A 488,995-nucleotide genomic window follows, 5' to 3' on the forward strand; every position below is an offset into this window, starting at 1 on the left:
TTACTTTACTATATATTTGTGTCAGGCTGCTATCGGCCATCTTATAAAAGAGAGGTAAAGGGGCAAAGAGAAACCCTTTATTGAATCATATAGTAATTCCTAAGCCGCTGTCAGTCAGTCAAAATGGGCTCCTGTGGTGGTATCTGATACCCAGCAGTGAATGGGGTTAAGGGAATGGGGGAAAGGGAACCACTTAGAGTGTTTCTTCTAAACACAGTGAGCATTTGATCAGCTGATCTCCACAGCCGGTTAGAACTGGAGTTGGCCTGCCATGTGACACTGGGATTACCAGAGTCTAGAGCCAACCCACGGTGTGGCTAGGAGAGCCCTAAGGTTATAGATCAGGTGAGGACTATAGCAGAAAATCATTTGGATTAAACACCAGCACCCAGTTCCATTGATAGCACCCAGTCCATGTGATTCTGTGTGGAGACCAGTGATCTGATAAGAGAGTCGGGCTCTGTGTTGAGCTGAACACTTACTCTACCCCTGTTATACTGCCTGTAGTACAGGCAGCTGTGGGATCTACTTAGTGAGGAGTTCTAACAACATCTCATTTGTTGATTCTGTTGGAAGCTAAATTTCTGCAGGTAGGTGATGAAAAAACATCCTTAAATGTATCAATGGAAATGTTATGTATTGTTTATGCTAGACACAAGAGAATGAATGGGATGTGATTGTTGAATGTACACATAAACTGGAAACTCTTTGTATTGGAAATGTTGTAACCTGAAAACTTGTGGTAAATACAGGGATAGAAGTTTTAGTTTGTCTCTGATGGGAAACAAAGAGTCATTGGTTTTGTTGTAATGATGTGGTGTAAAGAATGTGCCTGATGTCCTTGTTTGAATGATACAGTAATTGCTTTACAAGGAATAGATAATGATGAATTCTGATGATTTGAAAGAAAAGTTCCTTATGGTGAAACTTTAATCATACACTTTGTTGTTTAGACCATACAATTAATTGGTTTATAAAAAGACAACTAGTTGTTTTCATGTTCGCGATGGTAGCTCATATCAGAATGTACTATCAAAATCTTCAAATCGCTAAGAAATATTTTTAAAACTTAAAAAAGTAAATCTGTTGAATTTCAAGAAAAATAATTAACATAAAATCCAAAAATATTAATTTACATGTGAATTCACAACATTCATCTATGAAATATGAAAAAAATACCAATTTTATGAAAAGCAAAATCATTCTTTTAAGAACTGTTGAAAATTGTATTAGACTCAGATGAGGTTTTTTATAAGTCACTATCAAATGATCAATGAATACCAGAATCAGAATATGTTTTAAACAGAATTCTTTTGGTAACCCCTGTACTAAAACTAGACAATTACATCAATATTTTACAATGTCTTTCTAGGGAAGACTGTTGGAGTTATTCGTGCCGTTAAAATCGATCAGATATAGCAGATTTTTTTTTTATCTCTAAATCACTAAATCTCTTAAATTTTACATTTTCCCATTGTGTTCTGGGTACAAAATGAAAGCAAAATGCCTCAATTAGATCATACAGTTCATGTACTTGTGTTGTAAAAATTCAAAGTTTGGAGTTTTGGAGGGATGGTCCTCATACAGTTCCTGTATTTGTGTTGTAAAATCCTAAGTTTGGTGTTTTGGAGGAATGCATGGTCCTCTATTACTGACTATTACTAAAGGAAATTCGAGTTTTGGATGAAGGAAAGCATAGAATTTTCTACATGATTTAATTCATTGTTAGAATTTCAACTGTCTTGAGTCAATAATGTACTTGGTTGTAAAGTGAACTCTGTAGCAAACCATTCACCAGGTTGTGGCTATATCAGACAGTGTAGCTGGAACAGAAGCACGGCCAATTTACAGTAACAGACCTAATTGTTACTAATTGCTGTTTGCCAGTGTGATGTTTATGGAACAAATTTGTCTTTATTTACTCATTTAAATGCTGATATTTCATGTTGGCGTGGCCTTTGTTGCCATCTGTGAAATCAATAGATGAAATGATAAATGTTTGTGGTGGCGACCCTATCGGTACTAGGACTATGGCTTTGTGGGAAAGTTCTGATGGCCCTATAGGGAGGATAGGCTGGCCAATTTCTATAGAAATTTTCTTGTAAAGATAGGCTACATGTGGTTGATGGGTATTTAAGGTGGCACAAAGTTATGGCAGTTCTGGGAAAATGACTGAAAAGAATTGTGTATTTATGACTGGCTGTTCTTGCCTTATTGAATTTACATGCATATCCTGGGTTCTCAATTACATGTCCCGAGTTTGTAATCTCTTGCTACAAACTGTACATTAAACTTTTTGTTGTGGTAGCTTTTAATGTTCCTGCTAAACTCACAAGGTTTTACAAATGCATTTCGTGTTTGGGTTCTTTTCAACATTTTAAAGCAGGTGGTTCACTCACAGTACCCGTATTTTGAAAGTACAAAATGTATACACTAGCTGTATTTCAATACAGGCTTGAAATCCTAAAGGCTTTAAAATTAAATTTGATAATAGCCAACTTCTTTTTTGCCAACATCATGAAAAACTGGCAATAACCATGCCTATCAAAATTCATTTTAAATCTCTGTTCAGTGTACTTCAAAATTAATACAGGGGTATATATTTTGATATTTTTAAATTAACAATTAGAGAATATGTGCATTACATGTATTAATCCTCCAATATAAAGATGATATTTTTTGCTTTATATTATATACCAGTAATTATATATTTAATTGTATATCAAAATAAGGGGAGATAATATCATATTAGAAGGGGAGGTAATCTAGCATTTTACTTCTCATCACAAAGTCATTGTGTCAACTGTCTTGTGGCCAGAATACATAGATACATGTATCTACATCAGAATTTTATCATCATCAGTAATTAGTGACAATTACCAAGTATTTCCTGCTGACCATGAATAAACATGATTTCGGTATAATGGTGTGGTCATTAGCACTTATTAATACATTGGACATATTTGACCGACAGCCTGATTGATGAGGCTGTAACCACTCGAGGCTATAGCTTATAGATCACAAATATTGGAGACACACATTGATTAGGCCAGAGGCTGATCAACTAGAGGAACTCTCAGTCATTATCTCCTTTACATGCCATTAACTCTAAAACTTCATCACATTTGAACATGAATTTTCTGACCTGCGATTTGATCTAAACTGGCTGTTGGCTCATAGCAATGTTGCTTGATAGCAATTTTTTTTAAACATGAGCAGTTATTTCTAGTCTGAAATTTATGAATATCCATGAGACCAATATTTAACCTATTTGCAGTTTTCATATCACACAGATATGACTCAAAGACAAAATTAAAGTGTAGTTTAATTATTTTGTTGTCAAATAAGTATTATTTTTAACACTCAGGTCTTTTTGATAGTTTTGCTTTAAGATTTGATTTGATTTTTTTATTCAGCATTCTTTATTTCTAGTGATACTGATGATAAATGTTATCATTAGACTCTGTGCCATAGTAGATAATCTGATGACCATTAGCGGTCTGCTGTAAATATAATGACCTGTCTACTAGTCCCTTAGTGCTTCATTTTATTGATTCTCTCCTGTTTGACCAGTGACTGACCAGTAAACTTACTAACACTGCAGATGAAGAAAGCCAATATATTGAGTAATCTGACACCTATAGACAACCAAAGTGGTTCATACATTTGTAGCCTGAGGTATGTGGTCAGTTCTCGTCAAGTCCTTTTCTTGCTTTCTGAGATGGTAACTGACCATGATGTGGCCATTGTTACCTATGTAGACAGTACCAGTCACTTCTAAAGTCTGGCTATATCCATGGATAGTCAGTGGTCAGTGATGTTAACATGGTTCTCTCTTGTTTTCTGAGGCGGAAACTGGTCTAATATGCCTATTGTTATATTTGTAGATAGTACTTGTAGTGGTCACTTCTTGGTCTGGTCTTTATATCCATGTCATTGGTCATTTATTTTTGAAATTTTGTTGACAGGGCTGTTGTTACTTATGTTGTTAGTACTGGTTATCTTTAGACCTAGTCCAATCCATGTTGATGGTTGTCATGGCATTCTTTATAATGTTCCATTCTTGCTTTCAGAGGGGGAAACTGATGTTTAATGCAGCTATATTTTATTCCATGTATACTGAAGATAATAATGGTCACTACAAGATGTGGCCCTATCATGGTCATTATATTGGTCCTGGTGTGGCTATTTTTGTATACATTCAAACCTGTCAGTAAAGAACATCCGAAGGACCAAAAAAAAAGCCAAGTAGTCTGTATGTTTACACATGTTAAATCATACTGAAATTGGTGATTAAGACCTTAAAGAAAGTGGTCCAATTTAGCAGGTGGTCTTTATACAGAGGTGTTTGCATTAGAACTAGTCACTCTGGATCTGACCCTATCAATATGTATGTTGATGGTCAGCTCTTGTAAGTACATGTGTAGATTAATGGTTATATTACATGGACCTGTCAAGTCGACAGGAGTATCTCAACCCTAGTGAATATTTTTGACGGTTCCCTAGCAACCACAGGATATCCCTGTGAAGTATGGAAGAAAGTACTGGTCACCTTCAGTTCTCTCCATTATAATGGCCAGTCCTGGTATTCTTGAACTAATTGAGATGGGGGCTATGGTGATATATAGGTTGTTACGCCTGGTCTTGTCAATAGATCAATAGTTTTGGTCTAGTTTTGTTCGTTATGTGGAAAAACAATCGTGTGAATCCTGTGACCTACCACTGCCTGATCATAGGTGAAAATGAAACCTTGTGACTTAATCACATAGAAAAGTACTTCTTAACCTTTAAGCATCTCTTCAGCTTCTGCAACTAAAGGTCAAAATTTGTCTTTTTCTGAAATCCCAAAAGAGGGAAGGTGATATTTTGAACAGCATTAATCCAATGGAGACCTTTGATTGGAAGGCGTACATCATGCTGTAATGGTACTGGTAGTAGTTTCCATAAAACTTAACCTTTGATACACATCTTTTTTTGTGGTGTGTTTTGTGGCACTTAATTTCCCCCAATTTCCATTGTGACAAATAAAAAGACGTTGTCAGCAATAAATTACAACAGCATAAGGGTATGTTTAATTTGTTACCCTGACGTTCAGTATGAATCACCTTGAAAATTGTCAAGTTTTGCAGGGTATTTACATGAAGTGTGAAATTTATGGCTGAAAACCTCCCTAGTGTATTCAAGTATTATATATAACAAGGTATTAGCTGAATGCAGGAGATTTTACTAAACAATTTTGATACAAATCTACATCCCCCGGTATACTGTACCTTAACTTCACCTGTCGTAGGATCACATGATAAATCAATTGGAATGTTTATTTTGTCTATGGTAAGATTGTCAGAAAATTCAGACTTATAATTAATAAGGACTTCCTGGTAGATCCCAGTAAACAGACATTACAAGGCAGTTTTACTCTGCCAGGCCTCCAAGTTTCTACCTCAGGGGTACATGCGCCATATTTACAAACATCTGAGGACTCAATGTCTCTCAATTACCGATCTGTAAACAGCTATAAGGCCATTTATCAGTGAAATCTCCTTAGTGGCCAAGTTGTTAAGGTGTTCAGGCTTATATTCCACTATAGTCTCACTTCTGGATTTCAAGTGGGCTAGTTGCCAGTTAAAGATTGAAGGTCAGTGGTTTTTCTCCTAGTTCTCTGGCTTTTCTCCTTCTCTTGAACCTGGAATGTGTCCTTATATATAAATGATTCTGGCTGTTGATACATAAAGCTTTTTTCTACCTAATAAACCTGGCATGTCCTAAAATTATTCTGGCTGCTTATATGCAGAACTAAAACAAACAGTCCAAAAATATAGAGCCACAGACAAATAGCAGTAAATGGGATTAGAGTTGTTAACGCTATGAATTGAAGAAAGGTTTGGCTAGCTGATGAATAGAAACGTGGAGGATAATAACAACAGATTGGTGTTGTTTAACTAAGTGGATGCTGGAATGATGGAGGGAGATTAATCAACTCATCACCACAACGAGTCTGTCATGGCCACTTAGACTAGGATCGAAAATTTCCTCTCAGATTTTGTATGTCATCTCATTTATTAGATTACCCTGTTTCTGCCAGGACTGATTTCATCTGCTTCACATATTGTGGGAAATTCATCGGGAAGAGACATGATTAATATTTTGTAACCGTTTAAAGTGGAAATAATTTGTGGTAGAGATAGTGTAATCATGTCTGATATGATGTACTCTGTCTGTACTTAGTGGCTAGCGGAGAAAATTGGCCAGAGTCTCTGTCAAACACATCTGTAACATAGTAGGGGAGATGTAACAGTTACCCATATATTATATCAACCAGGACAGAGGAAAATTAGGTCATATTTAATCTAATTAATCAGGAAGAATTAGTGGTTAGGGGGGTTTAGTTTAGTGTACTAACCCCTGTGTAACTAAGGTCTCTTGTTATTGTTGAGTTAACCTTTGTAGTTATGGTATCTAGGTAAAAGAATGCCCCAGTACATCATCATACATTTGGTTCCATTTCATTACTTTAAGTGGTTGCCAGTATTTTTTATTTTAAATCAGAAAAAGAGCCTTTTTGGCTTATATTGATAATCTGGTACGGTTATTGTATACTCTGGAAAATACACTAACCATAATTTACTTAACACTGCAAAGATTTGTGACATTTTGATCTCCAGTCTCTAGTATATTAGAAATATCTGTGAAATTTGGCTTTATGATTTTGGCCACTACAATAGTGTAAAATTGTCATGATTCTATAAGTTTCAAATTAAAGGGAGATAATCCAATATTGAAATTCTTGAAAGTGTCTCTGGGGCTAGTGGTTGAGAAAGTTATTTGGCATTATAAAAGTTTAATTATCATTCAAAGATCTGTCAATCTGGTACCTATGATCAGGATTATTAAGTACCCTATAAAGGCCTTGAACATTACTAAGACATGGAGGGTAAAAGTAGATAATGTGAGGCCTTGAACATTACTCAGACATGGAGGCCAGGGTAAAAGTAGATAATGTAAGGCCTTGAACATTACTAAGACATGGAGGGTAAAAGTAGATAATGTAAGGCCTTGAACATTACTAAGACATGGAGGGTAAAAGTAGATAATGTGAGGCCTTGAACATTACTAAGACATGGAGGGTAAAAGTAGATAAAAGTGACACCTGAACCACTCGGCCACCTTGGCTTAAAATATGACAAAATATCAATTAAAATCTATATGGCACCTTAATCTGTGTTGTTACTATGAATTATAGTATTCAGCCCAGCTAACAGAGGTGATTCATCCATTTTTACACAATATTGATGGAGAGAAGATATAGCTGTAGGAAGTATCATTCTAAGTTTCAGAATTGGCAACCTTCAGCCAAAATACTCAAGTATTTATGTGGTGTCATACTTGTGGTTTTGAAAGCAGATAAACTTCTGATATATGTATGTACTCTGTAACATTGGCTCAGGCATCGTCTCATAGACTCCTTTAAATGTTTCACCTGCAGAGTGCTTTAGATTCATAATGATACGGCTCTCGATTTTCATTTTGAATTTTATCTAAACTTTAAGGAAATTCAATGTTTTTGTGCTCTTGTCAAACCTTTTTTCAAAACGATCAGAGTCTTGGTGAAAGAAATGCTTAGATTTATTTGATTTCAATCTGTGTTCTGCATAAAATCCATGCAAAACCATTTGCCTCCAGACTTTCCTATGTAAAATAACAGACATTCACCTTTCAAAGAGATCTCTCTGATCACGAAACTTCTTCAGGTATTAGACCTTTAATGTCTTTACAAGCACTTCTCTTACAGTGTTGATTTATGTTTTCACATAAAACAGATGCAGTTTGGAATAAAAACCACAAAATCTGGTATGGAGTTTACACAATAAAAGTTTGGATGCTGAACTTTGGGCATATAACTTTGTTCTGACCTGTTAGATGTACTCTTTGGGCATATAATTTTGTTCTGACCTGTGAGATGTACTCTTTGGGCATATAACTTTGTTCTGACCTGTGAGATGTACTCTTTGGGCATATAACTTTGTTCTGACCTGTGAGATGTACTCTTTGGGTATATAACTTTGTTCTGACCTGTGAGATGTACACTTTGGGTATATAACTTTGTTCTGACCTGTGAATTGTACACTTTGGGTATATAACTTTGTTCTGACCTGTGAGATGTACTCTTTGGGCATATAACTTTGTTCTGACCTGTGAGATGTACTCTTTGGGTATATAAATTTTTTCTGACCTGTGAGATGTACTCTTTGGGTATATAACTTTGTTCTGACCTGTGACATGTACACTTTGGGTATATAACTTTGTTCTGACCTGTGACATGTACACTTTGGGTATATAACTTTGTTCTGACCTGTGAATTGTACACTTTGGGTATATAACTTTGTTCTGACCTGTGAATTGTACACTTTGGGTATATAACTTTGTTCTGACCTGTGACATGTACACTTTGGGTATATAACTTTGTTCTGACCTGTGACATGTACACTTTGGGTATATAACTTTGTTCTGACCTGTGACATGTACACTTTGGGTATATAACTTTGTTCTGACCTGTGACATGTACACTTTGGGTATATAACTTTGTTCTGACCTGTGAATTGTACACTTTGGGACATGTACACTTTGGGTATATAACTTTGTTCTGACCTGTGACATGTACACTTTGGGTATATAACTTTGTTCTGACCTGTGACATGTACACTTTGGGTATATAACTTTGTTCTGACCTTGACATGTACACTTTGGGATATAACTTTGTTCTGACCTGTGACATGTACACTTTGGGTATATAACTTTGTTCTGACCTGTTGTACACTTTGGTACACTTTGTGTGTACACTTTGGGTATATAACTTTGTTCTGACCTGTGACATGTACACTTTGGGTATATAACTTTGTTCTGACCTGTGACATGTACACTTTGGGTATATAACTTTGTTCTGACCTGTGACATGTACACTTTGGGTATATAACTTTGTTCTGACCTGTGACATGTACACTTTGGTATAAACTTTGTTCTGACCTGTGACATGTACACTTTGGGTATATAACTTTGTGTCTGGGACCTGACTGTGACATGTACACTTTGGGTATATAACTTTGTTCTGACCTGTGACATGTACACTTTGGGTATATAACTTTGTTCTGACCTGTGACATGTACACTTTGGGTATATAACTTTGTTCTGACCTGTGACATGTACACTTTGGGTATATAACTTTGTTCTGACCTGTGACATGTACACTTTGGGTATATAACTTTGTTCTGACCTGTGAATTGTACACTTTGGGTATATAACTTTGTTCTGACCTGTGAATTGTACACTTTGGGTATATAACTTTGTTCTGACCTGTGACATGTACACTTTGGGTATATAACTTTGTTCTGACCTGTGACATGTACACTTTGGGTATATAACTTTGTTCTGACCTGTGAATTGTACACTTTGGGTATATAACTTTGTTCTGACCTGTGAATTGTACACTTTGGGTATATAACTTTGTTCTGACCTGTGTACATGACACTTGGGTATATAACTTGTTCGACTGTGAATGTACACTTTGGGTATATAACTTTGTTCTGACCTGTGACATGACACTTTGGGTATATAACTTTGTTCTTTGTGGTATATAACTTTGTTCTGACCTGTGACATGTACACTTTGGGTATATAACTTTGTTCTGACCTGTGAATTGTACACTTTGGGTATATAACTTTGTTCTGACCTGTGACATGTACACTTTGGGTATATAACTTTGTTCTGACCTGTGACATGTACACTTTGGGTATATAACTTTGTTCTGACCTGTGACATGTACACTTGGTATATAACTTTGTCGACTGTGACATTCCTTGGTATATAACTTTGTTCTGACCTGTGACATGTACACTTTGGGTATATAACTTTGTTCTGACCTGTGACATGTACACTTTGGGTATATAACTTTGTTCTGACCTGTGATATGTACACTTTGGGTATATAACTTTGTTCTGACCTGTGACATGTACACTTTGGGTATATAACTTTGTTCTGACCTGTGAATTGTACTCTTTGGGACTTTGTACTTTGGTCATGATGAACATGATTACATTCTTATTAACTTAACCTAAATTTAATAAATTTAGGTTAAGTTAAAATAAGATAGAATTAAATAAACCTGGATATAGCTACAAATAACATGGTTTATTACTGAAATAGAGATCAAATCATAGTTTTGTATAACCAAGACAGAAAGCACACTATCTTGTAAGTAATCAGCAAGATTGAAATAAATGATGTTCTGTTACTTTACATCCAGCTGTGAGTTGCTTTACTCTTCCTAATGTCTTCGTTGACAATAGTATAAATCAGCCTTTTGGTATTTACTTTACCGTTCGCCCCTGTTTAAGGCTCCAGTTTTTGACCTTTGGTTAAGACACATCACAGTCTGTAAAAGTAATAGTCTTCGTTCCTATAATTTGGCACTCAATTTGAATAGAAGTGGGACAACTCGCCCAGATTTCTCAAAACGAACTTAAGTCAAATATTTTTAACATAGGTTACATAACGGAAGTAACCAATAAATTTGACTTCAGTTGCTGTTTTTTTTTTGTTTTTTAGAAATTGGGGACTAGTTTGCCGATCATAACATGGTGAAATATGTGTAGTTCAATGTATTTGGCCGTATGCTTCGGTGAGATAGTACTATAATGTGGACAAGGGTTTGTACTTAGTACAAGGAAACAACCAAACTGCAGTCTCCAAAAAATATTCACCCACTCACTGCATGCAATACAAATGCATACAGTAAATGCTGCCCTAAAATGGCCTATCTAATAGTTGTCTTTCGGATGCCCAAGAACATAAAATCAAACCTTTCTGGGGCATTTGCTTGATACTGGTCATAGATTGTAAGTTTATCCCCATTAACTCTTTGCATCCCACCGCCATCACAATTTTATCATGTTAAAGGACATTTCTGCTCAAATCAGACCTGGTCCATTATATGTGGCTCGGACGACATGTTACTAAGTAGATAACTGTCCTAGAAGCGGGTTGGAAATTAAGTTTGACGTGTCCAAACTCTTGGCTGTGTTGCGTACACTGATGACCGTTCTCGACGGAACTAATCGATCACCAGCCATCCTATGAGATTCAGCCATGAATAAGTCTGCAGAGACCTTCCATCATATTGCCTAACCTCAAGCCATTGCCAGCAAATTGAAAAGTGAGCGAAATAATTTTCCAGCTACTGAACTTCATTGTGAGTGATTATAGATAGCAATTGTGTGTCATTGACATGTAAAATTGTCTCCGTTGACAGTCGTTATTATAACATTGTTATAACCCACTAACTCTTGTTATCCATCTTTGTGGATATGGGAACTCATTCCCTGCCATATGTACCATATTTGGTTTGTTTCAATATAGGTGCTGTGGTGGCCAACTGGTTAAATATTCTGACAAATTGTCATGGCCACATGCCCTCCACCTCAGGGCCGTGAGTTTGAATCCCATTTCGGACAGTTGAGAAGAATTGTCAGTCGATTAAATGTGATCCATATTGCTTTGCTGAAAACGGTTGTTAACGAACTTCTTGACATTATTGCAAATGTATATCACTGCTTTCTGTTGTAAAAATCAAAACAGCAGTTAGGTAGCATAAACAGCTAGCTAGCACCAACAATTCAGCCATCATACTATTGGACTATATTTCAAAATAGAAAGCTGATAAAATAATGGAGTTGGTCATCTTAAGAAGAAATTACAAACATCAAAACCTGGTAAGTTTTTTACCATTTGATATGTTACATACCTGTCATTTTAAATTTAATTCATTTTCAAGAAAACACACCCAATCAAATAGGTAGTCATTTAACAACGGGGCATGCTGCAGAAAAAAAATAACATAGCTAGGTTCCACTGTGTCTGTGCTGTATCAGAGACTACTTAAAGAAACATTTAATAAAACATTAGTTTAAATGTTTGAATGTTTTTTCTTAGAATTCTACATCCTGGCAGAAAGATTAGTTTAACATTTGATGTGTTTTTCTAGGAATTCTGCAACCCGGCTGTTTCAGGATTGGTTTATTGACTAAGATAATACTTCTGTGACAGGAATGGCTTTTAAAGAGATCTAGCTAAGAATGAAAATTAGATTGAGGTGTAATGTTTTGACATTGCTGTGGACTGTACTATACCATTTTCACCAGGTTCTTGGAACAAACTATTCATTCCTAGCAATAAAATTTCAGTGTGCCACCTTCAGAATTTCAGTTTGTGCCACCTTTAAAATTTCAGTTTGTGCCACCTTTAGAATTTCAGTTTGTGCCATCTTCAGAATTTCAGTTTGTGCAAACTTTAAAATTTCAGTTTGTGCCACCTTCAGAATTTCAGTTTGTGCCACCTTTAGAATTTCAGTTTGTGCCAACTTTAAAATTTCAGTTTGTGCCACCTTTAGAATTTCAGTTTGTGCCAACTTTAAAATTTCAGTTTGTGCCACCTTAAGGATTTCAGTTTGTGCCACCTTCAGAATTTCAGTTTGTGTCACCTTTAGAATTTCAGTTTGTGACACCTTCAGAATTTCAAATTTTGCCACCTCCATAATTTAAAAAAAAAATGACATGTTTTAAATGGAATATGACCAGCATCTGTTGCTCAATAGTAATACATGGTCCAATTGTGTCATCTCCATTGCTTCTTTTCCATTTTCATGTGGTTTGTTTTCTCTGTGAGAAAGGTGAAAGTTATTACAAGCCTTATGATAGAGACATAATAAAAATTTACAAGATTGATACTTTAAAACTTCACTCTTCTTGATGTTGAGGTAGAATTTTGTCGGAGTAGTTGCAGTAAAGCACTTCAATTGGTTTAAATCACCCCTGAAATATCACAATGGACTATTCTAGTCTTTGATAAGGAAGAGTCTAAATGTATCTTCAGAGGTGAATAGTTAATTAGGGACAGATAGAATGGAAAAATAGATGAAGGGTCTTGCTTGATGGGTCTTGTTTGTGCTGAAATACAGTAAAGAAATAAATACATGGCATTTATTTGAAGATTATAAAACAACACAGTTTTAGTTCAGTGATAAAAACATGTGATATGATTCATCTGATGTTAGAAATAAATTGGATTCTTTTTGATATCAATGGATAAAAGATTACAGCGAGTGAATGACAAGAGAATGATGTTTGATTGCAGAGAAATTAGTTCTGGGGATTTTGATACACATGAAATTACACAAACATGTTGATGCCATTACAGATGATTGTACAGGAATGTGTCAGGAATGGAATAATCGGGTTGGTTTCCTCTTCACTAATCCCTTCCATTAAATTATCTGACCTTTTATATTATTCCAGAGCTATTTATCAAAACTAGCTGTATTTATGTTATTCTAAACTTAACGGTCTGCATCAATTTTGAAGGATAATCAATAAATGCCAGAGCTAGTTCTTTGATTTTTTTCCTACAAACCGAATTAAGGGTGTTTACATTAGCTGTTCTAGAAATTATTGTTAACATTTGAAATGCACCCTAGTGCTTGCTGAATTTTAATGCAATGGCTTAAAATAAAATCGGTTATGCCAGTTAAATTGACAATTTGACTTATTTAATCATGCAACTCTGCTATTGCAAACATTTCACGTCATTTAATTACATTCATTGAGCTGAAAATTAGGAAAAAATGATCAATATCAGAACGTGAATAAATATTAATATGTTTGGTTACTGTAAACAGCAAGAATCAGGCAAAATGGACTCTACACATATTGGGACATACATGTATTTATTTTAAAATTCAAAATTTCATATATTTTGTTTCTGCTCCTAGCAGACATGAAATGAGGGGCTTATGATAAAGTGTTACCAATATGAATGCTAAAGCATTTACCGGTATGTCTTTCAGACATCTCTTATCTCTAAGTGTTAACCAGGGTAACTGAAGAACTGGTCTAAAAGTTTACTTATGAAAAGCATATTCAAGTTTTGGAAAAAAATAGGATGACAGCAAATATGGTAGAAATGGGGTTATATTATTAGTAATTACAGGAAGTATGGTAAAGTCGAAGGATACACTGATAATACTAAGTGATTAACTTTAAGGTAAAAGTATGTGAAAGTGGGGTCTTGTTAGAGCAAATGTGGAAAAGACGGAAAAGATACTGTTAACACCCAATACATTAAAAGTGGAATGGATGCTGGATTATTGCAAATAGGACAAAGGTGGAAGGGGTACTGGCTGGAGCAAATATGGTAAAGACGGAAGAGATGCTGTTGACATCCAATATATTAAAAGTGGGGTAGATTCTGGTTTATGGCAAATATGGCAAAGATGGAAGGGGTGCTGGCTACAGCTAATATGGTAGCGGTGGTAAGAGGGCTAATTTGTATAGTTCTGCTTACGAATATTCAGAAACACAGTAGATTATTTGACTGATGGGTTTTATTTTCAACACAACAGTGCAAATCCTCAATTTATCAAACTTTACCTGTTTATCGCCCTCCCACTGTATAGTCTGGTGGAGATAAGTTATTGAGTGTGTCTAGAAAACTTTGAGAGTTTCCTGTTTTACCCAGACTGTTCTATTTGATGAGTTAGAAATACACTTTTACTGGCATGTCTTGTTTTTATTGCAGAATGAAGATTGTATATGTGTTAGCCGTGTTGGCTGTACTGGCAGTGTCTGCATCCGAAGCAAGGAGAAACAGAGGTAAAATACCTTTATGCTTTAAATTTACATCTTGCTTTGCTTTTTTCCCATTCTTTTCCATGAACATTCAGACAGAGAGGTTAAAACATAATGACCAGTCATTAATTCAGACCTAGGAACGGTCTCCTAAAACATGCACATACTTCACACATGCAACACCGCATACAATGGGGAAGAGTTCTCAATCACAAGGAGACACAATGCAGACATTCACACACCCAACACAAAAGCAAACAGAGGAGGTTGTCCTTAAAGACGTCTTTGGCTATTGATAATCTAATCGGCCAATCGCAACCAACTATCAAAGTTTGGGGCAAAATCTTTAACCATTCAGATGATATATACAGTTGTACACCAGTGGTCAGTTCTGTTCTCTTCTACTTTGCTCTCCTAATCAAAGTCTTTCAAATGACTGTATCCCACTTGAATGAAGGGATTTAGATTATCTAGCCATTTGAACTTCTTAACTCTTAGACAAAGGATTTAGATCACTCCATTGCAGTTGTGTGACCTTCAGTGTTAGCCAACTCCTGTTTCATTCATTTCAGTATGATTAAACTATAAGTCAGAAATGGAGGTTCTTCTAGATCTAAACACAGTGCCTGATTATTATATTACTTAGTTTTGGCTGCTGTAAAAACAGCTCCTATGATTTAAAGGACCATTTGATATTGCAGACTGATTTTAAAAATGAAAATTGACAGATTGAAATTGTTTTCTTCTTCTCATTTATTTTGTAATGGTTTTAAGAAATGGATATTTGCATCAGGTATTTTTTACACTTAATTTATACTACCCTCCGTTAATTTGTTCTTTTCCTTGAATTAATTGATTATTTTGCTTTTAATTAGTTCTTTCTCTGGCGTTAATTGATTATTATGGTGTTTTTCTCTGTTAATGAATCTTTTTAGAGTGTTTCCTAGTGTTGATGTATTATTTTGCATTTTAGTTGAAAATGCAATTCTCATGTCACCAAACACTGATAGACAGGGCACCAGCCTCTGATAATCTAATATCATCACTTTAACCACCATCATTTAGTTACCATATTCAACCCGATAAGCACCCAAGGTGTTTAAAACATTTACAAAAATGAAAAGGTGTTTGATAAGACAAAATTATTGCAAACTTATACAGTTTATACAGTTTTTGTCTTTATTTATGCACGGTTAGGCCTCAAAAGGGGGAGGGGAGCTTATAGGGACATGGGCTCTTATTGGGTTGAATACAGTATTATTACAGGCTCACTAAGACACACCATAGGCTATAAAAATGGCAGTTTCTGCTACGACTTACAGCTTAACAATGCTCATTATAATGGGAGTGGGAGGATTGGTTTTCCCAGTGACCAGGTGAGATGTGCTTGGTCTGTGTCTCCGGCAGCATGTTTCGGTGAGACAGCACTATAAAAACGGCAGAGTTCCACTGTAACATATACCCCCAACACGAACATACTACAGTCTCCCAAATCACACACATACTTCATACCTACAATACACGTTCATCTATTCAACCAACAAACCCAAAAAAATAAATAACAAGAAAAAAAAGACCACTGTAGACTTCATTGATTTATTGGACAAAACAGAATAATTCATGTTAAAAAATCAGCTTTGCACAAGTAACCATGAATAATATCTGGCTTCTGCACATACAAAAAAAGCTGTGTTGTTATATTGAATATCATTCACTTTATATTTGTAACAGAATTACAAAAAATGTAGTGCAACATTTATATACAAAAGTCTAATTGCTGTGTCATGTGTCAAAGGAAGGTCACTGTTACCTATATTTTGATTACTGACATATATCAAAGTTTTTTGGGGGTTTATGTCTTACACTTGTTACTGCAACTGAACACTTGCATCATATACTACAGCATGTCACTCTAGTTTGATACTTTAATTTGCTCAATTGTCTATTTAAATGCAGACTCCCTAAAATACCAAACATCATATTACCCAAACCTAATTGATATAGTCTTGTGCACAGGAAGTTTCCATCTTAATCAAAATAATGCCACATGAATTATTTTCTTCAGATATCTTTCGACTGAGAGATGGTATTTTACATCCGCAATTTAAAAAAAATGTTTGTAAAATAGAATTTGAATGAAGTGTTGTGGATAGAATAACTTTGATTACGTAATGTATTAACATGCTGTCATCATGCTACGTCGTTGGAGTTCGTCCATCAATCTGATGGATTTATCATGATGGCTGACACGATGATTGTCAAATATTCCTTTTTGTCATGGTAATTAAATATGAAATAGGGACCAGTGTATAAATGCTAACCAAATTCAAAATAATGGTCCATAACAGCAGGCTAGATTTATATTGGATGTCTGCCCGATCTGTTGTTAAAGTGTTTCTGCTGGCAGGGTAAAGAGAATGTCGCTGGTTATAAAAGTCAGAGATGTATATTGATTTGGCACATTCAAGCCTCCACAGATCAGATTTAACATCAGTGTTACAGTTTTTCCTCTACATATACGGAAGTAAATATTCGTCCCACAAGTAACAGCCAGTGAGCCCCTTGACAGTTACCGCCAGAATTTGTGTCTCTATATATAGAGCTATATTACACTTAGTTCCATTTAGAATTCTCTCGGCAGCAGCTTTTCTCATTTTCTTCCAAGATTGAATTAACATGCTTCGGCAAAAAAGAACATAAATTACAGCCTAATAGCATTGTGAATGTTTCCTGAGATTTTATCGGAAGAAATAATGGGAAAAGAAAACAGGCAAAATTTTTGGAAGTAGGGTTGATGGAGGGAAAACGCTAAAAAGCGTTGTATGATGTCTCCTCTTTAGCTGTATACAGTCTATTACTGCAAGTTGATAGATTAAGTTAAATTTCACATAAAGGCTTTGTTATGCCTTAGTATGAACTATTGATTCTCCATAGAGATATTAATCTTGGTTAAGTTTTTCATCGTTTGTGAAATTTTGACACATTTTTGGACTAGAAATACTTCCTAATGACTCATTAGACCTGTCTTTACTTTTGGACTGAAATGTTTCAGCACTTTGATTCTTGAAGAAAGCCTTTGGGATGTATCCAAGGTCTTGTGGTACCAGCATTATTATTATATCGCCTTGTTTCGTAGCTTTATGAGAATAAAATTACTGATTATCTGCTGTCAGTATAATATGTGGCTGAGTGGGGATATATTGATGGGTATATTAAGCTGTACATTCCGGAGTGACAACACTATAAAAGTTCCAATGTCATGTTACTACAATGGCAGACACTTTTTATTACAAATTTTTGGGAACCAATACAGTGGAACCTCCCGAAACCGATCATGGTTGGTGCATATAATTTCGGCCGGTTTAGAGAGGGTTCGGTTTGGAGAAGTGAACCGAATACCAATCAATACGATCCGGATTTAATCGATCGGAAGTCGTTTTTTACACTAGTGTACCGCATATATGCCTAGTGTTCGTTAAAACCGACCAATATTGATTGTTAATGTGAATGTTATCACAAAAGAGAGAATCATATGTTTAATTTAAAAGGAATGGATTACAACAATCTTGACTGTGTTACCCCTTATAAAGGTAGTTTAGTTAGTTAGTAGCGTGAATGTTCTTGGGTACTTGTCTGCACTAACCCACATACGACAGATCGCTTCCCGTTACGTCAAGAATCAAATTATATGGTCTAATTACACGATGATAAGTCGATGCCGGTTATTATATGACATAGTCATTTCCTAAAACAGTACATGGCTTCGGCTTCTTCATACAGATAATTTACGTTATCCGACAACTACATATGTAAATAAAAAACCTGTGTGATTTGAATACAAAACTTTCTCTTTAATACCAGCTCTGCTTGTTTTCCTACAGTAAACAAACCGCGTGCACGTGGTAGACCTTCGTTAAATATCTAAACAATAGACATGATTAAATAATTACACCACCATCTCAGGTATAATTACCGTGTACCTATAGCCTTCACACCTGTATACATGCCCCAGGACATGGCATACGACAACTATGGTACAGATACATAATGTACATGTGTATTTCACGGTCTGTTGATCAGACCTCAATGCAATCTATCGGTGTCGCTCCGGTAAGGCCGGTTTTCAGAAGTGTATTTTAGTTAAATTTGACTATTCCGATCTCAAAATCAGTCCGGTATTCGGAATTGGGAGGGATCAGTTTTGGGAAGTTTTATTTACTATATGCGCAAAAATGTGGTATTAATAAAGAGGAATTCATTCCATACATGACATCCATGTTCAGTTTCTAGAGGTGATCGGTTGAAAGAAGGTTCGGTTTTGGGAAGTTGCACTGTAATAGGTTTTAGACAAAAATATAATAAGACATCTACAAAGTGGGGGGTCAGTAACCACTGTATTATTTCTAGGAATTTATTATGACTATGTTTATCACAAGCAGGTTATACTGTAACTGCAATCCAAAGAAAAATATTCAACAAACACAAATTCATTTTCATTATCCACTCTGAAATGACAATTTCTGTTGCTAGTGGAGCCATATGGTGAATACTAGCCACAATATACACCTATCGGCTATAGAGAACTTCTTTTAAGGGTTATCGCTTGAGCATCAGACTATACCAGTGTCGTGAGTTCAATACTTGGCAGAGGCAGTGATTATGTCTATGTGAAATCTTGCTTTCTGTTACATTAGGATGACTAAATTATTGAATTTCAACTAATGATGTTTCTATTTCAGGTTGTAGATACTCAAAGAAAGCCAAATGGAGTGACTGTGACCCTGTTACCAAAACAAAGACAAGAACTCTCCAGCCAAAACCAAACAATCAGCCAGACTGCAACACACCTAGGGTTCAAACAAGGTCTTGTAGTAAGTGTACAACTTTTCACCCAAATGTTCAACTTGTACACAAAGTGTTCACATTTAAAACCAGGTGTTTAACTAACTTTTACATAAGTATTAAGTTTTAAACCAAGTTTTCAACTTGTACACCGTTGTTTTAATCCAAAAAAGCACAGTTAAAACCAAACAGTTTAAGTCTCTGTCCTGATTTTAGCCTCGAAAGGCCAATTTTTGGTTTAATGCCAAGCTTGGTTTGCAACCACTCCTGACCCTGCTTTCACAAAAAGGTTTCTTACAATTTTGGTCAAGTCAAGAAAGATTTATATCAGAATTTTCTCACAGACCTACATATTTTTAAGTCAAGGTTGAATCAAGTATCATTTTTAATCACTTGAATACTCGTGTATTAAATTTCATATTTATATGTACCTATTTATTACAGGTGTATGCCAGTATGGACCCCCAGAACTTGGACCATGTGACCCAGTCAATCGTACAATGGAGATCAGGAAACCTCTCCTTCCAGGAACACCAGACCAGGGCTGCGAAGCTTTCAAGATTAAGGTCAAAAGGTGCAAAGGTATAAAACTCTTCTCGAGAATAAAAACAGAATTCACTAAAATCAATCAGAGTTCTAAACCCTCTTGTGCTCAGAGAAAGACGAAAAATAACAAATTGAAATTTGTTGTTAACATAGACTTACACAGAGTGGCATTTGTTTAGTGTTGTAGCGTAATCTCCGTAAATTGCTGAATTTTGATTTTTTTTGTCCAAAACACAGTGAAGCTTTAAAGGGCAGGAGAAGAAATGCACTTTTAGTGCCTAGTCAGTTGCTATGGTTAATAGTCTGTTTTTATTCTGTTACAGTGAAGTTGAACTGTCAGTATGGTGAACGTGTGATCGGGGACTGTAATACAGAAACAAACACGATGGTAATCAGCTTCCCTCTCCTCCCTGGACAAGACCCAATGTGTCCACCAAAGAACAAAACAAAGGCATGCAAGAAAATGAAGAATAAGGGTAAGTACAATAGATAGCAATGTTTTTACTCTACAGTATGATCTTAACTCACATTTGGTATATCAAGCATATATTGTACTGTAAACTTATTGTAGAATGAAGTTAAATTTTGCGTATTAAGGGCACAACTAAAATCGTGAAAATGCCTGTAACATATTTACATTAGAACCACACAAGTCTAAATAGTGGAATTAGATTGAAAAAGTTGTTAAGCATAAAAATGCAAAATTAAGTTGCCATGACAAAATGTTGGTTTGTAGTACTCTCGTGAGTAACTCTACAGGATTTCATCCATGGCTGAGACTTACCTTGATTAATGAATGTTTAGTTCTGCTCCTCATAACATTGAGTTTGGAGGATATCAAAAGGAGGAGGCCAAGGGCTTATATTATAGAATGGCAAATGTGCATCACATCCAAAGTTTCTTTTGTGGTTATTAGATTTCACAATTTCTATTTCAAACCCAATCTGTAAAGATTAATATTCATAAGTTTACAAGGTTTAAGTTTCCATAATTTTGAAATATTTCATTAGAAGCTCAAGAAATAAGCAATGCTAATTAAACATCATGTATTTTCCTAATGCCTTGACATAAATAGTTGATCTTTGACCAAAATAAATCTTTAGTTCTTTCGTGTCATAGCTACAAGAATATAAATTCTAATGTACCAATGATAGTTGTCAGTTGTATGTACTGTATTATTATTATTATTCTGTGACATGCATTTTTATGATGAAAACTAATAAAAAATGTCCATGAAAAAAAAAGAAACACATTAACAAAATTTAAAAGTGGAATCCTAATTTTATATTAATATAAGATATGTAGAAGTTAATTTACAGAGATAATCTTTTGCGAATTTACTTTTATGGTGAAATTCGTGAAAATCGCGAAAGTAAATCGCAAGTGAAAGAAAATTGATTTACAGAAGGGGCAAGGGTTTTTGTCTTTTAAACGTTTCTATGTGTAAAAAAGGTTGATATAATAGAAGTTAAATTACAACACCATTACCACTAATAAAGGTCAAGGTCAAACAGATAGCAGCAAGATTAGTAATGATTCAGAGCCTTTCATGTAAAATACATTCATTAATGAAATTTTTGTGTAAAGATGATTCCCCAAACAATATGAATGATTGATTTTGTTCCTTTCTTGCAGTCAGATGTAAGTACGATAAGTCGAGTTCCGAATGGGACACCTCTGCCTGTCCTGGAGGAAGTGCCACACGTGTCCTAACCTTGAAAACGAATCAGGACGAAACGCTTTGTCCACCCACAAAGGAAGTATCAGTCCCATGCCGAAAGCACGAAAAGAAAATGAAGAGGAAGACAAAGAAGGAAAACAAGAAGCAACGCAAACAGAGGCGCCGCCAGAACCGAAAGAATGCTGGTGCAGGTAGTGCTGATTTCATTGATGAGAATGAATAGACAGTATTTTTATGTATTTAGCACCATGTCATTGTTAACTAGACTGTGTGTAGCTTCCTGATTGTATTGTAATTGTTCCATCAAGTTTGGAAAAGTAATTTAACTTTGAGATCAAATATACAATAACCCACTGATTCCTGTTTAAAAAATTGTCACCATCAATAAAACCAAAAATCAATAAAAATCATATCAGGAAGAAGCACACAGCTTTCATATCTTGTATGCTACTTGTATATATGATGTTGTAACATGCATACGATGGAATGTACCAAGTTTTAAAAGGCATTTCCTTTAGAAATGTTTGAGTGAGCAAAAATCTGAGAATCGTTGAAAATAATAGAACTAAATACTTATTTATGTCCTGAAAGAAAAGGATGGAAATATATAAAAGCCCAAAGACATCTCCAAAAAAACATCTGAATTTGACACCAGGGATCTTTTTTTTAAGAAACAACATTAAATTTTGTATTGACATTGAATGGTTTGAGTATGTTGTAATTATTGAGATTAACATTCATCATCATAAATACAATCTTGTGAAGTGTATCTCCCATTAGCTTGTTTCTTTCGAGGTATTGTATCTCAGTAGATAGAATTTCTGTAAGTAGAATGGCTAGGATACAGCAGTTATATTTTAGGTGTGATATTTGTGAATATGGGGCGCAAGACTTCTGAAAAACATTGGGCTTACAAGTTGACATTGGATATTACACAAAATGTGTTGGGCCCTCTTCTCTTGATCAACTGAAAGCATACCCAAAACAGAAACTTGGGCCATTTATTGACCCTCTTTTCTAGATTATATGGATGCATGCACAAATCAGAAACTTGGACCAAATGCTGGGCCCTCTTTTCTAGATCAAATGAAGACATGCACAAAACAGAAACTTGGGCCAAATACTGGGCCCTATTTCCTTTATCAAATGAAGGCTTGCACAAAACAGAAACTTGGGCCAAATATTGGGCCCTACAAAATATTTCCTATATCAAATGAAGACATGTACAAAACAAAAACAGGGGCCAAATATTGGGCCCTCTTTTCTAGATCAAATGAAGGCTTGCACAAAACAGAATATGGGGCCAAATACTGGGCCCTATTTTCTTGATCAAATGAAGGCTTGCACAAAACTAAAACTTGGGCCAAATATTGGGCCCTACAAAGTATTTCCTAAATCAAATGAAGACATGTAAAAAACAGAAACATGGGACAGTTATTGGGCCCTCTTTTCGAATCAAATGAAGCCATATGTAAAACCAATGCAGGTTTTGAGCCCATGCAATAACTCAATTTTAGGTCAAGGCTTTGGGCCCCATTTGCTCTAATCCACACTAAGGCATGCTCACTTGTAATCTTTTTGTCATGTGCATGGTTGATATGGGGATGTTATGTGATTGTATGGGTTGTTTGGAAAATACTTCATGGGAAACAGAGCTTGCACTAATTATGAATCTTGATAAAACAATGCATCATCGAAAAAAGTTTTGATTGTTAACCTGTGTGGATACATAAGGGTGACTGAATATGTGGCAATAAATCCCAATTAGAAACTTTCTTATCTGAAGGTATTTTGAGGTGGTCAATCAAATTAGGTATTGGTCACCTGTTACGAGCATTGTTCTGATGGGATTACTATCAAAGTTTGTTTCGTAATTTCGTAGATAATTTGATATTGATCAATGACATCATACAAAGTTGGCCCTCTACGGCCGTTCATCCATGTGCATGATGAAATTTGTGACTCGCTTCACCCAAGTTCTAATGCCAATATGTTGTCTTTGCAATAAATTTACTTCCAACATTTTTGTTAAACATGTACATATATATATGTAATCTTTATTCAACTTTGATTATTTTTGTAGCTATGTAACATTTATAACTACACGTATACATAAATTGCTTTTCTAATATGTGCTTTATTGTTCTGGTAACATCTTAAAACCAGGTAGATATATGAGTTAAAGAAACCAAACCATATATCATAAATATTGACTAAGATATAATAAATATTTGTACTGAGTGTATCTTTATATCATCCGAACCAAAGTGTTAAATGCACGTTGACCTTTTTTCACACAATTTACAGCAATATGAGAAATTCTCTTTCTCCATCTTAATTGGAAAAATAATCAGTTTTTACTGTGTCATCATGATCAATACTTGATCACAACTTTAACAAGATTGGTCATGCAAGCTGGAATTTATCTATCATGAGAAGCAATTCAATTCTCTCTTGAGTATACTGACTAAAATGAAATAAGTTTTAATCAAACCAAATCGGTATCTTGCTTGCTGAAAGTTATTCTGTGATGAAATATTAAACAAGAATGTTGTTTTTTGTGTACGATCTTTATCATGTAATGTAATATGTAACGACATATTTCATGTGTAATTTGTACATGTATATATAGAACTGCATTGGAAATATTTTTGTCAAATTTATGTCTTCTTTTTTGTCAAGTACAAACAGTTTTATTGAACCATTCCAGTTTTACCCAAATTGATTTTGATATTTCCTTTTTTGAATTTAAAAATAACCTAATATATTTGATATGATTTTATAATCTTGTATTCTGGAATTGTTCATTCGACCCATGTTTGTATTTAGCATTTCATATTATTTTGCCTTGTAGCTGAATAAAAACACATTAATCACTAGCTGTTTATGTTGTTCATTTTCTCGTTAAAGACTCGCTAAAAGCATTAAAACATGAAATTGTTCCAAACATACAAGAGTGTCACAAAATTACTTTGTCGCGAATAAGTCCTCTGGCAGAAAATCGCGAAAATAAGTTGCTGCGAAAATAATTTTGTTAACAGTATATGGGCATGAACAATGTTGTCCTCAGTAACATCTAAGTATGGCTTAAACCTTTTCACCCCTAAAATTTCATAATGAACTGTTCTTGTGTTTGAATTGGGATAGTTCAAATGTTGTCTTGAGGGGTGAATGTAATCATCTTTTCATAACTTTGTTGCTGCCCTGTTGAACAGGTGAAGGTCATTGCTATCAAGGTTATACTCGGATGACCTTTTGCATTGATTAGCCAATTTTGGGTGCTAAACTGCATTGATTTAAAAAAATTCTGTTATTACTATTTGTAAAAGCAACATATTTGGATAATGCACATAATTTGGATAATGCACATTATTTATCATTTATTACCTCTATGATTACAAATTTTGAGACAAACAAGGTTAAGTGTACTTTTTGGTTTGCTAAAATTGGACATCAAAACCAAATTTTTGAAAAAGGAGGAATTAAAAGAAGAAGAAAAAAGCTCTACATCAACTTTTGACATTTTTGAACAGGCAGAGAGACAGTAGACTACAACTGTAACAACAAATGAGGAAGCCAAAAGAATTTTCATCGATCGCATGTACTCACGAATGTGACGGCTTTAAATTGCATGTTTAATCATCATTAAAATGTCACTAGAACTAGGCATGTGTTTGTTGGAACAATTTACAGTTGGAATGGAGTTTTTAATCTAACACAAAATACATATAACACAAGTTTTATATTTTGAAAAGGTATCTTTACTGCTGGTATTCCTCTGTTGTTATAGAAATTACAGAATTTTGATAGGAGGATACAACGGTTTCCCCATGAATATTGGGATATATTGTCTTCTTCATGAAAATGCAGATGTGTTTAAATGATTAAGACGTTACTAATTAGCTCTCATATTGATTAGATTTGGCTTTCAATGACAATTCATTTTTACATTCAGTATAATCATCGTGGTTTTACTGTGAGTATAATTACAGCAACCATAGAAATTGAATCCTCAAATAATGGTTCATCTACAATTTATCGGCTGCTTGTGGGAAAAATTACAATGATATTATAGTTAGAATGCACTACTTTCGAGATACCAGAAAGATGTTGGTAGAAAAGTACAATTTACTGTTGACTTAAGTCTCCTCTACTCAGACGAACAAAAAGGCATATATTGACGTAATTTTCTGTCATTACCATCACTGGAAGGTGGGACTAATTGCACTCGGCCCAAATCGTTTTTAGAATCTCAAAATCTCCATATTGACGTTTGATTCTAGTAATACATACCTATAGTTATCTGCTGCACATCTGTTTTGGTGTTATATATAACTTGATGAAATAATTGGAATAGATCATGTACACTTACATGAAGAAATAAAAAGACTGTATGTGTAATGAATATTCTTTTAGGAAGGTATCATGTTTAATAGGAGAAATTGACGTGACAGCTTGTAATTCATGATGCCCTAAATGTATTTCATATTCTGAAATCAGAATCCTTCAGATTAATATGCAATAGAATGGAGGTTGCCCCAGAATTTCAGAAATATTGAAGATAAGTTTTAGACACAATTGAATAATTGAATTTGATTTTTTAAGAAAAAGAAATAATTTCAATTTTTGTATGCTAATGTAAGAGTCACATGTATCTTGAAAAGAGTTATAAATAAATTCACATCACAGTCATATGATGTCGGGTAAACATCAAATTTTGATTCAAAATGAATAAAGCTAGAATATTTCTCATTAATTAATTCTATTTACAATTCATGTACATGTAAACACACATACAAACAAACAGATCCATATAGAGATACCAGCATCAAACCTTCTCTATTGAACCCTATGGACAAAGGTCAATCAAAAGTGGACACTTGGGACAAGCCTACCAAAGGTCAAGTGGTCAGCCTGTTGACCATTAGGTCCAGTTCATCATCTCTGTCCTTTCTGAGTTATTAAATGTTGATGTATATAGGGATATTGATGTACAAGGTTGATGATTTTAGTAACACTTGTATTTGTACAAATAGGGTATCTATAATGAGTACCGTAATTCCTGTAACAAAAGTTCCTTTTACACGATGGTTGATAAATTGAGATATGACAATGGTGATTTTGTTTTGAAATGCTAAGTTGATAAACTTGTGATTTTGATTTGCCGTCACAATACATCATTACAAATTCCCATTTCAAAAGATAAAACAGCTTTTTTGCAAAAACCATATTCATTCAACAAAAAATTGATTGTGTTCAAGATATACTTTGGTATGACATTCATTGTGGTCAGTAATATTTATTTGATTCAAACGTATTTTATTTTCATGTATACAAATTGATGCAGACACAAGTTTAAAACCTCAAATATGGTCTGTCTTAATTCTCTAATAATATTTCATCGAGTTGATATAAGAGCAATAATTTCTCTCAATCCTCCATACATTGCAGAAGTTATATGTTCTAAAATGTCGGCTTGGCTGTTAAGGCTCTTTTCCTCCCTTCCGTGTTTGTCTGTGTCAGTATCCTGTGTGTTATTGATGTTATTGTTACTGGTCGAACAATAAAGATCTTGCCACTGGCAGGACATGTACAGCAGAACCTCAGAGTCATAGACGACATATGTCAACAGCCGTGAAGTTAGCATACATTGTAATCAATGACATACACCTAAAACAAATTAGGCGTTAATATCAACATATATCGCTATAACAATCGGCCAATTTGTAAAAATATTCATAAGACGATAACAAATCTAACAGCTTATGGCCGAGGACAGTCAGTGCTGACATGGACGATAAAGGCAAGACCGGACAGGGGATCAAAACGGCAAGGAAGATTCCTGACCACTCAGCCTCTGTATCTCTGGAAAGTTTTATCTTTTTGCGAGTGTTAGCAGATCTCAACATAAAAACCTATATAGGCCTTTTACCTCCTCGCTCTGCTATTTGTTGAGTGTAGATTCAGACAAAGATAGAACGTTGTATAACTTTAATGGTTATTTATTATTGGATTTATTGACATTGGTATAGCCATGAAGGACAAAATTTCAGGGTTGCAGATGTACATATATGCCTTTATGGAGTGGAGTGGCAAAGGAAATATATTGCTGAGTTGGATTGCTTTAATGTCTTATTTAACCCATATCGAGATAACAGCTAGTGTATAAAATATATACCATTGTTCTTCGTTGATATATATCATATTTCAGATCCCTTCCCTGACCACTTTAGAAATCAATACACAATGGTTTGAAATAGCATTGTAAAACTTACTGCAGGAATTGGCAACAGAACTAACTACAAAATTGCTTAGCAGTCATATCCCTCATTTCTATTTTGCTTCTAAAATCCTTTGCTTGGAAAAAATAAAGTAGTTTCATGAATTCAAACAATGTTATAATCTATGTTCAGGCAAAATTCTATAAAGACTACCATATTTAAGGAAAGAAAAATGGTCTTTATATAGCCAAGTGGAGGTCTTTATACACAGGTCAAATTGGTTATTTTGGACACCAAACAAGTGGTCTCGTTAAGGAGGTGGTCGTTATACAGAGGTGATTGATAAGGCAGGTGTTACTGTACAGTCCAGTATTTCTTGAACTTTGGAGAAGAGTTTGTCATATTTTAATCTTTGTACCAAAGCTAGGTAGTAATTTTCTATGGAACCATCTATTTAAGTTCATCGTCGGGATAGACCTATACTAGTGGCTTATTGGTTAGAGTGCCTTATATTTCCCCACTAGTTCTACTCCCACTCAGGGTAGCAGTGGATATTTGGGAATTTCAATCAAAGAGTATTGAAGTTTGTTTCTGAAGATAAGATAATTAAAGTTTGATATATGATTGGGAAAGAGATGGTTAAGGTTTGTAGAGAAAATTTAAATTTAACAAATATTGATCCAGTCTTTTTCGATTTCAGCTTGATATATAAGTTTAAGAAAGAAATTATCAGGGTTTGTATAGAAAATTATTGAATTAAACCTGACAACAGAAGAAAAGTCAAAGCCTATTTCGATATTTTCATCTTTGTTTGATAAAGAAATCACCACGGTTTGCACAGAAAAGCGTAAATGTAACAACGAAGAAAAGTTAAAAGCCTGTTTTGATACAAATTTCATTTATGTTTGAGAAATGGCCAGGATTTGAAGTCAGAAAACCTAACTCTCTTAGTACTGACGTGTCACTGTAGTATTAGTGGGCTGAACACTCATTGATCCATCGTCGATGTCTTTACATAATAACGACAAAATGACTAAGGACAAAGTAAACACGACAGATTGCGACCAAACACGAGTTTTCAATAAGTCTTCAAATAATCAATCAATTATACTGTCTGAGCGTAATTTCCTCAATGTCTCCGAGTGGGGCCAGAAAATATGACGATTTATTTGTCACGAACTTGCATGCTTTTCCTACCATAAATGTTCTTGTAAAGTTCCATTTCCCTGTTGCAGTCTCTGAGGCACTCATGAGATCACTGTGGCTAAGTAGTTAAGGTGTCTGACATTCATGAAAAGCTCTCCAAAACGATGTCATTTTGGATTAGTTGTCAAGTACCGATCCAAATATGGAGATTTTTCTCTGCTACTGTAGGTTTCAACCATCATTGAAATCTGGAACATTATCAAAAGGTTGTTATAGCTATATGATATACTGGTATAAGATGTCCATGCAAAACAAATTTTACTATGTACTATATTAGGCAGTTTGGGCAAGCACAAATATGTACCACATTAAAAAAAACACACACTCACAATGGCATATTACAGAGTAGGCAATCAATCATCGCAATGAAACAAATAGTCTCACATAGGCTAATTTTTACATAGACTTTCTGTTAATAGGATTTTGAACAAAATAAAGTCTAAGAATAATTTTGAAAACCAAACAAAGTACATGTAAATGCCATATCTGGATCATTGAGGAATTTTGTCAGCTGCAGAATGTCTTCATTGTAGTGCTCTTGTATTACTAAAAGTTTGAATTTTCAATCACACTTTGGTAATCTTCTACTCTTGTGCAATAATCTTGTGAAAGATTTGCCCAAAATTTGGTCCTATGAAACTGCCCTGAGCCCTTATGGGGTCGAATATGGTACCCTTTTCCAAGTATATTATCAGACATAAATATCAAGCGCTTCTGCAGACAAAATTAAAATAATACCTAAAATTTGATTGCCTTTTCATTTTTTTAACCGCCCTGCGCCCTTATTGGATCAAAAATGGTAATCTTCTCCACTGTTTACCAAGTATTTTACCATAAATCTCCATAAATTCAATAAATTCTGCAGCCAAGATTACAATATGACTTGATTGCAATTGTTGCAATATATATATCAGTACTTGATGTCTTTCACATTTGGACATTTATGGAGGCAGCGTGAAGGCAATGAATTTCTTAAACCTTAAGTTTCACAAGTATGATGACTGTTGATTAAGGTCACTTGGGTGTAAAATAAACATCACATTTGGAACTAATCATTTTTACTGGCAGTGGGATTCAGGTATCTTTTGAACACTAAAAAATACATTTTTGTTTTAGGTGTGTTTAGACAGATTTGAATGGCACATTGATAGTAGATTAAGTTTTGTGAAAATAAGGTCAACTTGTTAACAGAAAAAGGATTGAAGGCAACAAATTGTTAAAAGCTGCTCATTCTTTACACACTGATGGCATCAACAATCTGTCATGTAAAAATCAAAGTACTTGATATAAAGGAATATCTACTATAAGTAATAATGTTCACTGATTCCTTCCTGAAAGTTAAATGAACTATTCCAGCATTTCAATTGGAAGTGTCCAAATGCATCTTCAGGTTACATATTTTGTCCCCGATGTTATTTATTCTGTACTGAATAATTCAGACTTCTTCAGCTAAAGACCACTGGAGAATGCAAATGGTAGAATTTATCAATACCGATATTACATGTATTATTTTATAATGTCTAATATTTGTATCCTAGGCTTTTGATTTATTTGGCTATTGTTTGTTTGTTATTGACTGATTGATTTGACCTTGTTTAGGTTGACATTGACTCTGACCTTGATAATAATGAACATGTTTGATAAAATCTTGCTATGTTGATCTTTATTCTTTTTACTTGATCATTATTTAGTTGACCCTTGCTGGTTTGGGTCGACTTTGATTATAATTCTGTGTTAATTTTATTTTTAATTTTACCTTAAAATTTAATTAATTGGGAAGATCTAGAATTTTGATTGGTTTGACCTCAATCAATTTGACCTTAATTGACTTGACCTAAAATTTCATCTTGGATGTTGTGGCATTTATTGGATTAGTCTTTATCACCTTGATTGATGTGACCTTGACCAATGTGACCCGTGACCTTGGATCAATATGACCTCGATTTGTTTGACATATATTGTTTTGACATTGATGAGTTTGACATAAATAGGATTTATCTGTTTGTTTATTCTGCCCCAATAGAAGCTTGACTTTGAGTCGTTTGACCATGACAGGAGGAAGTGAAGCCTCTCAACATGAATTTGATGTAGTAGCTCTTTGAATCAAGATAATTAGATAAATCATGTGATGTATTGTTCATTGTGATTTCCTGTTGTTAGAAAACCGACAGTTATGATAACTCAATAACGCTCTTTCTTCAAACAGCCCCTGACTGCCAAAACCTCTCCCGGCGGGGCTTTAGAATATGTACTTTTGTAATGGCTTCTATTTCAATTGATATTTGTAGTAGATCATGAAAATGCCAGAGCCACATTTGTATTCACAGAATTGCTGCACGATCGTAATATTATTTCTGACTAGAATTTCTTGATTGGCATGAAACATACGTCCTTTGACCTTCAGCAAGAATTTGCTTATTTTGATATGCTGACAATATCGGATTTCTACACGTCTGTCTGTAGCACTATTGGTAGTGCTATCAATTTGTTGTTTAAACGTTTGCACCATGTCTGTAGGTCATATACAGCTGTTCATGCACTTGAGATAATAATATATTTGAAATCGGACAAGTTCATGTTTATACCATGTGCTAAAATGAAATTTCTTTGGATGAAGGAAATAAATATCAATTAGATATGAATCTTGGAGACAGCACCGCATGCGGAGCAAATGATAAACGTCTTGAATAAACTGATAGGCAGTATATCACTCCATTATTCCTCTTTCTTCCTGAGCATAAAACTAATATGTAATATGTATGATAATATCAATACTTGATAATACTATTTTTATTTACTTGTGAACATGCATCATTGTAAACCTTTGAAACACTTTTCAGTTTACTGTATCTTAAAAACATTAAAACTGGGGCCATAAAAGATGAATTTATATTTTTATTTTTTCCAAATGCCAGATTAAGGCATGTATTCATATTCTACATTATTAAAAGAAAATCTAACAAAAATCTACAAAAAAAAAAACAAAAAAACATTGTAAGTTCAACAGTTTCTTTGGATTTTTGAAGCTATGGTATACTTCAAAATATTTTTGTATGATTATCAAGCAAAATTTATTTTATATATAAAATTCCTCAATAAAAAAACAATGCAAAAACATTGTGTTAAAAAATCAGAATGGAATAAAAAAAAAAATATCCCAGTTGACTATTTAGGTGTCTCTTCTGGAGAACAGACTAAATTAGGTTTGATATGGTCCAATCATTTACCCCTGACGACACATTTGAACTCTTCTGATTCAAAGCAGGAACAGTTCATTATTCATTTCCAGGGGTGAACGAGTTAGGGAAGATGGAAGTAATGGAGGAAGAAGGTAATCATTGTGTAAAACAGCTCCAAATCAGAAGTTTGATTATGGAACTTTCCATGGTGACTGTCAGAGGAGTATGTCATTTGTCCACTAGACTGGAGAGAGTTCGATAGTCAAGGTCGTCCTCCAAGTCTATACAAAAAGTGTCGTCTGCCTGTCTACTGTTCATTCATTCTGAAAGGAAAAGCTAATTAGATTTTTGAGAAAAAAATGTCAAGGCTTCTGATTTTCAATACAGTTTAACTTTGGGGACAAAAAGAAATTGGTCATTCAAGTGGAATGGTCTTTATACACAGGTCAAAATGTGTTGAAATTAGTCAGTCGGAACTCCGATAAATTGGTCTTATTAAGCAGGTGGTTGTTGAACAGAGGTGGTTGCTAAAAATCTTCTGTTGTTTAATTATTTATTACAGGACAGAAAATTGGTCTTGGCATCAAGACACTTTTACATCAAAGTTTGCATCATTAATTTTGAAACTGGCTTTTAACGATTACTAAAATTAATTTGAGGTTTGAAGCTATGTGAGGGACTCTGTCCAACGTTAAATTTCACTCTCATGCTACAGTTGTATTGAAAATACTACAATCCAATGCTCTTCAATTCTGTACAAAGGATAAGTATGGGAAACAGTGGTGTGGAGACCTCGTAAGTTGTTTCGGGACTGGTTATAATTGGAAATTGAGAGACACCAATTCATTGTGAATCTATTTACAAACTGTTGGCGAGGAAACACAGATGATTAGATTTCCTAATTGTGTGATGAAACTGGTTTGATTTTCTCTGTGCTAGTGCCCCTCATTGAATCTTTATCTAGTGTCAGCAGCTCGAATTGGACTTAAATTTGGTTAAATCTCTTGAAACCGTGAAAATTTCAAATCTAAATTCTATTAGATCTTATTTCAACTCGCATTAAAGACTTTCTCCACACTTATATCCTTCATGACTTTTAAAAACATCTTCTGGGGTGCCGTCTTCACTTTTAATACTTGTTCCTGCTGTAAAAAGCTTTTTAATTCCATAGAAAAACAACTTTTAAAAGCTTCAAACAATTTTTTTCTTTTTTGTGTAGTGCATAGATATTTAGAGATTCAATTGCTCGCACTAGAAATTTCTGAAGGGCCATACCGCAAGGGTATGAATATAAAACCATAAAGTGTTATATAAAAACAGACAGAGATCAATTTTCCTGAATTAGATTATAGGAATTGTTGTTTTTTGGGGGGTAAACCAGTCTTGATAGATCTGTAAAGCCACAGACGTTTTAAAGTCAGAGAAAATAATATATGGACAATGTGTTGGGTTGGTTCTTGAGTTAATGCGCCTCACAGTGTGAATGTGAGAGTTACTGCATGTAATTGCTGGAAGAAGATGGAGCACTAGGGTGGAGCTGTTGATATAAATGATGGGATGATGCAATTGGATTATACGTTCACTGTCGGTTTTTTTCTATCTTCCCCTGCACCATACCAATTTGCACCTCTTATGTGGAGAAACACATTTAAAGACTAGGAAACAATTTGTTATATTTTTCTTCGCTTGCATGATACACATTGCTTGTTGTTCCAGAATGAAAGATATGAGAGTAGTGACGCAGCTTCAGGAGTTTCTGTTTTATTTGATACCAGAATATGCTTCTTAGGTGGCAGGTAAAATTTTTGTTTTTAAATTGTGAAGAAAGATTTACATGTTTATATTAAGAAATTCTAAGTGGTTGGATTGGTAACTGAGTAAGTCTGAATGTGATCAAATTTCAGCCATATTGGTAAATGTCAATCATCTTGAGTACATCGCTCTTTTTTACAATACTAATGTTCTAGTTTAGAGATATTGTTAAATATCACACCTGAACAGAACCAGTATCACAAAACCTAAAATACAATTAGACCAGCATGTATCTACTGTTATTTACATTGTAAATAATAAATCTCCAAAGAAATTTCAGTTTCATTGATGAAACTAAACCTTCAATTCAGTTATAATAACTACAAAGACAAAGCTGCATCAGTATTGAAGAAGGATTGACAATTTGAGGCATTTAAGGTCATAAATACATATCACATTATTTTCTGTGTAGATATAACCATTGTAATATATATATATATATATATCCATAGTTTTGTGATTTTGCTCTTGGTAGTCAGGTTTTCCTCCAATCGAAAGCATTCTTTCTCCATAAAGATAGTAGTGAGTAATAAAACATTAAGAGGAAACAACCCTAAATATTTATTACAATGACAATGCACTAGATACAAAAACAGCCTTTGAGCTTCACAATATAGACTATTCCAATATACATGTACAATGCTTCTTCCTCTTCCAGCATCTGATGGCAAACAGACAATTTCTACAAGCTATATAATAGTTCTACATAAATCAAACACAGACTTCAGAAATTTGATAATTTTCCTCTGCAATTAAATCTCCAACACTGCTCCAGAATTGGCTTCGTAGAAACCAAAGGGGAAAAAAGAAATATAAATTCAAAGCGAAGTGATAAGTTTGGCAAACTAGTGAACATGACAGAACGACATAAACATGTCAGTTGTGGTTTTCTGTGAAGTGTTCAGCTAGTAGTGGAACATTAGCAAGCGAAATACTAGGATGCTTTAATGTTCTATTTATCTTGGTCTCAATGTTCTACTATTGTTGTACTCCAAATTCATTGTGTGTCTCATTGCTGTACTATTGTGTGTCTCATTGTTGTACTATTGTGTGTCTCATTGTTGTACTACTATTGTGTGTCTCATTGTTGTACTATTGTGTGTCTCATTGTTGTACTATTGTGTGTCTCATTGTTGTACTATTGTGTGTCTCATTGTTGTACTATTGTGTGTCTCATTGTTGTACTATTGTGTGTCTCATTGTTGTATTATTGTGTGTCTCATTGTTGTACTATTGTGTGTCTCATTGTTGTACTATTGTGTGTCTCATTGTTGTACTATTGTGTGTCTCATTGTTGTACTATTGTGTGTCTCATTGTTGTACTATTGTGTGTCTCATTGTTGTACTATTGTGTGTCTCATTGTTGTACTATTGTGTGTCTCATTGTTGTATTATTGTGTGTCTCATTGTTGTACTATTGTGTCTCATTGTTGTACTATTGTGTGTCTCATTGTTTATTGTGTGTCTCATTGTTGTATTATTGTGTGTCTCATTGTTGTACTATTGTGTGTCTCATTGTTGTACTATTGTGTGTCTCATTGTTGTATTATTGTGTGTCTCATTGTTGTATTATTGTGTGTCTCATTGTTGTATTATTGTGTGTCTCATTGTTGTATTATTGTGTGTCTCATTGTTGTACTATTGTGTGTCTCATTGTTGTACTATTGTGTGTCTCATTGTTGTTTTATTGTGTGTCTCATTGTTGTACTATTGTGTGTCTCATTGTTGTATTATTGTGTGTCTCATTGTTGTACTATTGTGTGTCTCATTGTTGTACTATTGTGTGTCTCATTGTTGTACTATTGTGTGTCTCATTGTTGTACTATTGTGTGTCTCATTGTTGTACTATTGTGTGTCTCATTGTTGTATTATTGTGTGTCTCATTGTTGTACTTTTGTGTGTCTCAACGTTTTACTGTTGTTTGTCTCAATGTTCTACTGTTGTGTCTCAATATTCTACTATTGTGTATCTCAATGTTCTACTGCTGTTGGTCTCATGATGGTCTGTTGTGGGTCTCAAAGTTCGCTGTGGATCTCTAAATGTTATATTACTGTGAGTCTCAATTTATACTGCTGTTGTCCAGTTTTCTACTGTTTTGCACCTTAAAGATTCTACTGCAGTTGTCCAATGTTCTATTACTGTGGCTATGATTCTTATTGCAGTTGTCCCATGTTCTATTGCTTTGGTTAAGATTCTATTGCATTTGTCCAATGTTGTATTGCTGTGGCCAAGGCTCTACTGCAGTTGTCCAATGTTCTATTACTGTGGCTATGATTCTTATTGCAGTTGTCCCATGTTCTATTCCTTTGGCCAAGATTCAATTGCATTTGTCCAATGTTCTATTGTTGTGGCCAAGGTTCTACTGCTTTTGTTTAATGTTAATACTCTACTGCTAAGAGAAGCGTTCCAAAATACATCTGTACTATACCAATGAGAGTGGTGTTCCTGATGACATTTGAACCAGTGATGAAGGTGTTCCTGATGACATTTGAACCAATGATGAAGGTGTTCCTGGTGATATTTGAACCAGGATGATGAAGATGTTCCTGATGACATTTGAACCAATGATGAAGATGTTCCTGATGACATTTAAACCAATGACGAAGGTGTTCCTAATGACATTTAAACCAATGATGAAGGTGTTCCTGGGGGACATTTGAACCAATGATGAAGGTGTTCTTTGGGACATTTGAACCAATGATGAAGATGTTCCTGATGACATTTGAATTAATGATAAAGGTGTTCCTGGGGACATTTTAACCAATGATGAAGGTGTTCCTGGATACATTTGAACAAATGATGAAGGTGTTCCTAATGACATTTAAACCAATGATGAAGGTGTTCCTGGGGACATTTGAACCAATGATGAAGGTGTTCCTGATGACATTTGAACCAATGATGAAGGTGTTCCTAATGACATTTAAACCAATGATGAAGGTGTTCCTGGGGACATTTGAACCAATGATGAAGGTGTTCTTGGGGACATTTGAACCAATGATGAAGGTGTTCCTGATGACATTTGAACCAATGATGAAGGTGTTCCTGGGGACATTTGAACCAATGATGAAGGTGTTCCTGGATGACATTTGAACCAATGATGAAGGTGTTCATGACATTAACCAATGATGAAGGTGTTCTGGGACATTTGAACCAATGATGAAGGTGTTCCTGATGACATTTAAACCAATGATGAAGGTGTTCCTGATGACATTTGAACCAATGATGAAGGTGTTCCTGGGGACATTTGAACCAATGATGAAGGTGTTCCTGATGACATTTGAACCAATGATGAAGGTGTTCCTGATGACATTTGAACCAATGATGAAGGTGTTCCTGGGGACATTTGAACCAATGATGAAGGTGTTCCTGGGGACATTTGAACCAATGATGAAGGTGTTCCTGATGACATTTGAACCAATGATGAAGGTGTTCCTGGGGACATTTGAACCAATGATGAAGGTGTTCCTGGGGACATTTGAACCAGTGATGAAGGTGTTCCTGGGGACATTTGAACCAATGATGAAGGTGTTCCTGGGGACATTTGAACCAATGATGAAGGTGTTCCTGGGGACATTTGAACCAATGATGAAGGTGTTCCTGGGGACATTTAACCAATGATGAAGGTGTTCCTGATACATTGAACCAATGATGAAGTGTTCCGGGACATTTGAACAATGATGAAGGTGTTCCTGGGGACATTTGAACCAATGATGAAGGTGTTCCTGATGACATTTGAACCAATGATGAAGGTGTTCCTGGGGACATTTGAACCAATGATGAAGGTGTTCCTGGGGACATTTGAACCAATGATGAAGGTGTTCCTGGAACATTTTAACCAATGATGAAGGTGTTCCTGGACATTTTAACCAATGATGAAGGTGTTCCTGATGACATTTTAACCAATGATGAAGGTGTTCCTGGGGACATTTAACCAATGATGAAGGTGTTCCTGATGACATTTGAACCAATGATGAAGGTGTTCCTGATGACATTTGAACCAATGATGATGACATTTGAACCAATGATGAAGGTGTTTCTGATGACATTTGAACCAATGATGAAGGTGTTCCTGATGACATTTGAACCAATGATGAAAGTGTTCCTGATGACATTTGAACCAATGATGAAGGTGTTCCTGGGACATTTGAACCAATGATGAAGGTGTTCCTGATGACATTTGAACCAATGATGAAGGTGTTCCTGATGACATTTGAACCAATGATGAAGGTGTTCCTGGGGACATTTGAACCAATGATGAAGGTGTTCCTGGGGACATTTGAACCAATGATGAAGGTGTTCCTGATGACATTTGAACCAATGATGAAGGTGTTCCTGATGACATTTGAACCAATGATGAAGGTGTTCCTGGGGACATTTGAACCAATGATGAAGGTGTTCCTGGGGACATTTCAACCAATGATGAAGGTGTTCCTGGGGACATTTTAACCAATGATGAAGGTGTTCCTGGGGACATTTTAACCAATGATGAAGGTGTTCCTGATGACATTTGAACCAATGATGAAGGTGTTCCTGATGACATTTTAACCAATGATGAAGGTGTTCCTGATGACATTTTAACCAATGGTGAAGGTGTTCCTAGGGACATTGGAACCAATGATGAAGGTGTTCCTGGGGACATTTGAACCAATGATGAAGGTGTTCCTGGGGACATTTCAACCAGTGATGAAGGTGTTCCTGATTACATATAGGTTTCATTGAGTGAGGTGTTTCTAAAAGCATAATGCATTGATGGAGAATAATGGTTCAGCTGACAGTAAGATAATGCATACCTTATCTTTCACTTTCCACACATCTGCTGCAGCCTTTTACTGCGTTAATTGCTTTAGGAAATGAAAAGCCCTGTCAACAACAGACTATTTTTTAATAAAATACCACTTAAAGGGAGATAAAAACTGAATTGCTTATTGTCCAAATTACATTCATCACTGACACAAACAGTATCTTGATTGTGAACTGCCATCTGTGGTGGCGAAAACATCTGCCAAAAGGCATGCAGCCTATTCTGATAACAGAGTCCTGCAATGCAGGCTGTATTCTCTACAAATCTATTCTCCATGACTCTGGTGCCATGTTTTTATGTCAGTTCCAGTGTTAGAGAATTGCAATATAGAAATGCCTGTAGACTCCTGGACCGACAAAGCTGTATTTTTGCTTTTTATTTATAAGATTCAAGGTTTATTATTGTGCCAATTTCTGGGATCTGTCCTGAAGGGATGAATGATACAGAAACTGTTGGGATAAAACACATACACATCATTCTGACACCCATTCTCTCATTAACAACAGGAGCTTAGTGTTTACAAAGGAACGCTGCTTTGTTATCCTTCTGAATAATGGTTTCTGTTCCTAAGATAAAAAACATATTATGCAATTCAGAGATAAGATATTATTTTAGACTTTGATCATTAAGTCTTTAATCTTCCATAGAAACTCATATTGTCAACTGAATCGTTTTCTTAGATTTTGTATCTTCCCTTCGACACAACATCAGATCCAGAATAACTTCAAATGCAAATGGTCCAATTAGGTGTAGAGGTCGCAAGTAACTTTAAGCAATAAGACTTTATTGGTGGTTTTGGTATTGTTTATGTTGTACATTTTAAGGCCTATATATTTGTTGTTTTGGTCCTGAGAGAATTCATCAGATGTTGTTGATGGCATAAAGCCAGAGCTTCAGGAGATAAACCATTGATAAATGACCAGTACCTAGGAAGTAATCAACATATAAGCCTCTTGACTAAGAGGTAAGGGACTAATGATAAAATTTTCAATACCATGATATGTAAAATAGATTGGCCCTAAATGACCTTTAAATTGATGATGGGGCCATTTTATTGATCTAATACAAACAAGACTTTTTTGAAAAAGACATTAGTTCACTGTCATACATATAGTTTGAATTGGTATGTTTTAGTAAAAGATTTTTAATCAATGATAAATAGATGAATTTAAAGTTATGTCTTTATTCTATATTAGTTATGACTAACTCAGTTACAATATTATAGTTACGTAATGGTAAAAAAAGCAAAAAAAAAAAAGCACAAAAAACAAGAGGGAGGTATGTCGTACAAGTACAACAATGACTTTTTAGCCAATATATACCAGTGTCGTTTCTCTTGACGGAATGATTCCCTGCCACAGTACAAGCCAGATAATTCTGCTGGGCTGATCAGCTCCCAAAATCACTAGTACAACTCTTACGTAAGATGGAATACTCGGTGTGCAACGTTTTGTCTCCTTTCCAAGTGGAATCGGTTTCTGGTTTTAATAATTCAGACATTCGAATAGGGCAATGCTTACGAATGACACAGGGAACTATTATACTGGCAAAGAGATCTCTTAGATATATAGATTTTTCTATTGTCTCCATGTGATTGTTCCATGGCGTTGGAAATACTGTACGTAATCATTAGGCCAAACAAAACAAAGTTTCAGTTGTTGTTTTTGTCCCATGTCCTAAGATAATTGTGAAAACACAATGTAGATAGGCGGAAGCACTGCATACTAAAGCAACTAAAGGGACCTTAATTGCCAAATGAATAGGCTGTTTTCTGACACAAAAACATAGCCATCCATCCCCAGGTTGCGAGTTTGAAACCCATATGTACTAAGTTGATGGTTTTTCTCACAGGGACTTAGCACAAATTTCCAACCATCAGTATAAATATATATGTCCATCATTTGTTGAAAATTTGTGCCAAGTCCCTGTGCTTTTACTCCAGGTACTTTGGCTTGTCCTTAAATGAGCCTGACTGAAGAGACATGAGAAACAGCAAGCAGGTTTTATGCTGCAAAATTTAAATCTATACCATAAAGAATTACTAAATTGTACTTGAAGTCTCCCTGTCATGCTCTCAGCTGTAATCTAATGGAACTTTTCAGTAATTTATTTTCTTGCTCAAAAGACTTCAATCTAATTCTGTTCAAATGTTCAATTACAATTTGTCAAACTGAAATGATCTTATTTACATTGAGATTGACTAAATTTAGATAACATAAAAATCAAAATCAAATTTGCAGTTACCTGATATGTAGTCTTATGGTTTTATTTTACTGGAATGAATTTATATTAAAGCCTCTGTGGTATGCGATAAAATAAAATTTCACAGCTATGGCTTACAAAAACACATTTAAAATATCACTTTACTTGGGTCTCATACATGCATCTTTTTTGAAAATACAACTTTCTCAATTCAGTCCTAACTGGTTTTGAAATGAATTAGGCTAAGTTAAAATAAAAATTTGAACCTTGTAAAGTTCCCCAACTCCTGAACACTTCAGGGAATATGAGCCGTGTTAATTCTACTCTCAGAGCTTCCCCACAAGCACTGTAGTAGATAGGAGCGTATGTCACATTGCTCTTGAAACTCCATTGCTTAGTTGTTACTTTATCTGTTTAAGCGAGAAATTTGCTTTGGTTTCTCATATAAAGTAGTGAAGTTACTCTCATGAGGTTTTTACTTACTCACCCCTAAATATACATTTGGAATCATCTACAACCAAGACTGGAAGAGGTCATTTGAAATTTTTGGGATATAATAGTACCTTTTGTAAAAGGGCAGATAACTCTACCATATTTATTGACACAATATTGTTAAGACAGAATAACATGCTGGTAAATGGTTCATAGATAATATGTTCAAAGACACATGCTTACATTTCAGTTTACTCCGTAAAAATTTGTTCTGTTGCCAATTTAACAATATATAATGTCTTTACAGATATACAAAAAACAAAATGGCTTTAAACTTCTTATCATGATCATTTTGCAGAAAGACATTATATAAAACTCTCTCGTTTCAAGCCACTTCTTATAATTAAGTCTCTAATGTAGAGGAGAAATCAGTCTTGCATAAAACTGTTCAGTGTGAGCGCCAGAATCCATCTGTAATCTCTCTCTCTCTCCATTTTGATCACTAGAAGAGGTGCAGCCTCTGTGCTCTCTGTAATATTTCTATTTGGGTATAAATCTATTCTATATCTATTGTTCAGTTGTTTGAAGCGTTCTTCAATGCTGGTTGTCCCTGAACCATTTTCTGTACATATAATGGATTTTCAGCGATAACAGTACAGAAATCACTGAACATTTATCATTTTTAATACTTTTTGTTCTTTGTTTCTTATATCTGAGCTATTGGTGGACTGGGGAAGGGGGGAGAGACAAGTGATACAGACTGTGTGGTCTGTGTGTGGTGAAACACTCTAACAGGGCTCATCCATGTTAAATTGTCTGTGTCGTTGTCGCTGTAAACGCGCAGGATATACAAATTAATGGAGGAACATCCACATTTAGTTCTGAGGGTATCAGAGACGACTGTATCCTATATTTTCCCTGGATTTATTTACAGATCTCGTTTACAAATTGAAACACACTTTTTCTGATTAGTTTAATCAAAGTTTAGCATTTTAATTATTTTTGAGGAAAACAATTCCAGAAGTTAATTCCATCTTTGGGAATCATAAAGCTAAAAAAAGAATGCCCTGTATTTTGAAAAAATAACTATGAATCAATAGTTTGTTTCAATAAATTTAGGTGAAAAAGCGTCAATGAGCAAAAATATTTCATTAGAATACTAAAATGTACTGTAGAATGTTTTGATTTATGACGTATGAACAAGGGTTTTGATATTTAAAGAAAGTTATCATTTTACTGTTAATCATATTAATGGGTGTAATTAATTCACTCATTAAAGTTCAAATGTATTTTTAATGCATTTATAATACAGTTTTACCATTAACTTGATTTAATTAAGCATAAACACTTTCTAGAGATAGTAAAATGATGTTGTTGAGTGCAATTCATTCCACCACCTCCCTGTGATTGTGACGTCATATATTTATGAGAGTCGGTATGACATTGAGAAGTCTGTATGACATGTCAGAAATTACTTCTGGAAGATCAGGATCTAATTTTTTGGAAATATGTTCTCAATGATGTCAAAATGGGGGGTAAAAAGGTACTAGGACGGTGCATTACTTCTCTCTGATGCTCTAGCCACAAGACATCAGAATAATTCCTGTTAACATACGTTTAATCTATTTATTGGTCTGTAGAAGTCGTAGATGAACCCAACCCTTATCATTTTACAGTTAAACAATTCCACTTATTAAGAAAGAAGATGCAGATGGAGGCTAAATACACTTTCTTACAATGCAAATGTAACATTGTAAGGTTTATGTGTGCGGTTACAATACAAATATAGTTAAACCTGTCTATGAAGACCACCCAAAGGACCAAGAATATTGTTTATAGCCAAGTGGTCTTTATACACAGGTCAAATTGTACTGAAATTTATCTTTTGAGATCCTGAGAAAGTGGCCTTATTAAGCAAGTGGTCTTAATACAGAGGTGGTCACTAAGACAGGTTTGACTGTAAAGGGACCATGATGGCTCAGTGGGTAAGGTGTCTTAAACATTCTTACACTATCTCCATCACTAGTGATAAAGGTTCACATGGGGCAGCTGCAAGGTGCAGACCAAAAGTTGATGTACATGTACTCCCTTTTTAGCTTCCAGCAACAAAACCTGGCATTTGATCTGAAATAACCAAAGCTGTTGATAGATGTTAAAAATGAATGGATAAAAAAGCATGGAATTTGAATGTGGAATTTTCTGTGATACTGTTTTTTGTGCATGTGTTTCAATCTGCTGAATCATGAATTCCAGTTTTTGTATCGAGGTTTGGTGAATTATGGCATCATGCATTAGGTTTCTTAAATTTCAGAATGAATTAAAGAATAAGTGTTATTTTCTTAGTTACCTTTTCTGATTATCTACCTAAATCATGACTGGTACAAATATCTTGGATTCGCATGATTGGAAATTGCAAAAAAATATCTTGGCCAGGAAAACAATCATTTTATTAAATAGCCAAATTTATGGAAATCATCAGGAAAATCGTAAACATTCATTTTTCATCCTGATATTATTCATATAGAGAGTCTCCCATTGTCCCATTGATTTATACTGTGACTTGATTATTTCTGATGTTCGTCTTCAAACAACAGCCCAATGACATTGTTGTATTAGTAATTTATCTTGGTTAAAAACCCACAGGGACACCTAGTGGTGAGCTTGTCAGGGGAGGTAATTTGTTTTGTACAATTTGTTGCAGGATGTAAGTACTCCCATGGGGATTGGTCAGACTGTGACATGACTAGTGACACGATGAGCAAGACAATGACCTTGATCTCCGGGGACGACCAGCAATGTGAGCAGACGGTCATTGTTAGAGCTAAATGTCGAAAGTGTAAGTATAAAAATGGGATATATATCTTAAGCTATCATAGAATTGAAGTATTGAAAGTGTTTACATTAAACAAAACAATTTCTTTATCCTATCTGCTTGATGTACCTGCAGCACTTCATTTGTGTCAGTGTTTGGAATTATTTGTTTTCTTAAAATAAGCAAATTCAAGGGAGATTACTCATCACTTTAAGGCCTTACATGCAGATATTTCTCAATTATCAAGGGGCATAATTTCTATCATTTGTAACAGTAAATAATATTTATCTGACACTAGGTTTCTGATAATGAAATTGTTTAAAAGTAGAAATTGATGCGAAGGACGGTTAAATTTCCCCTGCACACAATATATTTGGTGTATATGAAACCATGTTGCAAAAAGTTAACAGATGTATTTATCAAGAAAATGATAACATCATGAAATGTTTCCTCAAGCAAAACGGGAAATTAAACACTTTTCAATAGACAAAATGGTCAACCAAATTTTGCAAGTGTGAATTCAACTGTTGTATAAAAAACTGACCACTTTATTTCCTTCTAGCATGTAAATATAACCGTGGACAATGGGGAGAGTGTGACCCTGGAACAAAACTTAAAGAACGAGTGGACACCCTCAAAACATCTGTCAGCAAAGATTTTTGTGAGGCGACCAGGAAAGTGCACAAGAAATGTGGCAAGAAAGCAAAAAAGAGCAAGAGAGGTAAGAGGGATTATTTCATTGGTTGGAGTAGGTTAAAGTTCATTAACATTCTATTTCATTGGTTAGAGAAGGGCAAATGTCGTTAACACTCTATTTCATTGGTTAGAAAAGAGTAAACGTCGTTAACACTCTATCTCATTGGTTAGAGGAGGGTTAAATTCATTAATACTTATTTGATTGGTTGAAGAAGAGTAAAGGTTGTTATAATTTATTTGATTGGTTATAGAAGAGTAAAGGTTGTTAGAATTTATTTCATTGGTTGAAGAAGAGTAAAGTTTGTTAGAATTTATTTCATTGGTTGAAGAAGTGTTAAGGTTGTTAGAATTTATTTCATTGGTTGTAGAAGAGTAAAGTTTGTTAGATTTATTTCAATGTCTGGAGAAGGGTCAATGTCATTAAAATGTTTTTTCATTGGATGATGAAAGTAAAACGGGTTAAACAATTGATCTTGATGGATTAGGGGAATGCTTAAGTAATGGAGGATCTTAATTCTGTGATTATAGCATGACGACATGAAAACGAGAGTTAATAAGGTCAACCATTTTATTTTGATTAAGGAAATAGAAGGTGATCAATGAAAATATGAACATCCCTTTAATTTTTACTGAAACAGTGAAAAGGTGAAGGATAAAAAATTCAAATTAGGGAAGTAAAATAGGATCAACTCATTATTTTTAGAGATGAAATAGATACAGAAATGTTTTTCGAGGACGAATATGGTTGCCCTTTTAGTTTTAAGGGGAATGGAAAGGAGAAATGGATTCATTAGGAAAGAGAGATGGAGTGAGAGGATAAAGAGGCGATTGAGTGAGGATAGGCGTATAGGTGTTTAGGGGATAACTTCTAATCAATGGTGTGGATATAACGACAGCACTTAGCAGGGATGGGACTAACGTAAGAGCTATTTCAGGGTGTTTGTCTCTTTAAGAAGGCTTAAGCAAACAGCAGTTTGATCCCCTCCATGTTTTTCAGGGGTTCGTCTCTACCGTTATTAATGACTTGTCTGAGATTAGTATTCCAGGTTTCTGATGAATGCTGAACTTTTTCTGGTAATGCGTCTGTGTAAAATATCACTCCCCGTTATTGGCTTCATTTTGATGGACTTGGTTAGCACCTTAGCTGTGGTTTTAATGGAGTCAGGATATATCAGACGCCACAGCCATTCATTTAGCTTAGAGCATCATTACATTCCAGCTCTCCAGCTCATTAAGTCGTGATGGAGCTATATAGCAAAATGGCCTTAGAACCAGTTAGTGTAGATGCCCATTACCTCACTTCTCAAGCTGCTGTGTCACTTTGTTATTACTTAAATTACTTATTTAATCTATCTACTACCATCTTGTATGGAAATAAAATCACATATACACTTAATCAAATGTTTTGGCAGAGATATATAATTTTACAAATGGATTAACTATTAGTAATGAAAGTAGAAATTGGCCACCACCCTAAGTTTTTGATAAGAATTTCTCAGTAAAATTATGATATTAGATTATCTCCCCTTAGTTCCAAGAGGTAATAGTTATGAAGCCAAAATTATTAGCTTAATGTCCTTGCTATTAACAGATACTAGTCATTTAAGAATGACAAAAATTGAAAGATAATTTTGATAATCTAAAGACTGATGACGAGTCTATTAATAAATGCTGCTTCACTTGTGAGAGGCTTGGACTGGATTGCCATTTGATGAACATTAGCTAGACTTGCAAACGTTAAATTGTTTTTGGTATCTTCCAATCAGGCATGGATATAATTCTAATGTGTAAGTAAATTATTCTTTTTTAATCAATGTCATAAATGAAGCAGAACATACCAACTCATGTGGCGCCAACTTTTTTCAGCTACAGTTAACATGGAGACATATATGGATTGTTGAGAATTTCTATTTCAATGTTAGCATTTTAGGTAGTTTTGAATCTGGAAATTTGTTTTCAGTTCCTGTTCTGGTTCAAAATAATTTTTTTTTCTAACATTTGACTGTAGAGGCCCTATCTGGAACATTAAATCTGGGTTTACATCCTATAGAATTGTAAACAGACTTTACACTATTGTTATAACCCAGAACATACATGTATTGACATTGTCCTCATCATTTCTTCATGTTTACCAAATGGCCAAAATACAATATCCTGTAGGTTGCCATGGTTACAGTGAATTGCTGCTCCAATCTCCTTTTTATGACCATGATTCTAGAGATTGGTACAACATATTGACCTCATTTTGATGTCATTTACTCTTGTACATAGAGGGCATCTTCACCTAGACAAGGAAGCTCTTACTTTATCCACCAAGCAACAGACTTTTTTCTGAATTCAGTGAAAATTTATTCTTAAGTCAAACTAAAAGTTTTGAATATTGTGTAGAAAAAGAGTCATTGTTGATGTCATCCTGCAAAAAAAATGGAGATGAAAACTGATCATGATTAATTATTTAATTTGTTACTGACCATGTGACATTGGATCTTTGGACAAGGGATAGTCCAATGTACAAAAGAAGAATATTTACATTTGGATTAGGTTTTGTTATAATTTGTTTAACATTAACATGCCAGCTTAAAAAGATGGAGGGAAGCCAGAGTACTCAGAGAAAAACCACTGGCAACTGCCTAATGATGGGTTTACTCATAGTTAAAGGGCAAGTAGTAATATTTTGGTAATTGCCTTTTCAAATACCTTATTTAGACTATATTGTTACAATTGTTGATTGTAAAAAGGATGAAATGGCACTATAATCAACCAAATTACAATGAGGAATTCTTAACATTGCAAAACAATTTGTAAAGAATTCTAAATATTTTAGAGAAACAAAAACTCAGCTGCAGGACATTTAAGAACAATTATGAACATTTTAGAGAAACAAAAACTTAGCTTCAGGACTATGGTATTGATGTATGAAAAGTGGATTTGTTTTCTAAGTTAAGACTTAAATACCTCTCCTTCGTCAGCTGATTAAGGTATAAAACAATAATAAATCTGGATAACAACCTAATCTATTTCTAAATATGCAATAGACATAAACTTTCCGTGATCGTATACCAATCTTTCTCAAGGCTCTTAACAAGCAGCTTTGGAATACAAAGCAGACAATTGATTTACTAGTTCTTAGCTTCAAGTCTTGTATTAAAAATAAAAAAAAGTGTTAATATATATGTCTCTAGTGAAATAGATATTTCCAAGGTCTGTGTTGATTCTCTCTATAAAACTAATGACATGGGGGGAGAGCTGTTTTTCTTGTGCATCTATATAAGTCAATAGCCAGAGAATTGTTTGGAAGGTTTAGAGTTTGAAAATCATTTTGAAGGTGGTACTTAGGGACATAAACTGTTTGGATGTATTGAAATACACATAGAGGATACCATTTTTTACAGAGAATTAAGATTGCAGGCTGGTTTTTGGTATTATCACCTAAGGAAGTGGCATTTATTTAAATTGCTTGTGCTTGCACTTCACCAACTCTCTAGTCTTCTGAAGAGTGGACTTAAGAGGTCTGAGAAGCTTTACCCTTCATGCTCCTTTTTTTGTGGTCATTATCACTGTTTAAACCCAAAGTGCAAGACCAAGGGGATACCTGTTACCCTTATCATGACAGGATAAAGGGCAGGAGATAAAAAAGGACAGGGTTTTGTGTAGACCATAGCTACGGTACATTATGTCACATAAGGCAGGTTTTAATTTAGATTATAGCTGCATTATATTGTGTCAGATAAGACAATGTTCACTGTAGAATATAGCTACAGTACATTGTGTCAGACAAGACAGTGTCCACTGTAGGCCATTGCCATGCTACTGTACATTGTGTCAGATAAGACAGTGTTCACTGTAGACCATAGCTACTGTACATTGAGTCAGATAAGACAGGTTTTAATGTAGATTATAGCTACATTAAATTGTGTCAGGTAAGACAAGTTTTAATGTAGATTATAACTACATTATATTGTGTCAGATAAGACAACTTTTAATGTAGATTATAGCTACAGTAAATTGTGTCAGATTAGACAGTGTTTACTGAAGGCCATAGCTACTGAACATTGTGTCAGATAAGACACTGTTCACTGTAGACCATAGCTACTGTACATTGTGTCAGATGTGACAGGTTTTAATGTAGATTATAGCTACATTGTATTGTGTCAGATAAGACAAGTTTTAATGTAGATTATAACTACATTGTATTGTGTCAGATAAGTCAGTGTTCACTGTAGGACATAGCTACTCTACATTATGTTAGATAAGACAGTGTTCACTGTAGACCATAGCTACGGTACATTATGTCAGATTAGACAGTGTTCACTGTAGATCATAGCTATGGTACATTATGTCAGATTAGACAGTGTTCACTGTAGACCATAGCTACTGTTCATTATGTTGGATAAGCCAGTGTTCACTGTAGATTATAGCTATGGTACATTATGTCAGATAAGACAGGTTTCACAGTAGACCATAACTACTGTACATTGTGTCAGATAAGACAGGTTTTAATGTAGATTATAGCTACAGTACACTGTGTCAGATAAGACAGTGTTCATTGTAGACCATAGCTACAGTACATTGTGTCAGACAAGACAGTGTCCACTGTAGACCATAGCTACTGTACATTGTGTCAGACAAGACAGTGTCCACTGTAGGTCATAGCTACTGTACAATGAGTTAGATAAGACAGGTTTTAATGTAGATTATAGCTACATTGTATTGTGTCAGATAAGACAAGTTTTAATGTAGATTATAGCTACAGTACATTGTGTCAGATTAGAAAGTGTTTATGTAGGCAATAGCAACTGTACATTGTGTAAGATAAGACAGTGTTCACTGTAGACCATAGCTACTGTACATTGAGTCAGATAAGACAGGTTTTAATGTAGATTATAGCTACATTATATTGTGTCAGATAAGACAAGTTTTAATGTAGATTATAGCTACAGTAAATTGTGTCAGATTAGACAGTGTTTACTGTAGACCATAGCTACTGTACATTGTGTCAGATGTGACAGGTTTTAATGTAGATTATAGCTACATTATATTATGTCAGATAAGACATTGTTCACTGTAGACAATAGCTACTGTACATTGTGTTAGATAAGACAGGTTTTAATGTAGATTATAACTACATTGTATTGTGTCAGATAAGTCAGTGTTCACTGTAGGACATAGCTATTCTACATTATGTCAGATAAGACAGTGTTCACTGTAGACCATAGCTTCGGTACATTATGTCAGATTAGACAGTGTTCACTGTAGACCATAGCTACTGAACATTATGTCAGATAAGACAGTGTTCACTGTAGACCATAGCTACGGTACATTATGTCAGATAAGACAGTGTTCACTGTAGACCATAGCTTCGGTACATTATGTCAGATAAGACAGTGTTCACTGTAGACCATAGCTTCGGTACATTATGTCAGATTAGACAGTGTTCACTGTAGACCATAGGTACTTGGGGGCCGCGGTGGCCGAGTGGTTAAGATGTCCCGACATATTACCACAAGCCCTCCACCTCTGGGAAGCGGGTTCGAATCCCAAGTGGGGCAGTTGCCAGGTACTAACCGTTGGCCAGTGGTTTTTCTCCGGGTACTCCGGCTTTCCTCCACCAACAAACCTTACATGACCCTGGCTGTTAATAGGACGTAAAAATAAACAAACCAAACCAAACCATAGGTACTGTACATTGTGTCAGATAAGACAGGTTTCACTGTAGACCATGGCTACTGTACATTATGTCAAATAAGACAGGGTTAACTGTAAATCATGGCTGTATTGTGACAGAATGTAAAGGGTTCACTGTAAACACAATATGTCAGACAAAACCAGGGCTGTATTGTGTCTGATAACAGGGTCTTCTTTGTTGAGAAATTTACAAGTCTTTAGCGTCTTTAAATTGTGTCAGCATAAACAACAGATTTTGCCTTGTGCTAATAAACTTTCATCTCAAGGGAAAAATACAAGATTTCCATATCTGTATTTACATAACTATGACAACTATTGTGAGCTGCTTTGATTTTAGTATTCATAGCTGAAATGTTATTAGAGCAGAGTTATGTGAAGCCAAGATTGGATGTTATACATAATTCAAACTGCATGAAGTGTACATCCTTAAGCCTGTTTCTCTATACAACTCATTCAAATCTGACATTTCAATTTTCAAACAAAAGAAATTCATATGTTACATAATTCAAAGATGTTTGATTTTAAATTGTTTTGAATCAAAATTTATTTGAAGTTATGTTTTTCCATTTCTGTCATGAAAGAGAAACATAAAATTATATTATTTTTTGGTAGTCAGGGTTGCATACATAATATGTTGGCAATATGATGCATTATTCAAATCAGCAAGCCTAAATAAGTAGGCTTGAATGAAAGTGAATACAATTTTTGGGGTTCACTTAGTTGTATTCCCAAAATACACAAGTGTCAATCATGGGCTTCCATTTAATTTCCTCTATATTTTATTGTCTGAATGAAAGACTGTTCGGTCATATTTAGAAGTAAGCAATTGGTACTATGTCTGCCCACTTCGGTACAGGCCTTGTCTCTCTGAATTGTCCTCGGGGATAGATGGAGCCAGTACCTCTTGCTATGGTAGCCATACCTGCCATTTTGTGAAAAATATTCCATCTTTTTTCATTGTGAATTAATCAAGACTACTTTGATTTTGTCCTTATTTTTATGCAGATATTGAATAAAATTCTGAAACACTCTGAAGCCATTCATTCTTCTGGGCAAACTAGTTCTTCTTTTTAGTACATTCTATCCCATATATATCCTTTGTAGCAAATGTATCCTTTCTTTTCATTATTTCTTGTTGGCCTCAAGATCTTGAAGGTCATCGTAACAGACACAAAACTGTTAAAGATGCTCCACAGCCGACAGAGCATAAATGACATTCATCATTAGAACAATAATTGGTGTTTAATCATATTTATATATGTCTAATTAACACAAAAAATAATATAAAATAATTCATTTGCCTTTGGTGCATGTGCAATCAGTACTTCATTCCATATAGGATATAGTGCCACTGATTATTTTCGAGATGCAATTAATTGTTTTTTTATATTTTTAACTTGAAGTAAGATTAGAAGCTTAAACTTTTCAATGGTGGTAATGATGTAAAGTAGGTAACTTTTGTAACTGAAGAAAAATACTAAATTGTCTGCTCCTGTTTTTGATAGTGAAGAAATACCAATTGTCAGCGGTGGAGGATCTTTAAATAAACAGATGAAAGGGTCTTCAGTTAGATCAGCTGTGAAGCACTGTGTAAGGTACCTACGGTAATAGTATCTTCATCATTGTCAACTCAAGGACATAGTGTTTTGTCTTCATCTGTATCAATCTAAAGCTTGAACCAGGTTCAGTATCAAGATTTGTCTTGAAGACTCCTATCAAAGCAAGCCAGATAATGCACGTCAGGTAGTCGATTACAGCAATTTACAATATTATTCAGAATGATCGTAAAATTGATTGGAAGGAGGTAAAATAATTCAATAAGCCTCCTCAATCAAATCGCAGGAGCTTCTCTTTAAGATTTATTGGAAGAAAACCAAGTGAAGTAAATCTGTTTAAAATGTGTGGTAATATTAGACTACCCTGAGTACACATTGGACCTCTTTTAAATCAAATGCTGGAACAGTTCATTATGAATTTGAGGTGTGTGAAAGTGTTCAAGTCAAAAATTCAAAAAAAAAAGTTGTGGTGGAAGCTGAAGTCTTAACAACAAGCCAAATATTATGAATTTTGAACAAAAATATGAAGGGTTGTTTTTACAATTAACAGCCTATCATACATTTTGAACATCTACCACATCGGGTGAAGTTATCAAACTTGTTTAACCCCTCCATACTAAAATCTGGCACTGATGCTATTAATTTATAACGTTTGGCAGCTGGAATTGCTTCTCCTTGTGGCAAACCCTTTATGTAATTTGGTTTATTCTCCATGTTACAGAACCATCTATCTTGTCTAAATGAACTTACGATCTTAGGCAATTAATAGTTATGTAATAAATGATATGTTTGAAACGGTTCACATGGTGCTAATTGATTGTGTAACATATAATGTTACATTAATAATTGGTGCAGTTGACTACATCCTAATTTTCTCAGCTAAGATATGGTGGTTGTAATGGCTCAGTGGTTAAGGTGTCTGACCTTCAGCTGACCTTTGATTACATAAGAACCTATCTCTAAACTCAGTAATAGCTTAATGGTTTACTATCTGGCATTATCATTAGCCCTTTTCTATGATGTAGCAGTACAATGGTAAGGCGCCTGGCATTCACAGACTGATCCATCTCTAGTCTTTGATGACAAAGTGGTTAAAGTGTCTGCCATTCTACCAGTAATACTCCATCTCTATCTTTAGTGGTGCAGTAGTTAAGGTGTCTGACATTCCACAAGTAATGCTCAATCTCTAGCTGTAGTGGCACACTTTGTCTGACATTCTGACAGTAATGTTCCATATCTAGGCTATAGACTGGCACAGTGGTTAAAGTGTCTGACATTCTGACAGTAATGTTCCATATCTAGCTATAGGCTGTAGACTGGCACAATGGTTAAAGTGTCTGACATTCAGACATAAGCACTTCTCTAGGCTGTAGACTGGCACAGTGCTTAAAGTGTCTGACATTCTGACATAAGCACTTCTCTAGGCTGTAATGGCACAGTGGTTAAAGTGTCTGACATTCTGACATAGGCTGTGGTGGTCAGTGATCATTAGCATTTAGGCTTAGCTTTGCTCTTGGTTAGTATATCTGACATTTGCTATTAACCCTCAATCACTAGGCCTTGGTGACTTATTAGTGATATGTCTGGCATTCTACATGTAGCCTTCTACCTCTAGATCATTAGTTTTAGACCAACATAGGACAGTATGCCAGCTAACTGAAGTTTTGGTTGTTTATTCACCAAAATCTGACTCATCCGTAAGTTACACTGGCTGTTAATATGAGTCCTAAGGTCAACAGACAAAATAAACCTAAACCATATATTTCTTTTGAAAATATGAGTTTCTTTACATAAAGACCATTATTTTACCTTGTTCATACATGTAGCAGTTAATGTCATTTCATCTCCTATACTATAGCATCACACAGGGAACATCAATGTGATGTTCAATCAATTAGATCAATATTCAAAGACAAAACACTATAGCATGTTTCACCATACTCTACATCAAATATATTGTACGTATCTAAACATCAACTTGTTTTCCTGACAGAACTGACATCAAAACCATGTTGTTTTTAGTTGTACTTTAACTCCCTGTGTAATTCAAGTTTTTGTTCTATTTTCTATTTTCAAAGTGAGATCTCTTAATGTTATATATTCAAGCATATATATGCAAAGCCTTCAGGATTTACCACTTTATATTGTGTTTGGTTGTGTTGCGTTTGATATGGGAGAGAGCTGGAGTACCCAGAGGAAACACATCAACCTAAGACCAGAAGCTAGTGAACTATTCAATGACATGTGGGGCCCAAGAGGTGGGGAGTTTGTGAAACAATGTTGGACTAATAGAATCTTTCACCTCCTTTGTGGAGAGACAGGAGAATCTCAGCCCGAGGGGTAAGATTCTAAAGTTGTGAAACACGAGGATGTCCTGCCTCACTCCAAAGAGGGTTAATGATTCTTCTTCTCTTACCCTATATGACCATGTGCAATGATATTGTTAAGCTTGTCTTTACCCTAGGATGAGATAAAAAAATAATCTCACATCGGTAAAATTGCGGATATCCCTGTCTGGTAAAATTGTGGATATCCCTGTCCTTTAAAATTGTGGATATATCCCTGTCCGGTAAAATTGTGGATATCCCTGTCCGGTAAAATTGTGGATATCCCTGTCCGGTAAAATTGTGGATATCCCTGTCCGGTAAAATTGTGGATATCCCTGTCAAGTAAAATTGCGGATATCCTTGTCCTGTAAAATTGCGGATATCCCTGTCCGGTAAAATTGCGGATATCCCTGTCTGGTAAAATTGTGGATATCCCTGTCCTTTAAAATTGTGGATATATCCCTGTCCTTTAAAATTGTGGATATCCCTGTCCTGTAAAATTGTGGATATATCCCTGTGCGGTAAAATTGCGGATATCCCTGTCAAGTAAAATTGCGGATATCCCTGTCAAGTAAAATTGCGGATATCCTTGTCCTGTAAAATTGCGGATATCCCTGTCCGGTAAAATTGTGGATATCCCTGTCCGGTAAAATTGTGGATATCCCTGTCCGGTAAAATTGCGGATATCCCTGTCCGGTAAAATTGCGGATATCCCTGTCCGGTAAAATTGCGGATATCCTTGTCCGGTAAAATTGTGGATATCCCTGTCCGGTAAAATTGCGGATATCCCTGTCCTGTAAAATTGTGGATATCCCTGTCCTGTAAAATTGTGGATATCCCTGTCAAGTAAAATTGTGGATATCCCTGTCCGGTAAAATTGTGGATATCCCTGTCCGGTAAAATTGTGGATATATCCCTGTCCTTTAAAATTGTGGATATCCCTGTCCTTTAAAATTGTGGATATATCCCTGTCCGGTAAAAATGTGGATATCCCTGTCCTTTAAAATTGTGGATATATCCCTGTCCTTTAAAATTGTGGATATCCCTGTCCTTTAAAATTGTGGATATATCCCTGTCCGGTAAAATTGCGGATACCCCTGTCCGGTAAAATTGTGGATATCCCTGTCCAGAGTAAGAAAATCTCCTATTTCCCTTACTGGTTTAAGTGCAACTGAACACCGTATTTGACACAGTAAGTGCCCCCACCCCTAAAAGCATCCCTACCCCCTCTTTTTAGGCCTCAATTTCACTTACATTAAATTACATGTAAATGCAGACTGAAAATATTAAAACTGTGTAGATTTAATTACTGTACATAAACCAAAAATATATTTTGGATAAACATGAAATTGGAGGCCTTGTGATTTAGCAGATATTTTTAACCTTTACCTCAGGGTTGTGCACCTATTGGTATAATTCAACACTCCAGCCTTTGGGCTTTCACTTCAGATGATACTTATAGAAGAGAATGGAGGATGAGAGAGTTTGGGGGGGGGGGGGGGGTGTCTCCATACAAGCATTTTAACATAAGTGTTGAACAACTTATGGCGCTCTCTAGAATTGCTATGGTTTACACTTAGCTATATATCACTGTACTGATTTCACCTCAATGCCTCAAAGATCAATTGAAAGTTTGGAGGAAAATTCCTCAGACAGTCTAGTAAGAAGCTTTTCTTGAAGAAAAATATGTCTGTATTTTTACGCCTGAAGCGAATATGAACTTCTTCCATGAATATCTTTATAGCACCAGGCACAGAATTGTAATGATGATCTGTAAATGTTGGAGTGTACAATATACATGTATAATTTTGTAAACAGATAACTCTGTATTATATGTTTTTATAGCAAACAATTTTAGACTCAAGTGGTAAAGATTTTCATGTTGTTTTTTTAGAAGTCTTAATTTTTGCCATTTATTCTGAGATACATTATACAATGTCACAGGTGTCGAAGACAATTGGAAGTTGACTCTTTTTACTTATCAATTTTAGAAATCAATATTTTTTACCATTAATTTGAAGAAACATTATACAAGCCATGTACTTTGAAATTGTACATCAATTTATGTTCATTTTCAATGTTCATTTTCAATGTTCATTTCATGTTGCTAAGTTATGAAGTTTGCGGAAAATGAAGTTTTATTTCCATGTTAGTAATTATGAATGCGCTACATTTGATACTTTTCATCAGGATGACATGTTAAATTACCATTATAATTGACCGGTCTTTTACATTCAAAGGTCAAAAGTTTTCATTGGTAGTGGTGAAAAAGTGAAGGAATTTAGACACAAACTATTCTTTACATAGTGAATTTAGACACAAACTATTCTTTACATAGTTAACCTGTTGAAAATCTCGCAATTTTGTTATCATATCAATAAATATGAGAAAAAAACTTCAACAAAGAAACCACATTGCTTCTACTAAATTCGCTATCAGTAAAAGTATCCAAATTTTTCTTCTCAGATTGCAGGTGAACACACATCTGCACTCTAACTCATTGAATTTTATGAGAATATAAAAGACGTAATCTGTCCGCCATCAGTATTATAAATACTGTTTATTTCTGTGAAGTGATGTCTACCAAATTTACACATAGAGTTTAGAGATGTAGAAAAATGGCAGAAATGGCGGACTTATCATCATCGAGCAGGAACAAAATTTGGTTAATGCCCGATTTATCTATGCATGATGGATGTTTTGTTGCTCCATGGAAGAAAAACATACGAACGGGTTATCACATCATGTTCCCATCGCCTAATAGCTGGCTCTTTTTAATACCACAATTCTATCAATCATAGAGGAGATATCAACTGTAGGCTAGAAGAACCACTTTATTGAAATAACATTCTGGGGCAGAATTTCAAGGGGTACCAGCCATTGTCTGATGGTATCAGGGATGGTGGATAATGTGTTGGCCTTTCTGGTGATGAGTACATTACACTGTTGACAGCTGCTGATACTGGCAGCACAGGGGCTTGTGATATCACACTGATCTTCCATCTTCAGATCCCTGTGTTGGCCTTTCTGATGATGTGTACATTACACTGTTGACAGCTGCTGATACTGGCAGCACAGGGGCTTGTGATATCTGGCTGATCATTCATCTTCAGGTCCCTGTGTTGGCCTTTCTGGTGATGTGTACATTACACTGTTGACAGCTGCTGATACTGGCAGCACAGGGGCTTGTGATATCTAGCTGATCATTCATCTTCAGGTCCCTGTATTGGCCTTTCTGGTGATGTGTACATTACACTGCTGACAGCTGCTGATACTGGCAGCACAGGGGCTTGTGATATCTGACTGATCAATCATCTTCAGGTCCCCGTGTTGGCCTTTCCGGTGATGTGTACATTACACTTTTGACAGCTGCTGATACTGGCAGCACAGGGGCTTGTGATATCTGGCTGATCATTCATCTTCAGGTCCCTGTGTTGGCCTTTCTGGTGATGTGTACATTACACTGTTGACAGCTGCTGATACTGGCAGCACAGGGGCTTGTGATATCTGGCTGATCATTCATCTTCAGGTCCCTGTGTTGGCCTTTCTGGTGATGTGTACATTACACTGTTGACAGCTGCTGATACTGGCAGCACAGGGGCTTGTGATATCTGGCTGATCATTCATCTTCAGGTCCCTGTGTTGGCCTTTCTGGTGATGTGTACATTACACTGTTGACAGCTGCTGATACTGGCAGCACAGGGGCTTGTGATATCTGGCTGATCATTCAACTCCAGGTCCCCGTGTGTTGGCCTTTCCGGTGATGTGTACATTACACTGTTGACAGCTGCTGATACTGGCAGCACAGGGGCTTGTGATATCTGGCTGATCAGTCATCTTCAGGTCCCCGTGTTGGTCTTTCTGGTGATGTGTACATTACACTGTTGACAGCTGCTGATACTGACAGCACAGGGGCTTGTGATATCTGACTGATCAGTCATCTTCATGTCCCCGTGTTGGTCTTTCTGGTGATGTGTACATTACACTGTTGACAGCTGCTGATACTGGCAGCACAGGGGCTTGTGATATCTGGCTGATCATTCATCTTCAGGTCCCTGTGTTGGCCTTTCCGGTGATGTGTACATTACACTGTTGACAGCTGCTGATACTGGCAGCACAGGGGCTTGTGATATCTGGCTGATCAGTCATCTTCAGGTCCCTGTGTTGGCCTTTCTGGTGATGTGTACATTACACTGTTGACAGCTGCTGATACTGGCAGCACAGGGGCTTGTGATATCTGGCTGATCATTCATCTTCAGGTCCCTGTGTTGGCCTTTCCGGTGATGTGTACATTACACTGTTGACAGCTGCTGATACTGGCAGCACAGGGGCTTGTGATATCTGGCTGATCATTCATCTTCAGGTCCCTGTGTTGGCCTTTCCGGTGATGTGTACATTACACTGTTGACAGCTGCTGGTATTGGTAGCACAGGGGCTTGTGATATCACTTTAACCTGGTCTATCTTTGTGAGCTGAACTAAAGCAATATTAGAGCCTATGTCTGAGTGAGCTTGGTCTATCTTTGTAAGCTAGTAATTTAGATTCTGAGTTTTAGTGAACTTGGTCTGTCTTTTATGGTCATTCAAAGCAGGGTCTAACTCTGTATAAATCCATATGAATCACATTGTTTTGTGTTCTTTTTGAGGGTTTAAACAGTAATGAGACAAAATATCTTAAATTGTATATATACAAAATATCTTAAATTGTATATATACATGGGTTGAACTGTAGTGAGGTAATAGCTGGGCACTATATCTATCTATCTGATTCTTATCTATGTCTGAGCTTTTAAATTGGCTGGATCTCAGAATGACCATATATTGTTGCTGAGTTCGGGCAAGCTTAAAACCCCTGATTTTATGGAAATTCATATATCTCTCCCATTATTGTAAGTAATACATTGACAATTATATTGATTATGCTATTCATTGTGGTGACAGTGAGTCTGCCTACAAGTTAATGATGTGTACATAATTAAGCTGTTTATTACTTGTTTTGTGGTAATCTATATGTTACAACGACATTGATATACAATAATATACAAGAGGGTCATTCCGAGTCTGTCCTGTGGGACATGTAATTTTTATTTCAGTAAGAAAACAAATGCCCTCTGCTTAAACCCATGAGCATATAGAAATTCTAACTGTATTTTAAACTTGTCTCTGTTGAGAGACAGAGGTTGCAAAGTGATTAAGAAGTCTGACATTCTACCACAAAATATTTTCAACCTTTGAAATACTGGGGAAGTTCCAAGACATCGAGACATTTGTTTTATTTGGTTAATTCTTGGTTCAATACCACTTGTTGACATTTGCATCAATAATTGGTTTTTTTATTTGGCATTAAAACCAATTTTTCTTGTTGACATTTGGGCCAACTGTTCAGCAAAGCAAAAAATTCTTTGGCTTTTTAATTTTTTCAATTCGACAATAAGAGCAATGATAATTCGATCAGCATTATAGGAGATAACCTTCATGATCCTTTAAACATTATGCTTTTTTGTAATCCATGGTCAGGTAATTGCAGGAATGGAATTCAGAGTTGCTGGAATCTTGATATTGATATTTCTTTCCAAATGATGCATTGTGTCTCTTTGACCTTTTAGATTTAATGAATTGCAAAAAATGGAAACTCAATGACATTATTATTACTCCTTTATGTTTCTCAATATTGCTGATACTAAAAACTGCTGCAACAAAACCATGAATGAAAACCAAAGAGAAAATATGATTGGGAATCCCAGCGGGATTACATATAGATGTAACACAAAACATCATATGTGTATGCAGTTTTATTTCAAACAAAGAATAAAAACTTTTCATTAAATAAAACTTGAGATGTGTAACAACAACTAGACAGTTAACAAAAAGATTCTTTTCAACTCAAGCCATTCTTTGACCTTCATTGTTATTGAATTTTGAATTGCACTAAAGTTTTGTTCTTTTCATAATTGTGTAAACTTATAATGCTACACACAAACAAAATATTATTTAAATTCAGTTAAAACTTTTAAATACTAATAATTGTCACCATGGCCTAATTGTAACTTATTTATCAATAATTCAATTTTGCTTTTCCGAGCATTTTCATTGGCTTAAAAATTTACTTTATCAGCCCTTAAAGGAAAAAATGGTGTGGCAGTTTGTGACGTTGCTTCTGATTGGCTGAGATGACAGCATAATGATTTCATAGACAAAATGGAAACTCAATGACATGATTATTACTCCTTAATATTTCTCAATATTGCTGATACTAAAAACTGCTGCAACAAAACCATGAATGATAACCCAAGAGAAAATATGATGGGAATCCCGGCGGGATCCCGGTCATATTTTGTGTTATATCTCATTAACATAAAAATCTATTCCAGTTAATCCTTAAATAAATGACTTTGCACTTTCATCACTCAGAAAGATCATGCTTCAAGGTTACTGCATAGTCATTTATATTAAAAAACAACAACATTACTGTGAATGCAATCTATGAATTTCTTTTCTTTTAGGCGTATAAAAATGACTTTTGTAACATAATGAAACTTACCCAAAATGCTGAGCTTCCTAAACCAGGATCCCGGTTGGATTGTAAAATCCCGCAGGAATGCCACCAGATTTGGTTTTCCGGCGGGATCCAACTGGGATTTCTGTTAAATTTTCTCTTGGGAATTAATGGAAATGGAAAAAGCTTAGTCGTAACTGTTGGCAATAATTAAGCTTCATGATTATAGATAGACTCTTTTGGCAATGAGCTTTATAAATGTAGATATACTGTTGGCAATAAGCTTCATAATTATAGATAGACTGTTTTAGCAATGAGCTTTATGAATTCAGATAGTCTCTGTCAGCAATAATAATGTTTAAGCATATAGTATGTTCTAGCAATATTTTATAATTTCAATCAGTAATAAGTGTATGCGAAAGCCATTTGTCGACAAAAAAAACCTGTCTTTGGAAACTTCTCTTTATCATTGATAGTTTTTTTCAACAATAAGCTTATCAAGTTTGTAGATATAGACTTTGGCAGTGAAATCTTAATCCAAACTGCTCATTGTCTGTTAAAAAAATAAGATTATTTGAATGTTCAGTACTATTAAGTTTCCTCCAATGATTCTTGCTGACTTAAACTTATCTACGGCCAGCTGACATATGTCAGCGAAAGCTTTACAGATAAACTTTCCCCAGATTCTCAATTTATCTTACGATGTTCAATAACAAAATAAAACCTTAAAAAACTGCATTCTTATAGAGAAATATTTTTAGTGATAATATGTCAATGATAGAAATAGGCTCACACAGATGGTAAGATCATCGAGACCGTTATGTACTCAAAGTATGAGACAGACGTCATGTAAAATGGTGGTTAATACCAATACAGAAGGAATTGTAATATGTGTAATGTCAGACAGTTAAACAATCTATCAGATTTTTATCCTGCATACCATTATTGTTTATATCTGATGGTTGTAGGGGATGCATTCTTAGAAGCACAAAGGAGCACTTCTGCCGTAACATGTAAATATTTGTAGGCACGTTTTAATTGTTTTAGGAGTCCATGGCTGGGCTCATGCTACCCATTCGCATTTTCGTTCATAACGAATTGATCTGGCTATTTGCTAAAATAAATTCATCCTAATTCGCAAAAAATGCTAAAGTTTTTCTTTACACACCCAATATCCATTCACACAGACACAAGCTTGAAACATAGTTTTTTTAGTCGCATTGGTTTCATAGCAAGTCTAAAACAGTTGATAAATTATTAAGTTACCGTACCATATATATTTTAATTTTGAAGGGATGTAAAGTAACAATACGCACGACGGAGTATGGTTTAATGAATGATCAGGATCTTTTGTATGTGTGTACCAGGTACTTTTCAATTGATGCATAAAATACATTATTTGATGCTTCTTAGAAAGTAAATGTTTTTCATTATGAAATGCTGTGAATGCACAATTTGCTAAATGAAATTCTTATTTGCTAAAGAGAAAAAAATCACTTTCGCAGCTTTTGCTAAGCAAACTTGAAAGTAAGTGTGAGCCCAGCATGGATATTTGCAGTTTGAAATTTTTGCGACATGGATTTTGAAGGTAGATACATTAGACCATTTCTCATTATTTCACGGGTCAAATTTTCGCTATCATAATAATGTTCAGCAAAATTGCAAAAATATCATCCCCGCAAAAATATGTGGGTGTACAGTATATGCTGGTATATAATTGGTAGAATCAATAATGGCTGAGTGCCCAAAGTCATTATTTTAGATTCTACCAGGTTAGTATAACACTATATTAACTGCAACAGAATCAAAAGCCTATGATATTTACTGGAGGCCGTGGTGGCGAAGTGATTAAGATATCACAGTAAACACCTGGATAGCAAGATTGAAGCCTATCCCCAACAATTGTTAGGTATAGAACTTTGGTTAACCAGCCATTTTTTTAGAAGGAACACTGCACCTGGCATGTCCTTAAATGACACCGGTTGTTAATAGAGTCTGAAAGATGAAAACAAAGACTCAAACAATTATTTTTATATTATGTATATATGAATTCCATTTTTAAGAATGTCAGTTGCATCATTTGATGTTAAATGCATGTTACATTGCAAGAAGATCAAAGGTTCAAAGAGATCGCCTTGAGGAACTCCATGTCGGGACATTCTAATAACACCACAGCTAATACCTAGGTAATATTGTTTCATTTCTAAAAAAGAGGAACTTTACAGTCAATATTTCAATTATCGGCTATCATGTGACCATATATTAACTAATGAGAAATGCAAGAAATCAGGATTCTTTATGTCTATAATTTCAGGGTGTGTGTACGATTCTGGACCATGGTCAGACTGTAACGTGTTGAGTGGACAGCGGACTAAGACTAAAACATTGGTATCAGGTGACACCAAGAAGTGTAGAGTAGAGAAAACAGTGTCCAGAGTATGTGCTGGACCTAAGGGTCAAGGTAAGTTATCCATATAGTGACCACAAGACTGTCCTAAAGATTGAGTCTATACAGAATGGTTTACATTGTAATTGTCATCAGGTGCGGTAGTATTTTCAAATTGACGATTTCTCGTATGTAGTTATGCCTCATGTTTGAAGAAGTGTGTGCTTCCATTCAATGTGGGAGGCAAACATCATAGCATATATTAAGCAAAATGCAAAGTCACCTGCGGTACCCAGATAGTTGAATAACGTGTGGTGTGACCATTCCATTATCTGGAAGGAGTGAAAAGATCTGATAGAAGTTAGGAACAGAAACTTGCTCTATTTAGCTGCAATAATACATTTAATAATTTCCATTTTTTTTTTAAAGTTTAAAAATTTTAACTTTTTCACATATCTTAAATAAATTTATCATTTTCAAGTAAATATTTATTCCTGTTGAAGATAAATACTTGATTGACATCTTTCTTTGACACCGTTTTCCAAAAAACAGACTGTGTGTGTGGCATTTTCCCACTAAAACCACCCGACACTACAATGCATTATATTTATGATAAATGAGCTCCCCGCACCCACTGGAAGTTTAGACTGTAGCAACACCAGAGGGCAGCATTCTCACACTGTCACATTACAACCAATCAAAATTGTTTACTGAACTTTAGCGACCTGACCAAATGTCACTGCCACATAACCTCCCTATCTGTGGATATAAAGCTCGTAAGGCCAACCTAATTTTCTGGCTGAATTATTCCTAGCTATTGCTGATTTGGCTCATTTTACATTTTTATTTTATCTACTACATGATGGATGGCTGTAGAGGATGTGTATCTGGTACACAATGCCATGGGCCCTGATTTGTAACTTATCTATGTATATATGTTTGATAGATGTCAGAATAAAGTAAAAATAATTCCTGTACCTATCTATGTATATATGTTTGATAGACAGAATAAAGTAAAAATAATTCCTGTACCTATCTATGTATATATGTTTGATTCCTGACAGAAGAAAGTAAAAACTATGTACTGTGTATCTTCTCAGTTATATTTGACCATTCAATTTTAAATATTGAAATAAGTTTTACAAATCTTTTACATTTCTTTGTATCATTAAAGGGACATTTCACGCAGGCTAATTCTTTTACATAACCAAGAAGCAAAATATAGCATAAGTGTATTGTTCTAAATTTCTTATGAAACATATAACATAAAATATTGACAAATTCCACGTCATTGTTTAGTATTTTAATTGATACCGTTGTAATTACAAATCGTTGATCAATACCATTAAGCAGGTACAATATGTACGTTGTACCCATATCCGAGCCAAAGTCACGCAAGTTAAACAAATGAACTACATAACCACTGTGAAGGTGATAAAATGATTTTTAGGCAAGAAAATTCACCTAATAAGGTAAACACACTACTGTCAGAGCGATTTGAGCAGTTCTAGACAAAAGTAGCATTACTCTACGAGCAAGGGACAGGGTTCGGCATACAATATGTTTGACCACAATGTGTAATGACGGAAAGCGAGTGAGTTTGAACATTTCACACGCATTTCACCACCATGGGCTTTTCTGGCATATCACAGTAAAACCGACTGGTCTAATTTCCATTAGAACTGGGTTTTTTCCTATATATGTACTAATTTTAATGTTCTCTTAGACCGAATTGTGCCTTTAATGTGTGCAACAATATGTTGTTTTCTCATTGGTATTACACTCCCTAACAAATGCATCCTCAATACTCCATGGGTTCAGGTCACTGCATTACTATCTTTATCTGTAGAGATTAAAAGTGATCACAACACCTGGAGTATCAAGGATGAAACAAATGATGCATTGATCAAATTTTTTTCCCCAAATTCCTCCCTTGTGGATTGGTATCCATTGTGACGTCATTATTTTGTGACTGAAACTCACATTGTTTAATCTGAGAGGTATGGCATTATGCTTACAAACATGTGACGGCATAATACATAACTACTTGTAACATGCAAATACAGAATCATTCACCCTTGATATTTCAAAATGAACTGTTCTTGCTTTAGAAGTAGAACAGTTCAAATCTATCATTTCTCTTATTGAGAAGTCAACTGTTAATATTACTTGTGGTTTATTTCCACAACAGATAGATGTTTCTTTGGGCCATGGCAGGACTGGGAGGAGTGTCGAAATGGTGTTCAACGAAAACAACGTGAAGTTCTTCAAGGGGGAGATAACTGTCAACGCAAAAGTGTTAAAACCAGATCATGTTCAGAGGATTCATGATTAAACAGAATAAAAAAATAAGAGAATTTATTTTATTGCAGCTGTGATCTAACAGATGATGCCTAGTCATAAATATCTTTGATACATATGCACCTGCACCTTGATCAAAATGTTTGGTTTGTCAATATTCATAAAAGATCTGGTGAATTTTCTACAGGTGGGTTATTTGAAGGTGTTAACGTTTAATGATTTTTCATTCATTTTGATGATAAAACTTTAAACTATTTAGTAAAAGAAAAAGAAATATGCAATTTATCAAAAAGTCTGATTGATTTACATATGTGCTTTTAAAACAGTGAAATATGAGAAAAAAATATTTTTGTTTTCTTTATATGAAAGAGATCATTTTACAACATTTAAATTTTTACTGTAGGATAGAAACAATCAAAAGTCAGAAAGGCAATTACTGTTATGAAATATGATCAATTTGTTTTTATATAAAAAAAACTCTATAGAAGTGACTGTGAAAGAAGGATAATTGAGATAATTATCTCCCCTGCCAACCCCATTCAGCTTACAATCAAAATTCACTTTGGCTAATATCAAAGAATCCATCTCATCCGCCACTAAATCTGGGATGCAAAGGGAAAACTGTCTCCTCTTTCAGCTTACAATCAAAAGTCCCTTCTGATAAGTTGTCTGATAAGTTCAAGCTTCTTAAAAAATCATGAAAAGACTTCATCCCTCAACCCATTTGGTTATCATTAAAAAAGAAATGTTTTACACTCATGTAAAAAACATTGTGGTATTTGTAGTGGTTGATGGTGATGCTAATGTGGTTCACAATAAGCATATACATTACAAGTTTTATATAAATCATCATTTTCGTTTTAAATCTTAATTATTATATTCTTGTAACTATTTTGGACATTGTAGACCAAACATGAGGTTAATATGATGTTATAATAACCTTGTAGAATCCAATGTTAATAAATTATGATGCCTTGAATTATAATATTCTATATTCTACCAAGTCAGTGTAATGTCATATTAACCAAATCAAAGGTCATATCTGACGTTATTAGATCTGAGAAATTATGTTTGTGTTCGATATTAAACAGGTCCAATATAAACCATAAATATTGTCTTGTTGATGTGTTTATTAAATTTATATAAACCATATATATATATATATATATATATATATGATAAATTTAAAGAAAAATCCTTAGGGACGAAATCTATAAGAAATAAAAACAATAACCACTAGTCAGTCGTTATTGTTTTTATTTCTTATATATATATATGTGTGTTATCATTTTGAATTTATTCTGTGTTTAAAAACTTAATAGTTGTGTGCATTAACCTGCATTTTTATTCTGGAAGACAAATTGTTGTAAGAAATAACCGGTAAGCATAAGATGTTCATTTGTTGCTATGCATTACATATTACCATCGATACTTGAACATCATGCTATTACCCATTTGTCATACAACTGTAACATCAATGACAGGACATTAAAAAATCCAAGATGACGGCCTCATAGATCAATGTTATCAGGGGGGTTGTCTACAAATAGGACCCCCACACCACCACTTTTGACCTTATATCATCTCTGAGAGGGGGTCTTATTTGAGGTGAAATATGGTTAGTCATCATACTGTATATCAACCTTTTTTAATGACTTAAATTCATTATTTCCTTATGCACCACAAATTAATTTTCATCTGACCATGAAAATGGCAAAATTAAATTACATGTGAAATTAATATGTTTGTTCCAATTTTTGATATCAAACCAATGCACTAATTGATGATGTCATTTTATTGTTGTTTTATAGATATTTATCTAGTCATTTAACAAAGACAATTAATATTTCATGTGAATATGTATACAAGTTCTAGTACTGTACCTTGTAGATGAGACTCAATTTTTTGTGTATCAGGTTTTCTTAAAAAGACTTTTTTTTAATATTTCGTTATGTATTATTTGCATATAACTATGTACTGTATCAAAGATTTTCAGAACAAGAGTTATCTGTGAATTCTAAAAACGAAAAAAAAAAAAAAAAAAAAAAGCTTGTGCCACTGTCAGGCTTTGAACTGGCAACACTTTTATAAGATGGTAAAATGAATACTCTACAAGTCCACGAATAGAATTTGTACAGGTCCACCTTGTAACCAAATGGTAGACCAAAATATTTTATCTGCATCTTTGTACCAATTTTCTAATGGGTTACCTCCCCTAATTGTTTGATTTCATATAATTTTCTTTACAAATTACAAGAATGTATTATATATCTTATTGTAAATTATACTCAACCAACCAATTTATATAGACTTGTCTGTACATGTACATTCAATCTATTTGACCATATTATCTTGTCTTGAAAAATTGTTAAAGCCAAAGTGTTTTCAAAGTGTTTAGATCCAGTAATAAGCTTTTTGTTTTTTGTTTATTTTTTATAATGAATTTTTGACATTAATGGTGTAATTTCAGCAAAGAAGTGTTTTGATCATATTTCATTAAAATTATTATAGTTTAGATGTAAAGTATGTTGTAATGTTGAGGTTGTGTTTTGGATCTATTGTACAGACATTCCATTTAACCAACTTTAGATTTGGGTACTTTCAGTACTTTGATTAAAAAGTAAATATATGTATATAAAAATAATGATTTCTTATGAAAAAATGCTGAAAACTAACAACCTTCAATAACTTTTCAATGGTACCAATGTTTCCATGTAAACCATTTTATCAGTAATAAATAAAAGAAAAATTATGATTTTTATACATACATATATATATGTTATTCCAAAAACATTTTAAGCTATCCAACATGGTATTAACTATCTCGGTTTATATAAGTTACCTCCCCTTATTGGTTGGTTTTAAATGTATCATGCTTATACAATAGGTCTTTTTCTATACATAAATATAAGTTGTATGTTTTATTAAATTGAAATGTGTTTGAAAACTGTTTTATGATAATAAAATATATAAATATTAAAACTGTACTTGATTTTTGAGAAAGTTTTAAAAGAATCTTGTATAAACATGTGGGATATGATTCAAATTAGTGACTTTAGATAAAGTGTATTACTAATGATAACTGTGATAAAGCTTCATTCGTCACAATATCACATACTATTAGGATTCATAATGTTAGCAATGAACAAACTTCCCAAATATCTTTGCCTTGGAATCGGAAGAGCAGCAAGAACATATTCTTACATTCTGATAAATGAGTTTACCTAAGGCAGACATGGAGACAGGCTAGGTGACAATCAGTGGGTGGGGGTGCAGACTAGGTGACAATTAGTGGGTGGGGGTGCAGACTAGGTGACAATGGGGACAGACTAGATAACATGGAGACAGACTATAAGCACGTGACTCGTTTTACTACGTTGTTACTACAAAAAAACACGTGTTTTGTACCATTTGGGGGAATATCCCCCGCGGATCGTGGTTTCATTTCCAAAGTTGGGAAACAGATTGAATTTCATAAATATATATTTGCATTTATCTTTTCACCAAAGCGTTTGTTATATAAAGGCATAACGAATTTTTCATTAGGGTTTAAATGGCCGTGTACTATTAATATTGGTTCAATCTTTAGGATGAAAATCCTCCCGGGACGTGGTTTTACCTCCAAAGTCGGGAACCACATTGAATTTCATAAATATATATTTGCATTTATCTTTTCACCGAAGCGTTTGTTATATAAAGGCATAACGAATTTGTAATCACGGCTTTCATGTATACACATACATGTATGTATATGAATAACAGTTACACGTGTTAATCAAGTTTGAGAAAACTACCCTCGAAACTATATATTACCATATTTATTCATATGGATTTTGTAATTATCTATTATGACTGTTTAAAAAGTAATACTTTGGAAAAAAAAGGCACGTAACATGTGGATGATATAACTTTTATTACTGATATTGTCGATACTGAATGCTTTTATACAATTTTAAATCATATTCACGATATGCATCCCTAATAATTCAACTTTTACTGCACATGTGAGGACAAATGAACACGTATACATGTTCCTGGATTTAAGGAATAGATGTTTATTTTGTTGAGGTTATGAGGGTATAATGATAATGATAATTACATAAAATTTACACGGGCTCCATTATCATTATACCCCCATAATTATATTTACAGTTTTTTAAGTAAATGAATATCATTTTTCCCGCGTCAGTTGCATATTTTTTTTTATTAAAATACCCATATTTTTTCTCTCCGTCATCGTCAACGAATTCGATTGAACAGCTTATTGGAATCGAGTCATTCATATGGTCCCGCAAAAAGTGGGGTGATGACCTCACGTTGCTACGCCATAGACTATTCACGTAACAATAGAATCGCCGCGCGTGTTGTGCTAACATTATACACTAATAATGACAATACTAGAAAGCATGGTTATTGAGCCCATGTCAGTGCAATCTGTAAATATTATGTTATAACACGTGTGCATAATCAGAAGTCACGTTAACCATGAAAATCGAGGTCTCACGATATCTTACGTCGCACGTGCACCATACCTACGTGAGAAAGGTGAGTGGATTAACAGAATGAAAAGAGAGAATGTAAGGAAGGCAACGACACCACTGCTCTTGTTCTTTCTTGTCGAGGTACGCGAGTATACATGTGCATGTACATTTACATGTAAATGTATCAAAATGTGATGATTCTAAATGAAAAGGCAAACAATTGAAGGTACATATATATGTGTTGATTCTTTTGCTAATGCAAAATCAAAGCAATTCTGATATTCTTCAAAGAAATAATTTACTCTGTTGATTGCTATTTATACAAAATCCATGCTAAAAAAATGGATGTGTACCCACAGAAATCTTAGTCAATCTGGTCTCAATTTCTGAGGTGAAATCTTTTCCCGGGGGATTTTCACTCTCTATGTTAGGATATCAAACTTAATTGTTTAACACGTACACTTTGAACCGTTATTTATATGCATACATACATACATTTTGGTATATGTACATAATACATGAAAGCCGTAATAACAATTTCGTTAGGCCTTTGCATAAGAAATGCTTCGGTGAAAAGATAGATGCAAATATATATTTATGAAATTCAATGTGGTTCCCGACTTTCGAGATATAATCACGTCTCGGGAGGATTTTACCCAAAGATTGAACCAATAATAATTATACATGGCTATTAAAACCGTAATAAAAAAATCGTTATGCCTTTATATACAAAACGCTTCGGTGAAAAGATAAATGCAAATATATATTTATGAAATTCAATCTGTCTCCCAACTTTGGAAATGAAACCACGATCCGCGGGGGGATATTCCCCCAAAAGGTACAAAACACGTGTTTTCTGTAGTAAAAACGTAGTAAAACGAGTCACGTGCTTATACCTCATTCATGCCATTGGCCGAAATATGAAGTTGTATTATGTGTAACTAGTGATCACATGATTGCGTGTTTATTTCCAAATATAGTGATTTCTCTGACCTGATTAGTGGGTGGGGGTGCAGACTAGGTGACAATGGGGACAGACTAGATAACATGGAGACAGACTATAATGTAGGGCATGGGTGGAGGAAGAGCAGACCAAGTGGTAATGGGCAGACAAGAGACATGAGAAAAGTCTAAGTGACATGGAGACACTAAGTGACAATGGGGGCAGACTAGGTGACAATGGGGACAGACTAGATGACATGGAGACAGACTATAGTGTAGGTGACATGGGTGGAGGAAGAGCAGGCCAGATGGTAATGAGCAGACAAGAGACATGAGAAAAGTCTAAGTGACATGGAGACACACTAAGTGACAATGGGGGCAGACTAGGTGACATGAGGGGAGAGCAGGCCAGGTGACAAGGGGCAGACCAAAGACATTAGAACAGACAAGGGGACATGGAGACAGACTGGGTGACATGGGTGGAGGGAGAGCAGGCCAGGTGACAAGGGGGCAGACCAGACACATAAGAACAGACTAATGACATGCAGACAGACTAGGTGACAATGTGGCAGACTAGGTGACATGAGGGAGAGCAGGCCAGGTTACAAGGGGCAGACCAAAGACATGAGAACAGACAAGGGGACATGGACACTGAATAGGTGACATGGGTGGAGGGAGAGCAGGCCAAGTGACAAGGGGCCAGACCAGACACATAAGAACAGACTAATGACATGCAGACAGACTAAGTGACAATGGGGGCAGACTAAGGTGACATGGGGGAGATCAGGCCAGGTGACAAGGGGCAGGCCAGAGACACGAGAAAAGACTAGTGGACATGAAGACACTGACTAGGTGTGATGGGGAACAACTAGGTGACATGGGGACAGACTAAGTAACATGGGGGACAGACTATGTGACATGGGGTACAGACCAGATGACGTCGGGGACAGACAAGGTGACATGAGGGACAGACTTAGGTGACAATTGGGGCATAGAGACCTGGATACCAGGTCCCTGTGGCATTGGGGCAGATTAAATGGCATGTGAGGGAGTCATAATATGTAGCATTTGGGACAAGCTATGTAACACAGGAGGAACAATTAGGTTTACATTGGCAGTCAGGATAGATACTGTACACATGATTCAAGGGAGGAAACTGTGATAGGCATAGTAAATTTTGTTGCTAGGGGGGATAACTCTTGTTATTATTTTTTGTCCGCCAGGTGGCGACTCACAGTTCAGGAAGTGAGAGTAACATGTGTATTTGTTTACAAAAAAAGGTGTGTTTGACGAGGCCTTACGAGTGATACATCACGGGTCGTCTGCTATAGATCCTGAGCGGGTAAAGGACTTACACATGTTGGTGTTCTCTAAATATTGACATGATTCGTGGGAAAATATTGAACGATTTGCCGAGATGGATTGTCATCGTAAGTACATTGTATTGTTATATTAATAATGAAACTGAACGTCACGATCATGATGTAAGCTGATGAAAATCTGTATAATTTAGAGGATATTTTTGTAAGTGATATCATTGTTTATGTCACCTGTTGAAGTGTTACAGGTAGTAATATGGTAATAACTTACACAGTAAGACAATGCAACTCATGTATTTAAATATAAATGTTTAAATATCAGACACCTATGTCTATGAAATTACATCTAATTATGTATGATGAGGAATTTGAGGTTCCCAGGTTCAAATCCCGGTCTGGCTGCTACATTTTCTCCTCTCCCGTTATAGAATTGGCGCCCAACTAAATAACTCACTGTGGTAGTGTTTAGAAGGGTCTTGCATGTCTTTGAGGGCGAAGACTTATAGAATAAGGAGGGAGGAGTATAGCGTGATTGGACTGGGTTGATCAATGGTGACAAGGCCGCTTAGTAGATAGAGCACTCGGCTAGTGTTAGGAGGGTCCCAGATTCAAATCCTGGTCTGACCGCTACATTTTCTCCTCTCCTGTTACATATGACAAATTTAGACATGTATATACGCTGCAAACGCAAGTGTTCAAATCTGATTTTTGAACCTGTAATATTTAATTCCATTAAATTTAAGTTTTCTTGTGTGTTGATCATGTATGCATATGAAATGATGACCAAAAGTCAAAAGCACTTTTTATGTATGTCCAAATGAGAGAGATCTCTGAGAATTTTTTCTTTTTTTTTTACAAACATCACCCCTGCAGTTAATACCTACAAGAAATTAAAGTGCTTTCATTTTAAACTCGATATTCATCTTGATGTCACTTTAGCATGTGTGATATACCAGTATATAATATAAGAATGAAAATGGTCGAAACTGTTTTAAATTAGGATAAGAAAAGCTGCATATATATAGATACATTGTTAGCTGTCAACTCACAATACAACTCAAGCCCTCAAATACTAATCCTCAAGTACTTATGCTACAAGTAATCTCTTAAGACTTCTCTTACATAATTTCCTTATGTGATTGTGTTTTTATACCATCGTTATATGTAAATTTTGCCCATGGCCATGTAGTTAAGTCGAGTATCAACTGCAGGCAACTATTTATTAGCTGGGTATACTATTATGCATTACTTGCTGGTTTTTGTGTATGTCACCAAGATCGTCAAATTGGGCCAAGAAAATTGAAAAATGAAAAAAAAAATCTATTATCTTCAGCTAATTTTGATAGTAGATCAATATTTTAAAAGTTTTCAATTTCAATAGCCTTTGAGCAATTTTTTTTTCCAAAATAATAGTTGCATTCATTTTATACATGAAAATCTTGCATTGTACCATATTTGGTAGCCATGAGTTGGTGATTTTTCCCTGGTTTTTCTCCATATCCTTAAATGACCAAGGATTAATTAAGGAATGATTTTTATTTTTTGTTGTTTACTGGTGTGTAAACTGCATTTTTTGTACAGATATTTTAAATTATATACGCGCGTTAGCGTGTCATGTTGAAATATCTGTACAAAAAATGCAGTTTACACACCAGTTAACAGCAAAAAATTAAAAGCATTCCTTATATTTACATTTCGACCACCGACCATTTCATTTAAATTTAGTTTTCCGGTGAAATAAACCTTCGTTTTTTTAACGTTATACGATTGAAGGAACATCTGAGTAATTGATGGAATCGCTAAACAGATGGCTCCTATTTGGCGGGAAAATGTGTCAAGTTCTGGGAGTAAATAAAATATAGTTCCACAATAACTTTATCGTTTTTAATCCATTTATTCCATATGTTTTCATTTTATTATTTTTTAATATTAACATAATGCTTTCCATTGCATTCAAACTGATGTTGATATCGAACCTTTGCCATGGCACATATTTTGGTCTAACCGGATGCGCATTTACATAAGGGTGGAAGTCAGTGTTTAGGTTTGTGTTCTTGCGCAGCAGCCCCTCTGCGTTACGCAAGTGTAAATGATTGCACGGTTAGTAAGGTTATATAGGAAAGTGAAAACGGAAATGTAAATATAACAAGTTAAATATACATTTGTCACATTATCAAAATGATAAGGGCAAACATTTTGTAATTCAATTTCATATATGCAATGAAAAAACCATGACATTTAGGTAATGTTGTATTTCAAAATTATCATATCTGGACATGTTTGAGTTGATTGTCATAATTTTCTTCTTATGTATCTCCTTGAAAACTGAAATGTATGTGAACTAATTATAGTCTCTTCAACCACCGAATACGAGTTAACATGTTACTAAAGTATTTACTTCCTACAACCGGCACGTCCGACAGATCCTTGACTCAAACTCTATATATATACTGTACATGTATTTACATTCGAATATCAGGTTGTCTATAAAATTATTGTAGTAGGATGTTGTAGCTAATTTATAAATTCTCCCTGAGGTGGCAGTGTATATTTGTGGTTGCGTTAATGGTTAATTATTTTGGAATTTAAAGTTATGTTTACCTTATAGTTTCCTATTGTTTTAAGTTAAAAAAGTGAAATTCTAAGTAAAGCTTTCTGTATACATGTAGTTATTATTTTAAAGTGTATATATACTTTCCATGTTCCTTTTGCAGCTATAAGCAAGATTCAAAGAACTTAATTCAAACAAATTCAAACAAAGAATGTCCTTAAAACCATTAATTTAAAACAATATAAAATATATGATGAAAATTAAGTATTGAGAACCAAGATTTGATAATTACATATATATACTGCAGGTACAGACAAACCTGTCTATAAAGACTACCCAAGGGACAGTGTCTCCATGTGTTGAGACCCTATGGAAGTGGTCTTAATAAACAGATGGTTGTAATACACAGGTGGTCACTAAGGCAGGTTTCACTGTAATTTTTCAGTGATGATATTGCAGAGGGTCTCTTGTATTCAGAGCATTTCAATTTTAACCATGGGTTTTATCAGCTTCAGTCATCAACTTTTTCTCAGGAAATATCAGAATATATATATTCCAGCCATTTTGATTAATAGAATCTTACATGAGCCTGTCAGGTGGACAGGGATATCTCAACCCAAGTGAAAGATTTTGGCTGGTCAACCCAAGGCTTGCTGAGGGTTGATGGTCAAAATCTTTCACTCGGGTTGAGATATCCCTGTCCACCTGACAGGCCCATGTAAGATTATTTTTCTCCCATATTTTAACGACAAATGGTGACACTGTCTTGCGTGTGTGTAAAAATTGTCGTCGCATGTACCGTAAAAACTTGTGTAATTTTGCGCACTTTTTCTGTGCAAAAATAAAATTTGAAGTTAGGGGTGCGCAAATTATATTGATAGAGGAGATTTAAAAATTTTACGGGGAAAAAATCTGTCCATTCTGAGGGACTGACGATCTATGAATGTTGAGGTACCGCTCTGTGTATGGTAGTCATTTTATATGATGAAAGGTATTAAAGATTGTAAAAACAATGCCTCACCTATTAAAGTGGATTATCTAAGGCTAATTAAAGTGTTAAGTTATGATCACATTGTCTTGTTTCCATTTGCCCTGAGAATTCAATGGCGACTGACTGAGAGCATGGCTTCTACTGACAGCAACAGATGTATACCCTGTGCACCTCGTAGTATAATGGGACAGCCACAATCAGTGACTTTGGCCGGGTCAATCTAGTTTACCTGTATTTTTTTAGGGGAGAGAGACTGTAGAGAAAGTCTGTAGAGAGTGTGTGTGTGTATACACAAACATACGTATACTCCAGCTGCAGGCCGTGTGCAAAAAGTCAAAACACACGTGGGATTTTATAAGATAAGATGCCTAAACTGACCTATATTTAGGACTTTTAATAAGTGGTTTGCAATTTTATAACTGCAGAATTAACAAGCTACAAGGTTAGTGACATATTCAACCGTATTGATAAATATAATTAGCCATCAGCTTTGCACATGAAACCTTACGTAGGGCCCAGCTGTAGGCCGTGTGCAAAAAGTCAAACCACACGTGGAATTTATAAGATGCCTAAACTGACCTATAATTAGGATTTTCAATAAGTGGTTTGCAATTTTATTACTGCAGAATTAACAAGCTACAAGGTTAGTGACATACTCAACCGTATTGATAAATATTATTAGCCATCAGCTTGGATCTGTTACCGTACAGGTAGTGAGTTTACTCGCAATGTGATTGTTGCAAGCTAACATACGTATCGGCTAGCCGATTGTTGTTGATTGTTAATGATCTCAAACACACTAATTACTTATTGTGACAATTTTAAACAAATAGATTCAAATCTTTTTTTAAATGTTCCTGATTACTATTCATGTGTAATATCTCATAACATTGACATGTGCACGGAGTACGGCGGACCGGACTGCCGATGTTTTAGACATCTGCAAGATATTTTTGTTTCAGGTTAAGGTGGCCAATAAAAGAAAACAAACACGATGCGGTTTTAATATGTTATTTTTTCTTAATACAACACTTCTTTGTGCAAGTTGTCAAGCATTTTAGGGGAATATTTTGCATTGAAATTGTCACCTTCATACATCGATATTGGGACTCCCTGGACATGGTTTTTTCCCAAAATTTTTGATGCGCAAAATATACTGATAGTAGATTTTTTTCAGCATTTTCAGCCCTAAAAAGTACCTGCGCAAATTACACTGGTGCGCAAATTATACATATTTTAACGACAAATGGTGACACTGTCTTGCGTGTGTGAATTGTCTTTCCCTACCCCGGTAAAAGACAGAGTTATCTTTTCCCTAGCAACTGCAGGATTAGAACGAATATACGAGCCCGGCCTACTATACCTTTCGGCCGGGTACGAATTGGTCCCTATGTTTCGTAGTGGAGCACTGCCTCCGAAAATCACTCGGGCACAGTTTTCTGTACTTTTTTACGTCATATTCACAATTTCTGGACTTGCCGTAAAAATCCTCTTCAGAAAGACCTTCATATGTATTACTTAAAAAAATAATGCCTCAGTGGGAATTTGATATTTTATGTGGTTCAGTTTTATTGCCTAGTAAGTAAACGATATCGAACAAGTAAGATAAAATGCAAATAAACGTTTTATAATGGTTTGCATAATCATTACTTTGCTCCATTAGCAGTAATAGGCACCAATTGTAGCTCTAAAGACGACACCATTTTCTGTCTAAAAGTCTTTTGAGCTACAATATTGCAGCTACTGCGGGATAACCCTGTCAAGTATGGGAAAAATTAATATCTCTTTTAACTAATTTTTCAGGCATTATGGCTTGGTGCAAACATCGGGATATTTGTAGAAGCTTATTTGAGATTTGAGACGTCCATTGATTATTTCTACACCAGGAGAATACTTGGGGTAAGTTGGATGATATTTTTGTTCCCCTCATCTGCAGTTAATTAAAGAATGGAAAAGTCTTTCATAAAAATTGTTCAATTAAGAAGCAATCATGGCATTTAAGAACTTATAATGTCAAAGGGACAGTTTATATATAATAATCACTATGAATATTAATTTTGTATCCTCAGCCTGCCTTGGCCTGGGCCCGAGCCAGTGCTGCAGCCCTCAACCTCAACTGCATGTTAATCCTATTGCCCGTGTGTAGAAACTTCATCTCTTTTCTCAGAAGTTCTTTCAAGGTGAGTGCAGAATATTTTGTTCAATAGATTTTATTTTTGCAGAGCAAATTCTGTAATGACTAGAATAAGATCTTCTGTTTTCCAACTTGCAAGAAGTATCAAATAACATTTATGATTAGGTGCATACGTCAACAGCCAAATAGACCTTTAGATTTTCTCACTTCATGCTGTTGCCACCTATATATTATATGTGCTTGTAAATTATGATTTAAATATAAATTTTTACAGTAAGTGATGCAAGCCTAACGGGCCTCTTAATTTTTTGAAAATTAATCAATATTCCTATCAAGATTTTCATGAACGCTAATATGTCAGTGATATGTATATAATATATACAGCCCCCATGGACATCCTGCCTTTCTGATCACTAGCCATCAAAGGGTTGATCAAAATTTACTAGAGACAAATTCGATTATGAAGTCTTGCCTCTTATTTTCCTCAGTGCCCAATCCTCAGACTTTACGTGAAAAATTCCAAGAGACAAATCTAAGTGTCACACAGGTCCCATGGACCTCTTACTCTTCCTCACACACTATCAATGTTCTGATCAGATGAAGTTATGGACCTATAATGGCTATTGTGATGAGGCTTAGTAGCCTATAAACATTCCACATCCTGATATTGGTGTGTGGCTTATTACCCATAATCACAATAATTGTACCTATAATGTCTATATATCTACAGACTATAGTTCACTTCATTGATGTATGACTTAACAGAAGGAATGTGGTAATTGTATAGTGATAGAGTTAGGTTTACCTTTTGTTGTATTTCGTTTGTCTTGATATATAAAAGAGAGAGTATTTCTGAGTCATGCCATTTCTAACTTAAACTCTTAGTTTCGAATGACTGATGTAGCATGTTGGCAGTAAAATCTAAATTGAACTATAACCCCATGTCCATTCCATCCCAGATTTCATATGGAAGCCGTCTGCTCATCAAATCGTCTGCTCGTCCCATTTTCATTTGCAAGCAGAGGCATTATAACATTTTACCGTTTTAGTACATTTTTGTTGCAATATGGTTTTTTTGTTCATTTTTTCCCTCTTTGATGAGATGACCTGATATGGTTTATCAATAAAACAACTTACCATGGTCTACATTGACTTACTTAATGTTGCGTGCCTTACTTTTCCTGACCTAAAAATGTATCTGAAAATCAAGTTTCTTCTTAACCGGAGGTGTATAATGTTACATATACTATAATGTCACACTAAGTGACTGTGTAGTTACCTTTTATGGTTTACCCTCCATCACGATTCATGATTAGGGGTAATTTTCTGTTGTGTATAAAAGTCTAAAATTAATACTAAAATGTAATATTAAAATGCTAATATTGCTTTCTATACTTGTCTGTCTTATTTTTTTCTTTACTACATATTATTAACTCTCTCGTAACTTCTAATAGGCCTACAGATTTAATATATTGGCCCTGTAAAATTCAGAGATCAATTTTGTTCTTCACTTAAAGTGTAGGAGTTAATATTTGACAGTGGTTTGACCAGATAGAATGATACATGTACAAGGTGGAAAAAAACTAATTTAAATAGAAAAAGTCCAACAGATATCATGGTCTTTACTTTCATTCAAGAGCATAAGGGACAAATAATACATTAAAATAATGGAATGACTTATATTTTATTTAACTGCCAGTCCTGATGTTGGACTTATCCAAAACCCTTAAAGTCTATACCAAGATTATTCAAAATGGATGTCATATCATTAACCTTGGCATGGTCACAGGTGGTCAAATTGGCTAACAATTTTAAATGACTTCTTTGTACATTGTCAGTGTGATGAACTAGTTAAACACTTATAGAGATCTAATATCAGGTCTGCAGCATCCTGGGATTAATTCCTACTAACTTTGTTTAAGTAATGACCTTGACTTTCATTCAAGGTTACAGGAGTCAAAGAGCTAACATTTTCAAATGAATTTGCAATATTTAAGATGCCTATAGACCTGATGATGGACGTGAAACATGCATGCTTGGATGAAGCTACCAAGCATATATGACCTTGACCTACATTTAAGATCAAATAGGATAAAAAAATTGACTGACTTATCCTTGGGTCTGTATTATCTTTAGGTATAGTAGTTAAGCAATTTGGGCTTATTGAATTAATAATTAATCTTTATAGAACACAAATTAAATTTATTGAAATTTATTTCTTAATAGAATTATAAAGATAATGAAATGTCAAATATACTTTTGCATTTTCTGTGTTTTATTTTATCACAGGTATGCTGTAACACAAATATCAGGAGGCAGTTGGATAAACACATCACCTTCCATAGATACATAGCCTATATGATAGTCCTACAGACAGGTAAATATCACCTTCCATAGATACATACCCTTTATGATAGTTCTACAGACAAGTAAATATCACCTTCCATAGATACATAGCCTATATGATAGTCCTACAGACAGGTAAATATCACCTTCCATAGATACATAGCCTATATGATAGTCCTACAGACAGGTAAATATCACCTTCCATAGATACATAGCCTATATGATAGTCCTACAGACAGGTAAATATCACCTTCCATAGATACATAGCCTATATGATAGTCCTACAGACAGGTAAATATCACCTTCCATAGATACATAGCCTATATGATAGTCCTACAAACTGGTAAATATCACCTTCCATTGTTACATAGCCTATATGAAAGTCCTACAGACAGGTAAATATCACCTTCCATAGATACATAGCATATATGATAGTCCTACAGACAGGTAAATATCACTTTCCATAGATACATAGCCTATATGATAGTCCTACAGACAGGTAAATATCACCTTCCATTGATACATAGCCTATATGATAGTCCTACAAACTGGTAAATATCACCTTCCATTGATACATAGCCTATATGATAGTCCTACAAACTGGTAAATATCACCTTCCATTGATACATAGCCTATATGATAGTCCTACAGACAGGTAAATATCACCTTCCATAGATACATAGCCTATATGATAGTCCTACAGAGAGGTAAATATCACCTTCCTTGGATACATAGCCTATATGATAGTCCTACAAACTGGTAAATATCACCTTCCATGATACAAAGCCTAGATGATAGTCCTACAGACAGGTAAATATCACCTTCCATAGATACATAGCCTATATGATAGTCCTACAGACAGGTAAATATCACCTTCCATAGATACATAGCCTATATGATAGTCCTACAGACAGGTAAATATCACCTTCCATAGATACATAGCCTATATGATAGTTCTACAGACAGGTAAATATCACCTTCCATAGATACATAGCCTATATGATAGTCCTACAGACAGGTAAATATCACCTTCCATAGATACATAGCCTATATGATAGTCCTACAGACAGGTAAATATCACCTTCCATAGATACATAGCCTATATGATAGTCCTACAGACAGGTAAATATCACCTTCCATAGATACATAGCCTATATGATAGTCCTACAGAGAGGTAAATATCACCTTCCTTGGATACATAGCCTATATGATAGTCCTACAAACTGGTAAATATCACCTTCCATGATACAAAGCCTAGATGATAGTCCTACAGACAGGTAAATATCACCTTCCATAGATACATAGCCTATATGATAGTCCTACAGAGAGGTAAATATCACCTTCCTTGGATACATAGCCTATATGATAGTCCTACAGACAGGTAAATATCACCTTCCATAGATACATAGCCTATATGATAGTCCTACAGACAGGTAAATATCACCTTCCATAGATACATAGCCTATATGATAGTCCTACAGACAGGTAAATATCACCTTCCATAGATACATAGCCTATATGATAGTCCTACAGACAGGTAAAGATAATTTCCCATTGATCAATATTCTATATCACTGTCTTAAATTTAATTTATTGAAAATAAAAGGATCGGGAACCATCAATCTGCTCCCATAAGCAAACGTATCTTTCACCACATACTATAATGAAGATAAGTAGCCCCCAATTTGTTGTTTAGACCACAATTTCCATCCATTGTTCTGTTCAATTGACAAAGATCTCAACAACCAATACACCCCCATTAAAAAGATCTACTACCACCAATCGTGTATCTGTTACCACAGAAAAATATCTTGAATCTTTAATCAGATTTATCTGTTACCACAGATAAATATCTCTAACCAGCAACCATGTATATATGTTACCATGGGAAAAAAAAATCTTATATCATGGGGAAAAGATCTTAAACACCAATCGTGTGTATGTTACCACAGAAAAAGATCTTTAATCAATCTGTTACCATAAAAACTATCGTCAACTGAAAAAGAATCTTAAAAATAAACACAGATTGGTTACTGTGAACATATCTTTAACCACTGCTTTGATTCCTTGACAACTACTGAACAACATATAAACTACCAAATCTAGTCTATAGCTGACATATACAATGGGCAAACTTCATTTTCATGTTGTGTAAGCTAATATTGTAATCCTTTTTTTATCATCATACCTCTATGTATTTTTCAGCCAATCTATACTTTGAAGTTTTATGGTGGAGAAATCTGCGCATTCATATGATAATAAATCATTGTTAGTTACAGATAAAACATTAGGTTTGCTCTAGTAAGTGGGCTGATTGTCCGTACAGGTGCATGACATTCCCGGCTAGGTGTTGGGTCGGCCAGGTATAGCAGGCATTGACTTATCTACAGGAACACTTCCTCATGTTTTTTGTGGCTTTTTAAGTTGTTCTTCGTCAATCAGACTGAAATCAGTAAATTTTTAATTTGTGAGAAGCTTAAGATAAACCAAGAGGGAGGGGGTGATTGGATAGATTCAATACTGATAAAGTCTTACGTTGGTGAATACTGGGTCTCTTGGTCCTGTAGCTAGAGATACTTGAGTTAATACATGTATATGGTATACAGTACTAGTTGAAGTAAGGAGAATAAAACGACAGGGCTTGAGTCAATCAGAACTTGGGATTTGTAATCATTCTACTGTATATTTGCATCCTTTAAAGTTGAAAAAATCAGATCTGGACTTAATGTCATTCTCTTTTAAATAGAAAATACTTGTCCCAATCTGAATTTTCTGAAAATTATGGTTTGTCACACTTTTTGTGTCAAAATAGTACTGTAGTACTACTATATTTGATGTAATAAATGACATTGATCCCTTTAGATAGAAGGAGAATTGGATTGGTGATTATTTAGATATTTCTTTCTAGAAAAAAACCTGTGCTAATTCAATGTGCTGTTGTTCCGTTGTCAATTTAATTAAGAAAATGGCATATGAAATAACAGATAATAAATTTCAGAGCAGAACTCAGTCATAAAACAATGCGAAATGACATTTTATGATAAAGCAAGATGGTGACTTAAAATCTGTGTAGGTAGCTATATAGTGAGATGCAGTGTTTCCTCAACAAAGACTATGTAGCTAACATTTGGATATAATAGAAAAAAGGGGGAGAGGGTGCTTAAAGGGGGAGGGTGTTTATTGTGACATATGGGATAAATCAGAATAAAATGTTGGATTAATTAACTCATTCACCCCTAGGTAACACTTTTGGACTCTTCTAATCAAAGACTGGAGCAGTCCATTATGGATGCTTAGGGGTGAATGGGTTAACAGTGAACCTGTAGACTTGTATTATATACATTTGTAAATAAATACTGTGACACCAACAGTTTTAACTTGATTCATATTCAGGTATTCCTAAGTTTATAGATCCATGCTACATGTGAAGGTAAATTGAATTAGTCATACTGTCAATTTGGCCACAAGCTTATATGCTAAAGGATTGTATAGCTGGCATGTGATGCTAATTCTATTACTTATTGTGTATACAACAGTGAGTGACAATAGGCATGTAGAGACATTAAAATCCTTTTATTCAGTAAACTGTCCATCTTTAATAATCCAGGTGTCTGCTTGAGTTGTCTGTGACAAGAAATATGACTCTGTTCAATGAGTGTCACATATCGTATGTGAAGTAAAAGATAGAAAATTTTTACTTTTTGACAAACTTGTTCTACTTCGTGCCCTCTTTAGATCACAAACTTGAAATTCAAGTAAGATTTCACATACACTAGTAATGATTTTTCATTCATACTTTCTACATTTTCCGAAATTACCGAAGAGGTTCATTTAATAGGACAAAATGCTAAAAATAGTATTTTGTGTGTGTTTTAAATATAAACATAAGGGGCAGCAGTGGCCGAGTGGTTAAGATGTCTCGACATATTACCACAAGCCCTCAACCTCTGGGTCGAGGGTTCGAATCCCACATGGGGCAGTTGCCAGGTACTGACCGTTGGTCGGTGGTTTTTCTGCGGGTACTCCGGCTTTCCTCCACCAACAATCCAGTCACATCCTTACATGACCCTGGCTGTTAATAGGACGTTAAACTAATAAAACACAAAAGTGTTTAAATATTATATTAATATTGACTGTTTGTGTATTTTATGCCATAAAATTTACTTCAGCCTGTGTTATATATGTTACAGTGATTCATACAGGAGCTCACATATTTAATGTAGAACGATACTTCGAGTCGTACAACAGTCGTTCAGATGAGGACAGAGACCTGTTACGCGCCCTCAACGCCTTGGGCCCAGAAAACAACAACACATACCTCAACTTCATCAGGGATGACTCAGGGGTAATGAACATGAATAAAACTATCTCACTGGGAAAGAGTTCCGCTATCAAAATGAGACACAACACAAATGTACTGCAGCCTCCCAAATCATAAAAACATTCAATCAGCCAACATGTTGCATATAGGGAAGGTCGTCCTTAAATGACCCTAGCCGTTAATAGACCAACATACATGTATGCATACATTAGTAATATTTCTGTCGGCAATAGAGATATGATATGACATGATTCTCTCTTCACTTCAAGGAAGTTACCTGTAGCTGAGCTCAAATATGTAAATTACTTGAATTGACCAATTTTATTTTAATAATTTCCCTGATAAGAAAATCATACTTTGTCAAAAACATAGAATACATATGTAGTTTATATGTAAAGCGTAAAAGGTATTCAAATCTTTAAACCAGAAAATGACTCAATACCTTAAGTTACCTTGTTCTCTTTTCAATCTTGTACAGAATGAAAATACATGTATTAAGGTTTCTAAGATATTGAGGTTAAATTACTGATGTTTTGGCAGACTAACATTTCTATGTAAACAGATTCAAAATTTACTCATTTGAATGACCTTAAACTACTTTGAAGGTCACAAGTAATCCAAAAGTTCTTTCAATTTTAGGAGAACATTAATTAATTACAATGTATGAGTATTCATAATATTTTAGAGAACAGATTCACGTAAGGCCCATGGGCCTCTTGATGTGTTTAGGTAACACCAAATTCAACATTAAAAAAACCCATACTTTATGATGAACACAGCACATTAACATACTACACAAAAGATTGAAGCCCCTTTGGGCCATATGGATGGGTGGGACCCACTGGGAAAATAAAAGTAAATCTTTTAGATCCTTCCAGGTCAAAGCTATGATAATATTTTATATATGTAGTCTTAAGATTATCCATGGTTGAATGAAACCTTGTCATAAAGGCACCCAATGATCTCATACAAAAGCAATGGAATACAGGTATTTTGACCGCATACAAAATATGTATATAGAACCTGGTACTACTACAGTAAGACCAGCAATAAAAACATATAAGGTTTAAAATTTAGAACATAGAGAAATTAAAGTTAGGAGAATTTGTCTCTTTGAAAGTGTGGTTTAAATACCCCTATAGATTACATGGTACATCTGATAAATATCTAACTCCAGCAGAAAATTGTATCCAGATCTCAAGCTAGGTATTTCTATAAAAAGAATATGAACATTTAAAGTTATTGTTAATTTTGTGGTACAGGGTATGTGACTGTAGTTTGGATATTACAGTGAATCTGCCCAGGGGTTACCTGTGTATAAAGACCACCTGCTTATTAAGATCACTTTCTTGGGGTCACAAATGGACATGTATAACACAATTTGACCCATGTATAAAGGCCACTTGGCAATAGAGACTTATCATGTTTGTTGGGTCGTCTTTACAGACAGGTTTGACTGTATATTCTGCCCATCTAGCTCAAACAGCCTCCACTCCCATCACCCATCACCTCACCCCCAAAATAAGATGTGTGTATGTGTGTTAATAGTGGCTAGAATCACTTAATTGATCACTGTAGCATCTTGTGTTTCTGTGTAAGACCAGTAATTATAATTGTTTCTGCACTAACTTAAGTCTTATCAATATCCTCAGGATGTTATACTGGAAACACTCAAAGTGGTAGCTGGTGTCAGTGGGATAGTCATAACTCTGGCCCTCATCGTCATGGTAACATCCTCAACAGAATTAATCAGGTTTGTATACTTTATCGTCATGGTAACGTCCTTAACAAAATTAATCAGGTTTGTATACTTTATCGTCATGGTAATGCCCTTAACAAAATTAATCAGGTTTGTATACTTAATCGTCATGGTAACATCCTCAACAGAAGTAATTAGGTTTGTAAACTTTATTGTCATGGAAACCTCCTCAACAGAATTAATCAGGTTTGAAAACTTTATCGTCATGGTAACGTCCTATACAGAATTAATCAGGTTTGTATACTTTATCGTCATGGTAACATCCTCAACAGAATTAATCAGGTTTGTATACTTTATCGTCATGGTAACATCCTGAACAGAATTAATCAGGTTTGAAAACTTTATCGTCATGGCACCATCCTCAACAGAATTAATCAGGTTCGTATGCCATATCGTTATGGTAACGTCCTCAACAGAATTAATCAGGTTTGTATGCCATATTGTTATGGTAACATCCGCAACAGAATTAATCAGGTTTGTATGCCATATCGTTATGGTAACGTCCTCAACAGAATTAATCAGGTTTGTATGCCATATTGTCCGTCAACATTTCCTTTAAATCGCTACTAGTCATAGAGTTCTGCATGGATTGTAACCAAATTTGGCCACAAACATCCTTGGGGGAAGGGGAACAGAACTTGTATAAACTCTAGCTCTGGTCCCCTGAAGCAGGAGGGGCGGGGCCCAATAGGGGAATTATAGGTAAATCCTATAAATTGGTACTTGTCCTAGAATTCTGCATGGATTGTATCCAAATTTATCCACAAACATCCTTGGGGGAAGGGGGACAGAACTTGTATAAACTTTGGCTCTGATCCCCCGGGGGCAGGAGGGGCGGGGCCCACTAAGGGAAATAGAGGTAAATCCTTTAAATCGCTACTAGTCATAGAGTTCTGCATGGATTGTAACCAAATTTGGCCACAAACATCCTTTGGGGAAGGGGAAAAGAACTTGTATAAATTTTGGCTCTGACACCCCTGGGGGCAGGAGGGGTGGGGGCAAATAGGGGATTTAGAGGTTACTATTAAAATTCCTTCAGAAAAGAAACAATGAACCTGTGTTCAAAACATTACTTGGCATTACAAACCAGGTGAGCGATACAGGCCCTCTGGGCCTCTTGTGTTTTTAGCTCACCTGGCCCAAAGGGCCGGTGAGCTTATGTCATGGCGCGGCGTCCGTCGTCCGTCGTCCGTCATCCATCCGTCCATCAACATTTCCTTTAAATTGCTACTAGTCATAGAGTTCTGGATGGATTGTAACCAAATTTGGCCACAAACATCCTTGGGGGAAGGGGAACAGACCTTGTATAAATTTTGGCTCTGACCCCCCGGGGGCAGGAGGGGCGGGGCCCAATAGGGGAAATAGAGGTAAATTCTATAAATCGCTACTTGTCCTAGAGTTCTGCATGGATTGTAACCAAATTTGGCCAGGCACATCCTTGGGGGAAGGGGAACAGAACTTGTATAAATTTTGGCTCTGACCCCAAGGGGGCAGGAGAGGCGGGGCCCAATAGGGGAAATAGAGGTAAATCCTATAAATCGCTACTTGTCCTAGAGTTCTGCATGGATTGTAACCAAATTTGGCCACAAACATCCTTGGGGGGGGGAACAGAACTTGTATTAAATTTTGGCTTGACCCCCGGGAGCAGGAGGGGTGGGGCCCAATATTGGAGCAGAAAAAGTGGGGCCCAATAGGGGAATTAGAGGTTGATATTCGAATTCCTTCAGAAAATGAACTTGTATTCAGAACATTACTTGGCATTACCAACCAGGTGAGCGATACAGGCCCTCTGGGCCTCTTGGTTTTTTTTTTGTAAATCAAGGCAACATTATCATATTTAATACTTCATATTCATCATTTTTTACATCTGTATATTGGTAGTTTTTCATTATTTATTGTACAACAGATTTAAGTAATAGAAATTGATGTACATGACTTTTTCCTTTTTATTGGAAAACAAAAAGTTCAGGATTTGTGATATGATTATCATCATAAAGTTGAATTTTATTCCTAGTAATCTGTTACAGACGCTCCTATTGTAAAGTTGACTTGTATTCCTCGTAATTTGTTACAGGCGCTCCTATTTTGAAGTGTTCTGGTTCACCCATCATCTGTTTGTGATCTTTTTCCTCGGTCTGGTTGTTCACGGTGTCCAGTAAGTATATTATATTATGTAAGAAAAGATCTTAAAAACTATATATGTTATCTAGTTACCAATGGAAGTTTAGAGTAATAATATTGAGGAAGAGTCCACTTCTGGATAGATCTGTTATCTTCCTCAGATTCTTTACACACCTCAGACAATGTATTGTCAAATGGGGGCTGTGTTGGCCAAGTGGGTAAAGTGTCTGACATTCTACCTCTAGCCCTCCACCTCTTGGTCACAGGGCTAAGTGGTTAAGGAGTCTGACATTTCACCTCTTGTCCTCCATTTCATGGTCACAGGGCTTAATGGTTAAGGTGTCTGACATTACACCTTTAGTCCTCTACCTCATGGTCACATGACTGAGTGGTTAAGGTGTCTGACGTTATGACTCTAGCCCTCCACCTCATGGTCACAGGGCTTAGTGGTTAAGGTGTCTGACATTACACCTTTAGTCCTCTACCTCATGGTCACTGGGCTGAGTGGTTAAGGTGTCTGACATAACACCTCTAGTCCTCCACCTGATGGTCACATGACTAAGTGGTTAAGGTGCCTGACCTTATGACTCTAGCCCTCCACCTGATGGTCACAGGGCTTAGTGGTTAAGGTGTCTGACATTATGCCTCTAGCCCTCCACCTCATGGTCACAGGGCTTAGTGGTTAAGGTGTCTGACATTATGCCTCTAGCCCTCCACCTCATGGTCACAGGGCTGAGTGGTTAAGGTGTCTGACATTATGCCTCTAGCCCACCACCTCATGGTCAAAGGGCTTAATGGTTAAGGTGTGACCCCCGTGTCTGACATACATTTAACCCACTATCTCTTGGTCACAGGTCTGAGTGGTTAAGGTGTTTGACATTACACCTCTAGCCCTGCACCTCATGGTCACAGGGCTGAGTGGTTAAGGCATCTATATTATACCTCAAGCCCTCCACCTCTGAGTCACGGTGGTTGAGTGGTAAAGGTGTCTACATTATACCTCAAGCCCTCCACCTCTGAGTCACGGTGGTTGAGTGGTAAAGGTGTCTACATTATACCTCAAGCCCTCCACCTCTGAATCACAGTAGCTGAGTGATTAAGGTGTGAAAATTTTATCACTAGTGCTCTACTACCTCTTGCTCTTGCTCTATTGGTTTTGCAAAGAACAAAATCTGAAAGCTTCACATGTCCTATATAGATATTCCACTATCTTCATTCCAGGAAAATTGTGAGAAGACAGTCAAACACGGATGTCCATAACCCTGAGCAGTGTTTTACCAGATTCCGGGAATGGAACCAAATTCCTGAGTGTCCCAATCCCCAGTTTGTGGGACTAGACGCCAATGTAAGTTCCGTAGTGTCCCGAATTCTCAGGTTGAGGGACTGTCTGACAATGTGGCTTCTAATATTAGTGTTATCGTGATATTGCCAACTAAAATGCTGTATCAAGCAACTACTCATTATAAAGAAATTAATTTTATTTCTGTTATCTTTGCATAATTCTTTTGAACATGTAATTGTTTCTGTTTGCATTTTTAATTCAAATATATGTATATGTAACATCAATAGATTGTTTACCTTTATAGGCATGGAAGTGGACACTGGGGCCAATTCTGTTGTATATTATAGAGAGGATTATACGGTTCTACAGGAGTCAGCAGAGAGTCGTCATCACCAAGGTCAGTTACAGTGTATGACAATTTAGTACTGGATATGTGAATTTCATAGTAGAGGTCAAATATAAAAAAGTCAGGTACTAGTCTGTGGAGGAAAGCTTGAGTTCCCAGAGTGAAAAGAAAACACCAGACTTCAACTAGTGTACGGCGAACAGTCAAACAGGGGTCTCAAACATGTGTCCCAAACTCACAGATTTAGGAATCTAATGGTAGATTAGTATATCCTGTAGATCTGTTGTTAGATTAATGCAACTCTGGATTCTCTCTTTCACTACAACCCGGCATATACCTTTAAATTCCAGTACTGTAAATATGACATAAAGGAGAAACAAAAATCTAAACAGATAAAAAATTAACATTGGTGTAGTATTGAAGATTGAAGGAGGGAGAAGTTGTATTTTGTCTGGAATGCTGTATATTTCCATTATTAACATTATCAATGGTTGTCATTTCTTCGTTGTAAAATTAGTTACCTAAAGTGTCGTCGCAAAAAATTCAAAAATAGGTAACTTTATTTGAGCTTTAAAAGAAAACTCCAGGTTCAGATTCTAATTTGATAACTTAAAGGGAACTGTAATTCATCATTTCCTTTTTGCAATTAATTTCCTTCATATATCATTTGTTGACTTTGCCCTCTACAGCTGGTAAAGCATCCATCCAAGGTATTCCAGCTACAGATGCAGAGGAAAGGGTTTAAGATGAGTCAAGGCCAGTATATATTCCTCCACTGTCCTTCTATATCCCGGCTGGAGTGGCATCCATTTACTCTCACATCTGTAAGTAAAGTGACTTAACGATTAATGGACTTATCCATTCCTTTTAAAGGAACCCTGTTTTAATTTGATGTTCATACATGTATATTGATAGGTATGTGTTTGCAATGCTGCTACCATGAAGTTATCTCCCTTTTCTGATATAGTTGAATTATGCAGTTTGATTTGTTGATCTTTGATTCCTTAACAGACTTTTAAATGACTTTACAACTCATTGATTTTCTCTATAATTAATTTTCTCTATTATAGAAAAAACCGTTGTGCCTTGTGCATTGATATGGTGAAAACGATGGCTTCTATAAATGGTGAAAGTATAATTCTTGACGGTAATTGCGTGTACTCACTATTATAAGTTAACATCTACATTTAAGGTCACCCTTAATGCTCAACAGAACACTTAAACATGTGGTACATTCAATGTACAACACAGACACCTAATGTTAATTATAATTCAGTGACTTAATCAGTACTCTGTTGTCAGGCCCCTGAAGATGACTACTTTTCAGTACATATCCGACGAGTGGGAGATTGGACCGAGGCTCTGGCCAAGGCTTGTCATGTGGACGAGACAGAAGTCCAGGAGCAATGGAAACTGCCTCGGTAAATAAAACCTCCCACTAATTTACTCATCAATACTTGACAAAGAATTAAATAATAAGTATTTATATAAACATATTGATTGTTAATTACCTGGAAAATACGGTAATTGCAAGTGTGGAGAGAAACAAAATAAAAGCCATATATCAATGTTCTGGTAAAAAAGTACATACAGTTATATTGTATTTGGTGTTAATTGTAAATCCTTTAACTATTTTCAATTTTACAGAGTGGCAGTGGATGGTCCATTTGGTACTGCTACAGAGGTAGGTGTTGTGTTTATACATATATGTACATGTATATGTCTTTTACAACAAACCCCTAATTCATTAACTGTCTAGTTGGCTTAAAAAATAAAGTTGAATGAAGACTTATAGATTTCTGCATTCATTAAATCACAATATGATTTTGAGTTAACAGCCCAGTGGACCTCATACAATATTTTCTTGATCTATTTCAGGACATCTGTCTGTATGAAGTGGACGTTTTTGTGGCTGCAGGAATTGGGGTGACGCCATTTGCATCTATCTTAAAACATATCTGGTGGGTTTCATTTGCATAGGAAATACTAGTTGTTGCTACGTTAAACCTTTTGATAAGGTTCACTATGAAGAGAGGCCAGCACTCTCAGAAGGGAATTATTCCTAAACGAAGAGCTAAACATTGAATGATTGGAAGTTATATTCTAGAAATAGAACAGTGCAAGACTACCGGTAGTCTTTTCTATTCTAAAACAGATCTTGTGAGGTTTCGTCAGTACAAGACTAGTCACTTCTGTACTTAAATATATCTAATAAAATCTCCTCTGTACAGACGAGACTGGTTTCTATAGGATGAAAAAAAATTAAAATAAATTGGTACCTAAGATTTCCTCTGTGCTTTAAAAAGATAATCAACTGAATACTTGATAGAACCTCTATTTAAAAAGACTGTATAGAAATGCTTTTTGTCTGTAGTAATAAACTGGTGACATACATGCATTTGATTTCCTTTAGGTATCTCCATATGGACTCTAAGGCAGATATGAAGCTTAAAAAAGTTTATTTCTACTGGGTGTGCCCAGATATGAATTCCTTCGAGTGGATGCAGGACCTTCTACAGGAGTTTGATCAGCAACAAGGAGGTGTGCCTGATAACGAAAAATTTCTACAGTATTTCATTTATCTCACAAGAGGCTGGGACAAAAACCAGGTAAAATGTCAGTCAGGGGAAAGTAGACTCCAGATAAAACGCTTATAATTTAAACATTATAGAGGTCAAATCTCAAATCTGGCCCTGATTTCTCAAAACAAACTAAGTCAAAACTGAATTTAAGTCTAAAATTATTAATATATATTACACAATAAAAATAACTCAAGTTTTGAATTAATTTGTCACTTTTGTTTTGAGAAATCAAGGCCAGTACTGATCTCTAATGAATAGCATAATGATACTGATGCTTACCATGATTGAATGAGATATGTACAATGTATCTTTATTTTGAAGAGATTGGTGAAAATATTCAAATAGAATCATGCTTGCATACAGAACAATGAACTTTTTAAAAAAGATGAAATTTAATTGTCTACCTTTAAAACATTTCATACAGGTATTTAATTTAACTTGACTGAATAATCATAAATGATTTTCTGTGAGGAGGGCAAAAATAAATTTTCTCTATCAAACATTGACACTTACCCTAATGTTTAAATTCACTTTGAATTATCTTTTGCATGAGAAGTATCTAATGTACGTGTTTTAATTACAGGCCCAGAACATCATCCTACATGAGAACGAAGATGAGAGTGACCCAGTAACAGGTCTGCAGCAGAAGACACATTATGGTCGCCCTAACTGGAATGAAATATTCAAAGGTTTAGCTGCTGAAAATAAAGGGTAACTATCATGTGTGATTTTATTACAGAAAAGAATACCAATGATGTAGTTTTTTTTTTTTCATTTTCCTTCTTTACAATCGGTTTTCATGGCAGCCCGCCATGAAGTGGAGGCATATAGAGTAACCCATGTGAGCTCCCATCCTTCCTTTTAAGTAGTGGCCCCTATATTGTGCCCCACTTTGATATATATGGGCATGTGCATTTGTCTTTCAGACATAAATGCTAGTCTTACTAGTTTGAAATTTTATATTTATTATTTCAACAGAAATAGTGTCATTTCCACTGGATATTAATTCCGTAAGAATCTTACTTATTTGAAACATAGGTATGTACACTCTACCTGATGAGCCTTTTCTGGAGACCAACTCGATTTGCACGGCTCTCCTAAAAAGAGATATCTTCTAAGAAGATCTTTTGACTAAAATATGGAAAAGCTCCAAAAGGCTATTAATCTATGTATAATCCAGCTATAATTTCATGTTTTTGTTTCAGGACCAGCATAGGTACATTTTTCTGTGGTCCGAGTGGACTGTCCAATACCCTCCATCAAATGTGCAACAACCACTCTGACGCTAGCGCAGGAACTAAATTCTACTACAACAAAGAAAACTTCTAATGTTGAAGAGGCTTGATGATTTCACATGCTTCATGAGGCCTGATGATGTTACAGACGCCTGATGATGTCAAAGAACTAATGATGTCACAGACCTTATGATGTCACAGAGCTTATGATGTCACAGCCACCTAACGACAGGCACCTGATGTCACAGCCACCTAACGACAGGCACCTGACAATATCACCAAAAATTCCTCAACATTGTGTTTCGTTTTCTCAGTCCCAAGTGTCTTATAGTGGCCATATCATTGAATATAGTTACTTTAAACCAACTTATGTTTGTGGCAACCTATGTTATTTTAATATCTAACAAAATTTTCACAGCAATGAAAATTTCACAAGTTTGATATATATATACACCCTATGATAGAATTTCTACTGTACCTATGATTGTAGCCCTAGATACTCTTAGCCTGACACCAGACTAAGACAATATGACAGATACATGTCTGGTGTTTGGCCTTAGCGCACTACTAAATGAAAACGTGGAATTTGTTGACAATGTTTGGTATCAGGCCAGGTCATCTCCTATTCAGACTACTTACTAAACATTAGAGAAGCCCCACTTACCTGGAGAATTCTTTGCCTGCTACATACACAACATTCTGTTGCAATATGCTAAATAAGTTGGTTTATCGTAATCCTTATTATAAATGTATGTACACAGTGTATATCAAATCCTATATATTTTTCAATTTGCAAATCTCTTGAGATTTATGAGTGATTTACTGTATTTTATCCTATTTTTCAACAACATATCCCATGTATGACAGTTTTACCACAAAGGAATGATATTTGCAAGTCAATTTCTTGGTACACACTGTATTTAAATGAGGGAGATTTGTAATTGTTTGAACCTATTAAGTGTGTGTATTGATTCAAAAGAAAATTAAGAGAAATGTGTACATACATATGTATATGAAGAAAAAGTTTGAAAGCTTGATATGATAAATGGTATGTTGAAATGTGTCCCTGAGAATAAGGCTATAATACACTATCTATGCAATTATTAAAGAGTAAATGAGGAACAAATGGCCATGTTAAGTTTGATGATGGTGATGATGATGATGATGATGATGATGATGGAGGCATAGCATTACAATTGTATAATCTAAAGCATATAGACCAAAGTATTTACTATGTGTATAAAAGCCTAAGAGATTTCTCCTGCAGAGATATCTTGCTATTTGATAAATTGTGGAATCATCCACATTAATATAGGATATGATACAAACTCTACATATTTATACTATAGATATTATTTACTTTTCTCCACATAAAAGTATACTGTGCTATTATTATTTGAATGTTCATTTAATTGTCAGCTTTAAATATGAGAAGATATTGAATATCTAGTGAAAAATATATTTCTAATGTTTACCACCTGAATTCATGAATAAGTTATAATTTCAGATACATTGTACATCGTTAGTATACAAAAATATTCAATTAATTAACTAAATTATACATCTTTTGGAATGACCAATACAATTTGTTTAAAACAGCCATCTTATATTGGTTTAATTGAGAAAAGTGATATTTTGGGTAAGGGAGATAACTGAGGTCTTTGATTTGTTCTTGGTCATTTGTACTGTCTCATATTATTACTTCAGTGCCATATTTGCTTGAGCAAAGATGTTAGATATAAATATACTACAACAGGCCAAAACTTCTATTACTATAATTTGCAAAAATAATGTACCATGCTGTAGCCAATTTATCTTTTTTTCCACACAAAACGTTGCCAATTCAAAGATCAAAACTATAATTGCTTTATGAAATTATCACTCATATGAAAACCTATAAAGATTAATTGATGCAAAGATATTTTTAATGAAAACATTTGATGAACATATTCAATTTTAATAATTTTTCGTGTTTTCAATTATGAAACTTTTTGAATTACATGTAGTTACATGACACTGAGGTATATAACATTATATTATTTACTTAATCATTTTCCCATAGTCTAAGATGATCCAGCTGCAGCTGTATATGTACATTCCAAGTATCATCTGATGAATAATGAATTCCAAGTATATTTTATAACAGTTTAGAGTGATATGGTTATTGAACAAAAAGTGTAGACATTCCTTGTATTTACAAATAAAGAATGTCATGTATGAATGTGTTGTATGTTGATCAACAAATCTTTTTAATGTTAAATTCTTACCTTTAAATTTTGTAACTGGTTGCTGAGGTTGCCATATATTATGTACTTCTTTACATTATTTATGTAGGTTGACATTGTTTAGCATAGTTTAAACACCTTTATAAATGACTTATAATCATCAAACCAAGTAAGATAGACATGAAACTCTTATTTCCTTTCTGCTGGACCATGACAAAGATTTTCAAGGACTTAATACATATACCGGTAAGTGACATGGATGTCTCAAATTGACAATTTTCTGAAAGAGTGAAATACACATTTACATAGATATTTTGCTATTATTTTAAGATAATGATATAGGAGAGAAACCATGGGCTCTTTGAAGACGATTTAGATTCTACATGCATACTACTATATACTGGTACTGGGAACATAGCTATGTTACAGAGGGATTAATTTTTAGGATTTCAACCATAACGATGTGTACATGATAAATGCATATTTTCTGTTTTGTAAGTTAGATGTAACACTTTACTAAGAAATAATTGTGGCTGTATGACACTTGTTTATTACTCCCTCCCAAAGATATCCAGGTTTACAGAATCTAGAAAACATAATACTCAATTTGCTATAAAAACATGTTCCATGCAAATGATCGAGATTTATTATGGTATGAAACTGCTCAAAACTTTGCCATTATTCCTTTGAAAATGCTTCTTGATAATATTTAAAAGACTTTAGATTAGATGAATGGGCATCACTTTGCCGGCTTCCTTTTGAGAGGGGTTTTAATATATCATTCGTTTACATGTACTTGAATGTAACAAATTTAAATTATAATACTCAATGTGATTTTATGAATTTAAAGAAAACAAATCATATTCATTATTCTCATTCGATCTTTACACATGTACCAGTACATATACTGTTTATTATAGTATATAAAAGATATTTTATACGTGAAATTTTGTTTGTTGATTTTTTCTGCATGTTAACGTGACTGGAGTTCTTTTTAAAATAATGCTTTAGATATCAAAACATACAAGTAGTTATCATTCCATCACATTGTGTTATTAACACCAGGAAGTCAGATGTTCTTTGCGATAACAACACAGCCAAATTAGAAATATAAATATTACAATGAAAGCATGCAGATTAAACTTGAATATATGTATTTATCAGATATTGGATCTAAAGCCAGGGACCCTATAGCTGAGTGGTTCAGATGTCTTGATTTATTACATAATACCATACACAAGCCCTCCACCTATATGCAGCAAGTTTTGAAACCCATGTGGGGCAGTTGCTGAGTACTGACTGCTGGTTGTTTGTTTTTCTCTGGGTACTCCAGCTTTCCTCCACCTACAGTTTTTATTTTATTCTGTGTAAATATTTGAAGAATTTTATTCAACCCAAAATTTCATCAGAGGTTATATACAATTGATTTGAAGTTAACTTTGTAACTAAATTAACTGACACCACTGATCCTTGTGAAAGGAGAGACTCTACATTATTTGAAAAAAGGCACTGTAAGTCTGATCTTCAAATACTGGAGAAATATCAAGTAATTCTAGAAATACAGCTGTGTGTCAGACTGTGTGATTAAAATTTAATTATTGAAGCTATATTTTTTGGAAAAACAATTTAATCATGGTTAGATATGATTGCAAATCAGTAGAGCACAGATATAACACTTTTTCATGATCATGGATACTGTCTTTAATCAAAACCAGTTATCTAGTAGGATACTTAACTATGATGAGCCTATATATGGGCCAAATATATTATGTACTGAGAATGGATGATAGCAATAAAGAAACGGAGTCATATTGTTACCAGAAAACTTTTATTTTATTTAAGTCTTTTAAACATTTGTATAGACTCTGATTGAAGTGGATTTATTATGTACAATGTATGTACGAACATGCTAGGATCAGTAAATTATAACCAAGTCTTTCGATCAGTGGACAGTAAGCAACTTACACAATGTATGATAAGTGTCAGCTTAGTATGTATCTCAGCTTCATATTCCTTTGCATTCTATTAAGCACAACTGCAGGTTTCAGAAGTTATTGAAGAATCACCTAAACCATCGATAGGTCATTTGGGATCCACCCTCCAATGAATGAGAGTACATATGCATATGTAAGTATTTCAATAAAATCAGTTTATCCATTTTCCTTTTCATTAACTGCTTCATTTGTTCCACTTGTCCAACATTCCTTTTTCAAATTCATTTCATTCTTTTTCTTTTTGTCTTGTAACTTCTGAAAGTTTCTCTCTTTTCTTTGCATTTTTAGTTTGGTTGCTCTCCTCAATTCTTCCCTGATCTCGTCTGCCCTATGTTTTTCTTTATGTGCTTCGTATTCAATAGCTTTCTTCATATCCACTTCATCTGGAATTTGTACGAATCTTATATTGGCACCTTGGACAAAGAAATTATCATAGCGTGAGACTTTTCCTTTGTAATTCCTGAAGCTCACATCAGTCATTGTAACGTTCATGTAGCCATCCACATGTTCCACCAATCCAGAAACTGTACTTTCATTTCTAAGTTCTACTGTAGTTACTTTTCCTTCAACTGCTTTCAACAAGCATATCAAAGAGTTTCTTATCTTGAATCTCTCCCTGTCGGTAGCCATTGTGATTTGGCGATAGCCTATAAGTAGGTCCCGACAGCAATGTACCCAACACAAAGTCAAAGAGAAAGTAGCCGGAAGCACACAGTAGTGTCGCTTAAGATATTAAAAATATATGTGATACAAAAAATTAACAACAAAACGAGAAAAGAAAAAGAAAAAAGCAATACAACATTTTATTCTTTCAAAGACTTTTCAACATACAAATAAGATATGATATTCAATATAGACCATTTTTAAATGAAAAACAAATATTTTTATTTCCCTATATGTAAGCGACTTTCGCGGGAAATTGGAATGCAAACCGATGGGTTCAGCTGCTGAAGATTTGTTATCAAGATTTTGTATTTATTGAGACGTGTTTAATTAAGAATAGTGGAAATGACACTATATGCAATTCTTACCCTTTGTCAAGACCATTTTCGTCTCGGAAAATTCGACAAATGTTTGTATGAACTTTCTAAATTTGCAAAGTTGAATTCTATGTCTCTTGATGGATGGATTGTCGAGAATAACAGACTTGTTACTTTGTTTCTGCAGGTACATTGCTATTTTTTGTACAATCAACTTTAATAGTGAAGATGTTTATTTTATGGAAGTTCTATTAAGACGGATTTTAAGAAGTAACTTATATATCACTTAATTCTCTTATAGATGAATTTACTCAATAATTAAATGGAGGGGGGAGGGAAAGTTGTACACAAATTAAAGGCCCACTACCTTTCCGAAACGGCTTTTAATTTTTAAAATGGGAATGTAAAACAAGATCGATAATTTTGTAGAGTCCTAAAAATTATTAACTTACCGTTAATACTACATTTATCATCACCTTCTGAACGATTTGATTAAAAAGATAAAATGTTTATTTTCATAACGCGGGTCGTATTATGTTTCCCGCCGTTGTCCTAAATACTGCGCGGTAGTTGACTATCACAGCGCCAGACGGCAAAACAGCGAATTGACTCTCCACTGTTTTCATATATTACGCAGGCAATCTTGCATATGTTTGGTGTCGTAACCTTATTTTAGATCATCGGTATGCATTTTCTGGTGTTATTAATGTTTTTTAAGAAACCTTTATATTTTGCTCCGGAAAGGTAATGGGCATTTAAACATTTACATAATGCTTTTCAAATAAAATCTTATACACTGTTTATAACAATATCATATTATATTGCTTTTAGCTTTCATGGTTATTCACTAATTAGAGAAATTTCCTCATCAATCCAGAGCTGAATAACTCATTTTTTGATGGTGGGCTATTCAAATCACATTTCGTCTGTCGTCCGTTAACAATTCTTGTTACCGCTATTTCTCAGAAAGTACTGAAGGTATATTTCTCAAATTTCATATGTAGGTTCCCCTAGGGCCCTTGTTGTGCATATTGCATTTTGGGACCGATTGGTCAACAAGATGGCTGCCAGGCGGGCGGCCATCTTGGATTTAGGTAGTTGAAGTTTGTTACCACTATTTCTCAGATAGTATTGAAGAGATTTCTCTCAAATTTTATATGTTGATTCCCCTTAGCCCCTAGTTGTGCATAAAAGATTTTGGGACTGATAGGTCAACAAGATGGCCAACAGCCCGCCATCTTGGATTTAGATAACTAAAGTTTGTTACGGCTATTTCTCAGAAAGTACTAAAGGAATCATTCTCAAATTTCACATGTAGGTTCCCTTAGGGCCCTAGTTGTGCATATTGTATTTTGGGACTTATCGGTCAACAAGATGGCCACCTTGCCGCCATCTTGGATTTTGATAGTTACCGCTATTTGTCAGGAATTACTGAAGGGATATCTCTCAAATTCCATGCATAGGTTCACCTTGGGCCCTAGATGTGCATAGTACCTTTGGGACTAATCTGTCAACAAGATGGCCAAGCAACCACCATCTTGGATTTCACCACTGTTTCTCAGAAAGTAATGAAGCGATCTGTCTTAAATTTCATATGTATTATATTTGAAAATGTTTGAAAAGCAGGGAAAAGATCCCTCTTTCCATTGTCAGACTTAGATCATTCTTTGGTGGGAGCCAAGATCCCTCTGGGATCTCTTGTTTTTCTGTTTTTCTTTCTAAGTGTATCCTTGGAATGATCAGATGCAAGTTATACTATATACTTATGTACATTTGATCAATTCCAAAGTCTAAGAAATCTAGACATAATAATAATGCTCATTGCTGTTTAATTTAAATTTAAATTACTGACTGGTGAAAGCATATATTCAATTGAATTCACTTTACAAATCGTATTATTAACAGGAAGTTCTTTAATTGCTTCAGGTATGATAAAGGTAGCATTTATTATAATTAATTATACATGCATACACATACATTATTAAAGCTTACAATGTATCTATGTTTTCAGCAATTTATATATGTGTCATGTCTTTATTTTTGTTAAAGGATATTGAAAAGAATGAAAGCATGCTTGAAGAAGGATTTATAAAATCTACAACAAAGTGCTTCATATCATTACTTAACAAAATTAGAAGTAAGTTATTCAATGAAATGTAGAAAAAAAAAAGTTATATTAAAGATGCCCCACCATTGACAAATGGTAATTTTTCTCTATCAAAACAAGAGCAGACGATTTGGTATTTTTCTTCAGTTAAAAAGTTACATACCACCATTGAAAAGTTTGGGCTTCTAATTTTACTTCAATATAAAAATATTAAAAATAACTAATTGCATCCCGAAAAAATTCCCTGGCACTATGTCCTATATGGAATGAAGTACTGATTGCGCATGCGCCAAAAGCAAAATAAATTATTTTAGATTATTTTTTATGTTAATTATGTAATTAGACATATATGTTCATGATTAAACACCAATTATTTGCGATAGAGCATCTTTAATACTTTTATCAATAAATTGTTCAAATCTTTAGTATATGGATGTTTAAAAGAATATTTTAAAATATATAGAACTGAGGTACTAGAGAATTAATGTTTTATATATTTCAAGAAAATGCTTTACATGTACATGCATATTTTACTTGTACATTTATAAAAACAAATGTCCACATAATAAACAAAACCAAATAGCACATCTATGCCTTGACATATTAATAAAACATATTGTTATAATATTGTTTACCAACAATTTCCAATGTGTTATATGATTTTGTTGATTTGGTATGCATAATTTCTAGAAAAATGATAAAAAACAAAAACAAACAAAAAATGAAAATGTTCTTTCAAATCTATGTGTGCATTTATAAGTTTAATAAAAAAGAAATAAATCATTCTCTATATAACAATATTAATACAATTACTACTTGACATACAGGTTTCCCACTTGGCAGTAGAAGTGTGTCATTAGAGATAACCATTCTCAGTAATTACTTGTTGCTGCAGTCTCTCAGGTGTTTAGAACATCATAGAGGTGAATTAGACAACTGTCAAAATCATGTACGCAGGACCCTTCTAAGAGGTAGGTAGCTAAAACAATGAATTGTAAAATTGAAAGAATATGATTAGAAGTTTTATAAAAAAGAAATTAATATTTGTTCATCTTTTGGTACATTTGTAGAATGTAAAGCTGGAATGTTATGATAGATTTACAGTTAGTAAATTTCAATTTTTCAACTAAATATATTAGTTAAAAGATGTAAAGTTTTGTAAATTTTTCAGTTCATCTATTGATACATTTGTATTTGTCTAATATATACAGAAGACAATAACAGGGAAAGTATAATGGGTATGATTTTATGAAGTGGAATCATGCAAGTTCAAAAATGACAATAATTTAAAAATGTTCCAACAGTATTTAGTGAATTTCTAACAAGTCATGGGGTAACACTTAATTTCCAGTGATAAGACAGTTAGGACTTGATGAAGAGGATGGATCAAGATTGAAGACTGATCAGGAACTTTTGTTTGATGTCATTTTCAAGAATTTCTCCAATGCTGGTAATCAAAACATTATGTTGTTATAAGTTCTAATGATTTCTTCAAGTTTTCAAGAAGATTATCTGCTTCTAATATTGTACATGTGTACCATGCATTGGGCTATCAATGTACACTGCATAATAATCCAAGTCTGTTCATATGTTAATTTGTCAATATTTAATTTTACACTACCTCAATGTCTTATTTGTAATATAATATATTTATTTCTTGCGTTGTCAAGTTGCCCTTATCCATATAGAAATCACTTATCAGATCAACTCATTGATGAACTAGCTAGAGGCCTGTCCTACTAGCATGCTATAGATATATATATAACTATATATAGCTCGCTTTACAGTTATCTCCACTTGACCGAGCTTTTGTATATAGCCAACAGTGTATGACAGCTTTGCCACTAGGTGGCACTGCAGGCTATTTTAAACTCTATTTGCAGAAATAAAACAAAAATGTATTAAATATAACATGTTGAAGTAAACAAAATTGTATAATTTATTAACAGGAATTTTTATAATGTTATAACAAAAATAGTATGTGATTTGTTGACTTACAATTATGCTTCCTTTTGATGAAAATATAATTTTAATCTATTATATGTTAATACAGCTTAGTTGGGTTGGGAGATCTTCTGGCCAGTATATGAAGTAAAACTGTGGCAAACAATTCATACTTACCTGGTACAGGGGATACCGTGATCAGCAAGGCGGTTCCCCCAGGTCGAGGCCCTTCCATTGCACTCCGGTCGGGCTGAACCCTGCGATAATCTCAAATGCGGATTACTCGGGTACGCTATTTTTTAGTGTGGGGGTCTGCGTTCGCGCTAACCCCTGACCATAAACAATGAAAATTAGAAATCCCTTAATTCCCCTTAAAGCATTTATATGCATTTTGCTTTCACCAATTTGTTTAGGTTACAGAAATACACAATAAATATGATGTATTTAAATTGATACTTAAATATTGTTTTGTCAAAACAATAATATACAGGATCTACAAATCTAATTAAAGATTGAACTTTGATTGTTGAATCTCGAGTTTAAAATCTAGAATTGTTTTTTTTTTTAATTAGGTGTAGGATACAAAATGATTGATTGGAATTACAAATCACCAAAATAATGTAAAATAAAAGATTTTTGACAGGGGTGTCAACGAATATTTGTTCAGAAGATTGATATTCGAATATGAAAACATTATTTGAATATTCGAAAAGGAGATACAAAACCCCACATAAAGTCAGTGGTTTCAATGTACATTACTTATATAATTAGTGATCTAAAAACAAGTCACTGTATCAATACAGGTTTTGTAAAATAGTCATTAACTCATTAGCTGTTGATCAGTTTTGTTCAAACAGTGAAACTGAGTTATTATTGAAGGGAGACCATTCATAATTTTACATTGTGATTTACAAAATCTGTTCATCAACACACATATTTTAATTTTGGTTCTGCAAATTCTTTTGTTTTGCACCTCCTAAGCTCCTCTTTCCATAAACATATATATTATTTTGTTCTTACAGACTATCCTGTAACAGCCATTGTGTCACTGTGTTGTAACTGGTCTGTACTAATGAAGGTGACTGGAAACGTCTCCAAGGCAGTGTCTTGTCTGTCATCATGTCAACTATATCTTCCTAACTCCTTAGAGGTAATCATATCATCAAAACAATTATTAATTATAAGTGTGTATACTTCTTGCTAGTCTAACATTTGATTTTTTTAGGAACTATAGATTTGTGTTTAAAACAAAAGAACAAAACACTTTATAAAAATAAAACGGATTGAATCTACTTTTCTAAAACAGGATGTTTTAGTTATTAGACATTTTGTAATCTTGATTAAGTTTTGCCTATGTCACACGTGTATTTCTTTACTAAATGATTCCAATAGATTGACCAGACTGCTGAGCTGTTTGACATCCCATTTAGTCTGATGCTGACATCAAGGACAGCATGTGGGACAGACTCGGTGACGACTTTATCAGATAAGATAAACCTATTACAAGGAATGTTGATGTTCTGTAAACCAGACGGACGTGAACAAAGCAAGCAAGCCCTCCTGGAAGTGACTGCGAGACACTGGCACCCCTATACCAAATACATGTTGGGTGAGTGATAGAGGATAAATAGCAATGGCAACAACAGTGTAATACAAATATTTCATTTCTATGATAGTTCAAACATGTTATAAAAGTTATCATCAGTCGTTGCATATATCTATAGAAGTTCATTATTCCATCTTTACATATTACAGAGCTACCTCTCTTATGGGTAGGTATCCATTGTGACTTTATTATTTTGTGAGAAAAATGAGTCGTTTTCTCTGAAAAAATTACATTGAGCTCACAAACACATGCCAAAATCATTTTCTACCCACAAGGACAGATATCCCTGTAAAATGCAAATACAGAATTAAATATTCTAAGTTGTTAATTTATTTTGTGATAATTGTGCAAGTTTTGTTCAGTTTCTTTGTGGTACTGATCAGAGTGTCACCAAATGGAAACTTTACTTTGTAAATACTATTTATGAATTGTATGGGCAACAAATGGATTATTAATTAGTAAGTATTCAGTGTTCTTTACAGCCTGTCTGGAGTACAAAAATGGCCAGTATTTTGATGCAATTCTGTTGCTGGGAAAAGCTTCAAACAATATGACAGACAACAGAAAACTTAAGGCTCTCCATTCCAGCTTGTTAGGAGCTTGCTTCTCTAAACTGGTGGGTATAGTACATGTATATAAATTGTCAGTTTTCCAGCACAAGACATATTTCAAACTTTTCAAATTACATAGTGGATTAAGCTGAAACATGCCAGACTTGATTCAGAGATGAACATGGTCAGTGTTTGTATTATATTTTATGTATGTCTGAAATCCAAGATGGTTGCCACACTGCTATTTTGAAATTTTTGTATATCAATTTAAGACACCATTCTAAGGTTTGTACCACTGTACTATTTTGAGATTTGAATTTACATGTTTATACATTATCTTAGGGTAAGCACCACTGTGCCATAGAGAAGTATAAGGAAGCTCTCGACCTAGACTTTAACAGACTATGGCCCTTGTACTGCCTGTCTGAGGAATACCAGAGTGTAGGTTTACATGATGCTGAGCTGGAGACCCTCAATCTCCTCATTACTGTAAGTATACAGGATAAACCCTGTATAGTATAATTCTTGTTTATCCTTTCATAAAATAGGGGCAGGGGACTTGAAGTTCTGTTCCATCCTGTTTCATACTGCCTGATTGTGTCTTGGTCCTAATCAATATGGAGATGGAGACATATGCATGTAACATTAACAGACATATTTGGTCAAAATCAACTACTGTGAACCAACTTTCTTTCCCATCCCATTTACTTTCGCACATTTCATAATCCGAAAGTTGATATTTGCAAATTTATGTCTTCATCTCTTTTATTAGCTCACCTGGTCCGGAGGACCAAGGTGAGCTTATGGGATACCCCAGCGTCTGTCAACAATCGACTTCTTCTCTGAAACTAAGCTTGGGATAGCACCCATAATGCAATGGTAGCATCCTTATAGGGTGGGGATTCAAAATTGTACAAATGATGGGGTTGACTCCTCGGGGGCCTGAAGGGCAGGGTCAAAATGGGTCAATTTGGCTATTTCCATATAAATGACTTCTTCTCTGAAACTAAGCATGAGATAGCACTCATAATGCAATGGTAGTATCTATATAGGTTGGGTTTTCAAAATTGTACAAATGATGGATTGACACCCCTGGGGGCCTGAGGGGCGGGATCAAAAGGGGTCATTTTGGCTATTTCCATATAAACTTCTTCTCTGCAACTTAACATGGGATTATGCTCATAATGCAATGGTAGCATCCTTTTAGGGTGGGGAATCAAAATTGTGCAAATGATGGGGCTGACCCTAATGACTTCTTCTCTGCAACTTACAATGGGATTATGCTCATAATGCAATGGTAGCATCCATATAGGGTGGGGATTCAAAATTTTGCAAATGATTGGACTGGTTAAAAAGGTCAATAAGGCTACCGTATTTTTGCGCGTATAGTGCGCACTTTTTTTCATAATCTATCAAGTGAAAAGTTGGGGGTGCGCACTATACGCAGGTACAAGGCATGGCCAGGTCCTGGGTTATGATCACCGACCGGCAGGTCCGAGCTATGCAGTAACATTTTGTACACGTTGTCGTGAAATAATTATGATTAAATACTTGGATCTTTAAGTCAATGGTCAATGCATATATTCAATATAAAAGGAAAACATCTCTTGAAATTTTTATCTTTAATTCCTTGAAAGTCCGTTTTGAGAGCACGTGTGTTCATGACCGGATTCATGTTACGATCGTGAATCTTCAGTAAGATATCTCCAAATCTAAATGAATATAGCCTGGAGCTTGAAACGATGTATAAGTGTGTAATTAATTCGTCACATTAGACAGATTACCTTATAAATATGTTTCTCCAGCATGTGAAAACTTTTGAACTTGCAAATGTTTACGGAAGTGAGTGTAATCCCACATGCAGAGCCAGCAAATTAAATACGAAACTAAAACCTTCCTACATTAACACTGACCAATCGGCACTATAAATGATGGTATGACTGTAAAATTTACTCTTATTACTATCTTTTGAAATGGTTCTGTAAGATATCATCCTGATTTCAATACTATTTGAAATAATTGAGAATACGGAAGCGTGCAGTCAGTAATCAAATATGGCGGCCTCCTGTGGTTGATTGGCCTACTCAGTCGGCTTTCCAGCTAATATCTTGGACAATGATTAAATCTAAATGCCGAACAGATACACAATAGACTTGATTGATACCACTTGGAATTACACAAGGTATGGTTAATTATTTGATTGTAGAACCATCGTTGTTGATATCCTCATTATAGTGTCACCGGCAATTCACAAGCTAACTAGGCTTAGGCCTGCCGTTGTGTAAACAAAGTGTCAATCATCGTGTCAAACTCCTCTCGCCAGTTAATTTTAATGAACAGAAGGTTGTTTTAAGCACTGATAAACAATAAGAACCGTTTGATTTTGTTCTTCAAAAGTGTTTGGAGGCAATGCAAAATGTTGTGAACGAAGATACAAAAACTGAGATTTTTTTTTGTAAATATTTTTTTTTCCAAAATGAAACTCAAAAACGTACCTGCGCACTATACGCGGGTGCGCACTATACGCGCAAAAATACGGTATTATTTTCATATAAAATTACTTCCTCTCTGAACCTATGTATTGGGTAGCATATTTTTATGGTATTTATAGCATTATTATATGTCTGTGATTCAAAATTAAACATATTTAAGAGTTAATTTTACTGATTTTTCTTATTGTAAGAGTCTATGTGATAATAACTAATAAAAAAAACAACAGGTGAGCGATACAGGCCCTCTGGGTCTCTTGTTTTAATTGTAAGAGTCTTTGTGATAATTACTAAAAAAAAAAGCCAGGTGGTCGTTACAGGCCCTCTGTGCCTCTTGTTGATAGGAAGTTCCATTCAATTTTTACATCAGCGAATGCTTATCTTCGCAAATTTGTTTTGAATGGAAATCATGAAATTTAAAAGCTGCAAAAGAAGGTTGGTTTACCATATTCTTTACATAATTTTCATCAGAACAATTAAGGGGTTTCAAAAGAAGGTTGGTTTACCAGAAGTAACAAAACTTTAGGGGTTCAATATACAAATATACACTCTCCATTGGCAAAATTTTATAATGTCATGATTTGATTTGTCATAATTTGGCAGATTTGAATATTTTAAAGGCTCTAGAAAATGAGGAGCACGAAGGCAGATCGTCATTGCTGTACCAGTGTATATGTCCCAGTAATGAACAGATTACACTTATACAGGCCCAGTATCTATTGGCCCAGCGCTGTCTACAGCTCAAAAAGTAAGTTTATAGTAAGATTCAGTATATATATAGTAAAACACGGTTATATGGAACCTCCAGGGACCAACAAAATTACATTGTTATCAACATAGTTCTTTTATACTTTATACACATATATTGCAGATACCGTTTAGAAATCTTGACAATAATAAAAATTAAATGTTATAACCATGAATTTGTTGTAAGCATGTTTGTTATAAACATGTTTACTGTACTTTGTGTTACTTACAGGGTCTATGAAATAAACATAATCATCAAAACATTAATCAGAAATGTTTAGGTAAATACGTTGTGTTTTTATATTCACTCTATTCAAATACTGTAGATTGGACCATTTTACTGTGACTTTTTGTTTTCACATCCGACAACTTTTTCATACTGCACTTCTTCTGCACTTGTGATTAAAGTTATTTTTTGGTCATCAGGGTTTGTGAATTCTTATTGAAGTTTAGTTGTCTACAAAAATTAATGATTTAGAGCACATGTATTGTAAATAAAATGAAATCTTTTTGACATCTGTTGTTCAGATATGATGTCGCCTGCCAGCGGTACCTGGATGTGTTGCATTCTTTGAACAAGGTAGAAAATTTTAAGGTAAGAGTAGATTTCAGAATTAATCATTTAATAGGAATTATCCTGATATCAGGACATCCCTTTGTCTAATTGTTTACCTGCATGCTAAATATGTGAATGAAATTTTTAAAATCTTTCAAACACCATGTTTATCACTGAAGTCTGGGTTATGTCCTGTCAAAAACATCTGTTAGTGGCTGTTGATCACATTTAGGAGATTAAATCAAACTACATCATGTTAACATAATCGTTAAGACAACTCCAAGCAAATGAAGATTAAAGATGCTACAATCACAAGTTTAATTTGTATGATATTCAAGTTTTGTTTTTTATGATATTTAAGTATTAATTTGTATGATCTTCGTATGATATTCAAGTTTTTTTTGTATGATATTCATGCTTTATTTTGTCTGATATTCATGCTTTATTTTGTCTGATATTCAAGTTTTAATTTGTATGATACTCATGATTTTATTTGTATGATATTCATGTTTAATTTTTTATAGACAGGTAGTGGTACTGAGTTGAGCCTGCCCTCAGTTCTACAGATATACCAGGAAGCTGCCTTCTCATTACTCCAGGCTAAACGATACACAGACTGTGAAACTGTGTGTGATAGAGTACTCTCATGTGATGCTCAATCGCAGGGTCTCTCTGGTTACCATAGCGACCAGTCACAGGACCAGTCTGTGTTCAGCTCACAGACTTGTAGTCAAGGCAGCCAGTCATTTAATACATCATCAGCTGGGTCACAACATAGGAAGAGATTGAGGTCCAGTAGTGGAGAGTTGTCTTCCCCTGTTGCCAAATTTAAAGAAGACCAAAGGAGTTTGTTGTATAAAGCAGATGCCCTGGTACACATGGGACAGCTAGAGAGTGCTGCATACTGTCTAGAAAGGTGAAGGGCCAATATATGTTATTGTTTGTCTACTTTAAAATAGTTAAAAATCATAGCTGTTCAGCTTCATAGTAGTTCAGTACATGTAGGTTTTCCTCTGTCTAGGGTATTTTACTTGAAAGTGTTATTGATCATAAATACCTCAATGTCATTTGACTAAATTTTTGCAAAATCATCTTTTGGTTAAGATGCAGAATTTCTTGTACAAATTGATGTCCTGACCAAAGCACCTGAGATGTTCATATTAGAGGGTTTACTATGAAGAGTGGCAATTTTATTGGGTGGCAATCGGTTGAAGGAGCACTGAGTTCATAAACTGCTTTACCACGTACGCACTTACAAGATTTCCGAAAGAAAAGGACCAAAATATAAACTTTGTCTTTAGACTTGTAAATTTCATAACAATCACACTGACTGGAATTAAGGATCTCTTAGTTATCAATGATAGTAGAAGCATAAAGAAGTATAGTCAGCCCCCACCCTTACCAAATGTACATTAAACATAATTTTTTCATGTTTTCAGGTCATTAGAACAATTTTCATTGAACATTGACACAGATACTCAGTCATCGCAGGAACTTGAAGCTGGGCCTGAACGTCACAGCAAACGACAGCGACTTGATTCAGATGGCACAGCAGTATCCAGAGAAACACCACTACCACACGGTGTAACCAGTCCCTGGTTGTCCATTGAACATACAGCGGCAGAGGTGTTCAAGCATTTAGGAGTAGCCGAGTCACAGAAACAGAATTATAAAGAAGGTTTACACTACATCAGACTCAGTCTTCAACTTCATTCTGGTAATTACTTGTACCAATCATCGTAAACCTGGAGCCATTATAAAATCTAATAAGGGTATAGGGGTAGGTGATGGTGGGGTGTCCTGATCAGTTGCATTTATTTAAAGTTTGTGAAACAGACTTTATCTTATAGTTAGGTATAGTTCCCAAGATAATGCTCTGTTATAAAGGAAGTTTTGTGAAACAGGCTTTACATTTTAGCAGGGTACAGTTCCTGATAGAATGCACCATTTCAGATTTTGTGAAACAAGCTTTATCTTATAGCAGGATATAGTTCCCAGGAGAAGACACCATTTATGAAATTTTGTGAAACAAACTTAACATTATAGCATGTTTTAACTTCTGAGATAACCTAATTTTAAGTTTGAACCAGAATACAACTTAATGCTTCCCTCCTGTAAAATTGTGAGTTCTTGCATTTGAGTCTGTCATTGATCATATATAGTAGAACCCAAATCTGTCCCACCTTGTCGTTTTTCATCCTGTTGCATCTTGTCCTGATTTCATATACATGTATATACCAATCTTTTAGATATTTCTAGTTTCCCTTTATTTCAGACAATGCCACATCTATGTATAACCTGACCATAGTGCTGAGGTTACTACACAGACAGAGAGAGGGAGCGACCACGTGGATCAAATACAGACATCTGGATACTGGCTCGGACAGCTTCCAGCAGGCTAATATCCTCAGGAGGAAGAATCAAGAGCTCAAGTAAAGTTCTTTTACACATGAATATAACCATATTTTCTGTTCTGACTCTAGTCACATTTTCATTAGCTCCATAAGCAATATTCATAATGCTTCTAGACTTAAGAATATAGCTTCTATGGGATGTAAATCCAAAACTTTTACACTATTTTGGCATCTATTCTTTAAAAAAAATTGTTTAAAATGATAGATATTTTATTGAATTATCTGTCCATGGTTACACTTTCTTTCTATCACACAAACTGATTTAATCTCTCCCATCCCAGACCTCAAGCATAGTGCATGATTTCCAAATTGTTAAAGCCACATATTACTTTTTATTTTAATCTGATATAACATTTACAATAAAAAAAGATTAGAAGATACTGTGCTCAAAAGTCATTTTCAAAATGAGCTGAATCATATGGCCATTGTTTAATCAAGGGGGATAACTCTGTGAGCTCTATGAAGGAGTAGCTAAAAATAAGAAACTTACAGAAGTATTTTGTTAATTTGAAGACAATATATTAAAAAATTGCTATAATGATCGCTGGAGACCAATTAGTTTAATTTGTTACGCGCAAAATTTGTTGTACACTTATTACAAACAACTTGGAGAAACCTTGTAGATCAGAGTGAGTTAAAAATTCTACTGTAGAACTGTGAATTGGTTGAAACATATTACAGGATCCAAAATTTAAGATTTGTTTTCACGCTGAATTTTAAAATTTGAATGGTAAGGATATAGCATTTCATCATTGCTTTGCTCTAAGTACAGTCATATGTAGTTAGCGGGATGTCAGAAAAAAATTCATAGTGCACCAATGTATCAATAATACTTAAGCTTTTTATGTAGTCATGTATGACTAATCATTACATCACCACAGCCAATAAAATGATACAGATTCACTATAAACAAACCTATAAATATGTCTGATTTAGAAAGAGATTTTCTAAACCTGTTTCTATATAATCTACCTGTATGCTTTTGTCAAAAATAAAGCAACAGCTGATGGTAATATATATATATCATATATCATATATCATATATCTTGTGGCGTTAGTTGCACAGCTGAGCTTTCAATATCTGATGACATTTGAACTTTTACTACACACACTATACTGCTGTTTACTTGGATTTTAAGAGGTTCAATGGCCTAAACAGTGGTAGTCAAATACAGCGATTCCTGTCATATACTATGTAGAGAGCTATTCCAAAGTCATCAACATCTTCATATACTTGATTTAATCTTTGACTGGTCTATCTTCATCACAAAATCACTAACTTAATATCTGGAAATTATCTATCTTAATCACAAAAATCACTGATTATCCAGAACTTGCCTGCCTTAATCACAAAATCACTGATTATCTAGGACTTGTTCTTTGCTTGATCACAAAAAAGCACACCCAAAAAAATCCTATTATCTAGAAAGTGTCTATTTTAAATACCAAAATGACTGATTATTCGAGAACTTGTATGATAATTTTCTACTGTAATCACAAAAATCAGTGATTAATCTATCTTAATCACAAAAATAATAGATTTCATTAATGTTGTCAGTTTCCTTGTGAAACTTATTTTTAATGTGTTAACAAAGTTTTGGAATTTCTACACAAAAACCGGATCGAAAGAAGTCCATCTCTGGTTTGGTGGTTATCAGAGTTTATCGACATTTACCACCATGATTCACTTAACAAGATACTAGGTTTAACGCTTCATCACACCACACAAAAATTACAATGTCTGTGGAGTTTTCACGAGTGGGAGTGTCTTGTGACATGCTAACCATCATGTAACAGAGTTCCCTCCCCTGGTTATCATACAGGCTATCTAGTCAGGCTGTAGGTGATATTTTTTGTGTCCTCATGTCAACTGTCATATATCTGACTCAATGGGAAATCGTAATTACTTATCAGTGTATTGACCTCATTGCTGACAGGTGCTTGTTTTCATGAACAGGTATCGTCACTGCTCCGTCGAAGCATGACCTTAGGGAATTCACTTTTTATCTACACCACTGAACACTGATTGATATCACGGTATGGTGATTTAAAAAAAAAATATATATATATATATATGAATTAAAAAAAATGTTTGTGACAAGTAATGTAATATACCTTATTACCGATCTATACCATGCTTATATAGTTATAAACGATCGCACAATGTAAAGATGAAAACAATGGCCAACGATTTTATGTGAAATCTAGAAATTTTGTTTGAATATCATTTTCAGGTTGCTATTGGGTTTAAGGTTTATAACACATCCAATTTACAAATTGATAATATGGTAAAATAGGAAAACTTAGAAATCTTATGTATTGATTAGTTAATTGAGATTCAAACTCTATTGATTGATAACCTTTTACTATATACCTGTACAAACATCTTATATTAGGGGTAGGTGAGTCAGGTGGGTGAAGTGTGTTACCCATGTCTGTAGCATCCTGTTTTTTAACAACGCTTCCCTGTCAATATTTATTATTGAAAAGTCAACCTTAACCTTTTTAATGTTTATCTGAAAACCTCCAGACAGTGATTCTGTATTAAATTCCGCTGCTGAATTCAGTTATGTTCATGATCAAGGCGTCTGAATTTTGAAATTCTTAATCTTTTTAGCCATCATTAATGAAGCGGTTATTTGAAGCCTCCTTTTACTTCAAATTATTCAACTGCCTTGAGATAACTAGGTTTGACTACCTTATCTGACAAATTAATTAAATATACTTCTATATTTTTTCTCAGAAAGCATCATCCTCATAGTAGGTTTGTCACTTGGCTTTTTTTTGTTTGTGTCCTATATTGATATACTTGATGTAGTCAAGGTTATATAAATAAGGTGTGCTAGGTTTAATGGTGGAGGAATTCCAATGTCTCCAGAGAAAAATCACCAACCCACGGCCAGTGCCTGGCAACTGTTACACAGAGATTGGTAGATTGTTAGATACAGGAACCACTTGGTTAACATAGCCTTGTTTTAGTGTCGTCTGCCAAGGTGTTGGTGAGACGATACATAGGGATTGTATTTATATGGCGTCAATATGTGGTTTGGGGTCGTTCCTCTCACAAACTATATTAGGTAAAACAGCTTAACATGGAATGTAGATTATCACAAGTCAACACTGAAAAGACCAATTTATTTTCAGCATTTTAGAGGTTTAAAACATTTTTGTTTTTGGTCAGATGTAGAAAATTTTGATGTCAACGTTTTGCAATTAGATTATTTTTGGACAAACTTGGATCAATGTTGTATTTTAAAGTGCACAGTTCTTTTCTTGATTGTATTATGCATTTAGATTGAGGGTATTTAGCTACAAAAAAAAACCTTGTATTTATTAAACTAGCAAAGAGAAGAGCTCATTGTTAAGGATTGGTTATGAGGTTAGATTCTTGACAAAATAAAGATGGGGGGAAAACATTTTTATCTTGTGTGCTAATTTTCTTGTCAATTGTGTATCAGATTCATTAACAAAGCAGAAATAGGATATACACATAAATACATGTAATTCTTATTAAAGTACAAAGAGACATGTGTAAAAGACCTTGACCTGCTTTGCTTTGAATAGAGGTTTATAAAAAAGAAATATCAAGATTACAATCATACATGTCTACTGCAGTTTTGTTTAGTGGCAGATTTAGTCATTATCATCTTTAATCCTTATTTTCCTTGCTAATTTTAAACAGGAAGCTTTATATGTTAAGTTTCTGATAATACTGGGTAATGTAGATGTAGGATATAAATCAATCGTTTCTCCTCCTCAATTCATATATAGTTAAGTAGTATATGATATATAGTGGCTCCAGTTGTTTTACATATGCTGTCCAAGTAGCAGGTTGGATCTAGTTACTAGACACTCCTTGTTGAGTAATACAATTGTTTTATCAGTTGTGGTATTTTGTAAGGTCACACAGACATACAAGGTCCTGTTCCCGCATGTTGAACTTTGAGAAGGATGCATTACAGCACATTACTGCTCCTTATGTTTAACAACCAGGAAATATTTTGGAGATGTTAATGTGATATGAAATAGATTGCTGTATTTAAAAGATTTCAATCAAAAATTAGAAAGAGTTGCATTAAATTATGTAAATGTTTTATGTTTAACATCTGGTGTAGGGTATACATAATTTTCTGTAGTGGCTGAGTGTCCAACATTACATACCCTAGTCATCCACTTCTTGGCAGCAGTGGCTGAGTGGTTAAGGTGTCCAACATTACACCCCTAGTCATCCACTTCTTGGAACAGTGGCTGATATTACAGTTGTGGTATTTTGTAAGGTCACACAGACATACAAGGTCCTGTTCCGCATGTGAACTTTGAGAAGGATGCATTACAGCACATTACTGCTCCTTATGTTTAACAACCAGGAAATATTTTGGAGATGTTAATGTGATATGAAATAGATTGTTGTATTTAAAAGATTTCAATCAAAAATTAGAAAGAGTTGCATTAAATTATGTAAATGTTTTATGTTTAACATCTGGTGTAGGGTATACATAATTTTCTGTAGTGGCTGAGTGTCCAACATTATACCCCTAGTCATCCACTTCTTGGCAGCAGTGGCTGAGTGGTTAAGGTGTCCAACATTACACCCCTAGTCATCCACTTCTTGGCAACAGTGGCTGAATGGTTAAGGTGTCCAACATTACACCCCTAGTCAACCACTTCTTGGCAGCAGTGGCTGAATGGTTAAGGTGTCCAACATTATACCTTTAACGTGACGCTACCCAAATTGGAGCGCTACCCAAAACGAACACTTTTAAAATATGTGATACAAATTTTCTGTTTACAATCAAAACTACCAATAACTGTCCTGCACAAAAATTAGGGTGCTGGAGATTAAATGTGCTTATTATCTGTATCTAAAACAGCAACAAAATGAAATTATGAAAAAAATCCAGAAAACGATGTCGTGCGACAACCCTAAAAACACCATGTATTTTAAAACAAGAAAAACAAATGCACAATGGGAAATTTTTGACAGATATGTGACTTAAATAAACTAAAAATGTTTGAACTTTAATGAAATGAATTCAAACATTTTTCATGATGTCTCTACATTTTTTAATCAGACTATATTTAGGAGGTGTTTCATATTGGGTACCTCGAACCTGCTGAAACAGGGTTCTATACCGGGCATGATTTAAAGCTCTCTATTTCAAAATATATGCACTGCTGACAAGTAAACAAATCATGAAATTAAAACTGAAGTCATCTATTTATGGAAAGTAAAGAGACAAATCTGGATTCATGCACACATCAGAATTTTTTCACAATTATCTTCAAAAATTGTTCCAATTTGGGTAGCGTCACGTTAGTCATCCACTTCTTGGCAGCAGTGGCTGAGTGGTTAAGGTGTCCAACATTATACCCCTAGTTATCCACTTCTTGGCAGCAGTGGCTGAGTGGTTAAGGTGTCCAACATTACACCCCTAGTCATCCACTTCTTGGCAGCAGTGGCTGAGTGGTTAAGGTGTCCAACATTATACCCCTAGTCATCCACTTCTTGGCAGCAGCGGCTGAGTGGTTAAGGTGTCCAATATTACACCCCTAGTCATCCACTTTTTGGCAGCAGTGGCTGAGTGGTTAAGGTGTCCAACATTATACCCCTAGTTATCCACTTCTTGGCAGCAGTGGCTGAGTGGTTAAGGTGTCCAACATTATACCCCTAGTCATCCACTTCTTGGCAGCAGTGGCTGAGTGGTTAAGGTGTCCAACATTACACCCCTAGTCATCCACTTTTTGGCAGCAGTGGGTGAGTGGTTAAGGTGTCCAACATTATACCCCTAGTCATCCACTTCTTGACAGCAGTGGCTGAGTTGTTAAGGTGTCCAACATTATACCCCTAGTTATCCACTTCTTGGCAGCAGTGGCTGAGTGGTTAAGGTGTCCAACATTATACCCCTAGTCATCCACTTCTTGGCAGCAGTGGCTGAGTGGTTAAGGTGTCCAACATTACACCCCTAGTCATCCACTTTTTGGCAGCAGCGGCTGAATGGTTAAGGTGTCCAACATTATACCCCTAGTCATCCACTTCTTGGCAGCAGTGGCTGAGTGGTTAAGGTGTCCAACATTATACCCCTAGTCATCCACTTCTGGGCAGCAGTGGCTGAGTGGTTAAGGTGTCTGATGTTCTTCCATCATCTCTTTCTGCCTCAGTGTTGTATGAAATTCACACTGCTGTTAAAGAAAAAAATAATTAGCAGTGTCTTGAGACCTATCTGCTTTCTTTAAAAATATCCTGTTTTAAAATCTGTAAGTGAGAGAGAAAGAGTAATGTGTATGGAATGCGAGATGTGCATGTGACAGACTTAAGGACTCAGAGAGGCCTATAATGTGTAGTTGAGTTCTCCATGTATCGTTGTTGCATGTCTGCAAAGTTTATTATTTCACGACCACTTATTATCCGTCCTGCTGTACATGTGCAGTTAGCAGTTACAAGTACACTGTTAGACAGGAGTGTCAAATACTTCTAGCTCTAGGTAAGATATCCCCAGGCAATATGCTATGTGCATTTCAGGGCAGAAATATATGGAGACTTATTGCTGTAGTTACAAAAAAAAACCACAAAAAAAAAAACCTATTCAAACTTGTCTGATCAGTTATAAACAATATGAATACATGTAGTTTAAGGTATGAGATATAGTCTGATGTACCTATTATATGGAGGAATCATAAGTTGTCAAACAAAAGCGACTTTCCATTTCAGTAAAGGTACATAAAGATACTTTGACTTGTTAAGGTATAGGAGAACACCAATCATCATTATGCCCACATTAAGACCATCAAATCCAGGCTACCCTAATCCATCAACCATAATTGTAGAGTTCCCATTTAGATTTGTAGGGTTTTGATTCCGTCCATCCATCACTCCTGTCTGAGTTTGTAATAGCTGGACGTCTGACTCAGGACACTGTGACTTTGGAGCTTTATGGGTATCAAATGTCGTCATAAGCAAAGATTAATCATTTCATGTAAAAGTGCATAATATTGTCTTCATAAATTGAGATTTGGTAGAACAAAGATATAGAGAATACATGGTTAGTATCTTACGATACAAGGTTTATTTTGGTGTGAGACTTAGGAAAGCCGAGATGACAAGGCTTTGCCAAGTCATCTCGGCTTTCCGTGTCGAGGATAAAATTAATTAAATAAGGATCATGCTTCCAAAAATATAGATATTAAACCAACTGCCTAATGTTTTTAACTGTTGAATGGCTCTTATAGTACAGTGAAACCTGCCTTAACGACCACCTGCTTAATTAATAAGACCACTTTCTAAGGTTCCCTTATTGTCAGTTTCAACACAATTTGGCCTGTGTATAAAGACCACTTGGCTATAAAGACCTTTCTTTCTTGGTCCATTTGGTGGTCCTTATAGACAGGTTTGACTAATATATAACTGATTCTATGTATATTCTGTTTGAATCTTTATATTGTGAAACTCTTATACCTGTTTTATGCCGGTAGTTCTTCAATTTTATGATAAGTCATATTTGTATATAACAAAAAACCCTAGATTTTGAATACGTCCACAAATGAGTACAAGTTAGAGAGATGAATTATTGCTTCATATTTTGATATTTTAACCAACACCAGAAAAATTCCATTGTTAGTGAAGACAATGTTTTACAATTCAGTTTTTGGACGTTGACGGCGGCCACCTTTGAAGTGTATATACTAGGTTATCAGTGCTTGGCCTATACATATACCCAGGGCTACACCTGACCGTGTGGGACGGTTGTTATCAGGTGTATCGGTGCTGATTACAGGTGTCTGTTGGGTATTACTACATCAGTGTCTCTCTACCTACCGGGGTAGAGGAAACCTACACCAGTGTTTAATATCATATCCCCTGTCTGACCCCTTCTGGCCACCTCATCGGTCAATTGGGGTGTTGAAATTGTATCTCTAAGACTCAGATGTAAAAGGGAGAATTTCATTCTACTTTGTATACTACATGGTAATTATTTAGTTTTACACTCCATGTCATTGGTCAGTTGGGGTGTTGAAAATGTGTTTCTTTAGACTAAGATGTAGTTTTAAACATATCAGATGAGAAGAGAATTTCACCCTAATTTGTATACGTGTAATTGTATAGTTTGACACTCTAGTGGCAATCTCTTCAGTCAGTTCAGGTGTTGAAATTGTATTTTGGACTTAAATGTACAATCAATAAATACATCAGACTAGAAAAGAGGGATTTTCTTCCTTACTCAGTATGTATGTAAGTGTCCATCTTATCTGACGTCTGTGGTGTTGAAATTTCATTTCTGGTGACTCTTATGCGTACATTTACATTAAATATATCATACTAGAGAATAGAAAATTCTACCCTGTTCTGTATATTTGTATCTGTTCTATTTGTTTGTTTTCTATCTCTTGCCACCTTAATCTAGATCGGGATCAGTTAAGAATTGTATATATAGCTGAGTATGAATTCCCCTGGAATCTCTTTACTGCAAAAAATATTACGGTGTTTAATTTGAAATACATTTATCTTAATTGTATTTCAAAATCTACAAGGAAAGGACTTATCATGTTTTATGAGAAAATATTCATATCAAAGGTTATAAAGATAAAAAAAAGATGTTTCATTCTTATGTATAGCAAGAAATGAGTGAAAGTAAGTAGTGTTTTCCATTTTGGTTGTTTCCTTCCAATATCTTAAAAATTGCAATGTTTCTTTAGAGTACACAACATGTCATTTCCAAAGATATATGTGTACTATAAAGTTGTCGGTAGATTTATGATAAAGTTCATATTAATTAATAAATGTTGTCGTTGATGTCAACAGGATGTCCATTGCATATGAACCGCTGGCATCTGTAAGGCTAAGGAAATGCTTATAATAATTTATGTTAGTTTCAGGTAAGTAAGTAAACAATGGTCAACATTTGTCCATTAATTGTCCAGGATAGTGTCGTCCATGAACGGGGCATGTGTCTGCATGTCTGTCCCATGGACTGTTGAGGACTGAGATTAGTGGTTTTAGTCTTCTGCAATCTAGAAAATTCTGAGAAAACAAAATGTAAATATATACCCCAATAAGATATCTGATATTATTCTGTGGTTAAGAAATGTCCCCTAATCCATGTATCTTATCTCAAAGATTCAGATAGAATGTAAATAAGTATTTCCTGAGTAAATGATGTGATAATATGTTATTTATTCTATTTGAGTAGGAACATAAGTACTTTTTCCTGAGAAGTTACCATCCCGAATCTATTCCAGGAGCAGGTAAAGTTCCTATCCTGTTCACCTGGCCAATTTAGAGTCAGATTTTGTAAAAAAAAACTTCACAACCAGCTCATAACCAGATTATTTTCCCAAAGAATGATATAACTTTTGGCGCTTACACTGTTTAAGGGCTTTTTACATCTGAAATTTTGTGCTGAATTTTCTGTAAGTAGTTGCTACAGCTACCAGTATTTTTATGTGTGATCAAAATCAACATTGTGTTAAAATAAAGTTGATGGGGCTGGGATATATGGTATACTACTAGATTCGGGTTGTCCCTTTGTAGACACAACAAAAGACCAACTACTCCTACTAAATTACCGGAGAGATTTCCTCAAAACTTGGTGGCAATAGTCCTTATAAAGTGCAAATGTGTATAAACTATATTGGAATAAAATACCTTTATTAAAGCGATGGAAAAGCTACTCTTAAAATATTCGAGGGATTTCAATATAGCTTGGGGGCTCCTGGATGACAGTCCTAGTTAGTTAGTTTCATTAAGAAAAAAAGGAAAAAAGATAAAAAAAAAAATTAGTTGAACAATAACAGTGGAAGACTCATAGTCACAGAGTCTGTTAGTCAGAAGTGTTACAGACTTAAGATTACTTTCACTAGTCTTGCGACCTCTCCTGACATGACCTACAGCTATGATGCGCGGTAAATACCTGGAAATCTGTCAAACCCCTGGATCACCGGGAACTCTGATCCCCCTTTATCTCTATACAGACAAACATCGGTGATTCTGTACACTGGAGCTTTGCGCCCACTCAACTTTTCCTCATACATTCTGTATACTACATGATATTGAGACAACCATGTTGACAACAACAAAAGATTTATTGCTCATGAAATCAGCTATTTCAAAGATTATGATGATTAATCTTTCTCATTGAAACTTCTATATGAAGATCTAAAGTAATGTTTCCAATTTAAAGCATGATCACAACACATTCTATTCATTTCTAGATGAACACTGTCTGCAAGTTAATTCATTTGTTGTGTTCAGGTCTGTTCTTGATAAAATATTATTACCAGTATATTACATCATGTGATTTTGATAGCCCAGCTTTAGGGTGAGCTTGTAATTGCCCTTTGACTAAAGTTTTAAGAATAAGCTTGTAGTTAAATTTTGACTTAAAAGTTTAGGATGACCATACAATTGCCCTTCACCTATAGGTTTTGGATGAGCTTGCCGTTTGACCTCCACTAAAGGTTTGGGATGAGCTTGCTGTTTGACCTTCACTAAAGGTTTGGGATGAGCTTGCTGTTTGACCTTCACTAAAGGTTTGGGATGAGCTTGCCGTTTGACCTTCACTAAAGGTTTAGGATGAGCTTGCCGTTTGACCTTCACTAAAGGTTTGGGATGAGCTTGCTGTTTGACCTTCACTAAAGGTTTAGGATGAGCTTGCTGTTTGACCTTCACTAAAGGTTTGGGATGAGCTTGCTGTTTGACCTTCACTAAAGGTTTGGGATGAGCTTGCCGTTTGACCTTCACTAAAGGTTTAGGATGAGCTTGCCGTTTGACCTTCACTAAAGGTTTGGGATGAGCTTGCTGTTTGACCTTCACTAAAGGTTTGGGATGAGCTTTTGGTTTGACCTTCACTAAAGGTTTGGGATGAGCTTGCTGTTTGAACTTCACTAAAGGTTATGATGAGCTTGATGTTTGAACTTCACGAAAAGTTTAGGATGAGCTTGCCGTTTGACTTTAACTGAGCACTAAAGGTTTTGGATGAGCTTGCCGTTTGACCTTCACTAAAGGTTTAGGATGAGCTTGCTGTTTGACCTTCACTAAAGGTTTAGGATGAGCTTGATGTTTGACCTTCACTTAAGGTTTAGGATGAGCTTTTGGTTTGACCTTCACTAAAGGTTATGATGAGCTTGCTGTTTGACCTTCACTAAAGGTTTGGGATGAGCTTGCTGTTTGACCTTCACTAAAGGTTATGATGAGCTTGATGTTTGAACTTCACGAAAAGTTTAGGATGAGCTTGCTGTTTGACTTTAACTAAAGGTTTTGGATGAGCTTGCCGTTTGACCTTCACTAAAGGTTTGGGATGAGCTTGCTGTTTGACCTTCACTAAAGGTTTGGGATGAGCTTGCTGTTTGACCTTCACTAAAGGTTTGGGATGAGCTTGCCGTTTGACCTTCACTAAAGGTTTGGGATGAGCTTGCCGTTTGACCTTCACTAAAGGTTTAGGATGAGCTTGCTGTTTGAACTTCACTAAAGGTTATGATGAGCTTGATGTTTGAACTTCACGAAAAGTTTAGGATGAGCTTGCCGTTTGACTTTAACTGAAGGTTTTGGATGAGCTTGCCGTTTGACCTTCATTAAAGGTTTAGGATGAGCTTGCTGTTTGACCTTCATTAAAGGTTTGGGATGAGCTTGCTGTTTGACCTTCACTAAAGGTTTGGGATGAGCTTGCCGTTTGACCTTCACTAAAGGTTTAGGATGAGCTTGCTGTTTGAACTTCACTAAAGGTTATGATGAGCTTGATGTTTGACCTTCACTTAAGGTTTAGGATGAGCTTTTGGTTTGACCTTCACTAAAGGTTATGATGAGCTTGATGTTTGAACTTCACGAAAAGTTTAGGATGAGCTTGCCGTTTGACTTTAACTAAAGGTTTTGGATGAGCTTGCCGTTTGACCTTCACTAAAGGTTTAGGATGAGCTTGCTGTTTGACCTTCACTAAAGGTTTAGGATGAGCTTGCCGTTTGTCCTTCACTTAAGGTTTAGGCTGAGATTGCTATTTGACCATCACTAAAGGTTTAGGATGAGCTTGTCCTTTAACCTTCACTAAAGGTTTAGGATGAGCTTGCCGTTTGACCTTCACTAAAGGTTTACGATGAGCTTGTCCTTTGACCTTCACTAAAGGTTTAGGATGAGCTTGTCCTTTGACCTTCACTAAAGGTTTACGATGAGATTGTCCTTTGACCTTCACTAAAGGTTTAGGATGAGCTTGTCCTTTGACCTTCACTAAAGGTTTAGGATGAGCTTGTCTTCTGACCTTCATTAAAGGTTTAGGATGAGCTTGTCCTTTGACCTTCACTTAAGCTTTAGGATGAGCTTTTGGTTTGACCTTCACCAAAGGTTATGATGAGCTTGATGTTTGAACTTCACGAAAAGTTAAGGATGAGCTTGCCGTTTGACTTTAACTAAAGGTTTTGGATGAGCTTGCCGTTTGACCTTCACTAAAGGTTTAGGATGAGCTTGCTGTTTGACCTTCACTAAAGGTTTAGGATGAGCTTGCCGTTTGTCCTTCACTTAAGGTTTAGGCTGAGATTGCTGTTTGACCATCACTAAAGGTTTAGGATGAGCTTGTCCTTTGACCTTCACTAAAGGTTTAGGATGAGCTTGCCGTTTGACCTTCACTAAAGGTTTACGATGAGCTTGTCCTTTGACATTCACTAAAGGTTTAGGATGAGCTTGTCCTTTGACCTTCACTAAAGGTTTAGGATGAGATTGTCCTTTGACCTTCACTAAAGGTTTAGGATGAGCTTGTCCTTTGACCTTCACTAACGGTTTAGGATGAGCTTGTCTTCTGACCTTCACTAACGGTTTAGGATGAGCTTGTCTTCTGACCTTCATTAAAGGTTTAGGATGAGCTTGTCCTTTGACCTTCACTAAAGGTTTAGGATGAGCTTGATGTTTGACCTTGACTTTGAACATAGATTTGACTGTCAAAAATGTCTCACCTTGAAAATTTATTTACTATTGTCTGTTAATTGATATAAGATATTGAAATATACCATATTCAACTCATTAAGTATCCCTTTCCCTATAAGCTCCCCACCCCTTTAATTGAGACCTCAATTTCACTTACGTTGACTTAAAGGTAGGTTTCGCCCAATGAAATATAAAGACTACGAAATTGAAATTTATCCTATACATAGATATAATCTTCAGATTATTTTCAATGCATACAGCGAACGATATGGGTGGTCAGTTGCCTAGCTTGACCAGGAAAATACTCCTCTAAAAATAGAGCGAAGTCAAGCTTTACATAGAATATGACGTATTTTTTCCAAAACGAGGCCGCAGCAACAAACGGAAGCGTGCAACAAAATGTCAAATAGAAGTGACAGTCTTGCCACGGCATGTTTAGTTAAAAAACAACAACAACAAATCGAATTGCGAGGGACTGTTTATACATATCATATAATCTAAAACACTCATGTTACTTACATACGCTCGCTAACTTTGTACACCAAATATACATGTAGTTAGTCTGCGGTTGTTTGTGCGCTGGCATATGTGTTGAAATTTAACTCACCACGTGCAATACCGTTACACGAGTCCCAACAGATCCCGGCAAGTTCCGCTTGAGATGTGGCTTCTGTTTCTTCTATTGCTACATGCCATCTCTGAATTCAATTCCCTATAGATATCCTAGGGTGCTACCGAATCCATTATAATTTCCTCCACTTTGTTGCCGATTCAGATATATTTTTTTCATCTCACACACTTTCGTTCAGCCATTTTGTTTACTTTAAGTGCGTGACAATGCGCATGCGCCAAACTTCGACAACACAATCCATCGCAGCTTCATTTGCATATTATTTTGTCTGACGGACACCGTAATAAATCAAGGAATTCCTTCAATTTTGGATTCAAGACACATTTGTTCAATCTCAAACACATAAAAAAATTAAATTGAGATATTTTAATATGTTTTTTCATCTTTTCTTCCGCTTATCGAATTTCACAAAAAAATATTTATTTGGTTTGGCGAAACCTACCTTTAAATACAGACTGATACTATGAAAACCATGTACTTCAGTGAATTAGCTGCTTACTCTGTGTAATACTTTTGTGAAATTTCAGTCCAAATTTGGTCATATTTAAAAAAAAAAAAAAAAAAAAAAAAAAACTGCTCTGGGCGCTCACTGGGTCGAATACAAGCGTACGAAATGGGATTTCCTTGTTTTTCAAACAGATTGCTTGTCCTAATTCTTTTAGAATATGTTTTAGTATAGCATTTTATAAACCTTTCATTTCTGTCCTATTTATGTAACTATACTGATTTAAGTTTTTAACTTTGAGGTTTGTCATGCCTTTATTTTATGTACATAACTAGATTGGTGACAGATGTATATAAGTTTTTAACTTTGAGGTTTGTCATGCCTTTATTTTATGTACATAACTAGATTGGTGACAGATGTATATGAGTAATTTGTAAATGAGGTCGTTTGAGGTGACCTACTCAAAACAAACTTGTAGTTTAGGGGTCATCTACGGTCAGCGTAGGACTGTCACAAGTAGAAGGCACTTACATAATTACCCTTGGGGGGAAAGAAATATTGAATTGTCAATGTTAGTGCTAGCAATTTATATGTAAAACCCGAGGAATTAAATACAAATATCAATACTGGATGAACCCGATATGGCATGGCTGGAACAAGTTTTAATGTTATGGTTGTAAAACTTTGTGATTTTGTTGTTTGTCAGAGTTTACGTTATACATTAAAAATGAAAACAGGATTTTTGGCTAGAATAAACATATATAGGCCATAATTTAAACCATAAATCTGCTCGAGGCTGACTTTTATAAGTTACCTAGAATAATATTATTAAAATGGAGCTGGGATATTACACATTAACATGTCCATACTTAGGTGTATTGTACAATTAAATAATGTGTCTATTTTAAAAGAGAACTCGGTTATATACTATATGGACAACATGCATAGTGGTAAAACTTTACTTCTGTTATCCAAAGTACACATACCACATGTTACAGGTAGCTCTACTGTATATACAGAGTTATCTCCCCTTGAAAGTAAGTAAAATGGTAGATATTGATTTTATGTCATTAGTTTATATGCCAAAATTATGTTTGTTTCTCCGAAAAAAATATTATGTAACCTTCAAACACATGACTTCAACAATCAATATCTATCTTTAAAAGAAGATAACTCTAATGTGCAAATTTTGAAATGCCTATTGAGTTGGCTGGTTACTGGTTGTTTTTTAAACAATCAGATTTTAAGGTTGCAGTTGATTATCAAACGTTCATAACAATTTGGCTTCAGCTAGGATTTCAGAGATAAAAGCAAAACAACCATTGATTATTACATATCTCTTTATCATACCCTACATTTTGAGTCCTGTTGTATTCCAGAGAAGATTTATACCTAATAAATTTCTAGTGATAGGTATAGTTTAGTATGTTCCTGTTTGAAATATGCTTCAAGAAATTACAAACGATAACTGTGGCCATTATAAGATGTCAAAATTGAGATCAGGGGAGATAATAAATCTAGTATTTAAATTGATTCAAGATGGTCTTGTGAACAGTCTATCTGTGCCTCCAAATTCCAGCTACCTAATATTAATTTAAGAACATGGATATTGGAGAACAATTTTCCTATTGACTACACTGCAGGCATAACTGTTACTATTATATACAGGTAATTCTTGTATCAAAACTCATATTAAAGGGAGATAATCTGGTATCCAAATCCAGATTGAGTCAAGAAGGTCTGACAGCCAGTCTTACCATGTACCTCCCAGCTTTTGTATTGATATGTTTGGACATGCCTGCTATTTATTGGTGCTCTATACTGGGTGGGCCGGAGTTATATTGATGGGCCATTAGGTTGTAACATGAGATAATAACTATATATAGGGATACACGGACAAGGTTTAATATGGTTGTCTATTATAGTGTATATTGAGTGTTCAAGACCTGCCAAGTTCGTCATTGATTCATTATGATAAAAAATATGTTATAAATAAGGGAAAACATAAAAAGATTTTTAAAATAAACAATAACAGCTGTATTGTAAAAAGAGGATAGAGTATCACATGATATTTTAGAGATCGATGTAAGCCCTATTTTTGTTAACACTTTTTTTAGACTTAGCATTTTAGATTAAGATTCAACTGTTTTTGCTGACATATTTATTTTAGGACACCATATTAACCAAAATAGATAGGATTGCCGAGAGATACGTACATGTATATGTACATCTGACAGGTAAATCTCAGGTAAATTTGAAACAGTGATATTATAGTAATCAATCTTTCTCCTTACTTTTTGTAAGTGCTATACTTGTCAGACTGAGCGGCAAACTTGGACCAGGAAGGGCTGAACTGTGAAAAGGTTCCTGTTGATAGACATTTGCCTGTGTAAACCTCGAGGATTTGGACAGACAAATATTGACCAATCTATACTTTACACCTGAGTCATACCGCAGTAAAACTAGCTACAATTGATAGCTACCTAGTCGGTACGACCACGCCTGACAATTTAAGTACGATCTGTTATCGAGGGGGTAGTGCCATATATTTTCAATACTTTTCTAGGCTATACATGAAATCACTTTTATGTATGAAGGACACGCCTTCTACATTATCTGTGTATAGAAAATTCTATTCTTACAATATCCTTGATATTTTACCTATGTTCTTTTCTATGCTATTTTTGGATATTTTTAACACATACTATATATATGATTATTAATTATCTTAGACTCAACCATACATGTTTAATATCGTAATTTCCAACATTATTTTTAGATTCATGCGTTAATATAGTATGCAATATATACATTTGTCTAAAAAAATAAGATGTTCAAAAAAATTGATATCATATCCAAATTTAGAAAGTTTGTGTAGATGCAAAACATTATTGCTTACATCATTGTTTAATAACATACTTTATGTGAAGAGATATACAAATTATGATTTAAAGCAGTAGAAATGAAGAGAGTCGGGGCACTTGACATGAATGTGTATTTTCCCTACATTGATTTCCCAAACAATTTACATATGATTTTACACAATGGTAGATGACAGGGCCTTTTTTATTGGCGTTATAGATGGTTATTACTTTTTTGCCATAGAAATAATGAAAATAAGGACAAAATATCCTAACTTTTTCCAAGAATAGTCATTAGGATTGATATATTTTGATTTAGTGACAACAAATTTTATCAAATAGCATAATATATGTCACTAATGTGGCTGTGTCATTATAGTGACAGCAGAGAATATGTTACATTTATACAACCTTGACGATATATGGCATGAGTCTATTACATGGTATTGTCTAAAATTGTTGTGTATATACTTTCTAGCAATTGTAGTTAAAGAGACATATGTTAATTGATAAGTAACTGTATAATGTAATGGAAATCAAGTTTCAAAATGCCTATTAAGTGTGTGAGTTAACATATCTAGTGTTTTACTTAAGTGTATTTCCATGTACAACACTACATTATTTTACCTAGACTCCAGAAAAACACAAGAAAAGTTGATGAACTTTTGACTTTGAATCCAGAAAATATTGTTAAAAAGTTTCTAAGAAAGTAATTGGTTTCAACAAAAAAAGATCACTGTAAAGTCTATAATGTTAATACTCAACATTTCTATTTTCTTATGAAATATCCTTTCATGTCAGTTCTATAGCTGTGGGATGCAATTGCAACCTCAAATAATTTGCATTTATGTAGATATAAATGCATAAACAGTCAATCTTGTCTATAACGACTACCCAATGACCAAGCAAAATGGTCTTCGTAGCCATATGTGGTCTTAATGCACAGGGCAAATTGTGTCTTTATACAGAGGTGGTCGCTAAGTCAGGTTTCACTGTAGATAACATATAAAGAAGCATGATATAGTGAAATAAAGGTAGAAGCTTGACTGGAGGCTAGGTGTGCTACTTAAACCCAGGGGACATTACACTGACTCTAGGGGGAGATAACCATGTCATTACATATGACGATACATGTCCCCTTAATGTTTGTGACATACCAGGGTGACATTACACAGAGATAATGAGAGAGGTAACAGTGTAATTACATTGGCCAATATATCTGGTTATGTCCCTGTAATGTTTGTGTCCAGATTCCAAGGGCCTACTGAACAAACAGTCAATGGCCATAAAAACCACACAGCTCTATTCAGGAGTCAGCACTAAGTCAAATATCCTCGTTACCTTTACCAGGTGTCAACTACCACTATTTCTAGTGCTTTGAACTTGTGGTCAGTTTAAAGACACTTTTGATAAAGAATTTCGAATTAGAAACTAGAGCTGAGCTTAGAAAAAAACATATATTGTCAGAATAAAATTATTCAAAAGTTTCTCACTTGAATTAAGTTAGAACAAGGAAATTGGTATCTTAAAAGAACATTACAATTTGTACATATATCAGAAAAAACCCAGTTCTAATGGAAATTAGATCAGCCGGTTTTACTGTGATATGCCAGAAAAGCCCATGGTGGTGAAATGCGTGTGAAATGTGCAAACTCGCTCGCTGTCCGCCATTCTAATTATGGTCAAACATCTTGTATGCCGAACCATGTCCCTTGCTCGTAGAGTAATGCTACTTTTGTCTAGAACTGCTCGAATCGCTCTGACCGTAGTGTGTTTACCTTATTAGGTGAATTATCTTGCCTAAAAATCATTTTATCACCTCAAACGTGGCTATGTAGTTCATTTGCTTAACGTGCGTGACTTTGGCTTGGATATGGGTACAGCGTACATCTTGTACCTGCTTAATCGTGTTGATCAACGATTTGTAATTACAATGATATCAATAAAAATACTAAACATTGACGTGGAATTTGTCAATAATTTATGTCATATGTTTCATAAGAAATGTAGAACAATACATTTATGCTATATTTTGCTTCTTGGTTATGTAAAAGAATTAGCCAGTATTAGCCTGAGTGAATTGTCCCTTTAAGTTAGAACAAGGAAATTGGTATCTTAAAAGATTGATGATTTTGTCGTTGTAAGAAAAACATTAGTGCCCCATCTTAGCTAGCCAAGGTTTCTGATTACATTGCATCTACAAACTCGTGGAGTTTAACATAATCAGAAGCCTTGGCCAGGAAAGATAATAGTGCCCAGGGAGCTTGAATATTTGAAATAAATAAGGGGACGCTTAATTAATAGACCCAAATTTGGACTGGCCTCTCATAAAATTGTTGCAATATTTAAAGTGATAGTCACTAAAAAGTCTTTTTGAAAAGAAAATTAAGAAAAAAAAAAGATATACATGTATATAATATATAAAGCCTAGCTGATCTATAAACCATTAAGTAAGCAATATGGATAAAAGAAATATAAAATCATATTTTTACAAAGTCAATTAAATGAACTGAATTAAAATCTGAACCTTTTGGACTAAGTTTAATGTATTCAGGAATATGTACACATATGTAGATATGAAGCCTACATTGATCTGCGTTTATTCAGGTCCAGGTGTTGCAGAATCTGAATCATAGCGATGGTGACAAAACTGTTGATCCCGAAATAGAAACAGCTGTCATCGTCATCATCGGCTTGGTTCCAACATTTTCTGTATTGTAGAATTATAAAGCGTTAGTGTCAGCACAGTTTAAATTACTAGATCTGACACTGATTGAATACCTATGTAATATGAAATAGTGATATTTTATGTATTTCATAGCTTTAGGCGTGGTCTCATTATTCAAATGCTTCCATACGTGTAATAATAAAAAATCTATAATGTAATGTATATGAGAGAAATGGTAAAACAAGATCCTGACAATATGTATATACAATATTTAACCTAATAAGCACACAACGTGCTTAAAAAATTGAAACAAATTTAGACTGGCTTTTCATAAAATTATCCTACAAAGTAGGTCATAAATCCATATGCAAAAGAAATCAGAAAGGAAACCAACACAGTTTTCATATTTTCAGTCTGCATTCAATTTGAATTAAGTGAAATTGAAGCCTAAAAGGGAGGGGTGCTTATATCGAATACGGTAAGCTAATAATTGTTAGATAGCCTTCAGTTCTTCCTTCCAAATTTTTAGGTATAGTAATATAATGTGCCTTATAATACATCTAATTCTTGGTGCTATTTGTCTTGTGAAGGTCTTGATATATAAACATGATTTATAACAGTAAAACTTTCTGTATTCTGAAACAAATGTATTCTTCGCAAAAATAATGAAAGCGCTTAATATTCCTCCGATATTATTTTGACATGGATTTATTTCAATCTATCACAATAGTTTTTTTTAAGCAAATAGGATTCAGAATTTTGAAGAGAAATATTTCACATAGTATTTAGATACTTCTAAGGAATTCTGTGCATAATGTATGATAAAATTAGCTCTCCAGACCTTACACCTACATACCTTGTACCTGTCAAAACTGGTCCTTGTCTTATCAAGATCCCTGTCTGTTCCAGCTAAATTATATGGCAATTTCAAATACCTTCTTAATTACAGTAATTAAAAAGAATTTAATTAGAAAACCTGCTTATACCTGCCAATAATGCAGGTTTGATGACATTTGCTGTAGACAAGTTACAATGTACAACAGATGATGCAGTGTAAGAACGACATCATGGAATACATTAACGAAAACATTGCAGTCTAACGCTGTACAGTGTAATGTGTGCGTGCGGATGGTGCACTCATATTTGGGATCCATGTGTTGGAGCAGTTTCTGAGTTCTTCAGGAAACTGTTCAAGGGTTTGACCCGATAATAAACCTTTTATTTGCCATAAGCCTGTACATGTGGCATTATACATCTAGAATTTCTATTACTTATTATTTAAACCTGCATCCAAGGATATTCTGTCTAGTATAACAATTATTTACATATATCGTTTTGCAATTTAAAATACTATAAAAAAGCTGACTTAGTTATCTTTCATCAATCTTTTATCAAAATGATAGATTTTAGCATGGTGTTGTCATAGGAAGGTTGTATAGTACAGTTAAAGTGTTTATATTTAGATGGTGGATGTAGGTCAGTGGTTTTCTCCTGGTTCTCTGATTTTCCTCCATCTCTGAAGCTGGAAGATCCTTGAAAGCCACTGTAACAGGAGGTCAAGGACATTAGCTATAGGCTATTGTAAGGTTTCTGGTTGGTTTGTTTGTACAGTAAAGTAGTTGAAGGTTATCTGCCCAAGTCTCTGTATCTATTCCCTCTACATCCTGGAGGAGATTGCCACTTACTTTGTTGGGTGAGCAAGATATTGTGTGTACTTGCATGTCAATCATATTTCACCTTGAAAATCAATATGTGTGTATATTATATGGTGGAAAAGGTGTGTCTGTCATGTACGCAGTAATGTGATTTGTCTTAGTCTTCTATATGCAGAGAGAAAAAAACCAGATACTTCTAACCGATCTTGGAGTCATTAATTATGAGGGGTAGATACTTTAAAACCTACCTCGGGTCTAGTTGCCAGGTATTGAGCATATTGATTACATGATTTTCCTCAGGGTACGATGGGTTTTCCCCAACTCGTACATAAAATGTCTTTAAATGACCTGCACCTTTTACTGGATGTTTAACAAATCAAACTCACATCCTTGTATGTCTTTATAAACAGGGATCATTTGTGATATAGGACCAACTCTCAACTCCTGATCAGTGTGACAGTGAGTGTTGTTTGTAGATCCTGATCAGGGTGACAGTGAGTGTGGTCCTGATCAGTTGTAGATCCTGATCAGGGTGACAGTGAGTGTTGTTTGTAGATCCTGATCAGGGTGACAGTGAGTGTGGTTTGTGGATCCTGATCAAGATGACAGTGAGTGATGGTGTTGTAGATCCTGACAGTGAGTGTGTGGTTTGTGGATCCTGATCAGGGTGACAGTGAGTGTGGTTTGTGGATCCTGATCAGGGTGACAGTGAGTGTTGTTTGTAGATCCTGATCAGGGTGACAGTGAGTGTGGTTTGTGGATCCTGATCAGGGTGACAGTGAGTGTGGTTTGTGGATCCTGATCAGGGTGACAGTGAGTGTGGTTTGTGGATCCTGATCAATCATGACGCAGGTGAGTGTGTTTGTGGATCCTGATCAGGGTGACAGTGAGTGTGGTTTGTGGATCCTGATCAGGGTGACAGTGAGTGTGGTTTGTGGATCCTGATCAGGGTGACAGTGAGTGTGGTTTGTGGATCCTGATCAGGGTGACAGTGAGTGTTGTTTGTGGATCCTGATTGTGACAGTGAGTGTTGTTTGTGGATCCTGATCAGGGTGACAGTGAGTGTTGTTTGTGGATCCTGATCAGGGTGACAGTGATGTGTGGTTTGTGGATCCTGATCAGGGTGACAGTGAGTGTGGTTTGTGTGACATGATGTGTTGTGATCCTGATCAGGTGACAGTGAGTGTGGTTTGGATCCTGATCAGGGTGACAGTGAGTGTGGTTTGTGGATCCTGATCAGGGTGACAGTGAGTGTGGTTTGTGTGGATCCTGATCAGGGTGACAGTGATGTTGTTTTGTGGATCCTGATCAGGGTGACAGTGAGTGTGGTTTGTGGATCCTGATCAGGGTGACAGTGAGTGTGGTTTGTGGATCCTGATCAGGTGACAGTGAGTGTTGTTTGTGGATCCTGATCAGGGTGACAGTGAGTGTGTTTGTGGATCCTGATCAGGGTGACAGTGAGTGTTGTTTGTGGATCCTGATCAGGGTGACAGTGAGTGTTGTTTGTGGATCCTGATCAGGTGACAGTGAGTGTTGTTTGTGGATCCTGATCAGGGTGACAGTGAGTGTTGTTTGTGGATCCTGATCAGGGTGACAGTGAGTGTGGTTTGTGAGTGCAGTGTGTGGTTTGTGGATCCTGATCAGGGTGACAGTGAGTGTTGTTTGTGGATCCTGATCAGGGTGACAGTGAGTGTTGTTTGTGGATCCTGATCAGGTGACAGTGAGTGTGGTTTGTGGATCCTGATCAGGGTGACAGTGAGTGTTGTTTGTGGATCTGATCAGGGTGCTGGTTTGTGGATCCTGATCAGGGTGACAGTGAGTGTGGTTTGTGGATCCTGATCAGAGTGACAGTGAGTGTGGTTTGTGGATCCTGATCAGGGTGACAGTGAGTGTGGTTTGTTGTGTTTGTGGATCCTGATCAGTGTGTTTTGTGGTGACAGTGAGTGTGGTGTTTGTGGATCCTGATCAGGGGTGACAGTGAGTGTTGTTTGTGGATCCTGATCAGGTGTGACAGTGAGTGTTGTTTGTGGATCCTGATCAGGTGACAGTGAGTGTGTTGTTTGTGGATCCTGATCAGGGTGACAGTGAGTGTGTTTGTGGATCCTGATCAGGGTGACAGTGAGTGTGGTTTGTGGATCCTGATCAGGGTGACAGTGAGTGTGGTTGTGTTTGGGTGGTGTGTGTTTGTGGATCCTGATCAGGGTGACAGTGAGTGTTGTTTGTGGATCCTGATCAGGGTGACAGTGAGTGTTGTTTGTGGATCCTGATCAGGGTGGACAGTGAGTGTGGTTTGTGGATCCTGATCAGGGTGACAGTGAGTGTTGTTTGTGGATCCTGATCAGGGTGACAGTGAGTGTGTTTGTGGATCCTGATCAGGGTGACAGTGAGTGTTGTTTGTGGATCCTGATCAGGTGACAGTGAGTGTTGTTTGTGGATCCTGATCAGGGTGACAGTAGTAGTGTGGTTTGTGGATCCTGATCAGGGTGACAGTGAGTGTTGTTTGTGGATCCTGATCAGGGTGACAGTGAGTGTTGTTTGTGGATCCTGATCAGGGTGACAGTGAGTGTGTTTTGTGGATCCTGATCAGGGTGACAGTGAGTGTTGTTTGTGGATCCTGATCAGGGTGACAGTGAGTGTGGTTTGTGGATCCTGATCAGGGTGACAGTGAGTGTTGTTTGTGGATCCTGATCAGGGTGACAGTGAGTGTTGTTTGTGGATCCTGATCAGGGTGACAGTGAGTGTGGTTTGTGGATCCTGATCAGGGTGACAGTGAGTGTTGTTTGTGGATCCTGATCAGGGTGACAGTGAGTGTGGTTTGTGGATCCTGATCAGGGTGACAGTGAGTGTTGTTTGTGGATCCTGATCAGGTGACAGTGAGTGTTGTTTGTGGATCCTGATCAGGGTGACAGTGAGTGTTGTTTGTGGATCCTGATCAGGGTGACAGTGAGTGTTGTTTGTGGATCCTGATCAGGGTGACAGTGAGTGTTGTTTGTGGATCCTGATCAGGGTGACAGTGAGTGTGGTTTGTGGATCCTGATCAGGGTGACAGTGAGTGTTGTTTGTGGATCCTGATCAGGGTGACAGTGAGTGTTGTTTGTGGATCCTGATCAGAGGTGACAGTGAGTGTTGTTTGTGGATCCTGATCAGGGTGACAGTGAGTGTGGTTTGTGGATCCTGATCAGGGTGACAGTGAGTGTGGTTTGTGGATCCTGATCAGGGTGACAGTGAGTGTTGTTTGTGGATCCTGATCAGGGTGACAGTGAGTGTGTTGTTTGTGGATCCTGATCAGTGACAGTGAGTGTTGTTTGTGGATCCTGATCAGGGTGACAGTGAGTGTTGTTTGTGGATCCTGATCAGGGTGACAGTGAGTGTTGTTTGTGGATCCTGATCAGGTGACAGTGTGGTTTGTGGATCCTGATCAGGGTGACAGTGAGTGTGGTTTTGTGGATCCTGATCAGGGTGACAGTGAGTGTTGTTTGTGGATCCTGATCAGGGTGACAGTGAGTGTTGTTTGTGGATCCTGATCAGGGTGACAGTGAGTGTTGTTTGTGGATCCTGATCAGGGTGACAGTGAGGTGACAGTGAGTGTGGATTAAGTGAGTATGTTTTGTGGATCCTGATCAGGGTGACAGTGAGTGTGGTTTGTGGATCCTGATGGGTTGTACAGTGAGTGTGGTTGTTTGTGGATCCTGATCAGAGTGACAGTGAGTGTGGTTTGTGGATCCTGATCAGAGTGACAGTGAGTGTGTTTGTGGATCCTGATCAGGGTGACAGTGAGTGTGTTTGTGGATCCTGATCAGGGTGACAGTGAGTGTTGTTTGTGGATCCTGATCAGGGTGACAGTGAGTGTGGTTTGTGGATCCTGATCAGGGTGACAGTGAGTGTTGTTTGTGGATCCTGATCAGGGTGACAGTGAGTGTTGTTGTTGTGGATCCTGATCAGGTGACAGTGAGTGTGGTTTGTGGATCCTGATCAGGGTGACAGTGAGTGTTGTTTGTGGATCCTGATCAGGGTGACAGTGAGTGTGTTGTTTGTGGATCCTGATCAGGGTGACAGTGAGTGTGGTTTGTGGATCCTGATCAGGGTGACAGTGAGTGTTGTTTGTGGATCCTGATCAGGGTGACAGTGAGTGTGGTTTGTGGATCCTGATCAGGGTGACAGTGAGTGTGGTTTGTGGATCCTGATCAGGGGACAGTGAGTGTGGTTTGTGGATCCTGATCTGGGTGACAGTGAGTGTGGTTTGTGGATCCTGATCAGGGTGACGTGAGTGTTTGTGGATCCTGATCAGGTGACAGTGAGTGTGGTTTGTGGATCCTGATCAGGGTGACAGTGAGTGTGGTTTGTGGATCCTGATCAGGGTGACAGTGAGTGTTGTTTGTGGATCCTGATCAGTGAAGTGAGTGTGATCAGGGTGACAGTGAGTGTGGTTTGTGGATCCTGATCAGGGTGACAGTGAGGTGGTTTGTGGATCCTGATCAGGGTGACAGTGAGTGTGGTTTGTGGATCCTGATCAGGGTGACAGTGAGTGTGGTTTGTGGATCCTGATCAGGGTGACAGTGAGTGTTGTTTGTGGATCCTGATCAGGGTGACAGTGAGTGTGGTTTGTGGATCCTGATCAGGGTGACAGTGAGTGTTGGTTTGTGGATCCTGATCAGGGTGACAGTGAGTGTGGTTTGTGGATCCTGATCAGGGTGACAGTGAGTGTGGTTTGTGGATCCTGATCAGGGTGACAGTGAGTGTTGTTTGTGGATCCTGATCAGGGTGACAGTGAGTGTGGTTTGTGGATCCTGATCAGGGTGACAGTGAGTGTTGGTTTGTGGATCCTGATCAGGGTGACAGTGAGTGTTGTTTGTGGATCCTGATCAAGGTGACAGTGAGTGTTGTTTGTGGATCCTGATCAGGGTGACAGTGAGTTGTTGTTTGTGGATCCTGATCAAGGTGACAGTGAGTGTTGTTTGTGGATCCTGATCAGGGTGACAGTGAGTGTTGTTTGTGGATCCTGATCAGGGTGACAGTGAGTGTGGTTTGTGGATCCTGATCAAGGTGACAGTGAGTGTTGTTTGTGGATCCTGATCAGGGTGACAGTGAGTGTGGTTTGTGGATCCTGATCAGGGTGACAGTGAGTGTTGTTTGTGGATCCTGATCAGGGTGACAGTGAGTGTGGTTTGTGGATCCTGATCAAGGTGACAGTGAGTGTTGTTTGTGGATCCTGATCAGGGTGACAGTGAGTGTGGTTTGTGGATCCTGATCAAGGTGACAGTGAGTGTTGTTTGTGGATCCTGATCAAGGTGACAGTGAGTGTTGTTTGTGGATCCTGATCAGGGTGACAGTGAGTGTGGTTTGTGGATCCTGATCAGGGTGACAGTGAGTGTTGTTTGTGGATCCTGATCAGGGTGACAGTGAGTGTTGTTTGTGGATCCTGATCAGGGTGACAGTGAGTGTGTTGTTTGTGGATCCTGATCAGGGTGACAGTGAGTGTTGTTTGTGGATCCTGATCAGGGTGATAGTGAGTGTGGTTTGTGGATCCTGATCAGAGTGACAGTGAGTGTTGTTTGTGGATCCTGATCAGGGTGACAGTGAGTGTGGTTTGTGAGTGTGGTTTGTGGATCCTGATCAGGGTGACAGTGAGTGTGGTTTGTGGATCCTGATCAGGGTGACAGTGAGTGTGGTTTGTGGATCCTGATCAGGGTGACAGTGAGTGTGGATCTTGTGAAGTGAGTCCTGTTTTGCGGTGACAGAGTGTGGTTTGTGAGTGTGGTTTGTGGATCCTGATCAGGGTGACAGTGAGTGTTGTTTGTGGATCCTGATCAGAGTGACAGTGAGTGTTGTTTGTGGATCCTGATCAGGGTGACAGTGAGTGTGGTTTGTGGATCCTGATCAGGGTGACAGTGAGTGTTGTTTGTGGATCCTGATCAGGGTGACAGTGAGTGTTGTTTGTGGATCCTGATCAGGGTGACAGTGAGTGTTGTTTGTGGATCCTGATCAGGGTGACAGTGAGTGAGTGTTGTTTGTGGATCCTGATCAGGGTGACAGTGAGTGTTGTTTGTGGATCCTGATCAGGGTGACAGTGAGTGTGTTTGTGGATCCTGATCAGGTGACAGTGAGTGTGTTTGTGGATCCTGATCAGTGGTGATGTTGTGTGGATCCTGATCAGGTGACAGTGAGTGTTGTTTGTGGATCCTGATCAGGGTGACAGTGAGTGTTGTTTGTGGATCCTGATCAGTGACAGTGAGTGTTTTGTGGATCCTGATCAGGTGACAGTGAGTGTTGTTTGTGGATCCTGATCAGGGTGACAGTGAGTGTTGTTTGTGGATCCTGATCAGGTGACAGTGAGTGTTGTTTGTGGATCCTGATCAGGTGACAGTGAGTGTTGTTTGTGGATCCTGATCAAGGTGACAGTGAGTGTTGTTTGTGGATCCTGATCAGGGTGACAGTGAGTGTGGTTTGTGGATCCTGATCAGGGTGACAGTGAGTGTTGTTTGTGGATCCTGATCAGGGTGACAGTGAGTGTTGTTTGTGGATCCTGATCAGGGTGACAGTGAGTGTGGTTTGTGGATCCTGATCAGGGTGACAGTGAGTGTTGTTTGTGGATCCTGATCAAGGTGACAGTGAGTGTTGTTTGTGGATCCTGATCAAGGTGACAGTGAGTGTTGTTTGTGGATCCTGATCAGGGTGACAGTGAGTGTGGTTTGTGGATCCTGATCAGGGTGACAGTGAGTGTTGTTTGTGGATCCTGATCAGGGTGACAGTGAGTGTGGTTTGTGGATCCTGATCAGGGTGACAGTGAGTGTGGTTTGTGGATCCTGATCAGGGTGACAGTGAGTGTGGTTTGTGGATCCTGATCAGGGTGACAGTGAGTGTTGTTTGTGGATCCTGATCAGGGTGACAGTGAGTGTGGTTTGTGGATCCTGATCAGGGTGACAGTGAGTGTTGTTTGTGTAGACATTGACTCAAATTGGTTTGATAGGTTTATTTTCCTATATATAACTTTCAAGGCTATAGGGCTATAGGAGGACATGCTTGGTTTAGATGGTGGAAGAAAGCCAAAGTTCCAAGAGAAAATCAACCAACCAGCAGTTAGTATCTGGCAACTGCCAATCATTGGAAGCAGAGATGAAAATCTTCAGCCGATTGGCTGATTTCAACCTTTCTGTGTGCAGACAGTAGTTACCTTGTACATGTAATTCCTTTAAATAGTTTCCACAAAAAAGTATATTTCAGCCTTTAAGATTTTCCATTTTCTCTGTGGAAGAAAGAAGATGGAGATGTTGAAAGATATGGACATAAGACCAAAAGTTCAGTCAACTCTTAGATTCATGCAATGGGGGCAGCAGGTACAATTCTTTATCCTCTACCCTTAGGGTTGACTTATAGGTCACTAACAGTCACATTTATGTTTGCTTTGACCAGCTTTCACATACAAAAAATAGTTATTCATGTTATATTTTAATACACAAATATACAGAATACACAGTGTGGGACTTTCTGTAACTGTATAAAACTGATAGCTGGGGGTTATGCATACATATATATAGAAAGTGAATGAAGATGTTTAAAGATTAGAGCGTCACGCATGAGTAGTTTACAAGTATGATCCGACTTACTTATCACCTGACCAGAAATCCATCACTTATTAGCGCCATTCATACAGGTCTGTCTTTGCAGTTGGATGGCAAAAATCTTAAAAGCGGGCTTCGATCAACTTTAATCTCTAGGTCTGACATTGGTAAAATGCACCAGACATGCGATAACATTTCTTTTTTAGATTTCACAATATTTTTATCATTGTTTATGAACATTTACTTCATTATCTATTTTAGATCTTAGCACTCTCATTGATTTACTATGTAGATGTGTAGAGTTATCGTGCACATTTTACATTCCTTACGGCAAATTTTATTCCCCCAGGCTCTTTACACACTTTCTAAACTGGAAATTTGAATAAATGAAATTGTATTCTATTATTTATTGCAATTTAGATACACTACTGCAGCATCAAAGGAAAAGATTTTACATTTTTTGTTTGAAGATGTAATAAATGCCAATCGTAAGCTAGACATTTCTTTGTTATTGTGGACGCCCTGCTATTGAATTCTATACAGATTATAAAGTTTATGGAGACAGTTTACCCCTACGCATCATTTTATTGAACGTATAGTAAGAGTGTACAAAAACTTATCGGTAGTTTAATTTTGAGTGACTCTGTAGTCTGTGTAATGTTTTAGTTTTGTATGGTCAGATATTGACTTGGTTAAAGCAGTCTGGCAAGGTCAAACAGTCTCGCAAAATTAAAGGTCTGTGCAAGGTCAAAGGTCATATGTCAAATAGGTCAGACAATCGACCAGGGTCAGTGCTGCAGGGTCAAAAGTTCACAAGGTCAAACAGTTACAAGGTCGAATAGTGCTTCAAGGGTCACAAGTCCTGTCACACGTCAGATATTTTCAAGGTCAAACAGACCTACAGCCCTGCTGGGTCAAATGATAGCAAGAGCATTCCTGATGAAGGGTCAATTTATTTAAGGTACATCCTACAGGACTACAGTAACAGATATTCACAACAGTAAATGCATTGTTCAGTAATCAACATGAAGTTTGATTTTTGTGCCTTTTGTCACATTGACGGAAAGAACCAGTTCAAAGTACTGTTTCTTTTGAGTAACTTGTGGTTGCATCACTGATGCACAAACTATTAACAAAAAGAACTTGTAGAGATTACAATCAAGTTGGAAAAAGCAGGTCCATTTCTAAGCATTATAAACAAGATACACCTCATCTATAATGGAATTGTTTTAAAAGGCTAGAAATAGAAAATCTAATGTCTGTATTGATATAAAACAGAAATGCCTTTGTCAGAGAGTTATTTATATATTCTTTAGTTATAAAAATCTTTAACGAAAACCAGATCTTTTTACTTCCTTATTGTTTTCTAACCACACAGGGCCATACATATTGTAATTGGATGGTTCAGGCCTAAATCTATATTTAGATCTCATTTGTACTGGGTTATGAGTAATCTATATTCTCATACATTTGTCGAATGTAAATTCTTGCAAAGGTTCGTGAATGATCATCGTTTACAAACTTGAGAGGAGAGGACGAAGCCTGTGTGAGAATATTAAGTGTTGTTTACTCGTGGTGTTGGTGGGTGGTGATCATGATGATTTGTCTGTTACCAGCTGATACTTTTAAGTCTCCCATGACAAACCTAGGCGTGGGAGAGGATTCACACTATAAAACCATATCTTATGTAACTAGGGTTAATCATCAATGATTAAACTATAGATCCCTATACTGATATCAAAATGGGGGAAAAGTAACATATTGCTTGATATTTTTAGCAAAAACATTTTTCTCGTGTTACGCATTATATTGATGTCACTGCTTATTGCTGAAAATAAATCAGATATCGTCTGATTTCTAGTTTGCGAAATTTGAATTTGTTAAAAGTATAGATGTGATGATTGATTGCCAGGTATGGTTTTGTTATCACGCCTCCTGTTCGCATATGCATGTACCCATTCAGTGTCGTAGCATACAAAATACAAAGTCACGTATGGGTATCTGGGCTGTTTGATTGACAGCTGGCGATCCATTAATTTTTTTAACCTTCTGTAGATATGAAACAGTAAGCACTTAAGATTTAGTTTCAGGTTAATTAGTGAAGGTTACAATGAGACCAAAGTAAGGAAATAATTGGCTCAAATTAGTCAGAGAAACCACAACTAGAGCCATCCCTTGATCTGCCTTGTTTGGTTTTTACAAAGAATGATAACAGGGTCATGTTTACAGGATGTTTAGCTCTATAACAAATCAGTCATTCCGATCATTAGATTCATTTGTTGTAGCTTTTGATTTAATGGATTTATTATAAGGGCAGTGCACTAGCTATTTTATTCACTGTGAAGTATAATTAACCAATTTTCACGTAGCCTACTAAGTACTTTCAGCTGTATGTTCTTGTGGAAAACAGAGACGTAAGTAAATCGTAGGTTGTATGTACAAATACTGAGGAATCCTTTTGCTACAGATCAGCTAATTCATTCTGCAGTCGTCACTATCTTAGTTCTGAAGGGTATTGTCTACAACGTTTTGAGAAGTAATTAGCAGTATGTCAATAAACACCGTACCATGACCATATGTACCCTTAGTTCTCTAACTATATCGGCCATGAAATGTTAAGAAAGACACTGTTCTCATGATCATGCTCTACTACTGTTCTATTACTAGCCTTTCATCACTGAAGTTACTAGATTTTAACCAAAAGATGTTGGTTTTTCTTGGGATACTCCAGCTTTACCCTATAGTGTTGCGTTTTAGATCTTCAATAGATATATTTCAACTTAAAGATGCTCCACCGCTGACAAATGGTATTTTTTCACAATCAAAAGGATCAGACGATTTGGCATTTTTCTTCAGTTACAAAAGTTACTTACTTTACACCATTACCACCATTGGAAAGTTTGAGCTTCTAATTTCAATTCAAGATAAATATATAAGAAATAATTAATTGCATTCCGAAAAAATTCCGTGACACTATGTTCTATATAGAATGAAGTTCTGATTGCGCATGCACCAAAAGCATAATAAATTATTTTATGTTATTTTTTGTGCTAATTAGACATATATATACACGATTAAACACCAATTGTTGTTCAAATGATGAGTATCATTTATGGTCTGTCGGCGGTGGAGCATCTTTAACATAACCCTGTCACATTTTCGAGTTTCCATTACTACCTGTTAAAGAACTTGCACAAATTCTAGTGTATACAGACATGTATATAATAGTGTTTGATATGTAGACCTATCTTTTCCATTGACGAGTGCCAAATAGTTCCGGCCACTTAATCAGTGTTTGTACACCACTTGTGGTATGTAAAACATCTCTTTCCTATCTCTATCGTGTGTCTGTCGGATATGTTACAGGTCGATGGCTACTGAAGTGGACACTGACCACCGTTTGGTGTGGGACGATGTGAGTGACCATCAGTTGGTAGGACTGGACATTGAATGCCTTGAGACGCTCATTAGGACCAAATGATACACCTGTAATTCTGGACAGGTGACCGAATCTGTCTGACATAACACACCTGGTCGATCACTTCAATACTTTCTACAGCTATGGGATTGTTCAGACCACCTGGAGATCAGGATCCAATTGTGGCACTTGTCAACTGCATGATTCTGATCATATCCGTGACCAAATTCCAGTATTTTAGCAGGTGTACATGTATTGTTAACAATCTATCCTAGAAAAATTACACTGTGCTCTTTGAAGTAGTGTGCATTATATAAGTCTTCATACTTTCCTTGCATCTTATAGCTGGCATCATTTTTGTGCTGCAAAGCTGAAGTGTTACATCTGTTTGCATAGCTTATGTCAAAATGTTCCTGTTCAATTTTTGCTTAATTTTGTTTCAAGAACTTACCATGGAGGCAGATATACCCTCTTCACATCCTGGGACTCTACAGACTATTCAAATTATTCTGAATACATGGAATAGTGTCCAAAGTTCCTGATACCTTTCTAAGACATCATGCCAAAATATTTGAATTTAGCATAGAATCTGATTAAAGGCTATTGTTGTACATTTCATGTTTTGTTGAATTCTTTTCTGCAATATACATGTACATCTTATTGCAAAAATTGTTATCTCATTATGTACTGATCTAAAAATGAATTTTAAGAGAACAAAATGTCAATCACTCCAAAAGATAAAGAAACTTTTGAGTGTAGAATTTTATAGGATCATCATTGTAGCATTGTTTAGTTACACATGTACAACAGCTTTAGACATACAGACACTATATAGATATTTTACATCTACAAATCTATTTTAACTCCAACCCTAAAATAACATGTTACTAATGTAGATGTGGAAGTATTTTTATAGTGAAGCTATCGAGCCTGTCTGGTGTAACATGCATCTGGACTTTTTCACACGCTGTGAGGCTATTGCATGTTTGTGTGGGAGGCAGCTGATTGTTAAGTCTGTTACTAAAAAGGCTACAGTATCATCACGTTTCCCTAATCAGTCAATTTTTATGATACTTCATATTCAAGGCTTTTTTTTTCATAGTTAGGTACATGTATGTGAAAATACCATGTGTCTGCACATTATCTAGAGTAGTATGGGAAAGGCATAGATGTACCAGTTCGTCAATGAACTTAAATCAAATTACCTAATAATCTTTCTACATGTTCAATAAAACATAGTTAGAAACTTGGATACTGTTGTTCTTAGAGATGTACATGTTCGAGATGCTAAACAAAGCTTAATAACATCATTGTTTGATACAATTGCTAGCTTCATGTGATGGGATTTGAATCAGGAGGGTTGATATTCTGTAATTATCACGGGCAGATATTGTTTTCCACATAGAAAGGGCAGATATAACATAGGCATGGCAGATATGGCTTAGGAATGGTAGATATGACATAGGAAGGGCAGATATGACATAGGAAGGGCTGATATGGGACATAGGAAGGGCTGATATGGGACATAGGAAGGGCTGATATGGGTAGGAATGGTAGATATGACATAGAAAGGGCAGATATGGCTTAGGAATGGTAGATATGACATAGGAAGGGCAGATATGGCTTAGGAATGGCAGATATGACATAGGAAGGGCAGATATGACATAGGCATGGCAGATATGGCTTAGGAATGGTAGATATGACATAGGAAGGGCAGATATGGCTTAGGAAACGCAGATATGACATAGGCATGGCAGATATGACATAGAAATGGTAGATATGGCTTAAGAATGGTAGATATGACATAGGAAGGGCGGATATGACATAGCAAGGGCAGATATGGCTTTTGAAGGGCAAATATGACATAGGAAGGGCAGATATGACATAGGAAGGGCAGATATGGCTTAGGAATGGTAGATATGGCTTAAGAATGGTAGATATGACATAGGAAGGGCGGATATGACATAGCAAGGGCAGATATGGCTTAGGAAGGGCAGATATGACATAGGAAGGGCAGATATGGCTTAGGAATGGTAGATATGACATAGAAAGGGCAGATATGACATAGAAAGGGCAGATATGGCGTAGGAATGGTAGATATGACATAGGAAGGGCAGATATGGTGTAGGAATGGTAGATATGACATGGGAAGGGCAGATATGGTGTAGGAATGGTAGATATGACATAGGAAGGGCAGATATGACATAAGCAGGGCATGGATACAGGCATGAGAAAGGTAGATACAAGCAGGGCACAAAATACATGTATGACAATTGCTTGGGGTGGGGGGCAGGGCTGATGTAACATGGACAGGACAGATATGGCATCAGCAGGGCAAAGGAAGGGCTACACTTAATGAAAAAGTTATACAGCATTAGATGTTATTTTCAAAGTACAGTTTGTTAAATAGCTTTGGTTATATAAGGATGTGTCATGTGTTACGTTATGGACACGAGAACTGCTCGCAAACATGACATACAAACATATAAACCAGAGTTAAAGAGCTAGAGATATGAACTTCAACACATTAAACAAATTAGCTACCACACAGTTAATGTGTAATTTTTCATTAACCTGTACAGTATATCCTATAAATGTGTTAATACACAGTAAAACTAGCGACTACTTACAATGATAAATGATATTAACACTTTGGGTTTGGTTTGTAATGTTCTGGATGGTAAGATATGTTTTAGCCCTAATTTTAAGCAATATTGATCCTGACTGATGAGGCGATATAAGGTTTAGACTCTTCTACTCTAAATAAACGTATTATCATAGAATGCATATCTGTGACAGAAAACATTAACCTTAAAAAAACCATCAATGATGTAAACAGGTAAAAAGTTGGTCATGACTTCAAACTTATTTTAAGGTCAACTGTCTCATTACTGGTACCATTTCTGAGGGATTTAAACTTCTCATTCTTGATAAATAAAACGTTTCCGCTTTTCAAAGTGACCTTCACTGTATCGACCGCACAAACAAAAATTTGCATGAAGATCAGATTTAACTATTTGACTATTGAGATCTGTACAGAAGTTCTCTATCTGAAGTATTGCCGACACTATGTACCCTGTGTCCACAGATTTTGTGAATGACGGTACCTAAGGAATGATGGGTGTAGGGTCCCAGTACAGGTAGATAAGTAGCTAGGTACACAGGTATGAGACTACAGGTACGTAGTCGGTTATACGCGACGTGTCCTAACCTCCGTCTGGTCGGCTCAAGACCATCAGCTGATGACCCAGATAACGCTGTATACACTTGTTTCTGCAAGCTTTTAATTGTACATCTATTGTTTGTACTTTACAAGCGTTATCTGTACTCTGTGTATTTAATAACCATCCTGAAACTCTAAGTGAGATTACGGCTGGGTTACAGTGCGGAGATATTCATCATCTCTGTCATATGTTGCCTAAAATTTTTTATCAAAATTTTTACCTTGGTCATATTGTTTTCTTCAAAATTGTGTATTGCACTATGTAATGCACATTTACATGTACTGCACTCAACATATGATTAATGATACCAAGATTTTTAAAATGTCATCTGTCCTACGATTCTAAACTGATGTTTTTGTAATCGCATTTTTTTTCACAAAGACATAAACAAAAGTTATTTTCATACATTTCTGCAATGCTTATTCATAAGACTAACCATGAAGTGATTTGAAAGCTCAAAACCGCAAAAATAAAGTAGGACCCACAAATATTTCTTATTGTACAGTATAATATGGAGCTAATACTAGTAGTCATGTAATTCTTTTATCAATAGCAATGTCCAGAGGCCTTGATCATTAGAAGTTTACCTAGAATTTAAATTCTATGATAGATTTAAAATTATGTGTATAAAATACATGTAATATTCTCGGGTTTAAATGTTATATGCAATGATAGCTGAATGTGACATAACAAAATGACTTTGTGTGTTTGACCTAAGATCATGAATCATTCTGGGAGGAGCTAGCTAGCTCCTTGGAATCCTGGAACACTCAAGACATATATGGTGTGATTTATACACAATTCTGGTGGAAGGTTAACTTCTTTCAATTTCAAAAGTATGTTATAGAATTTTTGTATCTGTTATATCATCCGAACCTTAAACCTTTGAAGATTTCTTGATGTGCATGTATATTTCAGGACACTTGTATTACTTGAAACCACATGCTGTCATTTTGTCATGTTGACCTTGATTTAAAAACATACCTGAATCGTTTAAAGACATTGTGTTTAAAATCATTTCGGGATCATTTAAGGTCATTTTATCATAACTATACATTCACTGTTTCATACATTCTAAAGTGTATGCCAGGGTGATGCAATTTAAGTCTATTGCTTTCAGTATTCCACTATAGGGAAATCTGTTGTTATTTTAAATTGGCCAATTCATGTCATTCATGTCAGCTTTTATTCATGATAGAATTGTTTAATGCAGAACCGGCTTAGTTAAGTAATGTATCAAAATCACAAAAAGTTTATGACATGTCATATTTGCATACAGCGAGGCTGATAATGTATGTAGATTATGGAGATAGACAATGTGAGAGGTAACAAGGGTCATGCTGATGTACCTACATATATAAGTCTACACACTGTAGGTTCACATCTCTACCTGTATACATTTTATACAAGCATAAACTTATTTTATCACTGTACATAATTCCAATTGTAACATATACAACTGTTTCGTCCTTCATTGACACGTGGTTGATGCTGGAATTAAGGTGACCAAATTTTAAATTTTGAAACAGCCAACCTCGATAACTCAAAGGCCATTGTAAAACTTCCAGTTTACCGAGTATTTGATTTAAGCATCCATGAATATATTGTATAAAGTTTGGGATACTTTAAAGTAAACAGGATTTTCCAGTTAAATTCTTATATGTTGATGTCAATGTCACTTGATGTTACAATCAGAATTGGTTAGATTAGATTTGTTTACTAAAGTAACATCCTGTTAACAGCCAGAGTCATTTAAGGATGTGCCAGGTCTAGGAGGTGGAGGAAAACCTGAGTACCAGAAGAAAAACCACTGACTAGCAGCCAGAGTCATTTAAGAATGTGCCAGGTCTAGGACGTGGAGGAAAACCCGAGTACCTGAAGAAAAAATCACTGACTTGCAGTCAGTACCTAGAACCTGCCTCGCATGGGATTCTAACTTGTGATCCAAGGGCTTGTGGTTATGTGTTAGGATATCTTGACCACTTGGCTACGGCGATCTCAACAGTTATAAAATGGATTTGTCATGAATCAATATTTCATATACATTTGTATATGTGCATGTCTTTGACCCTTGTAATAGGATATACACATTTTAACAAGACACTAAAAATGCATTTGTAAGTATGCAGACATTCAAAAGACATGACCTATTGTTAAGATGACCTTTAGACTCTACACTCTCAGCTGTGTCAGGGATATCACTTTCTGTACCAACATGTACATAACCAGTGACAATTCATTATGTATACTAGAACAAAAGCATATTATAAAAGTCTGGTAAATATTGTATAAGGCTCTATTTTATATATTGTCGAAGAGGATCCATCTGCTCTGTGCTTCTGAAGTTTAGTTTAGTAATTTGAAGAAATTCATGTATATTTTGTATATTACTATCTATAGTTGCTGTGTAGAAAGAGAGTACTTGTACAAGCATTCTATCACATACCCTCCACCTTGGGGTTGTGAGTTTGAAACTTGCTTAGGGTAGTTGCCATGTACTGACTGTAGGTTGGTTGTTTTTCTATGAATACCCTAGATTCTTCAATCTTGTTATTCTGGCATGCCTTTAAATGGCACTAACAATGATAGGCCTAATATATATAAGATGTGAAGAAAAGCCAAAATTTGCCACAAAAAAAGCTTTAATAATCAGAATGACATGTATCATATTCAAGGTTACATACACTGGAGTTACCATGGTAACTAAACTAAATGTTTAATATACCTACCATTTTGCTATATTTACATTTTCACTGCAATCCCACTATGTAACCTTACCAAGCGCAGTTGGCAGTCACTTTGATCGCTTATTATGACGTCAACGTCATCATTATCGTGACGTCAATTGTCGTGCCAGCGATCACAGAAAACAGCTCTTCAAATGACTGTTCTAGCCTTGATGACAATTGATTAATTCATTATAGATGCAAAATCCCATGGTATTTCAATATAGAATTATAACCAAATGTAAATATGAGCATTGAAACTCTTTCAGTTGGCATTCATAGTCAATGCTGTATGCAATATGAATCCCAACTTGGCAGGCAAATCCAATATGAAGCGCTTCATGGAATTTGCCTCTGTCCAGTTGGCATTCATATTGGCTATGAATGCCAACTGAAAGACGTTTAATGCTTAATATTGACAATTCTAAAGTAAATTTTAAAGTATCTGACCTTCGAAAGGGATATCAAAAATACATATACCACACAAGATGCTCAAATTCATATAAAGGTTGTTTCAAAGTCATTCTAATGTATTTCTTGCCTGATTCATTTCATAAATGCCCATGCAACGTTTGTAATTACTGCATTTTCTTACAAGATTTTTACAGTGTTCTCATAGAAAATAGACCAGTTTCACATACACTGCACCTAAAAATAGACATTGATCATTTTGAAGGTTAATTTTTTATACTTTGTAAAGTAAATAAATTCCAGCGGGACTTCTTTGTAATTTCTTTGTCTTAATTTCCTGCAGACGTTCAATCAACATTTTTTTTTTAATATCGTCAAATGTCATGGACACCAAATAACTGTAGATTGTTTAGCAATTTTGTTTTTTCAAGAGCCCTGAAGTGCTCTTCTCAGTATATCCCTGTTATAGTGATTAGGCAGAACTAACTTGATACAACGGGGCCACACAGACAGAAAATAACATTATAGCCAGTTACTGGATTATATCATTCTTTCCTGGGTAGCTGAACAGTAAGGTGTTCGATATATTCTATATATAGCTGTGAGTGCAAGACTTAAGCTCCCACATACTTCTTGTTGGGCTGTGCTTTTTCTCATGAACTTTGACTTTTATTGATCATTAAACTTTATCTTTAAGTTTTAAAGCTAGTTTTAAAGATTTGTGTTTTATCCACTATTATTTAATTGCTATGATCAGTTTATAACTTATGGTCAATAATATGCAGTCAAACCTGTTATAAAGAACACTTCTATATAAAGGACACTTTTGGTAAGTCACTTTGGTGTCCTTTATAAAGACAGGTTTTACTGTACCTGCTAATAAAGACGGACCCTGGCCTCAGTCATGACCTAGAAGTGGAGGGCTAAATGGTAAAGAATATTGGACACATTAACCACTAAGCCAGTATGGCCTCTTATCCATGTGGCAACAAATAATTAAGACTTGTCTAAATTGAATTCGTGACATTTTCTGTTACATTACACCAATTGAATTCAGAGCACATATTTCCACTTCACATGCTTAAAACATGTTTAAAACACATGTTATTCTATCCTGACCTAAGTGTTTAGAGATTGCACACGGAATAGGAATGTCTTCTCCAAAATGTCTATATGAACCCCCTACATTGTGGTCTGTAGTACTAGGACCAGCAATATAGTCTATAATCCCCAGACATCTGTGACTAACTTCCCAAGTTTTGACAGGCCATTAATCCACGATCTCTCCAATAAACTGTATTGATTAAACCCTATCTGGGCCTATAGATGTTCGGATTTCACAGCTATTTATTGGACCTGTATTTGGACACGTTTAAAGATCATTAGCCTCCAAAATTTCTTGTTTTTACTTGTTTTGTCGACCGTGAAAAGAAAGTTGAGATCTGAGTAAATTTCTACAGGTGTTGCAGCAGGGAACCTCAATCAATAATGCAAAACTATATGCAGCAAATTAAAAATACTGGTTACCTAATATTACATATGATTTATAATCTCCGGTGGCAGCGAACACAAATTTAAATCATAAGATGATGTTGGTTATGAAGAAAGGGAGTTTTATATAGCCACTCCGGATATTAAATATTTCCCTGGTGATGCTGAAGGCAGACTAATCATATAACTAATAATTTTTAGCCCAGTTAAAGCTACACAATTACAGAGATATTTCTATAACACAGTCCAGACGGGCATCACGTACAAAGCTCGACTGTTTCACCAAGCTTGTTTATCTTTATATAAAAATTTAATCTAATTTTGAGACTGCTTCAATGGAAGTTTTTATTGGAAGAAACATCAAATGTTAGTAGAAATTGACTTCATTGTATAAAATAATGTGAATAGTGTAAATATTGTATGCATTATAAAATATAGAACGAGGAAAAACTTCTTAACTCTAGTGGTCCTAGCTATAAACACCTGGGGACATTTAAGGACGGTCTCGCCTATATGTATGTTTTGGGAGGCTGCGGTAATAGTCATGTCTCGGTAATAGTCATGTCTCGCTGAAGCATTTCGCCAAAGACACCAAACAGCACACCTCATCCGGTCACAGTATACTGACAAGACAAACCAGTCGTCCCATTCCCATTATGCTGAGCACGAAGTAGAGGCGGAAACTACAACTTTTATAGACTATGGGGATAGAAACAATCCAAAGCATTCCTCACAGGGACGACCGCAAGGAGAAAGAGAGACAATAAGATTCCAAATTTCGTCGCCTTTTACGATTATGTAGTTCTAAAGCTCTATCTAGACAGGAATTAGCTGCACCGATTAGGGTCTGGTCATGATCCTAAACATAAGTTATTCCTAGTGTATCCGCAATATGCTTATAAACGTTCCATTCAGGAAGAAATTCAGTGAATTTGACCATCGTCTTTGTCACGGGCACTCACATACACAACGCACATTCCATGGCATAAAGGAGAGGCCATCCTAAAATGTCCCTAGCTGCTAATCAACAGTCCTCAAGCACTGCCCTTTGTGAAGTTGCTGCAATTGGTGCTCAACTTCGGTAAAAGGACCACAGACGATTAAAACTGTCTTAACATTGTCAAATTAAATTGAAATCCTATCACATGTATCCAAAGAACCCACTTTAAATCCTCTTGTCGACATTCCAGCGATGTGTTAAGCTTCGTATTGTTCAGTACTATGGAATCAAAAATAAAGTATTTTGGTATTCTTAGCGCGCTGGTAAATCAAAGATCCACTATAGACTAATATATATGTTAGTTTCTTGGAATTCAAGCATCCTAAATACCCATGCAAACAGCAGCCATAGATGCAACACTTTACCACCAAACCAGTCTTACCAAATAATTTGTCAAGATATATATCTCAATCTGCTAATAAGTGTTTCATCCCAGTATCCTCAATTTCCCGTTGACCGTTAAATGTTCAACAAGTTTTATCTATAGCTTATAGCAGTCTTCTGTGTTAACGTTGAGTAACGTTGAGTCCTTGGACTTTTTTAAAATACGAACCTAGCAATAATTGAGTCGTGTACACAAACTTTGAAACGATAACTGACAAAAGTTGGAACCCTGTTACTACCATAACATGAGAGGCCAGTAAGCCCACTTTATCGGACGTTGTTTAGAAGTGTCTCGTTGTGCTATACCTCTAGCCACAGTCCCTGTGCCATCCTCGATACTCCAGGGGTTCCGATCACTTACGATCTCTACACCCCTGGACTATCTCATAGTGAAATTGAAGGCAGCTCAGCTGAAAATATTTGACCAATCACAGACCAGCAAAGATTTCCTTTGAAGACTACAGAGAGAGCGACGCCCAACTTCAAAGCCACATAGTCAACCACAGTGTACCGTTATACGGTTCTTTTGATGTACATCAAAGGACTAAATTACCTGTTCTGTTCTGTTGCCTCCAGTTTTACGATGAGATAGTCCAGGGGTGTAGAGATCGTAACTGATCGGAACCCCTGGAGTATCGAGGATGTCCCTGTGCCTAAGTGGACCATTGTACGAAAACACGTGACTTGAAAGAAAACTTTAGATAAAACTAAAACCAAGCAATGCGAATAGTCTATAACTGAAAACTAACAATAACATTGTCTATGGATGAAAAGTGGCTAAAATGCAGGCTGTGGAAGGCAGTTTATCGAAGGAATAAGCTATAGCCGAAACTGGTAGTCTTATATGGCAATTTTCTGACTTCTGACTACATGTTTGTGATAAGGAAAATCCCAGCAATATAAGGACTTTATTACTTAAATCTTTAGACGAAACCAAGCGCAGGACTTGTAGGGCAATAGAGGTGTAGGTGAGATTTATGCGAAATTGGTCATTGAGCAAGTGAAGTTTGTAAATGCAAAAACTAGCAATTGAAATAGTCTTGTATAGGCCACAGCTCTGGGTGAAGAAAACTAGCAATTGAAATGGTCTTGTAGGGCGAAGATTTGACTAACCTCTAGAAAGAACTTAAAAATAGAAAGGGTATCGTAAGGGGGAATCTTTTACCAAACTTTAGGTGAAACTAGCATTATCTATACATTTAAGAGTGATAGAAATCTTACATACGGCAAACATCTTGCTAAGCTTAAAGCAGAAAGTTGCAAAAGTGTCACAAGAATGTTTGGATGTTTTAAGAAGCAAGCACGTGCGTGTTATGGTCCAGTTGATTGTTGGACATGAATCAAAGGAGTGTCTTCATATTTTGAACTTTACAAAAGATCTCAATAGGCGTTTTACGGGTGTACATACCCATTGAGGTCTCTGATCATGAGTAAATGTTGTGTCATTTGATATGGGGACACCCTCTGAGAACTGTAAGTAAATTCCAGGTACGCATACCTGGGGTTGTACAGGTGTGAATGAACAGGAAGAGTTAGTACGACATTGTATACAGGGTTAAATGGTCCCTGTGAAGCTATATATATAGATAGGTAAATTAAACAGGTTCCTCGCTGTGTGTCGTCTGTAAAAGCTGTACCCAGACACAAGAAATATCTCAACAGACAATGCTAATGGTTCAATGATATGGCCATTCATTACTTTATATATTGTGAATAGGAATGTTTGACTTTGAAAAACATCATAGTGGACAGTTCAGTGAGCTTTCACGGGTCAACGGATTATATATATAAATCGATAGAAAAGAAAGCAAATAATTTTATTAGCATAACGAAACACGTTTCCAGCGATAGATCATAGGATAGACTTTCCCCTATGATAATAGTACATTTGTAAATACTAATAAAAACTATCGTCGTTAATTCAGCATAGTTAAATGTCTAAATTAGAATCAATTTATTATCAGATTAAATTTAATTGTGATCGATGAAAAAATGTAAATAAATCTTCAACACATTGATTTTTGACAGATATCCGGCAAAGCAGCAATATCGGAATACCCGTATCCCCGAACAAAATGATAAAATATTGACAGGGCAGGGGTAATTTGACGATAAGTAATATGCCAATATCAATAAAATTAATTTGAAATCGTATGGGTTACGGTAATTGTTTTGGTTTATTCAATGAATAATTCAATTAGGGGTCTCAAATTTTACTGCTTAAAATCATTTAGTATTCTATATTGCACTAGGTACACTGGCAAGGTTATTGAAATACGATATTCAATGTTGTGACTAGGATATTATGTATACAAATGTACATGTACGTAACACGTATCGTGAATTACACTCAGGCTAAGCTTGTAGTCATTGCGTTCTTCGAGAGATTGTACGACAGCATTTTTTTTCTTTTAAAGTTCTAATTAGTACGCATGTGTATATATATGTATCATATATGTCCTTGGTATACGCATATAGAGGAATCTACTCAGAATAAAAAGAACGTGTCCCGTACATGTACCTTAATTTCGGTTTATGCATTATAAGTACTTTTGTCATTTTACGGAACTGCATTTATTTATAAATGATAATGTTAATCCTTCTTCAGTTAAATATTTGCTCTCTTCCATATTTACAAATTAAACAGAGTGAATGAAATGTTATGGAACTTGTAGAAAATTTATTATTCGAAATACTGTCCCTAATCACGAAACTTAAGCTATGTTAGGCTTAGGTAGCCAGACTGACACTAGAAGATATTATCCGTTGTTTTTGTTGGGCTGATCGGAATACGTAAAGTATTGTTATAAATTTGATCCGTGATTGACAGACAAAGCCTATCTGGGTCATTTAGAATACCACACTGACCATCGCCCATACCGCGTCAATCAACAGGAGCCCTGGAGGGCAGTCTAGCACCGATAATCTACTGGTTACTGGGTCATTGTCTGGGAATTATGCAATTTCTGTTAGTAATTAATCAATGTATTAATTGATCGTTTTATTGATATTTATCTACCGGCCATATACATATTACACTTTGTACCTCAGTTTTGCAAATAAAAGTCCTGCTTTTTATACTTATTTTTCACTTGTTTTCAAGTTTTAGCTCAACACATTTAAACATATACAATACGTACATACCAGGAACAATCATGGTCCTCATGCCTAACTATATTATATGATTGAATAAATTGAAAGTCTATAGGACAGAACTAATTAATCAACTCGATAACATTCTACAGCATTTAAAGATTTTCTTGGTTTTTTTTCTCTCCATTTTATTTAGGTAATTTTGCATTAACGCTAATCAAATTTAAAAGATTTATTATTATGCATTACGTACACAGTATAATTACGCAAAAGCAGATAAGTATAGATACTAGATAGTAATCAATTAATTTAATTATGTATACACATGTAGTATAAATACACTTATAATTGATAAAATGTATTACGGAAATACGTGCGTTTTAGATTGAGAATTTCATTTTTGATTAATGTATATATGCTTTATGTTGAAATTTCATGCTCTTTATAACGCATTAGGTATCAAACAGATTTAGATATTTAAATCTCTGTAGCAAATTATGAAAACTCTCTGTTCATACTCTAAAGGTTTGTTCTAATTGCCAGTTAAGATCGTGGAAACAAAGTTAGTTACGTTTATTACAATGGTACGCAGAAATCTTGAGATAAACAAGAAGACATAAAGTGTTCATGTGTTGTAGCAAGTTTTAATTCATATCACGTGACAGGACAAGGTGCCCCTTGTTCACGCATGCGTATTGGAAATTTTACGGCAGGGCGAGGTCTGTGTGTATCTTTCACAGAGGAGCGATTTCACCGAGTTTTTCTCCTAAAGTTGCTCCAAAATGAGTGACAGTGCTCCTTTCTTCGAGCCTAAAGATGATCAAGACCACAAGAAGCCGAGTTTTGAATTATACATTAAGGTAAATATCTTTTACGTATTACATTCTCGAAAATACACATGTATTTCGATGTTGCCGCCCTGCGGGTTCAACGTTACAGGTAAGCTTCAACAGGTGATGAATCCTGTATCTCTGTAACATTTCAAGTTCACCGACTACATATAGATATCGACACTCGAAATGTTGGCAGTCTAATTAATGAATGATACGTTTGAAGTGTGGGCATGTGGGTCCATCTTTCGTTTTAAAACGCAAAACATCGAAGAAACGGGGGCAAGGCCTTCTGAACGGTGACAGTGTGCATTGGCACGTGTGTGTCACCTGTGTACAGGTAGTGGGATAGGTTGGAATGTAATTATCGCAAGTACGGATTAAATTAAAGAAGTTCACTTTTATTTGCCAAGAAATCTTCATGTGTTTTAAAATATTGCTATTTATATATTCTAGCAATATTAAAAATACAAACAAAGTAAAAAGATAGTTTCCAATAGTGTTACAATAATATTGGAGTATGGCTGGCTGTTTTAAGATATAATCATTACCCTGAACGATTATTTGATATTTAAAGCTATTTAGGTTTAATAAGGTGAATTTAATGTGATATCTCAAATCCATTAGGCCTAATTATAATCATAAATGATTAGAAATTTAATTAATTCATCAGACAAAATATCATAATAATATATTCCATCACCATTTCATACACTGTGTGCCTTATTAATATTTCATTCAGGTGCCTAATTTGAATAATCTTAAAATTAATTAGATATGGAAAAAAATCCTGTTGTTTTGACTTTTAATATCAACTTTTTCCTGTTTCAGGCTTCAACAATAGACTATGAATCCAAAGGTTCATGTCCCATTTGCCAGCAGTGGTTCATGCTGGCGTACCTTCTGGCTGAGAAACAGTGTATCAGCTTCCGAGTTTATACAGTGCTATCCTCCACTCCACCGAAAACATTCAGTGAAAAGTTGCAAGGCAAGAACCCTTCACAATACCCTGTAGTCATTGGGCTCGGCGGTGAAGACAGCAATGACCAAAGTCTAATGAACCGTATCGCAGACAACATCGATGAAGTGGAACAGTTCTTTGAAGAAGTGAATCCTTATTATCGGAATCTTAAAAGGAATACCGCAGATAATTTGAGTGGATTGCAGCTATTTCAAGACTTAACAAAAGTAAGGGTTCAAGGTGAAATTTTGTATCTATAATGACCTTCACCTTCCCTGTAATATATTTTGTGTACAGCTCAAGGTTAAGTCCGTGCAGATCAAGGTCAATTGTTTTTGTCATTGACCGTCACCTTGCCTGTAACTCTTTATCCCTTTGTTTCATTGGAGATTTTGTGAATAGTTCAAGGTCAAATCAGTGTGGTTGTCTGTTTTGACCTTTACCTTGTAATGGTGTATTGCATTTCAAGATCAAATGTGGATATACATGTACACTTCTGTTGAATCTGTTGGTTTGTGTTTGCAGTTCCATCTTTACCCTTTGACCTTACCCTTTCTACATACTAAACCACTTATTTGCATACTTATTTCCATCAAAAACCCTTGTTTCCCTAACATAACATGGATTTATATTAAACTTATTTAGGGACTATGATACGGCTAATAGTGAACTCTTTCACCCCTGAAATTTCATGATGAACTGTTCTAGTTTTAGTCTTGGAAAAGTTCAAATCTATTTTCAGGGGTTCATGATTTTGTATATATACAGTCATGTGGCAAAATTGAGAAAAACAAATGTGTGAATGTTCAGGGGTTTGATCATGCAATTTTCTCAGATTTACAGATAATTAAACACTGGCGCTAAATTCTATTGTAAACTTGATGTGCAGGGAGAGTGATTTTCTGGTGTAAATCTGCACACCTATGCTAAACGTGTGTATAGACTGCATGTAAACATGATACGTCAAGCCTGAGTGATCTGAATGAATACCTGTTGTATGACAATCAGACCATCTGATACACAACAGTGGAGATAGGACAATCTGGCCCACATCTTCTCAAAGTTAAATTCATTATCTGCGGCCCACCATATCTTCACTTACTGGGATCCGCCCACTTCTATATCCATATAAGTGAAGAAATGAATTAGTTATTCCCACATGATTTCTAGTCAAAACAGGTTCTAATTGAATCTCTACGAAAGGGAAATATTGCTGAAAATGTTGATCAGTGCAATTTTGAATAAAAAAAAGTTTCAGCAGCTTTAGATCTATATCTCGAAAACAGAAAGTGATGATATTGCAATATATTTGATAACACATCATTTAGTTTATGCATTTGTCAATAATCTTGATAATGCTGTTATCCCATCATAGCCTTATAGCAAGACATTTTATATGTTCCTTATATTAATTAGATACCACTTGAATAAATGGATGGATTTAATTCATTAGTGGTATTTGATTACTCTAAACTTATTCCATGTTTGCTTTTAGTAGGTTTCTCATTCATAAAGTTCAAGTACTGTACATATTGGTTTGCACTGTCTGACACATACATACTGGTTAGCTATGTTAGATAGGCTGAAGTTCAAATGCCAGCCAACATGCAATGTCTACCTGTAGACATAGCATTACTGGTACACATTGATATATATACACGACACAATTACACCTGATGGCATGGTTAGTTTTCAGGCAGATCGGGTTAACACAATTACACCTGATGGCATGGTTAGTTTTCAGGCAGATCGTGGGATCAGGTTAACACAATTACACCTGATGGCATGGTTAGTTTTCAGGCAGATCGGGTTAACACAATTACACCTGATGGCATGGTTAGTTTTCATGCAGATTGGGATCGGGTTAACACAATTACACCTGATGGCATGGTTAGTTTTCAGGCAGATCGTGGGATCGGGTTAACACAATTACACCTGATGGCATGGTTAGTTTTCAGACAGATCAGGTTAACACAATTACACCTGATGGCATGGTTAGTTTTCAGACAGTTCAGGTTAACACAATTACACCTGATGGCATGGTTAGTTTTCAGACATATCAGGTTAACACAATTACACCTGATGGCATGGTTAGTTTTCAGGCAGATCAGGTTAACACAATTACACCTGATGGCATGGTTAGTTTTCAGGCAGATCGGGTTAACACAATTACACCTGATGGCATGGTTAGTTTTCAGGCAGATCGTGGGATCGGGTTAACACAATTACACCTGATGGCATGGTTAGTTTTCAGGCAGATCGGGTTAACACAATTACACCTGATGGCATGGTTAGTTTTCATGCAGATCGTGGGATCGGGTTAACACAATTACACCTGATGGCATGGTTAGTTTTCAGACAGATCAGGTTAACACAATTACACCTGATGGCATGGTTAGTTTTCAGACAGATCAGGTTAACACAATTACACCTGATGGCATGGTTAGTTTTCAGACAGATCGGGTTAACACAATCACACCTGATGGCATGGTTAGTTTTCAGACAGATCGGGTTAACACAATTACACCTGATGGCATGGTTAGTTTTCAGACAGATCGGGTTAACACAATTACACCTGATGGCATGGTTAGTTTTCAGGCAGATCGGGTTAACACAATTACACCTGATGGCATGGTTAGTTTTCAGGCAGATCGTGGGATAGGGTTAACACAATTACACCTGATGGCATGGTTAGTTTTCAGACAGATCAGGTTAACACAATTACACCTGATGGCATGGTTAGTTTTCAGACAGATCGGGTTAACACAATTACACCTGATGGCATGGTTAGTTTTCAGGCAGATCGTGGGATCGGGTTAACACAATTACACCTGATGGCATGGTTAGTTTTCAGGCAGATCGTGGGATCGGGTTAACACAATTACACCTGATGGCATGGTTAGTTTTCAGGCAGATCGTGGGATCGGGTTAACACAATTACACCTGCATGGTTATTTTAGGCAGATGGTTAGTTTTCAGGCAGATCGGATCGGGTTAACACAATTACACCTGATGGCATGGTTAGTTTTGAGGCAGATCGTTGGATCGGGTTAACACAATTACACCTGATGGCATGGTTAGTTTTCAGACAGATCGGGTTAACACAATTACACCTGATGGCATGGTTAGTTTTCAGGCAGATCGTGGGATCGGGTTAACACAATTACACCTGATGGCATGGTTAGTTTTCAGACAGATCAGGTTAACACAATTACACCTGATGGCATGGTTAGTTTTCAGACAGATCGGGTTAACACAATTACACCTGATGGCATGGTTAGTTTTCAGGCAGATCGTGGGATCGGGTTAACACAATTACACCTGATGGCATGGTTAGTTTTCAGGCAGATCGGGTTAACACAATTACACCTGATGGCATGGTTAGTTTTCAGGCAGATCGGGTTAACACAATTACACCTGATGGCATGGTTAGTTTTCAGACAGATCGGGTTAACACAATTACACCTGATGGCATGGTTAGTTTTCAGGCAGATCGTGGGATCGGGTTAACACAATTACACCTGATGGCATGGTTAGTTTTCAGGCAGATCAGGTTAGCTTTATTATAGTAACAAAAAATAATCAACATGTATTATGACATTTGAGAAATTCGGAACGAAATTGTGATCATGACTACATGAGTATTCTGAATGTTTTTGTCATGGTCAACTCTTGGTGATGAATTATCAGTTGTAAATTCATGTTGAAAATATTACATTGTGATGTAATAATTATAATTCAACAGAGTCTGTGTACCAAATGTCCTTTTTAAAGTTAGACGGTAAAACACATATCTTATGCACAGTTCTGCATGTTGTATTGCAATTTAGCCAGGACAGGACGTTCACAGACTGAATGCATGTATGTATATATATTTGTTCGATTAAATTGTCAGACAGTTATATTACCTGCATAACATTTGAGATCACCTTTAGCAGTGTTACTTAAAAAATTTACACACATAAAAATTACCCACATAAACCTGAATTTAGTTGGAGAGTAATTATAAATGCAACATTCATTTGTCAACTTTGACAATGTCGCAGAATAATTTAGCTATTTACTATAAACATGTATGTATATACAAGTAGGTCTCATAGTCTTTGATATCCTAGATTGTTATGATCGAGGGCTTTGTTAAAGTAATTTAAATACATCATATATATGATGCATTATGACTGAAAATGTTGATTCCATTGCCTATGCCTGTATGCATGCATATGTTTAAGTTTGGCACTGAAGTAGCTATAGGCTACAGTGATCTGTAAAGTACTGTAAGTTATATCGATTAACATCAGAAAATGTAATAAGCCCGCTGATTAAGTATATATGCTAGGTAACGTGTGATTCGATCTGCATAAGTTTAGTATATGGTACTGTAGTCTGGTGCATGTGATTTCGATGAGGGTATATTTATATATTTCCACACAAAGTATTCAGATTACTAGCTGTACATTAAAATAAATATAGCTGTCTCTTATTTTGGTCTTCAAGATTGAAGTGCTAGCTGAATTAAGTCACCTTGAACCATTGTGACTTTCATTTATGTAATGACATTGAAAACACTGAACAGAGAATGTCTGTCACTGTATCTAATATCATAGACCTAAAGTAGAGTGTGTTACTTAGCAGGACCTTGAAACAATTAGTAAAGTTATTGAAATTATTTATGATTGATAACCTCTATTAGATATAGTCTATAATACCTATGTACTTTTTAAGTTGGTGTGTATATGTCACTGACCTTGATATATAATTGACTGTAATGAATGTTGTTTAGGGTCATTACTTATCTCTAGATTTCATGATCCAGACTGAAAATGACACAAAAGGTCCTGTATACTTATGAAAGTCTCTCCTGCCCAATTTATCAGTTTTCCCAATATTAGTGTATAAAGGCTAGGCCCATCCCAATTAAGTGAGAGATTTTATCTTTGTGTATTTATGGTTTTAGTTTTAATAGTTAAACATCCTATCATCAGCCAGGGACAGGGTCATTTATGGATGTGCCAGGTTTGTTGGTTGGGGGAAGCCAGAGTACTGGGAGAAAACCACTGAGTTTTATTCAGTTACACTATTTATTTTGCTTGTAATACTGACATGTCGCCCCTCAACCTTCCCACACATATAATATTTTACTGACATCAACATATTGTTGAAAACTAATCTTGATAACAGTTGATGTATAAAACAGATTTGAAATGTGGTTCTACGATGAAATGTAGCTTAGTATTTGTATAGGATCAGGGTTTCTAGATAATAATTAAGCCAGCACATTTTTCAGGGCGCTGATATCCAAAGTTAAAACTATTTTAATTGTTGCTATAGGCCTTGGTCATTGAGAGGGATGTCGTTGGGATATGATTCATCCAAAACACTTGGCCAGGAAGTGAGAGTGAGCTTGGTTATAATTTGAAACACATGTGGCAGCTTGTTTATGATGTGGTATAAATAGCACTTTGTGTACACGCCAGTTTAATTATTTAACTTTGGCTATTTGTTTCTAAGTCAATTTAGAAATTTTGTTGATATGAAATGCAGTACGTGCTATATATATAATATAGATGGGTATAAATAGCACTTTGTGTACATGCCAGTTTAATTGTTTAACTTTGGCTATTTGTTTCTAAGTCAATTTGGAAATTGTGTTGATATGAAATGCAGTACAACTGCTATAATATAAGATGGGGAATTGCCTGCTTAGGCTGCTTATGTACCTATCATTATATATAAGTATCCATCTTTGTGTTATTGTCGACTATATTATATGATGATGATTCCTTCAGGTACAGTTACATTTACAGAAAAATGTTGACCTATTGAACTATCTAAAACCTTGTGTCTGTATACATACTAGTACTGTTGTAATTAACAAGAGTTTTGTCCCTTTGTTTCTACCATCATACCATAAACATCTTACAGATTTGTTGTGAATTGGTTTCTATTGCATTCGGAATCATGAATTATTCCTTGCAATAAGTGTCTTTTCCTTGATATAAAGACAATATTTATGAGAGTTTGACACAAAAATATAAAGGAGATACAATGTGTTAATTATTATGTCACTTTCTAATTATGAATAATCTATTATTAGTTGTTCTCACAAACCAGACAAACATATATGCTATCATATACGTATTAGAGGCATTCCCTTTTACACAAGATGCCTTAAGTTTTTTTGTTTTTTTGTTTTTGTATTTCCATTAATATTGAGATGTCTTTATTACAAAGTGTAGCTTGTCTTGAGACCATCTACTTTCATCCTCGACACTCCAGGGGCGAATATAATTCCAGTGATTATAGCCCCTGGAGCATTGAGGATTACCTACTATAAGCTTTTAAAGCTGAGTGTTTTGCCCAAAAATGAAAAAGGCCTTGGGAATCGTAACCCAATTCCATGACTGAGAAATATCTAGTTTCTTCTCTTTCTTAAAACACACTGTTTGTTTAATAATTTTTTACTTCTTTGTTTTCAGAAATTGAACATATATCTACAATCTCCAGACCCAGATGGCACAAAGCTAACAGCATACCTAAAAACCTTAGATGATCATCTTCTCAAACTAGAAACCAAATTCCTGTGTGGCGATTCTTTATCATATGCTGATTGTTCCCTTTTGCCAAAACTGCAACATGTGCGGATAGCCTGTCAGGTAAGTGTTCAATTCTGTCTTATCAAATCACCTACTTTCTATAGAATGTTAAATTCTGTCTTATTAAATCACCTACATTCATAGAATGTAGATATTATTTCCGCTTTTCTACTGTTCTGTTCATTTGTGATGCCATCAGTTTGTGTGTGAAATGTCAGTTTGTCACAAATTTATTATGGTATCTGTGAATATTGTCATGAGTTAATTATACATATAATGATTTCCTAAGTCAATCCATTGTCAGAATGTCCGAAGAGAAGTTAACTCTTGTTTATCAAAATATGGTTATAATTGATCATTTATACAACATCACAATGAGATGCTGACCAATGTCAGACAATCACCCTTGAGGCAACTTTATTTCAATAAACTTTATTTATGCTTATACCTGCAAATTATTCTCAAGATTAGTCCCGTTTCATTTACTAGCAATATTTAATAATATTACTCCGATTTGTTTTTCATAGTGGAATGTTGAGGCTTGAAATACATATTTTTATTCATTATGTGATTATTCTAGTTAATATATTACCTTTGTTTATTATACTATGTTGAAATTTTCAGGCTTTAAAAGGCTACCAGATTCCAACTGAATTCAAGGGAATTTGGACATATTTGAAGAATGCTTACACAGTTCCAGCCTTTGTGCAGACGTTACCTGCAGACAGAGATATCATTTCACACAACATGCAAAAGGCTTCCGTAAAGTTGGTGGGGAGCAAGTCACCGCATCTGTTAAAGCTTGAACCTCCCACAATTTCTGTGCCAGAGGAATACATGCAGGAGGAAGTGGTGACCACACAGGAGGAAGTGATCAACAACGGAAACGATGACGAAGCCGACGAAGAGGAGGTAGAAGAAACCAAGCCTGTCGAGGAAAACGGCGATGACCAGGACCAAATGCCAGAGCCCGATGAGGTCAATAGGGAAGTTTATGAACAACAGGAGGAATTAGAAAACGAACAGGTGCAGGAAAATGGTACTAATGGCGATGCTCCAGATGAGTGAAGGGAGATAACTCTTTCAGCTATCCTTTAGCTTGTATGGCTAAAAGATAACAAGTTTTAAATTCTACATCACGAAAGTAAATGTAGACTAAAGAAATCTTGTCTAAGACAAAGATTGTCTCGCATTTATGATCACAAAAGGCTTAGGATTTACCCAGGAACCAGAATCCATGTATGGCTGGGTAGACAAGTGTACTTATAATTTCAACATTTGTTTTATGCCTTTTTGTATTTAGTGCTTTTGGATTAAGGCACAGGTTACTGACAAGTTTGGCGTAAGACTGCATTGTTCTTGCTACAAGCCAGTAGCAAGCAGTTCATATACACAAAGTAAATATGGACCATGTTGGATAATTTCAGTAAAAAAAATAAAGACTATTCTTGGAGGTTTCTGGTGTATTTCCATATGGGAATCTCCCAAGGAACAGAGAATTAATGTGAATGATATATCCAAAACTTGAAAATGTTTAATGTATATTGTTTATATATATTTATATATATGTATATCGATTCATATTTCATAGTCTAGACATGAAAACATATTTTATTGAGTCATCACATCTATTAAAGAGGGGCTATCCATATGTTATATTGCTTCATAAATCTTTTCCTTATGTAGAATTACCTGCTGTTGTGGGTACATATTGGTTTTAAGTCTAATTTATTGTGAGAAATATTGTTTTCTCCATAAAAGGAATTATAAACTTAGTTGATATGTGCTCCAAGAGTGGATAACTCTGTATGCAGTACATAGCGCCGATAATACACTTCATTTGTGGTTCATTATGATATGGCATGGTGGGAAAAAAACTATCCCAAACTGTTTAATCACTGGTATATCTTTGTAAATTTTAGTCTAAATATTATTCAGATTTCAGAACATTTTTACCCAATTGTCATGTTTTGTTCAGAGATGAGTTTTAGAAAGAATGTGTGTATATAGAATAGAAGGAGTAATTGGAATTTTTAAGATGGTTTGGAATTCTGTTTAATTGGCAATTATGAAAATCATTCTAGGAACGCAATGGTTTTTGTTTGATTGTTTTGAAATTTCATATTAATCATGGTTCATGAGTGTGCGGATAGCTTACTACCATACAACAAATTATTTAAAATTAGATAAGAATATTCTATTGGCTTATGTGTTACAGATTGGAATATGTTATGTGAAATGTCTTTCTAGAGAAAGTACCGTCCAACAAACAATTCCTTGTGCCTACATTGAAGATGATAAATATGTGCCTTCCCTGGAAATGAGACTGTTTTACCATAAATATTGTTCATAACAATTCACACCCTGTGAATGTTGTGCATCTTACACCATTCACCATAACCAAAATAATTTTAAAACAGGTTTATTTTCTAGGTTTTGCCAATAATTTCCAGGCTTTAAAATGGTTTTAGTCTTAAGTTAAAAAATCCTTGACTACATTGCTTCATTATGAAAATTCAAATGTAAATGAGAGAAAGAATGATAATAAAGAAAGTAAGGTGATGAGCTAGTATAAATGTCCAAATTCTGAGGATGTTATGGATTTGAAAAGATAGTGCCTGTTTCATAAACAATATTAATGTATGTGCATTTCTTAACGGAATGGAACTTAACATGTCTCATGATCATATGAACATATTTAGCAGCTGGAAAAGTTTTATGTAATATATATATTTACCCAGTACTTACAATAACTACACAAAAATTCTCTTATTCATTTTAATTAGTGGAAAAATGAAACCGATTGGTTTTGATAACACATTTTTGCTACTTAATCTGTAATAAATGAAATCTTTCAGGTTGTATACCTAATCAATCATTGTATAAATGGTGACATTAATTGATAATCCTCTGATAAGTTTTGCCTACTGTTATACACATATATAGGCAGGAGAAATGAGTTGTAGTTATGCATCTTGTTTTGTTTGTTACAGAGAGTTTGTACACACCGTTTACATGTTACTGGTAATATGTTGTTGTTTGTACACACCGTTTACATGTTACTGGTAATATGTTGTTGTTTGTACACACCGTTTACATGTTACTGGTAATATGTTGTTGTTTGTACACACCGTTTACATGTTACTGGTAATATGTTGTTGTTTGTACACACCGTTTACATGTTACTGGTAATATGTTGTTGTTTGTACACACCGTTTACATGTTACTGGTAATATTTGTTGTTTGTACACACCGTTTACATGTTACTGGTAATATGTTGTTGTTTGTACACACCGTTTACATGTTACTGGTAATATGTTGTTGTTTGTACACACCGTTTACATGTTACTGGTAATATGTTGTTGTTTGTACACACCGTTTACATGTTACTGGTAATATGTTGTTGTTTGTCCATTTATTCAAATTTATGCTGTTAATATTGACCGAATGATAGGACCAAAGGTTCAGTGAAAGAGATGTACACTTGATAACAATAGTTTTAGGGATTGAAAACTTTGTTGATTATAATTAAAAACTGTTCATTGCCAGAAAGCCTTTTCTGAGTTGCTTCCCTTGGATCGCTGTCGCCTGATCGATTGCGACATCTTAATTTATAAAGTTGAGCATAAAATGTCATCTTAAGATCACATATTTTACCTTCCCTGGTTTCCTTTGTGATTTGATTACAAGTTCATATTACAGATTGTTTTAAATGTTTTGTTTTTGAATTTTCAGTGAAAAAGTTGATTTATTTTGACGTCTTAAGATAAATTTTCATTTTCGCAGCAGGTTTTGGTATAAGGATGTAAATGATATCAAAACAACGTAACTTAAAACAGATATGCTGTTGATGAGTCATTAACTATATTGACTCAGGTCAAAAATTCAGTTGGTGGTCTTTATCAGCAAAGTTAGAAGTCACGCTGTTTTGATAAGTTGTCAATTTCATGTTAAATTGAAGATTTATTGTTGGTTCTTGCCATTTATTTCAATCTCAAGTGGCTTCCAGAATACACAATCAGCGATATAAACAGCTTTAATATCTAATACTGAATACTGGTAATTATCTTCTCTAATTTCTATGCCATTACTTTAATGCAAAACCTCAGCATTGACATTAAGAATGAAACATTATAATAATTATGTCTGATATCAGTACATTCGTTATATTACCTCTGTAATATCATTGTCAAATGTAATCTTTATATATGATAGAATTATGAAATAAAGGTAGTGTACAGAATTCTTTGTTTTTTGTGTATTTGGAATGTTCATTTTTCATCTATAATCTTACTCTGCTAATTTAAGAAGGATGGAAGGAGGCGACGGTTTGCTGAAAAGAGCCAAAAATGAATGTTCATTGTCATGTCGGTCAAACCGTTTTGATGACAGTGATGTACTTCGCTTGCGCAACTTCACAATACTGCATACTGGGTTACAATATAATGATCGCGAGTGTGATAGATCTATGCTGAACTAATTTTTACTGCATAAAATGTCATCTTAAGATCACATATTTTACCTTCTGGTTTCCTTTGTGATTTGATTACAAGTTCATATTACAGATTGTTTTAAAGTGTTTTGTTTTTGAATTTTCAGTGAAAAAGTTGATTTATTTTGACGTCTTAAGATAAATTTTCATTTTCGCAGCAGGTTTTGGTATAAGGATGTAAATGATATCAAAACAACGTAACTTAAAACAGATATGCTGTTGATGAGTCATTAACTATATTGACTCAGGTCAAAAATTCAGTTGGTGGTCTTTATCAGCAAAGTTAGAAGTCACGCTGTTTTGATAAGTTGTCAATTTCATGTTAAATTGAAGATTTATTGTTGGTTCTTGCCATTTATTTCAATCTCAAGTGGCTTCCAGAATACACAATCAGGATATAAACAGCTTTAATATCTAATACTGAATACTGGTAATTATCTTCTCTAATTTCTATGCCATTACTTTAATGCAAAACCTCAGCATTGACATTAAGAATGAAACATTATAATAATTATGTCTGATATCAGTACATATGTTATGTTACCTCTGTAATATCATTGTCAAATGTAATCTTTATATATGATAGAATTATGAAATAAAGGTAGTGTACAGAATTCTTTGTTTTTTGTGTATTTGGAATGTTCATTTTTCATCAATAATCTTACTCTGCTAATTTAAGAAGGATGGAAGGAGGCGACGGTTTGCTGAAAAGAGCCAATGCAAATGGAATGTTACTGTCATGTCGGTCAAACCGTTGATGATGACAGTGATGTACTCGCCGCGCAACTTCACAATATTATTGCATACTGGGTTACAATATAATGCTAAACGCGAGTGTGATAGATCTATGCTGAACTCATCGGATTTTACTGTACTCCTAAGAACTAGATCTATCCTGAACTTTTCGGGTATTACCATATTCATAAGAACAGCAGGATGTGTCCATACTTTCTATTACCCGCAGTTTTTACAACAGACGTATCTTCAAAGAAAGCACTGGCATTAAATGCGATGATGCGGTTTTCATCAGCTGCTGTCTGTGTTTCAGCAGGGATTTGGTTTGGTTTGATTAGTTTAAACGTCCTATTAACAGCCAGGGTCATTTAAGGACGTGCCAGGTTTGTTGGTGGAGGAAAGCCGGAGTACCCAGAGAAAAACCACCGACCAGCGGTCAGTACCTGGTAACTGCCCCACATAGGATTCGAACTCGCGACCCAGAGGTGGAGGGCATGTGGTAATATGTCGGTACATCTTACCACACGCGGCCCATTCAGTCAGGGATAGACTGGATAACTTTTTGCGTACGAACATTCCTCTCCAATACACGGGTCATTATTTTATTTCTGTTTATTCTATAAACTAAAGACTAATCTCATGTCAAATATCCTCGCGTGAAGTCACATTCTTTATAATCTTGTGACAACCTCCTCTCGTAACATCAGTTTTTTTTTACTAATCTCATGAAAAAGATAATCCTTTAGTCTATAATGAAGATCAAGTTTATCACGACGAAGTTTACCATCCGTCAGTACCTCATTAGCATAACATCTTTTATCAGGCGCAGCCATATTGCCTTTCAATCTCTAGAACATTGTCAGATAAACTCCGCCCACTTGTTTTATCGCCTGACGTCAGGTAGGCTATCTAAACTCCATCCCTCCAGACAATTGACAGAACCACTCGACTAGTTGATAATACTGTCGCTCAACATACCGAGGTATTACATCATTTATTTTGTCAACGGTTAGACTGACTCGACAGTAATACATTCTTTAGCCAGATGCATTTCAATGGTCATGTAGATTAGTAATGGTCTTGTAGATTAGTAATTAAAAAAATGAAAACAACACATGATAATGTTAATGTTTCACCATTTTATCGAAGGAATATCACAAAATATCAAAGAAAAATAACAGAAGAGTTTCAAACACAGTTAAAATATTGTTGTTTATCTAGATCAAGATACAGAGTATATAATGCAGACTAACTGGGACAACATAATCTCAATAAGATTCCAATAAGCTTCTAAATGCTTATTCAGTCAAATATGGCTTTGTTGACAGTCAAATTTTATGAAAGATTAAATTATATCGCAGTCGATGTATGCATTGTAGTCATTTCTCTGATGAAAGAGTCTAGCAAAATTATATAAAAAATATAATTTCAATTGCAGTATACAGTCATGAACAACAATAATTAAATAAAGGGACATAACTCTAACAGCTTTGGACCCATTTGTTAAACGAATTCAAATGCACACATGTACATATGGAAAGAGAAAATGATTATATAAGCAGTCATTAAAATGGCATGTCTTGGAAGGAGAAAATACAGAACATGTACTTATATACATATATGGCACATAAATACCGGATGCATAGTTTATGAAAGTTTCATCACAACGACAATGTCATATTTGGACGGATATTTGTAAAAAGTTTTAAGAAATTAAGTTATTTTAAAAATATGGCCTGTATTTGGAAGTATAATTTTAACGACTTTGAATAAAAACTGAATTAGGCTTAAGGCATCATTTATGTAAGATTACATTAACATTTCTACAGACATACATTTGTAAGAATCCAGAATAACTGGAATATATATACAACCGTTGATATTATAAATTCAAGTACCCTGTATCTCACATTTGATATACGGAGCACAAATACTTGTAAGATGCTGATCACATTCTGTACATTTTCTTAATGGACATAATATTCTCACAAACATCCTTGATTTGTTAATTGAATATTAGATGGATAATGAATATTATGTTTCTCTTCCTTGTGTATAAGATATGATGATGCAAATATATTCTACATTACAATAAATTAATTTATAGCTGTTTTGTATGTAATATAACTTTCAGATATAACACAACAATGTTTGTATAAACATTGACATAATATCTAATTCAACACAAATATACAATGTACAGTAAAATAGAAAAATATATAAATACTATACATAACTTATTATTATTACTTTGAATACTCTGTCACACAATGTGTACAAAAAAAAAAAACAAAAAAAATACAATAAACACAAACCCATGTTCACATTCACAATGGGATTAATTCATGTACCATGTGATACCCGATAACGTTTGTGCGGGATTAGTATCTCCAGTGGTGATGGAATGTAACTATTTGTAATCTTCCCACTAAAATGGGGTTAGTGTGGGATATCATCTTTTAGGGTCTTTCCATCACCAATAGAAACAATAGTCCCGCACAAATGTTATCGGGTGTCAGATGGTACATGAATTAAGCGATATCCTCATAAACACATTCACAATTGACCCAATATCTTGTCTTTCATTCTAGCAACCTTCATTCCTACTAAATTCTATATTTAATAATGTTCATTTGATACTGTAGCCACTGAGGCCAGACACATATAATATTGTTATACACATGATAATACACATGTACACACATATATATAATGTATATTATTGTATCTCATTCTTTTAAACCAAAAAATACACAATAAAAACATTATCTTTGTTCTCTGGAATGACATATTTAAAGCCAAACATTCATGTTATCATAGTATATAGATTTAAAATAGGCAGCCTAAATGTAATTGATATAAATACTTTGAAAGTGAAAATAATTTTTGAATAATTGGTCCCAGTTTCTCGAACAAAATTCAGTAAAATACAGTTTTTTACATAAGTAACATCATGAGAAACCGAAATATTGACTTCTTTGGGTTTTTTTTTTGAGAAATTAAAGAATGACCCAGATTTCTCGAAACAAACTATGTTAAAAACAGATTTAAGTAAATAGATTTTGGCATAAGATACATAAGGTGGAAAATAAATCAAATCTTTGACAAAATTGGTACTTTTTTGTTTGAAGATATCGGGGCCAAGTAATAAAGATAAGTTATCAGTTATCTGGTTTTTGTTTGCTAACTTTTTAACATATTTACTATACACCTGGGTTGTTGATATGTTTTACAATCAATCTTCTACTACAGGTACACCTGTATGGAAAAAGACATACAGCCAGATGTCTGTCAGCAGTTTGGTTTGGCAGTGGGAAGGTTTCTGTTGGCTTTTGTCTATTATACACATGATCACAGCCTTTTTACAAGGAATCCGCAAACTATTTCCCCTTTTCCTTGAAATAATCAGCTGAAAAAGAAATTATACTTGATTCAGGTTGACCACATTAAATTTAAGAAACTCTATCATAATTTTTTATCTGAAAAATGTAATGATGAGAATTTTCCATGTCTTTATGCTTTTTTTTTTGTATTTTCATATTTTGATTTTAAGATTTTTTCGTAGTTTGATTTTTAGGTTTGTCCTTTGATTGTATTTGTTATACCTGCAATATAATTGACTAATTATTGATTAATAATTTTGTATTGTTTGTTTGAAATAATTCTGAAAAACCTCATGACTTGCACATCTCTCAATTTTCTATAAAATTTGAGGAAAAAAAAGACACCACAGAAAGATAATGAAACTTTGATAACTCCATGATTTTACGAGCCTTACCCAGTTTCTCTACAGCCTCCACACATACACTGGGGTACATACTCTCTGTATAGGTTGCCACCACTAACATTGATAGAGTCTTCACCAGTATTAGTCCCTTCTTTTCCTAAACACAAAATTATACTGACAAGATAATCACTATTTCTTTATCTGAGATAGAAATATTTCAGGAATAATGATTTCTGAAGATTTCTTATTAAAAAAAAAAGTAACATCACTTATGCAAGATAGGATATGTCTCCATAAAACCTCACTTATTTATTATAATGCCTGAAGGCTGGGACTTCAATATGATATTCTCCTTGGTAAGCAAATTAAAGATCCAGATGAATGCTAACACTTATGCCTCACCATCGTATACCAAGTAAGATAATAAATCTTTCTCAGACCTATTTTATAACTTAAACTTATTCACTGCTGAAAATTCAAAATGAACTGTTCAAACCTTTGAATCAGAAGAGTTCAATCGAATCTTCAGGGATGTATGAGTTAATCATCATTACCAGTAAATCTGAAAACAAATATGAATTTCTTTACTTACACATTTGCCATAAATGGAACTTTTGTCTGCCCTCACACATCTATACTGTCTGTCGTCAAAGTACACACCTTCCTCTCGCGTCTGGGGCGGGTTCTTAAAGGCGTCAAGTAACATCTGAACCTGGTCCGGGTAAAGCTATAACACAAGATTTCATATACAGTACACAAATAGGGTACCTCTTAGTTTCCTGTACTCTTTGAAGTGTGATAGAGGTAGATTGATTCTAAGATGCCATGTCCAACTTTTACCCCAACCACTACCTCAGGTAATCTTCAACAATTTTCCATTTTTTTTTTTAATCAATGTTATAACTTGTAAAGCATTCCATTCTGTTTTTAATATGTTTCAACCTTCAGGTACATAGGAGGTGTAAAGCCCTCCCCTAGACCATCAGTAGTAATTTGATGTTTTTGAATATATGTTTCAAAGGTAAAGATTGCTTATGCATGCAGTAACAGCTAGGGCGCCAGCTGAATTAAACATATAAAGGAAATTCAGTTGAGTCGAGTTGAACAGTTTAGAGGTCAAAGTAGTTCAATATAAGAGAGTAAACAGCAACAGCAACTTTGCTTTCTTTTCTTTATTTCCATGGTTACAGGAAAATAATAAAATACAAGGAGCCACAAAGCATTATCCCTTGCACCCCTGCAGTGTAACAGAAAAAATATTGCACATGGAAGGTCTACAATAGCAAAAGGCACAACTAGGGCATTTGTCTAATATATAGAGAAAGTTTCAAGGAGCTTCGTTAAAGGGTTTTGGAGGTAGAGCCCGGAAACAAAAAAGAAACAATAATTTGTTGGGTTTTTTTTTACTAAGTTTCCATGGTACCAGAAAAAATACCAAAAATTGAAGGTTTGCAATAGCACGAGGCGCAACAAGGGCATGTATCTAATATGTACAGACAGTTTCATGGAACTGTGTTGAACAGTTTTTGAGTTATAGCCACGGAAAAAAATCTTGGATGGACACACGAACGGACGGACAGAGCCCAATTCAACATCCCATGTAAACACTTTTCGTGGGGGATGAAATAATTGGAAAGTCACTGATAAGAAAAGGCACAAATACATGGTATTGCATCCTAGCCTAATGATATATTGAGTTTCATGGTGTTTAGTTGAATGTTTTGGAGCCATAGCCCAAATGTACAGAAGAATTAGCCAATTTAATTTTCCATACAGTTAAGATAACATTTTTCATAATTACACAAGATTTTTTTTTACACTTACATTGAATCCGACAGAACTTGCTCGGACATTACAGTCCTTTCGTCGTACAATGGCACAGTGCTGGACATGGTCTGTCGAGATCAGAGCATCGTGTATTAGGTTCTGAAGCTGATTCATCTTAACAGCATCCTGTAACAATAGAAACCAAAATTTTGGTTTATTGTTCTATCTTTATGAGCTTAAGCTGAAACAAAATTATTTCTGTTCCTCTGAAAATAAGGTATAGTCAAACCTGCCTAAACGACCACCTCTGTATAAAGACCACCTGCTTTATAAGACCACTAACCTGCAACGACAAAATCTCATGGTACCAAATGGTCTAATCAGCACAAAGTGCCATGTGTATCAAGACCACTTGGCTATAAATACCTTTCTTTCTTAGTTCATTGGGTGGTCTTTATAGCCAGGTTTGACTGTATATAATATTCACAATGAATCTGATATAAATAATGCTCATTACCAGTGTTTCATAGGTCTTCACCCGTTGTACAAGCCCTTTAGTCTCAAAGTGAGCATCCACATTGAATGATTTAGCCATCTTGGCATTAACTTAATAATTTATCCAAATGACTGGACACAAGGAAATACAGGTATGTTAATGACTGGACACAAGGAAATACAGGTATGTTATCCAGTGACTTCAGCTTAATGAACTACTTCTCCAGAAGACAAGTTCATTACTGGGGAGTCTTAATATTCGTAACTAATAACTTTTATCAGCAATATCAATAATTTGAAACGGTTACATCCTGGTTCTTCTAATATATAAACACTTCAATGTCCTTTCATGAGACAAGTACATAAAATGAGCTTTCTTTCAGTTATTGACAACGATGGTAAGTAAATTGCCTTTCTGTGTATTGCCTTCAATACAATTCTGTGCATTTTTGTTGGCAATTTTCTCATTTAGAGTTAATACACTGTTTTTCTTTCACCTTTTTCTAAACACTGAATGTTACCGTACAAACTTTAGATCACACAAACCAGAATAAATAGCAATAATGACCGAAGGCGTGATTACATTTGGTCGTCCATGCGGAACATGTTATACATGTATCCCAATATAGGTAGAAATTGCGATTCCAAAGTGGACTGATTTCAGAATCAAGGCCGTCAGAACTGCGATTTTCGTCTTAAATTACAGAAGTATATGTCTTTGCTGAATACATTTAGTTTTCCATCGGTAATATCAAAAGATCAGAATTGTTGTTAAGTGCATGCAGCTTTAATTTTGTCTGAAGCCACAGGCTTACAGTGAAGGTAGTATTCCGATTGATTCTGAGCGATGTTTCTCCACATAAAGATATAAGGTAAGTGTGAACTATGATTGATAGTTCACATTTTGTTGAATGTCACATATGTTTATAGGAAAATATCAATGGTGTAAAACAGTGATAGTAATGTTGTATGTCCTTTGATGAATGCTCATTTTATGCTTACTGTAAAGCACTATAGGGTACTCTTCTTAAGCTAGGACGCACTATATAAATGTTAAAACATATACTTTGATTTATTAATATAGTGAAGCGTATCTATAGATATTATTTCTTTATAAGACTTCAATTTTCTTCTTTCAAACAGTTATGAGTTACAGTATACAAATATACATTTTACGTAGGCAATCACATTTGGGATGTCTTCATTTGGGTTATGTAAACTGGAAATCTCTCGTTACTATTCCAATACACCACTAAACAAGCTAGACTTAATTAAAGTGAACAGTCGGGCAAGGATGGCTAAAGCCGGTAAAAATGGTGTGAATATATCCAGTATAATTTCTTATGAAATGGAAAAATAAAATCTCTCGTCAAAATCTGTCTGCGTATGAAGAAATTAATTTTAAGTATGGAAATTCTAAAACGTCCTCCCGGCTCACTATGTCCGTGGTTACATTTCCACGCAGCCTCGCTTTAAATGCTTTCAACTTTTCTTTACTTTAATGGTCAGAACTGGGAAACTAAGCAGAACTTGACCATCGTATTAATATTTGAGAACTTTTGGAAGGCCAATGAACGCATTTAGACTGGTTTTCTTTGCCCGACTATTCACTTTAAGGTTGTTTTGATCTAAAAGTAAAGTACCCACTGAAAAACCACTGACCTACGGCAGGTAACTTAGTAATTGCCACATGTAGGCCTCAAAGTTTTGATAAAAGAAAACTTAGAAAATGACATATTGCAGACAATGTTTTGATAGCCCAAATTGTGTCAGACAAATGCTTCATTTCATTGGATTGCTTAATAGTTTCATCAAGGAAAGACCTATGTGAAAGTTTTCTCAAATTACAATAAAATCTATGACAATAAGTAAGTTGTCAAAATTTTGCAGAGATATTTACATATTTCATATTATAATTTGGCACCATTCACTGTTTTCCACTATCTGTTTTAGAGATTGGTCCAAAAGTGCCAATTTCTCTACAGGAACGCTCCAGATAATTTCAAGTTATGCCATGGAAAATCCAAATTGTTAAACTCCATATAATTCTTCATTTCAAGAAGTGTTATTCTTTTGTCTTGACCAATGACAACTATATGGTTAATCTAAGGTCACACCAAGGTTACACCAAGGTCACAATATATGTAGCAGGGCTGGACTAAGATCATCTGTGATCAGGTAACTCCATTGATAGGATAGATCCTCTGGCTAGTGTTTGGTGGTTTTGGGTTTGAACCTTGGTCTGGCCACTACATTTTCTCCTATTACAAACTTTGTGCCCAACAAAATACCCACAGTGGTGGTATAAGGGTCTTGTGTGTCTTTGAGGGCAAATATTTTGAGAAAGAAGGTAGGAGTGAAGTGAAATTGGACTAGGTTGATCATCGGTGACCAGATAGCTTAATAAATAGAGCTGCTTGTGTTCGAGGTTTCTGTTTTTAATCCCAATCTGGCTGTTACCTTTCTCCTCTCCTATATTCTTATATTAAGTCACTGAAGTAAATCATTAAGATGTACAAATGAACAAAAACTTCCTACTGTAACAGTGCGAAAGTATAGTGTACCTCTAGCGGGGCTCGAACCTGGGACTTACTGTCTGCCACTCTGCCCTAGCATGAATCTAAAAGGTGAACGTATCACTAATAATTCAATTCTTTATTTTCCTTAAGTTTACAACTTATTGGAATTGTGCAAAATACGCACATATACATATATATACAATCACATAGTAATTAGTACAATATCATAGACAAGTTACAAATGTACTATACATTGAAATCAAAATGTGTATTATATAAAGGCTACATAACTTACAGGTTAAGTATACAACATTAATATAACTGTACTGAAATTATTGGAGGCGGGATCATATTTTCATGGCCTCAAATATAAATTTTGCTAATTTACGTAGATCACTTATATTTTCGCAACATAATAATTGTATCAACTTGTACATAGATGGTTTACGCCAATAAAAAGGTTTTACATATTTCTTTCTTAAATCATGATAATTAATACATATTAAAATAAAATGATATTCGTCTTCCACATCTTAATTGCAACCAGGGCACAATCTTTGTTCTCTAGCAGTATCGGTAAGTACAATTAAAACCTGCTACTCTACTCCCCTCCAAACACAGACCAACTTAAGTTCTATCTCCAGTGTATCCTCTCAATCTTGTATAGCTTTCACTTGCAGTGGTCTACGGCACCAAATGTAAGAAGGTGAGAGTAGTGTGCTGCAAGCTGGCCTCGAACCTGTGACCCTGGACTTACTGGTCCGCCTCTCTACTGACTGAGCTAAAGGGAATTTCCCCTTAGCATGAAGCTAGAAGGTAACAGTATCAATATGTACAATTAAAACCTGCTACACTACAATGTGTCATAAAAAAAAGAACAATACTTTACCATAGGATCTATATCTGGGCTATCAGCCATTCCTCGAAAATAGTCAACCATTTTTACACTAAATTCTTTAATCAATCCCAAAATGAAAGTTATATATCCCAAAGCAGTTCACTTCTTCCAAAATGACAGCTAGATTCCAATTAAATGTCTGGATGACCAATGTCAATAGCTTCTCCAAAATTCGTCCACAAATTTTACAAACAAAAATATATATATATATATATGCTTATATACTGTTAATATCCAAAGTAAAGTCTTTCTGATCCAAAAGCCACTGTCACCGAACAATAGTTATACTTTGTGGCTGCTCCGTGTATATACATAAACTTTCTGTCTGAAGAACTTCACTTTCAGTGAAAACCAGATTGACAGTGTATGTCTATCACCACACAATGGCTATATAGTCTTTGCGATCTTTTTGTCACAGCTATTGTTTCCTCTGGGGAGCAGACAATGTTTAAAGTGAATGAGTAGTGTTCAGTTATACATAATTCAGTGAAATGACGTCACTCAGTACAAGTCCAAGATGGATTTGTTGCTTGGTTTCATGTTTACATTTCAACTTATCCGACGAATCCTGGACTGGAATTCTTCACTTTTGTATCGAAATACACGGCACAAAGAATGAACTTTAAATGAAAGGCTTGGTAAATAGACTTAAATCATTTTACACTATAAAGAAATGTTTTAGATAAATAGAGTTTTAAACGTGAGTTGATGGTTCCAATCTCCGCTGGGACACCAGAGACGGATCCCCCACCGGAGTCGCAGACTAATACCATACACAGGTAAGTTTTGTTCAAATCACACGTCGAACGTAAATTCTCTTCATAAGGTGACAAATAAGAAAGAAAAGCAATTTATTATCCAGTTAACACTCCTGAAAGAGGTCCTGGTAATCTTTTCGATGTGAACTAACACTGCAGGTAAATTAATGGTTAAAAAGAGTTAAGCAGACATTCAAATGAAAAGGGAATACACAAAAGGAAGGTATACCCAGGTATATGCATCGTCTATAAAACAGGTAAGAGCCTAGCAAGTTTTACATGGAAAATTAAATTTAGTATGTAAAAGCATTATTCATATGGTATCTTAAGAAAGATGTTTATATAGTTGAAAAGTTTGTCAAGAGGAAGTCTACAAAAGTTAAGTAGTCTATAAACATTGTAAGTCTTAGAGTTTACTTTGCTATCAATTTACATACTGTTAAATGTTCTTATTAAGGAATCTTTTTGTACCAAAAATGTCATTTTCTTTATGCTGTTTGTATAGCAATAATCATTTGAAATTTATGATCGTATCATTGTTGTAACTTTTTTCTAAATCCATTTTGTACTAAAATGCAATGGCGCCAAAACAAGCACCAGTAAAAGGAATGAATCCTTGTCTATGGCACAATGACCTAAGAGTCACTAGTTGGAATCCCAGCAAAGACAGGTGTATTTTCTCTTAGTGCAATAACATATTTTGCTAAAATGGAGAAATTGTAGTTTTTAAAGCTAAAGGGGCATTTCAAGATGTAAGCTAAAATCAAATGGCAGCTCTAAAAAGTTGTAGAGCTAAAATGGCAGTTTAGGATGTATAGTGTGTTATTGGTAGCTCCAGTTACAGGAGTAAGTGTGTTTAAAACTGGTTGTATCAATTTCAATTGTAAAAATCACCAAAATGTATGTTTTGGAATAATTTCATACGATTCAAAGGGGATTATCTCCCCTTAGACTTTGACCTGTTCCTATCCTGGCCCACTTTAACCACCAAGCCCTTTTATATTACACAATCCAACACAATATGAAAGATATTGGTATAAGATGGTGATCATTCATTTTAAATTGGAAAGCAATTCTGTCACTTGTACCATCAGTTGCCTAATCTATAGAATTCAGATGACAAAGATACAATGGTACTGCTGGAAGTTGTTGTCCAGAAATATAGAGGTAGAGTATGATAGGATAATTCATACAATTATTTATAATATGTATAATACCCAATAAGTGGCCATGTTCCTATAAACATTCCATCACCCTTTTCAAGGCCTAAAGTTCACTAATCTTAAAAATTATTTATCCTAAAGAAGCTCACATGTTCGAGTGAAACCAAAAGACGAAAATAATAAAGTTACTGACGTCCTTGGCATGTTGTGATTGAATTTTCATTGTTAAATCCTCATCAAATACAAATTGAAAATTTGAATACAGTTTATTTATCTCATTTCTTTTAAAAATTGATTTGTTTTTGTCTACCTGTGAGCTCATATTTGGTGAAATATGGTATATTTCTCTTACTTGGCCCATGAAAGTCAGGCCATGACTTTAGATTTGTTATTGAAACACTTCTGAAGGTATGAAGACTTAGTAGGATGAAAATATAAAGAAAAGTTTTTAGAAAGAAAGATCTTGATCTGTAAATAGTTATTATTCGGACATCATAGCTATCATTGAAATAATGATCACGGGTGATTGATAAAGGCAGGGTCGATAATCCCAGCAGCTAGACTGCAAATAAATTGTCCTAATCTTATATAAATAACAGCTATGTTAAACATAGAAAATTCTAAGCTTAGATATATATTCAGAAAGTTTCATGGAGATAAGTGGAACGGTTTTGGAAAATCATCACTGATGCATTGATGCATGGACAAATGGAGCAATCCCAAATTTAGGAGAACAAATGGAGCGATCCCAAATTTAGGAGAACAAATGGAGCCATCCCAAATTTAGGAGAACAAATGGATCCATCCCAAATTTAGGAGAACAAATGGACTGATCCCAAATTTGAGAGAAAGACCTCATACTAAATGACAGAAAAATTAATAAAGAAATAAAATTTCTCGAAAGGAGTGTTGCGATCATCAACTGAATATCGCTAACGTAAGCAAACGGGGGCCTGTACCCGATCAGTAAACATATATTTCCATTCAACCTATAAACTATTAAGGACTCTGAGTTGATGTCTTTGTTTGCAGGTAAAACAATCAACCTGATCTGAATCTGTAGCCGATACCTTGTGGAATGAGATTAATGGACACATGACAACCATGAGGTAAGTCATTCTGGTAGACTGGTTCTCGTCTCAGCTACCTCCCTTGTATATGCTTTACTGAGGACCAGTAGCCAACATGAACGACATCGGGCATTACACATAATACACTGATTTATCTCCCCTCGATTGCTCTGGTTGGACCAGTAGCCAGTAACCATCTTGAGTAGGAATTCCTACTTCAGAGTGCTATCATTTCTGTGGATGATATGTCATCCTGGCAATAACGTCGTTTCTCTACGCACACTTAGCTCTTTTAGCATGAAATGATTTCAAAACTTAAAACCTAATTTACTTTTGTTTATCTATTGTCCAAAGACAGTACACATTTTTATTATTTACGTTAAGACCCCCTGCTTTGTGTGTAAAAGGGTTTTACACGTCTAAAAATGTGATGCCAGCAAAACCAGATATGTAGACTGACCAATCAGAAAATCATCATGGTTACCCGTTACCAGTTCCTAGTGAGCGGAGTGGAGCCTGGCAGAGAGTAGAGAACTAAGGGAAGGTAGAGAACTAAGGGGAGGGAAGCAGTCTATTTATTCTGGTAAAAACTATATCAAAGGGGAGGTAATCACTGGATCTATCACACAGGGGAGGTAATTCTAACATAAATCTATTTAGTAGATGATATCCAGTATCTATTTACAACTGAAACACACAAGAATAGTCATTGGCTAACACTACCAAGGAGATTTAGCTAACATACAAAACAATAGGTAAATCTGTAAAATCATGACTTTATTTACAATTTAATGATTAAGTTATGACTGCAGTCAAAGGGGAAATAGTAAGTATAGTCCCTTAATTCTTATCAGAAAACACCTATCAGCTTACCATAATACATAGGAGATAACATTCAGCTGAATTGGGCAAAAGGGGACATAACTCTAAATTGAACATTGGAATGTTAGATGACTAGTAGTTAATCAGATACTCATGCGAAAGGGGACGACATTGTCAGTTGATCATCATAACAGAGAGATAACTTTCACTCAATTGTTTAATAAGATGGGAAATAATTTTCAATTGATGGGAGATATTTTTCAGTTGATTTTGAAGAAGGGGAGATAACTGCCTTTCATTTGATCATTAAAATGGGAGATGTTTATTTTCCAGTTAATTATCAAAAAAAGGGGAGATAACTGCCTTTCACTTCGGCCTGGACCAATATGGATATGATATTAAAATGCTATCTCAGGCTAATGATTCTAACCAAGTTTGACTCGTTTCCAATGAAAATTGAGCAAAACATGTTCATTAAATGTGTTTTCCCTATATAAACTATAGTAAACTTGACCTCCTCCCCAGGACGAAACGTGAGACCCCAGGGTCATATAATTTACAATTTTTATAAACAAACTTTAAGACCTTTTCATCTATAAAGTGTATTTGATATACCATTTCCAGAATTTAAAAGAATATTTTGCAAAACATGTTCATAAATGTGTTTTCCTATATAAACTATAGTAAACTTGACCCCCTACCCCACTCCCCATCCCCGGGGGAAACGTGAGACCCCAGGGTCATATAATTCACAATTTTTGTAAAGGACCTTAATACCTTTCTATTTATGAAAAAGTATTTGATTCTACCATTTCCAGAATTTCAGAAGAAGATTTTTGAAGTTTTAGCCTATTTGACCCCTTTTGATATTTATTTTTCAGTTGATTATCAAAAAGGGGAGATAACTGTCTTTCACTTGATCATTATAATGGGAGATATTTTTCAGTTGATCTTGGAAAAGGAAATAAACTTAATCAGAAAAGGGAGATAATCATGAAGTAATGATGTAGGTGCACCAATAACCATCAAAACAACAATATTTAGATGCTCATGGTACACTAAAGGAAATTAGAAGTAGTTCAATATTATCTCATTATCATGCCTATATATATATACATAATACATGGCTTCACATAATTTTGATCAATTACTAACGGTCATTGATGAAGGATTAGATGATTACTCGACCCTTTTTCAATGATAAAGTTTGTGTTTTTTATAAGTAGTATGGAAAAATTTCTTAATTTATATCTTTTATTTCTAACAAAATACAAAATGTATATCAAGGCAGCAAATGATCACATTACTGTTTCTAACCTTATAGAAACAATATTCTGGAATTTGGACAAACTCCACAAGCAGTTTATTTGAAGATTACATTGTAAAAATCAATTAATGAAAGACTTAAATAGCAGATCCATTCTTAAAATACATCTTGGTACCTCTTTATCTAATCAACAGGTAAAAACTTCAATAACATACGACAGGTATGACATAACAAGGTAGATAATTACTTATAAGTGTCAGATATCAACATAACAATGTCTTATTAAGATTTGTTAGTTCTAAGGTTTAATTAAATACACTTTATTCCATGGTGATTTGTAAACAAAAGAAGTAAGCTATTTTTACCTACGTTAATGAACAACCTGTCAGCCTGGTTCTATAAACAGATATTGTGATATAATATATAGCGGTATTATATCTAATCAAATTGTTTCATTGTTTCGGGAGAAGAATGGAGGCAGTCGTGTGTTATAACGTAAACAGAGAACACATGTGACTTTTGAATACTCTGTCATTCTGTGGTAATGTTGACTGAATTATAAGGACTATTAGGGTCCTGACTTAGACTATCCAATACCTTAATTAAATACAGTTCCTATACAATGTGGTGCTGGATTCTATTGCAGTAGTGTAGATGTATATCGTTCAGTACCTGTGGGAAAAATACGTAGGAGCTTGACTTGGCTACAAATTATTATTTTGATTATTTGAACTTTTCTAATTCTCTTGATTTTGGTAACTAGGTAAAATAGAGAGATCGAGCTAGCTATAGTCTAGATGTCAGCTAAAACACCTGCCAGGCAAAATAAACTGCTACATACCGTTGTATTAAGATATAGAATGTTTTGTATCAGTATTATTAGATGAAAAAAGTTGAAAATTTAATTTTTAACAGAAAATGAGTTGAGGTTGATCCTAATAAATGGATACTGATCGGCAGGCAGTCAAATACATATGAATGGAAAGATGAGTTTATTGACAAACAAATAAACAAAAAAGAAGATTGAAAGTTGAAATCTCCAAGAATTTAGCCATGAAATGTTTAAACAATATGAGAAATAAATGAATATTGAAATGGCTATAGAACAATTGAGATTATGGTAATTTAGTAAATTAATGAAACTGAAACTTTTAAAGACTCACCGGTAACCCTGTTAACTGGAACTTAGATTGTTTACGAAAGTCCTCCCCCATACTTGTTGTCAAAAGACTGTCCAGGTGAAACACAGATATAAAAGATACTCTGTACAGCAGGTATCAATATGTTGTTAAATTAAATGTCCATAACACATTCTCCTCAGGGCCAACCCTAAATCTCCAACATTTGTAAGTACATTGTTTCGACACCACAATAAGACCTATGTAATTACAACATACTTAAGTGATTTAATCGTTCTGATACCTGTGCCCCTACAGTTCAGGTTCATATCCTCTAGGAGAGTCACAACCCAGTATTGTCCAATTCACCTGATGCAAATATTAGTAGAGATTTCAACGTATCTAATCAAAATTCAGTAGTAAATATCAAGGGGCCTTTACGGGGTAACGCAGGTATCAGGGGTTTTTCTTCTCTGTCATATCACACGGATTGTGTATCCGATATGTCAATTTGTCATTTGACAATGCCTAACATACAGGTGGACATATTGACAGCTGAGATTGGGCCCGATTATGCATAATGAACTCTGAAGGATTAATCACAGTGAACCAATGATTGGCTGCTAGCCTGGAAGCACTCAGCGAGGCTGTTCCTCTCTTTTTGTTTGAATAAGCTATATAAACAGAAGTACTATATCAAAAGAGTCAAAGTAGTAAGCTGTAAATAAGCATGAAAGATGGAACAAGTGAATAAGCATGAAAGTGAATTCAAAATAATGTGGAGAGCAGATATATACATCTATCTACAGCTGTGGAACATCTGTGCAGAAAATTCTGAGGATATTTGAATATATCTTTATTGTCATCCTTAATGAATTTAAATTTATGTAAGAAGCACTCGGCCAGCTTAAAGCCTTTACATGTTTATAAGGGTATTGGAACTGTAGATTGATAGGATTTGTAGGTAGGCCGCTAAGAAAGGCGGTTTAGAGACCCGAGGAGATTAAATTGGCCAGGGATTTACTATATCTGATAAGACTGTGTTACACCATGTAATCACTCCCGAGCAGACGGTCAACACTCAGGTACGTCTTTTTAAACTCAATCCAGTCTTAGATATAATTCATGTGACAATTCTAGTTCAAAACATAAGTCTTCTTTTCTATATTTCCATTTTCTTTGAATTTGAATTACTAACTTAAAGTATTTGTTGTATAAAGTATACCTAGGTTGGTAACTAAAGATTAAAGTTTTCTCTGTTAGTAACTGAGGAAAGTCATTATAAGGAGATTAATTGCAATAAGCTTAATTAACCTTTACTTTTACTCTAAAGTGTTCAGTACATTTATATTTCTTTTGAGAATCTATGTCACCAAAAAGGTAGTTACTGTCAACTTTGGAATTGTTGTGTTTTGTGATTTTTGGGAATTTTTGAGATTTATTCAGGTTGTAGGTCTATCAGTTTTGCCCATTTTGGGCTTCATCAGGACACAATACTAATATGCGGGCAAATTTCATTTGTGACGTAATGTACAATGCACACAAGAACGGTAACTCTAAAATTGAAAGGTATAACATAACTGCAATTGAAGATAAATCATATAATATATCTACAAGCATAACTATAGAAATGAAAATATTGCTCACGACTTTCACGTCTTTGAATACTTTTAAATTCACAACCATGATTTAGAATATCTACAGTTGTATTTAAGTCAACATAAAAATAAAACATCCAAACATCGTATTACATCGTTATCATTATACTGGATTTTGATTACATGTTTATTGTTATATTTCACCGTTACACCAGTAAAAGAAAGATATATATATACTAATACCAATTTAATTGAAGAAATTAAATCTACATGACTTTTATATAGAATATATTTATAAAGGGAAGTCGGGGCCAGGCTTTCCATTCATATTACTGTTGCAAGATTATACCTTTGTTAAAAAGAGTTCATAAAAAGGGTAGCTACGGTTTCCGTCTTAACATCTCAGTTATAATGGACTCTTAATGGTAAAGTACAATATTTGTCATAATTGGTTAGCACATACCTTCAATAATCACCCCTCCTTACTATGAACAAATCAAAGTTACATTGGACCCCATCTATATTGGACACCGTCCCTGCTTCCCTTCATGAAATGATGATTACCCGCTACATGTTACGGTTTCAATGGGTTTTTTTTTAATTTCTGGATTACATGTTTGTCAAAGTCACTTTTTACATAAAATAAGTTCTACTTCCTCCAAAGATGGCTAGTATGAATATAGATGGAAAGGTACTTGGATGTACCTGGATGTGATTTGCTGCACTATATCATATAAAGCCATATAAGCTTATTGGTCCTTCAGGCCAGATTGAAAGCTTATAGGTCAGGTCATATGGACAGCTTATTGGTTTAGGTCAAATCAATCATTCAAATAAGGGAAAAGCTCTTCAGTCCTGGAGGTCAGGTAAAAAGCGTATCACTTATTCAGGTTGTGGACAGTTTTATTGCCCTTCAGGTCAGATGAAACACTCATTGGCCCTTCAGTTTAGGTCAAAAGCTCAAAAGCCTCCAAGGTCAGGTAAACAGCTCATTCATTCCATGCAATGTGAAAAGCTCATCAGCCTGCAAGGCCAGGTAAAACGTTCATCAGCCTCTCAGGCCTGGTAAAAAGATCACCAACCTCTCAGGTTTGATAAAAAGATCATCAGACTACCAGGCCTGTTAAAAAGCTCATCAGTCTCACAGGCCAGAAAAAAGCTTATCAACCTCCAAGGTCTAGTAAAAGGTTCATCAGCCTCCCAGGCTAAGTAAAACACTCATAAGCCTCCAAGGACAGGTGAAAAGCTCATCAGCCTCCCAGCTAGGCCTAGTAATAAGCTCATCAGACTCCCAGGAGAGGTGAAAAGCTTACCAGCCTCACAGGCCAGATGGAAAACTCATCAGCTCACCAGGTCTAGTAAAATGCTCATCAGACTCCTAGGCCAGGAGGAAAGCTTATCAGTCTGATAGGTATAGCAAAAAGCTCATCAGCCTCCCAGGTCTGGTAAAAAGTTCATCAGTCTCTCTGGGCAGGTGAAAAGCTCATCAGCCTTCAAGGTCTGGTAAAAAGCTCATCAGCCTCCCAGGTCTGGTAAAAAGCTCATCAGCCTCCAAGGCCAGGAGAAAAGCTCATCAGCCTCCCAGGTCTGGTAAAAAGCTCATCAGCCTCCCAGGTCTGGTAAAAAGCTCATCAGCCTCCCAGGTCTGGTAAAAAGCTCATCAGCCTCCCAGTTCAGGTAAAAAGCTTGTCAGCCTCCCAGGTCTGGTAAAATACTCATCAGACTCCCTGGCTAGGTGAAACTCTTTTCTTCTATCAGGCCATATAAGCTAAGAAGTCAGGATAATAAAACCCACAAGAAAGTTGGTACCAGTATCTCTCACAATCAGACAATCTACGTGTCAAACTCTTACAGCGTGTAAATGACCCTTAAAGTAAAATTGTGTGTAATATATATTATAAATCATAAGTCTACAAGCATCACTTTAGTTTACTTTATTGGACTTAATATACAGACATTCTTGTCCCCACATTTGAGGAGCTTTCTATCAGCCTTTACAGTTCAATCCCTGTATCGTAATCTGTTACAGGGTCAGATAAGCATGTCAGAGTTCTAATATCATGCCAACTATTTTGTTTGATGTGATATAAATCAGAAAAAGCTCAGTAGTTCTATCCAGATAACTTTCCACTCTGACTCTCCATATCAGTACTTAGAAGTATAATGTTTTATTGGGTACCAAACTGGGTACTTATAAACCTGTAATTATGTTTCAATCGATTGGTCAAGATGGCAATTAAAACCTCCATATTTCCCCAGTGCACAGTGGGATTACTGGTAACGGTGTATTAGGTAATTGGTATTTTGAGTGAAGTAATATTAGTATTTAGAATTAACACCAAAATGCTCTATTTCAACATTATATAATCAGGTGGTCTAAGAGATCATATTGTGTAGCAGGTTTTAGGTGTAATGTACAAAGCGATACAGTCACCTTCTTGTTTCGTGTTGGGAGGGAATTTCCCTTCAGCTTGGTCAGTAGCCGTCATTGGCGGTATTTCTTCATACACTACTCTTGCCCTGCTACAATGGATTTATGTTTTAATAAGATATCTTTAGAATTATCAGGTAATTCATACTCATAGATTATATGAATACATGTATATAATATAATATATAACATGATAGCATGTATATTTTGTTAATTTCTCTGTTCAATAACTCAAGTTTTGTAAAGTCAGATAAAATTGAGTAAGATAATTGGTTTATTGAGTACGGTGGTGGGCAAAAATGTGAGGAAATGAGTAAGGTTATTGACATACTAAAAATAAACTTTAATATAGTTTTACATCAATTACTGTGAGGGATCTTTGGAAGGAAACCAGAAGATGACTCGGGGTCCTGAGCTTTCATGTTTGTGCTCAGGATGTGCTGGCAATTCAGTTCACAGGTTCAAAATGGACTGTATACAACAAGGAACCATAGAGGGCAGCATAATAATTCTCTTTGAGAAAGATATGTCTTCAGTAACTTTTGAGAAATAGCAAGAACAATGAAACTTAAAATTATTAGTATATACCCTGGCTCATGTATGTAATATACGTATTAATGTACGTCAGATAGCAGGCCGTAAGCCACCTTGTTGTTATAATCAATCGTATGCACAATTTTTTTATTGGCTGAAATGGAAATTACAAATAAAAGTAAGGAAGATCATTTTCCTATTTTCTTTTGAAAAAACCCAAGATACCTAATTTTTTTAATGAAGAATATAAGCTTAAATTAATGTGATCATTAGGCCCATGGGGTCTTGATTTGAATATACTCGCCCGTTTACATTTATCTCAGCTAATATTCCCCCCCCCCCTCCCTAAAATCCATATTCCTATGTCATATAAACCAGGGTTTGCGACTGGGTACGTGTTCCATAGATAGGGTCCTTCTCAGAACAAATTGGGTCAATCTCCTCTTATGAAATGGGGACCTTTTCATTTCATTTCAACCAATTTGATTGATAATAACAAGAATTTTTAAGTGAGAAGGATTCATGACTGTCTCTTTACATTACTAAACACCACGCGAGACGCCTATGAACCGGGGATAAAAACCATTTTTCTCAACTGATACTTGTCTTATCGAGTAAAACGAAACACCAATGTAAAGTTTATTAAATTTCACAACGTTTATTACTTGCTAATAACGGAATATTTAGAGGATATGTCTTAAATTTGCGTTAAAAAAATACGACAGCTCATGAAATGACGGCCCGCTTTAGAAAGTCAGACGGTAACCCTCACACCCGCAAGCTACATCAAAGGCTGCGCCGGCGGATATCAAAAGAAAATCAGTCACGGTCAATGCCCAAACACAAAAGCTCCTGCCTTGTATTTCCCCAAAACCCAGTGTGACTTATCCTTTTCATATATGTCCTTGTTAATAATCGATAGGATTGGGCAACAGGCTAAGCAATTATATAAGCCCTTTCCAACCCAGAGATTTGATAAACTTAATTATTTATTTATCCAGACAAATAGGGGTATGGAGTCTCCTTTTATTCATTTGGAATGGATTTTCTAGAGGGGGGGAGAATGTGTCATTTTCATTTTCTATCCTTAGAAAATATTGGGACAGCATAAAAATGCAATCCCTGATATTAAACCTATCATAGATAGTAGTGCAAGCAATGCCGCAAGAAAAGAAAGTGGTGGAAGAAGGGAGACAATTCAATCACCTTATGTTGAGCAAGATATAATCTTAAAAACTGATAAATGGGAGATAATCCAATTTTAATGTAAAATGACAAATTCTGTTTCTTTTTATGTGAAAAATAAGGGTTTGAGTAAATATAAATTATGTAGACACCAACTTTATCATTAAATCACTTTTGATAGAAATTAGTATTTTGTGACCTATATATATATGATTATTGTAAAAGCAACAAGTACATTTGTACTCTAACTGGCCGGTATACATCGTGTAAGCTGACTTTTGTAAAAAAAAATTCTGATTTTAAATATGATGTCCTCTTAAAAATCATAAGTTTTACTTTTTGGATTGCAAATATCTACAGTACCTTTAGCTGACACTAATGACACATTATAATTTTGGTAATCAAACTATCTCTTGATTTTTATGAGCCTTTCAGGAACAAGCCAATAATAATTAATGTATTATAACTCATATTGTCAACAGATACAGATAACATAAACTTGTGCATTTAAAAAAAAAACACGGCAAAATTAAAACCAAAGTATGGTAAAACAAAGTTGTCATTGAATGCAGAATTTAATATACACTTAATGTATTTTATTATACGACTCTAATTTAAAATATAGAGAATTTTTATATTGTTTCTAAAATAAATAACACTATTTATTATTTATTCTCTAAAATTACTGATCTTCAAACTGAATCAAAATCTGCGAAATATCAGCATAACGTTTATAGGCTAATAGATAATAATAAATTTTACAGCACTGCTCACTCAGTGTACAGTACATTATGTACATAGTTCATTAAAAAAATTCACACAAGGATGAGTGGTGACACAATTTGAAGATAATTAACAGAATTCAATGATTTTATAAAACGTTTGTGTGAAATTTATGTCAAAGGTCATGATTCCAGTTACAGCTGAGCCGACATTTCTGTGACAAAACCACATTCTTGTCTGGCATTTGGTTGTCATTTCAAATTAAAATATTGATGTAGCAATCCATATGAAAATTAATTAATCGTGACAGTAATCAAAAGTTTAAGATACAATCACAAACTATTGACTTACCAGTTGACAAATCGTTCTTATATTATGTTGACAGTGATAACACAGATGTTTGATCTACTCTTGGTGGTTTGTACTGGTGCTCGTCGTAAAATAATTCCGAGTTGTCTCCCTTACCGGAAGCAAAACATTGCTAGGGAAGCTTTGCTTCGCGGAGCTACTAAATTTCTTGTGTTATCTGCATTATATTCCATTTTGAAAATATAGGAATCGACTTAGAACATATCTCAATAGAATTAAGAATTTTATGCTTGATTATAGTGACGAATTTATGACTGCCTTGTCAAAATTAGCTAATTAATTACTCAGTGTTTTGATCTCCATGTGACGTCACATTGTTTCACAATGGCGGAAAGAGAAAGATTGCCAATCTGATAGCGACAAATTTTGTAGGTTCTAGAAGACATTTTGGAGTTTTGCTCGCCTGTAGCGGCGTAGGCGAGCAAAATGTCGTCTCTCCTTTGCTTAAAGCAAGACGGTGGGAGTGTACACATCCACGACAATGATGTTATCCGGGAATTAGCTGTTGACAGCCAAGATCACTCTATGTCTATCGTAAGTAACGAACCGATAATCTCAATAAAATTTCAAACAGAGTTGACATTTAAAGAATGATATTTTAAAATAGAGCAACAAATTGAAAAATGGATTAGTGAAATGACATTTATTACGATGTACATTATCCTCATTTCTTAATTAATTACATTATCATTGCTTTAGGTTAGCCTAGCGAGGCCCCCAATATTGATTATTAACTTACATATTGCCACGTACTACAGCCTCTGAATTTCAAAGAAAATTTCTACCGAAAAACACATTACAATCCTCATTGTTTCTGCGATGTACTTAATTATGTAAAAACTCAACTGACATTATGTTCTCTCTTGGATTTCCTTAACATCTAGAGGAATATCCCACAGGATTGTCGAATTATCATATTTGGCTGGGATGAAGTGTGCTTTTATACTAAAGACTGATGCCCAGTGTGTACTATACACGTGCAGTTATGTTAGTAACAGTAACTGATTTATTACAAGCATGTCCGTTTAATTGCTATTAGCAGTTGATTAAAACATAATTTTAAGTTTATATTAATCTACTGTACATGGCCAAAGATGAACATTTGAATTCATTTGTCATCAATATCATATTATATATCCAGTTGATGAACAAAATTGACACAAGGGGTCGGAAATCAAGACAGGCAGAGGTTGTCGAGACCACAAATGGAGATGCAGGGATGGACTCACAAAGTCTTATCGGACAAACCATGAGGGTTCAGGATTGGCTGAATGAGAAAACAGTCAAAGGGCTACAGGTATGTTAGTTATAACGTTTATGATCAAATTTAATCATTTCTGGGAAAATTTTCATAGCTGAAAATAAATTTCTTCATACAAAAAATGTCAATAATGCACAACATGTGTAATTTTGTTGGATATTGTATCACAACCCATTACACATATGCAACTTTTTGATTTTAATCACATATTTCATTTCAACACACTTGTCACTTTTTGATCCATGATGTTAGTTATGTATATACATGATATGATTTTAAGATAATGAAAATTTGTACCTTCTTAAAGTTTACATTGAATGTATTGCTTTATTCTTGGTTGTTTAAAAATGATGATAAATCCTCTTAATACACAATGGCTAAGTCCAAGACTAAGTACATGTGGGGAGCATATTTCCTGTTGGATATATTATGATCTGTACGGGTATTACATGCAGACAATTAGTGATCTTTATAAAATGTAGACTACTAAAGACATTGTAGTTAAGAAAAATATCATCAACCTTTAGTTTATCCTTTACTGATATATGTACTTATCTTAGATTCTGAAACCACTGACATGTATTGTAACTATAATGCTAGTTTATGATTCTATATGGACAACTCTGACTGTATACCTTAAAATTACCTTCCCTGTACTTTATCACAGATATTTTAACTTTCCCCATAGCTGATTTCATATTACCTATACAAATTGTAGAACATTAGTTAACTGAAAATATATATTGTAAATTATAAATTCATTTCAAATTTTAAACATTTCAAAACTATAACATCTATTCATAAAAAGATATATCAATAATTGAATAAAAATAATTACAGTAAGTATTCTTAGACAATTTGATTTCATTTCTGATCTTCACTATTTATATTCAGATTTTCTTTACAAAACCTACAGTTCTATCAATATCAAACTATTTCAATAAAGTTCAGTTTTGCAATTGGCTCAGGAATTTTTAGTGATTCTTATTTCTCACAAATTTACTATCTTTATCGACCTTTATTATTATTCTAAAAAATTCATATCTTTATACATTGTAAAATATATATATATCTGTATAATATGACCTGCTACAGCTGCATGGTCCAATTTTTATATTACAGTTCTCTATACCAAATGCATGGTTAGAAAAACAGGTACAATATGTATACGAATTCTACCTTTTTTCCCTTTATTTTACTCTTTATAAGCTTGTAGTTAAACTCTCTCTAATTACTGACTGTTGGGGATCTGTTACTTCTAAAACTGTTTATGTTGTATAGTTCTTAGGTTAAGAAAAATGTCAAAAGACATACTTGACCAATGTCACCAAGATGTCACTAAAAGCCAACCACCCAATGGCCCACATATATGTTACAGAAAGTCATGCTCTCAATTTATCACAATACTGAAATATTTTGTTTCATGGTGAAAGCACAAATATTGTGAATTTATTTCCATGGACAATGCTTGGTGAATGTAAATCTTTTTTTTTTTTAATTTCTATATTTGGTGTTGTGACAACAGTAGTTTAATTTTGAATCTCAACTACTTCCATTAGAAGATCTTATAATTAATTTCAGGTTAAAAAACATTTAGTCTTTTTTTACCCAAGTTAATATTTATGTTTCACCCAGGATAATTATTCCTTGAGATGTATAGCTGTTTCAGTAATATAGCCCAATATAAGATAAAAGTCTGTTCAATATATCGTAAGATCTATTTGTGGCATATCAAAGGCTAAACCTGTTACTACAAAAATAGCTATTCAAGACATCCCCACATTCAGTGAATGGAGATTATATAGACATTCCTATTCCACAGCATCCTTGATAACCCAGGGACAGAAATCGTTTACTGATATCATCAAGAATGTATATTAATATCTGGGTTACTGAGGATGATACCACAGATGGACATGGCTTAACCTGCTTAGAATTTTCAGATTTGTTATGAATAGTAAAACAATACCCATTTTATAATGGAATAGTATGTCACTTTACGATGGTTTTGGATCTCAAGCCCTTGTATAGCACCATGTAGGGTTGGGAGTGGCACTTGTAGGTACCAGCAGAATGTATGTATCACATGACATTTCACGGTTATTAGAACATTTAGACACAGCACCTGTAAATTCACCTGTTGGTGTCGGCCATTAGAGTGGTTGTCTAACACACCATGTTGACAACGCTCACTATATTGGATAGTTGATATGCTATAAACTTTTGTAAGTCACAATGTTACAAAATATTTCCCAGTAAAAAAAGTTTCCATCCAAACTGTGACATCTGCATACAGTTGAAATACAGTTTAAGTTGGATTAAGCATTGGGCTTCAAAGATTGCTATGACAATGTTTTGAATATGCAGTAGAATCTAATATCTTACTCTTTAATCTTGTACAATTTCAAAAATCATTTCAATGGTTCTAACCAAATTGTTCACGTAACAGACTGAAATGTAAAAGAAAATACATATGAACAGTCTACATGTACACATATAAAACACTCCACATGTATTTTACTAAACCAAATATATATAAATAATGACCTCAATATATATATATGCAATTGTATTACGCTTCTCTTCTGTACTAGGAATTGAAATCTAAAACCAGATCTATCTCCTCGGCAAAGAGCAGTGTTTGTGGTGAAGGGGTAACCTATCTCAATATCAGCATGGTTCTTCGTCTTCTTTCGTTGTTTTATTAATTTTCGTTTAATTCAATTCTGTTTATTTTTCTTGTCAAAATGTTTATAATATTACATTTTGATACATTAACAGCCAAGTGAAACATGGGTTCAGGTTTGCATGTCAAGTTTTACTGCATGGATCTGTTGATTAATATGTTGCTTGTTTGTAATTAATTTAATTTGCTACACCTGGTATGTTTTAAAAATTAAAGGAAATTGAGTTCACAATTGTCTAATCCTTTTTTTGTCTATTTATAGAAAGATTGTAAGAAATTTAGAAGAAAATAAATTCAATAAAAACACCTTTTTAACTACCACATATTTCTAATTGATAAAATTTTAATTTTCAAACAAAAAATTCAAAAATAAAATTTAATAATAAGGTTATTTTGTGAGCATAATGTGAAAATACCAAAATTTTGCTCCAAACCTAACAATGCAGCAATCCCTACCTACTCCCAAGAACAAATAACTCTGTAATATGCAAAAATGGAATGAGGCTGCATAAATTTTATTATTGTTCTGGAGATTAGACAATTGTTTCTTAAGAGATTGAGAATGTTTGAAATTTATATGACGGTAATAATGCATGTGTTTGAAAGCATTTTAGTTGATTTGATACAGCTTTATATTAAAATTTTGTTCTTAATTGTTAGATAGATATGTAGTGTTTTAAACAGGGTGTAGATTATATTTGTGTTGTATTTCATTCATTAAAATTGAATTTGGTTTATGGCTGGAAGTAATTTATTTGCATATATTAATTAAGCTTGCTTTTGATTATAATAATTTGTTTTATGTGAACATAAACCAGTATAATAGGATTTAAATATTTCCATGGTAACATTAACAACTAGTATTCCAGTTATCAGTTTAGACATCCTGCTCTTTGGAAAAAAGAAATAAATATGTACTGATGGGGATGGTACATGGTATTGATTTATTGATCACTAAATTGTAATTGGTTAATTAATTGATAAAGCATTGAATTTTAATGTTAATTAGATAACAATGGTGACAGAATTAATGATGATTGGTGTTGGATAGTATAAACGTAATAATCCCTTTCATTTAGAATAAGAGTTTGTCATTTTTTTTATTATAAACTTCTTGCAAAATGTTGAGATAATTTTGATTTTCATAATTTCTTAGGAGAAATCTGATGTAGAGACCAGAGAAGCACGTAAACTGTACGAACCTCTCCTACAGACTGAGGATACATTTGTAAAGGTATGGTTCAAGGTCACACTGTACACCTAAAGGTCATCTTTATGTCAATTATTCACCTTCAAGATCACACTGTACAATTAAAGCAAATTGATCATCAGTATATCACTGGTTCAAGGTCATATTTTAATCCTGAGGTCATCTATATGTCCATAGTTCAAGGTCATAATGTATACCCGGAGGTCATCTCAAACAGACATCAATTGCATAATAAATGAAAATAATTGAAATGATATTTAAAGTCTGTTCATTCTGTAAATTAAGTTGTATTACATGTATAAATAACAGCTAGATGCTTCAAACCATAAAAAATTAAAATGTAAGGAAAAAGTCCTTGAACTTCCCAAAAAGGCATTTATAAAATTCCTAAATCGAAACTGTAAAAGGAAAAATAATGTTACAATTTTCTGAAATATGAAGGTACAGTACTTTTGAGCTGACACCAAGTCAATCCTCCAGAATTTACCTATTTGTTATTGTAGGTAGTTACTATTGACATCTTGAGTTAATGTTTGTTTTTACTTTACATTGTGGCCTTTAAAGGGTTTTAAAGTGTTTACCTGTTTATAGAATACACACAGTACGATAGGGTAATGAACAACAAACATATACCTTAGGTATTCAAGATTATTTGGTTTTCACTAAACCTTCCAATAATATGCTAATTAGATTGGATTTCCAAACAGCCCAATATTGGATTAGTTTCAAGTCTAACTGGATTTTCAGGATAAGATTGAACAATTATAAATGAATGTTATTTCCAGCACTAAACATACCTATTGATATAGCCATTATTGGTTCCAAAGTTTTCCCATTTCTCACAGACCTTATCAGCAACCATTTTAGACAAACACCATCACAAACCTAACACACCTTTCTTGACACAATTGGTCTAAATACACACATTAAATGCTATAATGGCTGCCATTTTGGGGTATACATTTAATAGTTATCCCTGTTTGGTTTAGAAATTTCTAGTATGAAGTATTTCTTAAATTATTTTTCATTTACTCATTTGAATTAGAGTAAATTATTATTTGAATTTTATATTTCCATACGATAAATATGTTCCAAGAGTACTTTCATATTGAATTGTACAAGAGTAATCAAAAGATAATTAGCAATCCAGGGTCTAGCCAATTACAGCTGTACATATTTACTTACCAGTACATATATTCTTGTAGCAATTTAAAAAAAACTAGTTATCTGAAGAAAGTGTTGTCATAAAACTATAGCGACAGTAATTATTTGCACAATTACTTGATATTAATGAACCTAACAAAGACTGACTCAGAGTGGTATGGACGACAAATATTTAGGGGGTTGCAATAGTTTGGTTTTTAACATCCTATTAACAGCCAGGGACTTTAAAGGACAGTCAGGGGGAGCAAAGCAAGAGTACCCCCAACCAGTGGTCAGTTTCTGGCAAGTGCTCTATTAACCCAGAGGAGAAAGGTTTGTGATTATGTCGGGACATATGAACAACTCTGCCACTGCAGTCCCAGGTTTCAATGGCTCTGGGTTGCAAGTTCAAAATCTCACTTGGGGCAAATACCATGCATGAACTGACAATAGGGTGGTATTTTTTATCTGGGTACTCCGGATTTACCTCTAAAACCTGACATATCCAGAATGATACTGTCTGTTATTACGATATTACATACAGTAAACTAAGCCAAAAAAAGTTACCTACCATAAAAGGTTACAAACTTATATGATGAATGTTTTTAATTCAATTAGAATATCTTTGTCATTACTCTTTAAATAATATCCAAATGTACATATTTTTTTACTGTCACAGAATCTGGAAGAATACATCACTTACAAAGATGTAATGGAACAGAGGAAGAAGGAAATGCTACATAAGAAATGGAATGACAGAGTGTTTGAACCCCTTAGGAAGAATATAATTGAAGCTATGGACAGTGATGACTGGCCTGAACTTGATAGGCGGAAACGGGAACTCCACAAACAATACTTAGAGTTTACCAATCAAAAGGTAGGCAAGCCAGGAAACTCCAAATGCACTAACAGTTCTAACAGAGTTTACCAATCAAAAGATAAGGATGCCAGTAATTCCACTAACAGTTCTAACAGAGTTTACCAATTAAAAGATAGGAAAGCAAGAAACACCACTAATGGTTCTGATAGAGTTTACCAATCAAGAAACACCTCTAATGGTTCTGATAGAGTTTACCAATCAAAAGATAGGAAAGCCAGAAACACCACTAACAATTCTTTTAGAGTTTACCACTCAAGAGATAGGAAAGCCAGGAACCCCACTAACAGTCCTTTTAGAGTTTACCCCCCAGATAAGGAAGACAGGAGCACCACTAACAGGTCTGATAGAGTTTACCCCCCAGATAAGGGAGCCAGAAACACCACTAACAGTTCTGATACAATTTACCAATCAAAAGCTAAGGAAGCCAGGAAATCTACAAATGGTGCTTTTAGAGCTTACCATTCAAAGGTAGGGAAGCCTGAGTCTAACTTGATTTGCCCTTTTCTACTTCTAGCATAAAACTTCTCGCCCTGATTTATCGAAACTAACTTAAGTCAAGAACTGGCTTAAGTAAAATTTTCATATAGGTTACGTGAGGAGAAAAATTTAAGTTTTGACTTGTTCTGTACTTTTGTTTCGAAAAATCAGGGCTAGATAATTCAATTTTTTTAGCTCTTCTGTTTCTGGGTGCTCTTCTGTCCAGGCGCAGGGAATCTTATGAGAAGATATCCATTTTAGAAGAGTGCAAATCAAGTTGGCCTTGTGAAAAAGTTGCTACCTATCAAAATGAAGTCAATGTGTAATTGTTATATGTACAGCTATGTACCAGGTAGTGACTATTCATACTTCAATAACCTTGAAATTTTATATATGACCTTGACCTTTTGTTTTATCAGGGTCATGTGTTCTTGGATACCATGGATCCAGAGGAGTACTATGCCCAGGCCCTTAATGGCCACCGACCTTCACCTATCAAGGTACCACTATTGATACAGTAACCATTGTTTATCATGCTGTGAAATATCACGATATTATCTATTCTCTCTTTGTATATTACAGAGTTATCTCCCTTGTGGGGAGGTATTGATTGCGACCTCTTTATTTTGTGAGCGAAAATCTCATCAAGTCTCTGAAAAATGTGACGTTGCGTTCACATAGGGATTGAATGTATTTTTTTAATTTTCATAACGGCTATGAATAGCAGAAGCTATTTATATATACCATGGAGCACTTTGTTTGAAATCAGCTGATCGATGCAGGAGAATCGTTGTATTCCTAGTGTATTCATAGTGTTTTCATAGGCAAATGTTTGTTTTCGTCAGTTGGTTGATTCATATAGTGACGAAACACTTAAAATGTAAATATAAACACATGACGTCACAATCAATACCTACTAGAAAGGGCAGATAACTCTGCAATATGCAAAGAAGGAATAATGTTAAATCAAATATCTACAAAATTGTTTATATGTATTTTTTCATGATGTAAGCTTATCTATAATGTGGTCACACCTTTCATATTTGCTATTGAATAGAAGAGTAAAATCTAAATTTTTATAAATAGTTCATTTCTATATATTCTCCAATGTTAAAACGTAATTGTATGGTCTTAGCATGCATGTGCTAAATTGGACAAGCGGATAGCAGCGGCCAAGAAACATTTTGACCACCAACATTACAAGGTAACAGGTCAATTGTGCTGTACCTGACCTTTGACCTCTAACCTGTGACCCCTACACCCACAACCGGAGGTCTTTCAAACATGTACCCACACAATTTGATTTGTTTTGCAATATTGTTTTCACACTGCTCAAAATCCCCCACAAACTTTTAATGGACTACTTCTGTTACCATTCATTACCTGGCAAGTTTTGCAATTTCCATGACTCGTTCAAGATTACCATAATTCCAGATTTCTGAAAATATCCACCAAAATGAAACTTTTGCACACCTCTGGTCCCTACTAAACACTGTATGAGCTTGCTGTTTATTATAACTGATAGTTACATGTGACACATGTGTCTTAATTGAATTTGTAAAATCACATGTGTGCATATGTGTAGTTGTATATATGATGCATGTTACAGAAGTAGGTTTGGAGTTAATGCATGAAGCTTGAATGTAGTGTATACATGTGTAGTAATAAGCAGATCCAGGAATATTCCAGGTCATACACAAAAAGTCTTAAAATTCCCTTTACTCTGGTGAAGCGAACTTCCTTTCTACTAAAGAATGCGGCGTTGCAATGTCTTCCACTTCCTCTGATTATACAGTGTAATTAGTTATGGAATCTAGCAAATAGAATCACCAACTGAAACCCTTCCTCTTTTCTCTTGAGTATGGTTGATATACAGCAATGGTAGTACTTTCCTTCCTCCTATAGATGGCGCTGCACAGCCTGCATGTCTTCCTTCCAAACAATACATATAGATGGCGCTGCTGTCCTCACTTACATACAAAGTCCCTGGCAATTTTGTCCAAACAATTTGTACCAGGTGGTGGTTTACTTTTCAGTTCCCTGTTTTAACTACAGGTTTACTAATCTTTGTTAAATGGCCCTCAGTATTCATAAATACAAATTAGTAATAAATTTCATCCACTAGTTGGCCTTTAAAGCTCAAAAGAAGGAAAGAAAAGAAATGTGTTTTTATTCTTTTGGTATTTCTCATGTATTTCACAGCATACTTTTGTACTCTTATCATACAGTTATACAATAATTCTTTTTTTTCTGTGACCTTCAGTTCTTGTCAAGGTCAACAAACTAATGAAATTTCTCCTACGGGTACCACATGTGATTTATTTGCAGCACTTAAGTAACAGTCTGTATGTGTGTTGTATAATTAATGAATTCTACAGTATATACATATTATGTATGCAGGCAGTTGTGTTACAAGACATCGAGGATGTACCTCAGGTTGGTAACCTTTCTGTACCAGACGCAGCCCTGGTACCTGGCTGTGTTAAAGGCAGCATATATCAACTTAATGCTTATAACTATTAATAAGAACCCAGTCGGCCATATGACAAGATAGACCTTGACCTTCTCCCTGTGGCTCTGATCCCTTCTTTCCACTAAAGACAAGGTCAACCCCAAACCATGTTTCCCTTTGACCTCTATTTGTTAAGCTCCAATTGTAATTTTCTCTTGAGTCTTAATTGGTGTTACCCATATCCTTTAAGCTCCTATCTGTGTTCCCTCTTGTGATCAGCCAAAAGTTTAATCCTTAAAACTCCAAAAATGTGTTTACTTATAGGGCAATTTAAACATAACCCCTTCAATCCCAAACGTTTTTCCTTCTAGGGGCAGCCATAACCAAAACCTCTGATACTTATTGTTCAAAGCCACACCACACTAGCTAACCCTGATTTACAAATTTTATAACATTTTCTGACTGTCAATAGTAAAAATTTGTCCAGGCTTTGTAAATTTCATTCACACTTGAGCAGTTTTCAAAAAATATTATGGCTGAAATGTCTAAACTTTATATTAGGGTTAGCAGATGTAGTGGCTCCTTGAACAACAGGCTTTTCTCATAGTTCAGAGTTATCTTTGTTGAGAGTTATCTACCATTTAGAGTAATCTACCATTTGGCATTATCTACCTATGGGAGATATCTACCCTTGGGAGTTATCTACCCTTGGGAGTTATCTACCCTTGGGAGTTATTTACCCTTGAGAATTATCTACCTTTGGGAGTTGGTATTGTTTTTGTACTAGTAAATATTTTATTAGAGGACAATTTAATTATCCCCCGCCCAACGAAGTTGGCGGGGGATATACAAATGGGTTCCGTCCGTCCGTCCGTCTGTCCGTCCATACGAATGGTTTCCGGAGCATAACTCTAAAACCAGTAGAGATATTTCCATGAAACTTCATACACACATTGGTCTTATGATCTAGTAGTGCCTTTTGCTATTTTTGGGTTTTCATTTTTTGCATTTTTTCCGTAACCATGGAAACATTGCTGAAAATATCATATTTTGTACCAGGTTCGTTCCGGAGCATAACTCTAAAACCAGAAGAGATATTTCCACGAAACTTCATAGACACATTGGTCTTATGGTCTAGTAGTGCCTTTTGCTATTTTAAGGTTTTCACTTTTTGTACTTTTTTCTGTAACCATGGAAACATTGCTGAAAATGGCAGATTTTTTGTGTAAGAATCGTTTCCGGAGCACAACTATAAAACCATCAGAGATATTTCCATGAAACTTCATAGACACATTTTATGTAGGACTTCTGATTTTGTATTATGCTTTTTATTTAATATGCATGCAGTAAAACTCAGATATATCAAACTCAGTTACTATGAACATTCACTTAATTCCTATGTAACTCGTCACTGTTTAAAACAAATCAAAAATCGCACTATTAGCTGCTGAACTTTGTTAAAGCTAAGATCAATTCTGGTATTTTTCAAAGAAGCAAATGTTTTCAAAGTTGGTTTCACTTTGTTAAAAAAGACATAAATATGTTTTGTATATATTCTTCAATTGCAGTTGGGTTTTAAAATACTTTCCCTATACTCTTACTAGCATATAAAATTAATGCATTAATTGATTTAGCTCTCCATTGGCGGGGGATCTGAATGACTATGTCCTTGTTTTCTTACAGAATCTTCCTAAATGTTATTTTCTTTTAAAGAAATTATGGAAAAAATGATATCAACAATCACAGCTTACTCTCAAGAGATGATGATTCTGAATTAAGAAAAGAAAAGACAGAATAGTTTCCCTATACCTGATTTAACATGCCCACATGTAGCTGTTGTGGAAATGATACCAGGAATGTTTTCATTTGTAGAACAAACGATGTAGATTAGAATGACCTTGTACTGAAAATCACTCTCAGATACACTTTATATGTTAATCTTAATTTCTTTGACTTTTTGTAACTTTTATGTAACCATTGAAAAAATTGTTTAATTACTCACTGGGTTTTTTTTTAAGAAAAAATTATATATAACAAAATAAAGAAGTTTTTCACTGTTTGACAATCCCAAAGGGAGGTAATCAAAATTTTATAAACATGTCTTTACATACATTCTGTACTATGATTAGTTTGACCACTATTTTAGTCTATCTAAATGTGTGGAAAACATTATCCTGAATTATGTTATCTTGTAGGTTGTTCCACCTTATGTACTGAGAGTGATTTGATTTGCACTACTAACAGTTGTATTGTAGACTTAATACAGTAAAACATTCTTAGTGTTGACTGAAAGTGAAGCAAATGCTTCCTGGCATATTAAAGCAAACTTTTGTTTTTTTGGTTGAGCTGTATTATCAAATGGTCTTATAACCACAAATGTCCTATGGCTTTGTCAAATAAAAGAAAACTATCATAGACAACCCATTCACCCCTGATGACATAGTTGAACTCTTTTTATTCTAAAGATTGAACAGTTTATTATGATATTTTAGGGGTGCATGAGTGAATATCCAGCAGATGTTTTTCTGAGTTGATATGTTTGAGATGGAAAAGTTTGGTTTTTATTTGTCAATTCTGAAAATAAATGAAAGAACAATGAATAACTTGTAAAATCTAAGAATGTTTTACTGGATGCAATTCATAGGTAGCGGTCACAAGGAAAGAAATAACATAATGTGTAATTTCTTAGATACCCAGAGTCAATCAGTAGAAACAAAACTTACATCGAATGCTTCTGGACAAAGCTATGAAGAAAACGATTATATGAAAAGAATTTTAAGATTTAAGACAGCACAATTAATTTGAAATTTAACTAGTTTTTGAAATTGAAATTGAAGAGATACAAAAATTCTCAGTATCCTCTGTTCAAACCTGACTGTTTGAATATTCCATCTTTGCATATAACACAGTTAGCTCCCTTGCAGGAAGGTATCCATGATGTCATTTTTTTTTTGGTGCAATTTATGTCGTTTTCTAGTTTGCTCCCAAACAAACGACGTCACAATTAACACCTACCTGGAAGGACAGATAACTCTGTAATATGCTACTAGACTGCTAATCGTAATTTGAATACTGATGATCTCTGTCAATGTTTCTATGTATATTTTGTTTCTACTGATCATATAGACTTATCATTTATCAAATATCTTAAGGAAAACAATCTGTTGTATTTGACACCTTTGTATATCTCACACCAAAGAGTGCTGTGTACCGTATACCAACTGAAGTCTTGAGTGTGACAGATTGTAAGGTGTCAAATAGGGCAGGCTGTCAGTATACACAGTATATCCATTAAGTTTTGTCTAACTGACTGGTATAGCTGTAACCTCGGTGATGGTTCACATTGTGTCAGCCATTCGTACTACGAGTGGTTGATGACTGGTAGTGAATGGTTGAAAGAGATTTGCCTATTAACAAGGGTGGATCATTTTGCAATTGTTTATAGATTTTTTTTAGACATTTATGCCACTTGTACAAGTTTTTTTATCTGTTTTGTTTAATGTTTAATTCATATAGTTACCACCAATTAAGCACATTTTGTCATTAAGATTGCTTTTGATTTTGATAACACCAATTTCAAAATTATTTGAAATATTGTACATTTAAACATCTCATTATATGATTGATTGCACAAGTGTCATATTGAAATTCTAAAGGTAATTCTAGGTTAATGATTATCATATTAATTATTAATGAATTAGATTTAGAATAGGAAATTAGAGAAAGTAGATATTACTTTTAGACTAGGCTTGGAAACAACTATGTTTGTAATATTGATACATGTATAGAGTAATTTTGTCTTATTGATTGTAATTCAACTTCATTAAGAATTAGTAAAAAATACTCTCTTTATTCTATTTAGAAATAAATGGTATAATTTGTAGTTTCTAAGTAGAGTACTGTTTTGAACAATCTGGTTATCTTTGTGTAGAATTCCACTTCCTCTATACTCAATGCAGAATTTCAGAATAATCATCCAGCATAATCTTTAATATACAACTGATATATATGATAAATACTTACATGTAGTATCCTGTCCACTTTCTCTAGGTATCTACCGCGGCCCTAAGGGATCCATTGTTGTCCCAAGGAAGACAACGCAGCGCTGAAGACAGGACAATCCTTCGCTGTATCACTGGTTACACTTATACAGATAAGGACCTAGAACAGGTGAAGTTACCTCCCCTACCACTAGTGCCTCTTGGCCGTCATGGAACTGACAGCCTCAAGTGGCTAGAAATGCCACTACACAACATTGAAAGTACACCACGAATAGCCAGCAGGTATTTATCATATTCTGACTAGTTTTTTTATCTTTTTTCTAAGATTTCCTTTTTTTCAAAATTAGTACACATAGCCTAAATTGAATATCACCAGGACCAGAATATTTGGTCTATATGGTAAGGTTTCCAGATTATACAGGTATCTAAATCTGACAAGGGCCAGTTTACAGAGTATATGACAAGTTATACTGTTACTGTAAAAGTTAACTGTGTAATTCACAAGATGAAAAAAATTATATTGAGCTGAACATTTATACAAAAGCAAATGTGTTTATTGCTCTTGTAGGCGTAGGATGCGAGGGACATTCAACACGAGTAACTTGGACTACAGTACCTGGGAGAAGACACCCCAGGACAATCACCAGCGTTACAAGGAAATGCAGATCCAGAGAAAACGGATATTTCAGGAAACTCCGCCTTTTGGAAAATCTAAAAAGAATGTGCGCATAATACCCCCAAATCCCTCAACTCCTGCTGAACTACACCGAGAACATACGGAACCTCAACTTTTATTAGAACCACACCCTCCTGTAGAGCCTCACCCACCACTAAAACCATGTCCACCTGCAACGGCCCCTGCAGAAACAATGGCCGTGAAATCTGTACAGTTCACAGACAATGTACCTACGGCTGTGCAGACCTCTTAATGTTGTGTTATATAGTTACTATCAAACTGATCTTCTTGTTACTGTTTAAAGCATTTATTATACAAAAATATCTTAGAGACCATGGCAATGACCAGAAGTTGCCTTATATCGTTGGTATCCATTTCTGGTACACATTTCTAGCATTGTATGTTATTGTCTATAGTGCTGTTGCCTGTGTTTTGTTTGTAGACGTTGAATCTGTCATATTGAAGCAATACGGTCAAAATAATTTTTCGGCCTCAAATGATATTTTTTGTCCGAATGATAGAAAGTTAGTGAACAAACTTTTGATGGTTCTAAAAAGAAAATGAAATGTTTAGTTAATTTGAGAAATTTTTGAGAAATAAAAAAGTTAAAGATAATGATTGTTTTGAACTCTTTGGAGTTTTGTAGTTAGTTGTAGTTTAGTCAGTCTGAGACTGCTTGTTATAGTATAACCACAATATGTGGATTATAAATGTGTTGAGTTAGTTAGCACGGTGCTATGTACTAGTCATTAGTTAACTCAACCTCCGAACCCGTCACAGTGTCATTGAATTTTTAAACCATCTATTTCTTGGACATGACAGGACTAAGTAAGATGTCACAGACACATGTGCAAGCTGTTTTGGTTACATCATGTAGCCATTTTCTTTGACACTCATGTGCCCATCTTCTTGGATACTACAAATACGGCTTTGTTCTTGGATGGCACACATGTCCATTTAATAAGACACCAACTTGTCTGTTTTCAAATGTCAGTATGTGTTTATCTGATTAAACACCACACATATGTACTTAGACATCACAAATGTGTCCTAATTTGACACCATACATATGTCTGTTATTGGACACCATACACATGTCCATTTGACTGGATATTATACCATCCTTTTAGATGTGTTTGTTTTGCTTGTCTTGTTAGCTGCAATGTTTCCAGTATGTCCTAACAGCAGAAACCCACTCATACTAGTTCTATCATATAATCTAATTATTTTTTTGTGCTTTTGAAATGTGTTGAGTATTAATTGTTCTGCAAGATTTCATCATCAATCTATGGATGAACCACCACAATATATGTATCACCCTGCTTGTTCATTTTTGTTTTGCTTTTTAAATTTTAACTTATTAAAGTGTCTATAGTCTATATTTACTCTTTTAGTCACAAAAAATTGCTCACATTTAACGTAATGATCGCACAATCTATGCCGAGAACTGTTTATATATAACATGATAACATCTTTCACCCCTGAAATTTCATAATGGATTAGTCTATTCTGTGTTTCATAAGAGCCTAAATGTGTCTTTAGGGGTGAAAAACCTGTTGTGTTATTGTGAACACTGTCTCGCCATCAGCTCAGTTAAGAGAAGTGAATTGTATTTTTGACTCTATCCTATGAACACTACTGAGTGCCTTACACTGTACATTTCCGACCCCGAGTTACACTGCAGATAGAGAAACAGTCTATGTGAAATCTATCTTATTTTATTTTCATGATATGAAAGAGACACCAAATACTGATTTTTTTTTTTTACACATTGGTGCATAATACAGATACATGCATGGTATTTCAGCTTTTATTTTACATTGAACTGTTCTTATTTTCGCAAAATAATTTTGAAGACTTATGAATTACCAGTCGATTTTTTTTTTATATCTTGATATCTTATTCTTAAAGTGTGTCTATCTTAGTTTTCACTTTGATGTTCATGTACAAGGTGATGAATTTTTATGAATTCATTTATTTTATAATTTTCTTTTTTCTTTGATGAATCTCGCTGTGTGACAGTATTGCCTTACATACCAGCTCCTCTTTTTAGAATTGTAACTGTATACTGTGGGTGATTTATTAGTGTTATGGGTACAGACAGCAGATGAGGGACCAGTTGCTGTGAAATTTTGTTGTCGATGTTAGGAATCTATGCATTGCTGTTTTAAAATGATCATCTGTGATACTTCGATGTTGACTAGCTTGTGGCTGGTTCAGTATTTTATGGTAAATAAAGGAGTACAATCTGTAAATCAGTTTGATTGCTTTTTACCATTGATTATTCATTGCAAAAGCTATACAAAGAATGATGTGTCCCTGTCTAAAGGGAGAAAACTAAATATTCAAGGGAGATAACTGCAATCTTGGTAGGGTCAATGTGACAAATATTAGTAAACTTGCTGCTGTAATGCCTCCAGCTTGTGGAAATTTACTTCTAATTAATCTAGCAGTTTTGTGTATGTAAACAAGAGCGAGAGGTATTACAAGCACAAAAATATTGATACACTTTATGTTTTTGCTACATATTTCATGCATTTTAAATTAGTCCAGTCATTTTAGTGGCTTTATTTTTCAACAGATTTGGATGAATTTTTTTGCTTTGGAAGAATATTCTTTACCAGATGATAATTCAGTTTCATTGAATTTGACAAAATATCATTGGATTTGAGACTGAAAATGTACAAATATTGTCAGAAAAAGTGAAAAATAATTCAGAACAATTCTTACAGCAAACATAAGATGTACTTGACAAATATAAGCTGTAAAAATTCAATGAAGAAAATCAAAATGTATGAAATATGTAGAAAGAAATTACGATTTCAACCTGCAAACACATTTGCTCTTATTTGACTTATTGTTCAAGAGCATGGTGGGCTACATACATAATTTCATATGACTTGTTGGTGTATTCATATAGGGATTAGCACTCCTTGGAAGATATGCAGATAGCTTCTGCTATTCATAGCTGCTATGAAAATTAGAAAAATACATTCAATCCATACATTTACATTAAAATAATTTATTAAAACAAAAATCATTGAAAGGTTATTATATTGTTTCAAAAATCATGATATCCATATACAACGAGAAACAAGATTAATGGAACAGCTGGATGACAAAGTTGTTCCACAATGTCATGTTTTCAAGCTTCCGCCCTATTTTTGCAAATGACAAACAATAAACAGGAAATATAGTTAAAATAAGTTTTGATTGACTTATTACACTAAACCTTAGTTGATTCTATATCAAGAAACAACACATCAGAGATTATACATTAAAATATTGTGGGGGCCAATTTTATTGATATGAAACTGGTGTATTGTTTGAAATCAGCTGATCGATGCAGGAGAATTGTTGTATTCATAGTGTTTTCATAGGCAAATGTTTGTTTTGGTCAGTTGGTTGATTCATATACAGTAGTGACGAAACACTCGGAATGTAAATATATACATGTACAATATGTATTAATCTGTCCTAACAAATAACAAAGACTCCTGAATTTGTCGTTCTCTTCCATTAGAAATAAAATCTATTTATTAGATTTCTTGATTTCTTTACAAAAGTCCTGTAAAGCAAATCATATTGATAATACAAAAATAAGTTTTTTTTATTGCATATGTAATTAGAATGAAGATTGCCACATTTGTTTTATATTCTTCTGACACTCACTCAACTCCACACAAAAATTTCACATATTCCCGTAACGGGCCCCCCGTAACTCCTTTCACACTGCCACACTTAAATATTTACTGTTGTACCAAAATCTTCAGTGACATAAAGCTTGTACCCTAAGACATGGCATAGACAGATCTGATTACATATCAATTATAATTCACTTGTACAAAGTGATTAAATAAGTTCATATTTTGGATAATATAAAAACACACACGAAGTTGATCAATTAGTACCATATTCTATTTTAGGAATTTGCATAATGAGGGCACTTGATGAAAACCTACTTTTTGATGGCCTTGTGAGCCGTCTCCATGAGAGACAAAATGATCAACATTCCAAGAAGGCAGAGCTGATCAACACTTCTTAAACAATTTAGTGTATAGCAAATCACATTTACTCTGCCCTAAACATTACAGTACATGACAAAAAGCTAAAGTTGTTGATGCTATTTATAGGCAATTGATTCATATGGTTTAAAATTAAACTATTGTTCCTGCTTTTGTCAAAACATTTTCATAATCTGTCATATTCATTTATATTGTGCTTGCTTTATTACATTCACCCGTATCCTACCATTCCTGAAAATATAATATATCTTCTGCTTCTAGATGGATATGCCAGTCTAGTTGACATATGGAATCAAATTTATGAGATCAATATGAATTAAGAAAAAAAAAAGTTGTATAATAACTTAGAGTTATCTCTGTTTGTTGATAGTCATAAAGACTGTTATAGGCTTAGTTTTGATAAAGTCAGAGTGCTTATACAGTTGTACATACGTCAAGTATTATGTAATTATCACCATACACCTCCACATCTTTAACACATAATTCACTCATATGCAAGACTGTTTGGAAACTGCCTTAATGGACATCAGGAACAAGCTTAAAGCTCAAGCTCAAACATACACGTACACACATTATTAAAATCACTCTATCATTATTAAAAAAAAAAAAAAAATTTAACACACATACTGTTAATTTTCAACCTCAACAATCAATTTTAATACATAATTGTCAATCTCATCAAGTCACTCATTTTCATAAAATTAATTCCATATCATGTGATATGTAAACAACAGAAGCAATGCAAAATAATTTTTGAAAAATATAAATATATATTCACTTACAAAAAATTGTATAACAAAACACATTTACAACATGTCACAAATTACCATTTCAGTGGTAGGTTTTCTTATTCAGTAAAGGAATAGCGATTAGCAGGTTATCAACAAAATATCTTATAAAGTCATCGGAATGGGATGTATATATGACAGAATAAAAGCAATTAATTAACAATTAGATGGTTTTTCGATACTCAATAAGACCAAACTGTCTTTTTAATGTTGGATTTGATTGGACATTTGGTTTGAAACCTTACCAGTAATTTTGATTGGATGTTTAATTCATCATTGGCTCTTATTGGATAGTTCATACAATCTGGTAGCTATATATATATTAGTCTAAAGATAAATACGGATAGTAAAACTATATTAGACATTATACGTAGTAACAAAGGGGCACAACTCTAGGAAGTAGGTTTGGTTTGTGCCTAATGATTCCATGCCCCATGTATTGAGGGGCAGCGGTGGCTGAGTGATTAAGATGTCCCGACAAATTGCCACAAGCCCTCCACCTCTGGGATGCGGGTTCGAATCCCATGTGGGGCACTTGCCAGGTATTGACTGTTGGTCGGTGGTTTTTTTTACGGTTACTCCGGCTTTCCTCCACCAAAAATACTGGCATGTCCTTACATGACCCTTGCTGTCAATAGGACGTTTAAATAATAAAACCAAATTCCATGTATTGGATTAATGAAAACACTGAAAAAGTTATTTTTACTAAATTAAGAGCTAAAGACTCAAAAAGTTCCAGAACCTATAGAATTGATCAAATGAAACTACAATTCATAGGAAATATTCTTTGAACCTGACCACATTGTATGTATAGTATTGGAAATGTGAATATATTCGCAAGTGTTTATAATTTCGCAATCTGTATGTGTATATATATTTTGCGACATCATTTTTTTTTGTTTTTTTTTTTTTTCAAGATAATATTGAATGTTAACCTTTTCAGAACATAATTCAATATAGACATTAAATCTTAAGAGGGGTGGTATCTTCATGCCAAAAACATTTGTGTAATTAGCATAAACCATGTTTACAAAAATCAAAGCTTCATCTGGATTTCTCATTGGTCTCTTGTGTGTACCGATATTTCATTTTGAGAACGATCTGAAAACACGAAACTGCCTTGAGGTTGGTCTGAGCCTCATATATCCAAAATGAAAAAGAAAACTACATTGTATATTGAATGTCCTCTACAAAAATCCAAATATCATATTTCCTCGTACTTAAATCACAAACATACACATGTTATTCACCATCGGTCAAACAACGACTTAAAGTTGTTCTGCCAAAATTAAATTCATAGCTCACTCAAACTTAATAAGATAAAAATATGAAAAGGAAAAAAAGAAAATCTGGGAATACTGATCGTCATGCTTATAAACACAATCACAGATAATCGGGACACGGATGCGTGGAAGTGAATCAAATGGTACGTCAGTCCAATAAATGGTCAGTCTACCTCAACCCACAAAAGAGAGGTCATATGGTTTTCCTAGACCTAGGTTTTCTGTTAATGTTAGCTCCGGATTAGATGTGCTGGGCGAACGAGATCGGTATAACGTGCATCGTAATTTGGCCAGAAATCTGGGGAAAGTTTGGCGGATCCCGGGACAAATGGTTCAATAAGATGTCTGTTCATCAAGGCAAATCTGTCAAATAAAATATCAAAAATATACATATGTATGTTTAAATGTGTTCATAAAGATAATTTTACAATTCCTCTCTCAAAAACATTCTTTGCGAGCTTGCCAATTTTGTAACAAGACAAAGAAATGTAGCGGCCAGACCAGGGTTCAAACTCGGGACCTCCAAACATAGGTCAGAAACTGTTCTACTGATTGAGCTACCACAGGTCACCAATGATCGACCTATTCCAGTCTCTTTACACTTCCATACAATAATGATGAGATTCATTACGACAGCACTATAATAAAGAAATTAGGAAACAAAAGAATGCTTTCATATTTATCAAATCATATTCTAGACTTGCATGTTCAAAAATGACAATTCTGCAAATAATGCTTTTAGATCAACAAGAAACTTGTGAACCAAGAATTAAGCTTTTATGTCAAATGCTGCCTAAGGAAATAGGTGGAAAAGCTGCCAAAGTACTTTATGGTAGAATTATATCAAACTTACTTGTTGCCAGTCACTCTGAGTAGGAACTTCCAGTAAGCAGGCCTCAGATTGTGGGGCTCAACAACAGCCTGTATAATGAATACCAGGTATAAAGGATTAGATAGTTATTAGTTTACCACATGACTCCATCTATTACTTAAACAAGGACATAGTCATTCAGATCCCCCGCCAATGGAGATATCAAAGCTGAAGTTTGATTGTGGAGACTTATGTGTATGAAAAAAAACAGGAAAAAGGAAATTGAGCTAAAGAAAGATGGAGTATAATTCAAGAAGAGCGGGGCTGCAATTGTTGAATCAGGTATACAGCCTTGACATATAGACTATATACACAAAGATGGGTGAAGTTTTGCAAAGTAACATTTACCATTTACCATGATATTTTCAGCAATGTTTCCATGGTAACGGAAAAAGTGCAAAAAATGAAAACCTAAAAATAGTAAAAGGTACTACTAGACCATAAAAAGAATGTGTCTATGAATTTTCGTGGAAATATCTCTGCTGGTTTTAGAGTTATGCTCCGGAAATGAACCTGCTACAAATATATGATATTTTCAACAAAGTTTCTATGGTTACAGAAAAAAGCACAAAAAGTGAAAACCTAAAAATAGCAAAAGGCACTACTAGACCATAAGAACAATGTGTCTATGAAGTTTCATGGAAATATCTCTGCTGGTTTTAGAGTTGTGCTCCAGAAGCGATTCTTACACAAAAATCTGCCATTTTCAGCAATGTTTCCATGGTTACAGAAAAAAGTACAAAAAGTGAAAACTTAAAAATAGCAAAAGGCACTACTAGACCATAAGACTAATGTGCCTATGGAGTTCCGTGCATATATCTCAACCGGTTTTCCAGTTATGCTGCGGAAACGAACCTGTTACAAAAATATGATATTTTCAGCAATGTTTCCATGGTTACGGAAAAAATGCAAAAAATGAAAACCTAAAAATAGCAAAAGGCACTACTAGACCATAAGAACAATGTGTCTATGAAGTTTCATGGAAATATCTCTGCTGGTTTTAGAGTTGTGCTCCGGAAACGATTCTTACACAAAAATCTGCCATTTTCAGCAATGTTTCCATGGTTACAGAAAAAAGTACAAAAAGTGAAAACCTTAAAATAGCAAAAGGCACTACAAGACCATAAGACCAATGTGTCTATGAAGTTTCATGGAAATATCTCTGCTGGTTTTAGAGTTGTGCTCCGGAAACGATTCTTACACAAAAATTTGCCATTTTCAGCAATGTTTCCATGGTTACAGAAAAAAGTACAAAAAGTGAAAACCTTAAAATAGCAAAAGGCACTACTAGACCATAAGACCAATGTGTCTATGAAGTTTCATGGAAATATCTCTGCTGGTTTTAGAGTTATGCTCCGGAAACGAACCTGGTACAAAAATATGATATTTTCAGCAATGTTTCCATGGTTACGGAAAAAATGCAAAAAATGAAAACCTAAAAATAGCAAAAGACACTACTAGACCATAAGACCAATGTGTCTATGAAGTTTTGTGGAAATATCTCTACTGGTTTTAGAGTTATGCTCCGGAAACCATTCGTACGGACGGATGGACAGACGGACAGACGGACGGATGGACGGACGGACGGAACCCATTTGTATATCCCCCGCCAACTTCATTGGGCGGGGGATAAAAAGGTACATTATGTATCCAGTGGAAGGGTGCAGAATATTGCTACCTTTATTTAAGAATTGATGTCCCTATGATGTCTAACTTCATCGAGGTATGAAAGAAATTTTGTTTTCAAACTGTGTAAATCAGCTTAACAAGACAAAGTTAAATAAAATAGTTACATCAATGCTTATAATTAATTTTTCAGACTATTTGACAACACAAAATACATTTAAATGTATCATTCCTAAATCAATACGCAACGTCAATGTCTCTATTGTGACGTCATGTTAACGGTGGGTTTTCGCTCCATTCTCAAATTTTTTCTTCATAGTACAGTAAAACCCCTATAACTCAAACTGCAGGGGACCAGATCAATACTTCGAGGAATACAGGTATTCGATTATTCCTAAGTTGGTCACAATCGATCGTTGACAGTCAAAATGTCTGGTCTCAAATTGTGTCTAACAATGCATATCAATTACATTTTAATTACCGTAACTTTCAGCATTTTGGAAATTTTATGAAAAGGTATTTTTGATAATAATATAAATTTGAAAAATATGTATTGCATAAAATGAGCATTTGAAAATGCTGACGAGAAAGTAAATCATAAGTCACTCACAGCAGAGTAAGCGATCGTCATCTACGTCTGTACATTTTTTCTCTTAAATATATCATACGAAATGAGTACATGTATTTCACAAGTTACATTTATTAAAATCATTATTGTATACATACATTTACTTGCATTTTGTATTGTTTGCCTGTCGAATGAGAGTAAAAAATATTGAACATATATATACTGTAGATAGGCCGACGTAAGCTATTTCTTCCACCTCTTTTATCATTTCACAATCTATATTTTCTATTTACACGGATTAACAACTTTCGTATTTACAGCGAAGATTATTATGATCGAAACATTATTTAATGCCTTTTCTGAAATTTTCAAATAAAGTTAACATCTGCAAGACTGGCTATCGTGTAGATTGGTAATACTGACACCGTTGATTCCTTCAATTACCTGATGGCCTGCATAAACACAGACCGTGAGTTGATGCATGTCGGTCGGTGCAGTCAGTAGTGACAAAGGTAAAAAATATTCTCAAGGGTCGAGACACCTGTTCGACGCATACATGGGTTAATACTATGTTTTTGATGAAATGGGGATATATTACTGTTCAAGGAAGAAGGGGTATTCAACGAATAGCTGTTCGAGCTATCCTGGGTTTTGTTACATAGATATTATAGGGACACGGTCGGGACCGTACATCTAGTTCAATGGATGGGGGGTATTCGAGAAATCCGGGTTTGAGTTAGAGGGGTTAAACTGTGTATGAAATCCGGGTTCGAGTTAGAGGGGTTAAACTGTATATAAAGAAAAAGAATCTGCCAGTCAGAAAGTCGGATTGAGTATGAAAACAAATAAAAATTAATCATATGGGATTGAAAACAATTTCAAAAGTAAATTATAATTCTGAGCACAATATTGGTAAAAAAAATTGATTGAAATTAGTTTTACAAACAAGAGGCCCATGGGCCTTAACAGTCATCTGACTATTGGCACAATACAACATACAGTAAAACCCCTCTAACTCGAACCCGGATTCCTCGAATACCCCCTATTCGTCGAACTGGTCGTGCGGTCCCGACCATGTCCCTATATAATCTATGTAACAAAACCCTGGATAGTTCGAACAGCTATTCGTCGAATACCCCTTATTCCTCGAACAGAAATATATCCCCGTTTGAGCAAATACATAGTATGTACCCATGCATTCGTCGAACAGGTGTTCGGCCCTTGATAATTGTTTACCTGTGTCACACCTGACTGCACCGACCGTCACGGATAACAGTTCACGACCTGTGTTTATACAGGTGTCGTATCAAGCCTTTCGGTAATTAAGGGATTAACGGTGTCAGAATTACCTACCTTCACGATCGACAGTCGTTGTTTCATGCAAACTTTATTTGAATATTTCAGAAAAGGCATTAAATAATTGATGTCTCTCTCGTAATAATCTTCGCTTAAATACGAAAATACGGAAGATGTTGATTCGTGTTAATAGAAAGTACGCATTGTGAAATGACAAAAGAGTCGGAAGAAATCGCTGACGTCCGACTTCCTGTATAAGTTCAATATATTTTTTTTTAATTTCTGCGGTTTTTTTTCAAAAGATATAAACGATACCAACATTTGATAGTGCTATGTACAAATCACATTGACCAATGTTCGTTTTTATCAGTGCGTTCCGTATCTTTTCCCGCTAACCTAACACTCTTTTACAAGGTAGATATAGGTATCGTTGTTTGTTCGTAACTATGCTGGTTAATAACTTTATAGTGTGTATTTATTTTGTAAATGTGTTAAATGATTTTTGTTAATTAAATTATCGAAATTGTACACATTGTCTGTTTTAACCAATATGGTATTTTGTACCACGTTTGACGATCGATTACATTTGATTTACTCTGTCGTCATTATTTTCAAATCCTCATTTTATGTAATACATCATTTTTTCAACTTTATATTGCTATCAAAAACACTTTCATAAAAAATCCAAAATGCTGAAATTACAGGTAAAACTTTTCTATGACAAGAGATCCCAGAGGGATCTTGGCGCCCACCAAAGATTGATCTATGTCTGACAAATGAAAGAGGGATCTTTTCTCTGCTTTTCAAACTTACAATTCTTTTTTTCTGCTTTTCAAACTTTAAACTAATAAAATCCAAGATGGTGGTCGCAAAATGCAATAGGCAGAACTAGGGTCCTAGAGGAACCTACATATGATATTTGAGAACAATCCCTTCAATACTTTCTGAGAAATAGCGGTAACAAACTTTAACTATCAAAATCCAAGATGGCCACCAGTCGGCCATCTTGTTGACCGATCAGTCCCAAAATGCAATATGCACAACTGGGGTCCTAGGGGAACCTACATATGAAATTTGAGAAAGATCCCTTCAGTGCTTTCTGAGAAATAGCGGTAACAAACTTTAACTATCAAAATCCAAGATGGCTACCTGGCGGCCATCTTGTTGACCGATCAGTCCCAAAATGCAATATGCACAACTGGGGTCCTAGGGGAACCTACATATGAAATTTGAGAAAGATCCCTTTAGTGCTTTTTGAGAAATAGCGGTAACAAACTTTAACTATCAAAATCCAAGATGGCTACCTGGCGGCCATCTTGTTGACTGATCAGTCCCAAAATGCAATATGCACTACTAGGGTCCTAGGGGAACCTACATATGAAATTTGAGAACAATCCCTTCAATACTTTCTGAGATATAGCCGTAACAAACTTTAACTATCAAAATCCAAGATGGCCACCGGTCGGCCATCTTGTTGACCGATCAGTCCCAAAATGCAATATGCACAACTGGGGTCCTAGGGGAACCTACATATGAAATTTGAGAAAGATCCCTTCAGTACTTTCTGAGAATTAGCGGTAACAAACTTTAACTATCAAAATCCAAGATGGCGGCTTGTTCGGCCATCTTGTTGACCGATCAGTCCCAAAATGCAATATGCACAACTAGGGTCCTACGGGAACCTACATATGAAATTTGAGAAAGATCCCTTCAATACTTTATGAGAAATAGCGGTAACAAACTTTAACTATCAAAATCCAAGATGGCTACCTGGCGGCCATCTTGTTGACCGATCAGTCCCAAAATGCAATATGCACTACTAGGGTCCTAGGGGAACCTACATATGAAATTTGAGAAAGATCCCTTCAGTACTTTCTGAGAATTAGCCGTAACAAACTTTAACTATCAAAATCCAAGATGGCGGCTGGTCGGCCATCTTGTTGACCGATCAGTCCCAAAATGCAATATGCACAACTAGGGTCCTAGGGGAACCTACATATGAAATTTGAGAACAATCCCTTCAGTGCTTTCTGAGAAATAGCGGTAACAAACTTTAACTATCAAAATCCAAGATGGCTACCTGGCGGCCATCTTGTTGACCGATCAGTCCCAAAATGCAATATGCACTACTAGGGTCCTAGGGGAACCTACATATGAAATTTGAGAAAGATCCCTTCAGTACTTTCTGAGAATTAGCGGTAACAAACTTTAACTATCAAAATCCAAGATGGCGGCTGGTCGGCCATCTTGTTGACCGATCAGTCCCAAAATGCAATATGCACAACTAGGGTCCTAGGGGAACCTACATATGAAATTTGAGAAAGATCCCTTCATTACTTTCTGAGAAATAGCGGTAACAAACTTTAACTATCAAAATCCAAGATGGCTGCCTGGCGGCCATCTTGTTGACCGATCAGTCCCAAAATGCAATATGCACAACTAGGGTCCTAGGGGAACCTACATATGAAATTTGAGAAAGATCCCTTCAGTACTTTCTGAGAAATAGCGGTAACAAACTTTAACTATCAAAATCCAAGATGGCTGCCTGGTGGCCATCTTGTTGACCGATCAGTCCCAAAATACAATATGCACAACTAGGGTCCTAGGGGAACCTACATATGAAATTTGAGAAAGATCCCTTCAGTACTTTTAGAGAAATAGCTGTAACAAGAATTGTTAACGGACGGACGGACGGACGGAAGGACGGACGGACGGACGACGGACGGACGGACGGAGGACGGGGACGGACGGACGAAGGCGATTTGAATAGCCCACCATCTGATGATGGTGGGCTAAAAATGTCATTGCAATGTATTGTTTGTCATAGGGAGACCGGACATTTTGACTGTCAAGGGTCGATCGTGACCAACCTCGGATGAGTCGAATACCCTGTATTCCTCGAATTATTGATCGGGTCCCCTGCTGTTCGAGTTAAAGGGGTTTTACTGTAGTCGTTTAAAGATTTTAGCCTAATTGACTCCTGTGACATTGAATGAAGATAAAGGTCATTCATTCATTTGAACAAACTTGATAGCCCTTCATCCCAGCATGTCACAGACCCAATATCAGGTCTCCAGGCCTCTTAGTTATTCACAAGAAGTCATTTAAAGATTTTAGCAATTTTGACCCCTGTGATCTTGAATGCAGATCAATGTCATTTTTTAACAAATATGGTAGCCCTTAATCCAGAGCATATCACAGGCCCAAGGTCAATCATTTCAACAATCTTGTTTGCCCATCATCCAAGCATGCTGCAGGCCCAATATGAGTATCCTGGGCCTTACAGTTCTTAAGAAGTTGTTTAAAGATTTAAGCCTTTATGACCCTTGTGACCTTTAATGAAGGTCATGGTCTTTTATTTGAACAAACTTTGTTGCCCTTTGGGTCAGATGACCAAATAAATCTCTTATAATTTGGTTTAGTTTTACATTCTAGTAATAGCCAGGGTCATCTAAGAACAAGCAGCCCCAAATCTCATATGAAATGAACACAAATTTAACACATGTTTTATCACATATAGCTCACATTATGTTCATCAATGTGTGATGTGCTGGCAGACATCAATAAAAATATGAAAATAGTTTTCAGTTATCAAAGCTTTAACCAACAATTTTTTTGTTATTGTTCAAATGACAAATGTGTATAACAAAACATCAATCTGTTCTGGTTTTAATATCTTTGGGTTCTTATTATAGTAATCATGGATGTTTGTAACCTTACAATCTTATATACTTACAATATGAAAGACAAAGGCTGTGGATATAGCATATATAATGATATCAGCACATTTTATATAAGGCACCAGTTTCTTCTCAATTCCTTTGAAGTACAGAACCTGGAGAAAAACGTCAAAATCACTGTCAAATGTCAATGGAATATTTTGGGTAAAAATTGACTCACAAAAATATGTTTTCTTTTTACTTACAAATTCTAGAAATGTAAGGACTGGATTTTGACTAATTCAAGATTTCGGTAATTTACTTCTGAAATTAGGTCAGGACCATCAATTTGAAATTAAATTGAAAACAAACTTATACAATTTTCCAATTTTGAATGAATTGCCTTAGTGGGTATTTTATCATTATCCATAATTACAAAGATTTTAAACAATTTCAAGGAAATTGTACAGTAAATTAATCTGAAAACTATGAAAATATGTCTGTTAGACATTAAGTGGCAGAAAACTAATTCTGGAATTACATGCGTATAGTTGGAATTTTCAGAAAGCAAAAGAATACAGACTCCACTCCGACAACGAAAATAATAGAGCAAGTACGCTAGCACTTAAAATATCAATATTTACATTTTTTTTAAAGTTGTAGACTTACTTCTGCAAGTTTAAAAGCAGTATAAAGTGAAATAGTTATGCTCTTATACCACAACATTGACCAGCCAGCTAGGAACCCCGCTAGTAGTCCGTGTAGGTCGCTATCGCTATTACGGGCATATCGTAAACAGCAATTCACAGCCTGTCAACATAAACATTAGTATATATCACAATATCACATCAGGTTATTTTCACTTCATATCATACCCATTCATTTCCTTTAATATTATATTTGACTTTACCTGCTGCAACATACCAATGCATTATTAAGATTTAGCTTCATATATCATATTGCACTATTATGTCTCTGGATATTATAGAGTTATCTCCCTTGCATGTAGGTTTACATCGTGACAATATTTTTTCATGACCAAAACTCACATTATTATCTCTGAAAATTATAATATGACACCTGACGTCACAATCAATACCTACCTGCAAGGATAGATAACTTTGTTAATACTCTTTTACATTATGCAGTGATACAAATAACTTAAATCTGAAGGCAACAATGGCCTACCCTGAAGACGGCATTAAAACATCCTAAGAATGCTGCGAGTCTGAAGTTATCGCGATGTTTGACTGCCTGCATGAGAGCGTTGGGGTGTTTGATAAGTCTCGGAAGCACACTGACAACCTTGATTCCTCCCTGTATTAGGAAGCCTAAACCAAACATCTTTGTGAACCCCTGAAACAAATACAATGGTAATATTATAAGTAATAAGCATTTATCTGATTGAAAATGAAAGTGAATAAAAATGTAGATAAAAGAAGGACAAGAATATAGTCTTTTCAATTAAATGCCTATTTAGGAAAAAAAAAAACAGAAATTTTGTGTCTTAATTTCTGTTCAAATTGAAAAAATTGTTTTGAATTTTTCATCCACAAGGAATCGCAGGTGACCAAAATCAAAACAAGGATCATATAGCGATCGAGATGACAAAAACATAATTTTATTTGGTTTATAGTCTGTTTTTAGTCCCTATTAACAGCCAGTCATATCGATGTGCTAAGTTTATATGAGGTAGAGGAAAGCCAGAGTTCTCCATGATAAAATGAGTGACATTCATTTAGTACCAATCAACTATACCAAAGAAGGTTTTCAAACTCTCAAACATTCCATAAGGCTAAAGTGGTTATATTTTAATCAATTACTCAACATAACCCCTGTAACAAATGCAATAATACTAAGTCATGAAAGAGTATATATGCAACTAACAAAGATAATTAGAGAGAAAATATGCAAAAATAATTATTTTCATCACAAAACCAAACCTGTAATGAAAAATACTTTTCCAACATTTCTTTGCAATTTTTTGAATCAGAGTTACTTCCCCTCCTACATAAACCTCTTAAGTTCTGCATTGGGCCATGAAGTACAGTCGATTTGGCCCCTAATGACAGTAACAATAAGCAAAGATAGACGCACAACAACTTAATGATGAACCAGCATGACAATAACACATAAATATTGATTCAAACATTATCATTGGCCAACCTTCCGGATGTGTATCCATTAGGTTTATTACTGCACGGTCAACTGGCTGTCCCATTAATACACCATAGGAAGTGACTGGGTACACAATGGACACGTGTCTTTAAGTGAGGCCAGATGAAGAAAACTTGTACAATACTATATGTATCATCTTCTTAAACTGAACACAACAAAAGTTTTTTTTCTTTACTGGTGGGTGAATTTAGATTAAACTAAATGATTTTCATTTTAAAGTCAACATTTGCATTATTAATAAGACCTATATATATATATATGTCCTTTTTCCTTAAACAATAAATCTTTAAGTAATTTTATGAAAAGTTCAAAATACTATCTATATCTTGATCCTTCTTGACCAAAGATGAAGTTAAATAGTCAAATAATTCAGACAATCTAGAATAGCGCTTTAGGACAATCAAAATTAAATTAGGACAGATATCAGAGCACAAAGCCTCTGTTAGAACAGATAGTCACCTTAGCCAAAGAACAATAGGTCATCTTAGGACATACAACCCGTACAGGTGTGTACAGAAATTGTTTCGTCACACATGAGGATATCTTAGGATGCATCTAATAATAATTCATCTTCATATATCATTTAAGAGCAGAAATTTCATCTCATTTAGACACACAAAAAATAATGCAATTTTTAGGACAAACACAAACATCGAAAAAATTTAATTATTTATAAGACAGATTAGGCATCTGATTAAGGAAGACTCAAAAGCAGAACCTCATCAGGAAAAAAAATCACAGTTAAGATGAATATAAGGAGTTACTTGGTTTATCAGAAACCTAGCTATTAGGATAGAATATTAGGAGATGTATGGTTGCTGAGGACAGAAACCTAGCTATTAGGATGGAATATTAGGAGATGTATGGTTACTGAGGACAGAGACCTAGCTATTAGGATTGAATATTAGGAGATGTATGGTTACTGAGGACAGAAACCTAGCTATAGGAGATTTCAGAAAAGATGGCGTGACGTCACAGAAAGTTTACATCCGGGTCCTCAAAGGTACAAACACAGTATGGCGACTAATAAAAACAATAACAGATACGTACATCGCTGCTACACAATCGATACTTTGACAAAAGTATACACATTCATACTTGCAAATTCCGATTTTAAAATTGTTTCTTATTGTTTCAGAAGTTACAGACATTTATATTTTTGTATTTACAATTGTTTATTGCTGAATATATTAATTTGTGTAGATAGAGTGTTGAAGCCAGCTTGCCAAGCGGTGTCGGGCCGTCACAGTACCCGTTTTTTCTTCACAGGTAGAAATCCTTGTTGTGAAAAGTTATGAATAGATCATTGATTTTATTGTGTAACGTTTCTGTTATACATGAAAAACTTGTTCACAATACTATTAAATATAACGAAATGTGAACCACATTGCCAGACCACGGCCGCTCGTGCATGGAGCCTTCGCTGGTAGATAACCTCAGGACACAGCCCATAGTTGGGAATTTAATAATATAAATACGTAATTACCAACACATATCTCAATAAGTACTTGTAAAAGATATATATTTCGTTCTTTTCCGTGTATATCTTCCTTTAAAGGAATGCTATAAACCACTGTGTTACACTTATATGCAGATCTTCGCAATGTACATGTTTACGTAAACGTATGGCTGCCGAGATCTCGAAAATTAAAATGGTGAAATCGTTCAGTTTTAATGCTGTAGAGTTTATTTTTTAATGTCAGTCGCTTTTATTCCATGGACTGCTAGTGAAGTCTCAAATTGAAGTGATATTACTTTAAAATAATTTGAATGCATGTTAGATAGACTACATTTAGATTTATGAATACAGATCGTAATACTGTAAATGCCGACCAGGACACATTGCGCACGGCTTCGAAAATCCTAAAATACTAAAAGTTTGTTTAAATACGATAAAAAGTAACTATAAACTGACTCATTTGTATGTCATGAGCTAAAATCCAAAATTTCTGACGAACAAATTATCTAGAATACGTAATTTAGTGACTCTAAAAAAGGGCGAAATTCGAGATCTCGGCAGTACTGTACGTAATGGCTGCCGTGCGCTTGGGGTGATCTACGAAAGCAAACTTTAATTTGGTGACAATCACACATCTTAAGGTGTTTTACAAAGTAAGACTAAGAAAACAGTGATCGCTTATTAAAATTTCAGTACTATATTTGCGGAACTTGGAATTTAATTTGTAATTTCAAGCTGATATTTGCAATATTCTGTCAATGTTTACACATAATGGCGACCGTGTTTTTCCATGTGGCGGCCGAAAATGGAGTATAAACATCGTAAAATATATGAATACCATATATTTATATCTGTATATTATTGTTACATATTTTTATTTACACCTTTTGAAATTAAGATAAAGTAACAATTCTCGGATGGTCGTACTATTTATTACAATAAAATGTAAACAAAAATCGAAGCGGTTGTGTTCCCATCATGTTAATATGTACAGATATACAGAGTTGTACCTTTGAGCGCCCGGATGTACCTTTGTGTGACGTCATCGCCATCTTTTCTGAAATCTCCTATTAGGATTGAATATTAGGAGATGGATGGTTACTGAGGACAGAGACCTAGCTATTAGGATAGAATATTAGGAGATGTATGATTACTGAGAACAGAGACCTAGCTATAAGGATTGAATATTGGGAGATGTATGGTTACTGAGGACAGAAACCTAGCTATTAGGATTAAATATTAGGAGATGTATGGTTACTGAGGACAGAAACCTAGCTATTAGGATTGAATATTAGGAGATGTATGGTTGCTGAGAACAGAAACCTAGCTATAAGGATTGAATATTAGGAGATGTATGGTTACTGAGGACAAAAACCTATCTATTAGGATTGAATATTAGGAGATGTATGGTTGCTGAGGACAGAAACCTAGCTATTAGGATTGAATATTAGGAGATGTGTGGTTGCTGAGGACAGAGACCTAGCTATTAGGATTGAATATTAGGAGATGTATGGTTGCTGAGAACAGAAACCTAGCTATTAGGATAGAATATTAGGAGATGTATGGTTACTGAGGACAAAAACCTAGGATTGAATATTAGGAGATGTATGGTTACTGAGGATAGAGACCTAGCTATTAGAATTGAATATTAGGAGATGTATGGTTGCTGAGGACAGAAACCCTAGCTATTAGGATTGAATATTAGGAGATGTGTGGTTGCTGAGGACAGAGACCTAGCTATTTTCCATTTGTATCAATGTCTCTGTGACATGCATTCTCCAATAGTTTCAGTCCTGAATGTCCACAACTACGCTGTGTTAATCACTGCTGTTCTATCTCGACATCAATGTAAATAGTCTACCAGCTGGGTCTAATCAGGCTCTTGATGCATCAGTAACTGTCTCCAGCCTCACAGTAGAAAGTCTGGATGGCCAGGTATGGAAAAGACGGGGACCTATTCCCACTAAATGCCATAAAATCGGCCTTACAATTGCCGCATGGTCATTGATTATGTGCTTGACAAGAGCTGAGCACCATGAAATGTGTTTTAATTGACAACAACTCACACGATTGTGTGTCCAAAGCACTAACTCCTGTGGAATGTACACGCTACCAGGATATTGTATTGATAGAAAACCTTGTAATGGCCGAAGCTAAAGTACAACTTACACAAACATCTTAATTACGATGTCTTCATAAAGCTAATGGCTTACTATAACTATGTACTCTAATGATGCGTTGTAAATATTTTATGTCTTTGTTGGATTTCAATTCATTCAGGCAATCGTAGGAAGTGTCCTTAAACATCCTGGCCATTTACAAGTAAAGATTACTTAGAGCAATTGGCTGGAAGATATTGTAGTTTCTCTATATCTTCCGTAATACTGGGGAGTCATGCCATTCCTTGGGTTCAGACAGTAAGTACCTGATAACAGGATGATTGGTAAGGGTTCATGCTGAATGTAGGTGAAGGACAGATGGATAAATAGAGAGAATGTGGGTAATAGACGGACAGATTACGGGAATAACAGCGACATGACAGATTGAGAGATGGAAGAAACTAGGGTTGGCATGATAGATGGAAGGAGTGAAAGGGATGAACAAAATGATAGAAGAAATAAGTAGGGCAAACAGACAGATAGAAATAAATGGACTGATAAAGAACTTATGTTGACAGTATAGTACTATCCCACTGGAATATACTATTGTTGACACATAGTAGAATGTCCCATGTGACTGTGTTATCATACTAACCAGGTTACAGGTTCATTAAAAATATGTCTAGTTCTATCCAATAGCCTCTAGCAAAAATTGAGAAAAATGTTGCGTCCAAATGGCACAAGCATATCAGGACAGACCCATCCGTGTCTCTGTATCCAAAGACACACAACACAGAAATGAATAAATAGAATCCAATCATGCCCCTCAAGATCTTCATCCCAGGTAACATAAACCAACAGACTTAGCAGTCACAGTGATCTGGTGGCCTTGTGGTAAAATGATGCATCATATTACCACAAACATTATGGTTTTTCTAGGGTACTCCAGCTTTCCTCTACTACCTAAATCTGTTAGATCCTTACATAACCCTGGCTGCTAATAGGATGCTGAATTAATTATTCCTGGCTGTTAGTAGGATGCTGAATTAATTATCCTGGCTGTTAGTAGGATGCTGAATTAGTTATCCTGGCTGTTAATAGGATGCTGAATTAATTATCCTGTCTGCTAAAAGGATGCCGAATTAATTATCCTGGCTGCTAATAGGATGCTGAATTAATAATCCTGGCTGTTAACAGAATGCTGAATTAGTTATCCTGGCTGTTAGTAGGATGCTGAATTAATTATCCTGGCTTTTAATAGGATGCTAAATTAAATAATTCTGGCTACTAATAGGATGCTGAATTACATATCCTGGCTGCTAATAGGATGCTGAATTAATTATCATGGCTGTTAATAGGATGGTGAATTAATTATCATGGCTGTTAATAGGATGATGAATTAATTATCATGGCTGTTAATAGGATGATGAATTAATTATCATGGCTGTTAATAGGATGCCAAATTAATTATCCTGGCTGTTAATAGGATGCTGAATTAATTATCCTGCTGTTATTGGGATGCTGAATTAAATTATTCTGGCTGTTAATAGGATGCTGAATTAATAATCCTGGCTATTAATAGGATACCAAATTAAATTATCCTGGCTACTAATAGGATGCTGAATTAAATATCCTGGCTGCTAATAGGATGCTGAATTATCATGGCTGTTAATAGGATGGTGAATTAATTATCCTTGCTGTTAATAGGATGCTGAATTAAATAATGCTGGCTGATAATAGGATGCTGAATTAAATAATTCTGGCTGTTAATAGGATGCTGAATTAAATAATGCTGGCTGTTAATGGGATGCTGAATTAAATATCCTGGCTGCTAATATGATGTTGAATTAAATATCCTGGCTGCTAATAGGATGCTGAATTAAATATCCTGGCTGCTAATAGGTTGCTAAATTAATTATCATGGCTGTTTATAGGATGGTGAATTAATTATCATGGCTGTTAATAGGATTGTGAATTAATTATCATGGCTGTTAATATGATGCTGAATTAATTATCATTGCCATTATTAGGATGATGAATTAATTATCCTGGCTGCTAATATGATGTTGAATTAAATATCCTGGCTGCTAATAGGATGCTGAATTAAATATCCTGGCTGCTAATAGGATGCTAAATTAATTATCATGGCTATTAATAGGATACCAAATTAATTATCCTGGCTACTAATAGGATGCTGAATTAAATATCCTGGCTGCTAATAGGATGCTGAATAATTATCATGGCTGTTAAAAGGATGGTGAATTAATATGCGTTAATATGAATTAATTAGGTTCATCTGGCTGTTAATAGGATGCTGAATTAAATAATCTGCTGTAATGGATGCTGTGCTGCTGTTAATAGGATGCTAATGTGAATTAAAATCTGGCTGCTAATAGAATAGATTGAATTAATATCCTGGCTGCTAATAGGATGTGAATTAATTATCATGGCTGTTAATAGGATGGTGAATTAATTATCATGGCTGTTAATAGGATTGTGAATTAATTATCATGGCTGTTAATAGGATGCTGAATTAATTATTATGGCCGTTATTAGGATGATGAATTAGTTATCATGGCTGTTAATAGGATGATGAATTAATTATCCTGGCTGTTAATAGGATGATGAATTAATTATCATGGCTGTTATTAGGATGTTTCATGCATCACATCAAACAGACAAAGTTACCATTACCTCGTAATGAGGGTATAACATTGAACATTTAGACTTTACCTTCAGTACATAGTAGGCACAGCTATGATGATGTTTACATAGATTATGTTTGGTCTGATTCTGTAGCCAGGTCAGGACCGACTTGACAGCGGTCATCTTGGACTCATTTTCATCAGCAGGTCCAGGTGTGGCAGAGAGTCGATTCTGGACCATGGGCTCCTCCTCAAGGACAGAGGCTGGTAGTTCATCCTTACCCACCAGGAATCTGAAGCGTACAAACATCACACATGTTGAGCAGCACAATAACAAGACTATAGAAAGTAACATCGTACATTTTTTGTTTTGTTTTTTTTAATTTGAAAATACAATTAAATTTATTGTTATCTCAAAGTCAGTTAAACTATACTGTTTAACTTTTAGAGTTATCTAAGTTTTCGAGTAAAGCAGTAAATATTTCCTGTGTAAAATTTTGTCAAGACCAACAAAGAGAAAACTGCAGATATCTCACTGATTATGAAGTTTAGTACTTTGGTACTTTTTTCAATTTTTGAACCGCCCTAAGCAATTATTGGGTTGATAACGGTAATATAATCTGGAATTTTACCTGAATAATTTAACTGTAGATGCTGGCAGACTATTCCTCCTGAAAAATAAAGAAAAATAGTTCATTACACTAATCAAACAAATGATACATAAAATTAAAAAAAAAAAATTCTACTAATTTGATCTTTTTTAAAGCATCTTTTTGCCACGATTTTCCATGAGGGAAAACAATTTTATAACTCACCTATTAGGTAACAAACTAATTCGAATACGGATGGTAATGGACTAAAGTTGACATCAAGTAAAACAAGCAAATTCTTGGAATTTCTATCCCCTGCTTTCAGGACATATTGTAGGTAAACATTTTTAAGGCTAGGTTTAACCTTGGTTGAAACATTAAATAAATCAAAGGGCCATAACTCTGATAAATAAGGTCCGTCGCAAGTGGCAATCGAATTTGGCTGAGCCCTTAAGACATTTAACTTTGTTACCAAGGTTGAAGAAAATTGGTTAATATTTATTACAGTTATTGTACAGAAGTGGCAGAAAATGACTTTTTTTATTAAATCAAAGGGCCATAATTAAGAAGTGGCGATTGAACTTGGCTAAGCCCTTAAGGCATTTAACTTTGTTACCAAGTTTTAACGATATCAGTTTTAGCATTTGTTAGTTATTTAACAGAAACTGCAGAAAAATGACATTTGTAGTTAATAAAAGGGCCATAACTCTGATAAATAACATCCGCTGAAAGAGGTGATCGAACCTGGCCAGGCACTTAAGGCAGTCAACCTTGTTATTAAGTTTGAAGAAAATCGGTGAATATTTATTACAGTTATTGTACATAAGTGATAGAAATTGACTTTTTTTTAAGCAAAGGGCCATAACTCTGCTAAATAAGGTCCGTTGAAAGCCGCAATCGAACTTTGTCGGGACTTTAAGGCATTTGATCTTGTTACTAAGTTTGAACAATATCGGTTTACATTTGTTACACTTATTGAACGGAAATGGCAGAAAATGACGATTTAAGTAATTCAAAGGGCCATAACTCCGCTAAATAAGGGCCATTGACAGTCGTGATTGAACTTGGACGAGTCCTTAAGGCATTTAATCTTGTACTAAGTTCGAAGAAAATCGGTTTACATTTGTTACATTTATTGCACGGAAATGGCAGAAAATGATGTTTTTAGTAATTCAAAGGGCCATAACTCCGCTAAATAAGGTCCGTTGACAGTCGTGATCAAACTTGGCCGAGCCCTTAAGGCAATTAACATTGTCACTAAGTTTAAGCAAATTTGTTACAGTTATTGCACGGAAACAAAGTGTTACAGACAGACGGACAGACAGACAGACAGAAAGGGAAGAAAGCGGAGGGATAATAAAACTTGATTGACAGGAATCTATAAGCAAAAGATGTGATTTACAAAATCAAATCTAGTCATTATGTTAGAAAAATCCCTTCAATTATAAATATTCATAGTGATATTCCTGTCAAGGTGTTTTAATTGTGACTTGTTATTTCCAATCTAAATCTCCCAGCTATAAAAGTCACATTAACAACCACAGGGACTTTAGCAAGTCTAGGATGTTAATAATGCTAGTGAATTTTTAATGAATTTTTTCACTAGTGAAATGCAGTAACTTGGATTTGAAGAGATAGAATGACTATAAATAGATGATGATTCACCAAAAGTACACTTTAATTGCGATAAGAGTACAGAAATTCATCAGTGTAACCAACATGTAACTGGCAATAATAGCGATGACCTTGCTCAACCCCGATGACCTTGACTGAGTCGGAGACAAATGAAAGTTTGTGTGAGAGATAACGTCTTAGGGTCTCAAGATGTGGCACTTCCTCTGTATAATGCCATTATCACTCAATGTAAGGCGTTCTAATGTAAGGAATGTTTCACGGAGATTTACACACAATCAAGGAATACTACAGATTGTGTAAATGTGGTAAATCTTTGTGCCCCATCAGGTAATATGTCATAATATACCCTTGACATCCATCATAGCCGCCCCTGTAAATATCAACATTTCACCTGCAGCACATAAATCCCAGCTGTAGCACCAACAGATATACAGACGTGGGGGTGGGTAAGTCAAGGGAGTAGAGTCCTGGGGGTGGGGCATAGTGTAAGTAGGCAGGTCAAGGTAAGGGTTTATAGAGTAGGGCCCTAGGGGTGGGGTAAAGTGTAAGTGGGCAGGTCAAAGTAAGGGGTTATAGAGGAGTAGGGCCCTGGGGATGGGGTATAGTGTAATTGGGTAGGTCAAGGTAAGGGGTTATAGAGGAGTAGGGTCCTGGGGGTGGGGTATAGTGTAAATGGGTAGGTCAAGGTAAGGGGTTATTGAGGAATAAAGCCCTGGGGGAGGGGGCAGAGTGTAAGTGGGTAGGTCAAGGGAAGGGGTTACTGAGAAGTAGGGCCCTGGGAGTGGGGTATAAGGTAAGGGGTTACAGAGGAGTAGGTCCCTGGGGAAGGGCACAATGTAAGTGGGTAGGTCAAGGTAAGGGGTTATAGAGGAGTAGGGCCCTGGGGGTGAGGTATAGTGTTAGTGGGTAGGTCAAGGTAAGGGGTTATAGAGGAGTAGGGTCCTGGGGGAGGGGTATAGTGTAAATGGGTAGGTCAAGGTAAGGGGTTATTGAGGAATAAAGCCCTAGGGGGGGGGCAGAGTGGGTAGGTCCTGGCAGAGGTAGGGAGAGGAAATTCAGTGGGATTGGCTGGTATTGTGGTGCAAGAGATAAGGTTATCTGGGAGCAGTAAGGGTGTTTTGGTCAGTGTAGCAATGGAGACAAAACAGTCACATAGGGAAAGTTTAGGGTTCTATCTGAAGTGAGGGGGTTCTGTTTGGTGTTAGGGGAGGGATAGTTAGAGGAGGGGATAGTTAGAGGAGGGCATAGTAAGGGGCGCGGATAGTTAGAGGAGGGGATAGTTAGGGGCTGGGATAGTTAGGGGAGGGGATAATTAGGGGAGAGGATAGTTAGAGGAGGGGATAGTTAGGGAAGGGGATGCTCTCAGATCTAAAATGAGGGGAAGCAAGGCAAGGTAAAGCGGAGAGGGCTGTAAGATAAGTAATTAGAGAATCAGGAAGTTGTGTATACAGTGCTGAAACTACAACTTGGCTGCCCCCCAAATACTACAGGTTATTGCACCCCCTCACTTCATCAACATTTAGTACAACCCTTGAGAACACTTTCCTCACCTCACACATAGTATAGGAGATACCTGTACCCCCTCCCCCCATCCCATTTTCCCCTGTCCCTCTCTCTCATTTCTTCACCTAACCATAATACACCTGCCAGTTTTCACCACAAAACAAAACCACTCCTGTACCATTTTAACTCCACCGCCATAACGGCCATAACACAGTATAGGTTTTTTCATTAACTGTCTCCCTCCCTTACCACAGTAGTATATGTCATTTACTTACTATCTAATGGTAAACCTACATTTCAGCTGCATGATCAATTCCTCATTTTAGTAAATTTGAATGTTAGGTTTCGATTTGGACCATGCAAATTAAAGAAATGTCCAAACTATTGAGATTATCTCCCCTTACATTGATCCCAAGGAATCATGTTTCATCGCCCCCTCCCCCCTACGACCCCCCCCCTCCCCCCCAAAAAAATAAAAATAAATAAAATAAAAAAAGGGCCTAATTCATTTAATCATATTCATATCAAACAGATAAATTCTGGGCAACTTATCTAAACATTCTTTGTTTAATCATATATCTGTACAGATAATTTCACTCCAATATTTTGCCATCTAGGAATAAAACACTTCAAATATTTGAGCTTCAAGGTTTACAAACATATGTATTGTTAGACAACAAGCTTACACAGTAACATTAATGATGAGAGTTTTTACAAGGACATTCCAGCAAAAGTTTAGTCCTGGATTATCACCCCTTGATTGACTTTGGAATCAAACAATGTAGTAACCTTTATTACAAAACCCGTTGTTTTCATTGATAATTCTGATATTTTAATATTCTTAAAAGTGTGTGGCGCCCAGACTAGTAAAGAAGGAGTAGATAACATTTTAAAAAAATAGTAAAATCTTAACCAAATTAAAGTACATTTCTGCATTTTTTTGTGTTGATAACCATTCAACATGAACTTGACACAGATATGCATTCTAGTTCAGTTTGGTCCATATTGATATCACAGATTCGGGAACAATCCTGTGTTAAATCAGTTAGAAAGTTTGTGATGGTTACAGACGTACCATATCACATATCCATGTCTGTATTCCCAGTGGTAGTAACTATACGGAGCTAGAGCAATCCCAACACACTGCGCCATACTCCCTATATTAAGAATCTGTCTTATAAATTCTCCAAGAATTTGTGTACTTGAAAACAAAGCCCGGGAGGCAGTTGGTTCCCAGCGTATAGCATGTCACGGAGCATGTTTATCAACAGTTTTGTGCTTGATTCTGACTGACACCCATCCCTGCCTACCCATCTTGCACTCCCTCTCCTGTCTAACCCATCTCCCATGATAAATCTCCACCAACAAATCCTACAAAATCTCATAAACTAGCACCAATTACTTTACTTGAAGGGCTACACATATTACTCTATTCTGTTTCCCTGATAGTCGGCTGTGGAAAGTTTATCTCCGAAAATTAGGACGATTATGGTAGATTTTATATAAGTGGAGCCCACTAGTTGTATAGTGTTATGATGTTAATTCCATCGCTATTCCTCTATAATAACAAACACTGTAGCATCACCCTCTCTCAGCCTCAGTACCATCCCCCACCCTCTACCCCCCTCCTCCCTGCCTGTGTACCTAACCTCACTTGCTAACAAGACTAGCATCTGTTGTTCATGTTTCCTCCTATAAACTGTTATTAGGAGTAACAGCTCATCAATTAGCTAGTTTTTTCTCCGACTAAGAATGATATTGCTAATAATAGCCATTACAGTATATCTTTCCACACATAGAACCTATAGGCAATGCTAGGTATGGTCTATCTTAGAAATTCTCTGGATTTTTAATGGTAAAATGAAAATTACATGATCAGGTTGTGTTTCAACTTCTAAATTTAACACTTAATAACAGTTTACATGTACATTAATCATTCAAAATGATTCAAAATTCAACATATTTCAATTTAAATTCCATCAAGGTTGGTATTCAAACTCAAAGCATTTTTTCCAAGGTTCAATTAAATTAAATAAAGAAGAATTTTACATCAATTAAGAAATAATTCATTATATCAGAATTAATGCTAAAAAGAAGGTGGGGGGAGTTTGGGGTGGAAGAAGGAGGGACCAAATAAAATACTTCTGTATGTCCCTCGGGAGAGGGAAAGTATTGGAGGGAAAACAAGGGTTCGCGAAGTCAAACTAACGTTACTGGAGGGAGAGGTGAGTTATGGCTGGGGCAGGGCGCTGGTGCCGACATATACAGACATAACATAACATGGTACCATCCATAACTACAGTCGAATGTCCTAGTGGCTCCCCGGGGACTCACATTACAACTGTTAATAGAGATAGTTATAATATGCATGAAGAAAAGCATTTACGCTCAGTAATCCATTATCGGCTGAAACAGAAAACCAAACTGAGTGAATCCTCACGGGGCAGTTTTTATTTTATTACATCACCGTAAACAATGGTCGATGACGCTTTCTTATAGGAGATGCTCAGTAACAATTCGCATTAATCACAGTCAAGCCCGTGTCCGACACAAACTCATCACTACATTGGTGAAAAATTATTCTTCTCCACAGAATTTTCTCACACATCTGGTCCAATATGACAACGGAGTAGAGGCTTTATGATGTCTCCAATCTGTACTTAAACTGGAATATTCACAGAGGTGCCAGTCAATGTCCTTTCTCTGTGATGGATAGGGATCAGTCACAACCAGGGCTGTACCTCAACAAAGCAACACCGACCACAACTCTCCCCTTTTAATCTCATCCAAATGACCTTTGAACATCAGAGGCCACCATCACATGACCTTTGATCTCCACAGACCCTAATCAGATGACCTTTGATCTCCACAGACCAATATCACATCATGACCTTGGATCCATAAAGACCCTCATCACTTATGACCTTTGATCTCAACATACCATCATTACATGACCTTTGATTCCTACAGACTGCAGTCACATTATGACCTTCAATCTTCACAGACCACCATCACATATGACCTTTAATCCTCACAGACCATCACTTATGACCTTTGATCCCCACAGACCACCATCACTTATGACCTTTGATCCCCACAGACCACCTTCACATCATGACCTTTGATCTTCACAGACCACCATCACATGACCTTTGATCCCGACAGACCACTATTACATGATCTTTGATCCACACAAACCACCATCACGTATGACCTTTGTTCCCCACAGACCACCATCACATCATGACCTTTGATCTTCACAGACAACCTTTGATCTTCACAGACAACCATCACATCATGACCTTTTATCTTCACAGACCACCATCACATGACTTTTGCACTCAATAGATTACCATCACATGACCTTTGATCCCCACATACCACCATCACATGACCTTTGATCCCCACATACCACCATCACATGACCATTGATCTCTGCAGACCACCATCACATGACCTTTGATCCCCACATACCACCATCACATGACCATTGATCTCTGCAGACCACCATCACATGACCTTTGATCTCCACAGACCACTATTTTATGACCTTTGATCCCCACAGACCACAATCACATCATGACCTTTGATCCCCATGCAATGACCACCATCATATCATGACTTTTGATCCTCACAGACCCCATCATATGACTTTTGATCCCCACATAACACTATCACATGACTTTTGATCCCAACAGACCACTATCACACGACTTTTGATCCCCACATACCACTATCACATGACTTTTGATCCCCACATACCACTATCACATGACTTTTGATCCCCACATACCACTATCACATGACTTTTGATCCCCACATACCACTATCACATGACTTTTGATCCCCACAGACCACTATCACATGACCTTTGATCCCCACAGACTACTATCACATGACTTTTGATCCCCACATACCACTATCACATGACCTTTGATCCCCACGCACAGACCATCATCACACTATGACCTTTGAGCTCACATACCACTATCACATGACTTTTGATCCCCACATACCACTATCACATGACTTTTGATCCCCACATACCACTATCACATGACATTTGACTTTTGATCCCCACATACCACTATCACATGACTTTTGATCCCCACATACCACTATCACATGACATTTGATCCCCATGCACAGACCATCATCACACTATTACCTTTGAGCTCACATACCACTATCACATGCTTTTGAACTCTAAAGACTATCAAATGGTAAGATGACTATCATTTAGACATTCTGTGATCACATGACCTTAACTTCTACAGACCACTACATCATATATTACAATCATTACACCAATAAAAGATTTTACAAGGACATAGTCATTCAGATCCCCCGCCAATGGAGATATCAAAGCTGAAGTAAGTTTGATTGTGGAGACTTATGTGTATGAAAAAAACCAGGAAAAAGGAAGTTGAGGTAAAGAAAGATGGAGTATAATTCAAGTAGAGCGGGGCTGCAATTGTTGAATCAGGTATACAGCCTTGACATTTATATTAGACTATATACACAAAGATGGATGGAGTTTTGCAAAGTAACATTTACCATTTACCATGATATTTTCAGCAATGTTTCCATGGTAACGGAAAAGGTGCAAAAAATTAAAACCTAAAAATAGCAAAAGGTACAACTAGACCATAAAAAGAATGTGTCTATGAAGTTTCGTGGAAATATCTCTGCTGGTTTTAGAGTTATGCTCTGGAAATGAATGATATTTTCAGCAATGTTTCTATGGTTACAGAAAAAAGCACAAAAAGTGAAAATCTTAAAATAGCAAAAGGCACTACTAGACCATAAGAACAATGTGTCTATGAAGTTTCATGGAAATATCTCTGCTGGTTTTAGAGTTGTGCTCAGGAAACGATTCTTACACAAAAATCTGCCATTTTCAGCAATGTTTCCATGGTTACAGAAAAAAGTACAAAGAGTGAAAACCTTAAAATAGCAAAAGGCACTACTAGACCATAAGACTAATGTGCCTATGGAGTTCCGTGCATATATCTCAACCGGTTTTCCAGTTATGCTGCGGAAACGAACCTGGTACAAAAATATGATATTTTCAGCAATGTTTCTATGGTTACGGAAAAAAGTGCAAAAAGAAAACCTAAAAATAGCAAAAGGCACTACTAGACCATAAGAACAATGTGTCTATGAAGTTTCATGGAAATATCTCTGCTGGTTTTAGAGTTGTGCTCCGGAAACGATTCTTACACAAAAATCTGCCATTTTCAGCAATGTTTCCATGGTTACAGAAAAAAGTACAAAAAGTGAAAACCTTAAAATAGCAAAAGGCACTACTATACCATAATACCAATGTGTCTATGAAGTTTCGTGGAATTATCTCTTCTGGTTTTAGAGTTATGCTCCGGAAACGAACCTGGTACAAAAATATGATATTTTCAGCAATGTTTCCATGGTTACGGAAAAAATACAAAAAATGAAAACCTAAAAATAGCAAAAGGCACTACAAGACCATAAGACCAATGTGTGTATGAAGTTTCGTGGAAATATCTCTACTGGTTTTAGAGTTATGCTCCGGAAACCATTCGTACGGACGGATGGACAGACGGACGGACGGACGGACGGACGGAACCCATTTGTATATCCCCCGCCAACTTCGTTGGGCGGGGGATAATTATAAAATTCATTCCATCGCTCTCCACCATCAACTTATAATCAAACCTGGCTACTGTTTTATTATTTAACTACAAACAATGGACTTTTTATCAACACACTCCAGAAAGTTGAAAGTGCATCTAATTTTCAGATATTACAGCTATAGGGAACTCTTCCTGTTACATACAGTAGGTATCCAGACTCCAAGTTGTGACGGCCATCAACTGGGCTCCATCAATACATAGTCTCAAAGTCTGACAAATTTAATGGATATTGTGAGGTTTGAATTGTAAAATGCACTACTCCTACTATAGTGTTGTTATTGATTTGGATCTATGGAAACACCAAGTACCTTGTCAAGTTACCAACAACACACAGGAATTCTGTCCCGTACTCCCCTAAATCTTCATCCCAGGAATTATACTAGTTTTATGTTTGTGATTTCTGTTTTATGTGACAAGGTACAGCAGTAAATGTAACGATACAACTGTAACGGTAGCCACAAGGAGTTATTCAGTAACTATTTACAATCAAGTCCTAACAAGAGTTACACCTTATACTAGTATTATCTGTGGTAATTACTGTAGTACATAAGGTCAATAGGAGATGTAGTACTAACAAAAATGCAAACAAACTCAATTTTACAAGACATTATGTATGGAAATTTCTAAATCATCTACTAATATGACAAGACAACTGCCCAGAAATTGTCTTGGATTTACGATTCCATACAAACAGAAAACAACAATAAAAAGTTTGTGACATTGTTTATCTTTATTAAGAGTAATTTATGAATGGTAATTACCCAGGTGGCTAGTCGTGGGTCTGAAGAGGATGTGAATTCCTTGTTTTTATTTATCACTGCCACCTTCTAACACACACACAAAGGTCTTCATAACAGTCTTCACAAAGCAAAGGAGAGTAGGAGAGTATAGATGAGTGTATATAGGCATGGAATTAGGTTAATTAGTGAGATCAACAAAATAGAAATAACAATTTGGTTTGTTTTTATGTATTCCTTTTAACAGCTAGAATCATTTAAGTCATTTAAGTACAGTCCCAGATTTAGGAGATAGAGAAAGACCAGAGCATCCAGAGGAAAAACATTGACCTATGATGAGAACCTGACAAATGCCCCACATATAGCTGGTTTCAAACTTACAACCCGGAGATCAAATCACTTATTTTCTGAAACTGATGATAATAGCCAATCAAACATGCCAACAAATTCATTTACTGTGATCATGTATAAGTCCATTTACTGTGATCATGTATAAGTCCATTTACTGTGATCATGTATAAGTCCATTTACTGTGATCATGTATAAATCCATTTACTGTGATCATGTATAAGTCCATTTACTGTGATCATGTATAAGTTCATTTATTGTGATCATGTATAAGTCCATTTACTGTGATCATGTATAAGTCCATTTACTGTAATCATGTATAAGTCCATTTACTGTGATCATGTATAAGTCCATTTACTGTGATCATGTATAAGTCCATTTACTGTGATCATGTATAAGTCCATTTACTGTGATCATGTATAAGTCCATTTACTGTGATCATGTATAAGTCAATTTACTGTAATCATGTATAAGTCCATTTACTGTGATCATGTATAAGTCCATTTACTGTGATCATGTATAAGTCCATTTACTGTGATCATGTATAAGTCCATTTACTGTGATCATGTATAAGTCCATTTATGGTACAGTAGCAGTATTTACTTATTTTTGACCAAATTGCTAGTTACAAAGCTCCAATGATGATCTGACGTTCCAGGGAAGAAGTTGCCTTTTCCCCAGAAAGAGTTATCTCTCTTACCACCTAAGTCTGCCGCTTGTGTAACAAAGCTAATTACCATACAGCAATCCCACCTGGCTCGAGTGTTTCATACGGGGACAGGTAATATTTCATAAATGTCATAACGAGGTACGCTGGGAGACAAATGTCTACTTGTCATAACAGTGTCACACTAGTCTATCTCTCTCCCGGTTGTCCTGTCAGCTACTCACACCATGTATACACTTCATAATTAACATAGGTACAGTTTCACATAGACTTTTACAGGCAAAAATGGACACAGGTACAACATGTGTACAAGTGTTACAGTGTACAGGAGGTAATACAGATACATCTATTGTACAACTGCACAAGTAAAGTGTACACAAGGATAGCTCAGATAAAACAATAGTACAGCTAGGTACAGTGTATGCATCGAAGTCCATGTACAGTGTACGAATAAAAAACATAAGTACAACATGTGTACACTCTCAGGTAAAATGTCGACAGCCGCAAAACTTTGTACAGGTAAAGTTTACAGGTAAAATATCAACAGGCCCAAAACTTGTACACATAAAGTTTACAGGTAAAACATCGACAGGCCCAAAACTTGTACAGGTAAAGTTTACAGGTAAAACATCGACAGGCCCAAAACTTGTACAGGTAAAGTGTACAAAGAGACACCAATTGTACAATATATGTACAGGTAAAATGTAGACAGGTACAAAACTTTTACAGGTTAATTAAGCAAAGAGACATTAATTGTAAAATATGTGTATACATAAAAATGTAGAAAAGGTACAATACTTGTACAGGTAAATTGTACATGGATAATAATTGACAAATCGCACGACAGTATGAATCCATGTCTTGTGCTTGCACACGCATAAATATCTATATATTGCAAAATTAAGAACTGTCAATAGTACAATATGTGTACAGGTAAAGTGTACACCGATACAATAAAAGTACAACATGTGTATAGGTCTAAATGCACACAGGTAAATTGTACAGATATTTGCAGGTGCATGTTCATGTGTTATGTTTGTAATGCGTCTTCCTGTGATAGTGGAACTTTTGCCAATTTTATAGTGCTATCTCACTGAAGCAATAAATGACCAAAGACACCCATCAAGTAACATCACCATGACAACTGGCAAGTAAGCTGCTCCTCTCCCTTTAAGCATGAACCTCATTAGTTTTAGAAGGTTTTGATCTTGCAGTTTTGACCTTCAAATATGGTCAAGGCCATTCATTTGAACAAACATAGTTTTTCCTTCCTCTAAGCATGCTACAAGACATAAACATGAGATATATTATCATTGAAGGACATGGTTCATGCCTGAGCCATTCTAAATATAGTATCCACAAATGTCCATGTTCATATTAATATCTGATAACAACTCAAGCTTATACATGTATATGCAAATTGGCAGTCTATATAAAGTAGAGCATTACGCACAATCAACGTTTATCAAACATAAATTTTACATAAATTTCTCATTTAATTTATATGAAGATTGAACGCATACATTACCCCATAAATACGAACCACTATCTAATCAGACAATGTTTACATGCTGAATAACCTGTAACGATTGTCTAAGGCCATGACAGGTACAACACCACTTTTTAACGAGAAAGCGAAAAGGACCTCTGTTCAAATCGCCAAACCCAGATCCTAAGTCGTTGGTCTATAGTATGGTTGAGAAAAAAACTTGCGCATTATAACCCGTAACTTTTTTTCTGGTATGTTTGACACGGCCATTTGGTGTCTGTAATATCGCCAAAACAACTTCCTACCTTTCAGTGTCATATGTATTATTGTCAGCCAGGTTTGACATTCATAGATAATAGACTAGACAAATCATAAATGACACGAAAAAAGATTGGTATTTTTGTCTTTTCACTTAATTTCATATTTCATCTTCTCTGCGTTTAATTCCTCGCCCCTCACTGGGCGTCACATAAACCAAGCCACTCCACTTGTTAATCTTACTGAAAAGTAAATAATGCTTCAAGTTTAATTATTTCTTTATATTAAGCTTCCAACTTACAAAGTTTTATCTCTAAATAAAAAAGTTCTAAGGCACAATCACAGGAACATACACTCTCAGTAACTGCCGTATAGAAATTGAGAAATAGGACAGTCTAAGCTGTTGTGATTTTGTCCTCTTGTTTGCTTTGTATGACATCTAACAAACTCAATGTATGATTTTTGGCAAGATATATGTATATAAATATCCACAAGCAAATACATTGAGAACCAAATTCAAAATCAGCGTAACTCTCCATGGGTTGATAAATCCAACAAAAACAGATTTTAAAGCAGGTGGGGAATATTAATCGAATGAAAGGATGCTCACTGAAATACATTCATTATTGCACCATCTTTGCAAATGTAATAACAAGCAATTTATTTAAGTGGTTATATAAAATTGAGCCAATCTGTTAATATTAGATAGAAGTGTTAGAGTGAAGAGGGATGCAGAATTGGAAGGGTGGTACACTCTAATCAAGAGGAATTACAGACAGACTCCTCCTCATCTCTGAGGAGGAGGGGGAGGGAGGGGAGATGGAGGAGGAGGAGGGAATCTGTGACAGACTTTTGGGTGGTAGTTGGCTCCTGAAATATAGGGCCATTTCATAAACAAGGGTTGCTGCATTTAACGTTCAATTTATTAACACAGTCTGGTTTGGGTTACCATTATAATGCAGAGAAACGGTAAAGTTCTCTCAAAACGATATTTGCTGAAATGAGAAATATGACGAGTTGGATTCTTTCACCGCCTCAGTCCTGGTTCCACACATAATATCAATTATAAATGGCTACCATCGCTAATTGGAAACATAGACGCCAGTTAACCAAAGACGTTGTTGCAGCTCACAACTCAACAGGAACACAGCATAGTGCAATTTATCAAACATTTTAAAATAAATTTGCAATATTACAGTTGTCTTTTTTTATCCCTCACAAGGATTTCAAATCTTAAACAAAATATACTACAAAATATTGTCTGAATAAAGATTATATTTCTAAATGAAAATATGAAAAAAAAGGAACAAAAAAACCCAAAGCTAAACAATCTGTTTTAATGTGAAACATGCAGAAGAAATATTCTTACACATCATAAAACTATCTCGAGTTCATACAAAATGTCGCTGCATTTCCTCGGATAAAATCTTCACATTTTTCAATTAAAAATATTTTGCCTTTTTCATTCCAATCCCAAGTAGAAGATGTTAGAAAATTTGTTCCCGCTTAGGGATTACTTGAATATTTGAATCGGCCACAACCAGGACCTTAAAACAATTCTTGCTAATTCTTTGGGTTTTGTTGTTGTTGTTTTTGTTATCTTTATGTGATGTTTGACATTGTCTGGGGTAATTTAACAAGAAAGGGCCTCTGTGGCAAAGTGGTTATAAAGATGTCCCGACATATAACAAGAAGTTCTCCATGCACCTCTGGGTCCCGAGTTTGAATCCCAAGTGTGTCAGTTGCCAGATACTGACTACTGGTACTCCTAATATCCTCTACCTGTATACTTGACACATCCTTAAATGATCCGATGTCATGCATAAAAACAGTTTGATTGGCTAGGTGTCAATCAATCTACAAGAGCTAAGAAAATATAGGTTTGGAACCCAAATATGGCTGCTACATTTTTCTCCTTTACGTTATTTTTTTTTCAACACTATTACTTTGTCCCAAAATAAAACTGAGTTCTAATCTCCTTCATGCAAAACATCTTAGCCAACAATCTATTTAGGGTTCTGAACAGGACATTTCATGCTCAATAAAAGGGTCATTTAAATTAGGTTGTGACGGTGAAATGACATTTATCGTTGAACTGACCAACTTGAAGCAATCCTTGAGTCATAAATATTGACCACTTGAGAGTGACACCTGACAGGTACATGTAGGTTTTATCTGGCCCCCATCAGTACCACAAGTTATAAGTAATATGTCTTACTGTATATAATATCACTTACAAACTGGTCAGGGGTGCTGAGGTTAATAAGGTTACCAGAGCCTGAAACTTTATCTCAATAATACTTGCAGCACCATAGTTGAAGGCTAGTGGTAACTAGGTTGGAGCACCCTAACTACTATTCTCTCACAGGATACTGTCTCCCAGGGGATAATAGGATTTTCTCCCAGGGGATAATAGGATTGTCTCCCAGGGGATAATAGGATTGTCTCCCAGGGGATAATAGGATTGTCTCCCAGGGGATAATAGGATTGTCTCCCAGGGGATAATAGGATTGTCTCCCAGGGGATAATAGGATTGTCTCCCAGATAATATTAGGCCTGTCTCCCAGGAGATAATAGGATTGTCTCCCAAATAATATTAGGCCTGTCTCCCAGGATATAATAGGATTGTCTTCCAGATAATATTAGGCCTGTCTCCCAGGGGATAATAGAATTGTCTCCCAGATAATATTATGACTATCTCTCAGGGGATATTATGATTGTCTCCCAGATAATATTAGGCCTGTCTTCTAGGGGATAATAGGATTGTCTCCCAGATAATATTAGGCCTGTCTCCCAGGGGATAAAAGGATTGTCTCCCAGATAATATTAGGCCTGTCTCCCAGGGGATAATAGGATTGTCTCCCAGATAATATTAGGCCTGTCTCCCAGGGGATAATAGGATTGTCTCCCAGATAATATTAGGCCTGTCTCCCAGGATATAATAGGATTGTCTCCAGATAATATTAGGCCTGTCTCCAGGGGATAATAGGATTGTCTCCCAGATAATATTATGACTGTCTCTCAGGGGATATTATGATTGTCTCCCAGATAGGTGATGATTGTCTCCCAGAAATATTAGCTGTCCCGGAAAAGTCTGGTTGTCTAGGGGATAATAGGATTGTCTCCCAGACAATATTAGGCCTGTTCCCAGGGATAAATAGGATTGTCTCCAGATAATATTAGGCCTGTCTCCACCAGGAGAATAAGATAGGATTGTCTCCCAGATAATATTAGGCCTGTCTCCCAGGGATAATAGGATTGTCTCCCAGATAATATTAGGTCTGTTTCCCAGGGGATAATAGGATTGTCTCCAAGATAATATTAGGCCTGTCTCCCAGGGGATAATAGGATTGTCTCCCAGATAATATTAGGCCTGTCTCCCAGGATAAAATAGGATTGTCTCCCAGATAATAAATATTAGGCCTGTCTCCCAGGATATAATAGGATTGTCTCCCAGATAATATTAGGCCTGTCACCCAGGAGTTAATAGGATTGTCTCCCAGATAATATTAGGCCTGTCTCCCACGGGATAATAGGATTGTCTCCCAGATAATATTAGGTCTGTTTCCCAGGGGATAATAGGATTGTCTCCCAGATAATATTAGGCCTGTCCCCCACGGGATAAAAGGATTGTATCCCAGATAATATTAGGTCTGTTTCTCAGGGGATATCAAAATTATCTCCCAAGTAATATTAGGATTGTCTCCCAGGATAATAGGCCTGTTTCTCAGGGGATATTAGGATTGTATCACCCAGGGGATATTAGAACTGTCTCCCAAGGGATATAAAGACTGTCCCCAAAGTAATATTAGGATTGTCTCCCAGGATAATAGGCCTGTTTCTCAGGGGATATTAGGATTGTATCACCCAGGGGATATTAGAACTGTCTCCCAAGGGATATAAAGACTGTCCCCCAGGGGATATTAGGACTAACTCCCAGAGGATATAAGGACTGTCTCCCCATTGGATATTAGGACTGTCTCCCAGGGGATATTAGAACTGTCTCCCAAGGGATATATGGACTGTCTCTCAGGGGATATAAGGACTGTCTACAAGAGGTCATTTGGACAGTTTTTTCTTTTTTAATATTTTGGGTTTTAATATAAAAGTACATCCAACTTATCCTGACAAGTTTATAAGTAAATGCCTGAAAACAAGAACCATGAAAAGTGTAATTCATTTATGCATCAGTTTGTTGACAGCATTTCCGTTAGAAATGTATTTTTGTGTAAGCTTTAGTTGTACATCACTTATGAAATATTACAAAAACTGTGAGATGGTCGACACCAGAGCCTGTGTTACTGAAGCTTGGTGACATATTCCAGGGGTCAGAGGAACGGCAGTGCTGGTGTGGGGGCCATTAACAATCGGTATCCTGATGTCACAACTGCCACAACAATTACTGTCCTCCTAATCCTAGCCCCCCTATTAGTGCCTGCCTGCCATAGCTAGTCGGAGATGTATGAGGCAAGCTTGACCCACAGACTCCACTAAATTGCCAGTTAGCTAGAAACTGTCATAAATTGTTCACAATTTAGTGTAAAGATACACATTTATTCAACAAGCCCTAAAGACAAAAAAAAATGAAAACATGTAAAACCACAATTCTTATTTTTTGTTTGATTTTATTGCATACCTCAGTGTTTTCTCATGATAAAAATCCTAACAATAGAGTTATTTCCCTTTCACCACTCCCATGTTAGAAGTGTCAATTGAAATATGTTGAAGCATTAGAGCAAACACCCACATTTTCTGAGAAGCTTTATGTAATTTGGCTGGCTGTTATTCTGAAAGTTTTCCAAAACGAACAAAAACTTGAAAAGACACTGAAGAATATATATTTCAGGCGCAATATACATGAAGGGTACATTAACGCCTCCCTTGGTTCTTTCAGAGCAACTCTCATTACAAGGTCAACAAAGGCAAAGGTCAAGGTCATCTCATTACCAGATTTGCAAAGGTCAAGGTCACAATAAACCAACATTTATGAGTAAGAAGACAAACTCCTTGTCACTTATTGCTCCTTCAAAGTTGAAAAGAACCTTAATCTCACATATATTGATGTAAATATTCTAACAATCTATTGATATAAGTATCACCAACTAATTTGGCCATAAAAAAAGCTTTCATTGAGGTGTATCTTTGAATTATCTGATGAATTAAGGTTTTAGTTAGTTTACTGTTACAATTGAGTTCTGAAATTTAAACAGTTATGGACTTATGATCTTGATATGCCCAAGTAAAAGTTTACTTTTTGATATTCAATGCATTTTTGAAAGGTTTGAAAGGTTGTTTTATTTGCTAATTGATTATCATTTTAAAACAGAGATGTTAGTGTAATTACAAACTCTGGGTCTGAGTATAACCCTACATCCTTTAGCCATAGGAAGAACAATGATTTGGGTCTGAGTATAACCCTACAACTTCTAGGCATAGGAAGAACAATGATCTGGGTCTGAGTATAACCCTACATCTTCTAGCCATAGGAAGAACAATGATTTGGGTCTGAGTATAACCCTACATCTTCAAGCCATAGGAAGAACAATGATTTGGGTCTGAGTATAACCCTACATCTTCTAGCCATAGGAAGAACAATGATCTGGGTCTGAGTATAACCCTACATCTTCTAGCCATAGGAAGAACAATGATTTGGGTCTGAGTATAACCCTACATCTTCAAGCCATAGGAAGAACAATGATTTGGGTCTGAGTATAACCCTACATCTTCTAGCCATAGGAAGAACAATGATCTGGGTCTGAGTATAACCCTACATCTTCAAGCCATAGGAAGAACAATGATCTGGGTCTGAGTATAACCCTACATCTTCAAGCCATAGGAAGAACAATGGTTTGGGTCTGAGTATGACCCTACATCTTCAAGCCATAGGAAGAACAATGATTTGAAATTCATAAGACAAACTTTATCTCCTAAGAAACCATCAGAAATAAAAGAAATCTTTTTCTAAGGAAAATATTTTATAGCATACAATATTGGATAACACAGACTGGAAGCCCAAGGTCTGGAAGTGTCGGGTTACATATAGGTCAGAGGCCTCTCGTACAACTTCTGAAATTGGAAACTGATAAAATCGTGAGATGTCACTCCAAGTAAATTGTGGCGAGATGCGGAGGAAACTATGGGAGACTTTAATGGCCGCCATAATAGAGACTGTGCTGGTTTTCTAGGGGCCTGGCATCTACCAAGCCTGACAGGCTCTCAGCTTGTAGACATCCTGACTTCACTGCCAGCCAAACCACCAAACACATCAGATATATCTCCAATCATTGCACTAGAGCACCAGTTTAGGGGGTCAATGGTATCAGCCCGTTTAGACAGGGGCCAAAATTTTGAAGGAGTAAACAAAGAAATAATCAAAATGCTATATCTCTTTCTCGGTACAGCTCACATCAAACCTGTAACTAAATATAAGATAACCCAGATTATTTTTGTGAGTAAAGATTTCAGTTGAAACATTACTCATCTTTTGGAATTTGAAACACATCCATATATCATTTGGAATATATACAGTTAGTGCAGACAATATTTCACCTACTGTTTAAAATCTTTGTAAAATGATAACCTGTGTAAAGCAGATTTATCTGGATGTCTATAAATATTTTCAGTTCTTACATGTTTGACCTTCATCCCAATGATATAGGTATCTGTATGACCTTGCTCCGAGGTTGATACTAAATGCTTCTCCATAAAGATTATCCATGTAAAGTTATTGTGTTCTGATGATATTTGGGGTAGTAGTATATTTCGTCCATGTAAAAATGTTTCCTGTGATTATAATTTTGAGGTAGTTATTAATCCCAAAAATTATCCTTAGAAAAAAAGGCTTCAATTTGACTCAAAAATTCAAAAATACACTTGTGTTTTGCTATAAAATTAAGCCTCAATTGGTGTGACCCTGATTTCAGAAAAGTTGCATATTTTAATATAAATCATCAAACTTTGACCAGCCCGACTGAGATAAAGCATTCATTCAAAGACAAACTGCATGCATGGTGAATTAATTGAATTATCAAATTATCAGACTGACGCACTCTATCGAACACATAAATCAATCATATACGCATATACATATTTTCACTCAACTTTTTTAAATGTCAGCTAATCAAGATAATTAGTGAATTTGCCTGCAATTAGTTCATTATGCTAATCTGCCTAATTATATCTCAATTAACTTAATGCCAGATACCACATTAACCACTTGTATGCCATTGCCATACCTAATTGACTGATTGATTAATCTAATGATTGATTGATTGATTGATTCATTCATTCATTGAATTACATTGAATTAAAACATATGGTACAACAACCTGTTACATGTTAGATTAGTTTTAACGTCCTATTAACAGCCAGGGTCATCTATTTAAGGACATGCCAGGTTTAGATAATGGAAGAAAGACGGAGTACCCAGAGAAAAACCACTGACTAACAGTCAATAATTAGCAACTGCATTACACAGACTTTGCTTCAGGGACCTTTATTTGCTACCATATATTATAAGTTCCATGCACTTACAGAACTTTCAAGATTTTGGAAGACGTCTTTTGGAATGTTCAAACATATTTTATAAGTTTGAATCATGTTAGACCAAATCCTGCATGCAACAAACATTATTTGAAATAATGATTCAAATAGTTAACAAAATCTTTCTTATCTCATATTTACCCTCCAAAAATATTTCACAGATCATGATCTGAATTTGTATATGTAAGTGTAACTTTTAACAGAAGTAACAAACAAAATATCTGTGTATTAAATTTATTACTTTAAATAATTCTCTGTAATTTTACTTTGTGAGGTCTAGAAAGGTTGGATCAGATAGTGTGGTTTTAACTAGAGATATTGAATGAAGTTTATAGCTCAATGTGTCACGCTTTGATGTGCTCCATTAAACACTTAAAACCAAATGATTGGCAGCTGTCAATCAAACTCCAGCATATAGTGTTGCTACATGTGATGTATGTTTTCAGCAGGTATACATGTTATATAGTAGCTTCCCATACTGATTACCCGGATGGTTTCAAAAGATTTATTATAATGATTACATGTGGGTCGACCCCCAAAATTGCTGAGCACCTCAAGTGGATACCAAGGGTTCTCCCCAGCACCGCTTGTGGTTCCATAAATTCCATAGCACCACTTGTAATTCTGTGGATTTCATAGTACACCACTTGTGGCGGGAACACTTGTGATTCTTTTTTTTTAGTATAAATATAGATGTTTTATATTGTCTCAAAATGTTTCAAATTAATGTAAATTTATACAATTTTCTGAGAGCCGGCCATTCAATATATGAATTATTAAGATACGATGACATAGACTTACCATTTCATTTATCCAAATAGTTAAAGCATATATACACATATGTAATTGAATTATCAATAATCTAGTTGCTGAAATATGTTAGTAAACAAGAGGCCCAGAGGGCCTGTATCGCTCACCTGGTTTGTAATGCCTAGAAATGTTCTGAATTCAAGTTCATTGTTTCTTTTCTGAATTCCCCTATTAGGCCCCACTCTTTCTGCTCCAGGGGGTCAAAGCCAAAATTTATACAAATTCTGTTAACCCCAAGGTGTTTCTGGGCCAAATTTGGTTAAAATCCAAACAGAACTATATGACTATTAGCGATTTACAGGATTTACCTCTATTTCCCCTAATGGGCCCCGCCCCTCCTGCCCCCAGGGGGTCAGAGCCAAAATTTATACAATTTTCTGTTCTCTTTCCCCCAAGGATGTTTCTGGTCAAATTTGGTTACAATCCATGCAGAACTCTAGGACAAGTAGCGATTTAAAGGATTTACCTCTATTTCCCCTATTGGGCCCCATCCCTCTTGCCCCCATGGGGTCAGAGCCAAAATTTATACAAGATCTGTTCCCCTTCCCCCAAGGATGTTTGTGGCCAAATTTGGTTACAATCCATGCAGAACTCTAGGACAAGTAGCTATTTATAGAATTTACCTCTATTTCCCTTATTGGGCCCCGCCCCTCCTGCCCCCATGGGGTCAGAGCCAAAATTTATACAAGTTCTGTTCCTCTTCCACTAAGGATGTTTGTGGCCAAATTTGGTTACAATCCATGCAGAACTCTAGGACAAGTAGCGTTTTATAGGATTTACCTTTATTTTCCCTATTGGGCCCCGCCCCTCCTGCCCCCGGGGGTCCAGAGCCAAAATTTATACAAGTTCTGTTCCCCTTCCCCCAAGGATGTTTGTGGCCAAATTTGGTTACAATCCATGCAGAACTCTAGGACAAGTAGCGATTTAAAGGATTTACCTCTATTTCCCCTATTGGGCCCCACCCCTCTTGCCCCCGGGGGATCAGAGTCAAAATTCATACTGTTCCCCTTCCCCCAAGGATGTTTCTGGTCAAATTTGGTTACAATCCATGCAGAACTTTAGGACAAGTAGCGATTTATAGGATTTACCTTTATTTTCCCTATTGGGCCCCGCCCCTCCTGCCCCCGGGGGGTCAGAGCCAAAATTTATACAAGTTCTGTTCCCCTTCCCCCAAGGATGTTTGTGGCCAAATTTGGTTACAATCCATGCAGAACTCTAGGACAAGTAGCGTTTTATAGGATTTACCTTTATTTTCCCTATTGGGCCCCGCCCCTCCTGCCCCCGGGGGTCCAGAGCCAAAATTTATACAAGTTCTGTTCCCCTTCTCCCAAGGATGTTTGTGGCCAAATTTGGTTACAATCCATTCAGAACTCTAGGACAAGTAGCGATTTAAAGGATTTACCTCTATTTCCCCTATTGGGCCCCACCCCTCTTGCCCCCGGGGGATCAGAGTCAAAATTCATACTGTTCCCCTTCCCCCAAGGATGTTTCTGGTCAAATTTGGTTACAATCCATGCAGAACTTTAGGACAAGTAGCAATTTATAAGATTACCTCTATTTCCCCTATTGGGCCCCGCCCCTCCTGCCCCTGGGGGGTCAGAGACAAAATTTATACAAATTCTGTTCCCCTTTCGCCAAGATTGTTTGTGGCCAAATTTGGTTACAATTCATGCAGAACTCTAGGATAAGTAGCGTTTTATAGGATTTACCTTTATTTTCCCTATTGGGCCCCGCCCCTCCTGCCCCCGGGGGGTCAGAGCCAAAATTTATACAAGTTCTGTTCCCCTTCCCCCAAGGATGTTTGTGGCCAAATTTGGTTACAATCCATGCAGAACTCTAGGACAAGTAGCGTTTTATAGGAATTACATTTATTTTCCCTATTGGGCCCCGCCCCTCCTGCCCCCGGGGGGTCAGAGCCAAAATTTATACAAGTTCTGTTCCCCTTCCCCCAAGGATGTTTGTGGCCAAATTTGGTTACAATCCATGCAGAACTCTATGACTAGTAGCGATTTAAAGGAAATGTTGACGGACGGACGGACGGACGGACGGACGGACGACGGACGCCGAGCCATGACATAAGCTCACCGGCCCTTCGGGCCAGGTGAGCTTAAAATATACAAATCTTTATTACATTATCACTTACGAACCTATATGGACTACCAAAAAATCATTAAATACCTCAAAATGACGGGGATAGCAGGTACCATTCAAATTGACAGTCCTAACTCAGCTGACATATCAACCACAGCAAGAAACTGTTTATGAGTGAGAAAATAAATGTACAATTGATGGGGTTCAAACCTGGGATCTTCAAACACTATACCTTAATACCAATTGGTTGACAGATCCAAAGCCCCTACAATATGTTTGATTACTCACATAACTCACACTCTACCATGGCCATAGTCTACATACAAAATATATCACAACTTCTACATTTATAGGCAGTCTATAATCCTTATTTACATGTGGCAGACTACTGCTTTAATCAAATCAACAAACACTCAATATTTATACAATATATAAATACAAATGCCATCGCTAAATATATCAGCATGTATTCAGAAACCTCTTCCACAGAATAGAAAGTCGCCCTGATATGTATATGTAACAAATCGATCCATTAGAAACATTTATGCTGCGCTAGCTATTTATCATTAGCAGGGAGCAGGTTGTAGCAATTTGTATGTACACAGGCTATATATGTATTATCAAATGATTCAGAGAGGTTTTGTCACATAATTCAATGACACATATATATAGCTTAAGAGAAAAGACAGGAAGTTTTGTAATTCCATGGACTTGACAAGACCCCGAACAATTATCATAACAAATGACACTAATGAATCATTAATCATCAGTACCTCAATACAATATACATGTCAACGTGTCTGGGTGGATCAGGTATCACGGCATGGAGGAGAAAAGGCAAATATTAAATCATAATACCCGACAATCATAATCCAAAGTGACACAACGGAATTAGGAACATAACCAACTATTACTGAATGAGCGCGCTTTTTATTTCATTCATTTTTCATGTGGCATCTTCGGCACAGACAATGGCTGTCAGTGGTTTGGAAGGCGATTAAATCTGACATGATTGGTGATTGGTTTGCACCTTACCTGAAATATGTTTTACTGTTTTACAAAAGCCAGGATCAATACACATAAAATAGACTTATTCACCAGGAGCAGGCCAAGTTAATGTTATAAAAATATGACACAAATGATGTATTACACGTAGAACAAATAGTATGAGTTGTCTCCCCAGGCAACTCCGATTACATGTGCTGCACAATAGGTTGTCTCCCCTGACATTGATTATAAGCGCTGCACAATGAGTTGTCCCCCATGGCATTAATAATAAGCACTGCAAAACTAGTTTTAACTAATGCTGTAAACAATAAGTTGTCTCCCCTAACAGTGATAACATGCCCTGAACAATGAGTTATCTCCCCTGGCAGTGATAATATGCCCTGAACAATGAGTTGTCTCCCTGGCAGTGATAACATGCCCTGAACAATGAGTTATCTCCCCTGGCAGTGATAATATGCCCTGAACAATGAGTTGTCTCCCTGGCAGTGATTACATGTCCTGAACAATGAGTTGTCTCTCCTAGCAGTGTTTACATGTATTCATGTCCATGTATGCTAGCTTGTACAAGATTGATTTGAAGTTATAATCTAACTTTGCCAAAAATAGGCATACATCTTTCAAATAATTGCATTAATTAATTCCTTACACAACAAAATCCAGTTGCCTCCAATTAAAACTGTAGGCAATTTCATTTCTTCTCAAGATTAAAAGTGAAGGTGAAAACCCCAATTGCTAAGTCTACAACCATCATAAACTGCTATATCAAACACACACACAAGACCTTGAACATAACTGACATGTCACCATTTCAAGCTTCAAGATGACACAGACTAGGTGCTTTCATCTTTCTCAGTTTCACTTTGATATTGTCTGGTCATTCAACAACACATGACTAGTTGTATTAACATAAATTATACAGATTTCATGGCTCTAGTCAGCTGTTCATTACAAATGGACGTAGAATAAATTGCCCAAATTTCAGAGCTCTGGTCATGCTCTTCATTACAAATGGACTGTCGTCTGCATAAAAATGTCACCCTCAAATGCTGTTTTCACTTTTATCTTACACAGCGTTTAATTATAAAAGAACATGATGACCTAGCTGCACTTCATTGTCACCACAGATGACCAGAGGGCAGATAGCATCAAGATGAATTCATAGGTTTTGCAGTAATTTTAGAGTTACTTTCATTGCTTTTAACAGTTTACATTATTACTTGCTGATTTTTTCTATGAATTCAAACACTACATTTTCTTCATACTATCCTGGCAAATGCAGAAGTAAAAATGCAATCAATGCAGTTCTGTCTTTTATTAGTGCAATGGTAAGGTTGTCATTGATAACAGATCCTTCATATCTGGGTTAGGATGGCTGAGAGGTTAAGGTGTATGAAATCTATTTCTACGTTTCTAGACGACAGCATTGTCGAAGACCCACGGGTGATCGCACTACACTACGGTACACTTATCAGCCGTCGGCAAACTCATTGTAAAATCCTCGAAGCTAAATTATATGCATGAAGAATTTGATTGGTTCCAGTACTTTTTTGCGATGGGATTTCATCCAATCAGAGTAAGCCTTATGTACAGTATACGGCAGAACAACAAAAATGGCCAACACTTGCACCTGGTGAATGTTTGGGTACCCGATACTGCGAGCGCATCAGTGGTATATACACAAGTGTCTATGGGCCAGGTAATATTATGCCTTATTAGGGCAGAAAGAGGTATTTTTATATGGGTGATTTATACAAATAGTCTTAATGTTATTAGGTATAAGGTATTTATACAAAACTCACATGTTTTTATGGGTGCCGCCATTTTTTGTTTATCTTCAAGCTAATAAACCAGCCTTCATTCTAAAGAGTTCCGAACTATATACCGAGTATTCTAATTGGTCAATTCTAGTATGTGAATTAGCATATTTTACGAGGATTTTGCCATGAGTTTAACCTCGGATGATAAGTGTAGCATAGTGTAGTGCGGTCACCCGTGGGTCTCCAACGATGGACAACAGTTGTTAGTTTAAAGGTGTTTGATATTCTATAACATGCCTTCCAATAGTGTGCTTATCAAGATTTAACAAAGAGTAGCCTCAGAAAATCATTGAAAAAAAAATTGGTAACTCAGTTTACAGTTAGCATTCTACTGGTCAACATCAAAGTCTACTAACTATAAAGAGTTGAAGGTTTAAAGGGTCAAGTTCCAAAAAAAAGGTAAAGGTGCACTAGTAGAATGTCGAGGGGTCATTCCCAGTCAGTGATACCTTGATTTTAGTGTGTGATGACAGGGATAATTGACATTGAAATATCAGCCATTTTCTAGCCCATCCATCATACACCTTAATTAGGCCAACCAGTGCTCTGCTACACTAGTGCTGGTACAGTATAAGTCTGACATTTGGCAATCTTCCTCTGTCTCTCTGCTGATTGGTTGACATCAGTCTATTAGCACATGCATTGCCCTCTGATTCCTTTCGATTGACCTATGAACTTTCTCATATTTCTGACAGCTTCTGCTTGAGTTTGACAGGGAATGTGGCTTCAGAGGATATATTACATGTGTTGAAAACCTGAAGTTCTGTTGCAAGATTCCCAGACTAAATCCCAAGATAATATACTGTAATAGGTTAATATTTCTAAACCCTGTGCCAATTACACCTAAGAGTAGACTAAACATATCATGATATCTTAAACTCTGCACCAATAAAGCATGAGTTGTCTCAAGATTTTTTAAACCTTGTACATATTAAGCTAGGTTTATTTTAAGATATTCAAACCCAATTCAGTAAGTAATATCGTACCAACAACCCAAGGTTTGTCCAAGGATTTTAAGACACTGTCCCAACAATAAAGCCAGGTATTAGGCTAGGCTGAATATTCAACACCTTTGCATCAATGTTAAGCAAGGTCTGTATGAAGATATTGGAACAATGTACCAAATAAGCAAGGTTTGTCTGAAGATATCTCAACAATGTACCAAATAAGAAATGTTTGTCCGAAGATATCTCAACAATGTACCAAATAAGAAAGGTTTGTCTGAAGATATCTCAACAATGTACCAAATAAGCAAGGTTTGTCTGAAGATATCTCAACAATGTACCAAATAAGAAAGGTTTGTCTGAAGATATCTCAACAATGTACCAAATAAGCAAGGTTTGTCTGAAGATATCTAAACAATGTACCAAATAGGGGTCCGTATTTCACTGCAAATAAGACCCCCCTCCCAGAGAAGAAATAAAGGTCAAAAGTGGTGGGGGGTCTTATTTGCGGACAACCCGCCTGATAACATCGATCTATGAGGTCGCCATCTTGGATTTTTTAATGTCCTGTCATTGTTGTAACAGTCGTATGACAGATGGGTAATAGCATGATGTTCAAGTATTTATGATAATAATGAAGACGTAGGAGTAAAATTAAATCAAATGTTATGACAAATTAAAATATGAACAATACTAGGGCAGTTGAAACGTTAGTCTAAAGGGAAACGCACATTTTTGCAAGAGTCACGCGGACATTCACCAATGAATCAAAACGAAGAAACAACATCATAAGCAATGTCATTTTAATCCAGAAGTTTTAATAATCGTATAGTTATTTTAAAATATTCAAATTCGGTGATTGTTTACGATCACAACTACATCTCCGTCTTAGTAAACACGTGAATCAATCGCCGTGAATCGGAAGGACGATCGCCGTTCAGACTCAGTCCTATTTGAAATTCACTGCAAACGTTTACAGATCAAATTCGTTCAAATACAGAAGAATGAGCAAACGATCGTGATTTAACTTCAACGGGCCGACATGCACTGATGCAGTTGTTTGTAACATCGTACACACATGTGTAGGAAAATGGCGCCGGGATGAAGCTATACTTTCACATTTTCACACCGGGTCGTGTTTGGGAATTTGATCGGTATTGCTATTGATACAACGATAGTTTGATAATATTTCAGATATTAATCCAAGTATTAACTGCATTAAAACATCGTAGCAAGTATTTTTGTATCCAGAGTAAAATACGAAACTTTGCGGCTAATCATATTATACTGACTGCGTAAACAAAACATGGCGGCCGAAAAGTAAAGCATGGTTTCTCCAACTGATCGTGAACTACAGGTACGTTGCGTTTACAAATAAACATATTTGAAAACTGTAAATGCCTTAAGTAAATGTTTTAGGTAATGATTGTATTGAGTTAGAATCCACGACTGCGGAAACGATCTGCATCAATGACGAATATCTTTGCCGATTCATGTAAAAAATGACAAGCCGTACGAAGACTAAAACGTGTTGACCATGCCGATATATTTACACTTGCTAAGCTTGGTCACTATACGCTAATACTAGCCGATTTTGTTTACCATAACTGCATGGTAACATTGAACTTTGAACTTGCGTAAGGAAATGTTCTGTGCAACGTAAAAGGACTACTTTTTTAAAAAGAAACACATGGCTTTGTTTACATTTTGACGAAACATTACGTGTATATTGTTGTTTTTCATAGAATTTTGGAAAAATGTAAACAATATATACATGTTTTATATTTATATATGATTCAAACAATTTTTAAATTAACAATTGTATAAAGAAACGGAAAAATATCCCGACCGGGGCGACGTGCTTTCATTTTTGTTAAAAATGATGGGTGTCAAATGTAAACATTACCTCTGTGCCTATGTTCGTCCTACGATCGAGCCTTTGGGGTGGATGGGTGTGAGACCCTCTGATAGAGGTCAGTTATAAACATATCCTCTTGTCTTTGTTCTTTGAGTATTTAATCATGTGTATTATAAAACATGCACCGCTAATAATCCACGTGTTGACAGTTCCGCGTCACCACAAATACATTGTATCCATCGAACCACCAGTTAATTTTGTTTTCATCTATCGATTGCGAGAATGTGTGATTCTAATCGTCAGATTAAAAGTAATCAGCATGGAAATCCCAATATGTAATATTGTGTCAAGTCAGACGACATCTCAAACACATTTGAGTCTACTTATTTAAATATCGGTGTTTTACACAAGCTTCGGCAAACGTAAATTGTTGTAACGGGTGCGTCATCTTACACCTTGCTGCACATTTAACGTTCACCGATTTCAACACATTGGCCGGAGTAACAAAATACTTTATGTTTATACGCTTATATATCTAACTTTTAGCAATATTTAGCATATATATTAAAAGTTCTGATCTTTATAAATAATAATTATCTCTAGAAATTTACTCTATTGTTTGTCATTTTTTTGTTATACATTACTAATAATATTGATACATTTTTGTCGACGCGGATTGAATAATTCTACCTTACGTGAAGCGTCATCATTCGCTGTTCAATTGAATAAGCTCCTCCCACTTTTGACCGACTTTTATTGAATAATTACGTCACTTTCAAATGATGATTTTATTGCATAAAATATAAATAAAAAGTCGTGTGAGTGTAAATATAGGGATTGGATTTCGTTTTTATGTTAACCATGCTTGTATGGAGCAATTCCTCTAAGAATATATTCAATATGGGGCGCAAACGCGCCCCATAGAATATATTCTTAGAGGAATTGCTCCATACAAGCATGGTTAACATAAAAACGAAATCCAATCCCTATATGAAGTGTTCATGGAAACATATATCGGCGTATTTTATTGAAAATAACCTGCAATTAAATATGAGCACTGTCCACAATTCGTAGTTTATTGATAATTAAATTAAATCACCCGTGAATTAACTTTAATTAAATGACAAAAAATAACAAGCACACACAAACAGTTGTTTACTACGTGATTTTTCTATGCCGATAAAAACAAACAAAAAGAAGTTCCGATATAAAGTCATTTTGGTGATATTTTTTAATTACTCCATTGCTCAAATCCATCATCCAGTAAACTAGAAAAAATAGGTGGGGGTCTTATTTGCAGACATCCCCCCTAAGTCTGAAAATGTGTCAAAATAGGTGGGGGGGTCTTATTTGCGGGAGGGGTCTTATTTGCGGTGAAATACGGGGGTAAGCAAGGGGTGTCCAAACCTTGTACCAACTGGGACTGCCGCGGCCAACTTATACTCCCCTTCACAAGACTTCAAATTAAGAGAAAATATATTATAAAGTGATTAATTGAAGCCTTCTTAGGACAGAATACTATTTTTCCTCACATAACTACATGTATAGTAGTATCTGTACTAAAATAAGAATAACTTTTTATTTTAATATTCTGTGTGACTGATTTGCAAAAGAAAGTATGAAGATTCCTGCAATGTAGGTCAGTTATTACTATTGATATATATAGAAAGTATACAATGAAAATCTATAAGATTCAATCATGTTGAAAATGACACATAATTGTGTCTGATTTGTTAGCCATTTACAATGCTGTAACCTCGCATCAACAATAATTTGTTACATCAATGTTCTGAAGGAATTTATTGAGGCTATTTTCTTAACAATAAAACATATTGTAGGTGTCTTCACATGCAGCAGGCTCTAGGAATTTATGAGTTATATATGTGGGAATTTCATAATGCCTGCAGTGTTTGACTTATTCATGCCAGCTTTATGATGTATTGACTACCACATGTGTCTGGTAAAAATCTGATGGTCAATCATCCCACCTGACAAGATCACAATTTATGGACTAGATTAGTCTGGTCATCATTCCATTTTATCATTTATAGACTACATTTGTCTGGCATTGCTTGCCAAGGTGTAGCAAATGGCCATGTAGATATGATATACACACGACTGGTATTGTTTTAATCATAGACTGGTCACACCAAAATCTGCCGTCTGTAAGTATATATCCAAACATCATCAATGCCAGCAGAGATATCCCCCCTAAAACCAACAGCAAACCCACTTATCTTTTCACTTCCTTGCTGGCACCCAGCACCATCGCCATGGTAACACCAGAATGGAATCTATCCATCAATGCATATCCATCCAAACTGTCACCCTGGCCAGGGCAGCTAGTTAATTTTTCATGTGTGATCCTTCACATCCCTCTAGTGAAGGGCATCTGTCATTTTTACATGATTGGATAAAGAAATATGGAGTTTTCTTTGGCCAGAGTTTGGTTTTAACTTTGACAGAATCGTGATGTGTGTTGGGCACGGCCTCCAGAAATATCCTCGAGGAATCTAACATCGGGACTCCATAACTTAGAACTCTTTATCTCGGCATTGTCAGGTGATAAATGAAACACTCAGTGATTAAAGAAAGCAGAAATCGGCAGCAAAAACAAGCGGGAACAAAATCTCCACTATTTACAGGAAGTGTGGTTAGACATGGAGGAAATCCTTGTTTATTTACTCTACACAGATGGAATGCCTCTACCCCAGGTCTCAAAACACCGACTTTCAAAATTAGAATAAGAATTTATTTTCGACTGATCCGACAGGTTAACATACAATAAAACAGAGAAATAAATCTCTTCTTTTAGAATTTTCATGCTAAAAAGATACAGAAACTAACCATAAAACACCTGAACTGTATCCATTAGATGTACTACCTGTTCACGACTTTGTAACTATTTTAAGAGAGTTCCCTCTGTGCTTCAATATACTGATGTTTGAATATCAATCTATTATAGCTGAATTTTAGCATACTATCTATATTCATATTTGTTAAATGACATATCAATATGTATCGTTACCAAGGAAGCCATAGCTGTCAACAACCTACCCTTATTTCAAATCGTGACTTAAAGCAAAATCTTGATGCTCGTTTTCTATGACAAGAGTTGTTGACGAAGCACAAATGATGCTCATTCTTGTAAAAAAAAATTAGACAATTTTCAAAAATTATTCAAGGAAATAAATGTCCGTGGCAATCAGTGAATTAAATAAGATTGTTTTCATGGAAATAACAAACTCTAACCCCAGGCATCTTTTCCTAACATTTCTCAGTATTGTGAAAATACATTAGTAGATATTTATCTGTTTCAAGTAACACCTGAAGTTTGGGAGGAAACATTAGAGATTGTTACCTCCCTTTAATATTCTCGTTAGTTACCTGTTCAGTCGTTAGTTTCCTGGATGGGTGGAGGACCCCTGTCACATCTTCACAGGTAATTAGAAATATAAATGGGGACCTCTACCTGAGCTAGCGGACATAGACACCAGTCTCCTGGAGCTAACGGCCACAGATCAGGGGAAACTAATTCAGCATCAAGGGAGGTCACCCTGGGACAATCCAGTGATATTAATTTTGAAAATAAGAAAAGCAGCTTGGATGAAAAACTTTGTCTGTTGATTACACAAAAATATTATGGCCCCAAGGGATCATTGCAGAAAGAAAACATTAGGCATGTATAAAACAAGACACTGGTTTTTGTAAATAAAAATCTGTCTCTCTGGTCGAAAGGAGCGGAGCAATGATATCACCTTGACACATACCTTAACATTTTCGAAATATTTATATATTCCATCAAAGACTTTTGTCCTTTATCTAAATTGGAAACATGGCAAGAATGAATTTACTAGTAAGCTGAAGCGATTTGAAAAATATCAAGCACTTAATCATGTAGGTTTAAAACTTGTTGTTTCATTTTAACACAATATCAAACTTTTCAGGAGTTTTTTTTATTACATGATAAACTGCACAGAAGGATACTAAAAATGATTAAACGTCATATAATGTAACACGTATGAACATCTGCAGCAGAAATAATGATATGTATTAAATGAAATAGGATGTGTAGGATGATCGCTATGAATCTGAAAGAAAATATCTTCTGATGGAGTTTATCACTGGAGAACAATTTTATTGCTAGACGTTCTGGATGCAGAACTCTTGCAGCCTGTCAAAGGCTTAGCTGTAAATGTGTCAGTGGTAGAGAAACTAAAATGGAGAATAAATTCAAAACCGTTCCCTAAAATTTCCTGACAGACAGTGAAGGGAGATATCATTTTAAAAAATTGGAAAAAAACACTGACTCAGTGAAGCTAACACTGCCTTTCTATAACGTACACCATTAAGCTGTCTCCTTACTGTACATGTGATCATGATAAATAGATAATGCCATGATGTAATACAGGATGGTTTAGGGTAACACTATATATGCCCCTCCCTACCGTACAGGATGGTTTAGGGTAACACTATATATGCCCCCTCCCTACCGTACAGGATGGTTTAGGGTAACACTATATATGCCCCCTCCCTACCGTACAGGATGGTTTAGGGTAACACTATATATGCCCCCTCCCTACCGTACAGGATGGTTTAGGGTAACACTATATATACAGGATGGTTTAGGGTAACACTATATGCCCCCTCCCTACCGTACAGGATGGTTTAGGGTAACACTATATATGCCCCCTCCCTACCGTACAGGATGGTTTAGGGTAACACTATATATGCCCCCTCCCTACCGTACAGGATGGTTTAGGGTAACACTATATATGCCCCTCCCTACCGTACAGGATGGTTTTAGGGTAACACTATATATGCCCCCTCCCTACCGTACAGGATGGTTTAGGGTAACACTATATATGCCCCCTCCCTACCGTACAGGATGGTTTAGGGTAACACTATATATGCCCCCTCCCTACCGTACAGGATGGTTTAGGGTAACACTATATATGCCCCCTCCCTACCGTACAGGATGGTTTAGGGTAACACTATATATGCCCCTCCCTACCGTACAGGATGGTTTAGGGTAACACTATATATGCCCCCTCCCTACCGTACAGGATGGTTTAGGGTAACACTATATATGCCCCCTCCCTACCGTACAGGATGGTTTAGGGTAACACTATATATGCCCCTCCCTACCGTACAGGATGGTTTAGGGTAACACTATATATGCCCCCTCCCTACCGTACAGGATGGTTTAGGGTAACACTATATATGCCCCCTCCCTACCGTACAGGATGGTTTCGGGTAACACTATATATGCCCCCTCCCTACCGTACAGGATGGTTTAGGGTAACACTATATATGCCCCTTCCCTACCGTACAGGATGGTTTAGGGTAACACTATATATGCCCCCTCCCTACCGTACAGGATGGTTTAGGGTAACACTATATATGCCCCCTCCCTACCGTACAGGATGGTTTAGGGTAACACTATATATGCCCCCTCCCTACCGTACAGGATGGTTTAGGGTAACACTATATATGCCCCCTCCCTACCGTACAGGATGGTTTAGGGTAACACTATATATGCCCCCTCCCTACCGTACAGGATGGTTTAGGGTAACACTATATATGCCCCCTCCCTACCGTACAGGATGGTTTAGGGTAACACTATATATGCCCCCTCCCTACCGTACAGGATGGTTTAGGGTAACACTATATATGCCCCCTCCCTACCGTACAGGATGGTTTAGGGTAACACTATATATGCCCCCTCCCTACCGTACAGGATGGTTTAGGGTAACACTATATATGCCCCCCTCCCTACCGTACAGGATGGTTTAGGGTAACACTATATATGCCCCCTCCCTACCGTACAGGATGGTTTAGGGTAACACTATATATGCCCCCTCCCTACCGTACAGGATGGTTTAGGGTAACACTATATATGCCCCCTCCCTACCGTACAGGATGGTTTAGGGTAACACTATATATGCCCCTCCACCGACGAGGTGGTAACCCCCCCTACCGTACAGGATGGTTTAGGGTAACTACTATATATGCCCCCTCCCTACCGTACAGGATGGTTTAGGGTAACACTATATATGCCCCCTCCCTACCGTACAGGATGGTTTAGGGTAACACTATATATGCCCCCTCCCTACCGTACAGGATGGTTTAGGGTAACACTATATATGCCCCCTCCCTACCGTACAGGATGGTTTAGGGTAACACTATATATGCCCCCTCCCTACCGTACAGGATGGTTTAGGGTAACACTATATATGCCCCCTCCCTACCGTACAGGATGGTTTAGGGTAACACTATATATGCCCCCTCCCTACCGTACAGGATGGTTTAGGGTAACACTATATATGCCCCCTCCCTACCGTACAGGATGGTTTAGGGTAACACTATATATGCCCCCTCCCTACCGTACAGGATGGTTTAGGGTAACACTATATATGCCCCCTCCCTACCGTACAGGATGGTTTAGGGTAACACTATATATGCCCCCTCCCTACCGTACAGGATGGTTTAGGGTAACACTATATATGCCCCCTCCCTACCGTACAGGATGGTTTAGGGTAACACTATATATGCCCCCTCCCTACCGTACAGGATGGTTTAGGGTAACACTATATATGCCCCCTCCCTACCGTACAGGATGGTTTAGGGTAACACTATATATGCCCCTATCCCTACCGTACAGGATGGTTTAGGGTAACACTATATATGCCCCCTCCCTACCGTACAGGATGGTTTAGGGTAACACTATATATGCCCCCTCCCTACCGTACAGGATGGTTTAGGGTAACACTATATATGCCCCCTCCCTACCGTACAGGATGGTTTAGGGTAACACTATATATGCCCCCTCCCTACCGTACAGGATGGTTTAGGGTAACACTATATATGCCCCCTCCCTACCGTACAGGATGGTTTAGGGTAACACTATATATGCCCCCTCCCTACCGTACAGGATGGTTTAGGGTAACACTATATATGCCCCCTCCCTACCGTACAGTGGACTATAATGCCCTCTACAGGATGGTTTAGGGTAACACTATATATGCCCCCTCCCTACCGTACAGGATGGTTTAGGGTAACACTATATATGCCCCCTCCCTACCGTACAGGATGGTTTAGGGTAACACTATATATGCCCCCTCCCTACCGTACAGGATGGTTTAGGGTAACACTATATATGCCCCCTCCCTACCGTACAGGATGGTTTAGGGTAACACTATATATGCCCCCTCCCTACCGTACAGGATGGTTTAGGGTAACACTATATATGCCCCCTCCCTACCGTACAGGATGGTTTAGGGTAACACTATATATGCCCCCTCCCTACCGTACAGGATGGTTTAGGGTAACACTATATATGCCCCCTCCCTACCGTACAGGATGGTTTAGGGTAACACTATATATGCCCCCTCCCTACCGTACAGGATGGTTTAGGGTAACACTATATATGCCCCCTCCCTACCGTACAGGATGGTTTAGGGTAACACTATATATGCCCCCTCCCTACCGTACAGGATGGTTTAGGGTAACACTATATATGCCCCCTCCCTACCGTACAGGATGGTTTAGGGTAACACTATATATGCCCCCTCCCTACCGTACAGGATGGTTTAGGGTAACACTATATATGCCCCCTCCCTACCGTACAGGATGGTTTAGGGTAACACTATATATGCCCCCTCCCTACCGTACAGGATGGTTTAGGGTAACACTATATATGCCCCTCCCTACCGTACAGGATGGTTTAGGGTAACACTATATATGCCCCCTCCCTACCGTACAGGATGGTTTAGGGTAACACTATATATGCCCCCTCCCTACCGTACAGGATGGTTTAGGGTAACACTATATATGCCCCTCCCTACCGTACAGGATGGTTTAGGGTAACACTATATATGCCCCCTCCCTACCGTACAGGATGGTTTAGGGTAACACTATATATGCCCCCTCCCTACCGTACAGGATGGTTTAGGGTAACACTATATATGCCCCCTCCCTACCGTACAGGATGGTTTAGGGTAACACTATATATGCCCCCTCCCTACCGTACAGGATGGTTTAGGGTAACACTATATATGCCCCCTCCCTACCATACAGGATGGTTTAGGGTAACACTATATATGCCCCCTCCCTACCGTACAGGATGGTTTAGGGTAACACTATATATGCCCCCTCCCTACCAAACTGACGACAGGCACATAAGAAATAATTAAGGGGAAAGTCAGGTTATAGGCAAGACAGATGTATACCTCCCTTTTTTTGACAATAGGGGTATGTTGTGATGTCACTCCAAGGACACAATCAGGTGGGTTTTAAAAAAAACAATTTTCTTCAAGAACAACATCAATCAATTCTTCTCATAATCAGAAGAGTAAACAAATTCATCTGAATCCAGGCAAAATCTACAGATCAATTTTCTAATTTCCAAATACTTCTGCATCAAATTTCTTGTCACAATGCTCAGCTTACTGATAATGCTTTCCAAACAACACCTGAAGGAGCGAAGTATTAAATTGCAAATAAACAGGGAGTTTTAAATTACAGTAAAAATTCAATAAGTAAAATAGTGTTTAGTCATGCCAGTGTGGCAAGTGAAAATTAATGTCCATTCAATAGACATCTTCTCCATCTGGTACAGAAATCAGAAAATTCAATCGCCCCAGACACGAAGGGATGTCAAAATTATCAAATTTGATATTAAGTCCACAAGATTTCTCTGAAAGGATAATTAATCAGAAGTTTTTTTGTAAATACAAGCTCAAATTGACATTCCTCAAACGATTCGTAATATATTTTCAAAATTGTGTGGGGCAGCGGTGGTGGTGGTGGTGGCCACGGGTACTGTAATTAGAGCCGTGAATGCCTAAGTCGCCATACAATATACATCTACTGGTGGGCAGACAAGTGGATCCACTTATTAACACAAACTCTTATCTGCCATGTGTCACAGTCAAGCAGGATGTGTGATTTATGTTAAAACACATGTCATGTAACTCCACGCATAAACATGTCATGCTGTGCTGGTTACCTCCCCTTAACTATAAACCTCAATCACAGTATTTCACCTTGGGGTGAAAAAAACACATTGCCAACAGGCTATTTATATAAGTCAAAGCAATCTACATGATTTCATTCTATTAAACCTTGACTTCAATTCAAAACCTAAAATATGCCATGCAGCCTTAATATAAATACATATGTATGTATGATTAAAATTTGAATTATATTTAAATAGCTGAAAGCATGAAATCTTTCATTTTAAAACTTAAAATAAAATATTAAATGCAGTCAAACCTTTCTATATAGACCACCCAAGGAACAATGGCAAATTGGTCTTATAGTAAAATAGTCTTTATACACAGGTCAAATGGTATTGAAATTGGCTAGAATTAGCCTAAGAATTCTATTAAGCAGGGGCTCTATATACAGATGTGGGTGCTAAGACAGATTTTACAAAGCTTTTCAGTTTTTCTGATTATGCATAACTATTAAAAAAATTCAAGATGCTATATATCTATTAATAAATCCAAAATTCTAAAGCTATACCATCCCATTAATGCTGAAATTCTTTAATACTCTTTTGCCTGTCCAGGTTTCCTTTCATTCCTCAATTTATATGATAAATTTTCAATCACAGCGGGTTGATTCACTTTCCTTCAACATTCCTCGCGTTATCAATTTGACAAATATGACATTTATTTTGGGCCGTTATAACAGATGTTTGATTAGTTTTGACTTGAGACTGGAGTGACCTCCCTTCACTGACAGGGGATAAGGCAACCATTTGTCATTTTAAACTTCGTGGCCACCCTGGCACGTTAATACACGAGATCAATGGTGACCACGGCAACCCGCTTATCCTACGACCCACCAAGGAAGCTCTGGCAAATAACGTACTGCCAAATTAATATTCTGATTCATCGATCTTCATTAAGGTTGACTTTGCCAAATCCAGGCCATTTCATGGAGTGTTATCTCATAATCCCGATGAAATCAAAATAATATTCATCACATTCTTAATGGTTTCCCTTCGTGACGTGACATTTTATCGAAATAACAAATTGAATATTTTTTTAAATAATATTAATCACATAATTTGAAAAAGCAATACAATATGTATCCATGGCAAAAATCTAATATATCAATATTACATAATATAGAAAATTACAAAAAGTATGGACTGGAAGTGAAAGTTTTCTTGATGACCCTGATCTCAATGCTCCCTCTTTTACGGGTTAAATCTTTGTTGTCCATCAAATCTCTCAGGTTAAGCTTGGACCATGGGAAAGCAAAAAGGCTATAAGCTGTTATTTACATCCACAGAATTATTATTTAATGTCTTAAATCGGAATAACAATTTTACAACCCACCACCATCAGAGTATGACGCTTCTATTACAAAAGTAGACCAAGTGAGAACGGAAATCCTTTAAAATCCAAAGAAGTAATATCCCTGGTCGGGTCGTCCAAGGCCATCAAATGAGATTAGCTAGCTTTTTAACTGCAAATATTGGTACAGATACTTTCAAATCATAATGTTGTATCTAGTCAAGATGAACACAACATATATAGCCGATAAATGTCAGAAACCGATTTGAACTAAACAATTACCATATTTAATCAATCAGAAAAGAATAATTCCTTTCTCTATAATCATCTCACCAATCATATTAGAACATTCTATGGTTGATAATTCATGTCATTTTTTTTAACAGGAAAAAACCTCTTTGGTTGAACATTGTAATTTCATCAATTTGAATAAAAAGAATCCTTAATTAAGACTGAACCAGAACCTTAAATGGGTATAATAAGTCATATCAGAACAGATCCTTTTCTAAACGAACCAAATAAATTCATTGAACCACCACATTATTTCACCAACTATAACTGACCCTGTATGGTTGAACTCTCCATCCATCACAAACAACAACATCTATGGTTTAACTATGTCATTGCAACATTAGCCTATATGGTTCAAGCATGATGTTTCATTTACAACTGGAAAAACGTCCTCAATGGTTCATCTGAACCATGTGATTTGCAATCTGATTAAGCTTGGTTTTATTCAAGTTTAATGTCCTATTAATAGCCAGGGTCATGTAAGGATGTGCCATGTTTGTTGTTGGAGGAAAGCCTGAGTACACCAGAGAAAAACCTGTGGCCCCACTGCTTAAGCAGCTAGAGCCCTTTATGAATGAAACATGTCATTATATAAGATGTACAATGCATAATAAACTATGATTTAGGGCCTGATCAACCAGAAGTACTAAGAACATCAACAAATGTTGAACAAAACCAAAAATTTTAACCACATAAATAAGCTTGTGAGGTCAGCAGCACCAGATGACCCTTTAGTAGAAAGACAGTGCTCCAGACCCACACTACCTGGTTACTATCTCTTAGGCCTGGCAGCTTGTGACAAACTCTAGATGTTTACTAAAAGGACAATGGGGACCCTATTTAGTATGTGGGACCGTGTGACATGTAAAGAATGTAGAGTATCATACCTGCCCCAGCTAACATGGACATAAAGGCAAAAACATTGTGATACATTTAGAGTCAGTCTCTTGGTCCAGGAGCCTGCACAGTGAATAGCCAAGTGGTTAAGGTGTTCAGACATGTAACCATTAGCTCCCAACTGTTGACTTTCGAGTTCATAATAATGTGGGGCAATTGTCAGTTAACCTGTTTTTCTCTGGGTACTCTGGCTTTCCTTCTGAACATATCCTAAACCTGGCATGTCCTAAACTGACTCTGGCTTTAATAGGACGTAAATATAAATATTTACAACAACAAAATTTGCCGGCTCAAGGCGTTCTCCCATAGAACCCAGCAACAGAATGTACATCCATCGCACCACCGTAACATAACTCAGTTCCCTAAAGGTCACTGTCATTAGCTGCCAATTTTATTCCTCATAAAAATTACAAATTATCTATGAATCATATTCATCCCCATTTAAAACCTGCTACCCTGGGAACCCCACGAGTTATAAACATTTCAACTGAGCACAAAACCCGTTATCAAAATTATGCAGCATTTGCAATATTGACATTCCTACGGTAGCCATATTTAATAATTTGATATCAATATGACACAGCCAGTTAGGTAATATCGGAGCTGAGAAAGACACACACTTATGTCATTTCACAAATGAATCTGTCCCGTATTTTATTTTTCTCAGTCCCCATGGCGACTTTACATCAGCAGTTGCCGTCAGATTTGATTGGCTAACAGCCCATGTTTGGTGTTTATATCAGTAAGATATCGTTCTGTGACATTTTGAATATATGAAATATTTTCCAGCTAAAGTTCCCTATGGGCTGTGGTAGGTCCGTGTTCCATTATTGTTCGGCTTTAGCTCCCTTTGGACATTGATAATGAATAGTTCATACCCCAATGGTCAGTACTGGTGTACAGTAGTATCATCAAGATTGGCCTAATTCTATGGAATGTCGAGAGATGTTATTTCTGCTGTTCATGTGGATTCAATATGTACAATTCTTCATATAGAGCCTACACATAGGTTGTATAAAGCATAGTCTATTTCTATGGAAAGAGAATGAGACGTTTTGGAGTTAAATATTTTAAAACATTACAGTCTACATAACTTTGTAAGGTTTTGCTTTAATCTTAACAGAATTCAGTCAGAAAATGGTAAATTGAAGGCAACTCAAATACAACTGAACCTTGTAATTTTGATATGAACTTTGGGTTAATCCTAAAAATGAAGTTATCAGTCGTTGGTACCAGAATGAAACAAATGCATCAACTTAATTAGTCAATTAAAGTAATAAGGTGTTTTAAACAATGAACCATATAAAGGTGTTAAGAGCCACTGGGACGAATATTAAATAACAGAACGAGATTTAAGTTTTCAAGAAACCTGTTACTGGTAGCGTGTACCATCAGCTGCATGTTCACATGAATGAAAATTTATTATTTGAGCTGTAAATTCATAACATGAAGATGCCAAGTAAATCAACAGGACATATCTTATTTCAGCACATGGAAATCTGAGTATAAATTAAATGAAAACATTTTTGATTTCTAGTTCTTTTAATTCAGCTATAAAGTTAGCATCTGGCATCAGCAGGTAAAGTTTTCAAAAAAAGTATCACAACACAAGTTTGTAAGAAATTCATATTGATATTAAGGGTACTGGAATTTTAAATCAATTGTCTTTTTTAAAATCAATTTTCAGAAAAATGTAGAATCCCTGACAGCAACAAATCATAGCAAGTGGTAAAGAATTTCGCCTATCAATTCTGCCTGCTAGGCCTACAACACATGCGCTCTACCCGACATATCCTCGTTTGTCAATGTTCAAAAACACAAAAAAATCCCAACACAATATCCTTAAGCTGTTTTGCCAAAATATTTTGGCATGGAGAAAAAGCAAAAAAAATATTAGGATTCGTGTTGAGTTACATTAGAGACGACATCATATCATTAAGAACAGGTAACCCAAACCAGGTGTAACAAAGCCAAGGTATAAATACATCACTGGCTACAGCCACTCGATCCTGCGCCCCTCCCCGCGGCCCACCAGGGGGCAGCCCGCTCTAAATTTAACTTGTCAATGATCACGATGTTTTCCCAGCAGGTTTCCGCCACTGTAACTAGTGCGACATTGTTAGTGTATTTTAACTGTCGGAGTGAACCGATATTGTCTGTACAAAAGCGAGTGTGACTTTACATATCCTAGCATACTCTAACTTGTTTATGTGTTTAAAAAAAATCCAACTTTCCATGTCATGTATAAGCTTAGCCATGTGTCTATAAATATATATATATATATATATATACAATCGGTTCTTGACATTGTATATACATTATGGTTCTTGACATTGTTTAATATTGTCCTGTATGTATCATATATTTTATGTCTGTGGCCATTTTGGTCATTTAGGAGATGTAAGATTTAATTTATAGAGGCAACAATAGTTCCAGGAGAAGAACGATTGACCTTATAGCTATGACCATTTCCTTGCTACTTCTCTATGTAGTCCTAGAATTTGCAGCATCCTTGACATAATGAGGGGTAGTGAGAATGTCAGACACCTTTGCCACTATAAGTACCTCTTTGCCCAGACGAGACGTGGTACTCTGAGCCACTGCAGCCCCTAGTAATTGGGAACCATCTTTAACCAAGGCAGAGTGTGAAGTGTATAAGTGATATTAACTATCCATTAAAATATCTATAGCATCATTGGACACATTGGAAAGTTTTAAGGTACAAAACGTCCTGTTGTACACGAACATGATTCTCTATAATCATGTTACTGGTGTCATAATACTTGCTATAGTCCATAAACCTGTATTCAGTACTCTGCTCCCGAACATGGCTGTCGTTTGATTGCTGACTAATACCCGATGGATAAATGAATTGTACTGCTATGATGGACAGCTATTCAATGTATGCGATGGAACACAATTTGCCTCTATGCCGATATGACATCAAGTTTTGGGGCAGTATGTACATTAGTGGCCGCGGTGTTATTATAACGGTAGAATATGAATATGACAGAGATTAATATACTGTGAAGATCAATGCCACGCCAATGATACATATTGCTGACGTGCTGAAACAACACACTCTCGCGATTGTTATCAGTAAAATTTGCCAAAGCGGACTCCATTTGATCAGAAGCCCATTTCATCATCTCTCTACCACTCGGGGAAAAACGGAGATGAACTTTGGTGGTGACTAGAGATTTTTGATTGATTAAGAGACCTTGATTGATTTTAAGATGGCGACGGGGATCCTGCTGAAAGACACGAGACAATATTTGGAGTGAGTAGCAAGTCTGCTGCGTCACTCTTCGCTATCTCGTGCCATTAATAACATATCACCTCCTGCACTCTCTCAGCGTCCCTCTCCAGACCTCTCCAGCCAAACTCGAGATGGCAAAAATACAACATTTGTTCAATTTTTCTACCTGTTTTCACTACTTGTGCCTAATCCCAAACTTTTAAACAATACCTCTTACGGATTCCCACAGCACTTACAAGTTAATTTATATCGCACCTCTGTCATATTTGTAAACACCGCCATTGACTTGTATGATGCAGTGTCCTCGGTGTCAACTCGACTTTCATCGTACAACAATGCAACGGTTCTATAAATGACAATTAACAGGACGGCAAGAGTCAACTGTCAAATGGTCGTCAAACACTTATTGGTCCCTGAGATGACAAATAGGTGTGTTTGTGTTATTTTGAGAAGCTATACGTGTAGCAAGGTCCCTCTAACAGGAAAGAGGTAAAACAAGAGTGTCGTCCACATACCTACAAATACCTGATAGTGCCACGGTCGTTAGGGTCCTCGACCACAGGTAACACACACCATCACTGGATCAAAGGACCAGTAATGCCTGTTTGTGCACAACTATCAGTCAAGTTTGTTGGCACACTTAGACGAACGTCATCATCGTCTTAAAGCTAGTTAGCTCCACACCATGGGCCAATATTACCTTTCATTTTCAAAAGTTATCGAAAAATTGTACAAATATTTCTACTTATTCAAAATCAGAATAATTTTCTTCCAATTAAGCATACTTTTACCTAATGCATTATGAAATATACACATAATTGAAAAATGATCTTGGGTCCATTTGTTGTCCGTTGAGAAAACTAACCAGTATTGGTAACTGACCGATGGGGCTCTTACTTCAGGTCTTAACTAACCCTTCTCCTGTATTTACATAAAACTTATATTAGAAAGCTGGGTTTTTTTTACCCTGACACACACTCCAGTTTATCAGAAATACCCCTGTCATCTTCACCGGTTATATATTAGTTTATGGAATTCCTCTCCACAGAAAAAAAACATTCTTATTTCAATCCTTTTTAGATATAACTTCAGGTGCCACATTCTACTATGACTCATTCTACAGTTGTCGAGTCATATTTCTGTGAGTTGCTCCCCAAATTCACCAAAATTAATATGTGTGCTGAAACGACAAGTGTTCAATGGTGAGATTGTTAAATATTGAAAACCTTGAAGGGATTTTTGGAATTATTAAAAAGCTCAAGAGTTCTAATATCCAGATAGGAGGGACTGTTTACCAATACTTTGGTCTTTTTTATAGAAAATCTGCACTGGGGAGACTAAAACCACACAGGTGCAAAAGTTTTAAGTCTAAAGTACCAAGAAACGGTATTTGAACAAAAATTACATTTCTGGACTTAAGTATGCTTTTAATTGATAAAATATTTATGTAGCTATTGCAGAAACAATAAGTTTGAAATGCCAGTATTGTATCATGTTCAATTGTACTACACGAGTAAGGGTACTCAAAAGTAGGTCGGTTATTCTAGAAATCTGAAATTTTTAAATGAAGCCTAAGGAACATGTAAAATACTTCAATAATCTAATGAGTTAAAATAATATGAGTAAACGTTTAGATTTCGTAGAACTGATATTCTCTTAGTTCTCTTAATAATCATTTCTGGCATTAATGAGCTTCTCAATTTTTTTTCTTGTAACTTAACTTGACATATGAAAGCTAGCTGTACATACATTATATTCATATTGAAAGCAATTACACAAAACATTTTTTAAATATACATCATCAAAATATTATAACTATTAAATTATTATGAACTTTAACATTTTTGGTGTACATATCACTAAAATATCCAAAAACATTTTAATTACTCTCTTGATAACATCAGAGTAATATCATAGAAGAGTAGTTCGTTGATTTATTAAACCGTTCGTTTAAATATCAACCATTTTTTTCTCTTTTTTAAACGGTTTCTGCATAAAAAAAATACCAAAATACCAAAGACAGTTAAAGTATAATGGCCTAGAAGATTTAAGACAAATTTAGGAAATGTTCATGGTGTGGAAATAATGCGATACTAAATCCCAGCTACATCTTTCTCTGGGTTTTTACACATCAGGACAGACATGGATGCTATAAAACGTTTCACTCTAGCTGCCATAAATTCACCAGGAAAAAAACCAAATGCTTGACATTGCTTCTCATCTTATCAGTGAAATTTCTTAAAATGGATTTTGTGGTGAATCAGAAAAAAAAAGAAAAAAAACCTGAATCAATGGATTTTGAACAAAATCATTGTGTTTATTGATAGAAGAGTTCGGTATTAAATGCGACTGGCTTTCACAAAACGCTAACTTCGGCTGACAGACTGGAGTACACTTGTATCAGAGTCATCGTTACTCTTTTCTACAACGAGACTCCACTAGGGAATTAAAGATAAGTTTTTAATCCTCAAGACGGATGCCAAACCAACAGAAAAGTGACAGTTTTATCAGAGCAGGGCTGAAGACAGGCTCTCTTCTTGTGCTGAAATACAATCAACGCCTAGCCACACTGCCAAACTCGGGGTCCTGGGAATAACAAGATGGCCTTACGTGTAGCAAATCCAAACACACAATTCAATAATGTCTTTATGACAAGGATGCTTAGTTTGATTAATGATCGACTGTTTGTAAGATTATCACAGGCCGAGTGCCACTATATGAGATTCGCTGTGGAAATTTGAGAAAACTTTGTTATCTAGATTGGCGGCCATGTTTATAGATATAATTCCCAAATGTCAGCCATCAGCCCAGAGAGACTTGTTGAAGATTAAGCAATTCCCCTTAAGAAATTAATTAAATGACACTAAAGATAAGATGATAGTTGCGTGCCTTACCATTAATTTGATACAGCTATATACATGTATACAAATATATCATGTCTTCATTTTTGATATACTTTAAAAATTGTCTTTTTTTTATATTCCATTTTATTTTCATACCATGCATCACATTATTATTTTTTAAATATATTTTTCAATATTTTTTTCAATTTTTATTTAAGCTACCTTTGAAACATTAATAACAAACAAATTGCAAATTCAAAAATTAAAAAGAAAAAGAGCTTTATGGCTATAATCATGGGAGATTTTCTAACATGCATGGTGTCTCTGGTATGAGATTTATAAATTAAAATTGGATTTTCTTTTCAAGCTGGACTTATTATACAATACAAATTATTGCAATAATCTGTTATAACATGAGGTCCAGAATTTGTAATGAAATCCCTCCTGCCAAGCCAGCTAATCTAATTTTAAACTTTTCCTACCAAGAACAAACTCCACAAGCCGGTTTCACTTTCTTTTCCCCAGCAACTTAGTGGTGTGAGGGAAATGGGGGGACACAGTCCCGCAGCCCCGATGTGTCGTTTGTTTATGTTGCGACAGCGTAAACGCTAACAACACTGGCATTAGTTAATATGGCCGTGTTTGTATCTATACAGATATTTGATAAACCTGTTTCTGATACCAATGTCCCACTCATCAGTATACTCTAAATAGCACTTTATATATAGAATGTTTCCTGTGACTTTCCTTAGGGGCAGTGATAAAACCCTTTGACGTTTTACCCGCCCTCTAATTAAATTCTTGCCCCGTCCAGTCCCAGGACAGGCAGCCGGACACAATACTTGGAATTCCGCGACTACCAGAAAGGTGTTCCATAATATCTCGATTCATTACGAACCCCTTGGCATCCCATCGCTCAAAAAACCTTGTTAGGTAAACAGCAACCCATAAATTTGCTCTAATTAAAAATTCCCTGCCTCTCCTACGGATCCTTACGGTTCCGAAGAGATTACATTTTATCCTTCGGGATAGAAGACAATAAGAACCAAGCCTATAATTACTTTTTTCATTAAATCGTGAATTTGATATCCTGTCAAATCCGTCAATAAAGCCCGGGAGATTACAATGTACCATAATTCCCCCGGCAGCGGTGGGATATTTTTGAAAGACAGTCCTTACGGAGATGACACCTGAATAAGACAATGGTTTGATCACTTGTGTATCTTCCTCCAGAAATTGTGTCTCCATCCACTACTTTTTAGCTCTTACAGTTAGTTTTGTGTTCATTACTAATCACAAAAAAATGATATAAAAATGAAAACAAGAGGCCCATGGGCCTTAACGGTCACCTGAGTTAGAATATATAATGAAACAAATAATGAAACAAATTAAAGACATATAAACACTATATGCTGGGCCTTGAAGTTGGTCAGTGATTTATAAATTTGACCTTTTTAGACTATGAAGAGTATTTGCTTCCATCAAACCTGTGAACTTAGAGGTATTTTTTTAAAATTTTAATCAATTTGACCCTGTTAAATTTGGTCCTGCCCCTCTGGTCCCCCAGGGGATCATCGAGGACAGATATGGATGTTAAAATGCTATATCTTAGGCTAATAATTCTAATCAAGTTTGACTACGAAAATTGGGCAAATAATGTTCACAAATATGTTTTTCCTATATAAACTTAAGTAAACTTGACCCCTCCCCAGGGGGTAACGTGAGACCCCAAGGTCATATAATTCACAGTTTTTATAAAACACCTGAAGACCTTTCCATCTATAATTATTTGATTCTACTATATCCAGAATTTTAGAAGATTTTTGAAGTTTTAGCCTATTTGACCCTTTTTTAGCCCCGCCCCTCTGCCCCCAGGGGGTCGGCCAGGACCAATGTGGATATGATATTAAAATGTTATCTCAGGCTAATAATTCTAACCAAGTTTGACTCGTTTCCAATGAAAATTGAGCAAAAAATGCTCATAAATGTGTTTTCCCTATATAAACTATAGTTAACTTGACCCCCTCCCCAGGGGGAAATGTGAGACCCCAGGGTCATATAATTCACAATTTTTGTAAAGGACCTTAAGACCTTTCTATTTATGAAAAGTATTTGTTTCTACCATTTCCAGAATTTCAGAAGAAGATTTTTGAAGTTTTAGCCTATTTGACCCATTTTTAGCCCCGCCCCTCTGCCCCCAGGGGATCGGCCAGAATCAATGTGGATATGATATTAAAATGCTATCTCAGGCTAATAATTCTAACCAAGTTTGACTCGTTTCCAATGAAAATTGAGCAAAAAATGCTCATAAATGTGTTTTCCCTATATAAACTATAGTAAACTTGACTCCCTCCCCAGGGGAAATGTGAGACCCCAGGGTCATATAATTCACAATTTTTGTAAAGGACCTTAAGACCTTTCTATTTATGAAAAGTATTTGATTCTACCATTTCCAGAATTTCAGAAGAAGATTTTTGAAGTTTTAGCCTATTTGATCCCTTTTGACCCCGCCCCTAAGGCCCCTGGGGGTCAGTCATAGAAAATTTGTTAGTAGGATTAAATGGCCATCTCATACTGATAATTCTGACAACATTTGACTCATTTCCTATTACAAATGACCAAATAATGCGCAAAAATGTGTTTTCTCAATATAAAGTATAGTAAACTTAACCCCCTCCCCAGGGGGAAACTAGAGACCCCAGGGTCATATAATTCACAATTTTTGTAAAGGACCTTAAGACCTTTCTATCTATGAAGAGTATTTGATTCTACCACATCTGTGAGTGGAGAAGAAGATTTTTGAAATTTTACTCAATTTTACCCCTTTTGGCCCCTCCCACAGCCCCCTGGGGGGTGGGGACCATATAATTCACAATTTTGATTGGCCTTATGCCTTAGAAGGTTTGTGCAAAATTTCATTGAAATTGCTTCAGCAGTTTTGGAGAAGAAGTCGAAAATGTAAATTGTTTACGGACATACGACGCACGACGGACAACGCACGACGCACGACGACGGACAAAAGGCGATTAGAATAGGTCACTTGAGACTTCGTCTCAGGTGACCTAATAAAAAACAATGCAACATCTTCCCAATATCAAATTAGGCCACTGGAACTGGTAAAATTGCTGTAAGAAGGAAGTTGTAGATGTCTTCAACCAAATTAAGTTTCAAGTGTTTTGACTGTCGCGGGTTGGTTTCACAACTGCTTTAAAGAAAATTATCACTTTTTTTGTGTATTCTGATATAAGCATTTAATTTTCATATTTCATGGGAATTTAAACCCTGTGTTTGGTTATATTATGCTAATAGTATTAAAGAAGCAGTATATGCTTACATCAATAATGTATTGTTTATGTCAATATGGTTGAAAACTCCAAAATCTCAGACAGATTTGCTTTACAAATTTGATATTTGTAAAATTTATTTCATTTTTCTTCAAGGTATATAAGATATATAAGTTCTGGGACACACTTGGATTACTGTACCAACTTTCTGTCGTAGATACTAAATTTTGTGATTTCAATTTCAAAGCAACTTCACAGAGATAAATATTCATGGATTTAAAACTTTCATGGAATTTTCTTTCAACATATAGGGTAGATATTCACAGAGAAAAATTTTTGTTGATAAACTCACCGCAAAATTTGTGAAAGAAAATTGCACACGAAAGAAAGCTGGTTTAGAGTATCTCAGTATATGAGAATCTACAATAACTAAAATAGGTCTCCTTATAGGCTGGAAAGTGGACTTACTTGTAAAGGTAGAGATAGATCGCCATGACAACGCTGAATATAAGCACCTGAAAAATACAAACATTGAAAAAAAAGTTAATAACTGTTTCACAACGGCTCTTCAAGATGTTAAATACAGCTATCATGCTGAGAGCAGAACAGTCTTCCTTTGTTAATAATAAAACTTCTCTTTTAGTCAATTTCAAACTCAATCATGACCCAACAACGTTTTATTTTCTCATTCCCTGTGATTTTAAGGAAAGGAAATTTCCTATTTTACTGTGGATATTTTTTGTCCTGGAACGAAAATCCTTAAAAGGTCTTTCAACTGTCAATTAAAGACAAACAATTTGAAATTTTACAGATAATCAACTCTTCTTCCTGACTGCAGGAACTGACAGATGGGAACAGGCTGTGAAGAATGATGATTGGCCGGGAGGAGATAGGCCCATGTTGATTGGCTGAGACAATAGGGAAGCTTGTGATTGCTTGAGTAATGGCAGGGAGTAATTACAGTAATAAACATTTGGATGCAGAACTCCGCTGTCATTCTACTTAGCAACCAAGCACTCCTAATTATAGGGTCGTCATTCCTCCTCCGGGCTTCATAGGAAGTAATATGGCCCCTGTCAGATACGCGAATCCACGTCCACATTTTGACGAATTAATTAACTATCAAAGACAAATATTGCCATTAGCATTGTCATATGTCGCATCAAAAGGAATACCTGAACGTAACATTATTGACAATATTATTTTTTCGACATTAGAAGACGTCGGAGAACAAAAGGATTAAGACTTTAAACAGAGGCACCCTGCTGCAAGCTAATTACTCTGGAATGAGGTTCCTGTGGATGACTACGGAAACAAGCGTAGGCAAACTCTGGTTCTCGTCAACGTTTTACAGGTAGAACATGCAACTACTCGGTAGGGATTCCATCAGTCATTAACAGTAACGGCAGAGCATCATGACACCGCAGACTCCATTAAATTACGAACCCATAGTGTCTGACATACTTTTACTTTAGTACCCAATGGCCCCCTTCTACCAATTCAGAGTACTATATAATATATTCAAAGTAACATACATTCTACAGTTAAACTGAGCAGGAGTTGTCAGCCTTTCTGTCCAGAATGATACCTCAGAAAAATACACAGTTCACCCAGGAAAAAGATATTTACTGCTATTGTCTTAAACAAATCATGAATCAAGGAAAATGTTTCTTTTGATTTAAATTAAAATGCTCATTGTTTTGAATAAATTTTCTGACTTTTAAGATATAGCCCACATTCATTCTCCAATGTTTCTGAACTTTAGGAAATCTCTAAACTCAAAATTCTATATTGTTTAATTCATGAAGTCTCTTAGCTCTAAAATTCTTCAAGGTCCAAATGAATTATAGCATTACAGAAGTAGACCATGAAATGAGAAAAGAACACTAGCATTAAAGATGGAATGAAAGCAATGTTCATCAATGGATCTGGTTTATTACTGTGTGAAAGGTTAGGGTAATTTGGGACCCATTGTAGTAGCTGGTGGCTATCCGCTAAAAATCAAGAACACTTCTGATAAAGAGTCAAGTGATTAGCAGACAAAGAACAGACTTCCTACACACAAACATGCAGGAATTTCAACCAATGAAATCATAGACGGCTAGACTTAATCTTCACCCAACATATGTTTTAGAAAACCCAAACAGGTCTTGACAGACTTTTTAATTAATTGTGACATGTGTGACATATTAATTATGTGTGTATTTACAGCCAGGTGTTGTGTCTCTGCTGCTCGCCTTTCACACTGGCACGCACAAAACGTCACCATAACCGTTCATTCAGCGATTTCACCTGAACCCAGTATATTGACAGTCCGTGTTTGCGCACTTTGTGAAGGATGGGATGTTTGTGTGACCCCAAGACAACCAAACAGGTGCTTTCATACACAGGCTGCAGTTCAGGTGTACAGTCAGGGTAAACACGATGACAGATATCACGAAACCCTAAACTATCGCACAAATAGCTACTTGTGTAAATATACGACCCACTGTGGATGTCTTAACGCATGTAAAAGTGCATTTAAACAACGAATGTAATTAAACGTGTGATTTGGTGAAAAGTATCAGATGTTTAATTTTGGTTAATTAAGTTTACATACTGGGCCCCGGTAATTCTGTACCAACTGTTAAAAAATCTGGCGATATCACTATTGTAGATAGAAAGTTAAAGGCATGGTATGGTGAATTACTTCTGTAGGTAAAAAAAAAAACAAAAAAAAACCTCACAACAAATTATTGGTAATCTTTAAAAAAAAATTGTTCTATATGTATATCTGTAAGATCTGTTGAGTCATTATTAGGGTCAGAGCAAAATTACAGGTTACAATTAAAGATCTTTTATCTTTTCCGTTTTGTTCATTGTGACACAATCTATATGTTAAAAAAAACATGTACAGTTCCTGATATAATACCTAGTCTTACGACAGGGTCTGGGGCTTATATTTAAGTTCTCTAGGCTGTCCCTTTAATAACTGTCGCTGTGTAAATTACATATTTGTTTCTGGCCATCATGATCTATAATGTAACAGCAAGGACATGACAGAGAAAACTGTTGATAAAAGGTGATTTTCCATCTGATGAACTCTGGTTTCCCTAACAATGCAATTTTAATAATGAATTAATAATATCATTATAACAATACAACTGTATGATTGTACATCAAATTGCATAGTATGTGCATGCACATGTACAGCTGATCATCATTACAATTGTCATGGTAACACTCATTTCAAAAGATGGATGTATGTATAGTGCACAGATTGTTTGCACAGGATATTTCAGGTATTTAGATACTTTTAATCATAAGCTTGCACATGACTGGTCTTGACACAACTAATCGAAAAAATATGAAAATTTTCCTTAGTTTTTACCATTGTTAAGATTTTTTTTTATGGTAATATTGCACTTTTTGTAGAGTTGTCATAGCAACCAAATTATGAATATATTGTTTGCTAACAGAAGAATTATTAATTATTACTTTTGTAGCCATATGAAATATGTAAGATTTTTTTTTTGCAATTATCCCTCTTTTGTGTTCAGGAGTAAATCCCCATCTGTTCTTATTTCATTATACAGCTGTTAAATTGTCTAATTCATCTGTGTCGACTTGGCTATATATAGGTTCGTGTCTCACCTGTACATCCTAACTATATATTACCATAATATGCATATGTTATGTATCTATTTCTAGACAACTACGTTAGCACATTGCATAATAAACAACTCCTACACATATTAGAGATAATGACTCAATGTTCTGGACATGTTTTCCATGGAAACGCAAACTTGGGTCACGCATACATAGTATAGTTACTCAAATCCTAGGCCAAATTAAAGGTTGTTCAAACCATACCCCACGTTTCGTATTTCATGACAACTAAAAACTTTGGTTAATTTGATTGCAATCAAAACACTATGCCAAATATTCAATGACAACCAGAACATGTCATAAACATGGTTATATATATACTGCAAGATATATAGTAATGAAAGAACTCCATCCACGCAATTTGTGATCTACAATAATTGGGTATTTTTAAGCCTCAAAGACTTTGGTATAAGATTATAAGCAGCACTAAAAAGGAAAATCTTACAAAATAAATGCTGAAAATGACTATGAATGTATTGTTATCAATTAAATATAATGTTGAAAATTATTGTTTTATTTTTCAGAAAAGAATGATTACATATCTATTGGTGAGAGGGAGGGGGAAAAAACCCCAATAAACAAAAAGATGTCTTATGTGTGGCATATAATACACAATGGAACACAATAATTATTATTACGTGTAAATATGCAGTCACATGGTCTATAATACAGAACGTTCTGGGACAATAATTATACAAGTAGAGCAGACTCTTTTACAGAACCATTACAGGTTCAGGGTAAATTATGATACTTTTCCAGAATAAATGCATAACCCGACACCCTGGAATAAAAAAGCAATCAGCATTTCACATAAAAACACAACTGACTCATGCTTTTGGGAATGGCTTTGGAGAATTTAATTGGAATCTTCCAGAAAGCATGGCATTATGCAAATGAGCATTGAAACAATGGGTCTCTGGAATGTAATCTCCGTTTGTGGGGCTGGAACTGTGTCTGAGACTTTGTTTCAAAGAATTCTGTCCCCAGCTTAACACCTTCGAAATTCTTTCAAAGGCTTGTATTTAAAATCCTAGTAGAAATGTTGAGGAAAGGAAAATACTTACATTACATACTATTTTAGTTAAAAATTAGTTAAAACTAATAATTCCATGCTGAATTTGCTTTCACTGGAAACCTGTGAACTTCACTGAAATTTTCTACAAGAAAATTGCAAATTTGAATATGTAACATGATTTTTTATCATAAATAAACATGAAAAATGTTTCACCGACTTCCCAACTAGTTCATGACTAACTGCTACTGATTGGTCTAGGGGTGATAATCATTGATTGGTAAATGGATGATCACCAATGGTTGGTCCATAAATGACCACCAATGATTGGTCCATGAATGGTCACTAAATATTGGTCCATGAATGGTCACTAATGATTGGTCTATGAATGACCACCAATGATTGGTCCATAAATGACCACCAATGATTGGTCCATAAATGATCACCAGTGATTGGTCCATAAATGATCACCAGTGATTGGTCCATAAATGATCACCAATGATTGGTCCATAAATGACCACCAACGATTGGTCCATAAATGACCACCAATGATTGGTCCATAAATGATCACCAGTGATTGGTCCATAAATGATCACCAGTGATTGGTCCATAAATGATCACCAATGATTGGTCCCTGAATAACCACCAATGATTGGTCCCTGTATGACCACCAATGAATGGTCCCTGTATGACCACCAATGATTGGTCCCTGAATAACCACCAATGATTGGTCCCTGTATGACTACCAATGATTGGTCCCTGTATGACCACCTATGATTGGTCCCTGTATGAACACCAATGATTTGTCCCTGTATGACCACCAATGATTGGTCCCTGTTTGACCACCAATGATTGGTCCCTGTATGACCACCAGTGATTGGTCCCTGTATGACCACCAATGATTGGTCCATGAATGATATATGACTTAACACTGTTGATTTATCATTAATGAATGTCTATCATTGATAGATGACCTTGCCATTAAATGGTTAAGGAAAAGTTTTTTTCTCTTTTGTTTTTTCTTTTTTTTTAGATTATCTTCACTTATTTATTCCAATAAAAGAGATATCAGAACATACTTGAACTCTCATTTATTACTAATTAACACTTCCATAAAATCTTTGTGATTACTTGAGCAACCTGACATCCACCACCTAAACCCTGTACCACCATCTCCCATTGGCAGACATTAGCGTATCTAGAAAAGCAGCTCGTTATGGTCCAGGTGTACCAGTCAGCCCTACCACACAGCAAGTCAGACTCTTAGTTTGCACTTGAAACCCTACAATACTAAGTAGTTCTGTCAAACAAGTACCCATATATCTATAGAATTACCAATCTGGATAAAAAGTACTTATAGGCTATAGCAGGAGGCCACCAGTATAACATTAATGATAATTCCCAGCCAACAATGATTTTAACCATAACTGAAACTCACTTACTAGTTAAACATTTGGTAAAATGAGCATAATAATAAAATTTAAAGAAATTAGGAGCTATAGATATAGAAATGGATGAAAAGATCATTTATCTAAAATTCAACAATGAAATATTTTAACAATCATGAATATTCTTTGTCAGTAATAGTAATGTATTTCATAGACTATTGAAAAATTGAAGAATTATAGCTAAATTTTAGCAGTTGTTAAGCCTTATAGAGCAATTTAAGCTTTTTATATCCTAGCTAAAGAACGGGGGACAAAACATATACCTATAGACATTTGTTTCCCTATCTTATCTCTACAGCTCATTATACATCTTTTAAGAATATTGCAAAAACTTTAGATTTTGGAAAACAACTTTTCATCTAGAGCCAAAAAAATCAGCCCCAAAAAAATCTGAACATTTTCGGGATTAGCAAGTCAGACGAGCATGTAAACATTTCTCCTTCATAAACATATTAAATGGTACTTAAAACCAAATTACAAAACAATAAGCATCGAAGCTGAGAGATAGGGGGGCTGGACTTTTCCTTAGACTCAACACAAGTCGGTTTGGCATGGACCAGATTCAGTCAGCATGGTGATGGATCACAGTCACAAACACAGCCATCAAAACTTACCTCAGTCCCAACAGACCACCCACCTCAGTCACAAAAACCTCTTTATTTCAATTAATTCTGCCTAAACTTGTCGACTTTGACCCTAAACAGTTGATACATCAAGTTCTTCATCTTGGTCTGTTCCACAATTTTCGATTCTGTCTGAATGCCATGATTATTTTCTTCTGTCTTATCCCATTTACGCATGTTTAACACATACTGAAACATCTCTAAATATTTGGCCGTTTGAGTGACAAGGAAGTTGAAGATGATTGCGATTTCATTGCACAATTAACAAGATCCGGTAGCTCTAATCACTTACATCTTCAATCACAGGTGCCCTTCTCTCTACATCTGACATTAAATCAAAATACATACACAAATATACATTTACCAACCAAAATTTGTAATGACTTCTTTCTTCCTTTCTTTTTCTTAACTCTCAATCTTTTTTTTTCAATTCTCTGCTATTAATCAAGATAGCTTTATTATATAAGCTTTTGAAACAAAGCACCTTTGATTATGTTGCTGCGCATTAAAAAACACATTGTTGAGCCAAGCCATTTATTGGAATGAATAAAATAGTTTGTCTACCATTTTATTCAAAATTCACTGTATCCAGATATGCTATATATATATATGCTACTGATACATTATTCTCAAAGTTCTTGATATTATATGACTTTGTTTCCATTCCTAATCTTTTTTGAAGTTTCAGTTTAAGTCGCCACCAAATAGTAATTGTTTTTAAATTTTAAGCATCATGCACAATTCTAGAAGGACATACAGTAGACTTTTTTCAATGACCTTGGTTGTATTTTGTAAAATCCCTATGGAATTGATGGACAGATCCATATAGATAGATATTTGGGGAATGGAATGTACATGTTATATGGTATTATAGGACTGTGTGATAGATGGAATGTGTCATTGCTCTGTCTGACTGTGGCAGATTCCTTCTTATACAGTCAGCCACGATAACATCTGGTGACAAAAGGAGCAAATATACGAACGAAACTGTGTAACTGGGACTATCCAGTCTGTCTGATCGAGGACACTGACATCTAATGTACATTTCTTATCTGTATGTTACATTGTGTCAAGAATAATATTTCAGAAATATATATTTGAACGAAAGAATTCTAAAAGAATAACATTTCAAAATATAAATTTGAATGAAAGAATTCCTAAAAGAAAAACATTTCATTCAGAAATGTACATATGAATGAGAGAATTTCTTGACACTTTGGACTCAGGTGTTAGCTGAGCCATCTGATTTAACAATGGAGTCAAGGGAGGACAACTCTAAACTTATTTTTAAACAAAAGTACATGACTTGACTAAAGTTTCAACTATAATGTTGGTTATCAAAAATGATATTTCTCCGGTATCTGAAACCCCTTCATCATCTTACAATATGTCCCAAGTTTCTGATTTATACACTTGTCTCTCATCTATAAAATGACAAAAGAATATCGTATGTGAATTATAGCAATATAAAATTGCTACATACGAGTACAACATAAATTGTCCGCTGACAATCGGATCTTTGACAACTTGCTATATCATAACAATACAATATCATAAAGACCCAAGATATATGAATTGTGAAGAACTAGATTTCATCTTGCTTATCTGATCCAAACAGTAATATTTGACACATTAAATGCATTTTGAACAATCAGTAACAGGTTAAGTTTAACTGCAATTTCATATTCTTATTAGCAAGCAAAAACTGATTGTATCATGAACTTCATCAAATTACAGTTTTAAACATTTTAACCAAATACAATGATTGTTTTGAAAAATTTTCAGGAAAAACAACACATAAAAAGAGCAGAAATATAATATTCTAAATGTGAAATATCATTATGAAGATTTTATCAGTAACCTTCAGAATATTCTAAAATATTACACAGAATAAAATTAGATGAAATCTTATTCTAATCTATTTTCCAATTACCACAATAAAAGTATTTGTTTTCTTTCCTATTTTCCCCCCAGAGACAGCCAATTGTCTACCTCCAATACTATAGTCCAATAAGTCTATTGTCAAATTAAAAAGTTAAATACGATAGTATATATATAACCGAAATTTTAGTCGACAGTATCAAATGTCTCAGAATTTCCGCTGGATGACAGCGTTACAAGATATGGGTAGCGCTTGACATTTATCATTTGTATTATTAACCGTACAGAATGCAATCAAAAATCTCATTATAAATCTAATTCAACTCTGGCTTTCTAGCTCTATCTAGTTAAATGTTTTTTTTTTTCTTTTTGCCCCTCGGAGAAAGAGACTGTTTACAAAGACTTCAATTATCGTAGCACATCTGGACGGGGAGGAAGTCAATTGAACCGTGATTAAATGTAAAGGATAAAAAGTTAAACAGAATGGAATTGGTTTTTGTTTAGGTTGTAATTCTTGTGTTTTAGGGAATGTCTGACCAGGCAGGACTAATCCCAGAGTTTCTTCGGGGTGATCCCACAAACAATCCATCACACATATAATTACCTTCCCCCAGGGTTAGGCAAAACCAGTTATTTCATTGGTTGCATGTTTTGTATTACAGGCCTAATGCATCCAGTACAAAACAAATATATATGTGGTTCTTGTAATCTAGAGTCTGTATGTGGTAACTGCTCTAGATCGCACTCCTATATGGGATAGGGATGTTCTACTCTCCAAGTTCCTTAATTAGCTCCAAAATCTCTGCAAAGCCTTGGGCTTTACATAATTCTGAGTGTCCTCTTCAGAGGAATATCCCTATATCTCATACCCTCATATAGAAGAGTCTTATAATCATACACTTCGTCGTCAGTCCTTGCTCTATTTTGAAAATATTTCATGAACCAGTTGAAAACTAAAGTTCATTCCACCTTTAGTTTGATAATAGTACACATGATCACTTTGCTTGATGACATTTATAATATTATTTTCTGACGAAGACGACGGACAAATCTCTGCTTCATTCCCAAAAGCCTAATTAGTATCTCACAATGACCATTTCTGATCCAATGCCTTGTTGTTAAGTCATCTCAAATGCTTTCATAGAACACTCAAACCTTTTAACGTCTCCTCCAGCTAGGGCTAATCTTAGGTCAGGAAGTCAACACACTTAAACAGTACTTCAGTGGATTGCATTTTCAGGCTCGAAGGAGCAGATTGAGCGACATTATGACTTTGCCGATATCAGCTTTACGTAATTACCCGTCTGTTAATTACACACAATTGACAGCATTGAACGTAGATTAAACATGCCATGCAACATGAAATTTGAACAGTCTGTGAGGTATTCTGATCACTTCCAAGCTTAATTCAAGCCCAAAGTTACAGTCTTATAACTGGTATTGGCTTGGCAGAAGGATTTCCGGGAAAACCTTGCGCTATCTTCAAATCTATTTGTATTTTATGGTAATTTCTCCAGAAAGCAGTGATTCAGATGCAGAAGGCATCTCGTTTCAATGGCGAGTACGCGATATCACAACCGAATCACATGAATTATTATGATTGCATTTGGCCTAATGTCCACTGCTTAATCACATTTAGTCTAAATAATGAAAATAGCAGTCTCAGTATAACTTCAGAATATAGAATTCTGATATTACAGACAACCTCTCTAAACAGGGCATTAACAATACAGACAACCTCTTTAGACAGGGCATTAACAATACAGACAACCTCTTTAGACAGGGCACAAAAAACACAGATAATTGTACACTCAAAACAAACAACCTTATATCTTAACAATTAAACAACCTTTTCAAACAGAACACTCAAAGCACAGGTAGCCTTCTAGAAATACAAAAAATTTAATTTTCTTGTGGAAATTTCAAGTAGATTACATGAGATTTGTAAATCTAATTATTTTTATTTAAGTTCATTTATCATCAAAACAGATTTGAATGTTGAAAAGTTACTGTCAAAATATTGATAAGAAACATGGATAAGAAACTTTGAAAAAAAACTCTTATTAAAAGAAAAACATTCTGAATTTGTAAGTTTTCAAAATCAAATTCATGAAAATTATAGTTTTGAACATCATGTGATTTATGACAGATTAATTAACACTACATTAATTTCAATACCAGAATTCTTTGCAAGTCTCCGGCATCTGAAACTGAAGACAATTCCACGCAGACATATGTCTCCTGCTAGCATTTATATGGTGTGGCTTGAACATTCATCAAATGACTCACAAGGGAAAAAATGTCTCCAAAATCACAAATAACAAATGTTGAGGAGTTTTTGTGGAGATTCTGTCATTGTGTGTAAGAGAGAAAGAAGACATTTTGTTTAAAACATTGTGGCAAGGAAGACGTACTATGAGTCACAGCGAATTAATTTGAAAACCGAAAACAACTCAACAGAATTTTTTATAGAAATTTCTGAGAAATACAATTAGATAATATACAATTGTAGCAAGGCCTTCTATTTCTGTTTACTTAACCTGCATCAGTGATTTTCAATAGATTTTTTGGCCTTTTATCATGTGAATATATGCAAAAAGATTAGTTAAGGGCATAAATATACAAACATCAATAGATATACAGCTTATTCTAAGCAGCACTGCTTCATTTCAATGGGAGCAAAACCTTCAGGAAGGGCAGATTAATATCAAATTGATGGGGATTATACCTTCAGGAAGGGCAGGCCAACGTAAGATTGACGGGGACAATATCTTCAGAAGGGCAGGGCAACGTCAGATTGATGGGGGCAAAACCTTCAGGAAGGGAAGGCAAATGTCAGATTGATGGAGGCAAAACCTTCAGGAAGGGAAGGCTAATGTCAGATTGATAGGGGCAAAACCTTCAAGAAGGGAAGGCAAATGTCAGATTGATAGGGGCAAAGCCTTCAGGAAGGGCAGGCTAATGTCAGATTGATGGGGATAATAACTTCAGGAAGGACAGGCTAATGTCAGATTGAAAGGGACAAAACCTTCAGGAAGGGCAGGCCAATATCAGATTGATTGGATTAAACCTTCTGGAAGGGTGCACCAATGTCAGATTGATGGGGATTATACCTTCAAGAAGGGCAGGCCAATGTCAGATTGATGGGGGCAAAACCTTCTGGAAGGGTGCGCCAATATCAGATTGATGGGGATTATACCTTCAAGAAGGGCAGGCCAATGTCAGATTGATGGGGGCAAAACCTTCAGGAAGGGTGCACTAATGTCAGATCGAAGGGGGCAAAACCTTCAGGAAGGGTGCACCAATGTCAGATTGATTGGGATAATAACTTCAGGAAGGGCAGGCCAATGTCAGATTGATGGGGAAAAACCTTCAGGAAGAGCATGCCAATGTCAGATTGATGGGGGCAAAACCTTCAGGAAGGGTGCACTAATGTCAGATTGAAGGGAGCAAAACCTTCAGGAAGGGTGCACCAATGTCAGATTGATGGGGATAATAACTTCAGGAAGGGCAGGCCAATATCAGATTGATGGGGAAAAACCTTCAGGAAGAGCAGTCCAATGTCAGATTGATGGGGGCAAAACCTTCAGGAAGGGTGCATGAATGTCAGATTGAAGGGGGCAAAACCTTCAGGAAGGGTGCACTAATGTTAGATTGAAGGGAGCAAAACCTTCAGGAAGGGTGCACTAATGTCAGATTGAAGGGAGCAAAACCTTCAGGAAGGGTGCACTAATGTCAGATTGATGGGGGCAAAACCTTCAGGAAGGGTGCACCAATGTCAGATTGATGGGGATAATAACTTCAGGAAGGGTGCGCCAATGTCAGATTGATGGGGATAATAACTTCAGGAAGGGCTGGCCAATGTTAGATTGATGGGGATATTACCTTCAGGAAGGGCTGGCCAATGTTAGATTGATGGGGATATTACCTTCAGGAAGGGCTGGCCAATGTCAGATTGATTGGGACAATTCCTTCAGGAAGGGCAGGCCAATGTCAGAAATTGAATGGGTAGAGCAAACCAGTGAAAGTTTCATTAGAAAAGAACTTTCAATATTGTGATATTCTGGAAATTAGAGTGGATATCAGATCGCAAATGATATGGCCAAAGAAAGGTCAAGGTGAGATTCACAAGGACATGAAATACTTTGAGGCATACATCACATGAAGCCTGGAAACACTCGAGAGTAGTATGGGTATGATACCACACAGATCCAGCGTTCTGCAATATTTCTCAGTTTTAAGTACCTGACTATTATTTCATTTTTCTAATTAATAGCTTCTTTTAAGAAATAGCAAAGAGCATAAAAAGTGTGTTGATATATGGCAGTGCGGAGAGGGAGATATGACCTCACCAGAATGATAACCACATCACAACTGATGTAATCGTGGCCCTTACACATCTGCACAGCTTTTATTCTGACAACCATGATTTCACCTAGCATCTATCTACAAAAAAACTTGTAATTTTCTAAACTTCAAGCCTAGATATTGAAGTTAATGTAGAAATGCTGTAAAGTTGTGGAGACACCCAACCAAACCTACTCTTCTTTCTCGTAAGTCAGGCGTACATTCCACAGAGCTAACACTAATGGTCTTGTCAGTGTTACAGCCATCTTATCTAATGCTTTGTGACAATTTCCTATGCATGCTGGACAATTTCAAAGTGAGCAGATTTCTGCTCCTTATACTTTTCAACAGATTCAAAAATGAAATGAAAACCAGTTTGAAATGAAAACCAGTTTGGGGTGATTATTTTGCTGATCAGTTTAGGAAGATGTACCAGGTTAGGAAGCGAAGGAAAGACAGAATAACAGCAGAAGACTAGCACCCTCCAGTCAATACCTGAGAACTGTACTACATGGGTTTTAAATAATAACAAAAATGTTTGCAGGTAATTATTTCCAAACAGCTCCCAGTAAATGTCAATCTTTATTGGCTCAATTTTCAAAAATTACAATTTCTTACCTATTTTGAAATATTTAGATATTTCCTTTAATTGCAAAAAAAAATGAATCAAGCAAGTACAAACAAAAACACTATGTAAATGCATGACTATACTAGGATTTTCAGTTGAACTAGTAGTTTTAACCAAACTACTTATATACCCCTTGTAAAATTTCACAAAAGCGTTTACCAACTTTTTCCTTTATGACTGACAGCAGATCCAAATGGAGAGGATCGAAATGTAAACTGGATCCTAGCCAAGTGTGGTGCATACGATATTGACAGGCAATTTAAATCAATCACCACTGGATGACAACCAAAACACTTTCTTCACAACAAATAATTATCTTTAGAAAAAATGAAATTATAAGAAAACTCAATAGTTATTATTAATACTTTCCACAAAGTCGTAATTTTCCCTGTGACTTATGGGGTTCGTCAGGCCATTTGAAATGACTGTTGACAAACTTCATTAGAAAGTCTTCTAAAATTGTATTGAAATGTTTTAGATTAAGCAGGATTGGATATCATCGCTCCATGACAGAATGACGGACTATGACACTTGATTGATTGATTCAGGGATCATATTTAAACATACTAACAGAAAGTAAGGGAGCTACAGACTAAGAAACGCCTCCAAACTAAACCTGGTATCGACTGAATCTCTCCCTCTCAAACTGTGTCAGCTCCTGGCACCCCTACAAACTCCCAGACCTCTCTGAAATTTAACTCCACCTTCCTAACGGTCTAAATGCCATAATCCAGTCACTATTTCCTTTATAATTATGATTTACGTACATATTTTTTTTATAATATATAAGTTTACTGAACCTTCTAAATATAAATCAAAAGATTAAAACAATAACTACATTCATTCTATTTATCACCCTTCCTGAAACTGTATCATTTTTCAGACGATACTTCCTGAATTAACGCTGAAATAAACATGGCTATCCAAATTCTGATATATTTTTTTTTTCTTCTTTCGTCTTTTAAATTTTTACTATATTTTTCTCAAACATAATTATAACTTCAATTTGCACCTGAGATATGTTTAATATTTTTGATACATACTTTCAGTAATTCATCAATATTCATAATTGATTATTGAACATTCACTTTAACATTTACAGGCCAAAAAAAAGGAAAGATTTTTTCCTGAAATTTTGAATGACAGCAATATGCTATCCGAGTTTTAAAAACAATAGACTGAATCCATACCTGAACCATATATATATTCTAGATTATGTATTTTTTCAATAAAATCCACAAATTTGTTAGGGACATCATATTTTTTTCTACAAAGATATACATATATTAATAATTAATCTTTCAAAATAAGATTAAATAGATGCTACTGAAAGTAGAGATCAAGAATTTGATATAATCATATTTTTTGTAATTTGAGAGCAATAAAAATCCTTGCGAGAGCTGATAGATTTTAATTTTTGTAATCATTGTATCTCTGAATTTAGTCCTTAAAGTAAAACTGATACTTCAATCAAGCAATAAAACTTCTTTTTTCCAAAACACAGGTTACCTCCCTTCCATAGTGGTTTGAAACTAAGTATGCAGTACGTTTGTCTATGGCCATGGATCAATACAAATCCTAGAGTCTATAGCAGAGAATTTCACCCAATTACAGCACAGATACATCATCACATTTCTGTTTAATATCAATGTAAAGAAATTTCTCAGGGGCTGGTGTTTCGTTTTGTTTTTAATGTTGATTTATTTGTCGACGATTTCCCCCGAGATGGCTTGAGCGACAATAACACTATGAAAGCCCCATCAAACAAAAGTCGGCCCATTCATGATATTGAATAAATAAAATGTGACTTGACAAAAAATACACAATGGTGTAATGCCGAATATAAATGGATACAAAAATTTGTCGTTATCTCAATCTCGCAAAAATCGTGGAAATATCACAGCATTTAGCGATCAATCTCAGTCAGAAATGGCATGAGATGTGTACATTCAATTTCTTCACTGATTAAGCTGAATGAAATTTATTCCTGAATTATTTTCTATTATTTCAACATAAATTATAATTTGTTGTATGCCACTGAAACAAAAAAATGCTTTTCTTTTGAAATTGAAATACAGAATTTATTTCCGGATTCATGCAATCAAACATAGGATATAACTTATAGTGATAGGATCATAAATATTTTAACGTAAAGAAAACTGGGGTCATAAATATTTTAATATAAGTAAAGTTTATTTCCACCAAAATTTATTTCAAAAGTAAAAAATGGTGTTTATATTTTTTCCTCTTTACTGTCCAATGAAAATAAACGTAACATTTTAAAAACTTTACTTGTCACATAGCACAGAATTTCACATAAAATGAAATCAAATCATCAAAAACATTTATACAAATATGCTGTAAATGTGGCACATTTTGAATACAATATATTTGAACATACAGTGTAATGTTATGAATCAAATATTTCCATCAAATGTACTCAGTTACTTTATTTCTGTACACATTTTAGAAAGTTTGAATTTAAAATTCCATCTCATAAGAAATAATAAAAAGTTAGTAAGATGGTAATATTTTTCTTACAACTGTCATAACACTTAAGCATTGTCCAGGAAAGAATATGTACTAAAAATGAAAAGTTAAAAAAATAATATCTCTGTTGTTATATGTAACAAGGAATTTTGATATTTGTAGTTAAAATATTTATACTCTATTCAAATGTAAATGAATAATAATAAGAAAAAAAACAACAATCAAAAAGAAGAACTATAAAATATCTTTTGTTTTTTATTTTTTTTCTGTAATCAGAGGTGAAGTTATTCCTATGAAGACCAGATGGTTTGTCTTATAATTAATGTGGAATGTCCATTACCCCAGTGCAATCCTCACAAATTATGAAAATGACTACAATTACCAAAGTGACACGAGGGACGACCTGATCCCATAATTCCCTGTAAAACCTCCCGGACCGACCCCAGGAAAGCTGCGGCGTTAGACCCTCACATCTGTCGACCAGATTAAAAACACTAACTTTTTCATTTTACTCCCCTATCTACATACATTAGCACACAAATCCCCCCTGATGGCCATGTGAAGAGATCACTACGGTGACGGGGCGGGGTTGATGGCAGTGTCGTCATGGCGACTGGAGAAGATGGACTGCTGTCAGGCGATGCTGTAATTAAGGCTTAAGTGTCCACAGTGACATATGGTCATCAAGCCAATGATTGAAAAAGAAAAAAACAAGCTTAACTGTCCTTTGTTGCTCGTCAAATTACTTCTTTTAGACACCTTGATTTCTGTATTCAATAAAAACTTTGATTTTTTGTTTATTATTTTTTTCAATCATAAATTGTCTGATCCCAAATTCAATTAGTCATCAATATTTGTTAACAGAATAATTTACAAGATGGAGTAGGTTTTAAATTAATTTCATAATCAAAACAACTGGTTTCAATATTGCGTATTTCTACTGCATCACTGAAGAAAATATTTTCAACCAAAACTTAATAAGATGATGAGTTGATTCAAAATAAGTTCCAAAATTAAAATAAGCCATTTCAAATTTGCATTATATTATTCAACTGTATCACAAGAAATACTTTTGATCAAAACTGATCAAAATAAAATTAATAATAGTTATTTTGGGACAAAAATATTTTTTGTGATTGTTTTTTTAAATGTCAACCAAAAACTGTAATTATAACTTTTTTTTTAAGCTCAACAAATGAAATGTCTGTGTGATATAGTTAGAAGATTTGGTTTGAACATAACTGGCCAGCCAAACATCAGCGAATGTGTCCTGGGAACTTTTGTCACCTTACATGGAGCCCGAGCGAAGGAATCCTGTGACTTCTGTAATTTACAAGTTTAAGCCATCAATTTGCTTGCCAAATATATAACCAGCAGTGTTAATATGGACAGAGAAAACACCTTTAAGACCGAGTGTTTACATCAATCTTAGAGTTCTTTTTTCTCTTCCAATATTTGGACAGGGAGGTTCGGGCAAGTAATCCTGATTGATCTGAATCGTCTGACAGACCGCCATAATCAGCCATACCTATAAGTAAGCAGCTTTTAGCTCCGCTTTTTTACCTGCAGTAACGGTCTGCATGAGGTGGAAGCCTCATGCCTCACAATTACAAAATGCTGTGCAATCGCTTTAAAATACCATTAAATCGGATCGGTTTTAATGATCGAAAGATGAGTCATTTGAACATGAAGACAGGGCAGGATCGGAGCATGCCGCCATGGTAACCATTTCTTGGGACAAGGAATGTAGGGACCCTCGAGTTCGGTGACATGTCGCACAATAGCTCTACTAAATATAAACAAATACATTTTCTGTTCTTACAATAGCCACTTTGAACCCTGGGTGTACTTTAACGCTGTACAAAGGCTGTGACGGCCATTTACTTTGAGGTTATACAGATAACACTCACTTTCGTATTTCATAAAACATTCAAATGTACATGAATAATTCAATGCCACGAAATGTTACCGTTTGTATGAAAAGACGACAGCGGCAGTTGCAGATGACACAAGTGATCAGTTCTCTAGGATTATAATTACTAGATGTGTTAAGTGGGCTTTTTTCATAATTAAACACATTTACATTGACAAAGGCGAAAAAACTGAACACACGTACTTTATTAAGTAAGCCCTGATATTTATGCATGTAGCAAAATTACAAACTCTTACATTAAAAAGTATTTTAAAACATAACAAATTTCACAAACTGAATTTTGAAATTCGAAATTCAATTAAAAGTCACTCTGAATTTAATTACGATGTAACAGAATTTTGCAAAAAGTTTCAAATCTTAATTGCTTGAACGCCATGTAGCTGAAACATTTTCACGCGAGTTTTTCTGGTTACAAGTGGATGATGAGTATTTCTGTATTATATGATCGCTCCAATTTAACGGAAGATCAACATAATTAAGCCACCAAAAGCTGACAGAAGCAGACAAAACTAACCTCAAATTTTACGAAATTGCAGTGGATTCAGATGCTAGTACTGCATATTAAAACAATTCCATTCAATATTAACCAATCAAATGAAAAGGTTATCTCTAACGGTAAGCATTGTTTTGACAAGCAATTGAAGTAATCATGAGTTTCGGCAGGAACAGTCATGTGATCTGTCACTCGGCAGCATGACCTTGAGTTTATCATACATATTTAACCCTACATTCACTCAACAAACTACATCTATGTCAGAAGTGATTAAATCTATGTAAAACACAGACCTGTCAGAATGTATAATCATATATATATTAAATAATGTGGCCAGTCTGGTTTTCATGACTTGTACTTTACTAAATAAATTGTAACTAAGAAATTAGAACCAATCTTTACCCTATAAAACCATGTTTGGTTATAGTCAACTTCCTAAGGTCTTCAAACTTAAACAGGAAGTTTTCAGAAGCCTATTGAAAAGGTGAACAATTAATTTTGGAAATAACTTAATTTCTAATTTAACAGCTATTTGCTATAACATTTCCAAATAAAATAATGCTTTAATTAATTTGTAAACTTGATTAACTAGATAGGTGAATCACAGTCAAAGGGAAAAGAAGCTATATTCTATTCAATTATCGATAATAGAATTAATTAATTCATTTTAATTCTAAATATAGAGTTATTAAACCATTGCTAGAATTTTGCAACAGTAACTATATATAATTAAAAATCTTTATGCTTTTTTGCATGCAAATCATGGACATTAAGCAAATGAAGGTCAAGGTCACCAATTTAAAGAAACTTCATTTTCCCATGTTTTGGAGAGGGTGTATATAGTCTTTGCCTGTTTCCTGATTCATATACAATCTATTTCATTTAATAAAAAAATTTGCAATGAAAATGAAAAAATTTCATCATTTAACCTTCATTCCTGCAGGCTAATTATATGCCAAATATTTGGTCTTTGATAGTCTAAATTGTTTTGAAGATGTATACATGTACTTTAATTCAAACTTAAAGCTTTACTTGTAGGTATAATATTAACAAATAAAATGTATACTGAAAGAAAATGATGCATTATATTCAGAAATTCGTAACAGGTATATGTGATGGAGAAAACAGGTACCTATATATATACTTTGTAGAACAATAGTTGTAAACAGGTGCGGACAGGCTCATGACGGTGACATCTGCTCGTACTGGTCTGCATTAACACCAGTTACGACTACAACAAATGACCACAATGCGGTTAAGAGGTGCGCCGGAGGGGAGCCCCTGACAGAACCACTTATATCCACTGTCAACGGCCTGGTGTAGTCGAGTTTCACAAGTTTCACCACCAGGCGTAGGTCTACAACCTCCACTCCTTATACCAACGTGTCTTTCGAAAAGCAACATAAATATTAAATGTCATTGGTGTCGGATTAAGAAATATAATTTTCTTCTTTTTTTTTTTAACGACTTAAGATGACTCATAGCTTAACAGCCCTAAAAAATGAACATTATATGCATATGCATATATTTTATTACTGTCTACATTAAGAATTAGTCCTGGTATTGCACAGAATAATTTATAACTTTGGATGCAAAAACAACACATGGAATTTTCATTTCTAACCAATGTTCATCCATATTTTTCACAGTAAGTTTCCTAAATCACCGTCATACAAAATTTTAAGTAGTTTTTAAGCCCTTAGCCATCCAAACGAACATTCAAGTAAGTATTTTGTCTTAGCCATGCCTTATCTATGTAAACCCCAGTTCAAAGCCTTTTCGACCCTTCCTGACTGAATTCCTTCTGTCTGGTCTTTCAGTTTTTACAGTCCCTCCCATCTCAAACAAAAATCCTAATCTGTGACAAGAAGATATAAAACAACTGGTCAACTAGTTAAAACTTTCTCACAACAAACCAGGGCTTTATTTTTTGTTTGTTTGTTCCCCCTCTCTGCAAACCAATGCTGACAGGGTGAACTGAATGAACAACAGATCGCTGAAATCATCGCCCATGCCACCCATCAGAGCTGTCGCCTAACAAGTATGTCCTGTATCTCCGGTATGAGCGTACCCTCCCAAATCTACAGACTGTATTTATCCACATTCCGTTCCTTCCTTCTTATCTTATTCCATGTCACTTCCTATACATCACATGCCCCATATTTCCAGTTTACCTATCTAACATGCCAGCACCATTTACCTTGATTTATTTTTCCGTTTTCTCCAACTCACCATATGTGTTAGCAGGACAGAGGCCATTACCTACTCTCCAGTAATACATAAACTCTTCCTATTGTGTTATGTTTCAGTTCATACTTATTGTTGCCTTCTTTTGCTTTGAACCTTAAACCATCCCTTTCTCTTGTTTTTCATCTTTGTTTTTTACCACCTTACATTAACCTTTCTTTCTTTCATTTTTGACCTTTGTTTTTTCACCTTGAACCCTTGCTTTTTTTAAGCTTCAAACTTCGTTTTCTTTCACCAAAGGTCCAAGGTTTATTAAACTGTATTTATTCTTTCACCTTTGACCTTTGTTTTTATCACCTTTGACCTGGTTTTCCTTTATCTTGAACTATTGTTTTATTAATTTCAACTTTTACCAACGTTATCTCATTTTTTCCTAATTGCTGCTTTTCTTGCTCCTCAAAATTCAATTTTTGTTTCTCTTGAAGTGTCCAGGTTTTCAAGACTGGTTGTTTCTGATATTGATAATTATATGATCTTCCTGATATAAATGTCTTAAAATCACCTGCTTTCCATGAGATTTATCTTTCTAGGAAATACCCTAACCTGACCTACACTCCCCCCTCCCCCCTCACCACCACCTATCCTAATCTGACAATGGTGTGACGTGTGGCACAAAGCAGATGACTTAAGAGATGACATAGAGTTGGATGGCATGACTGTGCAGGTCTTAAATCACTAAATCTGATTATTGGTCTTGAAAACACCTTATCTCATTGATTAGGCGTGAAAACACAGCAGCTCCAGCGCATTCTGAGGAATTATGTCTCTCCGTGGACAGGAAGACAGCGGACAATCTTACAGCAATCATAGTCGATCTGCCGTTTGTAATTGGGGTTGAATTAAACAGAAATATCATGCCATCAAAAGCCTTTCAAAGACCATGATTAATAGAATTCAGATTTCATCATCATTATGCAATAACATTTATCATCCGTTTTGCGACAGGAAATCTGTTTATAGTCATCGGGACTTGATCACAATGGAGTAAAAGCAGTGAAGCTTTCTATTCTGCAAACAGTGAAATCAATATTAACTTCCTCATCAGTATTATGATATATATCTTACTGGTAAAAAAAAAGACATTCAAAATTATGAAAAGTGATATAATCCTTAGAAAGACCATATAAATTGACCAAAAAATTCTATACTTAAATTCTCAATACTGAATTATCTCCCCTTAGTTTAAAACATCAAATCAGTTACTGCAATGCATGCTTAAATTATAATACAGAAGCTACACTGCCGATAGAGCAAAATTAAAAGTTATTATTTGGACGATATCTGGCATTGGTTTAGTATAAACCGGTCCCATAAACCCCTATAGAGAAAAGAAATTAGTTCTTTTGCTCTACATTTTCGGACTGCAATTAAATCTTTTCAAATCTTTGTCCTTAAAGATAAATAACATGCTCAACTTTTTCAAGGACAGTGAAAGTGTATGTAAATTTTGTAACTAAAGAAAAATACGAAGACGACGTTTCTTGTTTTGAAATGATAAAATATACATTTTGTTGGCAGTAAAGATCTATTGTTGAGATATTATTGGCCGCTATTAATATGCGTTTGTTAAGAAGATTAACTAAAGTGACCTAAGTATCCAGTGTAGATGTTTTTTATGCAAATTTAAAGCAGATTAGAACAAGAAATTCTTATCAATTTGCACAGGCACCAAGCCTGCTAATTGGCTATCTGATCTTCAGTTGATAAATAAACCATGAAGGTCACCCAAGGTCAAGTAGGCCTCTTGTATAAGGAAATAATTTCACTGGAAAGTCTGCAGCAGGCTGCTCCTGAAAACTTGAGCTGGGAGACTTGTACATAGCAGTCAAGTATATTCCTCTTTGATCAATCGCATCCCCCCTTAAGTTGGGGGAGGGAATTTTCTCTAGTAGATCAAGATTTCACTTCAAATTTCAAACGCGGTGCAACACTTCACCTCAAGTAGGTATGCAACATAAGTAACGGCTATATTTTATAATCAATTATTATTTAATTCCCTGCTAAACGGCACACTTATGATAGGCTCAAGTACTTCTCTATATCAGATTATTGTATATAGCCGTAATTAAAGGTTACACACAGGTAGAGCATCAAGATACGCTTCAAGTGTGAATCTTTTACCACTAACATCGCCACCTGAATCTGATGATCTTCCATGGAATTCTCAGCTTTTGATTCTCAAATACTCAGATCTATATTTTGTAAAAGAGCTGGAAGTAAATCTTAGAGTTCTGAAGAAGTGTGGAAGATTGCAATATTATTTCTCCAAATAAATAGTTTACACAACTAAATATAAAACATATACAAAACAAAATTCATAATAACTTTGTCAAATAATATGAATGCAAAACTTAAGTACCAATTTGAATACCATAAAAGGCAATAGGACAAATAAGCTTTTTTTTCTATGAAGTATAGAAAAAAATGTCTCCTACACCATCCACATGTCAAAATACCTGACACAACAGGATGGGACAAATACTATAATGCCCTCACCACTCTCAAATTTTTGGCACAGGGTTAAAAAATTTATTTATGTAATACACTCTTCAAAAAGATTAAAGTCCTTAAATTACTAAAAGTTCTTTCAATCATAATAATAGTTATAATGTAAACAGCACCATAATAATTCTCTAAATGTTTAACCAGCGATGATTAATTTGTGAGATGAGATTCTGAGTGGACATTCAATCTAAAGTGGTGCTAGCCATTCCACGGCACTGAGCAGGCCTAATGCTTGCTTATCCCCCAGGAGGACGAAATTACAAACTATGAGATGCCGATAGTATCGTGTGCGGCAGTGGTAGGAACCCTGGGATATCTCCACATGGCACCGTCACATCACTTGACAGCTAAATATCCTCCGTAGTGTTAAAAGCCGAAGCAGAAACATTGCAAATACGTATATTATTGATGTTTTTCTCACACGGCTGCGATATGAATGACATGTAATTCATACGAAACCAAAGTTTTTAACAACGAATCTGATGTTACATAACTATCCAACCAATTTATCAGACGAAACTTCCGTGGACGTTTGTATAATCACCCAAAATGAAGAGACTTATCAAACAGCTCCATATTAGATTTATATTTGCTGGTACATTATCAATTTGTTTTAAAGTACAGATGCACTATGACTGGGAGATATAGTATATTGAGTATACATACCGCAATAGAATGGGACAAATGTATGTAACACCATGGGGTTTATGTCATATGTAACCCTGGAAAATACTAGTCCCATATACCTCTCGACAAGATCAGATATTTGAGATCTATCGTTTGAGTGTATAAAGAATTGACAGCCAGTGGTCTAAGCTAAGGTTCGATCCAATGCAGAGACAGTCATTTAAATGTAATTCTGTGCCTTTTATACAGACATATAGTGAATAAATATAAACTAATTAATGGATAATTAAATATGTCAAACAAAGAGGCAGTCCAATTCTATCGATGAATTAATTCAGAAGTTTAAATAAAATCAGAATCAGCACCATCTCTATTAAATTATGCTACCATCTTTGTTATTTTGGCATACTTGATTAGAATTTAACCTCATTAAATTCACTATTTGAAACTTTAGGGCCTAGTTTTGTTTTAAAGCTTTTTGTCACATGATACGGATCAAACTTGCACTAAATGTGTAGTCTTTTAAAGCTTGTATGTCTTATCAACTCTGAGTGAACAATGTTTGATTATATATCTCATCACTAAAAATTATAACTATCTCTTCTAAAGTACTTCAGATCTGAAAGGCATTTTAAAATGACATCAGAATATAAGACTTTTTGAATATTCTCTAATTACCATTTATAAAAAAAAAATTGTCCAATTAAAGAAAGTGTCAGACTGTCTGGCTTCCATAATCTCAAAAAAAATTCCACACCATCAGCTCTTAAGCTAGCATGGAGCTTTTTAACATGACTTGAACATCAAAATTCTACAATTATCATTAGAATGTATGACAAATGGGCTGTGGTGGGATGCTTGACCAGGCGTGAGGATCCAATCTGTTAGCGGGACAGCTGACCATGCCCAAAACATCTTGAGCAGAGTTTTTCTCCACTAATTGACAATCATTCTTTGTCTACATGGCACTGAAATATTACTTACAACAACCCAGGCACAAATAATAGCTTTCCTGTCAAACTGCATCTGCCTTTAAAATACTATACTTTACGTTTTGAAAATTGTTTAACTGCAGCTGAAAATAGTCTGGAATTTTCATTTTCAATGCTTGGTTTTTTGACCATTAATCATTGAAAAGTGAAATACATTTGTGTGAATTTTTTCCCTCTTAAAGAAATTTCAACATTTATTCCTATTATGAGAATGTATTTTAACTTTTCACAATCTATCAAAAGTATGAAGAATATTGACGTTTTTGAACTAAACTTTTAACATAATCAATCTAAATGATCATATCATGAAGAATAATACTATCAGTTATTTGCATAGAATATGTCATTATATCCAAAGTATAAATAATGAAAGACTTAAAAGTACACAAAAATAATTTATCAATTTATTTATAGAATCTTTAAACTGCTTAAATGACATCAAAATAAGTTGCAGGAACAGAATTTTTTGTCCGTGTGCAAAATGTTTCGTGTTTTATCAGGTTAAAAAGCAATAAATTTAAATGACATCAGCACATATTCTATTTATCATGTTTAAAATTATCAGTTCAGTTCCTGAAAAATAACGAAATAAATCATACTTTTTTTTGTGTTTGTTTAAAAAGTTATCTATGAAGGTCGAGTTGACGAGAAGATACCCCCAGTTGGAGTATTTCGGTTGAGAGAAACAAGACGTAGTGTCTAACGTTGGGAAACCTCCATCTAGATGTTGGTTTGAGATGTTAATCTCACTTGCGTAGCTATCATGGACTATCCCATGGCAGATTAATACAAAATAAACCAGCTAGAGTTCTTCACACCCTGTCTAAGACAAGTATTAGATTTCACAGATTCTATCAAATTTGGCACTTTTCTGTTAGTTTTACCATGGAAATGTTCATGGTACTGGATTCATCTGCTTCGGATATAGAAATTTTTGTATTTTTTGTTTGTTTTTTAGGAAGAGAGAAGCGGTTGTTGTAGTCGTTAGAGTATATCTTGCACTGTCTAATACTGCAGTACATATATATGTATATTCCGTAACCATCGGAGGAAAAAACATTTCAAACTTATAAAATCCATTGCATTATTGTTCTCCTTTAAATTTTAAGGCACACAGAAAAATCACCACAGTCACTTCCTTTTTCTGAGTTTGTCATTGATGGCTTTGACAATTTGCCCCCAAACCTTTTCCATTTCTTTTTGGCACTTGAATGGGAATTCACCAAACAAAAAATGCAAAACAATGATTAATTAAATGGACATATTATGGTATATAAACAGGAAATGTGAATTACACAATATTAACAATAGAGGCTTGAACAGATGTCATCACTAGATGGTATCTTATAGTGCTTCATTTCAATAATATGTATCAATTGGTTTACAGTAAAATATGTTCTATTCAAATTAGTATATTTTAAAAGATATTTCTCTAGAGATGAAATTTTTTTTAATTATTTGCAAGCAAGAGTTCATAGAAAAGAGAGAATTACATTTTGTATTAAATCTTACATCTCAAAGCTTTCCTTTTGTTCTCCTCCAGAGCCTTCTTTTTATGTTGCTTATTGCCATACATTGTTGTTAAATGGCATCTCCTCTGGAGCCACCAAAAACTCAATAACGTTCAAAGCCAGTTTTTCAATGGTCTTTGCTGTGGCAATACATCTACTGATGTCCATAGAACAAATCTGAACTCCAAATCTTGGGTCGCCAAGGTACTGCATTGTAGCTGTAAAAATAAACGTATTAAGTTTGAAAAAAGATACACCCTAGACCACACATGAACAGATTTTATATTTCTATCATATTTCACAGGAATATATCCTGTGGTTGCTAGGTAAATGATAAGTCTATCTTACACAGAATGTTTCTATGAAAATGGCAAAATGAAAAAGCTGGAAATCAACTGAGTTTTCTAAATTCTACTAAATACCGTATGGAAAAAAGAATCAACAAGGATATCTCAAGACAAGTTATAATAGATTGTACCAGCGTATATAAATATACAAGAAGCCACAGTAAGCAAATGAATTGAGGATTGAGGACAATGAAATAACCTAAACTTTTGCTCTATACAGTGTAATTGTGAGAACCTATTTTCATCATATAGCTATATATACTTTTCAAAGAATTACCTTGATCTTCCACCTCCACTCCAGCATCAAGTAAAGTCTCTGTAAAAATAGTTTTAATAAATGAAATATTGACTGGATCTTATAGTGAAGATCCACTTGAGGCTTGTATTTGCAAATAAAAAAATACAAGTCATTAAATTTTTTGAAGCGGATTATATGGTGACTGGCATGTTCCTATCAAATGTTCACAACAAAGTAACACAAAATGCATTTTGTTATCTACACTACAGGGTACAACTCCTGACTTCTGTGTGAACCCAAATTTCCCAAAACTGAAACAGATTATCTCATAAAAATTATGTGCTTATAGTAATTGACGATAAACTAGTAATTGTGCAAATATATATCTGAAACAAGATCACAGCTGATGCAAGCTCTAAAAAAATGACTGGAATTCATCTGATTTTACTTCTGGATGTTATATTTGTATTGATAATTTGTACACGTTAATACAATTTTCAAGTGAAATTAACAGATTTTTGATGGCTATTTACTGGTGTACTCCTCTTGTGTAACTTTTCTAAATGGGATGTCATCAAGATCAGCATATTTGGCCAGTATAGACAGTTTTGAATAATACTATAATTGAGTATAAATCAAGAAAGAAAAGGCTGGAATACACAAGGGACAGGATAAGATGTAAAAGCCTGATTTTGACAGGTTATACTGTACAATTTAATGTTCTAGTTTAAAATTAAGGTACATGTATGTCTATTCTAAATTGCACATTTACTGAAAATGTGGTAAATTTACCTCCATCATCATCTACTGGATCAGGCCCAGTGCTTGAGAAAGCAGTAGTCTCACTAGAACTGGTGTTAGTAATGCTACTGGCACTAGCCGAAGCTGAAGCGCTGACCTCAGAATATGGCTTGGTGATACTGGTACACGGGGTTAGACCTGACGTCTTGATGCCTGCACCACTGGAGGATTGTGGTGTACTTGGAGTTGGATTGCAGATACCCTGAAGAAAAAGTAAATAAAATGTAATTTTCACTACTACCACAAATTATCACTTGATGACACGACACTTATAAATCATATGTACCAGTACTGGAAATGTATTTCTTCAGAAACATACCAGTACTATTTCATATTATCAATTAGCCTATTACATCACCCATACTGTCAAATGCAAGCTTTTAAAATGTATCAACAACAGTTGAACATAGAATTTGTCTCTAAATGCCTAAATTTTCAATTAAATCTACTTCATCTTACCATCTTAAATATTAAAAGTATTTATCAACATACCTTGTAGGCCTTTCGAAGGCATTGACGGCAGGACATAAAAGACTCTACCACCTCCTTTAAGTCATCTATCTGTAGTGAAATCAAATAGAAAGTGTTTATTGCTAAGATAATTAAATGTCTTATATCAATTGAATATCAATTTCATAAAATGACTATTCTTAGCTAAACATCCGTAAAATATATACCAGTATGCAATGATTAAACTAGAACTTTATTAATACATTAGCCCACCATATGAAAACTGACTTGTGTGAGTTCAGTGGAATTCATAATGCTATTATCAAACAAACCTTCTGTTCCAGCTGATTGAAACGGTCTTCCTGGTTCATCTGACTTCCAAACAGTCGCTCTTTATTGCTGAGAAGCACCAATTCACTGGCTAAGTCAGTCTGCTTCTTTCGCTCCTTCTCTACCGCTTTTTTCATTTTTGTTGTTTTTGCCACCTTTTGCACCTTTAAGAACAAAAGTAAAGTGAACTGGGTGTGAATGAATACTAATAAGCTGTGTGCATTTGTTGTCATCTACTTCCAAATTTAGTAATTTATTGAATATTGGATTATCTTTTAAAAAACTAAACATGTAAAAATAATTATTAAAACAACAGATGCAATAAAAAAAGAACCCATTGCAATCAACACTTAACTTTAACAATTCGGTCTAAGAGAACATTAAAAATTTGTATATATATCGGGTAAAATCTAGTTCTAATGGAAATTAGATCAGTCGGTTTTACTGTAATATGCCTGAAAAGCCCATGGTTGTGACATGTGTGTAGATGTTTAAACTCGCTCGCTGTCCGCCATTACACATTGTGGTCGAACTTCTTGTATGCCGAAACCCTGTCCCTTGCTCGTATAGTACTGCAGCTTTTGTCTAAACTGCTCAAATCGCTCTGAGAGTAGTGTGTTTACCTTATTAGGTGGAATTGTCTTGCCTAAAAATCATTTTATCACCTTTTCAGTGGTTATGTAGTTTATTTGTTTAACACATGCGTGACTTTGGCTCAGGTAAAAAGGTACATCGTCCGATGTTGTTACCAGCTTAACCGGTATTTGAACAACCGATTTGATAGTTTGCAACGATATTAAAAAAAATAACTAAACAATGACGTGGGGAAAAAGTCAAGTATCCGTAATTAAATCGATATGTTTCATAAGAAAAGTAGAACAATACATTTATGCCAAATATTTTTTGGCCTTCTTGCTTATGTAAAAGAATTATACTGAGTGCAATTAGCCCATTTAAACTTTAAAAATTCATTGATATAACCATAATATTTTGTTTCAAAATTGTGTTAAAGATTCTTAAGTATTCTGATTCATACCTCATCCTGATCATCAATATAGCAGCAAATCATCACATTGGATCAAAGTGGTCAACAAGAAAAAAAGTAAAAACCAAATGTTATAAAATGATAACAACCAAATTTCACTCCTGAGGAAGTGGAAGATGTAAATTTCTATCAGAAGAATTGAACTGAAAGTGTATCAGCTATACATGATTATAAGTACTGGAATTGAACTTAATCCGATAATTCAAGGTGATGTGGTATATGAAATAAGAAGTAAATTATCAACTAAATAGAATAATCTCATATATTTAGATATGCTATAATCAGCCTAAAAAAATCCTCACCTTATTATAAACTATTAAAAAAAAGATCTATTGATCATATTAACTTAATTCATTAGATTGGAAAATAAAGAGGAAAATTTCCTACATATTTTATGGCAAGCATAGACAGAAGCCATCAGAGTAGGAGGCAGAAGGAAAAATCGGAAAAGATTTGGCTTAACAATATGCCTTGATGAACTCTTGGTCCGCTTTGGAAGTGGAGGTTTGATTCCAGATGCCTTCTTCCATTGAATCAGTATTTCAGAATAGAATTAAAAGTAACTAGAAAACAATACCATAAATGGCACATTATGCTTATTTAATCCAGTCATGAACCCAGTGACTATGGTTTTTGATAATATTAAAAACATATCTTTTAGTTTTTTTTATTTAAACAGTTAACAAAAACGATCTCAATATATTAACGGAAAATGAGGTTACAACACCTAATGAATAAGATTCATTTCACTCTAGCCATCCTGACAATCATATTAACATGCAGTATTATATCACAGCCGGGATAAATAACGATGGCAAGCAAAATAGACGAAATTCTGGTGAAATCGCCATGAAAAACTAAAAACCATTACACAAATGTATTGGCATTGGTTTCTTTTTTCTTTTTTTTTAATTCCAGTGGTATTCAATGAATAGTTATTCTTGATACATGCAATTTAATATTCCATACTTATTATTCTTTTATCTAGATCAACATGGTTTAGCTGTTTTAGCATACCTTCATTAACTTCCTCATTTGATGTTATGCTGCTGTACATATCACTTTGATTCCAACGTGTAAGGTCACAATAGTAAAAAAATTACAGAAAATTTGTCTGTTAAGGTTACAGGGATTGTGACCTGTTTACCATGATTACCAGTTATCATGATTTCTTCCTGCGCACGCTCTATATCTCCTCGCACAATTTTTTTAGGATTTTTTTTTTAACAGCTAAATCACAGTAGCCATGCAGGTGATACATTACAACAAAAAATTTGTTCATTTGCAACCATATACATATTGCTAACAAATCTACATTATCGCTTTTGAAATCAAAGTTTGCAACACTCAATCACAGCGGGGGATAGCCTTGAATCATGACTTACTTACATATTAATCCTTAAAATCAATTAGATCCTCGTTTATTTTGTTTGTCAGTCGTTTTCAAAAATCGTCTGCATTAAAGTAGGTCAAAGTAAATCCAAAATCATGAATTATATGTCAAGTTGCTGATCGGCATTGATGGACAGGATCGTAAAACAGAAGGTAGTTTTACCTGGTGCATATACGTCTTGTGTTTACTTTTTTTCCAATTAAATAAATTAATATGTTATTATTGAATTTCTGTAAGTTTTAGGTCTCTACACTTTGTTTGTCTACTTTATCTCCTGACCAGAGCTGAATCCTGTTTTTAGTGATTCCCTGGTCACCTGTTGAATGCACCTTTAGATAGTCCTTTTTTCAGCGATGCTTTTAAATCAGTCACTGAAATCAGTCACTGGAAACACAAACTAAGTTTTGGTGCAAAAAGCAGGTTTTTAAATGCGCATTTCCTTTATATTTTGAAATCACAGTAACTGGTCCTGCAGGTATCATCAACTGTACCAATTACTCAATTAGCGGTGAAAAAAATGGTGTCCTAGTCAAAAAAACATAATTGTATCAAAATTAAACAACGATTATTGTTTCCTGAAGTAACTTGGACTAAAGATAATTCATGTCGATTATTCAACACTTGGTTGCTTTAGTTTTGACAAAAAATCCTTAAAAAAAAAAACTTGAAAAAAATCATAGGCATAGACATATTCATGACATGATTTTTTTTTTAGAGTACATGGTAGTGTTTTCTATCAGAAGGTTGGTAGAAATTCTTTAATGATGTAAAATGATGTGTTGGTGAGAACAGCCCTTGCAGAACAATATAACTATTAAAAGTTAAAACAACCACAAAAAATTAAACAGACTTTGCAAACAAAAGTTATAGTTCTGAACATTTGATTGTGATATGTAATGTGGTTTCTATCATAAATAAAATTCATATTACATCATGATGAAAATTCATGTTACATACCAGGAAGTGGAATCCTGAACAAATGATGATCTTTCATCTTCTGGGAGGTATTTGTATTCAACTGGTTTCTCTGTACGTGGTCATCCCGCAGGGACACAAGTTTAGTTTTGTCCTTCTGTTGTGTTAATAAAGAATGGCATTATCAAATTTATCAAAGCTTAAGCAACTCTACAGTTGTAATCTAAGATATATCAACTAATATAAATTTATGAAATACTCGTAATTCCGCTTAGTTCGTATTGTAGTTTATAGTCATCAACAAATTGATACCTTGTGAATCAAAGACGTTATAATTCCCGAGCTATAAACAATTTCTCTCATGATCATGAGTCGATCAAACTACAGCAAATTATTTCAAAAACAATGTTTGAAAGACCACATGGAGTATGATTTCATACAAACTGTTGGGTTTCCAAACTGTTACATAGGATTTTTTTTTTATTAAAAAAACGTCGACCGAATGTCGACGAGAAGTGAAAATAAGAGAAGAACAAATCAAGGACGCTAGATGACTTATCGTGTTATAAATCCTGTGATTAAATAATGCAGAAAGAAAGTTGACAATAAAGTATTAACGCATTCCTTACCGTCCAGATCACAAATGATGGCTTTATATATTATTCCCGATGAAACTTTGCCTTGATGTAGTCACCACATCCGATAATCGCAACTCCATCTTATCCTCGGTGCAATAAAGTTGCACTGTATACAATTATTATTGAGCAGAACAAGTCCTTCCCCCTCCCATTGGAATATTGCAAAAATCTTCTCCCAATCCCTCTCCATTGACGACGATGCTGTGATATCGAGGGTAAAGAATAGTTAAAGATGGTAGACTTTATGTGTGTAATCGTACACTGTACTCGTTCGAAAAATGCGCCATGAACGAAAGGACCAATCAGATCACGCGTAACGTAGTAGCAGGCGGCTGTTTTACTCGATGCTGACCAAGCACGCATCAGGCGTAACTTTCCCAATTCGGGATGCAGAGATGAAAGTAACGGCACAGTAGAATGGTTTTTGGTATATTGATTACGACCTATTATAGTAATTATGATCAATTTCCGTTGTCGCTCCACCACAAACAGAGAATTCTGGTACCAGCTGTACAGGGGACATAAAGAAATCACTTGTATAACAGTTATAGCAGCCAATTATCCGACGCCTTTCAGGGCCTTACAATGTATCTGTACAGTTAGTCACTTATAATCACAGGTAATGGGTGAATTACCGCGCACAGATACACACACGACACACCGCCGACTGAAACAGATTAAACAGTGGAAGGTGATCAGGGGAGATAACTGCTGACGATGATGATGGCTGTTATCACTCCGTTTATTGTCACTGGTCCGTGTACACCAGACTTTTGTGACGATGAGCCAGGTAAAGGTCCCTTGGTGTTGAGCCCGATTAGGCCCCCTAATCTGTATAATTCAGCCAGGTGTATGTAGCCATTATCATCACTTCAATATGGCTTTCCTTCTCATTAACTTTCAATCGACGTAAAATGATACTCTATGACAAGCTACCATTTCTACATCCTCCCGGCATTGTGTGGGCACTTTAAACATTGAAATGTAACAGTTTGATTTCTGTATGGGAAATATTACATACCAGCTTATTTCTTTTCACATTTTTTTTATGGATGTGCGTTTTCTCTAAAGGTCCTTGGAAAAAGTGTTTGGTTATATTTCATAGAAATTGATTCTCATTCGTGACTTTAGTGATGTGAGACCATCTTAAGCATTTCTTTACCTGAAATGTCATTATTGAAATAAGCATTATAGAATCTCATATCATCTTCTTACAATTCTAGTGGCTGTATGACCTGCTGATAAAATACTTAATCGTGTTGCCATGATAATATTCTTTTCTGTTGCCTATTCTTTGGCTATAGAATGGTCTGATTAGTTTAATGTCCTATTCAAACAGCCAAGGATATGCTAGGTTAAAGCGATAGAAGAAAGTCTGAGTTCCCGAAGAAAAACACTGACCTGGCAACTGCCCCACTTAGAATTCACAATGCAGAGGGGTAGGCCTTGTGACATCTTAACCACTCTGCCATTATAGCCCCTGGATACACAATTATATCTTGTTTGTAATTATGTACTTTTGTTACCTGAAGACAGAGATTAGAATAAGAAATATTTCTTGGCTGTTTAGACATAGTTTATAATAAGAAACATTTGTCAGCTGTTGACAGTTTAGAATAAGTAATATTTGACAGTTGTGGACAGAGTTTAGAATAAGAAATATTTGTCAACTGTTGACTGTTTAGAATAAGAAATATTTGAAAGCTGTTGACAGAGTTTAGAATAAGAAATATTTGACAGCTAGTGACAGTTTAGAATAAGAAACATTTGACAGCTGGTGACAGAGTTTAGAATAAATATATTTCAACAGTTGACAGTTTAGCTAAAGAAATATTTGATAGCAGCTGAAAGAGTTTAGAAGAAGAAATCAATGACAGCTGGTTACAGTTTAGAATATTTGACAGCTGGTGACAGTTTAGAATAAAAAAATATTTGACAGCTGGTGATAGTTTAGAATATGAAATATTTGACAGCTAGTGACAGTTTAGAGTAAGAAATATTTGACAGCTGGTGACAGTTTAGAATAAGAAATATTTGACAGCTAGTGAAAGTTTAGAATAAGAAATATTTGACAGCTGGTGATGGTTTAGAATAAAGATATATTTGACAGCTGGTGAGAGTTTAGAATAAGAAATATTTGACAGCTGGTGATAGTTTAGAATAAGAAACATTTGACAGCTGGTGACAGTTTAGAATAAGAAATATTTGACAGCTGGTGACAGTTTAGAATAAGAAACATTTGACAGCCAGTGACAGTTTAGAATAAGAAATATTTGGCAGCTGGTGACAGTTTAGAATAAGAAACATTTGACAGCTGGTGACAGTTTAGAATAAGATATATTTGACAGCTGGTGACAGTTTAGAATAAGAAATATTTGACAGCTGGTGACAGTTTAGAATAAGAAATATTTGACAGCTGGTGACAGTTTAGAATAAGAAATATTTGACAGCTGGTGACAGAGTTTAGTAGAAAATAAATATACCATTGGTATAGGATAATCTCTATCTTGTTAATTGATTTTATTTTTCATTCTGATTAAAAGAGTGCTGATGTTATCTAGTTTAGAAAAAAATATTGTTTCATGCCCTGCCTGGTTTTGCCAATAGCATACTTGACCTGTAGTTATCTAAATGATATCACTTTAACAGGCTTCCACTTTTCTTCACTAAATACGGTTATATGCATGAGTGATTTGACTTTTGGGTGTGATAGGACAGCATGACTTTGTGTTCTCCACATTAGAGAGTTGTATTTCAACCATTACTTATGTATATATAACAGTCATGATTTTCCATGATATAGATATTTTAATAGTTTTTAAAGTTATAAATATCTGATCACATGATCTATTTGCTATAGTTTTTTAAAGTTATAAATATCTGATCACATGATCTATTTGCTATCCAGTAACTTGGTCTGTGCAGTATTTTTGCACATGTCACCAGAAGTTAAGCAGCAGTTAATTTGTTGGACAGGAAGTCCTTAGTGATGTCATGATGTTAACAATGTTGTGACATCAAGTCTCACGATTTCTCCCGGGGTGCATTACAGTCCCTACATTTACCTCTCGATAATTATATCGTTTGGTTTAAAGATGCTCCACCGCCGACAGAGCATGAATGATATTCATTATTTGAACAATAATTGGTGTTCAATTGTGTGTATGTATGTCTAATTAACACAAAAATAATTTATATATTTTCATTTTGTCATGCGAAATCAGTACTTCATTTCATATAGGATATAGTGCGTCAGAATTTTTTCGGGATGCAATTAATTATTTTTCGTATTTTTAACTTGACGTAGAATTAGAAGCTCAAACTTTTCAATACTGGTAATGGTGTAAAGTAAATAATTTTTGTAACTTAAGAAAAATACTAAATCGTCTGCTCCTGTTTTTGATAGTGAAAAAATACTATTTGTCAGCGGTGGAGCATCTTTAATATTAAAAGATCAAATTATATTCTGCTATAACTAGCACTTGTTTATAAGCAAATCATATAAAAGAAAACTTAAAATGTATCAAATAAATAGTAAAAATGTTTCTTTAACTTGGGCCATTTACAGTGCTGAAATGCAAGACTACAATGCATCTCGCGAGTGATTACAGGTTTCAAGGACTGCATGACAAAGTGATCGCTGCCAATAGATTAATATTAGAAATTTAATATTTATGATGTCTTAATTGGAAAGATAAGGTAGGGTGTTTGGTAAGAGATATATGGTGTTGTGTTTGGTAGAAAATAAATGGTAGGGTGTTTGGTAAGAGATATATGGTGTTGTGTTTGGTAGAAAATATATGGTAGGGTGTTTGGTAAGAGATATATGGTGTTGTGTTTGGTAGAAAATATATGGTAGGGTGTTTGGTAGGAGATATACAGTATGGTGTTTGGTAGTAGATATACGGTATGGTGTTTTGTAGTAGATATACAGTAGGGTGTTTGGTAGGAGATATATGGTAGTGTGTTTTGTAGGAGATATACGGTAGTGTGTTTTGTAGGGATATACGGTAGTGTGTTTTGTAGGGATATATGGTAGTGTGTTTTTTAGGAGATATATGGTAGTGTGTTTTTTAGGAGATATATGGTAGTGTGTTTTTTAGGAGATATATGGTAGTGTGTTTTTTAGGAGATATATGGTAGTGTGTTTTTTAGGAGATATATGGTAGTGAGTTTGGTAGGAGATATATGGTAGTGTGTTTGGTAGGAGATATATGGTAGGGTGTTTGGTAGGAGATATATGGTAGTGTGTTTGGTAGGAGATATATGGTAGTGTGTTTGGTAGGAGATATATGGTAGGGTGTTTGGTAGGAGATATATGGTAGGGTGTTTGGTAGGAGATATACTGTAGGGTGTTTGGTAGGAGATATACGGTAGGGTGTTTGGTAGGAGATATACTGTAGGGTGTTTGGTAGGAGATATACTGTAGGGTGTTTGGTAGGAGATATACGGTAGGGTGTTTGGTAGGAGATATACTGTAGGGTGTTTGGTAGGAGATATACGGTAGGGTGTTTGGTAGGAGATATACGGTAGTGTTTTTGGTAGGAGATATACAGTTGGTTGTTTGGTTGGAGATATACGGTAGGGTGTTTGGTAGGAGATATATGGTAGTGAGTTTGGTAGGAGATATACGGTAGGGTGTTTGGTAGGAGATATCAGTAGGGTGTTTGGTAGGATATATACAGTTGGTTGTTTGGTTGGAGATATACGGTAGGGTGTTTGGTAGGAGATATACGGTAGCAGATATAGGATAGGAAACTACTTCTTTATAAAAGCGATACGGTATTATGTTTAAAAGGACCATATAGAAGGGTTCTTGATAGGACCAATACGGTAGGGTGCTTGGGGTCAACCAGTAGTTAGGGACTAGATATAATGTAGATTGGAAGAACAGGATATTTGTAATAACTGATATGTCAAATGTGTGATAAGGTGTCTGTGTTTCTGCTCCATAACAAAAGATTGGAGATAGGGGTATGCACTTAGAAACTCTATACACCCAGGCTCTAGAACAACCCCATTGTCCTCTTGTCTACAGTCATACATCTCATCTGACACCCCTTCAGGCGAGAAACTGTTCATATCACTATGTATATTCATACCACTATGTATCCTTCCTACAAAAGTACATATTCCATTTATATACGTGATATAGTAACTCTTGAGTTAAGTCAGTTGGAAGGCAAGTTTGTATATCTGTGACAATGGGTTTTAGGGATCTGTCTGTCAGTGGGTGTAGTTTGTATATCTGTGACAATGGGTTTTAGGGATCTCTCTGTCAGTGGGTGTAGTTTGTATATCTGTGACAATGGGTTTTAGGGATCTGTCTGTCAGTGGGTGTAGTGTATATCTGTGACAATGGGTTTTAGGGGTCTGTCAGTGGGTGTAGTTTGTATATCTGTGACAATAGGTTTTAGGGATCTGTCTGTCAGTGGATGTAGTTTGTATATCTGTGACAATAGGTTTTAGGGATCTGTCTGTCAGTGGATGTAGTTTGTATATCTGTGACAATAGGTTTTAGGGATCTGTCTGTCAGTGGGTATAGTTTGTATATCTGTGACAATGGGTTTTAGGGATCTGTCTGTCAGTGGGTATAGTTTGTATATCTGTGACAATGGGTTTTAGGGATCTGTCTGTCAGTGGGTGTAGTTTATATATCTGTGACAATGGGTTTTAGGGATCTGTCTGTCAGTGGGTATAGTTTGTATATCTGTGACAATGGGTTCACAGGTTTTAGGGATCTGTCTGTCAGTGGGTATAGTTTGTATATCTGTGACAATGGGTTCACAGGTTTTAGGGATCTGTCTGTCAGTGGGTATAGTTTGTCTATCTGTGGCAATGGGTTCACAGGTTTTAGGGATCTGTCTGTCAGTGGGTGTAGTTTGTATATCTGTGACAATGGGTTTTAGGGATCTGTCTGTCAATGGATGTAGTTTGTATATCTGTGACAATGGGTTTTAGGGATCTGTCTGACAGTGGATGTAGTTTGTATATCTGTGACAATGGGTTTTAGGGATCTGTCTGTCAATGGATGTAGTTTGTATATCTGTGACAATTGGTTTTAGGGATCTGTCTGTCAGTGGATGTCGTTTGTATATCTGTGACAATGGGTTTTAGGGATCTGTCTGTCAGTGGGTATAGTTTGTATATCTGTGACAATGGGTTTTAGGGATCTGTCTATCAGTGGATGTAGTTTGTATATCTGTGACAATGGGTTTTAGGGATCTGTCTGTCAGTGGATGTAGTTTGTATATCTGTGACAATGGGTTTTAGGGATCTGTATGTCAGTGGGTATAGTTTGTATATCTGTGACAATGGGTTCACAGGTTTTAGGGATCTGTCTGTCAGTGGGTATAGTTTGTATATCTGTGACAATGGGTTTTAGGGATCTGTCTGTCAGTGGATGTAGTTTGTATATCTGTGACAATGGGTTTTAGGGATCTGTCTGTCAGTGGATGTAGTTTGTATATCTGTGACAATGGGTTTTAGGGATCTGTATGTCAGTGGGTATAGTTTGTATATCTGTGACAATGGGTTTTAGGGATCTGTATGTCAGTGGATGTAGTTTGTATATCTGTGACAATGGGTTCACAGGTTTTAGGGATCTGTCTGTCAGTGGATGTAGTTTGTATATCTGTGATAATGGGGTATAGTTTGTATATCTGTGACAATGGGTTCACAGGTTTTAGGGATCTGTCTGTGAGTGGGTATAGTTTGTATATCTGTGACAATGGGTTCACAGGTTTTAGGAATCTGTCTGTCAGTAGGTGTAGTTTGTATATCTGTGACAATGGGTTTTAGGGATCTGTCTGTCAGTGGATGTAGTTTGTATATCTGTGACAATGGGTTCAGGGTATAGTTTGTATATCTGTGACAGGTTTTAGGGATCTGTCTGTTCACAGGTTAGTTGATATCTGTCTGTCAGTGGGTGTAGTATTTGTATATCTGTGACAATGGGTTCACAGGTTTTAGGGATCTGTCTGTCAGTGGGTATAGTTTGTATATCTGTGACAATGGGTTCACAGGTTTTAGGGATCTGTCTGTCAGTGGGTGTAGTTTGTATATCTGTGACAATGGGTTTTAGGGATCTGTCTGTCAGTGGGTATAGTTTGTATATCTGTGACAATTGGTTGGGTTTTAGGGATCTGTCTGTCAGTGGGTATAGTTTGTATATCTGTGACAATAGGTTTTAGGGATCTGTATGTCAGTGGGTATAGTTTGTATATCTGTGACAATGAGTTTTAGGGATCTGTCTGTCAGTGGGTATAGTTTGTATATCTGTGACAATGAGTTTTAGGGATCTGTCTGTCAGTGGATGTAGTTTGTATATCTGTGACAATGGGTTCACAGGTTTTAGGGATCTGTCTGTCAGTGGGTATAGTTTGTATATCTGTGACAATGGGTTCACAGGTTTTAGGGATCTGTCTGTCAGTGGGTGTAGTTTGTATATCTGTGACAATGGGTTTTAGGGATCTGTCTGTCAGTGGATGTAGTTTGTATATCTGTGACAATGGGTTTTAGGGATCTGTCTGTCAGTGGGTGTAGTTTGTATATCTGTGACAATGGGTTTTAGGGATCTCTCTGTCAGTGGGTGTAGTGTATATCTGTGACAATGGGTTTTAGGGGTCTGTCAGTGGGTGTAGTTTGTATATCTGTGACAATAGGTTTTAGGGATCTGTCTGTCAGTGGATGTAGTTTGTATATCTGTGACAATAGGTTTTAGGGATCTGTCTGTCAGTGGGTGTAGTTTGTATATCTGTGACAATGGGTTTTAGGGATCTGTCTGTCAGTGGGTATAGTTTGTATATCTGTGACAATTGGTTCACAGGTTTTAGGGATCTGTCTGTCAGTGGATGTAGTTTGTATATCCGTGACAATGGGTTTTAGGGATCTGTCTGTTAGTGGGTATAGTTTGTATATCTGTGACAATAGGTTTTAGGGATCTGTCTGTCAGTGGGTATAGTTTGTATATCTATGACAATGGGTTCACAGGTTTTAGGGATCTGTCTGTCAGTGGGTATAGTTTGTATATCTGTGACAATAGGTTTTAGGGATCTGTCTGTCGGTGGATGTAGTTTGTATATCCGTGACAATGGGTTTTAGGGATCTGTCTGTCGGTGGATGTAGTTTGTATATCCGTGACAATGGGTTTTAGGGATCTGTCTGTTAGTGGGTGTCTACCGTAATTTTCCTCAATTATCATCCAATTCATCTCCCTCTGATATCAGATGATGTTAACCACCAGAAATTGTATGTCATCAAATCCTGGGCCTATTGTTTGGAAAGTCTCAATCAAATCCTGGGCCTATTGTTTGGAAAGTCTCAATTAAATTCAGGGCCTATTGTTTGGAAAGTCTGAATTAAATTCAGGGCCTATTGTTTGGAAAGTCTCAATCAAATCCTGGGCCTATTGTTTGGAAGGTCCTCATCAAATTCAGGACCTATTGTTTGGAAGGCCTCAATCAAATTCAGGGCCTATTGTTTGGAAGGTCCTCATCAAATTCAGGGCCTATTGTTTTGAAGGCCTCAATCAAATTCAGGGCCTATTGTTTGGAAGGCCTCAATCAAATTCAGGGCCTATTGTTTGGAAGGTCTCAATCAAATTCAGGGCCTATTGTTTGGAAGGCCTCAATCAAATCCAGGGCCTATTATTTAGAAGGTCTCAATCAAATCCAGGGACTATTGTTTGGAAGGTCTCAATCAAATCCAGGGCCTATTGTTTGGAAAGTCTCAATCAAATTCAGGACCTTTTTGGAAGGCATATCACATTAACCATGATTTTCACTTAATGATAACCACTCGTAATACTTTTGTATAAAAGAAGCTTACCAAATTTTATAAACCTATATAAAGCTTTAGTATCTATAGAGTACATGTCACTTCTTTTAAAAAGATAATTTGACACCTGCCATATAAATAGTTCAAACCTGTTTATGGTTGCAATTCATTGATATCTATAAGAGTAATATACATTTTAAGTGGCTGAATTATGGCACAATTTACAACAGTATGTATTAAACAAAACACATTGTATGTTGATATCAGTGTACAATTGTACAATTTACAACAGTATGTGTTAAACAAGACACCATGTATGTTGATATCAGTGTACAATTGTACAATTTACAACTATTAAACAAGACACCATGTATGTTGATATCAGTGTACAATTGTACAATTTACAACAATATGTGTTAAACAAGACAAAATGTATGTTGATATCAGTGTACAATTGTACAATTTACAACTGTATGTATTAAACAAGACACAATGTATGTTGATATCAGTGTAAAATTGTACAACAATTTAAACATGTATGTATGTAAACAGTATGTTAAACAAACACAATGTATGTTGATATCAGTGTACAATTGTACAATTTACAACAGTATGTTAAACAAACACATGTATGTTGATATCAGTGTACAATTGTACAATTTACAACAGTATGTATTAAACAAGACACAGTGTATGTTGATATCAGTGTAAATTGTACAATTTACAACAGTATGTATTAAACAAGACACAATGTATGTTGATATCAGTGTAAAATTGTACAATTTACAACAGTATGTATTAAACAAGACACAATGTATGTTGATATCAGTGTACAATTGTACAATTTACAACAGTATGTATTAAACAAGACACAATGTATGTTGATATCAGTGTAAAATTGTACAATTTACAACAGTATGTATTAACAAGGCACAGTGTATGTTGATATCAGTGTAAAATTGTACAATTTACAACAGTATGTGTTAAACAAGACACAATGTATGTTGATATCAGTGTACAATTGTACAATTTACAACAGTATATGTGTTAAACAAGACACAATGTATGTTGATATCAGTGTACAATTGTACAATTTACAACAGTATGTGTGTTAAACAAGACACAATGTATGTTGATATCAGTGTACAATTGTACAATTTACAACAGTATGTGTTAAACAAGACACAATGTATGTTGATATCAGTGTACAATTGTACAATTTACAACAGTATGTATTAAACAAGACACAATGTATGTTGATATCAGTGTACAATTGTACAATTTACAACAGTATGTGTTAAACAAGACACAATGTATGTTGATATCAGTGTACAATTGTACAATTTACAACAATATGTATTAAACAAGACACAATGTATGTTGATATCAGTGTACAATTGTACAATTTACAACTATTAAACAAGACACAATGTATGTTGATATCAGTGTACAATTGTACAATTTACAACAGTATGTGTTAAACAAGACACCATGTATGTTGATATCTGTGTACAATTGTACAATTTACAACTATTAAACAAGACACAATGTATGTTGATATCAGTGTACAATTGTACAATTTACAACTATTAAACAAGACACAATGTATGTTGATATCAGTGTACAATTGTACAATTTACAACAGTATGTGTTAAACAAGACACAATGTATGTTGATATCAGTGTACAATTGTACAATTTACAACAGTATGTATTAAACAAGACACAATGTATGTTGATATCAGTGTAAAATTGTACAATTTACAACAGTATGTATTAAACAAGACACCATGTATGTTGATATCAGTGTAAAATTGTACAATTTACAACAGTATGTATTAACAAGACACAATGTATGTTGATATCAGTGTAAAATTGTACAATTTACAACAGTATGTATTAACAAGACACAGTGTATGTTGATATCAGTGTAAAATTGTACAATTTACAACAGTATGTATTAACAAGGCACAGTGTATGTTGATATCAGTGTACAATTGTACAATTTACAACAGTATGTATTAAACAAGACACAATGTATGTTGATATCAGTGTAAAATTGTACAATTTACAACAGTATGTATTAACAAGACACAATGTATGTTGATATCAGTGTAAAATTGTACAATTTACAACAGTATGTATTAAACAAGACACAATGTATGTTGATATCAGTGTAAAATTGTACAATTTACAACAGTATGTATTAAACAAGACACAATGTATGTTGATATCAGTGTAAAATTGTACAATTTACAACAGTATGTATTAACAAGACACAATGTATGTTGATATCAGTGTAAAATTGTACAATTTACAACAGTATGTGTAGCTGTATTACAGCCCCTTTGTGCCTCTTGTCTCTGTTAACAGGTGGTGAGGTGGTGTGAACTGTTTACTGTCCTCAGTGTTATACTGACCATAGATATAGCTGTATTACAGGCCCTTTGTGCCTCTTGTCTCTGTTAACAGGTGGTGAGGTACTGTGAACTGTTTACTGTCCTCAGTGTTATACTGACCATAGATGTAGCTGTATTACAGCCCCTTTGTGCCTCTTGTCTCTGTTAACAGGTGGTGAGGTGGTGTGAACTGTTTACTGTCCTCAGTGTTATACTGACCATAGATATAGCTGTATTACAGGCCCTTTGTGCCTCTTGTCTCTGTTTATAGGTGGTGAGGCGGTGTGAACTGTTTACTGTCCTCAGTGTTATACTGACCATAGATATAGCTGTATTACAGCCCCTTTGTGCCTCTTGTCTCTGTTTATAGGTGGTGAGTTGGTGTGAACTGTTTACTGTCCTCAGTGTTATACTGACCATAGATATAGCTGTATTACAGGCCCTTTGTGCCTCTTGTCTCTGTTTATAGGTGGTGAGGCGGTGTGAACTGTTTACTGTCCTCAGTGTTATACTGACCATATATATAGCTGTATTACAGCCCCTTTGTGCCTCTTGTCTCTGTTAACAGGTGGTGAGTTGGTGTGAACTGTTTACTGTCCTCAGTGTTATACTGACCATAGATATAGCTGTATTACAGGCCCTTTGTGCCTCTTGTCTCTGTTAACAGGTGGTGAGGCTGGTGTGAACTGTTTACTGTCCTCAGTGTTATACTGACCATAGATATAGCTGTATTACAGCCCCTTTGTGCCTCTTGTCTCTGTTAACAGGTGGTGAGGTGGTGAGGTGGTGTGAACTGTTTACTGTCCTCAGTGTTATACTGACCATAGATATAGCTGTATTACAGGCCCTTTGTGCCTCTTGTCTCTGTTAACAGGTGGTGAGGCAGTGTGAACTGTTTACTGTCCTCAGTGTTATACTGACCATAGATATAGCTGTATTACAGGCCCTTTGTGCCTCTTGTCTCTGTTAACAGGTGGTGGTGGTGTGAACTGTTTACTGTCCTCAGTGTTATACTGACCATAGATATAGCTGTATTACAGGCCCTTTGTGCCTCTTGTCTCTGTTAACAGGTGGTGAGGTGGTGTGAACTGTTTACTGTCCTCAGTGTTATACTGACCATAGATATAGCTGTATTACAGGCCCTTTGTGCCTCTTGTCTCTGTTAACAGGTGGTGAGGGTGTGAACTGTTTACTGTCCTCAGTGTTATACTGACCATAGATATAGCTGTATTACAGGCCCTTTGTGCCTCTTGTCTCTGTTAACAGGTGGTGAGGGGTGTGAACTGTTTACTGTCCTCAGTGTTATACTGACCATAGATATAGCTGTATTACAGGCCCTTTGTGCCTCTTGTCTCTGTTAACAGGTGGTGAGGGGTGTGAACTGTTTACTGTCCTCAGTGTTATACTGACCATAGATATAGCTGTATTACAGGCCCTTTGTGCCTCTTGTCTCTGTTAACAGGTGGTGAGGTGGTGTGAACTGTTTACTGTCCTCAGTGTTATACTGACCATAGATATAGCTGTATTACAGGCCCTTTGTACCTCTTGTCTCTGTTAACAGGTGGTGAGGTGGTGTGAACTGTTTACTGTCCTCAGTGTTATACTGACCATAGATGTAGCTGTATTACAGGCCCTTTGTGCCTCTTGTCTCTGTTAACAGGTGGTGAGGTGGTGTGAACTGTTTACTGTCCTCAGTGTTATACTGACCATAGATGTAGCTGTATTACAGGCCCTTTGTGCCTCTTGTCTCTGTTAACAGGTGGTGAGGTGGTGTGAACTGTTTACTGTCCTCAGTGTTATACTGACCATAGATATAGCTGTATTACAGGCCCTTTGTGCCTCTTGTCTCTGTTAACAGGTGGTGAGGCGGTGTGAACTGTTTACTGTCCTCAGTGTTATACTGACCATAGATGTAGCTGTATTACAGGCCCTTTGTGCCTCTTGTCTCTGTTAACAGGTTGTGAGGTGGTGTGAACTGTTTACTGTCCTCAGTGTTATACTGACCATAGATATAGCTGTATTACAGGCCCTTTTGTGCCTCTTGTCTCTGTTAACAGGTGGTGAGGCGGTGTGAACTGTTTACTGTCCTCAGTGTTATACTGACCATAGATATAGCTGTATTACAGGCCCTTTGTGCCTCTTGTCTCTGTTAACAGGTGGTGAGGTGGTGTGAACTGTTTACTGTCCTCAGTGTTATACTGACCATAGATATAGCTGTATTACAGGCCCTTTGTGCCTCTTGTCTCTGTTAACAGGTGGTGAGTTGGTATGAACTGTTTACTGTCCTCAGTGTTATACTGACCATAGATATAGCTGTATTACAGCCCCTTTGTGCCTCTTGTCTCTGTTTATAGGTGGTGAGGCGGTGTGAACTGTTTACTGTCCTCAGTGTTATACTGACCATAGATATAGCTGTATTACAGGCCCTTTGTGCCTCTTGTCTCTGTTAACAGGTGGTGAGGCGGTGTGAACTGTTTACTGTCCTCAGTGTTATACTGACCATAGATATAGCTGTATTACAGGCCCTTTGTGCCTCTTGTCTCTGTTAACAGGTGGTGAGGTGGTGTGAACTGTTTACTGTCCTCAGTGTTATACTGACCATAGATATAGCTGTATTACAGCCCCTTTGTGCCTCTTGTCTCTGTTAACAGGTGGTGAGGCGGTGTGAACTGTTTACTGTCCTCAGTGTTATACTGACCATAGATATAGCTGTATTACAGGCCCTTTGTGCCTCTTGTCTCTGTTAACAGGTGGTGTGAGTGGTGTGAACTGTTTACTGTCCTCAGTGTTATACTGACCATAGATATAGCTGTATTACAGGCCCTTTGTGCCTCTTGTCTCTGTTAACAGGTGGTGAGTGGTGTGAACTGTTTACTGTCCTCAGGTGTTATACTGACCATAGATATAGCTGTATTACAGCCCTTTGTGCCTCTTGTCTCTGTTAACAGGTGGTGAGGTGGTGTGAACTGTTTACTGTCCTCAGTGTTATACTGACCATAGATATAGCTGTATTACAGGCCCTTTGTGCCTCTTGTCTCTGTTAACAGGTGGTGAGGCGGTGTGAACTGTTTACTGTCCTCAGTGTTATACTGACCATAGATATAGCTGTATTACAGGCCCTTTGTGCCTCTTGTCTCTGTTTACAGGTGGTGAGGCGGTGTGAACTGTTTACTGTCCTCAGTTTTATACTGACCAAAGATATAGCTGTATTACAGCCCCTTTGTGCCTCTTGTCTCTGTTAACAGGTGGTGAGGCGGTGTGAACTGTTTACTGTCCTCAGTTTTATACTGACCATAGATATAGCTGTATTACAGGCCCTTTGTGCCTCTTGTCTCTGTTAACAGGTGGTGAGGCGGTGTGAACTGTTTACTGTCCTCAGTGTTATACTGACCATAGATATAGCTGTATTACAGCCCCTTTGTGCCTCTTGTCTCTGTTAACAGGTGGTGAGGCGGTGTGAACTGTTTACTGTCCTCAGTGTTATACTGACCATAGATATAGCTGTATTACAGGCCCTTTGTGCCTCTTGTCTCTGTTAACAGGTGGTGAGGCGGTGTGAACTGTTTACTGTCCTCAGTGTTATACTGACAATAGATATAGCTGTATTACAGGCCCTTTGTGCCTCTTGTCTCTGTTAACAGGTGGTGAGGTGGTGTGAACTGTTTACTGTCCTCAGTGTTATACTGACCATAGATATAGCTGTATTACAGCCCCTTTGTGCCTCTTGTCTCTGTTAACAGGTGGTGAGTTGGTATGAACTGTTTACTGTCCTCAGTGTTATACTGACCATATATATAGCTGTATTACAGCCCCTTTGTGCCTCTTGTCTCTGTTTATAGGTGGTGAGGCGGTGTGAACTGTTTACTGTCCTCAGTGTTATACTGACCATAGATATAGCTGTATTACAGGCCCTTTGTGCCTCTTGTCTCTGTTAACAGGTGGTGAGGTGGTGTGAACTGTTTACTGTCCTCAGTGTTATACTGACCATAGATATAGCTGTATTACAGGCCCTTTGTGCCTCTTGTCTCTGTTAACAGTGGTGAGGTGGTGTGAACTGTTTACTGTCCTCAGTGTTATACTGACCATAGATATAGCTGTATTACAGGCCCTTTGTGCCTCTTGTCTCTGTTAACAGGTGGTGAGGCGGTGTGAACTGTTTACTGTCCTCAGTGTTATACTGACCATAGATATAGCTGTATTACAGGCCCTTTGTGCCTCTTGTCTCTGTTAACAGGTGGTGTGGCGGTGTGAACTGTTTACTGTCCTCAGTGTTATACTTAACTGCATAGATATAGCTGTATTACAGGCCCTTTGTGCCTCTTGTCTCTGTTAACAGGTGGTGAGGTGGTGTGAACTGTTTACTGTCCTCAGTGTTATACTGACCATAGATATAGCTGTATTACAGGCCCTTTGTGCCTCTTGTCTCTGTTAACAGGTGGTGAGGTGGTGTGAACTGTTTACTGTCCTCAGTGTTATACTGACCATAGATGTAGCTGTATTACAGGCCCTTTGTGCCTCTTGTCTCTGTTAACAGGTGGTGAGGTGGTGTGAACTGTTTACTGTCCTCAGTGTTATACTGACCATAGATATAGCTGTATTACAGGCCCTTTGTGCCTCTTGTCTCTGTTAACAGGTGGTGAGGTGGTGTGAACTGTTTACTGTCCTCAGTGTTATACTGACCATAGATGTAGCTGTATTACAGGCCCTTTATGCCTCTTGTCTCTGTTTATAGTGTGGTGGGTGTGTGAACTGTTTACTGTCCTCAGTGTTTATACTGACCATAGATAGCTGTATTACAGGCCCTTTGTGCCTCTTGTCTCTGTTAACAGGTGGTGAGGGTGTGAACTGTTTACTGTCCTCAGTGTTATACTGACCATAGATTAGCTGTATTACAGGCCCTTTGTGCCTCTTGTCTCTGTTTATAGGTGGTGAGGCGGTGTGAACTGTTTACTGTCCTCAGTGTTATACTGACCATAGATATAGCTGTATTACAGGCCCTTTGTGCCTCTTGTCTCTGTTAACAGGTGGTGAGGCGATGTGAACTGTTTACTGTCCTCAGTGTTATACTGACCATAGATATAGCTGTATTACAGGCCCTTTGTGCCTCTTGTCTCTGTTAACAGGTGGTGAGTTGGTATGAACTGTTTACTGTCCTCAGTGTTATACTGACCATAGATGTAGCTGTATTACAGGCCCTTTGTGCCTCTTGTCTCTGTTAACAGGTGGTGAGGCGGTGTGAACTGTTTACTGTCCTCAGTGTTATACTGACCATAGATATAGCTGTATTACAGGCCCTTTGTGCCTCTTGTCTCTGTTAACAGGTGGTGAGGTGGTGTGAACTGTTTACTGTCCTCAGTGTTATACTGACCATAGATATAGCTGTATTACAGGCCCTTTGTGCCTCTTGTCTCTGTTAACAGGTGGTGAGGTGGTGTGAACTGTTTACTGTCCTCAGTGTTATACTGACCATAGATATAGCTGTATTACAGGCCCTTTGTGCCTCTTGTCTCTGTTAACAGGTGGTGAGGTGGTGTGAACTGTTTACTGTCCTCAGTGTTATACTGACCATAGATATAGCTGTATTACAGGCCCTTTGTGCCTCTTGTCTCTGTTAACAGGTGGTGAGGTGGTGTGAACTGTTTACTGTCCTCAGTGTTATACTGACCATAGATATAGCTGTATTACAGGCCCTTTGTGCCTCTTGTCTCTGTTAACAGGTGGTGAGGTGGTGTGAACTGTTTACTGTCCTCAGTGTTATACTGACCATAGATATAGCTGTATTACAGGCCCTTTGTGCCTCTTGTCTCTGTTAACAGGTGGTGAGGTGCGGTGTTAACTGTTTACTGTCCTCAGTGTTATACTGACCATATAGATATAGCTGTATTACAGGCCCTTTGTGCCTCTTGTCTCTGTTTATAGGTGGTGAGGCGGTGTGAACTGTTTACTGTCCTCAGTGTTATACTGACCATAGATATAGCTGTATTACAGGCCCTTTGTGCCTCTTGTCTCTGTTAACAGGTTGTGAGGTGGTGTGAACTGTTTACTGTCCTCAGTGTTATACTGACCATAGATATAGCTGTATTACAGGCCCTTTGTGCCTCTTGTCTCTGTTAACAGGTGGTGAGGCGGTGTGAACTGTTTACTGTCCTCAGTGTTATACTGACCATAGATATAGCTGTATTACAGGCCCTTTGTGCCTCTTGTCTCTGTTAACAGGTGGTGAGGTGGTGTGAACTGTTTACTGTCCTCAGTGTTATACTGACCATAGATATAGCTGTATTACAGGCCCTTTGTGCCTCTTGTCTCTGTTAACAGGTGGTGAGGCGGTGTGAACTGTTTACTGTCCTCAGTGTTATACTGACCATAGATATAGCTGTATTACAGGCCCTTTGTGCCTCTTGTCTCTGTTAACAGGTGGTGAGGTGGTGTGAACTGTTTACTGTCCTCAGTGTTATACTGACCATATATATAGCTGTATTACAGCCCCTTTGTGCCTCTTGTCTCTGTTAACAGGTGGTGAGTTGGTATGAACTGTTTACTGTCCTCAGTGTTATACTGACCATAGATATAGCTGTATTACAGCCCCTTTGTGCCTCTTGTCTCTGTTTATAGGTGGTGAGGTGGTGTGAACTGTTTACTGTTTACTGTTTACTGACCATAGATATAGCTGTATTACAGGCCCTTTGTGCCTCTTGTCTCTGTTAACAGGTGGTGAGGTGGTGTGAACTGTTTACTGTCCTCAGTGTTATACTGACCATAGATATAGCTGTATTACAGGCCCTTTGTGCCTCTTGTCTCTGTTAACAGGTGGTGAGGTGGTGTGAACTGTTTACTGTCCTCAGTGTTATACTGACCATAGATATAGCTGTATTACAGGCCCTTTGTGCCTCTTGTCTCTGTTAACAGGTGGTGAGGTGGTGTGAACTGTTTTACTGTCCTCAGTGTTATACTGACCATAGATATAGCTGTATTACAGGCCCTTTGTGCCTCTTGTCTCTGTTAACAGGTGGTGAGGTGGTGTGAACTGTTTACTGTCCTCAGTGTTATACTGACCATAGATATAGCTGTATTACAGGCCCTTTGTGCCTCTTGTCTCTGTTAACAGGTGGTGAGGTGGTGTGAACTGTTTACTGTCCTCAGTGTTATACTGACCATAGATATAGCTGTATTACAGGCCCTTTGTGCCTCTTGTCTCTGTTAACAGGTGGTGAGGGGTGTGAACTGTTTACTGTCCTCAGTGTTATACTGACCATAGATATAGCTGTATTACAGGCCCTTTGTGCCTCTTGTCTCTGTTAACAGGTGGTGAGGTGGTGTGAACTGTTTACTGTCCTCAGTGTTATACTGACCATAGATATAGCTGTATTACAGGCCCTTTGTGCCTCTTGTCTCTGTTAACAGGTGGTGAGGTGGTGTGAACTGTTTACTGTCCTCAGTGTTATACTGACCATAGATATAGCTGTATTACAGGCCCTTTGTGCCTCTTGTCTCTGTTAACAGGTGGTGGTGAGGTGGTGTGAACTGTTTACTGTCCTCAGTGTTATACTGACCATAGATATAGCTGTATTACAGGCCCTTTGTGCCTCTTGTCTCTGTTAACAGGTGGTGAGGTGGTGTGAACTGTTTACTGTCCTCAGTGTTATACTGACCATAGATATAGCTGTATTACAGGCCCTTTGTGCCTCTTGTCTCTGTTAACAGGTGGTGTGGTGGTGTGAACTGTTTACTGTCCTCAGTGTTATACTGACCATAGATATAGCTGTATTACAGGCCCTTTGTGCCTCTTGTCTCTGTTAACAGGTGGTGAGGCGGTGTGAACTGTTTACTGTCCTCAGTGTTATACTGACCATAGATATAGCTGTATTACAGGCCCTTTGTGCCTCTTGTCTCTGTTAACAGGTGGTGAGGTGGTGTGAACTGTTTACTGTCCTCAGTGTTATACTGACCATAGATATAGCTGTATTACAGGCCCTTTGTGCCTCTTGTCTCTGTTAACAGGTGGTGAGGCGGTGTGAACTGTTTACTGTCCTCAGTGTTATACTGACCATAGATATAGCTGTATTACAGGCCCTTTGTGCCTCTTGTCTCTGTTAACAGGTGGTGAGGTTGTGTGAACTGTTTACTGTCCTCAGTGTTATACTGACCATAGATGTAGCTGTATTACAGGCCCTTTGTGCCTCTTGTCTCTGTTAACAGGTGGTGAGTTGGTGTGAACTGTTTACTGTCCTCAGTGTTATACTGACCATAGATATAGCTGTATTACAGGCCCTTTGTGCCTCTTGTCTCTGTTAACAGGTGGTGAGGTGGTGTGAACTGTTTACTGTCCTCAGTGTTATACTGACCATAGATATAGCTGTATTACAGGCCCTTTGTGCCTCTTGTCTCTGTTAACAGGTGGTGAGGGGTGTGAACTGTTTACTGTCCTCAGTGTTATACTGACCATAGATATAGCTGTATTACAGGCCCTTTGTGCCTCTTGTCTCTGTTAACAGGTGGTGAGGCGGTGTGAACTGTTTACTGTCCTCAGTGTTATACTGACCATAGATATAGCTGTATTACAGGCCCTTTGTGCCTCTTGTCTCTGTTAACAGGTGGTGAGGCGGTGTGAACTGTTTACTGTCCTCAGTGTTATACTGACCATAGATATAGCTGTATTACAGGCCCTTTGTGCCTCTTGTCTCTGTTAACAGGTGGTGAGGCGGTGTGAACTGTTTACTGTCCTCAGTGTTATACTGACCATAGATATAGCTGTATTACAGGCCCTTTGTGCCTCTTGTCTCTGTTAACAGGTGGTGAGTGGTGTGAACTGTTTACTGTCCTCAGTGTTATACTGACCATAGATATAGCTGTATTACAGGCCCTTTGTGCCTCTTGTCTCTGTTAAACAGGTGGTGAGGTTGTGTGAACTGTTTACTGTCCTCAGTGTTATACTGACCATAGATATAGCTGTATTACAGGCCCTTTGTGCCTCTTGTCTCTGTTAACAGGTGGTGAGGTGGTGTGAACTGTTTACTGTCCTCAGTGTTATACTGACCATAGATGTAGCTGTATTACAGGCCCTTTGTGCCTCTTGTCTCTGTTAACAGGTGGTGAGGTGGTGTGAACTGTTTACTGTCCTCAGTGTTATACTGACCATAGATATAGCTGTATTACAGGCCCTTTGTGCCTCTTGTCTCTGTTAACAGGTGGTAAGGTGGTGTGAACTGTTTACTGTCCTCAGTGTTATACTGACCATAGATATAGCTGTATTACAGGCCCTTTGTGCCTCTTGTCTCTGTTAACAGGTGGTGAGGTGGTGTGAACTGTTTACTGTCCTCAGTGTTATACTGACCATAGATATAGCTGTATTACAGGCCCTTTGTGCCTCTTGTCTCTGTTAACAGGTGGTGAGGTGGTGTGAACTGTTTACTGTCCTCAGTGTTATACTGACCATAGATATAGCTGTATTACAGGCCCTTTGTGCCTCTTGTCTCTGTTAACAGGTGGTGAGGCGGTGTGAACTGTTTACTGTCCTCAGTTTTATACTGACCATAGATATAGCTGTATTACAGCCCCTTTGTGCCTCTTGTCTCTGTTAACAGGTGGTGAGTTGGTATGAACTGTTTACTGTCCTCAGTGTTATACTGACCATAGATATAGCTGTATTACAGCCCCTTTGTGCCTCTTGTCTCTGTTTATAGGTGGTGAGGTGGTGTGAACTGTTTACTGTCCTCAGTTTTATACTGACCATAGATATAGCTGTATTACAGGCCCTTTGTGCCTCTTGTCTCTGTTAACAGGTGGTGAGGTGGTGTGAACTGTTTACTGTCCTCAGTGTTATACTGACCATAGATGTAGCTGTATTACAGGCCCTTTGTGCCTCTTGTCTCTGTTAACAGGTGGTGAGGTGGTGTGAACTGTTTACTGTCCTCAGTTTTATACTGACCATAGATATAGCTGTATTACAGGCCCTTTGTGCCTCTTGTCTCTGTTAACAGGTGGTGAGGCGGTGTGAACTGTTTACTGTCCTCAGTTTTATACTGACCATAGATATAGCTGTATTACAGCCCCTTTGTGCCTCTTGTCTCTGTTAACAGGTGGTGAGGCAGTGTGAACTGTTTACTGTCCTCAGTTTTATACTGACCATAGATATAGCTGTATTACAGCCCCTTTGTGCCTCTTGTCTCTGTTAACAGGTGGTGAGGTGGTGTGAACTGTTTACTGTCCTCAGTGTTATACTGACCATAGATATAGCTGTATTACAGGCCCTTTGTGCCTCTTGTCTCTGTTAACAGGTGGTGAGGTGGTGTGAACTGTTTACTGTCCTCAGTGTTATACTGACCATAGATATAGCTGTATTACAGGCCCTTTGTGCCTCTTGTCTCTGTTAACAGGTGGTGAGGCTGTGTGAACTGTTTACTGTCCTCAGTGTTATACTGACCATAGATATAGCTGTATTACAGGCCCTTTGTGCCTCTTGTCTCTGTTAACAGGTGGTGAGGCGGTGTGAACTGTTTACTGTCCTCAGTGTTATACTGACCATAGATATAGCTGTATTACAGCCCCTTTGTGCCTCTTGTCTCTGTTAACAGGTGGTGAGGTGGTGTGAACTGTTTACTGTCCTCAGTGTTATACTGACCATAGATATAGCTGTATTACAGGCCCTTTGTGCCTCTTGTCTCTGTTAACAGGTGGTGAGGGTGGTGTGAACTGTTTACTGTCCTCAGTGTTATACTGACCATAGATATAGCTGTATTACAGGCCCTTTGTGCCTCTTGTCTCTGTTAACAGGTGGTGAGGGTGTGAACTGTTTACTGTCCTCAGTGTTATACTGACCATATATATAGCTGTATTACAGGCCCTTTGTGCCTCTTGTCTCTGTTAACAGGTGGTGAGGTGGTGTGAACTGTTTACTGTCCTCAGTGTTATACTGACCATAGATATAGCTGTATTACAGGCCCTTTGTGCCTCTTGTCTCTGTTAACAGGTGGTGAGGTGGTGTGAACTGTTTACTGTCCTCAGTGTTATACTGACCATAGATATAGCTGTATTACAGGCCCTTTGTGCCTCTTGTCTCTGTTAACAGGTGGTGAGGCGATGTGAACTGTTTACTGTCCTCAGTTTTATACTGACCATAGATATAGCTGTATTACAGGCCCTTTGTGCCTCTTGTCTCTGTTAACAGGTGGTGAGGTGGTGTGAACTGTTTACTGTCCCTGTTTTTATACTGACCATAGATATAGCTGTATTACAGGCCCTTTGTGCCTCTTGTCTCTGTTAACAGGTGGTGAGGTGGTGTGAACTGTTTACTGTCCTCAGTGTTATACTGACCATAGATATAGCTGTATTACAGGCCCTTTGTGCCTCTTGTCTCTGTTAACAGGTGGTGAGGCGGTGTGAACTGTTTACTGTCCTCAGTGTTATACTGACCATAGATATAGCTGTATTACAGGCCCTTTGTGCCTCTTGTCTCTGTTAACAGGTGGTGAGGTGTGTGAACTGTTTACTGTCCTCAGTGTTATACTGACCATAGATATAGCTGTATTACAGGCCCTTTGTGCCTCTTGTCTCTGTTAACAGGTGGTGAGGTGGTGTGAACTGTTTACTGTCCTCAGTGTTATACTGACCATAGATATAGCTGTATTACAGGCCCTTTGTGCCTCTTGTCTCTGTTAACAGGTGGTGAGGGGTGTGAACTGTTTACTGTCCTCAGTGTTATACTGACCATAGATATAGCTGTATTACAGGCCCTTTGTGCCTCTTGTCTCTGTTAACAGGTGGTGAGGTGGTGTGAACTGTTTACTGTCCTCAGTGTTATACTGACCATAGATGTAGCTGTATTACAGGCCCTTTGTGCCTCTTGTCTCTGTTAACAGGTGGTGAGGTGGTGTGAACTGTTTACTGTCCTCAGTGTTATACTGACCATAGATGTAGCTGTATTACAGGCCCTTTGTGCCTCTTGTCTCTGTTAACAGGTGGTGAGGTGGTGTGAACTGTTTACTGTCCTCAGTGTTATACTGACCATAGATATAGCTGTATTACAGGCCCTTTGTGCCTCTTGTCTCTGTTAACAGGTGGTGAGGGTGTGAACTGTTTACTGTCCTCAGTGTTATACTGACCATAGATATAGCTGTATTACAGGCCCTTTGTGCCTCTTGTCTCTGTTAACAGGTGGTGAGGCGGTGTGAACTGTTTACTGTCCTCAGTGTTATACTGACCATAGATATAGCTGTATTACAGGCCCTTTGTGCCTCTTGTCTCTGTTAACAGGTGGTGAGGTGGTGTGAACTGTTTACTGTCCTCAGTGTTATACTGACCATAGATATAGCTGTATTACAGGCCCTTTGTGCCTCTTGTCTCTGTTAACAGGTGGTGAGGTGTGTGAACTGTTTACTGTCCTCAGTGTTATACTGACCATAGATATAGCTGTATTACAGGCCCTTTGTGCCTCTTGTCTCTGTTAACAGGTGGTGAGGTGGTGTGAACTGTTTACTGTCCTCAGTGTTATACTGACCATAGATATAGCTGTATTACAGGCCCTTTTGCCTCTTGTCTCTGTTAACAGGTGGTGAGTTGGTGTGAACTGTTTACTGTCCTCAGTGTTATACTGACCATATATATAGCTGTATTACAGGCCCTTTGTGTGCCTCTTGTCTCTGTTAACAGGTGGTGAGGTGGTGTGAACTGTTTACTGTCCTCAGTGTTATACTGACCATATATATAGCTGTATTACAGCCCCTTTGTGCCTCTTGTCTCTGTTAACAGGTGGTGAGTTGGTATGAACTGTTTACTGTCCTCAGTGTTATACTGACCATATATATAGCTGTATTACAGCCCTTTGTGCCTCTTGTCTCTGTTTATAGGTGGTGAGGCGATGTGAACTGTTTACTGTCCTCAGTGTTATACTGACCATAGATATAGCTGTATTACAGGCCCTTTGTGCCTCTTGTCTCTGTTAACAGGTGGTGAGGTGGTGAGGTGGTGTGAACTGTTTACTGTCCTCAGTGTTATACTGACCATAGATGTAGCTGTATTACAGGCCCTTTGTGCCTCTTGTCTCTGTTAACAGGTGGTGAGGTGGTGTGAACTGTTTAATGTTTACTGTCCTCAGTGTTATACTGACCATAGATATAGCTGTATTACAGGCCCTTTGTGCCTCTTGTCTCTGTTAACAGGTGGTGAGGCGGTGTGAACTGTTTACTGTCCTCAGTGTTATACTGACCATAGATATAGCTGTATTACAGGCCCTTTGTGCCTCTTGTCTCTGTTAACAGGTGGTGAGGTGGTGTGAACTGTTTACTGTCCTCAGTGTTATACTGACCATAGATATAGCTGTATTACAGGCCCTTTGTGCCTCTTGTCTCTGTTAACAGGTGGTGAGGTGGTGTGAACTGTTTACTGTCCTCAGTGTTATACTGACCATAGATATAGCTGTATTACAGGCCCTTTGTGTCTCTTGTCTCTGTTAACAGGTGGTGAGTGGTGTGAACTGTTTACTGTCCTCAGTGTTATACTGACCATAGATATAGCTGTATTACAGGCCCTTTGTGCCTCTTGTCTCTGTTAACAGGTGGTGAGGTGGTGTGAACTGTTTACTGTCCTCAGTGTTATACTGACCATAGATGTAGCTGTATTACAGGCCCTTTGTGCCTCTTGTCTCTGTTAACAGGTGGTGAGGTGGTGTGAACTGTTTACTGTCCTCAGTGTTATACTGACCATAGATATAGCTGTATTACAGGCCCTTTGTGCCTCTTGTCTCTGTTAACAGGTGGTGAGGTGGTGTGAACTGTTTACTGTCCTCAGTGTTATACTGACCATAGATATAGCTGTATTACAGGCCCTTTGTGCCTCTTGTCTCTGTTAACAGGTGGTGAGGTGGTGTGAACTGTTTACTGTCCTCAGTGTTATACTGACCATATATATATAGCTGTATTACAGCCCCTTTGTGCCTCTTGTCTCTGTTAACAGGTGGTGAGGTGGTGTGAACTGTTTACTGTCCTCAGTGTTATACTGACCATAGATATAGCTGTATTACAGGCCCTTTGTGCCTCTTGTCTCTGTTAACAGGTGGTGAGGCGGTGTGAACTGTTTACTGTCCTCAGTGTTATACTGACCATAGATATAGCTGTATTACAGGCCCTTTGTGCCTCTTGTCTCTGTTAACAGGTGGTGAGGTGGTGTGAACTGTTTACTGTCCTCAGTGTTATACTGACCATAGATATAGCTGTATTACAGGCCCTTTGTGCCTCTTGTCTCTGTTAACAGGTGGTGAGGCGGTGTGAACTGTTTACTGTCCTCAGTGTTATACTGACCATAGATATAGCTGTATTACAGGCCCTTTGTGCCTCTTGTCTCTGTTAACAGGTGGTGAGGTGGTGTGAACTGTTTACTGTCCTCAGTGTTATACTGACCATAGATATAGCTGTATTACAGGCCCTTTGTGCCTCTTGTCTCTGTTAACAGGTGGTGAGGTGTGTGAACTGTTTACTGTCCTCAGTGTTATACTGACCATAGATATAGCTGTATTACAGGCCCTTTGTGCCTCTTGTCTCTGTTAACAGGTGGTGAGGTGGTGTGAACTGTTTACTGTCCTCAGTGTTATACTGACCATAGATATAGCTGTATTACAGGCCCTTTGTGCCTCTTGTCTCTGTTAACAGGTGGTGAGGTGGTGTGAACTGTTTACTGTCCTCAGTGTTATACTGACCATAGATATAGCTGTATTACAGGCCCTTTGTGCCTCTTGTCTCTGTTAACAGGTGGTGAGGTGGTGTGAACTGTTTACTGTCCTCAGTGTTATACTGACCATAGATATAGCTGTATTACAGGCCCTTTGTGCCTCTTGTCTCTGTTAACAGGTGGTGAGGCGGTGTGAACTGTTTACTGTCCTCAGTGTTATACTGACCATAGATATAGCTGTATTACAGGCCCTTTGTGCCTCTTGTCTCTGTTTATAGGTGGTGAGGCGGTGTGAACTGTTTACTGTCCTCAGTTTTATACTGACCATAGATATAGCTGTATTACAGGCCCTTTGTGCCTCTTGTCTCTGTTAACAGGTGGTGAGGCTGTGTGAACTGTTTACTGTCCTCAGTGTTATACTGACCATAGATGTAGCTGTATTACAGGCCCTTTGTGCCTCTTGTCTCTGTTAACAGGTGGTGAGGTGGTGTGAACTGTTTACTGTCCTCAGTGTTATACTGACCATAGATGTAGCTGTATTACAGGCCCTTTGTGCCTCTTGTCTCTGTTAACAGGTGGTGAGGTGGTGTGAACTGTTTACTGTCCTCAGTGTTATACTGACCATAGATATAGCTGTATTACAGGCCCTTTGTGCCTCTTGTCTCTGTTAACAGGTGGTGAGGTGGTGTGAACTGTTTACTGTCCTCAGTGTTATACTGACCATAGATGTAGCTGTATTACAGGCCCTTTGTGCCTCTTGTCTCTGTTAACAGGTGGTGAGGTGGTGTGAACTGTTTACTGTCCTCAGTGTTATACTGACCATAGATGTAGCTGTATTACAGGCCCTTTGTGCCTCTTGTCTCTGTTAACAGGTGGTGAGGTGGTGTGAACTGTTTACTGTCCTCAGTGTTATACTGACCATAGATGTAGCTGTATTACAGGCCCTTTGTGCCTCTTGTCTCTGTTAACAGGTGGTGAGGTGGTGTGAACTGTTTACTGTCCTCAGTGTTATACTGACCATAGATATAGCTGTATTACAGGCCCTTTGTGCCTCTTGTCTCTGTTAACAGGTGGTGAGGTGGTGTGAACTGTTTACTGTCCTCAGTGTTATACTGACCATAGATATAGCTGTATTACAGGCCCTTTGTGCCTCTCTCTGTTAACAGGTGGTGAGGTGGTGTGAACTGTTTACTGTCCTCAGTGTTATACTGACCATAGATATAGCTGTATTACAGGCCCTTTGTGCCTCTTGTCTCTGTTAACAGGTGGTGAGGTGGTGTGAACTGTTTACTGTCCTCAGTGTTATACTGACCATAGATATAGCTGTATTACAGGCCCTTTGTGCCTCTTGTCTCTGTTAACAGGTGGTGAGGCGGTGTGAACTGTTTACTGTCCTCAGTGTTATACTGACCATAGATATAGCTGTATTACAGGCCCTTTGTGCCTCTTGTCTCTGTTAACAGGTGGTGAGGTGGTGTGAACTGTTTACTGTCCTCAGTGTTATACTGACCATAGATATAGCTGTATTACAGGCCCTTTGTGCCTCTTGTCTCTGTTAACAGGTGGTGAGGGGTGTGAACTGTTTACTGTCCTCAGTGTTATACTGACCATAGATATAGCTGTATTACAGGCCCTTTGTGCCTCTTGTCTCTGTTAACAGGTGGTGAGGCGGTGTGAACTGTTTACTGTCCTCAGTGTTATACTGACCATAGATATAGCTGTATTACAGGCCCTTTGTGCCTCTTGTCTCTGTTAACAGGTGGTGAGGTGGTGTGAACTGTTTTACTGTCCTCAGTGTTATACTGACCATAGATATAGCTGTATTACAGGCCCTTTGTGCCTCTTGTCTCTGTTAACAGGTGGTGAGGTGGTGTGAACTGTTTACTGTCCTCAGTGTTATACTGACCATAGATATAGCTGTATTACAGCCCCTTTGTGCCTCTTGTCTCTGTTAACAGGTGGTGAGGTGGTGTGAACTGTTTACTGTCCTCAGTGTTATACTGACCATAGATGTAGCTGTATTACAGGCCCTTTGTGCCTCTTGTCTCTGTTAACAGGTGGTGAGGTGGTGTGAACTGTGTTTACTGTCCTCAGTGTTATACTGACCATAGATATAGCTGTATTACAGGCCCTTTGTGCCTCTTGTCTCTGTTAACAGGTGGTGAGGCGGTGTGAACTGTTTACTGTCCTCAGTGTTATACTGACCATAGATATAGCTGTATTACAGGCCCTTTGTGCCTCTTGTCTCTGTTAACAGGTGGTGAGTTGGTATGAACTGTTTACTGTCCTCAGTGTTATACTGACCATAGATGTAGCTGTATTACAGGCCCTTTGTGCCTCTTGTCTCTGTTAACAGGTGGTGAGTTGGTATGAACTGTTTACTGTCCTCAGTGTTATACTGACCATAGATATAGCTGTATTACAGGCCCTTTGTGCCTCTTGTCTCTGTTAACAGGTGGTGAGGAGGTGTGAACTGTTTACTGTCCTCAGTGTTATACTGACCATAGATATAGCTGTATTACAGGCCCTTTGTGCCTCTTGTCTCTGTTAACAGGTGGTGAGGCGGTGTGAACTGTTTACTGTCCTCAGTGTTATACTGACCATAGATATAGCTGTATTACAGGCCCTTTGTGCCTCTTGTCTCTGTTAACAGGTGGTGAGGTGGTGTGAACTGTTTACTGTCCTCAGTGTTATACTGACCATAGATATAGCTGTATTACAGGCCCTTTGTGCCTCTTGTCTCTGTTAACAGGTGGTGAGGTGGTGTGAACTGTTTACTGTCCTCAGTGTTATACTGACCATAGATATAGCTGTATTACAGGCCCTTTGTGCCTCTTGTCTCTGTTAACAGGTGGTGAGGTGGTGTGAACTGTTTACTGTCCTCAGTGTTATACTGACCATAGATATAGCTGTATTACAGGCCCTTTGTGCCTCTTGTCTCTGTTAACAGGTGGTGAGGTGGTGTGAACTGTTTACTGTCCTCAGTGTTATACTGACCATAGATATAGCTGTATTACAGGCCCTTTGTGCCTCTTGTCTCTGTTAACAGGTGGTGAGGTGGTGTGAACTGTTTACTGTCCTCAGTGTTATACTGACCATAGATATAGCTGTATTACAGGCCCTTTGTGCCTCTTGTCTCTGTTAACAGGTGGTGAGGCGGTGTGAACTGTTTACTGTCCTCAGTGTTATACTGACCATAGATATAGCTGTATTACAGGCCCTTTGTGCCTCTTGTCTCTGTTAACAGGTGGTGAGGTGGTGTGAACTGTTTACTGTCCTCAGTGTTATACTGACCATAGATATAGCTGTATTACAGGCCCTTTGTGCCTCTTGTCTCTGTTAACAGGTGGTGAGGTGGTGTGAACTGTTTACTGTCCTCAGTGTTATACTGACCATAGATATAGCTGTATTACAGGCCCTTTGTGCCTCTTGTCTCTGTTAACAGGTGGTGAGGCAGTGTGAACTGTTTACTGTTTACTGTCCTCAGTGTTATACTGACCATAGATATAGCTGTATTACAGGCCCTTTGTGCCTCTTGTCTCTGTTAACAGGTGGTGAGGTGGTGTGAACTGTTTACTGTCCTCAGTGTTATACTGACCATAGATATAGCTGTATTACAGGCCCTTTGTGCCTCTTGTCTCTGTTAACAGGTGGTGAGGCGGTGTGAACTGTTTACTGTCCTCAGTGTTATACTGACCATAGATATAGCTGTATTACAGGCCCTTTGTGCCTCTTGTCTCTGTTAACAGGTGGTGAGGCGGTGTGAACTGTTTACTGTCCTCAGTGTTATACTGACCAAAGGAATTGCGGAATTCTCAGTGGAATTCTGGAGATCTAGAATGTAACCACCAAAATTTCTGTGACATTTCAAACATTTCAGTTGGGATTCATTAATTTCCAATCTGCAACAAATCAAATTGAGACATTTATATATAATAACTGAAAACAATGCACATGCATGCACAGCATATATGGCTGATGAGAATGTATGTAGCAAAAGGTAACAGATAGCTCATCTGCGATGTTGCATATCTAAAAAGATAACGAAATGGATGACTTGAATTTAACTTTGATTTATTGGGGATATGTTATGTTAGAGTGGTATCCAAAAAAGTATCTAGGGAAAATCCAAAACTACTACACATGTATAAATACTAGAGATCACAGCAGTACATAAGTATTTGTATATTCCGTAACCATCGGAGGAAAAAACATTTCAAACTTATAAATCCATTGCATTATTGTTCTCCTTTAAATTTAAGGCACACAGAAAATCACCACAGTCACTTCCTTTTTCTGAGTTTGTCATTGATGGCTTTGACAATTTGCCCCCAAACCTTTTCCATTTCTTTTTGGCACTTGAATGGGAATTCACCAAACAAAAATGCTGAAAATAGTAAAACAAGAAAAACATATTAATTAAATGGACATATTATGGTATATAAACAGGAAATGTGAATTACACAATATTAACAATAGAGGCTTGAACAGATGTCATCACTAGATGGTATCTTATAGTGCTTCATTTCAATAATATGTATCAATTGGTTTACAGTAAAATATGTTCTATTCAAATTAGTATATTTTAAAAGATATTTCTCTAGAGATGAATTTTTTTTAATTATTTGCAAGCAAGAGTTCATAGAAAAGAGAGAATTACATTTTGTATTAAATCTTACATCTCAAAGCTTTCCTTTTGTTCTCCTCCAGAGCCTTCTTTTTATGTTGCTTATTGCCATACATTGTTGTTAATGGCATCTCCTCTGGAGCCACCAAAAACTCAATAACGTTCAAAGCCAGTTTTTCAATGGTCTTTGCTGTGGCAATACATCTACTGATGTCCATAGAACAAATCTGAACTCCAAATCTTGGGTCGCCAAGGTACTGCATTGTAGCTGTAAAAATAAACGTATTAAGTTTGAAAAAAGATACACCCTAGACCACACATGAACAGATTTTTATATTTCTATCATATTTCACAGGAATATATCCTGTGGTTGCTAGGTAAATGATAAGTCTATCTTACACAGAATGTTTCTATGAAAATGGCAAAATGAAAAAGCTGGAAATCAACTGAGTTTTCTAAATTCTACTAAATACCGTATGGAAAAAAGAATCAACAAGGATATCTCAAGACAAGTTATAATAGATTGTACCAACGTATATAAATATACAAGAAGCCACAGTAAGCAAATGAATTGAGGATTGAGGACAATGAAATAACCTAAACTTTTGCTCTATACAGTGTAATTGTGAGAACCTATTTTCATCATATAGCTATATATACTTTTCAAAGAATTACCTTGATCTTCCACCTCCACTCCAGCATCAAGTAAAGTCTCTGTAAAAATAGTTTTAATAAATGAAATATTGACTGGATCTAATAGTGAAGATCCACTTGAGGCTTGTATTTGCAAATAAAAAAAATACAAGTCATTAAATTTTTTTAAGCGGATTATATGGTGACTGGCATGTTCCTATCAAATGTTCACAACAAAGTAACACAAAATGCATTTTGTTATCTACACTACAGGGTACAACTCCTGACTTCTGTGTGAACCCAAATTTCCCAAAACTGAAACAGATTATCTCATAAAAAATTATGTGCTTAGTGCTATATCTGAAACAAGATCACAGCTGATGCAAGCTCTAAAAAAATGACTGGAATTCATCTGATTTTACTTCTGGATGTTATATTTGTATTGATAATTTGTACACGTTAATACAATTTTCAAGTGAAATTAACAGATTTTTGATGGCTATTTACTGGTGTACTCCTCTTGTGTAACTTTTCTAAATGGGATGTCATCAAGATCAGTATATTTGGCCAGTATAGACAGTTTTGAATAATACTATAATTGAGTATAAATCAAGAAAGAAAAGGCTGGAATACACAAGGGACAGGATAAGATGTAAAAGCCTGATTTTGACAGGTTATACTGTACAATTTAATGTTCTAGTTTAAAATTAAGGTACATGTATGTCTATTCTAAATGGCACATTTACTGAAAATGTGGTAAATTTACCTCCATCATCATCTACTGGATCAGGCCCAGTGCTTGAGAAAGCAGTAGTCTCACTAGAACTGGTGTTAGTAATGCTACTGGCACTAGCCGAAGCTGAAGCGCTGACCTCAGAATATGGCTTGGTGATACTGGTACACGGGTTAGACCTGACGTCTTGATGCCTGCACCACTGGAGGATTGTGGTGTACTTGGAGTTGGATTGCAGATACCCTGAAGAAAAAGTAAATAAAATGTAATTTTCACTACTACCACAAATTATCACTTGATGACACGACACTTATAAATCATATGTACCAGTACTGGAAATGTATTTCTTCAGAAACATACCAGTACTATTTCATATTATCAATTAGCCTATTACATCACCCATACTGTCAAATGCAAGCTTTTAAAATGTATCAACAACAGTTGAACATAGAATTTGTCTCTAAATGCCTAAATTTTCAATTAAATCTACTTCATCTTACCATCTTAAATATTAAAAGTATTTATCAACATACCTTGTAGGCCTTTCGAAGGCATTGACGGCAGGACATAAAAGACTCTACCACCTCCTTTAAGTCATCTATCTGTAGTGAAATCAAATAGAAAGTTGTTTATTGCTAAGATAATTAAATGTCTTATATCAATTGAATATCAATTTCATAAAATGACTATTCTTAGCTAAACATCCGTAAAATATATACCAGTATGCAATGATTAAACTAGAACTTTATCAATACATTAGCCCACCATATGAAAACTGACTTGTGTGAGTTCAGTGGAATTCATAATGCTATTATCAAACAAACCTTCTGTTCCAGCTGATTGAAACGGTCTTCCTGGTTCATCTGACTTCCAAACAGTTGCTCTTTATTGCTGAGAAGCACCAATTCACTGGCTAAGTCAGTCTGCTTCTTTCGCTCCTTCTCTACCGCTTTTTTCATTTTTGTTGTTTTTGCCACCTTTTGCACCTTTAAGAACAAAAGTAAAGTGAACTGGGTGTGAATGAATACTAATAAGCTGTGTGCATTTGTTGTCATCTACTTCCAAATTTAGTAATTTATTGAATATTGGATTATCTTTTAAAAAACTAAACATGTAAAAATAATTGTTAAAACAACAGATGCAATAAAAAAAGAACCCATTGCAATCAACACTTAAAGGGACAATTCGGTCTAAGAGAACATTAAAATTTGTATGTATATCGGGTAAAATCCAGTTCTAATGGAAATTAGATCAGTCGGTTTTACTGTAATATGCCTGAAAAGCCCATGGTTGTGACATGTGTGTAGATGTTTAAACTCGCTCGCTGTCCGCCATTACACATTGTGGTCGAACTTCTTGTATGCCGAACCCTGTCCCTTGCTCGTATAGTACTGCAGCTTTTGTCTAGAACTGCTCAAATCGCTCTGAGAGTAGTGTGTTTACCTTATTAGGTGAATTGTCTTGCCTAAAAATCATTTTATCACCTTTTCAGTGGTTATGTAGTTTATTTTGTTTAACATGCGTGACTTTGGCTCAGGTATATAGGTACAGCGTCCATGTTGTACCTGCTTAATCGTATTGATCAACGATTTGATATTTCAACGATATTAATTAAAATACTAAACAATGACGTGGAATTTGTCAATATCTTATGTTATGTGTTTCATAAGAAATGTAGAACAATACATTTATGCCATATTTTGCTTCTTGCTTATGTAAAAGAATTATACTGAGTGAATCAACACTTAACTTTAAAAATTCATTGTTATACCATATATTGTGTTTCAAAATTGTGTAAAGATTCGAAGTTTCTGATTCATACCTCATCCTGATCATTCAATGGCAGCAAATCAGCACTTTGGATCAGTGTCTACAAGAAAAAAAGTAAAACCAAATGTTATATTTTATAACTACCAAATTTCACCCTGGGAAGTGGAGATTAAATTTCTATCAGAAGATTGAACTGAAAGTGTCAGCTATTCATGTTTATAAGTACTGAATGACTTATCGATATTTCAAGGTGATGTGGTATATGATATATAGTAAATATTCAACTAAATGAATAATACTTTGATTTAGATATGCTATATCAGCCTAAATAAATCTCACTTTATATAACTATTTAAAAAGATTCTATTGATCATATTAAATTAAATCATTTGATGGAAATAAAGGGAAAAATTCTCATATTTTTGCCATGCTAGACAGAAGCCAGCAGAGAAGATGCAGAGGAAAAACGGAAAAGATTGGCTCACATTTGCATTGATGACTCTTGGTCGCTTTGGAGTGAGTTTGATTCCAGATGCTTCTTCCATTGAATCAGTTTCTGAATAGAATTAAAATTTACTAGACACAATACCTAAATGGCACATTTGCTTATTTAATACAGTCATGACCAGTGAATATGGTTTGATAATATTAAAAACATATTTAGTTTTTTTTTTTAAACAGTTCAAAAAAGATCTCATATTGATAACTTAAAATGAGGTTACAACACCTAATGAAGATTAATTTCACTCTTGCCATCTGACATTCATTTAACATGCAGTATATATTCAGCCGGATAACGATGGCAAGCATAAGACGACTTCTGTGAATCCCATTGAAAAACTAAAAACCATTACAAAAATGTAGTGGGCATTGGTTTCTTTTTCTTTTTTTTTTAATTCTGTTATTCATGAATTTTTTCTTATACACATTTATATTCATACTTATTTTCTTTTATCAGATTCAACATTTTAGCAGTTTTAGCATACCTTCATTTACTCTCTTTGATGTAGCTGCTGTACATATACTTTGATTCCCATCTGTAAGTCACAATAGTAAAACAATTACAAAATGTCAGTATAGGTTACTGGGTTGTGACCAGTTACCATGATGTACCAGTTACCATGATTTCTGCGCACGCTCTATATCTCCCGCACAATTTTTTGGATTTTTTTTAACAGCTAAATCACAGTAGCCATGCAAGTGTTCATTCAACAAAAAATTGTTCATTTGCAACCGATATTGCTAACAAATCTACATTTTCCTTTTGAAATCAAAGTTTGCAACACTCAATCACAGCGGGGGATAGCTTGAATCATGACTTACATATTAATCCTTAAATTTCAAGAGATCCTCGTTTATTTTGTTTGTCAGTCGTTTTCAAAAATCGTCTGCATTAAAGTAGGTCAAAGTATCCAAAATCATGAATATATGTCAAGTTGCTGATCGGGCATTGATGGACAGGATCGTAAAACAGAAGGTAGTTTTACCTGGTGCATATACGTCTTGTGTTTACTTTTTTTTCCAATTAAATAAATTAATATGTATTATTGAATTTCTGTAAGTTTTAGGTCTCTACACTTTGTTTGTCTATTTTACTCCTGACCAGAGCTGAATCCTGTTTTTAGTGATTCCCTGGTCACCTGTTGAATGCACCTTTAGATAGTCCTTTTTTCAGCGATGCTTTTAAATCAGTCACTGAAATCAGTCACTGGAAACACAAACTAAGTTTTGGTGCAAAAAGCAGGTTTTTAAATGCGCATTTCCTTTATATTTTGAAATCACAGTAACTGGTCCTGCAGGTATCATCAACTGTACCAATTACTCAATTAGCGGTGAAAAAAATGGTGTCTGGTCAAAAAAAACATATTAAACATGTATCAAAATTAAACAACGATTTTTGTTTCCTGAAGTAACTTGGACTAAAGATAATTCATGTCGATTTTCAACACTTTTGTTGCTTTAGTTTTGACAAAATCCTTAAAAAAAATGAAAAAAACAAGGCATAGACATATTCATACATGATTTTTAGAGTACATGGTAGTGTTTTCTATCAGAAGGTTGGTAGAAATTCTTTATTGATATAAAATGATGTGTTGGTGAGAACAGCCCTTGCAGAACAATATAATATAACTATTAAAAGTTAAAACACAAAAAATTAACAGACTTTGCAAACAAAAGTTATAGTTCTGAACATTTGATTGTGATATGTATGTGGTTTCTATCATAAATAAAATTCATATTACATCTGATGAAATTCATGTTACATACCAGGAAGTGGATCAGCAACAAATGATGATCTTTCATCTTCTGGGAGGTATTTGTATTTCAACTGGTTTCTCTGTACGTGGTCATCCCGCAGGGACACAAGTTTAGTTTTGTCTTCTGTTGTGTTAATAAAGAATGGCATTATCAAATTTATCAAAGCTTAAGCAACTTACAGTTGTATCTAAGATATATCAACTAATATAAATTGATACTCGTAAATTCGCTTAGTTTGGTCATCAACAAATTGATACCTGTGAATCAAAGACGTTATAATTCCGAGCTATAAACAATTTCTCATGATCATGAGTCGATCAAACTACAACAAATTATTTCAAAACAATGTTGAAGACCACATGGAGTATGATCATACAAACTGTTGGATTCCAAATTGTTACATAGGATTTTTTTTTATTAAAACGTACCGAATGTCGACGAGAAGGAAAATAAGATGAATATCAAATCAAGGACGTAGATGACTTATCGTTTATAAATCCTTGATTAAATAATGCAAAAGAAAGTTGACAAAAGTATTAACGCATTCCTTACCGTCCAGATCACAAATGATGGCTTTATATATTTTCCCATGAAACTTTGCCTTGATGTAGTCACCACATCTATAATCGCACCCATCTTTTCTCGGTGCAAGAATGTTGCACGTATCAATTACATTGAAGAACAAGTCTTCCCATTGGATTAGTGCAAAAATCTTCTCAATTCCCTCCATTACGACGATGCTGTGATATCGAGGTAAAGAATAATTAAAGATGGTCGACTTTATGTGTGTAATCGTACACTGTCTCGTTCGAAATAGCGCCAGAACGAAAGGACCAATCAGATAACGCGTACGTAGTTGCAGCGGCTGTTGACCGATGCTGACCAATCACGCATAGCGTAACTTTCACAATCGGGTGCAGAGATGAAAGTAACGGCGAGAATGATTTAGGGCCTAGTTAATAATTTAAGTAAAAAATAAAAATACTTTAGATTATATTTTGTAATCTAATGCCATTTTCGTAACTTAAATATTTCCACTTGTGAAACTTCAGCTTTATTTCTCGAGATCGAGGCGGCAGTACATTAACGACTTCCGGTTCGGCCATGCTTCGTGTGCTTCGTACACAAACATGTTATCCGAGGTGCAACAAGTGAGATTATCATTTGTACTCTAGGAAAAACACATTAAAATGACGAGTTTTCGGGAGGACACGTCTACTTCAGATGATTCTTATAGTGATCATGAGTGCAACAGCGAAGCTACATCGTCATCGAAATTTGAATTGGAAACGCCTAAGAAAAAAAGGTACAAACGATCGCTCCATCACGGATTTGACAAACCACGTGCATGGTACCATAAACAAAGCCTCCATGAAAAACTTTTGACGAAGTCTGCTGATGCTGGTACGAGTGTTATGCATCAAGAATTGCCTGAAAATTATCAAGAGTCATCGGGATCTCCAATGTCCGGCGCAACAAGCAGCGATTCTTCAGACACAAACACAACCTATTCTGATTTTGACTCAACATCAGACTCGGAGGCTAATTCTGAAAAAAACCCAACATATTCAGAAGAAGAGAGAGACGATGAAGAAGAATCAGACTTTTTGGATTTACCGTTATTTGAAGGGAGCAAACATAGCCTGAAACGGATTTAGCGATCTTTTATTCGTTATTTGAAGGGAGCAAACATAGCCTGAAACGGATTTAGCGATCTTTTATTGTTGATAAAAGACTTGCTCCCAACTTCAGCTAAGTTCACTATATCGGTGTATAGAATGAAGGAAATATTGAAAAGAGGAGCAGGATTTCAAGAACCAAAAATCCACCATTATTGTGGCGACTGTCAGTCCTACCTCCAACCTGGAACGTCATGTACCAGCGAGATATGCATTACAAGTTCAGCAAAGGTCAAAGAGTTTTATGATTTGAACTTGTTGGATCAAATGAAAAATCTTTTTGAAGGTTTGTAGATTTCATATTCATTCTCAAGAAATTCTGAAGCACTATTCTTCATACTATTATTTCTGATCTAAATCTGGTGAAATAGATGAAAATAATAGTAATAATTGCACACAGCAAAATATATCAAAGATCATGATGTGTACTGTATCTTAATTTTATTTCAAATGCATCAATAGCAGCTAGTATATCCTATACAAACTAATTCAATCAACCCTTGGTATCAGATTCAGATTAGCTGACATTTATCTTGACTTTAAGTCATATATGATATATTCAGACTGAAAGATTGATGCAAGGTAAAGTTGTACTGCAAGGATTTATAAGCAAGAAGGATTTGTCACTCAGGGTTTTGGACGAATAAGTCGCGAACACTTTAGTGTGTGTGCACTGACTGTAACGTTGGGGGACAACCTTAATTCTCACTTAAAAATCCTTAATGCATTGATTAAAATTTTACCTGTCCTATAAAAGAATGCTTTGTGAAGAATTGAAAATATATGTACTTAATGATGGCCTTTTCAACAGATGAAAAATTCGTCAGAAATATTGTGCAGGGCAGAACTCGTCAAAGACCAGGACATATTGCTGATATTACTGATGGAGAAGTTTATAAAGAAATCACGAATGCAGAGAGTCCAAAGGCAGATATTTCTGTGACTTTTACCATGAACACAGGTATTGAAAACAAATTAAGAAAAAAAATTCACAATAATATTAATTTATTTCGTTTAATGAAGTAGCTATTCAGATTGATTTAAAAATATCCCAGATGTTTACATGTGTCAGAAGGATATCAGATTATATTCACGAACTAGAGTAAAGTTAATTAACCCACCGATAGACGTAGATAATCTGGCAATTTATATGTCTCATATGTTCATGAAATATTTGTCGTTCCATTTAAGTTTCAACATTTTAGAAATGATACAATTTATTTTCATACGGTGTTGCTCTATTTTCCTCATCAAAAAAGGATCATTGTGGCCTGTATATCTTGCAATCAATGAACTTCCAATTAAGTTGAGGTAATTGTTATGTATTGAAGATTGGTGTGATTTTGTGTTCGTCCATTTTTCCATAATATTGAGGTAGGGTGTCTGTATTATATTAAAGTTATATAGTATAGAGAGCCAGTAAGATTGATAGGGGACAATTGCAAGAAAATAGTCGAACGTCCTATACTTCTTACTAACCCTCTATGAATTTATGTAATGATGAAAATGATATACCACAATGCATGTTCTAAAGAAATTTGAACACTTGCTATGATTATTCTGAAAGTAGTGTTCTGACTTTGATCTGTCACTAATTACAGTCAGGCTTTTTGATATTGTAGTTTTACTTGGATTTTTTTTCACAGATTTTCGAAGAAATACTTGCTCACATGTCTGCTGCACTTTGGAGATGAAAAACCAAACATGTTGACATATCTTGCACCTCTGATGAGCGACTTGAACTTACTTCATAACCAAGGTGAGTTGAAAAACATGGTTTGTATTAAATACTGTTTACTGGCATCTTATTTTGAAGTTTGTTATCTTTTTGTTGGGTAGAGATATTAACACCCACTTAAAAAGGAAAATGGAAGGCTTTCCTTAACTTTTTTAACATATCAACCTCAATCAGAATTGAATTGACTCGATGTATGATAGAGATAATATGTTTTTAAGCTAAAATTTTAACCCAAAGAGCTACATGATGTAAATGTCAACATGTGTTGGCATGCATTTACATTGTTGTAATTCAACAAAATTTCTAACCTGATATATTCCGTCTTTGCATATTACAGAGTTAGCTCCCTTGCGGGTAGGTATCGATTGTTACGTCATTATTTAGTGAGTGCAATTCACTTCATTTTAGCTCCCTTGCGGGTAGGTATCGATTGTTACGTCATTATTTAGTGAGTGCAATTCACTTCATTTTCATCGAAAAGCACGATGTTACACTCGCACAAAAATGACCTCACTATCAATACTGACCTGCAATGGCAGATAACTATGTAATATGCATATTACAGAATACCATGTTCCAAGTCAGTGCAACATCTTTTGAAGAGGGGAAGATGAAATGTTATCATATATGAAGTATGCATATGTTTTTGAGCTTATTATGATGCATTTGTTTTCAATGAAGTCTGTCATTGGTTTCAGGTCTAGAAATAACAACAACAACTGGGAAAAAAATGCTAAAGGCTCATCTGATTGCAGTTGCGACTGATCTGCCGGCCCGGGCTATTGTGTTAAACATGAAACAGTTTAATGGAGAGTTCAGTTGCAGTATGTGACTTGACGAAGGAGACTGTCCACCAGGGAGGCCATTAGCAAGGTTTTTTTTCCATTTAGGGATGATTCAATGGAAAGAACACACCATTCGATGTTGCAAAATGCACTAGAAGCATGCAGAAAAGGTGAAGCGGTATGTTTGAATTGCTTCGATCAGTAAATTGATATCAATATTTGCATTTACCAGACAATTTTTCCATGTGTTAGCTGAGGATATGTTGAGAGATGCCATTTCTCAATTTGCCTCTTGTTTTTTATGTCAGATTGTTTTGTTTCATATCTACAGGTACATGGAATGAAAGGAGCATCAGCAATGATGTCACTGCAATACATTGATATTCCAAAATGCTTTGTCATAGACTGGATGCATAATGTGCTACTAGGTGTTGTTAAAGCACTGCTAAATTTCTGGCTAGGCAGTACACATAAGGATAAGGACTTTTTCATAGGAAATAAAGTAAAGATATTCGTGTGATGATGTTGTAATTTGTAAAGATTAAAGATAATGTCATTTTCCACCTATCATATGCAGTTGATAAATGTAACAGTTTTAGGCAGTCACTTTTTTCCGTTTCAACTTTGAAATTACCAACTAAATTTACCAGGATTTATATCATTGAATGGGAGCCTACTGCATTACGTACACCCTTTAATCAGTAGACCGCTAGATGGCGCTGCTCCGAAACATTATGTATAATAATGTAATACAAACATTATTCTGGTCTATAAGTATAAGTATAAGCACTGAAGAAGGTAAGTATCCAGACTAGTGGCGCCACAGGCAACGTTGCAGCAAAATTGCAAAGGGACGTAATGCGGTAGGCTACCAGTGCCATTATTAGACCAATTTTAATAATCAGTTATTGATTTATTTATTAATCATTTTACCACTTTATTAATCATCCTAACGGTTTCTGTTTTTCAGATTTCCTTATTGAATCAAAGACTGAAGCAAATTCAGATACCAGATTTCATATCCAGAAGGCAACGAGGGTTAGAGGAGCATGCACATTGGAAAGGTAATATTTTCATATTACATATGGGTATTTTTTTAATAGATTTTAATAGAAAATGTTATTAGCACATCCATATTTTAGCACAATTTTCTATGATATGTAACTTGCTACATTTGGTTTTCATTTTTTTATAAAACTGCTGTTTATCAGATGAGTCACAAAAAATTCATAAAAATTTCATAATTGTTTTACTATTTTCAGCATCAGAATGTCGCGAATGGTTGATACACTTTTCAATGCCAGTACTAAGTGGTGTTCTGAAACCATATCCTCTGGTGCACTACTCTCTTCTAGTGACAGCAATGTCTTTGCTTACAAAAGATGTAATCAGTCAGGATGAAGTGGACTTGTCAGAACAGCTTCTCTTTGAGTTCTGCCGACAATTCCCAAATGTGTATGGTGAGTAACTAAAATGAAACATGAAGTTATTAGTTGCAAACATCTTTCATATCAATATATTATCATAATGATATATATGTTCTCCCTTTCAGGAGTTACCAGTCAGACTATGAACATTCACTTACTGAAACATTTGGCAAACTTCACAAGGCTTCATGGACCATTGTTTTGTTTCTCCTGTTTTGGATTTGAGTCCATGAATTCCTACCTCATGAAAATGGTTCATGAATCAAGATACATCAACAATCAGGTATTTAATATCAGTATTAAATTGATTAAGTGATTCTACTTAGTATTACACAATTCTGAGTCCTCTTTAAACATGTATCATTTTTACATGGATATATCAAATACAACATTAAATATATAGCTATTACCTGCTTGACGGATAGCGCAGACAGAGACAGCATTTATTCCGTGATATCTCAAAATTTCAGAACATCTTTTAATTTCTCTCATAGCTAACTCCTCTGTAACACATCCTTACATGGTCTACAGTCCTTTATATATGACTACAAAAACAAAAAACAAAAACAAAAACAGGCATGCTATATAAACATGAACAACCTGAAACATTATTATTGTAAAGGCAAACAAGATGTATACCAGACTGGCAATGCTGGTGTTTTTATGTTCAGATTTTTCACACATAAAACATGTGCATAAACTGGTAGGCGTGATAAATGAACAATTTAATTACACTAACACATTCTTTATTCAACATATAAACTATGTTCCCACTGATTGGCAACTAGGATTCCATGCATGAGAAGAGCTACTTACAAACAATACTTATGCATTTCATTGTACTATATGGTACACCAAACATAATATAATCATTATTATAAGGAGTTTTATCTTATTCTGGTACTCTGTTGTAGGTCAGTTTTGCAATTGCAATGTCCAAACAGCTGTCAAACATGCTGGACCATTTTGATGATGGAGATTCTGATACCAAACATCTTGTGAATCAACTGGGATCAAAGGTTCTATTGTAAGTAGAATGATCACTTCCAGCACTACTGGTTGTTTATTGTTTCAAGTCATACTTTCTTTATGTACATATATATAAATAATAAAACTTAACAAACTTTCTCTAGAATTTTCACCATTTCTTGATGGCTTTTCAGGAATAGGAATATGGAGAAATCAAAAAATAGCAAAAGTACTAGAGGAAGTCTGCGGAGTTTTATTTTTATATTTTCAACTCTATATAGACACATACTTTTTTTCTTGATATAGATATTTTTTTAAATATTCCACCAGTAAAGACCATTGTCTGTAAAGGTGTCATAATTAAGACAAGTTCATCTGTATATGCAATGGAGATTTTTTTTTGTTACAGAGAAAATAAGGAGCAAATCTACCACACTTTTGCAATGGGTAAAGAGAAGTCTTTGCAAAGAACAGATCCTGTTTTTAGACTTTTGACATCCGAAATGCAAGTCGAGTCACCTACAGCATTCCTTAGGCTACAGAAGGAGGTAAATATCTATCACTCTGAGGGTTACCATCAAGCCAAAACAAGAAATAACTACACAGTGGCCTTTATGGATGGAGATGAAGAGGAGTTTGGAAGCATTTTAAGCTTTGTCAGAAGTGGTCACGACATGTATGCGGTCATTCAGCAGTTTGAAACTAGGCATTTTTCGTTTGATGAGGAAACTGAAATGGAAGTGCAAGCTTCTAACTTGAGGCAGTATCTTCAGATGACACTCTGTAGCCATATATACCACATAACGGGACAGAAAGACAGAAAACTTGTACGAGTTGAACATGTGAAAAAAATGTGTGCTCATAAATGTAACCAGAGCATTAAGGTTTATTAGTAAACCACCAAATGTTGTTGAGCATGGTTAAAACTGTCCAAAGAGGACATGGTTGTCTTGCTTTGTTGTGCATGTGTTAGTTTTTCCTGTGATTGCAACACACTATACAGATTACCTGCAAGCAATTTCGTCTTATAAGATCACAGAGCTGTCCATATTTTTGCCACAGTTGCATAGTAAAATTATTTGAACATTTTGTATTATACATTTACTTGTAAATTATGTCATAACACATATTAATGTATTATAATAGCATAATGATTATGTAGTATTATATTACGTTTTACAATTAATTTAATTCAATAGAAAAGTTGCACTGTCACAGATCAATTGGAAATTGTAAATCCCATTTGACTGCTAAAATACAAATGAATTACCATAAATGGAAGTCACATGAAATTCAACTTGAGCCATATACATACATGCATGCTCAGTGGAATTTCACTGGTACCACAGAATGCCAGTGGAATTCCACTGTACCAAGAAATGTCCAGTGGAATTCCAGTGGAGTTCCAGTGTACCCAGAATTGTCCAGTGGAATTCCAGTGGAATTCCAGTGTACCCATAAATGTCCACTGGAATTCCACTGGAATTCCAATGTACCAAAAATTGTCCAGTGGAATTCCGGTGGAATTCCACTGGAATTGTATAATCCACTGGAATTCCACTGGAATTCCACTGGAATTTAATATTCCAGTGGATTCCACTGGAATTCCTCTGGATTCCACTGGAATTCCACTGATATTTTCACTAGGGTATGATAACCGAACCAAAGAACAGCCGAGTGTGTTGACAGACATACCTCTAATTGACGTACATTTCTTTCTTCTTTTCTAAAAACATAACTTTTTTGAGTGGGTATGGAGAGAAGAAATATGTGAAATAAGTCTATGGCTAACTTAAAGAACTATCCTGCAAGTAAATAAAGAATACTTAACAATTGCAATGTTTGGAAATGGCAAAAGACCTCTCCTGATTTGGAGGTACTAAAATCTGAAGGTGGCGACAGAAAGAAACTTTTTTTTTATCAGATTAGCACCATTCAATAAAAGATAAATGAGTTCTACCATGGCAGACATAAGATGCTGGGAATATGTTTGACACTGAGATCAGGGAGAGATTTAAAAGCCATGATGAATTACCGATTCTGTCAAAGACTTTGAAGTAATCCCAGCTTTTTCCTGTCAAGACTTAGATAAAAAGATTTCAGAAAACGACAAAATTCAGTGACAGCGAGTTCTTGTCACTTAGATTATCGTTGATGAAGGAAACTTATGTCAAGACGATTATCTTACACTTCATTCACAAGTATGACAGACTTCTTGTGGAGTAAAAACCCTAGAATAACGAGTCTCGTCTGTCATGAATCAGTACTGATAATTGAGATTATTTTTGACAGTTATTCTGGTGTTTTAGACACGAGTCCATTAGTCTCTATGTTCCTCATATTACATGTGCCGTCGTCTGATTCTGTTTTTATACTTGACGGATCTGCACACCATCAAGGCCATATACAAACAAATTTCCTGCGTATATAACAGCTTCATTTCCCAAATTTTATGTTTTTGGAGCAAAATCAATTATCAAAAATCTTTTTTGTGTCTTATACTCAAGAAATATTCCATTTGTTGTGTGTTTTTTCCAGTTCTTAACTAAATTTGCAATAAATTCTTTCCGTTCATTTCACCTGAAATGGTACTTTAATATAATAATTATATAATTCTGATTAACAAATGTCAAAATATGCTATGTAATTTTTTATATACTTGGGTTCCACACATTATTTGTAATGCTGAATTCAAGAAATCAAATTCGTTCACAATGCTGCAATAAGCCTGAAGTCATAAAATTCTTTTGTAATGTTGAAATGCACCTGTAAAATGAAAATGTAACAAACTTTGACTGAGTAAAAAGTTAAGGGGCATTAGTAAGAATGCTTATCGCATTGTGTCAGTTTACATCAGCCTTATCGTCTATAGTCTGAGCTGTGTGTCACCAGTGGAATCTTTGTGTGCTTTTCTTCACCACCAGGGGTCACTGCCATCTGTAACTTGTCAAAACAATATAAGTAAATGATGAAGATAGCGATCAGTCATGCTCCAGCAGAATTTTTCTTAAGGAACTCGTCTGTTAGTTGATCCAATAGTGCTGTAACAATGTAAGCCAATTGTGAAAGATCAAGAGCTCTCTTGATTTGGAGGAGTAAAATTCTGCATAGAACTGTGATTTTTATTCAAATGTGAAAAATCTTTTTTGGATGCTTTTATTTATTTTTTTTTTTCAATAGAAAAATTCATGTAAAAATATTTCATTTTCATTACATATAGGTTTACAGTGTTTATACCATTTAAGACTTTTGTATATATATATATTTTTTTAATAAAACCTTGACACTGCACACCAATTAAATCCAAATGTTTTTAAGATTATTTGACCTTCACCCTACCCCTCCATCTCTGCCAACCTTTCCTCTTAAGACCTCCAAGTCCACCATTGGGTATCTTCAATATCCACTCCATCAATCATGTCTATTGAGACTGACAATGCTCATATTACTCATACCCTTAGTAAAACATTTCACCACTGTGGAAGCAAATGAGGCATATCTGGATCTTTACCCATCTAAATGTATAGGAAGAGTAAAAGAGTAATTGTTCAGCATAAAGACATACAAACAACCCTTAAACATCATCAAGGGTGTTTGTTTTAGGTCCGATTAAACCAGAGTACCTAAAGAAAATCACAAGCCACCAACTACAAAACGCAGGGATGGGTGGCTAATGTGTTGCAAGTTTTAATCCCATGAGGGACAGTTGCTAGGTACTGACTATAGGTTAGTGGTTTTTCTACGGATAATCTGGTTTTCATTCATCTTCTTAACCTGGCACATCCTTAAATGACCCTGGCTGTTAAACCAATCAAATAAAACCTAGGGATCCCCAAGTTTGAGCCTGGTTAGTATATGGTGGAATGTTTGGACTGGTGTGTCAGAATTGCATGGTCAAGGGAACCCAGAGTACAATGAGGAAAACTGCTGACCTAGCTAGTAATTGACAACTGTACCAGTTAAGTTTGAACCTATGCTACATAGATGAATTTCATTATCACTCAGCCATGGCCACCAAATACAAGTACAGGTGAGTGTATAAATCAAATTGGCACTAAATTTTCAGAAAGTATGTGTTACAAGGAATATTCCACAACACAGAGTGAAAACCAATTGTCTTATGTTTATGTACATTTTTCTTCAAGACTCATTAGACATAAACAAGCAAGGTGGAGAATGTGTATTGCATCATGTAAATGCTGTCTTCAAACTTTTAACAGACCGTGATAATGCACCGATTTTACACTCTTGGGTCTCGATGTTTGACACATCAGCTAGTCAAAATATCGCGAGCTTCGGTAAATCTTAAAAACATGTGTTGTTCCAATTATTGATCGAGATATATATGAAGCTAACAAGTTAATAGTTTACATAATGGTAACAAAAAATTTACAACCAGTCATTTCCATAAATTGCTGTTTTACCCGACATGAGAAAAGTTTGACTTCCTGAACAACTTCCACAAATAAGAGATCAGCAAGTAGACATTTTTGTCCTGAAATTGAACCATACAAAGCTGTCTTATAGAAGCAAATAATCAGCTGTAATCAATATTTTGAATTATCTCCTAAAAGATAATATATTGCAATAGTGATAAAGTTGAGCTTATGACTTTTATACAATTAGATGATTGTTTAAGTTGAAGTGGCTTGTTGGTCTCACACAAACTTTTCATGATACAGTCACACCAGGTATAAAGGACACCTCTAGAATATGGACACATGTCTATAAAGGACACCTCTAGAATATGAACATCTGCCTTTAAAGGACACCTCTAGAATTTGGATACCTGCCTATAAAGGACACCCCTAGAATAGACACCTGCCTACAAAGGACAGACTCATCAACCCTATTTGATATACTATATAATTGACCTCTGTATAAAGGATACCTGTCTTTAAGGGACATTTTGCTATTAGGCTATCAATGTCCCTTTGGTATCCTTTATAGACAGGTTTGCCTTATATTCTTTTACCTATAACAGAAATTTTTTGACTATTGAAGTTTTAACATGCCTTGGTTCCGGCAGGTATATCATAAACAATATTAATTTCAACTACAAATTAAAGCTTAATGTGTTGATACAGCTGTAAATGCCACGCTCCAAATTAATTTATTATCATTCCTAAGGGTAACCTAACAAAAAACTTGTTGAATTTAAAAAATCTGTTTTTTTGTATCAGGAAGAGCTGGACTTTGCCTGTTGATATGCAATCAGTTCTTTACCATTCCCAGGCCCCCAATTCACCTTAACCTCAGCCATGTCAGATTCCGGAGATCATCAGAAATGTCAGATTTCGGAGATCCCCGATGGCTTGGGACATACAACTACTGCTGCCATAAGTTACCATTCCAGATGGCCATGCAGAATTCTTTTCACTTCCTCTCTACAAATTTTTTTCCAGAACGGATAAGAAAGGCAAAGATAGGCTATGTCATATCTAGTGGGTATAGCTATAAAGCTAAAAATAACCAGCCCGGACATTAGTTTCATGTCAGAATGCAGAGGGTTGTTTTCGTACATTCCCAGGCGCGCTGGCGTAAATTATCAGGATGCAGTGCTAAGTTTATTGTGATTTATGGTCACTCGTAATTTATGAAATGATGCATAGACTACACAAATATCGTTTTTTGAAATAAAAGCCCTCCATGGTGGCACAAACTTTTACGACTGCTGAGTGTTAAGGAAGTTTGAGGTACTCAGAGGTTCACAGACTGGGGTGTTGTACGTAAGCATAATTATATGTGATTGCACTGGTGTGCTCTACGTAAGCACAATTATATGTGATTGCACTGGTGTGCTCTATGTAAGCACAATTATATGTGATTGCACTGGTGTGCTCTACGTAAGTACAATTATATGTGATTGCACAGGTGCTTTACGTGCAATTATATGTCATTGCACTGGTGTGTACGTGAGTACAATATGTGATTAAGTAGTACAATTATATGTCATTGCACTGGTGTGCTCTACGTAAGTACAATTATATGTGATTGCACTGGTGTGCTCTATGTAAGTACAATTATATGTAATTGCACTGGTGTGCTCTATACGTAAGCATAATTATATGTGATTGCACTGGTGTGCTCTACGTAAGTACAACTTAAGTGATTGCACTGGTGTGCTCTACGTAAGCACAATTATATGTGATTGCACTGGTGTGCTCTACAAAAGCATAATTATATGTGATTGCACTGTGTGCTCTACAAAGCATAATTATGTGATTGCACTGGTGTGCTCTACAAAAGCATAATTATATGTGATTGCACTGGTGTGCTCTACGTAAGCATAATTATATGTGATTGCACTGGTGTGCTCTACGTAAGCATAATTATATGTGATTGCACTGGTGTGTTCTACGTAAGCATAATTTATATGTGATTGCACTGGTGTGCTCTACAAAAGCATAATTATATGTAATTGCACTGGTGTGCTCTACAAAAGCATAATTTATATGTGATTGCACTGGTGTGCTCTACAATTAATGTGATTGCAGTTTCTACAAAAGCATAATTATATGTGATTGCACTGGTGTGCTCTACGTAAGCATAATTATATGTGATTGCACTGGTGTGCTCTACGTAAGCATAATTATATGTGATTGCACTGGTGTGCTCTACGTAAGCATAATTATATGTGATTGCACTGGTGTGCTCTACGTAAGCATAATTATATGTGATTGCACTGGTGTGCTCTACGTAAGCATAATTATATGTGATTGCACTGGTGTGCTCTACGTAAGCATAATTATATGTGATTGCACTGGTGTGCTCTACGTAAGCATAATTATATGTGATTGCACTGGTGTGTCTACGTAAGCATAATTATATGTGATTGCACTGGGTGTTCTACGTAAGCATAATTATATGTGATTGCACTGGTGTGTTCTACGTAAGCATAATTATATGTGATTGCACAGGTGTGCTCTACGTAATTACATAATTATATGTGATTGCACTGGTGTGTGCTCTACAATTTATGGATTGCACGTGTCTCTAGTAAGCATAATTATATGTGATTGCACTGGTGTGCTCTACAAAAGCATAATTATATGTGATTGCACTGGTGTGTTCTACGTAAGCATAATTATATGTGATTGCACTGGTGTGCTCTACGTAAGCATAATTATATGTGATTGCACTGGTGTGCTCTACGTAAGCATAATTATATGGTGATTAAGCAGAATTATATGTGATTGCACTGGTGTGCTCTACGTAAGCATAATTATATGTGATTGCACTGGTGTGCTCTACGTAAGTACAATTATATGTGATTGCACTGGTGTGCTCTACGTAAGCATAATTATATGTGATTGCACTGGTGTGCTCTACGTAAGCATAATTATATGTGATTGCACTGGTGTGCTCTACAAAAGCATAATTATATGTGATTGCACTGGTGTGCTCTACAAAAGCATAATTATATGTGATTGCACTGGTGTGCTCTACAAAAGCATAATTATATGTGATTGCACTGGTGTGTCTACGTAGCATCTACTAAGATTTATATGTGAACGGTGTGCATAATTATATGTGATTGCACTGGTGTGCTCTACGTACATTATAATGCATAGTGTGCTTAGTTATTATATGTGATTGCACTGGTGTGTCTACGTAAGCATAATTATGTGATTGCACTGGTGTGTAAGCATAAGCATATTGCATTGTTTATAGTGGATTGCACTGGTGTGCTCTACGTAAGCATAATTATATGTGATTGCACTGGTGGTCTACGTAAGCATAATTAAATGTGATTTGCATGTGATGCACTGTGTCTCTACGTAGCATAATTTATGTATGCGTGTGCTCTACAAAAGCATAATTAATGTGATTGCACTGGTGTGCTCACTAAAGCATAATTATATGTGATTGCACTGGTGTGCTCTACAAAAGCATAATTATATGTGATTGCACTGGTGTGCTCTACGTAAGCATAATTATATGTGATTGCACTGGTGTGCTCTACGAAAGCATAATTATATGTGATTGCATGCTAAAAGCTAAAGATGGTACTTTGTAATTTTCAACTCTTAAATATCAATACACTGCTCATGATATGATTTAAGCTGTATATTTCCTGTAAAATTGATGTCATTTAGCTTATGTTTCATTTGCTATAAGATCAATAGACTTTGGGCAAATATCATGTTCTTAAGATATTTTTTTTTTTTTTTTTTAAACACAAAATCAAGACAAAGCCTACCCAAGTATAAAACATATCTGACTGATCATTAAGACTTATTCTCTTCAGAGTTATAGGACCATACATTGGACAAAATAATGTTTAATGCTGAAATAACAAACCATTTTAATGGCAATTAAATTGTATCAACTCAAATGTAACATTTTTTATGCATTGGATTGCTTTGGTATAAAAATTAAGGAGTACGATTTCAATCACTTAACCAAATTCTGGCATTTCCAATCAAATAGAAGTTAAATCACCAAACACAATTTAAATAAATAAATTGACAAGAGATGATATATAATTACAATAAATGAGCTTGTACAGAGATTCTACATGTGCCAAATAACAATAGAAATGTTTACTATTTTCCTCAAAACATGTACTTTTGTATTGTAAATAAAAAAAAAATAAAAAAATATAAAGCATGAACCTAAGCCAACAACTGTCTCCATGGTAGGAAGAAAATGTATCAACATCAATTTGTCTTGATCCAATGTGTACTTTTGTGAGATTGAAGTATTCTGCTTATCTGGCGGTTAATTACACTACTCTGAGAGGATAAAGATAATCCTATTAATTCTTATGTAATCAAATGGAAGCAAGATACGGTAAGTCAAGAGTATTGAGAAATGAAAAAAAAAGAAAAAAAAATCAGCCAAAAGTCAACAGTATTGAGGAATGAAAAAAAAAATTCAGCCGAAAGTCAATAGCATGAAACTGTCGAATGTACAGTGTAAAACATCAACTGTCAAAATCATGTTTTTTTCATGGCATCGCCAAAACAGGAAGTCAATTTTATCATTTGTCATGATATTTAAAGATCAGAGTCAATAAAAGTCAGCAGAAGAGGAAGTAAATTAATTCCATTGTTTGTCATGACATCGTCCAAACAGGAAGTCAATTCAATTGTTTGTCATGACATCGTCAAAACAGGAAGTCAATTCAATTGTTTGGCATATGACATCGTTAAAACAGGAAGTCAATTCAAGTGTTTGGCATATGACATCGTTAAAACAGGAAGTCAATTCAAGTGTTTGGCATGACATTGTCAAAACAGGAAGTCAATTTAATGTCATGACATTGACAAAAAAAAAGTAAAATTTTACATTATGTTTATAAATTCCAGGAAAAAATAAAAGAAACAATCAGAACAGCTAGAATGATTTACCTATCTTAATTCAAAGAAGAAATAAAACTAATCTAATACAAAAAAACAATATTCAATCATTAATGCAGAGTAATGCACTCTCTAAAAGCACATTGCTAAGAAATCCCTATAGATTCATAGACAATGAGGGAACCATACTAAAGACCTGTTGAAAAGTACAACTACGTAGGTAATTAGCGTTCCAGCCCCTGTACAATCAGCTGTTTTTTACCGAGCCCCTTCCTGGTGCTGCCACCAGCTGGCCCGACTCCCTCATGGCCATGTGTGCCACTGTTTTTGGTGAGAAGCCAGGGGTCACTTCAGGGGTCAGTGCTGCCACTGCCTGACATAGTGTGTTTCTCCCGCAATTCAAAAACAGGTGAAATGTTTAAAGAAAAACAAGCAGGTCTGTGTGCGTGTTATTGAACTTTCTCTCAATATAGGCCTCAGTGGTAAGTATAATACACTTCATTAAGTCCCTACACCTGTCAAAGGCAAAGGTAATTAACTCAAAGATTTATTGTCTCGGGATTTCTTATACTTTCTTCTGCATCTTTATTTGTCCATATTGTCTATCTGGTTAATCATGGAAAACTTTTCATGTGAAACAAATTAATTGCAATTAGTATTTTCAAACTATAGTACAAGATCATCTCAAAAAGCATGATGGCTGTTTATCAATCAATAAGTAATGAATATGTATATATATACTGGCAATAATGGTTTCCAAATACCAGTAGAATAATTACAAGAATTGAACCAACACTTGAACGGCAGACCAATATAAACCAATGGTAGAACACTGTAAAATTGATACAATTTTAATTCTATTTTATTTAAGTAATGTTTATGTTGTAAAAACAGCACTAAATTTAGGAATTTATAAATTTTACAATTTTTTTTTTTTGGAAAAGTAAATTTAGATGCATCACAAATAGCTGTCATATAGTTTTTAATTCTAGAATTGTGGGTTTTTTTAAATATTGAAAACAATAAAAAAGCAAACATTTGAAGACAAAAAAAATGCTATTGATGGCCGAAACAGAAAATAATAAACAGTCAACCCAAAATTCCTGTGAGACCAATTGTTCAACCATAAAAAAATTAAGACGTTTTAATTACAATAAATTTTCACTTAATAGCATACCTTGGATGCATTAAAAGCCAGAAATCTCCGAGATAAATATACTCTCCTTCCATTCTTAGTGTCACTATACCACTTAACTGCTTAATTAGTATCATTCTGAATCCATTCCAAAGAAATACGAACGTTTAACTTTCCATCTCAACCAACATCTTTTCAGTTGACTCTGTTTTAAAGATTAGATTTGTTAAATTATTCATAGTATCTAATCTTAGATTGCTTGCCCTGTGTAATGAATACTTGTTGGAGAAGAATAACAGAAGTTGTTACATCAAATCAATATTACCAGAATCCCAAAAATTAAATTTTGTTCACTCACCATGAATGACTGATTATCTAAACATCCTTTAACAGTTCCAATACTCCTGGATCCTGTTATAATCAAGGGCAACAACTCTTGATAAGGAGATAGTTCATCATAATCAATTAAGGGCAACAACTCTTGGCAAGGAGATATTTCAGCACAATCATCTATAGCTAAGGGCAACAATTCTTGGTAAGGAGATAGTTCAGCATAATCCACTAAGGGCAACAATTCTTGGTAAGTAGATAGTTCAGCATAATCCACTAAGGGCAACAACTCTTGGTAAGGAGATAGTTCAGCATAATCCACTAGGGGCAACAACTCTTGGTAAGGAGACAGTTCATCATAATCAACTAAGGGCAACAACTCTTGGTCAGGAGATAGTTCAGCATAATCAACTAAGGGCAACAACTCTTGGTCAGGAGATAGTTCAGCATAATCAACTAAGGGTAACAACTCTTAGTAAGGAGATAGTTCAGCATAATCAACTATATGGGCAACAACTCTTGAAGAAGATAAAAGTTTGGACTATGGACTCCACTTGAATTTGATTGGCATTTATTTTACTAAAATTTATCACTTTGGAATGCCATATTATTTCCATAAAGAAAGATAAAATGAGAAACAATACAATTATAATCATCAAGATAATAAATCATTCTTATTGAAAAGATATGATTTTTTTTTCAACAACTTTTTCAATAAATTTAAGATTTTTTTCCAGTCCATAACAGATGAAGAATGTAAACTACACTTGAAGACTATAAACCTTGCACAGGTGACAGGACAAGAGACAAGGTGTCCAGATCAACGACGAGCAAAATAATAACCTGATATATCCCACACTTAGAGTATGAATGGATCGCAGTAACCTAACTCAATAGCTGAATCCCTCTCACTCCATACACGTCAGCTGTGACTATGTTGAAGATTTAATAGATTTTAACAATTATGATCCACAGTGGGGCAGTAATGATATGATGCAACATCAAAATACAATTCCCTGGTATCATAAAATGGCTGACATTGAAACCATATGTGAGAAGGGGAGGTAACTCTATACTCCTCGGAAGTTTAGGGAGCCATTGTGACATTTGTCAGGTCTACCATCAAAATGCCATAAAAGGTGAAGAAGGGTGTGGATGAGTTCTGGTCTTTCCTTGCTAATGCCTCGTAAATCTATACAATGATACCAAAACGATCATTTTAATGGGTAAGTAAATCCTAAAACCGTAGTTTTTGGACTGGATCAACCAAAATCGAATATTTGATTTCCATCTTGATTAGATAATCAAGTAATCAGTATCATTGCTTAATTAATTATCCAGGTTAATTACATTATTACAAAATGACAATGCCAGATAGCGTTTTATTTGACAGGAAAAAATGACAACTGCAGATTTAACGTTACTAAGCATTGTTCAATAATGCATTGAAATAATATTTTCACACATATAATACAAAGGAAAAGAAAAGCCATGACGGGTTAGGTATTCCAATGTAGGGTGTGAACAAATTCTACAATGTGGCGGCGGTTCCGTTTCCATCAAATCTATATAGATATAGTACGGTTAATGTATTTTTTAACACGGGCTACGAAGATAAAACACAAAAATATGGCCATGAATACAACAATAAAGATACTTGTCAGAAATATAGGTGATATATTGACACGTTCTGTCATAGACTTGTGAATATGGACCGTTAACCTGAGGAGACCATTAGCGCTGTAGTCCGGAAACCAGATATATTTTAGATCTGACCGGCTGGTGAAGAAGAAGAAAATATTGTAACCAGTGATCTTGCAGCCCTCCCAGACAATCTGTATGTAATTTTTTTCCCCGTACTACATCAGATTTGGCAACAATCAAATCGCAGACAAGATCACACCGAACAACCAAATCTCGTTAAAAATCATTTTGGTGAAAACTGCATCAAGTCAACAATCACGCGACTTATAATCGATTAATGCAGCGGTGATGATGGGTAAATTAAATTATCATCGACAAGATCACACCGAGGTCAAATCGCAGACAAGATCACACCGAAATCTCTTCAAAGATCAACTGATGTACGCGACTCCTGCAGCATCTAACATGGCGTAATGTGTTGTGATCAATGCACTGGGCGAGTCGGATCACCCACGAGTAGATTGTATCGACTTCATACCATCCTCTCATAAATCTCCCGTCCCGGGGCCATTACATAACTAACAGTCAGGGGAAGTAACTCTTTAAGTGATCAAAATATTATCACGGCAATAAATCATAGAAATCAATCGCTGATAAAAATAAATTCATCACCAGTATCTATATTTAAGTCAGGACGGCATGATGGAATTATAATCTGGTACCAGCATAGTTTTTGTTCAACCTGCGACATTTTTTATTTTTTTTCAATATGAAATTACTTTCAAAATGTAGCTTTCTTACATTGCAAAAGTGTAATTGAACTCATAATAGATGCAAAGAAAAAAAATTTGAAAAAAAAAAAAAAAAAAAATTGCAGAAAATCACTCTTAATTTCCCATGGAATCTAAAGACTTTTCTGATATGTAAAACCCCATTTTTTTCTTCCTTAAAACCAAAGAAAAAGAACCAATTAGAATTGGTCTTTGTCACAGAGCAGACAGACAGTCTTTAAAGTGCAGAATTTATCATTCCACAATTGAAGCTCATCATGAAAATGTCCTTTGTTTGGCTGAGCTGTCAGTACTAGTTACAGGGGGTGTCGGAACGATTCACACAATACCAGGCATTCATGTGTCTCCAAGGAAACAATAATGCATGACAGATTGTTTTTTCGGCCATATAAATCTGCTGCCTAGACATCATTCTGATTTCGTTCATTAATTAAAATGTGAATTTTACAACCGGTGCGACAATCGATGGTCACACACAACAAAACAATCAGCCGTCGTGATGGAAACTATTGTCCGAAAACTCTGGTAATCAATGCAAATAAATTCCAATTATCATATGTATGCTGATGATTTTTGCAATTCCATATGACATTTTATCAATGCTAATAAAATCAAATGCTGGCAAACATAATTGAATATCTGAAAATATGAATTTCTGTGTTATATTCTTGCGAGTCGCGAATTGTTATGCAAGCATTAATTTGAATTTGTGGAGAATTTTCCCGTAGCATATCGGCGAAGTGTTGGCCTATCAGATTCTATTATCCTACTAAACACTTATTATCAAACGAATCAGATCGATGAAGTCCCATCACATCATTTCTGACAGACCAGCAATTTCAGAAAATACAAAAATATCTCATCTTTATCTCTCTACAATTCTCTCTCTCTCTCTTTCTGTCACTTTATCACTCTTTCTGTCACTCTTTCTTTTTGTCACCTCTAAAATAATAATTTGTTGTAGCAAGATTGTAGTTACAGTCAATATGGCTGTAATATTGATGACAAATAGATAGAATGTCATCCTATAGAGACAGCAGTCGGAGTTGCCATTTAAGCACTATCAACTTGATGAACTGCACATTTTCAAGGATGCTACACAGTGCCATTGCTCCCACATAGAGTAGTAACACTGTTCACAAGCCTGTGTGTGCTACATCTCCAGCAAAGGATTTGATCTAGTGACCTTCAGTTCACAAGCCCAAGGTGCTACAGTGCAAGAGCAGGATTTGAACTAATAACGTTTTGTACATACAGCCTAAGTAAACCATTGTACACCAGGAGATTCCTAAGGACAGAAAAACATCCAAACTGTAGTAAAATGCTCTCTCTCAACTTAGTCTCGTCATCATTTTATCAAGATCAACTCCATAAGCCGATGTTCTGGCAGACATGATGTCACTAGGCAACTCCATGCGTACCCTAACATCCATTAATCATTGTCCATGTATCTGTGGGATCATCAGTAGAACATGTCCAACTGATGGATGGCTCTGATAGTACTGTCTCAACCAACACCAATACCAATAACACAATAGACCTCCCCAATCTCAATTCTGATGCCACGAACACAACGCCGCTTAATACTGGTGATTCCCAAATCTCATTTCAGATTCCACTTAAAATACACCAAATAAAGATGCCAGAAGGACAAAGAAAGTCGCCGTGGTGCAATCGAAAATGGAGGCATATTTAACCATACGACTGTTCCATAGATTACAACACAGGTCCATATGGAATAGTTTTATTTCTAAAACTTTTAAAACCACATTCTATCTGCTATAATCTAAATCTACAGAATTCTCGATTCGCTTTCTGAAAGCTTTTCCAGAGATTAAGTCTTTTCCATAGTGAAATGGTTAAAATCCAACATTATTGCAACTGCAGTCTTATTACTGCAGATACTATTCAAGTCATGTAAAATGTCCCATGAACTTTGATGAAGTTCCTATAAAAACAGATTTATTCTCAACCTTTGCGGAATCATTTGTTTCGTTACATACCGTGACTTGTACAGATCGAGAATGTATTACAAAAATTTCCATTATCCAAGGAAGACTTCTATCTGCTGTAAAATAAATTCTGTTACATGTAGTCCTTTCACTTTTTATGGAAGAAGATTTATAACAAGGAATGCTCCCGACTCCATATAAAATCTAGAAGGATTGCATTAACATAATGTGACAGTATTAACTCACTCACCCCTGAAGACACATATGAACTCTTCTAATTCAAAGACTAGAAGAGATCATTATGAATTTTCAGGGGTGAATGAGTTAAAGACAAATGGGACAGAATGAACAAATTCTGTATTTGCATATTACAGAGTTATCTGCCCTTGCGTATAGGTATATTTTTTTTCATTGTGATGTCATGTGTTTGCAAGCGTATAATGTCTTGGAAAAAAAGACATGAATTGGGCTCATAAAATAATGACGTAACAATCCATACCTACTGGGAAAGGAGCTAACTCTGTAATATGCAAATATGGAATATAGCTAACAATTTAACACATTCTCACTCACCTACATCTTTTTATGATAGAGGGTGGAGGGGAAGGGAAGGAGATGCTTAAGTTGTAGACAAATTAAAAGATCAGTTGTCCTGTTCGCCACAAAGCACCTTGCTTTTGTTAAAATATACATGAGACAACTTTCAAAATTTATATAACCATACTATGGATATAGTGATATACTGCTTAAAGATTACATAATATTTGTTTTCAGGTTGTATCATTATTAGATGTAATGAGCAAAACATTCTGTGATTAAAACAGTTAGACTTCCACACCTGCAATCAGTGTTTCTAATTTCATCAAACAAGCTGTCACAAAGATTTCTATCGCAAATTTGTTTGCAATAAAAATTCTTAGCAAGCGTCACATTAAAACTTTTAAATCCTTAGTTGGTTTCCATTTGCAGCAAGCAGCCACCAGAAAAAAGACATTATTTAAATCACTATACTCCGCAGAAACCACGTGCAGATTTAACTCGACCGTAATCCCACAGACTCACCAGCACTATGCTAGAGAAGAATAAAAAGTGACAAAAAAAAGTGTTCGCAATTTTAATAAAGAAGATAAAATGATCTAAGTCATGTGACATTTGGAAACAATCCAGAAAAACGGCATATTATCAAAGGCGGATCGGACACTAAACGTGATTTGTGATAGGAAAACTGCTCCCGACACGAGCCAGAGTGCTAGTATTAGTTGCCGTCTAAAATTGAAAATTTAGAGATCATAGCAAATATCTTTCAGGTCTTAGGAACAAAACTACATCAAGTCATTTAGATGGAACAATGGCGGGCAGGCGATATGGGACAAAGTGTACAAGCACATCGTAACTCATGCCAATAACCGGCCCGATAACAACAACTTTATGCAAAACGGGTATCAAATGCTCTTAAAATTTACATAAGAATCAGTTGCAGGCACAACCATCCGAACTACTTTGCATTAAAAATTCCATTCATACCAGTAAAATTACGATGTGTCAGTTTTCATATTTTTACGATTTGAGATATTTTACATTTTCAACTTAGAATGATAAAGATTTATTCACCTGAAATCCGTCATAATCTCAGGCGAAGTGCTACTTCAATGTTAAGAGGTTATATATCTCCCAGAAAAAAATATGTTCACATGACTTGTACACAGTGTAACTGGTCATGCTGTCATACAGCTATTCAGAACAATTACAAAATACTGTCAGTCAACCAACAGATTGTCCCTGCCCTAATTATAAGCAAATTCTTTTCATTCAGTTCCATGATATTTTGCACACACTGTAAAAATTTAAAGATGATGTCTTTATTGTTCAGAGCTTTTTTGTTGTTGTTGTTTTTGTTTTTTTGTTTGTTTTGTTTTTTTTGACAGCATAATGATCTACAGATGCACCCCAATACTTGCTGCATAACATAACTTCTAATAAATGGAATTCTTCTAGCACAAAAAGTTTGGTTGTTAAAACATATTTAAACAGGTCTGACATTCAACCATTTCGCTCTATCTCTGTATCACAAGTTCAATGTAAGACAGGAAGTTAAATTCTTAACAGTCATAAGTCAGTTTGTTTTTTCCTAGGAACTCTGGTTTTCCTAGCTTGTCATTACATGAACTACTGCATCCTCCTCGGATTTACTAGCATGTTGTAATAGGCGACTCCTGTGACCTTTGTTCTTTGACTATATCTCTCTGAAATCATTATGCTATTGAAACCCACCGACATCTTCGGAGAAGTTGATACAACAGAGATCTGTCAGTGATATAAATCTTCTTTTCTTTGTGGAATATCAACTAATTCTGAACAGAAATTGGCTCTGGTTAGAATAATACTTTTGGGCACCCCCATGATACAACCCATTCCAGTAATTCTTCTGTTATACTAAGCTAAGGACAGATGCAGCAATATGTCTCAGATTTTATACTTTAGTAATTCCTTTTGAAGACAAAGGTATGAAAACTAATGTCTAGCTGAATCCAACATTTACATATGCTTAGGGAGCTCCAGACTTTGGAGAATTGGAGACATTGCAGGATGGAAACAAATAGGTATATAAATATACACCAGTCATTCAGATCTGATTTTTCAGGTCAGAGTTTCTGCTTTAGCCAATTAATCTACAATATTAGTTCAAGTAATAAATTATGAAGTGCATATTCAGCATAAACTGAAACCTCAATAAAAGCTTTTGCTTTCTCTATCAGATTTTGTTTTACACTGAATTATATCTTCTAGAGGTAATCACTAGTCACCTTAGAATCAGTATCAGACAGGAAGACTGGAGATAATGAGCAGTCCTCTTTGTCGATTAAGTCATTAACACTAGGGTGATCTGAGTCATCGTGGGGCGAGGACAAATCCACTATAAGGCGCGGTTTACCTGAATATTTACCATATGATACCCCTATGGGGCTTACTCTGTACGAAGAGAATGGCAATTTGTCGAATGGGCCTTTTAGAAAGCCTTTGTTGACCTCACTATCTATAAGCTTTGCAACTGTAGATTTGTCTTTTAAAGCAGATTGTAAATTTTTACACTTCTTAGTAACAAGTTCTATGTTGGAAACTTTTGTGTCAAAACCGAATGTTAATCCATCACATAAATACTGTACAAAATCTCTATCAGGGTGATTGCGAAGATCTTGTCGTAAGGCCCAAACATTAATTGGTGTTGTGGCGTTGAAGTCAACAAGTCATTGGGTGTTCTCCTCTGCCTGTTGACTTTGTTTTCTGCAAGCCTTAGCCCCATGGTTTGTGGCCTTACACTTTGTGCACATATGTGTGAAGGCACAGTTTGCTCCATATCTGCAAATGCCATCGTTGAAGTTATTGCATATCTCCATACCGTTGATTTTAACTTTAGGACGCCCTAATCTGTCGGTGTCACGAGATTCACGATCTGCCTTTGACATCTTCCCATGATCTTGATTGTTATTGAACTTGTTTATAGTTCTGACTATTCTTTTTATCCTTCTGTTGGGGGCAGAATGGTGTGGTATGGGACGTTAATCCACATAATTGACAAGTGTTCACCTTGGCGTTTCCCACTATCATGCTAAGAAGTCCGTAATCCTTACAATCCCAGCGGACTTTTTGGTTTCTGTCTTTCAATGCCGCTGCAGCCTTCATAGTAAACTGGCAGTGATAGTCATAGAATCTGGACCCATATACGTTAGAAATGTCTATAATGCAGGCCTCATACGTGTCAAGTTCTCCTCTCCTTTCTGGAAATTTCTCGCACATAACCCGCTTATATTTGCCAAACGCAGTTATGAACTCGGAGATTGTAAGAGATTTGGACAGACGTGGATCCTCGTGGTCGTTCAGGTTAATATGAATTCCTTTCTGGCGTTCTTCTGTCCTCTCGGTGTCATACTTAGGTATTAATAACGATGCCAAGTTCACGTAACTCCCATCTAATATCTTCTTTCTATTTGTTTTGGACACGATGTCTATGTGAGGAAAACTGTCGGAAAGAATGCCTTCTGAAGTTAGGGCTGAATTAACATTAACGTTATACACACCTTCAGTAGCTGGTTGCTGTTGCCTCATGGATTCATAAGCCGTAGCTAGTGTGTACTCTTTAGCGTTGTTGGTTGTGTCTTCGCGATTGTTGATAAGGCTCATAACTGTCTGTTGTAAACTCATCATAGTCTGTTGCATAGTCTGCATCGACGCTAGCATGCCCGAAATAACATTGGGCGCCGCCATGTTGTTTACGGCGGAAGCTTCCGGAACTATCCTAGTATTCATGCGCGATGGCGAAGTAGGTCTGTTGACCGCATGTTGTTCACCAATGGCTGCCGCGTTTAGAAGTAGTTCCTGGTAATTATCTTGTTGTGACTCATTGATTGTCTCGTTTGTTTCAATATTTACGTTATTTTCTTCACCGTTTGTAGGTTCCTCGTGTCGAACCGATCTACTGCGAGTATTGCCTGGATTTTCTGTTCCGCTGTTTGTAGCGTTAGTAGCCCTGGTAGTAACGTTAAGCCTGATAGGAGTGCGAGGATGTCCAACATTCTCCATGTATAGGGATTTCAGTGCACTTCTAGTCATCCCCGTTTGAGGAACAATGATCCCAATCTTACTTAATTCGTCCTTTAACTGACGTAGGGTCCAATTAGAAGGATTAGACGTATCCCAGGGCACGTTCTGTCTATTACGTGATCGGCGACTTGCCATGATGCAGAGTTCAGTAATCCGATACTTGGTTACTCACAACTTAGAAATCTATAATTTTCCTCATCACCGAAAGTTCACAAGTCTCTTATTTTGTCCATCAAAACAATTCAGCATCAATCTGTGTAGTGTATATGTAGGAATTTACGAAGTAAAAACATAAAATATTGCGTTCAGCCGACAGGTACCCTTCTCAAATGTTTCAGAGTCTGGCAAGGAATGACGCTAACAAAGAGCCCCTACTTAGTAGGGACTGACCAATCAGACCCTTACTGGACAATCACGTGACTGTCCGGCCCTAATCAGTACTCCCTCATAATGAGGCCCCTACACTGTATACCCTTATCGGCAGCTACACGAATTTATATGTATAACATAAGTTCTGCAGATGAATAAACTATTGAGCTGTTGACATGCAATTGTTTAAACAGCTACCAAAAATATACCTATCAAGAAATATACATGTTGTATTTTAGTCTGGATGAAGATCGAGGTGTCAAATTTATTAGTTCAATTTAAACCTGGCTTATATACATAAGCCTCAATATTAGTTCAAGATAATAAATTATGAAGTGCATATTCAGCATAAACTGAAACCTCAATAAAAGCTTTTGCTTTCTCTATCAGATTTTGTTTTACACTGAATTATATCTTCTAGAGGTAATCACTAGTCACCTTAGAATCAGTATCAGACAGGAAGACTGGAGATTTTGAAAACTTTTTTATATTCTTTACAGATTATCAATCAAGTCATAACTGTTCCAAATATTTTACCAGACTCACTTGTGACTCTACAAGTTAAGACCTACAATACAATTTTGTTTGCAGACTGATCTTTTGCTCATTTTAAACAATCTCCTTCAGGAATTCAAAGAAATGCTCAAGTAACAATACAGTAAAACCAATGTTTCTTTCACAACCCTGAAGACCACCTGCTTTACTCTTCCCGTACGTTGTGTTACCGGAAGTAGTTACTAGTCTGCTGGATAAAATGTCCAGTTGTTGTGTGCTAATTCAAACATGCTTATTAAGGTTAGTGTAATCATTTAATCTTACTTACAAATAATCTTCTGAATTATCTAAACCTGCATCAAGATTTTTATATTGTAATTGCAATCTGGACGAAGGTACAACAAACTGCCATTTTGTTTATGATGATAACTTCTGATTGAGTTATCATGTTCCTCTAGCTGCCATTTAAACAATACACATGGTCAAAATAAATATTTATTTACTAGCATCCAAAAAGTTTGTTTGGAACTTACAATACTTTTCATATATCACTGTATTGAAAATTTGAATATAATTGGAAATTTATTGTGAAGAAAGAATGTCAATATCAAGAGTCGACAAGGGGGAAGAGGGTGGGTAAAATCTTGTTGACTTCAGTCAACAGCGGAGAAGAGGGTGGGTAAAATCTTGTTTACTTCAGTCAACAGCGGAGAAGAGGGTGGGTAAAATCTTGTTGACTTCAGTCAACAGCGGAGAAGAGGGTGGGTAAAATCTTGTTGACTTCAGTCAACAGCGGAGAAGAGGGTGGGTAAAATCTTGTTGACTTCAGTCAACAGCGGAGAAGAGGGTGGGTAAAATCTTGTTGACTTCAGTCAACAGCGGAGAAGAGGGTGGGTAAAATCTTGTTGACTTCAGTCAACAGCGTAGAAGAGGGTGGGTAAAATCTTGTTGACTATAATAGTCAACAGCGGAGAAGAGGGTGGGTACAATCCTGTCGACTATAGTCAACAACGATACGGAAGGAGTTAATAAGACAATTTTCTTAGATGGCCAAATTCAACACCATTCTACCTGTATATAGTACAGACTATCATTTGTAGGTCTTTAGGTGATTATTTTAGACAGATTTTGTGAAAAGACCACTTGGCTATATGTGCCATTTTGTCTTTGTCCATTTGGTGGTTTTTATCCATATTTGTGAATGAAAAGACAAGTAACTTACTTCCCCATTTGGTAGAAATCTGACCCATCCTCGGGACACGGCCATTCTGTAAAATGTCTCCGTGGCCTATAGAATAGAGAAAACAACATTCTGTCATCAAAAACATACATAGGTTCAACATATAAAGCATGCTGCTAATTATTATTGTGAAGATTATAAGCATAGAAAATATTACACATTATTCATTAAAAAAACAAAGATCAAATTATAGATGCTATGTTATCAAATCTTTTGACAAAATCCACACGATATACAAGTTTTTAGCTATTAGCTATATAGGTTGTATCATTCAAGTCATCAAAGGAGAATTTTTATTACATTTTGATGGTCAATTAACTATTAAAACTTGTTCTACCCTGAACATTTATAATGGATAGTTCTATCCTTTGAATTAGAAGGGTTTAAATGTGTCTATAGGGGTGAATGAGTTTACCAAAGTAGGCTTGGAACTTGGAATATGTACAAGCGCAATTACAGGTCAGCTCTCAGCCTCTTGGTTAGTGAGAAGAAGATTTTAGCACATTTGACCCTTGTGATATTCAATACTTAGATAGGCCTAAAACTCATACTAAGCAGTAAAATGAAGGACTGATAATCTAAAAGATTTAGCATTTTACTTAGTCAATATTGAACAGTCTTACTTTAATTCCACTGAATAGATATGTTGGTATTCTGCTTGGTTAAATGATAAAGAAATGGAATATATTTTATCTGCAAAAGAAGTTCTACCAAGGAGATTTCAATTTTGAGATCAGATACTCTCAATTTCCATCTTGTATATTTGTATTTGCATTTCCATGAATCATTATGCCAATTAAAGAAAGGAGATTTTTTGTGACATAAGAATATCATCAAAAGATAAGAAAATTATCACTATCATTACCTGTAAAAAATGAGAGTAAAACTGTCAAGCTTAATAAACACCACAATAAAATTTGAACGTTTTAGAAATACGTTTTTACATCATAAAATATACATCAATGAAATTTCAGTATGAAATAGGTATGAAGCTGAAAGAATCTGCAAGGAATGGCGGTTTTCAATAATAAACTATTTGAACTATTTCCACTTTGCAAAAAGCTTTCATTCTTCAACTTTGAAAGATAGAAAACATTTGCCATCCAGACCATACAAGACAGCTTTGGAGGTTTTGAGAAATGGTACACAGTCGCATTACCAATCAAGAAGGTGACCTATTTCCACTTCAAAGCCACTGAAATATGCAGTTAGGTCGTTTTTGACACCTCATATGTACCATACCGGGGTACCAGCTGTTTAAGAAAGTCCCCATAATGGGAGGGAGGCCATAGATTCCAATACAGGTGGCGCCACCTGTCACAGATCTATTATCCAATCAGATTGGAACAAACATATTGCACTGGCAGTGATGAAACTCACATGTTCCATTTCCTCATTATCTGGGCCTGATTAATGATAATGGGATGGCTGCCAATTGTTTCTCTCACCAGCTCGGGGATCTTCCCATCGAAACATTTATCAAAACTATAGGGAAAAGAAAACTACTTCTTGGTGGCACACATAAAGCCTCTGACACACAAAAGAAATATCCTCAAAAAACAATAAGATATCGGTATGACTTGACACATAGCTGGCCCATCCCGGGAGATTACGGGTCACAGAAGGACCGGCACAGCAGTCACATTTCACCATGCCTACGATAATGTCCAAAAACAACTGTCTGCAGACATTTATTAATGACAGAATTATAGCAAATGTTCTTTGACATTAACTAATAGTGAACCCTTCCTTATCTTGACCATCTGAAGAAATCTGATAAGAAAATAGACAGAGCAGCTACAGTATGTACCAATGACATATGTCTCTGGTATATTGTACAGCTTGCCACTGTTTTCTTATTTTCTTTCTAATCTGTCATAATAACAGGTTTTGCTAATTTCGAAACAAGCAATCGTGATGTTTGTTTCCTGTTACATATCTATGCATTTCATGTGGAGAAATCTTGTTTATACTCAAACCACACCATATGATATTTTTACCTTTGTTACCTTTCCTGACCTTTGGTGCTCCTGACTTTCCTTAACCTTTGACCTTCACTAACTATTGGTAACTTTGGCCTTACCTTTGGCCTTACCTTTACAATATGTACCCCTGAGCCTTTGACCTTTTCAAACTTTTAATTGGTGCCTCTTACCTTTCCTTATCTTTATTAACTCTGACCTTCTATGACCCTTGTTACCTCTGAACTTCCCTCACCTTTTGTGATCTTTAGTAACTCTGACCTTCTATGACCCTTGTTACCTCTGAACTTCCCTCACCTTTTGTGATCTTTAGTAACTCTGACCTTCCATGACCCTTGTTACCTCTGAACTTCCCTTACCTTTTGTGATCTTTAGTAACTCTGACCTTCCATGACCCTTGTTACCTTTGAACTTCCTTCACCTTTTGTGATATTTATTAAATCTGACATTCCATGACCTTGTTACCTCTGAACTTCCCTTACCTTTCCTGATCTTTATTAAATCTGACCTTCCATGACCCTTGTTACCTCTGAACTTCCCTTACCTTTCGTGATCTTTAGTAACTCTAACATTCCATGACCTTGTTACCTCTGAACTTCCCTCACCTTTCGTGATCTTTAGTAACTCTAACATTCCATGACCTTGTTACCTCTGAACTTCCCTTACCTTTCCTGATCTTTATTAAATCTGACCTTCCATCCTTGTTACTTCTGAACTTCTCTAACCTTTCGTGATCTTTAGTAACTCTAACATTCCATGACCTTGTTACCTCTGAACCTTCCTTAACATTCCATGACCCTTGTTACCTCTGAACTTCTCTAACTTCTGATCTAGTTACCTGTCTTTTAAGGTCCCTCCTATCTTTCATATAACCTTTGGTATCACTGACCTTTCTTGACCTTTGGCACCTCCTACCTTTTTTATCATTTCGCACTGCTATACTTTCCCTTATAATAACCTTAGAATCCCCCTCCAACCAACCACAAATAACAATAATCTAAATTGAAAGTAGGAATTTAACATTTGCATTTATAATCCTTTAAATTTTATGATTTCGTAAATAACTTACATTAAAGCCACTTAACACCAAAATACCGGACATTAATTCTCTCAAACAGGTGTATATGTAATATTAAATATTTACTATAGCTGAAGGACATGATTCTATGATACAAGAAACTAATCCCCTCTGACGGGCGATTCCATCCACCATCAGCCGCGTCGAGTGTTGATTGATCACACTTAAAAATCATCCACTTTTCATTGCAGTGCTTAAAAGCATTTAGAGAATTGTAACTTTTTAGAAATTTTGTTTATCTGGTTTTTACCATGGCACAGTCTAGTCGGAACCGTTATAAAAAGCCAACATTTGTACAGTATAGTCTGCACATGCATAATGTCAGCGTTTAAAAGCTCGGAAGCACTATAGACGTCATCCCTAATTACAGTCGAAGTTTTACACAGGTTAAATTTACTTGGTGCTGCTAACCTTATACATGTACTTTAAAATATTCAACTGCAGTTTGCTTATAAATTCTAACATTCCGGTTATTGGAGTTATTGCAAATTAAAAAGACAATTTTCGAAAGTAAACAAGCCCAAAATTCCAATATTGTATTGTCATTTGGACCATTTTAATTGCAGCTCATGTGATCTGGTAAATCAAGCTACCACAGCTTGCATGGTTGGAGTAAATTTAATTTGGGGCCGAGGAATAGTTCTTGAAATTAACAATGTCTTTTAGTCCTATATGTTAGTGACATCATGCTTTAAACATCATTACCATGAGGATAACTGGTTTGATTGTAGTCTGCTTCGTGTCATGTCGTTTGAGGAGGATCTCTCCTGTATGCATCATGCATGTATTGGGTGAGTGTGTGCTTGAGTTTTGGGAGACTGTGGTATAACCATGGTGTGTCTCCTTGTGACAGTGGAACTCTTCCTTAATTTATAGTGTCATCTCAACGAAACACACTGCCAAACCATAACTAGAAAAGAATAAGTCACAGCAGTTGCATGTCATCGTGTCATCACTCAGTTATTTATATGTATCTGTCATGTAAACAAGAAAACAATACTGTTACATAATGATAAGTGCCTGGCATTTAATATAGTCATTAGGACTAATTGGCAGTAACACAGTACGATCGCTGACAGAGTGATGTAACATTATAGACATGTATATACACAGGCTCGACTACAGGACAGTAAATCTTATTGCTGACACGGATACGTAATCACCTGATAATTAGATACAGGTTAATTAGTAAAAAACTCATTAGTATTATCTACTAGTATTCCATCTGACTTCAGTATTGCATCTTTTCTTCAACAACTCATTAGGAAAGTTATAATATCTCATCCAAACCATAATTCGTATCAGGTTTTACAATCATCTATAATGAACCAATGTTGCTGAAATTGTTTTTTTTTTTTTTTTTTTTTTAAATTTGCACCAAATGACAATGAATTTCAACCAATAATGCCAAAACTTAACTCCTGAACACCTGAAGATACATTTAGGATCTTCTAAATCAAAGACTAGATCACTTCATTGTGAAATTTTAGGGGTGAATTGAATTAAAGTTATACATATATTTAGCAATGAAGCCATTACCAGCACATTGTGATGACAAATTTCAGGCAGACGGACAGAAAGACAAAGATAAATACTATTGAGCAATACTATTATGGGTCACAATGGCCAAGTGATTTTAAAACATGTCCTGACTTAATCATAGCAAGCCTTCCACCACCAGGTCACAAGTTCGAATCCAAGGTTGGTGGTTTTTCTCTGGGTACTCCAGCTTTCCTGCACTTCCTAAATCTAGCACATCCTTAAATGACCCTAGTTGTTAATAGGATATGTTAAAACCTATCAAATCAAACCAAAAGTTACATCATACACTATATTATTAAATCTGATTTAACTCCAAAGTGCCAGGAAGCAGCAACTGTTTTTTTTTAAATTGACATGTTCTTAACTGAAATTTTGTTGCAATAACTTATACCAAATTGAAAAAAAAGTCTAAATATAACCACAATCAGTTACCCATGCAGTCTGCGATAGTGAAGGCCACTTACTGGCATATCCAAGAAAGTTAATGTCACTCATAGTTTCCATTTAAATTCGAGTTAAATTCCATATGACTAGATATATATTTTACTATGATTTTATGGCTTTTTTAATGGCAAACTTGCCTGATCAATACTCTATCTATGCAAGCCTACTGCCTTCGGTATTCCCGCAAGTCGTCCGTTGGCGTACTAGTTTCCAAAAAGAAATTTAGTTTCGTAATGTTTTAAACCCTTATCTTAATCGTTTCAGAATAAAAAATGTTGTTCTAATCAGACAGAAAAACTTAGATTATAGATGAAAATGACAAAGCAAATCGGAAATATACTAGTTGTTACTGTGTAATGTTAATTTGACAATTTGTTTTTAAATTTGAAATTTCCACAAACAAATGTTATTAGCTATTGATATCATCGTAAAAAAGTCAGTTATATAAGCCTAAGTTAATATGAATGTTGTAATCTCGGAAGTAAATCAGAAATATGCCAATAATCGCCAAGTAAACTTAAATTAAAATCATCATTTCTGAAGGTTTTTCAGATCCCATGTATGATAACATGATAAGATCCCCTGGAGTCTACAAGCCATGGCAGACGTGTAGGGACAGCTATACAGACAATTCTCTGATAATCTGACATTGAATGATGTATTCAGGGTCTCAACCAATAATGCGGAATCACCAACATTTATTTCCTTGTAGCAATAGTGTTATGGACGGGTACTAATCGAAACATTTCGTATTAATGTTTTTATGAAATATCTGGTAGTTACAACTTACTTCGGGGAATTTTCACTATCCTCAAGGCAAGAGGAGGGAGATATGTGTGTATTATGCACACTTAACCCAATTCTACTATAATGGACCCATTTCTGCTCGCCACACAACCTGCTGAAACATTAACACTCCTACCCACTCTTCAAACTTTACAGGTATTGCTCCTATTCTTTTAACTTCCCAAAGTTTGTTTTAACTCCTTGTTTCTCAATTTTTTATGCCAACTTTTCCTTTTTTCTATCTTTCACATCCTCATTTTGTGTCCTTTTATTTGTTCTTCTCTTCTTCCCTTATTACTCTTATACTTCTATACCCTCAATTAACACACAAGATCTTTCTCCAATTTCAGGATTTTGGGGAACGGGAGGGGCAGAGTTTGAGGTAGCTGATTGGTTAGGAAGCTAGAAAATTTCTTCCTTTGCTGGTTCATTGGACTTAATGCCACCACTATAGTGGACTCCGTCTCAAAGAGGGTTGTGACTTTGTGACATACGGTAAAACTGAATTGGTAATTTTTTCTCAAGGAACTCCAAATTTCCTCTGCTACCAAAACCTAGTAGGTCCTGTAACTGTTGATAATACATAAAACACATCTTAACCAGATCAAATCTCTTATTCTTTACGAGTCCTCAATATCTACTTCTTTAAGTTATTCCCCAGCCCCCATGCAGTGCTCCATGCTTACATAGAAGCCAAAAATAACGGCCAAGTGGTTATAAGGTGTTCCATTATAACCACTGAAGTCCTCCACTGCTAGGTTTACAAATAACATGTATGTACATGAGGCAGTGGTTTTTCCCAGGGAACTCTAGGTTTTCTCTGACCCCTAAACCTGGCACATCCTTAAATGATGCTGGCTGTTAATTCATTATGTAGGACGTTAATCAAGAACAAACAAACAAACAAACATTCTCCATACATTTTTCGACTTGACTATATACCATGTGACCAGCAGCTTTCATCGTCTCGCCAGCTTACATAACGGTAGCTACATACCAGTCAGTCTGACTGTGTGGCAGGTCTATAAAGAAATGTTCCGAGAACTACCAACATTCTCCTGGTAATGAGCGTTTGACAAATGGATAGTGTCACTGCACACCTGCACAATACATTCACTTGGCCAGGTATTTCAAACGCAAAAATTATTACCTCATTAAAACACCACAGGTAAAAAAAAAAATAAGAAAATTTGTATGAAACATCACCAGAATTAACCAAATAGAAAGAATGGGACGGATGCTGAATTTGCCTTTGATCTTCAAAAACTAATAGAAACTGTTACTTCTCGTTAGTAATATATATTAATGGGTAAATGTATGTATTGTGATTTGGTGTGGGATGGGTGAGTGCATTTATAGGTTGGACTGTTAATCACAGAAGAGTATAGGAATTCAAATATTTGTTGCAAAATATTCTTCCATCTAATTAGAGTTGTTTTTTTACATATCTGAAGTAATTTAATACTTATTTGCCAAAATGTTTCTATAATGTGTATAAGTAGTAATAGACTTAAATATGAGACCCACTGCATAGATATGTCTCGATATATTACCTAAAACCTCTGGGTCGCATACAAGTTTGAATCCCTATGGGGCAGCTGCCTGGTACTTTTTCTCTGAGTACTCCGGTTTTCCTCCATCATCAAACCTGACATATAGTTTCTTTATTCTATTACTTTTGAAAATTACTTTGTCGTTTACTTTTACCAATATTCATTGTAAAAGGTCGAAATTTGGTATTTAATGCCCGTCAGTTTTCTCAGTTCTAAGTGCCTGGGCGTTTATTGGGTCAAATATGCTAATCTTTGTTTAGGCTACAGTTTCATTGTAAACTTGTAATTACTACCAAGCAAAATGATATCCTTATAAAATCAATGCTTGGTACGTGAGTTTGAAAACTTCCTGCTTTTACTATAGCATTCAACGATCCTGAGAAAATCCAAATACTCCCTTCAAAGATGACAATGAAAATTTCAAAATGTGGCCATGATGTCACATTGTGTCAAACATGGATCTGGAAGAGGGGGAAAGGTTGCATACTTCCAAGGTAACAATAGCCATTTACTAAAACTCCAATCCTTAAATATCCTCATTTATCATAAGCTGTTTTTGTAGTTTCCACAAAGCATTTACAAATTGCCATATGCTAAGCTGTTAGCTGACTGCCAAGAGGGCTGTCTTTTGCTGAAATGTTCTATATGCACAAACATGCAAAAAATATCCATGCAAGGAAAAAAGAAGGATTTTCTAATAAAACTTTTGTGCGTAATGATAATGCTGTCACTGAGTGATGAACGAAAGTCTATTCATGGTATTAATACAGGTAATTATTGTGAAATAGAAAAAGGCCCACGTGTGCCATCAACCGTAGCATTCCGGTCAGATCTTATCAATAGCAGCTTGAATCCAATGCATTCAAAAATATTTCATATTAAACTCACCGGAGATTACTGTGAAAGAAAATCCGTGCGACAAAGACACAAAATATACCCATAATTCATTCTCGGGTGACAAGTTTGTTCTCACAATATGATCTTCTTTCTCTTAAAATATGACAGACTCCAAAGCCGGTCTTGAACCGGGTGATACGATACCCAGAACCGCAGTTAATAGGGTGTTACTGTCGTATGCAATTTGACCCCTCTGAAAATTTATCATATCAACAAAGAATTGCCATGGCAGATTTAATAAATTATTTTATTGCAGACTTTGCTTCCATAACATATTTCGTGACTGAATCAAATGAGCAGGCGTGCAAGATTTTTATTTTTTTTTCTGATCAGCTATTGTGAAAGAAAAAGTGAAGATTTCTGTTAAAGGTGTATTATTGATACTTTCTGGTGCGTTATAGAAAATAATACATATAGACAGTGCAATTAGTACAGATATACGCAATTAGTACAGATATACACAATTAGTACAAATATACACAATTAGTACAGATATACGCAATTAGTACAGATATACACATTAGTACAGATATACACAATTAGTACAGATATACACAATTAGTACAGATATACACAATTAGTACAGATATACACAATTAGTACAGATATACACAGATATACACAATTAGTACAGATATACACAATTAGTACAGATATACACAATTAGTACAGATATACACAATTAGTACAGATATACACAATTAGTACAGATATACACAATTAGTACAGATATACGCAATTAGTACAGATATACACAATTAGTACAGATATACACAATTAGTACAGATATACACAATTAGTACAGATATACACAATTAGTACAGATATACGCAATTAGTACAGATATACACAATTAGTACAGATATACACAATTAGTACAGATATACACCAATTAGTACAGATATACACAATTAGTACAGATATACACAATTAGTACAGATATACACAATTAGTACAGATATACACAATTAGTACAGATATACACAATTAGTACAGATATACACAATTAGTACAGATATACACAATTAGTACAGATATACACAATTAGTACAGATATACACAATTAGTACAGATATACACAATTAGTACAGATATACACAATTAGTACAGATATACACAATTAGTACAGATATACGCAATTAGTACAGATATACACAATTAGTACAGATATACACAATTAGTACAGATATACACAATTAGTACAGATATACACAATTAGTACAGATATACGCAATTAGTACAGATATACGCAACTAGTACAGATATACGCAATTAGTACAGATATACGCAATTAGTACAGATATACGCAATTAGTACAGATATACACAATTAGTACAGATATACACAATTAGTACAGATATACACAATTAGTACAGATATACACAATTAGTACAGATATACACAATTAGTACAGATATACACATTAGTACAGATATACACAATTAGTACAGATATACACAATTAGCACAATTAGTACAGATATACACAATTAGTACAGATATACACAATTAGTACAGATATACGCAATTAGTACAGATATACACAATTAGTACAGATATACACAATTAGTACAGATATACACAATTAGTACAGATATACACAATTAGTACAGATATACACAATTAGTACAGATATACACAATTAGTACAGATATACACAATTAGTACAGATATACCAATAGTACAGATATACACAATTAGTACAGATATACACAATTAGTACAGATATACACAATTAGTACAGATATACACAATTAGTACAGATATACACAATTAGTACAGATATACAAATAGTACAGATATACACAATTAGTACAGATATACACAATTAGTACAGATATACACAATTAGTACAGATATACACAATTAGTACAGATATACACAATTAGTACAGATATACACAATTAGTACAGATATACCAATTAGTACAGATATACACAATTAGTACAGATATACGCAATTAGTACAGATATACACAATTAGTACAGATATACACAATTAGTACAGATATACACAATTAGTACAGATATACAATTAGTACAGAATTAGTACAGATATACACAATTAGTACAGATATACACAATTAGTACAGATATACACAATTAGTACAGATATACACAATTAGTACAGATATACACAATTAGTACAGATATACACAATTAGTACAGATATACACAATTAGTACAGATATACACAATTAGTACAGATATACACAATTAGTACAGATATACACAATTAGTACAGATATACACAATTAGTACAGATATACACAATTAGTACAGATATACACAATTAGTACAGATATACACAATTAGTACAGATATACACAATTAGTACAGATATACGCAATTAGTACAGATATACACAATTAGTACAGATATACACAATTAGTACAGATATACGCAATTAGTACAGATATACACAATTAGTACAGATATACACAATTAGTACAGATATACACAATTAGTACAGATATACACAATTAGTACAGATATACGCAATACATGACATAACTTGTAGAACTTTCAGTGCTGATGAATTCATTTATTTATTTGTTTATATACTGATTTCAATAGCTCATGTCTCATTTAAGAACATTCCAAGTTCTGGTACATATGGTATATAGTATTAATTGAGATTCCAAAAGAAATACAAATCTTCTGGCATTTCCTTGCAACCATTACTAGTATAAAGCTCTAATACTGATGACACGATAGCAATTGATAATATGTCAGACACCTAAACTACTTTACAATTAAAACCCCTAAATACTAATAGTACAGTATAATGCGTTGCTTTTCTTTCGGTTTTAGTTTTAGGTCCTATTAACAGCTAAGGTCTTATAAAGATGTGCCAGGTTTGATGAAAAACCACTGAACAGTGATCAGTATCCCGCAACTACCCTACATGGGATTCGAACTGGCAACCCAGAGGTGGAGGACTTGTGGTAATATGTCGGAACATCTTAATCTCCCAACCACCGTGGCCCTTTAATGTGCTGCATTGTCCATTATAAGTTCATGACCCACAGAAACACAAAAGTATCATCCCCACACAAATAACCAGCTTATAATATGGTAAATTGGCGCCAATGCTCAATTAAGTCTTTCTTATAGTCATAGAAATAGACCCCCAAAGTTTTTTGACATCACCAAGTTTTAGGTCAAGCCCACGATCAACAATTAACCTCTTAAGTCTTGCAGTTTCTAAAACATATGACAAGCTTTGTTAATCTGTCAATAACACAAAGAATAAGAAAATACAGTAATGAGTTGACCCAATACAACCCGGTGAATACCCCAGGACAAACTTTACACAGTATAAGTGTTCTCAGGCCTCATCACTGTCTTAACAAATATTGTCATTACAATGTAGGTTGGGCACTCCATTAGAAAATATTTACGTTCCATTCGACACAAGTCCCCAGCACAAAAGAGTGTTTGCGTAACATACCACACAACTTGCACGGTAATTACCCATGAAACCCCTTTCAATACATCAACGTAAATGTATGGTTTGAAGTAATAGCGGAATCAGTAGAGAACGTTCTACTAGAATTATTCCATGGGTTTTTAAAACGAAATGGTAATTGTGAGTGTTTAAACCCTATACAAATGCGACAATACAATATTATACAAGTCGCTGTAGTACTTGTTATGCTTGCTCATGACTATTAGGGAAATCTTGAAAGTTACTCTGTTGTGATTTCTTAAATTGCCGCGACTTACTGTCTCCGAGGCCTTCATTAAAGAAAATACAAGTTTTGTTCCGAAGTCTCATTACATTCAAAGTTACTGTACATTACGCATACAAATACTCAAGTTAGAATACTCCCAAATCAAAATTAATTCAATTTCTACATTTTTCCTTGTTGACGATAGAAGTATCAATTTAGATGCCATAGAGGTCCAAATTGATTTCTTATACAGACATTCCAACCAATTTGTTGGTTTTCACTTCAGTATGAGTTTATTTTATATTGAACTGAATTTATTCGAGGAGATTAATAAAACTCACATCATTAATCTGTTTATTATAACTACATACAGGGTCAGTGTATGTTCATATAGAAGACGTCTATGTATCTAAAGCCATTGAAATTATTTGTGAGAATTCCAAGACTGAACAAAACCATTTTCTAGAAGTTTCTACAGTCTGAATAAAAACAGGTCTTTCCAACAGCACATGGGAAAGTATGCATGGATTGTAAAATTGCTTTCTCCGACTTAAAGAGAAAAATGCACAAGAAAATAGATATCATTCTGACTCGGAGTGAGAATGTGTTACATACCTGGTATATCACATTCAAGACAATGTATTTAACGATTTCACTCCTAATTAAGTTTACAAGTATCATTATCTGTATATAAATATATATTTCCATAAACTTACCACATTTGCCATGTAGACAGCTAGAAGACCCCTCCTGAAATGAGAAAATAAAATGTTTAATGGAGAAAGAAAATTATTTTCATACATCGTTCATATATTTTATTGAAAATAATTATTAACCCGATTAATTAATAGCAAGATATATAAATAATAATTGTAGTTAATTGATTGAAATTCACTTTTTTTCCCTTTTTCTTCTTTAAATATTTTTTTTTGTCTAATATATAAAAGAAACATTGTCATTAAATTGCAATCAGTATTCTCTAAATTCACAAAATGGTCATCTTTTATTTCCATCTGACCTGATTTAATCAATGGTATCTGGTATTTACAGGCTCTTTGGCTAGAAACCTCATACAGAATTTGACCCCGAATTGGCCGTCTGCCACTCTAGTGACAGGATCAATGTGACAAATGACCTGACATTACCTCCCCTGACAACTTCAATTTGGTCTACCTACTAATTAGCTCCTCACATTCCTATCACAAACATAAAACATGGAGCAGAGCAAGTGGAAATAACAACACAACAAAGAAAGATAACTCATTTACAGAAAATTGTAAAAATTAAATAAAAAGTGATTTTTTATTGCATAACAACCATTAGAATGTTAGTAATCTGACAGATTATGATGGTGATATTTCATGTAAGGGCCATGTACTCTGTAATGATATAAGCATTATCAAAGTGTCTTTCATCATATGCCATTCGTAGGGCCTATCTCTCAACTATCTTTCCTCAATATAAATCGAAGCTACAATAGATTTGACAGTCGGCAGTCAAGTGTTTACATAGTCATTCAAGCCAGCCAGTGTTTTTTGTAAAGAGGTAACCGGGAATAGATTGTATCTATTTTGTTAACCCCCAAATCTTGACAGGTATTGGGTATCCAAGTGTGTATGCCACAAGCACCTCCTATCCATTGTACTCAATAAGTACGGTGTCATAAGTCCGCCTTTCTGACTTTTGACAAGCATCGGTTTACATAGATAATAACACAGTAACGCCAATCTCGTGTCAATTTTGCTGAACCATAAAATGAATTTATGGCCATTATACACTTCGGTAAAAAAGAAATTTCTCACTTTTTCTGACCCCACAAGAATGACTGATACACGTATGACCATTCTGAAATCTGTTAGCTGATATCTACATAGTAGCTTAATATACGTTAGGCGATACTTAAACGACACCAAATTATTATCTCGTAAACTATGTACCTGTGTGCCAACAACAGTTTTAGAACTATACATAGCCGTAAGAATTTAAATATGGCTGGCATTTAAATATGCTGATTTTAAATGAATCCCAGCGAGCATCTGACTAACTTTACACAAACAATGACTTTCTGATGTTGGACAAAGTGAACAGCAGAAATCATTGCTTCAGTTAGTTACACGGGCTGCCTGCAGAGATCCTAATAGCTTAGGCTACATCTCTGTATCCGAGCCTTGTTGCCGTCACAGCGGGTAATCCCGAGACATTTTCACCGGTGAAACAGACACCAACATTGAGGCTCGTGTGCGATTTAATTTATACCTGTTTGGGAAACACAGGTGCTTAAGGGATGACTACGGACTCAGGACCAGGATCTTCTCTATCAAACCAAAGGAATAGCTATTTCTGGTCTAATTAAGTGGGTTAAACTGGCTAAAGACGTAAATGAATTGTTTATGCAAATCAGACAAGATGCGAATCAGAATTTAATCATTTGTTACAATTTTTTTTTTTTTTTTTTGTACAGAGAGCAAACAAACATGTTTGTTTCACAACCGTGATGGTATCTGAAAGCGACCACTCTGTATTGAGAAGTTAAATTGTACAAAGTTTGGGACCCAGCTCGGTAAAACTATCAAGTTGATTTACTACAGGAAGACAAAATGGCCCCCTTGACAACATAATGTTTATCCTCTGAAATTGATAGACTCATTTCCGATAATTTTCCCAAACGGTCTCAAAGTTCGCTTTTTTCCTGTTAGACACAATCAATAGTGTGCAGTATTGTAGGTCTTGCGGACCCGAGTGTTTCATTTGTAACAAGACTCTCCGCTGATTGTTCGGGTCCCTTCAATGACGTTCTCAAATCCTTGTCATCTACATATAGATGCAGTGCTCATGAATATCAAAGTAATTAGCTGAATAATCCGTTGTTACCATTTAACCTAGTCTTGGTTCGCGTTTATTTTTTTTTATTATGTTACAGAAAACATTCCGTGGCATGACACAATAGAAGGACTGGAGAATTGACCCCGCAAGCTATTATTGTGACGCAGACAAACCCACGTCAGCTTCCTCATCGGGTATCAAATAATTATCAGAGGCAAAACATTATCAGAAAATCACAGATATTACATCATATGCTATCTAATTGGGGATTAGTTTGGGGATATTTGATACTATGTTGATCAAATCGTACAATTAACAGCGCAAATCAAAACATTTATTGGAAACGTCTGCATGTTTACAACAAAGCAATATTTAAAGATTACAAGAATATTTTAAAAGAGCAAAATAAAACTGAGGTCATTGTAAAAGAAAATAATGTATTATAAATGCATGCAATTTGTAATGGGCATTTTATGACCCAATTTCATTTTTCAATTTTTTTAATTTCTTAATGAAAACATTACTAATTTATAGGTTAAAAAGGGTAAAAATCTGATTATGACCGTTTCATTATTATTTTTCATTAAGAAACTGAAAGCTAACTACAGCTAACTACTAGCCTTTTTATTTCATAAAATGACCTACAGCTAATAAATATAACTAAGTGTGTATTAATTAAAAACTTGTCAAAGTACATAGGCTAGGAGGTGTATAGCCAATTATCAAGCTGAATTAATTATTTCCTGTTTTCTGAAGAAGGTGGGGGTAAAATAACCTCATGTAGGTGAATAAAACACATTTTTCTTGCTTTTTTATACAAATTATACTCGCAATTAAAACTTTCCTTCTTACATAAGCCGGCATGACAAGTGTATAATTTATCTAATCCTTCCATGCTTCATTGTCAAGTAAAATTTTAATTAGACTAAGTCGAGAATGCAGGCATTCAGGTGAACTTCACTTGGAATGAAAGCTAAATTTAGAAAAGACTTTATCATAAAACTCCCGCTGATTTGTTTGGTGTCTTTCTTAACTTTTCCTCCCTGTCCAATTATCCTCCGTGCCACAGCTTCAAACCCTGGTATGAAAAGCATATTGTGATGAATTGTAAGAGCTTAGTTGCCCTGCCTCAGTGGATAAGTACGATCTTTTATGCTGTCGCGATTTTTAATTTCCCTCCATAATTAGGTAGGAAGATCTCTCCACTACCACTGGCAGCTGTAATTACACGTTTGTAAATCATTTTTATCATTATATCGGATTAGGAGTCAAATAAAAGTGTTGATCTGTCGCATGAAATTTTAAACTTCCATACCATTATTATAGGAATCAGACAAGCTTTATCCAAATGATTTGTTTTTTTTATTCAGAAAGTTATGAAAAGATTTTATAGATATGAGCAAAAATTTTATTTATTTAACTGGATAATAACTTTTTTCCATCAATAAGCAGCTATTGCGACAAAAATATTTTCTTTACAGAATAATCTCGAAATTAATTGGATATTTAAGCCGACTTTTTCTGAAATATGAATCATCTTAATTTTTTTTCCGCTGCAAATTAACAAAATATTTTGTTGAAAAATTTTATCCACAAAAGCCAATGTTTAATAGCGTGAATGAAGAGTTATATTTCAGGAGCAATCAACAAAAACATGTCTTCGTATTACACACGTAATTACATTCCAGCAGGTGCTCCAGCATTGTATCGAACAGAAATGGCACAGCAAAACATTTTTTGTTAATCTCTGGTTGTCAACTGTCAATATTGGCAGAATTTCAATTACTTGAACCAATCAATGTCTGCTATTTTACTTCATTGACATCAGGATTAAGAAATGAAATGGGCATGGTCATGAATGTACACATACCAACACAGATATTAAAACAGATATTAAAATGCCCAGCTGAACAGATCTAAAAATTAAAACCCAAATCCAGACAAAGTAAGACAGTTTAAGAAAAAGATTACCGGTAAAAAAAAAATTAATGAAAAAGATAATTTAGTTCCAAAAAAGATTTTTTCCTCATTAATTCATTTTTTTTTTTTTAACTTTGAGGCCTCAATTTCAATTGCCCAGGTATTAATAAAAACCAAGACTACAAAAAACTGTATCGATTTGCAATAACTTCGTCTATTAAATACATTTTCACCTTTTTAATTTTTAAATGCCCTGGGTGCTTATTGAGTCGAATACAGTACATATTTACTGTAGTTCTATAGACCCATCTTATTTGACAAATTAAGTGTCAGTCTTTACATTGTGTGTGGTGAACTACCTAATGTGCACAGATCCAATCCATGAAGTTTAGTTTTCAACACAATATCTTAATTGTTTCTGATAAACAATGCTGTTGGATTATTTACCTTTATTTGAAAGGTATTATTATCATTTTGATTTATTGTATAATATCTTACAATATATGACATATTTATAATTGTTTTTTTAACTTCTAGATCACAATAGATGCACTCAAACAATTAATTCATAGACAGAATAATTGAATATCTAGTCATTGTACTTGAGGAAAAATAATAAATGTATGTTTAGTAACTTGTTTCAAAATAAAAATATGCTAAATATCACTAAAGAGATGTTAAAAATGAAAATAAAATTGCAAAATAAACTAGACAAAATAACTAGCTTTAATTAGGTTATTAATATAATAAACAATTCATACATGAAATCATTCACACATAAAATTATTCAGCTTTTGATATATGACAAAACATAGAATTGTTGAAATATTTGATTTTTTTTTTTATAAATTTGTTTTTTTTTTTTATAAATTTGTTTTTAAGAATTTGTATTTTAAGAAATGTTGACACACCAAATGGCCAAACTTACGTTGTACATTCCTTGTCTTAACATAATTATAGCATAACATCTAGTCATACTTCGGGTTATTACAAACAAATACTACACTATGGTACTATACTACTTTCAAGGCTATATTTATACACTAGGGTGTGGTGGAAGGGGAAAAGGGTTGTTTGAACATATCAGGATATGCAGCTTTTTCCAGATTATCTCCCTTAATCTAAAATTGTTTGTTTAACATCCTTAACTAGCGGTCAGGGTCATTTAAGGATCAATGTGACTTGTTCAGGAAATTGTAGGTTTACTCTTCTTGTTTCAATCACTCTCGGTCATATTTGATTTAGAATTCTCAAGTTGTTATGTAAAAATGTACGAATTATCCAAAAGAAATATGTGGGATCCATTTAACAATTAAATACAGTCAAACCTGGATGATTCGAACTACGATGAATCAAATTTCTCGCTGTATCGAACTTTTTGTCTGGTCCCTAATTTCTTCGCTATATAACATTTCTAACTAACCCATGTATGAATCGAAAATTTATGAATCGAAGTTCTCGATGTATCGAACTTTTTTCATGGACTATTTATTATAGAATCATAGGTAACTGACACTCGATGATTCGAATGAAAATTAACTTGTAAAGATCAGGTGTTCGCCGATATCCCGCGGCATGCTGTCACACCTAGCTGTCTCGCGACGGCCCTTCACCGGACAATAGGGATTATGACAGCTTGTCAGTTGCTTGCTTGATATCATCAAGATAATTAATATCACTGGTCAGGCCTATACCCGGTACTTTGTTTTTACAAGCTGCGTTATTAAATCATTAGTACGGCAAAGATGCAGTTAGTCGTTTTTGATGTTCGCCGCCGCAATTGGTATCTCTCATACTCAAAACTGTTACATTGCAAAACTTTGGCATAAATACTGGAGCAAATCGATCATTCTAAATCGAAGTATTTTGTAGGTGTTGTAGTGCTTTCGGTTCCACCTTTTTAGTTTCGTTTTAGCAACGTGTTTTCGTTTTTATATTCATTCCGTAATATAAACCATCGCTTAAATGGGTTAGGCCTTGTACACGTAAGTCTTCTTTATAATATACGGATGTATTGCTAACGATAGCAATACACGTGATTAATTGCATACTTCGTTTTGATTTTGCTTTGCTTGTGGTAAATACAATGATTATAAAGTTTACGGAACGGAGACGACATGTACACAACTACCACAGTTGGTCATGGTAAATAAAAACATCGGTCTAATTCCAACCACGAATAATTCGAAGTCTCAATGTTTCGAAGTTTTTCTGACGGTCCCTTGAACTTTGATACATTGAGGTTTGACTGTATGATCAAAAACAATTAGTACCCTAGCTAACATTTTGTTACATTTACACACAAGTGATAGCTCAAATGTAAGGTACGTGCCCTGTGATTGGTTAGTGTTATACTCAAACTAGCTAATTCTAAAATTGTTGGAAAGTGAAGACTTCATAAATGTGTGTTTGCCCCTAACTGGTCAATATTAGCCTACCAATGAATGTGATTGATAAAGGTAATCGACTTCAATAAGATTGATACTTTCTGAATGCATGGTTTTCTGTGATTGGTGGAGACTAGAACTTTGTAAATGTCTGGCTTCTTACTCTTACGATTGGTCAGTATTATACAAATCAATATAATGATTGGTGGAGGGTGAGACTCTTTTGATGAATTGTCTTATCCGATTGATCCGTATTAACCTATCAATGATGGGAGGAGATTAAGATGTTCTCAATGTAAGGTTTCCTGTAATTGGTCAAGTATTACACTATCTGCGATTGGTCGAGAAGATGTGACACTAAAGATGACTGGCCAATACCTTGATGCCCTCTCTACAAGGATTCCCACAAACGAAGCACACGCAGCAGGAATAAATGACAAGGAAGGTAAATACAATCGGCCTAGGATTTTCCTGTCAACAAAAAAACAATATTGGAAGTCAATTTTTTGGCTCTTCTCCCGAGTTAGTATTTCTAAACTTTTGTCTGATATTTGCTCTCACAACAGAGTTGATTTCTTTCATTAAATCGGGAAATCCAAGTCTTGTTTGAGACCTTTATCAAACAAAACCCTTAACTAATATTTAGTACTCCATGATCTACCCGAGAAACCCTTCATCCAAATGGCACCTTTCTGGTCATGCTAGATGTAGCTCTAAAGTATTTTGAATGTATGAAACTGTAGCATCATTATATATGTTTGAATTCAGATATCATGTATGAACATCAGATAGGAGCTACAGAGGATGAAAAACTTCTGGAAACTGGAGCCTAAATGACATGTAAGATGTGACTTGCACCTGATCAAGCCTGATAGAAGACGGCATGACTGGATCCAGGACAGCCCCTGAGGCCTGTTGTACATCAAATCAGACATTCCACCCCAGTGTTCTGTCAGAAACTACACAAAAACCACCCCAATCTTACAGGGAATAGCTTGTCTAAGTGTCAGAGATTCCAAATCTGTAGTGTTATATCAAACAAGCATTCCACTTTATCTGTTTCTTCAGGTTTAATCTTTGCCATCTACAATGTCCAGTGGTACTGTGTATTCTCCCAGGCTTTGATCAGTGGCAACTATAGAGTGTTACCAAGTGATGCGTAGAAAAGCAAAAGGGAAGGAGTGTTAAATATGAAAGGGGAGACAATCTCAGCAAGAAATGACTGATCCACATAATGTTGATCAAAACAGTCACCAAGGGAATTTCTTCAGACCAACAAAACAAATTCCTTAGACTACATCCTTAATCACAACAGATTGAACTCTATGTTATGAAAACATAATATTTTGTTTTGATTCCAGAAATAATTTCATAGGGTGAACTGTTAGAATTAAAAATGTGGATTGAGTCAGGGTTGTCTCCCCTTGAAAGGTCCCTGTGGGAGCCTGTATACCTGTCTTTCCTTTCTATGCTAAGTGACATTGCACAAGCTGGGATTCCACACAGGAATGCATTGACGAAAATGTACATTCCTGTTATTTTTCTGAAATAATAAAAATGACATTTCAGCGTTATGTCAAAAAAAACAAGAGGCCCAAGAGGCCTTGACGGTCACCTGAGTGCTGATGCAGAAAGAGCATTGCAAAGTTGGTTCAAATCTGTAAAAAGTATTTATGAATTAGAATTAACTTTAAAGTTGAACCTTCATATTGAAATTTTCATTTTCTGTTTCTAATTTTGATAGATAGTGTATTATGTTACCGAACCTTATGCTTAAAATTCCAATTTGCTTTGCCAACGTTAAATAACAAAACCAAACTAGAAGTCAGTCAGTGTCAGTGACTTTATAAATTTCACTTTTTAATCAATGAAGATTATTTGGTTCCATCAAACCTGTGAATTCAGAAGAAAAAGATTTTTGAAATTTTAGCCATTTTGACCCCTCCCCTCTGGTCCTTGGTGGTCAGCCAGGACCTATATGGATATGATGTTAAAATGCTATTTCAGGCTAATAGTTCTAACCCAGTTTGACTAATTTCCTATGAAAACAAAGCAAATAATGTTCATAAGTGTGTTTTTGTTATATAAACTATAGTAAATTTGACCCCCTCCCCAGGGGAAAATCTGAGATCCCAAGGCCATGAAATTCACAATGTTTGTAAAGAGCCTTAAGACCTTCCAATCTATGAAGAGTATCTGGTTCCATCAAATCTGTGAATTCAGAGGAAGATTTTTGAAGTTTTGGCTTATTTGACCCCTTTTAGCCCCGTCCCTAAGGCCCCTGGGGGTCTGCCAGGACCAATATGGATATGACAATTAAATGCCATCTCAGGCTAATAATTCTAACCCAATTTGACTAATTCTCTATGAAAAATAAGCAAATAATGTTCATAAATGTGTTTTTCCTATAAAAACTATAGTAAACTTGACCCCCTCCCTAGGGGGGAACATGAGACCCCAGGGTCATATAATTCACAATTTTTGTAAAGGACCTTAAAACCTTTCCATCTATGAAGAGTATTTGATTCTACCAGTTCCAGAATTTCAGAAGAAGAATTTTGAAATTTTAGCCTATTTGACCCCTTTTGGCCCCGCCCCTATGGCCCCTGGGGGTCAGTCATGGAAAACTTGTCAATTGGATTCAATTGCCATCGCATAGGGATAATTCTGACAACGTTTGACTAATTTCCTATTGTAAATGACCAAATGATGCTCCAAAATGTGTTTTCACTTTATAAACTATAGTAAACTTAACCCCCTCCCCAGGGGGAAACCAGAGACCCAAAGGTCATATAATTCACAATTTTTGTAGAGGGCCTTGAGACCTTTCTATCTATGAAGAGTATTTGATTCTACCACATCTGTGAGTGGAGAAGATGATTTTTGAAATTTTATTCAATTTTACCCCTTTTGGCCCCTCCCACAGCCCCCTGAGGGTTGGGGGTCATATAATTCACAATTTTGATTGGCCTTATCCTTAGAAGGTTTCTGCAAAGTTTCATAGAAATTGCTTTAGCAGTTTTTGAGAAGAAGTCGAAAATGTAAATTGTTTACGAACACACGAAGCACGACACACAACGACGTACAAAAGGCGATTAGAATAATTCACTTGAGACTTCGTCTCAGGTGAACTAAAAATGGATTTCATCTGTCCAAACTACCACTTAAACACAGTATGTCACTATTAATTAGCTTGTACGTAACCCTGAATAATATCATTGCTTATCATCGGAGACTAACAAAATGCCGGAAAGCATGGCAAGATCCCATCAGAGACTAAAAAGGAATACTTTGTAGTAATGATCAGTGATTGAGTGAATTTGACATATTTACAATGCTTTACTAATTACTGCATGTTCTATGAACAATTTGTACTTGTACTTAACAATAGTATGATGATGTATAATTATAGTTAGTATAAAGCTTATTAGGCAAAAATCATTTCGTAACATGCTTGATTATTGTCATATCACATGCAGAGATAATGCAGTACAGTTAGTCTTCTATCTCTTCAAATTGTATTATAATATGGCCTAAAATGCTCAATCCTATAACACATATTGCGTCTGAGGAAAAGTGGTGATAAGAAATTTGTATTATACCAATTGGTTCAACTCCCCTGTTAGGACAGAGAAAAGAGCTTGATTCATGTCAATATACGGCCATGTTAGTTTTTAATGATGAACTGTTTTGTTGTTTGTTTTCTTCGATTGTAAGGCACCCCGACCCATCTCTATCACTATCTCAACAAGCATGTTTATAATGACATCAAATTAGGAAGAAGCGCACACCGTTAAAATATCAGTGTCTTTCACTACAGATGGTTGCCACAGAAACCAGAAAATACTTTTTGAAACTAGGTTTAAAACAAAAGATCCACACAACAGCAATCAAAACAGTGACCAATTAGAAAGGAATTTAGCTATTTTTCAGAAAACATCCTTCATCACAGCAAACATTCTATAATGAAAACAGAAAACACCAGCAATTTTCTTTTATTTCAGAAAATGAAGCTGGATTATCTCCCCTTAAAAGTATCTTTATTGGGGCCCATATACCTGTCTTTCCTTTCTATGCTCAGTGACAATGCACAAGCTGGGATTCCACACAGGAAAGCTTTTAGGAAAATGTACATTCCTATAAACTTCCTGAAATAAAAAGAGCATTTCAACATTATAACAAATAGAAGAGTCACCACCCCATAAGAATGTTACCATTCAAATATCGTTCAACTGCAACCAGCGGTCATGAAGAAGAAGTTCATTGTTGATGGATGGACGAAGGACGGCTGATGTCGTGGTATTGCATTAGTTCACCTTTAGGACCTTTGGACCAGATGAGCTAGTTCTGAAATCTATGTATCCAAACTATCACACAAACACTAACTGTCACTATAGATAAGCTTGTACATATAATCCTGAACAAAATGACAGCCTATCAGACTGAAAAGGTGTACTTGATGTAGTAATGATCAGTTTAGATTGATAAGTTTAATTGACATCCTATTAACAGTCAGTGCTATTTAAGATCATACTCAGGTTTAAAGATGAAAGAAAATCAGAGTACCTGGAGAAAAACCGCCAACCAGCAGTCAGTACCATGTTGCTGCCTAGCCATGTTGGTTTCCATGACGTACTGTACTTGTCTCCAACAGTAAGGCACATGGAGCAGTTGCCATTTACTGATTGTAAGTTGGTGCTTTTTCTCTGTGCACTCAAGATTTCTTTCACCTTCAAAATCTGTTCATGTCCTTAAATGACCCTATCTTTTAATAGGAAGTTCTAAACAAGATATACCAAACCATGCTACTGTTGATAATGCATAATACATTTTTTCCCTCATACCTACGAATGTAATACTGGCTGGTCTCATGCAATATGCTCATATCACCTAAGACTGTATTACATGACTACCCATAAAATATAGTCTTGTGACATCATGGCATCAAAACATTACTATTTTCAAGGCAAAATTTAAACTTTTCTTTTTACAGACTCTAGGCTGGTTTTACTATAAACAAGAGGCCCATGGGCCTTAATGGTTATCTGACTATTGGTATAATACAACTCCTCAAAGAATATAGTAGTGGCAAACAATTAAGGCAGAACTCTTTTAATAGAAGAAGTTCAGGTTCTGTTATATTTGATGAGTTAGACCATGAATGAAGGTCCCTTGATCCCCATCATGCTACAAGTCCAATATTCAGTCTCTAGGACTCTTAGTTATTTACAAGAAGTTGTTTAAAGATTTAAGCCTATTTGACCCCTGTGACCTGGAATGAAGATCAAGGTCAATCACATGAACAAACTTTGTAGCCTTTCATTCCAGCATGTCACAAGCCCAATATAGGTCTCTAGGCCTTTGAGTTATTCACAAGAAGTCATTTATAGATTTTAGCCTATTTAAATAACCCCTGTAACCTTGAATAAAGGGCAAGGTCATTATTTGAACAAAATTTTGGTAGCCCTTTATTCCAGCATGTCACAGGCCCTATAACAAGTGTCTAGCCTCTTAGTTATTCACAAGAAGTCATTTAAAGATTTAGCCCATTTGACCCTGTGACCTTGAATGAATGTCAAGGTCATTCATTGGAATAAACTTGATAGCCCTTCATTCCAGCATGTTACATGTCTAATATCAGTATCCTGGGCCTTCTGGTTCTTGAGAAGAAGTTGTTAAAGATTTTAGCCTTTTTGACCCCTGTGACCTTGAATGAAGGTCAAGGTCATTCTTTCAAACACACTTCGTAGCCCTTCATCCAAACATGCTACAAGCCAAATATCAGTACCCTGGACCTTTTGGTTACATTGAGAAAAAGTTGTTTAAATAAACAGTTTAGGCACGGCTTGTCTTGACAATACAACGAAAATTTCACGTAGGAAGAAATTACTTGCAGTCACATTTTTTTTTGAACTCATGTCAAAATGAGGGAATATAATATAAATAGTAAGCCTTGGGTTTCCACATATCAACATATGAAAGAGTCTTAATACTATTACATCAAAATCAACTACATAGATGTATGTCATCCACAGCATATGTCACACAATATGGATGATTCTACAAATAATTAGAACTCAAATAGTGATAATACAAACATTAACTTTTTAAAAAATCGAACAGGTAATCAAACTCGTTTAATTTTACTGCTGCACTTGCAGTTTGTTGAAAAAAAAAATTCAAAACCCTAAACGTTTTTAGTGCCCCAATAACATGGTTTTTATGGGTGTGCAGTTTTATCAAATTTTATTGGATGACATCCGTGTAACAAACCGAAAGTCTGAAAATTAATGTTATACCCAGTTTCTAATGTTTTAAAACAGCAAAACAAACATAAGAATTGATATGACACTTCAATAAAAATTTTCCTGACATCACTTAAAATCAACAGATTCTAAAGTGAAGTTTAACAAAATCAATATTTCATTGTTTGTTTTCTTTCATTTTTAACTCGAGTACATTTTGAAAAGATTAATTTTCAACTGTGTAATTAGAAATATTGATTTACATATTAAACATATGTTACCCCATGTATAAAGGTCGCTATCATCTATATAAACAATTTATTTAAACACATTTCATTTGTGCATCATTTTTAAAGATTTTTCCATGTCAGAAAAATGAATCGATCAACAGGAGAGGAGAGTTTAAGACAATAAAAACAATGGACCCTTACTAATTTTTATGATATACGAGTAAAATTAACCCAATGAAAACATATTTCAGTTAACAATCCCATATTGAAGCTTGACATCGCCCACACATGTCAATTACGTGCTCAATGTTGACTGCACTAAAACAAGTACTTTAAAGAAGAATCCTGTTCTTATTAGCTGGAAAACAGAAATTGGTCCAAGTGGGCTATATAGAAAGTCAGTCAAAACACTTTTATGAAAACCTGTGGTTAGATTGATAAGTGGAATAAAATCATATCAATTGGAAGAAAGGGAAGAATAAGGTAGGGGTGTTTGACTAATCAATTAAGTAAGAAATATGTAATCGAGTTTTGTTGGAATTGTCTGACATCATGATAAATGTAAGTATATAATAAGCCGATGAGTAGAAAATGTAAGAAATGTCATACTCATAGAAAACTTGTCGCAATCAGTGGCTTATGTGTGTTGTCGCTCATATAATTTCAAATAGCAAGCATCTAAACAAATTGAAGAGAGCATATGCACTACGTAGTTATGTAAACATTCAGAGGAATATGATTTTATTTGTGAAAACATAAGCGATCTGAGAACATGGCAATATGTGAGCCTGAAGAAGAAAACTTTTATAATAAGACTTATTTATATACCAAAAAATAAAATCGATTTTAATCAATCATTGATTGATTATACAAAACTGAAGAATGATCATAAAAGTTCAACCTATTCCCAACACTAATCTCCCCTAAAAAGGCATAAAAATCCTAGAAATATTGTCACTTTGTAATGTAGAGTTATCTCCCCTAGAAGCATTTATAATTGTCACTTTTAAATATAGAGTTATCCTCCTTATGAAATTGGCATCAACTATTTAGAGGATGAAGCTATTGACCATTACAAGCCTTTACTTAAGCGACAGTGCACTTGCTACAAAGTCTCCATGAAACCTTCCAATGAACTTTGGTCTTCACAACTGTAAAACATTCCTATAAAAACACTTTTGGTCAATAGGATCTGTACAAAATTTTATCTTAATCTGCCCATTGCAACTTATTGCCGAGACGGTTTAATTTCCTTCTTTTTTTATGAAACAGTGACCATGGTTCTTTAATCCTACGGTTTGTAAACAATCTGAAGTAAACAACCTTGGTTAAGGAAGATGTATAAGATATTTGAGCTTGACCAGTCTTAGGGGACTTGAATAACTGTAGGACTTAACAAATTTAGCTGGTCGCATAACAAAAGTCTGATCAATCACATGCAGCTCTATAATTTTGGTATTATATTATACATTTTATCTAAAATACATGCATGTGTTTGAGGTTTTAAATAGGGAATTATATATCTAATACCAGTAATCTACTACGAGAAAAAAATCCTGCTGAGAATTTTTATCAAAGTCTTATTTAAGACTTATATAAATTATACAAAAACATTGTAATTTCCTTTGACAAAATAATGACGTAACCATTATAATGAAGCCAAGGGCAGATAACTCAGTACTATGAAAAGGTGGAACACTGACAGATAAGCACCTGATAAACCTGGTCTACATTGTACTGGTGGTCAGATGGTGCACCAGTTACGACAGGTAGAACAATCTAATCCCTCCGTAATACATTTATCATTGTTGTTGGGCCGGTTTGGTCCGTATTTCGTATCAGACCCGGGTATTATTTACCCTGGTAAGGCGAAGGATCATCGTGACACTATTGTGTACTAATTATGATGAACGATCTATGACCATTGATTTCCCCATCAATCATTCAACTTTATCCAGTGCTCAGTAAATAGCACAATGAAAGCAGTAATTAATTATTAACACAGAAATCTATGAAATCTTATTCATACCGCGTCTCGAATTAAAACCTTTCACAATGACGAATACAGAGAACAGAGTTCCATGTACAGGACTTATCGTATATCTTCTGACCTCTAGCCAATTAGATATGTCCCCCGAGACGTAGCAGGACAACACAAATACATAATCACCAGTGCAAACCTTTCAATCATTTTTCTAAAGGTATTTTAACGTTTAAAAAAACACACATTATTGACGCAGCGAAAAACAAATTATCACAGAATCTGAACAGACAATTAATTGATTATTGTTTTATGTTAAAAGTACAGAAATAAAGCCCTATAGAAATTAGTCTATGGCTTGATAGACAGGAACCTAAACATACACCAGTAATATGCTACAATGGTAGAATTTATAGATATGCTCATGTTGTGTTATCCTTAGTAACCTGAAGGAGAATTAGAACTCAGCGTGGACATTTCTGTACAGGAATCCTTATCACATAACCTAGGACACAAAGACTAGATTGTTTATTTTCATAGACCTTTAGTCACTTCAAAAACTATTGACCAAATGTCAGTTCCTAGCAATTGATTCAGTAGGCCTCTAATTAATAATGCAGTTATTGAACCTGTCTATAAAGACCTCCCAAGTGACAAAGAAAGGTCTTTATAGCCAGGTGGTCTTATAACACAGGTCAAATTATATTAAAATTGACCATTTGGGATCCTGAGTAAGTGGTCTTATCAAACAGATGGTCTTTAAACAGAGGTTGTCACTAAGGCAGGTTTTACTGTAACAAAAATCTTCCCTTTGTCTGAAATGTCTCTGCTCGTAACAATACAAGGACTTGTAAGTGGATAAGAAATGTAATAATCCCTAATTCAGGGATGAATGGGGATAATAAGGCATATCCCCCTCTTATATATATTCCACCATGTAAATCCAAATGCTACTTACTTAGTACGTACTTGCACCCTGCTCTTTAGACATAAGTACTGGGTCTATGACAGGTATGTAGACATGTTATTACTTCTATGAGTATGTACTTTAGTCAATCGTAACATGTGTTAATGTTTATTGTACTGTGGATATGTCTAACTTTGCATCCCTCTCATCCTCATTTACACAGGTGTAACTGTTTTTTCTGTCATTACACTGTGAAACTGGTTATCCTGTTATGTAAGCATACCCTAATTGACAGGACCTTGCTTCAAGTCTCCCTCTCGCTTTCCTAAAGAGCACTGCCATACACAAGAACAATTTATAGAAATAATGACTTTTTTTTTACTAATGGTCCTCAATAATTTTGCCTCAAATTTTTCAGAAGGCAAGCTGTAAAACCTTTAAGAACTTAACCAAATTATTGAACAGAAACAGATTTCTAGTTTTTGTAACAATGACCTTGACATTTGAACTTTGAATCTGAAAATGAAATGAAATGAAAAATCTAAAAAGTCATCCCAAGCAAAGCAATCAGTTTCAGAAAGGAAGAGCAGCATAAATTTCATATTTAATTGACAAAAGGGAATTTGAAATAGAGCATTGAAACCTCTGTGCAGACGACAACACTGCCGAAATTGCAACCGTCACCCCCACTGCTGCCACCACGGATTCAGTGTGACCATGCCATCCGAAAAATAACTGAAGTGGATTAGCAGTAGAAATGTCCGATATTCTACCACTAGTTGTCTTCTCGTGGATCATCTGTTAAATTCTACATGGGGCAGTTGCCATGTACATAAATGGTCATGTCGGTATATTTTTCCCCAGAGTAGTCTAGTTTTCCTCCACCAATCAAAGCCTGACACATCCTTATCTAAACGAAATCAGTCATAATAATACAGCATACAATATACCAGGTAAGTATAACATACAATGAATATGACAATCAATATAACTCCCTATGACAATAAATATAACTCCCTATCAACTTTTCCCTGTGATCTAAGATCTTATTACAAATACATCTCTTCCTTTTTTAATGATTATAGAACATGTATACATATAGCATTGGTACTAATGAGATTATCCTTTTGAGATTATCTACCAACTCTGTCACCCGTTCTAAGGGTAATGAGTTTTCTGTGCCCCTCCTTCACCAACCCACCTAGGGACCTACTAGTAAAGCCAACAAATATGATTTACAACCACCCCATATGTAAAGAAACATTTCCCTTCCATAATCACATGCTACTAATTATATATACAGCCATTTACAGGACTTTAACAGTAATGTCCTCTTCCATCCCCTCCTTCTCACTTTCTCCTCCCACTCCATCCCTCCCTTCATAATCTACCAACTTTTCACTAAATTTCGACCTATCAATCTACAGTCGTGATTATTTTCATTCCCCATCTCTTTCCCATCCTATTCCTCTCTGGTCTCCTTACTATAACACTTGTATATCCCACCTTTCATTCCTCTCTGGTCTCCTTACTATAACACTTGTATATCCCACCTTTCATTCCTCTCTGGTCTCCTTACTATAATACTTGTATATCCCACCTTTCATTCCTCTCTGGTCTCCTTACTATAACACTTGTATATCCCACCTTTCATTCCTCTCTGGTCTCCTTACTATAACACTTGTATATCCCACCTTTCATTCCTCTCTGGCTCCTTACTATAAATACTTGTATATCCCACCTTTCATTCCTCTCTGGTCTACTTACTATAATACTTGTATATCCCACCTTTCATTCCTCTCTGGGCTCCTAACTATAACACTTGTATATCCCACCTTTCATTCCTCTCTGGTCTCCTTACTATAATACTTGTATATCCCACCTTTCATTCCTCTCTGGTCTCCTTACTATAATACTTGTATATCCCACCTTTCATTCCTCTCTGGTCTCCTTACTATAATACTTGTATATCCCACCTTTCATTCCTCTCTGGTCTCCTTACTATAATACTAGTATATCCCACCTTTCATTCCTCTCTGGTCTCCTTACTAAAACACTTGTATATCCCACCTTTCATTCCTCTCTGGTCTCCTTACTATAACACTTGTATATCCCACCTTTCATTCCTCTCTGGGCTCCTCACTATAATACTTGTATATCCCACCTTTCATTCCTCTCTAGTCTCCTTACTATAACACTTGTATATCCCACCTTTCATTCCTCTCTGGGCTCCTTACTATAATACTTGTATATCCCACCTTTCATTCCTCTCTGGTCTCCTTACTATAATACTTGTATATCCCACCTTTCATTCCTCTCTGGTCTCCTTACTATAATACTTGTATATCCCACCTTTCATTCCTCTCTGGTCTCCTTACTATAATACCTGTATATCCCATCTTTCATTCCTCTCTGGTCTCCTTACTATAACACTTGTATATCCCACCTTTCATTCCTCTCTGGGCTCCTTACTATAATACTGTATATCCCATCTTTCATTCCTCTCTGGTCTCCTTACTATAATACTTGTATATCCCACCTTTCATTCCTCCCTGGTCTCCATACATATAATACTTGTATATCCCACCTTTCATTCCTCCCTGGTCTCCATACTATAATACTTGTATATCCCACCTTTCATTCCTCTCTGGTCTCCTTACTATAATACTTGTATATCCCACCTATCATTCCTCTCCTGGTCTCCTTACTATAACACTTGTATATCCCACCTTTCATTCCTCTCTGGTCTCCTTACTATAATACTTGTATATCCCACCTTTCATTCCTCCCTGGTCTCCTTACTATAACACTTGTATATCCCACCTTTCATTCCTCCCTGGTCTCCTTACTATAACACTTGTATATCCCACCTTTCATTCCTCTCTGGTCTCCTTACTATAATACTTGTATATCCCACCTTTCATTCCTCTCTGGTCTCCTTACTATAACACTTGTATATCCCACCTTTCATTCCTCTCTGGTCTCCTTACTATAACACTTGTATATCCCACCTTTCATTCCTCTCTGGTCTCCTTACTATAATACTTGTATATCCCACCTTTCATTCCTCTCTGGTCTCCTTACTATAACACTTGTATATCCCACCTTTCATTCCTCTCTGGTCTCCTTACTATAACACTTGTATATCCCACCTTTCATTCCTCTCTGGTCTCCTTACTATAACACTTGTATATCCCACCTTTCATTCCTCTCTGGTCTCCTTACTATAATACTTGTATATCCCACCTTTCATTCCTCTCTGGTCTCCTTACTATAATACTTGTATATCCCACCTTTCATTCCTCTCTGGTCTCCTTACTATAACACTTGTATATCCCACCTTTCATTCCTCTCTGGTCTCCTTACTATAATACTTGTATATCCCACCTTTCATTCCTCTCTGGTCTCCTTACTATAACACTTGTATATCCCACCTTTCATTCCTCTCTGGTCTCCTTACTATAATACTTGTATATCCTACCTTTCATTCCTCCCTGGTCTCTTTACTATAACACTTGTATATCCCACCTTTCATTCCTCTCTGGTCTCCTTACTATAATACTTGTATATCCCACCTTTCATTCCTCTCTGGTCTCCTTACTATAGTACTTGTATATCCCACCTTTCATTCCTCTCTGGGCTCCTTACTATAATACTTGTATATCCCATCTTTCATTCCTCTCTGGTCTCCTTACTGTAATACTTGTATATCCTACCTTTCATTCCTCCCTGGTCTCCTTACTATAATACCTGTATATCCAACCTTTCATTCCTCTCTGGTCTCCTTACTATAATACTTGTATATCCCACCTTTCATTCCTCTCTGGTCTCCTTACTATAACACTTGTATATCCCCACCCCTTTCATTCCTACTATCATACTTGTATATCCCACCTTTCATTCCTCTCTGGTCTCCTTACTATAATACTTGTATATCCCACCTTTCATTCCTCTCTGGTCTCCTTACTATAATACTTGTATATCCCACCTTTCATTCCTCTCTGGTCTCCTTACTATAATACTTGTATATCCCACCTTTCATTCCTCTCTGGTCTCCTTACTATAATACTTGTATATCCCACCTTCCATTCCTCTCTGGTCTCCTTACTATAATACTTGTATATCCCACCTTTCTTTCCTCTCTGGGCTCCTTACTATAATACTTGTATATCCCACCTTTCTTTCCTCTCTGGGCTCCTTACTATAACACTTGTATATCCCACCTTTCATTCCTCTCTGGTCTCCTTACTATAATACTTGTATATCCCACCTTTCATTCCTTTCTGGTCTCCATACTATAATACTTGTATATCCCACCTTTCATTCCTCTCTGGTCTCCTTACTATAATACTTGTATATCCCACCTTTCATTCCTCTCTGGTCTCCTTACTATAACACTTGTATATCCCACCTTTCATTCCTCTCTGGTCTCCTTACTATAACACTTGTATATCCCACCTTTCATTCCTCTCTGGTCTCCTTACTATAATACTTGTATATCCCACCTTTCATTCCTCCCTGGTCTCCTTACTATAATACTTGTATATCCCACCTTTCATTCCTCTCTGGGCTCCTTACTATAATACTTGTATATCCCACCTTTCATTCCTCTCTGGTCTCCTTACTATAATACTTGTATATCCCACCTTTCATTCCTCTCTGGTCTCCTTACTATAATACTTGTATATCCCACCTTTCATTCCTCTCTGGTCTCCTTACTATAATACTTGTATATCCCACCTTTCATTCCTCTCTGGGCTCCTTACTATAACACTTGTATATCCCACCTTTCATTCCTCTCTGGTCTCCTTACTATAATACTTGTATATCCCACCTTTCATTCCTCTCTGGTCTCCTTACTATAATACTTGTATATCCCACCTTTCATTCCTCTCTGGTCTCCTTACTATAACACTTGTATATCCCACCTTTCATTCCTACTATAATACTTGTATATCCCACCTTTCATTCCTCTCTGGTATCCTTACTATAATACTTGTATATCCCACCTTTCATTCCTCTCTGGGCTCCTTACTATAACACTTGTATATCCCACCTTTCATTCCTCTCTGGTCTCCTTACTATAATACTTGTATATCCCACCTTTCATTCCTCTCTGGTCTCCTTACTATAATACTTGTATATCCCACCTTTCATTCCTCTCTGGGCTCCTTACTATAATACTTGTATATCCCACCTTTCATTCCTCTCTGGTCTCCTTACTATAATACTTGTATATCCCACCTTTCATTCCTCTCTGGGCTCCTTACTATAATACTTGTATATCCCACCTTTCATTCCTCTCTGGGCTCCTTACTATAATACTTGTATATCCCACCTTCCATTCCTCTCTGGTCTCCTTACTATAATACTTGTATATCCCACCTTTCATTCCTCTCTGGTCTCCTTACTATAATACTTGTATATCCCACCTTTCATTCCTCTCTGGTCTCCTTACTATAATACTTGTATATCCCACCTTTCATTCCTCTCTGGTCTCCTTACTATAATACTTGTATATCCCACCTTTCATTCCTCTCTGGTCTCCTTACTATAATACTTGTATATCCCACCTTTCATTCCTCTCTGGTCTCCTTACTATAATACTTGTATATCCCACCTTTCATTCCTCTCTGGTCTCCATACTATAATACTTGTATATCCCACCTTTCATTCCTCCCTGGTCTCCATACTATAATACTTGTATATCCCACCTTTCATTCCTCTCTGGTCTCCTTACTATAATACTTGTATATCCCACCTTTCATTCCTCTCTGGTCTCCTTACTATAATACTTGTATATCCCACCTTTCATTCCTCTCTGGTCTCCTTACTATAATACTTGTATATCCCACCTTTCATTCCTCTCTGGTCTCCTTACTATAACACTTGTATTTCCCACCTTTCATTCCTCTCTGGTCTCCTTACTATAATACTTGTATATCCCACCTTTCATTCCTCTCTGGTCTCCTCCACCTTTATCCTCTCTGTCTCCTACTATAACACTTGTATATCCCACCTTTCATTCCTCTCTGGTCTCCTTACTATAACACTTGTATATCCCACCTTTCATTCCTCTCTGGTCTCCTTACTATAACACTTGTATATCCCACCTTTCATTCCTCTCTGGTCTCCTTTACTATAATACTTGTATATCCCACCTTTCATTCCTCCCTGGTCTCCTTACTATAATACTTGTATATCCCACCTTTCATTCCTCTCTGGTCTCCTTACTATAATACTTGTATATCCCACCTTTCATTCCTCTCTGGTCTCCTTACTATAATACTTGTATATCCCACCTTTCATTCCTCTCTGGTCTCCTTACTATAATACTTGTATATCCCACCTTTCATTCCTCTCCTGGTCTCCTTACTATAATACTTGTATATCCCACCTTTCATTCCTCTCTGGTCTCCTTACTATAATACTTGTATATCCCACCTTTCATTCCTCTCTGGTCTCCTTACTATAATACTTGTATATCCCACCTTTCATTCCTCTCTGGTCTCCTTACTATAATACTTGTATATCCCACCTTTCATTCCTCTCTGGTCTCCTTACTATAATACTTGTATATCCCACCTTTCATTCTCTCTCTGGTCTCCTTACTATAATACTTGTATATCCCACCTTTCATTCCTCTCTGGTCTCCTTACTATAATACTTGTATATCCCACCTTTCATTCCTCTCTGGTCTCCTTACTATAATACTTGTATATCCCACCTTTCATTCCTCTCTGGTCTCCTTACTATAATACTTGTATATCCCACCTTTCATTCCTCTCTGGTCTCCTTACTATAATACTTGTATATCCCACCTTTCATTCCTCTCTGGTCTCCTTACTATAATACTTGTATATCCCACCTTTCATTCCTCTCTGGTCTCCTTACTATAATACTTTATATCCCACCTTTCATCCTCTCTGGTCTCCTTACTATAATACTTGTATATCCCACCTTTCATTCCTCTCTGGTCTCCTTACTATAACACTTGTATATCCCACCTTTCATTCTCTGGTCTCCTTACTATAAACTTGTATATCCCACCTTTCATTCCTCTGGTCTCCTTACTATAATACTTGTATATCCCACCTTTCATTCCTCTCTGGTCTCCTTACTATAATACTTGTATATCCCACCTTCATTCCTCTCTGGTCTCCTTACTATAATACTTGTATATCCCACCTTTCATTCCTCTCTGGTCTCCTTACTATAATACTTGTATATCCCACCTTTATTCCTCCTGGTCTCCTTACTATAATACTTGTATATCCCACCTTTCATTCCTCCTCTGGTCTCCTTACTATAATACTTGTATATCCCACCTTTCATTCCTCTCTGGTCTCCTTACTATAATACTTATATATCCCACCTTTCTTAATTCCTCCCTGGTCTCCATACTATAATACTTGTATATCCCACCTTTCATTCCTCTCTGGTCTCCTTACTATAATACTTGTATATCCCACCTTTTATTCACTGGAATATAAACTCCTCACATTAATACTTATCCCCCTCCCTATTTGTCCTATAGATCCCATTCCAACCTATCCCTACCCCTGCACACTATCTCCCCTGCCCTATTCCTTTCTAATTTCTCCACCATGTTACACCCCATTGCCCTTTCCAATGGTCCCTGTCCATATCACTCCTGTTTCAGAACTATCTTTTTTGTCCGTATCTCTCCTGTTTCTGAACTATCTTTCAGACTAGTGTATAGTCCCATTCCTGGTCTCCATGCACTCTTGTGCACTCTGTACCCAATTCCATTCCTACCATAACCTCTTTTCTACACCTTTTCATTCAGATATAACCCTCCCTGTCCCAATGCATGTATACCTTCGCCCTTATCTTTCCACTTTACTCTCCTATTCCATATACCCTATTTGAACCAATAAGCGCCCAGGGCGTTTAAAAAAATTGAAAAAAAATGCAAAGGTGCTAATAAGACAAAAATTTTGCAAATCTATTCAGTTTTGTGTAGCTTTGATCTTTATGTATGCCTGGGCAATTGAAATTGAGACCTCAAAAAGGGGGAGGGGTGCTTATAGGGACATGGGCTCTTATTGGGTCGAATACGGTACTCCCGTTTGCTTTCCATATACATATACCCCAATCCAAACCTTTTAAGTAATAACTCCCTCAAACCTCATCTAACCCCAGAACAGAATACCATTCCCCTTCCCTTTCCTTCGCCCCTGATCTGTCACCCTTTACTGATATACTACATGCTAGATCCACTGTCCTGGGAACACCTCCACACACCCACACACCTAATGTGATCATGCACCCAACCACAACAACCTTGAATAACCCTTCCTCATCTCCCTGCCTAATTACATGTTGTACACCTTAATCAATTTATAATATTTAATCAGTAAACTCCTCCCCCTCTCTTACCCTACCCATATACCCCCTCCCCTTTACCTACCTACTCTGCCCCCCAACTGTATGTATAATTAGTCCTGCTCCAGGTGATGTGTGTCAATGTCTGCCTTAATCAGGGTTACAGCTGCTGTGGCATTTTAACCATAACAACAGCTGCACTATCGGTGCAGTCATCTCCCCCAATTCTATTTTAATTGACACCACAAATAAATACATGTACATAGTTTTGCTGCCAGTGTGCTTATTAAAGCCTGTTTTCCTGGTGGTTCATCCTGTCTGCACTGATACACCCCACCTGATGGACATCATGCCCCCTGGGGTCTAAAACCTGCCCTTATCTGGCACTCTAACTAGCTAGAACTAGCTACCCTGGGTGTTTTTTTAACTTTATTACTAGCTGTTGCTCTACCCCAGGGAACTAAATTCTAGCTACCATTAGCTGATGCTCTATACCCCTGGGGTCAAAATTAAATCTGATGTTCTACCTCTGGGGTAAAAAGATAGCAGACACTGTACCTGGGGTCTAAATCAATCTGTTGTTCTATCCTGTGGGCACAAAAAGTTAACTGATGCTTTACCCCAGGGGTCTAACATCTTCTGTTAGCTGATGCTTTACTCATGGTGATATCAAATCTACCCCATGCTCTACCCAGAGGTCAAACAAGAGGCCCAAAGGGCCTGTATCGCTCACCTGGTTTGTAATGCCAAGTTATGCTCTGAATACATGTTCAATGTTTCTTTTCTAAAGGAATTCTGATATTTACCTCTTTTTCCCCATTGGGCCCCACCCCTCCTGCCCTCGGGGGGGTCAGAGCCAAAATTTATACAAACTCTGTTCCCCTTTACCAAAGGATATTTTTGGTCAACTTTGGTTAGAATCCATGCAGAACTATGACTAGTACTTCTATTTCTCCTATTGGTCCCCTCACTCCTGGCCTGTTAGAGTCAGAGCCAAAATTTATACAAACTCTGATTCCCTTCCTTCAAGGATGTTTCTGGCCAAATTTGGGTACAATCCATGCAGAACTCTATGACAAGTAGCAATTTAAAGGCTTTACCTCTATTTCCCCTTTTGGGCCCCGCCACTCCTGCCCTTGGGGGGTCAGAGCCAAAATTTATACAAACTCTGTTCCCCTTCTCCAAAGGATGTTTGTGGCCAAATTTGGTTAGAATCCATGCGGAACTCTATGACTAGTAGTGTTTTAAAGGAAATGTTGACGGACGGACGGACAGACGCTGCGCCATGACATAAGCTCACCGTCCCTTCGGGCCAGGTGAGCTAAAAATTAGCAAATATTTTACTGCTAGGATCTACAATCTAGTGTTAACTAAAGCTCTACCCTTGGTTCTAAACCTTAGATCCTACATCTTCCTCTCCTATTGGTTATATTCTTTGGATCCTACTTTTCCCTTATATATGGACCTTCCAATCCCAGTACAGATCCTTACATAAGTCCCCCTCCCCAGGGCCTCCTCTCTCACCTGCAACCTCATCGATCAGCTGTATTTGCCTCTTGTTAGCTTACCCTAATGACAGTGCTGATTGCTAATTGTCCTTACAAATTAGTGATGATTACTGACGATGATTACTGACAAAGCCTGGTACTGTGACCTTACGGAGTGCGGTATAAAAAAAATTAACACTGATCAATATATATATCCACAAGTGTATGTCGCGATTAGCACCAATTGCCCACGTTTTTTGTCACATCACTATTTATACAGTCATCCCGTAACTGAGCATGATATACTAACCATGCCGCAGGGTACGGCGATACAAACACAAGATCAACACCCATTCATTCTAGCTTTAACCGCAACCAGAGAATGTAAATATCTGTAAATATCAACTTGATTTATAATATTACCTAATCATTTGCCATTCAATGAAAAAAAAAAAAACGTCCTGCATACCAATTGATATCTATCAAGATTATAACCCATAATTATCTCTCAGACAAAACAAAAAATATAAGATAATAGTGGGAGTTAATCCCTGACACCATCATCGGCTCGCGCTATACCCGGTCATAATAGCTCCCGATAGAATACCCATAAATCACTGACGCACAGACAGACTGGCTAGCCCCGATCACCCTACCTGTGTTCTACAGGTCAATTAACCGGCTTTAGACAAACGCTGGTGTTGTACTAATTGATTTAAATGCATTTTTTCATCTAGATTTGACATTAAACATATGATCGGTATTGGTAAAGAAATATTTATGCATTTGTATGAAAACTATATACACCGATAGTCTCTTTAATGGGTGGTAATTATAGAGCTATTGACACGACTGAAAAACTGGTGATTAATGATATAAAAACACAGCTATAAATGTATTTCTCTGATTCAATCGCACATTTATGAAATATTAATATATGATGTTTCAATACCAGTGATTAATATTATCAAAACAAAAAATATTGATTGAAGTAATGAGTATACAGCTCACATTCAATTGTAATTAAAATGCATTACCAATGAACGGTAATGATCACACTAAACATTTCTGGGCTGTGCAACAAAATTTGTCTTCAAAATTTTAGTGTTTTAGTAAGTATATTTTTAAATCTCTGAAAGTCAAATTTTCTCTCTTAATACATATGAATCACTGAGAAATGAGGCACTCTTAGAAAGATCATTAAAGTAAAATTAATATTCAAAATATCTGCCCTATAAGAATGTATATATAGAAAGAGATTAGCAATGCAATTACAAACAGAAAAGGTCCAAAGGACCCTTAAATCGCTCACCCACTACATGGTAATCATGCATGTTGTACTAGCAATTTTTGAGAAAGTCTCCTGACACAAATAGTGGATGGAGGTACATACAAACAGGGATTATTACACAATGTATTATAATATATACTAAAGGTCAGTAAATATGTTGATATAAGCCATAAAAATGTCATAATGTAATTCACTGATCATCACAATACAAAGTAGTCTCCGATGTTTTATATATCATACAAGATCCACCTCCTATATACTGTCGCAATATTATGATAGAATTACATGCTACATCAGTTTATTTTCATCAACTTGTGCAATGTCAAATTAATTCATGCAATGTCTCAGGATATATATTTCACAAGCATTGGTTTAGTTGCAGCTGAATGCATGTGCTACTATAAACGAAAATGCTACCAAACCCAATGATTAACATATATTGCAAAATCTTCCTGGTGATAAAAACAGAATTAATTAAACACTGTAAACATCTTAATCATGCAAAAGAAGAAATTATAATTTTCTCAAAAGTTATACATGTTTACTGTAACCTCTTATCGCTTGTACTTTATCTCGAATCATTGTTATTTTCAAAATATCCAAGGGATGTTATATTGACAATAGTGCATTCATATAATGTAAATTAATTTTCTTTCGCGTGCGATTTACTTTAGAGAATTTCGCTATCTAATTAATTCTGCGAAAATTTATCTTCACAAACTCGTTTTTGAAATGCAAATCATGAATTTTATTAGCTGCAGAAAAAAAGTTAGTATATGTTTAAACAATCATTTGCGTAATATTTTACTTCACATTCAAGCTCTCTTGTCAAAATATGGGAAAATTGGTATCTCACTAAAATAAAGAGGTTTACAACATACAAGATGTATGTTCTATATCTCAGGTTCCCAGATTATCAAAAAAATTTCAAAAAGACCTTAAATTTTATAATGAATATCCTAGCAAGAATAATTTGTAAGCATTGCTTCTTTGACGGATTACCTATCATGGTAGTTTTATGTTTTCACAATTGTTGTGGGGAGACCATCAACAACCACACCCAGCTGTTTCATCTATTTCATCTTTCTAAAATAACTTGGCCACATCAGCACAGACCAGGCTGTTTCATCTATTTCATCTTTCTAAAATAACTTGGCCACATCAGCACAGACCAGGCTGTGTTTCATCTATTTCAACTTTCTAAAATAACTTGGCCACATCACAGACCAGGCTGTTTCATCTATTTCATCTTTCTAAAATAACTTGGCCACATCAGCACAGACCAGGCTGTGTTTCATCTATTTCATCTTTCTAAAATAACTTGGCCACATCAGCACAGACCAGGCTGTGTTTCATCTATTTCATCTTTCTAAAATAACTTGGCCACATCAGCACAGACCAGGCTGTGTTTCATCTATTTCATCTTTCTAAAATAACTTGGCCACATCAGCACAGACCAGGCTGTGTTTCATCTATTTCATCTTTCTAAAATAACTTGGCCACATCAGCACAGACCAAGCTGTGTTTCATCTATTTCATCTTTCTAAAATAACTTGGCCACATCAGCACAGACCAGGCTGTGTTTCATCTATTTCATCTTTCTAAAATAACTTGGCCACATCAGCACAGACCAGGCTGGTGTTTCATCTATTTCATCTTTCTAAAATAACTTGGCCACATCAGCACAGACCAGGCTGTGGTTTCATCTATTTCATCTTTCTAAAATAACTTTGCCACATCAGCACAGACCAAGCTGTGTTTCATCTATTTCATCTTTCTAAAATAACTTGGCCACATCAAAAATAACTTGGCCACATCAGCACAGACCAGGCTGTGTTTCATCTATTTCATCTCTCTAAAATAACTTTGCCACATCAGCACAGACCAGGCTGTGTTTCATCTATTTCATCTTTCTAAAATAACTTGGCCACATCAGCACAGACCAGGCTATGTTTCATCTATTTCATCTTTCTAAAATAACTTGGCCACATCAGCACAGACCAGGCTGTGTTTCATCTATTTCATCTTTCTAAAATAACTTGGCCACATCAGCACAGGCCAGGCTGTGTTTCATCTACTTCATCTTTCTAAAATAACTTGGCCACATCAGCACAGACCAGGCTGTGTTTCATCTATTTCATCTTTCTAAAAATAACTTGGCCACATCAGCACAGACCAGGCTGTGTTTCATCTATTTCATCTTTCTAAAATAACTTGGCCACATCAGCACAGACCAGGCTGTGTTTCATCTATTTCATCTTTCTAAAATAACTTGGCCACATCTGCACAGACCAGGCTGTGTTTTATCTATTTCATCTTTCAAAAATAACTTGGCCACATCAGCACAGACCAGGCTGTGTTTCGCCAACTCAAGGGTAACACAATCACAGGCAGAAAACAAGAAGCTTATGGGCCTTAACGGTCATCTGACTATTAGCACATTACAACATATGCGTTTAAAGATTTTAGCCTATTTGACCCCTGTGACCTTTAATGAAGATCAAGGTCATTCATTTGAACAAACTTGGTAGCCTTTCATCCCAGCATGTTACAAACCCAATATCAGGTCTCTCAGTTATTCCCAAGAAGTTATTTAAAGTATTCAAGCTTATTTGACCCCTGTGACCTTGAAGGACGGTCAAGGTCATTCATTTGAACACACATGGTAGCCCTTCATCCCAGCATACAACAGGCCCAATATCAGTACCCTGGGCCTTCTAGTTCTTGAGAAGAAGTCGTTTAAAGATTTTAGCCTTTTTGGCCCCTGTGACCTTGAATGAAGGTCAAGGTCATTCATTTCATAAAAACTTGGTAGCCCTTCATCCTAGCATACTACAGGTCAAATACCAGTGCCCTGGGCCTTTCGGTTATTGAGAAGAAGTTGTTTGAATGAACAGTTTACACATAGCGCAAGGTGGATGGCGCGTGGCGCACGACGACGGACAGTGCATGATGACAATAGGTCATTCTGACCCTTCGGGTCAGATTACCTAACAAGAAATCTGCTTCAAACTTTTGACCTCCTTGCATGACCTTGACATAAAGATAGTCTTGATAATTTCTTTTAATGGATTCTATAAGTATTTACAATAGATGCAATCTATCTCATGACAATAGTATAGTTTTTGCAAGTTAAAACTAAATAAATGTTAATTATATATTTGTTTATTTAAGAAGAATGTGTATGTAATGAAATGCAGCTGATGATGAATTCAGTGATATGATTGAATCTTACCAGGAAGACTTTGCAATTATATTAATTATGATAACAATATACCACATTGCTTCAGATATGGCCCACAATGTTTTAAAATATGAGTTCATAGAACAAACATATAGTACATGTAATATGATATCTAAGAACATGCCGTTATTTCCTCATATGTGTAACAGTTCATGCCGTTATTTCCTCATATGTGTAACAGTTTTTTATATATATATATCTCGGTATCACATTCAACAATTACTCAAATTTACTGCTGAGTCACATATGTCATTATCAATGCTTTTGTACTTATATAACTTATATATCTAACATAATGCAATGTATGTACATATAAATGGTTATTTTTGCAGGAAACAAGTGGGTTTTTTTTTTTTTTTTTTCTTTTATCCTTTTGTCTACAATTTAAAATCTTTAAAATGACAAATGAATTTGAAATAGCTATTAGGCAGAATTCATAACAGCACATGAATCAATGTATTCTGCAGTTCAGGAAAATGAAAATACAATCATCAACAGTTTATAATATTAAAAAATAACCAGCTATATGATAAATGTTCACAAAGAGGTTATTGAACTTCTATTCCAATTATTTCTTATACATTGTATCATGCTACATACATGTATATATATGAATGTATTTCTAAATGCAAATTGTATTCTAATCTTTGATTTCATTTTTTAATGTATCTATATGAAATTAACCAATTCAGAAAGAAATATATGTATAATTCAAACTATTCTATGGAATTTATTTCATAATCAGTTCAATATAACATTTTCAAGATACCAAAACAATGGGAGTGAATTACAAATTTCCATTAATAACTTCCATCTTCCAGTGATTCAAATTGCAATGTCATATTTTGGTGTGATAATGTGTCATCACAAGCACCAGAAAGTGGGACTAATCAATGGTAAATCATACTTAACCCACATCGTTTTGGTTTTTTGAAACACCTGTATTAGAAAAATATCTTTTATTTATTACCGTATATTGTCAATAAAAAAAAATGCAGAGATAATTTACCTCCATAAACAGAAGAAAGCCATAAATAAGGTCCCATTGGTTGTAAGGAATAAAGTTGACTGAGATGTCTCTGCTAACCATTTTTGCTTGAAGTATTTCTTCCCTCTTTTCTTTGCAATTCCAGCAATCTGAAGAATAGCAAAAGGTATAAATAAAAGCAACATGTAAAAAAAAGATATGATGAAATTATGTATTACTTTAAATCTCACTATGTAATGTATCGATCTACAGTATTGTCTTATTGCAGGTGAAAATAATGGAAATCGATACATTTTGTTTTAATAAATATTCCAATCATTTCATATTTCATCCTAATTGGTACAACAATCCCGTTCCCATCAGTCATAGTGTTTGTATGGGTATGAATCCATTTAAGCATCAGAAACTATTTATTACAGTTTCATTTCAATTTTTAATATTAAATGAATATGTACAATGTGTGGTTTTCAAACAATACAATCAACCAAGACTTGAAGTAATAACTATAAAGTCTATAACTATATTTGAGGAATTAACAGTGTGTTTGAATAATCAGCTAATATTTATTTCTGCTCAAATAGTGGGGCTGGGGAGCTTCGAGGGAATGAATGATAGATCAAGTACGTCTGACCAAAAGATAAATAAATAAAAGGTTATTTCAATTCCAGCTCCCATATCATAATCTTCAATTTTATGTCATGTTGGCATTATTGCATTCATATTCACTGTATTATATCAGGGTTAACGCTGGGTAGACCATATATGGTGTCCTTCTCAGATAAAATGGCCCCCCGAGCTCTCTGTATACTTCAATAGATCGATCAAGATTGCGACTTTCAGAAAAAGTGGGGTCATTTTCTTTTTCAGTGTTTAAAAAGAACATGCAGATGACATATATTCCTTCCTTTAATATATTTCATTACATAATCATCTGCTAATGTAATTTTAGATTTGCCCTCAGTCATATTAGTAGATCAAGAAATATCTTATATATATATGTACAGATATAAGATAGGTATTCTGTCATAATAGATTTATTTGGTATTCATTAACAAGAGATCCCAGAGGGATCTTGGCGCCCACCAAAGAATGATCTATATCTGACAAAGGAAAGATGGATTTTTTCTCTACTTTTTAAACTTTTTCAAACATACTACTTATAAAATTTGAGACAGATCGCTTCAGTACCTTTTGAGAAATAGCGGTAACAAACTTCAACTATCAAAATCCAAGATGACTCCTTGGCAGCCATCTTGTTGATCAATCAGTCCCAAATCACAATATGCACAACTAGGGCCCTAGGGGAACCTACATGTGAAATTTGAGAAAGATCCATTCAATACTTTCTGAGAAATAGCGATAACAAACTTTGAATATAAAAATCCAAGATGGCTGCCTGGCAGCAATTTTGTTGACCGATCGGTCCCAAATCACAATATGCACAACTAGGGCCCTAGGGGAACCTACATATGAATTTTGAGACAGATCCCTTCAGTACTTTCTGAGAAATAGCGATAACAAACTTTGAATAACAAAATCCAAGATGGCTGCCTGGCGGCCATCTTGTTCACCGATCGGTCCCAAAATGCAATATGCACAACTAGGTCCCTAGGGGAACCTACATATGAAATTTGAGACAGATCCCTTCAGTACTATCTGAGAAATAGCCATAACAAACTTTAACTATTGAAATCCAAGATGGCGGCCTGGCAGCCATCTTGTTCACCGATTGGTCCAAAAATGCAATTTGCACATCAAGGGCCCTAGGGGAACCTACATATTAAATTTGAGAAAGATCCCTTCAGCACTTTTTGAGAAATGGGGATATCAAACCTTAACTATCAAAATCCAAGATGGCCGCCTGGCGGCCATCTTGTTTTTCCTATCAGCCTCAAAATCTGTATGGCATAAATAGGGACCAATGGTAACCTCCATGTGAAGTTTGAACAAAATTCCTTCAGTAGTTCTCAAGAAATATTGATAACAAACTTCAACTGCCAAAATCAAAGATGGCTGTCTGGCGGCCATCTTGTTTTTCCGATCAGCCTCAAAATCTGTATGGCACAACTAGGGACCAAGGGTAATCTCCATGTGAAGTTTGAACAAAATCCCTTCAGTAGTTCTCAAGAAATATCGATAACAATCTTCAACTGCCAAAATTAAAGATGGCTGCCTGGCGGCCATCTTGTTTTTTCGATCAGCCTCAAAATCTGTATGGAAAAACTAGGGACCAAGGGTAACCTCCATGTGAAGTTTAAACAAAATCCCTTCAAAAGTTCACAAGAAATATCGATAACAAACTTTTTCCGAGCAGCCTCAAAATCTGTATGGCACAACTAGGGACCAAGGGTACCCTCCATGTGAAGTTTGAACAAAATCCCTTCAGAAGTTCTCTAGAAATATCGATAACAAACTTCAACTGCCAAAATCAAAGATGGCTGCCTGGCGGCCATCTTGTTTTTCCGATCAGCCTCAAAATCTGTATGGCACAAATAGGGACCAATGGTAACCTCCATGTGAAGTTTGAACAAAATTCCTTCAGTAGTTCTCAAGAAATATCAATAACAAACTTCAACTGCCAAAATCAAAGATGGCTGCCTGGTGGCCATCTTGTTTTTCCGATCAGCCTCAAAATCTGTATGGCACAACTAGGGACCAAGGGTAACCTCCATGTGAAGTTTGAACAGAACCCCTTCAGTAGTTCTCAAGAAATATCGATAACAAACTTCAACTGCCAAAATCAAAGATGGCTGCCTGGTGGCCATCTTGTTTTTCCGATCAGCCTCAAAATCTGTATGGCACAAATATGGACCAAGGAGACCCTCCATGTGAAGTTTGAACAAAATCCCTGCAGTAGTTTTTAAGAAATAGTGATAACAAGTATTGTTTACGGACGGACGACGGACGATGGACCACGGACGCAGGGCGATTTGAATAGCCCACCATCTGATGATGGTGGGCTAAAAACACTTGAAAAAGACATCAGTGTCAAAGAATGACATACAGTCAGTCTGATGTTGGTGCTACAGTAAAATTAGCAAAAACATGAAATTCTTGATAACAATGAGTACACAGTTGTTTTGTTCCACAGATCAATATGCATGTGTGCATTTTTGTATATATATAGATCTAGAGAGACTATGGAAATAGAGTACTGAACTGACAGCTTCCCTGCAATGGTATCCAGATGTTTCGCCCCGAAGTTGGTTCGCCCCTAAACGTTTCGCCCCAACTACCGACGGTTAGCCTCCATTGGTGAAATAAAAATCGACGGTTCGCCCCCAACATGAAATTATTAAAAATTAACCATTTATTTCATATTATTAGTCAATAATGTTACATGTACATTATGTGTAAAAATTCAATATAATTCTAAAACATCTTACGGGCCCGTTTACGACTTTGAACTGTAAATGTTCCACATGCAATCATTTTTAAAGCTTTCAAAAATTAAAAAACTGTGGAAATTTCACCTCGAGAGGAATCTTATCAAACAGAATGATCCTAATGTTATATAAATTCAACAGATATATCTCGTGTTTCGATGCAACAATAAAAACAGTTGTCTACTGACGTGCTCCCCCATGGCAGTCCCTTTGATCAATCAGTCAGTCAGGTATAATTGACAGGCACGGGAAATGTATGGCTCCCCCTCCCCCACGTGTCAGTCAATATAATTACAGGTGATTGACAATTAAGGCGGCCTCATTGGTTCTTGGACCGACCGGTGACCCAGGTATTTGAAATTTCTTTAAGACATATTTATAAAATAAATGGCATTTTGTATGATTTTTTAAATCATGGTTCACCACAAAATCTATGACTAGAATTTGTGTTAGACTACAGATAGATACGTCATACATTATATGTTACTACCAAGCACCGATGGCTGCAATATCTTAAAAGTTGAATACTGTACGGAAAAGAAATCACGATTTAGACTATGCTGACCTCTTAGTACAGTACAACCATAAAGACATATCATAAACATATATTTGGGTATATAATATAAGCATTTTGATACTCCATATTTTTACTATTTGTATTTCAGTATAACAGTAGTTGCATGGTAGAGTAAAAAAAAACAGAAGCAATTTTCGGTCTGATCCAATTTGTTTCCATTAACACAAAATCAATTCTAAAGAAGCAGATGAATGACCGATAAATTAATTACTAGTCTAATATATATTATAAGGGTGTTCGGGCATAAGGTAACACACGCATGATAATATAAGAAAAAACACAATCTTTCAAATTCAATCCAACACACAGACAGCTTCAGTTTGTGGCTGCCATTGTTTTACCCACTGTAAAAATTCCCATCAGCGTGGATGCGATGCTTTGAAATCAGCTTATTATATAATCAAGCGGTTCAAACGCTTTTATGATCCAAAAAACATAATCTTCATCCGGCAGAAGCTCAGTGCTATTGCTCTTTGATTACAAGCGTTCAAGTGATAGACCACTTTCAATATCTGTTACGGAGATAAAACGTGGATTTTCTTCTCAAATAGGGGTTTGGGGACAAGGACAGAGTGTGAATATATGAATAAATAATAAACAGAAAATTTGGCTCCATTATTTCCATAAATTGGACTTTTTAACATTGCATAATTAATAGTTTACTGAAACATCTGGCTGAGCCCTTTGAGGCCTTGCCTTTAGTCATATTATGTAGGGGTGAAACGTCATTATGTATGGTGCGAAACGTCTGGGGGCCAAACGACTTTGGGGCTAACCGTCAGGGGGCTAACCAACTTCGGGTGGAAACGTCTGACATTCCCCTGCAATCAGTGCCAATGACCATTATAAAACACAAAAGTGTGACATTGTCACTAAGTAAATGGTTGCTGCCTGTGGACATAACGCTATATACTGAATTATAATAGGGCCTATCTCTTTTTATTAACAACATCAAATCCAATGTGGATTTGCATTGATAGTGAACGGAAATAATCAATGTCAAATTAAATTGCAGTTCCGACAAACAAACTAACCATATGCATGGATCATGCATGAATGACTGTTAATCTAAAACACACACAAACAACGTCCTAAATCATGACTTTTGGACCGAAGCTCCTTTGGACTCTTATTTTTATGCATAACATTTAGATTTGACTAGTGCATTTGCTTCCAGCGACAAGTTGCATACCAAATAGAGGCTGCCATATATTTTCACTGCTTCTTTGAAGACGTCAAGGCAAACTCCGAGGGATGCCTTTGTACAGGAAGGTGTCCACGTGTGTCCAAGCTCATAACAAGTGTACGGGACACTTGTCGGTTTACCAAAGACAACCATCTTGAATTTGTCACTACACTTCCGGTATTTTAATTTTGACCAATCATAGCTCTCCGTTTATTCTGTGCGTATCAGTACACAAGCTATATCCAGGATGTAGAATTTGTAAACAAATGAGCACGTGTAAGCTCAATTTGAGTGTTAAACATAGCTTCACGACCAGTGGTAGCTGCATCAGTAGGCGTATAGAGATTTCGAGATAGGATGGAAAAAAATGAAATAGGCTTAATCTTTCACACCAGGGTTAAATTTTATCCACATTAATTAACTTTAAGTGATTCCTTAACTTAAATTTCCATATTACAGGTTCTATCCTATGGAAAATTTTAAGTTTAGGATTTCCATAAAGTTAAGGAACGTTGGAGAAACTTGACTTTATCATGTTTTAATCAAAATGAATTGGTGCAATGGAAATGGTTATACAAGTTGTATCTATATGTACTTCAGGTCTTACACTTATTATCACACATGCATGCACATGTAAATACTGGGATCTTTGAAGAATTTTGGCACTAGCAACTAATCAAAGCACATTCAGCGATAGCATTATTTTCACAAGAAATCTGTTTATTTTTCTCACCACATTGAGCAAATTGAAAATGAGGATGATGATGATGACGATGATGATGATGGTGACTCGTCCATGATCATTGTCATCACGAAACATAATACACTTGTAATACTCTTAGTATAATGATGATGGTGGCATTTACAATTTTCGTTAGACTGTTTTTATACATGTAAAATGTACATATGTATACATATACTAAATAATGTCATTCTTGGATAATTAAACTGTCCACACACTGCAACTAGAACTCCCTGTTTTCTATATTTAGAGCATAAAATTGCCCAACCTGGTGGTGTGTCTGTAATAGAATTATGGGGGTGTTATCTTGACGTAGCATCTTGTGTTTTCGGTCCAATGGTGATTGTGTATAGGGCAGTAACAGGGGGTAATGAGATGGACCAGCAGTGCGTTCGTGTGGCGCGGACTCGTTTGACAGGTGCTTTGTACGTGATCAATAGCGATCGAGTGACGCTTGTGTATTAAACTAACGAGTAGAAAAAACAAAAACTTTCTTTTGAGTTTAACAAATCATATAATTCACGCGTTAATTTATTCTTGTAATGATGTTTATCTTCTGTTTACCTCCACAGTTGTGTGAGGTTATCGTATTTTCATGATCATTGATGGATAGATATTGTTTTAATTTCGAGATATAATTAATCAATTACATTGCTGTTTCCCTAACTCGTTATAATACGGTCTTTCAATACAGGACCCACTTGCGTCTAAAGCAGTACTTGTAAAGTCGTTTTCTGTAACGGCTTATCGCTGACAGACCATCCATCACTGACAGAAATCTCCAAAATTATCAATGGTGGGAATAAAACTTTTCACAGTAATCGATTCATTTTTCGTGTTAATCTGATAATACAAATAATAAAGCACAGTAGCCCGGTAATTATAGAACAAACCAATCGAGTTTACCCGGCGTTCTTTATCGGAATTTATCTTTGTACCGAGCCCTTGTTCTGTAAGTTGAAATATTGACTCGACTCTTTACATTATCCAGCGTCAAATTTTAAATTGTGTGAGACTTTATTTCTATGCAGTCATATTTTCCTAGCATAATATAAGTTTGACCCTTTCTGGTATACTAGCCCCTCAGAAAGGAAGATGATTTCCTCAAAGCTATTCGTGGTTTCATGTTTTATTTCTTCCTCTTTGACAACACCTTACGTTTTTTTCCTGATTTAAAGCTCTAGTTTCTGTAAATGTTTTCTACCCAAGATTGCACACTTCGTCAATAAATTTAATTAAATACGATCAAATGATCGAATGGAATGGTCTGTATAATATACTCACAGGGGGCCAACTAAATGAAAATGGATGTTGTTATATTTTTTTTTAAATCGGGACATTTAGTACCATAATTTAGTAAATATCCCGATTTTTTAATAATTTTTCAAATCTCACATTTTTTGAAAAAAAAAATCACATGACTGTCATATATACTCATCAGTCCATCCACCAAATACAAAAAATGTATGACAACATCCATTTTCATTGAGTTGGCCCACTGTGAATATGCTCTGATGTTCTGATGGCACTACGCACAAATAGAACCAGTCTCCCAAAACACACAAACCGCTATCACCACCCGAAAACCAACGGCCTGTCACATTCTTGTCTTCAGAAGATGTTACAGCAAAAATATCTCTTCAACTCAACGATATTATAATTTGCATTTGTAAGAAACACTTCGTTTAAATTTATCAGAACTGGGCAAGGATGATCATGAAGATTCGGTGTCACAAGATGAGGGTCTTCATTTTTGACAGGGCAAGTACTCAGTATTTTGTTTCATGATGGCCTCTTTTTCAAACGAAAAGTTTTAATTTGAAAGGACCTCTTCAACTTTTTTTTTTTTTTTTTGCTTGGTATATTCTGTATTATGTAAGATGAGGTTCTAGCTATAAATACATTTGGTATAAGCTGCGATGATCTACATTTTACTTATAATAGTGTACATTTTGTAAAGTGAGTGTCTACGTTTTATCAGGTTGTTCGTCTCTGTTTTGCTTAGAATTGGATTCTATATTTTCCAAGATGATGCTCTTCTTTTTTTTCAGATTGAGGGTCTATACCTTTGTATTGGATTCCGTTGATGGTCTACATTTTGATCGCTGACGATTAGAGAGATCTATGACCCCACGTTTACACAGAGTAGTTGTTTGTAGAAATAACACCAAGTGTCACAATTTAATGCACTGTAATTTAAACACGACACAAAAGCCCTAAAGCAATAAATTCTGCATTTTATTTCAGCCGCTTTACATCAGCTCAATGAAATGTACGGGCGGGTATATTAGTTTTCAGTAATCTTTTATTGGGTTTCAAATTATGACACTTTACGGGTCGATTTGGTGAAGATGATTTCAATGGTTTTTAATTACAGGATATTTAAGTCGCTGGAGTTATTGCGGATATTTAAACTTTATCTAATAGGATTTTTTATGTAATACACATTTTCTACAAAAATGTTGTCAATGACCAGAGAAATAGCACTGTGGCATGAGATATCTACCTTGATAGTGTTAACGCATGCCGCAGCTGGCATATCGGTATACACCAGAACAATTTTTTTTTCAGGTAGCTTTTTATCGCAAATGTAGAATTTTAGCTGATCTTTTAAAGTTAATTGTGGAAATATAACCCACACAAATATGCACAATATTCCTTATTTCGAAATTTTATTACTCAAATATCCTGCTGAATTCGAGTTCAGACAACTAAACTTTATGCTTAAACCACAAATGCTCACAATATTGCAAATAAAATATCAGCCATATATGGCCATATCGATTTCAGAGTAACGAGATGAGCATTGCTTTCAGTAGCAATGACATTTTGAATTATGTTAGTGACTTAAAAAATGACATCCATTGAAAATTGACCTTGGGTAACTGTTCAACGTTGAATTTGATCCTGAATCCAACTGAAAATGAGCCTTTATTCAACACTGAAAACTAACCAAGGGTCTAGTTTCCATGGGCCTATGGTTTTAATGTTTCATCTGCAATTAAAATGCTGCTCAAAAGGTGGATGACTAGATATTTGACAATTAGTATTTTGAATTTCTCTATATGGATACATTTAAACATATATTTGAAATCTTGAAGTTAACCACTTGCTTGACTCATTGAGTTTCATATAACGATAAGTTGTTGCTTTTAGCTTGTGAAGCATTGCTAATATCACGGAACCTTGTAAAACTGTCACTGCTTTCATTTGGAGCCTTTTAAAAATTCTGAACCAAATTTCATCATTGAATAGATATGCCGTTTTGGTAGTACTCAGTCGTGGGCCAGTGACATTTCTTTTATTCTAATAACGTGTTGACAGCCATGACGTAAGCACTGGTGTTCCCCGAACGAAGATGCCTGGGTGACAGAGTGCACTGCATCTGACAGAACACCCACGAATCACCCCCTTCACACACCCCGCCTTCCCTCGCCCTCTTTGCTCTCTCATCTTGCCCCTCCCTTACACATTCTATCAAATGCCGTAAAAATGTCAATTATTAGTTTTTGATTTGCGAAAATCTGTAAAAAGTTTCTAAAGCTTGCTATATGTGTCAGAGATGTTGCTGTTGAGTGAATTTAACGTCCCGAGACGTCTAGTATTACACCCATACCTGTCTGTGTACACCGGACACCGCGTCCGGAACACGGGCCCGGTAATTACATCGACCGGCCTCCAATTATACTCAAATCATCTCTCATTTTCGCCTTTAACGGCACGATTTCATCAAACTTCATCAATCATTCTACAACGATTTAACTATATAGACCTCCGTAAAACATAAACTGTCTGTCACTGAGAATATAGTAAAAACTGATCTCGAATCTCTTTCAATCTCAGTTCCTGGGCCGTTTTCATAATGACGCACATACGTCCTCTCGGATCGCCTTACTGAGCCAGTGGAAGGGCAAGGAATACCACCCATTTAATGTCAGATTCGTATTTCTCCCATTATTATGAGATAAAATATTGCCGTATAAGTTGTTTATGAGAAAAGTCCTACTTTAGAGCTTACTGTAAACATGAATAGGTCCCGATGATATATTTATATATTATGGTGCCGTGTACCTTGTATACCAGATAGAAAAATACGTTCGGCGAAATATCAAATTACTTTATAAATACAATTGACAGGTTTTCAATTAACGTCTTTGACATTGAGATCGAGATAACAAAAATCAAGACTTTGCCTTCTGTTTTTCATTTGGCAATATCCAGGCGCTGACTTCCAACAAATAGACAGAAAAGATATTTCATAATCTCCTTAATTTGGCGCTTTATCTTTCACTTTTATAATAATTTACTTGAAAAAAATAAGACTACAATATCGCTTTCCCTAGATATGTAATAGATCTGTTTTTACCCAAAGATAGCAAATACCTGAAAATATTGATATATATTCTCATGTAGTTAATAAAAAAAAACTATTTTACTTTCATCAAATTTTGATTTTTGACAAAAACTTTGATTTTGCGCATTTTTTAATAATCCGCGGATTTTATAAATTGAAATTTAAAAAAAAAAAAAGAACCGACACCAATGCGTAAATCAGTGAATGCCATATGCAAATATGTACGCTGTTTTCGACTAACATTTAAGTACATGAGTTATAAAATGATTAAGAGAACACAGGTTTTACGATCTTGAGAGCTTTTCTTACCTACTGTATATATCGGTAGTTTCGGAGGAGGGGGGGGGGGACAGACGTATACTCCTGTCAACTCCCCCCTACTGTTAAGCAGTAGGCGCGCGCGTCAATCATTGCAGAGGCTAAGCTGGGCTAAAATGATTAAGAGAACACAGGTTTTACGATCTTGAGAGCTTTTCTTACCTACTGTATATATCGGTAGTTTCGGAGGAGGGGGGGGGGGGGGACAGACGTATACTCCTGTCAACTCCCCCCTACTGTTAAGCAGTAGGCGCGCGCGTCAATCATTGCAGAGGCTAAGCTGGGCATATTGGTATAATTAGCGTGCAATAGCACATGCACCTTAACATAAACTTAATAGGAGTTTGTAGAGGGGTAAATGGCCGACTTTTTATGTGTCTATTAGCAGCGTGGGGCGGGAGAATCGGCGGTCTTCGCTAACATTACTGAAGCTCTCGGAATTAAGAGTTTTAGAGTTTTATACATCTACAACATCTCTCTGCGAGTTGCGCATTAAGGATTGAGGGCTACCGAAAACTATAAATTACATCTTATTGTAGCCTTGTCAATAAAGTCGTAGCGCCAGGGGTGGATTCTAAGTACCGGTGTCAAACATTCGACACTCCGGAATTAAAATAACTATTAAACACAGCCATACGACAAAACTACACCGACCTCATGTCTCTAAAATAGAAAATTAAAGATATAAACGATATGATGTTTTTACGCTTGTTTCAAGGTTACGATTTCATTTTTTTAGAGAAATAATAGTTCTGTCAAAGATGAGGTGTTTATTTTTTACTATCTCGTACGGGCAACACATATCTAAGCATACAATATTTTGCATGAAAATGCTTTAGAGTTATCTTATATTGTATGCTATTAATACCATATATTGTTTTTTCGTGGCCGATAGTAATTTCATGGGCCATATTGGTCTTAACAAAAGTTCATAACTGATTAATGTGTTATAAAAACGAGATAAATAATTTTAATATTTTCTACATTTCATACAAAAAAAGAAAAGGCTGAATTACATGATTTATTTCTGAAATTCAAGTTTCGATATCAAATTTCATTGTCCACCGTGAGAAATTAAAAAAAAAAATCCTTACAACCGGTATATTCAGGTCGACTGGATTAGGTACATGGCAATTAAACAATACCATGCAATTCCTACATAAAGTTATGTCTATAATATGATCGATAACCGCATGGGTTAGGCCCGTTAGGGAAGCTGTCGCCGAACTGATCCCTAGACGACACATTTACTGTTACACATTTACACGCTAGTCCGTCTTACAGTGCGGATACACACGGGTCATTGGATCACCACAAACCCACATTCCTGTACAGCTAGCTTGACAGCTGCTCCCAGGATCCTTTAGAAGGGCAAGGTCGTGATCATTTCCGCTCAATTGCTGCCGGAATGCAACATCACTTCCGGTTTCGTTGACCACAGAGCAATGCCAATTTAATTTACAGTGTCTAAAACGTTATTGAATAACAAATAGACACATATCCTTGAACAGCGAGTTCCACGCCTTCCTGAAGTATTTAAGTCATCTAATGACCGTTTATCGGCCGTTCGTTAGGGGAACTCTGTCTTTGCCTCCATCATCAAAATTTGGCGTATTCTTAATACGGTGCATAAAGACAAGATGCGTAATCAATCTGTTATAGAAAATATAACGTTTTACGTTTTTACAGTCACAAATCCATGCTGACACGACTGTGAGCCTATAAAAGAAATGATAGTACGGGGGTACTAAGAACTGCAAGTCATGTCTTTCTAAAAAAACACTTGTTAATTTCCTACATTCATATTGCTGCGTGTTTTCGTAAACATAATATTAGAACACATGCCTTAAAGCAATAGAAAAATAAACATGCCTTTTTAACAATTTCGTGCGGCTAATTTCGGATATTTGTTTGCATGAATGATAAACATGTGTATAATACTTCACATTTGATGACAAGTGTTTAAATGCGAACAATACCTAAGTATATAAGCACATAGATTATACTCGTCAATTTCAGGGATATGGCGCCTTGTCGTTCGATATCATAGGCAAGGAGACAGGAAAACTAGTTTTTTCTCTTTCCCTAGACCCTTTGTTCCTTCGAACAAAATACTCAGAATGAAGCGGAAACACGTGAAGTCTTGACCCAAATTGTTAGTGGACCATTTGTGAATGTAATGAATTATGAAAAATGATAGAAAAAAAGAACGACTACCCGAAATCGGTATGAAATCCATAGTTGAGGGCGTCACACGCTACGACAGAGATCGCGTGACATCGCCATGACACGTATTCCAAAGCTTGACATGATTTATAACCAATACAATAGTATGGTACAATGCCCTACCGCAGGGCTTTTGTTCAACGCGAATTGAATCTGCATTCACAAAAAGCATAGTCCTTCTCACCGGGACATACACGCAAGCATAAGAGCATGTCTATCAGGAAACCATCACGAAAGGCAAAAAAACCACCAGGCACATTACGCATTACGTGGATTGATTTCAGTTTAAAACACCGTTAAAATAATTTTATGATATCTAAGACTATATATGCATACTAGTAATCATTAAGAGTTAAGTGGGTAGTTATATAGACATATACAGACAATAGCTATAGCAATGACATGCCTTAGGTTTATTCGCATGCTGTATTTCAGACAATGCAATTTGACATTCATTGAGCATGTAACTCGTATATCATACGTGCCAAGAGACCCCGATTCGTATACATATTTGGTTTAGTTTTATGAGCCCCCAAACGCCATCCCATGTGAGTAAACAAATACAATTAAAAAGCTGTTTACCTCGGAACTAATTAATTACGGTCGCTGGATCCCATTACACCGGTTGGAATCTTACCCAATGAACAGTGGCCTGTCCTGACCCACGATTACTATCGCTTCTTGTGTTTTTCAACAAAACATGATTAATTGCAAACACATACGACATATATCTAGTTACGATATCATGACCATACTTCCGTCTAAATGCCGTGTCGGATACATGGCGGGATTACTACCAATAAAGGAAAGCAGTCTGGCGAGATATACAGTAACATATGTTACTAATTAGCAATTAAGCATTTCAGAATCTGTTTCTTCAGGTGTCCATTCATATGGATATTACTCTCGGACTAAATGTCAAAGGCATACATATATCATTACAACGGAGGAGTCGATAATGTATGTTTGTAACGTCAATGTTTTTGTAAACATTCTAAGTGATGGGCGAAATCTGGCGTCGTTCAGTGAATTCTGGCCAATGACCTTCATTATGATTTCCATCTTCAGTTTATCAATTCCAAACAAATATCTCTTTTGTTTCTTTCCAACATCATCAGTTAACACGGTAATGCTCAGATATTGCCATCAAAGCCAAATGCATTCTTTGCAATAGAACGAATAATATACAGTGTACATACCCGGCCGGTGACCGCCTTATATCCCTACGGCCCAATAGTCCGAAGGCCCGTCAGTCCGAAGGTCCATTAGTCCTAAGGCCCGTTAGTCCGAAGGCCCAATAGTCCGAAGGCCCGATAGTCCGAAAACGGATAATATAATTGGGATTTATATGCGAACAGTACTTGAAATGAATCAAACGTTTATTACTAAATTTTACCAGTCAAATCAAGCCCAAACTCACACAAGATCTTCCACTTATCACCGTGAACAATTAACAATTCTTGTGAATATGGTGTCGATTCAAATTCAAATATGGCTGCAATGATGTCACTTCCGGTTTAACCTAGACAGCCATGATTCGTTAACCATTGAGCTAATTCCTTTGATTTTTTTTATATTTTATGTAGAATACCATACTGATAAACTTTGTAATTGTACATTTTCTCTAAAATGTCAACTTCCGGTTGATCATTGACTCATATTGCAAATTCGCCGTTTTCGGTGAAAATCACGAATACATCTTCTTGTCATGTTCTACAATGTATAGAGGCTTGATATTGTACATGAAGTATGCTAAGGTAGTTGACTATCAGGTTTGAAAAAAATAAACGACCTTGACCTTCATCCCAGGTCACAGAGTGCTTGTGATTTTAGAGCGATGAAAATGATCCAGTGAATATACAGCTCTTTGAGACAGCCCTAGCTCGTTAACCACACAGCCAATTTCTTTGATTTTTTGGATATGTTATGTAGAATTGAAAGTGAAACAATTAACTGAATTACCACTTTTCTGTTATACGTGAACTTTCGGTTGTAAATAAGGGTCAAAGTTCAAAAGTGCAATTTTTTTGACAAAATGATTAACACATCTTATTTTGAAATTCTAGAAGGCCTAGACACCTAATATTAGGCATGTAGCATGCTGACATAAATGCCTACCAAGTTTTTCGATATGATTGACCTTGACTTATATTCAAGGTCACAGGGGCCAAAAAATCTCAAATCTCAAAATGACTTCTTCTGAAGTTCTGGAAGGCCTAAAGATCTTATATTAGGCCTGCAGGATGCTGAAATAAATGGCTGTCAAGTTTGTTTATATAAATGACCTTTACCGGAATACCTTTTAGATGAAAAGCCCGTCAAATTGTCCCGGTGACAATTTCTAACTTTATTATTTTTTTTTTATTTTTTTTTATATTTTGATGTCATTTTGACCTGGCATTGCTCCATGAAGAAATGACAACTTGCTGTCCATAGAAATTGTCAGATCAGCAGTGCCGAAAAATGTTTTCGTCAAAATACGTTAATTATAACAACTCTATAACTTGCAATATTTACTACTTTTCGGACTAACGGGCCTTCGGACTATTGGGCTTTCGGACTAACGGGCCTTCGGACTATTGGGCCTTCGGACTAACGGGCCTTCGGACTATTGGGCCGTAGGGATATAAGGGTGTCACCACCCGGCCTACTATGCGTTTCGGCAGGCGACACCATTTTCTCTCATATCAGGCTATGTTATATAGAGTTTGCCCATGTAAGATAGCTATGTAAGATAAATCTATCTTACATGGCATTTCACGCGCGCGGATTAATTTGTGTTGCATGGAGACAACTGTTGAAATATGCCATCTAGGCCTACCTGTTGCACAGGGGCACGTAAATGCTGTTAATATATATAATATTTTGATCATGCGTGCATCGTATCCTATTAGAATATGACGTACATGTATATCTACTAGGCGTAATCATTAATGAATATTGCGTGCCTCTGTATCACGTCATCCGGTTAGGCCTAAGTCCAAAAATGACCGACTATCATGTCCCGTACTGTAGCATGCATGCATGTTTCTGTTAACTTACTGACAACACACACAATCGCTAAATGATTATAGAACTCTGAATGATAGACACAAATTTATTATTTCAAACATGCTGTCGAACATGAAAACCACATATTATAGTTAACGTACGATAGCCTACCATCTGAGCGAGAACAGTCCTCCGCTTCGCTTCTAAACAAGAATCACGTTTAAATACGTACAATCCTGTATCACAACAAAGGTCGGACACTCGTATCGAAATCATGTTCGCTGGATCCCATATGAACAACTGTGAAAAAATGTTGATACAACAAAACAAGCTCCAAAATCAAAACATCGTCTGATCATGGTGATCGAGAGCGACTCGGAGTAGCCTTGACCGCCAATATATGAATGGAATTCCGACGAAAGTCGTGACGTCACGTATGACGCAGTGCTTTGACTGAAGTGACAAAACAGTGAAAATTACCGCTACGTTTCTTCAAAATGACAACAATGTTGTAGTTAGAACTGAAATACATGTGCCACACAAAATCAATCTTTTCTCTTTGATTGTTTTTTGTTTTGTACATTGGCGCTATATATTTCGCGGATGTACGCAAACGTGTACCATGTGATCGGGTACAGGAAAAAAGTCGGTCAGGCCACGAAATATTTTTCAGAGAATTATACATTCACCCAGATAAGATACAACAAAAGGATCTTATTTTGTCCGCAAACTTTCAGTTTGCCAAAAACGGGTATGCTTTTCAAGGATATCTTATTGTTTTAGCATAAAATTATGTAATAAAAAATCGGAAAAAATGAAGTAAAATGATGGACCGGCAGGTATTTTAACGGAAATTTGGTAATGATATGAGAGAAAAAGACTCTTTCATATGTACACATGGAGGATAGGGGATATTCCACCCTCGGGGTCAGAAAATGTGGTAAAACCCTCGGCAAGCCTTGGGTTTTACCATATTTTCTTACCCCTCGGGTGGAATACCCCCTATCCTCCATGTGTACATATGAAAGAGTCTTATAATCTCTCTAGAAGTATTTTGAGCTATAATATTGCATTAAGCTTTGCAATCCTTTTAAGACATCAACAATAACGATATTTCTTTATTAAATTCAATTCAAATTTTACTTGGAATAGTATTTTTCATAAACAATACTGAAAATCGAACACCACAACAGATTCATTTTCCATCCGGCTTGTTTGATGAAATGGAATGCTATGATCAAACATTTGAATATTGTACCTAACCAATCCCCTCTTTTTCAGAAGAGATGATGCCGTGACTAAGGACATTATTACTTTCGATTTGAGCTTGACACATCGTTCTTAATTTCATGTAAGATGGCACGGAATTCAATACCGTGCCAAAGCACGTGCTTTATTTAAGCTGGGGAGCAGACAGTTCGAACAGTGTCACGCGATCGTATCGAACGACTTTTAATGTCTGAGCAGAGATATGAAAAATATGAAATTAAATTCGCAATTTCTCCAGAGCACGAGACAAATGGATAACTAGTGACATGTTGGATTATACTGCTTCATATGCACGTACCTAGGTCTGTATTGAATAATAATGTATAACAATTGAAAAATTTGATCAATGGTAACAATAACCGTTTGCATTCGTACAAAGAAATACACAAATTTTTTGGATGTAACTTTATGATTTCGATATAACTTACAGTGTTGAGAAGTTTGATATTAACTACTCAATGCGATTGTAATGGTATTTCTGAGTGATGTTCTTCTGGTAATGCAACATTTCAAATAATCACGACCATATTTCTCTTTCTTTTGATTCTGTTTTTAAAAATGATTTTTAACGAATTAAAATTCTGTGACTTATTTCTCTCTATTTGGATTACAAAATCAGATTAATTAATGAAAATCATATTCATTTTTCTTGGTAAAATTACGAAAAAAATCCTCGCTACTAATATAACCTTTAAGATAAGAGTAACATTATTTTCATCAAGATAGTGTGATATAGCGATAACTTTGAAAAAATTTGAAATGACGACGATTTCATTGTCGTTTCTCCCATCGCTCCTCGTATTGAGGACATAAGACGATGTTCGCTGCCATCATGACTGCCAAGGTTCAGGATATATGACAGCGGCCACATTGTGGCCATTGTCTTCATATAACCTCAACAGGTGACTTTCCTAGGTAAAAACACCAAAATTACTATTTCATCGAGTAGGATGTGACATTTCCACAATGGACAGGCGGTCAAACTTGAATGACCATTTCAGTCGTGAGAAAACAAATTTGACGTTTGAGCATTGACGTTGTGGAACATCTGCTCCGCTATCGTATCAACTTGTTGAAAATGTCCCTGTCAACTCAATATAGCGGGCATGTTTATTTCTTTTCTGTGTGTATATATATACAGAACTCCTGCATGTCACTTGAAATGTACACCTAAGTTCATCACGTGACATTTGGATATGTTTCGATAAAGACGTCTTGCTATATGATCTCCGTGCAGCTGCTGATGTCGGTGTAATCTTGGGTGTAACACTGGTTACTATAGGCGATGTTCGGACACCGATACCCGGGGTACAACTTGTAACAACACTCATTGAATATCAGCTATAACCCGCCATTGACGGGGCCAATGACTTTATGACAATTTAATTATATTAGTTTCAGTTAATGACATTATTTACTCGTGCTCTTTTGTTGATGTTTTGTGTCAAAATGAAATAAAAAATGTTTGACCGAAAAAAAAGCTTTCTCATTGAGTGGAATCAAATGCAGTGTAGTTGAATTCCTTACTCGCCCAAACAAGTATTTTAATGTGTTTGTATATGTATGTAAATGCATTATCTTAAATGTTTGTCATTTTTTTCTGAAAATCTGACTGCGACACGATGTAAGTGGTCTAGTACGTGTGTGGTTCAGGTTAGGACCAACATTACGTTGAAAGCTTGTCTTATTGTTAAGATTAGTTAATGTGTTTGATAGTGTAAGTAGATTATATCAATGTACAGTCAAACCTGTATATAAAGATTACTCAATTGACAATGAAAAAGTGGTTTATATAGTCAAGTCAAATATACACAAGTCAAATTGTATTATAATAAAATGTCCATTTATGAGAACCTAAGATGATAATCTTGATAAGCAGATAGGTTTTTACATAGAAGGTGGTCTCTAAGATAAAGTTGATTGTATTCTTCTTAAGTTAAATTTACAATGAAGTTTCTTAACTGTCATCACATCCTTGATGATCTGATTTTGTTCCTATTGATAATAATTTATAGTATTTGATGTGTTGTTAATATGGTATACGCATTATCGTTGTATATCGTTATATATTAATATTTACTGAATGGTAAAACATATAAGCATATCAAACCTTGATTTCAAAAGATTTAAGAATATCAGAACATCTTCTTTAAGGATTCACTGTTGGTACCGCTTTAAACATACACGGTTTTTATGGTTTATGATATAATCTTGAAATCTGTAACCTTTTGTTTGCTTACCAAAGGAGTAGAGGTTTAGTCCAATTATGTAGTCCAATTAGAGTGACCAGAGAAACGCAATTATCATTTTAACCTTTATTTATTCAGTTCTGTGATATTTCAAATTCAATTATGTCACAACATTGTAATCTTTATTGTAAATGAAGAAATCTCCTTGACACCAACCGAAGAGCTTATGTTTAACAGGATCATCGCAAAAGTAGCACTCTGAATGCTTGATTGGATAAGAAATTAAGCCCCAGATGCTTTTCCAGGTGTTAATAGTGATTTCGCAATTACCTGCTTTTGTAATTGTCATAAACACCAAATTTAAGCCTTCTTTGTTGGGTCATGGACGATGAATGTTTTTCACTAGTTGAAAAAATTAGGGACAGAATGACATTAAACTCTGTTTCGTGACAGGTCGCCAATTTTCGAGGACAGGAATACGCATTTATGAAAACGATATCTTATACAAATATGTATTACAGATCTTTGCATTAAAACTACGTTCATGTAATATGAATGATATTGACATGCTTAGTTTAAAGAGCAAATACCCAAAAGACCAGGTGTTCTTGAAATCTTCAAAACATACATAACCCGATCTTAGGATACAGTTTGGATCCCAAGAAAATTAAAGTTTCTAGCATGAAACTTCAGACTTGTTCCCTATGAAGGTAGAAAAGTAAAACGTTACAACTAGTGAAATGAATTACTTGTCAAAAATGGAAGAGGTCATCGAAGATAGGTTTATTTGACAGAAGTGTTCAATGACGAAGAAGCTATCCATTTTCTATCGACCTTGTATGTAGGTCACAGTGACATTCATATTGGCGTCATGTCGTTTTTTATGCTACGAAGTAACATAAGTTTCCGTTCGCACAAGCCAATGGGAAACGCTCGAGATTACTTTAATACCAAATATTATTTGAGAAAGGTAATAATTGTATTCTCCTCTTATACCATACAATCACTAGTGGTAGAAATATTCACTTTTGGGGCGATTCTTCCCCTGAGTCTATAATAATACCACAGTGTTGTGTAAAATGTCATAACTAGTGAAATTTCGGGAATAAATTTCGTAAGAAACAGAGAAAGTAGAAGACGAAAGTGCATATGTGTGTATATACACGGCAGGCTGTTCACCTTCTGACATCATGTATATATCTCTCACACCTGTTACCGAGATAGGATTAATCACAGTGGTATATCTAGATATGACCTTCCATTATTCTCCACAGAACGTGTCCACCCATCCTTCCCGCCAATTGTGTGCAGCACGAGCTGTAAATATAACTTCTAGTCTATTGTCTTTTTTTCTTTTGTATGATATATAGGTTTAAATTTCTACAATATAAATAATTCTTATTTTACTTGTCGAAAAGTTTTGTTGAGGTATATTGTGCATAGCATTGAACACTATATAAATACGGAGAGGGCTTCACGTAAGTCTGAAAACTTGTGCACAATACCATTGTATGTAAAATATGACAATAAGATATGGTTAAATCAAATATAAATCGAAGTAAAGGTGATAATACATGTTTATGGTACATATGTATAACCGAAAAAGATTTTTTTTAAATATTTTAATAACACAAAACAATTGTTCAATTAGCAATTATAACTTAACGCTAAACGAAAAAGTATAGTGCACCTCTGAACAACAATTTGAATTTGTGAAAAAGAGCATAACGAAAAAGTAGATGCTCAATTTTGTAATTTGGTAAGAAAAAAAAGAAGCATTTTTTATTTAAACGATGTGCAGACGACGCGAAACACTCATAGCACGATGTTGTCAAACATTTGGTTCAGATTGGTGTCTAAAAAGGTAGTTTAGTACATTCATGTACATGTAGATTGTATGCGTTTACTTACTCTAACAACGACAATGGCATCTCTGCAGAAAAAAAATCTGCATGATTCACATTTGCTAAAGATGATTTCTCTTTTACTTAGATAACAAAAATATATCTACATTTATCCTGTTGGCGCCGCCAAGGTGGCCGGTCAGATCCTGGCGGAATGATATTATATAAAAATATCATAGAGGAGATGCCTGCAGCACGCTAATGCGATTTGTCCTATCTCAATGACGTAATAATGTGATGGACGGCACGAGATGTGCTTATAAGGGATGATATCGCACGTGTAGGTATTAGATGATCACGACACGTGAACGCTACAGCAAGGCACGCGCGATGTTGTGTTTTAGGCTATGAACTATGTTAGGGATTTGTTTTGTTCTATTTTGCGCTTTTTGAAATTTCGAAAACAAACGGCAAAATTTCTCCTTTATAACTTCATATTTTGAGAGGTCATATTGATAGAGGTTATATTGATTATTATCAAAAAAAATTACTTAATTTTGTTGCAATTGATTTTACCTGGAAAAAGAGTGTTGCTTGAAGGTGTAGGCAAGTATTTAAAGATGCTCTACCGCCGACAGAGCATAAATGTTATTAATCATTTGAACAATAATTGGTGTTTAATCGTGCATATATATGTCTAATTAAGACAAAAAAATAACAAAAGATAATTTATTTCGCCTTTGGTGCATGCGCACTTATTACTTCATTCTATATAAGATATAGTGCCACGGAATTTTTTCGTGATGCAATTAATTATTTTTCATATTTTTAACTTGAAGTAAAATTAGAAGCTCAAACTTTTGAATGGTAGTAATGGTGTAAAATAAGTAACTTTGTAACTGAAGAAAAATACAAAATCGTCTGCACTTGTTTTGACAGTGAAAAAATCATGTCTCTTAATTCCACAGTTCCAACCGTGTTTTTTTGTGTTTTTTTTTTTTTTTTTTTATATTAGATTGATAAAACCCCCGTAAAACATAAAAAAAGAAACACTACTATAGCCCTAGCTTACAAAACATAAAGGCTGATACATTTGTTATAAGAGTTTGTAGATTTAGAGACAGGCAGCATTTTGCATATAAACACTTTATTTTTTTTAATCACTTCATTTTATAAATAAACACTGAACAAGCGATGGAGAGACATTCATGGAACCTTATAAGCGGACGTATTCGAAATGTAGTATTGCTTTGTATGTTTCTTTACTAGAATCACATTCGCAACTAGTTGTTTGCTGCTTAAAATCAATAGCGATTTCACTAAACAGCCAATTTCGTCTTTATAATTTCAGACTAATATATTTCGACCTGGTAACAATTAAATACAATAAATATACAGATACACATTATTTAAAACCCGTATTGTCATTGACCAATCAAAAGACATTATTCGCTGACAATATTGCCTCCTGTAGTTTAATAAAATGATATTCGTACCAAACACATACCAACCGATTCTATTGTAATGTAGCTTAACAGCCAAAGTACACATATTTCTTATTTAAGATATCTATAATAAAATACATTTTGTTTTCTGTCACGATAGTGTACCAGTGTGTTGAGGTTGTACTGGAAAGCGGTGAGATTTTGGAGCGTGATAAACTATAGTCCCACCTTACCGTACACGGTGGTGCCACGGTGTTCCGGGCACAGATGTCAGTCGGAAATCTACATATCCTACTGTTTGTTGTTTTCTTAAAGTATGTAAATATACGAATTCCCATTCACAATACACTCGTCATGCAATTATAAATGCCATAATACCATCGTTTATCGACTTAGTAACAACGCTGGGATATAACTCCAAAACCTATTTGAAAGAGTAAGTATTTGCATTGAAAATCCTGATGTGGTATATAAAAGAAATAAGAATGTGTTGCTCCAGAAGAAAAAGCGCTTTTTTTTCTTCATCGACAATACCTTCTTTATAACGACGGGTCTAATCAAGACAGCAACTCACCATCTAAAAATTAAAACCCGGTTTTATTTTGATAATAATAAAAAACACTGTTTATGCAAATAAAGAAAATGTTTAAAATTCAGAAAATCGTTCTTGGAAACAGTTGCGATAATTAATTATATGTATTTCAGGTTTTTTTCTACATTGGTTTACGACGTAGGTTGATTTGTTGATGAAATAAAAAAAAATCATGATTGTGGAAATGCCATCAAGGGTGATTTAGCCACTCTAATAAGATAAATGAAATGTGTAAACTGTAAACATTGTCTGTTATACGTGTTCATTGTTTATGCCTTTATTTAAAAAAACACAAACAAATAACCGGCAATTTTAATAATTACAATGTCAAACAAAAGATTAACAGTGCTCCAAAAGCGTTCTGTTTTAGCGACTGAATTTACCTCTGCTAATTGTACCTTGTGCATATCTCTTTGATTTAAACATCTTAACACCTGTGCCTTATTTGTGGTGCACAATCAGTTGTTCAGTTTTGTTTTTATTTGTCAGATACCCTTTATTTTCAATCATTACCAATGCAGGCCACGCCCCCTAATGAAGTGTTCCGTTCATCACCTGCATTTCCTGTCCTCAACGATTGCATGATCACGGACATCAGTAGAGACTTCGTGTCCGAGCATAGACTGGGTTCATGACCTCTTACTTCTGTGTGAAAACGTAACGTCAACACCTGTTGTACCGCTGATAAGCTCCATCACCAGATCTAGATTCATCATCCTACCTTTTTCCTTCAGAAATCATTATTTTAGCACTGTTAAGCATTCTGCTAGCATAAATTTTGATAAAATTACATTGTTATATCATTGCTTTTGATTGAAAGAAAACTCCAGTTTATTTAGATTTTCACAAGATTATACAATGTTGAAAATCATTGAAATAAAGAAACTTTACACAAGACAGCTTTATAATACGAGTTTGTAAATATTTTCAAAAAAATCTTATTTAGATTTCAATACAAATTGTTCGTTTGTTTAGAAGATGACGTAAATGAAATGAATAATCTTTTTGGTCAAAATTGCAAAATATTGCAAAAATAACCGACTATACATTAGATCGCTAATTTGTAATTAATTAACTTAAACTGTAGGAAATCGAGACACATTTTACATTGATTGTCAATAATTTTATAGACGGATGGTTTCACGGGGTAGTATTTTTCACTGGGATAGCACTATATAGAAGGCAATATTCCCGCTGTCACAAGGAGACACACCAGTACTTTAACACATTATCACCAAATGATTTACATCACACATTAATGTCCTTAAAATAACCTAGACATTTTATCACAATAAAGTCAAACAGATTGTGGAAGATTTTTAATGTGTAAATCCTGACGGATTTGGTTTTTATTTTGTTTAACATGTCATTGTAAAAGATGATAATAGCTGTTCGGCACGTTTTGACGACAATAATCTCGGCGTTTGTGATTGTCTTTACTAAGTACACAAGTTTATGACCGCTACTATATACCATCTACGCTACATCGCTGGCCTCATATGACCCTGAGAGGAAGCTTCTGTTTACGGCGTCTAACCTTACATGACCTTGTCAGAGGGAATTATGAAGGGTCATTGTTGAACGTTTACTGACCATAAAGTGAAGTCCAGCAGCTGACCGGAGACATTAACGACATGCTAAGTGTCTGTCGGACTAGTTCGTATCACACGTAAACTAAAGCAGATTAGACCATACACAGCGAACGGTTTTACCGCGTCTCACCATAAACATAGCAATATAACTACATCATGTCGCCCCGGCACAGCGAGACAAGTGTGCCCAACCGAATTTTACTGCATATAAAAATCTCCAAAAGTAAACATTCCACACAAATAAAAAGCAGATTGTTTATTTTTATGACCAAGTTGCGAAATTGTTAACAACAACTGCAGGTGTAAGAAGATTAGCTATATAGTAGGATTTTGTTGGATGACCTGTATGCACCTTAGTCCATGGATTAAGATCAGTGAATTTGTCGTGATCCAAATATCCTATTGCCAAAATCAACCCACAAATAAAGGTTGACGGTAATGCAAAACAGTGTTACAAATTCCACCTCATAATCTACACAAATCTGTGTTTTATCTTCCGTAACAGCACCATACATTTACTATTCCATCTGAAAATTTCGCACTCCAACTCTTATGCTTGTGCATCACCTTCCCATTGGCTTTCGGTTGATGGTTTGTTCTGGTGATTGAGGCATCGCACACGAAATACACGATAATCTAAAATCTTGCTACGTGTTCTGTATCATATGGAGTGAGACGACTTCTTTGGCAATCGTCAGCATAATGCGATCGGATGTGGCTACGTTGGGAGTAATCCTGATTATAGAGCAAGCTAGTATTTCCCAAAAAGCAAACACCCACTGCATGCATACACGATGTATGGCAAAGACGGCATGCCTATTAATGATCATGGTTGCTAAAAAAAATATAAAACAAATTGTAATTGAATTAGAATATAATGAGTAGCCAACACCATTATAACGTATTTTAGTTATATGTGAGCTGTCAGCCTGTTTTAGCCTAACCTAGCGGAAAAAGAAAGCAATAAGACCTACTTTATAAGAAAATGCCTATCAACTTGTTTTCCAAATTGATTCGATGTAAACACTATGTTTTGTCCTTGACGTTGTTAAAGCCTGCATGATATAAGTAAAGAAAACATTGATGGTAGCAATTTTTGTATTACTAAGATGGCTGACGACGTTTTAACACACTACACATATTTGTATAGTCCGGCCATAAAAGCCATTCTGTTGCATTCTTATGCGTCCATTTAATCCAGTAAGATGTCATTTTCCGTTCTCCATTGACGTTTACAGCGTCGATCCGCCAACCTTTTATATGTACCCGAAAACCCATCGGCTTGACATGACACATGCACTAGTTCGCCTCTGCGCGCGAGAAAAATAATTGACCTTTTGTATATTTCTGATAAATAGGACAAAATATCTATTTATTAATCTGGTGGGACTTCAGACTACTGAACGGGTGGAGACTTCTTGAGTGTATTTGCATGTAGCACCGAGATTATCCCGCCAGGGGTCCGTAGACCGAGTTCTATAACGAACTAGTGGAGAAACCATGACGAAACCTTTGGAATGACACGCATCGTGGAACGGTAATCTCAGTCCACCTTTTGAGAAACGGCTCTTCGGTCGAGCGACAATTTCGTTGTGCTCAGATGCGTTCAAGAAATCCAATATTATTACACAAAGGAAGGATCAATGTTTTTGCGAGACGAAGCGGGTGTAATAATTGGGAAAGTGACTTTTTCATTCAGTCAGCAAATTGTATCCAAGTCGGGTTAAAGAAGCCCCCTGAAGGCCTGACTTAGAACCGCGCATAGCTATAGTTACAGTTCTAGATGACACTAACCGTAATCCCCTGGGAAAGTCGATGACTAGTTTTTTTTTTATTTACATGTAAAATATGAATTAATGAAATTAACAGAACATAGCGATCAAGACATGAGCTTCCGGCAGTTGGTAATGTTTCCGGCGTCCTCCCGACGCACAATTACCAATTTCATCCTTCTATGCACCAATGACAATAATCCAGACAAGACACTGACCCAAATTCTGCAAGACATTGGCGGAGAAAAATTAACAGTGAATCCAGGCAAAATAAAGTGTGTTCAGTTTCCTGTTACTTTAATGAAGCAATTACGGAAAAAAAACAGTGAGCAGGTCATGTGGGGCAAATGTGTTCTTATAAAAGGTAAAGGTCGCGTAAACAACCTGGAACTGTACAGTTTACACTTCATTAAGATATTTTGTGAAATATACAACATGTCATGCATATATCCTGCAAATCAAAACCTGAAGATTGTTTCTTTTACAATCAGTTCTCAATTTAAAATCTTTATTCATAAGATTCACTCCATATTTATGTGAATTTTTAAATCAAAGCAGCACGACGTTCATAGAAAATGCATCGAAGATGAATTTCACAATATTCTTCAAAATTCGATATGACAGCACCCTAATGTCCAGGTTAGTTCTACATACAATGGAAAAACCCAGTGACATGTTGGTTTCTCTTCTGACTGACTGCATTTCTTTCATTGGGAAATCTATCTCATTTACATTGAAGGCAATAAAAAAGTGGTACAGGGACCTAGTAGAATTCTTCAGTATTACTGACATTCACTTCAACTTGCAATAACTAACGGAGCGATAATTTCAATTTTTCTTTGCTAATAATAACTGTTATTTTCCATTTCATATGGTAGTATTTATGTCCCTTGTCTACAATATGCTACCTTTTGCAAAATTTACGGTACGAAGAAAGACAGTGGACAGAAAATTAAGAACGAAAGCTTTTGATAGATGCTGTCTAACTAATTTCTATTTGGCATTAATAGCTTGATGAATGTCAACAGACTTGCTTAAGATTATATACGGTGACAATGCAAGGGAATGATAAATGCATATTGTTGAGCGTCTTCGCTTTTGGAGAAGTAGGCAGATCGCAACCCTTGCCTAGCGAAGTTGGTTGTTGAAGATAATGGCGGAATTAAGGTTTGTTAAATGTCTGTTATTTCGAAATATCTAGCTTTAATACGTTCCTTAAATATATATTATTATGTAACGATGTATTTGTTTTTATGTTTTCTTCGTTTTTTCTACATTTTCGTTTTTTATTTTTTTCCCCTAGATACGTCAAGAAAAAGGTTGCAATATCCTCAATGTCACAAATGTTGTTAGTATAACGAAACCGGGTGGTGTTCGCCTCTTGGTATCTTTGGCAGTGTGCTTCAGTGAGATTACGCTATAACAGGAGCAAGAATACCACTATCACAAGGAAACCAAACACGAACATACCGCAGTTTTAAAAATCATACTGCACACTCATGGTGGAATGTACGTGGGAGATCGGCTTCAATGGACCTTAGCTGTAAAACATTAAGTTTTAAAAATGATTAATAGGAAGTTATAATTGTACCCACTATCACCACTTAATTAGTCAACTAAGGAAGATATTAGTAAATATTTAAGAACCCGGTAGATTTATCGACATATTTCTTGGTACTTTCGACAGCAAAAGGGGATTAATAGATGGAATATCAAACTTATGGCATTGCAAGAAATCTGAAACAATGACCCTGAACATAGTAAACATTGTATCTTTCCCCGAAAAAATAAAAATAAAACAATATTTCCTCCCGATGGGAGTTTCCAACTATTGTGTACTTTAAATGATACATCCCTGAGTCACAAGTACAATAAGATATAGACCGCTGGGCCTGCTGCCCTGATGGTCGGGTCCTAAAGGGTCGTAATGAGTTTGTACTCAGCAATAGAAAGGTCAACCAACAGTGTTTATACACGTGTAACTCGGTAATGTACGTATCGCCAATGACATGCTGGTACACTTTTTGCTCCGTTCGTAATTATGCAAATTAGAATTATGAAATAAAAGTGCAAAACTCTTATATAAGCCAGACAAACAAAGGGACTTCGTGTGTTAATTATTTTTCGTGACTGCAAGAAAATATACAAAAATAACGTAGATCTGTAATATATACTAAAATAAATCTTACAGATCTGGATATATTGGCTGTGTGGTTGGTTGGTAATGCTTTCTGTCCTATAAACCGTTAAGTTAATGTAATGGTGACTTTCTATGTAGTGGTGTGTGTATTTTTGTGTTTTGGGAGACTGTAGTGTGTTCGTGTGGTGTCTCATTTTAATATAAAGCTAAGGCGATGTCGCGTCATATTTGTGGTTCTAATTAGCAAAAAAACAATAATAATGATAATAATTACTCATAATTTACGAGAGAATGCATCGTTGACCATTATGGTTATGCATAGTTACTAGCATCGTATGTCAAAGTATTTAATGTCAAACTTCATGTAAAGGTAATTTCACAATTATTGCTGCAGAACTTAAAACTGGCAGTCGCTGGCCAGAAGCTGCAAGACATTGGCATTCTGGAGGCTTATGTAGCAGAATTGCTTTTGAAAGTAGTTTGAATGATAAAATTTGCAGAAAATCTTGTATGTTAATAACATCTGGTATCTTAATAACAACTGGTATCTTAATAACAACTGGCATCTGAATAACATCTGGTATGTTAATAACAACTGGTATGTTAATAACAACTGGTATCTTAATAACATCTGGTATCTTAATAACAACAGGTAATAACAACTGGTATCTTAATAACATCTGGTATCTTAATAACATCTGGTATCTTAATAACAACAGGTAATAACAACTGGAATCTTAATAACATCTGGTATCTTAATAACAACAGGTAATAACAACTGGTATCTTAATAACAACTGGTATCTTAATAACATCTGGTATGTTAATAACAACTGGTATCTTAATAACAACTGGTATCTTAATAACAACTGGTATGTTAATAACAACTGGTATCTTAATAACAACTGGTATGTTAATAACAACTGGTATCTTAATAACAACTGGTATTTTACGGTAATAAAAACTGGTATCTTAATAAAGATATGTTTTTAGAGAATTAATCAAAAACTCTTAAAGAATTATGAATACACTGTATTTACAATTATCAGTTGCTTCATCACCGTTGTATATCTTTACAACCCTTAAGCTAATATATAGTCTAATTAGAAACTTAAAAATAGACCAAACTTTCTATAAAAAACCCATATTTCTCAATGGCCTTAAACGTCAAACATCGTGGGTTCCTTTCCCATAAACTGACAATGATTTGACATTGCAACTTTACCCGGAATTGGCTTAAATTAAGGTGAATTTGATTGAAAAAAACCATGAAAAGCATTATCTTTCAAAACACCTGGTACTATTGTTTCGATTTAGATATAATTTTACATTTTTTTTATATTTTAATTGACAATTTTCTTCTTCTGTAAATGTCACATCTAGATAACAGTTTCTTTTTCCAATATTTATATCTTCTCAAAACTCCATTGTTTTATTTTTTACACAAGCCTTGTTATAACTGGTGTATTATACAGCTCCAGCCAATATTATGGAGGTCCTCTTCAATCGAGCATACCACAGTTTTAATACTTAAAAAGAGCCTTGACGAATTAGCAGCAATTTTCGAATTGAATTGGCTGTGATTATTGTATTGAATAGCCGGTAGGTCATACATACACATTAATCATTTAGCCGGAGTGTGATTTACGGACATAGCTGTCATTATTCACATACGGCGAGTACAATACTAATCTATAGAAAGGCCGTTTTTATCAATCAACAAGTTATAATAACGAGAACGCAGTGTTTAACATCGGCGAGTAGAAACTGGTCATTTATGGTTTACGGAACATAAACCGTGGATAAAAAATGTATGAACCACAGTGTGTATATATTATACTAGTGGGGAAGTCGAGAGCAACAGCCATGAAAAGGTCAACGAAATATACACCACGCTAATGTGTAAATCACAATTTGCGGATTTTTGACAAAGACCCGAATTCGTTTTCCGCGGTACAGTGATAATCTATACAAGTATATGACAGCCCTGTCGGAGTATGTATTGTCATAAATAACACCCCTCTTCCGTGTCTCTATGTCACCTGCATGTTCGCTCAGCACGGTTAGTTAGGTTTCGGTAATGATGGGGGCAGTACCTGTACGGCTAAAGGGGAGAAAACATATCTAGTACCGTAGACAAGGTAGCATAATCATAAGATTTGTATAGATGTTAGCTCGCTATCAAAGCACAATACAATTCCGCCCCAACCTTATCATCCTTGGGTGTATACAACCTGTGTTATTTAAACATGCATGTAAAACTTGGCCTTCAAAACATAAACAAAATGTTTGTTTAAAAGAGCAGTATAAAATAGTGTACGTTAATATTGAACCCGATTTTAAACCATGGTGAGATACCTGTCCCGGTGTGGTGTATTTGAGGACCGTGTGACAGGTGGCTTTGTCTCCGGTGCCAACATACACACCAAGAATTGCCATCTAGCACCTTGGAGGATATCCAGCTCGGAATGAAACGCGATTAATTCTACATAGATGTACCTGTCAATGACGTCACGAAATCGGTCCCCTTGTCACCTGTCGATGTCAGGTCCTGGTATATGCACTGTTAAAAGAATGTCTTTTTCCCTACGTGCTTTCATTTCATCTTTTTTTCGATCAGTCCGCAATGTAAATATTATTTCCTGTCAAATACTCGGTTCAGTTGATGTCCAACATGAATGTAAATTTCGGTCGAGGAAACAAAATTTGCAAAAGATATTAAGTACCTTTGAAAATGAAATTTATTGCAAAAAAGGAATTTATTGCACTGTGCATATGTTTCGTCCAACTTTGACTCGCCAGAAAAAGGTCCATGCGTTGATGAATGAGGTGACCTTCAGAAAACTAGTTACAAAAATTTAAATACACAAACAATTAAACATTTCTATAGCAGTATCATATAATGCATGCGTCAGGTCATGATCGCGGTTCAAAGTACAACCGGAGACTGCAGGTCTAACAGTGCTTTCAATGACTGACCATTCCATTATGGGGAGCTTAAGAAAGCAGCCGAGGTCTTTGCTGTCCAGGACAGCTATCTTATGTGACAACGATACCGATTGTAGAAGCTTATTATTCTATTACGTTGCAATGCTGCATGGCGCCAAGGGGTCTGATACCAGAAAGCCTACAGCCAGTCGGAGGGATGGTTGGACAAATCCAGTTTTTCATTTTATTGGTTGGTAATGAACACAGAAATGGATGGGAACAAATTGTTCCCTTTGTGGAAAGAGAGAAAAATGTGTAAACGATGCTTACTCTTTTGAAACACGTGGTCTCGTTCCTCTTACAGCCTTCAATATTCTATTATTATTTTTTCATATTTTGTCTTCTTGACGTTTTTAAGTTTCTATTATGACGTAGATTTTTATTATCATGGCTCCATTTTGGTATTGGTGTACATTCTTGTTTGTTCATTTACCAACAAAAACACCTCAGCATCAGTAAATTGCATTTATCTCTGTTTCATTGTAGTCTTAGTAAAGGTCATTGGGATTCTCATTATAAACGACTGTAGCGTAGACTATATAGATAGGTTTGGCCTTCCAGCGGATGAGTAAATTGGGATCTAGTTAGTCCTGATACGTTCCCAGCGAACGCGCCTTCGGACGTCCAAAGATCACACACCTTGATGCAAGGGGTCAAATCACCTTTGACACCTGACCCTGCCATCATTTATTGTCCGCTGATTGGCTCTCTGTCAGACGGTATTGTCCACTGATTGGATTCCGCCAGTTCGACTAGGCAGCGACCTAGGTCTAGTATTACTGCCCAGCGAGCCGGCGTATATTATGAATACAAAACTACAAAGGTCATTTGACTCCAGTGACATCCTAAGGAGACAGGCAATACATGGACAAAACCCGCCCTTGTCGGCCTCCACTGTAATTATTAGTTGACCATTCAGAGTTCTTGGCCATAATCTGACTGTTTACCACCCTATCGTAACACCTTGTTATCTATTTATCTCAAAATTAAAAGGAATTGTCGCCGATCATGATCGTTATTAAAAGAAAACGATTGACCAAGGTCAAAGGTCCGAACTTAAAAGAAATACCGACGTCGTATTTTGAGTTGTTGCAATTGAAATATTGGTCAAGGTCAAAAAGCCATCCATAAGAGATTGTCGATGGAGTTTGCCTGCACCTTGAAGGAGGTATCGACCAACACGGATTAATATTAAAGTGGATACTTTTTCTGATACTCGAAATCAGGCTTGTCATCGATGGCGTCCTATGGTTTCTATTGACCGCGGGTTCCAGAAGAACAAGCCATGATTCCACCCGCTGATACTTCGCCCCGAGGAGCCATTATCTGGTCTGGTAACTCACAGCACTCACGTCTCGGTACTCCACCTATGGTATAGCTGTTTATACTGTCTTCAACCAAGGCATGAAACGACATCAGCTAATCAGGCAAGATAGTTTTGATTTCGTATGAATTATGACATACACATCCAGAGCTGTAATTATCGGGCGCTATAGACGCTCATACCAAGGTTGACCCGATTTGGATAGCGTTCGAAAGAACTCTATCGATATTTCTCGGATAGACTGCACTAAACAGTATATGATGAAATTCCACCAGACCTTACCGAACCTGGCCAATAATTTTCTATTTCAGTTCCCAATAAAATGCAAGTATATGGAGAAGATCAATAGGTACTGCTTTAATACGGGCAGAACACACATTGATGAGTGGTTATCTTGTTGTTAATATACAGCGCGTCTGAAAAGGAATTTACATGGATCCTAACGCTGATTAACTGTAGACAAATCGCCATTATATGTCATTATGAAAGGGTTCTGCTATTTTATTCCGTAACCTTGCCAACACCGTAATCAACCTCAATTTGGTCCTGCACGCGCTTTGCAATTAAAACATGTCAATAACTTCCTTTGGTCAACTTGATATCAAGCATTCTCGGTCCCAGGTGTACGTCGCAAGCAATAGTGCAACGTATACCTGGGTCCAAGTGTGAATATCTAGGTGCAACTCATCTGGTCGTCTTTTAGGAAAAAGGCTAAAACATTTTACGGATGCAAACATTAATGTGGACCTACATGTATTTACATTTGCGCCCGTATTCAGGATGTTTTGATTATTGTAAATAGTATAACATATGTATATCGGATCTTCTGGTGAAATTTCAATATGTTATTATCATACATACCTATCTTAGCGTGAATCTTTTTTGAATGAACGATTTTAAAATGTTGTCATGCATAATGATTCAGTATAAGTGGATTTTCATTTTCCTTATTATGGAAATTCAAGCACGGAAATAATTATTGTTTTAGGGGTCCTATTCAACGAAATGTTTAAAAATAGTTTAGCATTTTTGGTTAAGATAGTCCTACATGTACATTTCCTGTCATTCTAAATTCCGGTCCAAATTTCCATCGAAATTAAACGAATGTCGGATATGGAGACGGAAAGACCTTTCTTCGTCATTAAGATGTTCGTTCCATGAATCTCTGACGATACCATCTTTATACAAGTGTTGCACTTTTATAAAGGGATGCAAACATTTTAACTAAATTTATGGAATTTAAAATTTTCATTCATAATGTTTGTAACTCTATATCGTTTACTTCACCTTAATAGACAGTCACTGATTTCCTTATTAATTATAACATTATCATATATTATATCATGTTCTATTTTTAACAACACTAGATAGACGCACCAATTTCCAACAGCAGTTAATCATCATACAAATGTTGTGATAAAACATACACCTATCTGACCGATATAAAAATGCATATTTGTATTGCCTGAGGGAACTCTCGATATGTACCATCGCATTCCGCTAATCATTGTGTCAATTTGTCCACCATCTGGTCCATAGCAAATGCTGAATTCCACATGTGGGTTCCTCAAACACAGACGAATTATTGGTATCTGCGCCTGCTCCTCATAATATGTACAATTATAGCCATTTGGAATGAATACATAAAATTTTCCTGTAAAATCTTGTAACGAGCACTTTCATTGGCTTGAAATTCTATTTTATCAACCCATAAATGAAAACATGACGTTGCCGTTGGTTACGTCACACCTGATTGGATGATAAAACGGCGTAATGATTTGATAGGGAAAAAAGAGTTCATGAATAAAACTTTGATAAGATTATTTATGGCAGATTGAATTATAAGGTGTGATGGAGATATAACATCATGGTTTATTTAGAGCACACTAAGAGTTTTGTGTTAAATCTCATAACATTAAAAAAACAAAAAACAAATTTAAGTAATGCAATGAGATGCATATACTACAAATTTTTGACTATACTAGAAACCTTCCGATATGATATACATGTAATTATTTTTCAACAATTAGCTTTCCATATGACAACCTGACTTAAAACAAAACTAAAGACCAGTTATTATCTCTTTCAAATATTTCGATAAAGCAATGACATTAATGACTTTTGGTGCGGAAAGCGCTGAAATAAATTGATCACTAAAATTTGAATGTTTGCAGTATTTTATTACAACAATATGTTGCAACGTCTAACAAATCTGTAACCAGATGGTAAAAAGATTGTCCTTCGTGCCGTTTTTAATACGCCAATCATTCGTCCTCTAGCCCATTTGTCATACATCATTTTTCATAAATATTAAAAAATATCCCGTTATGATGAAACTGAAATGCAATCTTTTGATTTTGGAAGTAAGTATTCAACGAAAAAAACAGGTATATCTAGCAGTGCGTTGTGATGGCAATCTCTCATGAGATGGTAACATGCTGTTAGAATATTAATTTATGATTTCAACTTGTATGAAAAATACGTCCGCATACCAACATCTGTCTGTCGCATTTTGTTCTCGAATAACAACATCTGTCTATGATACTAAATATTTTCGTTTGATTTCTGATCAATTCGATGCATTTGGTCGGTTTAGAACGATCTTTATGCAAGATAGGTACCGATCATTTGCATATCATGATACTCGAACAACACTCGTAGTAGTTGCTTGTATATCGTATAGATAGCTCAAAATGCCACCAGATATTTTTACACTGTCCTATCAGGACCATATCATAGTGTATTGAATTCTAATAGAAAAAAATAATATCCCTTTCAAGTTTCAAAAGAAATACGTTGAACTGGTTTTATTCCTGTACCAATTCTATCAAGGCAACGCCGTTTCTCAGATTATAGTCGCGATAATGCTAACTGATCGCTCATTATAAACATCGAGACACAGTGAGAACAGTATATTGTGGATATGTTGTAACCTAGCGTTGTCATATCATTTACCAAAGCAAGGCAAAACCCAGACAAATATCACCAGCCGTCGATAAAATGATGTAAACTCTGTTTCCATGGTCTGACACATCCCTCTTTTTTTGTGACGAATCTTTACTTTTAACTTAAGGGGACGATAAGACCGAAATGCGCGTGTGTAACATTTATATAAAGAACAATAAGGCAGGCATTGGATATCAAAGCGCTCTGACTGATAAATTGAAGCACCCCGCAAGCAGGCTTCCGGGACTACTAATCGTTAATTGTGCCGCGATTAGTTCCAACTAAAGATATTAAAAGAAATCTACGCTACTCTTGCGAGAGGGACACGATATATCTATTATTAAACGGTGCTATCTATACCGTCCCAGCATTTTAAATTTAACGGCAAGGGAAAACACTGCTTCTTTTGTATATATACACATGCATTGATGGACACGTGCATTTCACGGGCGCCAAGTGGAGTAACTTCTGCCGATCGCACGCATACACACAAAACACCTATGATGGCTATCTGTCATTCTCTCGATAGATAGACTTTCTTATCATCTGTTTTTGGTTATCTGAATTCCGGAAAATTTTACATTTAGAGAAGACTGACGTTTTTACGATGGGTCCGCATTGTTTTTCAAGGCGCAGACAAGAACTATTACGATGTATTGCAGCGGAGCAGTGTTTCAAGACCCTCTTAGCATGTATAAGGTAGCGGGCGTACGAATGCCATCGGTGGCCTAAAAAACAGCCGCTCCACGTTCTCATGATAAACCGCACCAACGTCAGCACATGTCATGTGGACTGGTTTTGACTATGGAAACAAATGACATTTCAGATCTTAGTTGAAGGAAGAAAAAAACAGGCGGAGAATGTATAGTTTTTTCGTGTAGAAACCAAACATTTCAAAGAACATTAATTATCTCAATAGTGTAAAAACTGAAAAGAAGACATGGCTATCTCGGTCGTCGTCGGTTGTTGTTAAACCAACACGCCAGGTTTTAAATATGGACAAACCCCTCGCACTCTTAGGGCATAGATCTATTATTGTGATATCGTATTGACTAAACATGTATAGCCAAGGTAGAGATAAATACACACGGCCCCCATCACGCCATCTGACCGTTGCTGGGTACCCAAAACTCGCCAGAAACTTATAAATGAACGGCGTACGATTTTGTAGCTTTTATAAAACAAAGTTTCAGTGGGATGGAAACTAAATAGATTTGATACAGAGATCATGTTGTTTTTTATAGGTCACGAAAGTGCTGATAACCCTTTAAACTGGGCAAGTTTTTTTTGTCTATTTAATGTCGGACGATCTATTTGGTGGCTGTTTTCCTGCTTTGAACCCGTCTTCTCTCGTACAGGTGTGTAGCTTGCCAGTTTGCCCTCCTTCCCGGAGTAATTGGCTGACTATGTGTACGATACCCTCCGACAACAAACAAAACACTGACTCGGCCCTTCCTATTCCTAAATATCACTCTTTTAGTTTTTCCTCAACATTCCGTAGAGTTTCCTACGCGCGTTCTTTCTCAGTTCTATGACGATGTTTAACTAACTTTCTTTCGCGTGTGATTTACATGTACTTTCACGAATTTTGCGATCTATGTGAATTGGTCAATGTTTATAAATATCAATTATATTGTGTAATTCCTAAAATATGAAAGTTAATCTTTGCGAACTTTTGATAGAAATCGCGAAATTAATAAGCCACGAAAAAAAATGTACAGTTATATCATGTACAATAATGAATTTGGAAGGAACAAATTTTGTCTCTCAATATCGTTTTTATGAGAAGATATCTTCAAGAGTCTATGTCATTTGACTAATGGTGACATTCTGGTTATAACAAGACTTCTATAACCTGATCACCATCCCTCATCACCAATATGCCATTTTCAGCCATTAATAATGTTGGACTATATTTACTTGAATGTAGGCATTTTTCCTCTTACGTAAAAGTGTGGTTTTTGGACTTTTAACGTCTGAGTGATATCAGTGATAATTAATGTATTTTTGTTTTCTTTCTACAGGTTTTGGGAAAGGCTCCAACTGAGGAACAAACTTGTTTTCCGTTACAGGCTTGCGTCGGGAAAATAATAGTCTGTTTATTTTGACAAATGAAATTTGACTTTTCTAAAATTTCATTTCTAAAACCCCATAACCATCGTATTCTAACAATAGCATTTTATGGAAATTTTTTATATGGAACATTGCTCATTTTTCATTCTCGTTATTTTAATATTTAAATTAAACATTACAGTTATTGCATGAATAATGTTAAATGTATTTGACGTTTTCTTTGAATTATATGTATCAAAATCATTAATAAAAAAGTGAATTATATTATTTTAACTAAATAAGGTAAAGCGATGATCATAACCTTATTTTGTAACTTTCAGAACAATGACAAAAAATAAGTGAATTCATGAGCAATAATTGAGTTTCTTATTTGAGAATAAATATAAGAGATTTCACATTTGAAAAAAATATCTCTTGATATGTTAACATTCAACTTTTTAATTGACTTTAATGTTTATTTATGATTATGAATTTTTCACTAGACAACAAATCAGCAGCACGAATGATCATGCCGTAAAACAGTATTATTTATTTCAGAGAAATAATAAAGTGCAACAAATCTGTAACCGGATAAGAGTTATTTTAACAAAATCGTGTTTTTTTGATTGCTGATTGTTTATTAAACTTTTAGCCTTATGTCTTACAAGTATTATAAATGTATAAGTCTCCATGAACTTACTGCTGACACGGTTTATTTATGATAACAATAAAGACTAAAAACTAGATCTACGAGTACCATCCGAAATCTGGATTCGTGACGTCATCGGCGACACCAGTACCGATTCGACTTAAGTCATAGACAAATAAGGATCTTCAGTACAATCTCCCCGTTTATCAACAAACGACAATATTTGTAAAACCTTATCTGAGATCAGGCACGTGAGTGCGCGCTAGTTATCAAAACATTTCAGGTTCGAGAAAGTCCTATTGGCGGTGACCACCAACGAGTTTTCTATTCCTAATCATTGAACACACTGTTTTTACTCCTAATTTGCATTCATAAGCCTCTTCACATGTCACTGATAAATTTTATTTTGATTGAGTTCGTTAAAAATAGTTTAAGATATTATTAAACTTTTATGTTTATGAACCAATTTAGTACCACTTTCTTTAACAAACATTTTGTTAGCATAACGGTTTCTCCCTTGATACTAAGGTACATATAATTACGTGTCTCTTGTGTGGGTTCAATGCCGATAGCAGTTATCCGAATTAAAATGTTATTGAGATACGAACCGACGCCATACAAGTCTACAAATATTTGATGTAGGAGAATTTGATTATAAATCAAAACAGTCCATCGTAATCAGCTAGCACACTGTTTGAATGAAATGTAAACATGTCAATCATTCCTATACAAATTTATGGTTTATAAAATTACAAATTTTCATAATTAAACAAAATTTATAATTCTCATTGATTTGCTGTGGTCTGATGGACCTGTGATCTTTGATTCAGCGTCCTGATAAATCTATGCGCAGTCACACCTGCTTTGATTAGAAGGCTGAGCTATACCAGACGACATTGACGTGTTTTGTTTTCCCACTTTCGCCCAACGCCATTGAATATTTCCGTAAACATTCCTTTAAACCCGATATCTTTGACCCCAATCTCCTTGAAAGGTCTCCTTTGACCACTGGCGATTTAATCAGAGTTTAAGTCAATGAGTACCTCTAGCGTCCATATATTTTCTGGCGTCTTTAGTCAAACTACAGAGATTAAGTGACAAATGCCAAATTAATTATCCTTTACAAATAAGAAAATAAACCTGGGCGGAAACCCTTTTGTCTGTGGACCATGTGAGTGTGTGTATTTTGCCAAGGTCTTGACCGACCGGAACAATAGCGGTTCCTAAGATAAACTTTTGCACAAATACACCGTCGGCGAAAATGTCAACGAACAATCCGGCTCCTCCCAACTCGTTCAGGACATAATAGGAAACCACAACGAAAAAGAAAGGCAGGATTATACAAGAAAATATAAGCATAATTGTTAAATAAACACTCTTTCACTGTGAGTTAAATGTTGATTTTTGTCTTTAACGTGATAAGACTGTGAGAGTGCTTTTTGATGCTAAAGCGTATACTCCTTAATGAAGACAAACATGGTGCTAAGCTATGAACAAATATATGTCGTGAGTTCTACCATCTCTGCCTAGAGCGGAATAGCGAATTCACCCTGGGAGGTAGGGTTTTATACAGGTAACTACAGGTAAAATAACAGGCATGGGGTGGACGGTATTGACAAAATAAAGCAAGCCTATCGATTATCTTGACAACCACCAACATTTATCAAAAACAAAATAATCATTTGTTAGATTAGGTATGTAGATGTGGGGCTTCATGCCGTGTATCTGTGCTCTTGGTCGGCGGTAACACACAACATGATATTGAGCGACGGTGTACAGGTGGCGTGTCATTGTATTCCATGTTTACTTTCGTTTGCCAATTAGCATCATTAGAGTTGACATCTGCCAAAGATGACCAACTTAATGTTTGTTTTCAAGAACGCTGCCAGGTGTAAATGTGTATATATTCTATTTCCTAAGTACACCGAGTGAATACCTCATTTTGTGTTCTTAATCGCGATTCGCACTGCCACTTTATTTCGCATTGGGTGGTTTTACTAGTTGTGTACTGATTGTTTAAAAATTCTCTATGTGGAGTTTGACATCACAGTCTGCAATACGATACATAATAACTGCTATTACTTACATTGAAATATATCGAATTCGAATGACCGATATTGCATTACAATGTTTGTCATAATTTCTTAATAATCCATAGATGTAACGTCAACTGTTTCACAAATCTTTTACAGGGTACTGGAAATGTATTCGGTTATTTATAACTGTTATGAAAGCGACCTTGACCCAGCATGACCTTGCTAGTCTTAGATGGTTTATGACCTATAGTATATATATGGTCTGTCTTAGGCTATTTTTAGCATTAGATGTCCTTGACCTACTTTCGACCCGAATGTCTGTTATCTATTTCAATCTGGTAAAGTTTATGGTCTATTTTGTCGTATGAAATGTATATCTTCATTGACATAGAAAAATGTTACTGGTATAAATAGACACTCGTGCTGATAAAATTCAGATAAATATTTCAATTGCTAAGCAGTGTTGGTTAACATCCTGACAAGTGATCTGTGAGCTGAAGTTCTAGTATGGTTTTGTGAAGCATCTGTTTCCGATATTACGTAATCATTTGGTTTATGATTGTGAAGACGGAATGGTTATGATATATAAAATGATTTCTCTTGAGAGAAATATCTTATCAAATGGTATAACTATCCATCAGTTAGCTAAAACTATACCTATCTTTAATGTTGATATCCTGAGAGTTGTAAAAAGAGGAAACTGAATATATTAATTGTAAGAACTGAACAACAGGGGGAAATGCATGAAGAAAAGAAGAAGAAGAATAAAAAACAATACCGAAGCTAGATATAGGATCATAAAAACGAGATACCATTATGGAGTATCATGGATGATTCACAGAAACAAACAAAAAATTGTCATTCTCTTTTTGATAGAAAATGTATCAATCTATATCGCAGTTTATAAATACTTTGAAAAGGGATATCAATTTATTTTATTGTCAAAGTAACAAATCGAACTAAAAAAAGTTTGAGTGTTATAGAATCGGATTTGGTCTAATAAGCTTTTGACCCTGATTAGATTGATTTACATAAGTATTTTTAGAAGCGGTGTGGGTTTTTTTCTGCGGTGTTGTGTAATGCTGATATCAGACTATATACCTCTGCTGACGTTAATTAGCGTGCCTGGTCCGCTCCTATCTTTGTGTGTCAAATGTAAGGTCTGTTCTCGCACACCGTGACCCTATAACGAGATGGTAATTAACCCTAGTACAGCAGCTGACCTCCCGGTAACTCCCGTCCGTCCCCGCGCGATCTTCCAGCCTCCGCAACTCGATGGGCACGCATCACCGCCCGCGCGAGGAGTCGTAACTCATTATCGGCGGCAAGCACGTGCTATCTGATTGGCCGGCACTTACCATCGATGACTTGATAATTAAGCTACAAATTTATCATTAGATATCACATTACAAACCAGGAGACTTTAAACCTGAACAGATGCCGTGGTCTTCATGAACTAACTGACTTGCACTTTAAATAAATCATAATTGCTTTATTTTTTCATCACTTTAATTCAAATCACATTTTAAGCGATCGTTTATGGCTATGCAGTGTGAAGGTTGTGCTATGATTAGCAATTTAATTGTTAAATAACGCAAACAATAAATTGATTATCAAATTAATGGCGAATTCATATTAAATCAGAAGAGAAAATGTTCCATGCGATATTTAATTGTGTCCCACGATTTAATGTATTGGATGGGATTTTATTACTTCTGGCGAATACATTTGTTCCATTTCATTATATTCAATTATATTCAGAAGTTAATTTACAAGATTGTAAAGTACGATATGGGATATGTGCTCAAATAAAGTCTATTTTCTCAAACATCACCAAACATCTTTGAATCCCAGTGTTATTTAGATGCTAGTAAAATGCAGTCATGCGTGGCCTTATCTAAATCTGTGATTTTTTCTCAAGCAGCACCAAACATCCTTGAAAGTTATTTAGGTGATACTAAAACCTAGTCATGCGTGTCTAATTTTCCGAAGGACATCTCACTGCACACATTATCTAAATCTATGAAGATAAACAAAACATTACGATAAAATTCAACGTGTTGCTGTCATGGATCTAATGTTGACTCTCTTGAAATTAGTATTACATTATTCCTTCGATTTATTTTTAGCACAAAGACTTAATTCTACGACAATAAGGAGCATGGAAGACATGCATGTTTCCTTTCAGTATAAGATGTTTGTGCTATTGATTTAGTGTAGTAAGACCACGTAGGACGGTAGTAAAGAGACTACACGGTACTGGCGTGCCATACTACTGATCCTCTGTGATACCTGTGTAATCCCCTCTGTAGATCGCGTGTCCATCAGGTGTTTACATCAGCTGCAATCAGCTTCTATAACTACCCATGTTTTACCTGTAATCAGCACAAATGCCAAATTTTGTAACAATTGAAACCAGTTGTAATCAGCGCCACTATCATATTTTTTAATAAGCGAAACAAGCATTACTATCTACAAATGATATACTATGTTATATGTAATCAATATCACTGTAATGAATTGAGCATTTGACCATTAAAGCACAACTTTAGTATAATCCATAGATTTTCCATTATTCTGTCAGCGATACATACACCGAATACACAAAATACGTAAATCTAAAACAATATCAGATCCTATCTTAGCTTAAATGATCGAATAAGACAATTATTAAAGAATGTTTTAATGACATTACCCCATAAGTATGCCAAGAGTAGAATCATTTGTAGAAAAATCTATTTTCCTTCACCAGTCCTAACCTTCATTGTATGACCCTGTGTCACAGTCAAAAGGGCCACGTTACGTGAATTATGAAACAAAACATTAAGAGAAACACGAAAAAACTAGAACTGAGAGGTTTTGATAGAGTTATGAAATAGTTTAAGGCAAACTTAAAATAAAGGGTCGTCTAGGTCTGCCTAATTCATTTTAACCTATTCATAAATCTCCAAACTTTCCGCAGAACATCTTTTCAAAAAGGGTTAATATTTCCCTCCAGTATTATTCCAGTCTTTCATATATGCGATTTCCAGGAAATGTTTTAGTGAAGGAGAACCATTTACCCCTGAAAAGGCGTAATGAACTCGGCCAGTTATCGAATAAGAAGAGTCCAAATTAGTCTTCGGGTATAAAAAAAGGTAAGGGATATTGATGGAACTGGGCCCAGAAATTCTTAACTATTCTTTATATATATAATTACGAACACATCAATCAATTTTAAAATAGCAGAATTACTAAGTGTTTGTTTGTTTTTAAAATTCGTTTAAAGATGCTCTACCGCTGACAAATGGTATTTTTTCGCTATAAAGAAACAGGAGCAGACGATTAAGTATTTTTCTCTAGTTACAAAAGTTACTTACTTTACACTATTACCACCATTGAAAAGTTTGAGCTTCTAATTTTCCTTCAAGTTAAAAATATGAAAAATAATTAATTGCATCCCGAAAAAAATCCGTGACACCATATCCTATATGGAATGAAGTACTGATTGCGCATGCACCAAAGGCGAAATAGATTGTTTTATATTATTTTTTGTGTTAATTAGGCATATGTATACACGATTAAAAACCAATTATTGTTCAAATGATTAACATTATTTATGCTCTGTCGGTGGTGGAGCATCTTTAATCATGACCTTGTTTAAATATTTCTGAAAGTTGTGATGACATAATGTTTGTTTTAAGTAGGTTTTCCATTCTTTTATTAAAAAATTAGGTTGATGACGTAGATGGACGCTAGGTCAAACTGTAGTATTCTTAATCCGAATACAAACCCGGATCTTAGTATAAAACCGTACTAAAAGTTGAAGTTTTCCCGTACTCCATATCGAAGTAGGGCGTGGCGTAATGGTGAATTATGATCCCAGTGACTTCATATGATATATATGCACACCAGAACGTCCATATAATAGCAAACCTTTATCAGTAAACGTTCGTGGATGATGGAGTAGATGGCGCTGTAGTTGTTGGGGCCCTGGTCTATTTCCGGTCTCGTCCGATGAGAAGAACTGTCAAAAATACAAAAAAAAGTATGGGGTAGTGGTGTGGTAATAAACATTATGAAATCATAATGTAACACACATGATTTTTCTGCAGAATATAACCATATCTAAACGTATAATGATTTTAGGTTTTCTGGGAACACTTGATGCGAACATGTGAATAAGAGAAAAATGGAGAAGAAACAACGACATATTCAAAAGAGCAATATTACTCTCCAAAATCAAAATGTTATATTTAAATCTGTATCTTTTTCAAATATCTTAAAATGTCTATATGATGTATGCTGACCTATAGGGTGTCCTCCATATGACAAAGATGTAGTAAAGAAATGAAAGGAGAAAAGAACAAACGAACGTTATTAGTTCATCTCACCAATCTTAAGTGGGACAGTAAACAACATATACTACTCTTAATGCAGGATGCTATGCTATTGCTTCCGAAGGTTGCATAAGTGACACGTTGGAATGAGGATATGCATTATAACTACTACAGCTACAATAAAAATTGGGTACATGTTTGAGTGAAACCTTCTACAAAAAGGCTTTGTAGCTGACTGACATTGCTCCAATCATTGTATCACGCCTTATTTAAGCGTGCTGAATTCTAAATCGAGTTCTGCCACGGCCCCCGCGATATTTACACTTTCACTGGTTCAAGCATGGTTGGCGCCAACAAAGCCAAGGGTGTAGCGGACTTAGTCCACAACATTGAACCTTTTGGGCTGACACAATTGGTGTCACTTGTAAAGAGAGTGGAAGTGGAGGTAAGCCGTTGACCGTCTTTTCAAAATGCTTTCAAACTCTTTTTAAAATCTTGTCAAACATTTAATACAGGATTTGAAGAACATAGTGTGTTTGGTTATCTTATTAAATAATGCTAACCCGTTTACAAAAGGCGCCTCCGGTTGACAACTCAATGAGCAGACGACTTGTCAGCGCCCTCGATGGCCTTTGCTACTTTGTGCTGGGATAATCAGTGACCAGGTTGAAGGAGAGAGCAGCCCCCGATTTATCGAAACAAAAGTACAGACTTAAGTCAGAACTTAAGTTTTTCTCATTTATGTAACTTATTTTGACTAAAGTCAGTTTCTGACTTAAGTTTGTTTCGCGAAATCGGGGCCTGCTCTCTCCTTCAACCTGGTCACTGATTATCCCAGCAATAGGTAGTCAATAGGCAGATGGAGTTTGTACAGGACGATATGACCAGTCTTCAAAAAACATAATGCATTTGAGGTATACTCGGTCTCTTAGAAACTTTCTAGGGTTATTTTAGCCCAAACAAAAATCGTTACTGCCAGATCCGGACAAGGATTTATACTTCACTTTAATATCACTGACGAAGACTATATTGAAGCACTATCTTCTATCGTTAATTATTACTAAAGATGCCTAAATATAATTTTTGTGTTTTCCCCATCAGCCTTTGAGCTTTTGATACTGATCCTAGTTATATCATAGATGCTTTGATTGGGATAAAATTATTCCATGCAGTTTTAAGCCTGAAATAAACTTATTAAGGAGAAAAATTCGATCCTTAGCCGAAGTGTACGTTAAAACATCTTTGTTTTATTCTTCATCTCAATACCTACTTTAATCATGTTTACACATCAAAGAGAAATTCTTTTTTGCCAAGCTAGTTCTTAATGTACAGCAAGCTTTTCAAAGACACATGTCTTTCTAGCTTCTGATGAGCTAGTTGTGCAGTGGAATATATTGATTAAAATATCACTCGCTAATGGCCATTCTGTTAGAATATCGGAAGGAATTAGCGAGCGGATATCCTGTCATCTATGTTTGATTAGATTTCGGTCCAAGTGGCATCCTTTTCTCATCCTTTTAATAGTCACGGCCATATTTCACCTGCCCGCATCTCATCGCGATGATCCGCAGAGATGGTCTACGCATCACCATAATCATATATTCATTATAATGGTGTTTTTCACCTGAGAGCATTGCCTCTGGTCAGGTAAGCTGATCACGAAGCAGCCTGTGAATGTCCAGCTAATCATCTAACTAGCCACGCCATAGATTAATCTGATGAAACTTTAGATGTCCACAGGTTACAAACATATTAGTTGATCTCTTTTTTTCTGGAGTTCGATCACGTTTTTACATTAATTTCCGATCAGTAGCAGGATACGGACAACACCACTATGATATATAGGACTTGTCCATTTTTAACACCAGTATAATACCATAATATATCCTGTCATAAAACTACAATAAACCGTTCATAAACAATTACTGCGGTCCAATGAAGCCTGACGTTGTCACTAGATGTGTCCAACGTTGAGAGCAAGCACATTAAAACTCCGGCAGTATCACATGTACTTTAGGAGGACTAGTGATAACTAATACTTCCCATAGACAGCTGGTATTTACTCTCTCTGCTGTAATACTCTGTGTAAACTCACAATAGATATAGGGACGGTTGAGAGGGTGTGCCCGGGTCTCGGTTTATTATCATCGACCCATGCCAGAACAATGCGTCTAACAATAGACACTTCACAATGCAGTATTGTGAAATCGACAATGGACAAATTGAAAAATTAATTAAAAATAAATATATTCTCTTGTGTTCTCACCTGCTATTTGCATTTTTTGTCAAAAATGGGAAAATAAATAACGAAAAGGGGAAAAATGAAACAACATGACTAAAAATATGCACAGATCAATTCTGCATTTACTAGTTGCTTTTAATTACATGTATATATTAAAACGAGTAATTAATTTTAATTAAATTCATTAATTCATTTTAATTAAGGTTGCAAGACAAATAATGCTATTTTTTGGTACAAAAAAATCGCGATTTTCATCTAAACCTATGAATTCAATATAATTACCAATATAACACATTTAAATGTATATATAAACTTTGAGACAATTAATATCAGATGTCATAAATTCAAAAAGTAGTTTTATCTCGAAAAAATACAAAGACTAAAAAATAAGGCAAATAATTATATAAATAAAACCAATTATCAACATATTAGTTATTAATTTGAGGGAAACAAAATATGAATATTGCTAATGTATTAAACTTTTAGTGATTTTACGATGAGGGTAAATGTTTTAAATTCTCTTCAATTCAGGTGTGTATATTCCAGGTCCCTCACATCCAGGTGGCATTAGAGACGATCTAAAATGAATGGGTATTAGGGGCCATTCTCCTGATAATGAAAGGGCCCAATCCTGTACAGAGGTGTTTGATGCCGGTATAAATTAAAACGTAGATAAAAGAGTTAGGGGTCATTGTGATGGTGGATTAAGGCGAAGGTGACACGCCACTTAAATGATGCCAAGATTTGAAAAATGAAGCCCGGTTAACGACCATCGTAGGCATTCGGTGCTGGAATCCTACTTTAATAGTCGCCATTTTATTTCAAATTGAGTCATATTAAAATATCTGCATTGTTGAATATTCACAGCACCGACATCAAAACAGCACGGCCACGTGCAAAGTAGTCAACACTAGAGGAGAGTGAGGGAGGGGGAGGGGGTGAAAGATAAACGACACAAGCATTTGTCCCATCTACGTATTTACTTCAGTTTGAAAAGTGACCAACACATTTCATATCTCTACTGCATATTAACTGAAGCAATATTTCAATTTCAAATATACCGCAACTGTTAACACTAACTGTCCAATCGCATTACGATAAAACGCTAACCACCTTTTGCGGTAAATTCCATATCGCCGATTAATTCCGCTGGTCAAAATTTTCGCGATTGTCACTTTAAACGGGAATAGAAAAGTTTAGCATTCTAAAATTCCATCATCTGGTTTAACAGGTCATTTACTTTATAAACTTCTTGCAACAGATATTTTACGATCCTTTTTTTTCGCAATTATGATAATGTCTCGCGAAATCTCAAAGGTCAGCAAAAAAGGGTAACTTTCAATAAAAAAAATAGCAAGGAATGACGTTAATATCGGTAAATATCGATATTACCGTTTTGTTCCGAAAATGAAAACTTGAAAAACAGGTAGAGTTTGCTATTTTTATCTTTTAAGAAATATACCACGCAAATTATAAAAAAGAATTTCAGCCAAACATTTGAGACGAAGCGGTATTTTTTAAATTTATTTTTTTGTTTTATAAGCTGACTTCTAAGACCAGCCAAAAGTTTATTTATGGTTATTTCTTCTTTTCCCATACGTCTGGAGCAGTTGACTGAAACAAAAGTAATTGTAATTCAATATCCGAGAATTGGCGCTTGATTTAATCAAGCAATCCAAAGAAAGTGAGACAAGCTTCTGTTCGCCGTTATCATTAAGAAAATGATGTATTTGTTTTTACTCGCTGTCAGACACCTTGTAACAAACTATGATACATATCAACTTATCTGATTATCTAACAGACATTATACTAATACAACATGTTTGGTGCGCAATGATCGTCACTTAAACTCTGTACATTTTACAACGCAAATAACTTATGATAATTTGATATTCTATATCGGGTTATGTCAACATGCCTACCTTCAATTAGTGCCTACTTATAAAAGATGTTCTATCGACAAGCTCGTGCATTAGCACGTGTAGATATACATATACATATAAATATATCAGGTCTTACGTACAACGGTGTTGGTCGTGCGTAACGCTACCGGGGAAAGAAAAAAAACAAAACAACTGCCTAGATTTACAGCATTAAGGTACGTATCTACAATTACATGAAACAGTGCTAACCCTATGTACTGCACGTTCGTCAGCGGGTTTCAGGTTACCGAGAGAGTTAGTGAAAATTCTCTTCGTTCTCCAATCCTCCACATGGCAGAGGTTAGCCCGCTTATCTTTACCCTGTAGACAGGCGGGTAGGAGGCCGGTGAGAAAGACACGTATGTCTATCTAAAAAACTTAATTACCCAAGCAATGTTTTTCTTCTGTTAACGTACACAACGGAAGTTGTAGTGCCTATTAGAGGTAATGAGAGCAAATCCGCCGACTTACAAGGTGAGAGATAGTGTTACTGTTATCACGGGAGATTGGAAAACATTTCCTGTTCAGGCCAGCAAAACCACGAAAGTGTACATGGTAAACCAACAATAACATTATCGGATACAGCAAACACAATAATAACATAATAAATGGTCATTTTATGGTTTTGATACTTCAATATATCGACCCGAAGTTTCTATTTTTAGAAATGTCAATTATTATTATTATCTGAAAAGCGGACAATACACCAATGTTATCATACCCAGTTACATAATTATGTAAACATACATTTGCCTACTTTTAAAACAGTTTTTTATGTTTCGTGTAAAAGTAAGATAATGACCAACATTCGAATTATTCTTTTTTACCCTTGTTGACAAGTCATCGTAATACTGACATTACGAAAGACTCACCATGCATTACGAAAGTCACTAGATATGATGACACACATCAAATATAGCATTTGCCATATTATGTTCTCGTTTGTGGAGAAGATAAAAATCACGTCGAAAGGAACGTCATGGACTTAAGAATAATACTATACATTGCATTTTAATTCCTAAATTATGTCTCTTGCTGTTACAGCATTTTGAGACAATTTATCTGCCTTCAGAACATTTATATTACTTTAACTCACAATTCTAAATTTAAAAAAAACGGAGCGAAAATAAACATGAAATTTAGCAAGTTCAGCAGTCTATAGAACGCTAGGCTTGTAGTTTCAGTGGCAAGAAAGAAGAATAAATATAATTCGTTAAAAATTCTCAATTATATCAAGTGTTTAAAATGTAAACAAACTTTAAGTTGGGCAAACTAAGTGGTCTGTAGCTGGTCTCGGATCAATCCTATATACTTTAGTAGACAGAATAGGTCAACTGTCTTTGATGATTTCGGATTCCGAGTCTTTCATTTAACATCTAAAACTACTTCAAGTTTAGTTTTCGGAAGTGTTTATTCACATGTACAGATGACCTCTTTTAATTTTAGGCAAGAATAAATGTGATTTGTTTTTACAGAAAAACAAACCGGCTCAGCACACGGAACAAGACTCGGCCAAAAAGAAACAGTGAAACGAAAATTAATTAACAGTTATGGACGTGAGAACGGTATGGGTAGCATCAGGCCTTCTTGAGACTAAAACGTTGATGGATAAATTACAAAAAACCGGTGTTAGATGGAACAGACCAAGCTCCATATAACATTGCTAATGAGACACGCGTCCCAGACATGCATATTTGTATTGTGGGGAAAACGTTTGACACTAATGCGCCGGTGCCAAATTCGGAAGGCAGGGAGGTTTGCAGATATCCACGACATTGAACAGATCCCCCATACTTCCTCCAGTTAATTCATTTCTATACCAGAAACACCTGTCGGGAGGGCAGGCCGCCATCTTGAAGGTTCTGCTCATGACAACGCAGGAAAAAACAGGCGTCACGATAGATTGTACTCCCCCTCACAATACATTACCAGGGATGGTACGGGATCTATACTACACATATATCCTTAATAAATATAATATCTGCTCAGTCCGGTAGCAGCCTGCCATAAGTACGATTTCCATATTTTCGTCCAGATATCAAAATATTTACTGCTCTGCAGAATAGCCACGATATCGCATCCAGACCCATGTCTTTGGGATGATAAATACCAGATCTCCGTTTTTGTAAATCATGGGCGAGGAACAGACGTCAGAAGAACCAAACCATTTAAAACAATATCCATACGGGAGAACATTTAAGTCAAGGGTAAAGAAATCTTCATGGATTTTTGTTAGCTACAATATATGTGGAAGTGAACTTAAACACATATTTTGATTTTTATTCAAAATGTTTTATTTATAGAAAATTTATCTATTTCAAACGTTCTTTATCGTAAAACGTAGAATGTTTTATCACTAGTGGACATAAACCTATCGACTAGAGCTAGTGTAAGACTATCAAGGTGGGGCTAACCCATTTTTCTTCACCAGTCATTTTTACAGTTTTGGATCACTGAATAATATGTTCTTGGCATAAGATGGTGGGATTGAAATTGAGAATAAATGTTTTCCGCAAGATGAAAATGCATGAGGTATTCTGTTTTTAACGCTTCCCTGTAATATGTTCTCGCAGGCTGCTTTCTCATTTTAAGCCTCTACTTCCTATATGCAATTCTCAATTATATACACATATTTATAAATGAAATGCTATTACAATGTGTTTGTTTAACTTACTGGCAAAATGTCTGACATCATTTCAATAGCCCTTACCGCTGGGTCACAAGTTGAGCCCAAAGAAGGGTTGTTATCCGAGATTGCTCCTAAGTCGACGTTATTCTCCGCGACGTCCGGATTCCTACATAAAAAAACCCTCCTTACATTGATTTCAAAGTTATTTCTAGGACGAAAACCCAGACAACCGAAATGATGTACTATAATTAATTTCTCGATATGGAGTCTTGCCCTTCAATCGCTTATTCTGTGTTACAGTAACTGTTGCATAGCTTCTATTAACTATAATTAGTATATGGCTACTGTATAACTACAAAACCTTATATAACCATTGAATAACTACTTAAAACTACCGTAATAATTTGTGATATATAATTTTATAACATATTGAGTAAAGATCCCGATATTTCTCTCTGGTATAACTACTAAGACCATTTAGTTGATATTGAAATTTATCAAAAATCCAGTTAAACTTCCTCGGTAACAACCAGTCAGGTGATATAGAAATGGGTTACATAGTCAGTAAGTGTCTGTTTCTATCTGAACCGATTACGTCAGCGTTCATTGTCCGTAAAGTAGCGCCGATAATCGCGTTATCTGGCCTTAATCTAATCTTTACATATTTCAACAATTTATTATCTGGCGTTTCTAATAAACCATTATAGACGCTGTCAATGTACCAGTCTGTGCTGTATTGTAGGATCAGGAAGAGCATTATCCTGTCTCCCAATCTACCGTTAGTGCGAAGGTTACAATATGTAGAAGCTTAGGCCCCTTATCTTATCATCTATAATCTAATCGGTAACTTTACAAATAAGCCGGACAATACAAGCCGATACGTGATAAAGACACCGACTTTCACTAACAGTGTTAAAAAATGACAAAAGCCACAAGTTTGAAAACACATTCTGTATTTACATATTATATAGTAACATGATTTTGCATGTAAGTATTTATTGTTACGCTATTTGTGTGTGAGCGCAACAACGGTGTTTTTGTTTACATTATAATGACGTCCTACTTGATACCCACCCTCAGGAGAAAATAACAGTGTAATAGTCAAACACGGAATAAAGTCGGATTCTGAATTTCTGCTGTATTTACGTAACTGTTAAGCACGTTTATAATTCACAATGGAATTACAGACCTATATATACACACACAAGGAAACTTGAAATATTTGGTCTTTTTAACCAAGAGGTCTTTTCACATAGGTGGAATTCCGTTGAAATTGGTCAATTGTGACTCCAAGAAATGGGTCTTATTAATCAGATGTTCCTTTTACAGAGGTGGTTAGTACGCAATCTATGGATAATCATATTATGTCAGAAAATATGGAGGGCAAACGGATGTAGTTATCACTTTTTTTTGTATTTTGAAAAAACAAATGAGTTAAGTTCTATCATAATGTAGGTTTTTGAAGTTTTGTTCATTGTATAAGAAATATTGCTAAATGTGCAGATTATAATAGTTATAAGACTTTTGAAATCTCATGAATTGAATAAACAATAAGAGTCCTACAAGTATTCATTAATATACACGAACTTTGCAGCTGATACTTTTATACAGATCTATATACAATTTGTAGTATATATTATTGTACAGTGTATATGTTAGAACAAGGCTTTAGCATTGTATTATATATCGTTGTTATTTAAATGCAAATGTTTACCCTGATATCATTCTCATATCCAAGTACCAATCAAAATTACTCATAAACCTATACCCTATGTTAATTTTGGATTGAATGAAATCGACATTGGCAAGTATGAAATTGACATCGTGAAAATGCAAAAAAAAATGTTTCAATATCTATAATAATAAGTTCAAACTCATCATAAAATGTCACATCCCATGAGACAAAAATTGAATAATTTTAGATAAAATAGGTTGACATCATCAAATGAATCGAATTTCATGAAACAATTTGGAGACAAATGCAAGAAATTGACATCGCAAATTCATTATTTGATTTAATATCCATAATAATAGGTAAAAATGCATCGCAATATTACACGGCATCTGTCAAGATATAAACATCACTTGCTATCAAATAAATTACAATGATTTCGACGTCACTAATATGATTATCGAAAATGGCAAAATTGTCAAACTTTTAATATGTCAAGTGTAATAAGCATTGCCGTATTTCATTTCAGTCGACGGAAAAGAGCTTTTAGCGAACCTCGAGAGCAACATTAAGATCTGTCTCTAATATTTTCCTCCCGGAAAATGGATTCCGCTGTCATGGTAAATCATGACTGCCTTGACTATTCCTGGAAGCTTTCAAACCTAATTCAATTTCATCCTCCCAGTAAAATAGCTTTTGGCCAGTCATCGCTCAAGTCCAATTTCGCCGGAAAGTGTTCCTGAAATCGAATGAAAATGTCCGTAAAAGACAATGAAGCATTATCAATCTGGTCCCCCTATCTTAACACAATCTTGTTCGTTTTTATTTTTGTTCATTCATACGTTTTCTATTATGATATCGAGATATGATCAGCTGCCGTTGATTATTAATGTAAAAGTTCTATATATTAACAGATGCTAGCCAGAGGAGGGCAAATTACGATGTCGCTAGACTTTAAATAACAATGTAATACCAACAAGCGCTAACAGTGGCTTATTAGATATTTTACTACAGCGTTTCTACCGTACTTAATAGTCTTCTGTGCTATTGTTCTTATTGTACCTTATGCAAATGAAGCTGTAATTTAACATTGTATTGCAAGTGTAATCATTTTGTTCCTAGATACAGGGGGATTAAACAAGCAGGGAGGAACGAAGTTGGTTGCCACATAGAACAGGTTATCATAGAAATATAAACAATCACATCAGTTGAAATGAGGCCAAGGAAGAAAAGCTCGGTTGGAAACGGTGCCCATTGCCTTAGTTACAAGGCCCCTCTATACGTGGCTTTAAACTCATTATAAACACCAACACCGTCATATTTTTTCGCATTATCAGAAATGTACCGTGTTCAACGCAATGCACTCAACGGGCAAGCATTATAAAATCCTATCTATATCGTAAGGAACCAAATGAAGTTAATTTGACAAAACCTGACTTCGCTTCCAGTGCAGTTTTGGTACATCTCTCTCAATCGGTATAGTAAACAGCATGCATTTTATAAGTCCTAAGTTGTAATTAATTACACATAAAATGTTGTGTAAGTCTTTTTCTATTGATATTTCTTTATAATTTGTCAAGTTGTAATCTTCAATTTGTGGTCAAATAATCGGCTTCTTTTAGTTTCTGAGTTATGTCATTGTTGCAGCACTTATCAATGCATCATTATAAAACTATAGATTGAAGAATCACAGTACTTTATTAACTGTAAAATCAATTGTAAAAAACGTTGGAATACCATTCATATTTACCAAATCAAAGTTTCAGCAGTGCTTGTTAACCAATGGATGATCGATGTATTATAGAGTGAATTCTCTTTAATGTTTACAACATTGCATGGGTTTAGATCAAACGATTGAGAAAAAAACCGGCGTATCTTAAGAATAGGACCATGTGTTTCATAGGAATTAACGTCTTGGTCATTTCAAAGGCCAATGAATGTGCTTGGTAATATCCCGTAATCATCAAAATCGGGACTACGCTTGTCATAACTCGAAACAATAATATCACATATGAAAATACATAGTTTTTTAATGATGGACAATTTATTTTTTAAATTTACATGAACAATTGTAATTTTCGACTTAATTTTCCAGACGATATAGTCAATCTAACACATTTGATTTTTTGTATAAACGCATTAAAAGCTAGTTTGTGTACTCCATTGAGAATGACACAGCGAAGATAGGTAGATCTAGCATGACATCAAAATGTCGATTAAATTAACGTGTTTTAAATTCATTTAGAGGTAATTTTTCAGCAATAACAACAGATGTTGTGCGAGTTTTCACTATTATAAGCTATCCAATTACTTTTGAGTTTAATATACTTGATAGTCTAAAACATACAACATTCCAATATTGCATATTGCCTATTCTTATTATCGCCTTACCCCGCTCATAAGGCTCTTCACGAGGTAATGGTTTAATTAAATAATTTCACCGGATCACGCGCAAGTTCTTGGTTCTACGTATACAAAGCATTACTCCCACCGCTCCTTAATTCATGGCTGATCTGGGTTACGGGAGAAGCATTTTCGTAATATTTGCCAATTACTACGGAGTCATTCAGATTACACGTTTACTACCATAGGCTATAAGCGTGTCTATCGAAATAATGACGCTTTAATAATGAAATATATCTTAAACGCGATTACTGCTTGTAACAACGTATCTGTGGTTGAAATGTTTTAATCCATATAAATGTGCATGATGCATGGCAGTTAAACAATATTAAGCAACTTGTTAAGGGTTCCGTTGACTTGAGTATGCATTCTGTGGTAATGATGATAATGATATCAAATCTACGACTCAATTGCAGTTATGGCGTTTATATTGTGAAAGAAATAAAGAATATCATCTAAATTATCGAATTATTTCTTTCTTATATGTATCGTTTCTTCGCATACATGGACTTTTCTTTTGCATTTTCTTTCTTTACAACATTGCCATTCGCCAAAAATATTTTAAAAATGTACAGAGAATCTTTGGGAAAAAATTACAGAAAAAAATTGTTTCGGAATTTTAAGGATTATATCCTCTGCTTTACTGATTTAATTAGACCACAGTGACATCCGCCACACAAATCTAGGTCACAACGACACTGGTCATGCAAAATTAGGTCACAATGACAGTCAATTGCAATTATAAACATACACAAAATATCAAACTTTTCGATACAGTTGAAATAGTGATGTGACTGAAAAATATGTGTAAAGGGAAAAAGGAGATAACACGTCTATTTTGTATTATTTATTAAAATAACAAAACAAAAGTTTTTAGAAAATGCAATATGTTACGCTTTTTATGATGCAAATATAGGCAATATGATGTAAGTTATCGTCCTAATGATACGCTAGATATGTCCGCCATAGTGCCAAATACGCTCCACTATCTGATTTTGTTTATTAATTTGTCAAACGCAGCTGTTGGTCGATTATTGTTATCAATATATGCAAAAATTACTCTATTTACAAGACTTTTCGATCTGAAATGTTCGATAGTTTTAATCTAAGATTAAAAAGAATGCAAAAATAGTCTAACAAGCATATCGTTTTTGATTTGTTGTCAGATTCAAATATGGAATATCTACTGAAAAGATGGATGTTACCTAAAATCGTAGATAAAATTTAAGCTTATAAATTCCCGTTAAAATATGGTTAAAAATAACTAACAGATTAATGATTTACAAACCTGACTCTGTCACCCCTGAAATGCTGGAATGAAACTGTTCCAGCTTTAGCATTAGAAAATTTCACATGTGTCGTCAGGGGCGAACGACTTACCTTTATTATGGGTGCCATGGTTATCGAATGGTTAGAGCCTGGCATCATGACATTATTCCTCCTCCTTTTGCCCGAAATTTGACTTGCGTCGATAGCTTTCCTCCTGAACTCCAGTTTTCCTCCGTCTTTCCATAGCAGTGATGAGAATTGATGAACATGTATGCAGCAATACAGTTTCTCGTGTAATTGAACTGTTTTGAGTGACATAGTTAGTGAAATCCTTTTGTTTTCCGTCGTTTATCTTATTGCAATATGTTATCACTCAAAATAATTTTGAATAAGTTTATCAGATTAAATTTTTTGATGCCGAATTTGATGGTGCTATCACAATGGGCTAGTAATATAATATTATTTAATGCCTAAGCCAAAATCCAATTACAGAAGAAAGGTGCCTCATGCCATACATTGTCAGATACACTCCAATGAATACTAGTAATATAAGAAACATTTTGAGTTTTTTCTCTTATTGATACATAAAGACCAATTTATAAATATTTCCATTGGTTTGTGACAAATAACGACTGAATGTAGAATTTAATTCACAGCCCAAAACACATTACATTTTTTCTGTGGTCCTGTAAAGCTGCCGGGAGGATTGTAGGCGGGTCAGGTACAATTTTATACAGTATTATAGTGTCTCGTTTAACGCTAAATTATTATACGGCTTTTTCAATTGAAACTGTCATAAATTTTATATTTGTTGACAATTTAAAATCCATCTATTTGATTGTATGAGTGTCCGCTTTGACCTGGCGCGCGGTATGAAGTAAGCACCTTAACGTTCGGTGCATTTGGTAAGCATTCAGTTGGAGTATTGAAATTAAAGTGAATGGAAAATGATAATGTGATGACACTTCATTCCAAGTAATAAACTGTCGTAGATTAGTCCTCTTCCTGACGGGAAGTATAGTGTAGTGTACAGAAGTTTTGTACAAGTAATAAACTGTCGTAGATTAGTCCTCTACCTGACGAGAAGTATAGTGTAGTGTACAGAAGTTTTGTACAAGTAATAAACTGTCGTAGATTAGTCCTCTACCTGACGAGGGATAGTGTAGTGTACAGAAGTTTTGTACAAGTAATAAACTATCGTAGATTAGTCCTCTACCTGACGGGAAGTATAGTGTAGTGTACAGAAGTTTTGTACAAGTAATAAACTGTCGTAGATTAGTCCTTTACCTGACGAGAAGTAAAGTGTAGTATACAGAAGTTTTGTACAAGTAATAAACTGTCGTAGATTAGTCCTCTACCTGACGAGGGATAGTGTAGTGTACAGAAGTTTTGTACAAGTAATAAACTGTCGTAGATTAGTCCTCTACCTGACGAGGGATAGTGTAGTGTACAGAAGTTTTGTACAAGTAATAAACTATCGTAGATTAGTCCTCTACCTGACGGGAAGTATAGTGTAGTGTACAGAAGTTTTGTACAAGTAATAAACTGTCGTAGATTAGTCCTTACCTGACGGAAGTATAGGTAGTGTACAGAAGTTTGTACAAGAATAACTGTAATTAAGTACAAGTAAAACTGTCGTAGATTAGTCCTCTACCTGACGAGAAGTATAGTGTAGTGTACAGAAGTTTTGTACAAGTAATAAACTGTCGTAGATTAGTCCTCTACCTGACGAGAAGTATAGTGTAGTGTACAGAAGTTTTGTACAAGTAATAAACTGTCGTAGATTAGGTCCTCTACCTGACGAAGTATAGTGTAGTGGAAGTTTTGTACAAGAATAAACTGTCGTAGATTAGTCCTCTACCTGACGGAAGTATAGTGTAGTGTACAGAATTTTGTACAAGTAATAAACTGTCGTAGATTAGTCCCTACTACTGACGAGAAGTATAGTGTAGTTACAGAAGTTTTGTACAAGTAATAAACTGTGTAGATTAGTCCTCTACCTGACGAGAAGTATAGTGTAGTGTACAGAAGTTTTGTACAAGTAATAAACTGTCGTAGATTAGTCTCCTACCTGACGAGAAGTATAGTGTAGTGTACAGAAGTTTTGTACAAGTAATAAACTGTCGTAGATTAGTCCTCTACCTGACGAGAAGTATAGTGTAGTGTACAGAAGTTTTGTACAAGTAATAAACTGTCGTAGATTAGTCCTCTACCTGACGAGAAGTATAGTGTAGTGTACAGAAGTTTTGCACAAGTAATAAACTGTCGTAGATTAGTCTCCTACCTGACGAGAAGTATAGTGTAGTGTACAGAAGTTCTGTACAAGTAATAAACTGTCGTAGATTAGTCCTCTACCTGACGGAGAGTGTAGTAGGTAGTGAAGTCGGGTAGTGTGTACGATTTGCAATTTGCGTTGAAGTTTTGCACAAGTAATAAACTGTCGTAGATTAGTCTCCTACCTGACGAGAAGTATAGTGTAGTGTACAGAAGTTTTGTACAAGTAATAAACTGTCGTAGATTAGTCTCCTACCTGACGAGAAGTATAGTGTAGTGTACAGAAGTTCTGTACAAGTAATAAACTGTCGTAGATTAGTCTCCTACCTGACGAGAAGTATAGTGTAGTGTACAGAAGTTCTGTACAAGTAATAAACTGTCGTAGAGTAGTCCTCTACGTGACGAGAAGTATAGTGTAGTGTACAGAATTTTTGCACAAGTAATAAACTGTCGTAGATTAGTCCTCTACCTGACGAGAAGTATAGTGTAGTGTACAGAAGTTTTGTACAAGTAATAAACTGTCGTAGATTAGTCCTCTACCTGACGAGAAGTATAGTGTAGTGTACAGAAGTTTTGTACAAGTAGACATAGCCTGATTAAAGAAGTCATTACAATGATCGTTCGCATATTATTTGCCTATGCATACTCTATCATCATGGAAGAGGCACTACCACTCCAAATATTTCTTCATTAGGTAGCTGCGTTGTAAAATCAATGGATAAAATGATAAATTGGTTGAATGCGAGGAAATTTGTAAGATACAGGTCGATTATTCGCATATATCATTCTCGTGGTTCGTAAAATATATACCAAACCATTTAATGTATCGGTAAACTCTAAAATATGAATTACATTGTTCTGTCATCAAAGTCTATTTTATAAAAAATTGTTTATTTTTTTATTTTGTCACCTTATGCATAGATTCACGAAAGCAAATGAAATAATACCAATATTGTCATAAAACGCAATCATAGCTCGAAATTGTTTAAACAGAATCAGTTGAATATACAAAGAGATTAGATCCTAATGTTCCGAAAGAATGAGCGTTCTCCCTTCCTTGGTGACATTTGTCATACAAGTTTAGGTAAAATTTGTGTCGAGTCCTGAACAACCCTTGTCTTATCTCATTGGGAGACAGTATATTTCAACCGATAAAGTCATTATGTCCAACAAAAACTTCTCGATAGTATTCTTTTTAATTCTTTTATCTATTATAGGGAGTAAGAGTATCATTGCAGTTTAATTCGCATTGCTTTCTATATAAAACATATCTATTCAATAAATCGGCTTCAATGTCACTGTTTTAGATATTATCAAAACAGAATAAATCAACCCTTGCATTCTGTGGTTATTGTCACACTGTTAAATGACACGAACTAGTGGTTTACGATGTCAATGGTTAACTAGAAACAATATTTGCTGAAGATTTTCTATACCGATATCGATGATTTAACAACATCCACCAAACTCCACACTCTTGTCAATTTCCTGAAATTATCATAAAAAATGGTTCGTACCCATCTGTTCCGGTTACGATGTGTTCTCGGAAGCTTAGCCGTGCAATTGTATTATGCAATACTGGCATCGTGTACGGGATAGTGGAACTGTTTTGTCCGATGTTGTACGTTTTTATATTTAGCTTGCCATATCTCTCGTGATCTGGCCTTGGTGTATTAGATTCTGTCAATAATGCTCCAGAATGATTGATGATGGGGCCGACTTTAATTACAATTAGGTCTGTCAGTGTAACCGTTAGATAAACGAATTGAATTATGAAATTATTGACTTTTCACAGATTATGCGTTAGGGAAAGCAGACATGCAAACTCTCTTAAATAGGTGAGAGATCCATAATACTAGGCCTGTGTATATCGTAGAAGCGTGTGTTATATAGATTCACTATACGTTTGGGTTAAAGATCTGATGTCTAACAATCGACCCATTCAAACTACTGAAATGGAAGTTCTACATAGAAGGTCGTGAAGTGTAGAGTATTTAGGGTATAATGCCGCGCCATCGATTGACACTCGGTCGATGGAATTTCAGCAACAAAATTGTTGTCGTTTGACAATGTATCAATAAATCTCCTATTGAACCCCATAGTAGCATGCACTTAATTTGTAGGAATATAAAATGAAATCCCGCTGAAGCACATGGTGGGAAATTTTCCTCTTGACTTCAGCCAACCCTATACCAATCTAGTGTGTTTAGCACGGCTCCAATAGGATATGTTATTGAACGTTGGAGCTCGGACAATGCCGAGTTTTATCAATGCATATTCCTCGTATAACAATTGTATTTTACTTTTAGCTGAAGCTAATTTGTCAATATTTGCTATAATAAATCGATGAGGCATTCCTTTCAGTTTACGTATATATGCATAATATATCTATATGCTGACTATTTCCTATGCTGATAACATGAATCTCAACAATTTAAATAGCGAGTAAGGTCTGGTTTTGTCTCTGTCAAAGTTTTTTTTTTCCCCAATGAAGTATCAAAAACACTATGAGATGTAAAAGCATTGAAATGAAACATCAAATTCTTTAAAACTTGAATGAATCAACGAGATATCGCACATAATCTCATGCAAATTCGTTCTTTACATCGGAGCAGACGACATAAACCGTTTCAGTACCGCCACAATCAGTAGGTTTCTAGACACTGTCAGAATACATTGATAAATCGGCAGCCTTTAACCCGCTTGCTAGAGGCTTTTATCAACCCGTACCCAAAACACCATAGTTTCTCTTATCACGGAGAATGCAGCCCCAAATATTTTCTTGAACGGCTCTTCGGATATATCCCGAATCTCCGAATACCTGATACCAAGCCCACATAGAGAGAGCAAGCAGACGATAAATGAAAAGTATCTACAAATTTTGTACAGAGTGACAGTCGTGTAATTCAAATAATAAAGATTATTTTCCCCCGATGTTGAATCAGACTTAAAGTGATGTAATACTTTTGTGTATTAATCCGCTTTGTGGCAGGACCTGCAGGTATGTTCAACACCAAATAACATTCAGTCGTGCACATGTACAGTGTTTTGTCAACACAGTCAATTGAGGACTACGCGAAGCCGAAATCAAAGATTTATTGTAACTCAAACATTTTTTTTACTTTCTCCAGAAAACCCAGAGATATTCATAGCATACTTGTCAAGTTTGTGCGAAAAAATATTCAATAGACATTTTTGTTGATTACAACTCTCCCAATATAGCGGATCTGTTGTACCTCTACGTACGTGTGACGGAGTTTAAACATAGTTGGGGTATTGACAATGGTTGTTTGAGAATCTCACCCACTACTGGTGTAAGGAAAATGAGTATTCTTGACAATAATTAAGTTTTTTTAAATGACACTTTTCAATCTAGTGCAAACAAGTGGGAAGTGTCAATACTACGGTAGCAGTTTTAAAAAAGGTGGTTTAGAACTATAGAGGTTACAGCCAATCCAAGGAACGGTGACTAAAGAGGGTGCAGAAAATACCATAAGAGGGTGAAGAGGGCACAACAAATCCCATAAGGGGAAATATATAGGTTACAACAGATCCCAGTAGGGAGACAAAATAAGCTGTTTCCCGTTTAGTAGGGTACGGAAAGATGTTCGACAGTTCCTCAGAAAATGTGATTTGGAAGGGTTCAAAGCCCCCAAAACAAAGTTCTTCTGTATGAATGGCAGCTCCGTGTAGTGCATGGTAAAAACCCATGAAGGTCTAATTCGGTACATTAGATGACATATTATGTTTGTAGGAATGGCAGTTCCGTGAGGTGGGCAAGTTGGGAAGGGTAGAATAGGTCTCTTTGTGAGACGACAAAATGTCTACAACGAATCATCTCAGGAACACTGACATTCCCCAGATGTTGGTAGTCCCGCATAAAATGTAACATAACCAAATTAGAATTATATTAATAATATTTACACTGGCTAGATTTATGTTGAGTAATGTATACAAATATTAAAATCAGTCCCTTATCTATATAGAATAAAACCTATAACCTATTTCTCCAGAGTATGTTTGAAGTATTTAAGGTGACATCTCGAACCTGATCGATGTAAACAATATTTAAATAGGACACATGAAGACAATTTAAGAACCTTTTAAACTTGGATATAGATCCAAATCTCACCGGTTCTAAAACGAAAATATGATTCTGGAAATAATACTATAACTTGGCTTGCTATATCTGAGTTTGTTATGAAGTAGTCATTAAAACGAAATGGCGATTAAAATGAAATAAATGAAGAATGTTATAACATTGACGGCCTATAGGTGAAGAGATTCCATTTAATTTTTGTAAATAATTGTGTGTGTCTAGGTTTTATCGTGTATGCCTAGTAGGTATGCTTCTTGACAGATCATTCATTATCGTTATGTGCCAGCATACAAACAATGCGTACTTAAATATCAATTAGCAATACATAAATAATGATGTTTTAACAAAAACTAGTTACAACATATCTATTAACAACCGCGACAGAGATAAGAATAGGCAGAAGATCAGTTTACCTGTTACTGAGATAAAACCAGGTAAAATTAGGTATATCGCCCAGGAAAGGTGTCTCTTAGTTTTAGTTTTAATAGAAGAAATTAATGCATGGCGGATAAATATAATAGGGGAGTACGTTACTACACTGATATATTCAAGCTGTTACACAAAAAATGTTAAGTACAATCAGCTCAGAATTTTCGTGAGGCATACCAGAGCGATAATTGGTCACTCCAGCATAGCAACTACTACAATAGCATCACGAGGAAGGTTTGTCATGGACAGGAAGAAGCTTGTTGATATTTTGACATGGGAGTCACTAACAATTCAAACTTAAGTGTCTTGTAGTTTAGGATGTTTAGAGCAGCCTGTTTTTATATGCACGCGGTTCGGGGACAGTTTTTTTTTTACAGGGATGACTTTCATTCTATTTCCTGCTGTGTTATGAATTAAATGTTACAATTTTGTGAAATGTTTATGTGATGTTTGTAACCTGGTCTGTAATTAGGCTTAAGCTGTAATTGGTTAGATTTTTTTTTTAAATTTCATTTTCACTACTTTTTCTTTCAAAATTAGAAGAAATACTCCAAATATTTAACGTTGCATTCCTTCAAGCTGGACTCTATTTTCATCTTTCTTTTCAACAAGATTTTCTTCATTTTTCAAATCGCTTTAAATACAAAATGAAATGTTAAGATATTTCACATATTAACACACTAAAGAATTTCCTTACTTTTGATTATTATTGTAAATCATGATAAAAATGTTCATCTTATGGTATGTTTACAAATACTCAAAATGTACCATAAGAAAATGATACTTTTATAAGAAAATCAAAACTTTGAAGCTAAAACTGAATCATGAAACCCAGGTCAAGAACATAATGAAAATGTATCTTGTTATAGAATAACCTATACTTTGTACACTCAAATTACAATGTTAACACTATCATATCTATAAACAAATGTTTACTTATTCCGATATAGACATTCTGGCTAGGTGGTCAACAGGCGAGAGATTAAACGGGTATTACCCTCGGGAAAGTGGGGGATAAGTTAAAACCAGATAAAAGCATGATTACGTCACCTCAGAAATATTTAATAGCATTATCTCAAATAAAATTTTACCTTGTTAGATATAACCTGACATATCAGCGTCAGAGATAAATAATACTTATTAAAGATTCAGCAGAAAATTAGAAAATCTGCCATATAAGGTTACGGAATACTAAAATCCTGCATGTGTGTTGCTTAATCCTCTAAGTCAGCCACTGATTAATTTCAATGAATATTAATGCTATGAAGTGCTGTTTCGGTGTATGGACACATTCCTTGTACGTAGCAATGAATACCTGGATATCCCACCTGAATATAGTATATCGGATTACCTGATGTATATTTCTCTATCCTTCATACGCCAGGAGAATATATTTATATATGGGAATAAGAATATTATTTGTATGATTATATTTGAGTACTGCCACAAAACTATGAGTGTCATAGTATCGGTTGTTTTTGGAGGTATTTAGAACCGACACTGGATGTTAATAAAAGGTATTAATAGTAGTTTTCTTCAGACATGTTTTAAACAAAAAAAAATCCCAGCGACATTGAAAAACCACTTAAGTTGCAACTTAGAAATAAACTATAAAAAAAATATAGATACAAATACTTCACAAAACATAGAGTTACTGAAATACCAATGAAAACACAGTTATTATCATTGTTAAAACATAGCTACCTATATTACGAAATATACTGAAATACCAATGCTAACATAAAGTACCACTATTTGTCCCGGATATACTGGCTTACCCTGAAATAATACTGATATCAAAGCTTCATCAAACAAACAATACTGCTATTCCAAAATCACCACTGATATCTTTAGAAATATAATAAATTTCCACTATTAAACCTAAAACACCACCGATAACACAGTTTCAGATGTACAGAAATATACTGAATTTCACTGAATACAACTGAATATGTGGAGCAAAGTAAAAGCACAATGCTAATCCTAATATACCACAGCTGTTTCAGCTTCATGTATGCTGAAATATCCTGAAATACCACTGCAAATGATGTAAATGATCCACTGATGATACAACTGCACTAATAATACTGAATGTATAGCTAGTAACATGTACTAAAACAGCTGTATCAAATTAAAATTATTATGCCATTCAGTATAATACAGTCAAACATGTACGGAAAATAAGAAAGATTAATTATCACTTATAATGCAGTACAGCAAAACGCTTACTGAAATACCACTGATAATAATACAGAAAAAAAAATGAACTGAAATACCACTTATAATGCAGTACAGCAAATCATGTACTTAAATACCACTTTTAATGCAGTACAGCAAAACATGTACTTAAATACCACTTATGATACAGTACAGCAAAACATGTACTGTAATACCACTAATAATACAGCTAAACATGTTCTAAATTACCGCTTATAATGCAGTACGTATACAGCAAAACATGTACTGAAATACAACTTATAAAGCAGTACAGCAAAACATGTGCTGAAATTCCACTGATAAGAACAGCAAACATGTATTGAAATACCACTTATAATACAGCTAAACATGTACTGAAATGCCACTTATAATGCAGTACAGCAAAACATGTACTGAAATACAACTTATAAAGCAGTACAGCAAATTGTGTGCTGAAAATCCACTGATAAAAACAGCAAACATGTACTGAAATACGGTTACCACATATAATGCAGTACAGTAAATCATGTACTGAAATACAACTGATAAAACAGCAAACATGTATTGAAATACCACATATAATACATCTAAACATGTACTGAATTACCACTTATATTGTAGTACAGCAAACCATTACTAAAATATCCCTTTTAATGCAGTAAAACAAAACATGTACTGAAATACCACTTATAATGCAGTACAGTAAATCATGTACTGGAATACCACTCATAATACAGCTAAACATGTACTGAAATAACACTTATGATGCAGTACAGCAAAACATGTACTGAAATACAACTTCTGAAGTGGTACAGCAAAACGTGTGCTGAAATTCCACTGATAAAAACAGCAAACATGTGCTGAAATACGGTTACCACATATAATGCAGTACAGTAAATCATGTACTGAAATACAACTGATAAAACAGCAAACATGTATTGAAATACCACATATAATACATCTAAACATGTGCTGAATTACCACTTATATTGTAGTACAGCAAACCATTACTGAAATATCACTTTTAATGCAGTTCAACAAAACATGTACTGAAATACCACTTATAATGCAGCACAGTAAATCATGTACTGGAATACCACTCATAATACAGCTAAACATGTACTGAAATAACACTTATGATGCAGTACAGCAAAACATGTACTGAAATACAACTTCTAAAGTGGTACAGCAAAACGTGTGCTGAAATTCCACTGATAAAAACAGCAAACATGTGCTGAAATACCACTTATAATGCAGTACAGCAAAACTTGTACTGAAATACCACTTATAATACAGCTGCCAATACAAAATACGTAAATACCCAATCGATAACGTGTACTTCCTTACAATGATAACGTTAAGCCATGAATATAGCTCTTACAGATCTCTTTAAATTGTCAATAGTTAATTTTCCACGCAGATTGTATATTAAACAAAGGAACAATGAATATTGATTACCCCTTTTATACTTTATCGAACACAGTTTACCGAGCGAGGTGAAAATCTAACCCTTGATAATAACATAGATTCCTGTCATTATTGTAACCATCAGATTAATGCTGGTTTAATGAAATTTTTCATTAATAGCTGAGGGTAGAGCCGTTTTTAAGGCCTCAACACAGCATAATGTCGGCAACGAAAGGTATTTTCTACATCTGATCAACTGATAGGAAGATTTGACACTTCGTCAATATTTCTGATTGGGGCAGGCACGTGCTTTTCAGGCTCGATCTGAATGTACTCTCGAGCTACCAGTAAAACACATGATGCCACCAGACCAACATACACCTTCTCATTAGATTAGCCATCTCATTATTGGTACGACACATGAAAAAAAGCAGAAGTGTTTTAATAAAACCATTAAACCAAGATCGAATGGGGATAGGTAGAGTGTTTAGGTAGTCAGGAGTCGGAGAGGAGGATATCAGATATGATGCACCCTCCATAGCCAACATGTTGACTTGTGAGAAGCGTGAAAAACACGTGCACAGCTTTGCACTCAGGATGATGTTTAATAGGAACTCAAGAAAACCAAAATACTTTCGGTGGAAATATCGAAAACACTAACCAAAACAGATGGGAAAACAGTACACTGTACCCAAACCGTGAATGAACTGGGCTTCTTCTGTCAATTACAGCGGGAGTTTGGTTAGGGTTTTCTCTCTCGCTCGTAGGGTGGCGAGGTATACAGCCAGTAAAATGCGTGTTTCCACGACCCTGCCTAGATGGGTTTGCCAGAAATAATCCGAATTACATATTTATATACCGCTGACCCTAAGCTCATTAATACCTGTCGTTTGGGACCAAATACGTGTAACTTACACTACACAGTCCTGCAATGGTCGTATATGGCACATAATAAATATGTGTCCTAGTCTTCGCAGGCTGCGTGTGTATATAACACACAATCATATTTACCATCTTCCCCAGGTGAAAAATGGTATCTCGAAATAAATATAATATAAAGAGAAAGAAATGAAATTTGGCACTTTCTATTAAATAAAAAGATTATGAAGGGTGTCACTGAACACCTGAACATTGTGTCGTTGAGGGATTATATATCTCTCGAGGCCGGGACGCTATCTCCCACATAAACAAGGCGCTACCTCGCTCAGGTAAGACGCCTCGGCCATCCCAGAGTTGACACTTAGTGGCAGTATTAGGCATAGTGCTTAACAAAAGGCAAAAACGAACAATATATCATGTCTTAATTAATGACATTAGAT

General features: G+C 35.7%; 11 protein-coding genes and 1 non-coding gene across 29 annotated transcripts; 7 read left to right on the forward strand and 5 right to left on the reverse strand.

Annotated features, from left to right (window-relative positions):
• The first annotated feature begins 232 nt into the window (after positions 1-232).
• On the forward strand, positions 233-68,834 carry LOC138325050 (uncharacterized). Of its 2 annotated transcripts, none has more exons than XM_069270413.1 (10): positions 233-590; positions 14,623-14,696; positions 19,412-19,543; positions 19,959-20,096; positions 20,384-20,536; positions 21,696-21,932; positions 44,296-44,430; positions 44,969-45,127; positions 63,480-63,626; positions 65,743-68,834. In XM_069270413.1, exons 2-10 carry the CDS (start codon positions 14,624-14,626, stop codon positions 65,880-65,882), a joined length of 1,314 nt encoding a protein of 437 aa, XP_069126514.1. In that variant the 5' UTR covers positions 233-590; position 14,623; the 3' UTR covers positions 65,883-68,834. The 2 variants fall into 2 exon arrangements, with proteins under 2 accessions (XP_069126514.1, XP_069126521.1); XM_069270420.1 differs by having other exon boundaries at positions 249-345.
• Positions 68,835-72,486: 3,652 nt separating this feature from the next.
• Positions 72,487-94,496, forward strand: LOC138325075 (cytochrome b-245 heavy chain-like). 2 transcript variants are annotated; one of them, XM_069270459.1, is made up of 16 exons: positions 72,487-72,705; positions 77,940-78,035; positions 78,206-78,316; positions 80,560-80,647; positions 84,807-84,961; positions 86,590-86,690; positions 88,771-88,851; positions 90,039-90,162; positions 90,404-90,496; positions 91,135-91,269; positions 91,748-91,866; positions 92,093-92,129; positions 92,324-92,406; positions 92,859-93,054; positions 93,611-93,738; positions 94,233-94,496. In XM_069270459.1, exons 1-16 carry the CDS (start codon positions 72,658-72,660, stop codon positions 94,354-94,356), a joined length of 1,719 nt encoding a protein of 572 aa, XP_069126560.1. In that variant the 5' UTR covers positions 72,487-72,657; the 3' UTR covers positions 94,357-94,496. The 2 variants fall into 2 exon arrangements, with proteins under 2 accessions (XP_069126560.1, XP_069126569.1); XM_069270468.1 differs by lacking the exons at positions 72,487-72,705; positions 77,940-78,035; positions 78,206-78,316; positions 80,560-80,647 and adding an exon at positions 82,114-82,153.
• A 4,141-nt stretch (positions 94,497-98,637) lies between these two features.
• On the reverse strand, positions 98,638-99,111 carry LOC138323460 (U7 snRNA-associated Sm-like protein LSm10). The gene has a single exon (XM_069268129.1). It carries the CDS (start codon positions 99,109-99,111, stop codon positions 98,638-98,640), a length of 474 nt encoding a protein of 157 aa, XP_069124230.1.
• A 165-nt stretch (positions 99,112-99,276) lies between these two features.
• Positions 99,277-144,626, forward strand: LOC138325086 (Fanconi anemia group G protein homolog). Of its 2 annotated transcripts, none has more exons than XM_069270505.1 (14): positions 99,277-99,553; positions 101,511-101,598; positions 102,396-102,539; positions 102,920-103,018; positions 104,535-104,662; positions 104,905-105,121; positions 105,601-105,734; positions 106,012-106,158; positions 108,779-108,906; positions 109,434-109,500; positions 109,986-110,377; positions 110,901-111,178; positions 111,737-111,893; positions 143,962-144,626. In XM_069270505.1, the coding sequence occupies exons 1-14, from the start codon at positions 99,500-99,502 to the stop codon at positions 144,074-144,076; spliced, it is 2,148 nt and encodes a 715-aa protein (XP_069126606.1). In that variant the 5' UTR covers positions 99,277-99,499; the 3' UTR covers positions 144,077-144,626. The 2 variants fall into 2 exon arrangements, with proteins under 2 accessions (XP_069126606.1, XP_069126598.1); XM_069270497.1 differs by having other exon boundaries at positions 99,280-99,648.
• LOC138311189 (U1 spliceosomal RNA) lies at positions 103,682-103,845 on the forward strand. The gene has a single exon (XR_011206547.1). It is a non-coding gene; the product is annotated as a U1 spliceosomal RNA (small nuclear RNA).
• A 12,399-nt stretch (positions 144,627-157,025) lies between the features above and the next one.
• On the forward strand, positions 157,026-168,969 carry LOC138325098 (chloride intracellular channel Clic-like). The gene is made up of 4 exons (XM_069270518.1): positions 157,026-157,202; positions 158,004-158,360; positions 164,610-164,786; positions 165,351-168,969. The coding sequence occupies exons 1-4, from the start codon at positions 157,125-157,127 to the stop codon at positions 165,792-165,794; spliced, it is 1,056 nt and encodes a 351-aa protein (XP_069126619.1). The 5' UTR covers positions 157,026-157,124; the 3' UTR covers positions 165,795-168,969.
• A 2,108-nt stretch (positions 168,970-171,077) lies between these two features.
• Positions 171,078-192,504, reverse strand: LOC138325197 (profilin-4-like). Of its 4 annotated transcripts, XM_069270684.1 has the most exons (6): positions 176,127-176,259; positions 175,965-176,094; positions 175,505-175,633; positions 174,273-174,407; positions 173,732-173,837; positions 171,078-173,362 (listed from the first exon to the last, which is right to left on the reverse strand). In XM_069270684.1, exons 2-6 carry the CDS (start codon positions 176,040-176,042, stop codon positions 173,334-173,336), a joined length of 477 nt encoding a protein of 158 aa, XP_069126785.1. In that variant the 5' UTR covers positions 176,043-176,094; positions 176,127-176,259; the 3' UTR covers positions 171,078-173,333. The 4 variants fall into 4 exon arrangements, with proteins under 4 accessions (XP_069126785.1, XP_069126806.1, XP_069126793.1 ...); XM_069270705.1 differs by lacking the exons at positions 175,965-176,094; positions 176,127-176,259 and adding an exon at positions 192,380-192,504; XM_069270692.1 differs by lacking the exons at positions 175,965-176,094; positions 176,127-176,259 and adding an exon at positions 185,603-185,966.
• On the forward strand, positions 176,672-209,438 carry LOC138325113 (protein FAM228B-like). 11 transcript variants are annotated; one of them, XM_069270570.1, is made up of 12 exons: positions 176,672-176,814; positions 179,142-179,277; positions 182,313-182,389; positions 192,770-192,931; positions 193,539-193,694; positions 196,253-196,312; positions 197,501-197,578; positions 199,377-199,574; positions 200,474-200,554; positions 201,190-201,258; positions 206,557-206,789; positions 207,076-209,438. In XM_069270570.1, the coding sequence occupies exons 4-12, from the start codon at positions 192,824-192,826 to the stop codon at positions 207,434-207,436; spliced, it is 1,344 nt and encodes a 447-aa protein (XP_069126671.1). In that variant the 5' UTR covers positions 176,672-176,814; positions 179,142-179,277; positions 182,313-182,389; positions 192,770-192,823; the 3' UTR covers positions 207,437-209,438. The 11 variants fall into 11 exon arrangements, with proteins under 11 accessions (XP_069126671.1, XP_069126679.1, XP_069126663.1 ...); XM_069270578.1 differs by lacking the exon at positions 179,142-179,277 and having other exon boundaries at positions 176,693-176,814; XM_069270562.1 differs by lacking the exons at positions 176,672-176,814; positions 179,142-179,277 and adding an exon at positions 180,003-180,138.
• A 1,247-nt stretch (positions 209,439-210,685) lies between these two features.
• Positions 210,686-425,514, reverse strand: LOC138325102 (transmembrane protein 135-like). 2 transcript variants are annotated; one of them, XM_069270533.1, is made up of 13 exons: positions 425,354-425,514; positions 420,220-420,347; positions 395,855-395,947; positions 389,063-389,096; positions 376,372-376,437; positions 280,002-280,048; positions 230,313-230,351; positions 229,769-229,973; positions 222,488-222,655; positions 221,969-222,109; positions 221,377-221,475; positions 214,133-214,200; positions 210,686-213,642 (listed from the first exon to the last, which is right to left on the reverse strand). In XM_069270533.1, exons 1-13 carry the CDS (start codon positions 425,498-425,500, stop codon positions 213,510-213,512), a joined length of 1,368 nt encoding a protein of 455 aa, XP_069126634.1. In that variant the 5' UTR covers positions 425,501-425,514; the 3' UTR covers positions 210,686-213,509. The 2 variants fall into 2 exon arrangements, with proteins under 2 accessions (XP_069126634.1, XP_069126642.1); XM_069270541.1 differs by lacking the exon at positions 395,855-395,947 and adding an exon at positions 396,930-397,019.
• LOC138325186 (uncharacterized) lies at positions 305,953-308,350 on the reverse strand. The gene is made up of 5 exons (XM_069270675.1): positions 308,087-308,350; positions 307,797-307,865; positions 307,296-307,506; positions 306,543-306,581; positions 305,953-306,136 (listed from the first exon to the last, which is right to left on the reverse strand). The coding sequence occupies exons 1-5, from the start codon at positions 308,315-308,317 to the stop codon at positions 305,970-305,972; spliced, it is 717 nt and encodes a 238-aa protein (XP_069126776.1). The 5' UTR covers positions 308,318-308,350; the 3' UTR covers positions 305,953-305,969.
• On the reverse strand, positions 342,730-349,561 carry LOC138325176 (uncharacterized). Its single transcript, XM_069270664.1, has 10 exons — positions 348,484-349,561; positions 347,941-348,054; positions 346,659-346,709; positions 346,158-346,228; positions 345,725-345,772; positions 344,727-344,888; positions 344,436-344,504; positions 343,936-344,145; positions 343,212-343,250; positions 342,730-342,804 (listed from the first exon to the last, which is right to left on the reverse strand). Exons 1-8 carry the CDS (start codon positions 348,659-348,661, stop codon positions 343,948-343,950), a joined length of 891 nt encoding a protein of 296 aa, XP_069126765.1. The 5' UTR covers positions 348,662-349,561; the 3' UTR covers positions 342,730-342,804; positions 343,212-343,250; positions 343,936-343,947.
• Positions 350,835-356,172, forward strand: LOC138325167 (uncharacterized). The gene is made up of 9 exons (XM_069270650.1): positions 350,835-350,921; positions 351,257-351,369; positions 352,047-352,311; positions 352,465-352,635; positions 353,104-353,197; positions 353,396-353,593; positions 353,686-353,843; positions 354,475-354,587; positions 354,939-356,172. Exons 3-9 carry the CDS (start codon positions 352,249-352,251, stop codon positions 355,420-355,422), a joined length of 1,281 nt encoding a protein of 426 aa, XP_069126751.1. The 5' UTR covers positions 350,835-350,921; positions 351,257-351,369; positions 352,047-352,248; the 3' UTR covers positions 355,423-356,172.
• Positions 425,515-488,995: the final 63,481 nt, after the last annotated feature.

The sequence above is a fragment of the Argopecten irradians genome, chromosome 1 (genome assembly GCF_041381155.1).
Source record: "Argopecten irradians isolate NY chromosome 1, Ai_NY, whole genome shotgun sequence".
Taxonomy (NCBI): Eukaryota; Metazoa; Mollusca; class Bivalvia; order Pectinida; family Pectinidae; genus Argopecten; species Argopecten irradians.

Bases quoted from the DNA above. Each gene is read 5' to 3' on its own strand.
- LOC138325176 (XM_069270664.1), bottom strand. From the start codon at position 348,661: ATGGAGGGAATTGAGAAGATTTTTGCACTAATCCAATGGGAAGACTTG. The intron at 346,229-346,658 runs GTATGCTAAAAC...AATTCTATTCAG, and splicing joins ATCAAAGAGAGTAAATGAAG to AAACTGATTCAATGGAAGAA. The intron at 344,889-345,724 runs GTATGAATCAGA...TTGTTCTTAAAG, and splicing joins CATTGAATGATCAGGATGAG to GTGCAAAAGGTGGCAAAAAC.
- LOC138325075 (XM_069270459.1), top strand. From the start codon at position 72,658: ATGATTCGTGGGAAAATATTGAACGATTTGCCGAGATGGATTGTCATC. The intron at 90,163-90,403 runs GTAAGTTCCGTA...TTACCTTTATAG, and splicing joins TTGTGGGACTAGACGCCAAT to GCATGGAAGTGGACACTGGG. The intron at 93,739-94,232 runs GTAACTATCATG...TTTTTGTTTCAG, and splicing joins TTAGCTGCTGAAAATAAAGG to GACCAGCATAGGTACATTTT.
- LOC138325197 (XM_069270684.1), bottom strand. From the start codon at position 176,042: ATGGCTAAATCATTCAATGTGGATGCTCACTTTGAGACTAAAGGGCTT. The intron at 175,634-175,964 runs GTAATGAGCATT...CTATTGTTACAG, and splicing joins TGAAGACCTATGAAACACTG to GATGCTGTTAAGATGAATCA. The intron at 173,838-174,272 runs GTAAGTAAAGAA...TTTTGTGTTTAG, and splicing joins GTTCCATTTATGGCAAATGT to GAAAAGAAGGGACTAATACT.
- LOC138325113 (XM_069270638.1), top strand. From the start codon at position 192,824: ATGTCGTCTCTCCTTTGCTTAAAGCAAGACGGTGGGAGTGTACACATC. The intron at 193,695-196,252 runs GTATGTTAGTTA...CTTCTGTACTAG, and splicing joins AAACAGTCAAAGGGCTACAG to GAATTGAAATCTAAAACCAG. The intron at 201,259-202,454 runs GTAACAGGTCAA...TTATGTATGCAG, and splicing joins TTGACCACCAACATTACAAG to GCAGTTGTGTTACAAGACAT.
- LOC138325167 (XM_069270650.1), top strand. From the start codon at position 352,249: ATGGAAAGAACACACCATTCGATGTTGCAAAATGCACTAGAAGCATGC. The intron at 353,594-353,685 runs GTGAGTAACTAA...TCTCCCTTTCAG, and splicing joins ACAATTCCCAAATGTGTATG to GAGTTACCAGTCAGACTATG. The intron at 353,844-354,474 runs GTATTTAATATC...ACTCTGTTGTAG, and splicing joins CAAGATACATCAACAATCAG to GTCAGTTTTGCAATTGCAAT.
- LOC138325050 (XM_069270413.1), top strand. From the start codon at position 14,624: ATGAAGATTGTATATGTGTTAGCCGTGTTGGCTGTACTGGCAGTGTCT. The intron at 21,933-44,295 runs GTAGTGCTGATT...AATTTGTTGCAG, and splicing joins CCGAAAGAATGCTGGTGCAG to GATGTAAGTACTCCCATGGG. The intron at 63,627-65,742 runs GTAAGTTATCCA...TTTCCACAACAG, and splicing joins TGCTGGACCTAAGGGTCAAG to ATAGATGTTTCTTTGGGCCA.
- LOC138323460 (XM_069268129.1), bottom strand. From the start codon at position 99,111: ATGGCTACCGACAGGGAGAGATTCAAGATAAGAAACTCTTTGATATGC.
- LOC138325098 (XM_069270518.1), top strand. From the start codon at position 157,125: ATGAGTGACAGTGCTCCTTTCTTCGAGCCTAAAGATGATCAAGACCAC. The intron at 157,203-158,003 runs GTAAATATCTTT...TTCCTGTTTCAG, and splicing joins GTTTTGAATTATACATTAAG to GCTTCAACAATAGACTATGA. The intron at 164,787-165,350 runs GTAAGTGTTCAA...TGAAATTTTCAG, and splicing joins ATGTGCGGATAGCCTGTCAG to GCTTTAAAAGGCTACCAGAT.
- LOC138325086 (XM_069270497.1), top strand. From the start codon at position 99,490: ATGACACTATATGCAATTCTTACCCTTTGTCAAGACCATTTTCGTCTC. The intron at 110,378-110,900 runs GTGAAGGGCCAA...TCATGTTTTCAG, and splicing joins GCTGCATACTGTCTAGAAAG to GTCATTAGAACAATTTTCAT. The intron at 111,894-143,961 runs GTAAAGTTCTTT...GATATGTTACAG, and splicing joins AGGAAGAATCAAGAGCTCAA to GTCGATGGCTACTGAAGTGG.
- LOC138325102 (XM_069270533.1), bottom strand. From the start codon at position 425,500: ATGGTTGTCTTTGGTAAACCGACAAGTGTCCCGTACACTTGTTATGAG. The intron at 376,438-389,062 runs GTAAGTTTATGG...TCTATTCTATAG, and splicing joins CTGTCTACATGGCAAATGTG to GCCACGGAGACATTTTACAG. The intron at 280,049-376,371 runs GTAAGTTACTTG...TGTATTTTTCAG, and splicing joins GATTTCTACCAAATGGGGAA to GTGCTTATATTCAGCGTTGT.
- LOC138325186 (XM_069270675.1), bottom strand. From the start codon at position 308,317: ATGACAACAAATGCACACAGCTTATTAGTATTCATTCACACCCAGTTC. The intron at 307,507-307,796 runs GTATGTTGATAA...CTTTTTCTTCAG, and splicing joins GCCTTCGAAAGGCCTACAAG to GGTATCTGCAATCCAACTCC. The intron at 306,582-307,295 runs GTAAATTTACCA...CTATTTTTACAG, and splicing joins TCCAGTAGATGATGATGGAG to AGACTTTACTTGATGCTGGA.